The sequence below is a fragment of the Panthera pardus genome, unplaced genomic scaffold (assembly GCF_024362965.1).
Source record: "Panthera pardus isolate Hobbes unplaced genomic scaffold, ASM2436296v1 HiC_scaffold_7, whole genome shotgun sequence".
NCBI classification, from domain to species: domain Eukaryota; kingdom Metazoa; phylum Chordata; class Mammalia; order Carnivora; family Felidae; genus Panthera; species Panthera pardus.
The window spans coordinates 53,023,154-53,540,607 of NW_026527002.1; the positions used below are offsets into that span (position 1 = coordinate 53,023,154).

The window sequence follows — 517,454 nt, forward strand, 5'->3', positions numbered from 1 at the left end:
TTTGGACTGTCGTATTTTCATTTTCATTGGCTTCCATATACTTTTTAATTTCCTCTGTAATATCTTGGTCAACCCATTCTTTCTTTAGTAGGATGTTCTTTAACTTCTGAGTATTTGTGATGTTTCCAAATTTTTTCTTGTGTTTGATTTCAAGTTTCATAGCATGTGGTCTAACAATACACATTGTATGATCTCAATCTTTTTGTACTTTTTGAGAGCTGATTTGTGACACAGTATGTGATCTGTTCTGGATAATGTTCCATGTGCACTCAAGAAGAATGTGTATTCTGCTGCTTTAAGAAAAAAGACAGCATATGGTGTTGGGAAAACTAGACAGCAACATGCAGAAGAATGAACCTTGAACACTTTCTTACCCATACACAAAAATAAATTTAACATGGATGAAAGACCTAAATGTAAGGCAGGAAACCAACAAAGTCCTAGAGGAGAAAAGAGGTAGCAACCTCTTTGTTCTTGGCCACAGCAACTTCTTTCTAGACATGTCTCCAGAGGCAAGGGAAACAAAAGCAAAAATGAACTACTGGGAGACTTCATCAGGATTAAAAAGCTTCTGCACAGCAAAGAAAACAATCAACAAATCTAAAAGTCAACCTATGGAATGGGAGAAGATATTTGCAAATCACATATTGGATAAAGGGCTAGTATCCAAAATATATAAAGAACTTATCAAACTCAACACCCCAAAAACAAATAATCCAGTGAAGAAATGAGAAGAAGACATGAACAGATACTTTTCCAAAGAAGACATCTGTATGGCTAACAGACACATGAAAAGATACACAACATCACTCATCATCAGAGAAATACAAATAGAAAAACTACAATGAGATACCACCTTACACCTGTCAGAATGGCTAAAATTAACAACACAGGAAACAACAGGTGTTGGTGAGGCTGTGGGGAAAAGGGAACCCTTTTGCACTCTTGGTAGGAATGCAAACTGGTGCAGCCACTCTTGAAAACAGTATGGAAGTTCCATAAAAAAATTAAAAATAGAACTACCCTATAACCTAGCTATTGCATACTAGGTATTTATCCAAAGGACAAAAAAATGTTGATTCAAAGGGACACGTGCACCCCGATGTTTACGGTGGCACTATCAACAATAGCCAAATTATGGAAAGAGCCCAAATGTCCATTGACTGATGAATGGATAAAGAAGATGTGATATGTACGTACAATGGAATGTTACTCTGTTATGGAAAAGAATGAGATCTTGCCATTTACTATGATGTGGATGGAACTAGAGTGTATTATGCCAAGTGAAGTAAGTCTGTCAGAGAAAGACAAATATCATATAATTTCACTCATATGTGGAATTTAAGAAACAAAACAGATGAACCTAGGGGAAGGGAAGCAAAAATAAGATAAAAACAGAGGAAGGCAAACCATAAGACAACTCTTAAATACAGAGAAGAAACTAGAATCACAAGTAAGATAAAATTTGGGTAAAATTCTTAAAGTTGCTTGTAAGAATATTTCATTGTATGTATACACACACACACACACACACACACACACACACACACACACACACAATGTGTGGTATATATCACAGCTTCTTCATCCCCTGGAATATTACTCAGCCAATAAAAAGGAATGAAATCTGGCTATTTACAATGACATGGATGGAGCTAGAAAGTATTATTCTAAGTGAAAGAGGTCAAAGGCAAATACCATATGATTTCACTCATATGTGGAATTTTACAAAACAGATGAACAAAGGGGAAAAAAAGAGAGGCAAACTAGAAGACAGACTCTTAACTATAGAGAACAAACTGAGGGTTGCTGGAGGGGAAGTGGGCAGAGGTATGGGTTAAATGGTGATGGGAATTAACAAGGGCACTTGTTATAAAGAGCAGTGGGTGTTATATAAGTGATGAATTGCTAAATTCTATACCTGAAACTAATATTACACTGCATGTTAACCAAGTGGAATTTAAATACAAACTTGAAAAACAAAATAAAATAAAATTGCTTGTAGGAGTAAATGTTTATTAATATAGTCATAAAAAAATAGACGTGGAAAAATATTTCTCTCAATTTTGACTGAAAATAGAGTTGTTGTTAAGATTTTGGCCATTAGATTTAGTTCTGGTTGGTGTTTAAAATAAAAAAGAATACTTTTATTAATTTCATTTAGAGAACTTATAAAGAGATACAGGTGTCATTTAGCAATTGCATTTTTTATCAGGTGACAATTTTTGATTTAGAGATTATTGTAATATAGTATCATTTTCTCTGTAAAATATCATGTTAGCCATAGGAAATAAAGAAACTCATTTGAGATACATAGATGCTTTTCTATGTAAAATATTCTAACATTCAGTTTTTATGGCATGGAAATACTCTTTCAGAACAGTACATAAAACATTTTGAAAAATCCACTTAATAACATGAAAGTATATACTGAAAATTACCAGTGTCTTCTTGGTATTGCTACCTACCCAGATTTGATAGAAAGGTAATTCATAGAGATTATATTTGTGCACTTTCAAATTTGACTTGATTTAGCATATTATCAAATAGAGGAGGTTGAATAAAAAAACAAAGAACACCAATTTGTGGCACAAATCTACATAATAACATTATTTTTTTTAAATTTTTTTACCGTTTATTCATTTTTGAGGGACAGAGTGTGAGCAGGGGGAAGCAGAGAGAGAGGGAGACACAGAATTCGAAGCAGGCTCCAGGCTCTGAGCTGTCAGCACAGTGCTGGATGCGGGGCTCAAAGTCACTGACCATAAGATCACGACCTGAGCTGAAGTCGAAAGCTTAACCAGCTGAGCCACCCAGGCGCCCCTCTAAATAATAACATTATAAGACAAGATTAATAAACAGCTTCATTTAATGTCAGGTTTTGATGCAACACTGAAAACACTGCTTTGGTTTTAAAGTAAGTTATTGAATCTGGGCAACAAGGAAATGAATAAGATTATTAACGTTGTAACAAAGCCCAGAAATGAAATATCATTTGGAAAACAGCAAGCTGGTTAAAGGCCAAGGAGAGAAAAAAAATAAGAAACACAAATGTTCCAGCAGAGCCTTGGTTTGAAAATGAATAAAAGAGGTAGATATATTCCATTTAAATGTTATCTCATACTTATTAGACCTTCATTTCTAAAAAACAAATGACAAAACAGGATCTGGATTTTTATAGAATGGGAGTAGGAGCTATTGCTCCCTTTCCATTTTAAGTATAAGTATGTTTTTTCTTGATACCTCAATCTGGAACTGTTTCTTTTTGCATTAAAAGTTTAGGTAGACCATTCTGAAACAACAGATTACACCAAAGAGAAACTGAAACAGATAAATGTCTTTTAGGACCTGAGGTGTCATATATCCAAAAATACCAATCTTCTACTTTGATGTAGACCAAAAAGCTCCTTACTTTCCTTTAAAAAGTAGCAGGGCAGAAAGCTTTCATAGGTTGGAAGTGCAAAGTAAATAAAGTTCAAAACTCAAATCTTGGACAACCTTACTTCCCAATATGGCAAAAATAAAATATGTTGTTTTGTAACATAAATTATATTAGTTATAGAAAACATCCTATACCAAAAAGCATTATCTTTTTAATAATATAAATTCCCAGTGAGCAAAAGACATTAGTAAAAAATGAATTCACCAGTATTAAAATGCTCTGAACCTGATATAAGAGGTAGAATCTGACTGGGACCTATGGTGAAAGATGACCTCCTTAGCTTACCAAGTGTTTTAAGTGTCACTGATTATTTTTCCCTTCCTAACTCTCTAAAAAATTTCTGCTTTTCTGTGTTGTTTGCTAAATTTTTAGCATTATTTACTTTCACTTCAATCAGTTGAAGACGGTACAATCCAGTGTCTTCTTTGGTGAGTCACTAACTAGTTTTTGTGTTTTTCAACCTAAGATTCCTGTTCTTCTGCCATTTGCTTGCCTGGCAGCTTTGTACTCAGTTTGATTTAGTTAGAAGGACATTTAACATTGGCTGATTTGGATTGCGTGAAATAAGATAGTCAACAGGTGGAAGCCAAATCAGGCCACACATATTTAATACTGCAGTGCTCTGTGGTGCATGTAGCTGTTTTGAAAGTTGCCAAATGAGGGGCGCCTGGGTGGCGCAGTCGGTTAAGCGTCCGACTTCAGCCAGGTCACGATCTCGCGGTCTGTGGGTTCGAGCCCCGCGTCAGCCTCTGGGCTGATGGCTCGGAGCCTGGAGCCTGTTTCCGATTCTGTGTCTCCCTCTCTCTCTGCCCCTCCCCCGTTCATGCTCTGTCTCTCTCTGTCCCAAAAATAAAAAAAAAAAAAAAATTAAAAAAAGAAAGTTGCCAAATGAGCCACACAGCCTACATGCAGCAGACTGGGTATGGTCTAAAATGTCCTGAACCATCCAAATTTTCTGGCTTTTTTCCTCTTCTTGGATTATACCAAAACAATTTCCTTCAGCATTGAAACATCTGGCTAGCTCTTATAGTTTCTTTTTTATGTTTAACTAAGGGAAAAATTGATTCAGGGCAGGGAAAAGGTAGGGCTCACCCAAAAGTTTGTGCTAAGGATAAAGCTCAGTGGCACTAAAATGCCCAAGTCTGTTTGCGTGGATCTAGGGTGAGCACAATAACTGTATATAATTATGTTCAGAAGGTAGAAAAATTGGAATATATATCTCTCTAATCTGAGTAGTAGCTAAGTTGTATTTCTGCTTCATTCACACCATGAATTTAATTGTGTAATTCTAACTTTAAATATGTAATATAAGTAATAAGTTTTCCTTTGTAGAGGAACAAAAAATTCATTCTCTTACCTCTTAGGCAGTTAGCTCATGTTTCTAGTGATTGAATTTAAGAGTTATTTCTTAATTACATGCTACTATTTTATTCATCCCCAAATCAAAAAGTGATTAGGCATCTCAATTAGCCAGCTGGATTAAGAACAAGCCATTTTTGTGACATGAAATTTTAGGCTAAACGTGAAAATTATTGACTTGCTTTTGGTTTTGCCACTTTACCATTGATTTTATCTGAATATAGGGCTTTTACTTAGTGATATTTGAAATAATTATTCACTGTAATACCCTATAGATAGGAAATCCATCCAAAATTATATTGCATAAAAAAAAAATAAACCACCTCCACTTAGTTTTGTTGAAGGAAACAGTTAACAAAACTAAATGGAGATGCTTTATTTTTTTGTGCAGTGTAAGGTTGGATGATTTTCGTATCTATAGAGTATGACAGTAAAGAATTATTTCAGATATCACTAATTAAAGGCCCTATATTCAGATAGGAAACAGTCAACAAAACTAAAAGACAACCTACAGAATGGGAGAAGATATTAGCAAATGACATGTTGGATAAAGGGTTAGTATCCAAGATATATAAAGAACTGATATAACTCAACTCCAAAAAAACAAATAATCCAATTTAAAAATGGGCAGAAGACATGATGAGACATTTTTTCAAAGAAGACATACAAATGGCCAACAGACACACGAAAAGATGCTCAACATCACTCATCATCAGGGAAATACATATCAAAACTACAACGAGGTGTGACCTCACACCTGTCAGAATGGCTAAAATCAACAACACAAGAAACAACAGGTGTTGGTGAGGATTTAGAGAAAGGTGAACCCTCTTGCATTGTTGATGGGAATGGAAACTGGTACAGCCACTCTGGAAAACTGTATAGAGGTTCCTCAAAAAGTTAAAAGTAGAACTCCCCTACAATCCAGCAATTGCACTACTAGAAATTTACCCAAAGAATATGAAATACTAATTCAAAGGGATATATGCACCCCAATGTTTATAGCAACATTATCTATAGTAGCCAAACTATGGAAACAGCCCAACTGTCCATTGACTGATGAATGGATAAAGAAATTATGGTATAATGGAATGTTAATTAGCCATAAAATAAGAATGACATCTTCCCATTTGCAATGATGTGGGTGGAGCTACAGAGTACTATGCTAAGTGAAATAACTCAGTCAGAAGAAGAGAGATACTATATGATTTCACTCATATGTGGAATTTAGGAAATAAAACAAAAGAGCATAGGGAGAAAAAAAGAGAAAGGCAAGTCAAGAAACAGATTCTTAACTATAGAGAACAAACTGATGGTTACCAGAAGGGAGGTGGGTGGGGGATGGATGAAATAGGTGATGGGGATTAAGTTGTGCACTTGCTCTGATGAGCACTGGCTATTGTATGGAAGTGTTGAATCACTATATTGTACACCTGAAACTAATATTAAATTCTATGTGAATTAACTGGAATTCAAATAAAAAAGTAAGTCATCTCCATAATCATGTTTGTAGATCTATTATCACCTGTATGGTAAATTCTGCTGATTTTAGTAACATGAAGAACCACATCTATTTCTCCTCTCAGGTGGCAGGTGTCTCCTCACTTTCCCTATCTCTGATTTTAATTCCCTCCTAGCTGCTTATCTCTCCTAATCTTTAACCTTCCTTTAGTTATACTTGCCAAGTATTTGGGGTTTTTTTGCCTGAACTTAAGTCCTTTAGTGAACTAACAGTCATCAGAAATAGTCACCATCAGAATATTACATGTGTAATAACTGATCGAATCCCTTATTATGATTGACTCAGTCCATTTGATTTAAAGTATATAAGTTTTTATGATAACTGTAAGCACAACCCTAGCTATTAAAATTACACTTTTATAAGTTTTTACTTCTTTATTTTGAGAGAGAGGGAGTGGAGGAGGGGCAGAGAGAGGGAGAGAGAGAATCCCAAGCAGTCTCAGTTCTGTCAGCATGGAGCCCAGTGCGGGCCTCAAACCCATGAACTGTGAGATCATGACTTGAGCCGAAATCAAGAGTTGGACGCTTAACTGAGTGAGCCACCCAGGCACCCCTAAAATTATTTCTTATGTACAATACAACTTTACTTATCCAAAAATACCCTTCCAACAACATAGACCATCTGGAGAAACAAACTAAGACAAAACAAAACAAGCAAACAAAAAAACACACCTCCATGGAAAATAAATACAAGCATTGTATACTTCAGTGATTCCTGATAGTTCTTTTGTTCTGCAATAGCTATAGCAACCCTTGGTTTGTTAGAAGTCATTTACTGTCTTCTTCTTACCTAGAAGCCTAAGGTAATGTACCTATATACATGTACTGTCAGAATAACATTGTAGGAGTGGTTTAGCTACATATATCCACTAAATCAATTTAGCCTTTTACTCTAGCAAAGAAACATAGTAAGCCATATTAGGGAACTGCACTCTACATCAGAGATCTGTAAGCAGTAGAAGAGAATTAAAACAGAAGGTATACTATAACAGAAAGCAACAAAGCTGACTTGGCCATTAAAGGAAGATAGGTATCTGGATGTATATTTTTGCCAATTAGTTACCCTAAATTACCCTTTGAACATACAGAAAAAAATACTGGATAAAACATTAATATACATATATATTTAAATACATTGATGAATTGGCAAAAAAAAAAACCAAAAAAACAAAGTAAACCACAAATCATAAAAGTAAGTGTGAGCACTAGGTTTTGTTCTGAGGATTTCTGCTGAATCCTGAAATATTGGGTTTCCATTTTGACAGCTTCTTGGGAGATGGGAATATTAGTTAAACTGAGGATCCACCGTATGGTAGGAAATCAAATACGTAGGATACCGCTACTGAAAGCTGAGATGTGCAGGAGTGAAACAAAGAAGGAAACACCGAGGAAATTTGCCTGTATTAACACTAATGCTAAGTAAGTAAATGAAGAGTAAGTAACAACTTCCTTGAGAATTTACAAGTATAAACTAGCCCTCTATTGGTTTGAAAAAGCCTCCAGTGGAGAGTTTAACCTAGAATGTTTCCAGCTGGTGGTACCCCCAGATGACTGGCAGACACAAATAAAAGTCATTTGGAGAAATTCTACTTCAGTCTAGGCCTCAACCTATTCCAGTGATAGAACACCAAAGAACATGAACCTTCATGGTTAAAAAAATCACAAAACATCCAAGGAGACAAGACATCATAAGTAAGAATCAACCAAAACAATGTATTTCCAAAACTATAAACATTGGAATTATCAGAGTATACAACTACATTTAATATGATTAAAAAACCAAAAGCTTGAAAACTTAATAGGTCACAAGTGGATTTGAAAAATAACTAAATAGAAATTCTAGAAATTAATAACAATAATTAAAATAAAAAACTCAATGAAAATATTAATCATCAGATTAGATGTAGTAAAAGAGTGAATTGATAAAGTAATTTCTGAAGAAATTATCCCAAATATACTTTAGAGAAATGAAAATTATGATAAAGAAGTCAATAGTTGTGGAGAATGGAGAGAGAAGGTCTAATATACTTTTAATCAGAGTTCTAGGGGGAGATTAGAGAGTCAATGAGAAAGAGAGAGACTAAAAAGAATTCCTGAGAATTATTGAAAGGCACTAATTCTCACATCAAGAAAGCCAAATAAATGACAAGATTAAACTAAGAATTTCTGTTCATCAAAAATCACCATAAAGTGAAAGGATAGTTTTGGGTCCATTTCTGGATTTTCTCTTCTGTTACATTGATCCATGTGTCTGTTTTTGTGCCAGTGCCATACTGTTTTGATTACTATAGGTTTGTAATATAACTTGAAATATGAAATTGTGATACCTCCAGTTTTTTCTTTTTCAAGTCTGCTTTGGCTATTTGGGGTCTTTTGTGTATCTGTACAAATTTTAGGAGTGTTTGTTCTAGTTCTGTGAAAAATGCTGCTAGTATTTTGATAGGGATTACTTTAAATCTCTAGATTGCTTTGAATAGTGCCCTTTTAACAACAGTTGTTCTTTTAACCCTTGACCCATTTCTTTGGGTCATGTCCAGTTTCTTTCATCAGTGTTTTATAGTTTTCAGAGTGTAGGTTTTTGCCCCTTTGGTTAAGTTTATTTCTAGTTATTTTATTATTTTTGGTGCAATTGTAAATGGGATTGCTCTTGGTGTAGACAAGGTAGGTAAAGTTTGCACATTCCTTCAGGTGGCTGTGTGTTTATGCTAGGAGGCAGGGGAGAGGAGGTAGCATTTGCTAGCTCCTTTATCCCTGGAGGAGTCCCTCTGTGAACCCTGCCCCTCCAGGATGTGCTCTTAGATGAGTAAATAATTCTCCCTCCTATATGTCCAGACATTTTTCAAAGTTGTGCTTCTTCACTGTATGTCTTTGGGCTGTTTGTCATGCTGTCTCTTTAAAAGTAGGGACTTGGCTTCCTGTCACCCTCTAGTCTCTCCCAGAATGGAGGCCACTGATTTTTAAAATTCCAGGCTTGGGGCACCTGGGTGGCTCAGTCAGTTAAGCGTCCAGATTCTTGATTTTGGCTAAGGACATGATTTCATGGGTCATGGGATTAAGCCCCAGTTTGGGCTCTGTGCTGATGGCACAGAGCCTGCCTGGGATTCTCTCTCCCTCTGTCTCTCTGCACGCCCCTCCCCCCCCAATACATAAACCTTAAAATTAAATTAAATTAAAGTTTCAGGCTTTAAGTCCCGTGGGTTGTAAGAACTGATGAAATTGAGCCCCTCTGGCTTTCAAAGCCAAATGTTATGGAGATTCATCTTCCCTGTGCAGACTCCCCTATGTGATACTCTGTTTCTCTCCCTTCTCTGTGTCCCTGACTCTCCTCCCCCAGTGGATGGCCAAGGTCTGTTTAGCTGCCCATCCAGTCTCTGTCCTTCCTCCCCTCTTTGATGTGTCCTCTTCTCTACCTTTGTGGAGTTTGTTCTGCCAGCCTTTTGGTCATTTTCTGGGTTATTTATGCTGATGTGAGTGTTATCCTGTTGTATCCATGTGAAGAGGAGGGCTTAGGCTCTTCTTACTTTGCCATCTTCCCAGCCTTCTGGATTTATGGGCTTTTAAAATACCCATCTGAGATAATTGCTTTCAATATATTGTACTTTTTCCTCTGAATATTTCTATGGCATTGAGTATTATGGTTTAATTCAGCACCATGAATTATAGATGCTTAAATGATATTATTATATTAATTTATTTAAACTTCAAGTGAATAAGGAAGAGAAGGAAGAAACTTAATCTCGCATTGGTACCTAAAATTTCTGGGAGCATATAGACTTGATTCTTAAATGTTCCATATTTGATGATGCTATTTTTGACTTATTCCTTCATCTCTCCCCAAGATGTTTTCCCCAAGAAATCTTTTTAGAAATTCTGCTTTATGTTCATTTTGGAAATAATATATTAAAGCAGGTTGATTCAAGGCTACTACAGAAGAACCCTTCAGCCAGAGAAGAAAAATCTCCAATAGTGTTGAATTTCCAAATCAACAGTTCCTAATTAGGTTGTTCTTACTGCTTATTGTGCCTGATGTAGAGGAATTTCAGATAGTTCATTCAGCATTTTTATTTCCCTGAAAAACAGAAAGCATTTGAAATTGTCTATTAAAGATGTCTAGGGGCACCTGGGTGGCTCGGTTGGTTAAGCATCTGACTTCAGCTCAGGTCACGATCTCTCAGTTTGTGAGTTCGAGCCCCACGTCGGGCTCTGTTCTGACAGCTTAGAGCCCGGAGCCTGCTTCAGATTCTGTCTCCTTCTCTCTCTGCCCCTCCCCTACTTACACTCTGTCTCTCTCCCTCTCAAAAATAAATAAACATTAAAAAAATAAAGATGTCTCTATTACATTAGACTTTTTGGAAATCTTAAGTAAAAAATAACCATCAAAGGGGAGCCTGGGTGGCTCAGTTGGTTGGGCGACTGACTTCAGCTCAGGTCATGATCTCGCAGTTTGTGAGTTCAAGCCCTGTGTCGGGCTCTGTGCTGACAGCTCTGAGCCTGGAGCCTACTTCAGATTTGTGTCTCCCCCTCTCTCTACCCCTCCCCTACTCATGGCTCTGTGTCTCTCTGTCTCTCATTAATAAATAAATGTTAAAAAAAATAAAAAAAAATAACCATCATTGCACATAAAGCCAAACTCAGTCTCTCCCTTTCCCAGTTGAGTTTATTTTCATTTAAATTTCACATATAGCTGAGAAAATAAAAAAAAATATTATTATTAATTTTTTAGGATATTTTTGTTAAAATTTTTTTAATTTAATTTTTTTTTAATTTGCATCCAAATTTGTTAGCATATAGTGCAACAATGATTTCGGGAGTAGATTCCTTAACACCCCTTACTCATTTAGCCTATCTCCCCTCTCACACCCCCTTCAGTAACCCTCAGTTTGTTCTCCATATTTGTTAGTCTCTTATGCTTTGTCCCTCTCCCCATTTTTATATTATTTTTGTTTCCCTTCCCTTATGTTCATCTGTTTTTTCTCTTAAAGTCCTCAAATGACTGAAGTCATATGATATGTGTCTTTCTCTGATTAATTTCACTTACCATAATACCCTCCAGTTCCATCCACAGACTTGCAAATGGCAAGATTTCATTCTTTTTGATTACTGAGTAATACTCCATTGTATACTTATACAACATCTTCTTTATCCATTCATCCATTGATGGACATTTGGGCTCTTTCCATACTTTGCCTATTGTTGATAGTGCTGCTGTAAACATGGAGGTGCATGTGTCCCTTTGAAACAGCACACCTGTATCCTGTGGATAATTGCCTAGTAGTGCAGTTGCTGGGCTGTAGGGTAGTTCTATTTTTAGTTTTTTTGAGGAACCTCCATACTGTTTTCCAGAGTGGCTGGACCAGCTTGCACTCCCACCAACAATGCAAAAGAGATCCTCTTTCCCCGCATCCTCGCCAACATCTGTTGTTGCCCGAGTTGTCAATGTTACCCATTCTGACAGATGTGAGGTGCTATCTCATTGTGGTTTTGATTTGTCTGTCCCTGATGATGAGTGATGTTGAGCATTTTTTCATGTGTCAGTTGGCCATCTGGATGTCTTCTTTGGAAAAGTGTCAATTCATGTCTGTTGCCCATTTCTTCACTGGATTGTTTTTTGGGGGAGTGTTGAGTTTGATAAGTTCTTTACAGATTTTGGATACTAACCCTTTATCTGATATGTCGTTTGCAAATATCTTCTCCCATTGCTGTGCAGAATTTTTTTACTTTGATGAGGTCCCGGTAGTTCATTTTTGCTTTTGTTTCCCTTGCCTCCAGAGACGTGTTGAGTAAGAAGTTGCTGTGGCCAAGATCAAAGAGGTTTTTGCCTGCTTTCTTCTCGAAGATTTTGATGGCTGCCTGTCTTACATTTAGGTCTTTCATCCATTTTGAGTTTATTTTTGTGTATGGTGTGAGAAGGTGGTCTAGGTTCATACTTCTGCATGTCGCTGTCCAGTTTTCCCAGCACCACTTGCTGAAGAGACTGTCTTGATTCCACTGGATATTCTTTCCTGCTTTGTCAAAGATTAGTTGGCCATGTGTTTGTGGGTCCACTTCTGGGTTCTCTATTCTGTTCCATTGATCTGAGTGTCTGTTCTTGTGCCAGTACCATACTGTCTTGATGATTACAGCTTTGTAGTATAGCTTGAAGTCTGGGATTGTGATGTTTCCTGCTTTGGTTTTCTTTTTCAAGATCACTTTGGCTATTCGGGGTCTTTTTGTTTCCATACAAATTTTAGGATTATTTGTTCCAGCTCTGTAAAGAATGCTGGTGTTACTTTGATAGGGATTACATTGATAGGGATTACATTGAATATGTAGATTGCTTTTGGTAGTATTGGCATTTTAACAGTATTTTTACTTCCTATCCAGGAGCATGGAATCTTTTTCCATTTTTTTTGTGTCTTCTTCAATTTCTTTAATAAGCTTTCTACAGTTTTCAGTGTATAGCTTTTTCACCTCTTTGGTTAGATTTATTCCTAGGTATTTTATGGTTTTGGTGCAACTGTAAATGGGATTGATTCCCTGATTTCTCTTTCTGTTGCTTCATTGTTGGTGTATAGGAATGCAACCGATTTCTGTGCATTGATTTTATATCCTGCAACTTTGCTGAATTCATGAATCAGTTCTAGCAGTTTTTTGGTGGAATCTTTTGGGTTTTCCATATAGAGTATCATGTCATCTGCAAAGAGTGAAAGTTTGACCTCCTCCTGGCCAATTTGGATGCCTTTTATTTCTTTGTGATGTCTGAATACTGCGGCTAAGACTTCCAATACTATGTTGAATAACAGTGGCGAGAGTGGACATCCGTGTCTTGTTCCTGACCTTACAGGGAAGGCTCTCAGTTTTTCCCCATTGAGGATGATATTAGCGTTGGGTATTTCATATATGGCTTTTATGATATCGAGGTATGATCCTTCTATCTCTACTTTCTTGAGGGTTTTTATCAAGAAAGGATGCTGTATTTTGTCAAATGGTTTCTCTGCATCTATTGAGAAGACTGTGTGATTCTTGTCCTTTCTTTTATTGATGTGATGAATCACATTGATTGTTTTTCATATATTGGACCAGCCTTGCATCCCAGGTATAAATCCCACTTGGTCGTGGTGAATATTTTTTTTAATGTATTGTTGGATCCAGTTGGCTATAATCTTGTTGAGGATTTTTGCATCCATGTTCATCAGGGAAATTGGTCTATAGTTCCCCTTTTCAGTGTGGTCTCTGTCAGGTTTTGGAATCAAGGTAATGCTGGCTTCATAGAAAGAGTTTGGACGTTTTCCTTCCATTTCTATTTTTGGAACAGTTTGAAGAGAATAGGTGTTAACTCTTCCTAAATGTTTGGTAGAATTCCCCTGGAAAGCCATCTGGCCCTGGACTCTTGCTCTTTGGGAGAGTTTTGATTACTAATTTGATTTCCTTACTGGTTATGGATCTGTTCAAATTTTCTATTTCTTCCTGTTTCAGTTTTGGTAGTGCATATGTTTCCAGGAATTTGTCCATTTCTTCCAAACTGCCCTTTTTATTGGCATATAATTGCTCATAATATTCTCTTATTATTTTTCTTTCTGCTGTGTTGATTGTGATCTCTCTTCTTTCATTCTTGATTTTATTTATTTGGGTCCTTTCATTTTCCTTTGATCAAACTGGCTATTGGTTTATCCATTTTTATAATTGTTTCAAAGAACCAGATTCTGGTTTCATTGATCTGTTCTACTGTTTTTTTGGTTTTGATAGCATTGATTTCTGCTCTAATATTTATTATTTCCTGTCTTCTTCTGGTTTTGGGTTTTATTTGTTGTTCTTTTTCCAGTTCTTTAAGGTGTAAGGTTAGGTTGTGTATCTGAGATCTTTCTTCCTGCTTTAAGAAGGCCTGGATTGCTATATACTTCCCTCTTATGACTGCCTTTGCTGCATCCCAGAGGTTTTGGGTTGTGGTGTTATCATTTTCATTGGCTTCCATATCCTTTTTAATTTCCTCTTTAACTGCTTGGTTAGCCCATTCATTCTTTAGTAGGATGTTCTTCAGTCTCCTAGCCTAGATTGATAATAACTATGGCTACTCCAGCTTTCTTTTGTTGACCATTAGCATGATAGATGGTTCTCCATCCCCTTACTTTCAAAATGAAGGTGTCTTTAGGTCTAAAGTGGGTCTCTTGTAAACAGCATATAGATTAATCTTGTTTTCTTATCCATTCACTTATCCTGTATCTTTTTATTGGATCATTGAGTCCACTGACATTTAGAGTGAGTACTGAAAGATATGCATTTATTGCCATTATGTTGCTTGTAGAGTTGGAGTTTCTGGTGGTGTATTCTGCTCCTTTCTAATCTTTGTTGCTTTTGGTATATATGTACGTATGTATGTATTTATTTATTTTTTTGTATTTTCATATTTCTCCTCTCAGAGAGTTCCCCATAACATCTTGCAGGGCTGGTTTAGTGGTCACAAAGTCCTTTAATTTTTGTTTGTCTGGGAAACTTTTTATCTCTCCTTCTATTTTGAATGACAGCCTTGCTGGATAAAGAATTCTTGGCTGCATGTTTTTTCTGATTCAGCACATTGAACATATCCTGCCACTCCTTTCTGGCTTGCCAATTTTCTGTGGATAGGTCTGCTGCAAACCTGATCTGTCATCCCTTGTAGGTTAAGGACTTTCTCTCCCTTTCTGCTTTCCTGATTCTCTCCTTGCCTGAGTATTTTGTGAATTTGACTATGATATGCCTTGTTGATGGTCGGTTTTTGTTGAATCTAATGGGAGTCCTCTATGCTTCCTGGATTTTGATGTCTGTGTCTTTCCCTAGGTTAGGAAAGTTTTCCACTATGATTTGCTCACATAACCCTTCTACCCCTATTTCTCTCTTCCTCTTCTGGGATCTTTATGATTCTGATTTTGTTCCTTGTTATTGAGTCACTGATTTCTCTTTCTTAAATCATACTCTTTTGCCTTACTCTCCCTCTTGTTTTTTCTGCTTCGTTATTTTCTGTAAGTTTGTCCTCTATATCGCTGTTCTGCCTCATCCATCCTTGCTGCCATAGCATGCATTTGTGATTGCAGCTCAGTTATAACATTTTGTATTTCATGACTAGTTTTTACTTCTTTTATCTCCGCAAAAAGGGGTTCTAATCTATTTTCAACTCCAGCTAGTATTCTTATTATTGTGATTCTAAATTCTGGCTCAGCCATCTTGCTTGGTTAAGTCCCTGGCTGTCATTTCTTCCTGCTCTTTCTTTTGGGGTGAATTCCTTTGTTTTTCATTTTGAAGGGAGAAAAGGAGTTAATGAGGTAGAAAAAATTAAAATTAAAAACAATTAAAATTTAAAAAATATTAAAATTAAAAAATTTAAAACACACATACACAAAAATCGAATAGATGATGCTAGATCCTAGGTATATTTTGGTCTGGGTGTTGAATGTGGCTTGATAGATTAGAGGAAAAGGGGGAAAGAAGGAAAAAAAAGAAATCATTTGAAAATTTAAAAAAAATGAATACACTAAAGTAGACTTAATTAAAATGATGGAAGTAAAATAGAATTTGAAAAAATTTACACAAAAGTAAAAAACATGGTAAAAAAATTAAAGAAAAATATTTTTAATAAAAATTGAAAATAAAAAGGAATTTTTTCTCTTTCTGTATTCAAGGAAAAAAAATGAGAAACACAAAAAAGACAAAAGAAAAAAAAAGAAAGAATATTGAACGGATGGAACTGCTAACAGACTGAAATGTGACTGAAATTACCTTGTTTTACCTTAGAAGTCAGACTGTGAGGCAGTTTATAGTCCATAAATGAATCAGGTGGTGAGACTTCTGTTCTTGAAGAGCGAGGTTGGCCCAGTTGAGCAGGGCTTAGTGTGTTGGCTCCATTCTCCACTAGATGGCGCTGCTTAGCTTACTGGGCTGGAATGTTGTGGCGCTCCTGTGTGTTTGCACATGCGCGGTGCAATGGTGAAAATGGTGTCACCCAGGTACCCTGTCTCTAGTATCGGAACTCTGTTCTCTCTGATCAGCAATCATGCACCTGTCCTTTGTCTCCAGCTTCCGTCAACTCCCCCCTTTTACACTGTCTGTGACCAAGCCCCAAGTATTACCTCTCTCCTGAGTTTTGTCTCAGATGCGGCTGTTTTCCCCGGCCCCTTACTTCTGAGGGACTGCGACTTTGACCTGTTCCGCCCCTCTGCAGAGGGTCTCACCAAGCAATGGCCAAATGCCTGCTGCACCCAGGAAAGTTCGCTGGACCCTGCTGCTGCTGGTGCCCCTAGACTGCGGCCAGGTGCCAGCCCGCCCCAGAAAAAGTTTGCAAGATAGTGTAGCAGCAGCATTTCAGGGATCATGGAAAATCACAACACACATCTGGCACTAGGCTTTACCCTTAACGACCTGTTCTAGCACCAGTGAATGTGGCTGTTTTCTGGGGTCTGCTGGGACAAGGTGGCTTCAACAGTCTCTCTACCAAGTGCCCTTCCAGCAGTGGAACGTCTTCTTCCCGTGTGGCCCAAGAATCTCCTGGACCCCACTCTGTTCCTGGGGATTGGCCCTTCCCACCAGAGCACCACCAGGTATGGAGCTGTGGAGTTGCAGACTCTCTGCACTCCCCCTGTTTACAGTCTTAATGGAATTTAAACCCTCTCCTTTCTCCTTTCGACCTGTTTAGTTCAGTCCCTGCGGCTGTTTCCAATTTTCTGCTTTCTCTCCAGCTGCTTTTGGGGAGTGGTGCTTTTGCCTTATTCTCCCCACCGTCTCCATCCTCTCTCTGCCCTCCCTGTCCTCTACAGCTTCTCTTTCCCCAAGTTCACCTCTCCGCACCATGAACCTGCTCAGTTCTGTGGCTCAGGTTGTGCAGATTGTTGTGTTAATCCTACAATCAGTTTTCTAGGTGTGTAGGATGGTTTAGGGTTGGTCTGGCTGTATTTCATGGATGTGAGACACAAAAAAAAACCTTCCATGCATTTTGCCATCTTGGCTCCCTCCAATAAAAGATTATTATTAAACTATTAAATATTTTTGTATACTTTCAAATTTGAAATAATTTAAAATGTGGATTTTTAAAATTTTGCTAATTAAGAAAATAACATGTCAACAGTGAATTTTCATTATTACAAAATGATTTCTTTTGAAACTATTAATTGTGCTAACTACCAAGATAAAAAAAGTTCAGTTAAAATGTAGAATTGCAACTGATTAGTGAAAACATCAGAAGAAATTCTAGAAGATACCTCTGTCTGTAGACTGCTCATAACTGCACAAGATTGGAATGTACTGCTGACAACCTTGAAGTTCAAGTTGCCCCAGTCAGATTAATTATTTTTCCCCCTTATTCCTGTGCTCTCTTTCTTTGTTAATTTATTTACTACCTTTTTAGTCACCAATGTATAAACTTTGAACTCTTTCCTCCTCTTCTCTAAGTTCTGGTCATTAAGTTCTATGGTTTTACCTCTGAAATGCCTCTTGACTCACTCTTCTCTGTTCCCATTTCATTTCCTTGATTCAGAGCTTTGCTAAGCTATTGCATTATGCTCCTAACTGGTCTTCTGATCTCACTAGCCTCTCAAGCTACTTTGGGGACCTCTCATTGTTTTGCATTTTTCAGGATCAAAATCTAACTTTCTTGAAAATACCATTAAAGTCCTTTCTTGCCCCAGTATTGTTATTACTGTTGGGTAAAGCTGGGGCTTTAGGGTCACACAGACCTGGATGCAGATTTCATCTTTATCACTTTCTGTGTGATTTGCTCAACAGATTTCTTAACTTTACTAAGAATAGTTTCCATATCAATAAGTTGGTAACGATAGGAACAATAATTTATAACTCCTATAATTTTTGTGAGGATTAAATTTGTTATCGTCCATTTAAAGTGCTCAGTGTGTGATAAGCATTCACCATGTTAGTTTTCATTTTTATTTCTCATCATTTTAGCCACCAGGCCTATTGCTTATTATACTGTTTTTGGATTCTGTCTATCTGCTTATGTTTCTCTATCTGATGAACTCCTACTTGTTCTTCTAAGCCCTATTTGAATGCTACTTCTGTGAAGATTTCCTTGGCTGAACTGAATTAATCACTCTCTTCTGAGTCACATTGCATATTTGTACTAATACTTGGATTCATAACACCATATCATTGCTATACTTTTGAAAGCCCTTTTCCCTTATCCATTTGGAAATCTTCAAAGATTGAGACCATATCTAATTCATCCTTATATCCACAGTGCCTGACAGTGTTGATTGCAAGAAAATACAAACATTTCAACTTGTATCCTGGTTTTAAACTCTCTTTCTCTTGAGCTAGTTGCCTCACAGATAGACATCTGAGGGACTTTCTTAAAAGTAATTTAAAAAATAGTAATTGAAAGCAGTTCTTACTAATTTAGCACTACTACAGGAAGTTTGGAAGATAAAGTAAAAAGTCACCTACAACATGCTGTTGTTATGTGATTTGTATTATTCTCTTGGTATTTTTCCTTCTAATTGTTTGTCTATAAACATGTAATTTGCACAGTTGAAATTCTAATGCACATTCAATTTTTTGATCTGCTTTTTTAAAGCATTATGTTTTAGGTACTTTAGATGCTATTACAATACACTTATAACCATTAAAAAACTGTTTCATACTCCAAGTGAGTATTTAATCATTTCCAGTGTTTTTCTGTCTACCCTTCCTCTCCTTTCTTTCTATTATAAACACTGCTATACTAGACAATTACATGACAGTAGTCTTTTTATATGTTTTTGATTAATTCCTTGATATATATTCCTCAAAGTAAAGTTTATGCTTTAATGATAATTCACTTCAGTCATACACAATGCTAGGATTATAACTACAGTACTTAAACAGGCCAATGGTGAAATTGGAAAATGCTAGGGTAGAAGATTAAGGAAGGAAGAGGAGTTTTTTGTTTTTTTTAAACTGTATACTTCTTAAGTAGTACTCTTTCTTCTTATAAGGAAACAATTTCCATTAATTAAAAATTTATTGAGGACTTATTTATTGAGTACTCTAAGTACAAAAACATAATGCCTACCCTCAAAAAGCTTACAGTTGACTGAAAGAGACAGACATGTAAACAGACCATTAGAATACACAGAAATAGGGACTACAATGGGTAAAGTATATTCATTATTAAGGAATATACAGAGAAAGCAAACTCATATTGGAGGGTTCAGAGAATTCACTGAAAAAATTCTGCACCAGTCACCAGAGATAGAATTCGGAAGATCAGGGGGCTGCTGGTCTGTTGGAGACTGGGCTATTTTAAAAGTAGCTGTAGTAGCTTTAAAATTCCAAATGAATCTCTAGACCAAGATCAAGCTTTCAAATGAAATATCTGAAAACCTGTTTTATGACTCAGACAGGATACAGATGAGATGAAACATTGAAAGAGCATTTATGAGGTGGAGCAAGAATGGAACAAGGAAGCCACATCCCCTTTTCTACATCCTATTGGCAGCCAAGCCTACATGGGGGACTGGGGCATAGAAATACTTATCCTTGAATGAAGATAAGGGTTGGTAAATACATTGGACTTGCCCTTTTAATTTCTAAATCAAGACTGCATTTTGTGACCCAAGTACACATATAACATTCTATTTCAAAAGAAGTTCAGAAGAAATAAAAAAGAAAGGACTGCCTAAATTTTTTATCCAGGTAAATGCAAGCATTACCCTCAACTGAGCCAAAAGATACTTGATGTTGTACTATGAATCTTTCATTTTCAACTTACCAGTGGTCATGGCTATCTACATACACAGTCTTAATTTCCCAGATGGTCAAAGGCTTGATATGTCATATACCGTGGTGCATCGTCTTTAAGGATGTGTGGCATAGTCAACTAATTACCTCAAATCCCTATCTCCTTTCTTTTGGTAAGAGAACCCTGGGACTTTAGAAGCTGACAAAGCTTCCCAGCTAACAACTAGATTTTCTAGCTTCCTTTACAACAAGGTGTGTCTGTGTGACTAAATTTTGGCCGCTGGTATATGAGAACTAAATTACACAACTCTGGGTCACTTCCTTTAAAAAGGAAGCTGAAGGCCTTCATACATATTCTCTTTCCCCTTTGCCATTGGCCGTGATTTGATGAGAATTTGAGCAACTGCCTTGGATATAGAGTTATGGGAGCTATGTGTTATGAATAACAGAGCTGCCTTGCCAACCCTACCTCTGGATGGTTATATAAGAGAGATATAAATTTATATAATTTTAAATATAAAAGACATTATTTTGTGTATATATATATATATATATATATATATATATATATAATATTGTTTTATTCACTGGGGGGGAGATGTTCTTATAGTAAATTAGTCTATTACTTGCATGATTTGAGAAGAATAGTTGTATAAGGCTAGAATATTCCAGGTAAATGGATAAAAGCATAAAAGAGTAGGTGATTTGGGTAAGTACAAGTATTTTGGTATGACTAGACTGAAGGGCCTATGAGAGAAAGTGGTGAGAATTGATGTTGGAAAATAGACAGTAGCCAAATTATGAGACTTGTATATCATGCCATCAAATTTAGATTTTATCCTATCAGCCGTAGGGAACCATTGAAAGTTGTTGAGCAGGGGGCATGGTTCAAAGATATGTCACATTGGCAATAGTATAGAGGATGAATGACTTTTGTCCTGTTGTAGTTTTGGATTGTCTGTATCTTTAATCCCCTTCTCTAAAGTTGAATAATCAAGGGTAATGCAATCTGGCTTTTTTTCAGTTTAGTTGAGTTCATATAATCCTCAACTCCAGGATTCATTATGCAATTAAAATAGTGGAAATAGCCTTTGCAGAATTCTCTTCTTCAACTGTTACGAGTGGGTTGGAAGGCTAGCAATGGTTGGTGGAGTTACATGCCTTTGCAGCAGTGCTAGCATTCAGAAAATTCTGGGCAATTTCTCCTTTCAGATCCAAGCTAAATTCACATCCAAACTAAGCCTTTTTAGAGAATTACTTTTCCAGTTCTATTGCTGACAAATCCTTCCCCTGTAGTCATTTCCTCATATTGCACAGCTTTTTTATCATGTGCTTGCTGAATCACAGCAATACTTAGTTCCATGCCTTGGGCTCTTGAATATTTTGGTGTGTACTCCTAGAAGGGCCAATCTAAGTGTCCCTGGTTTTGTTTCCTGTAGTTCCTTCAGCATATTATATGTAGGATAGTAACAACACAGTGCCTAGTTGCTTTTAGTGTTCCTACAGGAACTACACCTACTATTTTAATCTTCATTAGTCAACAAAATGATATAATTCATACACATAAATGGAAAACACTCTTACAGCTTGTAAGTTTTTTCTTCACATTTTAGCAATTAAAGGCAAGCAGTTTTTATGGAACTTCCTTGCCATTTGCTTTTGTTTTGTTTTTCTCAGAAGAGAAAATAGGAAAAATTTTCTAGTAAGCAAAGCTGATTACCCCCAAGGGACTATTCTGAACTACACTAGAGGGAAGGACAGCTAAGATGAGTGATATTTTGGCCTGCTCTAATCATGTTCATTTGGTGATATTTACAGTCCTACTGCTCACCCCTCTTTTGAATGGTGTATCAAAAGCTTTGGGTATCTTGACCCTTGCCTGTAACAAATTTTCTCAACATGCCTCCTTTGCCTCTTACAGATTTTAAGCAGATGTATTGAATCACTAAAATTAAGATATGGTAAATTCCACATTATTTGGAATAGAAACAGTCACCAAAGCTCAAGTAGATTTCTCTTTGGCCCTCTTTTATTTGAGAGAGGCAGAGACAGAACAAGCATAATAGTTGAGAGATTTTTATTTTTTTTTTAACATCAACACCTAAGGCAAGGTCTTCTGACATCCTATCCTTAGGTCTAAAATGCTGTCCAGTGGAAACTGATTTTTATAATGATGATCCTGAGATACTTAAAAAATACTTTCCAAATCTTATTAAGGAAATATTAATCCATTAGCAAGTATTTATTTTCTACTATCAACCAATAACCAAGTAAGCTTAGTATTGTTAGCTGTTTCAGAGATGAGGAAATTCAGGCACAGTTTATTTGCAAGAATCTGCTCAAGGTCACACAGCTAGAAAGTGGTGAAAATAGGAGTAGTACCAAAGCTCATAGTAGTTTAACTTTCCTCAATGAGTTGACAGTGTGGATTGGAGAATAAGACCAACAAGTGAAAAAAATAGAGAATAATTAAACCCAGAACCATGGGGTCAAGACTATAATTATAATATACAGAGGATAAAGAGTTTAACAGGACTTATAATAACTAGGCCTCAAGCAGAATGTTAGACTTGAACTAGGTCTTGAGGATGCAATAGAACATACATAGAGTGGAGGGAAAATGAAATTCAGTCATGAAGGAACAGAGCAAACTATTGCAGGGGAGAACAGTAGAATGTGAGTTCAGGGTATTTTCCACAGTGCTTACATTTAACTTTATTCTAGTTCTTCAAGTTCAGTAATCCATCACCATATATGAGTTCCACCTATATAGATAAATAGATTTCACTAAGAAAACCTATTTTAGATGTTTAGAGCTGAACTTGCTTATCTGGAATTCAACATGCTTTCTCTACCACCACAATGCATGTAGTAATGGGGGTGAGAGGAGGGAGAGCCTATAGTACTGGGTATTCTCAAACTGTCTCCTTTTCAAGTACTAAGCAGACCCAATTCTGCTTAGCTTCCCAGATTTCAGGGCTGTCAGATGGAAAGGAAAAACAAAGTACATGAAATTTCTTTTAAGGTGCACATGTGGACTGGCGTTTCCTTTCTTGGCTGTTAGAAGGTGTCTTCATCATGGCACAAAGAAATTTTCTTGATACTGTGGGGATTTATTGGTACAAGTTTTAATGTACCACAGAGGCACTTTCTCCCTCTGCAGAATTATGCCTGATGGGTGACAAAGCATATACCCAATAGAGATATGATGTGTAGATCCTGAAAAGAAAGGAGTTTAAAGATTGAAAAGGAAGGAGAAAAAAGAAGGAAGAGGGAGAGAAGTTTGCTCTTTCACCTCATCCTTGCTCTTACTATGGAAATCATACTGTTTTTTAAAAAAACAACAACAACCATCCATGCTTCACAGACATTAGCTTTTGGCTAGTAAATGAGTACTGTTCTCTTAGCAGATGGGTAGGCCACAAGGTGTAGAAGGAAAATGAAGTTTAAGGAACTGACTCAGGATTCCTGGATGGTCATTCAGTAGATGTTCATAAAATCTACTTGAGAGGTCTTTATAAACAGGAGTGATACAGTTGTGTCTTCTGTGATACTTTTTTTACCTGGCTCTGCTTACAAATGGATGCAGAGAGCTGGATTAGAGGATGTCTACTTCAGCCTTGCAGATCTGTGACTATATTCAAGTTATTTAACCAAAGGAATTAGCCTTTACAGATTTAGAAGTATTAATGAGGACATTAGAAAGTCTGTCTTCTTAAAATGAAATGACAAATTATTAATATAGTTAAAAAATTGGAGGCCTAGGACAACAATTTCAGAAAGAATTTCTGAAGTCTTTGTTAGCTGAGAAAGTCATGTCTAAGTAAATTTTATTTCTTTGTGGTAGAGGGAACGCCTTAAGATATTCTGTACTCATACAACCATATAAAGAAAAAGGTCTGTCAGAGTGGGCTATATCCCTCACTGTGTGTCTCTGTCTTGCTTTTTATTTTGGGGCATGCATCCCTAAATAAATGAGCAGCAAGTCTCAGGAAATGGGGATCTCCTGACACTATAGATGTTATGCCTGTCATTTACGGAGATTTTACATTCTCTGGTTTGCAGAAATTTCAAGCAAATAGGAAATTGTTATTCAAAGACTTGCTGCTTCCCACATAGAGTTTTTGGGTTCCATTCATTAAGTAAACACCTATGTGCCAGGAGTAATTCAGAACATTGGGAATACAATGAGAATAGATCAACATGGTCCTTGTCCTTAAATATTCATTGTTTGGACTCTCGAACTCTTCAGAGAATATAATACCTACTAATATTTAATCTAATTAGAAGAAAGGTGCCTTTGTATAAAGCTAGATTGTTCCCAGAATTATTTTAACACTTACAAGAGAAAAATTTGAAATTGGAAAGGATTTGTGAAATGTCTCCTTTTGAGTCAAGAATGCATTTTAAAAATCCCTGGTAGTTCTAGAAAAATCAGATTTTCCAATTTATTCATAATGTGGTAGAATCAAGTACATTTTCGTAGATCTGCAACAGCAGCATTGGTAAGGGAGGCATGCAATAAGAATCCAATTTCAAATTTTGTTTCTTATTTCTGAAATGGTTTTCTGTCATAACTTTGGAAAACCAGCACCATGAATTTTTCAAATTATCCTTAGGCAGCTCTGGCATAATTTATGTTAAGAGGTTTTGGCCTGTTTATGTACCCTGGAATTTGCCAAAATTAGTAATGTGATATTCCATATTTAGCAAACCTATAGAGCAATAAATAAGGACATATGACTATTGGGGAGTACTGTTTGTTTAAATTCTTTTTTTGTGGCATTCATGAAATGTGGGGGACTTCCAACTCAAATTCTGCAGTATTAGGCAGCAAGTTGTACTCTGAACCAAACCAGATGGTGATCAGCTCTATTCCTATTATCAACTCACTACAGCGATGGTTACCAGACCTTACTTGCAACTTTAACATTTGGAACAGATTAACAGCAGTTAGGCTGAAATGAGAAACCTCCATTTTACTAAAAGTTTCAGAATGTATCATGCTGTAAAATCAGAAAGACTAGTAAGAAAAATTATGAGGGAAAGAGTTCACTGTCTACCTTGGTTTCTCCCTGCAGGACGTGTTATTTCCCTTTTATGAATGCCTTTCTCAAAGGAATTTTAATGTGGAGTATTGTGAGGATTAGGGTCTATTAGCCTATCAGCCTCCTGAGATGCCCCATTTCACAATCCATTGTTGAATTTATCTCAGTGTAGCCCTGAACAGTGTAGGCCTGAGGCACACAAGGGGGATTGGGTGGTTTGCATTTTGGGAGCTTTCTTTTGCAATCAGGTTACAAACACATGCACACATGCCCACACCACACCCTGTACAACTTCAGAGGTTCACCCAGCCACTCAAATTTATGAAACATTTGGGCTGCCCAGATTTGGCCTGTGGATTTGAATGCATTTGGCTAAATGCTTTGCCTTGTCTGCCACTGCCGCATACTATTTTTCACAGCAGCCTTTTCTTTGTGGCATCTATTGCTCCAATCCATTCCTAAGGTTTTATAGGACCAGGGCAAATCAATATGTGCCCTTCCTGTTTAATTTTGTATACAGGTGAAACCAAGTTAAGGTGAACCCTGAGGCCAGCAAGCTTTAGAGTTACAGCTATCAGGACAAAATGTGGAAATAGACATATCACTGAGTTCAGTTCCCATTTTGTGGTATAGAAAACTGATGTATTAAGAAGTTTAAGGATGTACTAAAGACACACAGTTGGTGTGAATGCTAGATATGATGAGGGAGGATATGACTATTGCTAATGTACAACATTCTTCTATGATCGTGATTCAGAGACAGGGACAAAAAGGTAGATTCTCTGCTTTCTGTGCTTAAGTGGTGGCAGTCCTACTCTTGTTCTTCTGGCAGGCTGAACAGCTTGCTAGAGAACCCTTCAGAGAGAGGCCAACTGCTTTTGTGCTTTTGTGCTTATTCTTTAGCCAAGACCTTGCTTCAGGGTTGATTGAAAAATCTTTTTGCCTATTTCTTAGTATGATAGGAAATAAAAGTTCCTTTTTAGGAATGGGTTTTTGGAAGACTGTTGAACTGTATAAATCAAGAAGGATGAAAATAATGCTTAGTTCCAGGAGGATAAGGATATCTCACTCTTGTCTGGCAAAACTAAATTTTGGGGTGCACTTGTGAGAAATGCAGACAATGGAGTTACAATAGATCTGGAGGAGGGTGGCAAGAAGGGAGAGAGAGAGAACCAGGCAGGGAACAATCATGGCAAATTGCAAGAAGGAGAATGCTCTTTATTCTAAAAGGAGAAGGAACACTTTTAAGTATTTTTAACTGGAAATGACATGATAGGATTGGAAACTATATTACTGCACTCTAGAATTAAGATTATGAGAAGCCAAGAATAATGAAAAACAGTTAGGAGTTTATTGCAGTAGACCAGGTGAATGATAACTTTCACTAGTATGTTCTTCAAGTCTTTGTTCTATTTATATCTATATCTATCCATAATTATGACTATATATTTTTTAATAAAACAGATTATACCATATATACTGTTTAAACTTTTTGCTTTTTTTAACTTTATATATATATATATATATTAATTTACCATTTTCTATATTAATTGTTCTATATTTTTTTTTACCATTTACCATTTTCTATATTACCATTTACCATTTACCATTTTCTATATTGTTTACCATTTGTTCTATATTTACCATTTACCATTGTTCTATATTAATTTTTGATGGCCACATAATATTCCCTCATAGGAAAATATTATAGTAGTTTACTGAATCATCCCCTGTGTGATATTTTTTTTAATTTTTCAGTAGACCCTACTGATTGTCCTTATCACATCTTCACTCACATTCATGACTATTTCTTTAGGATAACTTCCTAGAAGTAGAATTTCTGGGACAAAGAGTATTCAAAAGTCTTAAAATTTTCAGGGTATTCCCAAATTGTACATGGCTGCAATTCAGCTTCTTTTGCAGTCTAGTTGATACCCAAGGAGCTGTGTGTGAGTTGCATGTAAGATCCCCACACCTGTGTATGCTCCTCTTCCCAAATTTATTCATTGTGATTTTTCCTTATAGTGGAAAGTATTTTGTAAATAATTAATGCACTTCTCTTATTAGAATAAATAATCAGTTATCTCTCTTATTCCAGACAGTAGAGTTAAAATTTGGAATTGGAAAGGACTTGTGAAATTCTCCTTTGAACTAAGAATCCATTTTTAAAATCACTGGGAAATCTAAATGTATCATATTTTCCAATTTATTCATAATGTGATAGAATAAATAAAAGTTTATCAAGCTTAGACACATGAAAAAAACACAATCCCTGTACTCAAGCATTCAAACATTGTAAAATAGATTTTATTTTTTTTAGAGCAGTTTTAGGTTCACATAAAAATTCAAGCATTTTACAGTTATTAAAAAAAGGGAAAGAAGAAAAAGATCAAGGACATAAATAGAGGTGTATTTTTGAAGTGAAAGAAAATTATTATTTTTCTTTTGAATCTTTTGGAAGGTAATATTGTAATTTGTTAATGTTTGGAACTGCTTACAACAAGGGTCTCTCAGAGGATAGATCCTTTGGTTGAAATTCATGAGAAATTGCTTAGTGAAAATCTTGAATGTGCTGACTACCAGAGAGTTCTTATTTCCACAGTGGCAGTTATGTTTCTAATAAGATGAACATTATAGCCAACTTGGAACCATCTCATTTGTGTTTGATACAATTCTTTATTGCATGTTAACATGCCAAAAACTTACCTTTTAATTACAATAATACCCAACTCCCATTCTTCTTTTTGTTAATTCAAACACTATCTTGCTACTATCTACATAGTAGATGGTTAGTAAATGCTAGATTAATTCATTAAATGGGAATATAGCTGTTAATAGGTTAAAGGTTCTCATTTTGGGTCTGCCTTGCTATGAAGATTAGTAGCAAAACACTGTTCATGCCAGAGAAGCATGTTTGAAGTCATCAAAGTTAGGGCAGTAGCTTAAATCTTAACTGATATTCTGGGTAGCAACTATTAACATCTCAGTAACTTTTCTTTGTGCTTTAAGAAATTCATTTCTACTATACATTTATATTTATAACAAAAACAAAAGAAAAGCTTAGCCAGACTCTAACCAAATCATCATATAGGAACCTTGTTTCTTTGGGACCTCACAGGTCCCCATTTAATAGGCCCTTTCCCCTGTTACTCTATTTCTAGAATACTAATAGCACTGTAATGTCTCATCAGCCAAGAACATTTTCTCTGTTAAATCCTTGTCAACTAATGATTCAGAGGAAGAATTTAAGATATTACTATTTTCAGGAGTAATTGTATTTTATTAGGGGGATCTTTAGAAAGGAAAAAAAATCTTTATAATTCAAAGTAGCAATGTATGGTGGTAGGGATTTTAGGTGACCTATGGATGCCATTTTGAAAGTTCTTTATAATATCTGAGGTAGTGAGGAACTTATTTAAATTTTCCTTTCAAAGCCTCCTCCTCCTACTCTCATAAACACTAAAAAAGATGGCTTTTATACTCTGTAGCCCAATCAGAAATTTTCCCACCATTAAAATGTGTGCCTGTTTGAATTGTTTCCCCATTTGTAATATAAGGCCAAATTCCCAAGAATACAGCAAAAACCTTGTTATAGAACATCCTTGACTCCAACATTTTATATATAGAAGTGGCTTTATCTTAATATATATGTCCTTTTGTCTAAAGGACATCATCGTGTTAAAATGTTTGCAATTTTCCTGTTTAACTTTTCAGATGTTATAACCAAAGCTTGACATTACATGAATGAATGCTTGTGTTCTTGACTCTGATTTGTGATGTGGGGTATCACACTATGATCAGGCTGTTTTACTTGATGCTGTTGATAACTTTTTTTTTTTTTAATTTTTCCACCATCCAGGTTTCTATTATTCAAGCCACAATCTATTTTCTGCAATACCCATTATTACCTAATTATCCTTCAATCATGTAAGATAATTATAAAAAACATATATAAAATAATAAAAAGGATAATAAAACCATTTTTAGGAGAGTCATGGAGGGCAATAGAAAGAAACTCGTTTGAATATTAGACAAGATAGTATACATCTGTGCTTCATAGTAAACAAACCGTCAAATCTCATTGAGTTGACTCAGTTGGTCCAGGCGACTCTCCAGGAAAACTTGTCCTCAATACTGTAACTTGACATTTGAAGCTACTGAGATCTTGAGGCTCCATCTTCTTACCTCAGTAGGATGCCTCAACATGGGAGAGTGAATAGAGTGTTTATAACCTTTTCAGATCCCAGTGGCCAAGGTTATGTATTACATATGTGGCTCCATCAAACTGTAAACTCTTAAGAATCATGGTGAGCATTACTAATGAGAACAGAACTAAATGTATCAAAGTTCTGAGAGAAAGGGTTCAATCTTTGTGAAAGAACACTAGGTCTGAGAGGAAATGAATACTTTTTAGGTAACTATTGTGGAAGTTTCCTTTTTTTTTTTTTAATTTATGGCAATAAAAGCCTCAGTGTCTCAAAATTTTTGCATTGATTCCTAGGCCTAAATAAGCATTTAAATGTGCTGTTGATTGAAGTCCAAACAACTTAAAATTTATTTGTATGTTTCCAACTTAGTAGCTTCTTCAGATAAAATAATACAAAAAAATTGTTAAAAATAAGAAAAAAAATGTTTAGTGTTTTTTTCAATTCAAGCATAATTGGCATACAGTGTTATGTTAGTCTTGGGTGTACAATATAGTGATTCAACAATTCTCTACATTTCTCTGTGCTCATCACAATAAGTATGAGCCCCTTTATTTCACCTGTTCCCTACTTACCTTCCCTCTGGCAACCACTCATTTGTTCTCTGTATTTAAGAGTCTGCTTTTGTTTGTCTCTTTTCCCCCTTTGTTCATGTGTTATATTTCTTAAATTCCACATATGAGTGAAATTGTATGGTATTTGTCTTTCTCTGACTTTTTAAAAAAATTTTTTTAACGTTTATTTATTTTTGAGACAGAGAGAGACAGAGCATGAACGGTGGAGGGGCAGAGAGAGAGGGAGACACAGAATCGGAAGCAGGCTCCAGGCTCTGAGCCATCAGCCCAGAGCCCGACGCGGGGCTCAAACTCACAGACCACGAGATTGTGACCTGAGTTGAAGTCGGATGCCTAACCGACTGAGCCACCCAGGCGCCCCTGTCTTTCTCTGACTCTTAATTCACTTCACATTATACCCTCTAGACACATTCATGTAGATGCAAATGTTAAGATCTGGTTCCCTTTTTATGGCTGTGTAATATTCCACTGTGTGTGTATGTGTGTATGTGTGTGTGTGTGTGTGTGTGTGTGTGTGTGTGTGTGTGTTATACCGCATCTTATTTATCCATTCATCTATAAATGGACACTTGGGTTGCTTCCATATCTTGGCTATTATAAATAATGCTGCAGTAAACATAGGGGTTCATATATCTTTTTGAGTTAGTGTTTTTATTTTCTTTGGGTAAATACCCAGCAGTAGAATTACTGGATCATATGGTAGCTCTATTTTTAATTTTCTGAGGAACTTCCATGCTGTTTTCCACAGTGGCTGCACCAGGTTGCATTCCCATCAACAGTGCACAAGGGTTCCTTTTTCTCTATATCCTCGCCATCACTTGTTATTTTTTATGTTTTTGATTTTACTTACTCTGACAGGTATTAGGTGATATCTCACTGTGGTTTTGATTTGCATTTCCCTGATGATTAGTGATGTTGAACATCTTTTCATGTGGCTGTTGGCCATCTATATGTCTTCTTTGGAAAAATATCTATTCAGATCCTCTGCCCAGTTTTTAATTGTTTGTCTCTTTTGGTGTTGAGTTGTAGAAGTTCTTTACATATTTTGGTTATTAACCCTTTATCAGTTATGTCATTTGCAAATATCTTTTCCCATTCAGTAGGTTGCCTTGTTGTTTTGTGGTTTCCTTTGCTGTACAGAAGCTTTTTATTTTGGTGTAGTCTAATTTTAGTTTTAACTACAGTTACTTAATAAAAAGATATGTGAGCATCTTGGGCACTACACACACCTCTCAGACATTGGAATCAGATTGGACACCACCACTTTCATTTCCTGTTCCACATTGATTTTCATGCTAATTTGCTTTCTGTTTAGCAACCACCCAAACTCAGCTTCACAAAGATATGACATCACTAAAGGAATGTGTGATTTAATGTTGAAACTGTGAACTATGTTGAGTTAGTAGTTAACAACAGTGGCTGACAGAGTTTGAATAGTGTTGTATTTCCCTTAAACATTTAAAATGTTCCACAGTATCCCTATAAGCATGCTGCACAGTATGCCTGAGTACACAGTATGGGAACCAAGGGTTTATTGTATAGGTGCCACTATAGATCACTTACTTCTCACAATAGTTTGGAAGTTAGGTGTGCCTGAGTACACAGTATGGAAGCCTGGGGTGCCTGAGTACACAGTATGGGAACCAAGGGTTTATTGTATAGGTGCCACTATAGATCACTTACTTCTCACAATAGTTTGGAAGTTAGGTGTGCCTGAGTACACAGTATGGAAGCCTGGGGTTCCTGAGTACACAGTATGGGAACCAAGGGTTTATTGTATAGGTGCCACTATAGATCACTTACTTCTCACAATAGTTTGGAAGTTAGGTGTTATTCCCAAATTGGATGAGAAAACTAAGGTTTGAAAGGGGTGTGAATTCTATCCCAAACCTTCTACTTAGTAATTAGCAAAGCAGAGGCTTGAACCACAGCCTCTGGCTCCAAACTCCATTGCATCATGCCATGTGCCTCGAGATTTGCAGGATTAAGGTTTTCACAGCTTCCTCTCCCCATGACCTTTCCTGGGTTTCAAGAAACATTGAAATGACTATTTTTTTAAACATGTGGAAGTGCTTGCAACTCATGGAAATGATTTTAAGTTATGTCTACATTTTTAGCTTTAAGGCACACCTGCTAGAAAATAAATTCTCTTGAGTGGAGATTAAAGAACTTTAAAATGGTCTTAAAATGGCCCTAAGGAAGATTGTTTAAGCTTGAAATCAAGACAGTACATTTCTAATTAACTCGTAATTATTTTACTGCTAATTTTTAATGTGACATTTAGTATGGACCACATATCACTTTTTTTCTCCAGCTGTCAGGACAGTCCCTAAACTAAACCTTCTTCACCAGCTGTTGCCTAATTCAATATGGTCCATGTTGGAATTTTTCCAACTCTGCCTGCACATAATTTCTAAGTCTCCACAGACCTGTGCAGACATGAACCATAACTATAATCTTTCATGTTACTCATAGTTCTATTTAATTATCTGAAATACTACCTGATAAATAGTGTAATCAGAAGAATTCCAATTTAACAGTAACTATTTCCACATCACTTTTCTACTCTCATCTAATTTGAAGCAGGTTTTGGATTACTACCTCTAAATTATGTAAACTCCTAATCAATGATTAATTTAAGAATCTTCAAGCTGCTGGGGTTTTTTTTTCTTCCTCTTTTTGTGTGTGGTTCCTAAGTGTCAATAAATTCAGGCCTAGTCAAATGAAAATTTTTTCTTCCTTAGATTTTTTAGACCTTTATTTTCTACTGAACTTGTTGAGGGGACAAAGGGTAGATGGTTAGAAACGAGTAAATCTTTACAACAGAAAATTGTTCTTAAAGAAAATGTCTCCATGTAAAATTAAAAGTACATTTGTATTAAATACCTCTGTCACTATTACAGGTCAGAGAAATATCTGAAGAGGAAAAACTGTACTTCATTTAAAAACAAATTTATCATGAATGGCAATAGAGTGACATTTGTTGAGCGTTCTGTAACTGCCAGGCATCTTACACTTATTATTTTGTTTAAACCCAAACAAAAAGGGAGGTCATTGTTATTACCTTCATCTTACAGATGAGGAAACTGACAGCTGGAAGTTGAGGAAATCTTTCAAGTTAACAAGGGAAGAAATGTTAGAGCTTGCATTCAAACTCAGATGGGTCTGAATTAACATCACAGCGACGGCTTTTGCCTGTAAGGATGTTCTACCTTCATACCAATATATGTGGAGATGGTCTCATCTCCTATGTTTTGTGATGGTGATTGCATATGAAAACATAGCATTATTCTTTTCATTTATCAAATACTCAGTATTTATTGAGTGCTACAATGTGATTCACTTTCTTTCAGGAGCTAATTGGTGCTAATTATGAATACTGACATTTATTAAGTGTATAACTTATATGCATTTTCTAAAAGTCGATGATTTATTTTTAGCTCATCCGTTATTTGTCAGTAGGGATCTCACAGGATCCGAGTGAGTTGCTGATGATCTATAATATTGAAAGAATGTTAGACTGGATTCCAGGAGACCTGGATCCATGTTTGCCTTTTCCACTTGGTACCTTAGTGATCAAGAGTCAATTTCTATGTCCAGGGCTCAGTTTCATTTGTATAATGAAATGATTGAAATGTATGCTCCCTGAGGTTCTTCTGAGTACCCAAACTGTGATTTTAATGAGCATACTTATGTTTTATATGTCATTCCCAGTGACCCTTGTGAATACAGTGAAATGCTGGTGATGTATATAATTCAGAATTGAAAGACATGTCTTTGGATTTGATTTTGGCAGGTATTGAATGAAACCTTTAAAGCACTATACCAACTGTAGTTTTTCTATTAGTTTTCTATTGCTGTGTAACAAATTACCACAAAATACCATGTGGTAACAAAATACCATGTGTAACAAAAAGGTACATTGAGTGAAACCTTTAAAGCACTATACCAATTATAGCTTTTCTATCAGTATTCTATTGCTGTGTAACAAATTACCACAAAATACCATGGTAACAAAATATCATGTGGCTTAGAATAAGACACGTTCATTATCTCATGATTTCCATGGGTTAGGAGTCTCAGCATGGGTTAGCTGGGTCTCTGTCAGGGTCTCATCACAAGGCTGCAGTCAAGGTTTCAGTAAGCTACATTAATTTCTGGGGCTTGGTCTTCTTCCAAGCTCTGGTTATTGGCAGAATCCATTTCCTGGTGGTTGTAGAATGGAGGTCACCATTTTCTTGTTGGCTGTCAACCAAGAGCAAGGAGCTTTCAGTTCCTAGAGGTTGCCTGCAATTTTTTGCTCTGTGGCTCCCTCATAAGCCTTCTCAAAACTTGGAAGCTCACTTCTTCAAGCTAACAAGGAATAGTCTCTCCCTGCTATCTGCTAATATGAAGTGTTATATAACTATACTGAGTTGAATGGTATCCTCCCCTCCAATTCATATCCACCTAGAATCTCACATTGTGACCATATTAGAAATAGGGTCTTTGCAGACGTAATTAGTTAAGATGAGGTCATACTGGAGTAAAGTTGGCCCTAATCTAATGGCTGATATGATTATAAGAAAATAGAGGCACAGAGACACACAAAGGGAAGATGGCCATATGGCAGCAGAACCAGAGATTGGAGTTAGGTTGCTACAAGACAAGGAGCACTAAGGATTGTTGGCAACCACCAGAAGCTGGAACAGGCAAGGAAAGATTCCTCTTCTAGATATTTTAGAGAGGGTATGGACCTAAAGACACCTTGATTGTAGACTTCAAGTGTACCAAGCTAGGAGGGAATAAAATCCTTGTTTTAAGCCACCACATTTGTGGGACTTTGTAATGACAGCCTTGGAAAACCAACACAAGAACAGAGTGTCATCATGGGAATAATAATATCCCATTCCCTTGGCTATTTAACATAATTAAATCAAATCAGTCACATATTAATACCTTTGACATTGTCTATTAGAAGCAAGTCACAGATTCCTCCCACACTGAAGGGGAAAGAATTATATAAGGCCTTGACTCATTGGGATCACCTTAAGATGTATCTGCCACATCAATGCAAGGCTATACTATTTTATTCTGTGAAAGTGGGCCCTTTTATTATGTAGAAATCAAATTAAACAGCCCTAACTCCCTCTGCTATTTCTAATTATTTCAAAATTATCTGCAGAGATACTTTATTAAAAAGTTTCAGTGTGGGGGTGCCTGGGTGGCACAGTCAGTTGACTATCTGACTCAGACTTTGGCTCAGATCATGATCTCACAGTTTGTGAGTTTAAGCTCTGCCTCAGGCTCTGTGCTGACAGTGCAGAGCCTGCTTGGGATTCTCTCTCTCTCCCTCTCTCTGCCCCTCCCCTGTTGTTTCTCTCTCTCTCTCTCTCAAAATAAATAAATGAAAACTTAAAAAGTTTCAGTGTGACTGATATATATATTTTTTTAATTTTTAGGTTTTTTTTAAATATAATTTATTGTCAAGTTAGCTAACATACAGTGTATACAGTGTGCTCTTGGTTTTGAGGGTAAATTCCTGTGATTCATTGCTTACATACAACACCTAGTGCTCATCCCAACAAATGCCCTCTTCAATGCTCAATGCCCATCACCCATTTATCCCTCTCCCCCATCCCCCTCATCAACCCTCATTTTGTTCTCTGTATTTTGATATATATATTTTTAAATGATGGCTCTTTTTCTTGAAGTCCATCACTCTTGACATGTTCTGTGCTCTTAATTGTCTGTTTAAAATGGATTTGTTGATACTTTGGCTGTAGGTTTCTCTGAAGATGAGAGTTAGTAGATCATTCAAAGTATAAACAAGAGAAAGAGAAGTTTATTAGCTAAACTTTGGCCTCTTAAAAACATCATTAGCACTCTAAGAGATATTGGTCAATAGATCAGTATTCCATTGAGCACCTACCATATCCTCAGCATTGTACAAGATTATTAAGTATATTTTAGTACATTTTCACTATTTCAAATGCTAAAATGATGTGGTCAAGGTCAAAGACAAGTTGAGATTTGCCATTCAGAAAGAGTCATTGCTGTCAGATTATCTAGGATATACTTACACAAAACATTAGTAGATTCCATCATATTTATTTATTTCATAGAACTGAAGTTCAAGTTTATCAGGAACCAACAAAGCAAAGCAATGACTCTATTTGACTATAGGTACTCTTTTTTTATATTGGTTATTGGATTCAAACTTCCACCAATACTATGAAATACAGTCAGATTTGTGAACTAATGTTTCGGACACATCTCTCATATTTTCCTATGGATTTCATTTAGGACTGTTAGACAGACATGTGTTTTACTTTGGGTACTGCCATTGAACTCCCTTATGGGATAGATTTCAACCCTTAGTCAGCCTTGGGGAAAAATAAATGTTTTCTTATATATGAACTTAGTGCATATCATGTTGCATAGCTATTCCGGGTGCAAAGTCCCTGTACATTGAAATATTCTCTGGGGTTCAGATTTTCCTTTCAGAGATAGTTTGTTTGAAAACCTATCAGTATTGTCAAAGATAGAGGCTCACATACTTTCATGCACAATGCTGTCAAAATCAGGTCTCTAAACTATTCTTGATTCTATAAGATCATAATTAAATTTCTCTCTTCTTGCCAAATTCCTATCTTTAACATTGCATGACTAATCCTTTAGGGTATTGGTATTTAATACTGCCAGAAAAAGGTATTAAATGCTACAATTCCAGAAAGGTTATTTGGATAATATCAAACATGGAAAATAATTTTACATTTTAGGTCTCTAATCTTAGAACTGCCATCTAATATAATGAAGTAAAATTGCTTCATGTGAAGACGTTCATATGGTTAAGTTTCTGGCTCTGGATTTTAGCAAAATGAAGTGTTCTATAGGTCCCTGATAAACCTAGATGATTAAAGGCAGCCCATTCTCCTTTGAGTTTTCTGGATTGGGTCTCTCAGTGAGAGGTCAGAATTTTATAGATAAAATCACAATTTGACCTGAGTTCAAATTTGAGCTCTGGCACTTTTTAGCTATAAAACGAGATGGTATGTTACATCACAGGGCATTTGTGGTGATTAAATAATGAATGTAAAATGCATAGCTTGAAGCCTAGCATGTAGGAAGTGCTCAATATATGTTAGTTAAAATCAACAAAAATAAAATTTCAACTTAACACTCTCTTCCAACTGTCTTTGAAGCAATCTTAGACTATGGGGAAATTTGCAAATTATCTTGGGATTTTCTTTTGACTACAATATTTTGGCACCACCCATTCTGGTAAGAAGGAACAAACTTCCAATGGCCACCTATTGCATATCAGATGATATGTGAGAATCTTTGCATAGATTTCCTCATCAAATTCCAAAACAAAAACAAAAACAAGTGAACAACAACAGCAAAAAAAAAAAAAAAAAAAAAAAAAAAAAAAAGCAAACACGCCTGTAAGTCTCATTTCAAAATTAAAGAATTGAGCTCAAATAATAAGTTTCCGAGCTGTGATTTAAATTTATATTTGTTTGAGTCTCTAACCCAAGCTTTTTCTGTTCTATCATGCTGCCTCTCAAATGGCAAAGCCCTCTGAAATTCACCTGGTATATGACTTGTGTGTCATGAAGAGAGAAAAATAAAAATGGAAATTGATAAAGATTTTTACCATGCAAAAATTTTGACATTTCCTATGAAAAGGCATAAATGATTTCAAAGGGTGAACAAGCACACAAACTTTTGGGGAGGCTTTTAAACATGATTAGGCATACACAATCAGATGTTTCAGACTTACTTATGTAGATACATCTCTTTTGCTCCCACCTACACATACATGAAATCACAGTTGCCTGGGCCAGTTTGCATATGCTGGCAGTCTTGGGCTCAGTTAGATGGGAAGTGGGTGGCTGGGAATGGTGGCTGGGAAATAACTACATTTGCATTTCGCAAAGATCACACTGGCTGCAGTGCAAAGATTAGATTAGATGAATGCAGGGAAATCAGTTAGGAGGCTACTGCAGTAGTTTAAGTGAAAGATGGTGATCTTAGAGTAAACTAGTAATAATCAAAAGGGTGAAAAGTCAGTGGATTTGAGTTAAAAGTGAAATCAGTCGGCCTTTGTGATGGACTGGATATAAGGGGTAAGGTGATGACGGTTCAAATAGAACTCTTAGTTCTGTAAGGTTCATTGAGATAAGGGAAACAGAAGTAGGATCACATTTTAGGGGAAATATCAATACCTTGATTTTTATTTATGTTGAATTTGAATAAGCCAAATTTAGATATGTTGAGTTTGAGACTTCCAAATGGAGATTTATGATAGGAATTTGAAAGTAAAGATATAAAACTCAGAGAACAGTCCTGGACTAGAGATACAAATATGGAGGGTGATCATAGTATGTAAGGTGATTAAAGCTCTCGACCTGGGTGTGATTTTCTCAGAAAAGCATAGAGGGTGAGACAAGAAGGTTATCTACTACTAATATTGGATAGCTGGGTGAATGGGGATGAGCCTGCAAAGGAAATGCAGGCATGAATAGAGATAGAGTAGTAAAACCAAGTAGTTGGTGGTAAGAAAGTATTTCAAAAGAAAAGATGATTAACACAGTAGTAGATGAGGACTGAAACATATTCATAGGTTTTATGACATGGAATGAATTAGTGATCTTAATAAGACCTCTTTTGGTAAAGTGATGAAGGTAGACTGAATTGTAGAGTTTGAGGATGGAGTAGGAGGTAAGAAATCAGAATAGTGTGGAGGAAAAATAAAACCTCTTGAAGAGTCTGGTTAGGTTTTTAGAACCTGTTTAAAGCAGTTAGGCTTTCTTTTTCTTTTTCCTTCCTATTTAGGAAAAGCAAAACACTGCTATTTCTAGGGCAAATGTTTTCTTGTACCTGAACCAAAAAGAAAAAAAAAAAAAAGAAGAAAGAGAACTAAATTAAAGCCAACTCTTCACATGTTGTCTAAGTCTCTGCATTGTTCTCTGTGTTAGAAAAGCCAGATATGTCTCCTGCCCCTGCAAGTAGTGGCCTTATAAAGAAGGGGTCCTATAGTACCCAGAGCCTAATGCTTTAGGGAGTGTCTCTAGTGTGTGGGGAGTGTGCTCTGTTGTTGTATTCTGGCCGTTCTGTCCTTCAAGTCAGTCATATGCCGAGGCTCTCCTTGCCTGCTATGGGCAATGTTTGGTCCCTGGCCTGGATGTGACAAGTTTTAACTATGTGTACTTTGGTCTCCTTGTGAAGTGAGACCTGTTACCACCTCCACCCCATCTGAGGCCCTGCAAAACTCTCTGGTCAGGAAATGTGGTGTGGGCAGGGGTTTGTGCTGGTCTTCTAGGGAAGCGGCCCATGGACTAGGACTGAGGCAAGTGTGGCTGAGAAAGGCAGTTCCATAGGGGTGCAGTAGGGTGGGGCTAAGTGTAAGCAAATTAGGCTGCTTCCTGAAGGCGGCTCTGTTTTTATGCTGAGGGGCTGGGGGAAATGGTGCTGGCCAGCTGCTGTGTTCTCAGAGAGGTGTATTTGTGAAAGCTGCCTTTCAGGGACAAGCTCCAAGGGGAGCAAATAATTTCCCCACTCTGTGCCCCAGGTACTTTTCAGATCACTGTTTCCATGTTGTATACCCCTGGGTTGTTTGCCTGCCTTCTCTCCAAGAGCAGCACAGTGCCCTTGCTAGTTTATCTCAGCCAAGCCCACTGACCTTTAAAACTCCTGACTGTAACCCCTGCTTGGTTACAAGAACTCTTGGAATTCAGCCCCTTTCATTTTCTAATCCAGTGGCTAAGGGGAAACATTCTCTTTGCGTGGTCCCCTTTGTGTTTTTCTCTATCTATCTATCTATCTATCATCTATCTATCTATCTATCTATCTATCTATCTATCTATCTATCTATCTATCATCTTCTCTGTGACCATGGCTCCCTCCCCTGCATAATAGCCAGGATCTGTTTCTCTCCTAAACCATGTATTTGCACTTTGTATCTTTTTCACTGTGGTCTCTTCTCTCCCTTTAGTTGTAAAGTTTGTTCTGTTGGTCTCAGGTTGATATGTAGGGTATTTAGGATTATTTGATAGTTATCTAGTTGTATTCATGGGACAGAGTGCACCTAGGATCCTCCTACTCCTCTGCCATCTTCCTTTCTCCACCATAATTTTGTTAATTAAAAAATTATTTAAATGAATACACAATAATATTGACTTAGTTTTGCCAGGCAGTTCTGTGAATTTAAACAGATATATCGATTCTGTAACTACCACTTCAGTCAGGATACAGAACCATTTCATCACTGTAAGAAACTTCTTCATGCTATTTGCACCCTTTCTGCACCTGAGTTTTGACACTTATCTATTCTCTGTCCCTGTAGTTTTATCATTTTGAAAATGCCATATAAGTGGAGTCACAGAGTGTATAACTCACTTCTTTTAACTGAAGATAGTGCCTTTGAAATTCATTCATATTGTTGCATATGTCCATTCATTCCTTTTTATTTCTGAGTAATATTCCATTATATAAATGTACCACAATGCATTCATCTATTTATCTGTTCATGGACAATTATTTCCAAGTGTGGCAGTCATGACTGGAGCTGCTATAAATATTCACATACAGGTTTCTTGTAAACATAAATTTTCTTTCTTTGTAGTATGTATCCAGGAGTAGGATTTACCTTTGTTAAATGTTATACTCCTCCAGGAGTAGGATTTACCTTTGTTAAATGTTATACAGTAAAACCTAGGTTTGCAAGCATAATTCATTATGGAAACATGCTTGTGACCCAAAGTGCTTGTATATCAAAGCAAATTGCTTCATAATAAATAATGGAAACTCAGATGACTTGTTCCAAACCCCAAAATATTCATATAAAAATGATTACAGTAATGTAATATAATACAAAATAATAAAGAAAATGTAAAATGTAAAGAAAAATAAACAAATTAACCTGCACCTACCTTTGAAAACCTTCATGGCTGGTGTGAGGGAGACAAGAGAGAGGAAGGTTATTGTATAAGACGACTTTTACTATCACTAACAGAATCACTGCTGTCTATTGACTCAATGGAATCTTTTTATTCGTGGGGACCATTGTATACTCTTGCATGGATGTTGACTATGGTACAGTATTAATAAATTCTTGCCATACTGTATTTAATGTAACTGGCAATAGGGCAGCAGACGAAAGGGTCTATATCTGCAGGCAGCCTGACCTAGAATGAAACAAAGCATTCCTAAGCTTACTCTTGTATGAAAAAGCAAAGGACTGTCCATAGGTACTTTGAAGTGACAAAAAATGCACTAGTGCCAGTTGTGGGTACCTTCCAACGTTTGAAAAATCACTGATATTTGCCAAACATAGCAGCCTGAGACCAAGCACCTGAGCATGGGAGACAATCACCCACAATCCCACAGTGAGAGAGAGAGAGAGAGAGGGAAAAGACCCATTGGCTCAGTTGTAATCATGTGACATTCAGCATCACATACTACTCATATTGCAAGACATCACTCATTTATCAAGTTAAAATTTATCAGAAATGTGTGTTCATCTTGCAGAACACTCGCAGAACAAGTTACTCGCAATCCAAGGTTTTACTGTATTTAACTTTATAAGACACTGCCAAACTGTTTTCCAGGCAGCTATACCATTTTATATCTTGGTTTTAAAACTAAAATGAGATACACACCTATTAGAATGGCTAAAATCTTAAATGCTCACAACTTCAAGTACTGGTGAGGGTGTGGAGTAACTGAAACTCTAATGCAGTGCTGATGGAAATGCAAAATGGAACATCAGAGTGGAAAAAGCTGGGGGTCACAATCTTTGATATTCCAATCACAGAAGTGACATTCCATCACTTTGCCGTATTCTATTTGTTACAATCAAGGTACTAAGTCTAGCCGACATTCAAGGAGAAGAAATTACAAGAAGACATGAGTAGCATGGAGGAGGGATCACACTTGGAGTCATATAAAAAGGCTGCCTAAAACAATAATTTAAAGAACACAAGAAGAAAGAGTAACATTTGCAGGGAAGAATATTACATTTATGCAGATATTTACCCCTATTACTGATCTTCCTTTGTTTCTAATGTTCTGATTTCTGTTCTGCTATCACTTTCTTTTTGTAAAAAAAAAATCCTTTATCAATTATTTCAGCACAGATCTCCTGGCAGTGCATTCTCTTAGTTTTCCTTTTTCTAATAGTCTTTATTTCACTCTCATTTCTGAAGGATATTTTCATTGTGTATAGTGTGCTGGGTTGACAATTCTTTTCTTTCAGTTTTTTGAAATGTTGTTTAACTTGCTTCTGGCTTCCATGTTTTCTGATGAATTTGAATTGTTTCCCTATAAAGTGTCGTTTACTCTGGTTACTTTCAAAAATTGCTTTTTTGTCTTAATTTTCAACAGTTTGATTATGCTGTTTCTAAGCATGGATTTCTTTGAGTTTCTCCTGTTTCAGCTTCACTGGGATTCTTAAATCTGTAGGTTTATGTATTTCACCATATTTTGGAGGTTTCCAGTCATTACATCTTCAAAGTTTTTTGAGCACTGGATTCTTTCTCTTCTTCTTTTAGGAATTCAGTGGCTAAAATATTAGATCTTTTGGTATATTAGTATAAATCCTTGAGGGTCTGTGACTTCTTTTTCCAGTTTTTTTTTTTTTCTTTCTTTCTTTCTTTCTTTCTTTCTCTCTTTCTTTCTCTCTTTCTTTTTCAGTTAGGAACATTTCTGTAGATCTGTCTTCAAGTTTACTTATTCTTTTCTTTATCATCTCCAATCTACTCTTGGCCTTCACAGAAAATTTTAAATTTTGGTTATTAGTTTTTACAGTTCTAAAATTTCCATTTAGTTCTTTATAACTTCTACCTTTCTGTTTTAATTTTTTTTAATGTTTATTTATTTATTTTGAGAGGGGGATAAGGGAGGAGCAGAGAGAGAGGGAGAGAGAATCCCAAGCAGCTTCTGTGTTGTCAATGCAGAGCCTGACTTGGGGCTTGATCTCACAAAGTGTGAGATCATGACCTGAGCTGAAATCAAGGGTTAGATGCTTAACTGATTGAGCCACCCAGGTGCCCCTTCACTTGTACTTTTCTTGCTGAGATTTTTTATCTTTTCTTCTAGAATGTTCTCCATTGTTGGAGCATTTTTATAATAGTTTATATAAAATCGTTGTGGAATAATTCCAATATCTGTGTTTTTCAGTGTTGGTGTCTGTTGATTGTCTTTTTCCAGGAAAGTTGAAATATTACTAGTTCTTTATATGCCAAATAACTTTAGATTGTTTTCTGGATATTTTGAATGTAACATTATGAGACTGTTCATCTTATTTAATTCCTATGGAGAATGTTAATATTTTTGTTTTAGCAGGCAACTGACCCATGTAATGTGGGTCACAAGTTCTGACCAGTCTTCTGTGAGTTGTGATTTCATTATCAATTTTATTTTCAAAGCCTCTGCCATATTCTGATATGCCCCATGTATACACCATTCAGTGTTCAGTCTGGGGCTTATCTTCAGCTCTCATAGTTTTTGTTGTGCTGTTTAAAATCTGATCCATTCATGTGCAATTTGGAGGTAGTCCAGGAGTTCATAAATAATTTTGTGGTGTTACTTTCTCAAGGTCCTTCCTGACCCCAGAACTGTGCAGTTTCATGACATTTCCATTGCTGATTTTTTGCCTTAGAAAGCTGGAATTTTATTTAATTTGCTTTGCTTCCCACAAAGCAAATTCTGCGTCTGCATCTCAAGTCCATTGGTGGGTGGAGAGATAGAGAAAGGGGCAATGGGATTTTGCCCCACCCTCTCTGTTTTTGACTTTTCTTACCCCCTGAGCTCTAAAATACATTCTCTAGCATGGCAAACTTAAAACAATTTTTTTTTTTTGTAATGGGTTTGAAAGGGGAAGTCATTTTGCAAAAAGCTTGTACTTTTCTTATTTGAATCAAAGCCTGTCCTCTTATCTGTTTCCAAGCACAGGAATCAGATGGTGGGTCCAGTTGTCCTGGGTAAGTACCATGTACTGAGAGAATAGCTTGTACAATAAGATATCTGAAATTAATTGTAAGATGAAGAATCAGAAAACAGCAGGTGTAAAAAGAAGTGTATAAGAGAGAAACGGCTAGTGAATCTAATAGGTATTGCCCCTGCCATGCTGACCTAATGTTGAAGTGAAAGTATACCACTAGCCCTGAACAAAGAGATTCATGTATTTTTTTTTTTTAGTTTATTTACTTTGAGAGAGAGAAAGAGAGAGGGGGGAGGGGCAGCAAAAGAGGGAGAGAGGATCCCAAGCAGGCTCTGCATTCACAGCACACAGCCCAACTTACAGCTCACACTGATGAACCTGAACCGTGAGATCATGACCTGAGTTGAAATCAAGAATCAGACACTTAACGGACTGAGCCACCCAGCCACCCCAGATTCATGTATATTTGTTCTTTTAGGTCTTTTGAGTTTATAAATTCCGAGTCCTACAGTGGCTTCCCTTTATAGACTTTATGTCTGTTCAAAACCACATTTCTGCCCATGGTGGGTTAATAATTTAACAATCACATTTTGATATTCCTGGAATGTCAGTACTCAAATTAAATTAAAGCCAGGACTTTTGGTCATACTCTTAACACCTTTCCAAGGTAAGGACACAAAGGAATCCCATTCAGGGACAGACCAATCATTTAACGATCTAGTTTTATGAAAATAAAACATTTGATAATAAGTATTGTCCGTCTTTTACTATGAATTGGATACTTAAAGCCATGTGTCTGGTTATCAAATAAAAACAAAATCATTTTCAAGGGTAAACAAAACTTTCCAGTAATATATAAAATGATGTCATTGAAATCTGAAAACTCTCCTTAACAGTTTATGTTTATACAAGAATGTCTTGCTGATGTCTGATGTAAGAAAAAACAGAAAACCTCTTAGAGAGAATTAGCTACTTGAGCCTGGGCTGCTGAAAATGCATTAGTAAGTCCTACAATTTTGGCAGAATATCACATCATCTAAACGGAGGAGATAAACTGGAGGTGTAAGGGATATGAAATACAGTTTGAATTCTTGATTCTCCAGACAGTAGATTTTGAAAAGTGATAAGTTAAAGCTTTTGTGGAAAAAGGTAAATTAACTTAGAAGCTGCCAGTGATGTATCCTGGCTGGACTAAAATCAAGACATTTTCATTAGTCTAGATGACCCTAAAGCAATTGACATGGCCCTTTTATTTTGCTTTTAAGATGTAATTTCCACATTGTTATTAAGAATTTTCCTTATTGGGGATCTTACAGTTGAGTGCACACTCAAAGTGACTCATCTTTTCAGCAACAAGAAAAAAAATCTTGAGCATAAATAACATGAAATTAAGTAATGTTTAGTTAAAGAATGAAGAATTATAAACAAGATACCTCTTAAAAGAATTGCTCTTCTTTCTTGGTAATTCTTGTATATGATAAGCAGTGTACATGAGAAGCAAAATGCTCTGAGCACCTCTGGAATTAAAAGTAATTTGTTATGTAAAAAATACCAAAATTGCTTGTAGCCCATCTATATATATTATCAATAGATAATGGGGTACCTGGTTGGCTCAGTCGGTTAAATGTCCGACTTTTGATCTCAGCTCAGGTCATCATCTTGCAGTTCAGGCCCTGCATGGGGCTGTGTGCTAATAGTGCGTAGTCTGCTAGGATTCTGTCTCTCCTTCTCTCTGCCCCTCCCCCACTTGTGCACTCACGCTCTCCCTCCCTCTCTCTCTCTCAAAATAAATAAATATAAAAAATTTTAAAAAGGTAATTGGTTGAGGAGGAGGGGGAAGACATCATTCTATTACCACTGACTTCAGGAATGTATGGCATTCATTTAGTCTGTGCCAAATTGGCCAGAGTTTGCTGTATAAAGATCTCTACGGGCAGTACTGGGTTACAGGCCAAGAGCTTGGGTTCTGCTGTCAGACTCATTAAGTGCCAATCTTGGCTTCACTATTTACTAGCTTTGTGACTTTAGGCTCACTGTTTGTTATCTCCTAAGCTTCATTTATCCCATCACATAATGGGATTAATAGTGTGTATTTCATAGGATTATTGTGAGCATTAAATCATCTCATATAAAACACTTGACAAAAGTATTAGCATAAGCATTTAGTAAACACCCCATAAATGTTAGCTATTGCAATGACAGAGATTCTATAGAACAAGCCAAGTAACTCAGTGAAAGCTCTTTCCATGAAAAATGTCCTGTGAAAGAAATCTACCTTGGATATATATATAATTGAGTCCAACAAGGTAAGGATTGCTGGTCTTCCGTGTTTCAAAATCTGGCATATAATAAAAGGATTTTTACTATAACTTAAAAATTGTCAAAATTATATTTATAAAATCAAGTTCCATTCAAATATTTACAGAAACTGGGATATATGCCCTTAGATTTTCAAGTTTCTTAACAGCTCAGTTTGTAAACCTGAGTTATGTTGAATTTTTTTTCCCCTTTAGTATATAAATTCATATACAAAATTTAGTACCAACCATTCTGCCTACTCCAGAATCAGAATATTTACCTCACTCTGCTGAAACATTTGTACCTTCAGATGGAAGACTTGAAAATCTCTTTGAACTAATTTAGAATCTTTTGAATTAACCTTATTTGTGCCATTGAATTTGACAATCAGCATTTCAGCTATATTTTTGTTACGTACACTGAGATAGAGGGGCAAAAAGAGAAGTTTAAATGAGAGTTCATGACTTATTGAAAGTCATCAAGAAAGATTGACCATTGGCTTCTTCTGACAAACTTCCAGGACAAAGACAAGGTAAACTGGTGCTTTATGACTACTACAGTGCTTGGTTGTAATGATGCTCAATACACACTTTGTAAATAATTGAATTCAGTTCGTTTTGTCTGCACTTGCCTTTCCCCCCACCCCTCACCAAGAACACAGACCCTTCTGTCTATCCTTCAAGGCTCAGCTCAGTTGTTATCTCATTTTTGGAAAATTTGCCACAGTGTTGATCTTCTACACAAAGTGTGGTAGGTATCCTTTGTAGTAGTTTCATAGAAGTTCTTTTTACTCCATCTAGGTGAGGGCATACAACATAGCACTGATTCTTTTCTCCCCTGTCTGTGCTGAATATGTTGTAGGACTTCAGTATTTATTTGCTTATTCATTATACTTGAGTGATTGAAATATGTAACCTGAAGCCTGTGATTCTGCAGGTTCTTTGTTAATTGTTTTTGTGAATCGGAGCTGGCATTTCTGTGAATTTATAGATGAGATGCTTTGAGTATAAAAGATTCAGTATTTTTATTCCAACAAGTTTAGCCATGATTCCATAAGCATAGCTCAAGGCACCGCTGAAGCCTGGGATTTGTGTGTCTCCAGTTGTTACTAGGGTGTTATTTTCATCTTGGAATGAGTAACAGAAATGTTACTTTACTTCATTAACTCTGAAACAGAGGGCTTAGTTTATGTTTACTAAAAAGGTTTTCGATGTCAACTGGAGGGCCATGAGAGGTTCTCTGGGTTCTGTTTTTCATAATTACCCAATTATCTACCTCCTCCTTCTGTGTTCTCTTATGAGAATTACAAACTGTTGTTTAACTCACTGGCACTCAGTGCAAGTTGGAAGAGTTTTCATTTCATAGCAAACAACAATTTAGTGAATGTAATAATTGGATGATGAGAACTGCTTCTTCAGGATGGGGTAAGAAAGAGGCATGAAAGAGGCCAAGAAGACCACCCTGGTGACAAAGAAAAGTTACCCCAAAGGAGATTTTTGGCAATGAAGCTAGAATGTCCTGAGGTTTTATTTTTATGTGTGAAACTCAGATTTCCTGGAAAAGGATTTGGCCTGCACAAACCATAGTGTGCCCATACACAAATGTATCATAGAAGCATGGGCTGGAAGATTCTCTTTGGGCTTCATCCAGTGGGTCGTTCCTTCCTGTTGCCCATCCCACAAATTATCTGCTCCCTACCAATTCCCTCATTTCCAGATTCTGCAAACAAACACTCCTCCTGTGTGGATGACTGAAAAACTAGGCAGAAGACAGGAGCAAAGTAGGACTAATGACAGAGCTTTTACAGTTAAGCACTCATAGAGGGTCGGATTCCAAAGAGGACCCAGAGTAGGACTATTTCCCAAGCTCCTGTTACAGACATGTGAACCTTCTCTGGACCTTCTCTTCTATAAAAATCCTCACTGTTGCTTAGTCTCTGCAAGTAGAAGGCAAGCTACTCAGCTTACTTTGAATATGAAAGAGAAATTGTAGGTGGGTTTGCCTTGACAAAGGTCAAGGTCTGAATTTTGTAGGATATTCTTCTCAAATATTCCAAGTATACTTCCTACCTTTCTAAAATAGCTTCATTCATTTAATTTTAAGATAAGACTCCCTAGTGTGTCATTTTTACCATTATCATCTGTGTTCAAGGTACTTGTTTGATCTCTGTCTAGGGAAAAGTACTAAAAAAACAAAAAACAGAAAACAAAAAAACTCACTCTGAGGCAAAATTTTGCTCTTTTCCCTTCTGCTGACAAGCTCACTAGAGTTAAACATCCTCAGGCTATTTGGAGTCTGATATTTAGAGGTAGCATAGCACAATGCTGGAAGTGATTCAGCTGCGATGCATTCATCAGAGCAGCACTCCCCGGCAAACTGATTATATCACTCTGTGTAACCACACACATTTATTGGAAACTTAGAGGAGAATGCTAATGAACACACCCCTGCGTAGTCTTTCCATGAATACTCTAATAGGTTTTCTTTGCCTATTACATCTTAGTAAACAAAGAGAGGGAAAAGGAAAGAATTAAACTGTCACCTCCTTGCTAAAACCCTGGAAGGATTTGCAAAGACTTCAGTGGGGTGGGCAGACATTCACTCTACCTCTTTTCCCCACTTATTAGAATAGAGATATTGCCTGAGGACATGTAAAAGCATTTTGATCTTTCTCTTTCTCTCTCGTGCTCTCTCATATTCTCATACACTCATATACACACAATTACAACAACAACAACAACAACAACAACAAACCAACTCTGAATCCACAGTCATAAAAAAGGTTCCTTCCATAATATGCTTCCTATAAGGCACAAAAAAGAAACCTCTTCCCCCACACTAGAGATATGGAACTATAAAGGTGAAGGTCTAGTAATGAATAATTCCTTCCTGTATCTAACCCATTTCAGATATGCTGCAGTTTGCTCCCGTTTCTTTCATTTTGCAATTAGATAGGGAGAATAGGAACCTCAATCCTCTGGAACAATTGCTTTGCAACTGGGAGTGCAGAAGATTTCCCTTTGGTCAGCCGTGTAGGAACAGGCTAGGAATTGTGGCCTGGTTTTCAGACTGTGACTGCAAAGGGTAACTCCCAAGAAGCAGGGAATTGGTCTCATTGGGGACCTCCAAGGAAAGTTTCAAGATCTAGCTGGTTCAGTAGGTAGAGTTAGCATGGTGGCGAAATCTACCTTCTGTCTTTTGCATCTCTACATTTACCTATTTGGCACCCTTTTTTGCTACCTACTGACATCCTTTCCATTCCAGTTCTAGAAGGGTACTACTTCTTACTGCTCTCCAGATACAAAAAAATCCCAGTTATCATGGCTTCTGCCTTCACAGAATTCCTAAATAGTATCTCTTCTTATTATACCTCTCTTACTTGTTTCACAGAGAAATTTCAAGTGGATTTTAAAAGGACAGCCTCCTGGCTGAACTAATTCACACTTAAGTGTGAATAATTGATAAACTTCTTATTACTCCTAGAATGTATGCATTTTAAGAAGAGGCTGATTACCCAAAAGAATCAATAGTTGGAGACATTTCAGAAACCAAGAAGTAAATTAAACCAGGCAATTTGGGGAAGATTTCCTGGGGGACAGAGTCAGTGGCCAGCTGTTCTATTTTGTCCTAGAACAAAGAAAAGTCTGTGTTGTTGAATAAGCCACCCTGTGAAGGCTATATTATTCAGCAGCCACAGTGCATGAGAAATCTTCATTGAGAAATTGGAAGGAAACCCCACAAAATGGGTTTGACCTGGAAAAACTTTAAATTTTTAAAATGTTTATTTAGTTTTGAGAGAGAGAGAGAGAAAGAGAGAGAATTAGTGGGGAAGGGACAGAGAGAGAGAGGGAGACACAAAATCTGAAGCAGGCTCCAGGCTCTGGGCTATTAGCACAGAGCCTGACACGGGGCTGGAACTCATGAGCTGTGAGATCATGACCTGAGCTGAAGTTGGACGCTTAACCCACTGAGCTATCCAGGCGCCCCAGACCTAGAAAAACTATAAACATTTTCTGGGTACTCATTTCATCAGTGAACAAAATATCAGTTAAAGATCACTACCTGGTTGTTCATTAAAAAAGGAGGAGACAGAGATGGTGGGCTTGAAATCTATAATCACTGCTGGAGAAGTGATTTTACTTTTGGGTTCTGCTCTATTGAATCTTCTGAGCATTTTGCAGAAGAAAGAGCACAGCATATGAAGTCCAAAAGAGGGTGGACAGCTACTTGCTTTCTGATTATGAGCATGATATTCTATCTCTGAGCTTTGGTTTGTCATCTGTTACTACAGGGTAATAATGATAACAGACACTATACAAGGTTGTTGTGGTTGTGAGGATTGGCTGAGACGATATGCAGAGCGTAGGAAATGGCAAAATTGGGAACATTTCTCAAATTTTAGGTCCTTTCTTTCTCAGTCCTTATCAGTTCCTTTTCAAGTCAACTGACATTTGAGATTCAGAGCATACCCTGGACCTGGGTGGGCCTGATATAATCTTGATTTTTTTTCCATTTACGTATTTGTGCGCACATAGATGTGCATGTGGAGTTAAGGAGAGGGAATCTAGAGACTCTAAGTCAAGGCCCTGGCTTTGGAACTGGACCTTGCAGTAAATGTCAGTGAAGAAAAGATTCACTTTGCATAGTGCCACTTAAAAAGACACTAGAGAGTTTTATCACCCTTGTAGGTGCCCACTGTATGGACATGGTACAGGTTAGGACAGGCAAAAATATTTTATGGCTTTTATTCAGTCTTGTTCATGTAAGGTATCGTTGCAGCTCTCACAAAGGCCAAAAATGATCACATGATTGCTCCTTATTTGAGAGATTGCTACTCTTACTGGCTTGAAAATGTCTAATTTCTCAGGACTTCCTGAAATTGTTAAGCCATGTAAGTCTCTGCGTTTAGTTTCTTCATGGCTCCTAACAGAACCAGTTCAACTTCCTCTTTTCCTCTAGCCAAGACTACTTTCATCTACTCCTCTTTTTAAAATTTTTTCCTCTGCACAGATGTGTGTTTTCCTGAGGTTTAACCACAATTGCATAAATATTTTTCCTATTATAAACCTAAAGCTGACTGCAGGGAAATAAGATAATTTAGCCAACCAGATTTTCTATTTGGGAGTAGAAAGGATTCAGGGGAGCTTCCATAGGGTGGGACAACATCCTCCTGGGAAAACATCAGTCACACTAGTGCAGATTACATTAAAAAAATGCCACTGATTGAAATTAGAAAATCCCCATGATTCACTAGACTTGAACCATTGCCTAAAATATAGCACTACATGTATCGTTTATCCATTTAGAAAGCCAGTTGAAAGAGTCTCAAAGTTTTACTTAGACAGAAAAAACCTCCATATTTTCAGAATTGGCAAAATAGTTATAGTTGGGGGTAGAAGGTCAAATACTTCTCATTGTAAAGGTGTGTGTGTAAGTTTCCTGCCAGTTCTTTAAGTTTACTTAACCCACTCTGGTTCAGAGCTAAAGCTAATATTTTCTTTCATTTTTTTCTTTTATTTCTTTTCTTTCCTCTTTTCTTCTTCCTTTCTTTCTTGGCATTATTCTGAGCCTTCAATATAGCTATTAATGTTCCTTTTTCATATATTTTCCCCTTTTTCCCTTTCTTATTGCCTTACAGAGTTTTTTTTTTTTTTTAAGTTTATTTATTTATTTTGAGAGAGACAGTGAGAGAGAGGGAGAGAAAGTGTGCACTCACGAGCTGGGGAAGGGCAGAGAGAGAAGGAGAGAGAGAATCCCAAAAAGGTTCCATGCAGGACAGCATGGATCCCAGTGCAAGGCGCGAGCTCACCAACTGTGAGATCATGAGTCGGATGCTCAACTGAATGAGCCACCCAGGTACTCCACCTCTCAGGTTTTTGATCCTACATTCATAGAATTCAGTTGATCATGATTCTCAGTGTATAGCCAAGTGTCATCATTGATCCATGCCCAACTTCTCTTTTACATATAATTTCTTCATATAGTTTCATTATTCCCTGCATTGCCCATTTTTAAATCTATTTTCCTTACCACAGACATTTATTCTTGTGTTTTACTGTGAGTCGTTCCAAGCCACCTTTTGTGTATTTATTTGCAAATATATATATCCATAACCAATATATAGTATTACTTTAAGTATGTGCCTTTAATTTACACAAAGGGTCTTATCTGATATACATTCTGTTACTTTTTTTCAGTCAACATTATGTTTTTGAAATGTATGTTAGCATATGTGGAACAAGTTCATTCTTTTTGATTCTATGTATTTTATCTCTTTGCCTTATTAATAGATATTTAGTTTGATTCTAACTAGCACAATGATGTAGAACATCCTTCATATATGTATTTGCCGGTTTTTATTGGGTTTGGGGGACATGGTGGTTATATTATAGGATTATAATCACTAGGTTCAGTGTAAACACATAGTCATTTTTATAATTATTCACAATTTTCTCTTCAGTATGGCTATACCAGTATACATGCCAACATGAAGATTTTGACTTCCCTGCATCGTAGTCCAGACTTTTATACTGCCCAACGTTTTATTTTTGCCAAAATTGTGGGTAGGAAATACTATTTCATTGTTGTTTTAGTTTAATATTTCTCTGCCAGTAAGGCTGAGTACTTCTTTATTTGTATATCAGGCACTTAGGTTTTCTGTCTATAGATTGCGTATTTATATTCTCTGCCAATTTTATATTGGGTTTCTCATTTTTTTCCCTGCTGATTAGCTGGAGATGATTGTATAGTCTATACATTTTTTGCCAAATGCAAATATTTTCTCTGGATCTGTCACCAGATATAATCAAATCCATCAAACTTCTTCATGGTTTCTGCTTTTATATCTTACTTAAGATCCTTCCTTGATACTGCAGAAATATTCTTTTACATTTTTAATGTAAAAATATTATTTTATAGTTTTTTAGTTTATCTTTAATATTTATTATAATACTGGAGATCATACATTGCAATAGAAAAATCAAAATGAATATGAGGATTAGAAAGAAAATTGATATAATTATTTATGTGAAATATTTTTAAGAATCAGTAGAAAAATTATTAGAACTAGTAAAAATTTAGCAAGATGGCTGGATAGAAAATCAACCAATATTAAAAATGGACTTAACATTAGAAAATTAACCTAATTCATCATGCTAATAGCATAAAGGAAACCAATCATACAATCATCTTGATAGATGTAGAAAAGGTATTGATAAATTCAACAACCAATAATGAAAATATTTATAATAATAAAACCCCACACAATTCATTTGAAATAGTAGCACATTACAGTTTAAAAAATCAATAGCTTTCCTCTTTACCTGTAATTATTAAACAGAGAATACAAAACCATACACAGTGGTAATAAGCCTAAAAAAATGAAGAAGACTTTGACAGAGAAATAGTTATACTTGCTACTAGAGAACACAAAAGAAGATCTGAATTAATGGAGAGATATCCTGTGTTTCTGAATGGGAAGACAGCATTGTAAAGTAACATTTCTTTCCACTCTACCCTATAAATTTAATGCAATTCAAATAAAAATCCAAGGTATAAGATTTAGATAGTGAATATCTAAAACAATATGGAAAAATAAAGCAAAGATGAGAAACTAACACTTAAGATATAAAGGTTTATTACAAATATGTAATAATTAAATTACTCTAGCACTAGCATAGGAACAAATAGACAATTAGAATAGACATTCTAAAACCATGTCTATGTACATGTGGGAAATTGATAACAAATTAGCTACTATATCAGTTGTGAAATAATAGATTATTTAAAAAACAATGCTGACACATAATAACAAGAATAACAATCAGTGTTTATTGGATAGCTACTATATCAGTTATGAAATAATAGATTATTTAAAAAACAATGCTGACATATAATGACAAGAACAACAACCAGTGTTTATTGACTTGCTCCAAATGTTGATATACATATAGGCTCAAGCTCTTAACAACCAAATGAAGTAGGTAATATTTTTAGCATCATTTTACAGATGACAAAACTGAGGCAGAGGCACAGAGAGATTAGATAACTTGGTGATTCCCAAGCAAGGATTTCAACTCAGGTAGTTTGGATTCAATGTCCATGCTCTTAGCCACTATTCTACACAAGTATCTCAGGCCTGCACTGGCTCATTCTAAGCAGAAAAATAAAATTAGGTCCTTACTTTAAACCACACACACACACACACACACACACACACACACACACACTAACCTCTGGATGAATTATTTCCTTTAAAAATATCTATTACATAATTTAATATTTCTGGTCACTGGTATCAGGGGTGTGGTGACTAACTCTCCTAATATGAATTTAAAAACTCTGAATTTCTTAGCATCTCTTACATCAGGATGTTCACTTTTGATTTGTTTTCCTATTCCTGTGTTCAGTACCCGACAGAAGAAACAACTTTGCTTGATGAAGAATTGTAGCTATTACATTACAAGAAGAATATAAAGAAAAAAGTGATAGACCATGCATGCTCTACATCAGAATACAACTTACCATCTGGAAACACTATACTACTGGGGACAGATAAAAAGGACTGCTGGAAAAGAGAATTTTTGACACAGATTCTTGAGCATACATCCATAGAAGCTCTTGGGGTATATTAACTAAATACCAGGATGCTTCCTGAATATGGATTCTGGGGGGAAACAAAAAAGTAGTACTCTAATAATGATATGGAGTTTGGTAATAAGGGCATATACCTAGAAATCCGTAAATTCATCTTTACCTCTCATTCACTTGGGATAAAATGGATACACATGGAATGATGTGTCAGCACCAAAATGGATAAAGTTTCAGTTACTAAAAATATCTAAGAATTTACCTTTGTGTACATTATATAAACCTCTATGTTAAAAATCTCTCTCTGATACAACTAAACTTACTGGAGGTTTGTCATTTCTTCATCTCTTTCACATTCACCTCCATTGACTTTCTTTCACTCAGTACCTCATATACAACCTTTCCCTCTACTCCAAGAGCAAGGTTAGAGTTTAAATAAGCAGCGTACAGACAGGAAATTCAGTATTTCCTTGCATTGCTTACAAAAATATGGGGGAGTCCAAGAACATAAACTTCAATGATTATATTAACATCTCTTATCTTCTTTAGTATCTGTTATTTCCAAACTCCTGGGAGCCTTGCCCTCATCTGTCACAAACGGCTGTTATCTGTGTCATTTTGTCTTGAGTAATGTGAAGTCATACATATCTTGCTCCTAACACATTGCGTCTTCTCTCTCACATTATGTCTTGTGATGAATAGAACATTTCTTCCATGATAACTGCTTTTCTTAACAATCTATTTACAGAACTTTTCCCTTGGATGGTGTTGAAGGAATAGTGAGAGAAGTAACTAAGCGTACAAAGTAGGCGTGCAGGGAGTGGGAACTTTGAGTCTGTATATGTTAGTTATATGGACATATTTTTGTCAATGTTTTTTCTCCTCAATCCACCAAAGAGTTAACATTTTTGCCACCCTCCTTCCTCGATAAAAGTTGGCAAAAAAGAGAGAGTAAAAGTAAGGGCCTGGAAACACACCTAAAATTCCTTAAAAGAAACCCAAGTATTTTTTGACTTGCCATTAGGGAAACAGGATTCTTTTTATAATTTTTTTAAGTTGGCTTCCTATAAACATTAGTAATATTTAGCCTTATACCACAGCCAATTTTGAGGTCTTAGATCTACCTTCTGATCTCTATGTTGTACCTGAAAATAATACTGGGAAATAAGAAGTTGGGAACTCAACTAGAGGGAAGGAAATGTTTGTTTCCAAGCTCTATTCACCTTATTTTTTTCGTGTGTGAAGGATTTCCATATTGTTTAGTTTTAAAGGGTTTCAATAGAATCCTGGGGGGGAAAAAAGGAAAACACTATGACTTAAAAAAAATGAGATTAAAATACAGTTGATGTGCTTGATTATAAGAAGTTAGTTTCCAGTGCTCTTTAATTACCCAATTTCAAATCTCCTGTCAAAATCTTGGAACTGTGGAGGTGAAGAATGTTTGTGAATTCCAACCTGCCATTTCAAATGTCTGTTTAAAGTTAATATTACATCTTTGAAGAACAGAATCTGATTTCTATCAAAGTAATGTTAATAACTGAAAAGTGCCGCGAATAACCATTTATCAAGATACTCCAAATAACAGGTGACCAAGAGTCTAAATAGCCACCAGTTTTGAAGATTTTTAAGGTGGTGTGATAATCATATTAGACCACCCAAGCTGAGATTTTGATTCTGAGTATGGTCTTATTATTTAGAGGGGCCCTCTACTATTAACTTGTTATGACATATTTATTAAGTGCTTTCTGTAAATCTGCCAAATCCCATGTACCAACTTCCTCAACAAAACTAAGTGTTTATGGCTGTCATCACTGCAAATGCCAGGGAACCGCAGGAACATCCCTAGGGGTTATTTCACTCATGTTTTCTGTCAACCAGATGGCAAAATCAATGCTAATAGCATTTGCCATACAAGCATTTTGTTTGTCTGTTTTTTGTTTTTTGTTTTCTCCTTAAAGGAGAATACTGTAATGAACCATTTTGGAAATCTGTATTCTAGAAACACTATTCTTAGCACTCTGGGTTATCCCAAGTGGTTGAGCTGATTTTTCACTATTGTAGTTGTTTTACCTGGTGGATTTACTTAGTTGCACTTTAATTGGTGTGTGTCCACTCCTTTATCCCTATACAATTTAAGAAAAAAAGATACTTCTCAGGCAATTCTTAGACTGTGGAGTTAGTCCAGCACAGAGCACCTCTGAGGATGTTGCAGGGGACATTGAATTGTGTGAGGGCAGAAGTCTGGTCTAGCACAATTTTATCTTCTATGCAGTAACAGCAGGGAAGGCAGCTTGGAATGAATGAAATTGGCCTTAGAGAGTTATATTCAGTGTGTTTGTGTAGCAGCCAGATAACAGAGCCCACAGCCACAGGGAGTACAATATCACATAACTTAAAACTGATCTCAGGGGCACCTGGGTGGCTCAGTCGGTTGAGCCTCCGACTTCGGCTCAGGTCGTGATCTCAGTTTGTGGGTTCGAGCCCTGCATCAGGCTCTGTGCTGACCTCTTGCTCAGAGCCTGGAGCCTGCTTCAGATTCTGTGTCTGCTTCTCTCTCTCCGCCCCTTCCCCATTCACCTTTTGTCTCACTCTGTTTCTCAAAAATAAATAAATGTAAAAAAAAAAATAATAAACAAACAAACAAAAAAAAAAAAACTGATCTCAGAAATGAGATCCAGAAGCTGTGGAAGGGGTTGTATGCTCCCATCTATTACTCTCATGGGTGTAGAAAAAAATGTCATTTTGTTTTTTTCTTTGTTCTTTCTGGTTTTATTTCTCTGTTTCTCTTTTCCTGTCTTCTGTAAGTTACTTGAGTTTTTTCCCTTGGGGTGAGGGGTGGTTCCATTTTGATGTATCTTTTTTTTGTTTTTGAGAGTATCTTTTTATAAACTTTTTAGTGATTTATCTAGGTATTACATTATATTTACCTAATTTAACACAGTCTACTGGTGTCATCATTTGACTAATAAAAGTGTAAAAACCTTCCCTACCTTTGTGCCCCTCTACTCTCCTCTATTTATAATATAATTGTCTTAAATATTTACATATGTTTGCAGCCCCATCTGACAGTTTTATAATTTTTGCTTTAACTCTCAAAGATAATTTAGAAAACTCAAGACAAAAGGAAAGCCTATGGTATTTATCCATATTTTTTTCTTGCTGTATTCTTTCTTCCTTCTTGAGATTGCATGGTTCTATGGTTCCTTTTTTTTTTTAATTCCTTTCTGTTCAGAGTACTTCTTATTAACATTCTTTTAAGGTAGGCCTTTTGGAGACACATTCTCTTATTTCTTTCATCTGAGAGTGTCTAATTTCCTCTTCATTCCTGGAGGATATTTTCACTAGGTATACGATTCTGGACTGACAGTTCTTTTGGCACTTGAAAAGTGTTGCTCTGGCCTCCATGGTTTTTGATAAGAGGTCTACGATTATTTGAATTACTCTTTGCCTGTAGGTAAGATATTGTAAAAATTACTCTGCTTTCAGGTATTTCCTTTGTCTTTAGTTTACAGAAGTTTGACTGGGACATGTCTTGGTGTAGATTTCTTTAGACTTCTCTTGTCTGGGATTTATTCAGCTTCATGACTCTGTAGGTTGATATCTTCTGTCAGATTTGGGAAGTTTTCAACCATTATTTCTTTGAGTACTTTTTCATTCCTGTCCTCTTTTTCCTCTCCTTCTGGGACTTCAGTGGCATGGATGTTAGATGTTTTTGTTACACTCTCACAGGTCTCTGAGGCTTTTTAAAATTTATTTTCTTTTTGTTCATATTGAATGATTTTTATTGTTCACTGATTCTTTCCTCTGCCACTTGCATGCTGCTGTTAAGCTTATCTACTGAGTTTTTAAAATTTCAGTTAACATATTTTTCAGTTCCAAAATTTGCATTCGGTTGTCCATTAAACCTCTATTTCTTTGCAGAGACTCTATTTTTATAAAAAATTGTTTCAAGTATATTTGTAATTGCTTGTTGAAGCATTTTTGTGATGATTACTTTATAATCTTTGTCAAATAATTCTGCCATCTCTTTTATATCAATGTTGGCACTTATTGATGATTTTTCTTCATTCAATTTGAAATTTTCCTTTTTTTTTTGGTATGCAAGTGACTTTTTATCAAAATCTGGACATTTGAAGTATCATATTATGAGAATCTGGATCTTATTTAAACCTTCTCATTTGGCTATCTTCCTGTGACAGAGGAAGAAGGAGTGCTGTCAGGTGGGAGCATCTATTGTCACCTGAGGGGAGTGGTCCTTGTTATTGCTGGGTGGGGTTTAACTTACCACCAGGTCTCCACTGACACCATGGCAGGGGTTTACCTCATTATTACTGGGCTGTGGTAAAATCTTGACTCTCTGCTAAGCCTCCTTTGATATCACTTCACTGGGGAGACAGAGGGATACCTCATTACCACTGGGTGGAAGTAGAAATCTAGGTTCCCCATGTGGTCTCCACTAACATTGTGAGGAATGGGGAACCTTATTACCACCTAGGGGGATGAAAATCCCAGCCCTTTACTCAGCCTTCTCTGACACCACCATGGTGGCAGGTTGAGGCACTTCATTACATTCTGTCAAGGGTGGAAGTCTAGACTCCCCACTCAGCCTTTGCTATTGTGGGAGGGGCCACAGTATTTTTTTTCTTCTGTTTGGCTGGAACACAACAGTTATTTTCTCAGAGTTTCTGTCTTGCTAAACTGCCCTCTTCTTGTCCTTTGGCTAGAGAGAGCAGGCTTTTTGGGGTTTGTTTGTTTGTTTGTTTGTTTTTGTTTTTGTCTATGCGAATTGGTGTTTCTAGGTTACCAGCTTCTTTGGCTCAAAGTCTGGGGTATATGTGGTGAGAAGAAAACCCAGATACCCACTACCATATTGACTCCTGACTCTCTTGCTGGTCTGCTATCTTCTCTCCATCTTTCAGTCTTCTTAATGTTTGTTATATATATAATGTCCAAGGGTTTTATTTGTACTTAGTAGGCAAAACAGGAAACATTGTACCTACTCTATCTTTCTGGTGGCAGAAGTACTTCTCAAGGCTTTTTAGCTACTCTCTTATAATAAGACATAGAAAACTTCTCGTCAAAAATCCCACACTGTTTAATTATGAAAGCAAGACTTCAGCGTGAACTTCAGTGCTTCCAACGTAACATTGAATTAACTATTTTGCTTCACAAAATGATAAGAGAAAATATTTTGGAAGATCTCTTCACTAATGTTGAAAGCATCAAATCAGTGACTTCCTTTTTTACTCACCATGCCCCTGTTTGAATTTTCTGGTGAATACCATACTGCTTTTTATTCTGAGGCATCTTGATCTGAGTTTTGAGAGTTGTTGGCTTCACTGTCATGTTTATTTTCCAGACTGCTAGATGCAAGGCATGTCTAGTCTTTATTGTAACAAGTGTAACCAGTATACTGAATTGGGTATAAACATGAAAATTTTTCATTATTCCAGTAAATCCCTCCTGTGCATTCCAATAATTCTCTACAACAATACAAATTTGTAGAAAAAGGCCAAGTTTTTTGGTAGTTATTTTGGAGAAATCTAGCACTCTATATGGTGAGGAAAAATTGAGATTTGAGTTTTACATCTTATATAAAGATGCTCTGTAGGCTTGTTTCTGGACCATTTATTCTACCCCATTTGTTTTTCATTTTGTCTGTTTTAGACCAGTTCCACCCCTTTTATTGTTATGACTTTCTAATATGTCTCAATACCTGGTGGAATGAATCATGGTTATTTGGAGATTTTTTTCTTTCATATAAACAGCTACATGTTTGCAAGTTCCCCCAAAACATTCTGCAGACCTTTTTTTTTTTTTTTTTTTTGTATTATATTGAATTCAAACACGGTACGTTTATTCAGGTCTCTTTTTATGTAGTTAAAAGTATTTGATAAATTTTCTTCAGAAATGGGTTCATTTTCATTAGATTACCCTCACTTTATAGTTTTTTTCATTTCTATAATGTGATAGTATATTTATAAACTTGATGAATTCTTATTAGTTCCAATAGGTTTTTGTTTGTTTTTCTTTGTTTAAATAATCATACTATCAGGAAATAATATCTTGCACCTTCCCTTGCAATTATCATAACCCTTTATTATCATTTTTATCTTTCTTACTGTATTAGTTGGGATGTTCTGTATTACTCTGCTGAATAGTAATAAAGAAAATGGAAAGTTTTATATTGTTCCAGATATTAAAGGGAAAATACTTAAATTTTGGATTATATTAGCTTTTATCAAGTTAAGGAAATTCCTTTTACTAGCTTTCTGAGAGTTTAGTCATAAAAATGTATTGACCTCTATCAAAAATTTTTTTCATTTTTTGAAATGATCATGTGATTTTTTTCTTTTATTTTATTAATGTTGTGAATTGCATTAAGTTTTCTGATATTAAACTATTTTGAATTGGTTGAATCAATTACACTGGATTCTGATATATTAATTTTTAAATAAATTGATAGACTTGGGTGTCTTGATTTTTGTATGTTTAAAATGTTTATAAGTTAAACATATCCATATTTTCCCCTTCTTTATTTATTGTTCATCCAGTTTTGGATTCATGGTAATACTTGCTTCATAAAATTAGTTGGGCAGCTTTCTCTTTTCTTCTATTTTTCTGGAACAACTTATATAAGAAAGGGATTATCTGTTCTTGAAGTTTGGTAGCACTCAACTACAAAACCATATGAGACAAAGGTTTGGTCATTTTTGGAGGGTGAGTTCTTGATTACCATATCCAGTTCTTTAATGGTGATTCATTTATTCAAGTATTATATTTCTTCTTGGGTTTATCTTGGCATCATATATTTTTCCAGAAATGTATCCATTTAAACTAGGTTTGCAAATATCTTGGCATATAGTAGCTAATAGTATTCTATTATTTAAAAAATTTTTGTTATACCAATTGCTTATTGCCAGTTATTTTTTCTAAATTTTATAAAGCAATGCCTCCAGTTTTTTTTTTCTGTTTTATTAATCTATTCAAAGAATTATTTAGTTTTCTAAACCATTTTTATTATAAATAAGCTTTATGTAAAATTGACTTCTGATGTTATCTTTGTTTTTCATTCATTTTACCCTGTTTGGTTTATTATATTTCCATTTTTCTAATTTATGTTTGGGTACCTGCTTTAGTTATTTTATGTCTCTCCTATTTTTAAATAGATTTATTTAAAACTCTAAACATTCTTCCAAGTGCAACTTAAGCTCTGTTTGAAAATTTGACACTAAGTACTTTCATTTTGAAATATATTATAATTTCCACATTATTTCCTTTTTATTCCCAGATTATTTAGTTGCATGTTTTCAGATACATATATAGTTAGTCTGTATTATATGATTCTTTTAGTTATCCTGTTATAATTTTTAAGATTATCCTATTATAATTGATTTTAGCTTTTATTGTAATATGGTTACAGAAGATAGTCTGTATGCTAATGATTACTTGGTATTTGTTGACGCTTATTCTGTGCCTTAGTTGCCCTACTAGTAGTTATTTTTTGTAAATGTCCCATGTTTGCTAAAAATGTATGTTCTCTTTTTCTTGGGTGTGAATGTCCTTACATATTTAATATTTAATGTAATTGATTATGTTCCTCACATTTTTTATACCTTTGGTTATTTTGGGTTGCTTTAAAATATCAGTTTCTGGAAGAATCTGATTGAAATGTCCAACTCTAATTTCTCCATAGTTCTTTTTTATACATTTTGAGATTATATTGCTAGGTGCATATGTATTCATGGTCATTATATCTTGATCTCTATTTTTTCCCAGTATATAATGTTCTTTGCACATGTGTGAGGGTTAAGAGGCATTTTTGTTTTGGCAAAAGGTATAGAAATTTGACAGATCTATTTGCACTAAGTAGGAAACCATACATCATACTGTCACTTCATAGAATGATAATTTTATTAGGCATAACAACTTTGGCATTTTATTTTTTTTCTTAAAATATGCTACTTTAATTATTAAAATATGGCCCTCCAGCACTTATGCATAATTCTGGCAACATATCTTTTCGTAACAAGTACAGGTGAGTGGTACAAAAAGCTCCAGTACATTTTTTTAGCATTTATTGTTAGACGGGGAAAATTTAAGACCAGATATTTTCCACTAGAAAATGCTTCAGTCTGATTGGAGTTTAATCAACCTACTGACTTAATTTTTTTTTATTTTTTAGTGTTGATGCAGTAGATCTAACCTATAAGAATTTTTGTTTAAACTGGGGAAATGTACTATATTAAGTTTGAAAAAAGGAAATTATAAGAAATCAAATACCATTAATTTAATGACATTAGTTAGTAATGCTAGTAATGACTTTATTTTTTAAATCACATTTTAGATACTTGTCTTTTTTTTGTAACATTATGGATGAAAAACCTTTTGTAGACATAACTGGTTTCACTGGTATGGTAATTTCTGGGTCTTCCTGTTACTTAACCTACCAGAAGCATTTGACAAAGTTGAATAATCTTTCCTTCTTTTAACACTGTCTTAAGTTGTTTTCCAAGACTGTTTTTTCCTCACTTTTCTCCTATGTTCCTAGCTACTCCTTCTAAATCTCCTTTTGTTGTTTCCTCCTCATTTTTCTGATTTGTAAATGTTAGAGGGTCCCAGGGCCCAGCTCTTGTAATTATTTTCTATATACTGTACTTCCTACATGATACAATTATTCCGTAAATAGCATCTATATGGTAATTACTCCTAAATTTATTTTTATTTGGATGAACCATATGAAGTTCCTGACACTTGACCATTTTTTTGATATACAAGCATGGTAATTTTACATGATCAATGATTCAACCTAAAAAACTATCTATATATAATTTTTTTCATGTGAACATCTAAGGAACTCCTCTTCTCCCACAGCAGTCTATCAGTACATCCTGTCAACTCTACCTACAAAATACATCCTAAATCCAATCACTCTTCACCAGTCTTATCACTTCCACCTTAGCGTTAAATTGTCACTATAGTCTCCTGACTGTTTCCCTGCTTTCACCCTTGTCCTATTAGAGTCTGTTGTCAGAGTTAACCTTCTAAAACATAAGCCAGAACTTATCAGTCCTTTGGCCAAACCTCTAACTTTTTTCAACCAAATTCTAAAATCCTTTCCATGGCTTATTAGGCATCGTATGTTCTGAGCTGATCCTCTTTATCTCCTTGAGTTCATCTCCTATCTCCCTTTATTTCTCTCTTTTTGCAGCCACAGTGGCTGATATTCCTCAAACTTGGCCAACGTGCTCTCACCTTGGGGATTTGCCTTTCAGGCTCCACTGCATGGACACTCTTTTCTCAGATACTTATGGCTCATTCCTTTATGCTTGAAGTGGCTCCAATGCCACCTCATCAGAGAGGGCTTCTGTGACATCTCTGCGTAAAATAATATCCCTAACTGTTACTCATTGGTCTTCTATCCTTTTTATTCTTCTTCATAGTACTTATCAAAACCTCAAGTATTATGTATTCATTTGTATGCTTATTTTCTGTCTCCTGCAACTAGAGATAAACTATACCCACCATAGATTTAGTCTGTTTTGTTTATGCTTTTTCACCAAAAAAAGACAGTGCGTGGCACACAGTACATGCTCAATACTTGTTGAATGAAAGAACACATGCATGAATGAATGATCTGGTATAGTGATGGGATTTTTGTTAATGTTCAAGTTGTCATTACTTGTTTGACTCATAGTCCTCTCTGCAGGTTGAACTTTTAGTCATTTTGTATATTACTATTGGATATTTCTGAATGCATCTTATTTTTTGACAACTAAGTGTTCCAGCCTTATCATATTTTCTGCTATAAACATGGAATTATATATTTTAAAGAAGTATTTTTTAAATGAATTATTTTTTAAATAATTAAGTACTAGTTTAAAGGCAAAAATATACATGCTTATGAGCCTTTTGGCCAAAATTTCTTTTATTTCTTTAACTGGGCACCTGTTTTTTTACTTATCTGTAATGTAGGAAACTCAGTGTTGAACATTCATTCTCTTAACAGATAAATGAATATACTTGTGTATAATTTAAAAGTCGGGGTCCCTGGGTGGCTCAGTCGGTTGAGCATCCAACTTTGGCTCAGGTCATGATCTCACAGTTCACGGGTTCAAGTCCCATATCAGGCTCCGTGCTAACAGCTCAGAGCCTGGAGCCTGCTTCAGATTTTGTGTCTCCCTCTCTTTCTGCCCCTCCCCCACTCATGCTCTGTCTTTCTCTCTCAAAAATAAATAAACATTTAAAAAATTGTTTAAAACCAAAAGTCAAATAAGTGTATCAAATACTTTAATGAGAGTAGAAATGCCAGAGACTTTAAAAACTTTATCCAGAATATTTAAGTGGAGAAAATTTTTATAGGTCCATATATTCACAAATTTATCTGGGGTTCACAAGAAAAGTAATGGATAAAAACAAGAAAATCAGTGAATTTGGGTCATGACACACTTTAGTGATATTTTTTATTTTTTTATGTTTATATACTTATATACTACTTATATATATCTTGTATGCTTCATAATTTTATTTACTTGGGGATTTTTATGGTTTATTTATTTATTTTGAGAGAGAGAGTGAGCACGTACACAAGCAGGGGAGGGACAGAGAGAGAGGGAGACACAGAATCCAAACAGGCTCTGCACTGTCAACGTGGAGCCCAACGTGGGGCTCAAATTCATGAACCCATGAGATCATGACCTGAGCCCAAATCAAGAGTCAGACACTTAACTGACTGAATCACCCAGGTACCCCTATAATTTTATATTTGTAAACCTTATATTTAGGTAGTTCACAAATAAGTAACTTCTGTCATTTTTGGCCTGTCTTCAAAATTTTTCATTCCTACATAAAGTAGACAGAGAAAATTTAATGTGATACAATTATAGAAAAACTTGGGACATATATCCAAATTATTGCATGGCTTAAAAATGCCATGTCTTCACCACCATTTTGTGTTGTGAATAATTAGCACATAGACAAAACACAGTCATTTTTTTTTCTGGGTAACTTGATGGAGAGATACCAATAAAATTACTAAATGTGGGAAACACTTTTGCCAAAATTCAAACAGATGACCAGATTCTGAGACTTCTTACTTGGACTGGATACATCCTGAGCCAGTAATTCATTCTTAATGAACTGCTTAAGGGATTCCCAGGAATTTAACTGCTTTAGATTATAGTTTTCTAGGGATCTAATAATATTAGAAGTTGCTACTTTGTGTGACTCTTAAGTGCTTGCATGTAAACAGGAGAAATCCCATTTGAGGCCATTTTACTATCAGGTTCACCAAGGACCAATCACTGGTGTTCTAAGGCATTTGGGCTCAGTTTCAATTTGCTTTGGGGCAAGGCATTCTGAGAATTTTTCAGGGAAGCTGCCACCTTCCTTCTCTTCTCTTGGGCTGCCATTTTATCCTGGTAGTTGGGGAGCATGATTTCCCTTTCACTATGTCTTTTCTGACTTTCTCCTTTAGTGCTCTCAGGACCTCCTTCAGGTTGACTAAGTTGGCACTGTAAGGAATGCAGCAAAGTGGCAAATTCCCTTGTGGTCACATAGCCTCCAGGTCTGGGCCATTTCTGACTTCTTCTGGGTTCCTTAGGCGGAAGATTTGGTAATTAACTTTGATACTTTTACCTCAATTCAGTGGATTTTTTTCCCAGTGTTAGCCCTGTTTATTTACTATACTTCTTTCCTAAGCACATTTCATGTAAAAAAAAAAAAAAAGAACGAAAGAAACAAAACAAAACAAAACAAAACAAAACTGAAAACAAACCAAAAACCCACCAATAACCAAAAAAAACCCTTTTAGTATTTTGCTACCTTTCTATTAAAGGAAGGTAGAGTGATTGGAGAGCAGGAGAGCAGTCCAACTCCACACATCCACCTTTTCAGTTCAAAAATTGTGTGTTGATGTCCATGAGTCCAACAAGCCTCATAGCCTTGGATAATATCAGGGTATAGGCCAGCGTCTTTCTCATCAATCAGTTTCTTCATCCTGGTCGGTAATCTTCCCCCAAATGTGTGCTAGTAAACATCTGATCTAAGTAAGGTCTGGTAGTATTAGCATTAGCTAGGAAGTTGTTAGAAATAGAAGTTCTTATGCCTCATTCTAAAACTAGTAAATTCTCTCATTAACTTTTGAGTCTGTGATCATCATTTTCTGGTCATAATATAATTATTCTTTACAGCTGCAGCTACTCTGGAGGTTGCCTGGAGTGTTCCTAATATCAATATAGTTGTAATTACTCTAACGCTTCTCTCCTTTCAAACTTCTCTCTGTAGAACTTTAGGATTCCTTGAAAGTGCTTCAACACACACCTCAGGGATGAAGGGTGCCTAATGGATGGCACCCTGCTTATTCTTGAGACAACCTTTTCACCAGGACGGCGGTTGTAGGTTGAATTGTGCCCTCCCCTTGACACCAAAAACCTCACATATACACATATGTTGAATTTCTCACCCCTGGTTCCTTTGAATGTGGTTTTATTTGGAGATGGGATCTTTGCATATCTAGTCAAGTTAAAATTAGGTCAAACTGGATTAGGGTAGACCCTAATCCAATGACTGATATCCTTATAAGAGGCAAACTTGGACATAGACACATGTGCAAACTGAGGAGTGCCAAGGACTGATGGCAACCACCAGAAGCTGCAAGAAAAGCATGGAATAGATTCTAACTCAGAGCCTCTAGTAGGAACCAACTTGCTGACACCTGGATATTGGAATTCTAGCCTCCAGAACTGTGAGAGAATAAGTGTCTGTTTTAAGCCCCTCCATTTGTGGTATTTAGTTTTGGCAGTCCTAGGAAATTGATACTTCTGATCTGTCTTATATGTGTATAGAGCCACTTGAACAAAGAATTGGCTCAACTTTGACATGTTTAGAAACCATGACTATTGTCTACTGGTGGTGGCAGTAAGTGAGGGGAGGCAGTGGGGCAAAAATTACTCTCTTTGCTTCTGAATAAAACTCATTAGTTGGAGAGGCAGTGTGTTCTAAGTATTCCACAGCACGTTTAGTAATGTGTTTTATTTTTCATTTGATAAATCTTAATTACTGTTCCCCTTCCTCCCTCCCATGGTGTGTTCTTTTTACAGCTTGGATGAATTATAATTTCAGTGATACTGCGTTGATAGACCATACTCAAAGCCATTCACTGTTCACCTTTATAAACACCATAGTTAATGGACTAAGGAAGTGCCTTGACTCTCATTCCTTTCAAACGAAGTTCCTTTCTAAAGTGGCATACTGCCTGGAAAGCTAAGCAGGAACCATTATCCCTAGACTGTTCTGAGGCCACTCCTCAATTCCAAGAGGCCCAGCCATAGTTTTTACCACAATGTCTATAAAGTTCTCTTGGAAATAAAATGAGTAGATCTGCTTTCCACTTCTTCCTCCTAAGACATGTCTGGAATTATCTTTTCACAAATTACTAGAAATCACAGGAAAAAAATTGAAGTGGTATGCAAAATTTTGTCTTAGACAAAATGAATAGAGATAAGTTGCTGTTTCATTTGGAAGGGAAAAGTAGGCAGCATTATTATATAAGCTCATTAAGCTTATATCATTTCCAAATCTAGGAAGTTGTAGTTTCCTACCAGTACTGGCTGAAAAGCACTAGGTAACTGGATTAGTAGAGCTAATTAGGTCCTTTAAAATTATAGCTTTTATTTTTTTCAATTAGGGGTATATTCATTTTCTTAGTGATATTTCAACACAGAAATTATATTTTAAACAAACAAGTGAAAGAATGCACTTATTCAAAAGAGACACTCATATCATTGTTTTATATTTCTAAAATTTATAGCTATGTTTAGTGGATTCCAGTGGGATTTAGTGAGTTTATTTCTTGCTTAGTTTTAATTAGGAAACCCTACTGGAATTGTGGATAACTATACAAGCTGGAGAAGTGGATATTTTTTATTTTATTATATTGGATGTAAGTGATTTTTTTCTTTAATAAATTTTCAGAGATGCTATGGTGTTAGCTTAAGTTTTTTTAAGAATGATAGAAATGAAACCAAATATTTACTTAAAGTCATTTTGAATGTTGCAAAAGAATGTGCTTATTGAGAAAGTTGAATTTTCTCTAAGAAAAACCCTCCAATTTCTATGTTTTGACTGCATATCAGTTTGAGATTGGGTCTTGTGAAACTCCAAGTAAACAAAAGAAGTATTCAGAAAAACATTCTTTTATTTGTGGTGGTGAGCAGAGACAGGACAGAAGAGAAAGGCCTTAGGATAGAGGAACCATTTCCTGAGATTTTCTAGAAGGGACCACTTGGAGTTCTTTTGGGATTTTTTAGCTAAAAATAAGACTATATATGGGCCATTCCATCAGCTCATCTTCTACTTCTGTAATTGAGAATCAGAAAATCCTCAGTAGCATACACTCAGCCATGAAACTGAGGGTCCTTGGTGATTGGTGGCCACACTAGGGTTCCAGCAAAAACCATTCCTGCATAGTTCTCTCTCTGATTTTATAATTATTATAAATATAATATAATATAAATTATTATAATTTTATAATAAAATTATTGTAATTATCATAACTAATAGGTGACAGATGACATCTCATGTCTTGCCTCCTTCATCCTGAAGCCAACAGTGATCGCCCTAAGAGCACAACACCTCATGAACTGGCTCCTCTTGAACTCTCCCACTTCTGTTCTGCTTAGAACTACTCTTGCCAGAGTTTACTGCTGAGTTCTTTTCTTCACCCCCACCCTGTACTCACTATTATCCCTTACCCATCCCACCCTTTAGGCCACTATTTTATTATAAAAATGCTCTCTTAGATATTGGACTTTCTCTTTTCCTCTTTCATTTCATTCACTTAACCTAAATCTAGAATCATTACATTCTGGAGCAATAAGGGATATGGAGGATCAATGTACCTTACTCTGTTCTCTTATAGGTGAATATAATGAAGAATATATAATGATATGTTCAAGGTTACACAGCTATGTCAGAACATTACTAGAAGTACTTTATTACATATGCCTCTCACATTTGTTAATATCATTGTTATCATTTATAATAATACTTTATCTCTTTTAAGGCTTTCTATAGTAATAGTAGAAATAAATCTGATATTGATGTGGCAACATAATTCATTTATTGAACACATTTATTGAGCATAATCTACAAATCAATGATTGTTCTAAATACTGGGAATTAAACTTCAAATAAAGTAGAAATAAATCCCAACCTTCATTGACTTTGCATCCTTGTGGTGGAAAATAGATTCTAAACTTATACATAAGGGAAATATGTAATGGTTTGTGATGGTGCTGAAGAATCAAGCAGAGAAGAGGGAGAAGAAACATAGTGGGTTTATGTTCTAGTTTACGTGTGGAGGTGGGGTGGGGGAGTGAAACTAAGGCTTTGAAAGTGAGGAAACTGAATATGCTGGAACTGAATCAAAGAAACATATGCTCTTCTTGATTTAATTTTTGCTAATGAAGTAGGATTACCAAATATAATCCTTCCAAAGTTTATTTTTTTCTTCCTCCTGAGATGAATAATATAAAATTGTAGCAGAGGGTAATGTCAGGAAAGGATGGTTTTGCCCTGTCTGCCACCCTCATTACCTCCATTTTTCTTGGAAAATTTCTTCTATCTAAAAAGCATGCTTCACCCATTGACATGGCAATTGCTAGTTAAACTAATTTAAATCTAGAGTTTGCATTTCTTCATTTTCAAGAAATGAATTTCTTACTTGGAGGCAAAGGGTTTAATCAAGGCTGCATGTAAGAGAAAAAACAAGATGCAGAAGGAACCTAGAGATACAAGGGCCTCAGCTCAAATACCATGTACTGGACATGTACCGAAGAGAGCAACAGCTTGGAAACCTCTTTACCATACATAGGAGACTGGAGAAGGAATTGACACTGGTGACTTGGAAAAGAGAAAAATAAATACTGATCAGTTCTCTCTTCTTCAGTGGGTGGTATACTATTTCAAAACTGGGGGGGGGGAATCCTTCAGCTAGGTGGGGGTGATTAAATAAGGGAAATAGTAAGTCTCAGTTTTTTTCTTAACTTACTTGTGTTTGTGTATACATACCATAGTGGGGGAGGAATGCATATATTATATTTCCCCTGGTGTTCTTCCTACTTCTCCTACAATTTCTCTTCCCTTTCCCACTTCCCTCCGTCTCCCTGCCCTTAATGTTGGCGTCCCTTACAGTTGGTTGCATCCTTTGTTCACTGCTCTCCACCCTCCAGCTCCTTCCCCTGGTTATCTTGCTCATTCACAGGGTTTTAGTTGCCATGTAAATGGTGATGACATCTCAGTCTCTTCACACTTTATTTCTCTGATCACTAGACTAATAATATTTCACTTGTATATTATGTGGGCACCATTGCCTTCAGTGTGGAAACAAACTAATTACCTTTGTTCTAGAAATTTACACATCCTTTTTAATCTCCATTTCACTATTCATCTCATCTCCTAAACCAGATACTCATCATTTTTTATTGATTTCTTTTTATCATCCATCAACCCTGATATCTCCAGTTTTATTCCCCATTAATATTTTAGGTTTCTTCTTCTCCATCCCTGTAGCTCTTACCTCGTGTCCCCTCCTCCTCCAACTCCATCTATTCTCTACATTTCTGCTAGAGAGATCTTTGAAAATGAAAATCTGACCATGTAATATCCTGCCTTGATCATTTCCCATAATTGACTTATCTTAGAACCAGACCTTTTCTTACCAGAAAGCGATCTCTATATTGCTATATGAAGAAATACGGGAAGAAATTCAACAAGTGTATCAAAATGATAGATGACAAAATGACAAGACTGAAAAACTCTTTAAGGGTCACCAGTGGAACATCTGAGCAGAAACCATGATGAGAGGGACTGAAAATGAGAGGGACTGAAAATGGAGAGAATTTAAGTCTTGGATATGATCTGAGCCAGATGAAGCAATATCTCAGCCTCCTTCTAAACCAACTCTGGATTATTTGATTTGGAGAAGTGTAATTCATTTTCTAGGCCCAAGTCTAGAATTTCGCTCACTGTCTATCCTCTAGCTAGAAGTGATTTCTTTTTTTTTCTATTCTTTCTTTTTTTTTATTAACTTTGTTTCTTCCTTGAGGACAGAACATATCTTTTCACTTTTGACACATGGGATACACTTAGTAAATGCTGGGTGAATATGTGGATACAAACCAGCATAGTTTTCAAGGTTCCAGTTTGTATCATCATTATGGCTATAATGTCAAGAACTAAACTTTACCTTCAAGGAGACTTTAGTTCAAATCCTGGCTCTAATACTTGATAGTTGTATGATATTAGAAAAGGTGATTGATTAATGACAGTGAAGCTTGGTTTCCTCATCTGTAAATTGGAAATACTAATTTCTACTCGAAGGATTTTAGGAAGGATTAAAGAAAAAAAAATAAACCTCTTGTCTGGAGGCTCTGAGGAGAAGTTGATGTCTAAGCTCATTAATTTTGTTGACAGAATTCATTCCTTATCATTGCAGCACTGAGGTCCTCATATCCCTCTTAGCTGTCAGCTAAGGACTTCTCAGCAGCTGAGAAACGTGGCTACCCACATTTCTCCTCACGTGACCCCCTGCACTTTCAAGCCAGCACTTGGTGTTAAAATTTCCTTTTGCTTTGTCTTTGACTTCTGCTATCAGGTGGACAAAGTTCTCTGCCTTTAAGTGTTCATGGGATTGGATCAAACCCACTTAGATAATATCCCTACTACACTATAAAACATAATCATGTGGGCTATATCTTATCATATTAAGAGTTTCCAAAAATTATAGTATGGCATTTCAGGGGGCCAATTTAGAAATTAATGCCTGCCACAAATGTGCATGTACTATATAAAATAATTATAACAAACAAAAAATAAATATAACAAATAAAAACACATTCTAACTTTTTTGCACATTTTTTGCTTTCCTACTTAGCTTGTGTATTATCAGTTCCTCTGCAGCTTATGTTCGTGTTGAGCAAATACTACATATTAAAAAAAATTTTTTTTAATGTTTACTTAACCTTGAGAGAGATAGACACAATGCAAGCAGGGGAAGTGCAGAGAGAGAGGGAGACATAGAATCTAAAGCAGGTTCCAGCCTCTGAGCTGTCAGCACAGAGCCTGACGCAGGGCTTAAACTCATGAACTGTGAGATCATGACCTGAACTGAAGTCAGATGCTCAACCGACTGAGCCATCCAGGTACCCCAATGTATTTCCTGAATACATAAAGTACAGAAAATCAGATTTGAGAAATTTTCATCACCTTTTAATAAATTCCGTTTTTATTTATTGAGCACTTACTATGTGCCAGCTTTCTGTTCTAATTCACTTAATCTTTACAGGCAATCCTATGGCTGGTGTTATTACCAGCACTATTTTACAGATGAAGATGAGAGACAGAGAGAAATTAAGTAAAATTCTCAACGTCTCACAAATAGTAAATAGTAAATACAGGACTCGAATCCAGCTAGTCTGTGTGCACGCACTCTTGACCTTTATGCTTTTGACACTCAGCAAATTGCTCCTATCACTCAGTCACCTGCATAAAGAAGATGGCATCCAGCCATAAGGAAATCCAGCCGGTCTGGTGCAAAGAACTGTGAATCTTTGGTGGGTCAATTCACCTACATTTCACTGATAAATCTGCAAACGAGCAGATGACTCCTTGGAGGAAATGGAGGAGCTGCTTCCCAGTGATTTAAAATGAACTGCTAATCATGTTCAGACCTTTAGAAGACTTAACTGGATTGGAAGGACTCATTGACAGCATATTACTTATTGAAACAGAATAAAGTAACCTCTATTTGTAAGGCTTAACACTGTGGATAGAAATAAAGCCCAAAGACCCGCTAACATTATAGACTCAGTTAAGTGTACGTTTTTACCTGTTCCTTGCTAACATGATTAAATAAGTGCTTCCAAACAGTTGACAGTTTGGTCATAACCAAATCCCACTAATCATAGGGTACTAGAGAACTCATTTAGATACCAGAAAAAAAAAAAAAAAAAAAAAAAAAAAGAAAGAGAGAGAATTGCATGATCTAATGAGGTTTTCCCATCTCCAGTATCTGTGAAACATATTATTTAGTAATACTTCAGAGATGCATGTGTAATTTGAAGTAAGTTAATATTATAACCAGAAGTGTCTATTTTGGGACACAAATCCAATTGCAGTTGGTATGCCATGTTGTCCCTGTGTGTCTGCCTGGTTACCAGGAGAAAATCTGTCCTGGGCCCTGCATTGGACAAGAGGCTGCGTTGTCTATGCCTTTGGAGGCTTGCGTTCCTGAGTGACTGAGAAACCTGCAGTGGCTTCGGCACCTCTCCAACTCACACCCTTATTGTTCATTCACTCACTCACTCACTCACTCACTCACTCACTCACTCATTCATAGTAGATGCTTGATAACTATTTGTTGAATAAATGAAAAAACACTTCCTCAGAAAGAGTCACTCAACCTTATTCTAAGGAGATTGGAAAAGCAGAGTGATAATATTGGGTTGAAGATCTGGACATTCTTTTGAGAATATTTTTGAAAGAGACTCGATCAAACTCAGCACAGAATCTAGCTAGGAGATGGAACATGTCCTATATGAGTCAAAAGCAACCTATTTTGGAGTTTTGCCACATATCTGGAGACAAAGTTCCAGACATGCATGATATAGTCTCAAGAATCACCTGTTTGGCAACATGGTGTAGGAGTAGGACTTTTAGAGACCAAGAGACATGTCTTAAGACCAAATCACTGACTAGGTTCCCAAGTCTTTATAAAAACTCTGTGGTGTTTAATAATGCTAGGGAAATTTGATAGCATGGAAATTTCATCAACCCAAGAGAACATCATGGACTTTATTGTCATGGTATAGCTACCCATTAAAGCATTCAGCTTTGTAGATCTTTAACAGGTTGGCAAAGGGAAGGCCATGGAACTTTGCACTGGCTTATAAGAATGAGGATTAGAAGCCTTTTTAGGACAAGGCAATTTTTCGGGCTTTTGATACTTTAGGAATATTACTTTTCAGGATCTCATAAAGACATGTGAGGACTGATAGAAGTATTGGCTTCAGATATGAAAAGGCAACAGCAAAATTGAAATTAATAAATGTTTAATTCAGTGTATATAAGGTATGACATGTTATTCTATTATTTGTTAAATATCTTATTAGTTAATATTGATTTTATTTGAAATTAATTCATAGATTGGATTTTTTAACTTTGCCAAAATTTTCAAAAATGAGTGATGACTATAGAGAATTTGTTGCTAATTTCAAAGTAAATGAATTATGTATACCACATACTTTCTGAAATAAAATTGTGAAGATCTTTCAAAATTTTTACAGCAAAATAATATATAAATTGTATTTAACAAGGGGTGTAGAAGCATTTTACTGTCTTTGATACAATAGCATGGTTGCCCAAGGCTAAATTAGGAAAGTGATGATTAATAACAGGAAGATGTCCATACATCAGAGAAATCCAAGAGAAAGCATCTGAGGAGTCGAACTGATTGGCAGAGTCTAGGAATGGAAACTAGGCAATCTGAGCTGCCAGGGAAGGTTGTCAATGAGTAACCAGCTTTCCTCCCAAACCATGAGTGAACTGGCAAAAGCAAGTGACGGCCCCGGCCCTAGAGAATCAAAACTGGGGTTCTGGGTCGGGACTTTTTTCTGAGTAATAAGTCAGTTGCTGGCTTACCATCAAGCTAGCACAAAATAAAAGCTGACCTTGGCAGCAAGTTTGACTTGTTTATGAGTCCCTTGAGTTTTAGTCTACTTATTCCTCTAACCAAGAACAGGTCCCAGAGCCGAGGGAAGGATGTGCACATGGGGATCATAACAGTCAACAAGTATTTTTAAGCACCTGGCATGTGCCAGGGACTGTCTAGGTGCTGGGAATATGGTAGAGAACAATTTAGATGCTAACTCCTAGGCCACGCTGTTTCTTGTCTGATGGGAAAGATAAGACATTAAAACAATAACAAGTAGGATAAGTGCTATTGAAAAGTAGAGGGTGCTCAGAAAGTAGCACAAAGACTGTGGGAGCAAGAGACCCAGACAGCGCATTAGAGAAAAACAAAGTGGAGCAGGCATGCCCACAACCAGGGACTTATTAACAGGAGAATTTTCAGGTAATAGAGGACATCACAGCAGCAGTTGCTGGAGAGCTGGACAGGAACTTGGCATGGGGACACAGGTATGGATTTTGTGGGACTGTTACATCAATCAGTGTTGAAGAGCTCTTGGTTAGCCCTGCATAGACAAGATCTTTTCCAGGGCAATCTGTAACACTGAGAAGTGGTTCCTTAGAATATGTTTGATGAGCCCTGGATTACTGAGCCTTTCTCATGAATGAGCTATCATTTAAAATTTATCTCTTTTACTAACACTGCCTCTCAGACACTGTGGCTACCATACTTGCAAGTAATCAGTTTGTGTCAGCCTATTGGACTGTCCAGTCGAGAAATCTGTCCTTTTTAATCTTTAACATGTAACTTGGGCCTTTGGAGACTCAGGCATCCCTAACACATGTATAATTTTTTAAAATTAAAAATAAATTGTATTCAACACCAATTAAAATCATCATCAAAAATAGTGTGCATGTCATACATCTCATGCAAGCAGCAAGCACTGATTGTACAAAGTACTCTCCACTGGAACCCACCCGGCCCAGATGACTTCATGCGGAGAAAATAAATAGCAGTGAGCAGGCAGCATGATCTGGGTAGAGTGGAGGTTTTTTGTGTTTTGTTTTGTTTTTTTTTTCTTTTTCTACCTCCAGCAGCCCTTAGCACAGTGCCTTACTCATGAAATATTTTTTAAAATGAAAAGTCTAGTAGAGAACTTGGTGTATTTTTTCAATGCCACATCTGATTTTGAAAGTCAGTCAGTCCAAGTCGAATCACCTAGCATTTCTATTTTAGAGATAGTACCCCTGTCTTTTTGCCTCCTCCAGAGGGGAGAGATGAAATGTAATAATGCAGTCATTTGTACTGAGCGTGTTCCAGCTGAAAGGCCTCTGTGTAAGTGCTTTGAGTCTAAAAGAAAGGTATTCATTGTTAGTCTCTAGTATTTGAAGACTTCACTGATAGGGTTTGTATCCCTAAGTGACTGGAACGGCTGTGGTCTCAGAGGCGCGTGGGAAGGCTTTTCTTTGCTTTGTGGGAAGGGCCTGTTTGCAGGGCTTGCCTGGTTATTTGTAGCGCCACCTTTCTTCAGGCTGCTTGTCAAGATGAGTTGGTTCATGTCTGGTAGGTGCACACCAGGTTCCTCTGTTGGAAGGTGTTCTATTCCAGAATTGTGTAGTTATCGAGAAATGGACTATGTCAACGCAAGGTTTTATTGTATTTTGAGGCACTTTGGGGCCTCTGACAGCTGCTCTCATTTTGCAGAGCAAACTGCTGCTGAAGGTTTGGCAAAGCTTAATTTTTTAAATGGATTCTGCTCTGCTATATGTGGCATCTCCCTTGGTATTTGAATCATTCAGCACATATCCTCATCGTTGGATCATTTTTTTGATGAAATTTTTGTTGGTCACCTTTAAAGCGGCATCAATCACTTGGTAATGGAAAAAAAAGTCAATGTAATGATCTGCTTTGAAAATAAACAGTATAACTTGACTTTGGCGTTGAGAGCCTATTATCATGTGGTAACATCATTCTATTCCAATGACATTATCTGCTAAGGATATTATGATGGTGGAAAATATTTCAATTTTGTTATCGGAACAATGAAGCTGTGATATTTAATTATAGAGAAGTATGTTTAATTTGGGGAATCTGGTATGTTGACTGTCACAGTGTACTCACCAGAAGCCTGGGTGGTGATAATCCAATTTGAGTAAAATACTATTTAGGGACCCACCCATGTTATTGACTCAACACTTTTTCTCACTTTCTTTTTTAAAATTTTTTTTTAATGTTTATTTATTTTTGAGACAGACAGAGACAGAGCATGAGCGGGGGGAAGGACGGAGAGAGAAGGAGACACAGAATCCAAAGCAGGCTCCAGGCTCTAAGCTGTCAGCACAGAGCCTGACGTGGGGCTCGAACCCATGAACCATGAGATCGTGACCTGAGCTGAAGTCAGATGCTTAACTGACTGAGCCACCCAGGTGCCCCACTTTTTCTTTCTTAAGTCTTTTCTTTGAAATTTGAATTCTTCCATTAAGTTTGCCTATTAACAAATCAACTAATGGGTCAATTAATGCACTGTGCTAGTAGGAAGCAGAGAAGGGCTAGGAAAGGGAGAATAGCATCTATGGCTAGTTTTTATTTTGGAGGGGAGAGACCTGTATGAATAACACAGCACAAGTATTTTCCTTTTGAAATGTTGACAAATTAGGGGAAGTATATGTTCTCTCTCTCTCGTTCTTTCTATACCTCCCCACATGTATATGCCATGTGTTGAAGAAATTAAAAATAAAACAGCTCTATGATTATATTGATTAGACTGTCACGTGGATAAAGGCTGTCCTTAAAATGGTAGAGAAGGTGGCATTGAGATAAAATTTCAAACGCGATAGGGGTACTTCCTTTCGTAGAGTAACTTCCCTGCTAACAATTCCTTCTGCATTCTACCTTCTTAGATAGTCTTCAACTATAGCCATTGACTAGCCAAGAAATAAATGAGCCCCTTTTGCTGAGTACCTACTATGTGTCAGACATCATGCCTGATCTAAAGGAAATATAGTGATGGATAAGCTACACATAAGGCACTCAAGGAGCTCTCCATCTCATAGGAGGCAGACACAACAAATAACTGTTCTTGGTGTTCACATGTTATCAGGGTTGGGAGAGAGGACACTAGCAGTGGGGAAAGGGAGAAGAAAGCCATACCACACTTACTCCTATCTTGGCGGTACATTAGCAAATAATCAGAAAGTAAGAGAATCACAATTCCAGAGCCGGAAGAAGCTCAGAAAGCATAGAGTCCACCCTAGTTTGACAATGAAGCTGCTGACCATCTGAGAGTCACAATGGTTTTTCCAATGTCACAGAGCCAAGTGGTGGCAGAAGTAAGCCTAGAACACAGTCTTCTGACCCTTGTTCTGCCTACTACATCACATTTCTTGCAGAGTTCTATTTACAGCTTGGGGTCAAAGGGATTGGAACTCTTCAGGGGCAGACTTGGTCTACTTCATGATTTTCCTTGGTCACAAGTTCTGAGATGAAATCTTTGTATTTCCGTTTCATTTATCTGGGGGGCACAGGATCAATTCCAGGGGTACCTGGCTAACTGGCAGGCTATTTCTGCAGCTGGGTCAGAGATGCTCAGTGACCTGGTTTTGGCTTCTGAAACATTCTGAGTCACTATTTGGAGTGTCCTCAGATTCATGAAAGTACCACAGAGACCACGAAGCAGAACCTTTGTATATATGGAGGGTTGGGAAGAATGGAGGGGGTTGTATTGAGGGCTACCACTAAATTCACATGGGAGTTGCATTCTCAAGTGGAATATAAGAAGACAAAAATGCCTTTTGTTTTTGGCAGAGGGCCACAATCAGCCTCAAGGCTGGTGACAATAAACTGAAAAAAAAAAAAAAAAAAAAGTAGCCCAGGCTGCATATTTGCTGGCCCTGAGCGATTTGGGCAATCGATGTAAATACGACCTTTTTGGTTTGTGCTACTCTACGCCAACTCAGTGCCCTTTGTAGGCTCTTTAATATATACGGCAAGCTGAAAGCTCTCCTTTCATAGACTCTTTAGGTAGAATGTATATCTGAAAGAAACCATTCAAGAACTGGTTTTAAATAACCCAAACATTTGATTGTAGGGTAGTGGGTAAATATTGGTATTATTTCATTTTAAAGAGAAGCTTTACTTTGTTCACTTTTTATAACTTTATTTTTTAAATATACACATTTACAGAGTTGTCTCTGTCAATTAAAGAGCCCCAATCCCAAACCCAAACAACTAATGCTGATCACAAAGGCGCACACATTGCTGGTAATTATGTATAGGAAACAAAAGGAGGAATAAATATAGGTCTGGTTACAGCAAGCTCATCTCATGTCAGCACTGGCTTTGTGACACAGAAACAGCATAGAGGTCAAAAATGCCTTAGAAGAATACAAATTCTTTAAATATGGAATGTGTTGATCTTAATCTAGTCAGCAACATTTTTATATTAATGCATGAACGTGTTATATTTAATTTATGTAAGAGGCAGTGTGTTGAAAGGAAAGTAAGGCCTGTGAGTCAGACCCATGAAGGTTAAGATCTTTATCCAGGACCTGGGAAGGTTACTTAATCTTTTTGACTCTCAGTTTTCTCACCAGCAATAGGAGAAATTTGTTCATGTAAAAGTCTTGGCATGGTATTTGTTGTGTTATAGGCATTCCATAAATGTTAGTCCCATTTTCCCTCTTAATTCCTGTGAAAATAACCCAGTGGGGACATGATGGTTGAAGCTCTCATTAACTATCCTTTTTTTTTTCCCCCATACCTAATAGCACTCTTACAGATGGGCCTCTTGGTGGGCATATCTCAACTTTATTACAAAATACAAACATAGAGAAAAGCTATCAGAGGACTAGCTTAGAAGGGAGTCCCCATGAGATGCTGTACCTCTCATCTGAGAAGAAAAGGAAAATGAGTCAAGGACAAAGTTGTGGAGAGAGAGGAGGAACCTGAGACACACGTCTTTCCCCTTTGTGGATCAGTCCGTGTTCCAAAGGCAGGGCCATCCCGTCTTTTACTGTCAAAACTGAGATGCTTTTGAAAGTGAAAAAGGATAGGGAAAAAATGTCAAATAAGATGGGATGCTGAGAGAACAGACACGCATCCAGGCTGTCCAGAGCAAACCAGGACATATGGTCACCTTGTCTATAGGAGTCCTAGAGGCCTCAGGCAGCGTGGTATCTCACACAGAAGGGGCCAGAATCCCCACTGGGCTCCTAATGGTTAGACACACAGCATGTTCAGTTATGCATCCTCCCTGAGCCTCAACTTGTTTATTCATGGAAGAGAGTTAATGAAATCTGTGCCTCAGGGCTGTACTAAGGACCGGAGAAATACATCTAAAGTACTTGGTACAAGTTGGTATGCAGTAAGTAGGGATCGTTATTTTAAGTGCATAACGCACACAGAAAGCCTGCATGGGAAAGGGTCTGAGAGTACAAATCTCCCTTATCTCTGGCTGCAGCATTGCAAAACTCAGAACATGGTGCAGTGGCAGAGAGAAAGGAAATTTACTCTCATCTTGTGCTATTTGCTGTTAATTTTGGACTTCATTAACCAACTTTATTGAGTATTTTTTGCCAGATATATTATTGCTATATTGTTTTTGATTGAATCAATAACATGTGAGTCTAAAAGATCAGGGATCAAGAGGGAGGAGATGTGTTTGGGGAAAGAACTGTTGCCTGTAGACAAGGTGTGGGTGCCTGCAGTGAATTTGCACAGGTGAGCGGACCTCAGCTGGAGAGGTTTGCAATTCATTGCTTCCCCTTCCCTAAAAGGGATAACATATAAATGGACTTACAGGCTCTGGAGCCTCCTGCCAAGGAAGAGGGCATCAATCCCCTGGTTTGCATGGCTCTCTTCCTATTAGGAAGAAGGCTTTTCAACTGTATATAAATAAACGCACACATCAGATACAAACTTGCTTTGATTCATTCTTTGGAACCACCCAAGCAGCACTTTAAAAAACATTAGCATTCGTTGAGACTGCTAATCCTCAAATAAGTAGAATAAGTATACAAGTACCTTCTCAGTATAAATGCCATGTCCTCAGATATCATCATGAAACACATTAATTATAAAATAACCAGGACATCTGAATAGTCTGTCATGCATGAGTGTTTACTTAGCTGAATGTGTGTTCACCTTTGTTGTATCTGGATCAGCAGAGCAGAAGAGGAGGTTCAAAGCTGGAATATTTTAATTGCTTTAGTGGATACAAATTAGACTATGAATAGTTACTGAAATGAGATTTCAATACATTTGTAAGGAGAATGAGCCACATAAGCTGAAGGAGGTTCTCCACACTTTGACCTACTCACTGACATTTTTCCTTAAAGTCAAACCACTTCTAAAGACCCTGATTTTGTGATGGTGGGTGTTTTCTACTTGCCTTTTAAGAGATAGTCTTATTCTTTACTTCATTTCATTATTTTTAATTAGCAATATACTTTTTCTCAGACTGTTGAGTGTTTTCATTTTAAAAACAAATTAATATATATATTTGTCTCTTCGTTGAGACTTTATGTATTATTCTAGCAAAGAAATTACGTATTTTTAAAACCACATGAATTGCCAAAAAATAGGCTTCCTGTGCATTTTTCCCTCTACCTGGCCTTTATGTGATCATGATGTATCTAAAATGAGGCCCAGTTTTGCAATCTTTGTAATGGTAATGTTAACTTTGAAATCAGAATTGAGCAAGTGAAATTGAGGTGTTTATTTCCCAACAGAAATACCGTTCAGTTTGATGAATTTAAATCTGCAGTAGTAAGTGCCCCGTTCTTTTGGTAGGAAGGGAAATCATCCCAATCCCATGTAAATGTTATCTTATAATTGATGGGGTTTGGTTTGGCAATTGAGCTTGCCAAGAATAACAGAACCTGGCTTCCCTGAGCTCTCTCTCTCTCTCTCTTTTTTTTTTTTTTTTTTTTTGGCAGTTCTTATTCTGGCAAAAGTTTTGGAAGTTCTTTTGTAATTCTTGGAGAACACCTTCAGAAATGTGCCTGTGTGATTAAGAGACACATCTCGGCTGGACAGTTTAATGCATGTCTGGTAGGACAATCTAGTCTGGCTAGAAGTTGTTGGCAAACTATTGTCTATTACCAGAAAGTAAAGGAGATGAATAAGAAGTAGTTTCCCAACTACTTCTTATTCATCCCTTTATTTTACCTTAATTTTTGAATTAACAAAGTAAAATTGAGCTTTTTTGGTGTGCAATTCTGTGGATTTAATATATGGTAATTTGTATAATTACCACCACCATCAAGATATAGAACAGTTCCATTGCTCTCACGCTCTCTTGTACTATATCCCTCCATCGTCACTTTTACCCCATCCCTCCTTCGTGGCAGCCCCTAATCTGTTCTCCATCATTATTGTTTTATCTTTTCAAGAATGTCCTATAAATGGAATCATAATATGTAACCTTTTCAGATCATCTCTTTTCATTTAGTAAATGCCTTTGAGATTTCATCCAAGTTGTGTGTATCAATAGTTCATTTCTTTGTATTGCTCAGTAGTATTCCATTGCATGGACGTGCCACAGGGTGTTTATCCATTGAAGGACAGTTTGATTGCCTTCTAGTTTTTGGCAATTATTAATAGAACTGCTTTAAACTTTAATATATAGGCTTTGTGTGGATACGAATTTATTTCTCTAGGAGAGTGAGGAGTGGGATGGTTGGGTCCTGTAGTAAGTAGTTAAGTATGTGTTTAACTTTATAAGACATGCCAAACTATTTCTCAGAGTAGCTGTACATTGCTATCAACAATGTGTGAGAGTTCCATTTGTTCTGTATCCTCATCAGCACTTTGTATTATTCATATTGCTAACTAGTCATTCTAATATGTGTGCAATGGGATCTCATTTTGGCTTTAATTTGCATTTCCTTAATGACTAATGATGTTGAACATCTTTTTGTGTGTTTATTTGCCTTCTTTATATTCTCTTCAATGAAGTTTTTGTTCAAATCTTTTTGTCTTCTTTTCAGATTGAGCTATTTGTGGGGCACCTGGGTAGCTCAGGTGTTTAAGCATCTGACTTCAGCTCAGGTCAGGATCTCACAGTTTGTGAGTTCTAGCCCCACCATCAGGCTCTCTGCCCACTTCAGATCCTTAGTTCTCCTCTCTCTCTCCCCTTCCTCCACTTTCTTTCTCTCTCAAAAATAAATATTTAAATTGAGCTATTTGGTTTTTAGTACTCAAGAGTTCTTTATGTACTCTCTATATGAGTCATTTGTTGAATATGTAATTTATAAGTACTTAAAATATTTTCTCTAGTCTGTAGTTTCTTTTTTCACTTTTTAAAGAGTGATTTGTGCAGAGCAAAAGTTTTTAATATTGATAAAGTCCAATTTATTCATTTTTGCTTTATGGATTGTGCTTTTGGTGTCATATCTAAACATTCTTTGTTTGACTCAAGATTAAAAAGAGTTTTATGTCTGTTTTCTTCTAGGACATTTATGGTTTTGTATCTTACATTTAAATGTATGATTCATTCACTAATGATACATTAACTTTTGTATAAACAGTGAAGTTTAGGGTAAAATTCATTTTTATTTTTGCGTATGAATGTCCAGATTTTTTAATACCATTCATTGAAATGACTATCTTTGCATCTTTGTAAAAATCAGTTGGTTGTATTAATGAAGGTCTATGTGTGGACTCTATGCTGTACATTGATCTATATATCTGTCTTACTTCACTGTCTTAATTACTGTAGCTTTATAGAAATCTGAAGATTGGGTGGTGAGATAACTTTAATTTTATTCCTCAAAATTGTTCTAGTGATTTCAGTTCTTTTGTTTTCAGTACAAATTTTTAAATAAATTTGTCTGTATCCACAAAACAAACAAGCAAAAACCAAACAAAAAAAAAACTTTGCTGGGATTTGATTAGAATTGTATTAAATCTGTAGATCAATTTGGGAAGAATTAACATATTTACTATTGTTGAGTCCTCCAGTCTGTGACCATGGAATGTCCCGCCACTTTTTAGTCTTTTGTTTTTTTATTTCTTTATCAGTGTTTGTAGTTTTTGAAAAATAGATCTTGTATATTTTATTAGATTTATACCTAAGTAATTCAGTTTTTTGGAGCTATTTTAAGTGGTCATAAGTTTTCATTTTTGTTTCCAGTTGTTCATTGCTTTTATATAGAAATACTGTTGACTTCTGAGCATTGACTTTTTATATCTTATTTTTATGTCTTATTTTTATGTCTTATGACTTGCTAAACTCATGAGTTCAAGGAGTTATTATTATTAATGTGTAGATTTCTTGATATTTTCTATATAAACCAATAAGTAGGGATGTTTCAATTAGTAGGGATGGTTTCATTTATTTTCCAATCTGTATGCCTTTTACTTAGTCTTACCTTACTGCATGAGCTAGGACTTCCAGTGTGATACTGAATAGAAATGTTAAGAGTAAACATTCTTGATTTGTTTTTAGTCTTATGGGGGAATTTTCCCTATTCTCTTTTAGTGTTACGGAACCCCTCTCCTTCTCTTTGAGACAGAATTAGAGGCCTTCTCCTCTAGCTCTCCCTTTCCACACGAATACATCTTCCAGGTTTCAGATTGCCTAATGTTCAGGCCCAGTGGTAGCAGAAGAAAGAAATTGTGAACTCACCACTACACTGGTAATACTTTCAATCCTGGTGTTTTTCCCAAACTACCTGATACTCTGTTCTGAGTTCTCAAATAGCCACCCCAAGCATGCTGTCTGGGTTTTTAAGCTGCATTCAGTGGAAGATACAGGAGGGGGTATACCTCCTCCATCTTACCTGGAACTAGTGCCTTTTTATGTTTTTAAAAATAAGAGATTTTTGTTTGTTTTTATGCATGCTATTTATCCACCAAGTTTTAGGAGTAATTTTTAAGGGGAAAATATTTTAATCCCCAACAATGCAAAAAGTACTTTGGAAAAATTTTTCTCCCCTTTGCAAATTGTGTGTGTGTGTGTGTGTGTGTGTGTGTGTGTGTGTGTGTGTGTGTGTGTGTTTCTTGAAGGATAGGAGTTTATGTGTTATATTTCACAACATTTAAGGCAAGAGAGATTATAAGGTGCAGGTAGGAAATAAAATACCTTTCTTTTCCTAGTACTTAATGCCAGACACACTCAAAGGGGCTATTTTGTTGTCTTTCAGTCAAATTTTTGGGGGGCCTCATTACTCAACTGCATACTCCAAGAGTTAAAAACAAAACAAAACAAAACAGTTCTCCAGTTATTTTATTATGTCAAACCATTTCAGTTCAGGAATATTATGGACATCCCTATATAATAATGAAAGTCCCAACCTTATTTTAAAGTTGAAGCTTTTCCCCTAGGACTATTCAAACCATAGTGTTATAGGGACAAGGAGACAGGGTTGTCATTTTCCCTTTTTTGCTTACTAGCACTTCTTTCTTTCTCCTGAATGCACTAGACATCTGTGGCTTCCCAGGATTGAAGGATAGAGTTGGAAATGTGGAGAAGACCTAAGGGTCAGGAAAAGGACTACTTGGCTGGCACTGTCAGGAGGTGACATTGGCCCTAGACTTGGGAAATATTTAAAGCTAAACTGTTCCTCATTTGCAGGGTTTTCAGACACTTCTCCCTCACTGCAGGTGTCACCTACAGTTCCAGGACACAGGTGATGCACCACCTCCTTGTGAACTCTAAGTGCTGGGTGTCCAACACTCATTCAGGTGGCTCTTTCGAGCAAAACTGACTTAAGATTATTATAGGCCAGAGTATTTTCTCTCTCTCTTTCACTCTTTCTCTCTCTTCACATACACATAGTCCACAGGAAAATCACTTAACTTCCCAGAGCATAACCCTGTACTCTGCTTCCTGCCCTTAAACTCCCTTGGGCATGTGTCAGACTACAGTCAACTGGATCCACTAAGCTATTCAAGTATTCTTGAGTTTTTCTGCGTTAGCTCCATACCTAGTGGGTCTCATAGCACGTCAACAATTTTCTCTAAAGAATGATTGTACTTTTCTACTAACTCGTCTCAGACTCCCAACCTATTTTGTAGGGTAGAGGTTAATGGGAAGGTCACAAAGTGGTTCTCTACCACAATCTTTACAAGTTCTACTTGTATAGTATAGGCCCTTACTTTGGAATGTGAGCAGGTGGCTTAACCAATACTGAGAAAAGACCAGTCCCTTTTTAACCTCCTATTACCTATATAAGTAATCCCTTTGATCTTTACATGACTGATATCTTATGTGTTAGCTGGAAGAAGATAGGTGGGGACTTATCAGGGAAGCAGACTAATTGTATACTTATAACGGTACTAGTTAGATTTTTTACCATGTACTTTTTATTCTAATGGCCCCATCAGTGAAGAGTTTCTATAAGCATTGTCTTTAGAATTGGATGTTACTGCAGAAACGAAGAGAGAAAGGAAGGAATCATTTCTCTGCTTTGAGTTTCAGAAATCTGGAGGTTTTGGCATTTTATATTAGTTACCAAAGTGTGGGTTAATGCCTATTGATGTAAAAATGATTTTCCTCCATTCAGGGAGGCAGGAGGAGAGAAACTTCATAAGAAAGGGAAACATAAGGGGTGCCTGGGTGGCTCAGTCGGTTAAGCGTCCGACTTTGGCTCAGGTCATGATCTCACAGTTCGTGGGTTTGAGCCCCACGTCGGGCTCTGTTCTGACAGCTCAGAGCCTGGAGCCCGTTTCAGATTCTGTGTCTCCTCTTTCTCTCTGCACCTCCCCTGTTCATGCTCTCTGTCTCAAAAATAAAAAATAAACAGTAAAAAAAAAAATTAAAAAAAAAAGAAAGGGAAACATAAAAAAGAAGGTTTGGAAGAAGGTGAGGGGATCCTCACATGTCTCCTTTGATCCAAATTTGGGTCAGGAGAGGAACATAGGTTTTGGGGACTTAAGAGCAGAGATTTGTGTCTTACTCTATAGAATGACCACAGGAAATGCTGCTATTTTTTAGAGATCTCACATCCAGGATACAGCAGAGATTGGAATAGCGAAGCAAAAAGGCAGGGAATGACAGAGAGAAGACCTGAGACAGACCTCTGAACCCCACTGGTCTGGGAGAACCTTCAACATTTTCCCATGGTCAGGAGAGGACTGTGTGACACATGGCCAAGAAAAGGCCTTGTAGAACACAGGCTGTGCGGCCCTAAATACCAGATGCCATGCAGGAGCTTGAGTGTTAGCAGTTTCCAGAAACAGTGAATTCAGGAGTCAGTGGCCAAGACCAGGCAGGGCATATTAAGCCTCAGTAGGGAGATCAGTGATTACAATGGACTGGACATGTGCCCACTCCCTTCACCCCACAACTTCTGGAATACCATGGTGTTTTGAGCCTTCTCCAAAACCAAACATCACCCAAGAAGAAGGGAAGGACAAGCAGAGAGTGAGACTGCCAAATTAACCGACTTGTTAACAATAAAAATACTAAGTTTAAACCAGAGATATCTCAAATTAGCAAGATTGAGCTTTCCACTACTTAACAAGATCCAGTTTTGCACAACTGAGTCTATGACCATGAAATTAAAATTCATTATATACATGTGTAATTTCTCACTAAATTGTGAAAATTTAGAGCAGAGCCCAATTTTAATGGATCATTTTATCCCCAGGACCCAGTAAAATGCCTGAAATAAGATAAAAATTGAGGTAGCAGGCATTGTATTAAATTAATACTAAAAGAAATAAAACTTAGTTTGTGAATTGGTTAGTTGTCCCCCCCATCCTAGTAAATAAAATTGCTACCACTTAATGAAATTTTCAACTCTTTAGTTCCTTTTCCTCTGACACTTCCGTCTAACCTCACTTTTCATGATAGCCACTGAGCTTCCAAGAAATGATTTCTCAGATACCTCTTTTTGTCCCCCTTGTCTTTGCCAATCTATTGTGTGCAGATGAGAGTCACTCCCATGGCTCATCCCTCTTTCTTTTTATAAAAGTTAACAGAAACATGCAGAACTGGAAAAAGGAGTCAAAAGAGAAAAAAACCCACACACATTAGAAACAGGATTTTGATAAAGGGCAAGTGAAGTAATTCGTTGTTGCAAAGGCTCTCTTAAAAACCTGTGTATGCCATCACATGATTCTTCTATTAATGTTGGGAAACAGTTTCCCCATTATAGACCCCTCCAAGGTGTCTCTGAGATGTCAACAAAACTTTCCTGCCATGTAGGAAGCCAGTTTTTCAGTGCCTTCTATTAGTGACACTCTTCCACCTCAGCTGTTGTCTCTTTTCTGATAGAAAGAATGGAAACAACTGGTCAGAGGACAATTCCACATGAACATTTGATAAGATATCTTGTAAAGTAATAATTTCTTACCTAAAGTGTTTTAATTCCCAATGCAGGGTTTTTTTTTTAAGTTTATTTTTGAGAGAGAGAGTGTGTGTGTGAGCTCAAGTGGGGGAGGGGCAGAGAGAGAGGGAGGCACAGAATCCGAAGCAGGTTCCAGGCTCTGAGCTGTCAGAACAGAGCCTGATGCGGAGCTCGAACTTACGAACCATGAAATCATGACCTGAGCCAAAGTCGGATGCTTAACTGACAGCCACCCAGATGCCCCAACATGCAGTTTTTAGAAAACACCAAGACTTCATTGACAGCTAGAATGGGAAATTCAAGGACAGTCTTTTGCTTTTTACCAAATGTGAGAGGACCTTCAAAAACCCAAGCCATCAAAGAATGTTTCCAAAATATTGCATAGATTTACTGAAAGCTTTCTTCAGAATTTACTTTTTCAAGTATTGCTTGCGTAATTTCAGCATTAAATATGACTAAACATTAAACACCTGGAGTTTCTTCATTTAGAGAAAATTTAACATCGCTATGCAGGAGTGCCCTGATACTACTAGCAAGATTTATTTAGGTGGGATTTCAATCGGGAAGTTCCACTTCTTTATTAAACAAAACAAAACAAAACAAAACAAAAACAAAAAACAACGAAACCACTGTAGTTTGCAGAAAACACAAGAGTAGACTACAGAGATGGCAGAAATAATGGCTATTTTTAGTGATCTGTTTTCACTGTGCCTTTGAAATTGTAGGTTAATGATATGACGGTGCTTAGATGAGATGGACAGGGTTTTTTTGGTGATGAATAGAAAGATAATTCTCTATACCGGAAGAAAGAATAAGATAATGATGAAAATGTGAACTCTCGGCCAGACTGCCATGATTGGAATCCTGGTTCCTCTGCTTTCTAATTTTGTGACCTTAAGCAAGTGAAATAATCACAATATTTAAGTTTCCTTTATGTAACATAGGGATAGTAATGTATTTACCACAAAGAGTTGTGAAAATTGAATGAGTTAATAAATGTAAAGCAATTAGAACAGAACTTGGCACATTGTAAGCACTCAACAATGCTAGTTATTTTGAGTAATTGGATTTTGTTATCATACCCTAGAAATAACCCCCATATTCATTTAGTGTTGCTGTATAGTATTGCCAGAAAGGATAGTTTAACATCAGCACTCTGATATCCAAACCATCCACCCTGAGAGATGTCAAGTGATATTTAATTGGCTTATATTCAATAGTTCAGTACAGCAAGACAAGTCATTTATTTACCCCAGGGGTACAGAAAACTTATCTCAAAAAGTATGTGTGTATGCTATATTTTCTAAAATTAGACACCATCTTTATAATGAATCGTTATAATTGGCTATTGTTCTGAGATGTGAGTGGCAAATTCCACCTAAAAATTTCCAAGCTAAAATTCTTATGGTATGCCATATAGATCTAGAGGTTTGAGGCTTTGCTTGGTGATTTATTCATCTGTGGCTTGATACCAAGTCTATTATCATAGAAAACGTCAGCACTGCACATAAGTAATCTCTTGGCAATCCAAGTGAGATGGCCATTCATTCAGACATGAGTCTTCATTAGATTTTTATAAGAAACTGTTAACCTTACTTTCTGACTAGTTGGTTGTTAGATATGTAAAAGAATATTTTCACTGAATGCTTCCTCTAGGGAGTGTTCTTTAAACTTTTTGATGACTGTTATCCAAAAAAGAAAATTCATTTGTAATATTTATGGAAAATTACCAAAAGGACATGCAGTCTTCAAGATATTCTACATTTTTCTCTTAGATCAAGGCATAACACCAAGAGTAGGGCATTAACACTATATTTTTTGGAGTCATTGTAAAACTGATTTGATTTTATTTTATTTTATTTTATTTTATTTTATTTTATTTTATTTATTTTTTAAAGTTTATTCATTTTTGAGAGAGACAGACACAGCATGAGCAGGGGAGGGGCAAAGAGAGAGGGGGACAGAGGATTTTAAGCAGACCCACTGCCAGCACAGAGCCCGACATGGGGCTTAACATCATAAAACAGGAGATCATGACCTGAACCAAAACTGAGAGTCAGATGCTTAACGGACTGAGCCACCCAGGTGCCCCCAAAATGATTTTATTGGATAGTGCTTCACCAAATTCATCACTGTGTCCACTATAGGTGCATTGCTAATGACCTTACACTACATAAAGGAGAGCACTGGCAAATTAATCTCAGGTTTCTCAGAGAAAATTAGGATTGCCCCATTGTAACAAATCTTTTTTTTAAAAAAAATTATTCTGGGTCTTTACTTTGGCCACTAGGAATCTTACTTACAAAAACTTTTAAAGTCCTATATTTCTAAACCATTATCAGCTCACACTCAGAAAGCAAATGCTTATATTTGTATGGCATGGCAAGGACAAAAGAGGAGGCTGCTTATGGCCAGAGACATAGATATAGATATATTTGATATTAGAGGTCACTATATATATATATATATATGTATCTCACTATATATATCACTATATATTAGAGATCACTATATATATATATATATATATATACACACACACACACACACACACACATATATATACACACACACATATATACACACACACACACACACACACACACACACACACACATACATATACACCCACACATATATTTGTGCGCAAGTATTTGTGTTCATTCCTCCTCTACTCAAGTACAGGTTTTTGTCTCAAAATATACTTCCCCAATCACGGTCAGCCATTTATTCTGGTCAAGCCAGTTTTCCTATGATCCCTCTGACTCCCCTTTTTTCTTTTCTTGATCCTTTTTTTTTTGTATATTCCCTCCATCTTTCCTTCCTTTCTTCCCTCCTTCCATCTGTTGTTCTTTTTTCTTTTTGTTTTCTTTCTCTTTCTCTCTTCTTTCTTTCTTTCTTTCTTTCTTTCTTTCTTTCTTTCTTTCTTTCTTTCTTTCTTTCTCTTTCTGCTTATTTTCTCCCTAACCACTTTTGCTCAAACTGTTTGTCTTATAAAAGGCCTTCCGTCTCTCTAACAATCCTAACTCCCCATCATTTAATTACATAGATGTAATTTATCTATGAGAAACTTTCTCTGGCTGCTGTACTTGAGTCAGAGCACTAATTTTCTCTTTGATTCCAGAAGCTGAGATTCTTTTTATTACCATGAATAATTTATTATTTGCACTTCTTGATGGTTTCTTCATTTGTCCTTCTCCTTTAGTATTATACTTTTTGTCACTCACTGGATTGCAAACTTCTTGATTGCAGTGACTTGCTATCCAGATCCATTGGATCTCCCTTTCCACATATCAGTTTGGATATAGAAAAGGAAGCTCCCCCATAGTCTGTGTTTCAGTTGTCTTTCGCTTTGTAGCAAACAACCGCAAAATTCAATGCTTTAAAACAATCATTTTATTTTACTCATGGCTTTACAGGTGAGGAAGTTGAGAATGGCTTGGCTGGTAGTTTTTCTCACCTCCCTTTGATAGCAGCTGGGGCAGCTGGGGCTGGAGGATTCCAACTAGACTTCTTCAGTCACATGTTAGGTTCCTTGGTGTTCCTTGACCTGTCTCTCCCTGTATGATGTCTCATCCTTCAAGGCCCCTTCATGTGGCTTAGGCTTCTCTCTGTTGTCTTGAGGTAATTACACATCTTATATGATGGCTGGCTTCCAAGCTGCCAGGCTAGTTAAGAGATTTGCCTCTTAACTCTAGAGAACAAACTGAGGGTTGCTGGAGGGAAGGGTGGTGGGGGGATGGGCTAAGTGGGTGATGGGTGTTAAGAGGGGCACTCGTGATGAACACTGCATGTTATATGTAGGTGATGAATCACTAAATTCTGCTCCTGAAACCAATAGTACACTATATGTTAACTCACTGGAATTTAAATAAAATCTTGGAAAAAAAAAAAAGAGAGATGCCAGGAACTGGCACAGTGACATTTCAAGCTTCAGTCCTATTCTTCTATTGGCCAAAGCAGTCACAGAACCTCTCAGATTCAAGAGGGTAAAGAAATGGATTCCAGTTCTTGATGGGGAATATGATATGGTCACAGTGCAGGAGGGCGTGCAGGATGGGAGTTATGGTTGAGACCATTTTTAAAACCACAGTCTGACTCAATCTGTGGGTAAATTCAATGGTATTATGTTAGATGTGCATTTGAGTAAAATGTACAATATATAAATTGAGAAGTCAAGACTTTGAAAGTGAAAATGAATGCTATTTTAGACCAAACAATCAATTAAAAAACAAATGTATAGACCAACATTTTATTAAGAGGGTCTAGAGCGGCGTCAGAAGATGGCGGCATAGGAGGACGCTGGGCTCACCGTGCGTCCTGCTGATCACTTAGATTCCACCTACACCTGCCTAAATAACCCAGAAAACCGCCAGAGGATTAGCAGAACGGAGTCTCTGGAGCCAAGCGCAGACGAGAGGCCCACGGAAGAGGGTAGGAAGGGCGGTGAGGTGGTGCGCGCTCTACGGACTGGCGGGAGGGAGCCGGGTTGGAGGGGCAGCCTGCCGGCCAAGCAGAGCCCCCGAGTCTGGCTGGCAAAAGTGGAGGGGCTGGACAGAGTGTGTTCTGACAGCAAGCAGGACTTAGCATCTGGGAGGTCATAAGTTAACAGCTCTGCTCAGAAAGCGGGAAGGCTGGAGAACAATGGGAGGGAGAGTTGCTGAGCCCCGGGACGACAGAGCTCAGTTTGGCAGGGAACAAAGGCGCTCGCCAGCGCCATCTCCCTCGCCCATCCCCCAGCCAAAATTCCAAAGGGAACCAGTTCCTGCCAGGGAACTTGCTTGCTCTGCACAAACACCCAACGCTGTGCTTCTGCGGAGCCACCCCTCCGGCAACGGGTCTGACTCCCTCCCACTGCCACAGGGCCCCTCCTAAAGTGGATCACTGAAGGAGAAGCGAGCTTAGCCTGCCCCTCCTGCTCCCCGTGCACCTTGCCTACCCCCCCCAGCTAATATGCTAGATCCCCAGCACCACAAGCCTGGCAGTGTGCAAGTAGCCCAGACGGGCCACGCCACCCCACAGTGAATCCTGCCCCTAGGAGAGGGGAAGAGAAGGCACACACTAGTCTGACTGTGGCCCCAGCAGTGGGCTGGGGGCAGACATCAGGTCTGACTGCGGCCCCGCCCACCAACTCCAGTTATACACCACAGCACAGGGGAAGTGCCCTGCAGGTCCTCACCACTCCAGGGACTATCCAAAATGACCAAACGGAAGAATTCCCCTCAGAAAATCTCCAGGAAATAACAACAGCTAATGAACTGATCAAAAAGGATTTAAATAATATAACAGAAAGTGAATTTAGAATAATAGTCATAAAATTAATCCCTGGGCTTGAAAACAGTATAGAGGACAGCAGAGAATCTCTTGCTACAGAGATCAAGGGACTAAGGAACAGTCAGGAGGAGCTGAAAACCACTTTAAACGAGATGCAAAATAAAATGGAAACGACCACGGCTCGGATTGAAGAGGCAGAGGAGAGAATAGGTGAACTAGAAGATAAAATTATGGAAAAAGAGGAAGCTGAGAAAAAGAGAGATAAAAAAAATCCAGGAGTATGAGGGGAAAATTAGAGAACTAAGTGATACACTAAAAAGAAATAATCTACGCATAATTGGTATCCCAGAGGAGGGAGAGGGAAAAGTGCTGAAGGTGTACTTGAAGAAATAATAGCTGAGAACTTCCCTGAACTGGGGAATGAAAAAGGCATTGAAATCCAAGAGGCACAGAGAACTCCCTTCAGACGTAACTTGAATCGATCTTCTGCAGGACATATCATAGTGAAACTGGCAAAATACAAGGATAAAGAGAAAATTCTGAAAGCAGCTAGAGATAAACGTGCCCTAACATATAAAGGGAGACCTATAAGACTCGTGACTGATCTCTCTTTTGAAACTTGGCAGGCCAGAAAGGCATGGCAGGAGATCTTCAATGTGATGAACAGAAAAAAATATGCAGCCGAGAATCCTTTATCCAGCAAGTCTGTCATTTAGAATAGAAGGAGAGATAAAGGTCTTCCCAAACAAACAAAAACTGAAGGAATTCGTCACCACTAAACCAGCCCTACAAGAGATCCTAAGGGGGGTCCTGTGAGACAAAGTACCAGAGACATCGCTACAAGCATAAAACATACATACATCACAATGACTCTAAACCCGTATCTTTCTATAATAACACTGAATGTAAATGGACTAAATGCGCCAACCAAAAGACACAGGGTATCAGAATGGATAAAAAAACAAGACCCATCTATTTGCTGTCTACAAGAGACTCATTTTAGACATGAGGACACTTTCAGATTGAAAGTGAGGGGATGGAGAACTATTTATCATGCTACTGGAAGCCAAAAGAAAGCTGGAGTAGCCATACTTATATCAGACAAACTAGACTTTAAATTAAAGGCTGTAACAAGAGATGAAGAAGGGCATTATATAATAATTACAGGGTCTATCCATCAGGAAGAGCTAACAGTTATAAATGTCTATGCGCCAAATACGGGAGCCCCCAAATATATAAAACAATTACTCATAAACATAAGCAACCTTATTGATAAGAATGTGGTAATTGCAGGGGACTTTAACACTCCACTTACAGTAATGGATAGATCATCTAGAAACATGGTCAATAAAGAAACAAGGGCCCTGAATGATACATTGGATCAGATGGACTTGACAGATATATTTAGAACTCTGCATCCCAAAGCAACAGAATATACTTTCTTCTCGAGTGCACATGGAACATTCTCCAAGATAGATCATATACTGGGTCACAAAACAGCCCTTCATAAGTTTACAAGAATTGAAATTATACCATGCATACTTTCAGACCACAATGCTATGAAGCTTGAAATCAACCACAGGAAAAAGTCTGGAAAACCTCCAAAAGCATGGAGGTTAAAGAACACCCTACTAACGAATGAGTGGGTCAACCAGGCAATTAGAGAAGAAATTAAAAAATATATGGAAACAAACGAAAATGAAAATACAACAATCCAAACGCTTTGGGACACAGCGAAGGCAGTCCTGAGAGGAAAATACATTGCAATCCAGGCCTATCTCATGAAACAAGAAAAATCCCAAATACAAAATCTAACAGCACACCTAAAGGAAATAGAAGCAGAACAGCAAAGGCAGCCTAAACCCAGCAGAAGAAGAGAAATAATAAAGATCAGAGCAGAAATAAACAATATAGAATCTAAAAAAACTGTAGAGCAGATCAACGAAACCAAGAGTTGGTTTTTTGAAAAAATAAACAAAATTGACAAACCTCTAGCCAGGCTTCTCAAAAAGAAAAGGGAGTTGACCCAAATAGATAAAATCATGAATGAAAATGGAATTATTATAACCAATCCCTCAGAGATACAAGCAATTATCAGGGAATGCTATGAAAAATTATATGCCAACAAATTGGACAACCTGGAAGAAATGGACAAATTCCTAAACACCCACACTCTTCCAAAACTCAATCAGGAGGAAATAGAAAGCTTGAACAGACCCATAACCAGCGAAGAAATTGAATCAGTTATCAAAAATCTCCCAACAAGAGTCCAGGACCAGATGGCTTCCCAGGGGAGTTCTACCAGACGTTTAAAGCAGAGATAATACCTATCCTTCTCAAGCTATTCCAAGAAATAGAAAGGGAAGGAAAACTTCCAGACTCATTCTATGAAGCCAGTATTACTTTGATTCCTAAACCAGACAGAGACCCAGTAAAAAAAGAGAACAACAGGCCAATATCCCTGATGAATATGGATGCAAAAATTCTCAATAAGATACTAGCAAATCGAATTCAACAGCATATAAAACGAATTATTCACCATGATCAAGTGGGATTCATTCCTGGGATGCAGGGCTGGTTCAACATTCGCAAATCAATCAACCTGATACATCACATTAATAAAAGAAAAGATAAGAACCATATGATCCTGTCAATCGATGCAGAAAGGCCTTTGACAAAATTCAGCACCCTTTCTTAATAAAAACCCTTGAGAAAGTCGGGATAGAAGGAACATACTTAAACATCATAAAAGCCATTTCTGAAAAGCCCACAGCTAACATCACCTTCAATGGGGAAAAACTGAGAGCTTTTTCCCTGAGATCAGGAACACGACAGGGATGCCCACTGTCACCGCTGTTGTTTAACATAGTGTTGGAAGTTCTAGCATCAGCAATCAGACAACAAAAGGAAATCAAAGGCATCAAAATTGGCAAAGATGAAGTCAAGCTTTCACTTTTTGCAGATGACATGATACTATAAATGGAAAATCCGATACACTCCACCAAAAGTCTGCTAGAACTGATACATGAATGCAGCAAAGTCGCAGGATACAAAATCAGTGTACAGAAATCAGTTGCATTCTTATACACTACTAATGAAGCAACAGAAAGACAAATAAAGAAACTGATCCCATTCACAATTGCACCAAGAAGCATAAAATACCTAGGAATAAATCTAACCAAAGATGTAAAAGATCTGTATGCTGAAAACTATAGAAAGCTTATGAATGGTAATCGAAGAAGATATAAAGAAATGGAAAGACATTCCCTGCTCATGGATTGGAAGAATAAATATTGTCAAAATGTCAATACTACCCAAAGCTATCTACACATTAAGTGCAATCCCAATCAAAATTGCACTAGCATTCTTCTCGAAACTAGAGCAAGCAATCCTAAAATTCATATGGAACCACAAAAGGCCCCGAATAGCCAAAGTAATTTTGAAGAAGAAGACCAAAGCAGGAGGCAGCACAATCCCAGACTTTAGCCTCTACTACAAAGCTGTAATCATCAAGACAGCACGGTATTGGCACAAAAACAGACACATAGACCAATGGAATAGAATAGAAACACCAGAACTAGACCCACAAACGTATGGCCAACTAATCTTTGACAAAGCAGGAAAGAACATCCAATGGAAAAAAGACAGTCTCTTTAACAAATGGTGCTGGAAGAACTGGACAGCAACATGCAGAAGGTTGAAACTAGACCACTTTCTCACACCATTCACAAAAATAAACTCAAAATGGATAAAGGACCTGAATGTGAGACAGGAAACCATCAAAACCCTAGAGGAGAAAGCAAGAAAAGACCTCTCTGACCTCAGCCGTAGCAATCTCTTACTCGACACATCCCCAAAGGCAAGGGAATTAAAAGCAAAAATGAATTACTGGGACCTTATGAAGATAAAAAGCTTCTGCACAGCAAAGGAAACAACCAACAAAACTAAAAGGCAACCAACAGAATGGGAAAAGGTATTTGCAAATGACATATCAGACAAAGGCCTAGTGTCCAAAATCTATAAAGAGCTCACCAAACTCCACAGCTGAAAAACAAATAACCCAGTGAAGAAATGGGCAGAAAACATGAATAGACACTTCTCTAAAGAAGACATCCGGATGGCCAACAGGCATATGAAAAGATGCTCAATGTCGCTCCTTATCAGGGAAATACAAATCAAAACCACACTCAGATATCACCTCACGCCAGTCAGAGTGGCCAAAATGAAGAAATCAGGAGACTATAGATGCTGGAGAGGATGTGGAGAAACGGGAACCCTCTTGCACTGTTGGTGGGAATGCAAATTGGTGCAGCCACTCTGGAAAACAGTGTGGAGGTTCCTCAAAAAATTAAAAATAGACCTACCCTATGACCCAGCAGTAGCACTACTAGGTATTTACCCAAGGGATACAGGAGTACTGATGCATAGGGGCACTTGTACCCCAATGTTTATAGCAGCACTCTCAACAATAGCCAAATTATGGAAAGAGCCTAAATGTCCATCAACTGATGAATGGATAAAGAAATTGTGGTTTATACACACAATGGAGTACTATAGGGCAATGAGAAAGAATGAAATATGGCCTTTTGTAGCAACGTGGATGGAACTGGAGAGTGTGATGCTAAGTGAAATAAGCCATACAGAGAAAGACAGATACCATACGTTTTCACTCTTATGTGGATCCTGAGAAACTTAACAGAAACCCATGGGGGAGGGGAAGGAAAAAAAAAAGAGGTTAGAGTGGGAGAGAGCCAAAGCATAAGAGACTCTTAAAAACTGTGGGGTGCCTGGGTGGCTCAGTGGGTTAAGCGGCGGACTTCGGCTCAGGTCATGATCTCACAGCCTGTGAGTTCGAGCCCCGCGTCGGTCTCTGTGCTGACAGCTCAGAGCCTGGAGCCTGTTTCAGATTCTGTGTCTCCGTCTCTCTGACCCTCCCCCCGTTCACTCTCTGTCTCTCTGTCTCAAAAATAAATAAATAAACGTTAAAAAAAATTTAAAAAAAAACTGAGAACAAACTGAGGGTTGATGGGGGGTGGGAGGGAGGGGAGGGTGGGTGATGGGTATTGAGGAGGGCACCTTTTGGGATGAGCACTGGGTGTTGTCTGGAAACCAATTTGACAATAAATTTCATATATTGAAAAAAAATTTAAAAAAATAAAATAAAAAAAAAAAGGGTCTACACAATTAGGTTCTGGTCTGTGATCTACCTGATAATTATGATGTGATGAGCTCCTGGTACAACAGTAGACTCTGTTCTTTGATTAGGTCAAATGCAATATCACTAATTCTACTGCAGCAGCTTTTGCTGTGTCAAATGTAGTAATGCCGTGGGCATAATACTCTCTATGTTAATGGCTTGGAATTTAGTTTGAAGTCCAACTTTTTCTTGAAAAGGCACTCATGGCTTTCCAGGTTACTTCTCCAGTCTCAAGTGTCATTGATTCCAATCCTATGATATTCTTTTCAGTTCTGCAGACTAACCTACAAAACAAGCAAGAAAACAAATTATACTTTATTTATTCACTTTATTATTATTACTAAAATATATTTAAACATATACTATTTTTAAAATGCTTTGTGTGCCATGCAGGATAAAAGATACATTTTGGTTAAATTGAATGGGATAAGCTCTTACTTAGTTCCTGACATCTAAGATTACAGTCCTGTGTGTATGTCTGTGTGTATTTATGTGGATGAGGATTTGAGAGAGTTTGCTAGTGTAGTCTACATAGAGAACTAGATAGTCTATCTTAAAGTTTTGAGGTAGAATATTGGTATTATCTTATTGGGTCTTAACATCTCTTACTAAATTGGAAGTTCGTGAAGGTCAACACTGTGTTATGCACCTTTTTTTTTCCCCTGGCACATTTTATATACCCAACAAGTATTGAATACTCAACTCTCTGCAGTGGAGTTTCAATGCAAATGGAACTATTACTGGTAAACTAATTCTGATTTGACCACATGGGGAATTTGTAGCCCTAAAACAAGCTAACTCTAACTTCCCAGAACCTTGAGAAAAACTTTTGATTTCTTGCATTTTGGGTGAATCTTTCTATGCCTAAATCCGTCCCCTTGAATGTTTCTATTATTTACACTGACTTACCTGTAATCTTAGGAACTGCTGATGATGGAATGTTTTCCAAAGTGCTTGAAATCAAATACCCCTCACTGAAACATTACTGGATATGGAATGAATCAAAAACATGTGGATTAAATTTCCCTGAAAATTTCTTTGGTTATAAAAATTAAGGGGAAAAAGTGTTTGGCCAGATGCATTGTGGGTGATGCCAAACCCAAATTGTTTGAAAAATGTGTGTGCTGGTTAGATAAACAAACAAACAAGTTTTATTTCCCTCTTGCCTTGTAAAAACCTCACACTTGCTATAAAAATCTCAGGTCAGCTTGCAGTCAGGTTTTATAAAGGTTTTTGAAAAGTCTGTAGTTTCCTTCTTTACCTGATCATTGGAGGCAAATCACTATCTAGGTAAATGCTCCAGAGAAGCAAGTAAGCAATGTTGATGTTTCTCAATAGATTGCAATGGATTGAGTGATGTAAGATGTATTTGTAAGATGTAACATTCAGATGGTTTCTGAATGTTAACTGAAGATTTTATCTAAAATAGGTTATTTCTCAAGAGAAGCAGTTGACTTTTTCAACTTAAACTATTCCTAAAATATTGAAAAGCTTCAACATGATATACATATATGAAAAGGAGAAAATGCCTTTAGCATTCAGACAATTACTTGAAAGTAACTTAATCCCTAAATCCTACTTAATGAAATAAAGTGTTTTAGCGTTAAAATACAGTTGTAATGGTTGTTACCATTATTTTCATCCTCTCCATCAAAAACTATCAAATAATTGGTTTAACATCTATATTCCTGTACCCAGCACAATTTAAGGAAAATCATGTGGATATGGTCCCTAGCAATTAGACAGATACATGGATATTAGACAGATACATGTATAGCCTAGTACAACAGAAGAAAGACATTAGGAAATAAGTGGGCCACAAAATATTTGTCAGTGGCTCTGACACTTAAGTGTCCATAAGTATCACCTGAAGAGGTTATTAAAATTACAGATTGTAAAAGTCTTTACAGAGATAGCAGTGTGCAGTATCTGTGTTGTGGGATGTTTGGATAGATGGTGGTCAGAGGATGGCATAGGATGGATAAAATAAAACAAAACCTGACCTTGTTCTCAAAATATATTATAATATAGATGGAAATTATATAAATCACTTACTTCCTAAGCAGTTATTGTTGAAACTTGTCAGTATTTGCCTCAATTTTCAAGATTCTTTTAAGCATGTAAATATGGAGTATTTTCATTTAAGAATGAAGGAAGATATAATTTGGTCATGTTGGAAAGGTATTTAAGATTTGTGGGTTAGAGTATATGTATCTATGTATAGTGAAATTTTCCATTTTTATTTCCAAAAACGTATGGTTTCAAATAACCTTAATACCTGAGAGAAAACATTAAGATCAATAAATCAAAAATCACTAAATTTCCCAAGCTAAGGAACCTGAAAAGATGGAAACGGTATATGTCATATGAAATATTTGGGAATAACAATCTGTTCTTGACCTCTTCAACACAATGATTGTTTAGTCACTAGTAGGTTGTAGCTGATATTTGAGATTATAGAACCAAGAGGTATTTGTTTTATAGTTTGGTGAGGTGCAGTTGGGCTCAATGGAAACATGCTGATGCTTCAGATGTATAGATAATGCTCTCATTGGGATGAAACTTGATATAGAAACCAGAATTGGTGCCAGAGTTTGGCCAGGTGAGGATTCTTGTGATTTCATTCTTTTTCAGCAACATCTTTGATCTCATCTCCCTTCTAGTTAATTATCAATGCCAAGTAACTACTGTGACTACATTTTTCTGTCAATGAACTGATCTGTCATAAATAACCATAAAGGTATATCTTCAAATATTTATTCAGGACTGACATTTATTTTCTGGGCACCAACTCTTGGATTCTTCAATTCCATATTATTTTTGTGTTAAAGAAAATGGGATTAAAGGTGTCCCTTTTTCATAGGTTTCTGGGTGCTAAAGAAACTGGAACCTACTTAACATTATTCTAGCTCAAGAAATATTAAAATAATTAAAATAATATTTTAAAATTTTACAAAATATCTCAGAATAATGAATATTTGGGAATCAAATATTAGAAGTATTGGGATCAGTCTCATTTTCCAGATGAGGAAATGAAGCTAGTTGGTTTGCCTAATCTCACATTGCTAACCAATTGTTAGAGGTAGGTCGAGTCCAGCTTATCTCATTTTCGGCATCGGGCTCTGGAAGGTTCCACAAGATCAGAGCTTTAACAAGATTCATCTAAGAATTGGTGGATACTATCTATGATTCACTACTATAAGCCCCTAGACTCAAGATAAAGTGATCTATTTAGCTTCATGCATACATTTGACATAATATAGGGGCATGGAATGTTAGAATGCGAAGGCGCAGTGGAGAAGGTAGTGCAACTCTCATTTTTTCTGATAAGAAATGTGTTATGTGAGGTTTTCATGCTCCAGCTGCATCCTGGCTCTAGTTAATTTCTTCTTCAAGCTGATATTACTTTCTTGTTGCTCTTCTGTAAATCATTACAGCTTAGATTTGCTTGGCATGGTTATTTGAATTATGCCAACTTATTATCTTCATTGGCAGCAAAATAAAAAGTACAGGTCTTCTATATATTGTAAGTCAGGTTTTCTGGTAGCAATCTCAAATCTGGACTGTCAGCCACTTCTGCTGCTTTGCTAACCAGCCATTTAGAACATAAACCTCTGGGTTCAAAGAAAAAGAAGCAATATTTGGTTGAGTTGGCTTGGCTCTTCTTGCTTCTTTAGTATTCAAGTGGACAATTTGTACAATTTCCCTTGCTTTGATCTTAGCTGCCCACGCTACCAAGTTGCAGGCACAATTGCTTGCCCATCCCGTCATCCACAGACTTTGAAGGAAATGTAAAAAAGCTCACCCATTGTGAAACTTGCAGACTTAAAATGCCTTACAGTTATTGCTGCTGCTGACTTGGGCCACATGAGACGAGGCAGCTCCCGCCACGTCTGCCCCCAAACCACCCACCCTGCCAAACCTCTCACTCTTGCCAACATCATTTCCTGAATAGTGAAACTCCTCAATGCATGTCCACTGGCATGCCCCTGGAAGAGCAGGAATATCCAGTCAGGAATTAATTAATAGGGAGAAGGCAAGACAGAGCCTTCTATTTAACTTGGAACCATGATAACCACGAAATGGCTCTGCATATTTTGTGAATCAGATTGCTGTCAAATCCATGTATGTTTTGACTCAGATACAGATACACTTCAGTGATAGTAATGTTCTTTGGTAAAAACTATTTGATGTTCAAAAACCTTGAAGCCATTCAGACCACTTTATTTCCCCCTTTCCAAATAGAAGTTTGCATTTTGTCCACCACAAAGAGACTGCAAATGCCAAAAGGCCCGAGTTCACTTTGAAAGTCCAAACCCACAAACTCTGATTGGCTTCTATACTTGGCCAGATATATTCTCCAGGGCTCCAGACCTTACATCAGTGGGGCACCATGATGTCATAATGAAGAGTGTGTACTGTGGGGGAAGACTACCTGAATTCAAATCCTTCAACTGTATCTTTGAATAAATTGCCTCATCTTACTTAGCCTCAGTACTTCATCTTCTAAGGAGGCGGTAAGAATACCAACTTCCTTGTGATACTGTATGTGGAGTATTTAGAAACCTGACACACAATAAGTAATCTAAGAGAAGATTGGGGAGAAGTAACTTTTTGGTAAGGTTTATTTGTGTTTGTGTGTTTCCTTTTCATGTTAATGAAATGAAATGATCCTTATTAATAAAGTAGGCTAAGTAATTGTGAAGTGTTACAGACTTTTAGTTTTTAAAATCATTTTAAGATATCTTGAATGGATATTATACAACAATTTCTGCCCAACATATTGCAGTATTGCCACTCCTTCTTTTCTTCTCTTTCTCTTTTATGCCTTAGCCCAGATTAAAGTCTTTTCCCATTTTCACTAAGCACAATTAATATTTCTGCCTTATTTCCCTTGGACTCCATACCCCTGAGAACATATCAAGTACATTTGACATTTTAGTTTGATTTTAAAAAATACTTTCTGGAGAAAATGCACTAATTGTCATCAGAGATTAAAGGGAATAGGAATGGAACTTGAAAAGACAAGAAGGCAAGAGGAAAGAAGGATGAAGAGGTCCACAGATGTCAAAAAGTATGAACTAGGAAGTCCAACTATGATAATTCCTGTAAGAAAAAGGGAGGAGGAGTCACACTTACTTAACAGTGAAGTGCTAATACACTAAGGGCAGAGTTTTACTAGCATTGAGATAGATTCCAGTGATAAATGAGTTGTGTAGTGATGGAGGTTTTTGTGAGAAACTCAGAGTGAAGGCTCAAGAATTTAATTGACTTCAACAGGGGTACTGCATTTGGGTGAGGGCCAATAAGTGAGCATTGGATGCTCCATTTAGTTCACAGGGACATTAAAGTACATGCTTCATGCTAGACCCTTAATATGTCATATGAATGAACACAATAATAAGTGAATGAATTAATGAACAAACCAATTAAATACTATAGCCAAAAAGATGTAGGAAGTCAAACATAATTAAATTTATATTTGTATTCCAAATATTGAACTATACTAGTAGAATGTTCTGAAACCTGCACTGTTGTAATAAAAACTGACTTATTGGCAGGTCGATATCTTGGATCTTCCCAAATGAAAAATAAATCAAATGGGTCTCTTTTTCCCGCTCTCAGCGAACTGGCTCAGTATATTGTTGCTACCTATCCTTTACATCCCAGGAGATGCTGGACAACCTATAGGGCAGAAGCTGTAGAGAAGGCCAAAGACCAGTTTCCAATATGACTCAGGAGAGAGGGTCACTACCCCAATAGAGATCACCAAGATGAATGTGGCTCAGGAACGTCATATCTCATGGCAGCAAAGTTTTCGTCTAGGAAGTCATTAGTGACCGGATTGTTATTAAACAAAAGGCATTTACTTACTAAGAGGTGGCCTCCTAGAAAGTGTCCCTCACACAAATTCATTCGCCGCAACTTTGTTATCCACACAAACCAAAGCCCTGGACAGAAAGAAGCAGATGACGTCTCCTTTAACAAGTACCAGTTCTCTATTGACACAAATTCAGTTGTGATTATTGAAGGCCTTTACTCCAGATTGTTGCAGGTTGGGTTCCCCCAGAAGTAGGTTGTGAGATGGAGATTAATGTTCAAGACACTCATTGGGAAGCGCTCTAGAGATGAATACTAGTAGATGGGAGGGGAGGGAAGCAGAGCTGGGCAGACCAAGAAGTTGAGATGTTACACCGTTTTACTAAAGACCTCTGCAGATCCCTTGGGAGCTTTAGAACTGGGATGACACTTTAGAGTTCGGGCAAGGTGGCTAGACTTTTATACCCCTGCATGGATTCAGATGGAATGAGGACACTGGATAGTGGCTTCCCCTTAAAGTACAGGTGGCCTTAAGCAAAGCAGTTTCCTTCAGCTGAGACAGTCCTCCAAGAGGGCTGACAGCACGGGGCCATCTTCAGGCAGTGTTCCCAGCAGCTAGGGAGATAAATCCCGTGTTGTTGCGGGGAATCTCAGCAGTACATGATAGCATGCCACACAGGTAGTCTTTATGTATTTGTCATGACTTCTTTATGAGATCAAAGTAAATGAAACACAAGAACTATAAAAGTAATTTATTTCATCAGATAACATCAAATCTGGCAGATTACTATGCTTAGGTGGAATCCCATTATAAAATCCTAGTTGGACATTTAACTGTGATCATACAATAATGCATTTTATTTCCTTAGATGATTTTTGTCCAAAATTCTTATCAGTATGTAATGGAAAGTTTGGGAGAGATTTAAAAAAACCCAGATACATAATATAGGCAATATTTCTTTAATTTTTAGTTGTGGTCTACTGTACTAGAGTATGACATTATGGTAAGTTTATGCTCTCAGATAAAAATTTTAATTCCTTTGTTTTCATATTATAAGATCTTTAAGGTACATTGACTTTCGTACCAAAGTAGGAAAATATAATAATACATACCAACTTAGAAGTGTGCTAAATTTCAAAAGTTTATTGCTAAGCCATTGCTTGGAACTTTAAGTTGTTGTATAGATTTGTACTTGAGTTGATTTATTATAAGCTTTATATAGTTATTGCTTAATGGTGTAAGTACTATCATTCCCAAGAGTATTGTTTTTATAAAGTTCTGAGCTAATGATCCCCCCTCAGACCAACTGAGAGAGAGAGAGAGAGAGAGAGAAAGAGAGAGAGAGAGAAAGAGATCTCCTAGACAGAGCAGAGTGCAGTGGGTGGAGGAGATGATGTAATCTGGGCATCTGGGAAATCTTCCCTGATTCAGCATCGCCTGAGCACTAAAAGTTAAGTAGGGATAAATCAGGAGAAGGTAGGAATACAGGGGGAGGGGACTTCAGAAGAGCATTATAGGCATAAGAAAGCATGTACAAAGGACCTGAGGTAGGGAGGAGCAGATGAAGGTGAAACCAAAAGCCTCAGAAGGGGGATGAAAAGTGTAAAAGAAAAATTTTACCTACTTAATAATTGAGCCTTAGGACTACCTTACTTACAAGGACAATTTACCAGTGTTGATTCTCAAGTAGTTTTCCTGAAGACTTTCCCCCCACTGGTTCTCCCAGATCTTGTATGAAGAGCACTAGTAAGGAGGGAGGGTGTGTGTGAGAAAGTATGCGGGCTCTTTATGGGAGAACTTCACAATCCTTTTCCTCAGACAGATTGCAGGCATGTCATTGTATGAACCGTGATGCTAAAATTTGTAGGGCAATGACAGGAATGCATACCATTTCCTGTCTTTACTGTTTGAAAAAGGCTAAAGAGGAACCTGCAAGCAAACAGCAAGCTTTTGTCTTCTATACTGTAGCTTCTGGAACTGATGAAAGTAGATGATCCAGGCACTCCACCCCCCCTCACTGCCTAACTCACAGCAACTCAAAGTCTCTTGTGCCTACTGCCCTTGATATACTCCACGATTCTTCCATCAACTGCAGAGTCTGTATTTTGAAAGTAAGTCATATATTGTTTATAATATACATGATGCATTTCAACATTTAAATAGTTTGGAGCAGTGGTAATGGGTAAAAAAGATTTGATGGTGAGGATCCAGACCAGTTGCTAGATTTTATGTATTATGAACATAACTCCCCTATTAGATCTGTGCTTACTTTAGGTCTGGTTTTAGATCTTTGCTTGACTGTGATTTTGAAGCTGAACTTTGTTCATAAGAAATCCATTTCACTACAGTTTGGTCTCTCTGGGTCTCAGTTTCATCATCTGTGACCCAGTGAACCAAAAGATAGACAATTGTGACAGCTCGTCTACTTCAGTCTGAACATGTTATGGTTCTTTATTCTATATGATGGTAGTTCTGTCACTGATCATCAGTGCTTGTTGGAGTACTTTAGTAAAAGTTTAATTCTATGCTGTTTGAAGCTGTTCAATGAATCTTTTCCGCCACCCTGCAGCCTGTAGGGACTGACGCACTGAAAACAGTACCTATTCGTTGAAATAGCCCAGGAAGTGCTGTGGTAGTTGAAATGCCACTCACCTTCTCAACTCTGAGAGGAGCTACTTACATTTATTATTTTTTATTGAAATAGGAAAGAATGGTTCAGTGACCTTATGCCCTGTTCTGAGTTTTAGATGCATTAATGGGACAAAACAGACATGGTGTAGAAGTTTTAGTATCTACCCGAACCATTTCACCCAGGGAGCAAAATGTAAGCAATGATAACAGACCATCACTGTTGGCACCATTGCCCAGTATTTACTGAGGTGATAATGTCATGGGAGGCCTAAGGCCACACCAAAGAATCTGATAAACAATAGTATTCTTTCTGCTAGTATTCATTTCTAAGAAAGAAAATTATTATGTTTTTGTGCCAGACATTGTGGTTTATAGCATGGTTTAAACCTTTCTTTAATCCCAAGAACAACTTTATCATGTAAGTTTTATTATCAATCTTAATCCTAAAAGTGAGGAAATTGAGGCACAGAGAGCTTATATAGCTATTAAGTGGCAGAGAAATTACTCAAATCCAGATGTTGTATTTTTACTTAACAAATGTTGTTACTTCTATAAAACACTGCTTCCCAGGAATGGAAACTAGGAAGAAAAATAAGGGACTCTGAGTAATAATAAAAATTATCTAAGAATAAGCAGAGTCAAAAGTTCAGTTATTGAAAAGTGGAGGTATGGGAGTATTGTCCTGCTGAAGGTTTCGGATATATAGATGTTGCATTGACTGTGTGACTCAGAGTGTGGGCTGAGGCCTGTCCACATTTTCAGTCACCCAAGAAGTGGATGGGCTACTGTGATAAACGTCATCAGTAGTAGTGTAAGTTGGGTGCTGGGCAACCTCAGGCCATAGATCCCTGTGTAAACTGGGCATCAGCATCCTCTCTCCAGTGTTCTAGGTGGACCTTTAGTATAAGTCCTGCCCTGAGAAGATTGAAGGTCTGAGAGTTAAAAGAGCTCTCTGAGTCTAGCCTTTAGGTGCGGGGAGAGCAGTTATTCACATACATACATGCTTCTCTAATTTGAAGCTAGATCATTTTGCTAAGTTATTCAAAACCTAAAAAAGCACATTTATGAATAAAAGTTGCTTCAGCTACTCCTCTAAATGTCCACATCATTAATCACTTAATGGTCAAATCACTCTGTGGGAGAAATGTGTAAATCAGGAGGGTCTGTGCTGGAATGAGAGACAAAAGATGGTCTGTGCCCTTTGCTGCTTTGCTGCTTCTTAATTTTTTAAAAAATAGTTTGTTGAAAAGTAGTCCATTTGTCATAGGGATTGAGAGGCTTGTTTATTTACCTTGCTATTATCAATGGCACATAATAGAAGCTCTCCTTTGTCTTAAATTGACTTCCCACATCTTTGCCTGTGTTAATGCAGATATATTGCAGTTTCAATACCTAATGTTTATTTGCCTCTTTCCTGACTTCTTTAGTTTTCCTTGGCTAACCTGTAGAATCTGGCATGTAATAGTCACAAAAGAAAGGCTCACCAAAGTAATTTTTTTGACCATAAAAGTTTAGAAGAATTTCTAAGAGGTTAATACAATAGAGCAGTGGAAATCCCTACATGTGAAAGATTGAGGATCATTAAGAAAACTTCCCATGGGATTTTCTCTGTGGGGTGGCAGGTTGAGATGGGGCATGAGTAGACAAGGAAAGGAAACTAACATTTATTAAACATCTGCCAGCAATTTTCACACACATTATCTCATTTAAATCTTCAGCAATTTGGGGGAGATAAATATTTCCACACCATTGTATATGTATGAAAAATCAGGCTTCAATAATTTAATTTGCTTGATGTCATATTCTTTGTGGTAAAGCTGGCATCCAAACTCAGATCTATCAGACAAAGACACATACCATATGATTTCACTTATATGTGGAATCTAAAAAAAAAAAAAAACAAACAGTGAACAAACAAATAGAAAATCGGAAACAGACTCATAAATAAAAAGAACAAACTGGTAGTTGCCAAAGGGGAAGGGAGTGGGGGAATGGGCAAAATAGTTGAAGGGGATTAAGAGCTACAAACTTCCAGTTATAAAATCAGTAAGTCATGGAGATGAAAAGCACAGCATAGGGAACTAATCAATAATATTGTCATAATGGATGGTGACAGATGGTAACCACAGTCACCACAGTGTGGTGAGCACTGAGTAACATACAGAATTGCCAAATCAGTATGTCGTACACCTGAAACTAATGTGACATTGCATGTCAGCTATACTTCAATAATAAAAAAAGAAGAAGAAAAGCAATTCAGGTCAGTATGTCTCCAGATACGTGCATATTCTTTCCACTGAACTGCATCTCTTAAAAGGATATCACTAATAGGAGTGTTCATCTTCCTAATGACAATGCACATTCATGAAAATCTTTTTAGATACATTAATAACTCTTTTGATTTTTGGAATCCTTGTCTGGTGGTATAGTGTTTTCTTCCCTTCTTGCCTCTTCCCCTACTCTGTCTCCTTGGTGGGAAGTCCTTAGTAAGAGTATAGAGAAAGAAACTTGGTTAGCATCATAGCATCTTGAAGTGATATGTGAGAACAGTCAGCACCAGCAAGAGGAAATGTTTTTGTTTCAATCTGAGGAATCCAAACAAACAAACAAAAAAACAAAAAACAAAAGAATCCAAAGGATCAAAGTCTCCTTCTGGAATCCTTCCTTCCTCATCCTACCTCTACTCCTCCCATGATGTCTAATCATTTAGATGGAACTGGAGCCAAGGGGATTGTGTTATTGGAAACAGGAGGAAACTTCTGGGTAGCCAGCTGAGATTATTTTGAGTTGCCACAAAGCAGACCACAAAACAAGGCCATGGGTGTAGGTAGTTTATTTAAAGCTGACTGCAGAAAACATAAGTGAAGGAATGTGTGGAAAGTGAGATAAGGAAGGGAGAAGAACTGACATAAGGTGTTTTATTGAGCAGGTTACTGCTTTGGGCCAACTCGACTCAGTTCTACTAGGGACCCTCCACAAAAGTGAATGATACAGGGATGGTGGGCAATAATTTACCAATTACTATTTTGTATTGGTTGAAGATTCCCCCCCTAGGGTCTTTAATTCTCCTGAATTCCTAGGTTGTGCCTGTCTTTGGAAGGTTTTGCTTCCACAGTCCCTGAAAAAGCCTTCAGGGTTAAGAGAAACCCAGGTAAGAAGTTGTACATTTATCATGGATCTTACTGTACCTGTAAGTGAACTGGGAACCCAGGGAGTATGGAGCAGGATATCAGCAGCATCTGCTACAGACGTCTCTGTGAACCGACAGGAAACTTGATGGGTAGACTACAGAAGTGCCTTGCACCATTCTGTAGACTCCTTGTATATATGTGATTGATTAATGATGGGATACTCTGGAGAAAGATAGCATAGTGCAGTGGGTACAACCATGGACTCTGGTGTAGCTCTGGATTCTAATCATCTCTGTTACTTACTAGCTGGGTTAACTTGGTCAAGTTATTTAACTTCTCAGTGCCTGTTCCTTCATCTTTATATAATGAGGATGGTGATAATAAAGCTTACCTCAAGTGTATTTGTGTCAAGTTGAAATGAACTAATATATGTAAAGCATTTACAACTGTGCTAATCCCAAAATAGGCACTCAAGCACTCTATTTCTGGTCATGCAAGAGACCTACATTGCCTCCTAAATTTTACAAATATGGAACAGAACTTTCAAAAATCTTCTTTGTGATTTCTTCAACTAGAAAGCTTTCTTTTATGCTCTACCATCAAATTCTACTCTCCCAGATGCAGGACTTCACATATATCTTAACATGTGATCTACCCCAATTTTGAGTAATCAAAGAATTCAACTTTTAAGGGGTACGGGTTTAAAAAAGGGCATCATGACAAGAGGTTCTGAAAACCAGAAAGAGCTAGTGTTGCCATAAACAGTCCACATAAGAACTCCACATAAGCAATACCCAGTATGACATAGATTCCATTGGATAAAATATGATGATGATTTCTACTGATGGGGATGTGCTAAATGTGCTACACCTATTATCTCATTTAATCTTTATATCAAATCTGTGGGGTAGCTATTACCAGCTCAGTTTTTCAGATGAAGAAACAGTATCAGAGAGTTGAAACAACTTGCTCAGGATCCCACAACTGGTAATTTGTGGGGCTGGGAGTCTGACACCAGTGCATGTTTTTAATACCACTATGTGCAATTGAAACACTGCAGTAGGATAAATGTTATTCTCTACTGACATCACTTAAGGCTGGTATTCAGAATAGCCTCAGAATTGAAGCTTGTGTTAAGTCCTGCTTTATTACTTGTGGCCTTCAGCATCATTTAATATTTCTGAACTCATGTTTTCTATAAAAGAGGAATAATGGTATTTATTCCATAACATTATGTGGGGGATCTTGTTAAATTATATAAGCACTTTATAATTAAGTACTATATAAATTTGATCATGTAAAAGGATAAAAGTTTTAAAAAGAGAGGCTGAGAGTCCATATGAATGAAAGTAGTAACAAAGGAGTTCAGATTTTAAGTTATTTCATAATTAATCTTATGTATTTCAGAATTTCTAATTAATATTCTTTCTCCTTCTCTTCCATTCTTATTAATTCAGTTCATAAGCCAGGGTTAAAAACTTACTGTATAAGGCATGTTTTATGATTTGGGAATATAAAGATGAAAGTAGCTTAGTATCTACATTTGGTTTTGCTCACTCTTCCTTTTCTCTCTCTCTCTGTCTTTTCTTTCTTTCCCTCTCTTTCTTTCTCTCTCCTTTCTTTTCTTTCTTTCACTCCCTCCCTCTTTGCCTCCCTACCATCCTCTCTCCCTCTCTCTCCCTTCCTCCCTTCCTCCCTCCCTCCCTCCCTCCCTTCCTTCCTTCCTTCCTTCCTTCTTTCCTTTACTCTCTACCTTAACTGAGAAAAAAAAAAAGATAACCAACTCACCACTTTTGTTTGCCCTCTATTCATTATTTAGAAATAGTCTGAATGCTTTTACGTTGTTTGACTATATGTCAAGACTCTCTGAAGACATGCTCATTTATAGATACTTCTGTCTGCAAATTAGACCTTCCTAGTACTGTGAAACATTAAGGTCTTTAAAACCATTAAGATTGTTAGCTTTGGCTGCAGATAAGCAGAATAAACAAACCCCTTTCCAAGTGGGGACTAGTACTGCTGTCTTCCTTGGCTTTTGAAGCTCAAGGATGTCACGAGTCTCAAAAAAAAAAAAAAAAAAATGCTTATCCCCCAAGCTGAGAACTTTCTAATGGGCTTCATTGTTTTCTGTCTAGTGTTTCTCACAGGTGCAGATAACATATTGTTTCTATGTTGGCTGCAAATAGCCTTTAATGGTTTTCTGATTTGTATTAATCTTTCCACTTACATATAATTAGCTATCTACCTACCCATCTCTTGGCCCAATACTGGCTGTGATAGACAATACACACAATAAGTGTCTTCACTCCTGAGAACAAGATCAGTATATGAATGCAAATAGAGCTTAGGAATGTATTTCTAAATTTTGAGCTGAAAATTGATGGGTTTTCATGTTAACTCACTAGTCTTGATTCCTTTCTCTAACCTGGTGGGTCTTAAGAAGTAATTTTACCCCTATAGGGCATGCAGCAATATCTGGACACATTTTTGGTTGTTACAATTGCTGTAACTGTTTACCGTCTAATAAATAGAGGCCCCAGGGATGCTGCTTAATATTCTACAATGGACAGGGAAGTCCCCTACAAAGAATTATCTGACCCCAAATATCTATAGTACTGAGGTTGAGAAACTGCAGGTCTAACCTCATTCTTTTTTTTAAACATATTAACATTTATCATATTTGAAAGAATGACTAACCATCAGCAGTAGACGGAGCCATGAATACACACTTATAAGGCAATAGCTACAAGCACGATTGAAAGAATCCTGAACACTTTTATCCTGCTTGATCTGGTCCTGCTCCTTGGAAGTGTGGACTTTAACCTTTGACCCCATGTGTCAGTATTTTGTGTCTTGCTTTCAACTCGATTATCAGTGATTCCCTCTCACCAGTAATACTTCTATGTTAATTGTTAAACTTAAATGTTTATAGGGGAGTCTAACCTCATTCTTACTTGAAAAGTTTGGAGATATAATTGCATTTTTTAAGGTTAGCTCTGCCAGCCATAATCTTAGATTTCCCAGGGTCAAGATAAACACAATCTTAAGCGAAGTAGGGGAACCAACAACACCTCATCCAATAGATTTTATTATTCCAAAATGGAACAATCAGCATTTTTACTTCCTCAGACTAATTTTAAAGGCTCTCTTGCTTTTGTCTTAAGTGTTGTGCATGTATGTCTGTGCGTGTATGGATGGGAATGACACCATAATTTTTTCAGTGTTTAAGATCTCTAAAAGGTTAACATGGCTTTGGCCAGTCAGGTAGAAAGGTAGAAGAATAATGAATGCAACCACCACTTGTTAAAGCACCAGAATTTGAGTGATCATTATGAATTATGTTCACTTTTTCTAGAATCTCCTTATTGTTTTCTCACTTTAAAATCTTTGCTCAAACTATTCTATTCTTCCCTATTAAAATCCTATCTATGCACGTGGATTTATAAATATGCATATCTTATTAAAAATCTATGGTGCCTTCAACTGAATTTTAAATATTTTATATTTTAAAGGTAAGGCACTCTATATCTTTTATTTTTCTCATAACATCTGTCTCCTGAACATGCACTTCATTGGCATTTAATTGATTCAGTTGATAAGTGGGTATTTGCAGGTCTGCCTTCCCTGTGGAGTTGAAAACCACAGTAAAGATAAAGGTACTACCAAAATAACATTTCTTACTATGGAGGGTCTGTGTGTCTATAATATGTTGAATGCAATTACTTGTTATTCCTCCATGCTTTTGTTATCTCTCAAATACCCTCATTTAGATTATTTCACTGTTTTAAAGCCCCCAAAACATGAGAGAGCTGCAACAACATGAATTATCCTGTTTCGTTTGGTGTACTTGAAAGCATTCAGATTTTCTACAAACCTTTCCCACAGAGTGTTCTTTCTGGTTAATGAAAACTCTGGAGGGAGAGAGGTAGAGGGTGAGAGGTGAGGACAGATAAGAATTTAGATGTGTGTTTCTCACAGGGCAGCAAATGGTGGGAGACTTTGACCTGGATCCTTAGGGCTTATCTCACATATTTGTTAATCATGTGGAAGAGGGAGCCTGCAGATTTTAAACTGTTAACTGCAACACAAGCCACACATGTGAGAGGGTAGCAATGAAACATAAAAGCAAGGGACCACGTTATGCAATTCTGCATTTGTTTTTTAAAAAGTTGCCTTTACTATGTTCATACCATAAAGAACAAATCAAAATATGATGAGGTAAACATTCTATATAGTCATGCGATGAGATCACGGTTAAATACTAACATATTTCTTTCCAGTATTCCCATGAAAGTGTTTTCATCTATTGCTTTCCAGTGCACAAGTAGCTTTACTCTTCCCTTCTCAGTACTAAAAATTCTTTTGGACTGTTCAACTGTTCTTTTCCAAACAAAACATAAAATTATATATTGCAGATGTGAATTCTTTAGATTAAAAATAGGCTCACAGCTTAAAGTTTAAAGATAAGGTATAGCAGTCAAAATGTTTGCAGGGTATACTTTATCAATTATATATCATTTAATATCCCCAGTGTGCTTACTCTGTTGCCCACTATTCAAAATAATTCTTGTTGAATTATTTTGCTCTTGAGGAAACTTATTCATTTTTAAGACTCTCTACTCAATATTAACCTGGAAGCAAGCTTGATTTTACTATAGGGATGTTGTAGTTACGAACTGTATATCTAAAAAAAAAAAGATTTTATATTTGGAAAATACCAATTACATCCTACTTCAAGCAAACACATTCTTCAAATACAGGAATAATATGTAAGAGGTACGTAGTAGGTCAAGCATACTTAATATAAACTTTATGTACGCTTTAAAGAAGAAAAATCAGTGTATAATTGAATTGCTCAATCATGTAGCCAGATGGCTTGAAGACCTTAGATTCTAAGATCTAATTTGCTAAGAGCCAGAATGAAGATGGTTTTAATGAACAACATCTAAACATCTCATTTAGCCTCCTTCACTAGCCTCAATGATGACTCCAGACAACATTGTTTTAAGATTATAATGTCCATTTTATTTCTATTAATTGCATCTTTTGTCTGAATTTACATTATTATAATATCTCTAATATATTTATTTTTGATAAAATATTATTCTGTGTTGTCTCTATATTGGGAAATCAGGAGTGCCATCATGTGATTTAAAATAAAATCCTCAAATGTTATTCAGAATTTCTCTCTTACAATTCAAAATTTTATGATATTATGTAACTCTTTATTTCATTTGATTTATTGTTATTCTGTTGACTTACACATGTAGCAAAAACTTAGATACCTGATCCCTAGATGGTCTGTGGGGAACTATTTTCAGTATTCATGTTTGCCATCTAAAGACTGTGTTTGAGTTGGTTATTTATTTGTGCTATGTTAGAGCAAGGCATTTTATTGGTGCTTCATCAAATGTAGAATTATTTTTCCACTACTTTTCATAAGATTTTTGGCAGCTGCGAGTGGGAGTGGTTACAGAGGTGATTAGAGCCAGTGACCTGATGGCTGAAAAATTGTTGAGAATCTGATACAGACCGTGGTGATACACAATGTTATCAACCTTCCTGGTTCTTGAGTGAAGACAAGAGGCTATGGCAGTGAGATTTCCATTTGTTTAAATGTATGCTGTAAAAATTGAATGTTTTTTTTGTTTTTCTTTTTTTTTTCCTGAAACCATTATATATATATACAACCTGTCCATTAGTCACCTCATACATTTTATTATCACTTCATACTTTATTTTCTTCCTTTGACCTCAGGAAGAATCCCAAGTAATTTTAAAACCCATTAGTATCTCTGAACACTCACAAAAAATCCATAAATGATTTCTTAATGGTCATTACTAATCGGTATTAAGCAATCTTGAACTGGCTAGAAGTCATTGTATATAGACTTTAAAAAATATTTAAGATGTGAATTCTCTTATTCTCTTTTGTCAAAACTATCATTTCTCTTTTGAGTATCTAAAAATAATACAAAATGTTTACTACTTAGTAAAACCATCATAAAAAATGGGACAATTCCATTTTCACTCTCCATTATTATAGTGTGTTGGATATTAAAATAAGAAAATTGCAAAACTTCTTTAATTTACAAAGTGGGTGAGGAATCCTGACTGTCCCCTGTCTCCCACACTTCTGGTTGATCCCTTGAGTAAGACAGGTATAGACAAAGGGCTTAGTAATGCTCAGTTTAGATACAGTTTCCAGCTCCTGTGGACACCTGTGCCATCTGAGAAATGATCTGTAGTGCTGTGGGATATTATATAACATAGAAACATGGGATTTAGAATAATGTAGATGGAATTCAAATCCTGGCACCACTATTTTGTAGTTGTGTGCTTAGGGCAAGTCACCTGTAAAGTAGGGATAATGCTAATACTGACCTTCTAAGGTTGTTAAAGAATAAATGAGATAATGAATAAAAACTCTTATTAGCACAGTTCCTGTTATACAGTAAATAACCATAGCAATATATTCATATATTATACAATATACATATAGCAATATATGCATATATGTTATACAGTAAATATGCAGTAAGCTTAATCATTACTCTTATTCTCACTTCTGTGTCCAAGAAAGTACATTGAGAAATCTTTCTCACACTCAAAGAGAAAGACCCCTTTCTCACACCTTGATGGGGAGGACCCATACGGGAATAAAGCAAGAGTTAAAAGCAAATCCTCAAAATGAGACACAGAATTTTCACTGAGTCTCACAGGGTGGGCAATGGTGCTATTTATTGGGGCTTATTAAGTGTCAGAAGTAACTATACAAATAAAGGCACGTTAGAAAGGTCTGTAATTTTGTTCTCTGAGTTATGCTTAGTATTGTCACTTAATTTGGAACATTAACAGCTTGATCAAAAGTAGAAATTATTGTTTCTGATGATCTTCAAAGCTGTAACATCCATGTCTAGAAGCTGTAGAGTTAATTTAAATCAATTTGTCATTATTTAGAATTATAAACACAGCAAAAGGAGACCTTTGAAGACACCATCTATTACAATCCATAAAAATTGGGAGTTTTCATATTCCTAAATGTGTTTAGCAGGCATGATGAAGAGATTTGTCTAAATGCTTTCCATATTCACCATGGAAGGTAGGCTTTGTGGGGATAGTTTGGAGTCTTTAGGAGAATTTGTATAGTAGGAGCCTTTCCGCTTTCCCAGATCTGATGAGGAACATACAAACAGAGGTGCTTCTACTTGAAGACCACCATGTAGTGTCCATTAGACCAGTTACTCTTAGCAAACCTAATGAGGAGTTCGGGCTAAGGAAGAGATTGTCATAGCGAAGGACCTTCCATGCATGAGGAGACTGATGCCTCTGGGAAAGAACTTGGCATTTCCAGATCCCACCATTTTTGGCTTAGAACTTAACTCCTCTAGGTTAGTGCCTTCCTCAGCTATAGCACCAAAGAAATCAGTGACTCCACTAGTCAGAGCAGTAACAGAGCCTGATGCATTGGTTAAGCAGTCTCCATTTGAAGTCAGACTTCTTGGATTTAAAGACTGATTTAGCCACTTTTACACCTGACGACCTTGGGAAATCTTTTAGCCTCTTATCTCTAATTTCTCTATTTTAAAAATGACATCTACCTCATAGGATTTTTGTGGATAGAATCAGGTAATGAAAGTAAAGAACTTAGCTCATTTATTGGAACATTTTAAATGCTCAAAAAATCAGGGTTTCTGTTATTAATATTTTAGGGACACTTTTGGTTACATATTGGAAAGCTAATCTAGTGAGGTAAAATTTTCTTTGGGTTAAATGAAGTAGCAATGGGGTCCTTAGGGAACTAGGGGGCTAAGAACATGGAGGATCATACCTTAGCCAACACTTTGGTCTAGAAGAGTAGTGATAACAGGTTATAGTGTCTACGAAAACAATGTGTGAACACCTTGGATGCGCATTAGAGTGATGAGATAATGTCCATCAGCCCAGAAAGTCCCTTCATCTAGGACCTTGGATACCTTTATGCTGAATTGTGTTTTCCCAAAATGTGACCTTGTTTGGAGATAGGGTCTTTATAGGTATCAAGTTAAAATGAGGTCATTAGAGTGGGCCTTAATCCAATATGACTTATGTCTTTATAAAAAGGGGAAATTTGGACATAGAAATATTAAGAGAGGAAAACCACCATGTGATGAGTCACAGGGAAGACAGACATCTGCAAGCCAAGGAGAAAGTCCTGGAACAGATCCTTCCCTCACAACCCTAGCAGGAACCCATCCTACCAACATCTTGGATTTTAGAATGTAAGACAATAAATTTTGTTTAAGCTGCCCAATTTGTTGTACTTTGTTATGGCAGACCTAGAAAACTAGTACAGATACTTAATAAAAAGTGTCTCAGAGTGGACTCAGTGAGGATATTGGTGGTGCAGGTAGTGGCATGTGAAAGAAGTAAGGCCTCCTTCAGTTACAAAGCCATGGTCACAGACACTAGGAAAGGCATCTTAGGGGAGTTGTCAGTTTGGATGTGGTTTAATCCTGTTCAGTACTTGGGAAAAACAGGATCCCAGAATCTTCCCATCCTCTAGTTTTCCAAGGGTTTTTACAGCATAGTGGTAATAATCATCCTATTTGCTTTCCACTTGGTGTTAAAAGCATGCTCAAAGGATTCAACATATTTAGGAGGGACCTTATGTTTGGTTTGAAACTAATAGGAAGGGAAAGGTATGAATCTTACTTCTAACTCCTCCATTTTTGTAAATCAAACCCAGATGATAGGAAACATCAGTAGAAATACTTCTACTTCTGTTTTGAATGACACAGGCCACTAGAGTTATACATAGTTGTTTGAGATTAATTAATAACATATTCATTCAGTCTTTTGTCAGACATTTATTGAACCCTTACTATATATCAGGCTCCATTGACATTAGGGCTTTGATGGGAGACACAATTTGGTTTCTGTCCTCAGAAGACTTACTATCTAAAGAGGGATGTATGTGAATAAACAGAAAGCTGCAGCAGACTGTAACAATTGCTGAAGAACTCAGGGATGCTCTGAGAGCACACAGAAAGGGCGTTATGTCATCCTGGAGGGTATTGAGGAAGCTATGAAATGCCTCTAGGAACAGACGATGCCTGAACCAAGTCTAATAGGTCCTCCTAGCTAGGTGAATGCGGGTGGAGGGAAAAGAGAGGGCAGCCCAGATAGTGGGTATAACACAGTCATTGCCACGGGGGAATGAGAGAACATGACACCCATCTACTATAAGCACAATGATTATTTTCAAAAGTAGGTTAAGTACCGAGGGAAGGAAAAAAGATGGAAAGTTACTAGAGGGTGTGCAGCAGCCACATGGAGTAGAAAATGAACTAATTTTCAAGTTAGAATTCATGTATTTATTCAATAGATATTTACTGAAGTTCTAAATATATTAGGAATAGAACATAGAGTAGTCATTTTTGACTTCTTGGCAAAGGCTTACATTTGCCTCCTGCCTGTGTCACTTCCTTTCTGTGTGGGTTCTGAGCAAGTCATTAACGTAAAGTGGGAGAGCACTTAATTTCCTCATCGGAAAAATAAGAGAGCTGGATCCAGGTTGCTCTTAGTTCTAAAATGACACTGCCATGAGCAGTAAGAACATGTTATCCTGGTTGACATGGGTAGAATGTGAGGTTGGTTCAGTGTACCGCCATTCTAACACCAAATACCCTGGGCCCAAGTCTACTGAGTTAATAACTCCATACTGGGAAGAAGAGTGTTCAAATAACAGTCCCATTAGGCAACAACCCCCTTCTCCCAGAGTAATAAAAGTCACACATTTATGATTTGTATGAAATAAAAACTGTGAGTTTTGTTTATTCTGTGAAAAATCTGTCATGTCTCTGTGGAAACTGGTTTTTATCACTCAGAGGGTTACTATAATAACTGTAGACTTTTCTACACTCATTCTTGCTCCAAGAAACAATGGGAATTTTACATCTTAGTTTATGAGCAATTATGACTCAATTGTGAAAATATTAAGCATTGAGAGGAGAGAAACATGGCTGGCCTTGGAGAAATACCTCAAGCAACTAGAATTTGTGCTGGTATCCCCTTTTCTCCCTGATCATGCTAAGTACCCTTCCTTTTTTTCTCTACCCTCACCTCAACCTGTCTTCTCATTTAGGTTGGTAGTGAATGGTGCTACCACTCATTAGGTTGATAGTGAATGTTAATGAATGGTGCTTATCACCCACTAATTATGAACTTAAGAAAAGGATCTCTTGTATTGTTTATAATAATCCACGAAGAATATACCATTATCCCTTTTTTACAGGTAAGGAAACTGAGACTCTGAAATAGATAACTTTTCCAAGACCATATAATTAATAAATTCCAGAGCTGGGATTAGAACCAGGTAAAGTTTCCCACCAGGCTTTGTTCTTATTCATATTCTGTCTTTCTTTCTCTCACTCCCTCTCTCTGTCTCTCTCCCTGGAAGAGTTAGCTCACCCTCAAAGAGCATGCTTGTTGTAGGTATTGATTTTGTAATTGTTGTATCAATATTGATGTCTAAATATGAATCACTATTGATTTCTAAATCATGCTCTCATGGAACTTGGCCATAATCCTTATGCAGCTTCAGTGGTTACCACCCTCACACATACGTTTGAGGGAAATCTCTTCTTTCTGCCATAATATTAGGCATAAACCTTCCAATGTAATGCATTTTTGAAGCAATTGAACATTCTTTAAATGGTGTAAGTGTTATCTTATTTGGTTTTAATGGGAAGATTGCCTTGCAAAAATCATGAAGACAAGTATCTTTCTTTATGGGAAGTGATAGAAGCCAAAGGCAAAAAAAAAAAAAAAAAAAAGAAGAATTTACCAAGTAGAAGATAAAAAACAGCAACAACAACCATGACAAATTGAGACTCCTCATTGACATTTCCTATAGCCATTGAGAGAAAAGGAAGTATGTGGGCACAGAATACAAAGCAGTCAGCCAGGACTATTTTCATGGCCACATGATTTACATTCTGATGGAGGAATCAGAACAGTGATAGAAGAACAGGTGGAGAGGCCACAATAATAAACTCCTCCGTGCCCCCACCCCCAACAAAATGGTATTTAGCAAATGACAGCTGATGAAATAAGCCTAAAAACCAGAAGAGAAACTTACGTTTTAGCACTTGTAAAAGGAGTTGTTTAGCATTATTTAGCTGTGTTCAACCAAGTATTCCTCTTTCCACCTGTCCCTCTCCTCTCTCAATACTGTACATTAGCCTAAAATCCATTAACCATTGTGGAAAAAGCAGCCATCTTATGGGCCTGTTGTAACTTTTGAAGGTGTTCTATAGGATATGGCTACCCACACCAGTTGGAAGGATATTTAGTTTGTTTGTTTGTTTATGGTCAGCCACTCCATTTCCCTTCTTAGTTTTGGTACTAAGGCTGACTTTCAGAGATTCTCTATTCTAAGAAAACCAAGAATGTTGCACTTCTTTAATCATCTGGCAAGAGAGTTTCCCTCAACTTGACATTGTAGCTGTCCTGGACACCTAGCTCAAGCCCTATAACCTTGGCAATGCCAGTGGGTCTGCACAGTACTGTATTCACAGCACCAAAGGTTCCCAAGATGAACTACATTTCAGAGTGAAGAGTTCAACAGCACAGCCTGAGCAAAAGAGGTGATCTGAGAGTTTTCTGCCTGCCCCTAAGTAAGTTTTTTCATTCTGGCATGAGAGGCTATCAGAAAATTCCCATCCTTCTTGTTCTCAGTCATCATTGTAGCTGGCCTTTTGTATATATTCCTCTTCACAACCCGGTCCTGATTCCATAGCCTTCCAATCTCATATTGCCAACTTGTTGTGTCTTTTCACAATTTCAAATATGTCATGGCTAAAGCAAGTCCTTCACTTTCCCCATTCCACTGGCTGGCCTCTTTCAGAATCTCTCCCATGTCTGCTTAAAAAAGTAATCTTTGAGGGGTGCCTGGGTGGCTCAGTCAGTTAGGCATCCGACTTTAGCTCAGGTCATAGGGTCATGATCTCACAGTTTGTGAGGGGAAGCCCCACATCGGCTCTGTGCTGACAGCTCGGAGCCTGGAGCCTGCTTCAGATTCTGTGTCTCCCTCTCTCTGCCCCTCCCCTTCTCACACTCTGTCTCTGTCTCAAAAATAAATAAACATTTAAAAAAAAGTAATCTTTGAGACTCCTCCCCCAAATTCTTCTCCCTTTCTCTTCCCATTATCAACTCAATTGAAAGAAAAAAAAAAAGACAAAATCTATTGTTTCTCCCTACATACTATATCTGGTCCTAGGTTTTTTGTTTTTTTTTTTTTTTTCTTTCTTACCACTGATGTTCTCCCAGCCTCTATGCCTAAGAAACTATGATCATGTCTTGGCTAATATTGCTGTCTCTAGTCTTTTTTCTTCTGATCCTTTCTGCATATCATATAGTTACACTTTTCTCAAGACAGTGTTTCCTTGAGTTTCTCCTCTGTTTAGAAGCCTGAAGTAGGATCCAGCCTCTCCTGAATCAGCTGTAAATACTTTGCTAAGTTTGAAATATTATGGAACCTACTGCAAATTTATCAAACCTCATTTTCCTGCTATTCCCTTAAACACATCTCCATGTCAGACAAGGCAGTTCTCATTCACCTCACCAACACAGAGTTTATTTCTAACTTTCATATCTTTTCTCACCTAAAAGGTTTTTTAAAATAATTTTTGTTTATGCTAACCCTATTCATTCAAAATCTAAATCTCAACTCACACCCTTTTCCATGAAGTTTTCTCTGGCCACTCCAGCCTGCAACCTTGATTGATTATTTGCTTCTTTGAATTTCTGTTGGTCTCTCCTGGAATGTTGTCTTGTATTGTTCTTGAATACTTTAATAACAATTAGCCTCATCTTTCCAATTAGAGTATAAACTCATCAAGGATCAGAGACTACTCTAAATTCTCTTTCAGAGATAAAGTTTTCTACCATTTGAATTTAGCCTCTTAAAGTCTGTGGTGTATTTTCATATACATTATCTTTGAATTAGAAAGCCTTACCAGAATTTAATTAATTTGTATTTTCCATCAGAGAAAGTAGCTGCTGACCACCCTCTGTAGAGTTTCACGGACACCCTGGAAAAAGCCTTGGTACCTATTTGAGTAAGCAAATATATGCCAGAGAGAGCACCATGATGACAAAAAGCTGCAAGAGCTTCTGTTTTATTCATCAAACCTCTGTCTGTATGAGGAATTTTTAAGTGGGAGGGGAAAGCTGCTTGAGGAGCTCAGAGTTACCTAAGTGGGAAGCAACTTATTTCCCTTAACTTCTTCTCCCTGAGATTCAGAATTAAGGAGTTCTGCTTGTTTTAGTGTGGTCCTGACCAACCATCAGTTGGCAAGAGAGGGCAACATGAGCCTTTAAGTCAAGTTAACATAAGTTCAGAGGAAGAGGGCACTTAGGAGAAGGGGAAGAGTGAACACTGTTTTCTATGTCGAGGGTAGTAAACACTGGAATCAGCTTTTAGTTCAGCTCTTCTTTGGGACTATCTGTCATGGGGAACAAAAGGCCCAGAAGATCTGAAAATTAACCATCACACTTGGAGGTCAAGCCTACACTAAAACTCAACATAATACATCTAAAAAGGACACCTACACCCAACAGTGGGCAGCATAAAGGGATTTTAGTCCCCATCACATTTCTGGATACAACCATTGGAAACCACTTGGCCCGAAACCAACACTGCCCAAGTTTCACTTAGGCTTCACATCTGATACAGTATACCCTATAAAACTGGCTTTGAAACTGCTTTGATCCTGGGAGCCCCAACGCTCTTTAATGGCTGTTACATTGGGGAGTGAACCTGCCGCTCCTCAAAGAAAGGAAAGGAAAGGGAAGGGAAGGGAAGGGAAGGGAAGGGAAGGGAAGGGAAGGAAAGGAAAGGAATGAAAGAATGAAAGGGAAAGAAAGAAAAGGAGAAAGGGAAGGGAAGGAAAGGAAAATTTGTCTCAGCCACTGTGCTTTGACCATGACCAGCCAAGTTAAATCCAGCTTCTACCCAGTAGCTTTCCATGATAGTAAATACTCTTCTTCTCTACTACGTACTATTTTTTATTTTTTAATGTTTATTTATTTTTGAGAGACGGAGACAGAGTGTAAGCAAGGGAGAGGCAGAGAGATAGAGGGAGACAGAATCTGAAGTAGGCTCCAGGCTCTGAGCTGTCAGCACAGAGCCCGATGCGGGACTTGAACCCATGAACCATGACCTGAGCTGAAGTCAGATGTTTAACTGACTGAGCCACCCAGGCACCCCTCTTCTACATACTATTAAGCACAAGAGGTTCCTTGAAATTAAAATGTAGAGAGGGTTGAGGCCTTGAAGAAATATAGACCAAACCTCCCTCTTCTGATAAGTGAAAATTCAAGCATAATTATATTTTGGGATTTGACTGAGTCATATTCTGCATTCTACATGCATGCAGAATATAAAGAGGGTTCCATATTACTTTGATATTCACAATAAACTTATAAATTAGGAAGGCCAAATATTACTTCCCCCATTTGAAATGTCAGCTCTTTGTAGCTGATAGTCAAGGAAGGCCTCTTGATTTATAATATTTAAAAATAATCCAATCTCCTCTTGACCTGGTGTGATAGGCAGAATAATGTCCCCCTCCTCCCCAAATGTCCACTTCCTAATCCCTGGAACCTGTGAATATGGTATTTTATATTGCAAAGTGTTTTTGCTAATGTGAAATATCTTGAGATGGGGAGGTTATCCTGAATTATCTGGTTGGATCCAATATAACCACAAAGATCCTCATAAGTGGAAGTTTCAGAGTCAGAGAGGAGATGTGATCACAAAAGCAGATTGGGAGCAGGAGAGGGAGAGGGAGGAGAGAAACTTGAAGGTGTTATGCCCCTGCTGACTTTGAAAATGGAGGAAGGGGCATGAGCCAGAGAATGCAGGTCGTATCTCAAAGCAGAAGAAAGTCAAGGAAATAGATTCTCTTCTAGAGCCTCCAGAAGGAAGGCAGTCCTGCCAACACCCTTATTTTAGGACTTCAGACCAGAACTCTAAGATCATACATGTGTGTTGTTTTAGGCCAATAAATTTGCAGTAATTTGCTACCACAGCAATAGGAATCTATATACCCAGCTAAGACACAATTAGTGGCAAGACTTTAGTAGCAAAGCTAATTCGTAATCTGTTTTACTGCCTATCTATTTCTGGATGGAAAGAAAAGATAGTATAATAAATTGTTAACTGAAGGAAATTATTTGGTGCTTACTTACCTGATAGGATCGTTGTGTATTTCTAGCTTCTGGGTATCACCAACTTCTCCTTTCAGACACATTCAGCTACTGCAGCCCAGCTCTGAATGTCCTTTTGTGTGCATGTGTCTGCCCATTTCACACTTGGGCATGAAAGCAGAACTGTGTGTATGGCCAGTGTGTATTCCAAAGGGTCAGCAAAAACTCTTGCTTGCTTAAAGCTGTTTCAAGCTGTTTTCAATACCATGTCGCTTCACAATTACTAATTAAAAAATGAGAATTTGCTTTTGTGACCATTTGAAGAACTCAGAAATGTCTTCATACTTTTTAGTTTCCTGGAGTTTAAGTTCAAAATTTTCAAGATTGCCTGTTGAAGTTCATTGGAGAGAAATGACCTTCACATTAATTTTTCTTTTACTATGAGTCTATTTCATTGTTAGTTAGGTTCCAGGAAAAGCCATGTTCTTCATGCTAGTTTCCTCATTATTTGTGTTGTGGTTTTTCAAGAGATTTAAACTAAGTCAACCCAGATATAAGTAACAAACTTTCAATAACTTGGTGAAGTTTCCAAACTCTCTACCATTTAAATTTTTTTCTAGAAATAAAGCAGTCAGACATTGTCATAATTCCATTACTTGTTATATGCAGCTATACTGAGTTAGAAGTTTGAAATGTTATGGTTATAGCTTCTTACTCTTCATAATCACTAACAGTTATTGAGCACTTATTGTATATCAGGTTCTGAACTAAATATTTTACACTTATTGGCATGTATGATTCTAAAAACAGCTCTGTGATATAGTAATGGTGGGTTGGTTTTATGAATAGCTACAATTATTCACATATCCCTAGTCTTAGTCCATTCAGGCTGCTATAACTAAATACCACAGACTGGGTGGCTTATAAACAACAGAAATTGATTTCTCACAGTTCTGAAGGCTGGAAGTCCTAGATCATGTTCTCTGCTGTTGATAGCTGGCAACTTCTCTCCATGTCCTCACATGGTAGAAGGGGCTAAGGATCTCTCTGCACCCTCTTTTTATAAGGCACTAATCCCATTATGAGGGTTCCACCCTTATGACTTAAGTACCTCCCAAAGGCTATTGTTTCTAATACCACTGTCTTTGGGGGTTAGGATTTCAGCATATGAATTTTGGGGAGATTCATTCAGACCGTAACATTCCTGAATCCATACCATTTAATAATTTCTTTTAACACTGACTCAGGGTTTGGCCATGTAACTTGCTCTGATCAATGGAACAATGGCAAACTTGATGCAGGCAAAGACTTGAAAAAGAGCCTGCATGTTTCTCTTCTTTCTCTTAGACCTCTGCCACCACCAGTGAACAGACCTGGACTAGCTTTCTGGAGAGACATGAGTTATATTGGAGAAGAGCTAAGATATCTAAACACGGACATTCTAACCTACACAGCCCCAACTACCCTTCCAGGTAATTGAGAAGCATGAGTGAGTCTACCTGAGGTCAGCCCAGCTCAGACCAGATTGTGAGTAATAATAAATGCTGATTAGTTCAAACTCTTAAGTTTCGAGGTGATTGATTACTTAGCAATAGCTAACTGATACATGTAGATACTAATATTCTTATTTTGTATATGAGGAAACTGAATTCTAGAAGGATTAAGTAACTTGTTCAAGACTGACTCTAGGTGCGCCTGGGTAGCTCAGCTGGTTAAACCGACTCTTGGTTTTGGTTCAGGTCATGATCTCATGGTTCGTAAGTTTGAGCCCCACATCGGGCTCTGTGCTGACAGTGAGGATCCTGCTTGGGATTCTCTCTCTGTCTCCCTCTCTCTCTGTCCCTCCTGTGCTCTCTTTCTCCCTCTTAAAATAAATGAATAAACTTAAAAAAAAGAAGACTGACTCTAAAGCCCATGAACTTAAACATATGCAATTAAAACACAATTTGTAAAACTTTGAAATGAAATCTTCCACCTAAAAATTGAGACTAGTTCCTGTACACACACACACACACACACACACACACACACACACACACACACCGTATCTCCATTATTAAAGGACCTAAATGAGCATTATGAAATAGATGTAATATAATGGAGCATTAGGTGATCATCATTGATCTGTTAACTTCACATAGGTGACACTATGGACATCTGGGCAGAATAATTTTCCTACGGTACAGGACTCTTTTAGGACTGCAACATGTTTATGGACCTTGTCTCTGTAATGTTCTGCGTGCCCCCATCCCAGTCATAATGACCACTAAAAATGTCCTCATAGTAATTTTGACTATTAATCTTGGCATCTACCTCCTGCCCCAAATTTCCAAACTTCCCTAAATGGGGGATAAGGCTGGGGAGAGATATCACTTCCAGTTGAGAACCACTGTTGGAATTTTTTAAATATTGGAGTTAATACAAAATGCATGTAGTTTTTTTATGTGTATGTACCAATTAAAAATAGCTTAATTTAATTGTTTAGCTTAATAAATTATTATAAAGCAAACATTCTTGACATCAGCATTCAAATAAAGAAGTACTTTGTCTGTCAATCTCAGATACCTCTCCTGTGTTCCTTGTCCCTATTGCAACATCCTCCATCCCCCCAAAAGTAACTACTTCCTAGATTTTATAATAACCACTTCTTAAATTTTTATTTCTTTGTAGTTTTCTCAGCCAAATGTATATACCCCTGGTCAACATAGTTTTGTTTTGACTATACTTAAAAAAATATATGCCTAGGTGACTCCTTTTAATCTAATAGTAACATCTTCTTCCACTTATAATTTATTTGTTGAAGAACGTTGTGTATTTAACTATCAGGGTGAAGAAAATAAATATGTGAAAACACAATTTTTTGTTTGGAAAAAATGGCAATATCATTTTATCAACTTATGCATAATCAACTTATGCATAGTTTATTCAGAGTCTCACTACAATGTGTTGGTGTCGTTTTGGCACAGTTGTGTCTTAAGATAATGATCCCACTGACTTTCTTCAGTTAACATCATGGCCAAAGATGTTAAACATCATGTTAAACAGAGAGGTTAATAATTATTTCTCAAGGAACAGACCCTGATTACTTCCAGGGAAGGTATTAACTTCAGCTCTATTCTACCCATACCTGTCCAAGAATGATATCATCATTTTAGCCATTTATTTTGTACTTTTTCAATCAGGAATGATATAGAAAATGCTTTTGCTTTTTTCAACCCTTTCTTTCTCTTCAGTTTCTGTTTCATGGCTTTATCCTCCCAAATTAGGAAAAAAATCCAAGCCTAGGCATTACTTGGGATCATGATGCTACAGATTAGGCTGCTTTTTTCTGAATTCTATACTTCAAGTTGGAATATTTTAGAATATCAGCTTACAGTATAATAGGGAAGGTAAGAAGCTACTTATCCTTTTGAAGTTGGCAGGTAAGTTGATTGCCTAGAAATCTGAGTGCTATTCAAAACTAACAAAATTTGCTTTTTGATTATAATAGCAATACGTAATCACAGAAGACTTTGGGAGAAAGCAGAAAAGTACAAAGAAAACTAGTAAAAATTAGAGAATGATGTCTTGTTGACAGAGTCTATTTTCCTCATTTTAATTTTAAGACCATATGTTTAGCTGTTATTTTCAGGGACAGAACACCAGTGCCATTGCCCAGATAGTGTTTTGTTAGCTCTGCACCAATGCTGACTGCCTGTCTAGACTGGTGTGTTTTCCTCTCTCCTAGCACGTCACTGCACTCAAGATTAACAACTGTGAGGGCCACCCATCATGTGAACTCATCTGCAACTTGGTTTTGTCTATAATCTTGCATGGGACTCTCTTCTATCCCTCTCTATAACATCCATTCCTAGATGAGCATTCCTCCAAAGTGAGCAGACTAGTGTGATAGGTGGCTCCAGTCTGAATGGTCAGTTAGGATGTAAAATAACACTAACTTCATTAATTTACAGCCCAGGCTAAAACTATTCCTCACTAGCTCTCACCTAAGCCTTCTTTATCTATAGTCAAGAAAGATCTGATCGTTAAGAGATTTTATAAACTTCACTCCATCTTTATTTTCCATGTGATTTCTTAGCTTCCTAGGTCTCTGAGGAAGAATTTAACTTCCCCTAGGGAATACTGTTAGTATGATATGATAATTAATAATGAATAACTTGTACCTGGCACAGTGAAAACTCAAACTCAATGGGAATGTTAGCAAATAAAACAATTAGTAGTAGAAATTTTAAGTTGGAGGATCCATGTCTCATCCAAATGAATATTTTCAAATATATAGTTAGAAATACATAAACAGGGGTGCCTGGGTGGGTCAGTCAGTTAAGTGTCTGACTTTGGTTCAGGTTATGATCTCATGGTTCATGAGTTTAAGCCCTGCGTCAGGCTCTGTGCAGACAGCTCAGGGTCTAGAGACTGCTTCAGATTCTTTGTCTAACCGCCCCCCCCCCCCCCCCACTCTCTCTGTCCCTCCCCTGCTCACCCTCTGTCTCTCAAAAATTAAAATTAAAAAATTTTTTAAAAAGAGCATAAAAAGCTCAATTAAAAAAAGAAATACATAAACATATTTATGAAAATACAAGAGCATTTAATTAGCTAAAAGATATATTATCTATCTTTCTAAATAGCTTGAATTATCCTGGAGAGTCATTGCCAAAGCTGGAAAACTCCAGTGGTCTGTATGCTTTCAACTTTACTCAGAAGACAAACATGACTTTACCTGCTTCTTCTCCAATAATCCATGGTACCCAACAGATTTGTTTTAGGTTTAGAATTAATTAATAGGTTTAGAATTAATTTAATTTAGCTACTGAGTTGTACATTCTTTGAGAGTAAGAATGCACTTTACTCACCTATCTAGTGAGCTCCTAACAGAAGACCTAATAATAGCTAAGTTTTTAATAAATATTTAGTGAATGAGAGAACCCATGTATTTAGTTAGAGTAACATTGGAGGTTAAATCTGCTTTCTGTCCCTAAGAAAATTTGGGGTACAAAAGTGAATTCATTTTAGGAATTATTGCAAGTCCATGAATATAATCTGAATGGTAATCTGGAAAAAAGCTAGAACAATAATCCTGAAGACAAAACATATCTAAATTCATTCATTTATTAATATACTCAGCACTACCGTGTTCCAGGTGTTGTATTAGGCAACAGGAATATAGCAATGTGAAAGACTGATGGGGTTCCTGCTTTTATGCAACTTAAAAGTCTAATGAAGGACACAAGTAAATTGTTAATTTTAAGACTATACAATCAATGTTATGATAGAGCCTATGCATAGCCTAAACCAGTGGTTCTCAAATTTAGCAGGCATCAGAATCATTCAAAGGCTTTTCACAACACAGGCCGCTGGGCCCATCCCCAGAGTTTCTGATTCTGTATGTCTTGGATGAAGCCTTAGGATTTGCATTGCAAGTTCTCCGGTGATGCTAATGCTGCTGGTCCAGGAATCACTTTAAAAACCATTGGTTTAGGGGTGTGGAGGTGGCTCAGTCAGTTGAGCATCTGACTCAATTTTGGCTCGGGTCATGATCTCGAGGTTCTTGGATAGAGCCCTGCCTTGGGCTCCAGGCCGACAACACAGAGCCTACTTGGGATTCTCTCTTTCTTTGTCTCTCTGCCTCTCCCCCACTTGCGTGTGCTCTCTCCATCTCTGTCTTTCTCTCTTTCTCAAAACAAATAAACATTAAAAAATAAATAAAAAAAAGAACCATTGCTTTAGATTAAAGGAGCAATAGGGCAGGCTAAGCTAAACTTTGTGACCTCATTAGTTCAATGATAACTTGAGGGAAGATAATTCATTGAAATGTTAGTTTGTATAGTTACATTTCTTCCTTCTTGCCTATTCAAGGAGAAAGCTTGAGCTTTAGCAATTTCTTCCCACATGTAAATTTTTCAGAGTATACAAGAGAAGTTCTTTGAACTCAAGTCTCTTTTATAAACACCTATACTCAATTTTAAAGTTTTATGCCAGGTGTCCTTTGCAAGAAGAGGGGAATAGAGGCCCCTCTGAGATACAGAAGAAAGAAAATATTTTGGTTAGACTGGACAGAAATCTGAAGTCTATGATCAGAGGGGAAGCTTCCTTATTTTATAATCATGTCCTAGAGACATGGCAGAACCTCTGAAAATGGATCATCAAGCAAGAATGATCCTGGTATGAGGCCTCCCAGCCTTGCCAGGGATTGGCATACCCTGCGCAAGGGACACAGAAGCAGGAGAGCCATAAGACTTAGAGGAAGCTATGGAAAGGGACATACAGAGATTCTGAGTGATGACTAAGGAACTCCTCTCACCCCCACCCTCAATAATGTGGTGCTGTGTAACACTTTGGGCCTTTTAAAGTCCTGGAGGAGGGAAGCAACATAATCAACAGAATGGATTTCTTGCCAGAACACAAAGGAGGCTTGGATAAGGATTCAAATAAATTTAATGAACAATGAATAAGTGTTATTTCTTACACATCTTTGTTTGTGAATTCAGATTTATACTTGCCTCTCTTGGATGATATGTCAATTGTAAAATTATTTTAAAAGAAATTGTGAATCCAGGAAACCAACACTTCTATACATTTTCTGTGAGTTTCCATGAAGGCTAATAAAAACCTTCATATTTAACATGTGCTCAAGAAATATTTGTTATATTGACATGACTCTATTGGAGTATTTCTAAATAACTCAAGTGTGTCAATGCTAAATGTTCAGTTTAGGATAAAGGACACAGTATATTGTAAGTGAGCCAATGTAGTGCTATGGTTAGGGAATAGGTTCAGGAATCACCTGCTTAGATTCAAGTAATACCATTTGGTAATTAAATGACCTTGGACAAGTTAAGCTAAATGTTCTGCAACCAGTCCCACATTTGAAAAATGTGTATAATAGTAAGCCTCTCAGGGTTGTTTTGAGGATTCAATGAATTAATTCTTTGGATTTTAAAATGTAAGAACTCAACATTAATGATAATTTATTGGATATATCCAGTTTGCATGGCTGGGCATTTCCTGAATGAGTTTCAAATAAACATAACTGTGCCTTTTAGGGTGCATTAGTTTTAGAGGCTTAGAATGAAGAAACTTTCGAAAAGCCTAGAATTTGTTGTTATTGTTATTAAACTGTGATCTGTTTTGAAGCGTAATTAACTGATGTTCTGTAAAGTATTCAGTGCATTAACAGTGACAGTTTTAACATTAAGCCAGAAGCACTCTCAAGATATTTAAACATTAACTAACTTGATTGTCTTTAAACTTCAATGTTGTTTTTATTCATTTTTGTCTTTCATAACTTAGCTTATATGTATATATATATTTATTTATTTATGGCACCCACACGTATTCCAAGTGTGGTCCTTTGTAACATTACATTGGAGAATAACAAAGGGATGGTGTCTTGGTTATTTCATCCTATTAAACATCTGTACATTTCATTTTAGCTTATGTTATAGCTGGCTTTCTCAGTTACAGGCATACAGCATATCCTTTCCCCACATAAGCTCTGTTTCTTGTAACTCACCATCTCCTATTTGATTCCTTAATTCCACTGGCAATTTGGAGCAGCCTGCTTACTCATGTTGTGTCTGCAGCTCTGGAATCTTAGCCCTTGAGTCATGTAATTTCGGAAATCTTTGCTTTCTGCCTTATGTATTAACAGCAATCAGGCAGCCCCTTAAGACCTTCCTGGAAAAATCCCAAAATACTTCATTTTTTATTTTGTATTTAGTTGGAAGGGATTCCAGTTAAGTTAGCCTTGGTTTCCTAATTCTGACTGGCCACCCAATTGACGACAGCCTGACCTCTAGTTTGGCAAATCAGCACCCTTGGTGGAACTCTGTGGATTTCCTAAACGTCATACAATCATTTTGTGATATCGAGGTTCCAAAATCACTATTTTTTTTATTACAGGAAAACCTTTTATGAAACCAATATTTAGTACTAGTAATTACGTTCCTTCTTATTTAGCTTATCAATGACAGATTGGGTTCCAAAGTAGAAAAAAAGTAAGGATTAAAGCTTTATTAAATAAGTATATTTTAATGAAACATTAATAATTGAAGATTAGAGTTTATAGAATATTTATAATAATAATAAATATATATAAATATATAAAAATATATTTATATAAATAAATATGTAATAATAAATATAGAATATTTATTAATACATTTATTCAATAACTTATTAACCTATTACATGCAAGATATGTTACTACTCTTGTGAAAGCAAGAGCAACTATGACCCATTTTCTGTCCATAAGAAGCTTAGAGTCTAGGTTGAAAGGCAGAAAAACGAACATAATTTCAATGCAGTTAAGTGCTATGTCAAGGGTAAGTACTGAGTATGATGACAGCAAAAAGGAGGGGGCCTCCTAGAGGAGGTTATATCTAAATTATGATAAGAAGGAGAAAAATAATTTAGCCAGGAAGAGAGGGATGCATTTTGCGCATTCTAGGCAAAGAAAACAATTATACAAGGAGTTGGATTATTCCAGCCAGTGATGGACTTGTCTTAGAAGGTCTTACCTACTGTGCTAATTATAAGAGACTGTAAATATGGCCACAAATTCTTCCCCTCTTTGTATCCAAGCCCTTACAATGTGATGTTACAGACCCTCCCATAAAGAGGTGAAATATATTTCTTTCCCTTTTGAATCTGAGTAGGGCATGTGACTTGCTCTGGCTAACGGGACCTAAGCAAATATGATACTAGCAGAGACTTGACTGGTGCTTGTACATTGGAGCCTGACCTCTTGCTAAGCTTGACCCTTGAGACCACCATATTTTATGAGTCTGAGCTAGCCTGTTGTGGGAAAGAGAGATCACATGGAGGAGAACTGAGGCGTCATGACTGACAGACTGCCAACGGTCAGATATGTAAGGGAAGCCATCTGTAGGAAGCAAACTAAGCCTCCTCCCCCAAAGATATCCAATCCTAATCTCAGAACCTATGAATATGTCACCTTACATGGCAAAAGAGACTATGAAGATGTGATTAAGTTAAGGATTTTGAAATGAGGAGACTATTCTGAATTATCTGGTCGGCTCATTGTAATCACAAGGGTCCTTATCAAAAGGAAACAGGAGGTACAGCCTTAGAGAAGGAGATGTGAAAATAGAAGCAAGGATAGAAGTCACAGAAAGATCTGAAGATGTTTTACTGCTGACTTTGAAAACGGAAAGTGGAGCCATGGTACAAGGAATGCAGGCAGCCTCTAGAATCTGGAAAAGGCAGGGAAACAGATTCTTCTCTAGAGCCTCCAGAAGGAAAGCAGTCTTGCTGACACCTTGCTTTCAGCCTACTCAAGACTTCTGACTTTCAGAATTGTAAAATAATGAACTTGTAGTGTTTAAATACATTTTAGTGTTAAATACATTTAGTTAAATACATTTGTAGTGTTTAAATACATTAAATACATTAAATATGTTACAGTGGCGATAGGAAAAACTAACAGAGCAAGCTACATTGTCTAGGGGCCAGACAACCTGCTAGCAGACCACAGCTGCCTGGCTGAGCCCAGCCGAGATCAGTCAAGCTGTGACACACCAGAAGAACCACCCAGACTACTCAGGGATCATGAATGATAATGAGCAGTTGTTTTCAGTCACCAGGTTTTTGAGTGATTTCGTACACAAGAACAGCTAACTGATACACTGATCTAGAAATTTAAAATAAAAAATAAATGAAGCAAAATGTTTACATTAAGCTACTTAAAAATAGTTATTTCCTTAACTTTCTTAGGGACTTATGTGGGTAGCTCTCTAAAGCAAAAATTCACCATTCCTGCCTCTGAGTTCCCAGTCTGCTCTAGTTCCTACCCTTCCTAAGTTTGGTGGCTCACCTCTTTGGATTTCTATTTTTTCTTCAGTCACCTTTCAATACAGTTCCCTTCTTTCTTAAACAAGCCAGGGCTAGTTTCTGTTACTGCCTGACTGTGAGCTCTGTAAATGCAACTTGAGAATTCCTTCTCATTACCAACCTGTTACAAATTTGTTAGATACCCTGATGTTTGGGAAGCATGATAGGAAAGACATTCACTCATCTTTAGACTTATCTTTCATTTTTTTTTTTTTCTGGCATTTTGTAGGCACTTAAAAAGAAAGTGATATTGAGTATTATTTCATTGCAACAAATAAACATGAACCTAGAGCTGCTTACAGAGAGCCTCCATGCCTTACTTGTCTCACTCTCTACTCAGCTCAGACTAAATCATCCCTTTGGAATGCCATGAGAAGACATTCTATCCTTTGTTAAGGGATTTGACTGACCACAATTATATTATTATGCCTATGTGTGTTGAAAAATTCCAGGGAAAGTTAGAAAGAATCACATGGGATTTTGGCTTCAATCAAATGAAACCAGTTTGGAATGAAAAAGCAAAGATACTTTGTCTGAGCAATGAAAGAAATTTCACAACTATTAAAAGTATCAGTTTTACTGCAAACTTTTTCTTTCCTTGAATATCCTTATAAATTGTACTTACAGTGGCGTAAGTGTACAATTTTTAGAGGATGAATAAGGATCTTGGTGTTGCAAAATGTCACTTCTGTTACATGGTATCCAGCTTCTTTCAGTGTCTAAGATTATGTATTGGATCAATTTCCTACAGTATATGTAAATATTTTTTTGCCACTTCTATTATACATGCTTGCTCAGTTTGGGTTCTCTGGTCATCAGTTCTATGGTACTGTCATCAGAATCATTAATTTTCTGCCTCCTTTTTCTTCCTCTGCCCCCACCAGTCATTCCCTAACCCTTAATGAATTCAAGACCTAGCTTCCCTGTTTTACCACTTAGGCTACTGAACATTGTAGAAATAAAATTGTATAACCACAAACTGGAACTACTACAAGTTTAGTATTTTAAAGTCTAGCTGGACTCTCAGTGCCACTTGGCAATCCTTTTACTTGATGCTGGTTAGTAGCCTGAACTCTTTCTTTTTGCATCCATAACTTTGCCTCAGTCTTGACAAAGGAAATAGGACTGTCAGACGCTAATAATTTCCCTTCCCTACATTATAAAACTGCCCAAAGTAACATCCATCCTTCTTTTTTTTGTATGAAGGGAAAATGCGTTGATATTCATCAGCTGTATGCTATATGTCTCCAGCCAAGCCTCCTCCCTGAACTCCAGACTCATACTTATCGTGTACTAAACATTTCCACTAGATATCAAACAGGCTTCTTAAATGTAACATATTCGGAACAATACTCCTGATCTTCCTTGCCAAATCCTGCTTTTCCATTATATTCCCCATGCCAGTTAGTGGTGACCATACTTCTAGTTGTTAAGGTCCCAAATTTTGAAGTCCTCCTTGGCACCCAAGTTACTGTAATCTTTTGTTGGGTTATTGCAATAACTCTAATTTTTTTCTCTTTCATCTCCCTTGTGGCCTCACAGATTGTTCTCAACACTGCAGCTGGAGTCATTCATTATACTAAAAATGTAAATCAGATCACAGTTTCTGCTTCAAACTCTCCATTGTCTTCCCATTTTATCCCAAGCAGAAGCCCAAGTTTTTACAGTGGCCCATAATGCTCTATACCAACAGGCTCACCATTGCCTCTTTGACCTCATGGCTGACTACTCCCCTCACTCATCTACCTCCTTGCCCTTCCTTGAATAGGATGGATTTGTTTTGGCCTTAGGCCTTTGCATTTGTTGCTCTTTGCCTGCAACAGACTTCCCCAGGTAATTTGCATGCCTTTCCTTTTACTTCGTTCAGGTTGTTGTTGAAATATTTTTTTTCTCCATGAGCTTTTTTCTGATCACTTTGTTTAAAACTATCCTGGGGCACCTGGGTGGCTCAGTCAGTTAAGCATCCAACTTCAGCTCAGGTCATGATCTCACCGTTCATGAGTTGGAGCCCCACGTCAGGCTCTGTGCTGACAGCTCAGAGCCTGGAGCCTGCTTCGGATTCTGTGTCTCCCTCTCTCTGCTCCTCCCCTGCTCATGCTCTCTCTCTCTCTCAAAAATAAATAAACATCAAAAAAATTTAAAAAAAATCCCCAACTACCTAATCCCACTGACCACTCTCTAGCTCCCTTTTGTGTCTTACTTTTCTCCACTGTGCTTACTATGATAAAACATTTTATATATTCACTTCTTTTGTTCATTGTCTCTTCCACCAGAATGTAAGCATTAAACAAGGGATTTTTTTTATTTGTTTACTGCTATATTTCCCAATGTTTATGATATTGCTTGGCACATAATAGAAGCTCAATAAATATTTGTTGAATGAAGTGATTTTTTACTTGCTAAGGAACTTCTGTGTTTATATACTGAATCCAATTTCTACTGTCTTTGTTAAAGAATTCATTCATCATCTATTCTCATATTTTCCTGCATTTTTCCTCTTTCCTTCTCATCTAAATCAATGCTTTCAACTATATAATTATATATATAGTTAAATATCACTAATATTAAAAAAAATCTACCCTGTGGTTTCTCGTTCAGGCTGACTTTTTATGAGATTTATAATAAGAAAACACAAAATGAAATAAACACATTGTAGGAAAGATAAGATAGGATGGAGATCAAAAATGAATTTTTAAAAGATGTCTGAAAATTGGAAAAAGAATGGGAGCAAGTTGAAAGATGAAATTGAATTTGAGGGCAACTATGGCTCAGAAAACATGGAAGAAAGAGCCTGAGTGTGTGTGTGTGTGTGTGTGTGTGTGTGTGTGTGTGTGTATGTTTGAGAAACTGTTAGCTAATCTTCCTGGTGATGCCCAGAAAGCATTTTGACTCCCAACTGACAGGGAGAAAAGGCAGAATGAGAAGTGAAGCTAACAACTCAATCTGCTTTATTTCCTCTAACTTGGCCCATGTCTAGTTTCTCTAATGATTCTGTGTTTGGTGGTCTTTTGAGGGAGAAGAATAAGGGGATTTCTTAATGAGTAGGAGAAGAATAAGGGGATTTCTTAATGAGTAGCAAAAAATGGGGGAAATTTTAATTCGATTGGATGTTTAAAATGCAACTTGTATCCTAATCATCATACCTTTGTTTCTGCTGTTGTCATCTTGGAAGACCTCTTATCCAGTTTTTATATATCCTGATTTTAAGAAAATAAACAAGCCCCACTCCCTCCACAGACTTTGATGAAATCCCTGGCCCACTCACAGCTGTCTGACTCCCTTACATATATCATTTGTTCATCACATTTAGCCCCATTTTATACTGTATAGTCTAATAATTGAGAACACGGAAATTAGTAGTTTATTGCATGCCATTAAGCAGAATATATTTTAATAATTACTATAGGTTTTCAGTATATGTTTATTTATTGGTAGCAATTTATGAAAGAACATCGATTTTCCCTTAACCTAAAATTTCCTGTAAGATCTTGTACTTTCTTCTTCTTTTCAAAACTAAATCTACATTCAATAATAGTGTGGTTTCCATTCCCATAGCTCCTTTATTCCTTAAACCTCTATAAATTGCTTTAATCCCTCTATTCTGCTAACACTACTCTCATTGGGCTACAGAGTAACTTCTTAGTTGCCAGGGGAAAATATACATTTCAGTTCTGATTTTTCTTGATCAATTCAACATCAACATCTTGACCACTTCTTGAGTCTTGAGTCCTCTTGAAATTTCTTGAATCTTCTCTGTTGGATTCCAGAAAAGTGTCCTTCCTGGCTCACCTCCCACCTGTGAACATTTCTTCTCAGTTTTCCTCATAGGCATAAGTATCCAAGACCTTTTGTAGATCTTTTACTCCATAGCTGGTTAGTATTATGTACCAGAAATACAATTTATGATGAATTATCCAGTAAGCAGGGCTACTATCATATTTAATGGGAAATGTTCTTAAGATTTGAAATCTGTAGACAAGTGTAACAGATCAAATAATATATCCTAAGGGAAAGAACATTGGGATAAAAGCATAGTTTTGAACATCAAGAATTGTGAGAAAAAGTTTCTGTGGGGAAGTTAAAAGACATTTTTTTGTGTGTTCACAGGTACAATTATAAAGAACGCTTCCAAAGCCAACACTTTCTAGCCATTGCTAGAAAAAAAAATTTAATACAGTTCTTAGAGAACTCATCTCCACAGAAATTCTCTCTTACTCCCCTATGCTCCCCCAAACACTGCTCTGTAGAATAGATGCATTAATAATGCATCAATTATACATCATTTTGAGGTGCTGGTAGGAGTAGGAAGTGCCCTTATTTCCCACTCCTCTTGTCCTTAGGGGGAATTTTTTTTCCCTCTCAGTCCCTTTACCCTCTGTTTCCTAGGAGATGCAGAGTGATTTAGAGCTTAGTGAGTTTTATAGGAGGACCTGACAAGTTAGTCCCCTCCTTCCCCCTTGAACCTTTGGGGTCTGCCTGCCTACAGAGAATCTGCACTAGTAGATCATGAGGAAAGCATAGTGGTATAAGTCCCAAACTTGCTTTTTATTTGCAATGAGTAGGTGAGAGCACTTACTTAATTCTAGGGGCTCAGAATCAGTAAGTCCATCGTTGCCACATGTTGTCTAAGAGCCCTGTTTTGGTCCCTATCTGCTTCCTTCTTCTGTTTATCTCAATGAACATTTTGTTCATTTTTTGAACATCTCCTCATTCAGGAGGGGAAAACAAGGAAGTTGTTAATAGTCCCTCAAGCTCTAGTATTATCTTCCAATAGAGTCTCGCCTTATTATTGTGATACCATGCACAGTGAAAACTATCATTTCACTGACATATTATTCTACCTGGCAGTAGCTTCAAATAGAAATCTTTCTATGATTTTCTTCTCTGATGATGAGTGATGTTGAGCACCTTTTCATGTGTCTGTTAGCCATCTGGATGTCTTCTTTGGAAAAATGTCTATCCATGTCTTCTGCTCATTTCTTCACTAGATTATTTGTTTTTTGGGTGTTGAGTTTGATAAGTTTTTTTTTTTTATAGATTTTGGATACTAACCCTTTATCTGATAATGTCATTTGCAAACATCTTCTCCCATTCAGTCGGTTGCCTTTTAGTTTTGTTGTTTTCTTTGTTGTACAGAAGGCTTTTATCTTGATGAGGTCCTAATAGTTCATTTTTGCTTTTTTATCTTGATGAGGTTCAATATGGAGACATGTCAAGTAAGAAGTTGCTGTGGCCAAAATATAGACACTTTGGGGATTATTTCATGATTTCATGCTTCCAAAGAAACAAAAGTACAGCCCCATCTGACATATTCACCATATTCATCTCATAGTAGTGGATTCAGCTAGAATTCCTGTGGCCATGTATTTTTGTTCCTCATTTTTGTCATGTAGATAACAAAAAAATTTCTATGATATAACAAAGTAGCAGAAGACTAGAAATATGTGCAAGAAAAATCCTGCTTTCTTCATTGGAAAACTAAATTAAATCTTGTCTAATATCATATTGTTCTCATTTCTAGGGTTTTCTTAAATCAAATCTGAGTGAAAACCAATTTTCTCCAAACTCTAGAACTTTATTTTTCTGAAACCATTTATTAAAAAAACAAAAAAAAACCCTTTGAAATTAGGCTCAGAATCCATGACAAATGAAAATCCTTTCCTTTGGGGTTTTCACTGCTACATAATAGTCATAAAATGCATTTTATAGGATTTACTTGAGGATATTAAAATGTTATAGGCTTTCATAGACAGTTCCAATCAGCATCTCTGATTTATATGTAAGGGAAACCTTGAGTCATTCCGGGTTAGAAGGAAAATGCCTGGAACACTTAAAAACTGAAATTCTAAGGTTATACTCCTGAGCCATACTAGGTCCAGTCAGCTTAATTTAGCAAAAGTTTACAGGGTAACTACCATGTATGAAGCATGGTGTTAGAAGCTGGGGGATTCAAAGATTAACCAGACCTGGTCCTTGTCCCTGAGATTCTTACTCATAAATGGGAGAGACAGATGTGAATTCAACCAACCAGCTGATCCTCCTCTTCTGAGGTACCAGAATCAAGCAGGCTAGATTTGAGCCAAATGGATTAATGCTAAGTTTGGGTTTTTAAAGTCTGGATCTTGATCTGGTAAGTGCTCTAAAGTATCCAAGACTGGGCAGAATTAGTTGATAAACAAAAACAAAAAACAAACCACTACCACCACCACCAACAACAACAAAACAGTCTTTGGAGAATTCTAAGGTCTCTTACTTCCAGGCTTTAGAAATAGAATTTATTCTTCGTATATTAAAATCTAAAGGACCAGGAGTCTGGTAGACAGTAGGACCAAATAGAGAATAAGAACAAGGCAAGAGGAAAATGAGAGAACCCAAAATCTTGCAGAGAGCAGGCTGGCCAGCTTGTGACTCATTTCTGGTGGCTGCTGGCCATGTAAATTGGGAGCTAACAGCCTGAGTTGGGAGAACACCAGCCAAGCACTAGATCATCATAGTGTAGTGGGAGGAGGACAGGGATTTCAGCAAATCACATAAGCTGGTTGTCATTTTCATCAAGTTCAGTTTTTAAAACTGGTGCATGGGGGCTTTCCGTAGAAGAAATAAGGTTATGTAGAGGTGGGCTACCTAAAATAAGCAAGAATATTAGCATATCCATACACTTTTTGGGATTTCTACATTTGCTTTCTTGTATGTCATATTTTTACCTGTATCTCTGGGGTTGAGTGAGACAAGCCCCACTTCAAACCATTAGGAATGAGAAGGATACATGGTTCTCCAAAAGGAATACTGGGTACTATTTCAAAATTTAAGGGGAACAGATTTCAGACTGGCAAAAATAGATGTCCTGCACAAAGAGGAAAGTCAGAATATCAAATGCGACTGAAGACAAGGATTATGAGGAATAAAGAAGACCTCTGAATTTGTCAATAATCACGAATGTGATAAAAGCAGCAGGAGGTAGGAAAGCTTTGCAGCCGAGCAGATATCAATCTGAATCTTGGTTCTGCCTCTTAGCAGTTTTGTAATTTCTGAAGTTATTTGAGCCTCAATGGTAAAGCCAAAATTATGATTCATACACAATAACTTGAATATGGAAGATTACAGTCTACCCCCCAACCCTGGTATATTGGTAGTTATTATTATTATCAACAAACCAAAAAAATAAAGAATGGAAAGGAAATAAAAATAATAAGTTTTTAGTTCTGATGTAAGAAGGGTAATCAAATGAAAGAAAATAGATGATAGCTAGATGGTGGCATCAAGTTAAACTTGTTTTTACCACCTTCCTCTCCCCACATCAAGATAGGGCAGATCTGTGAGGCTTGGTAGAAATAGCCAACTGAAGAAAAGATTACAGAGGAAGGAGATAAATGAGGGAAATTAACAAGTCACTTAAATAATGTTAAGAGAAGGCTATTTCTCTTCCAAAATTAAAGATTAAGACAAGATGACAGCCACTTGTTACCTTCATAGGCTGTCTCGGGTATTAATTCTTCTGTAAAGTTCTCCTTGATGCCTCTAGCTAGGCCCAGTAACTCCTCCCTCTAGCCCTCGATGCCCTTGACATATCCTTCACCATAGCCTTTACCACACTGTAAGGTGACATTCAACTTATACATGTCTTTCTATCATGTTGTAAACTTTGACACTGGTCTCCATGCTGAGCACAGTTCTTAATTTCTATTCCCTACTCACTAAATGTTATTTGAATGAATGTATGAATAAACACAAGTAATTGCTTTCCTTTTCTCCTAAAAACAATACTACTACTACTACTGACTTTAATCTCTTGGGTGATTTGATAGAGAAGATTAGTGTCTGGCCAATTGTTTATAGACTGGGACATATGAAAGACAACCCTGTCTTAATAAACTTGAAGGTTAAGGTTTCATCTGTAGAATGCACCCAGAAGAGCCATTGTCGTCCTTCTTCCTGAGCTGCAAGTTTACAAGTCTCTCTCCTTATTTTACTATGCAATCCTCCAGGCTAGAAGCCAAATATTATTCATCTTGGTATATAGTCCCCTAAATTTCACTCACACCCTCAACTCCATAGCAGAAACTTCATTCAGTCCCTGACACTTAGAGAAATTCTGTAAATGTTTGGGTAATCAATAAACTAGTACAACCCAGGTAAGTGAGATTTAAACAATGCCTAGAGTGGTATTATTTAAATGTACAGTTAAATAGTTGTGCCTCTATTGCAGAGCATTTGTTTATAAAATGATTTAAGCACATCATTCACACATCATAAAACTGCCCCCTTTTAATCCCTTTGTTATATTACATGGTGAAACAGTTAGCTGTGATACCCCCATTGAGAGTATTTAGTGTAGATAACCTAGTTCAGTGGGAGAAGAGAACGGATTTTAACTGTTACTTATTTCTTATATTTGTAGCTGAGTTGACCATGCCAGAGAAAAGCTATAATCATTGACTTTCTTAATTTTTGCATATGGAACATGGCAAACTGTCTGTGGTGAAGGGGAATAAGTAAATAAAGGAGTTTGGGGTCCATCTTTGTGATGAAATGTAGTTTAGTATTAAGAAGGAAATCCTTCATTCCCAAAGATTGACAAGGGTGATACTTAGAAGAGAATCCCATATGGTTAAATTCAGGGCTTTGCAAGAATTCTACCCAACAACCTCCTCTGTAGCATTTTCATTTGATTGATTTGGATCATTTTCCTTTACTTTAAGCCTTTCCCTTGAAACTACTTATTCCAAGATTCTTAAATCAGTGGCAAAAAGAATTGTTGGCCAAAGTTACTGCCTCCCTTATACAAATGGTCTTTTCAAATTATGAGACTTTCATTTAAAACTGGCTCTATGCAGCCATGATGTTTTCAGTTTGCAATTGTGCAAGACCTGTTTTGTGATTTTTGCCACTGGACCTGGTCTGTTCTTTCTCCTTTCTTGCAACTCTTGTCTTTTCTCTTTGCTAAGGTGATTTGAGAAACATGGAGAGGCTTATAGGTGATTGCACGTTGGTCTTTTTATTTTCAGTTTAACGTAGACTCTTTCAAAGATAGATTGGCATGGATTACTGCTTATTGTATAGAATTTCAGTAGTCATTGGACAAACATTATACAGCACTGTCTATGAGCCAGATATCGAAGATACCTATGTGTTCATATACTCTAGGAGTCATGTCTTATAGAGAAGACATTTAAGCCTGTTAACATTTCCTGATCAGAGTGATGAGTGCCATAATAGTAAGCACAGGGGCCTTCTGAAACACTGAGGGACATCTAATTTCACAGTGAAGGGAGTGGCATACTTTCTGGGTGGGTGACACAATCCTTAGAATAAGAATGAGAGTGTAGTGCTTGGGTGACTCAGCCTGGTTAAGCATCCAACTTCTGCCCAGGTCATGATCTCACAGTTTGTGAGTTCAAGCCCTGTGTCAGGCTCTGTGCTGACAGCCCAGAGCCTGGAGCCTGCTTCAGATTCTCTCTCTCTCTCTCTCTCTGCCCCTTCCCCACTCATGCTCTGTCTCTCTCTCTCTCTCAAAAATAAATAAACATTAATAAATTTTTTTTAAATGAATAAGAGTGAGAGTTATCCAGGGAAGAGGAGGGAGAAGTAAGACAGACAAGATGGAAAAGGACTTCTGAAGAAGCAGAAGTTTGGGAAACTGCAAGAAATTCTGTGTAGCCCATAACAAGAGTGAAAAGGAGCAAGTCATGAAATGAAGCTGGTGGAGAAAAAAAAGATGTTAAATTATAAGCATTTACCATTTTTCATCTCCAATCTTCTATGCAATGTGGATACCAAAGATAATAGTTCTTATGTCCTAGGTGAGTGAGAGAGATGGTTATGGCAAGTGAAAGAAGTTAAGGATTGCTTCATATACTAAAAAAGATGGATAGACCCATAGGGAGAACAGAGGATTTGGGATATAGGGCCTAGAGTCTCAAATAGTCTGGATGGAGAAAGAAGTATATGGACAAGTTGAGGATATGATGGAGGAGATAGAGGGAAAGGGAGAAACTAAGAGAGAAAGACATATACACATACAAATACACATATAACACAGGGACACTGAGAGGCACACAACAGAGTGAGGTAGAGACACTTAAACAAAAGAACATATGTCCATCAGTGAGTGAATGGATAAGGATGTGACACACACACACACACACACACACACACACACACACACACAGAGGAATATTATTTAGTCGTGAGAAATAATAAAACACTGCCATTTGCAACAGCATGGATGGACCTTGAGGGCATTATGCTAAGTGAGACAAGTCAGAGTAAGACAAATACTGTATGATCTCACTCATATGTGAAATCTAAAAAAGCTGGACTCATAGAAAGATGAGAATGGCAGTTACCAAGGTCTGGGGGATGGAATAAGTAAGATGCCATCTAAGAGTACAAATTTGCAACTTGTAGATAAGTAAGTCCTGAAGATCTAATGCACAGCGTAGTGATTATAGTCAACAGTACTGTATCACAAATGTCAAAGTTGCTAAGAGACTAGGCCATAAATGTTCTCACCACAAAAAAAGAAATAATGACATAATAGAGGTGTTACCTAATGCTAGGGTGGTAATCTTATTGCAATATATAAACGTATGAAATCAAAATGTTAAGCTTACACAATGTTATATGACAATTGTCTCAATTAGAAAAGAAAAGAAAAGAAAAGAAAAGAAAAGAAAAGAAAAGAAAAGAAAAAAGAATGCACACCAAGAAATATGAGATAGAGGTAGTGAGACAACAGAGAAATAGATATAGAGACACATTTAAAAAGACAGATATTAAATAGAGCTATAGAGAGCAAAAAGTGAAGCAGCTACCACAGAAGCTACAACTTTGGGGCAAGAGGGCTACTTATAGAGGTTTTTAAGGAAGGTTTTTAAGGAAGAGAACCTTTACTGTGTCATGTAATGCTCTTTGTTTCTCCACAGAAAGTTTAGTAAAACTGCCCTACTTATAAACATTTTTAGAATTTGTGTTTTCACTTTAGGATGTATAAACATGGCCAGACTGGCCCCATAGGTGCCCAGTGATGTACCACAGTGGTGAAACAGCGATGGGAACAGGGCAGGCATGTGTGCTGCATTACAGGGTTGGAGTTCCTCACTGTGATTCATGTGGCCAGAATGTGACTTTTCTCTGTTCTGCACCCAGTAATCATGCAGAGAGAGCTCTGAGGAGTCAGACTGTACCTCAGAAAGACAGTTGGGCATCATCTTGACTGGGAAGTCTTCCTAGATCTCAGAGATCTGATTAGATGCCCTCTTCTGTGTTCCTACAGCACCTTGCTTCACCCCATTCATCACAGGCAGAATATAGGTGAACTCTAGTGACATAGTCACATGGGGCCGTGTATCCTCATTCTCCACATGTACTTTTCAATAGACAGCATAAAATTTGATATCAGTAGAAACACTGGATTCTGACTTTTTATAGTGAATGGGTACAGTATTTGCTGGAAAACAGCCCATTTATTCATGGACATGTTTTTACACATGAATCCTGGAGAATAGCTCAAATGGAGAGAAAGTCTCAATTATTCACCTCAACCAGCCAAGCTGGGACAAATTCTCTGTTATCTTTTTGCTCTTCTAACTTACCAAAGTCAAGTCTTAAAGGTTCAATGCTAATGAATATTATTATTCCCACATTTCCTAGGAGAAACAGCTAGGCTATGTTAAGAGAGACTGCTCAAGGTGAGATTAATAGTAGATGGCAAATAGATGTCCAGATCATAGATTCTCTGTTTATGTCACTGTAATTTCCCCTCTACAGTATTACTTCTTACTTCAAGGGAGTTCAATGATTTGGAAGAAGGATATAGATGCCTCAACTAGTTCACATACTTATGCCATCTCTGAATTATCAGGAGGTCAGATGGAAATTATAGGTGGTTGGATCCAACTTCACACATTCTTTTCTTGATCAACTACAGATTCTCACTCCTACTAATGGTCAAATACCTTGACATTCTTGTTTACTTCCTTATATTAGGCACACCTAACTGTGAATAGTGAATTACAGTGGACAGGCCAGGTAGAAAGGGTCGAGGACTTGGAAATGGTTTCTCCCACTGTGATAGGAATTTTCTGTGATAGAAAGAGATCCATCTACAGGCAGAAGGATAACTCCAGTTCAGCAAGTGGAACATGGATGTCAGTGAGTGAATTACTCTATAGAAGATAGTACTAGGGCGGCAGTCTGCCATCATGGGAATGAGACAGGAGGAGTCTAATGCTAATTCTTTCAACTAGAGGAATAAGGAGTGTGAAGCAACCATAGCTGAAAACAGGCCCCACACCTTGGTACAAGGGCAAGATATCCTGTTCAAAGAGGACAGTAGAAGACTAAAACAATGCAAGAAAGGTTTCAGTCCCTAAGATTTCTGAGTGCATTAGTAGCCTAGGACCTAACATGTGAGAAGAATGTAAGGGCTTGTATAGCAGGAAGAATAATGATATCAAGTCAAAAAATGGTGAATGGAGATGCATAAAGCCCGTTTACCTAAAGTCTAGATTTGTCCTAGAAAATGTGGTTGGCTAAGTGCACATATTGGGGTCAAGATATAACAGAAGAGGAGGAGTGCAGAGTTTAGGAAACAATAAAGTCTTAATACTTGTTTATTGAATAGATAGCAGTACTATTTTGGAGCATCTGACTCAGCTGCTGATGCAGAGATGTGTAACAAGATGGAAAAGTCACTCTAAAAGATGCTTGGTTCAAAACAATATGCTTGCAGGACAAAAACAATAATGTAAAATGTCTGTTGAAATTTGAAGTATCAGGGTAGTGCTAAGAATATATCATTTGATTAGGACTATGCATAAAGAATAAGTAAACACTTGAATCATTTTCATTTGCAAAACAAAAACAAAAACAAAAAAATGTCTGTTTTTATTGCCTTGCTGTCAAATAGAATACTGTGGAGGAAGAAAAACTCACCACATGATATACCATTAAAATAATAAAAAACATTTTTAGGCACAAGTTTCATTTATTTGGACTGAATGAATTCAGAGTTTCCAGTTGGATGCTCTTCTAAGAAAGAGCCCTTTAATACATCCTTTCAAGGAGCCCCATCTTCAAAAACAGATTCCATTTATTATCTATTTAATCAGATGGCAGCATAGGTGTTTACCTACATTTGATCTGGTAGACATTATTTGCTTAATACCTAAATCACTGTGTAGAAACCATGGTAACTACAAGCTGAATGTCAGTATACATGTTGGCAATGATCCTTAAAATATTTTAAAAGCATCACAGCCATGAATTAGGTCTAAAGGAACTGATAATTATTTTCTGGAGTGTATGCTAAATATTAGTCTTGCTGGGTCATCCCTATTACCCACTGTAAGGTGAAGGCTATCGTCAAGTTTAACCACAGCTTTTGGACACAGTAGTGGATGTAGAGGAGAGCTTTCTTTTACCTGTTTTATTATATAAAATCAAGTGAATGGACCCCTGTCTGGCCTTATACTGTGGCTACTTCTATTCTTCATTATCTCAGTGTTGAAAGGTGGGAGATTGGACAACAGAAGGAGGTGAATTATATAGACTTTACAGGACATATTGTGGTCACATCCTATCTCTTGGCTCAGATTTAAAGGCATCACAGTTTTGAAGATCCAGTGGCTTAAAACCAGCAACCAACTGAACTGAATACTACCTAAACACTGCATTATATTTACCACATCATGCAGCATTATAAATAATTCAGCACAAGTGGCACTTCTAGTGCAAATGAACTTAGGCCATTTTGTAGCATTAACTCTGATGATTTTGTTCACATTTATTTTCTAATCCAATCTTGGCTCATCTATAATGGATTTCTTAGATCACCCATTTAGAATAGCCAGGTTTATTCTGCACTCACACAGAAACAATGGCTAGCTCAAGTTGATAGTTGTAAAGAGAGATCTAATTTCCCAGTATGGATAGATTTTTTTTTTTTAGGTGCAATACAGAGGATCTCTGCTTTTCAAAGTAGCCAGTGCCACCGTGGCTGGAATCTGGTTGGTCTAGATTAGAAAGATATTTGTGTCCTGGAGTGCTGAGTACAAGTCCTGTCTGTGTGACAATTCTACTTCTTTGAGAAAGCAAGCAAGACTGACCAGTCTCTCAGGGTGCAGACAGTATAAATTAACATAATATTGTCAAGCATTTTTGGTCAAGATAGACTATTATAGTAAAATGATATATTTTCCTTTATGATGTTTGATGAGCAGCTATAACCATAGATTTTCTAAGGAAAACTGTCCTCTGAGAAGGTAGTTTCAGGCAACCGTGCTGTGTAACATGCAACCCTGTGGCATATGATTGGTTGCCCCCTGGTGATAAGACTCAATAGGCAACTGAACCAAGGTTAGCCAATCCATACCATGAACAGCAGCCCATGATGTGATGTTATCCAAAAGTTCTGTTCCTAAAAGGATGAAAGGTTATTAGTTGTGCCCATTAGATTACTTCTCTTAGGACTTTGCACTGCCAAATATAAAAAGAATAAACCAGAGGGTATCAGGAAGAGAAACAGAGAACAAGAAGAATACAGAGAATAGCTGAGTCAGTTGAAAGGTATATATTTAGACTGAAAACCCCTGGGCTTTTGCTGCTACAGCTGCCTTAGATTCTGCATGACTCTCATTCTAACCCCTATGATCTCTATCCCAGTTTCTGCCCTTCCTGATATCTGGCTTTTCAGTCTCCTTTGTCTTCTAGGAAGATACTCTAAAGATAAAAAAAGGGACTTGTTTACTTATTTCCATATAATAAAATCCATATTACATAACATAAATTTAAGTTAGTATCTGTCCTTATGGCAATGACAATGATAAAAGTAAAGTAAATAGAGGCTGTGAACAGAGAAGTTCTGAAAAATGTTTTAAATTGGAGTCACTTTCTGCTGTCCTGTCTAATAAGGAGAACAAATGGTGTGCCTAGATTTTAAACCACAGTAGCAAGTATCTCAGTGTTAATAGAGTCAGGACTCTCATTCTGTAGTTCTGAAATTTTGAATTTTGTCTGCCACCCGCCCCTCCCCACCCCCCCCCCCCCCCAGCCCCTGCAGAGTACAAACCTCAATTTGGTTTCAGTCTTTTAAATAGGGGAGTGTGTGCTGGTTGTTTCCCTGTTTGCTCTCAGATTATTCTCCTGCCTTTTTCTTTTTCTGTGTTGTACAGCAAGAAACTACATTTCCCAGACTTCTTTGCCAACTAGCTTCAGGTAGGTTGAAGAGCAAAAGGAAGGCAGAAGCTAGAGTAGCTGTCCCTTTCTTAGTCAGCTGCGGATGGAACTCCAGCAACACCCTCATTTGCTCTAGCTGCCACCAAACAGGTCTGCCCTCTGTTGTACAGACTCCTGGCAGGTCTGGTAAGCCTTCTGTTCTTCCAGCTTTCATTGCGTGACACTGGATTCTGGGCTCTAGGAAGACCACACCTCCCCTTCTCTCCCACCCTAGGGGCCACAGAGGCTTCTTGCTGTTGCTCAACTCTCTCTTTTATTTATTCCTTACTTGATATTCCTTTACATCTGTTTTGATTCCTTTACATCTGTTCTCTTACTACTATAACCAGATTCCTGACCTGGATCAGTTGTTTAATGGAGCATCCGTCCATATCTGTAAAGTGGAGAAAATAAGACCCAATGCAAAATGTTGTTGAAGGAATCCTATACTGTCCCATAGTGCTCTCAAGTGGCTATAGGGGACTGACTAAACACTGAAAGATCCAGGCTTCTGAGGTAGAGTCTATTTTGTTAATACACAGCAGTTAATTCTTCAGCGCTATGGACCAGCCCCAGGCTAATGAGTACCTACAGTTTAAAAACAGTGGATGTGATTAAATTAAGCCATTTTGCAGAAAGGAAGCATGAGTTGGTCCTCAAGGAGAGGTATATGTAGGTGACTGGATACTTCCTATCACAATGACTCTGGATATATGGCCTAGCACATTACCATATTAAAGTTTCCAAGAATGTCAAAGGAAAAAAGAATTAACTTTTTCTACATGGCAGAAAACTTGGCTACCCCAGCAGTTTTACACTGTACAACTTTAGCTCCTGGAGGGAAATTATGTCATCTTCTTATTGATCTACAAGTCTAAACACCCCAGACAAAAGACTGTGTTGACCACTTGCTGATCAATAAGCCATGGCTGGGGCTAGTAGGTATGACTCATGCTGTATTGAGGAGGCAGCTCCTAAGAAAACATTTGGAAAGAGTGGGAAGGCCAGCCAGTTCCTAGAGAAGGGAAAAGGGATACTGGAACAGGAAATTTCATAAGTGTTCATTAAAAAGTATGGATGAGGTAAACAAAAGAGTCTGCAAGTATAAAGATAATGACCTAGCCTAGTAGAGTACACAAATTGGGGGAAAAAAAGAAGATGGTGTTGCAGAAGAAATAGAATTTTCAGTGAATGGCAGATACAGAAGAGGAAGAGTCAAAGACAACCAGAAGGTTTAAAATCTGAGTGATGGGAGCTCCTGGGTGGCTCAGTGGGTTAAGTGTATGACTTTGGCTCAGGTCATGATCTTACGGCTCTTGGGTTTGAGCCCCATGTGGGGCTCAGTGGTGACAGCTCAGAGCCTGGAGTCTGCTTCAGATTGTGTCTCCCTCTCTCTCTCTCTGCCCCTCCCCCACTTGTGCGTGTGCGCGTGCGTGCTCTCTCTGTGTCTCTCAAAAATGAATAAACAATAAGAAAAAGAAGAATCCCTTTCTTTTAAAAAAAAAGTTAGAATCTGAGTGATGAAAGGAATATTTTGCTTAAACACTTATGTAGTACTTATGACATGCCTAGAATTATTTTTAAGTACTTTATAGAAATTAACTGATTTAATTCTTTTTTTTCTGATTTAATTCTTAATAACACCCTACTGTGGTAAGGAAAAAAAGGTACAAGGAGGTTAAGCAACTTGTCCAAGACCACAGTTAGGTGGCAGAGTAGGACTTCAGACCTAGCAGGCCTGTTATAGAGTAACAAAACAGCAGTGGCAGTCAGACTTATATGCCAAACCATCCAGGGGCTGAGACACAGCTTCTGATGATTGCTGCCATAGAAGATAGAACAAGCATCTTTTCATGACTCATTTACCTTGAATGGGTTACAGGTCCATTCCTGAATGGGTCATTGTAACCAGTGTGATAGGCTATATACATGATTAGCTAATATATATCAGGACTGGGACAATCCTACATAAGCAACAAGGACTGACAAAGGATGAGAAGGAATTCCCACAAAATAAAAATTTGGTTGCTATTGATAGACGATGAGGAAATAGAGGTTGGTGACAAAAATAACAAATGTAATACCACAAAAAAGGAAACAAAGTAGAGGATTTTACTCTTTTTTTTTTTTTTTTAATTTTTTTTAACGTTTATTTATTTTTGACACAGAGAGAGACAGAGCATGGACAGGGGAGGAGCAGAGAGAGAGGGAGACACAGAATCTGAAACAGGCTCTAGGCTCTGAGCTGTCAGCACAGAGCCCGACACGGGGCTCGAACTCACGGACCGTGAAATCATGACCTGAGCTGAAGTCGGACGATTAACCGACCAAGCCACCCAGGCGCCCCAGGATTTTACTCTTAGAAGGGACAATAGAAGCTACTGAATCAGGAGAAGAGGAAATAAGAGAGTACAGGATGGACAAGAAAAAAAATGAAAGCATGATTTGGGGTCTTGCTGAATTTGCTGGGGAGATTTCACCAGGGGCCAAGTGTTCTCCACTGCGATTGTTGGACCAAGGCAGAAAAACCCTGATCTATCACTATTCTGTGGCCCTGTTTTTTACCCCTATGTTGTTGACTTGGAGGACATACAAGTTGACCCTGAAGGTGAACCCTGTATCTCTTATGTTGAAACGTCTTTTCCTTCTGGCTGTCTTTTTATCAGTGCTGTGTTTAAGTGGATTTATTTTTACCTCCATGCTTCCTTTCATCCTCACTTTGAGCAGAAAATCAAGAAGTAGGATTTTCATAGATAATTTAATCCCATATCTATTTCAACTTAAAAAGAGCAACTCTTCTACCAGAGTGACTTTATCAAGGTTAAACAAAGATAATGTGAGAAAAGACCTCTATTTAACTGTTTCCTAATTTTTGCCCCTCATCTCTATTCTTTGAGGTGTGGTCAATCTTAGTTCAGCCTCAACATAGTTATTCTTTTGGGTGGAAGGTGTTGAAGCCAAGATCTGAACCTTGAGAGGAGAGGAAATATATAATATGTAAACATTAACATGCGGTGGCTCATATGTCTCTCAAAAATATGTGGTTGTACAAAAGGGCCCTTTCATTCAACAGAACAAGTAAATAAGGAAGAAAAGTTACTTGTGGATTTTAATTAGAATGGCCATTGAATACTAAGTAATTTTTGCTGAGTCACTCTTTTTAGAGAAATAAGAACTTCAAAGATCATGGAAGTATCTCCCTGCTACACTGAAACACAGATTTCTAGATTACTGTTAAGTGGTAGCTGACTTACTGGTTGGGCAGTGCTTAAACTGGAGAGGAACCACTTACTGAATTGTCTCATTTCCACAATAATCTGATTATGATAAAGAAAATACCAATTTATAGTCTGGTAAATCTCATAGGTACAGTTTAATAGTTTCATTCATTTCCCCTTGATATACATACTTTATAAAAGTAACATTCCTAGATGTCATTCATCTTTGGAATGAACAGTGTAGAGTATACTCCTCCTTTGCTTCCTCCTCACTACCCCCCAGATTTCAGCACATGTACATTCCCCTCTTTAAATTGAAAGAAATTACATGTTGAGTACCTCCTCCCATAATACTAAGAAGCAGAGCAACACTGTCATCTGCTTCATTTTATGGACACTAGTGATTTTCCTGTAGAGGGATAACTGTTGATTAAATATTTTCCATGCTCCTTCCACATTTCCTGGTTCTGCAGCTCTTGTTTCCCTGACTTAAAGCAAAAATATTGCTTGGTTAAGACACCATGCTCTATTTCAAATCAGTTTGCCACCAACATTTGGTTATTGGGATATCATTTAAAATACAGTCTACTCATATTTAAATATTACTCATATGACCAAAAACAAATCAGGACACCTTCTTAGTCAGTTCATTAATTTAATAAATGGATTTTTAAAGAGCTCTTTATAATTGTACTGCTTTTAGAAATATAATCTCTAAGCTTATATGTAGCTATTGTTTAATAAATTTATCAAAGCATGTACAAATGCATAAAAGCATATTTATATATCTACAACGTTTATTTACATTTACCAGCTGGAGGAATTATAACGTCTGCCAATCGCCGTATTGGCAGCAGTCATTGGTGGATCTTATTAGAGCAACTGTACCATTTTCAAAACATACCATAGCAAAACAAACAACAATAGCATCAACGCTTACCATTGGTACCACTACAACACACATTACTGATTTTATGAGGTAAGCCTGACGGCTACATTTATTCTCATCTTAAAGGAGGAACCTGAAGCTGAGCGTATTTCAGTGACTTATTCAAGGTCAGAGGACATACCCAAGGCAGAAGCAGGGAATGAAATAAGGTTTTCTGACTTGCAAGAATACATACTTTGGTATCTGGTATTTTGTCATATTGATATCTAATCTATCAAGAAAATTGGCATTGGTATTAAAAAATCCACCATGAGCCTTGTTGGATCCTGATACTAACAAATTATAGAAGAAAAAAAAGAAAGAAAATTTGCCTCTCATCAAAGTAAAATCAATAAACACATTTATACTAATATCTCACATTAAAATATTTTCACATCAATAGTGAGAATCCAAACTTCTTGGTCATTATGGCTGGCTTTCCTTATCCTCCAAAACTTTATGATTTTACTTGGTGTTAAAGCACTGGGGAAGCATGTTTGGATATCAGTCAATAGTCTACCATAATTGAACTGCTATTACAACATTAATCCAGTTTACATTACCACTTCAGGTCTGGAACTCTGCTGTTTATGTGTTATCCTTGGGTACAAAGCATTATCTTTTATGACCTAGGAATCTCAGTGTCTACAATCCTGGCTCCTTAGACACATGATGCAACCATTCCCTTCTAAAGTCTTGCCACCTTCTGAGGTTGCTGTCACAGAGCATATGTGGATACTGCTCAGACGGCTCACAGATCTCCTTCCCTTTTCAGGCTCTTCAGCTTATTAAATTGTACCACCTCTCCCTTCTTCCTAGACTTCCTGAACCTCAAAGTATCATTTCCGCTCTGCTTCTCGACCTTGCCAAAATCTCTGGAGTCCGGGGTACAAAAGACTGATATTTTGCTTGAGGAGGGGTTCTAGGGAGGACACACACATGTTATCCTGACAAACACATTACTATAAAAAGGTAATCATGTTTGCTCTTTTTAGTTATTTTAAAAAATCTACTAAGCCCCAAAGCTTTCATCTTCTATTCTGGGCTGAAACACAGAGAAATTTTGGCTGGTGACATTTGTATTGGCCTTGGGAAAGGGTAGAAGGAAAAGATCTATCCACCAGTTCTTGGTAGTAAGTGGAAATTCCTTGTGACTCTGGGCAGACTCTTATTTGGAGCAATAATATATTATTTTTATTTTTCTCATTTTAATAAGGTTAAGTATAAGATTTTCAAAAGCAGAAAGCAGAGGAAAATACACCCATTTGTATGCTTTTCTGTTATCAGCTTATCATAGATAGCCGCAAAGCAGAAAGAAGTGCCATTTCTCTCCAAAATGAAAGAATGGAACATTCTCCAGAAGAAGTAAGCAGACTCATCTCCTTTTCTCATATCTATTTTTCTTGCACTCAGAAAAAATACTGACAGTGAAAGTATAACTAAGATGTTAACTCTGGATTTGGATAAATTTGATCTGTTATCAAAAGTCCTTTCTTTGCTCCATGACAAAATATATTTATACTTTAGTTTCATTCCAGTTTAAGTTCCTCTCTGAACAAACGGCCAACAACTATTGTCATTCTGGTGCTGTGTTCAACATTTACTGGAGTCAGAAGCACTGTCTGCTTCTGGAATGGTTTACCTTGCAAGGTCTTCATGCAGTTTAATCCAGTATCAAGCATTCTGTAGCACAATATATGGGAGCTTTAGATCATTAACATAATTTTTATTCTGAGTCTTCCACATGCTGCAGTGCCATGTGGTTGTGGCTGAATCTTAATGCACCCTATGATATCACTTCCCCATTTTAAAAACAAATAAAGATCATAATGATTTATTTTGATACTTTAAGATTAATTCCCTTCACTTACTTTCTTAACACCCCACAAGACTTTTAATAAAACTGGTTCATCTTCTGAAAACAGATTAAGAATCCTTGAAAAAAAAAGAATCCTTGAAAATAGTTCTATCTAACAAAGAGTAAAGTACAACTTTCCTATACTTTTGTGGAAGGTCTAGATACAGAAATATATGAAAGATGGATAAATTCAGTGGTTTGTGAGATGTCACCAGAAAACTCATTCTGTGTTCACTCTGGAATTAAGATCCAGAAAAATAGGAGAAAATACTACTTGAGAAGAAAATGCATTTTAGATTAAAGGAAAAAGAGGGGAAAATGAAATGTAATAAAATAATCATAATGTAATGAACTTACAAACCTTTAAGCCCTATTTAAACTTTAGAATCCTCACAAGATCTGGATCAAAGTCTCAGAGAATGACAAATGGTGTTCATTAATTATTAAGAAGAACACTGGAAAAATTAAGAGAATATTGTACCTATGCTTAATGATATGATGTTTTTAAAGAGAGTGTGCAGTCAGAATTCTAAGATAAAACATTTCCTCAGTCTTGTCAGAGATATCTTTTTTGAGCCAGGAAAGAACCCTCGGACTTGATAGGGTTCCATACATGTTGTGTTTGAATATGGTTACAAACTATATGACTGAATCATTAACAGAAACAGATGATGGCCAGTTCTTATTCTTGGAAGTATTTTCTTTTATATTTGGCTAGGAGTTATCCAATTGGTATTAAAAAAAATTTTTTTAATGTTTATTATTTATTTTTGAGGGAGAGAGAGAGAGAGTGCACAAGCAGGGAAGGAGCAGAGAAAGAGGGAGACACAGAATCCGAAACAGGCTCCAGGCACTAAGCTGTCAGCACAGAGCCTGACACAGAGCTTGAACCCAGGAACCATGAGATCATGACCTGAGCCAAAGTCAAACGCTTAACTGACAGAGCCACCCAGGTCCCCTCTGTAATTGTTTTTAAAAGGCACCTCTGACTGGGCTTAGGGCAGAGCCAAAGGTTAAACACTAGCTCAGGGTCACACAATATCTTGGTTTTCTGACTGTCATGCAAACAGGGTTCCCACTCTGCTACTTTGACCCCTGAGCTGTACCACCTTGTTGGCAGGCTGAGAAGATCTACCTGGGCCCAAAGCAATCATCCTGTTTCTGTTTGTGGTTGGATGGAAGATGTTCACTTGGCTAATGATCCCTGTGACACAAAGAAAAGCAGGTGAAGACTGAGGTTAATGCAATATTGAAGTGTTAAGAGGCTTTTTCACAACTCAGGAAACTCTCTTAGCTGAGCTATTTCTCCTGAAATGTTGAGTCCTGTTTTCCGTGGCATGGTGCAGCTGATGTTGTCACTCTGTGGTCAGAAGCAGGAAAGCTGGTGGGGTGGAGAGAGATTAGTGGTCTGAAAATATGTAATTGGTATTGCATGGCAGCAGGGAGTTGACAGCCCTCAGGGACCACAAACAGGAGAGGACCAACAGCTCAAGTGAATTAAAACAAACTGTGATTTTGAAAAAAAGTAAGGGATAAACATCACTGAGTATTTAAGAATTTGATAAATTATGGATGAATTCTGTATTGCCCTCCTTAGAAGGTGAAGTGTTAAATGAGATTATATGTAAGGATGTTAGTATTGTGCCAGGATCATAGCTATTAATCAATTAAAAACCTGGTAGTTTTTATTATTATTGTGTATGGGGGAGCAGGTCGGTATATCTTAATCTTAGAAGCAGTATTATTTCATTGGAATTTCCCCCCATTTGCACTAGAGAATTTTGATCCTCGATTCATATCCTGTACCTGACATTGTGGGTGGAAAAACTCCACTCATGAATTTGGAGAGGGCAGGCACACTGCTACGGCAGTTGCCATCCAACTGACTGTGGTTAGTTTGTATAATTGAAGCCAAGCAAAGCTAAGGCAATGCTGGTACATGGATCCTTCTGTTAGACTAAATAAAGAACAATGAGACCATTTTTATGGGGGGAGGAGAAAAAACGTGTTTTTAACAGTAGGGAATGGCTTGAGTCTAGGAACCTTAGGCTGTGTCTAAGTGTTACCAAATATTGAGGAAAAACTGCAAAAATCTACATAGTCACCCAGATGTTTCCAGAAATCCAGTCTTTGATTTCATTGTAGATGAAATCAGGGAAAGATTAGATTTTTTTTTTCCTGGCATTGTGAGACACAGCCTCAGCATCTTTCTGGTTGGCTTGTAGGTCTCTCTATTTAGAACTATGTCATGGATTCATCCTGGACCAGCACAGCTGCTTTCGGGATGTCAGTCGACTGTTAGGGCCACTCTTCAATCTATAAAGGATTGTTTATTTTGTGCAAAGTTTGCACAGGGATGTAGCCCAGCTGGAGGTCTGGTTCATTGAAATGAGCCAGCCAAGTTTGGTATGTTGGTGGCTTCAAGTCACAGAATTAAAATTTTAAAGCAATTACATTTACCTTTCCTTTCTGTACTCGACTCTATCTCAAGGAGATCAACCAATGAAGATCCTTCTGAAGTCCAAAAAAGTTAAGTCAGTTCAAATCTGTAAAAGTGTCATCTTGAGCATCTGGGATTTTAGCAAGAGCAGTTCTTTGCTCAGGACAAGATGATAGAGAATGATCAGTATAGGTGTAGGCTTAATACAACACTCTCCACAAAACAAATCTTTTTAATGTTGGCTGTTGAGTGAATGAATTGAAATATTTTAAATAGAGGTGGTTTTGACATGAAGACCAAGATTTAATTAAACGCAACTTTTCAACTTCATTTTTCTTATGTAGAGGAAACTACATGGTTCCTCAACCATAAAATAAAAATTATAATCTATAAGAATTTTGTGAAGATCAAATCAGATATTTATAAAAAGCTATACCTGACTCGTAGTGAGTGCTCAATAAGTATTGGTTCTCTCTCAAGTTGTTCTTTTAACCCTCTTCTTAAGCATGACTTTAATTCCAGGCATAAATGCTTAGCATGCAAAGGAATAAAAGGAAAATTCTGAGATATATCCTTTGGAGATGCAATTCTAGTGATCCATTTCATATTTGTCTTCTATGATTATGTCACTGGATGGACTATACAGCAATGAGCAATGCATTCATTCAGAGGAGTATTGTCAATATTTGATCAATTTATGGTGATGAGTATACTGTATAAGGATTTTAACAAGTTCATCAAAACTCATGGGATATTTACACAGTATTACAATATCTACCTGTGAAGTTGTTTTTGAAAAAAAAATTGTGCATAGGATCCTTCTCATTCCATGAAAGGAATGCCAGAAAACTAATGTTATGGCTGACCCCAGAAACTATAGCATTTGGAGAATTCACCAGTCTACCTGAAAATCCTATGAGGCTGTCTTTGTTATCCTCAAACACAGATCAAAGAAGTATACTCCAAAGTAAAACTCTTCTGTCATACTCAGTACCTATCTCATAGTCAGTACACATTTGGAGTATTAATTTCCACTGGAAATACTAGTTCCTACCTTTATTATCACATGACTTCAGAACATTGAGCCTAGGGAGTGGTAAGCTGCTGTGTAGTTCTACACTGGAAGAGTCTAGGAACTGTGAAAGGAAGCAAATCTTTAGGTCAGTGAAAGCTGAATGTAGCTATTCCTCACTATGGCAGGGAATGTAGTCAACAGAGAGAACATAGCCAGAGAGTAGTCAGCTTAGTGAGACAGCCAAGCAACAGGAATAGGTATTTCATAGAGAACGTTCAAACTTTTTAAAAAAATTTTTTAATGTTTATTTATTTTTGAGAGAGAGAGAGAGAGAGAGTGAGAGCAGGGGAGGGGCTGAGAGAGAGGGAGACACAGAATCGGAAGTAGGCTCCAAGCTCTGAGCTGTCAGCACAGAGCCCAGTTTGGGGCTTGAACTCACGAACCATGAGATCATGACCTGGGCCAAAGTCGGATGCTTAACTGACTGAGCCACCCAGGCGCCCCTTACAGAGAACATTTAGAGGGAACCCAAACTCACAAGCAACCAAATGATAAAGACTACTTCAAACAGATTTCAGGTAAACTCTCAGCATGACACAATCCCAGACCGGATTGTATGGAACAAAAAGCAAACATTGTGAGAGATACAGAAAAATCAACAAACATAGGGACGCCTTCTTGGCTCAGTCAGTTAAGCCTCCAACTCTTGATTTCACTTCAGGTTATGATCTCCCAGTCATGGGAATGAGCCCCACATCGAGCTCCATGCTGAGCGTGAAGCCTGCTTGATATTCGCTCTCTCCCTCTCTCTCTGCACTTCCCCTACTCATATACAAAGAGCTTAATGTGGGCTGAGAATGTATCTTATTTATTTATGTGAATATACCCAACATCAAACATGTGGTATCGTTGGTGCTCCATGAATTTGTTAAACAGTGGTGTGTTTGTGTGTTTCTCTGCATGTTAGTAGAGAAGGGAGTGTGGCCCAAGATACATAGTACATCATAGTGGGAACAACTATCCTTAACTTTTCATCTTGCCTGTCTTAACCCATTAGTCTTCACTGTGGCTCCAGGAACATAATACTAATTGTCATGGATTTTATACATCTGGGTGATAAGACCAATTAGTGAGAAGTAATACTATCAAAGAGACAAAGGTCAAAAATTCTGAAGATTCAACCTCATGTGTGTCACAGGGCTTAATACTCCATGGAAATTATTCAGAAATTTCTGTAATTGAACCATAATGGCTAAGATTAGGCCTTATCTGTAGACTGTTATGATAACTAATTATGGGACCACATCTATGAGAGAAGTTAACAGTTTAACATGTCATATGAACCAAAGCAATTAGTAGTTGTAAAGATTGAACTCGGTTCCACATGGGCAGGGCCAAACTGCATGACTCTGGAGGGGCACCATTCACATTGTCATCTATGTGAATTATGCTCCATGGAATAGTACAGCAGACAAGGGAAGTTATGCGTGCAACCCCCAAGGGAAGGTGGAGTCAGATGTGTAGAAGATGCTATCAGTGCCCAACCTATATCACTCAAATGTTTCCATTTGCCCTACTGGACTTCCAGCTTCCAGATACGCCCAGAGACATGTCCTCTCCAATACCTTGTCCCCCATTGTGAAAAGTGGCATGCTGGGAGCACTGGGTCAATACCCACAGAATAGTTCTTGACCAATGAATCCAGAAGTTGGGGTGTGTGTGTGTGTGTGCATGCACCCACACAAATACACACACACACACACAAATATCATGTATTGATTGCCCTCAATTTATTGTGTCACCTTCCCACTTTCCTTTCATTATCACCTGTACTTGCCAAATAAATTACTTCAACTTGACTTCTTAGAATCTTTTGGGAGATCTGAAACTGAAACAAAGTATAACGTAGATCTGCTTAAAAATTTCCAGAATATGGTTTACAATTCTGGTTGCTTTAGAGAAGTCCTCTTCCTTGTCTACTGGAGTTAGAGTAGTGGCCCTGAACAGCTGTCAGGGTAGATTGGACATTCCTACAAAATATAACATGAAATCTGTGGCTACCATCTATGCCCATTGAATAAACAATTGAAAATCCTAATTAGAGGGCCCTAATGAGTCTCAAAGCATCCAAATGAATTTTGTTTTTGTTACTACCCAATGTTGTACGCCCTTTAAAGAAATTGTGGTCACAATTTTATTCTTTTTCCAGAGTACATGGAAGAGAAATGGAAAAAAATAAAAATAAAAACAAATCTTTTCTGTTATCCATTTAGGGAGGGAGCTAAATGGTAGAAAAATTTTAAATTTAGAAGAAGTGACACAGAATCTCAGAGGATGTGACACAGCAGTTAAAAATACATTAGGAAATGATGAGTATACTTTCACTTAGACCAATGAGACATAGATCCAGGCCAATGCTATCCACAGTTGTTAGAAGATACTCATTCCAGAGAATGTCACTTATTTGGAAATGAATGAAAACATGTCATATTGAATATAGTTTAGTATGGGGAATTATGACCAGGAGGCAATATTATTAATATTAATTATATTGTAGTAACAAAATAGTTTGAAAGAAGAAAGAAAACCACAAAGGATAGGCAGACAAAATGATAAACTACGTCTTTTTAAAAAGGAGATACAAATTGTGAAAGACTCATGTAAAAGGTGGGGGAATGTTGAATGTGAAATATTGAAAAGGGAGGATACTCGAAAGGAGAATTATCACAGAGGAGAAGGGAAGAATATCAGGATTGCATAGCAGAAATGGGATGTGGGAAGTCAGTAAATTAGGAGAACATATACAGGATACCAAACCCTTTGTAGGAATACTGTTGGGGACTTTAAATCTGCTCATGACATTCCTTGACTTACAACTTTCTACTGGCTGCCAATCCCCCTCAGAATAAAAGCCAAAAATCCCTCCAGTGGGACCCTACCTGATTTTCCCTCTACTTCTCTATCCACATCTCTATAACTTCCTCTTGTTCACTCATCTCTGTATACAGTGGCCTTCTTTCTGGGCCTCAAACATGCGAAGCACAATCTGTTCTATCTCAGAGTCTTTGCACAGACTCTTGCCTCAGCCATGGGAATATGCACATGGTTCACCCCACTTCTTCAAGTCTTTACTCACATGACACCTTCACAATGAGGCCATCTATGATCATCCAGTTTAAAATTTCTATCCTTCTCCTGACCACCTTACTCTGTTTTTCTAAAATATTAATTTTCACCTTTTAACAAAATGCATAATACACTTACATATTATGTTTATCTTTTATTTAACTCTTTCCCCTTCCCTTCAACTAGAATGTAAGCATATTGAGGGTTGGAATTTTATCTAAGTTTCTTTTTTCATCGATATATCTCAATATGAATGAATGAATGAATGAATAATGTCTTGTTGCTTGCTCTGCTAACACCTGCATCTGGCACAAAGTAGTTATTGAATAACTGAACGAAAGAAGCAATGAACCTTCATGGGCTTGACCAGAAAAATCTTCTAAGTGTCGAAGTAAAATTTCAAATTAACCTTGACTTTGGTCACAAACACTCAAATGTAAATCAAAATATTATTCAAAGAACAATTGATTATCTTTTTTTTAGCCACTGGAATTTATACTTCAATCTTTAGGTGTGAAGCATCTCATCATAAATCTCTTAAATCCAACATCTCACTTCCTAGGCTAAAAGATATGAATTTTATTTAGGTATCATTTGTGAGATAAATACAGTTTCTGGGATACAGTTTATAATATGGCCTAGGGTGATCCAGCCTGTAAGGAAGAGAATATAATCTAGTTTCTCTTCTTTCTATCTCAGTGATTCCAAATAATTAGTCACTCAATCAGTATTTTTGCAAAATTTTGCAAAATTAAACACAGTGTATAAATACTGACCTTAACAAAAACATAAAAACATAATACAAGAATATTAAACTTCTTAAATAAAAGATTCTTTTTAAATAAAAAATTAACATAAAATACATTATGCATATTAGTGAGCTAGAAGTATGATATAAAATATTCTATAAAAATACTTGAAAATGGAGTAGCTTAAATTTAATGTGAAAAAAATTGATTTTTGACTGAAGTGAGTTTCAAAACAACCTTGGTATTTTGACCTTTTATGAAACAAATGAATCATGCACAATCTGACCAGATGACTTTTTTCCAGAAATGGTTCAAACTCTAGCCATGTTTCCACCAGTACCTCGTGGCAGGAGGAATATTGACAAGTAATGACAGTTACTTTGACTTCTTGTTTTTGCCACAAAATCCATCTTTCTGTACTGATCAGCATTTTATTTATAGTTGGGCATGAGATCAAATGTAGCTAATTGGCTTTGGAGCCATGAGATTGGATCAGCCTCGGTCTTCCCAGATCCTTTTTAATAAGACTTGCATTTAAGGATACATTCATATAGATGAGTTGTGACAAGCTACAGTGATCCAAATTTTGACATTTTATTTTTACTCTATCACCAGTGTACAGTGTTCAGTGTCCAAATTCAATATAACCTTGAAAGAGATCACCATAGGTAGTATTTCCATATACAGATCAAGTAGGAAGCCAGTTTTTATGCTGCCTTTCTCCTGGAGAGGTTATTACTTAACAGAGATGTCTATTTTACTTCCAGAACAAAACACTAGACTATAAGATGCATTTATGTCTTCTTTATGTTTTTTAGAGAAGGACTATATCTTTTCAGAACTTTTAATCACACAGGAGAAATTCTTTTTTCCCCCAGTTTTATTGAGAAGTAATTAACATACATCGCTGTATAAGTTTAAGGTGTGCAGCAAGATATATTGGTTTACACATATTGTGAAATGATTACCACAATAGTTTAGTTAATATCTACCATCTCATATAGAAATAATAAAAAGAAAAGAAAAAAAAAACTTCTCCTTGTGATGAGAACTGTTGGCTGTACAGTCTTAACAATTTTCTACATATTGTATAGCAACATTAACTATAGTAATCATATTTTACATTACATCCCTAATACTTATCTACCTTATAACTGGAGGTTTGTATCTTTTGACCACGTCCCTTCAGTTTTCCTCCCCCCACCGTCAACCTCTGGTAACCACAAGTCTGATCTCAGTCTATGCATTTGGTTTTCTTTTTTAGATTCCACATATAAGTGAGATAATACAGTGTCTTTCTCTGGTTTATTTCATTCAGCATAATGCCTTCAAAGTCCACCCATGTTTCCACAAATAGTGGGATTTCTTCATTCTAATGGCTGAATAATGTTCATATGTGTGTGTGTGTGTGTGCGTGTGTGTGTGTGTGTGTGTATTATCACTTCTTCATCTATTCATTCATAGATGGACACTTAGTTGTTTTCATGTCTTGGTTATTGTAAATAATACTATGAACATGGGGGTGCAGATATCTTTTTGAGTTAGTTTTCACTTCCTTTGGATATATTCCCTAAAGTGAAATTGCTGGATCATATAGTAGTTCTATTTTTAATTTTTTTGAGGAACCTCCACACTGCTTTCCATAGTGGCTGTATCAATTTACAATCCCATCAACAATGCGTGAGGGCTCCCTTTACTCCACATCCATGTCAGCATTTATCATCTCTTGGGTGTTTGAAGATGACCATTATGATAGGTGTGGGATGGTATCTCATTGTGGTTTTAATTTGCACTGATGACTAGTGAGTTTGAGCGTCTTCTCATATACCTGTTGGCCATTCCTATATTTTCTTTGAAAAAAGGTCTATTCAAGTCCTTTTCTCATTTTCTAATTGGATTATGGGTTGTGGTTTTGTTGTTGTTGTTTTGTTTTTGTTTTGCTATTGAGCTCTATGAATTCTTTGTATATTTTGGATACTAACCCCTTATCAGATAAATGGTTCCAAGTATTTTTTTCCCATTTCATATTTTGTCTTTCATCTTGGTTTATGGTTTCTTTTGCTGCACAGATGTTTTTTACTTAGATGTAATCCTACTTGTTTATTTTGTTGTTGCTTGTGCTTTAGGTGTGATTTTCAAAAAATTGCTACCAAGACCCATATCAAGGAGCTTTTTTTCCTATGTTTTCTCCTACAAGTTTTGTGATTTTAAGGTTTACATTTAAGTCTTTAATTCATTTTGAGTTAATTTTTGTGACTGGTGTGAGAGAGATTCTTATAGAATATTAAGAATGAAGATGACAAAAACAATAGATTTCAGTTGTACAAAAATATATAATATAGAAAATTTTGGCTTTTAGATAACTTCATTTTATATTAGCATGTCAATTAAAATATCTGGGAATGTTATCCTATGCTGTTGCTGCTACTGCTGATGTTGTTATTATCATCATCATCATCATGTCCAGTTTTCTTAGATTCTCTTAAGCAAAAGAAGATGACAATTATTGTTAACTCTGCCTATAGACCATATAAACCAATTTATGGGATTACTCAAAGAAAAGAGAGCCCAGCGTCTCACAGGAGGAGTTGAAAGTCACACTCAAAGAACTGTGGTCTTAAGCCCAATGATAAATTGTGAAGAGGCTGGGACAAGGCAAGGGGGGAGGGTGATGAGTGGTCAACCATGTCACTACTAATTGCAAAACCAATGATGGAGACCATGAATGCAGAAGACATTTCAAGGCAATAAAAACTTGTTCAAAAAGTAGTGTGATAGAGTCTGTCTAATATAAAACCCCAGCAGCTCATGACATTGTAGAAATATTTTCTGTAGAACTGAAGAAGGTGATTTAGAAAGGAACTTTTATTTTTTTTAACTTTAAAAAATGTATTCTTTTTGAGAGAGAGAGAGAGAGAGGGCATAAGCAGGGGAGGGGCAGAGAGAGAGAGAGAGAGAGAGAGAGAAAGAGAGAATCCCGAGCAGACTCCATGCTGTTATCACAGAGCCTGATGAGGGGCTCAAACCCATGAACCAGGAGATCATGACCTGAGCTGAAACCAAAAGTCAGACGCTTAACCGATTGAGCCACCCAGGCACCCCTAGAAAAGAACTTTCAAACAAAACAAGTATTTAGGACTTTTTAAAAGTAAATATGTTGTAGAATTTATGTTGGCTATGTTTTAAAACTAATTCAATACAATTTAACATTTCTTCTTAAAGTTATATTTTCTATAGAACTTTGAGCACGCCAGTCACTGTTTTGCCACCTATAATACTTTTAGGTATACAGCTCCTGAATTTACAGAGGTATTTCTATAAAATTTATAGAAAAAAAGAAATATTGCAAAATGTTAACAGTGTTTATCTATGGATGGAGAGATCATAAGTAATTTTTATTTTCTTTTATGTTCCTTTCTATATATTTCAAATTTTCTTACATGTCCACTTATTATTTTCATAATCAGGAAAAAAATACTGTTAAAATTAATTGGAATGTTCTGGGAGGCCAAGAGAACAGATCACTTGGTTAGTTGGTAGAATTTTAATAATGTGGATTAGTTATTACTTAAACTCATTTATGTGCTCATATGTTGACCGTCTTTGCCTGTGGTTTTTGTTTGCATGTTTTAGGAGTTTCTTAATTGACCAAAAGACATATCTCAGGGCTAGAAATGACCAGGAATAGTTTCACTTGGTTGATGGGAAAAGGCAAATGGCTAAAACCACTAAAATGATTACATCACCCATGCTGATTCGTTAGAAGAATAGAGAGAGGAATGGAATGAGAGAACACAGATCTGGCTAGGCCATGTGACTAGTCATCAAACCTTTGTAGACATAATCTTTCCAAATCGTCCCTCTAATATACTCTTCTTCCATTCATTCCCAAAGCAATAAATGGCATCCATTCTCTTAAGTTCTCCAGCTAGAAATCTAGAAAATCATTCTTGACGCATTCTTTCCCTTCATTCCTTAAATCAAAGTCTTTTTATTCTTACATCAAAGTTGTCACTAACCGGGGCGCCTGGGTGGCTCAGTCGGTTAAGCGTCCGACTTCAGCTCAGGTCACCATCTCACGGTCAGTGAGTTCGAGCCCCGCGTCGGGCTCTGGGCTGATGGCTCAGAGCCTGGAGCCTGCTTCCGATTCTGTGTCTCCCTCTATCTCTGCCCCTCCCCTGTTCATGCTCTGTCTCTCTCTGTCTCAAAAATAAATAAACGTTAAAAAAAAAAAGTTGTCACTAACCATCAACTAACAAATAGATAAATAAAAAGTAATATATCTATGCACTGGAATATTATTCATCTGTAAAAAGGAGCAAACTACTGATACATGCTACAACATGCAAACATGCTAAGTAAAAGAAGCTGGATGCAAAAGGCCACATATTATATGATTCCCTTAATTGGAAATATCCAAAATAGGCAAATCCATAGAGACAGAAAGCAAATAAGTTGTTGCCATGAGCCGGGAAGAGGAGGGAATGCAGAGTTAATTAGTTTGCTAGGGCTGCTGTAGCAAAGAACCACAGACTGGATGGCTTAAACTGGATGACAGACATCTATTCTGTGACAGTTCTGGAGGCTGTAAGTCTGAGATTAAGCTGTTGGCAGTGTTGATTTCTTCTGAGTCCTGTCTCTTTGACTTGTGGATGGACATTTTCTCCCTCTGTCTTCATATAGTTTCTCTTCTGTGCCTGTGTACATGTTCTAATCTACTCTTCTTATAAGGAAACCAGTCAGATTGGATTATGGCCCATCTATATGACCTCATTTTACCTTAATTTCCTCTTTAAAGGCCATGTCTCCAAATAGTCATATTCTGAGATACGTAGAGTTAGGACTTCAACTTACGAATTTTTGGTGGGCAGGGGTGGGGGGTGTGGTGGTTCAGCCCATAAAGAGGAATGACTACTTAAAGTATGAGTCTTTCTTTTGGGGTGATGAAAATGTCCTGGAACTAGATAGTGGTGGTGGTTGCATACATTGTGAATGTACTAAATGGCATTGAATTGCACAGTTAAAATGGTTAAAATGGTAAATTTTATGTTGTGTGTGTCTTACCACAATAAAAAAAGTCATCACCTGGTCATACTGATTTCATCTTGTAAAATGCCTCAAGTCAGTATATATTTACCATCTCTGCCACCCTAGCCCAAGCCAGCTTTATTTCTTGCATGATAAATGTCAACGATTTCAAACTACTCTTCTTGTTTCCACCCTTGCTCTGCTCCAATTTATTCTCTGCCCTGAAGCCAGCTGCGTCTTTTGGAAATGTGGATTCAATTATGTCACTCCCCAGATTAAAACATTTCAGTGATTTCTCATTTTATTTAGAATCAAATCCAAAATTTCTGGTTGTGGCTACAGGCCCATTATGCTCAGGTCTTTGTCTACATCTCAGCTTTGTTTCTCCCCCACTGCCTAATTTGCTCTAATCTCAGCCAGTCATCTTTTAACTTTTATCAAGCCAAGATCACTCTTATCTCCAGGCTTTTACATATGCTACTCCTTTCACCCCCACTGCTCTGTCTTCATTCTTTGCCTACCTAACATCTATCATCATTTTTGTCTTAAATGTCACTTCCTCAGAGAGATTTTTCTCTGATTTTCTTTTCCATCGAAATTACTCTTTTTCATAGCACCCTATTTCTTTCTTTAAAGTACATGGGACAATTAAAAATTACCTATTAATGTATGTTTATCTGTCTCTTCTACCAGATTGTAAGCCCTGTGAAAATAGGAACCATGTGTTTTTATTTAACTGCTATATCCTCAGCACATCACATTGCATCCAGTATGTAGTAGACATTGAATATTTTTCATTCAAAACTATTATTTGATAAATAAATTAAAAAATTAATAGTATTAGACTAGAACATTTCAAAAGCTTTTTCCACCAAATGATAATATGGGTTGTAATTAAATTTCTTTTCCTTAATTTCAGTATTGCTTTTCAGAAGCTCATATAAACTGACGGACTCTCACTTAAATAATCTCACAGTGTTCTGGTTTGGCTCTCAAAAACTCTAGTAAGGCACACAGTAAGGCCCAACTCCTGAAATAGGAGCAGGACTCAATAAACAGATGGGAGGACATAGTAGATTTAATCAATGAAGTGAGAAATTAGTCTTTTGTTTTCTTTGATAAATGTATAAAAGGAAGAAAAGAATTTAAAATAATGTGAAAGAAGGAAAACATAGCTATAGATAGGAAATGTCAAGAAATATTGACAGGATGCACTCATAACTTTTGCTCAAAAAGAATAATAAAAACAAAGAAAATGAATGGTTAAGAAAGTATAAATTACTTTAAATGACTTGAGAAGAGGTAAAAGTTGAATACATCAATAACCATATTAAAAATCTATCCCTATAGGGGCGCCTGGGTGGCTCAGTCAGTTGGGCGTCCGACTTCAGTTCAGGTTATGGTCTCACAGTCCGTGAGTTCGAGCCCCACATCAGGCTCTGTGCTGACAGCCCAGAGCCTGGAGCCATCTTTGGATTCTGTGTCTCCCTCTCTCTCTGCCCCTCCCCTGCTCATGCTCTGTCTCTTTCTGTCTCAAAAATTAAAAAAAATAATAACATTAAAAAAAATTTTTAAAAAAGAAAAAAAAAATCTATCCCTATAAAGGACACTAGCTCAAAGTAATTCATAAGCCAATCCTACTTAACTTTGAAAGAAAAGAAAATTACTGTTTAATAATCTTTACAAAGCATTAAAAATGTTGAAAACTTCAAAACTCATTTAACTAAGCTGCATAACTCTGAAAAAAAAGAAAACTATAGATTAATCTCCTTTACAAACATAAGTTAAATATCTTAATTAAATATTAACAAATAAAAAGCAGTATTTTTTTCAGAGTATAATATAAATGCCCAAACATGATTATTCTAGAGGTGTAATAATGCTTTAGCATTGGGAAATCTATTTATATAATTCAACTGGATTAACAGATTTGGAGAACATTATATAGTTATCTTATTAGAAAAGACATTTCTGATGAATCAATACAATTCTTCATAAAGTCAAACTAGGAATAGACAGGTTCTTTCTTAGTTTAATTTTTAAAAATAAATCTGTCAGAAAAACTTAGCAAATATCATAAAGGTGAAACGTTAAAAGCATTTCCCCTGAAGTCTTGACCAAAATAAGGATGTTTAGAACTATTAAGACTAGAACTAGAAGTCCTAACCAATGCAACAGGCAAGAAAAGAAAATGAGTTAGAAGTGCTGAAACAAGAGACTCAAACTTGTATTATTTGTAAAAATAAAATTGGTAGAGAGAAGGAACAGAACGGTAATTTTAGTAAAATAGGTTGATACAATGTCAACATATAAAAATCAATCTCTATTCTATATACAAGTAAAAAACTAATTAGGAACACAAAGAAAGAGGCACCTGGGTGTCTCAGTTGGTTAGGTGTCCAGACTTTTGATTTCATCTCAGGTCATGACCTCACAGTTGGTGGGATCCAGCCTTGAGTCAGTCTCTGCACTGATGGTGCAGAGCCTGCTTGGGATTCTCTCTCACCCTCTCTCTCTGCCCCCTCCCCTACTCCCTCTTATTAAAAAAAATTTTTTTTAATCTTAAAAAAAAAAGAATCCAACTCAATGGTGATAAAAATTATTAAAGTATCCATAAGTAAACTTAGCAGAGTGCATAAGACATTTATAGGGAAAATTACATAACTTTACTCAAGTGTATATAATAAAGCCTGAGTAAAGAAGCCTCAGGAAGAGAAAACTCAGTTTTGTAAAGATGTTAATTAAACCTAAATAAATAAGTAAATTACATACAATAATGAATTAAATCCTAATAAGATTTTTTTAAATGAAGTTACAAGTGTCTTTTAAAATTCATCTGAGAAAACATGCAAGCATATCTGAAAAAGAAAAATTGAGAAAGATAAACAATGAGAGTGTAAGTTGGGAGGGATGGTCATTCCTTTGTTTTTTATTTTTCCTTAAAGAAGAGAACATTTCTACACCTCCTTGGAGGGAGATATTATTGGAGTAAATACTCCAAGAAAACTGGGTTTGGGATGCTGGCATTCTCTTCCTTGAACTGGTTGAGTAATTGCTTTGCAGATCTCATTCTCCCCACAGTTAGACCCTAAGAACTAGATTTGTAGGGAAGAAATAGAGTCTCACTTTGGCCCCAAGCTAAACTATATCCTTTTACATAATATATCAGAAGTTCTATATTTTGGGGAGATTATTGGACACTATTCAGCCAGTGCAAACCTCATGCTGTACGTTTTCTTTCTTATTGTACTGTAAGTGCCTATTGTCAATTTTTGAGGAATCTAGAGAAAAGGATGATGAGTACTTACCAATCTTAAATCTCCGAGAAGGAAGTTGTCTTATAGGAATCTCAAAATGAACCAAAAGGCAAAGACACCTGTTAATTTAAGATACAATTAGGATTTCTAATAATGAGAAAATGATAGTGAGGTAATCAGCTCTCCTTTTGTTTCAAAAAGTTAAATCTGTACCTCACAGCAAACTTAAAATAACTTTTGGATAATTAATCAAATACAACTACAAAGCCTACAGACTTCTTAAAGGAATGTACAGGAAATTATTTTGACGATCATGGAGTTGAGGGGACCTATGAAAGACATTAAACCCCAAACCCGTAAAAAACATTAACAGTTTTTATTTTATAAATAAAAACAATGAGATAATGACACCAAATTTAAATGCAATAGCAAACTGGCAGAAAATGTTTGCAACAGATATGACAGAGAAAGAACCATCAAGAGGTTCCTACAGTCAATAAGGAAATGCAAATAACCTAATAAGATAAATAAACAATAGTTACAAACTGTCAATTCTTAGAAAAAATACAAATGGCCAGCATACATCTGAAAATACACTTAAACTCATCAGATTTCAAGAAAATTCAAAGTGGCAATTTTCCCCCATCAGATTAGCAAAATTTGAAAAAAACTAGTATGTAAACTGGTGCTCTCATGAACCATTGGTCAGTATTTAACTTGGTTCAATCTTTCTCAGGTCAATTTGATGATATATTTTTAAGATTTACATACTCTTTAGCCAACAATTAATTCTTTCTTTAAAATTCCATGTTTAATGTCCTTGTTCTCTCCTGCAGTGATGTTCTTGCTAGATCTCCACCCTTCAATGTGTGATATCAAAACTCACATGCTCAGTTTCAGCCAGGAATACTTCCAAAGCTACAACTCAGTTTCTCCCCACCTGTTCAGCTGTAGTCTCTCAACCACACACCCAGGTGGCTGGGTTAAATCTCAGCCCCATTGTGTGGCAGAATCAGAACCCTCGTCTAAGACCATGTAGGCAAAAGGTGAAAAATTCAACTACCTGCTGGATTCCAGAAAGTAAAAGAAATGAATAAAGCAGGGAGAGTAGAAGTATATATGCTAGTGGTAGGCTTTGGAAAGCAAACTACAGTGCATGTACTCTGGCCAAAGTAATCCATATTTATATGTGAAATATCCAGACTTTTAAGTAGTTCACTAATTTTAGTTGGTTCACAAAAATAGTTCACTGAAAGTTTAGTTGGTTCACTAAAATATAATTTGTGGAGGGCAAAGGAAACATAATTTGACTCATGAGCAATTTCTTGATAAGCCTCCAATCTAGCTGTGGCTACCAGTCCAATATTAACTTGATTCACAATTAGTTTCCCCTGGTGGCATATAGTGCCCTGACTGGCCTACACACCCTAGGTAAAGCCATCACAATTCATTGGAGGCTCTAGAAGTACTGATCTTCCAAAAATAAAGGGTCTTGTTAGGTCACCTTTCCCAAAGCTCCTTGGCTTCTCTGCAGATAGATAAACCTCTTACCAGTGACAATTCTGTATGCCAAGAGGATGGTGTGGAACTGAACAGTATTTAATTAAACCACTGAAGGTCCTGGTGATCTTCCCACAAACAAGGGTGACTGCTCATCCTTTTATTACAAAGTCACTCAAGTGACTCAACCAGAAGATAAATCTGCTACAACTCTATTCTCTCTTCCCCCAGAAAGAGACACATCTGGTAAATCACACATTGAAAAATTAATGTTCTGTATACTAATTCCCCAACCACATGATGGCTAGTACAAAAGCCGTACATTTAGAGTGTTAGATAAACAACAAACACAAAATGTGTTCTGCTTACAGAGAAAGAGTTAAGGGATCACAACCTCTAATTTAAAGACCAAGGTTACTTTATCCAGTTCAGAGAGTAGGCACTGTTTTCATAGAGTAATGAATCACATTTTTTCTGCCCCACAGAATTCTAATGCTGTCAAGAATGGTAAGATAGATGATCCTATTTAAAATTATATTTTACAAAGCAAAACAGATATAACTCAGTAACTGTGCATCTAATTGACTTAATTGCCTCATTTATCACATGACTTAAGTGAGCTGATGTTTTCTACTCTGCTTCACCCATGTAATTCTTGTAATGTAAGAGCTGAGACATGGTGCCAGGCATGAGCGAGAAATCCTCTCTCCTGAGAAAAGATATCATTGAAGTGATGTTGGCTTTGGGTTCCAGTTTATTGAAAAATCAATGTCCATTTGTGCGACCAACACATATGGCTTTCTTCCAGGCTGATGATGGCTTTGGGAGGCTGGCTATCACCTAATGAAGTCAGATCAGCTTACCCAACACCCAAGTTACAGTTGGCAAAGTGACTTTGTCATTAAAATCCAGTTTATCATTCCTGTTGGTGTTTTTCTTCCCATCTCACCCCCTCCTATCTATTTCTCCTGAAGCCACAGTATTGTTTTTCTCTCTGTAGATAACAGACCAATGGCTCCAGTTTTAACATTTAAAAGGGACTCTGTAATGATGTTTGGTGCTCAAAGGATAAACAACTTTTTCATATGTATGTGTCTGTCATTAAAGGCAGAAAAACACATATATAAGTAGATAGTCCAACTCAGACTTGACTCAAAATAGACATTTTTACAACTCAGAGCCAGATTTGTAACGGGCTCCATTGAAATTCATCAGGTTAGCTGTCTTGGGTAAATCAACAAAGCTAAGTTTGTTTAATGTGTTGATACATTCCAATAAACAGAGTCCAGCTAACATTTTACATGAGGCTTTAAAAAAAATAATTACCAGTAAAGTAATACCATTTCTCCATTATTAAATGGAGTGGCAGTCTAAATTGCAATGCTGTTTTTTCCCCCAGTGTTCTTTTTCCCTGGAGAATACCCCCAGAGTGATAGTCACTGGCATCAGAAGCTCTGGTAATGCAGTGGGGTTTTTTTCCCTCCTGAATCTGCCAAAAGCAACAAATAATTCTGTTAGGAAGTGCCAGCTCCATCACTAAGCATGGTCACTAGATTCTTACTTGGGTCTATTCTGTGAAGACCTCCCTCTCTATTAGTTAGGAATGTTTTGATTACAGGTAACAAAACTGGCTGATGTTAGGGGAAAAAAAGAAAAAGAAAAATTTATATATATAAATGTGCAAGGATGGCACAGAATCAATGGGAAGATAAAGAACCAGCATAAGACTGGATATGAACCAAAGCATTTTATGCCAAGAGGGAAGAAGCCAAGGTCTTTCAGCCTAAACAGGCTGGTCTAGAGCTGCTGCTACATGCAGGACACCATGGCTGCTGCTGCTGCTATGAAAGAATCTAAATGTCTTTTGTCCCTTGCTAAAAATCACACTCCCGTGCTGGAGCCTCTGGTTGATTGGGCCTCGCAAAAAACTTGTAGTCAAAATAAGATATTAGAAACAAGAGAGTATATAGTCATTTTTGCTTAGCATTCCTAAAGAGAACAAACATTTAAAAGTCTGCAATGACTATAGCATGTCTGAACTGGCAAGTGGTATAAACTGGAAGTGATCAAGGATATTTTGAAGGATTCAAGTTCACTGCAATTTTGACCATGAAGAAATGCCATCTACTGAGAGAGAGAGAGAGAGAGAGAGTCATGTTAAGAATTTTATGTAAATAAACATGTTCCTGTAGGAGGCATAATAAATAGGGAACCAAAAGATATGGGAATAAGCTAGTTAGGAAGTAGAGTCTCCAATAAAAATCTCAAGGTTAGGGGTATAAAATTGGTGTACAGAAATTGGTTGCATTTTTATACACCAATAATGAAGCAACAGGAAGAGAAATAAAGAAACTTATCTCATTTACAATTCCTAGGAATTATAAAATATCTAGGAATAAACATAACCAAAGATGTAAAAGATCTGTATGCTGAAAATTATAGAAAGCTTATGAAGGAAATTGAAGACACAAAGAAATAGAAAAACATTCCATGCTCATGGATTGGAAGAATAAATATTGATAAAATGCCAATACTACCCAAAGCAATCTACACATTCAATGCAATCCCAATCAAAATTGCACTGGCATTCTCAAAGTTAGAACAATCAATCCTAAAATTTGTATGGAACTACAAAAGACCCCGATCAGCCACAGATATAGTGAAGAGGAAAACCAAAGTGGGAGGCATCACAATCCCAGACTTTAGCCTCTACTGCAAAGCTTTAATCATCAAGACAGTATGGTACTGCCACAAAAACAGACACATAGCCAATTGAATAGAATAGAGAACCCAGAATTGGACCCACAAATGTATGGCCAACTAATCTTTGGCAAAGCGGGAGAGAGCATCCAGTGGAAACAAGACAGTCTCTTTAGCAAATGGTGCTGGGAGAACTGGAAAGCAACACACAGAAGAATGAAAGTGGACCATTTCTTACACCAAACACAAAAACAAACTCAAAATGGATGAAAGACCTAAATGTGAGGCAGGAAACCATCAAAACCTTAGAGGAGAAAGCAGACAACAACCTCTTTGACCTCAGCCGCAGCAACTTCTTGCTTGACACATCTACAAAGGCAAGGGAACTAAAAGCAAAAATGAACTATGGGGACCTCATCAAGATTAAAAGCTTCTGCACTGCAAAAGAAACAATCAACAAAACTGAAAGGCAACAGATGGAATGGGAAAAGATATTTGCAAATGACATATCGGATAAAGGATTAGTATCCAAAATCTATAAAGAACTTACCAAACTCAACACACAAAAAAACAAATAATCCAGTGAAGAAAGAGGCAGAAGACATGAATGGACACTTTTCCAAAGAAGACATCCAGATGGCCAACAGACACATGAAAAGATGCTCAATGTCACTCATAATCATGGAAATACAAATCAAAGCCACACTGAGATATCACCTCACACTGGTCAGAATGGCTAAAATTAACAACTCAGGAAACTACAGATGCTGGCAAAGATGTGGAGAAATGGGAACCCTGTTGCACTGTTGGTGGGAATGCAAACTGGTGCAGCTGTTCTAGAAAACAGTGTGGAGGTTCCTCAAAAATTAAAAATAGAACTATCCTACGACCCAGCAATAGCAGCACTACTAGGAATTTACCCAAGGGATACAGAAGTTCTAAGGCATAGGAGCACATGTACCCCAATGTTTATGGCAGCGCTTTCAACAATAGCCAAATTATGGAAAGATCCTAAATGTCCATCAACTAATGAATGGATAAAGAAGATATGATTTATATATACAATGGAATACTACTTAGCAACGAGAAAGAATGAAATCATGCCATTTGCAGCAACGAGGATGGAACTGGAAGGTATTAAGCCAAATGAAATAAGTCAGTCAGAGAAGGACAGATATAATATGTTTTCACTCATATGTGGATCTTGAGAAACTTAACAGAAGACCAGGCAGTGGGGGGTGGGGGATGCGGGGGGGAAGGGAGGGGGAAAAAATAGTTACAAAGAGAGAGGGAGGGAGGCAAACCATAAGAGACTCTTAAATACAGACAACAAACTGAGGGTGGACAGGGGGGTGGGGAGAGGGAAAATGCTTGATGGGCATTCAGGAGGGCACTTGTTGGGATGAGCACTGGGTGTTGTATGTAAGCCAATTTGACAATAAATTCTATTTTAAAAATCTCAGGGTTAGGATGAAATATAAATAGAACATAAATTCATAGTGTTCTGCAATTGTAGTAAGGCATATCACCAAATGATTTTAGGACACACACATGCATGTGTGCGCGCACACACACACAATTTCTGTACTCCTCTTGCATAGTATTTTATTGGACAAATAACAAAACTCCCATGTAGTCCTTGGTTAAGGCAATATGTTTGATTCCGGTCAACAGATTTATTTTAAAAGCCTTCAAGTGGGAGAAGTGAAAGAAATCTGCATTTATTGAGGGTTCATGGTGTTTTAAGCATCTTTCCATATCATATTACTTAATCCTTACAACATGTCTCCAACATAAGTATGAGCTGCTCAACTTAATGATAATAACGATTAAATCTGGGGAATGTATGAGCTTTGCTCAAGGTCACATATAGCAAAAACGATACACATGTACTCATAGTCCTTGTGTTTCATCTCCCACTCCTCAGTCTGACTTGTGACCCTCTCACTTCAGTAAAACAACTCTAACAAAGTTTATCAGCAATTTCCATGTGACTAAGTTCATTGGATACTTTTCAGTTCTCACCTTACATCATTCCAGCAGCATCTCACACATTGTACAATGCTCTCCTTCTGGAAACACTCTTATCTAAGTCACCTTTGCTGCTATATCGAAATGCCATAAACTTCGTGTTTTAAACAACAGAAATTTATTTTCTCACGATTAAGGAAGCTGGAATTTCAAGACCAAGGTGCCCACAGATTTGGTGCCTGGTGAGGACCTACTTTCTGGCTTTCAGAGGGCTACCATCTTGCTGTGTGCCCAAATGATCTGTTCTTTATGGGAACAAGAAGAGAGAGAAGGCTCTTGTGTTTCTTCTTCCTCTTATAGGGGCACAAATTCCATCATGGAGACTGTACCCTCAAGACCTCATCCAAACCTCATTACCTCCTTGCCTTCAAATAACATCGTGTTGGGGATTAGGATTTCAACATATTAATTTTTGAAGGTGTCATAAGTAAGAGATGAATCACTGGGTTCTACCCCTGAAGCCAAGACTACACTGTATGTTAACTAACTTGAATTAAAAAAAAAGTAATAGTTGGGGCACCTGGGTGGCTCAGTTGGTTGAACATCTGACTTTGGCTCAGGTCATGATCTCATGGTTCATGGTTTCGAGACCCACGTCGGGCTCTGTGCTAACAGCTCAGAGCTTGAAGCCTGCTTCAGATTCTGTGTCTCCCTCTCTCTCTGCCCCTCCCCTGCTCTCACTCTGTCTCTCTCAAAAGTAAATAAATAGGAAAAAACATTTAAAAAAAAGTAATAGTACTTCAAAATACTAAACTGAACTTATAACCTGTTCCCCCACAAAAAATATCTATCCAACATACATACATACATACATACATACTTGATATTTTCTAGAATACTGTGTTACAAGGAATGGCACCACCATGAATTACACTGCAATTTTCATTTATTGGCATAATTAGTGTCTGTTAGTTTATAATCAGTCAGCCAAGATATTAATTGTGCAACTACTATCTGTTCCAGTACTATTCTAAACTCTGGGCAAACAGTGGTGACCAAAACAGGCAGAGTCCCTATGTTAAGAATTATATGATCTAGTGAGGGGATACATAAAATAAAAAAAAAAAAAAACAGGGAAAGAGGTTAAGGTGTGATTGGAAGAGCTGCTATAGCTAGGGAAGCCCATTCTTTAAAAAAAAATGTTAATGTTTATTTTTGAGAGAGAGAGACAGAGTGTGAGCAGGGGAGGGGCAGAGACACACACACACACACACACACACACACACACACACACAGAATCTGAAGCAGGCTCCAGGCTCTGAGCTGTCAGCACAGAGCCTGATGCAGGGCTCAAACTCACAAACCGTGAGATCATGACCTAAGCCAAAGTTAGATGCTTAACTGACTGAGCCACCCAGGCACCCCTAGGGAAGCCCATTCTGAAAAGATACCAAATGATTTGAGACTTGAACAATGGAAAAAGGGAAGCCACATGACATTGTTGAGGAAGAGGAATCAAGTAGAAGGAGCAGCAACTATAAAGGTCTTGAGATTCAGTTGAGTTTTACATGTTCTAGAACCCAAATGCAAGCCAGTATGGCTGGACCGTAGTGCAAGAGAAGGATAGTGGAGGGAGGGAGGTTAGAAAGTTCTGCAAGACAATGACATTCAGATCAGATCTTTGGAGTAACAAAGAAGTAAAACAATGACAACAAAAAGCTAGGTTAACAGTTGAAGAAAAAGTTACACTTATAAGAAGTTAGATAGTGGTTTGTCATTGTACCTCCTGAAACATAAGGAATAGAAAACAGGCCTGGCATATTCTCAATCTTGATATCTACTTTCATACTGTCCCCCTTTTAGGGGAAGTTTAGAGGCAGATGTGATGGACCTTTATTCCATGTCTCTAAAATCACCCCATGGTGAATGGACAAAAACTGATGAGTTCAGAAAATTGTGAGAAGACTGGGAATTTTGGCTAAAATGTTTCTTGTATACAAAGGATTGAACATAGAAATTCTATTGACATCTAATTGCTGGCATGTGCAGGCTGATAAGTGTTACCAAATGCCTTCCTAAATAAGTATAGGGTGGTGTGGAAAGAACTGTTTCTCTGTTGGTTAAATGGTGAAAGCAGTAACCTATTAAGAGAATTATTCTCAGAGACTGAATGCTAATTGATTTTATGTGCATGTCAAGAAGCCAATCAATGACAGGCTTGCTGCAAAATAGCAGAGCAAAGAAAAATATACAAAGCAGATTGTAGTCAAATGTGGAAAGCATCTGACCTTATCACTGAAAATATCTAGTTTAATGAACATTTTACCAGTTTGACATCCATAAACTGCATAAAATCCATAATCTGGAATCTCTTGAATTTCACTCTGAATAATTGTAGATACATGTAAATTTGTTTAATAAAGGAAAACAACTTTATAACTTCAAAACCCTAAAAAAATTTCTATTGAGATGAAATTTATATAATATAAAATTAGCTATTTTATTTTATTTTATTTTATTTTTTTTAATTTTTTTTTTTTAACGTTTATTTATTTTTGAGACAGAGAGAGACAGAGCATGAACGGGGGAGGGTCAGAGAGAGGGAGACACAGAATCTGAAACAGGCTCCAGGCTCTGAGTTGCCAGCACAGAGCCCGATGCGGGGCTCGAACTCACGGACCGCGAGATCATGACCTGAGTCGAAGTCGGCCGCTTAACCGACTGAGCCACCCAGGCGCCCCTAAAATTAGCTATTTTAAAGTGTATAATTGATTGGCATTTGTACGTTGTGCAAAAATCATTGTCTAGTTTTGAACTATATAGTTCCAAAAAGTGGAAACAAGCCAAATGTCCACTAACAGATGAATGAATAAACAAAATCTGATATATCCTTACAAATGAATATTACTCAGCCATAAAAAGTGAAGTACTGGTACATGCTACAATGTGGATGAACCTAGAAAACATGCTAAGTGAGAAAATAAAAGATCAAATAGTAACATTATATGGTTCCATTTATACAAACTTTCCAGATTAGGTAAATCCATAGAAACTTTATAATTTGTGATATGATGACTGATGGCTGACTTCTCCTCTAAGCACTGTAAACCTTTATGAATGTAGGGACTATACCTTATTCATCTGTTTCCTCAGCCCAAAACATAGTTCTTGGCACATAGAAAACCTTCTGTATCAATCAAGGTTCTTATAGAAGTAGAACCACCAGGATATATATGTGTATAATATTTACAGTATTTATCATAAGGACTTGACCTTACATGGTTAATAGAGGCAGAAGAACTAGTCTATGTGATGTTTAGTTTCTAAGTCTAGCGCTGGAACCAGATGTCCATGTGCAGGTAGTTGGGAATGCAAGATGGTTATGGACTGGGGGAAAAAATACAAACTGGAAACTGTGAATTTGAACTGGAACCATTGAGAATGAACGAATGAACTGGAACCTCTACATGTTCTTTATCACCTCCAAGTTTACAATTTTAATGATGAAGGTTTTCTTCAGAAGCTAGTGCCTGCCCCATTGTCACAGACCTAAACACAAACCTGGACCAGGAGTTGGAGAACTTAGAGCAGGAGATGTGGTAGGGTCTCGAGGAGTTACTGCTGCCACCCTCCAGCCAGAAAGCCAGGAGGTCAGCTCCAATAGGCAGGAGCTGCACAAGTGCCCTGTGCTGCACCAGCCTTCTTAGCACTAGAAGACAGCTGGGCTTCACTTGTATCTTCCCTGTCTGCACCTGAACTAATCCCATGAAGGAAAGGTGGATTCTGGGAAATGTAGTTCAAGCTTGGTTAAATTGATGTAATGCCTACAATTACCAGGAATGCTTCTGGAAAAATGAGTAAACAAATGCAAGATACAATGCTCTAGCAAGCATTTCTGTAATTTCCTTGTCTTCAGAGTATATGAGAAATATTTTTCAAGTACCCGTATAGACGAGAAAATGGATTGAGCACTCTGCTAGCATTGTTGTTTTATTATATCTTCACAATAACCCTATGACATAATCACAATTTTTATTACACAATTATTTTTTTAAAATTTAATGATACAGGTATTATTACAAAGATCAAGCAAAAGAAGCACAAATTGTTAACAATAGGTACTTAGCCTCAGTAGCAAATAACTGACCTAGAAAACCAGATTTAGATCTATCCCATTATAAAGCCCATGTACTGTCCACTCTATTGCCCTGCGCTCCACAGTCCAACCTTGATTTTCTCCATTTTATGTATAGTGAAGTTTTCTGCTGCTTTCTCCTCTTTTCCGTCTTCCTCCTTTTCAAGAAAAAAAAACTATCTTTTTCTTCCCGTGTAACTGCTATTTTGGACAGCTGAGTTGTATAATGTATACTTGTTCAATGGTGCCTGTCAGAGATATTATGAGATTCAGCATCAGAAAATGACAGAATCCTTTCCTTTTTTTCTCTTAGGAGTGAATTATTCTCTCCCTCCTGGTCTCTTTGCTGTGCCCTCTGCTGTTAAATCCACTTCCATGCTCTCAGTGATCTTCCATAAAACCATGAGCACGTCAAATTCTGAGATATTCTTCTCATCTGTTTGTGGGTGAGTCTCACAGGTCTCCAAAAAGTGTGCTGTTTTGCAATAACATAATACTCAATATTATCACAAAAAGACTTCCTATATAATTAGCAGATTAAAGAATTGTGTGTGTTTTATCTGCCTAAGATCAAGCACAAAAGTGTTAATGACTGTTTTTGGGTACTTACCATGAGCATGGTCTGAGATAAGAGTTTTATATGAATTATCTAATTAATCTAAAGGACCAGTCAATGGAAGGGTTAATTATATGTTGACATTAAAAAAATTTTTTTAATGTTTATGTATCTTTGAGAGACAGAGACAGAGCTCAAGCAGGGGAAGGGCAGAAAGAGAGGGAGGCACAGAATCCGAAGCAACTCCAGGCTCTGAACTGTCAGCAGAGCCTAATGTGGGGCTCAAACCCACAAACATTAGATCATGACCTGAGCCAAAGTCGGACGCCTAACCGAGTTTTAAATGAAAAAATCTGAAGCTTAGAGAAATTTAAAAATTTGCTCAAAGATATAGATAAGTAAATTATCAGGTCCATTTGATCTGAAAGACCATTTGATCTGGTCTTAATTATCATGAAATTTCATTTAAAACGCCTTACCAAATTCTTCCTATTTTATTTAACAAATATCCATTGAATGCTTACTAGATGTTCCGGTATTAATAGCAGGTTAAAATGCCATCACACAGGATAAAATAAGGAATATAGTCACGATCATATTCTTTTGTCCTAATAGCTATCTTCAAAGCCAGTGTATAAAATATGTATTAATATTTGGTAGGTGGAAGCCTTTTTGAAGTGTCTTTCCAGAAAGGCTGGGAATGCAGTAATTTCCCCCCAACGACATTAAGATTGTTGCTCTTGTTTTAGTAGGCAGTAGTTAGGTACATCTAACAACTGCAAGATTAATTGACTGAATTTTTAAAATTCAAGCTTTTGTCTGTGTATTTTATGTACACAAAACAAACTAGGAGAGGATATGTCTTATTTTCATAAATTTTACCTTTTCATTACCATGCTCTGTGAAGATAGGGATCTAGAGAATAGAAGAACCCAACTTATGGTAACAAATGGTTATGGAGATTTCTGCCACTAGAACACTGGATCCTCTCTCAAGCTGTTTCAGATTGTCCTTTTGCTATTTGTGCTATAGTTTCTTCTCTCCCCTTCATAATGCTCCCCCCCCCCCCTTTTCATCTTAGATCTTTAGTGCATCCACAGTGGAAAGGCTGTGAAACTTGACTGGAAGGGGAAATTTCATTAGAGAATATAGAGCACAAGAACACTGGAGACCTGGCCAAAGTGATCTTCTCTAAAGTCTGTCATCTACTTCTTTTCACAGCACATATGGGATTCTTGATTGGAATAGCCAGTGGCTGTCCACTCGGTCTAGTGTTTGCTAAAGCGATTCTTTAACCTAGAGCTTCAGTGAAACAACAGTAAGAGTCACAGAGATGATTCCTCCACAACATGAGATCAGAACTATGTCTGGTTTAACTTAAGCTACTTTTGTGAATATTGCGTGGTATGTGATAGATGGATTCTGACACAAGCTTCATTTCCTCCTTCACTGTGTGAATTAATTTGGCTTGCCATGGCTCAGAGCATAATACTTTGTAATGGTTTGCATTTTGCTTTCTCTCTTTGTACAGGGTCAACTGATCCTCTTTTTTTTGTATTTTTGTTTTTGTTTTTATGTGATTACCTGATATCTCTTCTTCTTTTGCAAGTATACTCAAAGTTTACTTTATCAACTGAGTTGTTTAAGGGAAATACTTCCTTCAATATTTCTGATGATCTACTTCCAATTATCCCTCACCCTGGATATCTGTCCTGGGTGCCTGGCTTTCATTGTTTTGTTGCTTGTTTTTCATATATATAATTTTTTTTTTCAGAGAGAGAGACAGATTGTGAGTGGGAGAGGGGCAGAGAGAAAGGGAGATGCAGAATCCGAAGCGGGTGTTAGGCTCTAAGCTGTTAGCACTGAGCCCAACGCAGGGCTCAAACTCAAGAACCATGAGATGATGACCTGACCTGAAGTTGGACACTTAACTGACCGAGCCACCCAGGCACCCCACTTGTCTTTCCTTTAAAAACAATGTTTATGTATTTATTTTGAGAGAGAAAGAGAGAACACTTGCATGCGAGCAAGTGGGGGAGAGGCAGAGAGAGAGAGGGAGAGAGAGAATCCCAAGCAGTCTCTGTGCTATCAGCGCAGAGCCTGACACAGGGCTTGAACTCACGAACCATGAAATCATGACCTGAGCCAAGATAGAGTCAGACACTTAACCAACTGAGACACCCAGATGCCCTATTTTTGCTTTTTAATCTTGACAGTTCTCTATCTATCTGTGCTGTGGTAATACTTCTCATGTATGAAATGGCTACCATATATAACCTCTTGCTTTCATAGTAATTCTTCAGAGTGGTGTTATCTCTGTTTTACAAATAAAAACCCAAGAATCTGAGAAATTCGACTATTTTTCTAAGGTCATACATCATGATTTAAATCTATGTCTATCTGAATTAAATCTCAGAGTTACTGAAAAGGCATTGTATCAGTGTAGTGAGAAAAGACTATTTGAATGGAAGAAAATATGTAATGGTCATAAGGCATGGGGCTCTGCAGTTGGACTGCTTGGGCTCAAACTCTGGTTCCACCTTTATTGTCTAATTAACTTTGAATGAATTACTTGAAATTTCTGAGAAATAGTTTCCTCATCTATAGAATGGACATAATTATATTAGCTAACTTTCTGGGATACTGTGAGGACTAAACATGGTTTCACATATGATATCATCGTTAAAGGATGGTGGCTGGCATGTGGGAAGAGTTTAGTACATGCTAGCTGCTGTTACTATTATTGTTATTATGTTTCCTAACTGAAAAGTAGTTTACTAAACAGAAACATTGGTGTCATGATGTTTACTGGGAAATAGCAATGAAAGTCCCTCATGACTTTAGAAGTTCAGAGGTTTGAGTGTTTAACTATTTTATACCCATGGTCACATGGGGCCATATCTGTGCTGGAAGAAAGAAATGATTTTTTTTCTTTAAATTAGTGCTTTCCAAGCTCTGGTAATATTACCCCTTTTTTTCTGTCCTGACTCTGTTCTTAAATATGAAGTGGAATATTCACCATTTACCACACAATGCATGAAGTAGCCTCATCCTATAAAACCCTATTCCTGGAAAACAACCTTGGCTTGGCTTTGGTGATTCTAAATGTGAGTATCAGAGTCCAAAATTGACTCCCTGGAAAGACTGTTCAGACAGCAGTTAACAAATCACCCTCTAACAGGAAGAATTCCCGGACAAGCTGGGCAGGATCAGGGCTCTCACTTCCCATAAATCTCCTACCAGCCATTGCCCTTCTTTCTGGGAATTACCACTATTGTTTTCCATTTTCTCTTAATCCCTTCTTCTGACTTTCCCTCTTCACTTTCTATCCTCATTCCTTCCTTTCTTTTCTTCTCTTAGGGAATTAAAGGAGATATCAAAACCAAATATAAAACTTACCTTTTGGTATGCCCTGTGTCTGTAATGCTGTGTGTGCTGTGTATATTTAAAGTTGGGAATTTAGAACTTCAAGGGAAGGGACCATGTCTAGTCCTGCTCTGGATGATACCTAAAACAGAGCTTCCCACTCTGCCAAGGCCACAGAGTCATTGACAAGGGTCACATTCTCAAAACACACACACACACACACACACACATGCACGCATACATTCGTGGGTGTTAATCTTATTCAGTGCTCCATGGCATTGACCATAATAGCTCAGATGTATTTGGAGAAAAGTTATATTGAAATAATAATCATAAAAGCAATGAACAATTGGGGTTTCAATTTGGGTTGTAAGAATAACCTCTACAAAAGGATTAGAAAAGAAAGCCCAGGCACCTTGAACAAAACTTTCTCCTCTGCTTTGCTGTAAAACATCTATTAAAGGCATGGTGGTCTTAATTACTTAAAATATTGAAATTAGTTCAAACTGTCCCTTTCTGAATTTCCTGGTGTTTGCCTATACTGGAACATTCCTCACCTTGGTGAGGTGAGTCAGCTTTTTCCAGTTCTCTAGCTCATTAACTGACTTGTCCCTCTGCCAGTGGTTTCCAAACCACTCACAAGAGTGCGACAAAATTTCACTGGTATGAAGTAAAATGAGAAAAATAAGGATAATGTGAGGACTTTTTTTAGGGCTAAATTTATTTAATTGAAAGGAAGATCATTTACTCTGAAATTATGTAATTTCTATATTTTTGTGACAAAGAGGTCTTTCTTTTATGAAAAGATCTGCAAAAGAGGAAAATTGAGGAATCATGGCCTTAAACTTTGGGAAATGTGAAATGGAAAAACCACCTTAGGCCACACATGGGGTGCATGTATGTGTGTGTGTTTATAGCCAGGCACCCACCTCAAGGGATCAAGTAACTGGACAGTTCATAAAGGAGGCTCTGAACAGGGGACCCAGAATGGAGTGTTAGCCCCAGTTAGATGGTTGCTAAAGCAGAGGAGTTACTGAAACAGAAGGGGCGGTTCTTCTGTCATTACAGAAAAACTTTTACTCTTCACATTGCCCTTTTGGGCTGTATTTTCTTCCTCTGATTGGTGTCATTTTTAACCTGATTTCACTTGAAAAAAATTGTTCCCTAGGGAAATCCTTGATGAGTAGGCAACGAATTAAAACAGGAAATGAATGAAAAGAAAAAAAATGCTCTGATGATATTCCTAGTTATAATGGTACTTTAAATGAATGTCATGGCTCATGTTTTCTAGAAAACAGAATGCAGGACAAGGCTTGATTGATGATGCTTTTTGTTTGGAAGTGCAATTTCAGGACAGCAAAAAAGAGAAAAAAGAAGTGCTTTCACATGCATAGTGCATTTAATCATCTCAACAGAAATAAAGCAAGTAAGTGATCTAATTGAAATTTTGAGAAGCTGCTTTTAAATACCATTTTTGGATGTCCTTAGTGTTTCCATGATCAATAAATGAGTGAAGGCACTCAGGCAGGTGAATGGCCGGCCCAGGTCTATGTAGTGGGAGAGTGGCACAGCGGGATTCAGAATCAGGCTGAACTGTTGAGCCGATGGGCCTTCCCCATAACTGCAGACTGGCAGCACACGGCTTCTAGAGGGATCTCTGGGACAAGGATTATTATTCTAGTTTTGAAGAAAAAGGAAATAGATTCATTGGAGAGTTTACTAATCTGCCTAAAAACAAACTAGCAGATCAAATCCAATTATGAAAAGAAAGAAAAAAATAACAAAAATCAAATGATCATAGTGGGTTCGGGAAAAGCATTTGACAAAATACAACAGCTATTTATAATTTTTAAAAAAGCACAAAACTCAGCAAACAAGGAATAGAGGGGAACTTCCTCAACTTGAAAAAGAACATCTGCAAAAACTTCAGCAAACTTCATATTTAATGGCAAGAAACTCAAAGATTTCCCACTAAGATTTGGAATAGGCAAGGATGTCCCTTCTTGCCAGTTCCTTTTAACATTGTATTAGAAGTCCTAGCTAATGCATGAAGAGAAAAAAGGAAATAAAAGGTATACAGATTGAGAAGGAAGAAACAAATGCTTTATTTGCAAATGACATGATTGTCCATGTAGTAAATACAAAAGAATCAACAAAAATACTTTGAACTAATAAACTATTGTAGCAAGGTTGCAGGATTAACAAAGTTAATCTGCAAAAGTCAATTGCTTTCGGGGCGCCTGGGTGGCGCAGTCGGTTAAGCGTCCGACTTCAGCCAGGTCACGATCTCGCGGTCCGTGAGTTCGAGCCCCACGTCAGGCTATGGGCTGATGGCTCGGAGCCTGGAGCCTGTTTCCGATTCTGTGTCTCCCTCTCTCTCTGCCCCTCCCCCGTTCATGCTCTGTCTCTCTCTGTCCCAAAAATAAACAAAAAACGTTGAAAAAAAAAATTAAAAAAAAAAAAAAAAAGTCAATTGCTTTCTTGTATGCCAGCAATTAGCAAGTGGAATTTGAAATTACAAACACAGTAACATTTATATCATCATCCCTTCCCCAATGAAATACTTAGGTATTAGCCTAACAAAATACGTACAAGATTTGTATGAAGAAGACTACAAAACTCTGAAGAAAGAAATCAAAGAATAATGAAATAAATGGGCAGTTACTTCACATTCATTGATAGAAAGACAATATCATCAAGATGTCTGTTCTTCCTAACTTGATCTATAGATTCAATGCAATCTGAATGAAAAACACAGGAAATTATTTTGTGGACAAATCAATTTAAAGTTTCTATGGAGAGGCAAAAGACCCAAAACAGCCAACACAATATTGGCAGAGAAAAAAAAAAGTTGGAGGAATGACCCTATCCAACTTCAATATTTATTGTAAAGCTACCTGAATCAAGATAGTGTGGTATGGGTCAAAGAATAAACAGAGTAATAGAACAGAATGGAGAGCCCAGAAATAGGCCCACACAGATATAGAGAACTGATCTTTGACAAAGGAGCAAAGACAATAAAATAGAACACGCATGGTCTTTTCAACAAATAGCACTAAAACAACTGAACATCTCTTTGCAAAAAAACTGAGCCAAGACACAGACTTTACAGCCTTTACAAAAATTAACTTAAAATGGATGGTAGACATAAATGTAAAACACAAAACTATAAAATTCCTAGAACAATAGGAGAAAATATATATGATCTTGGGTTTGATCATCACTTTTTAGATGCAACACTAAAGATAAGATCCATGAAAGAACTAATTGATAATTCAGTTTTTCCGTAAACCTAAAACTGCCATAAAAAGTAAAGTCTGTTTAAAACAAGCAAACAAACAAACAAACAAACAAACAAACCTGCAACAGATGAAGAGTGGATGGGGATGAGGTTTAAAAAAAAAAAAAAGAAAAGAAAAAGAGTAGCAGACCCCTAGAGAGAGAGCACTGAATGGGGACCTGACCTTGGAGAATTGCTTCTAGACCCTGCTTTCCAATTAGTTAGCATTACCTTGGGAAAGTAGCAACTTCCCTAGGCTGCATTTCCTCTTAAGAAAGTAAGCATGTAGAATAGGTGATCTCTAAGCCTCTTTTAACCCTCCCACATGCTCAGTTTTGGAACAAAGTAATCAAGGATACTCTTGGGGGGCTCAAGTAGGTGCTAGGAGTCCTGAGGAACTCAATGAGTCCTCTTGCCCCAAATTATTACCTTCTTTACTTGGTGTGTCCAATAGTAGTGACTCACTTTTTGTGTTATAAAGTCTATCTCTCTGCATATAGTAAAAGCAAATCCGGGGTGCCTGTGTGGCTCAGTCAGTTAAGCATTTAACTTCAGCTCAAGTCATGATCTCACAGCTCCTGAGTTGAAGCCCTGCATAGGGCTCTGTCCTGCATAGGGCTCTGTGTGGCTCAGAGCCTGGAGTCTGCTTTGGATTCTGTGTCTCCCTCTCTCTGCCCCTCCCCTGCTTGCGCTTCTCTCTCTCTCTCTCTCTCTCTCTCTCTCTCTCTCTCTCTCTCTCTCTCTCTCTCTCAAAAATAAACAGTAAAAAAAATAATAATAATAAAAAGCAGATTAATCCCTGCTTTCTAATACAACTACCCTTAAGAATTATATCTTCAGGCATAGGTTAGTTAGTGTGCATTTTGTCAGGGCAAATCCAGTATGTATCAGAGCAAAATCTAGTATGTATCAGGTGTTCAATATATTTGTTAAGTAAATGGGTGGATGAATCAATAATTTAAAGGAGATGGGTGCAGAGGTGAGTAGAGCTGTAGGTGCACAGAATTGTTTAGAGTCATGGAAAGAGGCATGAGCCCTAGAACACGGAATATATGGAGAGAAGCTACAGAGATAGTTTTGCCTGCTTCACACTTATGCTTGAGACTTGCCCTGGGAACCCATTCCATCCCCATTTTTAATCAGTCATTCATTTATTAAAGGGGTGCCTGGGTGGCTCAGTGGGTTAAGCAGCTGACTCTTTTCTCAGCTCAGGTCTTGATCTCAGGCTGTGAGTTCAAACCCCATGTTGGGCTCCACCTGGGGCGTGAAGCCTACATAAAGGGCGGGGGGGGGGGGGGGGGGAAGAGTGAAAAATAAGAGTGAGAAAAATAGAGATCAAGATATAATCATTAATACTCACATTTCTTAAGTAACTACTATGTGCCAGAAACTGCACTCAGCATCAGGGATTCAATGGTGAGTGTATATACCTCTTCATAGAGTTATTTGACTGGTTCCTCACTTAATGCCCACACAGAATGGATACCAGGCTTCCACCCACTTTCCTACTCTTGATACTCTTACACACCGACACAAAATTCAAGAAAGATTTTAAATGTTTTGTTCATCCAACTTTCCAAGTTTTACTGTTTTGAAGGCTAGCTGAAGTAAAAAATTTTTGTTGGTTTTCCTACTGTGAATAAATGCTGCCCCCTTCTGGAACATTAGCAGAAGTGTAGAAGACTGACTTCTGGCCAGGAAAGCTTTATAGTTCAAGAAAAGTCAGGAGTAGGAAGGGGTTTAGTTAAATTTCATTGTTTTATCAATGGGGAGTTTGGTGCTTGGGAAAGTCAACCTGCTTGTTTTTATCTTGTGTAAGGAGAGAATGACAACAGAGAATGAAAGAGGGGACTGAAACTTATGCTTTCAGACTTAGTTCATGGTACCTCTTTTCAAGTTTACTAGACTGGGGATGGTTGTTGATATTTTTGTTGCTCCTCCATGTGTATTTATCTATCTATTTCTCCTCCATTTTCCCTCACATTCAGCCATGCTTCATCTCATACTCCCCTTTCCATAGTGCGGGGACAGACAGACTCATTTTGAGGACCCAGCACATGTTAAGAGCTATCTCAGTCAGTCTGTCTGTGTATCTGTGTGTCCTCTGAATTTTGTCCATCTGACTGTCATATATCTTCTATAGGTTTCTGGATGAGGGAGTTTAAATCCCACTCCCTATTCCTGAATTTAAGTCTACAGGAACAAACCTCACATTGTCTTCTCCTCCATTCAGATAGTCATTCAGCAAATATGTGTTGCCTACCCGCTGTAAATTAGTTCAAAGTAAAAATATCTACTCAGTGATCCCTGAAGTTCAAGGAAATAAACATCTTATGTAATATATGAGACCAAATAATATATGTCAAATAAATCATTCAAAAACACTACTTATAATAAAATTGTGATAGTATTTAATTTCCATCTACTTCCGTAGTTGATATCCACATATTTATGCAGCTTAAATTTATAAGGATTTTTAAAGCCCTTCACTCTACTGAGGATCCATCTTAACTTGTGTAGCAAATTCTGTAGGCTGTCCAGTAAAGAAAAAGCCAAGATAAAATTAGAAAAAGGCCTAAAAGTGGGAGTGGAAATCAATGAACTTATGCTTGCAAGTGTTCTGAGCATGAAGGTTCTTTATCTGTGTAACCAATGCCTGGAATTCTATTTTAGTGTATTACAGAGGAATGCAAATTTAACGAAGAGAAAATTGATTAGAAGAGAAAGAGAGGTACCTAATTCCTGAGTGGATATTGGGCAAGTTGTTTAATCCCTCCAAGATCCACATAGAGGGCTACTTCTAGCCCATATGGTGTCTTTGGGCACAATGGAAAAGGCACACCCTTTGGGCCAGTGTAGCCCCACAGACACTAAACTTGGTGAACAGAACATGAGCTGGATGTCAGCCCTCTCTTGCCCCTTAGTCTGGTCTCCTTGTGTCATGAGTATCTGCCCCAATATATCTGATGCTCTGGCCAGATACTCCAACAGTAAAATGGAACTTGCAACTGTTTTGTGCTCTTCACAAGGTTGCTGCAGGGATCTCATGAAAAAGAAGTATACATGTATGTATACATGTATATGTACATACATACACACATGCATGCATACATTACATAAGCTGTATTATACAGAATCTAATGTTCTGTGTTTGGAAGGGAGGTTATTATACCAATAATCACAGATACTCTCATTAGAGATGCTCAGAAGAGGAGAACTTGTAGTTGCTAATGAGACATCTGTTATAAATGTCATCTAGAAAGGCCTGAGGATGCCCATGTTCTGTAAAGCACAACATAGATTTCTTGGAAGCCTTCTCTTGTTTGTACCAAAATTCCAAACAGCAAAGCCAGTCTTCGTAGAGCATTCTGAATCCTGTAGCGTGAATTCACACAGGTGGCTACTGGCAGAGGACTGTGCTGGCAGCTGATGGCAGCAGGTGCTGAGAGCCGTCCCTGATCACACCAGAGGCACCAGCTCTCTCATCTCTCTTTTGTATTCCTTCACTTCTCAGGCCCCTGTTATTTCTTCTAGAAGAATTAGCTCAGTGTGCATGTTTCAAAAATATTTCCAATAATTAGGCTTTTAGTTTTATGGTTCAGTTTAATTTAGGAAAACAAATCACCAAGGTAAAGAAAGTAATTTGTCACTCCTCTGGCCAAAGCCAAAGTATATACTAATTTTATACTTTCTCTCTCTCTCTCTCTCTCTCTCTCTCTCTCTCTCTCTCACACACACACACAAACACACACACACACGCGCGTACACACACACACACACACTCAAACACCACTAAGAATGCTTCCACCTTAGGCTCTTTGACCCTTCAGTGTTTCTGCCTGGAATGCTCTCTGCATATCCAGATGAATAACCTCTACCCTCCTTTAAGTCTTTGTGGCTTGTTTAATGATGTTGATGTGCAATGAATATCGATTGAATTAAATTGAACACTGAAGGTGGTGGGAATTGTTGACCTGTACGTTTATTTTGAACTTAATATTTTTTTGAAAATTACTTGAAAATGTTTCTCTATAATTATGTCCTCTATTTAAGTCTGAGGTTTATTATATTTCATTATTCATATGTAGCTTAAATGAGCTTATCAGTATTTTTTCCAAATACTTATGCTGACCAAAAATCTGGCAGACAAACCAGCTCCTATGCTTGGTTGGTATTAACTTGTGGAGTTACCAGGTGTGAGCGTGCATGCACATGTACACATGTGCATGTGCATGTGCATGTGTGTGCATGTCTGTGTGTGTGTGTGTGTGTGTGTGTGTGTGTGTGTGTGTATAGGAATACCTGAAATTCTTGGAGGAATCCAAGTCACTAGAAGATGAAATAGGCAAATGGGGCAATAGATGGATAGACAGTGACCTTGATCTAGAGACTTTGGACAGCTGTTCCTCTTACAGCCTTGAAGTACTGCTTTCTCGTGTACTTTATACTCTTTAATTATCCCCTGATTCCAACCTTCTCCGAAGAGATTTTCAAAATTACTTGGACTGGCCAAATCATGGTGGAAATCATGTTTTGAAAAGACAAACACATGAATATTTTAGCACTAAGTTTAAAGTTCACATAATCTTTCAAGTCTTTAGTAAACCATAATCTGGTTTCAAAGCCTATAGCTACATTCTAGGATATCTACATTTTTAAGACAAACTGCTTTCTTATTTGATTTTTTTCTTAATGATATAGTTTCATGACTATGAGTCTAATCATATTATCTGGATTATATCCCAGATTTACCATTTACCAGAAGTGTGGTTTTAGGAAAGTCATATAACTTCTCTGGGTCTCAGGTTTTCATCTGTGATTTTTTTTTTTTTTTTAGTTCAAGCGTTTAATCATGATCCAAGATGTTGGGGGTACTTTGGGACAGTAGCAGGAACAAAGCAAGGCCCAAATTACTCTGCTCCTGAGGCTCAAATGCTGTGCAGGATCCCAGGACAGGGTAGGCAACAGGTTCCTATCCCCCATTCAGAGGAGGACACAATGGGGCACGAGTCTCACTCCAGCCCTCCTCACAATGGAGAATGTCTTTCTAGGCTGTCTCGGAATACCCAGCCCTGCCTACCTGGAGAATACAATAGAGAATGACTGATATGTTAGAGCCTAGTGATCCTGGAAGGCAAAGAAAAAGGGACCAGCTTGGTAGAGCTGGTCAATACCAGAAAGTATAACAGGATTACTTCCTAGAGTTACTGACAAGAGTTGATGAGATTGCATTTTAAAGTGCTTCATGAAGTAAACACTTAATAAATATTATTTATAATTATATAATAGGATACGATGTGTTTGATGTGTCCTTAAGTGTTTCCTCTGCAGTTTTCCTTTGCTTTACTTTTCTACCTAGAAGCATCACATGGCAATTCTGTTGAAACTGCTTCCTTTGTAGATCATTGGAGAAGGGTTGTAGAGACCATGATGTTGATATCAGTAGACTGCCAGATTCTTAACATGTGATAAGAGCGGGAGATTGTGGTGAACTATGCCGGAATCTTAATGTGTTCTTTAAAACCAGACCAAATCTTGTCACCACATGCTGCAACTCTCTGCGTTTTGGAACTGCATATGACTCTTGGTGCCCTTGTAATTCATTTTCTTCCTCTAATTTGCTGGTTTTCCTTTTCCAAATATCAAGTATTCAAGGTTAAGGGAGAAATAAAATTTATTTGGTACCTACTCTATGCTGGAAATTGGGTTCATCCCAACCCTTTCTATCTCCATTTTTACAAATGTTGAGGTTAAGAGGTTAAATTATTTACTCAAAGTTGTACAGTTATTAAGTGGCCAGTTAGAGATTCCATTCCTGATCTCTCTTCCTCTCCCCACTCTTTGCGAATTAGAAAGCTGCCCCTTTAAAGGGCCCAAAGAGTATTTTACTCTCAATGCCAAGATGACTCTTACTCCTACTCCAAGCACTCTCTGTTGTCTTCTACTTATCATAACCCTACTTATTTTTCAGGTGTTGTCACAATACTATGTTCTCCGTCTCCCTTATCATGCTGCAAAGTCATTGTCTTGCAAGATGTAGAACATCTAACACCGTGCAATGCAACATATCAGGAGTATGTGTTATTATATGGCTAACACTGTTTTCGGCACTGATGAAAAGGGAGTAAGATGTGCAAAACAAGCAAGATTTCGTCCAGATGAAAGAAGGCTTCTTCAAAGTTACCTATGGCCACTACTCATTTGATTTATAATAAAAATAGATAGACAAAAGAAAGAAAAAAATCAAGCCATTTATTTAGCATCAGTTTTGTGACCAGCCCTACGATGGGTGCTGTGCATATATTGACTCTGGCAAGTTGTATAACTAAAGTAGCGGAAACACACGAAAAAGGGACCAAATTCATAATTGTGCCCATTTGGGCTGCTGCATGGTCTAGGGAGTTAAGTGCTAGATAGATGCAAACAAATACACTCATTAGTGAAGTGAGTCTCACATCAAATGAAAAGAGATTGCAAACAGGAGGTACATACATGAATTGTATGCAAAGTTTTGAGAATATCCTATTTATTTACTCAGAGAAGGTGCAGTCTCTTCAAGCATGTCCACAATTACTTTTCATTTTTTCTTAATAAGTTTTTCTTTTCTACCAGGCAACTGCATTTTGATTTGTATGGATCACTCTCTCACTGTCACAAAATGTTAGATAGTTAGAAACTGATCAGGTTTTCCAGTTAGCCACTCAGACTTCTTGAATTCCCATTTTGTGTGGAAGAACACAATCTTGCTGACTTTATAGGTGTATAACAGTAATACCACCTTAGAAAAAGTTCTTTCCTAGGGAGAGACCATGGCAGAAGTCATTGGGAAAGAAAAGACAGGCTGGAAACTAAGGTTCCATTGTCTGGGAGCTTTTTGAAACAGGAAAGTAAAAAGAGAATCAGGAGGGCAAGTGTATATCACCCAGCATTTACTACTTGACCAGGACTTAGGACTCTGCACATGCTCTCCTCCTGGGTACTCTATATTTAGGCTGTAGAACTACTGATCCTGGCTCCACTCTATGAAATAACTCAAGAGCATGGGTTCTAGAGCTAGAAAGACTTGTTTTAATTGTGATTTTTCACATTTAAAAGTGTCACATTTCACATGACTTTGAACATTTAATTTTCTAAGCTTCAGCATCCTAATAGTTGAGTATCTGAGATCCTTCTTCCTTCTTTAGGAAGGCCTGGATTGCTATATACTTTCCTCTTATGACCGTCTTTGCTGCGTCCCAGAGGTTTTGGGTTGTGGTGTTACCATTTTCATTGACTTCCATATACTTTTTAATTTCCTCTTTAACTGTTTGGTTAGCCCATTCATTCTTTAGTAGGATGTTCTTCAGTCTCCAAGTATTTGTTACCTTTCCAGCTTTTTTCTTGTGGTTGATTTTGAGTTTCATAGCATTGTGGTCTGAAAATATGCACAGTATGATCTCAATCTTTTTGTGCTTACTTAGGGCTGATTTGTGTCCCAGTATATGGTCTATTCTGGAGACCATTCCATGTGCACTGGAGAATGTGTATTCTGCTGTTTTGGGATGAGATGTTCTGAATATATCTGTTAAGTCCATCTGGTCCAGTGTGTCATTCAAAGTCATTGTTTCCTTGTTGATTTTTTGATTAGATGGTCTGTCCATTGCTGTGAGTGGGGTGTTGAAGTCTCCTACTATTATGGTATTAATATCGATGAGTTTCTTTATGTTTGTGATTAACTGATTTATATATTTGGGTGTCACCACATTTGGTGCATAAATGTTTACAATTGTTAGGTCTTCTTGGTGGGTAGACCCCTTGATTAGGATAAAATGCCCTTTTGTATCTCTTGATACTGTCTTTATTTTAAAGTCTAGATTGTCTGATATAAGTATGGCTATTCCAGCTTTCTTTTGTTGACCATTAGCATGATAGATGGTTCTCCATTCCCTTATTTTCAATCTGAATTTGTCTTTAGGTCTAAAGTGGGTCTCTTGTCAACAGTGTATAGATGGATCTTATTTTCTTATCCATTCTGTTACCCTATGTCTTTTTATTGGAGCATTGAGTCCATTGACATTTAGAGTGAGTACTGAAAGATATTATTGCCGTTATGATGATTGTAGAGTTGGAGTTTCTGGTGGTGTTCACTGGTCCTTTCTAATCTTTGTTGCTTTTGATATATATATATATATACATATATGTATATGTATATATATTCATCTTTTCTCCCCTCAGAGAGTCCCCCTTAAAATTTCTTGCAGGGCTGGTTTAGTGGTCACAAACTCCTTTAATTTTTGTTTGTCTGGGAAACTTTTTATCTCTCCTTCTATTTTTAATGACAGCCTTGCTGGATAAAGAATTCTTGGCTGCATGTTTTCTGATTCAGCATACTGAATATATCCCGCCACTACTTTCTGGCCTGTTATTTTTCTGTGGATAGGTCTGCTGCAAACCTGACGTGTCTTCCCTTGTATGTTAGGGACTTTTTTTCCCTTGATGCTTTCATGATTCTCTCCTTGCCTGAGTATTTTGTGAATTTGACTATGATATGCCTTGCTGATGGTCGGTTTTTGTTGAATCTAGTGGGGGTCCTCTGTGCTTCCTGGATTTTGATGTCTGAGTCTTTCCCCAGGTTAAGAAAGTTTTCCGCTATGATTTGCTCACATAACCCTTCTACCCCTATTTCTCTCTTTTCCTTTTCTGGGACCCCTATGATTCTGATGTTGTTCCTTGTTAATGAGTCACTGATTTCTCTAATTCTTAAATCATGCTCTTTTGCCTTAATCTCCCTCTTTTTTACTGCTTCATTATTCTCTGTAAATTTGCCCTCTATATCACTGATTCTCTGTTTTGCCTCATCCATCCTTGCCACCACTGCATCCATCCGTGATTGAAGCTCAGTTATAGCATTTTTAATTTCATTCTGGCTATTTTTTACTTCTTTTGTCTCTACAGAGAGGGATTCTAATCTATTTTCGACTCCAGCTAGTATTCTTATTATCATGATTCTAAATTCTGGTTCAGACATCTTGCTTGTACCTGTGTTGGTTAAATCCCTGGCTGTCGTTTCTTTGTGCTCTTTCTTTTGGGGTGAATTCCTTCATTTTGTCATTTTGAAGGGAGAAAAGGAATTAATGAGGTAGAAAAATTGAAATTGAAAAGAAAATTAGAAGTAAAAAAATATTAAAATTAAAAATTAAAAAAACACATACACAAATCGAATAGATGATGCTAGAGCCTAGGTGTGTTTTGGTCTGGGTGTGGAATAGTGGTTTGACAGATTAGAGAAAAGAAAAAAAAGGAAGGTAGGGGGAAGGAAATCATTTGAGAATTTGAAAAAATGAATACACTGAAGTAGACCGAAATGAGATGATGGGGGTAAAATAGAATTTGAAAAAATATACACAAAAGTAAAGAATGTAGTAGAAAAAATTAAAGAAAAATATTTGTAATAAAAATTAAAAATAAATATGAACTTTTTCATTTTCTGTATTTAAGAAAAAAGAAAAAACATGAAAAAAAGAAAAAAGATAAAAAAGAAAAGGAAAAAATCGTTTGCAAATTTGAAAAAGTGAATACACTGTAGTAGACTAAAATAAAATGATGGAGGGGCACCTGGGTGGTGCAGTCGGTTAAGCGTCCGACTTCAGCCAGGTCACGATCTCGCAGTCCGTGAGTTCGAGCCCCGCGTCAGGCTCTGGGCTGATGGCTTGGAGCCTGGAGCCTGTTTCCGATTCTGTGTCTCCCTCTCTCTCTGCCCCTCCCCCGTTCATGCTCTGTCTCTCTCTGTCCCAAAAATAAATAAAAAACGTTGAAAAAAAAATTTTAAATAAAATGATGGAAGTAAAATAGAATTTGAAAAAATTTACACAAAAGTAAAAAATATAGTAATAAAAATTAAATAAAAATATTTATAATAGGAATTGAAAGTAAAAATGAAGTTTTCTCTTTCTGCATTCAAGAAAAAGAAAAGAAACGAAAAATAGAAAAAAATAAAGAAAAAAAGGAAATTGTTTGAAAATTTGAAAAGGTGAATACAGTGAAGTAGACTAAAATAAAATGATGGAAGTAAAATAGAATTTGAAAAAATTTACACAAAAGTAAAAAATATAGTAATAAAAATTAAAGAAAAATATTTTTAATAAAAATTGGAAATAAAAATGAGTTTTTTCTCTTTCCGTATTCAAGAAAAAGAAGTGTAAAAGAGAAAAAGGAAGAAAAAAAAGGAAGAAAATTGGATAGATTAACCTGCTAACAGATTGAAGTAAGACTGAAATTACTTCGTTTTCCCCTAGAAGTCAGGTTATGTAGCACTTTATAGTCCATAAATTAAGCCAGCAGTGAGACTTGGGTTCTTGAAGAGTGAGGTTGGCCCAGTTGGGCAGGGCTCAGTGTAACAGCTCCGCTCTCCACTAGATGGCGCTACTATCCTACTGGGGTGGATTGTTGCAGTGCTCCTAGGTGTGTATTTGCATGCAGGGGAGCGGTGAAAATGGCACCACCCAGCTACCCAGTCTGTTCTCCCAGGTCAACAATCATGCACTCATCCTCGGTCTTCTGCTTTCATCCACTCCCTGCTTTTTTACTCTCCGTGACCAGGCCCCAGGCAGTACCTCTCTCCCGAGTTTTGTCTCCGATGCGGCTGTTTTCCCCAGCCCCTTACTTCAGAAGGACTGTGGCTTTGACCCGTTCCACCCCTCTGTGGGAGGGTCTCACTGAGCAATGGCGAATGAGCAACGGCTGAATGTCGGCTGCACCCAGGAACATTCGCTGCACCCTGCTACTGCCGGTGCCCCGAGACTGTGGCCAGGTGCCAGCCTGCTCCAGAAAGTTTGCGAGATAGTGTAGCAGCAGCACCTCAGGGATTGTGGAAAATCACAACACACATCTGGCACCAGGCTTCACCCTTAACGACCTTGTTCCAGCACCAGCGAATGTGGTTGTTTTCTGGGGTCTGCTGGGACCAGGTGGCTTCAACACTTTCTACCAAATGTCCTTCCATCAGTGGAACCGCTTTTCCCGTGTGGCCCGAGAACCTCCCAGACCCCACTCTGTTGCTGGGGATTCACCCTTCCCACCAGAGCACTGCCAGGTATGGAGCTGTGGAGTTGCAGCCTTTGCACTCCCCTTGTTTACAGTCTTAATGGAATTTAAGCCCTCTCCTTTCTCCTTTCTCCCTTTTTAGTTTAGTCCCTGCAGCTGTTTCTAATTTTCCACTTTCTCTCCAGCTGCTTTTGGGAAGGGGTGCTTTTCCCATATTCTCCCCCTCTCCCCAGTCTCCATCCTCTCTCCACCCACAAAAGCGGTTCTCTAACTTTAGCAGCTTCTCGCTCCCCCAGTTCAGCTCTCCGTGCCGTGTACCCACTGAATTCTGTGGTTCAGGTTGTGCAGATTGTTGTGTTAATCCTCCAGTCAGTTTTCTACGTGTGTAGGATGGTTTAGTGTTGGTCTGGCTGTATTTCATGGACGTGAGACACACAAAAAACTTCCATTCTGTTCCTCCATCTTTAGCGTCCTAATAGTTGAAATATGGAACAATGCCTGCTTCAAAGAATGCCCTGAAGTTTAGTATATTTAATATTTATGTTTGTCTGCCAGTCACTATATAATATCCAGGAGAAACTGTAAATAAGACAGATAAGGTCCCAGAACTCATGTAATTTATTAGAGGAATAATCCTATGTTGAGCAGACATTTAATTAGGATCATGGGAAGTCCTTCAAAGGATGAATGTAGAGCCCAGGTGAGCACAGTAGGGAAACTATACCTAGACTGGAGAAGTGCATTTAAGCTGAGACCTTGAAGCTTTGCAATGAGCATAGGAAACATGTCTTGGGAAAAGGAAACAGCAAGTGCTAAGACTCTGTGGTATGAAGGACCATGGTGCAATCCAAGACCTGAAAGAAGGGCTCAGGTGTGGTAAATAACCTGATTATGCAATAACTGTATTCCAAGGGCAGTGAGGGCCAGGAGGAGATTTCTACATGAAGGAATGACATGACCTCAACTGCATTTTCTTTTTTCAATAATCTTAAAATTTTGAAATGATCACCAACTTACAGAAAATTTGTAAATATAGGAAATAAACCTGTTTACTTTTTTTTTTTGGAACCATTTGAGTAATTTGGTGATCCTTTACTCACAAATACATTTAGTGTATTTTCTACAAACAAGACATTCTCCTATGTAACCACGATACAACCACCAGTGGTAGAAAATTAATATTGATACATTACCACCAACTAATCCTCACAACCCAATCAGGTTTCACCAGTTGTCCCAATAATGTCCTTATACTGAAAATAGCAAAGTCAGAATCCTACTACAGCCTATGACTTAGTTGTCATGTCTCTTTAGATTTCTTCAGTTTGGACAAGAACTTAGTATTTCCTTGAATTTCATGACTTTGAACCTTTTGTAGATTGCAGGCCAATTATTTTATAGAAGTCTTCTCAGTTTAGTTTGTCTAATGTTTCCTTGGCAAGAGTAAACGTGAAGTGATGCTGTAGTCTCATTGTATCCTATCAACTTGTCTCAATTTGTCCCATTACTAAATGGCATTCACTTTGATCACTTTGATTAGAATGATGTCTGCAGGGCTTCTTAACACTAAAGTTACTGTTTCCCCCTTATAATAAATAAATATTTTACAGGTGATACTTTGAAGCTATATAAATATCTCATTCATCATCAAAATAATAATTGAATTATTTATTAATTTATACCTTTATTGACTCATAGTTTCCTGCTTTATTCAGTGGGTTATAACTTGTGAACATTCTTATTTAGATGTTCAAGTTGTCTCTCTCCCCAATTTGTTCATGGAACCCTTTCAAGTGAGCTTTTGAATCCTTTTGACATGGCCCCTTCGTTTTTTGAACACTTGCTTGCCTCCTGGAGCAAAGGCACCCCTTGTACTTTTCCTCACCCAGTGCTGAACCTAGGTGATCTCAAGGATTTTGGATACTTTTGGGAAAAAGAACTTGGAAACCAAGATGTGGGCACTGAGAATGCTCGGTATACTACTGGGATATTACTACTTCAGTCCTCACAGTGGACAGAAGTAGGAGCATATGCATGTGTGCGTGTGCATGTGTGTGTGTTAATGAATCTTGTGGTATTGGATTGGAACTGGAGGTATCAGTGTGGACTCATGATTTAAAAAATATATATGGATTGAGAAATAAATGTGTGTGTGTGTGCGTTCATATTCTAGTTTTTTCCTTCTTATATTTGTATCTCCCTTTTCCAATAGTGAGAAAACTGTTTCAAAGTATTCTTTACATGTTTATTTGATAAATTTGGGTATGCAACAAATCTCCCATATCCATTGACATCTCCTCCTGCACAAATTCTTGCCTCCCCCTCTTTGGGCTCTTACACCCAGTGACAATGCAAGGATGCTTACCTCATTGTGCTTTGGGTTCAACTCACAGTGCCAAGCCACCTGTTCAAATGGATGCTCTCCATCCCTACCCTGCTCAGGCTCTGATTTTCAATGCCAGGCTGCTCCCACCAAGTGGAACCTTCCTCATGTTGCTTAGATATTGGCACAACATGACAAGGTGCCCCACCTTTCTCATCCTGTTTGAGCGCTCATTCCCCACTGCAATCTACTCCCTTACTCCCTCTGTGAAACCCTTCTCACCTTGCTCTAGCTTTGACACTCCATGGTGGGGCCTTGAGTCAGAAATATTCCTTTTATGCCAACGTAATAGCAAGGAGGCTAGTGTGCCTTGAATAGAATGAGTGAGGGATATCAAGTGGTGAGGGCCAGATTGTATATGGCCTACAGAGCTATTTTAAAGACTTTGGCTTTTGTTATAAGTGAGACAGGGAACCTTTGGAGGTTTCTAGTGACATGATCTGACATGTTTTAGAAGAATCCATCTGGTGCTGTGCTGTGACTAGATGAAAGAGAGACATGGTTAGAAATAATGTGCAGTGTATTATTACGGTGTATTGGTACAACATGTGGATATACTTTAAATAAAAAAAACGTACATCAGCGTGGGCTCAAATTCTATTATCTACAGTGGTACAGTATTATAAATGTCTGAAAATCATTGTTCACAGTGGCAAGAAAAACCAGCAGCTGAATGGTATTACATGGGAAAAGGGTAGACTTCTTTTGTTCCTAGGTTCAAAGAACTGATTAGTGATAACACCTGCTAGAAACAAAACACCTATGATACACTACTATTTCTACAACACTAATGAGAAAAGAGAAATTTAGGTGGGATTGAGTTGTTGATTGTGTGGGGATGTTCTGTGTAAAGATTTGAAGCAGCAATGCTAGTGTGTGTATAATTTACCTAATGTTGTTCTGTATTCTTATGGACTTCTAAAACAACATTGAGGTGATCCAACATTTAATAATTTGATATCATTATGAAAATAGTACATTTTCCAATCTTATTAAAACACGTTATTTATATTAGTGTAGTTTATATTCTTTTTAGAAATAATTAGAAAATAAGCAAAAAAGAGAATAAATGAAATGTATCCATTGTAGCATACTACAAAGATAGGTATTGATAACATTTTGTGTACATATTAAATCCTTCTAATCATGTATGTGGTATACCAATAAAAATTACACAAATTATTCATACATATTTTGAATATACAGTAGTATATAGAATGGCAGTTTTTACTTTGCTGCCTTAAGTTTGTCTTCTAACATATTAAAATAATTAAGATGTTTTACTCTGATTCTTATGATAAGGGTTCTATTGAATTTTTTTTTTTTTTTTACAGAGACAGCACAAGTGAGGGAGGCATCAGGGTGGGAGGGGGAGAGAGAGAGAGAGAGAGAGAGAGAGAGAGAGAGAGAGAGAAACAGAGAGAAACAGAGAGAGAGGGAGAGTCTTAACCAGGCTCCATGCTTAGTGTGGAACCTGACACAGGGCTCAACGTGGGGCTCGATCCTACAACCCTGGGATCATGACTTGAGCTGAAATCAAGAGCTGAATGCTCAACCAACCGAGCCACCCAGACATCCCTAAATATTTAATTTTTAAATTTAATATTTAAGATTAGAGAGAGACACAGACAAACACACACAGGAACATATATTTTTAAAATATAGGGATCAGCTCTCTAAATTGTTTTATTTTTATTTTTTACCTAAGTACTAGTACATGATCCTCTATTTTTTGTTAATTAATATACCTTCTCACTAAAATTTTTAGTAGGAATGTAGTATTCTACAATATGATAATTTATTGGGCCAATCTCTTTTGGCAGATCTGTACTGTTTAGGATTTATCTCTATTATAAGAGCACTGTCATTTCTTTTTTGTTGGTACATCTTTGTGCACTTGCCTAATTGTATTCTTATTCTGGTTCTAATCAAATGGAGGTTATATTTTCCCAAATGTCCTTATTTCTTAAGGAGTGATAAAATAAACTTATTGTTTTTATGTCTAATATATATAGTTTTGTAGTATAGTAAAATGTAAAGTATACTTACATTTGAAATATAAAACTGAAATTTCAAAGAAATTTCAAGCTGTTAACAGGCCACTTTAGGGAGCTTCATGGGGAAGGGTAAGTAGAAGGTATGTGGGAGTGGGAGGAAAGCGCATTTTCTTGCATCATCCAAGTTTCTTTGATGAATGAGTTTGAGAAGTATTTAAGATATAGCTCTAAAAGAATTTCTAGGTCAAATGACATTTACATTTTTATGACTTTTTATCTGTATTGCATATGTTTCCCTAGATAGTTTATACCACTTTGTCCTATCTATAAAAACTGTACCTATATGTTGGGGGTAGTATAATCTTCTAATGATTATGTTATTTAAAGGTATATTTTAGAAAGAAAAACGTCATGGGCACAAATGTCTATTACTGAAGATTTCAACATTTCTCTTTCTTCATCACCATCTTGTTCCATTCATACACAAAACCTCTTCGAAGCCTTAGCTAATTTTTGGTGAACAAAATTTTGTTCTTTCTTTGACTCTTTATATAGAGAAGGATTAAGCAGATTTCCAAGTCACTCCATGAGGGTGGTCAAACCAGCTGCACCCCCCCCCAAAAAAAACAGCTATTTATGGCTATCCAAGTTCATTTTAAAATGAATCATCACATTTTTCATTGACTTTGATAAAGAAGACAAAAAATAAAAAACCTCTCCTACCTTTTCAGACAGCTGTCAGCCCAACTACAGTTTGAAATGAATATTGTTTTGTGAGCATAGCAATGAAAACTACTAAGTATTCAGTACTGTAGGAAAGTGTTACATAATGGTCAAAATTCAGTTTTGAATTAGAAAGTACACAAGTGTTACACCTGTTGTGAGAAGCCCCCTTTTGTGATTCATTAAGTACCTTTCTCATACCAGTATAACTTTTTATATTTCATGATAATTGGTTTAATTGTATCTGTGGGCGCGTACAAATGTTTTTAATCTTACAATTATGATGTAAAGTCTAATAAATTATGTAGGCTGTAAGCCCTCTGCAAGTAGGACAGAGTCTTATCTTTGTGTCTCTAATGCTTAGCACAATATCTGGCATAAAAAAGAAACCCAATATAAGGTTCTTGAATAGATGAGATGTGGCATGTAGCCCCGAAATTATGATATAAAGCTAAAATGTCCACTTCAGAGACGATTTTCAAGTCCCCTAATTTAATCAACATTAACTGAATGCATACCATGAGCCAGGTACTGGAGCTACAGTTGTGAATAAAGCTGGCAGAGTGCCCAGTGTCTGTATCCAAGAAACTTAACCACATTTGTGTTGTTAATGAGACTGGCATGCTCCCTCCGTCCCATCTTGCTCTCTCTGTCAAGAAAAGTAATCTTTCTCAAATCACAACTAAGACACACTAGCAGAGAATTATACTAGAAATTATAATTACAATAACTCCACTTTCCTCCTGCCTTTCGTTGCTCTGGTGTTACCGGTTAGCTTTCTGTCCTTGGGTTCCCTAAGCAATTTTCATTCTCAGGGATTGGTATTTGCCCTTCCATCTGTCTGAACTGTCCTGCCTTGGAATCCATCTTCTCCCTTGAGATCTGGGTGGATAGTCTTCTCCTTAGAAGCGTCTTTCCTGGTTTCCCCTCCCCCATCCTCAGCTAGTGGTACCTGCTCCAGTCACTCTAACACAGCCCACTGTTTTATTTCCTTCATCGCAACAATAACTTTTTTGAAATTATATTGTCTGTGTTTCTGTTTGTTTATTATTTCTCCACACAGAATACAAATTCCACAGTTTAATATAAATTCCAGACTTCAAGAGGACATAATAACATGGGTTATTATTTTTGTATTAAGATAATAAAGAATTAAAGTGAAAAGAAGTTCAGGCAGTAGAGAAGGATGTGGAAAGAAAGGCAAAAGTCTTTCCTTTCTCTCCACTGTCAGTCCCAGTTGCACTCCCCAGAAATTTAACGTGGAACTTTCAAACATTTCAGTTTTTAATGCTTCTGGTGGTTACCCTTGGAACTCTAAGTAATCCTTTTCTATTTCATGATTTATCACAATTACACAGTATCTCACCATAAAAATGAGGAATTTGGTGTACTTTCTCTTACCCCCCTACTCCCCTGCTTTATGTCTCATTTCCTGATATTACTATTTTAGCACTCTTGTTTACCTTCTCAATATTAAACAACAGATTTAAATATCTTAATAACCCATTTGACATTATCTAATGGATTAGATATTATCTAATTATGGTAATTGTGGAAAATTGAGCAATCAGCTCTCCTATAATTCTTTGATATTCTCTTATCACCTACTCTTCTCAAAGTTTTTGTCATTGTGTCATCATTGGCAAGGTTACATTATTTACAGTCTATAGGTTGATTCTAGTACTTTGTGAAATTGCTATTGTGTAAATTTTCTCACACATGTAGTATGATTGGGTAGAGAAGGAACCCTAAACCAATACCATGTATCCACATATCACTCTAAGAATAATATTTCAAGAGCAAAGTTCAATTGAATTCTCCTATATGTATCAATTGCTCTAAATCATATCACATTTCAGTTAGTTTCATATTTGGATCATTACTGTAACGTACACATTTGTTTTTCCTAGTTTCCAGTTGTTTTTCTTCTAATTTATCTGAGAAGTAATTAGCTTTATTATATTTTAAAACTTTTCTAGGGCTGCCTGGGTGGCTCAGTTGGTTAAGCATCTAACTCTTGATTTCAGCTCAGGTCATGGTCTCACGGTTCATGAGTTCAAGATTCACATCAGGCTCTGTGTTGACACTGTGGAGCTTGCTTGGGATTCTGTCTCTCTCTCTCTCTCTCTCTCTCTCTGTCTCTCTCTCTGTCCCCTCCCCCCTTTCTTTCTGCCCCTCCCCCACTTGCTCTCTCTCTCAAAATAAGTAAACTTTAAAAGTATAAAAAATATATATAAAACTTTTCTAGATTTTAAACTGAAATTGCCTAGGGGCGCCTGGTGGGCTCAGTTGGTTAAACCTCGGACTTCGGCTCAGGTCATGATGTACTGTTTGTGAGTTTCAGCTCTGTGTTGGTCTCTGTGTTGATAGCTGGGAGCCTAGAGCCTGCTTCGGATTCTGTGTCTCCCTCTCTCTCTGCCCCTCCCCTGTTTGCACTCTGTCTCTCTTTCTCAAAAATAAATAAATCATAAAAAAAATTGAACTGAGATTGCCTAGTGTATTTTTATTCTGGAGACATGACTTCTAGAGCCTTCTGTTGCAATATCAATATATTCATTTCTAACTGCATGGCTATCATTCTGGGATTTATATTTACTATATTACTATTTTGGTTCCATTACTATTTTTCTTTTTAACTTTTTAATGACTTTATCCTTCTTGCATTCCTGATTTTACTCCACCTATGGACATTCACAAGATTTTTGTTTTCAGGAAATGATTAATGGGATCTAAATTCTTTAGTACATGAACATCTTAAAATTGCTTCATTTTATTTATACTTAACTGATAAATTAACTAATAAAATTATTCTATATTCCGGATCATTTTTTCTCCCGCAATGCTAGATGTATTTTTCCTTTGGCTTTTAGTATTTAGTACTGGTGATATGATCCTAATCTTATTTATCTTCTTTCATAAGTAACTCTTGACAACAATTTTGTCCTAGATTTTTAAATTTTATTAAGATGTGAATAAGTGTAGATCTTTTCCCTTCTTTTCATTCACTTTTCTTTGAACCTCAGAAAAGACTTTAAATGTGAAGATTAAGAAATATCTTTAACTCAGGAAAAACTATTTTTTAAATTATTTCATTTCATACATTGCCTCTGTCTCCACTCCCATGGCCTCTGGCACTCCTACTCTAAGAATGTCATAAGGAGCAAGCAAAATGATTTGAAACCCTCACAATTAACCAGAAAGAAAACAAAACAAAACAAAAATTTTAAAACCCACCTTTATTCTAGATCTCTTGTGGAGATCTGAATTTATCTTAGGATCTGCTCTACCTTTTTTCCCAACTTCAAGACCAACATTTTGAGGTCTACCTAGGAAAATTTTTGAAATCTTAACTAGAGGCAAAAGTTATAGCTAACTGCTGGAATGGATGGGAGAGAAGCCAACTGGTCAAAAATGTTCTTCAATTAGACACTTTGATAATTGATTTAAAATCCAAATAGAGCTTGGAGCCTTGGGCTTGATTTGGGGCTCTTTGAAGCAGATGGCTCTCTAGGGCACTATAGTACATTAGTTTCCTTTTGCCTTTGCCTTCCCATCAGTATGAGCCATTTAAATTCTACATCCCAGAAACTTAAAAAATCTGTAATATCCACATGATATGCTCACTCATTTTCATAGTTGACATGGATTTATTATATTCATTATACTTTTTACTGAAATTTTAGGGCAATATTAAGAACAAGGAGAAGCAAACACATATGCTCAATCTGGCACACTAAACACACATCAACACATGACAATTAGATGCAGGGTTTTGAAATAGTACTTTTAATGTGTTGGACTATTTTGATGCAATCTACATCAAGATCATTAAAGTTTCCATTATTTTTAATCATAAGATGTTCAACATGTTCCTTTTACCTGATCCCTAACCTTCTCCTCAAGTTTCACAGAAACAGAAATAGCGTCATAATAATGAAGAGCTCCTATTTTGCTGATTACCAAGAGCACAGTCCCATGATCCTTGATGAAATACATGATCAACCTCTGGAAGATAGAATTTGGGTGGGATTATAAAGAGATAATCATACCATCATTTAGAGTAACTGGGATTTGAATTTGAATCTCCAATTTTTCCATTATTCACTCTGCAGCCTTGACAAGTTAATTTACTCTCTATCTTCAAATTTCTCCTTTAATAATAAGCTAATAATGACTAATCAGGTTATCTTGGGAACTCCAAGAGATAATGTAAAATGTCTAGACAGCACCTAGCTTATAAAATGGATGATAATTTACATTTCTCCCAGAAACCTTTGCTTCCATTAGGCTATATTTTTCTTACTGAAGAACATGCTGTATTTATTCCTGATGCTTATGCTGTTGGCTTATGTGCACTGAAATCATTCATCTTGATATTAATATCAGTGCTAAGAGCACATTAGCAGAGAGGTTAAAAGTTGTAGAGCCCATAGTGATATCACTATGTGCGAGCTGTGTGAGAATCAGTATTCTTATATCTTGAATGAGGACAATAATAGGGCTTGCCTAACCTAGGGCATTGCTGTGAAGATAATGGATGTACATGTGAAGTGCTTATTACAAAGCTAAGCACATAGGCATCCCTTTCTTGGGTTGGGTAAATTTTGTGGTGCAGTACTTGATATGGCCCTTAGAGGGAGCTCCACGTGAGTGAGAATCCTGTGAAGCAGATGAGCTCTGTAGAGCTTCTCTGCTTGGATTCCGTTTTTAGAAAAACTGATTAAGGGGTGATTTAAATTGCACAGATTCACAGCCATGTGACATTTATATGCATTTTTTAAAATTTTTAAGCATAACAAAATTTAGGTTCATTCTGGGTTAACAATAATTTCAATTATTTCATAAAATGCTCCTAATGTCGTCGGCCAGATCAGAAAATTTAAATAATCTCAATACCAGAGTTTCCTCCAGTGGCTGACCAAGATTGTAAATCCCATAATTTACAAAATGTATTTTTGGCACATGTATATACATATAAATGATTGCACTAAAATAGGCAAGGCAGCAATCATTTTGAATCTTTCAAACCATAACCTTTCAAAGAAATTAGTTCTTCCTGTGACAAAGATTGCTGAGGCAATAAACTATAAATGGCTTTTACGGAAGCAAATCCAAATAGAAGAGAGTTACAAGTAACATCAACATTCCAGATAACCCAGAGCAGCCTTAGAGTTATTTTCAGCCTTGAAAAAATGAAAATATAAAACAACAAAGATGTCATCCTCAACACTAAAACCAGAATTCAATATTAATAAGTTTAAAAGAAGATACATTAAAGGAGAGATTAATGTGAAGTTTACTCCTCCCATAGCAAGAAATAAGATAATGTAGTTTAAAATGTTTCTCCTAAGAAATTATTAAACTCGGTTTTTACAGCAACTCTATATGAACTATTCTAAAGTGAAGGAAGGAAATAATTTCTTATCTTACATCCTATGAAACTTTATTTCACTGTGAACCTACATTTGCAAACGTTCAATTAACTTTCTTTAGCATGATAAAGCATGCTTCTGAGCCTGAGCTCCACTGTATGACTGGCTATTTCCCCTAACACACTTTGCACTTTGAAAGTCTCCATGATTTGCCTTGTGATTCCTTCTGGTAAAGTCTCCATTCTCTCCACTCATGTTTGCTGAGCTCAAGTATCCCGTTTTCACAATAATCCTCCCCAAACAATCTTTTCCACCCCTCTCCCAACCCGTGCAGAGTTATTTATTTCCTCATCATGTTTCCCAAAACATATATTCTATTCCAGTTACTGGTTTATAGTCTTCACTCCATGCCTGAATTTTGAACTTTGTGTGAGCATAGACTATACCTTATTTCCCTGAGTATCCTCAGAACCTTCCAGAGTGCCCAGAACATGTTATAAAATTAAGTTGGATTTTTGGAGGGCTAGGTACACAGAGTGCCATGTATCCGTGGGCAACTTAAAGCCTGCGAGATGAGGCCAGAGGGGATATTGAGGGTGATTTAAGTACATGGAGAACCTAATATACAAAATTAAGAGACCATTATGTCCTTTCTTCCCTTTTCAAGAATAAAAAAAGTTACTCATTATTATGTTCATTGTAAGAAAATACATTTTTTTCAAAATGTTTTTAATGTTTTAGACAAAAGCAGAACAAGTTAAAATTACTTAGATTCAGCCTCTCAATAGGCATATGCAGGGAAATCTTAAGTACAGAAGTGTGCTGAACAGACTCCACTTGCTCAATTAACTCTGAGCCCTTCCCTTTGCTATCCAGTTTCCACACAGAAGCCAGAGCACTTTCTTTTTCAAAAAGGAAAAATCAGACCCTTATCGTTTACCTGCTTATCATTTACGTCTCTGATGGCTTTCCAGTCCACTTGGAATAAAAAACCCTTTCCTTTGGCCAACAGGCCCTGCAGGTCTGGCCCCTGCTAACCACTCTCATCGATTCTCACCATGTTCAGCTTCACTCACAAGCGACAGTTACACTTTCCTTCCTTCTCTTACTTGAAGACACCAACTTTATTTAGTTCCATTTTCAGCCTTTGAAGAACCTCTCTCCTGGAGATTTTCGCTTACCTCTTTTAAGAGACTTGGTATCTTGCCATTTAGATCCATCTTAAAGACACTTCCTTAGTCTTCCGTGATTACCTAATCTAAACAGCTTCTCAAATCTTTCAAGTATCTCATCTTGTTTTATCTTCATTATAGCATTTAGCACTACTGGGCTGCGTCTTGCCATTTGTCTATTTTTCTGTTCTTTTTCACTAGACGATATAGGCCTTAAAAACAGACATTTTGTTCAGCTCTGTGTCCCAAACCTCTAAAAAGGCAAATAGAGGTTCAAAAACATTTCAGTTTTTTACTTTTTTAAAAATTGAAGTATAGTTGGCATACAATATTGCATTAGTTTCAGTTGTACAACATAATATTTTGGCAGTTATATACATTACAAAATGCTTACCATAGTAAGTGTAGTTACCATCTGTCACCATACAAAGTTATTACAGTATCATTGATATACTCCCCACACTGTACTCATCATCCCCTGACTTATTTATTTCTTAACTGGAAGTTTGTACCTTTTAATGCTCTTCACCTATATTACCCAAATAGGAGTTAAATAGAATTAACAAAAGCCTTTCTTGAATGAATGTACTGCAAGGAATCAAATTTGAGGCAGTAACAACTACTCATACCCTTCATCTTTTAATACCTCCTATAATTCTCTTAAAATATTGGGAAGTGGGGTTAAGAACGCATTCAGCTAAGTTATCTCAAATGTTTAGAAAATTAGTAGATTAATTGAAAGGATCGACTCTTGAGAAATAATTGCTGGTCCTGAGATATCCAAAGACAGGTATGCAGATTCTGCCAGAACCAAGCAGGCATAAGGGTGCATAGAGAACAACTCTCCCAAGGAGTTTTGCTGAAAATGAGATCAAAGGAAAAGTAAGAGGGAAGTAGGGCCAAGAGAAATTTCTTGTTTTCATTTTTTGAGGTGGAAGAAATAATGACATGTCTTTTCAAAAATGATATAGTGGCAAGATCATATTAATTAATCAGGATATGTATTGTTGTAGAAATCTTAGATTTTTTTTTCATTTCTAAGCTGCTATAAATTACTCAGAGAAAAATAATGTCTCTAGTAGGAGATGCTAATATGTAATTAGTGTCATAATTAGGGTGAGGATGTTAGATATATATGGAAGGAGGGATCAGAAAAGGATTTGGGTATGCCATGTGATAACTGAACAAGTGAAAAATGCGTGTGGGTAAGTTTGGAGTATAATAAATAATACACTGCTATATTTGTCCTCAACATCCTGGGCCATATTGATTGGACCTGTTTCATGGGGCTCCAGTAGTGAGAACCTGGGAAAAATCCTTTTGCTGCCTAGGTTTCTTCACGTTTAATATGAGATGAATATATGTCATCATCTCTAAGGTCTCTAACAGGGCTGAAAACTCTTTAACTAATTGGAATGTTGCAGGTTTCAGAAGTAAAATGAGAGTACAAATGAGATCAGAAAGAGAAAATTCATCTACTTTAAGTGTCTGACTGGATGACTTTATGTGCCACTTGGAAAGTGTATTCCTCTTTCAAAGTAAAGTAAATCAATTAGCACCGAGAGGTCATGCCTAGAAATTTAAAATTGCAAAGCATTCCCTGATGGAATTACACATTTTGTAGATGAAGGAACCTAAAAAATGATTTGATTTAGCTTTTGCTAAAACTGTGGAATGGGCATTTTATGAGATGTTAATAAGCATTAGGTAACAAATGAGTTCTGTGATCAAATAAGTGTGGACAATGTGCACAGTATATTTGAGAGATCCTCAAATCTTATCAGTATATTAAAGGTATTGAAAAATTCCTCATTAAAAAATCCAGTTAACTTTAAACATATGTTTTATTCATTCAAACAATTTATTATGTGCCTACTATATGGCAGGCTCTGCCACAGGTACTTAGGATGTATCAGTGCCAAAACAGACAGTCTTGTCCCAGGGCTTACATGCTGGATGGTTGAGGTGAGGAATAAACAACAAACATAATAAGTAATTTATAAAATATGATTGAAAAACTATAAATTCCATGAAAAAAATTAGAAGAGTGTAAAGGGAATTAAGAGAGCTGATGCAGGGATGGGAACAGACCTCATTCAGTATTTCACAGAATGGTCAAAAGAGGCTCATTGAGAAGATGACATTTGAACAAAGACTTGATGGAGGCAAGGGAATTGTATAAGTAGGTACCTGACAGAATAGTATTTAAGTCAAAGAGAACAACCAATGCTAAGGCAAGAGCAGGTCTGATGTTCAGGCTAAAGCAAGGGGGCCATTGTGGCTAAAGCCAGATGAGCAAGAGGATAGTCACAGAGAAGAGATGAGAGAAAATCTTTTGAAGATACTTGCGTGCCATTTAAGGCTTTTGGCTTTTTCTGTAAGTGAAATGGGGAGCCTCAGCAAGGTTTTGACCCGAACAGTAACTTGAATTTATTTAAGTTCTAAAAAGATAATTTAAGCCACTGTGTTGAGAATAGATTATAAAGTTGCAAGGACAGAAGCAAGAAAACCCACTAGGGCTCTGTTGCGGCAATACATGTGAGAGATCATTGTAATTCTGATAGGAGAATAGCAGTGGATATGGTGAAAGTGGTGAGATTTTTGCATGTGGAGCCAAGAGAATTTGCACATTACATGAGAGAAAGAGAGATGTCAGAGATATCTTCCAGGCTTTCAGCCTGAGGAACTGAAAGGATGGAGGTCCCATCAACTGAGACAGGAAGGCTATATATGGGGAGCTAGCTCTCTAGGGAAAATTTAGGAATTTAGTTTGGGGCTTGTGATCATGCATAGGCATAGCAGCAGAGATGCTGGGAAGACACTTAGATATATGTAATATAGATATAGATGATGTAGATATATCAGAAGTTCAGGAGGGAGGTCTAAGCTGGAGATACAAATCTGGAAGCAGTCAACACATTGATTATATTTAAAGACCTGAAACTTGAAGAGGTCACCAAAATGGTAATAAAAAATCAAAAGGGATGGAAGAATAATCCTGGAGCCTCCAGCATCAAGAGCCTGGGGAGAAGGGGAAGAACCAGCAAAGGAGACTGAAATGTAGTCAAGGGGACAGGAGGTAAAGTAGGAGAATGTGGTGTCTTGGCAGACAAATAAAGATACTACATCAAGAAAATAAGAGTGACAATGTGTCACATGCCTCTGACAAGTCAAGTAAGGTGAGGGCTGAGAATTAAACATCGGATTTAGCAATGTGGAGTCATTGGTAACTTTGGTAAGTACAATTTTAGAAGAATGGTGGAGTCAAAAGCCTTATGAAGTGGGTTTAGGAGAAAATGAGAGGACGGATAATTGAAGATGATAAGTATAGAAACTTTTCCAAGAAGTTTTGCTACAGATGGGCTCAAAGAAAAGGTGGGAGGAAAGTACAGCCAAGGGAAGTTTGTGCTTTTTTTTCTTTTAGGAAGGAAAATGTCTGTATGCTTGTATGCTTATGACAGTGATACATAAAACCTTAAACTGATGATGTAGGAGAAGGGGGACTTGCTAGAGCATTTTCCTTAAGGCACAAGCATTATTCTGACTTTAGATATCAGCACAAAAAATTCCTTCCTGGTAGACAGGTAGGAAGGTAGAGTTTGTAGGGGAAGATTTTGGGGTGGTGGGAGTCTATAAAAGTCCTCTTCTGGTCATGGAACGCTTTTCTCTTCCTCCTCAGCTCCAACACAATACTTACCTAACATTGCCAGCTACACCAGTATGCTGTAGAACACTGGGAAACACTGATATATTGCCATGTCTTTGCTTTAGCAAGGTATAAACTATATCCGGAGAGATAAAATGACTAGTCCTAGCTTACACATATAGTTAACACTGGTAACACCTCCTTTTTTCATAGACAAACTAGCTGAGCACTATGTAATCTAATCGCTTCCAATTCTCCACCTAAAATTATTGGTATATCCCATGTTGATGTCATAATTCACAGACCATTCCTCATACCTGACATACAGACTCTCAATAAATATTGAATGAATGAATGAATGTATTAATAAATAATATGTTTTTCTGAACAAAACAGGAGGCCAAAATATGGCAATTCACTTATTTCACTAATTATGTGAAATTAAGGGCAATTAAACTTTTAAGTCCCAAATGACTTAGAACTGTGGGAATTATACACTTACTGCATTGTGTCAATTTTATATTGCTGCTATAACAAATTTTTAAAACCCTAGTAGCTTCAAACAAGACCTATTTAATATCTCATAGTTTTTTGTGTCATAAATCTGATGTTTATCTCACTCGGCTAAAATCAAGTTGTCAACAGGGCTGTGTTTCTTACTGAAGGCTCTCTGGAGCAAACCACCTCCAAGCTCATTCAATTATTGGCTTCATTTGGATTTTTTTTTCTAAAAATCTTTTTTTAACATTTATTCATTTTTGAAAGGCAGAGAGAGAGCGCGAATGGGGGAGGGGCAGAGAGAGAGAGGGACACAGAAACAGAAGCAGACTCCAGGCTCTGAGCTACCTGCACAAAGCCCAATGCAGGGCTCGAACTCACAGACCGCGAGATCATGACCTGAGCCGAAGTCGGCCACTTAATCGACTGAGCCACTGAGGCGCCCCAGGGCTTCATTTGGATCTTTAGGTTTGTAGAACCGAGATCCCTGTTTCTTTGTGACTATCAGATAGGGGCTGATTTTTGCTCCTAGAGGCTGCCCACATTCCATGTTGTCTCCTTAGCAATAATGGGTCCAGTCCCTCTGACACCTGGAATCTCTTTGACTTCAGCCAAATAAAGTTCTTTGCTTTTAAGGGCTCATGTGATTAGATCAGCAAATATAGATAATCTGGAACATCATCACATCTGCAAAATCCCTGCCTTCTAACTTATTCCCAAGTTCCAGGAATTAAGGCATGGACATCTTTGGAGGGCCATTCTGCCTACCCAACTTTCGTTAATCTAAAAGATTTTAGATGTTTTTTGAAAGATATTCCTATAAAATTATATATTTTTTCTTTTTTTTATATTTTTAAATTTACATCCAAGTTAGTTAGCATATAGTGCAACAATGATTTCAGGAGTAGATTCCTTAATGCCCCTTACCCATTTAGCCCATCTCCCCTCCCATAATCCCTCCAGTAACCCTCTGTTTGTTCTCCATCTTTAAGAGTCTCTTATGTTTTGTCCTCCTCCCTGTTTTTATATTATTTTTTCTGTCCTTCCCTTGTGTTCATCTGTTCTGTGTCTTAAAGTCCTCATATGAGTGAAGTCATATGATATTTGTCTTTCTCTAATTTCATTTAGCATAATACCCTCTAGTTCCATCCATGTAGTTGCAAATGGCAAGATTTCATTCTGTTTGATTGCCAGGTAATACTCCATTGTATATATATACCACATCTTTACCCATTCATCCATCGATGCACATTTGGGCTCTTTCCATACTTTGGCTATTGTTGATAGTGCTGCCATATACATTGGGGTGTATGTGCCCCTTCAAAACAGCATACCTGTATCCCTTGGATAAATGCCTAGTAGTGCAATTGCTGGGTTATAGGGTGGTTCTATTTTTAATTTTTTGAGGAACCTCCATTCTGTTTTCCAGAGTGGCTGCACCAGTTTGCATTCCCACCAGCAGTGCAAAAGAGATCTTCTTTCTCTGCATCCTCGCCAACATCTGTTGTTGCCTGAGTTGTTAATGTTAGCCATTCTGAAAGGCGTGAAGGGGTATCTCATTGTGGTTTTGATTTGTATTTCCCTGATGATATTGAGAATTTTTTCACGTGTCGATTGGTCATCTGGATGTCTTCTTTGGAGAAGTGTCTCTTCATGTCTTTTGCCCATTTCTTCACTGGATTATTTGTTTTGGGGGTGTTGAGTTTGACAAGTTCTTTATAGATTTTGGATACTAGCCCTTTATCTGATACATCATTTGCAAATATCTTCTCCCATTCCATCGGATACCTTTTAGATTTGCTGATTGTTTTCTTCACTGTGCAGAAGCTTTTAATCTTGATGAGGTCCCAATAGTTCACTTTTGCTTGTATTTCCCTTGCCTCTGGAGATGTATTGAGTAAGAAGTTGCTGCGGCCAAGATCAAAGAGATGTTTGCCTGCTTTCTTCTAGAGGATTTTGATGGCTTCCTGTCTTACATTTAGGTCTGTCATCCATTTTGAGTTTATTTTTGTGTATGGTGTAAGAAAGTGGTCCAGGTTCATTTTTTTACATGTCACTGACCTGTTTTCCCAGCACCACTTGCTGAAGAGACTGTCTTTATTCCATTGGATATTCTTTCCCACTTTGTCAAAGATTAGTTGGTCATACGTTTGTGGGTCCATTTCTGGGTTCTCTGTTCTGTTCCATTGATCTGAGTGTCTGTTTTTGTGCTAGTACCACACTCTCTTGATGATTACAACATTATAATACAGCTTGAAGTCTGGGATTGTGATGCCTCCTGCTTTGGTTTTCCTTTTCAAGATTGCTTTGGCTATTTGGGGTCTTTTCTGGTTCCATACAAATTTTAGGATTATTTGTTCTAGCTCTGTGAAGAATGCTGGTGTTATTTTGATGGGTATTGCATTGAATATGTAGATTGCTTTGGGTAATATTGATGTTTTAACAATGTTTAAAGGAGCATGGAGTATTTTTCCTTTGTGTGTGTGTGTGTCTTCTTCAATTTCTTTCATAAGCTTTCTATAGTTTTCAGTGTACAGATTTTTCACCTCTTTGGTTACGTTTATTCTGAGGTATTTTTTGGGTTTGGTGCAATTGTAAATGGGATCGATTCCTTGATTTCTTTTTCTGTTGCTTCATTGTTGGTGTATAGGAATGCAACCAATCTCTGTGCATGATTCTGCCACTTTGCTGAATTCATGAATCAGTTCTAGAAGTTTTTTGGTGGAATCTCTTGGGTTTTCCAGATAGAGTATCATGTCATCTGGGAAGAGTGAAAGTTTTAATTCCTCCTGGCCAATTTGGATGCCTTTTATTTCTTTGTGTTGTCTGATTGCAGAGGCTAAGACTTCCAATACTATGTTGAAGAACAGTGGTGAGGGTGTACATCCCTATCTTGTTCCTGACCTTAGGGGGAAAGCTCTCAGTTTTTCCCCATTGAGGATGATATTAGCATGGGATCTTTCATATATGGCTTTTATGATATCGAGGTATGATCCTTCTACCCCTACTTTCTTGAGGGTTTTTATCAAGAAAGAATTCTGTATTTTGTCAAATGTTTTCTCTGCATCTATTGAGAGGATCATGTGGTTCTTGTCCTTTCTTTTATTGATGTGATGATTCACATTGATTGTTTTGCAGATATTGAACCAGCCCTGCATCCCAGGTATAAATACCACTTGGTCGTAGTGAATAATTTTTTTAGTGTGTTGTTGGATCCAGTTGGCTAATACCTTGTTGAGGATTTTTGCATCCATGTTCATCAGGGAAATGGGTCTATACTTCTCCTTGTTAGTGGGGTCTCTGGTTTTGGAATCAAGGTAATGCTGGCTTCATAGAAAGAGTTTGGAAGTTTTCCTTCCATTTCTATTTTTTAGAACAGTTTCAAGAGAATAGGTGTTAACTCTTCCTTAAATGTTTGGTAGAATTCCCCTGGAAATCCATCTGGCCCTGGACTCTTGTTTTGGGGGGGATTTTTTATTATTAACTCGATTTCTTTACTGGTTATGGGTCTGTGCAAATTTTCTTCCTGTTTGATTTTTGGTAGTTTATATGTCTCTAGGAATTTGTCCATTTCTTCCATATTGCCCATTTTATTGGTGTATAATTGCTAATAATATTCTTTTAATATTGGTTGTATATCTGCTGTGTTGGTTTTGATCTCCTCTCCCTCATTCTTGATTTTATTTATCTGGGTCCTTTCCTTTTTCTTTTCATCAAACTGACTAGTGTTTTATCAATTTTGTTAATTCTTTCAAAGAACCAGCTCCTGGTTTCATTTATCTGTTCTGTTGTTAATTTGGGAGCATTGATTTCTGCTCTAGTCTTTATTATTTCTGTCTTCTGCTGTTTTGGGGTTTTATTTGCTGTTTCTTTTCCAGCTCCTTAAGGTGTAAAGTTAGGTTGTGTATCTGAGACGTTTCTTCCTTCTTTAGGAAGGCCTGGATTGCTATATCCTTTCCTCTTATAACCACCTTTGCTGCATCCCAGAGGTTCTGGGCTGTGGTGTTATCATTTTCATTGGCTTCCATGTACTTTTTAATTTCCTCTGCAACTTCTTGGTTAGCGCATTCCTTCTTATGTAGGATGTTCTTTAGTCTCCAAGTATTTGTTACCTTTTCAATTTTTTCCTGTGGTTGATTTTGAGTTTCATAGCATTGTGGTCTGAAAATATGCATGGTATAATCTCTATCTTTTCATACTTGTTGAGGGCTGATTTGTGTCCTAGTATGTGATATACTCTGGAGAATGTTCCATATTCACTGGAGAAGAATTTGTATTCCACTGCTTTAGGATGAAATGTTTGAATATATCTGTTAAGTCCATCTGGTCCAGTGTGTCATTCAAAGCCATTGTTTCCTTGTTGATTTTCTGATTAGATGATCTGTCCATTGTTGTAAGTGGGGTGTTGAAGTCACCTACTATTATGGTATTAGTATCAATGAGTTTCTTTATGTTTGTGATTACCTGATGTATTTATTTGGTTTCTTCCACATTTGGAGCATAAATGTTTACAATTGTTAGGTCTTCTTGGTAGATAGACAACTTCATTATGATATAATGCCCTTCTTCATCTCTTGTTACAGAGTTTATTGTAAAGTGTAGAATGCCTGATATAAGTATGGCTACTATGGCTTTCTTTTGTCATCCATTAGCATGAAAAATGGTTCTCCATCCCCTTACCCGTACTTCAGTCTGAAGGTGTCTAGGTCTAAAGTGGGTCTCTTGTCAACAGTATATAGATGGATCTTGTTTTCTTTTCCATTCTGTTACTGTATGTCTTTTGATTGGAGCATTTAGTCCATTTACATTTAGAGTGAGTACTGAAAGATATGAATTTATTACCATTATGTTCCTTGTAGAGTTGGAGTTTCTGGTGGTGTTCTCTGATCCTTTCTAGTCTTTGTTGCTTTTTTGTCCTTATTTATTTATTTTTTTCATCTTTTCTCCCCTCAGAGAGTCCCCCTTAAAATTTCTTGCAGGGATAGTTTAGTGGTCATGAACTCCTTTAATTTTTGTTTATCTGGGAAACTTTTAATCTCTCCTATTTTGAATGACAGCCTTGCTGAATAAAGAATTCTTTGTTGCACATTTTTTCTGGTTCATCACATTGAATATATCCTGCCACTCCTTTCTGGCCTGCCACGTTTCTGTGAATATGTCTGCTGCAAACCTGAGCTGTCTCCCCTTGTAGGCTAAGGACTTTTTTTCCCTTGCTGCTTTCATGATTCTTTCCTTTCCGGAGTATTTTGTGAATTTTACTATGATATGCCTTGTTGATGGTTGCTTTGTGTTGAATATAATGGGAGTCTTCTGTGCTTCCTGGATTTTTATGTCTGTGTGTTCTCCCAGGTTAGGAAAGTTTTCTGGTATGATATGCTCACATAAGACTTCTTCCCCTTTTTCTCTCTCTTCCTCTTCCGGGACCCCTATGATTCTGATGTTGTTCCTTTTTAATGAGTCACTGATATCTCTAATGCTTAAATAGTGCTCCTTTTGCCTTAGTTTCCCTCTTTTCTTCTGCTTCATTATTCTCCATAATTTTGTCCTATCACTGATTCACTGCTCTCACTCAACCATCCTTGCCACCATGGCAACCATTCGAGATCACAGCTCAGTTATAACATTTATTATTTCATCCTGACTGGTTTTACTTCTTTTATCTCTGCAAAAAGGGATTCTAATATATTTTGGACTCCAGCTAGTATTCCTATTATCGTGATTCTAAATTCTGGTTCAGACATCTTGCTTGTATCTGTGTTGATTAAGTCCCTGGCTGTCATTTCTTCCTGCTCATTTTTTTGTGGTGAATTCCTTCATTTCATTATTTTGAAGGAAGAAAAAGAAATAATGAGGTAAAAAAAAATTAAAATTAAAAAATTAAAAGCAACACACACACACGCACACAAATAAAATCAATGATGCCAGAACCTAGGTGTGTTTTGGTCTGGGTGTTGAAAGGGGCTTGATAGATTAGAGAAAAAGGGGAAAAAGGAAAATGTTTGAAAATTTAAAAAATGAATACAATGAAATAAAATAAAATGAAATGATGGAAGTAAAATAGAATTGGAAAATTTTACAGAAAAGTAAAAAATGTAGTAGAAAAAATTAAAGAAAAATATTTTTTAAAAAATTGAAAATAAAAATAAATTTTTTCTCTTTCTGTATTCAAGAAAAAGAAAAGAAATGAAAAAAAAAAGAAATTTGAATAGATGGACCAGCGAACAGACTGAAATATGATTAAAATTACATTGTTTTCCCCTAGAAGTGGAACTATGAACCACTTTAAAGTCCATAAACTAAGCAGGCAGAGAAACTTGTGGTGTTCCTGTAGTGTGAGGTTGGCCCAGTGGGCAGGGCTTAGTGTAATGTCTCCATTTTTCATTAGATGATTTTGCTTAGCTTACTGGGGTGGATTGTTGTGGTGCTTGTAGGTGCGTATGTGCATGTGCGGGAGGAGAGAAAATGGCATCACCCAACCACCCAGTCTATAGTATTGGAACTTTTTTCTCCCTGATCAGCTATCATGTACCCATCCTTTGTCTTACACTTTTACACTGTCTGTGACCAAGCTGTCAGATTGCCAGGCGACACCTCCCTCATGAGTTTTATCTCAGATGCATCTGTGTTTCCTGATCCCTCACTCTTGAGGGACTGTGGCTTTGACCCGTTCAGACCCTCTGGGGGAGGGTCTCACTGAGCAATGGCTCAGTGTTGGCCACACCCAAGAATGTTCAGGAGTCTGTGCTGCTGCTGATGCCCAGAGACTATGGCTGGGTGCCAGCTGGCCCCAGAAAAAGTTCACGTGGTCATGTAGCAGCAGCATTTCAGGGATTATGGAAAATCACAACACACATCTGGCACCAGTCTTCACCCTTAATGACCTTTTTCCAGCACCAGTGAATGTGGTTGTTCTCTGGGATCTGCTGGGATTGGGTGGATGCATAGCCTCTACTTCCAGCAGTGGAACTGCTTCTCCCCATGTGGCCCGAGAACCTCCCAGACCCCACTCTGCTCCTGCAGATTCACCCTTCCCACCAGAGCACCGCCAGGTATTGAGCTGCAGCATTTCAGAGTCTGCACTCTCCTTGTTTATAGAGTCTTAATGGAATTTAAACCCTCTTCTTTCTCCTTTCTCCCATTTTAGTTCAGTCCCTTTGGCTGTTTCTACTTTTCCACTTTCTCTCCAGCTGCTTTTCGGGTGGGTGCTTCTCCCATACTCTACCCACCCCCCCCCCCCGTACTCTCTCCACAAGCAAAAACAGCTCCCTGCCTTCCATGGCTTCTCTCTCTTCCAGTTCACCTCTCTGTGCCATGTACCTGCTGAGTTCTATGGTTCTCGTTGTGAAGATTGTTGTGGTAATCCTCAAATTAATTTTCTAGGTGTGCAGGATGGTTTAGTGTTGATCTGGCTGTATTTCATGGACGGGAGACACACACACAAAAAAAAACTTCTATGCTGTTCCACCATCTTGGCACCTCCAAAACTATGTTTTGTCCATGAGATAAGTGATGACAGATATTACCCCATTAAGACAATCAAGAGGCAAAAAGTAAATTGTAATTTTCATAATTTGACTAATTTTCTAGATATCATTCCTTTAAGTCTCTCCCCTTTCATTTTGATTTCTTCCCATTTAATTCTATTCAATTCCAGAAACTTTAGTTGAACATCTTCTGTGTGCCAGACACCAATACTGGTTGCAATGGATATAAAGATAGAAGATATTTTCTTAGCTCTTAAGGAGCTAACAGCTTAGTTAGGGAAGCCTCACAAATATAATTTACAGCAACAGGTATGGTAAATGAACATTAGTGGACAAAGAAATTGAGATAGACCTCTTAGAGTTACCTTGTACACCTTGGAGCTATTAATATTGTACTGGATCACAGGAATACCTCCAAAGTAACCAGGTAGTAACGAATACTAGTTGCTAGTTATGAGGTAGTAACTAATACTAGTTGCTAATTATTAGGCAGTAACTAATACTTGCAAAGTGTCTTAACCTGCCTAAAGAAAAATCTTTTTGGGTATTGCCTTGTGTCTAAAAAGGAAAACATTTTAGGTTGGGATGAGCAAGCTAGTCTTTCTATAACTTAACTTTACAAACCCAAATAGAAGCCTATAAAAATCAAGGCTCCCAGTCATAATCAATAGAGTGGGGGTGGGGAGGCAAGCTGGCGGACTGGGCTGGGGCCTGCATATATGTCTAAATCCCCCTGGGATGTTCTCTGTCTATTTGGCAGAAGCTCTTGCTGTGCTTCTTAGAAGACTGCTGAGGCACTCATTGGCAGACTTAAACAGTAGCAATTTGTTATATAGACCCTGGCACTGTGCTTCACAGACAAAAGGGATTCAATCTTTTATCAACACAATCAAGACAACTGGCTCCACCATTGTCTTGCTTTTTGTTGTATTTTTGGATACCAATATTTCAGAGAAAATGGGGTTTTCCCAAGCTCAGAAAAAGCTTTTTCATATTGTTCAATAAATAATTCATTAATGTATTCATTTATTCCTTCCTTTCGTTATGTACCTCCAGAATGTAAAACTATGTAAGCTTCAGCTTTAAATGTGTGCAGACTTACCTGATGTTTTTTAAAGCAATGAAAAACTTAGTTTGACTTAGCATATCCTGTTGAGTTAACCATCAGCTTGCAGGGATAAGAGGAAATCAGGGAAACCAGTCATATTTTTGAGTATCCAGAGACACAGGCCAGTCCAAATAGACATCAGCCAGAGGTCTTGGGCAGTGTCCTGGAGACCCCTTGCTATACCTTGTATGTCGGTAACATTTTAGTTTTTGAAAAGTGGGTAGATTCAAAGGGTCCTAGATGTTGGGGTGGGGAGGGAAGGATATACTACCAATTGGTAGGAAAATATTAAATATTTAAACAATTGGTATATGCATATTGATCATCAGAGCTAAATATCAATGTTGAGGGAGAGTATGCTTGTGAATTAGCAGTGAGTTTGCTGTGGGCAAAATCTTTGTGTTATTTTGACCCATTCACTCCTCTAAAACTGCACCTTAGGGCAGTTATTTCTCAAATCTCCCTGTTTTTCAGAATCATTTGGTAAACTTTAAATTTAATTTTACTTGGTTTTAAAAATTATACTAAAATATATCATGTGCACATTTTTATAAGAATCAAACTGTATAGAGAGCTAGAGAGTGAGTGTTAAATCATTTGTCCTACACTACTTCTACCTGTAGAATCCTACCCCAGAAAAATTCACTTTTGAGTGTTGCAGTATTTAGTTCTTCTAGTGGTTGCCTCTATAACTAAAGACAATAGTTTTATATCTATGATATGTAACAACTTTAAATAGCACTCATTTAATCAGAGGACCTTTTAAAAATACACAGATTACTAGGACCCTTCTTGCTAGACTGAATTTTTAAAAAGTTCTGATGAGATCCTTTTGTTCAGCCAGAGTCAAAACTTTCTCTGCTATAACAGAGAAAGGAGTGTGTGAATCTTAACATAAACATGGTCTTTATAAAGCTCTTTGCTCAACCACCATGGCCATGCTTGGTGGCATTTTATAATCTGCAAATTTCATTTCACTCAGAAAATATCTTGCCTTGCTTTCCTCATCCTTTTGTATTCACATCTTTTTTATTCCTCCTCTAAATCTACTTGCCTTATTACTAACCTTTTTTTTTTTATGTCCTAGAGCTTATCTGCTAACCCTATATTCCCTGCTTTTTTAACCCATATTTAGAAAATAGAATAAATTGCTGTCTTACACCATTGTCCAAAGAAAACGGACATGGTGAAAGGTCACTCAATTTATAGACAGCAGAGGTCTCAAAAAAATTATCAAAATTTTCTGGGAAAATGTATAATTTCATGATCAGTTAATAGGATATGTGTTCTCCATACTTGGAAACTCAGTATATTGATTTAACATAGCAATTTATATTTAGCAAAAATTACTCATCACACTCAGGAACATAAAATCTCAATGCTTATTTCTGCCTGCCAATGAATTTAATGCAGCCCCAGTTGTTTGTAATGAGGTTGGTGCTAACTTTTCAAATAAATATTTCTTCTGTAGGTTGCACTAAATCACTGGGAGTATTAGGTAATAGACAGCACAAATACATATTCAGAATAGGAACATGGCATCTGTCAGAGTTGGCTTGCTAATAATTTTTTGTACTTAGGCTAAGCCTCTGAACATTATGAATAGACTTGACTCAGGTAACCAGCCTTACATTGTGGGTGAGGGGAGAAACCAAGTAGTTCAGTCGGTGATACAAAAACCATTCTTAGTTGAAGCATGTCCGAATATTTTCTCAATTTTGAAATGTTGTTTTGTAGAATTTTTAAGTTTAATCATTATTTTCTAAAGGAGGAGTTGCTCATCTCAATTATTACAAAAGGATCCAAAGCTATTGCTAAGAATCTACACCACACATAAAAACAGAGGAAGGGAAGTATTTTTAAAAAGAAAAACATTTTTTTTGACCTAAGCCAAATTCTTTCTTTCAGAATTTAACAGCAGATTTTTCTGATCCCCACGATGTACAGGCTTATATTAGATCCTCTATTTCCAGTTGCCTCCAACTGCCAGCTCCTGGACACAGCAGTTCTCAGCCCCACCAATTCTTCCTTTCCAATATCTTAGACAATGATTAATTGGAAATAAAAAAAATTAAGCCATTTAAATAGCATTGAAACCACAAAATATTAAAGGATTAATTTTACATAAGGTATATAATATTGCTTCATCAAAAAATATAAAACAGTGTTAGAGAAATGTTAGAATACCCAAGTAAATAGGAAGCAATACTATATTTATTTATCAAAAAAAATTTTAATGTTAGTTTATTTTTGAGAGAGACAGAGACAAAGACAAAGACGGAGCATGAGCGGGGAAGGGTCAGAGAGAGAGGGAGACACAGAATCCGAAGCAGGCTCCAGGCTCTGAGCTGTTAGTACAGAACCTGAGGTGGGGCTTGAACCCACGGACCACGAGATCATGACCTGAGCCAAAGTTGGACACTTAACCGACTGAGCCACCATGCACCCCAGAAATACTGTATTTATTGATTGGAGGACTCAATATTGTTAAGATGTTTATTCTCCCCTAAATTGTGTCTGTGTATATTCAATATAATCACAAATTATCTAAATTCCCTGTGGGCTTTTAAAGACTATAGACAGACTGATTTTAAAATGTATTTGGAAATACAAAAGACCTAGAATAGCAAACAAAAAAAAAATTTTTAAAGCTAGAGGTACCTGATTTCAAGATGTATTATAAGGGACAATAGTAAAGATAGTATAGTATTAGTAAAGTAATAGATTAATAGATTAAAATACAGAATCTAGAAATAGATTTACATATATATGATCAAATAATTTTCAACAAAGGCATCAAAGCAATTCAATGAGAAGTGGAAAATCTTTTTACAAATGGTGCTAGAAAAAGAAGATATCCAAGTTTTGGAAAAGCACTTCAACTTCTACCTTACTCCATACTCAAAAGCTAATTTGAAATGGATCATAGACCTATAAATAAAAGCTGAAGTTACAAAGCTTTTAGAATAATACACAGGAAGATACTTTCACTTTGAGTAGGCTAAGATTTCTTGGAAAGGGTAAAGAAACAATAAAGTGGACTTTATTATAATCAAATGCAACTGCTCATCAAAAGACACTGTTAAGAAAATAAATAGATACGGCTGGGAGAAAATATGTAGAGCGAATACATTTGACAAAGGGTTTATATATAAAGAATTCCTACAACTCAATAATAAGGAGTATAATTGTACAAAAATGGGCAAAATACTTGTGCAAACACCTCACAGAAGTGACATATGAATGACTAATACGCACATTAAAAAGAATTCAACATCATTAATTCTCAGAGAAATACAAATTAAAACACAATTGAAATAAAGTCGGCAATACCAAATGTTTTCGAGCATGTGGAACATTTGGAACACTCACATGTAGCCAGTGGGAGTATAAAGTGGTACAACCACTTTGGAAAATAGTTTGGCAATTTCTCAAAAAAGTTAAACATATATATGTACCCGATGACTGAGGAGTTGCACTCCTAGGCATTTATCTAAGGAAAGTGGAAACATCTATACACAAAAGCCTTGTTCTAGAATGTGTAGAGCTACTTTGTGTTAGAAAAATCCAAGTATCCATCAACAGGACAATGATTAAATAAACTGTGATATATTCATACAATGGAACAACAATAAAAAGAGACGAATGACTGGTACACACAAAAGCATAGATAAATCTAAAAAATGTTATGTTGAGAAAAAGATGCCAGAAACAAAGTAGCATATAATTTATGATTCCATTTATAAGAAGTTTAGAATAGCAAAAGTAATCTATGATGATAGAAATCAGATAAATGGGTTGCTTCTGGGGAATGAGGCAGAGGACTTACTGGAAAGAGGTGTGAGGGAACTTTCTGGGGTGATGGAAATATTCTGGCTTGATAAGGGTGTGGATTATGTAAGTGTACTCATTTGTCAAACTGAACAAACTATACACTTAAGATCTGTGCATTTCATTGAATGTACAGTAGAACTTAATAAAAAATTTTGAAAATATCTTCCAGATTTGTCCATTACTGCTTATTATGTTAACTCAGGCTATGAATATTCCATATTTATTTTGTTATAAAAACCACAGCATTCTTTAAATACAGAACTGTGTTTCGTTAATGTTCACGTTCCAGTGAATGTCCCAGGATGTGGCACATTTTTTTCCCTAACCAGAAGTCCGTACAAGTACAAGCAAGTTGCAGAAACAAAGCTCTGGCCTAGCCATTCCACAGACACAAAGCATTATCTAGTCTGTTCATTGCAAGCTTTTGCAACTTGAAGGTATTGCAAAGCCAGTGAATCTCTTCATTCTTACCGTGTCATCCTTTGGCACCATTCAGAATGCAAGGTGCTGCAGTTATTCGTCTTGCCTGTTAAGTTCAGTGTTTCCTCTCCTTCTCCCACTCCAAATCGTCTTTCCATTATTTTCCTCTGTGCTCAATTCTTTGTAGCTTTTGGAACTTTTTGTTGTTCGAAAAAGAAGGAAGGAGAGAAAAACATTAAGGAAGTAAAAGGGGGAAAATCCCCCTCAAAGAACCTGAATATTTTCACAAAATGCCCTAGGTTCATCCTTGCATTAATTGAACCAGGGGACATTTGAGACCTTGCAGCTCTGTCAAGTGGAGACCATTTGTTATCAGATTCTCCGTCTTTTGTAGGATACTAGGCATTCTTATTACTTCTGTTGATCTATCCAAACCATGTGGTTTAAAAAATTTTTTTAACAAAGATACAAACACCACTTACTTACAATTCAATGAAATATAGTTAACCATCACCCTTTCCGTTTATCACTCATATCTGTTGATATCCTAGTGACTCACCTAGATTCACGAAGGACTTTGGGATCTGACTCCATATGTATCTCTATTTCTGATTCCATAATCATCCCCTGTCAATATCCATGTGGATGTCATTTTAGTATCTTAGTTTTTGAGTCCCTTGATCTTCATTTTCATCCTACTTTGGAAGACCACTTCCATGTCTTCATGATGCACCTGTCCATTGCCTACTTCTTTTTTATTAGCAGCTCAATTGAGATATAATTCACATAAACATAAAACTAACCATTTAAAGCATACAGTTCACCTTTGGTATATTCACAGGTATGTGCAGCTATCATCACAGTCAATTTTAGAACATTTTCATCACCTTAAGGAACAACCCCATATTCTTTAGCTACCATGCTATACCCCATTCCCCTCCACAGCCCATAAAACCCACAAATCTACCTTGTATTTATAAATTTATCTCTTCTGGACTTTCCTATGAATGGGGTCATATAGTATATAGTCTTTTGTAACTGACTTCTTTCTCTTAGCAGAATATTTTCAAGGTTCATTCATGTCGTACCATGTATCAGTGCCTCATTCCTTTTTATGGCCAAATAATATCTCATCATATAGCTATACCAAATTTTATTTATTCATTTTTCCATTGATAGATATTTGAGTTGTTTCTCCCTTTAGCTATTATTAATAATTCTGCTGGAAATATTTCTGTACACTTTTTATAGGTGCATATTTTCATTTTGCTTAGATCTCTAACCCAGAGCACAATTGCTGAGTCATATGGTATCTTTATATATTGCTTACTTCTTAATATTCAGTATCTGTCTCTGACCACCGATCAGGCTTTCTCATTTTTCTCTTCCCTATTCATCTGCTCTTCAACTATATAAAAATCCAATTTCATTTTTCCCCAAACTATGTGATCTCTTCCAACTTTATTCTCTTACTTACATGCCCAATGGCCCTTACTTAAATTACTCACTTGACACTATTCTCAAATCTCTTGCCTTCTTTTCTTTCTCTTATTACACAATATGAAGCCATAGCTTTGGGTTAATCCAAGCATCTTATGCTTTTAAACAATGTCTTAGTTTGTCATCATTAAAAAATTTCTAGTCTCTAACCTTGGCTAGAGTTCTTTTTTTTTTTTTTTTTAACGTTTATTTATTTTTGAGACAGAGAGAGACAGAGCATGAATGGGGGAGGGGCAGAGAGAGAGGGAGACACAGAATCAGAAGCAGGCTCCAGGCTCTGAGCTGTCAGCACAGAGCCCGACGCGGGGCTCGAACCCACGGACAGTGAGATCATGACCTGAGCCGAAGTCGGACGCTTAACCGACCGAGCCACCCAGGCGCCCCTTGGCTAGAGTTCTTGGAGTTCTTTGTCAATGTTTCAATTTGTTCCAAGTCAACTTGCTATTTCATTTCCCATGATAGCTGTTTTAAACTTTAACGTCTCTTCTCAAAAGCCTACATGAACACCCCCTGCTTACCCTTTCCAACCTCTTTGATATTTTCTAGCCCTCTCCCCACACTTATTCTACTCCACATCAGCCCACTCCCTGTTTCTAAATTTCAGGATCTTGGTTATTGCTGTATCTTATGACTGGGAAACTCATCTCCTTCTTATTTGTATTCTTATTCCCAAACTTCACTCATGTCTCTTCTCAAATGTCAACTCATGAGAGAGGCCCTTTTTTCTAACCTAACTAAATTAGTATCACTTTCCAACAACCATCTTGTTATTTTCTGTTCTATTACTATGCTTTATTTTTCTTCTTAGCTCTTATTTCTATCTGTTTTATTATTTATTTATTTATTTGTTTATTGTCTGCCTTTTCCCACTAGGATGTAAGTTTCATGAGATCAAGGCATTTGTCTACTTATGGTCACTCATGTAGTTTGGCACTGGAAAAAACTTAGATATAGGAAGGGTTTAATAAATTTTGTGGAATAAACATTTTCTAGAAACCTCCCATGATGTTACTTTCCTTGCTCTTTCAAAAGATTACTGTGTCCTACTACTTTTATTACCCACCTACCTATATTTCTTCTTACCTGTCTCAGTAGAATAGATGTCCTGCTCCTGTCAAATAGAATCCCTCTGGGTATGGACTTTATCTCCTTTTTAATTTTTAATCTTGAAAATTCCATAATTTATTCCTTATTTTTCATACCTGCTTAACCCCTTCTCTGCTGCCACTGCCTCTTTTCTGGAGCCAGTAAACACACTTGAGTTTTTTCTACCTAAAAACGTGCGCACACACACAAAAACAAATAAAAAGCAAAGAAACCTTCTGTAGAATACCCCCCTTTGTGCTACTTTTGCTATATCCATATATATACTATATTCATATCTATATCTACTTCCATTTGCAACCAAACTTTGTGAGAAAGAATCATGTTCATACTACTTCTACTTTCCTATTGCTCATGTCACTCCTTAATCTACAGTATCCTGAGTTCTTCTCTAACTACCCTACCAACATCGTTTTTAATGTTAAGATTTTCCATGAAATCCTAAGGACCCTTCTGGGGCAGTTGACTTGTTCAGCACTTCCATCTTCTTGAGACACACTTTCCTCTGCTATTGTGACACTTTTTTTCCCCTGCTATCTTGGAGGCCACTTCCAGGCCTGGCTAGTTAAGATTTCCCATGTGTGATCTTCCATGAACTTTTCTCTTTCACTGTCTGGTGTTGATGTCTAGGGTGGTATTGGAGCCACGCTTTGAGTAATAGTATTTCCATCAGCCTGGGTATCTAAAAGACTGCATTAGAAAGAACCTCACACCACCCTAATCTACCCCCCACCAGCAAGCCAGCACCACCAGAGAACTGTTAACCTAGGAAAGTAACTTCTATTGTGTTTGAGCCATTTTATATGAAATCTGCTTGTTATAAGAGTTTGTTTACCTTAAATTGTACAGGGCTTTTTTTGCCTTTTTTTTCTTTTTACTTGAAGTGTGGTTTGTAAATTATTTTGAAAATGGGAAATTACATGATTCTTGGAATTAATGTCTTAGAGAGCCTATTCTCTGTGATGGTACTCCTACATAAATTTGTAGATATGACAACTCTAGTGATAATTAGATATTATTAGTCTGCATGCCACTCTTAGAATGTTATTTCTTCTTATCCATTAGTATCATAGAAACTACAATTTTCAAATCCAGAGAAATGCAAAACATATACATGATACATTTATTCTAAGAAAAATATCAAGTTAATGAACAAAATGATCTGAGTGGCTATCAGAAGAGAACCTGATGCAGGGGAAATTTTTTCATTGCTTATGTTTGTTTGTATAAAAGATATACCTTTAATGAAATATTATCAGCATACATCATGCACAAACTGCAATGTATCATAATTGCTTTTTTTTCTCTTTTATTTCAGAACCAGACTACAAGGTAAGAAAAATACAAAAAAAAGCTATAGTATCCCCAATAATTTTCACAAGGTCTTTTTTTAGGCAGTTAAATGACCTTGAAATTTTTGACCTTGCAAATCTTTCACCAGACCTCTGTTTACAATATATAGTTTGTCATGCAGGTAGGTAAGTAGAGCCTTGAGTTATTTTTCTAGAAGAAATGACAAATCTACCTTGGTATCACACTCATTATAAACAAGGACATAAATTTATAGATGGCCTCATTATGGCATTGGCCAATTTCTTTTTTTATAGAATTCAGTATTATACTTCATTACAGATGCCCTTTGTCAGGTTATTTCAGAGCTTTCCTCTAAAAATAAATGCTTAGTTTTTAAAAAGTAGAAAAGGAATTTAAGTAATTTATTAAAAGCCCCTTTGACCTTATGCTTATTTTAACTGAAGTATTCATTCCTAAATGCAGAATAGTGTAGTAGAAAGTAGGCCGATCTGAATGTCAGAAAGCTGTGGGTTCATATCCTGGTTCTGCTACTTAGTATATATGGACTCCTGAGTGAACTACACACTAAGCTTTATTTTTTTCTCTCAGTCTCAAAATGAAAACCTTGTCAGTTACTGATGAGGCGCTAACATGAATAAAATGCCTGGTATATAGCTCCTTCTTGTTTCTTTATTTCCTTTGGTTCTAACCTGATTCTTCTTGATTGAATTAATATGATTTCTCAATGACTTGCATATCAAATCAACTTGGCAGAATTATCATGTGCGCCAGATACAGTACACTCAGAACATTTGTCCTTTGGACCTGGTTCATGCATTATTTAAAGGGAAAGCATAATTTGTTGATGAAATTAAATGTGTGGAATCTAAATTTTAAAATATATTCAAATTCATCTTTTCACATCAAAGGCAGTCTGATTTTGAAATTGTCTTGCAGCATTGACACAGAGACACTAAGTGACACTCCCCTCTTTGGGACCAAAGGTATAGGAATCACCTGTCTGGACTAAGGGTATCCTTGGATCTCTGTAGTCACAAAACAATAAACTTCAAAGCAATCCAGTACAATACAAATTCAATAGAGGAGGAGTTTTCTGAATAGTTTACTTGAAGCAAAGTGTTTATCTTCTGTTACCCTTTCCTTTCCTCCAAGATGATTAAAACTTTTGTTCTTTATATTTGTAAGAAGACATGGATGTATATAGAAGCCTAGCTTAGAGAAGGCTGGGATAGGGTGGTCTACCACGCACCTCCACTTTCTTATTTTCCCTTCAGTCTTCCGTTCATGGTAAACTGATTTTAGTACTTATTGAAACTGTTCTTGAAAAGTACTCTCCAAATTAATAAGTCCCGGGAGCACTTTTGTACCCACCAGCTGCATTTCAAAGCATAGTGATACTTGAAATTTTCCATTGTAATTTTCATAATTTTCTGTCCGGTTTTTACTATCATTTTAACTGATCTCTCTTGATATGTTTCAGAATCTCTTACACCTATACTCAGCTTCTCTTCATTAGTTTTCCCCCAGGGTTTCATCTTTAGCCCACTATTCTAAATATATATGCTTTCTTGAGATGACTCTAGCTTGAACTATGGCCTACAGGACTACCCTATTGATGTATCCAGGCCTATCTCTCCACAAAAGCTTAATAAATGTTTCTAAATGTCTTAATTGTGGATCTCAACTTTGGATGTATGTTAGGAGCCTGTATAGGACACCTGTTTGGGTTTCTGCCCAGTTTAGAACATGTTATTTCTTTTTAAAAATCATTTTATTTTATTTTTCACATGATAAGTGTACTATTTAATCCCTATCCCCTATTATCTCCCACCCACCTCCCTTCTGGTAACCATCAATTTGTTCTCTATAGTTAAGACTCTGTTTCTTGGTTTGTCTCTCTCTCTCTCTCTCTCTCTCTCTCTCTCTCTCTCGTTCTCTCTCTGTGTCTGTCTCTCTCTCTGTGCTTCCTTTTCTTATTTGTTTTGTTTTTGAATTCCACATAGAAATGAAATCATATGGTATTTATCTTTTTATAAATGACTTACTTTGTTTAGCATTATACTCTTTACCTCCATCCATGTTGTTGCAAATGGCAAGATTTCATTCTTTTTATGGCTGAGTAATATTCCATTATGTATATGTATATGTATATGTATATGTATATGTATATGTATATGTATACACACACACATATGCCACATCTTCTTTATCCATTTATCTATCAATGGACACTTGGGCTGCTTCCATATCTTGGCTACTGTAAATAATGCTGCAGTAAACATTGGAGTGCATGTATCCCTTTAAATCAGTGTTTTCATATTCTTTGAGTAAATAGCCAGTACTGTGATTACTGGAGCATAGGGTAGTTCTATTTTTAACTTTCTGAGGAAACTTCATACTGTTTTCCAGAGTCGTTGCACCAGTTTTCATTCCCACCCACAGGATAAGAGGGTTATTTGATCTCCACATCCTTGCCAACTTCTGTTTTTTCTGGTGTTGCTGATTTGAGCTATTCTGACTGGTGTGAGGTGATACCTCATCATATGTAGTTTTGATTTGCATTTCCCTGATGGTAAGTGATGTTGAGTATCTTTTCATGCATCTGTTCGCCATCTAGATGTCTTCTTTGGAGAAATGTCTATTCATGTCTTCTGCTCATTTTTTAATTGTTTTTTTTTTGGGGGGGTATTGAGTTATATCGGTTCTTTATATACTTTGGATATAAAATATTTAGTATCCTTTATTGGATATTTCATTTGCAAATATCTTCTCCCATTCTGCAGACTGCCTTTTAGTTTTGTTGATTGTTTTCCTTCACTGTGCAGAAGGTTTTTATTTTGATGAAGTCCGAATAGTTTATTTTTGTTTTTATTTCTCTTGCCTCGAGAGACACATTAGAAAAATGTTGCTATGGCTGATGTCAGAGAAATTACTGGCTGTGCTCCCTTCAAGGATTTTTATGGTTTTAGATCTCACTTTTAGGTCTTTAAGCCATTTTGAGTTTATTTTTGTGTTGTGAAAGTGGTACAGTTTCATTTACATGTGGCTGTCCCATTTTCCCAACATTGTTTATTGAAGAGACGATCTTTTTCCCCATTGTATATTCACACCTCCTTTGTTGAAGATTAATTGACCATATAATTGTGGGTTCATTTCTGGGTTTTCTGTTCTGTTCCATTGATCTATGTGTCTATTTTTATGCCAGTACCATACTGTTTTAATTACTACTGCTTTGTAATATAACTTGAAATCTGGAATTGTGATGTAGCCAGCTTTGTTTTTCTCTTTCAAGATTCCTTTTACTATTCAGGGTTTTTTGTGGTTCCATTTAAATTTTAGGATTGTTTTAGGATTTTAGGATTTTTAGGACTTTTTTGTTCTGGTTCTGGGAAAAATGCTGTTGGTGCATTGATAAGCATTGCATTCAATGTGTACGTTGCTTTGGGTAATATAGACATTTTAACAATATTTGTTCTTCCAACACTTGAGCATGGAATGTCTTTCCATTTCTTTGCATCATCTCGAATTTCTTTCATCAATGTTTCATGGTTTTCATAGTACAGATTTTTTGTCTTTTTTGGTTTAGTTTATTCTCAAATATTTTATTGTTGTGGGTGCAGTTATAAATGGGTTTGTTTTCTGAATTTCACTTCCTGCTGCTTTATTATTAGTGTATAGGATGCAACAGATTTCTGTACATTGCTTTTGTATACTGCAACTCTACTGAATTCATTTATCAGTTATAGCAGGTTTTTTTGCTGGTGTCCTTACAGCTTTCTGTATATAATATCATGTCATCTGCAAGTAGTGAGAGTTCTACTTCTTTCTCACCAATTTGAATGCCTTTCATTTCTTAATGTTGTCTAATTGCTGTCTCTAGGACTCCAGTACTGTGTTGAATACAAGTCGTGAGAGTGAACATCCTTGTCTTGTTCCTGACCTTTGGGAAAAAGCTGTTTTTCACCGTTGTGTATGATGTTAGCTGTGGGTTCTTCAGATAAGGCCCTTATTATGTTGAGGTGTGTTCCCTCTAGACCTAATTTGCAGAGGGTTTTATCATAAATGGATGTCGTACTTTGTCAAATGTTTTTTCTGTGTCTATTGAAATGATTATATGGTTTTTATCCTTTCTCTTATTGATATTATGAACAATGCTGATTGTTTTGTGAATATTCAATCACCTTTGCATCCCATGAATAAACCCCACTTTATCATGGTGTATGATCTTTTTAATGTGTTATTGGATTCGGTTTGCTAATATTTGTCAAGGAGTTTTGCATCTGTATTCATGAGAGATATTGGCCTGTAGTTCTCTTTTTTTTGTGGTGTTTTTATCTGATTTGGTATCGAGGTGATATTGGCCTCATAGGATGAATTCGGAAGTTTTCCTTCCTCTCATATTTTTTGGAATAGTTTGAGAAGAATAGGTGTTAACTCTTCTTTCAAAGTTTGGTAGAATGCTCCTGTAAAGCCGTCTGGTCCTGGACTTCTGTTTTGGTGGAGTGTTTTGATTACTGATTCAATTTCATTTCTGGTAATTGGTGTGTTCAGATTTTCTATTTCTTCTTGCTTTAGTGTTGGTAGGTTATATGTTTCTCAGAATTTATCCATTTCTTCTAAGTTTTCCAATTTGTTGGCATATAGGTTTTCATAATATTCTGTTCCAATTGTTTGTATTTCTGTGGTGTTGGTTGTTATTTTTCCTTTTTCATTAGTAATTTTGTTTATTTGGGTCCTCTCTGTGTTGTTGTCTTTTTTGTTTGTTTGTTTTTGTTTTTTGGTTTTTGGTTTTTTTTTTTGGAGGGGGGATGAATCTAGCCAGTGCTTTATCAATTTTGTTGATCTTTTTGAAGAACCAGCTCCTAGTCTCATTGATATGTTCTATTGTTGTTTTTGCTTTGTTTTTAGTTTCCATATCACTTATTTTGCTCTCCTCTTACTATTTCCTTCCTTTTACTGGGTTTGAGTATTGTTTGCAGAAAACACTTTTTCTGAGCACTACTCTGACACACTGTTGTGGCAGACCCTACCTATGGTCTCCTTAATTTCCATTTCTTCTTCTAGCCTATTAATAGAAGTTTCTTTTTATTTGGGTTGTCAGTGTGCCCAGCTACTAAATTAAATGTCAAAACTTGGCCAACATGATGTAAAGTTAAGTCTTCTAAGGATTCTGGAAAATTTTGCTTTCCTGATAGAGGAATCACCTCTCCTTCATTGTTTCTTGTTTGTTTGTTTGTTTGTTTGTTTGTTTTTCTACCTGGAATGTAAATGAAAGCTGAAGGGAGACCATCCATTCTGCTACAATGATGTGGCTCTAAGGATGAGAAGACACACACACACACACACACACACACACACACACATGCACGCACACACACACACACACATGAGGGTGCTGAATCAGAAAGACAGAAGTATCCTGGACCACTTTTGACTCTTTGGAGCTTCTGCACTAGTTCTGACTCCTGCATTAGTTAGATTAATTTCAGTTGTAAACAAAATAAAATCTCAAAGTAATAGTGGCATGAGAAGATGTAAATTCATTTCTCTTTCATATAAACGAAGTCCAGGGATGGACAGTCCAGGGCTGATACAGTGATTAAGCACTCAGACTCTTTGCATTTTATGCTTATGGCTTTGGAAATAAGAAGGCTGCTAGGCTATATAATCCAGCCATTATATCCACACTTAATTCATGAACAAGAAAGAAGAACATAATATCTCCCATTAAAAATACATTCCAGAAGTCACATAGGACACTCCTGATATCCCTCAGTCAGAAATTAGTGGTTGAGTAATACTTAACTGCAAGCTAGCCATATTTTCAGCTAAAAATCATGAATGAATGTTGTGGCAAAGGAAGAAGATGATGGAAATTGGGGGCAGTAACTAGCTGTTTCTTCTCCAACATCTTATTTTTGACTACTTGATATATCCAAAAAAATAATTCCCCATTTGATTAAACATTTAAATTTAGGATTCCATTACATGAAGCCAAATGCAATCCTTAACTCATTCAGAGTTTGGATCCGAAATGAGGGTGTTAAGAGTAACAGAAGATAAAATGTGAAACTGATAAAGGAAGAAAGTGACGCACTAGACAATAAGGACTCATATATTGCATGCCAGAGAATTGGTGATGATTATTCTGTAGAATTAAGTCATATTGCTGTCTATTGTATTTTAGGAGGTAAACCTATGCCCCTCTCCTGCTAGGCCATAGTATTAGGAAAAATAGAAGGGAGTTCTGACTATTGGGGGTGAGGGGATTACTTGTTGCCACTATCATCAGGCCATTCTACAAGCAAAGATGGAAGAATTATTTTAATTATCTATTTAATTAATTGTCTAAACTATTCCAACACTAAATTGTCCAAAATAGCAATTATTATCCATAAGGTTTTATGTATTGCATGGGCTCAACCAAATGTTTTTACCATAGGATCTCTCCTGTAATTTCATGTCAGATGGTGAATGGGGCTGGAGATCTCTAAAGTGTTGACCAGTCTGGACATCTAAGAGGGCTTCTTCCTTTACATGCTTTAGCTAGGATGGCTGGGAGAGCTGGGACCCTGAGCATTTTTCTCTCGCCATGAAATCCCTTCTCATAGCTAAGTTGGGTTTCCTCACAACATGATCATTGCAAGATGGTCATGCTTCTTTGATGTTGGCTATCCCCAGACTGACTGTGTGAGAAACCTAGCTGGAAGCTACTAGGCTTCTTATAATCTAGTCTTCAAAAACATGCATCACTTCTGCCACATTCTATGGTCAAACATGAATTATAGGGCTACCTAGATCCAAAGAGTGGGGCTACACAAGTTTATGAAAACGAGGAAGCATGATTCATGAGGGTTGGGTGCTGTCTTTGGAAAGAGAATACAAACTTGCTAAGAGAGTTGCTTTATGCCTGTGTCTTAAAATCTCAATCAGATCCTAAAAGACTTTAAAAAAATTGTTTTTGTCCTCTAAATAAACCCCATGGCTGTGGCAGCCTTAGCAAGAGCAAAGACTGACTCAAGTTACTTTTCTTAAGAATCCTCTCTCAAACAAAGGTTTTGAGTTTGAAGAAAAAGATGGGATTAATACTACTGTCATCCAAACAGAGACTGTTTTGAATTGCTCCAAATAGCTGCAATAAGCTAAGGGCTTATACACATTCCATTATATATATACTCCATTATATATATATATATATATATATATATATATATATACATACACATACACACACACACACACACACACACACACATATATATACACGCATTCCCACCAGCAGGGTGTTGCATCATTTTTAACCCTCAAATTGGCGTAATAAATTATATGATATTATATAATAAATTATATGTTTAGCCTATTGTTAAGTAACAAAACATAAGATGCAGAATAGCATTTGTATCGTGCTTAGTTTGTATAATATGACCTATTCAAAAACATGTAAATTGAAATAACAAGCAAAATCATTAATTATAGCTAACATTTTGAAAAGGAGGAGGACTTGTGAAGACAAAATACTTGGGAAATAGGCTATTTTACAAATAGGTAACAGTGGATTCCTGTGGAGTAGAATCAGTTGGTTGGAAGACAGGGATGGGAGACTTCCTTTTCTCTGTAAACCCATTTGCCTTATTAGAATTTTATGCCTTATCCAGGTATTACCCGTTTGAAAAAGCAATTTAAAACAACAAAATTTATTTTCAGTATAATGTGAGCCATGCCATGATAGCTATCGCCATACTAGTTAGCTTCCATTTACTAGGTTCTTACTGTGTGCGAGGCTCAGTTCTCAGCACCATACATACATTATTAGATTAATTAATTCTCACATCAAACCTAAGAGGTAAGTAGCACTACTATCAGCTGTGTGATTTGGAAAAGTTGCCTGATTTCTTCTGTAAGACTATTTTTATTCTATCCTATTTATACTATTCTTATTTCTGCTCATTCCATGATATCACATATGTTAAATGTTGAATGTTTGCTAAGTTAGTAACTCTAGTAGAAAGTGTTCTGGATTTGAAGTCCTGAGTTGGTTGTTGTTGTTGTTGTTGTTGTTGTTGTTGTTGTTTTCCCCAGCACCTTACTAGCTATGCAAACCTCAGCAAGCAACTTTTCCCCTCTGAGGGAGCCTTGGTTTTTCACTATAGAACAGAAACAATGCAGAATAGAAACAATGTGCCTTTTCACTTTACAGGCTTTCTGTGAGGATCAAAGGAAGGCACACGAGTGGAGGTAGGTTTGGACCCAGAATGCACCATACCAATATGAGTTACTATTATTATTAATGACCTAGTGTAACACTTCACTTAGGAAAGCTGTAAGTCAATAGACAAGAAACTGAAAACAATTTGAAGATCATTTTCTCTTTCAGCACAAGTGGCATTTCCTCCTTGCTTGTTGCTTTATATAGTCGATAGTTTTATGCATAGCAACAGCCTTGAAACAGATCAGCAAGTACATAATGAACATACTTTAAGCAGGAAATGTTAAATGATTTGTATCTGTTGTTAGGGGCTAAGCCTTGATTAATTCAGGAGGTGGTTTTTCTCGGCTGAAAAGAAAGCAAATGACCTCATGTTGTTTACTGTACATGAATAAATGCAACATTTGGTGATAAGATGGTAAGCTAAGTTAAATTTGTGGCTTTTGTCTTAAGAAAACCCTGGAAATATTATAAAGTATTTATTTAGCTTCACTCTCTTTTCTTCTGCATAATTTGAGGGCAGTCTCCCCTCCTTCTTTCTCCCCTCCTTCTCCTGCCGCCCCTCCTGGCTCCTTCTTTTTTAAAAAAATTTTTTTCTTCTTTTCTCTTCCTCCTCCTTATTAGTCTTCTTTTCAGGAACAAAACAACTATGTAAAATACTGCAAAATAACAGTAACAAAAATTTTTACCAAAAATTAAACAAAAAAGTGGGAGAATTTGATTTTATTTGATTTTCACTATGCATATATGAAAACATATGCAGAGTGTTCTAGAGAAATTCTCGAACTACAAATCCTTCAGCATGCCATATATATAATAAAAGAACCATTTGAGAAATGAGGGGAAAGGCAAAAATATATAGCTTTGTTGTTCTTACAGCTTTATAAAGTTACCTGGCAGAGTTACCTATAGATTGGTTTATTTTAGTTTTTCTTTGGCTCTTACAACAGTTGAAACCCAGAAAAATCGTCTAGAGACCTTTATCTCATTGGTGATAAAAAAAAAAAATCATAATACCAATAGTCTCAGACAGCTCGGTTTATTTTTGCCCAGAAATTTTATTTCTTTCTGAATAATGTCCCATCCTCCCCCTTCCCTCCGTGGAGCCTTTCACCTCCCCGCAGTGGCACTCTGCTGAGCAGCTTTCCAAGAGGAGAAGGAATGTTTGAAAATGTGGGGGAAGATGTGAACGGCAACCCACATAAGAATCTTTATTTAGATAGTTTTTATCCAGAGATTTAAAAAATGCCAACCAAGGTACTCAATCCTGTTTTCTTAACAGAAGCAGGAGAATAAAGCAAGAAGGTGGGCAATGCTTAGTACACCTGCACCCTGCTTGGAATTCAACATTTTCTCTTATTTAGTGGCTTCTTATTTTCCTGTTACCTCTATCCAGAACTTACGACGTCAATAGACGAGAGCTTGCTGGGCAGCAAATGCTGAGTGTGGGTTTCGGAGTCAAGCTGACCTCACTTTAGATTCCTTGAGTATTTTTAAACCAGAGTTTGACTGCCTCGGCAGAAATTTTACCATACCCCATACAAAACAAGACCCAATTTCAAATAATCATAGTAGAAACACTTAAAGCAAAAATGGCCAAAATGTGTGTTTATTGCAATGGAAAGAGATCCATTTGAAGTCAGAAACTCTGCATTTAATTAACTAGAACAAGCACTCACAAGCGAGGTGATCTTAAGCTCTTCAGCCTTTCTTCATCTGGTCCATTGGAATGACCACTGGCCTGACTCCTTTATGGTTTCTGTGCGTATTGAACAATGGTGTATCTTAGAGGGCCAGTAAACTTTTTCCATTAAGGACTGAAGAGTAAATATTTTAGGTTTTGTGGGTCATTATGGTGTCCACTGCAACTATTCAACTCCACTGTTTTAGGGCAAAAGCAGCCATAGACAATATACTAAAGAATGTGTCTATGTAAAACAAACAAAAAGCCTTTATCTAGAATACTAAAATTTGTATTTTATATAGATTTCACACTTCAAAAAATTCTGTTCTTCTTTTGATTTTTTTTTGTCCAAACATTTAAAAATGTTAAAATCATTCTTGCTCTGGACATGCGAGAGCTAGGCTGAATTTCACCCCCAGGCTATACTTTGCTGACCCTGGTGTATGTGAGAGCACTTCATAAGCTTACATATGTATAAATAGTTATCAATTTGTGGAAGATCATATGTAGAAGTAGTTATTAATTTGTGGAAGATCACCATGGAATATCTGAGATACACTGTAATTCCAGATTGATTTCCCTCTATCACCTCAAACTCCGTAAGATTCCCCCTTGCCATTTTGCAACATTTCAGTGTTGTCTCCAGGAAAACCATTTAATTGGGGAGGTTCTTTTGACTAAAAAAGTTCCAGGATACATTTCCCATCCAGAGAGAGATGGTTGTAGAGTTACTTAGCATTTGAAATTAGATGAACTACTGAATCATCTCAGAGTGAAGTATGCGAGATTTCCCTAGATGATACAGACACTCATTTTACTCCTTGTGCATGACCCAATATAGAACCCCCCACACACAATGTGTTGTAATTATCTGCTTAGCTGTTGGTCTCCCAGTGGATTAGGAGCTTTGTAAGTATAGGGACTGGGCCCCAGAATCTCCTAAAATGTCTGACAGTATTATTCTTTAATTTATGCCCCTGTGCAGCTAATAAAGAATCTAAAGCGCTTGCAGAGATACTTACAGGGGAAAAAAAAACAGGTAAAATAGATGGGGCATCAGGATAAAGGAGAAATATGGGAGTTAGATTTATAAAGGCAAGGTAAGAGTATCACAGAGAAGTATGTTCCACTTGGTCCTGGACAGTTGCTACATGTGGTCAGCCAAGTAGCCCCTGTGATTTCTAGCAGCAGCAGAAGCAGACTTCTGATGGCCTTTGTCTGCAGAGAGAGAGAGAGTGCTGTGACTGGTGTCCAGATGTTGCTAAGGAGAAGGTGGTCACAGCATTTGGGAGCTAGTGCCACATTCATAACCGCATATCCGTAATATCTGGCCAGCAAGATTATGTTATGGGTTCAAAAGCGACAATTGGGCAGAATTTGAAAAGCATGCAAAGTTTATCTTTAGAACCTCCCCACTTCTCCTTCTATTACCCCTCTTTTGTGAAGGTTGCCGTCCTATACCACACCCTCCAGACCTTTGATCTGTGCTCTCCAGTAGCTCATTATGGTTATCTGTTGACCCAGGTTCCCTTTTTGCAACACATTCAAAGTTAAGAAATGATCTGAGGAAAATGAAGAGGCTCCATGACAAATTAAGTTTGAAAACTTTACAAATCAAGCTCCTGCTCTGAAATATCACAATAGATATTTGCAGGTTTGTCAACAATGTGTAAACATTGTTTCACCTGATGTTGCTCAAGTGGATTTGATTATGGACATTTTTTCAGATAATCCCTATTAACATTTTATGGAGTAGTTTTCTATATATTTCAATTCATTTCAATTGAACAAACACATTTGGAAAACCTATTTGGTGCATGGAAGTCTACATAAGGGAGAGCAGTGATTTTTCCCTTCATGGAGTTTTTGGTCGAGCAAGGAACGACCCAGCTTGAAAAAAGATGCCTTACATTATTTCTTGTAGTATGTCAACTTTAACAGGATTGTTTTTGAGGGTTAAACTTCTTTCAAGACCCAAAGGAGTGATTATTTAGGGTTGAAACATTTTAAGACCCATGACAAGCAGCAAAGAAGGTATTTTTAAGCAGGGGTCCAAGTTCACTGTCTCTTAGACCATACCATGCAATGTGCAGCCTATTCCATATACCCATAAATGCAATTTGCAGCGGGATAAAAATGGCATTGAACTTCGAATCAGGAGATGTAAATTTGAAACCTAGCTCTGTCACACATTCTTGTTTGTCCTGGAGCAAAACAATGGCATGAGTATATATTTAGTATACTAAAAACCACTAGAAACCTAAAAGAATTCAGCATGGTTAATGGTTACAAAATTTATGTGTAAAAATCAATAGCTTTTCTATATATATATGTTGATAATAACTGGTTAGAAAATTTAATAGGAAAAAAAGCTCTTCTTTATAACAGCAACAAAAATCATAAAATAGTTATGGCTAAATGTAACAGTAAGTGTTCAGAACCAAAATTCTGCTGTGGGAGAATAAATTTTAACTTGAAAATTTCTGGTTCCAGAAATAGCTCGAACAAATTTGCTTCTGACCTCTAGGTTTTCCGATGTTAAATTACAGTTCATTTATATCTTTGTTCTGCTTCATATAATGTGATTTTTTTTCTATCTTCTTATCTTTGCTTTTCAATAATTTGACTATATTATGCTCAGGGGTTTATATTTTTTACCAAGTTTAGGAAATTTTTCTCCATCCTTTTTTGAAATATTTTCTATTTCACTCCCTCCTCTGTTTTTGGATATATATATTAGGCCACTGTGAGGCTATTTTTCCACAAATCTGTAAGTTTTTCATTATTTTTTCTTTTCTTTTATTTTCTCTCCTATATTCTATTTAGGATAATTGAGATTGGTCTTTCCTAACCCTTTTATCATGAACCTTTATTCTCTAGAGTTGCATCTACAATTAAGTTCATTTGTTTTTCATTTAAAATGAAATACTTTTGGGGTGCCTGGGTGGCTCAGTCAGTTGAGCATCTGAGTCTTGGTTTCTGCTCATGTCTTGATCCCAGGGTTGTGGGATTGAGCCCTATGTCAGGTTCTGTGCTGACAGCAAGGAGCCTGCTTGGGATTCTCTCTCTTCCTTGCTCTCTGCCTCTCCCCTGCTCATTTTCTCTGTCTCTCCTTCTCCCTCTCTCTCTCTTTCTCCCTCTCTCTCTCAAATAAATAAATAAATAAATAAATAAATAATAAAATAAAATGATATACTTTGTTTGCAATTTCCATTTGGTTCTTTTTTATACTTTCAGTTTTTCTGCTGAGATTTTCTATCTGTTTTCTTACTCTGTTTTGTTTTTGTTTTTTTGTCAAGTCTGTGTTTAAATAAATAGTTTTATGTTCTATTTTTAAGTTGTTGGCTCCTAATTCCAGAATCTGGGCTAGTTCCATAGCTGTTTCTACTGACTGTTCTCTAAGTTATGGATCATGTTTTTCTGCTTCTCCACATGTCCAGTAATTTTGGAGTGTATGCCAGTCATAGTCAATGATATCTGGAAGTGGGTATAGATATGTTATCTTACTTTAATTTTTTTTAAGTTTATTTACTTTTGATAGAGACAGAGTGGAAGCATGAGCTGGGGAGGGGCAGAGAGAGAGGGAAACAGAATCCGAAGCAGGCTCCAGGCTCCAAGCTGTCAGCACACAGGGCTCAAACTCATGAACTATGAGATCATGACCTGGGCCGAAGTCATACGCTTAACCGACTGAGCTACCCAGGTGCCCCTGTTATCTTACTTTAAAAGGGATGAAATTTTGTTCTCCCATATAGCTAAATTAAATAGATCCTTTTTATCCTGTTAGGATTGTTTTATGCTTTGTTAAGTTAGAAATATTTCTGTTTTGCCCCTAGTCTTACAACACGGTTCTTACTCTAGGACTTGGCCCTCACTCCTAAACTCTGGCCTTTCAGGGGTATGACTAAATGCCTGAAGTCCTCAGTGTAATCTCTCCACTTTGGGATTGAACCCCACCTTCTCCTAGCAGTCTGAAATCTCTATTTATATCCTCTGTTAGCTCCATTTATCTCTCAGACCCTAAACAACTGTCCTGTTACTCTGTATAGAGTATTGTTCTGCACACACTCATCCCAGCTTTCAGCCAACATATCAAGAGGATCCCTATCTACAATTCTGAGGACTCCTTCCACATACTTCCTTCCTCTCTACTAACTTCAGATATAAACCACTTCACCGTCCCTAATCTCCAATCTCTGCCATTACAGATCAGTAAGGCTAATGCTTTGCTTGCATTCTGTCTTCTTGTATTGAAGTCGGAAAATTGTCCCCAGGCCAACTACCAGGCAAATGTGAGTCTAACTTGTGTGTTTACCTTCTCCCAACGATCACATTCCTGCTGTATCTATTACTCAGTGTCTGAAAAACAGTCGCCTCATATTTTTTCTGTTTATGATTGTTTAAAGAGAGATGATAAGTCCTATACTAGTTACTCCATCATGGCCAGAAGTAGAAATCAGCACTTTTAAATATTAAGTCTGCTTTACATTGATGTGTGCCAGTTTTGGTTGTGAAATATTCAAATGCCTGCAATTATTTTAAAGGTACTGTGAAACTTTCATAACAATAACTTTGTAAGATGAGGAGTAGGCAATACTACAAAATAATTTTTTAAATAGAGTATAAGAAAATAGGGCTGCAAGTCCCACTTAAAACTATGTAATGTCCTTTGAAATTTAAGTCTAAAGAGGACATATTACACTAATAAAAGTTACTTGGCATCATTGAATTTATTTCTCAAAAGCACAAGCTTAACTAAGATACCTATATTCAACTAAACAATCCAAAACAATCTAACTTTTGCATTCAGTACCCTTAGTACAGACATTTAAGAAAAGATTTCATTGTGAATTCTGCTAATGTTCACCTAAGTAGAAAATAATTGCCATTTTTTCCTTAAGATAGTAGACTCACAAGAACACTAATTACTATATATTTATAAAAGTCATATTAAACTTAGGATTAGAGTAGGATTTTAAATATTAAGAGCAACATACATTTATTACCAAATTAAAAGTTACTTAAAATTTAGATGAGAGAGTATGGACAAACAAAAAGAAAAAAGAAGAAAAAGTAAATCAGGAATTGGGAAATACAGGAATGAGAAGGAATTTGTTTTCCTCTTTTTTGGTATTTGTCCTTTATTCAATGCTTAAAAGGGGTCTTGGGATCAAGAGATTGTAGTCTAATCCTTTGTTGAAAGCAACAATACTGTGTAATAAGAAAGTAAAGTATAATTGAAAATTAGAGAGTTTGGGATAAACTTGTTTCTAAACTTTTAAAGTTATTTGTTTTATTCTGTCATTAAGTTTTCAAAATACTTGGTTTTCATCTACCTCCAGCTAAATGGAAGGCAGCATTCCAGAATTTGGGAGTATAAATCTACCTGATGATACAGAAGTTAGGTTTTACTATGTTCATAAACCCAGGAACTTTCTTAATATATGATACGAAGTGTTTGATTCTGCAGAATTCTTGGATCCTTCCTCACCTATCCAAGTAAATAACACACAGGAAATCACTTCACCTCTTTGTTTCCCTTTCTAACTTAGAAATAGATGGAAGGGACTAAAATTCTGAGTGTTTCAGTATATTCTTGATATATTTAACATCAATGTCTTTGTTGTGCTCTTGAATCTTATTGCACCTTTGGCCAGATCAACAAGTTCATTCCCTTTGACTTAAGGTACATATCTACAAATTTAGAGCAACAGACTGAGATCACTGCATGAAATAAAATTAGTTTTTCCCCATGAGGATAGGCCTGCCATTTCCTAGTAGCTAGGTTCAAAATGACTGGGTATGTACACATTGCAGGAATTCCAAGAATGATGTATTTATTTATTTTTATTTAAAAAAAATTTTTTTAATGTTTATTTATTTTTGAGAGAGAGAGGCAGAGCGTGAGTGGGGGAGGGGAAGGCAAGAGGGAGACACAGAATCCAAAGCGGGCTCCAGGCTCTGAGCTGTCAGCACAGAGCCCGCCGCGGGGCTCAAACCCACGAACCATGAGATCATGACCTGAACTGAAGTCAGACACTTAACCGACTGAGCCACCCAGGCACCCCAAAAATGATGTATTTTAAATGGGGGAAAGGTTCCTTTCATCCGGTAATAGCATAAGTTCTGATCTTATGTGCCAATACTGTTTATTATTCCCAGCAGATCTGTTTTAACCACAGACCTCAGAATTTCCATCAATCATTTTGGTTCCTTAAGAGCTAGGAGGCTATACCCAAGGGAGCAATACCAGAAAAGGATAAGATTATATACCATTCTTTCATTTCCTAATTTGGGGTCTACAAGCTCAGCATTTAAGAAGCCAGGTATTTCTTACTGTTGGCAATAAGATAGTGATGCCTGGTTAGGATTCTCTATGTGGATAATTTAAAGATAGCAAATATGCAGTTTTAATTCAGTGAAATCATTTTTGAAGGAATATATAATGCTGTCTTAGTATTACTATATTCTATGGGAATGTGTACAATATATCAATATTTATCTCAGCACTGACTATTTATAATAATAAATAAAATTATAAGTTTTCAAATATTATATAATATTCTGAAGATTTATTATTTTGTTATCCTTATAGAATATTAATATGCTTACATATGGGGTGAGTTAATTAAAACACCTTAACAAAGTTGATTTAAGTGCTTGATGCTGTAAGTAGCCTCTCCTATTTTTTAAATCAATAAGTTGCTTTTAATGCCTCCAAGAACCAGCCATATATGTATCTTTTACATTTCTGTAGTTGTTACAGAGAAAATGAGGCTGAATGGTACCAGAAAATAATACCAGAATTAATAAATACATTTGTGTGCTAAATTTTCCTATGATTCTCGGTCAAATCTTTTATTTTTCCTTTAATAAATCAAGAGCCATTTCCACCTTAGTAAATGCTTTGCAGTTTTCTCTCGTCTATACCATTATTGCCTAGCACTGAATCATTTATGTGAGTCTGCATATTTGACTTTTTTGTTGAATTGTGTATTTTTTTTCTTGTGCTGTCAAGAGAGGAGTTAAACTTTTCTGTTGGCGCATTTAAAAATGTTTTTGAAAGCAGAACATCTTTCAGACAGTTATGCAGCTGCTTTCTTAGAGATCTCAGTAACTAGGCATTATAATTTAATGAATTCTGTAAGAATTTTTTAATAACCTAAAAGTAATTTTAACAGAAAATTTCTAGTTCCAAGAATAGCTTGGACAAATTACCCTAAAAATCCCTTTATAAAACACACACACACACACACACACACACACACACACACACACACACACAGAAAGTAAGAACAGAATATACTTACAAATGCAGAGCAGAAACAACGAGAATGCTGAAAGCCAGTAAGTGAGCATGCAAACTGGACTCCTGCATGTACCCAAGATCCCCAAAAGTTACATCCTCCACAAAGGAAGGTGTTAGAAAAACTCCACCTACCACGCTTAACCCTCTTTACCTGAGTAGGAGGAAGGACGGCCACATGTAAAGATAATTCACAATACAGGAAACACAGTGGTCATTAAACTTACAGAAAGATGCACAGTCACCCTAGTAATGGAGGAAAAATAAGCTAAGTCATTGAGAAATACAATTTCACCTCCATTAGGTTAACAGAAGTTTAAAGTTGTGGAGCTATGAAATAGGATATCCTCCTTTCTTATGGCTGAAAAATATTCCGTTGTGTATATGTACCACATCTTTTTTATCTACTTTATTTGTAACAACATGGCTGGAACTTGGGCACATTATGTTAAGCAAGGTAAGTCAAGCAGAAAGACAGGTACTGAATGATATCACTTATGTGTGGATTCTAACAAAGTTAAACCTGTAAAAAAAAAAAAAAACAGAGTAAAATGGTGCTTACCACAGGATGGGTGGAGGATAAAAGTAATGGTATTTAAGGGTACAAAGTTGTAACAAGTAATAAAAACCATAGGGATCTAACACACAGCATAATGAATATAGACAGTACATTGTGCTATAATCATGTGGTGTGATAAGTATTGCTACATTAGCAATCAGATCACAGTGAACAATTTCATACACTGTTGGTGGAAGGTTAAGTTGCAATATCTTTGGAGGGCACTTTGACAATATTAACAAAACTTAAAATGCACATACCTATCATTCAGTAATGATATTTCTAGAGATTTATCTTATGGATACATTTGACATATGTGAAAAGTTGCATACATAAAGATGTTCATTGTAGCACTGTTTTTAATAGCAAAAATTTTGAACATCTGAAAGGGGACTGGTTAAATATATTTATATATATCCATACTTTATATGGATATACTGATTATGGCATATCCATACAATGGAAAATATACAGTCCCTGAATGAGGTATCTCTGTAATCACTAAAATCAAAAGATCCCTTGTATAAATTTAGTAAGAAAAGCAAGGCACAGGAGAGTAGAGCCATAGGCAGATGTGGTTTAACTGTTTTGAGAAGCATACATGCTTCGAAACACTATTTTGTAGCATATGCATAAAAAGTCTGAAGTTTAGGGGCGCCTGAATGGCTCACTCAGTTAAGCGATCAACTTCGGCTCAGGTCATGATCTCGCAGTTTGTGGGTTCGAGCCCTGCGTCAGGTTCTGTGCTGACAGCTCAGAGCCTGGAGCCTGCTTCGGATTCTGTGTCTTCCTCTCTCTGTGACCCTTCCCTGCTCACGCTCTGTCTCTCCATCTCTTAAATGTAAATAAACATTAAAAAAAATTTAGAAAAAAGAGTCTGAAGTTTATATAAATTTTTGAAAACAGATACTTCTGTGAAGGAGAATAGGGAGACTAAGGTGAAATGAAGTTAATTTTCATTTTCATTGTGTATGAAGTGTATGTGTATATTAATTAATTTCAATAGCTGGTTATATTTTTTAAGAGGGAGAAGGCTACTGGTAACAGAAAGTGCTAGATGCTTTTTTTTTTCCCCTTTAAAAAAATCATAGAGACTCTGGACGCTAATGCTACGGGAGTTATCTTACTGTTATTAAGTATTATAATAAAGGTGCGCCTGGGTGGCTCAGTTGGTTGAGCATCCGACTTCGGCTCAGGTCATGATCTCACGATCTGTGAGTTCGAGCCCCACATCATGATCTCACGATCTGTGAGTTCAAGCCCCGCGTTGGGCTGTGTGCTGACAGCTCGGAGCCTGGAGCCTGCTTCGGATTCTGTGTCTCCCTCTCTCTCTGCCCCTCTCCCCTCATGTTCTGTCTCTCTCTCTCTCTGTCAAAAATAAATAAACATTAAAAAAATTTTTTTAAAGTATTATAATAAAAAGGCAAGGCAAGGATAGTTTTCCCACTTTCATGAACTGAAGGATCAAATAAATAACTTTAGTCATTCTAATCACCAGAACTGTTTCGTTGTTGGCTCCATTATACCTGAGGATTATTAATTTCAGGGTCCTTTTATAATCTATCAAGAAACATGGGAAAATAATTAGAAATATGCTTATGAATGCCAATAGGCTTGTTTCATATCTAATCCTTATTTGAATACAATTAAGTTCATATTTTCTACAAAGGTAGTGATGAATTTGCCAGTATATATAGGTATAGTTTTAACAATTATTGTCAAATAATTATTTTTACCAGTTCCATTTTGCTGATAGGAAAAAAAAAAACACTCTACTATGTATCAAGTGGAATATAGAGTTAGTCAATAATATTAAGGTTGCTATGGATGTTTGATGTTATGTAAATAAATAAAGTAACATTTCTTCCCACCCACACCACAAAGCAAGCACATTCTCCAAATGGGGGGTGTGGAATTCAGGTCCTGAGATGGTAAGAGGTGTCTTAAGGTGACACAAATTATTAGTGGCAGATATAAAGCTGGCACTCATGTTTCCTGACTGCTGATTCAGTGTTCATTTTATCTACATCTAAATGCTTCAGATGATAAATCCTAACCATATGTAACAGAAGAAGGAGGGAGACAGAGAAAGACAAGAGGGAGAAGTGAGGAAGGCAGGAAGGGAGAGAGGGAGAGAGAAGGAGAAGAAATTAACATTTATTGAAAACCATTATATAGCAGGCACTTTTATACAGTTATTCTCTTTTTATCCTAATAATTACTCTAAGGTCCTGTATAGATTGTTATATAGATTTTATAGTTGTGGAAACTGAGGCTTGGTTGTAGTGAGGGTGGGAAAGTGGCATTAAATAAATATCTAAGGGATGAGCAAATATCCTTTTCTCATCTTACACTTACTTTGAGCTATGTACTCAGTGCACAGAATTGTGAACAGACTCACAGATACTATTCCAAATATATACATATATTTGTACAGTCAAAACGGGGTAAGAGAAATGTTAAATTGAACCATTATTTATTTTGACCTATAACAAGAGCAATTTTATATGGCTTGATCATCCAATATGCATGATACAAAGCACAACTTGGAAGGCTGTGCCATTCAGAGCACTTTGATATACATACAGACCCCATAAGATTCCAAGTGAAACCTCCAAGCAGCTTAGAGAAAGCAGAACAAGGTTAAACCAGTCTCTTGGGATTGGCAACTTAGGTTGAAAAGCCAAGTGCACCAGGGAAGCAATACTGGGTCACAGATCCTATCCTAGGAGATAAGTTGCCAGTAGGAGAGCTAGAGGATTGTTAGCAAGCCCATTCTGAGTGTGGTTTTGACAGAATGCATCCGTTGGCAGGAGTGTGAGAGGCAGCAAATGCTTGTGGCTTGTTCTTGCTCTGACTGCAACATTAACTTGTCTTAACCTTTACTTGGCTAAGTGCCTGAAGCTCTCCTTAGAAGAGATGCAATTATCCTCTTGCCCTTTTTCAAAGTTCTCCCCATGTCACTGTGTAGTCTGGCTTCAACAATGTCATACCTGATGACTGGTGTCTGCTGTGAGCCCTAGCCAAGGGTGTCATTACCTGGAGAGGGTACAGGGATGTAACTCTATGCTATGATCTATGGCAACCTATCCTGTAAGTGCTGCAAACCCAAAAGCTTTTACTGGTTCAACACTCAAGCCAAGCTGCAGGGCAGAAGGAAAAGGAGATGGTGTGTTTGCTCAGGGACTGGGTCATAGCTGGCTGGACCATGTCAGTTAAAGGAGTTCCTCTGCTTATAGCGTCCTCTTCTTTGCAGCTCTGACATATCAGTTCCTGGATTCCTGGAGTAAAATGAAAAGCCAGGGTTCTCCTCCTTCCCTCCCTCTGAATACTATGAGACCTACTTTGAGAAGAAATATACCTACTTATCACTCTTTCTTAGGCTCTTGTTAACCACTATTTACTTGTATAGGGTCCTTATATGATGGTTTTGCCATGTGTGTGTATGTTTAAAATTTTACCATAACTAAAATCTTTGCTGTTTTATTTTTTTCTTTGCAAGGGAATCTCATTGAATTTGTATACCTTATCTTTATTTCTATTCATTCATCAACCCACTTGTCTAACAATCCAATAAACATCTTCAATATAGCTAATACAGTATTAGGCTTAGGATGCAAAATGGAATGCTACAGTGGTTGAAAACATGGTTTCTGGAATCAGGAATCTGGGCTCCAATCTAGGATAACCTAATTACTAGATATTACTTTGGGTTTTCTAATCTTTCTACACCTCATTTTTCTCATCATTTAAATGGAACCTACCTCCAAGAGTTGCTGTAAAGATTAAATGAGATAACCAACATAGAGTCTGCACAGAGGCTGGAATACAAGTATTCAATAAATATGAACTCTTACTAATAATGATCTATGAAGCCACAGGAATCAGACAATAAAAAGAAATATAAGGCATCCTGGTCAGTAAGGAAGAAGGAAAAGCGTCACTATTTGCAGATGACATGATACTATATATAAGAAACCCAAAGGACTCCACCAAACAACTGCTAGAATTGATAAATGAATTCAGTAAAGTTGCAGTATAAAAGATCCATGTACAGAAATCTGTTGCATTTCTATACACCAATAATGAAGAAGCACAAAGAGAAATTAAGAAAACAATCTCATTTACAATCGCACCAAATAATAAGATACCTAGGAATAAACCTAACCAAAGAAGTGAAAGACCTGTACTCTGAAAACTGTAAAACACTGATGAAAGAAATTGAAGAAGACACAAAGATATGGAGAAACATTCCATGCTTATGGGTTGAAAGAACAAATATTGTTAAAATGTCTATACTACTCTAAGAAATCTGCATTTAATGCAATCCCTATCAACATACCAATAGCACTTTTCACAGAACTAGAACAGATAATCCTAAAATTTGTATGGAACCACAAAAGACCTGGAATAGCCATAGCAACCTTGAAAAAGCAAAGCAAAGCTGGAGGCATCACAATTCCAGACTTTAAGTTATATTACAAAGTTGTAGTCATTAAAATAGTATGGTACTGGCACAAAAATGGACACATAGATCAAATAGAACAGAATAGAAAATCCAGGAATAAACTGACAATTATATGGTCAATTAATATTTGACAAAGCAGGAAAGAATATCCAGTGGGAAAAAGATCATCTCTTCAAATGGTATTGAGAAAATTGGACAGGAACATGTAAAAGAAAGAAACTGGACCACTTTCTGACACCATACATGAAAATGAATTCAAAATGGATTAAAGACTTAAATATGAGGCCTGAAGCCATAAAAATCCCAGAAGACAATATAGGCAGTAACTTCTTTGACATCAGCCATAGCTTCTTTTTTCTAGATAGGTCCCATGAGGCAAGGGAAACAAAAGCAAAAATAACCTATTGGGACTATATCAAAATAAAAAGTTTCTGTACAGTGAAGGAAACAATCAACAAAACTAAAAGGCAACCTACAGAGTGGTAGAAGATATTTGCAAATGAAAAATCCAATAAATGGTCAGTATCCAAAATATATAAAGAACTTATAGGCATGCCTGAGTGGCCCAGTTGGTTAAGCATCTGACTCTTGATTTGGGTTCAGGTCATGATCTCATGGTTTGTGAGATACAGCCCCACCTCGGGCTCTTCACTGACAGCGTGGAGCCTGTTTGGGATTTTCTCTCTCCCACTCTCTCTGCCTCTCTTTCTCAAAATAAGTAAGTTAAAAAAATAATGATTTACAAAGCTCAACATCCAAACACCAAATAATCCATTTTAAAAATGGGCAGAAGACATGAACAGACATTTAGCCAAAGAAGAAATACAGATGACCAATAGACACATGAAAAGATACTCAACATCACTTACTTTCAGGGAAATGTAAACCAAAACTACAATGAGATATCACCTCACATTTGTCAGGATAGCTAAAATCAGCAAAATAAGAAAAAACAGAGGTTGGCAAGAATGTGGAGATAAAGAAACCCTCTTGCACTGTTGGTGGGAATGCAAACTGGTGCAGCCACTCTGGAAAACAATATGGAGGGTCCTCAAAAAGTTAAAAATAGAACTACCTTATGATCTAGTAATAACACTACTGGGTATTTACCCAAAGAATATGAAAACAGTGATTTAAAGGGATACATGCACCCCATTATTTACAGTAGCCAAGATATGGAAGCAGCCCAAGTGTCCATCAATAGATGAAGGGAAAAAGAAATTGTACTCTAAGATATACAATGGAATATTACTCAGCCATAAAAAAGAATGAAATTTGGCCATTTGCAATGACATGGATGGAGCTGGAGAGTATAATGCTAAGAAAAATAGAGAAAGACAAATACTATATTATTTCACTCATGTGGAATTTCAGAAACAAAATAAATGAGGAAAAGGAAAAGAGAGAGAGAGAAAGACAGAGACTCTTAACTATAGGGAAGAAACTGATGGTTACAAGAGGGGAAGTGGGTGGGGGGATGAAATAGGGGATGGGGATTAAGGAGTACACCCATCACAATGAGCACCAAGCGATGTGTGGAAGTGTTGAATCACTATATTGTACACCCAAAACTAATATAACCTGTAATTATATTAAGGTTTAACTAACTGGAATTAAAATTGAAATTTAAAAAGCAAATAAAAATAAATCGTTTTTTAAAAAACAATGAACTATGAAAAATGTATATCTCATGCTAATACATGAGAGCCATTGGAACAGTTCTACAGCTAGGCCATGCCAAAAATAAAGATGCCTTTTCCATCTTATTGGAGGATATTTTAACAGCTTCTAAACTGACCCTCATATTCTTCAGGAAAATCACCTGGACCTGGAAACTGATAGTCTCAACATCCAACAGAACCCTTTGTTCACAGAAGCCATGGACAAAAGAATGTTCCCCTTTTCCTATTTTCCTGTCCATGCAAATTATATGCATCCCTAAAGCTATTCCAGGTAGTTTAACTGAGTTTTTTCTCTAGTCAGTCCTTATATGAGGATATTCATAACATCGACCAAATCTTCCAAAAATTAGGTAATTCCTTTATGAACTATATTTCAAGGGTTCATTCTAAAACTATATATAACCAGTTGTCACTTTCAAAAACACAAGTCAACCACTATTTCCATCAAATCATAACACAAAATAGACCTAGCCAGAGGGCTTGATGCCTTTCTGTACAGCTTTTTGGAAGAAAGGCCAAAAAAGAATCCTTCTCTACCAAACGCATCCCCCCTACACTTCTGAACGGGTCAGAATTCGATCCAGCAATGTTTGAAAATGATTTGCCAGTGTTTCATTCTTTTTGCTATTAACACCTGGGATGAAAGTTGATAGGATGGGTATTACCTCATAGGGTTTGAGGAAGGAGCAGCTGTGCTTCAGGAAGAAAAGCTTCTTTGCACACAAATAAAACCGGCAGAGACTATTGTCTCCCAGCATCTCTCCAAACACACCTGACTAAAATTTCAGAGATTCAAAGATTAAAATTACATAATACACCCTGGAGGTTCCAAGCTGCATCATGCTGAATTTCCTCCAACATAAAGGAAAATATCCTGAATTTTTTAGTACATTTTCCTAAGGAGGAATAGCTGATTTTCATGAACAGGCTGAAAACCTTTCAAAGCAAATTGAGTAATATGCAAGCTCAGGGCTTAATATAGACTCCTCATTTCCCTGTCCTTTTCCTTTATTTTACTTATTATCAGTTGTAACTGTTTCATATGGGATTATTTGATTCATACATGTCTCCTCCAAGAAGTTAAAACTCATTGAGGATAAATAACTTCTGGTTTAGTTCTCTTACTTCTATATCATTGCCTAGCAAAATTTCTAGAATATAGTGGTCAATGAGTTAAAAATTATTTAATGAATAAAAGAGTCCATAAGAATAAATTTCCTTCAAATTATTTTATTTTGCCTTGCCATAGTCTTTCAGGTATCTTCTTAACCCTACCTAATTCTTCACCTATTTCTCATGAAATGAAACTGCCCCATGCATCTGGCTGAACCCTAATTAAACCCTTCCTCTCCTGCCATTGATAAATCTAAGAAACCAACCCTTACCCCCATTGTAATGCTCCCATATGTTATGACTCAAATCATCCCAGATAAAGTAGGTGTTATGAGTCAGCCACAACAAAAACAAACCCCAAGCAGTTAAAGGCGAAGAGCTGCACTTTAGATAATTCTGAAAAATGTTAACTGTACTTCTAAAGTACTAAAATTCCTTCCCTGGAATTTAGCTATATAAACACGAATCTAGGCATGAGATGGTTTGCATAGTATTAGAATGTTTTAAATAAACTAAATTCCAATATTCACTGTTTCTGGAGATTTTATAAATAATATGAAAGGAACAACAGACCATTAGCATTTGAATTTGGCATCTGTGGTTGAGATTACTTGGGGATGACCAGGAAGGTCACCAGAAAGTATCCATTTGTAACTTGGGTAAGAATGTCAACACTTAGGTGTTTCACTCAACACTTTTCACTCAAAACAGATATACAAGGCACTTCTTTGGTAAAAGATCTAATTCTCTGATTAATATCTTTATTTCAGTTAATGAAATCTGTATCTCAATTCTTGAATTCTTGAATCGGCATTCTTGAATTGGGAAATTAGCTTTTTCTCTGGAGTTATCCTACAGGCAGGTAGAGGTCTACCGATTATTTGCATAATCCCAGAATTAATAATTCTTCCACGTGGTAACGTGACAGGTTTCTGATTAAATATTCTTTCATGAACACAGTTTAACATGACAATATTTAGGAAAAGGAAGTGCAAGAGTTATCGAAAAGGTGCTTAAGGGGAAAATAATTGGTAAGACATGATTTTTTTACCTAATTTTTTTTTCTTTTTCTTTTTGTATTACCTCTGGAAAGTGAGGCTTTAGAAACTGCCATTTCCACACTAATAGGGAAAAGTTGATAGCATTTTATGGGATATTCCATTTCTCTCTTGCACTCAAACACAACCAAGATAAACAAGAAGATGTGTAAACGGCAAGTTAAGTCTGGGTGACAACATCATGGCAAACCTACTGCAGTGAGCAGTAGAATGAGCGAGAGAATGGAGGTTGAATAAAAAAGCGAATTCCTAGATGCCATGTACATTTTTTTCTATTCTGAAGTAGGGACTGCTTTGAGTTTAAGATGAAGAAAATTCCTTATCCCTTCTAAATGCATGATAAAGTTAGTTTAAGACAAAAGGTCATGTGGCTGCCTCATCCTGCTGATGCCATTCAAAGTGAGAACATTTCTCTATGGGGTGCTTGCTCTTCAGGCTTAGCTGGTGGAAGTCATTTCTGAGTGGTGACAGAGGGAGTATGAGCTTGAACCGCCACGGAGGAGTAGTGCCTCTTCTTCCAGCTCATGTCACTCTGCTTTGATCTCTGTTTCCAAATTACTGGCTGCTAAAAATGCTTGTAGCTGACCTTTAAGGACATTCTGCACCCTCCTAGGTACCTGTAAGATCAGTCCCAGTTTGGGCAGAGATGAACTCACTCCCTTATGTTCTCCGGCTAAAGAAAATCCTTAAGAACTCAGCCAAGCTGAGTTTATCACTCTTCATCCACCTGCTATATTTTTAGGGCTCCAATATTTTGTGCCTTTTACCCTCTTCCTATTCACTTGTCACCATATCAAGTCAATGTGATCACCATTTCCAAGTGATTTCTATTCCAACTTCAACATATCCTCTGGTGCTTGATTTGCCTGTGGTCAGGATTAGGTGTAAAAGTAGAAGATAGTATAGTATCTGTTTATTTTTCCTACTCTAATGTTGATTTTGACTATTCAGTACCAGGTTTGAACCGGAGATCAGAGAGGGTGGCTAATCCTGAGAACAGAGATTCAGATCTGACAAATCTGCCTTACTTAAGGTGCTCTTTTCTCTAGCTACCGGTGGCACTACAATTTTAAATCAGTCTTCTCAAGGGCCTTTATTAGCCAGGGCTTTAAGAAGTGGTATGAACAATGACCCCTAGATAACACAAACTAGTTAAGGTTTTAGCAGTTTGAAATTACTTATTCATTTATTTTTTAGCGGACTCAGGCATGAAATATAAAAATCTAGCAGAGGGAACAGAGATAATAAGAGGGAAAGAATGGACCTGACTTTACAAAGTCAATTTCTCCATATCTCTTGTTATGGGATTTTTTCTTAGCTAGTTTCCCATTAAAAAGTTTGATAAACTTGTAGGAGGGCCAGCCAAAACAATTTCATTTCTCATTGAAATTAAGCTTTTAACCTGATATGGTATATGTCAGAACATATTTCTTAGAAACTTTGTCCAGTTTTGGGTTAAAACCTAACTGGAAGCATTCTATCAATACAGGTATAAAATGCCGTCATGATTCTGTGCTTCAATTGGACAGCCTTCTGAGCATCACTAGAACTCATCTACCATCCATCTCAAACAGGACTTGGATACCATGATTAGCAGTGCGTCTACTGTGGTTCTACTGTGAAATATCTTTCATAGAAAACATGAATGGGAAAATATTGTTTCCTCATAAGCCGTTTCTTCATAGAAAACACTTTGTCTTGTATCAATACCGAAAATACTTTATCAAACTCATTTATTCCTGTAAATGATATCTTTATCACTAAGAAAAGCCCACAATTTATTGAATACTTCATCATTCCTAGAGGTAGAGCTTTTAAATATACTGACCCTCTATATTTCTTTATTTTTTTTTTAATTTCTTTATTTATTTTTGAGACAGAGAGAGACAGAACATGAGCAGGGGAGGGGCAGAGAGAGGGGGAGACACAGAATCTGAAGCAGGCTCCAGGCTCTGAGCTGTCAGCACAGAGCCCAACGCAGGGCTCAAACTCACAGAGCGTGAGATCATGACCTGAGCCGAAGTCAGACCTTCAACCGACTGAACCACTCAGGCGCCCCAATATACCAACCCTCTATATTTCTGCCCTAAGTTCTGACATTTGACGTACAAGAAAAGGAATAGTGTATCCTTTTCTAAAGTCTAAAGCTCTCCTAACATTCTTACCAAATTTTCTTTGGGGGAGGCTTTTTCACTATGGAGTTTATTTTGCAAGAGTTTGTAAGAACCAACCTGTCTCTTCCATATTGTAACTGAACCCCGGTTCGTATGCCCAATGCTCAGCAATGCCAATCACTGAGATATCAAGTATGCAGCAAGGAAAGGGTTTATTTGAGAGGCAGCCAAACAAGGGGACAGCAGGCAGGGTCACATCTGTCTCACCCAACTGAGATTAGAACAAGTTTTTATAATCATAGGGATTGACATACATATTGATGAAAAGCGTGGGGAAACATGACTATTCATGAGGAAAGATGGAGCATGTGCATTGAGCAAACATATATGTGACACACATTCCATGTTTCCTTTGGGGTGGAATCTTAACATTAAAATGAGGCAAAACTCAGCCCCTGATGTCTGGAGGTCAGTAGGACAAAGAGAGGGGCTATGCCCGTACTCTGAGAGCCAGTATAAACTGGATGTGGTCTTGGACTCATCGTCTTGCGAAGGAATGCAGGACTTTTCTTGTTCCAGGCTATAACCTTATCAGTGACCTTCCATCTGTGTCAGCCCAGGCCTCTGCAGAGACAGCTGGTGGATGTGTTAGTGGGGTCTGAAAAGAAACAATAGCTAATTAGGGAGAAACAGGTCTCTGAAAAACAAGCTTTAAATTTCCTGTTAACCTTAACACTACGGGGCAGTTTCTATATCAGAACATTAGGAAAAGGAACAAGCACATTGGTAGATAATTTTTAGTAAATTAACATCATCCAATTAACAGTGAAAGTATTTGCATGTATTGGCATTCCCTAATATTTAAGTAGGCAATACTAAATGACCTTACCGAGCAGAATTTTATTTATATTTTTTAAAGTTTTTATTAAATTTCAGTTAGTTAACATACAGTGTAATATTAGTTTCAGGTGTACAATATAGTGATTCAACAATTCATACATCACCCAGTGCTCATCACAAGTGCACTCCTTAATCCCCATCACCTATTTCACCCACCTCCTCCACCCACTCCCCTCTGGTAACCATCAGTTTGTTCTCTGTAGTTAAGAGTCTGTTTGTTGGTTTGCCTCTCTCTCTTTTTTCCCTTTGCTCATTTGTTTTGTTTCTGAAATTCCACATATGAGTGAAATCATATGGTATTTGTTTTTCTCATATTGACTTATTTCTCTTAGCATTATACTGTCTAGTTCCATCCATGTCATTGCAAATGGCAAGATTTCATTCCTTTTTGTGACTGAATAATATTACATTATATATATGTAATGTATACATGTATGTATAATGTATATACATTATATATATATACGTGTATATATATATACATTTATATATATGTATATATATAAATCTTCTTTATCCATTCATCAGACGAATGGACACTTGGGCTGTTTCCATAATGTGGCTACTGTAAATAATGCTGCCATAAACATTGGGGTGCATATATCCCTTTGAGTCAGTATTTTTGTATTCTGATCCAGCAGAATTTTAAGAGATAATATTTGAAGATGCCCAGTGAAAGCAGTAATTAAGGATTACTTTGCTGTTGTTCTTGTTGTTATCATTTTATTGTTTACTGGGCTATTTCATTTAGATCTTGTTAGACTCATCAGAATGTTCTCTATATAGGCAATGAAGAGCTTATTTTTTGACCAAGGTAATATATTATTAACATAAATTTCAAAGTTTTCAAACTAAAATTATATTCTCAACCCTTTATGGTATGAAAATTATTTAACTGATTGAATAAATTCAAAATGATTTTCCAAGTTAGAGGGACTTTTGCAAGGTCTCTGAGGGTTCCCATTCATGGAGACAGGCTAAGAACTTCCATATGCACCATCATAAAAAGGACCCTCTGAAATATTCACAATAGAATTTCAACTCTTCCCCTATAGGTCTGATACCTGAAGCATTTGAGATTTACTTTCATAGACAAATAGAATCTCAACAATGTGGGCACTCATCAGAGAATTCAAGAACAAAAGACCAGAGCCTGAGCAGTATTGTTAGAAGATTTGCTAGAAAAATCCAGTATTTGAAAGTCAGTCAGAGAAGAATGTTAACTATCCGATCCCAAGAGAATTTGGGCTCCATGCCCTTAATTCATCAGAAAGCAAGCTGGGCTGTATTACCTTAGTTTTCTGATAATAATATATCTTTAGCTTTTAATATATTAGATATAATATAATTATATGATATATTAATTATATTTATATAATAATTACTATATATTATATATTATATAATCACATATTAATAGAATACATTATAATAATACATATATAATGGTATGCATAATATAGTAATTAACATAATGATTATATTAATATATTGGAAGCATCCATTTGAAGAACATTTCTGTAGCTTTGGCAAAACTATTTTCCATTGTATTACTCATTGTTCTTTATGTAAAGATCTACATGATATATTCCTCTCAGAATTTTGTGCCAGGGGGTGTTTCTTTTTATAAATTAATACCTAGACTTTCTTTTTATCAAGTACTTCATAATAATGATCCAAAATTCTTCACTCTCTTTTTATTTTGCTTAATAGAAACATCAAGGTTAACAAACTTATTGTGGGTTATTGACTAATATCACGTATCTAGTTTATATTCTCTTTTCTTCCTTCTGATTGATTTTGACTTAATCTTTTACTGTTAATTTTGGTTTAGGATCATTAATTGCATCGATCTTCTCTGAAATAGATGAAGTACAATTACAGTTACCATACATCCTAGATTTTACAGGGACATTTTGATTTCAAGTGGCATTATTATTTTACCTACAGATGATTAATTGAAATCTAATAATATACTTCTACATTCTTATATTTGTAAAGTTTTTCATGAAAATAAGTTCACTGACCATTAAATATTTGAAAGACCCTGGCTTCCATTTTGGGTCAACATAGCTTCATATCATAAATAAGCTCAACCTCATTCCACTACTCCAGACCCATATTTCCAGCGGCCATTAGCCATCTTCACTTGGATGTGCCCCACATACTCCAGAGGCAACATATCTTTTCCACCAAACCCAGTACTTCTTCCTGTACTTTTCAAACCTTGATTACTGTTAAATTACCTAAGCAGTTTCTCTCACTCTCTCCACCCTGTTCACATTAATCATCAACTTTATTTGTTTTGATCTTTGAAATGCCTGTTATTCCCTTGTCTCAGTCTCTTCACTTTTCTAGTTCATCATTATTCCTTGGCCCCTTCCTGTTGCTTCCCACCTGTCCTCTACTCCAGCATCTGAGTTTTCTTTCTAAAACTGACCTCTGATTATGCCATTTTTAAAAGAAAATATCAGTAGTTCTTCCATTATCTGTAGAATATAGTTCAATTACATAACCATGACAAATAGTTGTCTTCTACCCCAATTTCCACTATTTACTCCTTTAACACACTTGTTTGCAGCGTTCACCCTTCATCTACCCCTGCTTCCTTCCCCTGCCCATATCACAACTCCTTTCAAGGATCACTTTCCTAGTATTTCTGGGAGAAATTATAGGTGAGTCAGTACATACCACAGCCTGCTTTTCTTCTGCCAGCAACTACCTGCTGCTGTTAGGTCTGGTTCAAACTTTCATTTGCTTCCCTAAGATCATGGAATTCTGGAACAGCCAAGGAGCCTGCCTCTAATGCCAAGGGGCCTGCTCTTCCCTTCTCTGCCCCATCCTTGAATACTCCATGGTTCTACAAATATGAGGTTGTTATACATGGCTGACTTGTATGAAAGGTTTGAAGACATTAAAAGAGAAGGTACAGAACAATTAGGAACAGGGAATAGCTTCATATTAAATATGTAATATCACTGATCTTCAAGATCCTAAAGCCATCTTTGCAATGGGGAATTTGTCAACAAGTAGACTTTCCTTCTGAAGCCTATGACTTTCTTGGGCCCTCTCCCTCTTCCCTTTTCTCCCTCTGTCCTCTTTTCTCCCTGGATGGGTATGCCTAACTTGCAAGTTCCTCATTATTTATTATATATAATAAAGTAATTATATATATATATAATATATATATATTATATATAAAGTATTTATATTATATATAATTTATTATATATAATAAAATAATACTTTCCACCCTCTCTCCCCCTCAGAGGGGGAAGTTCAACCTGTGAGTAAAAAGCTACAAAATGGGTCCACTGTTATAAAATGGAAAAATTCCTTTTTTAAAACCAGTATGATTTAGCATAGTGAGAAAATAAATAACTTTTCTACTAAACTATTTTCTTACTGCAGTTGGATAGAACTTGACAATAATAAAACCAACTTCTCAGATAATTATAGGCCTCTTGGCAAGTCAGAATATTTTTTGATTGTGGAACAGATAATATCCCTTTTTCCTCTGACGTATGTTCTGACATAAAACCTAAACTCACAAAAACCTCATAAGACGAGGAAGGAAAACTGATGAATACAGTTCAGCACAAATAATGCCATCTAGCTACCAAATAAATTATTCATTGTAGCTATTTATATGGTGTAATTCCTATACTTACCTGACAATATGCTGACAAGTTCTTCTCTATACTATATTTTTCGTCAGTCGACTTACTCAAGTCTGAGAATGATAAGAGAATAATTGCCTCTCTCTCTCTCCTTCAAAATTGTGTAGATTATGTTCATTATTCTAAGTTGTAGACAAAAATATTAAATTATTATATTTACAAGAAGGACAGTCTTGTCTCTGTGACTCCTTTAAAGGATGAGAGTATAAATGTAATTAGGGAACAAACTGGGTCACCCTGTTTCATTACTTCATGAATCACCGAATCCTAGGCCTGGCAGGGGACCTTGAGAGACACCCTCCCGCTCTCAGCAAGAAGATATCACCAATCCCATTTTCATGGCCCTATTATTGAGAGGTTCTCACATTTTGCCTTATAAGTCGTTCCGGCATAATAATCCTGGATATCAGGATGGATAACTGAATCCTTCATGTTGCTTTCTCCCCCTCCCCCCCCCCCCCCAGGAAGCATCATGCTTTTTTTTTTTTTGAAAGAGAGGGAGAGAGAGAGAGAAATAGAGAGTGGGAGAGGGGCAGAGAGATGAAGAGAGAAAGAGAATCCCAAGCAAGCTCTGCACTGTCAGCAAAGGACCCTACATGGGGCTTAAACCCACAAACTGTGAGATCATGACCTGAGCTGAAATCAAGAGTCGGTCACTTAATGGAATGAGCCACCCAGGCACCCCTACATGTTGCTTTCTTATCTTCTTATATTAGCCCAGGGAAGTCAAGATCTAAAAATAAATTGTTATTTTTTCCAATAAAATTATTTTATTTTATTTTCTGGTTCCAAAACTTTTTCACTGTCATAATACAGTTAAGTGCATGGGCTCAAACCCTACTTCCACAACTTACTAGCTGTGTGACCTTGAAGAAGTTTTAAACCTTTATGTGCCTCATTTTCATCATCATTAACATTGAAGTGACAATGGTAGCTACCTTATAGGGTCCATATGAAGATTAAATTAAAGGAGTTCATAGTTGTAAATGTCTTGAATGAAAACTGGCATATAGTAAGTATTATAAAAAAAATGCTTGTTAAAAACTAAAAGCACATTTATAAAGAAAAAGAGAAATTCAGGAAATACAACAAAAGAAGCAAATTACTAACAACCTTACTCTAGAGATAGCTATTTACATTTTAATGTTCCTTCTTGTCATGTGTACGTATAAACTACATACCTAGCACATAATTGGGATGATGCTGTATTCGAGAAAAGGCCCTGTATCATGAATTTCTTCACTCAATGTTACATTATGAGCACTTCTCCATATCCTTAAAAATCTTTGAAAAGCTTTAGTGGTTTTACAGCAATCCTTTTATGAGCTTACCTCATCTCAACAATCCCTCTATCCAGCTATGAGATTGTTTTCAGTGTTTCACTTTGTAGCTAAAGCAGCAGTAAATATCTTTGTAAATCAACTTTTATCCATCTCCTTGAATATTTCTATTCTAAGTTTTCTTGAAGTGGGATACTGGGGGAAAGAATATTTCGAAGATTCCAGGTACATACTATTAATTTGTGTTTCAGAAAGAAATGTATTAGTCAATGCCCCTATGAAGCTATATATGAAATAATATCTTTCATGGCAACATTAAGCATTGCTTTTTAAAAAGGGGAAAAAATGTTCCCAATTTGATACAATAAAAATTGTATCAGTTTTAATATTTTAAATTGAATGTTTTCATTCCTGGTGAAAGTGAATGTTTCTGCATTTCAGCTGTTAAAAACTAGTGAATTTTTCCTGAGACGTGCCTTAGCCTTTGGCTCTGCAAGTAGAAGCCATTGTTCTTTTACATTTTCCCTTGTGTCGTGGTTTCTAACTTTAATCCACTTCGTGGCTCTCCTCTAAAGGATTTTTCCTTTTTTGGGTTCTTCTCTTATCCTAGAAACCAGGATAAGAGGCTACTTTAGTATTGGGGCCAGACTACTCGTTTCTGGCATAATGAGAGAATTCATCATGTTTCTATTTCTGCAAGTCATGAGCAATCAAGTGGTTGGTACGAGTTAGTATTGATCTGGGTACTACGGAGGTAAGAGAGGGTCCTTGCCCTTCCAGAATTTAAAGCTTAATTGTAAAGAAAACTCTAATGCATGAAACAATTAGTGATCAATACAAGGCAGCCTACACTGAGTGAATTTTAGAATACAGATACTAAGTGCCATGGTCATTTAAAGAAGGGAGAGATCAATGATGATGTGAGTAATCATCAGTGAGGTTGGCCTTGGCAGAAGGAAGGATAGGCAGTTGAGGTGAAAAGAACTACAGAAGTAAAGGACAGCCTATTATAGATACAAAGAGCATGGATTTTTGTGTCAGACCCAGGTGGGAAGTCTTAGCTCCACCATTTACTAGCTTTAAACTTAAACAAGGGTATTAACCAGTCAAACTCTGGGTTTGAATCCCAACTCTGTCACTTATGAACTGTGTGTCAGAGCTAATATTTTGGGCAAGCTAATAGATTCAGTGGTAAATCTAACTTTGTTCATGAATAACATTATGGTAATCAGAGTACCTACCTCACAGCATTGTTGTGGGGATTAAATGAGCAAATGTGACAACTGGGTCCTGGTACATTATAAACACTCAGTAGTTTTAGCTTTCATCATTAACCTCTTTAGGCATCAATTTAGTAAATGTAATAAATCACTATATATGTAATCTATCACTATAGTAAATATAATCTATCACTAGTAAATGTAAATGATAATATACAAATGTAATCTATCACTAGTAAATGATAGTAAAGGTAATCTATCACTAGAATAGATAACTATGAGTGTCTTGACTGAGAACTAGATAGATTTGTAATTGCAAAGGAAAGAAAGAGCCTGGAACTGAAGATTTTCCCCCAAATTATGGTGAACATCTTATAATTTGAAGTGAAATGCTTGGCTCTTCCTTCAATGTCAGTTTATTTATTCATTAGCCCACATGCACAGACCTATATCTTCCTCCATTTGGGCTTGAAAGCCTTTTTCTCTGCCAGGCCCAAAGTCAACTCTGATTGAGGAAGGAAGTAAAAGGTATGCAACTTTAACTACTTCAGTCAGGAAGTGACACCCATCACTTTGCTTACATTCCATTGGTGCAAATTAGTCATGCGGCCCCACCTAAGTGAAGAGTGAATGGGGAATTGTAGTCCCTGGTTGGGTCACTGCTCTCTAACAATAACTTGACACAAAGCTGCCATGATCTCTCTCTTTTCCTTACACACAGCATATAAACTCCCAAGGGGGATGACTCAAAGATTTATCCAGATATGTCATTAATGAACCTTTATGTTTCAGAGACTCTCTCAGCCTCATCTATTACTGTTTTGGACTAGTATCAGTCTCTCCCAACCCTCTTTACTTCTGTTTGCAACCAGGGAATTTTCCTGAGCTTTGCTGGCTTTGTTCTCTTCCTTCTCTGGTGCACCCAGTTTCCCTGCTATGGATCTGCTCAGCAGCAGGGGGCATCGCTGACTATGCCATTTAAGTATCAAGGGAAAATAAGTTCAATTTTTAGCAATTGTTCTTAAGGTCATCTGTATTCCAGAGTAGTTACATTTGCTAATTTGGCAGAACATGGACAAGGTAAAATAAAATTCAAAGATAAATTCAATATAAGCACACAAACTCTCTGGTCTGGACAAACGGCAGTGAAGAACAGCCTTTTGCCAGACTGCTCACTGAAAAGTATCTTTTAAGTTTTAATACTGAGAAATGTTAAAAACAAGAAAAATTTTTCAACCAAATAAAAGGATTTTGTTGGGCTTTTCTATGGCAAAACTCTTCTATTCAAAAGACAGAGTTTTCTGCCACATAACATTGGAGCTAATGATTGGAGCTATGGCTACTCAAGGTCTGGAGGCTTATGGTACAAGATATTAGCACATCATACTTTACAATTGAGGAGGACAGTTTTCAGATTGATTTTATGTCTTATGAAGAGAAATAAAATTTTCTTTCTCAGGCATGTCTATGATGGTAGAAATAAGAGACCTCCAAATGAATAGTTTCCACATAGATGATTGATAATGATGAAGGAGAGGAGGAGGCTAAGGAAGAGGAGGAAGGGAAGGAGGAGAAAAGAGGAGGAAGAGGTGGAAGAGGGAGAGAAGGTGAAGAAGAATATTATTTTTTATCATGATGATGGCCCAGTTCAGTTATTTGTCAGCCAGTACTTAATCAACATGAACACAGCTCCCATGTACTTCCAAACACCTACGTTGTGCCATTACAAAGCAGCCCACTGAAGGGGCGCCTGGGTGGCTCAGTTAAGCGGCCGACTTCAGCTCAGGCCATGATCTCGCGGTCCGTGAGTTCTAGCCCCGCGTCAGGCTCTGTGCTGACAGCTCAGAGCCTGAAGCCTGCTTCAGATTCTCTGTCTCCCTCTCTCTGACCCTCCCCTGTTCATGCTCTGTCTCTCCCTGTCTCAAAAATAAATAAACGTTAAAAAAAAAAAAACTTAAAAAAAGCAGCCCACTGAAGATAATGGTGGACCTAAAGATGGAATACCCGCCAGGGTTCCCTCTCAGCCTTTGTCCCATTTATCATTTTTAAGTTTCATCCTGCAAAGCAAACACTATTATCCCTATTTTACAAATGAAGAAACTAGGTCTTGGGGCGCCTGGAGGCTCAATCGATTAAGTGTCTGACTCTTGACGAAAGCTCAGGTCATGATCTCATAGTTCAACAGTTCAAGCCCCCCATTTGGCTCTGTACTGACAGTGTGGAGCCTGCTCAGGATTCTCTCTCTCCCTTTCTCTGTCCCTCCGTGTGTGTGCACACTCTGTCTCACTCTCTCTCTCAAAATAAATAAATAAACTTAAAAAAAAAAAAGAAACTAGAACTCAGATGACTTGATAAGAGTAGAGGAGCAGGCATTCAAACTTCAAGTCATTTGTTTCCCTGATTATGAAGTTCTCATTATACCATGTGTTATGAAGACTAAGCAAGATACTACATGAAAGCTGAATGCCTGGCACATAGCACTCAGATGGGACTTTCTTCCGTCTTTGAGCTCCTTCCCGGAGAGTACATAAATCCTTTGAGACTATTGTGCACATAGGAAGAATAACTACATTTTCTTTTCAGCTCTAAGGAAAGTGTCAGTATAAGCTTATCTGAACCTTGGTGGGGGAAGTGAGTAGGATGACTGCGAGTTTTGATGGGTTTAATTTGGTTTTATATTTTGAGAAATGGCTATGTTCTCTAAAACAAAATATTGGTACGATTGCCTTACAGAAAGAGTTTATTTCTCAAACCCCATGACTATTACTTGACTTTATAAAATGATGAATACAAAATGAAATAGCTAGTATAGAATTTTTTGTTGTTGTTGCAGGGTTAACATTCCTTCTAACCTGGAATAAGTAATGACTCTCTAGTGAAGTTGTCCTAGGTTTCAATCTTTTCTCTACTGCTTATTAGTTGTGTAACTTTGGCCAGTTATCTAATATTCTTGAGGTCCAGTCTTTTATTTTTAAAATGAAGGTAATAATTCTTAGCTTGCAGGAGTGTTGTGAGAGTCTAGTAAGGTATAAATTCCATAACATATAGTAAGGAATTAAGAAAGTGCTTCCTCCTGCTCAGGAGTTCAAAGAATTGGGATTGGTATTTTAATCCCTTCATTTTTATGATAAAATAATACAACAAAATCATAATAGGTAATCTTAAAGTAAATTGGGAGCATTTCCCTCGTTAAAAAGCACTACTGAATTTTATGTTTCTGGGGGTTTTTAGAATAGTTTGTTGTTGTTGTTGTTTTTCTGGGGGATTTTTTTGCCCTCAGTATAAAAATATTAAAAATAAATGGATCAAGCAGTCATCAGAGAATGCAGGAATTTTTATGTTGATACATAATATGCTTTAACAACACAAAGACCTTAGAAATTGTGGTGGTTATTAGTGTTTGCCAAACAGCCCTAGGTCTCCCCACTTCAGGGCACATGACGGAACTGCATTTCCTGGCCGACTGGGACTATGTAATTAGTCCTAGCCGGCAAGTTGCCAGGAGGTCCAGTGCCTGTTCCAGACCATTCAGACTCTCTTCTTCCCTACAGCCTGACAACCAGCAACATTGGAAAGGTGGCTAAATCAGATAGGGTCTCTGAGTGACTTCTTGCTGACCTGTAAGAGTCATATAAAAAAGATATTGTGGAATTGTAGCAGCATTATGTAGCTCATTCCAAATGATCAGAGGTGGTTAAAAAAAAAATCTTCTAGCAAAAAGTACATAAAACTACATTATACATATATGTTTATTTATATATGTGTATGTGTGTGTGTGTATATGTATATATATGTAACTAGTTCTTTTCTTTTATAGTACATAAGAATCTTGATCCAATTTTTGTTTTAAATAAGTGGAGTAAATTATGAAGCTTCACTTTAAACTGCCCCCTTAGAAGTCTCAGCCTTGACAATACTAATACACAATAAGGATAACATTTCACTTAATAATATAAATTATTATCCATCCTTCAAATGAAAATGGAGATCAACAGTAGATTAAGAGAAATTTAAGAGTAGGATCATAAGTTAATTTGATTTTTTTTCATGTAAAAGCTTTCTAGATATTTGGATAAGTATTTTTTAAAATATCAATAAATACCAATACATGTGTTTTTCCCACATCATGCAATTCACACTCTAAGTTTAATACTGAGTAAAACCAAATAGCTTTGACTATTTCATACAAAGTAAAATAATAAAGTATGGTTTATATTGTTCAATGACATAGTAGCAAGAAAAATGACATATTGGAGTCAGGGTAAATATCACTTGCAATTTTTTTGGACAAATAATTTCAAATATAATCTTAAAAGACCAAATCAGCATCACAGATTCATATTCAAATCAATAAAAGTTAACAAACACAATGAAACATCTTTATAAACAGTTTTATTTTAAAATGATATGACACACTTGCAATTAACACATAAGGCATCACATGCCCAAAGGAAAAGCCCATAACCTTAATAACTGCCCTTTTAGAATATTAAAACACATAATCAACATCAAATTATTTTTCTTGTTTGGCAAGAAAAATAAAATTAAAAGCATGATGAGAACCACAAAATAGAAACTCCCAATATACTATATAGTAATAATCCATCGTTGCATTCTTGTACAACATTTGTTCAGAGCCTGGGTAGGAACCATAAAGATGGCAGTGGGAGAGTAAGACTGGCTCTTCCCAAAACACGGGAAAATTGCTAAAACTTGGAGCAAAGGAAAGTACTGTCTGCTTCCCATATTTCCTTGAAATAAAACAAGAATTCATGGTAAAATAACTTCTAAATATGCCACACTCTCATGAGCCTGAAATTGAGCGGTTAAGAAAATAAATCAAACATCTGTGAGATGCTGACCAGCCAAAAGAGATCTATGTAATTATGGCATTTCATTCTGAGGTTGATTCTAAATCCTTAATTCATGACCTGTGAAAGACTTCTGTTATCCTTAAAGTCAACGTTAAGGCATGCCAAGTTTCCTATAAGAAAATTATTCTAACAATAGCTTTGGGTATTACAGTTCTACAATTATAAAACATTCTCCTAATACATATATAGACTTGAGTGGACATAAACTTACACATTAACAAACATAAACTCCAGGTATGCTCTTAAATGTAAGCCACAGATTATTGAAATCACTTTTACATATTTAAAAGAACATCCCCCTTTTTACAGTGTCAGTGCACAAATCAGGCAAATTATTTCCCAAGGCTTCTGACCATAAAAGTTGGAAGGAGAGAATATTATAGAGTACTATGAACCATAAAATGATATAGCTGAAAGACAATGATATGTTAATTCTCTTTCTTATGAACCCTTTTATGCTGGGAAAAGCCAGTGAGACTTCATTATAATTCTTTTCATTGTAGTCATTCTTTATGCCCAGTTCTGGGAAAGGTCAAACCCCATTACAGAGAACTGTAAGGATCTGTCTTATTCCTTTGTCACAGTGGAATCTAGCTGGTGGTATTAAATCTTCCTGAATAGGTGAGCCATTGGTGAAGGTTGTGAATCTCTTTGGTCAGACCACATTTTTGTGGTGGCAGTAATTGCTGCAATGGAATCTGACCTTCAGATTGAAAAACCTTCTCCTACTAGATATATAGAATATTTTTTTTCCTTAACTCTAGATGACTAATCCAGGTAAGGTTTTGCATATGCCTGCCATTGCACATATGAAAGATGAAGGCTGAAATGTTTAAATGCTCTTGCCTAGAATTTTTGCCTGTCACAAGAAGCAACAAAAAGTAGAGCCGCTTGGGTTCAGACCCTAATTCCTGTCATTCAGCTGGCGTAGTGCTCACTCAGTCACTACCCTTACTCTGGAGGACAAAGGGAAGGCACAAATGAATTTAGTAGGGCAGTCTCTTTGTCTAAATTTGCATGTCTCAAAGGACATGTGCCAGCACTGGTCCAATTGGGTCCCTAAAACAAGTGAGTATGAGAGGGAGGTATTTTCAGCTAAGATATTTTAAGTAGCCATCAAAGCATGTGATACCAGTATCAGGTAAGTATCTAAGCCCAAATAAGGAGCCTTTTATTAAAGCCATTAGGAGGATCAGGGGCACCTGGGTGGCTCAGTAGGTTGTACGTCCAACTTTGACTCAGATCATGATCTCACGGTTCATGAGTTCGAGCCCCACATTGGGCTTGCTGGTATCAGCACAGAGCCTGGCTGTCAAAGTAAAACCCACTTCGGATCCTCTGTCTCTGTCTCTCTCTGCCCCACCCTTGCTCACACTCTCTCTCTCAAAAATAAACAAACATTTAATAAATAGATATAGATAGATAGATAGACAGAGAGATAGATAGATAGATAGATAGATAGATAGATAGGATTAAACTGCCCATTAGCATATAGATCCCAGTAGTAATAGAGAAAGCTTTCTTTCTGGTACTCACCCCTTTGGACCACATTACTGAACAATGAACTGCTTTACGATTAGGAAAGTGACTTAGTTTAGTTTTTTAACACCTGATAAAAAGTTTAGGACCTAAACCACAGACCTCTGAAAAAGCTTTGCTGTTCCAGATCTAGCAATAAAAGGTTTCATGCACAACAACCAGCACCATGTTAAAAAGATAGATGTAAGGTCATAATCTCCATGTAGGATCCAAGACCAACACCATAGCTATCATCTGTTCAATGTGTGTAATATAATCACCTGATCTGCCAAAGTCCTTCTAAATAAATATATTTAGAGCCAAAAGCCTCTGTATCTGATTGGAAACAATAGTGTCTAAAGTCCAGGGCTTTTTGTTGCTTGTGTTACCAAGGCTTTAAATTCAAGTAATCCTTATCTTGAATTCAGGCACTGATAGGATAGACTAGGGCTATACAAGGGAATACTGGAGGAAAGCTGATTAAGGCAGTTATCTGAACTGTGTCAACACAGCACTATAGATGTCCAGATGATTTCTGAATTGGTTCTTTTTGGAGTAATAGTCTACCATCATATAAGTAGAGACTTGAAAGAGATGTGTCCTATATATGGACAGATTTAAATAGTGTTGAAATAAGTAAGCATTGATTACTATACATCAATTTTAAAATTTTAAGGAAGGGAAGGAAGAAATATATTCTGACTTGTTAGGTCTTTCCTCATGCATATCTTTTACTAATTGGGATACATATACAGATATAATAGGATATATATATATATATATATATATATATATATATCCCTTAGATCACATCAGAACTGTATGTGATTTGGTAGCACTGGAAGATTCATTAAATGTCTCCAAATGAAAAGTTCTGGCTTCTTCTCCTTTATCCAGTTTTACATTATTGAAAAACTTCCTAACACTTGATTCTCAAACTTGTCTTCCTTCATGAGCTGAAAATCAGGCTACACATTAATTCAGTTTAGCCTGCAATTTGGCTAATTAATCATGTTTCTCCAATAAATAAAAACAAAACACAGCTGATCCCACTTAGCTTTTAAGAACAAGCATTATTTTTTTATGTATTTTTTTTTAAAGACACACAGCCCAGACCTACTCACTCATCCAAGGATATCATTACCTTATTGCCTCAACTTAATGTATGGTGGGGCCCAAGCAGGTTAGAATCTGATAATTTATAAACCTTCAAAATATTGAATTTATACTTCCAGCAAGCCAGCTTCAACATAAACGGTAACATGAGAATCACAATAAAACAAAAACTTTTTTCAAAAAGCACGATGAAACAGCAATAGAAAACAAAAATCACGTTTATGATGTTCCAATTATTTCCAAGTCAGTTAATAGCCTGTTATATAGAATAAGGTAATTCAGCTACATCTAGCTTCCTCTGATGTCCACGCAAGTTCTCATTTTTACCTAATAATTCTTTCACATGCCTGCCCTCTCTATTTTTACTATCTTCTGATCCTACCTTTTTGATTTTCATCTTAACCCTTAGTAACACACAGTGTACCTATCTCATCAAATCAATCTCTGACATCAACAGGAGCTCATTCACATAAACATCCTGACTCACACACTCTGCCAGCCAAAGTCACCCACATATTCCAGTCCTCAGTAACAACAAAAACTTCAGGCATTAGAATTATGCTTTAGAATCAATAAAGAAATCATGTTCTCACTTACCCATCTCTGCCCTCCCACCCCAAATTCCAAGTTCCAGCCCTTTGTAAGATCCTTGTAATGCACTAATGGAAGTTAAAAGAGCTCTTGCAGTGGGAGGATGGAAACACCTCAAAGATTAATTGCAAAATGCAAGCTATTTGAGGCTCCATTTCCTACCCCTTCCCGAACCATAACTATACGGAGACAGTGTGTTAGCGTGGACGCTGGGTGTGTGTTTTGCAAAGTTGTGACCACTTCGCCCATCGTGCCTCTCACGGAGCAAGTGTAAACATCATGAGGCAAGGCATCACAGTTTCCGAGGGCCTGGATGAGGAACGGAGAGAGACACTTAGACCATGTTAGGAGGAGGCGAGTTTTGGTGAGGATGCAGTTCCCACTGAATTAGTTTCCTCTCTCTTTGTCACTCTTATCTTTTAATTTTTTGGCTGTGGGCTTAAGGACTGCTTCCATCCTGGGGCAATGGTTTGTTGCTTCGCCAAGAGTAAGTGATACCAATTTCTAAATGTTTCTAACAGTCTAGCTGCAATTGTATTGGAAATTTTCTCCAAACAATAACAAAATGTCACCTGGGTGTGTCTGAGCTAATCATGACTCTGACCTGCCTAAAGGTTTATATGTCTGGAAATATATTAAAAATGTCTAATGCTTTGCCTCTCTGGTGTGAGAACCAGGAAAGACTTCAAGAGCCCGGGTAACCTGTGGGATAGCTAAACGACAAACAGAAAATGAAATTTACGTAAGCAATTAATTTTACTTTACCTAGAAAATGGGCATGCAACACCAGCTCATATCTGGCACTAACATTCTGGGTTAAATTCAGATTGGTCTAATAATGATTTATATATTTTTCTTCTCCTAGAAAGTTTATTCTAATGACTTAGTTACCAATTCTGAGTACAAGAATAATTATAAATACAACATATATATTCTTGCATTTTTAAAATAATCAACATCCTCAAGCTTCAAAATATTCAAATTCAAAACCCTATATTTTAATGCTCAGCCAAATTAGAGGAAGAAAAAATTTAGCAAGAGAATGGATAAGCACCTTTGAGAATTAAATGTAAGCCTTATTATGTAATTAGTGCTTAGGTTCTTTTTCACAAAATAAGTTGCTAATTGACCCTACTGTGTGCAGGACTTCTTAATGTCCAAAGAATACCCCATATCATGTTAAAAAAATCATTTGTACGCTGGTTGTTAGAAATATTTTGCTATAGAAACAGAAGCTGATGGCCATTATAGATTAATTAATCTCAGCTCTTTACAAGGACAGGTGTAGCTGGTTGTAGTTTCTTAATGCATCTTAACACAGCTTTTCTTGTAAATAAAAAATACATATAGAACAAAAACACTCACTGGCTGTTGGTTTGTGAAATGAGCATTTCCTGACAAGCAAATAAACTGCACTGTTAATTTTAAGAAAAGTGATTTGTTGGTTTGTTTTCACAGAAAATGCTAACGCAGACCCTCAAGAAGTTCACAACCAGAATTAACTCTGTACATCAAGAGCATCTTCTTCTACCAAGGACAGTTCCAGGGTGTTTTCATTCGTGCCGGTTTTCATCCTGAAGTTGAAAGAACCGTAGAGTTTTGCAGACTCTTTGGAAGAGGCAAACCTGTTGCGACGATATAACTCCCCCTTCCACATAGACATCATCAGCAAACAGGACAGAACGACCCCCCCAAGAGTGAGCAGGCAGAGTCCCGCAATCACACAGCGATCCAGGTGAGCCCCCAACCTTGCGCTCTCCTTCTCCAAGCGTTCCATCTCCCGGGCCGCCACGGTGTTGGGATCCACAGTCACTTCCCGTGGAACAATGTAAGAGATGATCACCAGCAAGATGCCAGTGACCAAGAACAAGATGGCACTGATGAAACCATAGTCAACTGACCTCCCTGAAGATGTGGCTTCCGAACTTACATCATCCTCATCTTCGGATATCAAGGATACGGCAGCCTCATGGGACCACTCGTTTGGATTTCCCCAGCCAAGGTCTCCCAGGTGATTGCTCCCTTTTGCTGAAGGGGAGCATCGGTTCCTTTGCTCTAAGTTGACATTCTCATCCACACAGGTAAAAGAAGTTTCTAATTCCTGGCTGCAGCAGTTGCAGACTTTCCGCCCTGCTGTTATTGGGTTGTTCCCTGAGTTGAGAGGTCCTGGTGGCAAGGAGTCTGTCTGAATAACTCTGTCTTGCAAAGAGGAGGAGGGGGATGCTGGAGAAGGACTAAGTTTAGATCCTTCAATCTCAGCTGCTTTTGGTGTTGACGTACAGTGTCTCTGGCAGCAGAGAGCAGCTTTGATGGCTGCTGCATCTGCCTGGCCATCAGGAGGGCCTCCTGAATGCCAGTCCCCAGCATCGCACAGGAAAGCCTGGCTGCTCTTCTTAGCAAGGGAGTGGAGCTCCATCGGAGCTAGTCAGACATCCCCCAGCAGGTTCTGAGAATTCTGCCAACAGCAACACAGATAAGAACCCAACAAGAGCTAAGGCTGCACTACCAAGAGTATCGCTCCTGAGGTCCCCATCTCCTTTTCAGCCACAACTGTAGACACCTCAGCCCCAGTTCCTCTAAAAGGAGTAAAAGAAAGGAGAGGATACCTAGTGGCAAGAAAGTATGAAGAGGGCAAATCCTCTGACTTATCACCGGGATTAACACTGAGAAACTTAGGTCAGGGTAGAAAAGGAGCACAGAGGAAGTAGCAGTGTCTCTGAAGAAAGCATTGCCGTCACCAAGCCAAATTTATCCAAGGACTCACACATTACTGTGACAGGATCCCTCAAATAAGAAGGCAAGTTTCCTGTAGAGAGACACAAATGAGAAAGGCAGGGACCTTTTTTAGCAGAGCTGCGATTTTCTGGAGAACCTGGGGAAGCACACACTTCTCAACAATTCAGTTAAATTACGTTTACACTATCTTTGTTCAGAACAGATTCTAATACAGATTAGCTTTAGAGCATCACCATGGACGAACAAATATGTCATCATCAGCTGGGCTTTATTGGAAGTGGGGCTCAGCATTTTGATTGAGTAGCTGAAGTGGGTAAAAGATGGCTGGTTTAATCAGCCACCTTTCTTAAACTTACACCTCATACATCCAATGACCTTAGTCAACCAGCCCTGTATTTTCAAGACCCTTGCTTGTTCGTTGTGCTTTCATTCTCAGCCCTTGTGGCTACATGACACCAGCTTGTTCTGGACCCAGAAGTATGCAGACAACATGCCTTAACTGTGTGACCCCTGCCAAATACGAGGGGCCAGCCTACTCCACACCCTTCCCCCCAACACACCTACCTGCTCTGGGTACAGGTCTGCTACTCTTGCTCACTGCGTCTGAATGGGTCTGAGTTCATCTCCCTCTGCCTACTTTGCTAAGAAACATGCATGCCAAATTGACCACCTGAAAGTTTTTATTTAGAAGTAAACTGACAGTAAAAGACAAATTATAAACCCACAGAGTCAACAGTTTGTGAGGTAAGCAGGTGAGAAGTTATTTCCAAAGTTCCAAAATTACCTTTGGCACTTTGTATCCATGACATGCCCTTACCCCCACCACAGCATGGGACCTTTCTGTGATAGAACTTTGGGTTGAGCGGAAAACTGCCTATCTTTCTCTGCTTCTACCATCCTTTGCAGGATAGACTCACTTTTCACTGTCACCAAGTACAGCAGTTTCAAGCAAAGGCCCTCTTTATTTTGCTTTCCAGTAATAATTGATTTAAACCATGGTTTGTGGGTTTATTCTCACAATCCACAGCTCCAACACCTGGTAACCCACACAGATGCACAACTAAGGCTCACCTAATGGTCTACCTGGCAACTCACTTAAAATTCGGGAGAGGGAATCCACATCCTTGCTGCTCTACGTTACAGTTTGTTTTGTTTTTAAAAAAACCACTTCTCTCCTACTACCAAAGTTTCTCTGTAGCTAAAACAGAAAAACAAAACAAAATACAAAACGACCAAATGCAAAAAACATTCAAGTGAACCAGAACTTTCCTTTAGCAAGTGGATACGGATCTCTACAGCTGGATCCCTCCAGGAAGGAAGTGGTGACAATGTATTTGATCAATTCCTGAAATGAAAAATCATCTCGCTGTGCCCTCAGACATGAGGTCCTCTGATTAACTTTTGGCACGATTAACTCATCACATTGGGCTTTTTTTTTTTTCTTTTTTTTTTTTTTTTTATTAAAATGGGCAGAGACCCTCATGACACTTCCCATTTATAACAGAGGGAATGAAATCTCCACTTAATTCCCGTCTCCTGCTTCCCTCTCTCTTTAAAGAAAAGATAGACTCTGCTTGTTCCATCGGAGATATACTAGCTGCACAGTCGATTCCCTTTGCAGCTCCGTAATCCGGGGCTTCCATCCTCAGTAGAGAAAGGATAATCCCATGGGACCAGCTAAAGGCTCTTTCCTTCCGTCTCCTGCCTCTCCGTCTCTCTGGTTAAGAGCGCGGTTAATGAAATTGCACCTCAAAGCGAGGGGACAGCACTTTGCCTCCTCCGTCTGCCATTAACTAAACATTAATATCTGCATTGGAACTAACTAATACGGGCGAGGCTGATCTGGGGAAGCGACCTCGGGATCCGTCCAGCGCTCACTGTGCGAGAAGAGCGCGCAGCAAGCTCCGGGAAGCGGTGATCCCTGCGAGATCAATCCATCCATTCCGGGTGAACCTCAGGGCGCCCAGAGTCCGGCTGCGTTCGCCAAATACCCCGAGGCGAGGCAAGCAAGCACCTAGGGCAGGGAGTGGGGACGCGCTCCGCTGCTCCGCCAGGCTCCCGGGGGGGGGGGGGGGGGTCTCTCCCTCGCCCCAGCGCCTCCTCCCGGTGCCACTCTCCGTCACTCACCCCTGCTTTGACCACCACGTGCGGCTGAAGCACCGCGCGCCTGTTCCTGCGCGGCTCCACGGGAAAGTCCTCCGATTACCAGCCGTGGCACTTGTAGCCTCAGCGCGCCGCTGGGCTCCACGGGGTGGGCAGCGCCTGCTGTGCCGGTTGGGAGGGGCGGGGCGGGGCACTCCTTCTTGCTGAGCATCCCGGGAGTTGTAGTCCGGAGGCGGTCTCCATCCGCTCCCTACCCCCACCCCGTTCTCTCTCACTCCTGGCTTTTGCCCTTCCTGAAGACATTCCCGCTATACCTTCAGACTCCTGATTGGCTCTTTGGAAGAAATCGCTGTGTCCTAAACTCAGGTAGGGCTGTAGGATTATGGGGGAAGGAGTGTATATTTAGTTCCAACCCTGTGCCAGGCAGTATGCATATTTTGTCTTATTTAATAGAACAGATCTTCGAAGTAGATTTTATTAATCCTCGTTCTACAGATGAGGAAAGAGGCTCAGAGGAATTGTTTCATCCAAGATTACAAAGACAATAAATGGTACCTAATAAATTTTATTCAGCAATGTATTTCCAAAGTCATTGCCTTGCCCACAAAATCAGGAGAAATATGACCATTGAGGGTAAGGGATTATTCTTTTTGCCTATGCATCCTCTGTGCCTAGCCAAGTGTCTGATATCTGTTGAATTATGAATAGTAATGACCCAAAGTAGCAGAAATTAACATAAATAACACTTATTACTGCCATGTTCTCTTGTGATTATTTCAGATATATTAACTTATTTAATATTCACAATTAATTTTTATAGTCCTACAAAAAAATTATCATTTTTACAGGAGAGGAAACTGAATTACAAGAAGCTGAGTAATTTGTTCGAAGTTGTACTCAGCAGAGGTGGGGCATGAACTCCAAAAGGTTCTAAGCATTATGCAAATTGAATGAATGGAAGAAAGACCAGAAGGTAAGAAAACAAAGGGTTGGGAATAAAGGAAATCTGTTGGTGAAGCTACTGAGTTATGACTTCCAGGATAGAGCAGAGTAACTTCTTTGGATCACCCACCTTTGTAACCATAGCAGATTGCAGCAGCCAACAGCCAAAAGGAATGTGTGGTTTGTGGATCATCTCTCAAGTTTTCGGAGTCACCTTTGGGACTATTGTAGGGTTATTGATTGTTTTCATCTAAGGGAAGCAAAAGAAGGGCTGTAATGTAACTTTTTGCTACTTGTGAGTAGCTCACATAAACTGTGGTTGCTTGCTTTCAAGTGAGAAGTAAATCTCCTATAATGACAGTTTTGTTGGTTTTCCTTTATAGTGATAGAATCCATAGTATCATAGTTCCAGGGACTTCACAATCCAGCCACTTTAAGATCTTTTTTCCCCATGACTCCCTTTTAGCCGGTTAGGCCCATTTGTTGATAAGCATGCCATGTGTGTTTGTGGTTTCTTCTCCGTTGCTTATTACACTTTTTTCCAGTGAGAATATCCTTCTTTCAATCCCCTATTCTTTCCACCCTTTGAGGACTATCTCCTCAAACCACACCTGCAGGGATACATACTGTTTTTAGTACTTTACATTTAAAAGGGAACACAAAGGCACCATAGGATCTCAAGAAGACAGCAAATGAGAAGTGGAAGAAACTTAAACTCACATTGGACAGGCAGACACTTGGGAACTTGGGATATTTAGTCAGAAGAGACTTAGAGGACACAAAAACTAGCTTTAAATAATTTAATAATAGTAGTACTTATTATCCCTAATGTGTTCTCATCTTTAATTCCTACACCAGCTCTATAAGGGAACATATATTATTGTACCTATTTTGCAGTGTAGAAACCGAGAAGTGAAAAGTGGAGTCTCTGTCCCAAGATTTCGGAACTAATAACTGACAGAGCCAAGATTCTAACTTGGGTCTGTCTGATTCCAGGACCCAGATCTCTTCACCACCACACTATACTGAGCAATGCTTCACAGCACAGCATACATAAGAGGTGATAGTATTTACTGCACTGGGATAAACATAAGAGGTTTCTCAGGGCCATAGTTCTGGGGCTGTGGCTCCTTCAGGCCCTGCAAAACAGCTAGAATGGCCAAGGGAACAAATAAGCCAGCACATCTATAATACAGTGGAGCACCTGAGGATGGCAGACACAGGGACTGAGAAGTTTTGGGTAGCACTATCACATTTAACAAGAGGGTTGATTTGGGGCTGATTATAAGGAATAACATTCTTTCCAGGAACTTGAAATAGGGTGTCTCATGAAACTGAATTCTGTATTACTGGAGAGGATGAAGGAAGAACCATTTATTAGTGATGTCATGGAAGACATTCATCCAGTTGGATTAGAGGACCTCTATAGTTTCCCTACCATAGATATAAAAGTTACATCACTTTTATGAATCCCTTTTCCTCCAAACCAGCCTGCCAAAGATTCTGCCTCCTATGAGCTTTACTAAGACTTGTCAGCCCTGATTTTTTTTTTTAATTTATCAGCCACTGCCTTGTGACATTTTTTGTATGTCTAGATAGCTACTACATATTGTTCAACTTCTCACTTTGGCAACTAGCCCTCTAACAGCAATGTAAGCACCTTAAGGTCAGTATTCGTGTATTAAATGTCTTATTACCTCCTTCAGAAAGTGCGGTATTTCTATTGAATAGAGGGAGGGAAAAAGAACTGATGCTGGAGAGGATTATCTATCCACATGATTCTCTCTCATGCCCTATTTCTATACATAGTACATTTGACTGTCTACATATTATTGGGTGTTAAAAAAAAACATCATCTCTTTGCCATATACTACAAAATCTCATTCAAAATTCTGCAGAAAAAGAGTAAATGTAGACTGACTGAGCTCCTGGAAAGAAAACCTCTGCCAAAAATACCACTTGCTGGAATAACTTCACCTCTCTCTCCTGTAAGTCCATATCTAAAACATTCCTCAAAATCTGACCTGAGAACCTTTTTCAAGATTCAAGAGCCTTTCTTGTTCAACATCCCCAATTTCTTATTACTCTTCTAATTGGCATTCTCGTGACATAATACATTTCCTTTTATACAGTCATTTTACATATATAGAATTATTTCATGTATATTTTATATTGCTTGCTATGTAGTATGTCTTCCCAGATAAAATTTAAGCTCTTTGAGAGCTTTCTATAATTTTGAAGCTACACATGGGCATGAAACAGCAAAATATGTGAGCAACATGGTTCCTCAATATATGCTTACAAAATAATTGACACTGGTAAAGTGGTGATATTAAGGTCTAAATAACGATTTTGATCTTACATAATTTTTAACATACCACATTTTTTGTTTGCTTATATTCTGTGAATCTTAGAGGAGGATTTATGATTCACTAAGTTAATCAGTTAAAAAACGGATTCTGAGAAGTAAATCTACCAAGTGAATCAAGGGTAGTGAAGGGACTTGTTCTGTTACAATCAGTCTCTTATAATGATGACTGAGGATGCTTTCCAGTCTTCTCTCTTCAGCAATGATAATAAGGACAGATTGTAAATAAATACCCTTAGTAGGTTCAGAGTTATCAGAAGATGCTAGGCTGTAAAGAGGTAAAAAAGGCATTTTTAGAATTGGCTATGTAGAGGCTCAGTCATTTAATGACAGCAGCACAGGAATATGACTTACTTTGTGCACCAAACTGGGGACTTCTGAATGATGGAAGAAAAGACTTACAAATGACCAAAATTTAGAGTAATGATCTCATTTACTAACTAAGTTCTAGGAACAAAAAAAAGTCATATTAAATTTGAAAGTTTCCTTTAAATAAAAATGCTTACAGTGGCCAGGCAGGCATGCTATTTAAATTAATAAAGTATCAGAGAGAGACAATTAGGATCAGGGAAGACTTCAGCCAAATTGAGAGCAAGTGTTTTTCCTAAAGGGATCAGTATCCACTGACTGCTTTACCTGATTTTTGTCAGGTAAATAAAATAAAAGTCAGATAGCAATAAAAGTCAGATAATCCAGTTTGTATTCAAAAATTAAAAATATTGGGGCACCTGGGTAGCTCAGTCAGTTGCACATCAACTCTTGATTTCTGCTCGTCATAATCTCAGGTTGTGGGATCAAGCCCCCACATCCAGCTCCATGCTGAGCACAGAGCCTGCTTAAGATTTTCTGTCTCTCCCTCTGCACCTCTCCCCCTCCTCGAATAAAATAAAACAAAATTTAAAAAAACAAAAATTAAACATATTTTAATTTAAATTTAAAACATTTAAACCTGTGTAGGTCAAAGGAAACATAACTACAGGAAACATCTATTTCCAGTAATAAGGAAACTAGATGACTTAGATCCACCCACTACTGAGGATTATTAGAAAATCTAAACAAAGTGTATAAAAATCATGTGCTTAAAGTCATGCAAATTTAAGAAGATAGAGAATAATTACTGGGCCAGAATCTTCAGAAGGAGAGAGGCTCAGAGAGGCAAGTCAGAAGCTTCGAGCTTCCTTTTACTTGAGGATGTTAGATATTCACAGAGGGGAAAGCAGAGAGGCTAAGAACCTAAGGAGAGTAGGGGTTGGAGTCCTGAGTCTGCCAAAGGAAGAAATTGTAGTGAATTACAATTGACGCTGGTAAAATGGTGTCCATTCTAAACTCTGGGTTGAAATCGCTAGCAGTGTGAACCAGAAGATAGGCCCTCACAGGTAGCACACTTCAGTCTCTTAAGATGTCAATCCCTAAAATTGAACCAAGGTTATTTCAAAGTGTTAGGACACCAGTTACTTGGCAGAAGAATTCTCTGAAAAAAAAGAAAAAAGAAAAAACTACAGCGTCCTCTCAGACCAATTCTTCAATTTTGCTAATACACTGACTCATAGTGAAAAAAGCCATGAAAAAAGCCAATTTCTAAATGTCACATACTATATAATTTTATATGTATATATAAAACACATTTTCAAAATGACAAAATTATAGAGATAGAAAACAAATTAGTTTTTCTCATGGATTAAGGATGGTGAAGGGTGAGGGAGTGGGTGTGACTATAACTCTAAGGCATAGCTTGAGAGAGATATTCATGGTGATGGAATAGTTCTGTATCTTGATCATGGTTGTGGTTATATGAATCTGTGGTTACATGTGGTTATCACATGTGGTAAACTGATAGTTTTTTGGTTTGATATTCCATATAGTTACACAAAATGTAACCATTGCGGGAAACTGAAGGATATACAAGATCTTTCTGTAATACCTTTGCAACTTTCCAGGAATCTATAATTTTAAGATAAAAAGCAAAACAAAAAGCCAAGCACATCCGAAGATTATATTACATTCATGAAAACAAACAGAAACATAAAGCAATAGAAAAGACCAATGGGAGTCCTTCGATATTGGAGAACTTTAAATAGCTATATTTACTGCGCTTAATGAAATAGACAAAATTTAGAATTTTGTCAGAGATCTGGAAATGAAAAAACAAAACATAATCAAAATTAAGAACTCAAAAGATGAAATAAGAGATTAGACACAGTGAAGAGAAATTAGTGAATTGGAGATAGATCAACATCTCAGGGCACCTGGGTGGCTCAGTCAGTTAAGTGTCCACCTCTTGACTTTGGCTCATGTCATGATCTCATGGTTCTGAGATGGATCTCACAGTTCTTAGGATTCTCTCTCTCTCCCTCTCTCTCTCTGCTCCTCCCCAACTTGTGCAAGCACGTGAGCATGCACACGCACACATTCTCTCTCTCTCTCTCTCTCTCTCAAAATAAATAAATAAACTTATAAAATAAAATAAAATAAAACATCTCAAACAAATCACAAAGAGACAAAAGAATGAAAAATACAGAAGTGAGGGTAAAAAATATAAAAGCTACACGGTCAAGTTCCAATCAGGAATTCTTGTGTCTAAGGAATAAACTTTTCTCTCTCTCCTGGGAGGAGAAGAGAAGGCAGTTTTCTCTTGCTCCTGTATATAAGCAGGTAATATCAGTTTTTCTCATCCTCACTTGTGATACAGACTTTGAAGTTTGTACACATAGGACATGTGACTTGGCTTTCATTACATTGTCCCAGGAGTAAAAATTGGGGTGTTGGAAACCACCTGGTCATTATTTTCTTTTTAAATGAAAAATGGTAAACTGTCTGTGCACCAAATCATGTGCACATTCAGGGTAAAATTAATAAATATTAATATTTTCTAAAACAATAGCAGGAATGAAGAAAAGAGGCTAGCTACTAAAAAATACTAATTATAGTTGTATAATTCCATTTATATTGTTAGTAAAAGAGGCAACACTATACCGGAATATTTTGGTGAAACAGTGGAGAAAAGTAAGAATGTGGTTACCATAAATGTCCATATAAAGGCTATCTTTGCAAGGGATGGAGGGAATAGTGATTTGGAGAAGGCAAAGTGAGAGGCTTCTGGGACATAGCACTATTCTATTCCTGACCCACATATGTTTACACAAGTATTCTTTTTGAGCTAAATTATCGGAGGTAACTCTCTATTTCATGCATTGTTCTCTGTGTAGGAGATCACAATAAAAAGATAAAGATGCCTTTGGAGAGGATTCAGGTTTCAAGTACCTGATTTGAATCTTTGCATTAAGAATTTATACCAGTCTAAGGATTTATTCTCCTATCTTAAGAAGAACTTGAAGATGGTTTCCTTTAGCTTGGTTTCACTTGGCATATTTTTTTTTAATGATTATTTATTTCTGAGTCAGAGAGAGAGACTCTGAGTCAGAGTCATTTATTTATGAGTGGGGGACGGGCAGAGAGAGAGGAAGACACAGAATCAGAAGCAGGCTCCAGGCTCTGAGTTGTCAGCACAGAGCCCGACGTGGGGCTCAAACTCACAAACTGGGAGATCATGACCTGAACCGAAGTCGGTCGCTCAACTGGGTGAGCCACGCAGGCACCCCTCACCTGGCATATTGTTACGTGTGGAGATTGGGCAAGTATATGATATTACAGGACCCCTGATACCATACTACCATGATCTTTTTTGTTATTTATTCAAAAACTGTTTCAATTCCCTTCAACTCTCTCTGTGTCCTTTATCACATCCCTCTCCAGAGATACGATCCAGTTTATAGTTCCATCACTGCACTGAAGTTCTTTGTTCAATTCATTAATAACATTCAGTAGTTCAGCCATTCACTCAAGTATTAATTGAATGTCAAAAGTTCTATGCTAAGTGCCAGATGTAGAGCAGTGCACTGAATGGATACATCCCAACTTTCAAGGAGTTTACAATCTGGTGGGAGATGTGCCAATTTAACAGACAAGTATGATGCCATTTCATCAGTGTTCTGACAGAGGAATAGGTGGTATAGTAGGAATATACCAGAAGAGTACCTAATTCAGAACTGGCAGGTCAAAGTCGACTCCCAGATGATGTACTATCTAGACGAGACATATATAGAAAAAAATTAGCTTTGAAGAATGAGGTAGCCTGATGAACAGTGGGTGACAAATCAGAAGTGAATTACTGCAGTTCAAGAAAATTCAGTATGTATACAATAGAAAGTGTGAGGGGGAAAAATGTCAAATAACGATGTTGGAAATGTCAGTAGAGGAAAGGTCACTTTGGGACTGGCAAGTAAGAATAAGGTGTGTGGGCTTAATTCTAAAAACAGCAAAATTCCAATGGTGGCTTTTAAGTAGGAGAATAATAAGATCATATTTGAATTTTAAAAAGATCATTTTGGGGGATAGATTGAAGAAAAGCTAGACTAGTGTGATCAAATAGTTTATAATAATTATCCAAGCAAGAGATAATGACAGTGAGATATAAAGATATAAGTAAGTTACAAGGTAAAGCTATATCATGCAAACATTAATTAGAAGGAGGCTGAGGTGGCTATATTAAAGTGGGCTTCAGGACAATGAATGTTACAAGGGATAAGAGAAATAATGATAAAAGGTCCAATTCATCAAGAAGACACATAACCAGAAGTGTGGATACACCCCCCTGCATCTCTGTAGAGCCACATGTCCAGTTGTGTTGAATGGAATGTGTGTGGAAATGATGTGTGTTAACTTCCAGGATAAAATAGTTAAGGGTCTGATGTTTCTGTTCATTTTACTCTTCATGCTGTCTGCTCTCTGTATGATGTTAAAATGACCTTGAAGCCACAATATGAAAGCAGCCTCGACTGCTGAATCACAGCATAGAGGAGAGCTACTTGATCCATATCAGACTCAGACATGAGCATAAAATAAACTTCTACTGTGGCAGTGAGGTTCTGAATCTATTTGGCACAACAGTTAGCCTTCTGTCCTTAAATGCAGCAGCAAAAAGGAGCTCAGAAAGTGGACAGAAAGCATCTGGTCATCTCTACCTATGTAGATAATGGTTTCAGCAGTTACTGTGTTTTGTTTTGCTTTCCTTTACTATTAAGGAGATAAAGGTTTTATTTTAGATTTTTCATATCATATTTTTTATTATTGCTAATCTTTTGAGTGATATTATTTCAATACTTAAACTAAGTTACCCTTCTACTTGAATTTTCTTCCCTCACTTTCACTTTCTTTTTCCCTATAAAATAAGTATGTTTGAAAAGCAAAATAACTTTATAGCTGAATTTCATACTTTTGAATATGCGTCACAGGAATAAGCAAGTTGGATTCCTATAAATGTATAAACATGGATCCAGCCTATTATTTGCCTCAATGTGTTTATATATATATGTATATATATACATATATGCATATGTAATATATAATATATAATATATACATATATATTAGTAATATATAATATACATATATTAGTTTTTAAATATTAATTTATATATAATATTAAACTGATATTAGTTTCGTGGGGTATAATTAAATATCTAGAAGGAAAGGAGATTCAACTCTTTAAAAATTCAACAGGTTTCATTATTGTAATACTTCTGAGACCCTTTAAATGGCCAATGTATGATTTGACTCTCTAACAGTAAGGCATGTTTTTAGTTTTCCCAACCTTACAGGATTATGATTCTTATTTTTCACAAACACAAAGCATCCTGTAGAACTATTGTTTTGTAAAATAAACTTTGGGATACACTGCTACAAAAGAATGATTTTTTTTACAGAAATATCAAATAAGACTATTTCATATTTGGTTCATATGTTTCAAGGCCCTTTATAGTTCAACTCTGTTATAGTACTATTGGAGACCTGACTTTAATAAGCGTCTCAGGTGGTGGTTGTGCTTCATTATTTGTTCTCTTCTGTTGTTAAACTTTATGGTATATGGTTGACTTTAGTGTTTTATCATTGCTGTTAGTATCAGTATCAGTTTTCTAACTCTGTGCTTGGTTCTTCTTAGTGTAGGCTCTCATCATCTCTTGTTTGGGTGGCTACAATTATCTGGCACATAGTACCTAAAAGAATCATAATAGTACTGCTTATTTGACTAGTGTGAGGAAGAATTAAATAAAATGTTTGCGAAGGAGTTAGAACAGTGCTTGACATGTAAATGATCTAATAAATGTTAGAATATTATTATATTTTAGCTATTAATTTGTTTCTCACCTGTTCCCCTGATGTTTAGTCCATCTATTAATTTTTAAAATTTCAATGATTATGTGTTTCATTTCCCAGGCCTTTAATTTTTTTCTTTTGTGTAACCATTTGTGCTATTTCTTATTTTATAAATGTGATGTCATACCTTAACTTTTCAGGGATTTTAATTATACATATCTTCAAATTTACAATCAATATCACTTTTGATTCCTCTTTTAACTATTTCATAGGCATAAGGTCTTCAGTTTTGTCTCTCTTTAATGGGATGTCTTTCCTCAGATACTTGGCTATTTGTATTGTGTTTATCTTTACAGTGGAAATTTTGTGTTGGATTTGCTGCTCTGTTTGTTTTGGTAGCTTGTAGTAGCTTTATATTTCTTCAGGCACGTCTTACCTGCTTTTCATATTTTAGAAATTTTTTCCTGATTTATGCCCCACTGATAGTCCTACACGTTTTATAGAGAAGGTTATTTGTGACAAAGTTCATGACTTGGCCTTTGCCTAACTCTTTTTCCTCACCTCCCAGCGTACACTTCAGCTTCATAAACTATCTGCAATTCACTGAATATTTTCAGCTGTACTCCTAGCATTCCTTTTCCAAAGCTGCCTTTTCTGCTTAAACTAGCTGGTTCTGAATTTCATTCCCTCAACTTGTCAGTATAGGTCAACTCTGCTGGAGCATGGCTTTCTCTATAAAATTCTTCCCTACCCTGAATAGCATTGACCACTACTTCCTGGGTATCTCAGTCTAACCCAGCTCATCAGAACACCAGTAATATATATCTTTATTTTGTCTGTTTGTGTGTGACAGGGAAGAACATTCACTTCCAACCTTCACTTCCCTTCTAAAGAGGGCAAATGTCAAGGAATGTCTTTCAATTTGCTGAGCTGGGTGATATATGAAAGTGCAATCTGGGAAGCTGAGAAAGATTAAATAGTGCTATATATGGAAAGAGGTGGGGGAGGCAAATCCCAGAGTGAGAAGGAGACTGAAATCAGACACTGAGAGGCTGGAAGAGAGGGACTTTTGAGGAGGAGGGAGGAAAAAAAACCACACACAGTGAAAGGAGATTAGGGAAGATTTTGTGAGTAGGATAGGAAGAGGAAAAAGAAGAAAGGTTGGGTAAAAAGTTTTCTGTGCAAAATGGATTTTTGCGTCCTCAAATTCTTGAGTCCAGTATATTTCAAGAGTCAGGTGTTTTATTTGCTTTGATTTTGGTTTGATTTTTTTTTTTTTGTAGTTTAAAAAGCTAAAACTTTGCATCTACAATATATTTTGTAGCCCCAGTGGGATCTGGGGCAGGACCCTATGGTCAAATACATTAATATATTTTTTTAGTGAAAAGTATATATATCCACACCAGTTTGGATAAAGAAAGAATGTAAATAGTCTTTCCTATGCACACATTTGGTTTTGCTGCAAAATGAATTTACTACAAATTAGTAAAAACCTTTTTGGTTTTGTTTATTGGATTTTGGAATCATGACTAAGCAACTACGGTCCTGTATAATCCTTGCTTTCACTGCTCTACCAAATCTTCCTGTTCTTGACTGGGCTCACTCTTGTATCTATGGTCAAATGCTGGGTCATTAGTCTAGGATGTCCTGAGCCGGGGATAGTTTGTCTCTGTTCTTCCAGGTCATCCAGCCAACTAGACCTGGCTAGTTCACACGGTAGCAGCAGGGTTCCAAGAGAGTGAGTAGAAACACACAAAGCCTCTTGGAGGCTAAGCTCAACACTGGCATGTGGTCATTTCCAACACATGTTTTAAATCAAATCAACAGCCTAGCCTAACACAAGGGATAGGAAAGCAGACTCTACCTCTTAATGTGAGGATCTATAAAGTCACATTGCTAGGGATGTAGAACAATTAGGACATTTTTTTTTTTTCAATCAAGCTACATATGCTGAGTCTGAACATAAAGTGGAGATGGTTAGAGAACTGATGTTATCTAGGTCCAGTCACAAATTCATTGGTTGCCTCACCACTATCAATTTCCCACCATTCTATTTTATAGCAGTATTTGGATTTTCTTTTAGGTAGTCATCTTCCTTTTTTGTGTAGTAGCTTTTTGGGTTGGGGAAATTGACTCTACTCTCTGCTCAAGGGCATAAATCGGTAAATCTAATCACATTCCCTTAGGCTACAGGTTAGGGAATGAGTCCTAAACAAACACGGGACTTCTATAGCCAAAACTGGCTCAGAAACAGTCCAATCAAGGTTAAGTACAAGATTTTGATCAATGATTGAGGATGGAAGAAGCATGTAGTCCCTGTTTCTGCTCAGAACCACAAGATAAGTTAGCCTGAGGACGAAGCTGACACACAGGAAGAGGGAAGAGGCTAAAGAATCACAAAGAAACAGAATCAAAGTCAAGGTCAAACTGCTAAGTTTCCTCTTGGTTTTGAGCTTCTTGGTAACTTGAGTCAACAGATCTCCAGCCTGAGTTGCTGGAGGTTTTCTAATACCTATGAAAGCATTCAAACGTGACATATTTTCATACCTTTTTCCAACTCATTAGACTTCTTGAGGTAGGTGCCAGGTTTAAGTTCTCCAACTCTCCAGTTTAAGCATAGTGCCTTTGTCATGGTAGATCTAAAATAAGTGTTTGGTTAAGAGCCCTATATAATCTAAAGCCTGCTGAAACATAGTTCTCCAGTATGAATAAAATATAAGCAATATTTATAAATAAGAAAACAAAAGATAGTAAGCAGGCCCCAACTCATAGGGCTCAGTTCATATTTATCAATGAATGTATAAATCAGTTTATAAATGAAGAACTTAAGCCTGAAATCTATCATTCCATACAGTTCTATTTTGCTACAGCAATATATTTTAAAAAGCTATAAATAAATGCCTTTGGTTAAAAAAAAATTACCACACACACACACACACACACACACACTCACACACACACACACGACCCTAACCAGAAGGAAGGAAATGTTCCAGAAAGGACAATCCAATCGTATTTTTATGGATAGTGGGTTTCAGAATAAGAAAAGGAAAATAAACAACAGAAGAATTAAAGAACAAGTTCATAGTGAAATATCATGAACATGGCACTTCCGCAAATAATACTCTAATTTTGTAAAATATGTAAGCAAGCTAAGCTAATTCTCTAAGTCCTTATTAACATTTTGATTTCAGTGTTCCTAGGAAAAGGGAATTTGGTTATTTGGCAAGGGGTGTTGTGAAAATTAACTAGAATGGATGCTTGACTGAAATGAAAACCAAATAGCAATGTGAAATGTTAGTTCTGTGAGACAGAGACAGAGCTCTTACATGGTAAGAGTTCTGTCTTTCTTTGATCTTAATGGGAATTAGAATGTAATTTATGTCTCAACCTTCAAGATAAAACCCATCCTTTATAAAATCAAGACAAATTAACTTTAAGTAGCAATAGAGATAAAGGGTAAATATTGGGGGAAAAAACACTGTAATGAACTGTGAAATATGTAATGAGAGAAAGGCTGTCGCTGCAGAATCAGTGTCACGTTCACATTTGCTAAGCTAGGAATCCATCTATCAAAAATATCTTAGAAATAATTAGTGTATCATTATAGTATTACTCTGTCTTCCTCTCACTTTAGGGGCAGACTTAAGTAACTCATTACCAAATTCTCTTATCCAAGAGAGTCCTCATTTCTATGTTTATGCATCTATCAAAGTCTTACGTTCCTTACAGTCTTATCAGATAAGAGTATCGTATATATTTCTTCAAGATTTATGATTAAGATAATAAAAACAGATGCTATCTTCAAATAATACCCAAGAAAATGAAATTATAAATTTCAAGTACAGGACAACTTAATTTGTTCAGTCTTTGTTTAGCTATAATTGGTGACTTTTTTTTATTATGTTATTATCTGCACATCACATTTATTGCTTGACACATTGGTGAAATTTGTGGAGCACACACACTCTAGTCAAGCACTATGCTAGATTCTGGGAATTCAAAAACAGAGGATCAATATCTTTACTTTAAAGTTTCTCCAATGTAGTGCAGGCTAGTTTGTAGAAGGAACATTTTCCTTATGTTTTTCAAAAAAAATGAGAAGCCCCAGCATTTTAGTCTACAAGCAATTGTTCCTGTGTATTAAAAGTCTTACAGCTCATTTACCTACTCACAAGATGCCTTTAAATCTCTCTGGAACTTAACCAAATTACTCAATTGAATCACCTCAGGCACCTGACATTCTATTAAGTAGAATGATTAAATAGATGACCTCCTATAGACTAAGTTCCTCTTCCTCTGTCTTCTCTCAACAAGAGTGAAAACTCCAACTTCTCTTTGGGGAAAGATGGGAAGAAACTACCTTAAGATAATCCGTAATTTAAGCATTCATGTGATTCCCAAGCAAAACCAAAAGAGAAAGAGTTGGTACATTCTGTCATCGAAATTATAATGAAGTAAAAGACTCCAGAGCAATTCTCCTTTCATCTAACTCTGAATTAAAAGTGAAAGACATTGTTACAGGCCCTTTATCCTTATAAATATTTTAAATCGCATGACCAGATGTGCTTGCTGTTTCTCTTAATTGAGCTTTGAGAATCCAGTCACTAGAGTGGGTTAGCACTTCTGGCAATCTCAGTGGGTTTTTCTGCTATCTCTGCTTCCCCCAAAGAAGCTTGACTTTCAATGGTTTGACCATTGGGAGAAGGGATAAGTTGGTTTCAAATTAACGCATCCTTTCAGGCATTTGTGTAAATGTGGATAATTTTTTAAATCTTAAAGGTAAAATCTTTTATATTTAGAAAAATACATGATCCATCCAGGAACGTGTGGGTGTCATAGCCATGTATCTCAGACCTTAAATCTGTTTTCTCTCACTCTTAAAAAATAAATTGAGTATGAATTTTTACTGTTCTCTCCTGAATAACTTAGATGTCGAGGAGCTTTAGTCTTGCTTCAGTGCTCTCATAATCCTCTGCACATGTCCCTGCAATCACAATTACTACAATATTTGTCAGTTCAGTTCCCATATCCCCCACCAAACTGCAGGCCTCCCTTAGAGCAAGGAATATGGTTTATTCATCTCAGTATCCTCAGTGCCCAACAGAGTGTGAAACAAAAAAAAGTCAAAGCACATTGACTAAGAAAGGAAGGAAGAAAATATGGAGGAGAGGCATATAAAGATCAATTATGTGGGAAAATGTTTTAATAATGTAGTAGGAGATGGTTAGAAATTCTCCATTGTAACATCTACTTGGGAAAATCATGTTGTTTGTTAAAAGTTTAATATGGTATATTTGTCAAGGAGAAAAAAAATACTCAGGAGTAAAAACAATTTCAAACATGTAATAGGGTGGGGCTAATTTTAGTAAACTTTTTAAAAGCACAGGGACTTAAAAAGCCTGTTTATAGGATGTCTCAAAAATACTACAAAAATAACAGCTTGGGCTGCAACAACTTGACCTCAGCGACTTGACCTCTTGTGGCTATTTAAGACAAATAGTGACAAATTTTTTGACTTGACCAAGTGGTGGGATCTATGATCTGTCTCCTTGATTCTGAATGGGGTTCTGTCTTGTTACTACCAATTGAATGCAGCAGAAGTGACACTGAGTAGGTCACTCATGATAGGTCAAAAATGGCTATGCAGCTACCATCTTTGTTTACTGTGACACTGGGAGCTCTGAGCTTCCAGGTAAGAGGTCTGCCTACTCTGAGACCAATATACAAAAAGGCTATGGAGGTATGCAGTGGACATGACAGCTGATTTAGTAAATGGCTTTCATCATCTGCCTTCCCTGTGAGTGAGCCGTCTGGGACATTCAGACCCATTAAGCATTTATATACCTGTAGCTCAGCCATTATTTGACAGCATCTATATAAGAGATTCCAAGAAATGTCCAGCTGAGCCTTCCTGAATTTCTGACCACAAAATTGTGAGCAAAATAGAATAGTTGTTTTTATCTGCTAACTTTTTAGAGCAATTTGTTACACAGCACTATTAACCAGAACACTTCTAATTATGGAGCCCCTAATCAAGACCTACTTAAAGCAGTTGGGAGGTCAGGTAAAATTCTGTTTAATAACATTTTTTAGAGATGAGGAGCAAATTTAAAAGGATTTTGACACATGAAAAGATGCTCAACATCACTCATCATCAGGGAAATGCAAATCAAAAAAGATACCACCTCATACCTGTCAGAATGGCTAAAATTAACAACTCAGGCAACAACAGATGTTGGCAAGGATGTAGAGGAAGGGGAATCGTTTTTGCACTGCTGGTGGAAATGAAAACTAATGTAGCCACTCTGGAAAACAGTATGGAGTTTCCTTAAAAAATTAAAAATAGAACTACCCTACGACCCAGCAATTGCACTACTAGGCATTTATCCAAAAGATACAGAAATGTTGATTTGAAGGGGCACATGCACCCCAATGTTTACAGCAGCACTATTGACAAGAGCCAAAATATGGAAAGAGGCCAAATGTCCACTGACTGATGAATGGATAAAGAAGATGTGGTATGTATGTATGCATGTATGTATATATACATACATACATGTTGTTTGTATGTATGTAAGTTTGTGTGTGTGTGTGTGTGTGTGTGTGTGTGTATATATATATACCTTTGTATATATGCAATGGAATATTACTCAGCTATCCAAAAGAATGAAATCTTGCCATTTGCAGCAATGTGGTTGAAAGTAGGGTATATTATGCTAAGTGAAATAAGTCAGAGAAAGACAAATATCATATGATTTAACTCATGTGAAATTTAAAGAAACAAACCAGATGAACATAGGGGAAGAAAAGGAAAAATAAGATAAAAACAGAGGGAGACAAACTATAAGAGACTCTTAAATACAGAAAATAAACTGAGAGTTGCTGGTGGGGTGTTGGGTGGAGGGATGGGCTAAATGGGTGATGGGCATTAAGGAGGTCACTTGCTGGGATGAGCACTGGGTGTTATATGTAAGTGATGAATCACTAAATTCTATTCCTGAAATCTTTATTATACCATATGTTAACTTGGGTTTAAACAAAAATAATAAATAGATAAATAAGCAATACATACATACATACATACATACTCTGCTTGCAAAAAAAATTTTTTTTGAAGGAACTGAATCTAAATAGTTTATATTAGTGACGGGGAATAGCTAAATAAAGGAGAATATTGGTCACATATATATCATTTAATAAGTTAGAAATAGTTGAGTATTTGTCACAGTTTATCGATTTAGAAAGCAAACTTGGTTTGGGGCACCTGGGGCTCAGTCAGTTAAGTGTCCAACTCTTGATCTCAGCTAAGGTCATGATCTCGCTGTTTGTGGGTTTGTGAGTTTGAGTCCTGCATCGGGCTCTGCCTGACAGCACAGAGCCTCCTTGGGATTCTATCTCTCCTTCTCTCTGCCCTTTTCCCATTTGCTCTCACTCTCTGTTTCTCTCTCTCTTTCAAAATAAATAAATAAACTTAAAAAAAAAAAAGAAAGCAAACTTGGATAAACTCTCAGGCTTTCAACTTGCTTCAGTCTTTCTTGCTGTATCTTCTCACTATTCTCTCTCTTCCTCTTACCCCTTTTCATATTTGTTCCCTGATTTTTTGAAAATAAAATTTTGCTTTTATCAAAATATTTTATGCAAAGAAATATTGACAAAAACACATGTAAATAGTGTTGAAATACATAATTATGACATTCACTTTATCCCCTTGTCCTGGTCCCTAGAGACAACTGCTTTCAACTCAGTGAGCTTATTATCTAGAGATTTACCACCATAATTTTAAAAATAAGCATACAATGCATTTTCTTCTTTATCAAAAAAAATTTCTATTATGGTATATGAGCATATAACCCACAATTCCTCTTCTCCTTCCTTACCCTTCACGTCATCTCGTGTGACTATTAAAAGAATATTCAGCATTTTTGCCATTATGCCTACATAAGTATTGCTGAACAAGATAGAATACTATAATATTTCTGATTTCTTATACAATTGATTATCCCTGTAGTTACTAAAGCCCTTATTTTATTTGTTTGTTTTCACTTAGTTTTCTTTGAACACCCGAGTTCTCTACACCTGTCCGATAGCTCTTTAAAATGCCTCTCAGTACAATTTTCTTGACCATAAAACATGTCAGATGAGTTATTAGTTCCAGGTATTTTTCCTGGTAACAACTTTCAGGCTCTGATCTGAACAGGTTGCTCTCTAGGCCAGAGAAACATGTTTTATTTCTTCTTGGAAAGGTTGTTTACTTTCATCCTAGGAACTGTCTCTACTTCTACGCTTGGTTTCTTCTCCCCTCTTTTCCCCTTCTCTGGTGTATTATTTTAGTTTAGATTCAGCTGTAAGTAAAACAAACAACACCCTACCCCCCAAAAACAGCTTCCCTAAAAGTTTCTTAAATATGGAAGTTTATTTGCTTTCATCTAAAAAGAATCTAGCAGTAGACAGTCTGGACTGGTGATGTGGCTTTACGAGTATCAGATACTCAGCCTCCTTATTTTGTTCCCCTGCCATACTTACTATGTTGCCCTATGGTCCAAACGAGTTGCTCAATCTTCAGCCATCATGTTTTCATCCCAATTAGTATCAAGGAAAGGTGAAAAAAGTTACACCTACTCCTTTAAAAGCACTTTTCTTACATTTTCTTGACCAAAACACAGTTCTTTGGCCATATCAACTTGCAAGGGAATTTAGGAAATAAATTTTTATCTAAACTGCAATATTTCCATCTAAAATTTGGGATTGTATTGTCTAGTACAATGTGTATAATGGATGTCAGGAGGTAACTACTACTATTTGCCAAAATCAGCCTCATTGGAAGCAGGGGTGGGGGGAATCAGGAATGGGTGGAGGGAGAAGTCACACTGTGAAGTAGACTGGGTGACATACTCAGCCAACTGCACAAGAAGCTCAGGAGCTAAAATAGCTCTTTGGAGATATCCCTTTGGGGTCATGATGGCTGGACCTTTATATCCCTGCCTCTATCACTCATTAGATGAAGGTCCCTCTGAGAAGCATATGATTTTGGGTGAAGCAGCTCTTTTTAGCTAAGGCAATCTCTGAAGAGGCTAATAGCTGCCTTTGACAGCTCTACCTACATACTTTTTTTATCCTACCAGGGTAAAAAGTACTTCTCTGAAGGGAAAGCCAGAGAGCTCAGCCCCATTGTTACCATCAACCACATGAGACTTGCTTCTACAAAATATTTTTCAAAAGTTGGTTGAATCCAAAGGAAGATCCTCTTGGTTGTTCAGAAGATTGGTAGATAAATAGATAAATAAGGATAGTGAGTGATGAATAAATGTGCCTCTTCTGACCACTTTCTTGTCTGTGCAATTCCTCCTTCAGAGAATCATTCTAATGGGTTTTTCCAGTTTTGCAAATATAAGGGTCATACACACTCACTGTCTAGGGGAATGGGCTTACAAGATGTTTCTGGGCTTGAGAAAAGATGTTCCTCTGAATAATAGCCCTGGATATGTGGCCCTGGTTGCTACAGAAGAGGTAAATAAATATGGATAAGGATCAAAGACTCTTTTCTCTCAAAGTTCAAGCACTGCTCTGATAGATGGAGATGTTCTCACTAATGTTTTATGGCTAGAAAGGAAATTAAGACCCTGAAAGGAAACTCATGAGGGAAAGAGAAGCCTAGACTGGTGACCCGGGTTCAGTATCTAGACATAGGTGTTGATGGCAAAGGCTATGTTCAATTCCATGCTCTACAGTTGAACAGACATTTTGGAACCCCGATCATGGGCACCACTATGACCTGTTCAGAACTGGGACCAATTAGGGAATTACTGAAGCACAGTGCTCTGTAGGACAAGTATTCAATCCATCATTGTGGTAAAGACAGAAGCAATATAGGCAAAAACCTGGCCTCCACTGGCAAACCAATCTGATTTTTATGTTTTCTATGCCTAAGCAGAATAGACTTTTTTGTACGGATTAAGGCATAAAAGTTCTTAAGTAATTTAGGGCTGGAAGTGGTCTCAGAAGATTCTTAGCTTCCTGCTTATTTAACTACATGGAGACTGGATTAATTAATTTAAAAATAAAACAAATGTGACTGTTATGGACTGAATGTTTGTGCCCCTCTCCTCAACATTTCTATGTTGTAGCTTTAACTCACAGTGTGACTATATTAGAAGATGGAGCTTTTTGAAGGTAATTAAGGTTAAATAAGGTCATAAGCCTTGGGCCCTGATCTGATACAATTAGTGTCCTTAAAAGATACCAGAGGGATCCATACTCATACCCTAGTCATTCTCTTTCTCTCTCTGTCTCTGTCTCTGTCTCTGTCTCTCTCTCTCTCTCTCTCTCTCTCTCTCTCTCTTTTTTCTCTCTATCTCTGTCTCTCCACCATGCAAGAACATGGTAAGAAGGTGGCTGTCTGCAAGTCAGGAAAGGAACTCTCACCAGGAAGCAGATTGGCTAGAATCTTAATCTTGGACTTCTAGCCTTCAGGATTGTGAGAAAATAAATTTCAGTTATTTAAGCCACCCAGCCAATTAAATTTGTTATGGCAGCCCAAGCCACTAATACAGTGACCACATTTGTACTCCAAGCTAATTAATTATGTCATAATAGTCCCATCTAAATAATGAAGAACTTTTTTCTTGGTTAGAGGTAGAGGGTCAAGTTGAAAGGGAGCAAATGTGTACAATACCACAAGCATAAAGCTGGAAAGTTATTTCTAATGCTCCCAAACACACGAAACCACATGGAAATAAGACTTTAAAAAAAAAAATTCTGAGTCCTGGTGACCTTGTTACCCAGGGTCACTTTCAAATTGTATGCAGTTGGCTATCTGTTATCCTAGGCTAACTAATATGGCATTTTAAAAGATGAAGCAGAAAAGGAGATTTTCTTTTTAGTCTGAATATTGTCAATACAAAGTCCTGGAGTTATTTTTAAGAATTCCCATATCTCTGTGATCACATTCATACATGACAACTTTTGTAACTGTCTTTTTTACTTTATTCTTAAAAGAATAGAAAGTGGAAGAAAAATCTATTAAAATCAATGTTCTTTCATTCAATTCTGGGATGATTAAATAACTAAAGCACATTACCTATGACCATTGAATGTGATATAATACCTCTGCTGTGGGAAGTCATAAATAAAATTCTGTTACATTTCAACATTTATTTTTTCTTTATAAACTAAAATTAACTCTATTTACTAGTTAAAAAGGGTACTATGGCGATGAGGTGACTGCATAAAGTGACAGGGAAATGACCCTTCCAGGATCAGTGCAGTGGTTCACTGATGTCTAAGCAATCTTACTAATTTTCTCTTACCTTAGTGACAAACTGTAAACATACAAACATCATGAACAGATTTGCTGAGCTTAGGACATAAGCAATATATTATTCATTTCCAGTTAGATTTGAAAGAACACCATTTTGATTCGAGCCTGATTTCTTAGTCATTTGGAAATGTACACACTGGAATGTATCTTTTGGAGGAGTTTTTGTTTTTTTTTTTAATTAGGATTTTTTAAGAAAAAGAAAAGCACTAATTCATTTCTCTGGATAAGTTGTAACTTGCTCAGTTCTCTCTCCTGCGTCAAGGTCATGGATTTTAAGTCAAGCAGATATGGGCATGATTCTAGGTTCCAGTACATGACTTTGAGTATTCTTCTTTTTCCTTCTCTGTAAAGTATGGTAGGATGATAGTGAGGATTGTATGAGAACATACATAGAACAGGGCCTGGCACACAGCAGCCACTCAATAAGTCTTAGCTACTGTTTTTGTGAAGATTCTTCTGATGCTGCTGATGGTGATAAGTATGCTAAGGCAAGAGTAGAAAGAGCTTCCTTCCTGCATTTGTCAAATTCACTCAACACTGTTTCTCCAATCATGAAGCACCTACCATAAGTCTGTGGGTTAGACACCTGGTATGAAGAAAAAAAAACAAAATAGATATGACTCTTGTGTTTGTTGTGCTTACATACTGGTCATGAGACAGATACTAAACTGAGAATAATAAACATAAATATAGATGAGCAAATAAACATGAACTTTCTAAAGAAAAATTCACAGGGCTATGGAAGAATACAAAAGGGGAATGGAGATTGAGGGATGAAGAAGGTCTCTTTGGGGAAGCATTGCTAAGACCTGAAAAAATAGAATGTGACAATAGGCAAATAATTTTGTGAAGAGCACTTTAGGCAGAGGCATAGTAAGTGCAAAGACCCTTGGGTAAGGAGCAAATACATGCACCTGAAGAACTGCAAGAAAACTAAGGGGGCTGAAATTGAGTTGAATGGGAGTTGGGGGAAGTGGTAGGACATGAAGAGGGAGAAGCAGACAGGGGCCAGAGTGGAGTTGTTAAAGACTAGAGTTTTTCCTAAATGCAATGAAAAGCCATTTTGAATAGACAAATGACATAATGTAGTCTACATGTTTTTAAAAACCCTTTGACGTCTCTGTAGATAATGGAGTAGAGAGATGCAGGAGCAGAACAGGATAATGACTAGTTAAAAGCTGTGGTATTATTCCAGGGAGGGTAGAATAGCAGCTTAAGGAAGTACCATGGCAGCAGAGAAGGAGATGGATGAATGGATGAATATTGTGTGTGTGTGTGTGTGTGTGTGTGTGCGCATGTGTGTGTATATATATATATATATGTATATATACACGTATATATGTATATATATGTACACACATACATATATACGTGTATATATATATGTGTATATATGTGTGTATACACATATATATACACACATATATATGTATACACACATATATATACATATATATACATATATACGTATATATATACATATATATATATATAGAGAGAGAGAGAGAGAGAGAGAGAGGGAGAGGGAGACTGGCATAGTTCTGTCATAGTTATTGTAAAGATGGTAGGCATACATACATATGTCTTCAGCTGCATACCGTCTTTATAGTAATTATGATTATGGTAATAAAATAATATGCCAGGCAAGTTATTAAGCCTTTTCAAATGCATTATGCCACTTAATGCTGAGAACCTTTTTAAAAAGTGGATACTGTTTTAATAATCCTTCTGTTTTTAAATTAATAAAACAAAAGTCAAAAATGTTATAATAACTTGCTCAAGGCCACACAGGTAGAAAGTAGGGTTGCTGGGATATGACCTTGTATCTGTTTGATTCTAAAACCCATCTCCTTAAACATTACTTTATTGTGCACTTGCCCCCTGATCTGGAGGATACATGTGGATCCTATCCCTCTGCACTGGTATCAGAAGCTATCCTTCAGCTTCTGAACCCTCAGGTTTTGGAGTGACCGTGGGGACAGTGGCTATGTCAGGAGCATCTGTCCGAAGCACTTGCAGCCAGTTTTAAATCTTGCCCAATATCATTATCACCAATGGTTCTAGGAGTTCTCCTCCAGTGTGCTCTAGGGTTTCAGAAAAGAAAAGTGGCCTTTATAGAAAGTGAGAGGAATTATTGAAACTTTACCCTTGTACATTAGGAAGAGTGGAATGGTAATTGCTTTATATTGTGTGGTGCTGCAGATACTGATGCAGAGGAATTGGAATAAGTGTTTTGAAAGGAATGCGGAAGATCACCAAACCAAGTGTTTTAATGAGAGGAGCTAGGTGCAGAATCTGAGCAGGTGGTGAGTAAAGTATTCAGAATAGATCACTGAGAGGATCTGCTTTGATGGGGGAAGGGGAGAAAAGAACAGACTGCTAAAGAATAAAAATATTGACATGGTTGCGGAGAGGGAACTTGGAAGAATATGTCAGATGTTAGAGGAAAATGCAGCCATAACTAATACCAGTATTGAAAGGTTACTGTGTGCAATTAAATACATCACCTCATTTAATTCATTCCCACAATTGCTCTTATTTAGCAAGGCTTAAAGGTATCAAGAAAATTGCCTTGCATTATACAGCTAAGTGGCAGAGTCAGGATATTAACATTTGTCTGCCTCCCATGTTGAACTCAAATACTATAGTGATAGAAGAGGGGCGACAGGGGCATGGAGTTTGAATGAATCCTCTCTATAATTCTTGTTTCTAATCGCAAAGGGAAAGGGAGCCCATAAGAAGAGTACAAAAGAAGAGAGGAAAATACATTACCTGCTAGGCTTTAGAATGACCTCTCTTTAGAAGACAACTACTCTGGCTGAGAGATTGAAGTGAAGGCTGCAACGCTTGACAAACAGCGCAGGCAAATCCTAAAAGGCTGTATCTCTAGTGACAGAATGAGGTTTCTTGGGAGTTACTGCAGATACCAGACAAACAGCTGTACATTTGAATCATGCATAGGGGATAATAAGAGTGAAGATATTTCTGTTCTCACTGTCCCCTTCTTTAGTTTGACATATTGTGTGTGTGGCAGGGGCGGGGAGGATTTACACTAGAACCTAGAAATATTAAAATGTACGTGATTGCCATTTAGTCAAGGGAGCCTATTTCTAGTGCAAGAATATATTATCTGAGACAGAAGGGACTTCTAGATCAAAGTCCAATGCTGGTAAGGAGAAAGACAGGGTGCTTCTGAAATCTGTGACTTATAACAGTCACATAGCTTGTTGCTGGTTACAATGACAGCTGTCATTTGTCACATACTTCCTAAGCTAGGACTGTTCTAAGACCTTCCCATGCTTTAAGATCATAGCATTAAATATTCATAAAACCCCACATACTAGATGCTATACTTATAATAATTCCTGTTTTACAGATAAATACAGGTAGTACAGGTATTACAGGTGGGATTGGAGCGTAAGTGATTTGGTTCTACAGCCTGTGTGTGTAACCACTGTACTGTGCTGTCTCTCTTTAAGTCCCATGTCTGTTTTCCTATTTTTTCTGAGTTCTCTTTGGGTTCAGGGTATAAATATCTCACTTGCTTTAACATCCTAGAATTCCGGAAATGAATGTGCAGATTGTCTTGAGACACTCTACACTTTGCCTGTATTAAAAATAATGAGAGATCACTTTTAAGCAGCAATGAAAATTAACTGACTGCAAAATAAAGTTCTTTACTATGAAGCACTCTACAAAAGTCTTGTTCTTATATATAAAAAAACAGAACCCTACCTAGAAATTTTGGTCTTAAAGTACTTATTGCAGAACTTAATACCCAAAAAACACATTAAATATTGTTTGAAAAAAGGAGGTGTGAATTGACATACTTAAATAGTCTGATTCTATAGAAGTTTTTAACTTTTTCTTTTCAAAAAATTAGGCTTAACTATCCCCCCCTGAGTGGGTATGCTGGGGATTGGCTTGGTTGGAAGTGTACGAGTGGATCAAGACTTAGAAGAGAGTGTCTTCCCTCTAGCCTGTTACCCATGATGACATGAGAAGATGAGGCATAGTCAAGGGTTAGGAACCTCGCCAGAGAAGGAAGGCCAAATGAGCCAACAGTCTAGAAACCAAAAGCTAATATGGAAAGCTAGGGTCCAGTGTCACCCTGATTAGGAAGAAGTAGCAGTCAAGAAAGACTATCTGGACCAGCTGGTATTGTCACTAATGCTTTTAATGCAGAGGCTGCGGTGATGGGTCAAGTTGAATGTCTCTGGCTCAATTGTTAAAGTATTTCCAAGTGGCAGGAGAACTTGGAGTGAATGACAATACGCTCTCCTTTAGTCAACTATGATAGTTTTTCCTTCAAATATTCACTTTTCTTACTGTACATTTTCCTGATTATTCTCTCATCTTAGTCACTCTCAATTAAGTGATCCGAATCTCCCTCCTGTATACCACAAATGGCAAGAATGAAATTTCTGTCTTTCTGCTCTCAGAGGCATCTGGCACCCTGCAGAGCCAAGGAAGAGACATGAGCTTTTCTAATTTCAACCAGAAATATATTAGTTCAAATGGGAGTCAAAAGAGAGTTGTCAATGTATTGGTTGAGAGCAAAGGTTTTGGCCTCAGACAATTGGGCTCCAACCTAGGCTCTACTACGTAGTCACTACGTACTCTACCACTCTGCCTGCATGGCCCTGAGCAAGATTCTCTATCTGGTCTGTAAAATGCTATACTCATTTCAACCTCATAAAGTTGCTTAGGTAATTGAGTTAGAGAATGCAAATGAAGCTTAAGCATAGTAGGCACCCAATAGATGATGACGATTATTTTTATTGGGATTATTGTTATCATTAAAAATGGTCAACAATTGTGGTTTTTGGATGGTAGGGGAGAAAAAGCTTATTGAAAACACCCCAGGTCCCTCCTGGCAAGCAGTGAGCATTTACTAAAAAGGTCTTACAATGTTCATGATCAACATATGGTTATTATTATTATGAGATGCTGACATTTGCAGGATAGCCTAAGAAGAAGCTTAAAACGTAGGGGCACCTGGGTAGCTCTGTTGGTTAAGTGTTGGACTTTGGTTCAGAGCAGGATCTCGGGGTTCATGGGTTTGAGCCCTATATCAGGCTTTGTGCTGACAGCTCAGCACCTGGAGCCTGCTTCAGATTCTGTGTATCCCTCTGTCTCTGCCCTTCCCCCGTTTGTGCTCTCTCTCTCTTTCAAAAATAAATAAACATTAAAAATATCTATTCAGTAAGGTCTCTTTCATCCTCACTGCACTGAAATTCTCTCTCACTCTTATACTGAACTATATTTCAGCATAGGAAAGGACTATCTGTACCTTGAACAGGGCCATTTTCTAACTTAAGATATTTGATGCCTTATTGGAACAAAACAGAGAAAAAACATAATGTCAATGCTTGATTTTGGTATCATGAAACTCTATTAATACTATTTAATCACCCTGCTTTGGGATGCTGAATTATCCAGCCTCTATTAAAATCACTTGGATGATTTGAATTATGCACTCCAGTTTGATAATGGAAAATAAGAAGTTTTTCTAGCTCAGGGAGCTTAGAGAAAGGGACTGATAAACTTCAGGATTAAAATGGGGCAATAGGGATAAAAAGAAGAAGAATGAATTTATGAAGGATAGTTTTGGAAATATTAAAATTACCTTATTATAAAGTAGAACTAAGGCATTTATTAGTCTAAATTTGAAAAATTCCAAATATATGATTCAATCAAATTTCCCATTCACTCACTCATTAGTTCATTCAGCAGATATTTATTTAGTGCTTACTATGTCCTAGGTGCTTGAAATTTACATTGTCTTCATCTCCAACACTGGGCCATAGAATTGGACTGAATAACAACAACAAAAGGCTAATGAATTCAAATGGAATTTTATAATTGTCTCAGGTTACACTCCATTAGTGATTTTTTTATTTAGCAAGCTTATTCTCACACTGTACCACAATCACTGTCTTCTTGCCCCATCCATCCTCTGCCGAAGATTGGAAAATGATTGGAGGGCAGGAGTAGAGAGGCCAGAGAATTTATCCTCACCATCTTGTTTACCCTCTACATGTCCCTTTCTTCTCTCACCTGGCTCAAGAAGTACTATTTCCTCTCCTTGCGCCTTCAGGCTTAGAGACAGTAATGCCTTTCATTTTTCAGCAGTACATGAGTGCCTTTATACCCTTTCCTGGCTTTCTCATCTCTGTCCACCTCTTTGTAGACAGTCCTTTTATTACATTTTCTTCAAAATCCCATCTGTGAGAGCCTTTTCTTTGCTACCTGGACTTCAGTGAATAGATAAATAACTACACCTGTCTAGCTGAGATAAGAATTTATTTGTTACTAACAATGAACAAAAAATCACCTAAAACAATTTAATATTTCAAAATAGACATCTTTACCACTGAACATCATGAAGTGAAATATTTATCTATTGTTATAATTCATGTTTATATACCCATATCTAGGGATGTATGTAAAGGGCATTGGCCATCAGTGATTTCTAGACAACAATTTGCTAGCTTTGACTGTCCTAAAATTTTTAATTGACATACACATTGTTTTATACAGGTGAGCCCTACATGCCCAAACATGTTTAGGCAGGTGCATCAAGACTTTGTCATAAGAGATTGAGTTATTCCAACTCAATGCTCTTGATTGTAGAGAATAGTGGCAAGAAACCAGAAAGGAAACACCATGTTTTACAATTTAGCAGGAAAATCAAAAGGAATAGACAGGCAATCTGCTACTTCTTTCCCATATGGGTGACAACAGTGCAATTGGAAGAATAAGTACTAATTAGCTAAATGAAAAGCTCAAACTGTGATTGTCAAAGAGTTTAATTTTAGGGCAAACTGAGATGCTTTCCCAATCCTAGAGATGTAGAAACAGAGAGAAACTAAGGATGTCCCATCTGCAAAATCTGGTCAGTAAAATCCTTTATGTCTCATAGGGAACATCAGTGAAGTTAGCAGAAATACTAAAAAAGATTCTAGCTGAGAATTGAATAATTTGATAATTTATTCATATCTTACTCTGAAAATCAAAGTAAAAATATTGTTCAGAATAATTCTTTAGTTATATTCATTGAGAGTAGGTTATCAAAGTATATATTAGCATTAAGTTTGCTAAGTAAAATATTTATTGGAAACTGTAAAACCCCCTGTACAAATATACTGCTATGTATTGAACAATGAGAGTTTCTTTCTGCCTGGGTCAAATGGCTATATTGAAAATTAGTTGAAGAGTATCTACAGTATATTTATTGAAACATTTCAAATATTTATTCCCTTTCTGCTATATTAGTGAACATATCTAGAAGAAGAACAATTATGTTTGCTCTTAGGATCATCAGTTGCTAATCTAATAATTTGTAGCCCATTCCTTTTCTGGAATTAGGTAAGTAAATCTCACTCTTCATCCCTCAAATATTCTTTCAAGACATTCACATTACCTTCAGTACCCCCAGCTGAAATTTCATTTCCTGTTGTTACCCAAAGACTACTAACTGAGAATAAATAATCTAATTTGCAGTTTTTCTTGGTACCCTAGGTTATAATTTGCCTATGTCAGGAGAAAAACTCATTTTGAGATTATATACTATTGCAAACAACTCACTTATCTTGAGATTCAGTTCTCTTTTCATCAGCATTAGATACAGCTTTTTGTGATCTGAGGCTCTTTCTTCTGGACATCTAGAACACAATCAAGACAAAGAAAACAAAAACAAATAAGAGTTGAATAACTGAACATTCCCTTTTTCCTGGTGATTTTTATTTCCCCTGACTGTCTGTGTTGGGCTTCAGTTAACTCTTATAAATACAAGAGACCTGACTTTTAGGGAATGAGATCTCAGAGTCTTTTCTTACCCTGCCTTCAAACAAAGTAATTTTGATAGGAACAAGATTGGGCCAACCACATTTATCTTGGTAATTCCCAAGTATTAGATTTTGAGATAGTTCATTCTCAAAACAAAAATGTGTTTCACTTGATATCAAGCTTCCTGACAAGCTGGCCTGGTATATTTTAACCTGGAGAACTACTGATGCTAATGTGTGCACAGATTTTCTGAACTAGATATAGTCTCTTAATTCACGTTATATTGGGAGATATATATATTGCCAGGCAAGATAGACCTGGCAATAATTCTGAAAAGAAGTCTTACATTGAAAATCTCGTTTGGAAAAACTGCCTCTTACTGGCTATTATAATGGAGTAGTTATATTAATGAAAGATGGATATTCTTGATTACACTTTATGTGAGTATAATCTTCAGTTACTAAATAGGCTTATAATTAAGCCCAAGGGAAATTTGACTTAAATTTCTGATTAAGGGAGAAATAGACTTAATTATGTGATGATCAACACTTTTTTTCCTCTCCTTCCCTAAAGAAGACATTTTGGATGCAGGTCAGAATCATCATTTTCCCCTTAACTTTACTCTGACCTTGAATCTTGCACCTGATCTGATAAAGCATATAACTGGAATAGTGAAAGCAAAATGAGGCTCTTAAGAATTTCATGGGTGACCTTAAGAAGTTAATAAGATGCCCAGTATTCTGTTTATGGATCTTCTGAGTCAGATCTTTTCTTCTAAATACGTATCAATATGTACAGCCTACTGAATAGCACAATAAAGGAAATGAAAGGGTCAAAGTAACAAAAAGAACAGAAAAAAAATAATAGTGAATTTTTGAAATTAGACCTAAGTAATAATCTCATATAAAATTAAAATTAATATTTTGTTGTTTAATAAACGACTTCACTAGAAGTCAAAAGACAATTTGGCTCTAATATAAAGGTCAATATAAAATAAAGATTAGGCAATAGGGTTACCCATGTATAACTTCTGTGAAAATATTGTAAAATCACAAATCTCTTTTGATGACCATATAAGATATTTATACCTTTTATTTGTCAATTCATACATGGTAATGTTTTATATATTAGGTATTAAGTAACAATTTATTGTTCAAGATAATATCAGTTACCTAAAAGTTTAAAAGAGTCACTAGTATATTTATTACATTAAGAATAGTTGGAGATTTATCCTTAGTGGTAAATTAAAAGACTCACTATTGTATCTTAATTAATACATTTAGTACAGTTCTATCCAGATAGGTATAAAGTCTACTCCATCTTCAAAACAGAAAAACCCCTTATATACTCAAATTATAAGCCTATTAATCTACTCACCTTCACTGTAAAATTTAATATTAATTCCCAATACAAACTATATTTGATTGTAGCAAAAACAAAATAAACTGGTTTTTTATATTGCCCATTTAAAAAACTAGGACATGAGGCCTGATGGAGTTAAGTAATTTTCTCAATGTCTTAATAAATTTTAAGACTTTCTTTTCATTGTAATGTTCCATGGAGACTAATTTCTTAGACTGTAAGCTTCATGTTTGGTTCAATGTTATATCCACAATACCTAACTCTGTGCCTGGAGCTTAGTGGACATTTATGCATTTATTGACTGCTCATGTTAGTCATAGCCAGCACAAAATGACCTCTGTTTCATTTTCACCAAGAAAATGGTATAGGATAACAAAAAAAAATTTCTGCACTATTCAATAACCTATTTCATCTCTTTGATTTCATAAAATAATAGAATTTTATACTTTGGGGCAAATTTCAGGATTATATTCTCAGTTCCCTCATAACCGGATGTCTCTATTTCCCAAGCAAAATAATTTTATTGTAAATCTCAAGTTAGTCTTGCTTTTCAAAAGTTAGTAATATCAGAATGAGAGTTTTTGAAAATCACTGTTTGATGGATGAGATGTCAATTCTAAACAGCTTGGAATAGGGTTGGGTCCTAGTTTCCATTCTTAGTTCCTAATTTTTTTTGGTATAGCTAATGATTTTGGAATTACATATCATCCAGCGAGCAGGAGTAAAATCCAGGAAACTATCTGCACCAATGCCAATGACATAAACTAGATATCTTTGACTAGTTATTGTCCCAAACAAGTTTACATTAATTGAGTAGCCGCCAAGCAAGCACTTTCAATTGGTCAAAGTTTCCTGGAAACACAGTCAGCCTTTCCTACACACAATTTCTCATTTACAACTGCCTGCCTAGCACCCAAACTATTTGTTTAAGACTTTTATTAGTTTTATTTTGCCATTTATTTAGAAACCTGTATTGTAGATCATACATACAAAGTACTCATAAAATTCAATATTATGAAAACCAAAGGTTATTAGATTTTAGCCCTATTCTGCGTTCAGCACTCTGGTTACAAATCTAGACTCAAGTACTACCTAGCTGGGTGGTGTAAGACAAGTTTTTTAACTGATCTTTTCACCAGTTACCTCACTGATAAAATGTAGATAATAATAATCCTTATCTCAAAGAATTGTAGTGAAAATTAAATGAGATAAAGATGTCAATTCTCCATAAATTGATCTATAGATTATATTTTTTTCTGACAAAATCTCTGTAGATATTTTCATTTTGAATAAACTGACAGTCTGATTTTAAAGTTTATATGAAAATACAATGCAGCTTATATGAAAACTAGTCAATGCAATTTTGAAGTAACAGAAAAAATTTGGAAGTTTTCATTGACTACCATAAAGTTGTATTAATCAAAACATTGGTATAGTGCGGCAATGTTAGAAAAACTGATCACTGGGATAAAATAGAGTGCCAGAAACAGATCCACATATATTCAATCACCTGAAATACAGTAAAGATGGCAGTGAAATGCAGTGGGAAAGGGTGATATTATTAAATAGAGCTGCATCAATTGGATATGTGCAAAAAATATGTATCTTGACCCTTACCTCGCACCATATATATGTGTGTGTATATGTGTGTATGTATGTATGTGTATATATATATATATATATATATATATATATATATATATTAGAATTCTGTTCATTAAGACACTGATAGTGGTGTCTGAAAACAACCTATGGACAGGAAAATGTGGAGGACCTATTAAAAAAGTAAGGAAATTGTTACAGAAGTATTAGCATGAAATATCAGGATGGCGATTACTCATTAAAGGTAGAATTTTGAGTAAGAAGGGACCCACAGGGTCTTCTGGGAGCTGGTGGTAGTGTTCTCTTTCTTAACTCAGATGCTGTTGAATAATCTTCATTTTGTAGTTATTTATTTAAACTGTATCCCTTTTCTGTATATATGCTATGCTCTATTTCACAATTTCTAAAAAGTTGAAATAAAAAATAAATAGGGAAAGAATATCCATTTTGCTGGTATGGATCAGAGTAAAGACACAGGCAATCCAGTTCTTCAGTGCGTCTACATTCCTAGGAGCACAGTCCAGAGTGTGTTGTATGTTTCTTCAGCTCTTCTGGAATGACTAAAATGAAAAAGCTAAAAAGTACCAACTATCAAGGAGCATGTGGAGTAATTGTAATGCTCATAAACTATGAGTGCAAATGTAAATTGCTATAACCATTTCAAAAAACTCTTCTATTAAAGCTGATTATATGCATACTTATGACTCAACAATTCCACTCATAAGCTTACACAATAGAAATGTATTTATCAAAAGACATGTACTAGAATATTCATAGTGGCACTCTTCCTAATAGCCCCAAATTGGAAACTATACAAATGGGCAATAATGGAATGGATGGTAATGACATGAATAAATAAATGGTGATACTGTTATAAAATGGAATACTATTCAGCAATGAAAATGAGTGATCTGTAATTATACACAATAATATGGATAAGTCTCACAAACATGATGTTGAGCAAAAGAGATATATCTGTAAGTACTTTAATAGGGAAAATTAATCTGTGCTTTTAGAAATCAGGATACAATTATCCTTGAGCAGGTAGGAATTGGAAGGAGTCACAGAGTGATGCTTCTAATATTGTTTCTTGATATAGGTACTAAATAAAAGGCTGGGTTCAATTTTTTTAAAAATTATCACTATAAACATGATTTATGTGCCTTTCAGTATGATACATTAAACTTCTCTGAAAAGTTTTAAAAATGGATTACATACGTGAAGTTCTTAGTAGTGCACCTGGTATGTAGTAAGATCTAAAGATCATCTATTATTAATTGTGTTGTTATTGATGTTCTTGCCTACAAAAAGCAACAAGCCTAAGTTCTGATACTCATGTATTGAAAAAGGAAGTTAGTAAATGTTAGAAAGACAAGACAGCACCAAACTGAGGTTATCTCACTAACAGAAACAGAATAATTTTTTAAAAATTGAAAAATGCATAACTTTGTTTTTAAACGAGTCCATGTGTTTTCATGCTCATTCTATGGACTACCTGTGACACACATTTGTCAATGTGGGAAACACTTCAATTGATAAATAATTTAGCTACTTTGAAGAGACTGTTGACATCTTAATCACCCTGACAGACTCATCACAATGAGGCTCCCCTCCTAACCAGCAATGTTCTTTTTTTTTTCCTATGAGATTCATTTATGTCCACTTGATCTTAAAACTGGCTAAATAATGTTCATTTATGGAATATTCAATTCAATGGTTACCTGAGTACTTGAGGAGTTCTAAAGTTTGATTATAGCTCGCCCTACAGATTAATCCCATGTGGAAAGAGAATGACTCTTTATCTGGAGAATATAAGGCATTCTCCCACATTTTCAAAGAGATTGTCTGTTGTTCTGTATGCTTGGTAGTTAGTCAATAACTACTAAAAGGAGTGTCTTTGGATCAATGATAAAATATATCAATATCTAATCAAAGAATATGATAAAGGTCTAGAGTAATATCAATTTCCATTGCTCCATAACATTTATGATAATATGGATCCTAACTCACAGATCAGAGAACTAGATTGAAAAGAGAAATAACTAAAAAATGAAATATTAAAATAAGCAGAGATTGAGGTGCCTGGATGGCTCAGTTGGTTAAGCATCCAACTCTTGGTTTCAACTCAGGTCATGATCTCATAGTTTATAGGTTCCAGCCCATCATCACACTCTGCACTGACAGCACAGAGCCTACTTGAGATCCTCCCTTTCCCTCTCTCTCTCTCTGCCCCTCCCCTGCTTGTTCTCTCTCTCTCTCTCTCTCTCTCTCTCTCTCTCTCTCGCCCCCTCTCCTCCTCAAAATAAATAAATTTTAAAAGTAAAATAAAATAAAGTAAAATAAAATAAGCAGAGATTAGTACTAGTTTAGGACCCCATCTTCTACAAATGCATAACTTTCCATGTGTTTATCAAGTCTTCTCAAACACTGATATTTGCATAGAAGATGACCTCATTAACTTTGAGTTTGGTTTCAATAATAATACAAAACAATATTTTTATTTTTTATTATTTATTTATTTATTTATTTAGATTTACATCTAAGTTTGTTAGCATATAGTGCAACAATGCTTTTAGGAGTAGATTCCTTAATGCCCCTTAACCATTTAGCCCTCCCACAACCCCTCCAGTAATCCTCTGTTTGTTCTCCATATTTAAGACTCTGTTTTGTCACCTCCCTGTTTTTATATTATTTTTTCCCTTCCCTTATGTTCATCTGTTTTGTCTCTCAAAGTCCTCATATGAGTGAAGTCATATGATAATTGTCTTTCTCTCACTATTTTCACTTAGCATAATACCCTCTAGTTCCATCCATGTAGTTGCAAAAAGCAAGATTTCATTATTTTGATTGCCGAGTAATACTCCATTGTATATATATATACCACATCTTCTTTGTCCATTCATCCATCAATGGACATTAGGGCTCTTTCCATACTTTGGCTATTGTCGATAGTGCTGCTATAAACATTGGAGTTCATGTGCCCCTTTGAAACAGCACGCCTGTATCCCTTGGATAAATACCTAATGGTGCAATTGCTGGGTCGTAGGGTAGTTCTATTTTTAATTTTTTTTAATATGAAATTTATTGTCAAATTGGTTTCCATACAACACCCAGTGCTCATCCCAACAGGTGCCCTCCTCAATACCCATCACCCACCCTCCCACCCCCCATCAACCATCAGTTGGTTCTCAGTTTTTAAGAGTCTCTTATGATTTGGCTCCCTCCCTCTCTAACCTTTTTTTTTTCCTCCCCCTCCCTCATGGTCTTCTGTTCAGTTTCTCAGGCTCCACATAAGAGTGAAAACATATGGTATCTGTCTTTCTCTGTATGACTTATTTCACTTAGCATAACACTCTCCAGTTCCATCCACGTTGCTACAAAAGGCCATATGTCATTCTTTCTCATTGCCAAGTAGTATTCCATTGTGTGTATAAACCACAATTTCTTTATCCATTCATCAGTTGATGGACATTTAGGCTCTTTCCATTATTTGGCTATTGTTGAAAGTGCTGCTATAAACATTGAGGTACAATTGCCCCTATGCATCAGCACTCCTGTATGCCTTGGGTAAATTCCTAGCAGTGCTGTTGCTGGGTCATAGGGCAGATCTATTTTTAATTTTTTGAGGAACCCCCACACTGTTTTCCAGAATGGCTGCACCAGTTTGCATTCCCACCAGCAGTGCAAAAGAGATCCTCTTTCTCTGCATCCTAGCTAACATCTGTTGTTGCCTGAGTTGTTAATGTTAGCCATTCTGACAGGTGTGAGGTGGTATCTCAGTGTGGTTTTGATTTGTATTTCCCTGATGTTGAGTGATGTTGCGCATTTTTTCATGTGTCATTTGGCCATCTGGATGTCTTCTTTGGAGAAGTGTCTATTCGTGTCTTTTGCCTATTTCTTCACTGGATTATTTGGGGTTTTTTTTGGGGGGGGTGTTGAGTTTGACAAGCCCTTTATAGATTTTGGATACTAACCCTTTATCTGATATGTCATTTGCAAATATCTTCTCCCATTCTGTCGGTTGCCTTTTAGTTTTTCTGATTGTTTCCTTCACTGTGCAGAAGCTTTTTATTTTGATGAGGTCCCAATAGTTCCTTTTTGCTTTGTTTCGCTTGCCTCTGGAGACATGTGGAGTAAGAAGTTGCTGCAGCCAAGGCCAGAGAGTTTTTTTCCTGCTTTCTCCTCAAGGCTTTTGAGGGCTTCCTGTCTTACATTTAGTTCTTTCATCCATTTTGAGTTTATTTTTGTGTACGGTGTAAGAAAGTGGACCAGGTTCATTCTTCTGCATGTCACTGTCCAATTTTCCCAGCACCACTTGCTGAAGAGACTGTCTTTATTCCATGGATATTCTTTCCTACTTTGTCAAAGATTAGTTGGCCTTATGTTTGTGGGTCCATTTCTAGGTTCTCTGTTCTGTTCCACTGATCTAAGTGTCCGTTTTTGTGCTAGTACCGTACTGATGATTACAGCTTTGTAGTATAGCTTGACGTCCAGGATTGTGATGCCTCCTGCTTTGGTTTCTTTTTTCAAGATTGCTTTGGCTATTTGGGGTCTTTTCTGGTTCCATACACATTTTAGGATTGTTTGTTCCAGCTCTGTGAAGAATGCTGGTGTTATTTTGATAGGGATTACATTGAATATGTAGATTGCTTTGGGTAGTATTCACATGTTAACAATATTTTTTCTTCCTATCCAGGAACATGGAATATTTTTCCATTTGTTTTGTCTTCTTCAATGTCTTTCATAAGCTTTCTGTAGTTTTCAGTGTATAGATTTTTCACCTCTTTGGTTACATTTATTCCTAGGTATTTTATGTGTTTTAGTGCAATTGTAAATGGAATCGATCCCTTGATTTCCCTTTCTGTTGCTTCATTATTGGTGTATAGGAATGCGACTGGTTTCTGTGCGTTGGTTTTATATCCTGCCACTTTCCTCAATTCATGGATCAGTTCTAGCAGTTTTTTGGTGGAATCTCTTGGGTTTTCCATATAGAGTATCATGTCATCTGGGAAGAGTGAAATTTTGACCTCCTCCTGGTAAATTTGGACGCCTTTCATTTCTTTGTGTTGTCTGATTGCTGAGGCTAAGACTTCCAATACTATGTTGAATAACAGTGGTGAGGGTGGACATCCCTGTCTTAGTCCTGACCTTAGGGGGAAAACTCAGTTTTTCCCCATTGAGGATGATATTAGCATTGGGTCTTTCATATATGGTTTCTTTGATCTCGAGGTATGATCCTTCTATCCCTACTTTCTTTACAGTTTTTATCAAGAAAGGTTGCTGAATTTTGTCAAATGCTTTCTCTGCACCTATTGAGAAGATCATGTGGTTCTTGTCCTTTCTTTTATTGATGTGATGAATCACATTGATTGTTTTGCAGATATTGAACCTGCATCCCAGGAATAAATCCCACTTGGGTGTGATGAATAATTCTTTTAGTGTAATTGTTGGATCCAGTTGGCTAATATCTTGTTGAGGATTTTTTCATCTATGTTCATCAGGGAAATGGGTCTATAGTTTCCCTTTTTAGTGGGGTCTTTGTCAGGCTTGGGAGTCAAGGTAATACAGGCTTCCTAGAAAGAGTTTGGAAGTTTTCCTTCCATTTCTATTTTTTGGAACAGCTTCAAGAGAATAGGTGTTAGTTAACTCTTCATTAAATGTTTGGTATAATTCCCCTGGAAAAGCCATCTGGCCCTGGACTCTGTTTTTTGGTAGATTTTTGGTTATTAACTCAATTTCTTTGCTGGTTATGGGTGTGTTCAAATTTTCTATTTCTTCCTGTTTCAGTTTTGGTAGTTTATATGTTTCTAGGAATTTGTCGATTCCTTCCAGATAGCCCCTTTTTTTTTCCTTTGGCGTATGATTGCTGGTAATATTCTCTTATTATTGTTTGTGTTTCTGCTGTGTTGGTTGTGATCTCTCCTCTTTCATTCTTGACTTTATTCATTTGGGTCCTTTCCTTTTTCTTTTTGATCAAACTGGCCAGTGGTTTATCACTTTTGTTAATTGTTTCAAAGAACCAGCTTCTGGTTTCATTGATCTGTTCTACTGTTAATTTTGGAGCATTGATTTCTGCTCTAATCTTTATTATTTCCTGTCTTCTGGTTTGGGGTTTTGTTTGCTGTTCTTTTTCTAGCTCTTTAAGGTGTAAGGTTAGGTTGTGTATCTGACATATTTCTTCCTTCTTTAGGAAGGTCTAGATTGCTGTATACTTTCCTCTAATAACTGCCTTTGCTGTGTCCCAGAGGTTCTGGGCTATGGTGTTATCATTTTCATTGGCTTCCATGTACCTTTTAATTTCCTCTTTAACGTCTTGGTTAGCCCATTCATTCTTTAGTAGGATGTTCTTTAGTCTCCAAGTATTTGTTATCTTTCCAAATTTTTTCTTGTGGTTGATTCAAGTTTCATAGCATTGTGGTCTGAAAATAGGCACGGTATGATCTTGATCTTTTTGTGCTTGTTGAGGGCTGATTTGTCCCCATGTGTGATCTATTCTGGAGAACATTCCATGTGCACTGGAGAAGAATGTGTATTCTGCTGCTTTAGTATGAAATGTTCTGAATATATCTGTTAAGTCCATCTTAACAGATATATTTTAAAAAATATATTTTAAAAATATATTTTAAAAAATTAAAATTAAAAAATTCAAAGTCATTGTTTCCTTGTTGATTTTCTGATTAGATGATCTGTTCATTGTTGTAGGTGGGTGTTGAAGTCCCCTACTATTATAGTATTATTTTCAATGAGTTTCTTTATGTTTGTGATTAACTGATATATTTATTTGGGTGTTTCCACATCTGGAACATAAATGTTTACAAATGTTAGGTCTTCTTGGTGGATAGACCCTTAATTATGGTGTAATGTCCTCCTTCATCTCGTTACAGTCTTTATTTTAAAGTCTAGATTGTCTGATATAAGTGTGGCTACTCCAACTTTCTTTTGTCAACCATTAGCATGAGAGATGGTTCTCCATCCCCTTATTTTCAATCTGAAGGTGTCTTTAGGTATAAAGTGGGTCTCTTGTCAACAGTATATAGATGGATCTTGTTTTCTTATCCATTCTGTTACCCTATGTCTTTTGATTGGAGCTTTTAGTCCCTTGACGTTTAGAGAAGTACTAAAAGATATGAATTTCTTGCCATTATGTTGCCTGTAGAGTTGGAGTTTCTGGTGGTGTTACCTGATCCTTTCCTGTCTTTGTTCCTTTTGGTTTTATTTATTTATTTATTTATTTATTTATTTATTTTCATTTTTTTCTTCCCTCAGAGAGTTCCCCTTAAAATTTCTTGCAGGGTTGGTTTAGTGGACACAAACTCCTTCAATTTTTGTTTGCTGGGAAACTTTTTATCTCTCCTCCTATTTTGAATGACAGCCTTGCTGGATAAAGAGTTCTTGGCTGCATATTTTTCTGATTCAGCACATTGCCACTCCTTTCTGGCCTGCCAAATTTCTCTGCATAGGTCTGCTGCAAACCTGATCTGTCTTCCCCTGTAGGTTAAGGACTTTTTCCCTTGCTGCTTTCATGATTCTTTCCTTGCCTGAGTATTCTGAATTTGACTATGATATGTCTTGTCGATGATTGGTTTTTATTGAATCTAATGGGAGTTCCCTGTGCTTCCTGGATTTTGATGTCTGTGTCTTTCCCCAGGTTAGAAAGTTTTCCACTATGATTTGCTCACATAAGCTTTCTACCCCTTTTTCTCTACCCCTATGATTCTGATGTTGTTCCTTTTTAATGAGTCATGGATTTCTCTAATTCCTAAATCATGCTGTTTTGCCTTAGTCTCTCTGTTTTTTTCTGCTTAATTATTCTGAATCATTTTGTCCTCTATATCACTGATTCTCTGCTCTGCCTTATCCATTCTTACCCCCATGGCATAAATTCCAAATTCCAACTCAGTTGTAGCATTTATTATTTCATCCTGACTAGCTTTTACTTCTTTTATCTCTGCAAAACGGGTTTCTAATCTATTTTTGAACCCAGCTAGTATTCTTATTGTGATTCTAAATTCTGGTTCAGACATCTTGCTTGTATCTGTGTTAAGTCCCTGACTGTTGTTTCTTCCTGCTCTTTTTTTGGGGGGTGAATTCCTTTGTTTCATCATTTTGAAGGAAGAAAAGGAATTAATAAGGTAAAAAAATTAAAATTAAAAAATTAAAAACACACACACAAATAAAAATCAAATAAATTCTGTCAGATCCTAGGTGTGTTTTGGTCTGGTTGTTGAAAGGAGCTTTATAGATTAGAGGAAAGGGGTGGGGGAGAGAGAAAAAAAAGAAAAAGAAAAAACAAGAAAAAAAATGGAAAACGTTTGAAATTTTGAAAAAATGAATTCAATGAAATAGAAGAAAATGAAATGCTGGAAGCAAAATATAATTTGAAAGATATACACAAAAGTAAAAAAATATAGTAGAAAAAAATAAAAATATTTTTAATAAAAATTGAAAATAAAAATAAATTTTTCCCTTTCTGTATTCAAGAAAAAGATAAGAAACGAAAAAGAAGAAAAAAAAATTGAATAGGTGGACTAGTGAACAGACTGAAGTACGATTGAAATTACATAATTTTCCCCTAGAAGTCAAACTATGAAGCACTTTATAGTCCATAAACTAAGCAGGTGGAGAGACCTGTGGTGTTCCTGAAGAGCGAGGTTGGCCCAGTGAGGGGGGCTTAGTGTAATGGCTCTGTCCTCCACTAGATGGCGCTGCTTAGGTTATTGGGGTGGATTGTGTGGAGCTTGTAGGTGTGTATGCGCATGCCCCGGAGGGGTGACATGGCGTCACCCACCTTCTCTCCGGTCTCTAATATGTTCTCTCTGATTAGCAATCGTGCACCCGTCCTTTGGCTCCAGCTTCCATCCATTCCCGGCGTTTACACTGTGAGCAAGCCATCAGGATGCCAGGCGGCACTGCCCTCCTGAGTTTTATCTCAGAGGCAGCTGTGTTTCCCGACCCTTCACCTTTGAGGGACTGCGGCTTTGACTCGTTCTGCCCCTCTGGGGGAGCAGAGCAATGGCCAGGTGCCTACCGCACCCAGGAACATTCATAGGACCATGCTGCTGCCGATGCCCAGACACTGCGGCTGGGTGCCAGCCCACCCCAGAAAAAGTTCACGTGATTGTGTAGCAGCCCGTTTCAGGGATTATGGAAAATCACAACACACATCTGGAACCAGGCTTTACCCTTAACGACCTTGTTCCAGCACCAGTGAATGTGGTTGTTCTCTGGGGTCTTCTGGGACCGAGTGGCCACACAGCCTCTACCAGCAGTAGAACCGCTTCTCTCCATGTGGCCAGAGAACCTCCTGGACTTTACTGTGCTCCTGGCGATTCTCCCTTCCCACCAGAGCACCACCAGGTACAGAGCTGCAGAGTTTCAGACTCTGCACTTCCCCTGTTTATAGAGTCTCAATGGAATTTAAATCCTCTCCTTTCTCTTTTCTCCCTTTTCAGTTCAGTCCCTGCGGCTGTTTCCACTTTTCCACTTTCTCTTCAGCTGCTTTTTTTTGTGGGGGGTGCTTTTCCCGTACTCCTCCCCACCCCACCATCTCCATCCTCTCTCTGCAAACGAAAACAGCACCCTGCTTTCTGCAACTTCTCTCTCCCCAAGTTCACCTCTCCGTCCTGCATACCTGCTGAGTTCTGTGACTCAGGTTGTGCTGATTGTTGTGTTAATCCTCAAATCAATTTTGTAGGTGTGCAGGATGGTTTAGTGTTGATTTGGCTGTATTTCATGGATGCGAGATGCAAAAAAACCTCACATGCTGTTCCAAAACAATCTTTTTAAATAGCTTTCTATGTTAAAAATGATGCATTTTTATGGATTCAGAGACAAAGGTTACCAAACAAATCATTGTGTATCAGTTCTAAGGTGGATGAAGTGAAAAGCTCTGGTCAATGAGTATTGACCTAATGGCTTTTAATTACAGAGATCAATGTAATATCTTTCCTCGTCTTAGTTTGTCCACTCTGATAAACCATTTCTTCTGTGCTCCTAGAGAGAAATTTAATTTGCCGTGGCAAGTGTGTGTAGAAGTATCTGTTTTGTACTGCCCTTGCTATAACAGCATCTCCATTCTGTTTAATTGGCGACTCCTATAGTTCAAAATCTATTACCAACTATAATTTCTATTTACTCTGACCCCATGTGTGTCTGACAAATTTGTAGTTGGAGAAGGAATAATCTCCACCACCTTAGACATTTCAGAAAACCTCAACTATCCTCATCTGGTACATTCTTTTGGACTCCTTGATTATATCCCTATTATCTGCCGTTACATCAAGTTTTTCCAAAAAAAGACTTGCCCAATAAGTTAGATGATTCGGCACGAGTCTTTCCCCACTAAGGAATGGGTGCAGTACTATGCCGACCTAGTGTGGATTGCAACAGACAGAGGTTTCAGGTCTTGATGAGAAGGAAAACTCAGGTAACATCCCTGGGGGTGTCCTACCAGTTGAAACATATATAGGGCATCTCTTGTATCCTGCCTTATATCCTACTGACTCACTTTTTTTAAGCACTGCTGCAGCATTAGATTTTCTTAGGTATAACTTGACAGCACAGTATATCTGTCGTTTTGGCTTGGGATTCTTGGATACAGCAGCATGGGACGGATATGAGCACTTACTGACACTCTATGAGGCACATTTTGACTGGTAGTAGAAAGAATCTGTTCCTTTCTCTCAGTGACGTAGACAGTCTGGGGCATATTCTCTCTGACGCCTCAAAAGGTCTTGGCTGGATGAAGCTTCAGTTGTCCACTCCCAAAATCAGTGTGGCATTTACCAAGGGATGGCTCTCCATCCTTTACTGTTTCACTCTCTACTTTGTCATTCCCTTTCCTAGTAGACTATCTGCATGAAAACTCTTGTCTCGGTTTCTGCTTTCAAGGGAATCTTGGGCTAACACAAAATCATACCTAGAAAAAAATGAAAAGCCGGAGAAAAGAAAGGGTGTGAATAAGATAAACAAGGTATAGATATTTACCTTATTTTTTAAGTTTATTATTTATTTTGAGTGAGAGAGAGAGTGCGAGCAGGGAAGGGGCAGACAGAGAGGAAGACAGAGAATTCCAAGCAGGCTCTGCACTCACAGCAGGGAGCCAAATGCAGGGCTTGATCTCACAAACCATGAGATCATGACCTGAGCTGAAATCAAGAGTCCAACACTTAAGCGACTGAGCCACCCAGGCATCCCCGCCTTATCTTAAAACGTATTCAAAATAGTATTTGAGACAGTTATGATAATGGAATAGATATAATAAACCAAAACCAATGAACACAATAAAAAATGCAAAAGTGCATTGTAAATAAGGAGATATTTACATCAAGTTCCCAAGTTGGATAACATCCCAATAATTGAATGGAATATTTGTATCTAGGTTTTCCAGCAGTCAGGGCAAAAATGGAGAGATGTGGCTCTTAGTGTTTATTGGTTGGGAGCAAACCAATTAGTTAGTAGACGTAAATACATTCCACATGCTGGACTCCAAAAGAAATTGTTCACTGTGTTTTTATAGATGGAATATTGAATAATGTAATGAAGGGTATTCTTAATAACAGAGTTATGATAGAAATTATAGAGATATCCCATGGAGCTGCTTCATGTACCGTATGTAATAGAACCAGAATATGATACCAAGAATGGTAAAATGTGAGCAGAACTGCATCCTGATGAGCTTCGAGCAAGGTGGTTCAATACTGCTCTCTCAGACAACTAAACAAATATGTTAAACGTTTTTTAATCATGCAAATATAACCTATTTATTGCAGATAGTACCACTTACCTCTGTACCTATGGCAGACAGTCTTACTGATTATGGCATTCTTTCCTCTTGATCTTGGGTGCAGCCTCTCAGTTTCTTAACATGATACTCTGAACACTAAAAAGAATCAGAAACTACAGACGAGTTTAATCTTAGTAGTTATCATTTGTACATGTAACATGTACATCCTGGATGAGAAGACATATCTGCCAAAATGTCACCTGGATGAGAATCATCTGGACATTTCTGCTTAAAAAAATGACTTTTGGTGGAGAATAATAACTGTTAAGCTCTTCTTATTCACACAAAATGAACCACAGATTTCACAGCTTCGTGAGGGCTACTCTTGGGACACATGGTAAAATGTGTTCACTGTGTTCAATACTGAGAACAAATAATGTGTGAAAGTGGAGTGAGATTTCCAATATGACTAAGACACTTAAGAATCACAGAGAGGAAAGTTTTATCGCATGGTATAGAAAGTGTTGACGTATGAAAGTGTGAGACAAATTAGGGGTAAAGGAAGATTCTGTACCCTAAGGAATCACTTTGCCAGAAAGATAAGACCCACAACAATAGATGTAAATGTCCACCAAGCAATATAATAGCTATCATTTCTTTAATAAAAAGAAGGTAGGTATAACACAGTGTAACTTCCATTCTGGGGAACACTTCCCCAAATCTCATCTCCCCTATTCTCAACCCTTCCCATGACCTCAACTACAGATTGGTGTGGTATTTTTCTTAGAAATGCTACTGTTGAAACAACAAACTCCCATCTGAAATTGCAACAAAAGTAACAACAGGATGAAATTCTTCCTGGATGAACTGCTTAAAAATGCATTGTAACTCTTATTTTTAAATTCTGTGTATCCTCACCTAGGCGTATGATGGCATTTAATACACTGAATGACAAGTTGTTCTAAAAGAAAAAAAATCTGAAAAGGTACTATAAACTCAAAAAAATATCCCAGGTTGGGCAGAGAGGATATACCTAGAGCAAAAGTAGAAAAAAATAAGTTGAAATAAAATTATCCAAGAATTTCAAGGGCTGTTGCTATTTATTTATGAATTAAGACTTCCAGTTCCTAGAGTGCCTGGCTGGCTCAGTTAGTAGAGCATGCAACTCTTGATCTAGGGATTGTGAGTTTAAGCCCTAAATTTGGGCATAGAGCCTACTAAAAAAAAAAAAAAAAAAAAAAAAAAAAAAAAGACTTCCAGTTTCTTTGAGTACGGGAGAGAGGCTAAACTTGCTTTGCAAATCAAACAGCGTAATTTCTGTTTATTATAATTCCTTTCATAGTACATCGATGTCATTTCTTCACTTGTTTGTCTCTCCTCTGAGGCTGCAAGTTCCTTAAGGACCTTACTCCTTATTCATCTGTTTTTTACACCTCATAACTCTCATAGACACATGGTAGATGTGTTATTAATATTTATTTAGTGAAAGAATGCATGGATGCATAAATAGGAGTGATGTTACACACCGTGCTTCTGGGTTACTTGTACTTTCTGGTTTCTCTCTAAAAGTCTGTGTTGTTCAGAATATTCTCACTTCAAAGTAACTTGGTGGCAAAAGTAGAATTATAAATCCAGAGTGCTTCCTCACTGCTCTCCATAGCATTTTGGTGACTTCCAAACACCCTTGAAAACCAAGTTCACTTTTAGTCGAAATCATCTCTAATGGCACAGAGGGGTAGAACTCGAGCTCAAACAAGTATGGGGTGACTTTCCTTAAGCTTTTTCACCTTCAACTGAAAAAGAAAACATACTGATACAAGCACACAAGTATGCATACACCTATATCCGAATAAGGCCTGTACTTCATCTTTTTAAGTTCTTGACAGATTATTCATTTTTAGAGAAAAATAGTAGATATTATTTAATAAGCATGTTCTATGCCAAACACTACATAAAACATTCATATGCATTGCCTGATCTTCACAATATTTTTTTATAAAATAAGTTCCAATGTTATCCCTGTTACATAGTTGAGGAAATTATTTAGAAATGTTAAGAAGTTACATATTGCTCTTACATTGAAAAGCTTGGTTTCAAATCCAGTTATATCTGATGCCATATACCATAATCTAGTCTCATTCATTTTTATGTATCAACCAGCATGTATTAGATAGTCTGGTCCAGAGTAGTAAAGAAGGAATGAATGAAACTGGCATGACCCAAATTGGAAATGTCTCACTGCAAAGAGAGCTACAAGCCCCAAAGCCTTTGCTTTTGATTTCTCCTAACTACTAGATTTCCGTGACTTCCTTACATCCTACAAAATAATATTGATGTGCATTTTCTTTATTTTATTTTTATTTATTTTGAGAGATAGATAGGGCAGACAACGAGGGAGAGAGAGAATCTCAAGCAAGCTCCAAGCTACCAGCACAAAGCCCGATGCAGGGTTCAGCCCCATAAACAATGACATCGTGACCTCTGCACCAAAGTCAAGAGTCGGACGCTTAACTGACTGAGCCACCCAGGTGCCCCTGCATTTTATTTTTTTAATTATTATTTGTATTAAATCTCAACTATTGAGTACATTTAAAAAAGAATAATTAACACACAGTGTTATATTAGTTTCGGGTATGCAACATAACGCAACAATTCTATACATTATTCAGTGTGATCACTATAATTGTGGTCTTAATCCCCTTTATCTATTTCACCCATCCCTCCATCCACCTCCCCTCTGGTAACTAGCAGTTTGTCCTCCTATTTACAAGTCTGTTGTTTTGTCTCTTTTTTTCTTTGTTTTGATTGTTTTCTTAAATTCCACATATGAGTGAAATCATTATGGTATTTGTCTTTCTCTGTCTTATTCTACATAATATCATACACTGTAGGTCCATCCATGTTGTTGCAAATGACAAGACCTCATTCTTACTCATCTGCACTTTAGAAGTCCCCAACTGACATTTATCTGAGGTGTGGGTAAACGGGTGGTCTTCTTCCCACATACGCACCTTTAAATGGCAGTCTTCTTTTAGTAGGTAATTCAGTTTAGGTTCATTTGAAACAGAATCATCTTTCTTGTTAATTTACAAATGTAAAAGATCAGTGAAGTGTGAGAGCTAAATGGATATAAAAATACCAGAACATATGCAGAGGGTGTAGAAAAGAGTCAGACAATACAGTGTTTCTCAGCATGAGGGCTGCTCTGTCGCATTACTACTTGGGACATCTGTGCCTGTACCAAGCTGTCTCAGAGAACGGCTTCAAGCCAAACCATCATGCAGACCCCGTCCTCCGCACGTAGTGGTGGCGGTGTTGCTATTCAGAAGCACCTGCCCACGAATACATTTGCTCACTGGTGCTGCAAGGAGCATCCGAATTATGCACTGTCTCCATCTAATAACACCTTTGCAGTCCCTCCCCAGCAGGGGCTCTACGTGGCTCTTTTAATCTCCTCGCCCTCTGTAGGAAATAAGCACTATCATTTCGCTTCCCCTCACAAATTAAATTGTATTACCAGGTAGTAATGGGACAGTGCCAACTGAATAAAATTGATGATAAAAGCAGACAGGAGAATTCCAGTGTCCCCAGCTGTGTTTGAGGGAGAGAGATTTTATTTCAAAAGCAATACCAACTCAGCAAGGCGTGAGCCCTTGTGCCATGCAAGCACCGTGGTGTTGCTCACTAAATCTAAAGCCAGTGGCACACAACAGGCATCACTTCCTAACAGCCAACTTAGCTTAAGGTGTATCCATCAGCAACCAAGCCATGCCCTCTTTTGTCCCATTGCAAATCTGTACAGCAAATCTGCATATTTGGATTTGCACCTATGTTATAATAAAAAAACTGCTTTAAGATGAGGTGTTGCATTCACTTATTTAAATATTCCTAAGCATAGCCAGTAGGGCTGGTTTTCAGATTACTGAATTCAAACTCATCGGGCAGGTACATAAATGACACATAAATGAAACATGTTCTGAAAAACGTTTTAAGTTGTAGAAATCCTGCCGCTTCTTTCTGACAAGAGATGTAATAAAAGGTTGAATAATGTCTTTTGGATTCATAAATTAAGAATGCAGTCTTGTGTTGATGCCATGTGGCATGTTATGTTGCTTACAGTCCTTCTGTTGCCCATGACTAATGCCTGTACTGGCAGTGCCATCCCCACCACCTTACTTTACAATAGACATTAAGATAGCTTTTCCCAAAGTACATTCGTCGGAAGACTAATACTGCATAATAGGGTTCTGTGGAGACACCCTACTGGGAAATGTTTTTGTGAATCTGTAGGAACAAAATATGCTCTGTTGCATTATCAAAATTATTTCATTAGAAATTTCCCTTTCAAAAGTATCTTGAAGGATAAATACCCCATTAGAATCGCCATTCGAGAGTAAAAACAAATAGTAGCATAGGTTATCACCATCCAAATGTTCATGATGAGTATGGAGGAGAAAGAAGCACAGTCTTCCCCTGTTTGAGCACTACCTTTCCCCTGAGATAGGACCCTGTACCTTGATCTCCACTGTAGATTCACACCGTATATGAGGCATATAGCAAAAATAGCAAAGACTGCCTGTGGTCCACTCTTGTATTTCCAGTGTTAGACACATAGGAGGTGCTCAGTAGGTAAATGCTTGTTGCTTCAGTAAGTGAATGAATGAATGGACGGATGAAAGAATTGAGTCTACATATGCCTCTTTCTGAATGTACGTACCTTTGATAATGCACTATTTTTCAAACGTAAGCAGGCTGCATTAGAACAGATGTTTTTAAGCCACCACGGTGGCTCTGCTCTCCTCTCTATAACTTGTAAATAATGAAATCACATGTGTGTTTCCAAATGTCAGCCTCTGTTGCTGGCTGCGTTGTTGCCTTGGCAACAGAGACTATGACATTATAAGCTATGGTCTCTGCCATGGCAGCTATTTGAGAATTAGCCTGCAGAATTCCACAATGAGTGTAATGAGCTTATGAATCCTTAACCACCCCCTGGTTTGAACTTTGATGTGCATGTACCTGTGAGAATGAAGTTTATGTTGATTTCTTTTATTATTCAGGGCCTAATATTCCAGTTGCTAAATAATTATTTTATCCTCCTCCATTTGCTTTAATTATGCTCACAGTACAGAAAGTTAGAAAATACCCTCAAGAGCACTGATGATCAGACTTTGGGATTTTACAGACTAGAAGAACTCATTAAACATTAAAGGAACAAATATATGCTTGCTCACTTTTATTATTACTAAGTAAAGACAAAAATTAAAAAATAATCACCCATTTTCCTTGTTTTATAAAGAATGGACATTTTGTCCCCTCAAAGCAGTAAGGACAATTTTAAAAGAAGAGACATGTTTTTTTTTTTTTTTTTTAATTTGAAGAAGCATATACCATATGAATCACATTTTCTTTATTCATATTATTGGACTGTTGGACATTTTATCATGGACGTACACTGATTGTTCCACAAAGACATATTTGGAAACCTCTTCCCAAGGGGACACTAGGAACACAAAAGTGAACACAAAATATGTGAAGCTTTATTCTAGATGAGGCCAGTGGTCTCTAGAGCCTAAAATTCTATCCTGTTGGGGGCACCAGGGAACGTGGAGCAAGGCTTAGCTCACCATGCTAATCTCCAATGTATGTGTTGAACCTCACAGAACATTAACCTCCTCCACTCTCCTCCACCCACCTATGTGACTTCATTATTTACAAGTTTTAGAGAGGAGAGCAGAGCCACCTTGGTGGCTTAAATACATCTGTTCTAAAACAGCCTACTTACTTTTGAAAAATAGTGCATTTTCATAGGTACCTCCACCCATCTCTGCACTCTCCCTCCCTCTCCCTCTGCACATACAGCTTCACTTCCTCTCTCTTGAGAAAACGAGGCAAGTTTCTTGAGTTCATATATGCAAGTTATCTAAATCCTACCCATATATTTTTTTAAGATTTTAGACCTTCTATTATTTCCATTTGTTTGAATTTTCAAATTCTACCTCATCACTCACATCTTTGCTTTAGCCTTCACCTTCTCCTTACTCACTTATCCCTAGTAAAGTGATAAATCTGATTTATCTTGATCCATATTAATTGTGCATATAATTGACATAGCCCGCCCGCCCAAAAGCAATCAGTTTCCTTGCATTTCTCATGGAAGTTCTCATGGATTCTTAAGAAGGCCTAAGACTCGGGGCACCGGGTGGCTCAGTCGGTTGAACATTGGACTTCGGCTCAGGCCATGATCTCACAGTCCGTGAGTTTAAGCCCTGCGTTGGGCTCTGTGCTGACAGCTCGGAACCTGGAGCCTGCTATGGATTCTGTGTTTCCCTCTTTCTCTGCCCCTCCCCCACTCATGTGCGTGCGGTCTCTGTCAAAAATAAATAAACATTAAAAAAAAAAAGGTCTAAGACTCTTCTCAGTCCCTCTCTTAAAATGTAAGCAGATTGGGTATGATCTACCTCTAGGAGGCCTGGCAGGTCTATTCCCTTACTGTGCTAGCTCCTCGACTTACCATAGATGGGGTAAATCAGGTCAGATGAGTGCTTGAGGACCTGGTTGTATGTGGTCAGAGACCCACCACGTTTTTCCAATCCAGACATTTCCTGTGCTCCCTGAATAAAGCTGTGATCTCCATCTTGCTTGTCTGTTCTTTATGTGTAGACAGCATTGGCCACAATGGAGAGTCAGAGTTAAGTGGTAGGATTAGGCCCCAGCCTTACTCCAAACTCCTAATAGTTTACACAACCCTCAACCCCATCTTCTTTCACATCCACCCACTACAATCTGGTTTCCCGCCCACAGGACACCCAACCATTCTGGCAAAATCTCACTGATATCTTTCTAACTGTCAAATTCAATAACATGTGTCAATCTTGTAATTTTTTAATATCTTGAAAATCTTGAATTTTTAAAAAGTAAAATATAAAGCTTTTTACATCTTGAAATCTTGAATTATTTTAGCTTTTCCTTTACTCTCCCTTGTTCTTGTACTTCTGACCATTTTTTCTTTGAAATTCCTGAGTCTTCTCTTCTATAGAAAACACTTCAAGATTACTTTTACTTCTCTAACTACTTCTTCCCAGATTCCTTCACTAAATACCTTCAATGTTAACATTCTTATAGGTTCTGATCTTGACCTTTTTCTAATTCTGTTACTCTTCTACCATTACTTCTACCACCAAGTTGACTCTCAAATCCACATATCTAGCATATGTCTGTTCCTGCTACCCATTCCATATATCTTTCTGCCTATTCAAACTCTCCACCTACATAAATGATAAGCATCCCAAACTCTGCTTATTCAAAATCAGTCATTCCATCATGACAGCATGAGGAGTTCTAATCTGCTCTCCAATGAAGCTAGGATAATTAAAAAATTATTTTTAAGACAACCACTTAAAGCCTCTGTAGTCCTAGGTATATGCCCAAGGGAAATTAAAATATATATCCACAAAGCAATAATAGCCAAAAGTTGGAAAAAAACTAAACGCCCGCTACTGAATTAATGTATAAACAAAGTTTTGTATATACATATAATGGACTATTATTATTCAGCTATAAAAAAAAGAATGGAATACTGACACATGCTACAATTTGGATGAACCTTGAAAAAATTATCCTAAGTGAAAGAAGCTACTCACAAAAGACCACACGTTATATGATTCCATTCATATGAAAATCTAGAATCTTTAGAGAAAGAAAGTAAATTATTTGTTGCTTAGGACTCTAAGGGGAAGGATAGGTATATAGGGGGATGACAGTTAAAGGGTATGGGGTTTCTTTTTCTTTTTGACAAAAATATTCTAAAATTGACCACAATAATGGTCATATATTTGAGTATACCATTGAATTTCACACTTTAAATGGATGAATTATATTATGTGAGTTATATCTCAATAAATCTGTTTTTAAAAAATGAATCAATCAATGAATCACAGGAATCTACCCCCAAAACCAAGAGCACACTGTATGCACTGTATATTAGTCAACTTGACAATAAATTATATTAAAAAAAAATGAATCAATCAGGAGCGCCTAGGTGGCTTAGTCAGTTAAGTGGCCAACTCTTGATTTCGGCTCAGGTCATGATCTTACAGTTGGTTCATGAGTTCGAGCCGCACATTGTCAGCAGGAGCCTGCTTGCGATTCTCTCTCTGCTCTCTCTGTCCCTCCCCCACTCTCACTTTGTCTTACTCTGTCTCTCTCAAAATAAATAAACAAACAAACAAATAAACAAACTTTAAAAAAATGATTTAGTAATTTCCCCAAGTTATTGTCTTGTCTTTCTCCAAGTTATTCTCTTAACCATCTAAAGCAGCAATTATCCTAGAAGTTATACTAGACTTCTCTCTTTACCTTTACCCCAGTGGCCAGTTCTTCACCAATTCTTGTCTAGTCTACTTCCTAAAATCGTTCTGACCTGTCCTATTCTCTTCATCCCACTATCATGCACTCAGTTCATGGTCTCTTAAGTATGATTTCTCTTGATATGCATCCCTGTCCTAAGAGTTGAGTGTGAAGGGAATGGTATTGGAATTGGTGGTGAGTGAAGGGAGGAATTATCTGAGGGATGCATTTACTTATATTTCAGTATTTCTTTCTTTTGCTGTTTTACTTGAAATGTTTTAGACAGGGATAATAATGACAGGGTTCTATTCACATCTCTATACCTCTTCCCTGCTTTTGATCTTTTCTTTTCTTTTCTTTTCTTTTCTTTTCTTTCTTTCTTTCTTTCTTTCTTTCTTTCTTTCTCTTTCTGTCTCTCTTTCTCTCTCTCTTTCTTTCTCTCTCCCTCCTTCTGTATTTATGTTGTTCTTTTTTATATACTGATGCATTTTAAGCCAAATGAGGGAGTGGTATTTTCTCCCTCTATTTCTCATTGCAAGTAATAAAAAACTCCTGTTTATTTTACTTCTTTAATAGTGAAAGAATTAGAAAAACATATTTATCTATACACATATATGTATAATTATTTGGAGTGACTATATATTAATTTTAACTACTTATGGAAATTAAAAATCATAACACATGGGAACTGTTGGGAATAAATAATTTGGGGAATTTGACTTATAACTAATTTTTGGTACAGGGGATTATTGTGAGGGTGAAGAATTTTACTACTATAGAGTAGTATTGTCTGTGGAAAAAGAATTTTGTTGGATGATATTAGAAGGTGAAGGGACAGTAAAGTATCCTCTAGACTGAGAAGGCACTTTGAACCCAAAATTTGAAGCGAGCTTCTCCGTACCATTTACAGTTTTATTCAGGGCAATTTACTAACAGGGGGATATGGCAGACAATGATCCAGGTGCTACACAGCTATTCTCTTCAAATTCCATACCTTAATCCTCAGCTTTTATAGAGCAAGGGGATGTGCAGAGATCATTGTGGTGAGGCCAAAGGTTTTTAATATTTAACAGACCTCATGGCACCATCTATGCACCAGAGGGGAGGAAGGAGAAGCAATTATGTTATCTCTGCTAGTTATCTAAACAACTTTAGGGGGATCAGAATAAACTTTCTTTCATGGTCAGTGCATACATAAATCTCCAAGGGGCCTGAAACACATAGCCCTGAGGGAAGTCATTGCACAGACGTGAACAAGATGGAAGGCCAAAGATGGAGTCAGTACTGTCAGCACTCCTAGAAACGATCAGACTTGATGACAATGATTAATATATTAATTGTTAAAAAATAGCTATTTTACAATGAAAATCATTGTTGTCTAGTTATTTGGAAGGTGAACTGTACAATGGTCAGTAGGTTGGGAAAGATAATTTTGCAAACCACATGGTAGCTCCATAAAGTTCAAACTCCTATTCAGTAAATGGTTTTAGGAACAATACGAAACTGGATTCACAACATCTGAAGAACAGGGGACCTCTGTTTCGCAAATGTAGGAACTAGATTTTTTTTTTCATGACCTAAGGATGATTTGGCACAAGAAAGCTCAGTCTAAATGGATAGGAATGTTCCTGTCTGTGAATATGTGCACTGCCACTGTAGGTAAGCTATGTGGGTAGCCAGTGTAAAATCCAAGTTTTGCCTGGTCAATATAGATACAGAACAAAAGGATTTAGGTGATATTAAAAAGTATCTCAGAGCTGAGATAACAGAGCACTCCTTCCCTCTGTTGGGGCAACCTGTCAAGGAAATACAGTGCTTCAGTTCATCAGTCAAGATTCTTTCCTTGCAGGGAGAATAGTTTTTGTTTCTCCTTTTCAAGACTCCATCTTCCCTGAATAGCAATATATAGCATCTATTAATATATAAAACAGCATACAATTGATGTTGCTTCAGTCTAAAAATAACAACTCATTGTGATTAGTCCAGCACATGTTTCTTGTATCTGATAGATTGCAGTTTCCTTTGGCTACCAATCCAGATATATATGTCTGGTACCAGGGAACTCTAGTATTGTCCATTTCCTCAATCTTTAACGCATCAGATCTCTTGGATTGTGCAAGTACCTTACTAGTTAAACTTTCAGAGGACACATTTTTCTCTCAGTTTTAAAAGTATTTCTCTACAGGAAAGCCAGTATTCCCTTGCTATTTTTTCCTGTCATAATGCAAGAACATGCATTTTATTGTGTATTCTAATATGATGGGTATAATTTGACTTGCATTCTTATCAGAACCTTGACATATTATTTGCTCTTCATGAAACAAAGAAAACCAGTTTATTTATTTAAATAACTATAGTTACGTATTTGCAAATAACATTTGTATTTAAATCTATATTGTTTAATTTCCTTTTTTTTAAAAAAAGACATTTTCTAAGGGCTTTCCCAAGCATCTAATATCAGTGTAGGATTTTTAATCATCTATTTATCTTTACCCATAATAGAACATTCTCAGTGTAAGGAAGCTATGTCACCAAACTATGTCACCATTGTCAGAAAAGATCAATCAGTTGTTTTCTGGATGAACAATTCATACCATGAAGAGCAATTGGCCAAACATTGCATGCTTGAGATGGGTGACTATTCCAAGAGAAAATACGCTGTAGTCCCTGCCCCCTCAAAAAATTTTCTAGACTAAGATTGCAGGAGACAAGAAAGCTAGACAAAAGGAATCAATGTTTTGCCAAGATGTGACTGAATGTAACAAAAGGCAGCAAATTAACAGGATTGAAAGCATAAAATACATTCAATCCAGTTAGAATTGATTTATCTTCAAAATAGAATCAGCAGCTAAAAGATAGATGTAGTACCACTTTTGTTATATTCCTTTATCACTTAGGCAAGCCTCTATAACACAGGATGCCCAATTCACCAATACAAATAAAAAGAATTTGCTATTTTATAATGAAAGATCTGTGGCTATGATCAGTATTGTTAGAAAGGAAAAAGTATAAACTGATTTACTGGTGTGTGTGTGTGTGTTCATAGCAGGTTATTGGCCCCAGATCTTTATGTGGGGTTTCAGGCTCTGGCATGTGTCTTAAGGTCTCCTGTTGCTTTTATTCTAACATCTAGACCAGAGTTTCCCAAACTTTGTGTCCCATGGAACACTACTTAGCAAGAAAAACATTAATTATGTTCAGTGCTCAAATAAGTTTGAGAAACTATTAAATAAAAGTAAGGAGACTTCCTTAAGATTTTCCAAAGACATTAAGATGTTATTCTACATTGTAAATATTTAAAACCAGTATATTATGCTCTCTTTCATTTTAAACATTAATATCTAAGTAAAACATTCTATGGAACACAGATGGGAACTTTTTTCCTCTGGATTCTCAGTACATTTTACCCAAAGCTTACCCCTATCTTAGTCCTTGAGATTGTGCCACTCAGGAGGCAAGAGACACAGTATAACCAAACTCAGTTGTCCACTAAGGCTTTTCAGACCTACCAGTAAGAGGCAGTCCCTGACCTATGTTACTGTCTGAAACATGGTAGGAAACCTTTCACTAGTGGAGCCAAGAAACTATGATCTCTGAACAAAAAAGGGGGAGGGGGTGTCTCATATTGAATCTCTACTCCAAAGTGTTGTGATCCTTGATCTTGACCCATACCACAACCACCCCCTCATTATTCCATTTCTCTGCTGGGAGAGAGTAGAGTTTGATGGGATAGGGAGATTTTCATGTCTCCTGTTGGTCATTAGACTGTTACTACAAATGTACCCATTCATAGATACTGGATTATAACTATTTGTATGGTACTATTCTAACCACAGAACAATGTAAACTTTGCAAGAGAGCTCCTAATGATACTTTATTTAATTAATAACTTATTTTAAAAAGGTACCTAAAACTAAGGCATGGGGAGGAATTCTGTAAAACGAGTATGGTCTAGCTAAAATACAGAAGAATGTCCCACTCACATCAGGAATTACCTAATGCCTCACTTACAAAAAATGCCTGCTGGCATGCAATGTTCAGACTTCCTATAGATTGGCAGAAAAAATAATTATTGTGACTCTACTGTGCAAGATGTGCATAGAAACAAAGATCCTGGTCACGTAGGGCTTCATTTTCAATAAAATCCCCTAAGGAGTTACAAGAGGGAAGCAACTGAACACTAAATTTTATTCTTTATTCGGTTTAGTGGGTCACAAGAAACGCTTCTTTCTGGATTTTTTTTTCTTATAAAATAATAAGACTGATAATGTGAAGCGAACTGGAAGAGTGGGAAGTACACTCATTATCGAATCAAACAGACCAGGGACTGGATACTAGGTCTGTCACTTCCTATCTAATTACCTTGAATCAGTTTATTAACTTTCTCAGCTCCAATTTGCTCATCTATAATATGAGGATAAGAATATATGACTCAAATGATCAACATGTGAATATCATCATGTTTCTCTCTCACAAGAGGTATTCTATAATTTAGGTGTCTTCTAGGCTAAAATGAAAACAAAGCAAATAAGCAAATATTAAAAGCAAAATAGCGCTAGCAAGAACTATCAATCTTATGTCTATGATGGTTGTTACTCCACAGTAAAATTCTTTTATCTAATTTGATCATAGGCCATATCTGACAAAGTGTAGCGTTTTTATGGCTTGAAGTGAGCCATGCCGCTGACAGTCAGATATTGCATTGACAACAGTAGAACTAATTGCTCCAGTTAGTGTCAGGAGCCTTATTTCATCTACCTGTAGGGAGTGTTTGTAAGACAGAACATTCACATCTGGGAACTAAAGTTTGGGTTTATTTTAGGTTTTGTTTTAAATCCTGTCTTGAAAACAAAGCCTTGTACTATTTGGCAAATGAAATAATAAACTGATAGATGATATTATAAAATACGATTAAAATCAAACATCTAGTAGCTAGTTTTGTTTTGTTTTATTTTGTTTTGAGAGAGAGAGAGTATGCACAAGAGGAGAGAGGAGAAGAGGGAGAGAGAGAGAGAACCTTAAGCAGGCTCCATGCTCCATGCTTAGCACAGAGCCCAATTCAGGTGGATCCCATGACCCTGGAATCATGACCTGAGCCGAAATCAAGAGTTGGACACTCAACCGATTGAGCCACCCAGACATCTCTCCAGTAGCTAGTTTAAATGCTACTGTTAATTGTTCTTTGAACACCTCCACTCGAAACTGTAGGACAGAATATACCCTAGACTTCTTCTAGCCTAGACTGTGCTTTGCTGCAGCCCAGAAGTCATTAACCTGGCATACCTAACCCTGCATAGTAGCAGAGACCTACATATTAAAGATGAAATACAACCAGGCTACTCTATGGCAGATATATTTCCATGGGGGTACTTTAAGAGAATTGGAATGTGGGTTAGGAGATATCCTATACCAAATAAATATTTGCTAGAAAACACATTAGCCAGGAAGTATAATATCAGAGTAAGTTCCAGGGTACTCTGTTATATAAGTTGGAGTTTGGGTAGAAAAGTAGAACCACTATAAGTGTCACTGGAATCAGGAAATTAATAGAGGAATGAAGGTTTGTACACATATGGAAGGAACTAGAAAAATGAAGGGCTGGCAGGATGGAGGATTGTGAAACAGTCAGTAATGACTTCAGCCTGAAGTACTGGAGTGAGTAGAGGAGCTAGAGTCTAAGACACCACTGCTTCTGGTCACCAGGACCCAGAAGAGGGCAACCACAGAGATCTCTATAAAAAAGCCATCATGCCTCGCCGCCATGGTTTCTGAGAATATGGCTTCCTCTTCACTTTTGCCTTCCAGGTCTCACAGCTCCTCTCAGCAGCCTCTGAAGCCAGAGCCAGGAAGGAGAGGGATTTGGGGGAAATGTTCCCAGCCTTGAACGGGAGCAATGTTGGTACTGAGTTGGCAAGAGACAACCTGGTTACATTTTGTGCTGAGATGTCCTGGCTCTCCCTGGAGGCAATGACAGCTGTACAGAATGTTTGGAAAGATGTCAGTCCCTTGGTATCACCTTTAGCATTCTTCATGTGAGAACTTCCTATAACAGCTATGATTTAAAACAAGAAGAAGCAAAATGATTTTGTCAAAACACTAAATCAAGAAAAAAGAGAAGTCAAGCATTTATTGAGTACCTTTTGTGTGACAGGCTTTAGGAGATTTACAGCTTTTATTTCATTTACTCTCACAACATAGATTGTTGCTTTATTTTTTCATTTTACAGATAAGGCAACTTCATTTTAAAGGTGAAATAAATGTCTCCTGAATCATTTAACTGGCAGACGATGAAGCAGATGGAACCTAGGTTGGATCTAAAGAGAGTGCTACTTCTACCACATCATAATACAACCTATGAAGGGGACTATAATTTTGACATTGCTTTTAGCAAAACACAAATATATTTATATTAATTAATAAAAGCCTACACTGGCATTTATTTAACCTTCACTGTGTATTCTGTGGCCTACTTGCATCAGAATAGCTAGGAGAATTTGCATTTAAACTAGTTTTCTAGGTGATTTTTGTTTACTCTGTGGTTTGAGAATCACTGATTTAGAGATTTCCTCAGTCATCAGGGTGAATATGGTTTTAGGAGAAAGAGCCAGTTTTACTGCAACTAGGGTATAGTGAGTAGAAAGTCATATTAAAATACAGAAATATGCAAAGTTTATGTAAAATACGGAATTAAAGGTAGTTCAAATTCCTACCCATGTTGTCAATATTGTTGCCTTACATAATCACCTTCCTGGAATTAAATAACATGTTCTGATTATTTTCATATAAAAAGGAATCTCAAACTAACAAAAAGCATAAATGTTCACTTCTTTCCAGAAAAAAATCAATGCAATTATCTAACGACACAACATTTTCAAGTATATATTAAAGTTGTCCATGATTATTTTCATGCCCAGCTAATTGCTGCATGTTTACCAAACAGCCACATTCTGCAGTCAGGTAGCAAGGCAGTTGAATCCTTGCTGTTTTCCTACACAAGAACCTAGTATTCAGCCCTCTAGTGACCCAGCAGACACTATAACATTTCATAGTGCTTGCATTCACTCAGGAACCCTGCGCCTCTGGTCCCAAATTCTAAGTAGACTATAATGACCTTAACTGGGGAGACATTTCTTTGTTTTCTTTTATTTTTTTTTAATGTTTATTTAGTTTTGAAAGAGAGACAGAGAGTGAGCAGGGGAGGGGCAGAGGAGAGGGAGACACAGAATCTGAAGCAGGCACCAGGCTCTGAGCTGTCAGTACAGAGCCTGATGTGGGGCTGAAACCCACAGACCATGAGATCATGACCTGAGCCGAAGTCAGATGCTTAACCGACTGAGCCATCCAGGTGCCCCGAGACATCTCTTTTTGATGGAGAGATCTTTGCCAGATTGAAGCTTATGTTCTAAATGTATGAAAGAGCACAAGGAAAATTGTATTAGGAGCATAACCATCAAATTACAAAATCATCACCTAGAGGATTTAACCAAAGAGGAAATTCCTAGTCATGCTGTTCTCTGTGGAGCTGAGCAACTATGCTACTAATTTTCTTGTTTGGTGACCAGTATATTTTAAAAACCAGTTCTTAGACCCAGGATGTCTACACAAAAGGAAAACACAAAATATTTAGATAGAGTAACCTAAGGAGAACGTCAGTTAAGCATAGCCAGTTAACAAAGTGTTAGCATTGAGAAACTTAAGGAAAATTATTTATTTCATGGCTTCATGAAGAAAATATAGACTAAAGAAAATTTTTCTAATTACAGACATTTCAAGTTGGAAAAAAATTCGTTGATCAAAGTTCCAACTCTGACTTATCTGCTCCCAGTTGCCTCATTCCTTCCTAGAGGATGTGTTTCTGCCACCTGAGAACCATGAAAAACCAGAACCATGTTCTAGAACTACCTCACTAGTAAAGTCTCCTTACTGGTGATTTGCTTTATGTTCTTTGTGACCCTGTTTCCTCAGTTCCTACAGGATCTTTTTGCTCATTTAATCTGGATTTCAGACTGTGTGTCAGCTACCTTGTTGGTTTTCTGTACCCACCTCATCTGCCTTTTGATATTCTTGATCCTTCTTGTCACTCTTATACATGCTTCGAACTCAAGATGCCTGACAATCTGTTCTACCTGGGAGCTTTTGTGGTTTCTCTAGCTCACTCAATTCCCTTACCTATTGTGGTCATATAGAAGTGTATATACTTGATTCTAATAGACATGAGACCCACAATTCTTTGAGCAAAGAATCAGCTATTGAGAAAGAGTAATTAACCAGTCTTATTCCAGACGTCTATTTCCCTATGTTTAACCTGGAAATTTTCGTATCTTTCTCCTAAAGTAGCTTTAAGAATTAAATGAGATGACAGATGAGAAGCACCTAATGCCTATATACATGTGTAGCACCTCTCAGTAAGAACTCAAGCACTGATGCTAATATGTTTTTCACTTATTACTTCTATATTGCTTTGACACCTAAATTTAAGAATTTTTTCTTTTTCATGAAATATTTCATCTGCTCTTCCTAAAATAAATACAACATTAAATAAATGTTTTAAATCTTCAGGGAAAGAATTTTGTGCTCTCTTCCCTTGAAAGACTCATTGCCTAGCACCAGGCTGGGCATGATAGTAGGTGTACAATAAATAATTACTGAAGTGAATTAAAGCGAATGGGGAGCTGGAAGGGTTTCGATGGCCATTGCCAGGCTGCCTGTTTCATGTTATTCTTGACAGAATGTCTTCCATGAATTAATGATTCAGAACACCAGGTGGTCAGCCACAAGCTTCCTCAAAAGGGAAAGGAGCAGGAGGAGAGGAGAATTTTCGCATAAAAGCTTTAAGTTTCACCACAGTGAATTCAAAATCCTCCTTTCTCACGTCCCAAACTAGGCAGCTGGTGTCACAGCTTTACTCCAACAGTTAGGAGTAGGGGTAGCGATATCTGTGTTGTGAGGCATGATGGTACCGGACTCCCATCTCACTCCCACACTGCTTTCAGGTTCTAATGATTTCCAAAGATTCATTTACACTTAGATTAACCTTGATAGATAAAATACTTCTACATCTCCAGTTTTTAAAATATCAAAGTGAATGAAAAACTATAAATGATTTTAAATCTTTCTAGGAATCAAACTTGGCAAGAATACAGCAACTTGGAAGAAAAAATTTCACTGGTGTTAAGACTCTTTATTTTATAGTCCTACCCTCTTGAAAGTCCCGAGAGTCATATAAGGGCAGAGTGATCAGTTTGGCTTAAGAACTTTGGAAGACTTTATTATGCTCATTCCTACCTAGATAATAAGAGCAAAGCCATAGCTCTCTCAAACCTAGCTCCAAAGAATACATATCTTGACAAAGGCTTATTTAAAGTATTTTTTAATGTTTATTTATTTATTTTGAGAGAGAGAGAACATGCACATGAGTGGAAGACAGGCAGAGAGAGAGAGAAAGGGAGATAGAGAATCCCAAGCAGACCCCACCCTGTCAGCACAGAGTCTGACATGGGGCTTGATTCCCCGAACTATGAGATCATGACCTGAGCTGAAATCAAGTGTTGGACGCTGAACCAACTGAGCCACCCAGGTGCCCTGACAAAGGCTTATTTAAACATGCACATGTGTACACACATACACACACAGTTTTCTCATTGAACTATTGAGTAATGTTCTTACATGTAAGCATCCCCTCTCATTGTCATAGCAAACCATGGCCCAAGAAGATGAACTTAGAGACTTCCAGTACAACCTTTATCCCCAGTTTAAATAATTTGACTGCATATTTCGTCTTGACTTTTGGAGAGCTCTTGGTATCTTATGATGTACAGCATCTGTCCATAAATGGGAACATATTTTCAAATAGATTGTACTCTGCTTGACATCCCAGCTTATATCCTCTTCTATGTCTAGTGGCAGTAGATCAGAAAAATATGATTATACAAATCCTACACATTAACTTGATAAAGGGAGAAGGTAAGATGCTATAATGTTGTAAGACAAGAGAATGTACAGATTATCACTAGTTGATCCTATTTAATAATTAAGAAATTATAGGATGGAGTATCATGGAGAAAAATGTGCTGATATATTTGAACCCAGACCCCCATCACCTAAGTGGACAGTCCAAAGAGCTAATTCTAATCACTCTTCTAGTGGGACTTACTCCTTCACATATGTCAGAACTTCTTCAAGTTCCTTTGATAACTCTGTTCTGTACTGATGCTATGGTGGCATATCTTGGAGAATGGTCTTAATAGAAAGTAAGGGAATAATGTGACTCTAGTATAAAACTTTGGTGTTGGTATTTCTTGAGTAGTATTGTTACTACAAGTCTGTTTGAAATATTTATGCTTAATTTGAGCTTAAAAGTGAGGACACCACGGGGCACCTGGGTGGCTCAGTTGGTTAAGTGTCCAACTCCTGATTTCGGCTCAGGTCACGACCTCAAGGTTCATGAATCATGCATCAGGCTCTACACTGACAGCACAGAACCTGCTTGGGATTCTTTCTCTCTCCCTCTCTCTCTCTGCCTTGTCCCTGCTCTCTTTCTCTCTCTCTTAAAATAAATAACTAAACTTTAAAAAATAATTGAAGACACCAGATAACAACAAGGTACAGGCAAGTTAGTCTTTGTGGGCAAAGATCAACTGTTGGTGAGGATGTACAGTAATTGGAACTCTTAAATTTTGACAGTAGGAATACAAAATGGTGTAGCCACTTATGGAAACAGTTTTGTATATTTTTATGCAGTTAAATATACACTTGCCCTACAATGAGAAGTTACACTCCTATATATTTATCCAAGAGAAATAAAAGGGTACTGTATTTTGATACAAAAAAGAAGTCCAATGATCATAGCAATATAGTTCATAACAATAAAAAACTGGAAACATGACTTAACAAATGAATGAACCCAAAATATTTATGATTGGGTGATAAAAATATGGATATTTTTTTCTCCTTTTGGAAATTCTTCATATTCTAAATTTTCTACAGAGAACTTATATTACTATTCAACTAAGGAAAGTTGAATATTACTATTCAACTAAGGAAAGGAAATACTTTAGATGGCCCAGCAATTACTAACATAAAGACGGCTAAAACTTCCCAGACTATTCCAGGACTTTAGGCTGTTCTGAGTCTAGGAACAGGCTCAAAATTCAGGGTCTTGAGAATGGGCAGGACCTGGTGCAGGGTGCCGTGTCACTTATGTCAGTGCTGAAGTGGATGAGGCTGAGATGGAGGAGTCCAAGGGGTGAGGGGTATGTAGCTTTTAGAGAAAGACCTAATGCAAAGCCAGGGCAGGCTACCCAACTGAGTCATCTTCCCACAGGGACTGGGAAGATAAACTTCATCTAGTGGTCAAGCACCGGACAGATTCCTAGAAATCTGTAGAAAGGAATGTGAGATGAATGGGTAAGTGACACAAGAAACCTGGAGCACATTTCTGAAGCAAAGAAAAGATCACAGCAGTTTCCTTTTTGTGGAGAATTTACACCCTCAGCATGGGTGGAGAGGCAAGTTCAACACCAGGAGGATCATTTTATGGCCAAAAGACCACTGGAGTTGTTGCCATAAGACCAGTATTTTGCAACTTGGTTTTTGTGTGTGCTTAAAGAAAAATATATCTTCTGATCTTCATTTCCTCCTCTGTAAAACTAAAGGTTATCTTAGCTGATCTCTTTAGTTTTTTTTTTTTTTTCTTTTCCATTAAGACATTCTGTGTTCTCTCACTCTAGGTTGAATCCTAAGATGCTCAACAAAATAAATTTATTTTAAAGAGATAGATACAGGATAGAAGTGATTCTCCCTTCCTCCCTCCCTCCCTTCCTCCCTTCCTTCCTTCCTTCCTTCCTTCCTTCCTTCCTTCCTTCCTTCCTTTCTTTTTTTCAAGTAGGCTCCACACCCAAAGTGGGACTTGAATTCATAACCCTGAGATCAAGAGTCACATGCTCTACTGACTGAGCCAAACAGGTGCTCCTCACCTGTATTTATTTCTAAAGCAGAGTAGATTTTCTGACTTTCAGATAACATCTTGACACATGCTTGGTAGTTTCTGAGTAAACTTGCTTTATATGTGATGAAACATACTAAATTTAAATTGATTCTAGTTAATCTAAAAGCCGTAAGCATCTGACACATTTCACCCATTGAAGATATTAGAAGTCTTTCACTCTGCTAATGCTTGGTGCTAGAAATACTTGAAAGTTAAACACATGTCATTTATTTTATGACTCATTTCTAACTACTTGGGAAAAACTCATCTAGTAAATGCGTCAGTGCTATGAAAAAAGGCAAGTATTATAGAAAATATTGAAATTCCCTCTGTAGAACATTAGAGAAAACCACGTCTAAAATAATATTCTGGACATATTCTATATTAGCTCTTTATTCCCAAATTCCTTTGTCCCTGAAACAATCCCATTATAAGGCTTCCTTAGTCCTGCCTTGGTTGGAGGCAGTGGGAGATGTTAGGTCTTTAGTTCAACCTTAAGAACATCTTGCTGCAAGACTTGTTCTGACATTGGTCACCTAGCAACATCTGTTCCAACACCTGGCATAAAATCTGCTTTAATCTGGGTTTACACTCTTCAATCCCCATCCCTGGAATTTCCCTGACTGATATCCCTGTCCTGTATATTCTTTTTTACTTTAATTTCCAGTATCCTTAGGGTCACAAAGAGAAATTAATGCACAGATTACCTTCAAGGGTAATAGTTTTATGGTAGGAATTCTCTGTACAGAGTAACGTGGAAAGCAATGTTACATCATACCCAGGGCATGCAAGACTTAGATGTACAACAGCCACATGACTACCAGAACAATAACTAGGCATTGTTCAGAAAAACAGCTACTCTTTTTCCTCCCCTCCACCTCCTTTTTTTATTAAGTTTACACTAACAAGAAGGGATTACATGATTGTACCAGTTTTTACCACCTAACTTGAATCTCTGAGGTACCTGACCTCTCTTGTGTTCAGATAAGGTCCAAAATCCGGCCAAATCAGCTACAGCCTGGGCAGCAACATTGGTTTCATTTGACCTAAAGGCACAGTCATATCAACTGAGCCAGAAGAGAACTGGGATCTCTGACTTCAAAAAAAAAAAAAAAAAAATGGCACAGTGTAAATGAACAGGTTCTCTGGGGCTTTATGAACTTTCTAACTGATTAGATTGCATATGAATAGGAAGTACAATTTGTAAACAAAGGTACTAGGAAGCCTATAAGGATATCTGCACGCTCATCCATCTGCTACAGGAGCCACTTGTAGCAGATGTAGATCCTCAGGGGATGTAAAAAGTCTTGCCTGCTGCCTCCACTGTGGTATATTTAGAAAGATTATCTGTCAGATCAGGTCAGTTGTATCTGTTCTGCAAAGAGGTTTCACTAAGGATAAGCAATTGCGAAATTATGCCCATATGTTTTAAAGTATGACTTACTCTATAGGAAATTGATGTAATCCCATTTAAATCTAAGCTATAAGGAAAAAATATATACATTTTACTCTTTGCCAATGAAGTATTGAAGCCTTTTAACCAGAGGCATATCTAAATCTTTCTAGATTGGTTCTCTAAAAAATGAAATGCTAGCTCTACCAAGCTGAGCCTGGGTTCCCACTAAAGCCACCCATTCCAATGCTAAATTTATCATGTGACTTTTCGTGGAAGGAGATAGTGAAATAAGATGTTTAATGATGTGTGTATCATCTACTATTTATATATTTTGTGATGATATATTTAAATTGATTTCTTACTTGTGTTCCTATATGCTAAGGTTGGGTTTTTTAATCTTTTCTACTTTTTGTTGGATTTGTCAAGGTTTCTTTCTCCTCCCTTTGCTTTAAAACCATTTGAGAAATTATCCATGTTATTTCTGCTATTTTAGTGGTTATCCTTAAATTTATAACCTATAAACTTCACTTAATTCTCTTAACTTTGTCTATAGTTATCTTCCTCTTTTATAAGAAGGACCTTAAAATTCTGTAAATATGATCACTCCTCTCTGTCCTACAAAAATTTGTGTTTTTTTAATGTTTATTTATTTTTGAGAGACAGAGAGACAAAGAACGAGCAGGGGAGGGACAGAGAGAGAGCAGACACAGAATCTGAAGCAGGCTCCAGGCTCTGAGCTGTCAGCACAGAGCCTGACGTGGGACTCGAACCCAGGAACTGTGAGATCATGACCTGAGCTGAAGTTGGATGCTTAACCAACTGAGCCACCCAGGTGCCCTTATCTTGTTTTTAAAATGAAAACTATTATTTTTTGTGTTATTCATATTTACTCATATCTGTCTCAATTTCTTTATTTGCCCTTGCATTTAGCATCCAACCTCTTTATTTTTGGCTCACTCTTTCTCCTTGTAATATACACTGTTTACTATTTCATTTAGTAAGTGCATGTGAGTAATAAAATCATTGTATGTCTGGAAATATCTTTTGTTTACACATTCTTCAATTAGAATTCATAATCTGATAGAACTCTAAATTAATAAATATTTTGGTTCCACAATTTAAAAATATTCCATTATCTTCACACCTCTGTGTTGCTGATGAGAAATCTGCTATGAGGTCTAATCATTATTCTTTGCAGATACTGTACTGTCTGCCTGTAGTTCCTTTCATTATATTCTTGCTGTCTACACCATAGTGTGCCCACATATACACGGCTTTGTTTTATGTCTGAAGAGACAGGAAGTCTGTCTGAATAAAATGTAATATTGAGGATTAATTTCCTTTAATGCACAGGGACTATATCAAGGTCCTCAATGTTTTCACTAGGTCCACGTTTAACCTCTTCCATTCATTTCTGTATAGTGCAGTGTCTATATGATAGTTTATGGCAATCATTTAAAATATAAATTTCATTGTGTCACTTTCCTGATTAAAATATTAAAGCCTTTCCTGTGTTCCTAGAATAAAGACCAGAATCCTAAACATGATCTAAAAGGCCCTAATGGTCTCTCTAGACTTATCCTGGACCTTTCTCCCCTTTGTTCTCTGACATTCAGACACATTGGCCTCCTGTTAGTTCTTCCTCACTTTTACCTAGTTAACTTCCAGTCATTCTTGGGATCTCATTTCATTATTACTCCTAAAGTGAAGTCTTTTCTGACCACTGTCAATGTATCAGTTCTTTCTAAGACATGCTTTAATAACTGCCTGTACTTTGTTTCAAAGGATAGTAGGACTATAAATATATGATCATATGATTGTCTATCTTGTCCATTTGAGGACAGAAATCTCTGTTTTGCTCAATATTGTTATCCTAGAACACAGCATAATTCCTGCCACTTAGTGGTTATTTTAAAAATCTAATAACAAAGCAATACTTTTAAAACTACCAGCTATGTTCTTATTTATTTCTCTTACATGCATGGAAGAAGGCATGTGCTGCCTATTAACCTAAGAAAATTGCTTATTAAGATTTAGCAGACTTGATATATCATTTCCATCCACCTTTAAGCCCTGCTAAATTTGCAAATTTTATTATATGGAACTGTTTTTAATGTAGCTAATCATCACTTATCACCCTAAAAACAGGTGAAGGTCAGCAACATGATATTCTGTTTTTGAAATGCTTCTCAAAGGAGATCACTGATGCCTTTTTCATTTTTGTATATAATTTATTGGTGTTTGACTTGGTTTTTGCCAAGTCATAGAATTAAAAATTAATTATACACATGTACAGGAAAGTAAATGGTCTTCAGAAAGGAAAAAATCCTACTGTTGGGGATCATAAGCTCAGCTAAGCAGGAAGCTGCCATCTGGAGAAACGATTTTCACACTCTCTGAGTGAAGTGGCCACATATCACCAAGTGTGACATGCCTCCTTCACTTCTTTTCTAATTAGATGCAATTTTCTTTGAAGGAGCTTTTTATTAAAGATATAATTGTACTGATATAATCCAAGTAAAATGTAGCCTGACAGATGGAAGAAGGATGGAAGGTAGTTTTAATACCACTCATACAAAATAAAGTGTAACCAGCCAAAGATTCAGTTCAACATTAGTCCTTATTTAAAAACCAATTTCCCCCCTGAGTTTACACTTCTGTCAAACTTATAATATGAAATCTCTAACTCACTTAATCAAAAAAAAAGAATCAGCCATCTTCGGTTTTCCACTGAACAAATGCTAGTGATTCCCCACCCCACCAACACCCCCTCAAGGGTGCACACATGGAAAATAAAATTACTTTGTTTGTTTCTTCTCCACATCCCCCTGCTTCTTCTGTGAGCAGTGCTGATGGATTGACCAACAACTTGGGCTAGCTCTTGTCAAATGGTACAGCAAATATCCCATAGCAATTATAATAGAGTAACTATGTCAAGTTTGTCCAAGGTAACAACTTCAAGGGCCATATAAAATTGGATATGTGTGTGTGTGCACATAAGATATGTGTACTGAAATACACATACATGCACACACGTACAATATATACATGTGTGTGCACGTATGTGCATATGTGAGATACAGACTGTATATATACACATTTATATGAAATTCGCTGCAAAGTATCTTTTTCTTAGAAAATATTGTACCAGGATATGCATTCAGCTGCTATATCAGAAACCCAGAATGACAGGGGCATGCACATCATAGAAGTTCATTTTTCTCTTGTAAAGTCCAGAGGCAGGTGTTCTAGGGCTGACATGGCAGCTCCATAGTCACCAGGACCCCATATTTCATCTGCCTTTCTGCTCTAGGAATCTTAGCATGCGTTTCCATTTTCAATTTTACTGAGACTGACCTAGATATCTGCTTGAGTTTGAGCCACCCCAGAAGAGCTCCAGACTAGAAGCAGAAGAAAGAGGAAAGGTCATGAGAGCTGCCTGGCAGCCCCACCCAGTGACTTTCATTTAACTCTCATGTTTGCAAGCAGACTGGGAAGTGTCCTTTACCAGCAGGACACTTGCACCAGGGCTCTGTACGGAAGGAGAAAATGACTCTTGAGCAGGCATTTGACAGTCTGTCACAGCGTGCATGTTTTCAGCTCTTCTCTAGAACCAGGGTAGACATGTGCTTAATGTGCTAGCTGAATTAATCCTGGGACCAAATTGATTCCATTATTGGTCTAAAAGGCAGCTTTCTAAGGAATGTTGGTGCAGGTCCCTTACCATGACATTATTTTTCCCCTTTGAACTAGAGTACTACTTATTTTATTCAGTTAGCATGGTCTCTGTATCTAAATACATTCTTTTGGGTTAAACAACTCATTTAAATATATGAAGAAAACTAAAAAAATCAAATCTCATGAGAGATTCTTTTGAAGAACCCACTTCTTAGGCTACATTGTTTTTTAACATAAATCTTTTCTACTTCATTTTTTCCCTTTATTTCAGTAAAAGTAAGGAACATCAACTCAGCTATACCAAGTCAATAGGTCTTATTAAATTATTTCAAAATCACTTTCTACAGTTGTAAAATGTGGTGAGTGATACTTAATTTATGGGATTAGTATGAGGATTTTTAGCTCATGTATACAATATGTCCAGGCCAGTAAGTGGATAATGCCAGAAACCTAGCAAATATCTATTTCACATTTCCCACATATATCTGAATAAATACGATAGGAAAAATATTAATAATATTAAAATACTGATTCAATGTTTAGAATTTACCAAATTGAAAACAAAAGGAGACTTTCCACATCTTTGCCATGGATAAAAAACTATTTTCACATATTTCTTCTTTACACCAATGAACACCTATCTCTACAGATAGAGAGAGTCATGATGGACCATTAGTACTAATAAGATAGTCACTTAGATAACTAAATAAGATCTAAAGTACTATACAAAATTAAAATTAAAATCAATAGTTCTTCCATCCTCCAACATAATGTACTAGAAGGTGTATTAGAAGAAGATATCAACTGAAACTATAAAAATCTAGTAATCAATTCATCAAGAAATTTGCAAGACCTTTATGGGAAAAACTATAAGATTACACTGAAGGTCAGTCAAGATGTACTAATAGAAATAATATCTATTCCTGGGTAGGTAGACTCCACCAGGATTTTTAATGGACCATGACAACTTAATTCTAAAATTAATATGGAAGTATAAATGTACAACAACAGTCATACCAACTTAGAGAAAAGAGATCAAAGAGACTGAAATTGCCCCCCCCCCAAAAAAAATATATTCTAAAGCTTTAGTAACTAAAGGCACAGTATAATGTGGTAATAAGTGACTAATTTGATGGAATGGATAAGAAGATCCAGAAACAGGACCATGCATATATACCTCTCTTGTGTTTTGGGATAATTCTGACCCCAAGAAAACAATAATATCCTTTGCGCCTTACTTGATTTTATAGGAAACTACGAGTGGGAGTGTTCCGCTCTTCCACGCTCAGGTGACTCTGCCACTTTCCACTCTCAAGTCATCACCTTCCCCGGAAAGAGGAAATAAACCTTTATCACACACTGTCCAAACTTTTTTTCTACCCTCTGTCTGTCCTGAAGCTACTTTCATGTCCTGTTGTAAGAGTAAAGAAGCAATTCTCCATTATTACTTCTTAGGTTTACTTGGGTAAGTTATTTAAACTCTCTATAAGTCTGACTCATTTGCTGTTAAGTGAGGATAATAATGGCACCTCTCCTATAAGATTATTTTTAGGATTAAATGAGTTCAAATCATTACATTTAATAGCATCACCTGTGGGATGTAATCATACAGCTCTACTGTTTGTTTCTCCCACTATACCTTTATATCTATTCGATGGGTCTGATCCCCTTGCCCTTGGATGTAAATCATGATCTTTCCAGTAACTTCTAGGTAACACAAACAGTTATCTAATCATAAAATACAATCTTAGGTTACTATTCAATATGTTTAGTCCAGGTGACAGTCAAAACTTCAGTCTTGCTTTAAACCCAAAATATCCCCCCCATTCCCCTCTCTCAGTTCTTTTCTATAGTAGGAAGGAAGTGTGTAGTCGAGGAAGTAACTTGGCCAATTTTTTGTTACTTTCCTCACTTAACCTTCTACCTGAATCTTTTCTTGCTAAAAACAAAGTTGTATGAGGAACAGAGAAGTTCCTACTTGGACAGTACCGTCATGGCAATCCAGTATCAATGCAGGCCTGACTTGGTAGATGTTCAAAGCTGAATCTTTCTCTTGTTGGTACTTATGTGTGTTCTCTGGAGAATACCATTGTTGGAAATCTCCCAAAGGAATTCCCCTGATGAGGACAAAAACATCCCTATTCTTGGTAGTTGCTTACTCTTTTTTCAGCCCAAAGATACTGCTTGCTTCCATCTACAAGGTGTGTTTCTCCTGATAGGAACAAAGACAATGACTTCAAAAGTGCTCTCTATTACACATTGGATCTTTGAGAAACACATATTTCTTACCCTGGCAAATTCTGGAAGTCCTGTCTAGTCCCACAGCAGTCACCTCTTTTCCATACATTGTCAAAACAGCTAGTTATCCATTGCCATTGGATTTTCCAGGTGTGACTCAGATCCCCATCCACTCTGGTCTTTGCATTGCATGTGACATATACTGAGTTTCTCAAATCCCTTTTCTTGGGCTTCAGGGGACGATGTTCTTCAGTCTCTTCCCTAGGACTCAGTATGCATCATTCTCCAAATAAACCTCCCCATTCTAATTTCTAACTCTTAATACTTTTATTTCACTGATGTGAGTGAAGGGATAAGAGGCTGGTAGCTTGTTTCTTGATACTTGTTTATAAATATTGCACATGGCCCAGCACCTTCTTTGGCATGTGGTACCTTTTGTCTTATGGTGCCTTGGCCAAATTTCCATTTCAAACTAAACAAATGTTAGCTATTATTATTGCCCAAGGAAAGGGAGCATAAGTGCTGGCCGTGGGGATAGTGATTAAAGGAAATTTTAGTTTTATCTGTTTTATTTTTTAGAGCAATCATTAAGTCATACATTGTGTGTAAATTTTAAATATTTTTAAAGTAATTCTTTTCATTGAAAATAAGTTTTTCCCAGTATTCTTTATGACTAGGTCCTCCTTTTCGCAGAGTCTGCATTGTTACCTCTGCATATATCAGGTTTCCACAGATGTTAGTCTGTTTCTGAGTTCCCTGTTCTAATTCGGTCAATTTGCTTATTTTTGTAGCAATATTGCACTCTCCTAGTTATCACAACTTTCTACAAACTCAATATCTAATGGAGAAAATTGCCCTTTATAACAGCCCTTTACTTCAAGAAATCCTTGGCTTTTCTTGGACTTTCCTTGTCCTTCATAAAAGTTTTAGGATCAGCATCTCAAAACCGTAATCAATGATTTAAGGATCATTCCTTACTCCCAACCCCCAAAGTCTAGGAAAGAAGAAGAAAGAAGTGTGCTATAATTAAACATATGGATCCAACTTTTTCCTCTCTCTGTTGAAGTGATTGTCTCCTGTCTCTTCTCAGATATTTGTTGGTGATATTATCCAATCACAAACTTTCTCACGGGAGACACTGAGCAATAGGTTTCCATCTAATCTATAAGAGAGGTTGGTATTAAGTAGCATGCATGTAAGAGGGTCTCATGACTTAACGCCAAATAGATAGATATATAGGCTAGAGAAGCTCCCAAGTTCTGTTTCATTCCCTTTGTTATATGATATATATGGAAGTAGAATGGCCTATACTATATCATGCTCCTTCAGTAACAGTTTAATAGGCCCATATCTTCACAGTTGAAAAAAACACTGTAATGTGGGAAATGCCCAACAAAGCCCCTAATTCATTTTTTAAAATAATTTGGCAATGCTCATGACATACTCTTTCTTTTGCATTTCTCATTTAAAACCGTGGTCACATTTCCAGGTCAACACATAAAGATTAAACCCCTATATTTGCCCCTAATATTCACCACTGGGGATACTGCAATGAACAAAATAGGAAAGGTCTGTGGATAAAATTTTAATTATCTTATTTTCTGTGTAGTATTATCAGAGTCTGTCCTGCTTTCCCTAGGTGAGGTGGCCATTTCCTTTTTGCCATCATCTTTTCTCTGAATTTACCTCCACTCTGGCACATTTGTCTTAACATAATTACTTATTTCCTTCCTTGATAATAATTTCATTAATTACCTCTCTAAAGCTTCCTCTTCTTTTTCCATTGAGGTCTGAATATTAATTTCTTTATTATACCATAATTTTTTTCTGTCTTTCTGCCACTAGTTGGGTTCATAGGGGTTTTCCTCAGGAGAGTATAAATTTAATCATCCTCTGTAACCCCAGTTTCTGGCCTAATGCAAGGAACACTGGAATCCACAAATAAGGAATGAGTTTTTTCAAGTTTTCATCAATCACTGCCACAGAGAGAACTCCATAATATTTTAAATTATATATATATTTCTATCTGGATGTTATTCCATTTCCAAATATTCAATAGTTTGAAACTGAAATCACTGTCTTTTTTCACCAATGCCTTTCCCTCAACCAGATCCCTTTCTTGACTTTTCCAATGCTTATTTTGAGTCAGTCCTTACTCATTCTGTTTTCTCTCACCTTATATTTTGTCAGTCATCAAGTTCAATTGAGATTTTTGTCCTGATACCTCCTATGACAATCCTTTCCTTTCTTTTCCCAAATTAACAGCCAAATGGAAGGTATGCATCTTCTCATGCCTGGCCTATATAATAGGCCTAACATGGTGACTCATAGGTAAACACCTAACATGGTGACTCATAGCCACTCAAAGGATATTTATTAATGGGTGACCATATATTCAGGTGTAAACAATAAATTATATGTTCACCATACTTTTTGAAAGGATGGGACATTGTCATGAAGGGATGTATGAACAGATCCACGGTCCACATGCCTCACTTGTTACATCTGTCAAGAGGTGGAGAACGAAAGCAAGCTTCATTCACTCGTTATGTTTTTGCCACCAGGCTGGTCTCAGAGGAACTTATTAAAGTTTATTGACAGGGACACCATTAGTAAAGCTATATGTTGTAGTAGTCCTCTGACCTCATTTATTTGCCCATTTATTTTTTAAGAGCCTCCCTCATCCTCTCCATGCCCACTGAGCTACCCCTCTGTTAACATACCTCTCTTTAATTCTCACTATCCTGGAGTATTATACAAAGCTCAAGACTTCCGACTTTCCCACTGAACTCCATCCTCTTAGGTTCACAGTTTTATAAGGCAATGGCTAATCAGATTCACTCATACATTAATTCTATAAATATTTAATGAGTACCTCCTATTTCTAAGATTGTTTCAGGAACTGGAAAGAAAAATTAGCCCTTACAAAGACACAGCTGGTTACTTTGCTAACTGCTCCCCCTAATCCCCCACCCCCCGCCCAATATGTCAGGTTCACAGAGAGATTAAGAGCATGATCATGGTTAAGAGCATGGTCAGAAGACATCATGGGTTCAGATCTTACTTATGCCCCTCTCAGTATGTAAAGTAGTGCAATTACTTAAACTCTCTGTGTTCAGTTGCATCATCTATAATAATAATGATAGTATTTTCCTCAGATTGTGCAATAAGCATTATATGAGAAAATGCCTCAAATTGTTAAAATAATCCTGGTTCAGATTGAGTATTCCAAAAATTCTGGCTACTAATAGAAGACCCTAAATGCTCTCGGCATTTCAGTTCTTGAGACATGTTAGGGTAGAGATACGGAAGTTACACCAGTGTGCTATTCCAGTTACAACCTCTTTTCTGCCTGTGTATTATGTGTGGTAGATTGATATTGATTATTTGATTGATTGGTTGATGGCCTGGGACAGTGAGTAGGTTTTAGTCATTAACTGATACAGAAGTTAAGCACAGCTGATTTCTGAAGTCAGACAGAACTGAGTTCAGATCTTTCTTTGCCACTTATGTGCCATACGATCTTGTAAGAAATGGGGTTAATGATTCTATAATCATTCTTTATTGAATCAATGTTTACTAGGCACTTAATGCATTTCAGACACTATTCTAGGCCCTAGGGATATTTCATTGAATGAGGGAGATGTGATCCTGGCACTACTGGGGCCTACAGTTCGGTGAGGAGAGAAGTAAACATGTAAACAAATAAATAAAAGAGATAGTTTTAGCAACCTCCCAGGGTGATTGTGAGGATTTATAAATTCTCCAGGAATGGAAGTTGCCAGAATGAGAGGAGAGCTCATAGTCTAACATGGGAACTAACCACACAATAGATACTGGTCATGCAATACAAGCAATGAAAAAAGTAAGCAGCATTACTATGGAGCTTGGGAGAAGTGAGACCCACACCATGGTAGATTGTGAGCCATAGGCAGGAGTAGAACAGTGACTGGCTAAAGCGAGGAACAGTAGTAAGTTTTCTGAGACCAGCTTTGGCATTTAAGTCCATTCTGTCTTTCATTTAGTCCAAACACTGCTGCCTGAATTATTTTCCAAGTAGGTTTGTTTCATCACATTAGATCACTCCTAAATATTTTATTTTCCTAGATCTCTCTTCACCTAATGTCCAAAGCGATATTATTCTAGATGCTCTTTTCAACCTTTCAGAAAACGTAATTAGATTTGAGAGCTCAACCCAAAGGACTTGGCAAATACTAATCTGCTGCCGATTCTTCTTTTAGTTCTTATTCTTTAAGATAAGTCTTTTTTTTCTTTTTCTTTTTTTTTCTTTTTTTTTTTTTTTTTTTTTTTTGGTATGCTACCTCCTCTTTCACATCATTCTCTATACTTCTTCCATCTCCTAGTGTCAAATTCACCTTCAGGAAATTCTGCCTTGTGGGAAATTATAGCAATTCCCGACCTAAACATTTTTGGCAAAAGTCCAGCTTGCTAGCAATTGATGGATCACTCTGGACTCCAAGCTGGACAATGCAGAGCTACCTCAAAGAGCTCTTACAGGAAAGCTGGTGGATGTAAACAAAATGACATCATTGAAAGGAATTCAGTGCAAGCACCAAAACCAGTATCTCGACTTTTAAAAATGCACCATTAAGTTTTGTTCAAAGTCTATAGGCCCCTATAAAAATCTAAAATGATTTACAGGAAAATCTTTTTTTAAAAGCCTGGGAAATCTATATGGACAAACACTTGTGACTTTAAGGATGTCTTCCTTCTTTAGGATTGGAACATAAGAGTGTATGTTACATATAATCATAACAATTTGTAATTTGACAATTACCAAGCAATAAAAAAAGTAGGATTTCTTCTGGATGTAGATACCAGAAAAAAATTCTCTCATTTTGACCCTCTCATATTGACTTCAAGGCCTGCATGAACCTGTGGATAGTTTTTTGCCTTTTTACTACACCTGCACCATCAGATGTCAAAATGAGCACTGCTGCACAAGAGTGAAATAATAGACTGGAATATTTGTAGCTTGCTGAAAAAGTTAGTAATCTAATGATTGCTTAAGTTTTTCATGTGACTATAGGTAACAATATAGCACAGAGTTTCCTTGAAGTTGAAATTATTATAGACATCTAGGCTGGATAAGTGACGTCAGCTACCTCATTTGGTTGAGTTTCATGACTGTGTGCTCATGACACTGATGACAGAAACAGGAAAATTGAAAGGGATTCTCTCTGTTTTCTTCTCTTCTCTCCATCGTCACTTGCCATGGGAAACCCACTCTAGTCCAGGCTGGTAACTCCCAAGTCTCTGTTATCTATATCACCTGGTGGCTCTGTCCCTTGAGCTCCAGGCCACAAATATGGAACTGCTGCCATAAGTCCCTGAAATACATCATGTCAAAAACCTAAACTGATTATTTTCCATAACAAATCATATCTTCCTGCCCTCATGTCTTGAATTAATGCTCTATTTATTCAGATAGTTGCACAACTAAAATCTCTTATTGCTTCCCAGAAATTCTTGATTATGTGACAATGTCCGTACTCCAATGTCCAGAGGAGTAGGATTGCAGTAGAGAAGATCTAAATACCTATTTTAAGAAACTTCTTTGGGGAGCACCTGGGTGGCTTAGTCAGTTAAGTGTCTGTCTCCTGATTTGGGCTCAGGTCATGATCTCAGGGTGTGTGAGTTCGAGCCTCACATTGGGCTCTGCACTGACAGTGCAGAGCCTGCTTGGGATTCTCTCTTTCTCCCCCTTTCTGCCCCTTCCCTGCTCATGCTCACTTGCACGTGCTCTCTCTCTCTCAAAATAAATAAATAAAACTTGAAAAAACATATTAAAAAAAGAAATTTCTTTGACTTGAGCAATACTGTCACAATTCTCTGCAGGCTTTTGATAGTTTGCTAAAGACTGAATAATCCAGTATAACCTATTACAATGGAAAAGCTCACTTCAAGTATATTGTCCTTTTTGTGTGGCTCAGAGATACTTTTTTTTTTTACCTTTAACTAAATCGCATAAATATTTGATTTTCACTGGTTTTCCCATTAACATCCTCTTTTTCTTCCAAGATCCACTTCAAGGTACAATATTGCATATAGTTATCATGTCTCCATAGTCTCTTCTATTCTCTGACAGTTTCTTAACCTTTTCTTATCTTTCACAACCTTGACAGTGTTGAAGATCACTGGTCAGGCATTTGTACAATGTCCCTCAATTGAGGGCTTGTCTGCTGTTTTTCTCATGATTACACTGGGGCTTTTGGTTTTTGGAAAAATGCCACACAGGTGAAGTAAGTGACTTTTTTATGTTCTACTAGGGGATACATGATATCCATATGGTATTGATGTTCCTTCATCATTTGGTTAATCCTGCCAGGATTCTCCACCAGAAAGATACTATTTTCCCCTTTCCACACTCTGTCATAAATGCATTTTTTTCTTTAAAAGACTCAGGTTTTGTAACAAACTTTTGGTTACTTACTTTCTTTTTTCTAATTCTCTGATACATAGCATCTTCTTCCAGGAAAAAGAGAGAAAGAGAGAGAGAGAGAGAGAGAGAGAGAAAGAGAGAGAGAAAGCAAACTTGTTTTTTTTTTCCTGGAAACTAACAAAGTCTTCTTTTCAACAAATATTTTTAAGATATTAAAATATAACTCGTCCTAGTGCTGTTTCATATAGAACATTTACATCAATATCATGACTCATTGCTGTAATGCATTTGAGCTACTGTTGTCATTGATTGACTAGGTTTCCTAGAACTTATAAAAGCTCACTTATATGGATAGTCTTTATGGAATGAATCAATCAAGAAAGCCCCCTTTTATACAGAAAAGCATGTATAATATATTTATGTGAAGTTTTTGAAAAGTTCTAGCAAAAAAAATCTGAAATATATGATGAATTCTGATTTACCTCAGAAGAAAATATTAATATAAAAGTATACTTTCATTTAAAATTATGTATAACCCTAAAAGTTCCTCTTGTCAGTGAAAAATTTTATATGAAATAATACATTATCTGTGACATATTTTTTAAAGTTAAAATGTTTATTCTTTCTCCATAATGGTTGTGTAGCTCAAAGCCTGTCAAGCATATCCACCTGAGTATTATCCGTGTACCTCCTGAACTGCTGGAGCTTAATGGGATGTTTGCAAACATGATTCACACCTGTCAGAGACAAGGTCAAATAATTGGGAAGAGTAATTTATAATTTTAGGCTCATAATAATATTGTAGGGAGGTTTACCATACATTTTGATAAGCTCCTCAGGAAAAAATAGAGTCATGTCTTCTTGTATCCATAGAATATTTGTGTAATTGCCACAATAGCATATGATTAATTTTTTGAAACCTAGAGTACATGTTAAGAATGTAAGAGAGGGTGTGCCTGGTAGGTTCAGTTGGTAGAGCATTAGACTCTTGATCTCAGTGTTGAGTTCGAGCCCCACATTGAGTGTAGAGCTTACTTTAATAAACAAACAAACAAACAAACAAACAAATAAACAAACATATGCCTCATTTAAAAAAAGAATACAAAAGAGACATCAGCTTACAACTAGGTTATATTTACTATTAGAATTCAGGTATGGCTGGTGACAGACTTGCAAGACCCCATTTCATTAGAGTTCTGCTAGACATTTGGGGGTGCAAGGCAGAACATTGGTGTTCATGAGACAGAGTGTTGCATAAAAAAGGAGAAGGACATCTTTTCAGCTTCTGTGGACAATAAAGCATAACTTTTCACTGAATCTGTAGTTCAAGAACCGAGTGTCCATTGGCACTAAGGTTTCAAGGCATTAGCTGTGGTTGTGGAGGCGATGACAACACACAGCTGTAGAAGCATCAGCTGGTGGCCAAGATGGCACTAATGATGTCCTGTACATGCTGCTGTGGGATGCATGCTAACATGTGGCTAGAAGAGGTCTCAAGAGTGCAGTTGGTGGAAGTCACAAGAAGGTGGGAAGACCCAAATTCATCTGATTCTGAGGCCAATTTTTCTTAATCACCATGCTATAATGCTGGTTAGCTTGCTCAAAAGGGATCAGACAAACCACTTGGTTCACTGGCAAGAATCTGACACACATGCCAGTACCAGCAACAAAACTGGAAATACATGTTTAAGTCCAGATAATGAAGAATTTGATAATCACACACTGGTGTCTCTAACCAAACTCTCCCGTTCTTAAAATAGTTAAATAGCAACAAATGGAATAATGCATTTCATTACATGCATTTATTTTACTGTTCTTTGTCTTGTTTTTTTCCCTTGCTAGGGCAGTTAGTCTTCAGGAATATTAAGAGCAGTACATAAAGTGGCCACTTGGTGTCAGGAGCTACTAACTGTTCCTGTAAAGGAAACTTGCAGTGTGGAAAAGAAACACGAAAAATAGTTTTTAATGACTTGCCTACTTACGTTTCTCCAACTTTAATGTTTTAACTACTCAACATTTTAATGCAGTTCCCCAAACTTTGGCTTAATATGTTGATAATTAGAACTGTTCTGAATTTATTGTTAAGATGATTAATACATCTCAGCTGCATATTAATTTAAAATTTGCATTGATCTATTTGTGGAGTCTACTTATAATAAGTAATCACTCTAGAGATACTTGAGCATATGTCCTCTACACCATGACAGGGATAGTCCAGAAAGAATAAGGTGAAGAAGAAGGAGGACCTTTGTCCAGCAACCCTAGCTTTAATAGCCCAGCCAACTTTTAGCTATATGATAAGTAACTTGAGATTCTGTTTTCTCATGTGAAAAATGAGGATAATAATACCCACCTTAACATAATTACTGTATTGATTAACTGATAAAATCAATATTTGTTAAGTGTCCCACCTGGTGTCTGGCTTGCTTACCAAATTACATCTAATATTATTTTATAGTGAGTTAATATCATGTAGATATGCCCACTTGAATGTTCTATGATTCTAGTATCTAGACTTTTCTGAGATTTTCTTCAGTCTGTTAAATCCTATTCAATAAGGAATCAGAATGGATCAATATCTGATGTTCATTTCATTACATTATTTCTGTTTTCAAAACTATTTTAAATATTAGGAATGAATTGATTGAATCATCTTTTATGCCCTTTCATCCATATAATACATTAATATTAGCAACTATTCAGAGATTCTTTTACCCATTTTTTTCTCTTCTATGTTGTATCTTCCAACTTATATATATCTCAGTCTTTTATAAACTTTACTTTGTCCTCAAATTTATACCATTTTTATTTTTTCATGATCCAAGACATAGAAATATTTCCCACAATGGAAAAAAAGGAAATGTATGTCATACTGGACATTCCGAGGATGGGGAAATAAGAGAGTATATGTAAGTTAGGCTTTTACCCCTGACCCTCCCATTCTAATAGACAAGAAAGTGTCAGAGGCAGGGCAAGGATGAAACCATATATTCCCAAATAGACAAGGTTAAGTTTTGGCACCATATCCTTATTTAGGCCCTTCTTGTATTTTTTCCCTTTGACTATCCCCATTGTAGCGGGATATAGTGTAATCATTAGAGGTGGACTTTCAGTCAGATAGACCTAGGTTCAAATCCCCGCTTTGCCACTTTTTTGCCATGATGCCCAGTTTAAGGTACTAATTTTCTCTGAGCCCTAGTACATAATAGAAATACATACAGTGATGTAATGAGTAAATAAGAAAATATCTGTCAATCTCTCAGTAAGCTGCCTGAAGTATATTTAGAAATCGGTCAATCAATCAATCATGAGTACCTTTGCTCCAGAGAGCAATGTGAACAATACTTAAATTGGAATTAAAGTTTTTGAAAGAACTGATTTTTGCACTAGATGGTCCAGTTGAAGACCAGGCTTAGACACCCTTAGGTCAATGAATAAGTTATGAAAACTTAGTAAGTTATAACCCCAAAGTTGTTTTTAATCCTGGCTCATAAATATGCCACTTGTTTTAGAAATGTGGGTTCTTTCTAGAAGAGAAAAAAATATTGTGGGAGGACAGAGAATATTTTGAGACTAGTTATAAATTTTAGTCTAGTTCTACTTGTTAAGATCAAATCATGTATGTATTTCATTCTTTCTGTGGGGCTGACAATAGAACTTGTATCTACTAGCACCCAAAAATAGGATAATGTAGAGCAAGATCTCTTCCAGAGATGGGGGAAGGAATTTTGAGTGGTGGTTTGGATGGTTCCTAGAGACAAAACAAGTAGAGAACCCTCAGGAAGCAAAATTCTTCACTTATGAGAGAGAATTCAAGTGGCCTTGCAGGAAGAATTCTGCATGTGGACTCAAAGCCAATTAAACTAGTGTTTCCATGAAAGTCTGCCTGATGTCCCAGAATACGGATAGGGAAGTATTTACAGTGACTGAAATGTATATAATGACTCATGGAACAGCTCCTTAGGATGGATTATGCCAAGCATGCCCTTTGATTTCTGACTAGGAGAATCGCCTCAGTGTGCTGTCCACCAGGTAACTGTATAAAGAAGCAGACAAAGAATATCTAAGTAAATTTCTTGAGGAGTTGTATCGTTCAAAGGAATAACCCAAATTCTTGTTGTTTGTAAATACAATTAGGACTGAAAGAGGAATCAGTATCCAGTGGCTGGAAAAAATAATGTGTAGGGGAATACCTAAGGCAACTTACGATCTTGAGAGGTAGGGGTTAACTCCACAAGATGACAATTCTTCGGCATAAAAATTAGTCAGGCTTTACTGCCTCGATCTGGACACATTCCAGGGCCAGGTCAGGTTTGGGTAGGAGACTTAAGTGGAAAGAGGAAATGTGATATGGTCATAATAATGGCCGGGTGTTTCACAGGCACCAGGGTAAGTGATTTAAACCCCAACATAGTGGAAATTGGAGATGTTCTAAATAATTTTTTGGTTGTGACAATGATGACTATCTGGTGGCTCTAGATCCCCAGAGTTTTTTTCCTGCATCCTAGAAGGTATGGGTTTGGAAGAAAAAGAGCTTTAACTAGGGTTGTCAGATTTACTTAATAATGCCCAGTTAAATTTGAATCTCAGATGAGCAATGATTTTTTTTAGTATAAGTATGTCCCAATATTGAATGGTATACATACTTATAATAAATTTTTGTTTGTTTGTTAATCTGAAAGTCATTTATCTAGGTGTATAGTATTTTATCTGGTAACCATATTTAAGAACTTACATTAATGTGGTTGTTAATAAGAAATGACTATAGTGGCTGCTTGGCTCTACCTAGCATTTTCTCTACAGCATCTAAGAGGGGGTATACTCACTCCCAACAAAAGAAGATATGGGAGATGTTTTCTGTCAGTGGAAAAGTCTATGAGAAATATGTAATATTAAATATTAAAAACCTCTTTTATGAGATTTTTACAACAGCATTGAAAGTGTCTGAAAAATGAAGATTTAGAACTTCCCTCTTGCTTATGACTGATAGAGAGAATGTCAAAACTACCAAAAAAGTATAGCAATAGAATTAATAGGATTGGCTGTTGTCACAAATTTAATGAGGAGTGGGGAGAGAGAAGATAAGTTTGGAATGACTTACAGGTTTTTGGTTCAGTTGGATGAATGACACATATGGAATACTTGAGGAAATATTGACTCCAGTTTTGAAAAACTGATTTTGAGATGCCCTTTGGTGAGTATGTCCACCATGCCATTGCACAGATGCATTTGGAACCCAAAAAAGAATCTGCATTAGAGATAGGATCGATAGTTGAAACCATAGAAGTGAGAATAATTGTGGGCATATAATGTATAGATAATGAATAGCAAAGGGCCAATGATAGAACCTTGGAGAAACACATACATTTAAGGGAAGAGATAAAGGAAAGAAAACAATAAACTAGGAAGAAAATTTAGGAAGAAAACTGGGAGAAATGGTGTCCTAGAGGAAAAGAGATGAGAGCTTCACAAAGGAAGTGCTCAGAAGTGCCAAATGCTGATGAGGTCAAGTAAGATGTAATATAAAAAAAGGTCACTGAATTTGACAAGTGGAATGCCACTGGGGATATGTGCCAAAGTATATTTATATAGAAGCAGTGGGAGCCAAAGCCAGATTGCTGTGAATTGGCAAGTCACAGAGGTAAGGAAGGTGGAAATAGTGAACGCAATCAGTCAAGGAGCCTGACTGTGGAGTAGGGAAGGCTGGAAGTATTTAAAGGGGACATAGGATTGAAGAAGAGCTCCCTGCTCTTTTTGAAAGGGAACACAGGATTGAGGCTTTTTTCTTTTTTCTTTTTTCTTTTTTCTTTTTTTTTTTAGTGATAGAAACTTGATCATGTTTATGAGTTAGTAAAACTCTTGAGTATTATGAGAGGGTGAAACTGCAAAGCAAAGGGTGACAGAATTTTCAGGTCAGCATCCTGAAAGTAAAATTAAAAGGGGTGGGAACAAAGGAACAGTGGAGGTTTTAGTCTCTAAAGTAGAGATGGCATGTTTCGTATACCATTTCCTGTACTGTGACTAAAAAGAAGCAGATGAAAGTCAGTGAGTAGTCTAGGTAAAGAAATAGGAAGAGAAAAAGAACTTGGGAAAACAAATCATAAGGTGGTACATATCCAGAGTTTCCAATTGTCACACATGCCATCCCATGTAAAAGATAATGGCTTATGGGGTTGCCTCTCTGAAAATGAATTTTAGCACAGATCCAGCATGTTGGAGCATTTAAATCACCACCATAATGGTAAACCATTAGGATAACAGTAACAAGAAAAAAAGCTCTTTATATTGTAAATGCCCAATGGTATTCATCTGTCATAGCCACATCCATTTCTTATGAATTCCTAAAGCCCTTTATCTCAGAAGTTATAGCCAATGAGGGGTGTCTGGGTGGCTCAATGTGTTAAGTGTCTGACTTTATTTCAGCTCAGGTTATGATCTCTAGGTTCATGGGCTCAAGCTCTGTGTCAGGCTCTGCACTGAAAGCTTCAAGTGCAGAGCCTACTTGGGATTCTCTCTGCTTCCCACCCCTTCCATGCTCTAAATATATATCAACAAACAAACAAACATTTAAAAAATCAGTTAAAGCTGATGATTGTCCCAAATATTCCAAAAGCAATAATGAAGCAATGATGGGACAACCAAGGTGATTGTTGGCTAACAACATGGTTTCAGTGACTGCATTAGGAAACTTTTCTTTGAACCAAAAAGCAGTTCTTCTTCTCTTAAGTTGTTTGTTTGGTTTGTTTTGCTAGAGGAGAGGTTACTACCGCATTCAGTCTGACTTCTGAAATTGCAGTCCCCTAACAGAGTAAGCATCAAAGAGCACTCTAGTGGGCTCATTGTAAGATGTCAAAAACACTCACAAGCAAGAATGCCCAGAGGAGCACTATTCATCATAGTTCAAATGACAGATAACCATAATGCCCATCAATGACAAAAAGGATAAATAAATTGCAGATTATCAGTAAAACATGTACTAAACAGCAATGAAAATAAACTACAGCTACATACAAAAATATGGATGAATCTTACAAACATAATGTTGAAGCAGAGAAGGTGGACATAAAGAAATGCTTGCTATTGTGATTCCATGTACACGAAGTCCAGAAAGGGATGTTACAAGTTATAGTGGTGGAGACTTTTAAGATGTTGGAAAATTTTCTTTGGACTTGTTTTTTCTAGTATCTTAACTGGATGCTGATTATATGGGCATTTCCACTTTGTGAAAATTCAGAGTTGTACATGTGATTTGTATGCTATTTTGTATATATGCAATATTTGAATATTCTTTAATAAAGCTGATCATCTATGGCATGAGGAATGAGGGTGGTGGTAATCTTTGTATAGGACAGAAGGGATTTTGGTTAAGATGGGCCACAGGTGGGCTTTTGGGACAGCTGATGATAATCTACTTTTTGACCTGGGATGTGGTTAAAGTAGTGTGTTCACTTTATGAATATTTTGTGTACATTCGTGATTTGCACACTTATCTATATGTAAATTACATGGAAGCTAAAAATCTAAAGAAACAAAACACTCAAACTGCTTGCTATTGTATTGTTACACTGTCTGGGTAAATGTCTTCTTACAATGAGATATATGAATCCAGGCTTAGAATTTGACACGGCAGTGATAGTGGGGAGTAGCTATCATCCCTTCTGTTGTCCCTTCCTTGAAATCAAAGAGACATCTTTCTCCAGTCAGTCTTGTTGAGGACTCAATATTCTGGCTGTAGATCATGTCATAGCTTTCTTGGTTAGGCTGTTGGGAACCTCTCATGTGTGCATAGAATGCCTTTACCTACTTCCTTAATGTTTTATCATAATTTATCAAGGTAACTTATAATACATCTTTGATTTGTAGGTGAAAAACACTGAATTTTAGCAGAAAGTCTCATAGATATTTTTGGAATAAGAGTCCCATATTTCTTTAGATGTTTTTTTTTTCTACTTAGGAAAATCATGGCAAAATATCCAGTCATTGAGTCTACTTTGTTTTTTGTTTTTCATTTGTCAGAAATATTAAGGTGTTTAACATTTTTAAAAAACCTGTATTGATGTCCTACTACCCTCTGCTAATTATCAGTGATGTGCAAAGTCAAATTTTATAGCATTTGTAAAGTTTCACAGAGGGCATGTCTACCCCTATCATTTGGGCAAGGATATTTCAAATTTGGGGAAGCGCTTCTTTAAAATCTTCATTAATAGTGACTTACTATGTTAGCATTGTGGATTTTATCCATCAGGAAAATAAACACACAAATAAATATATTGTTTTCATCTGAATAGACTCAAGCTAAAGACAATACTCACTATTTGAAGAAAATAAAAATTCTAATTTTTTGAGTATCATGATTGATTGATTCATATCTTCCACAGACTTGCCTTGCATTAAGTAACTATAATATTATTCTTCTTCTGGTAATCCAGTTATCACAACTTGGCAAGTAGGAATCCATTTAAGCTAATTCTACTATCTAATAGAGTCCCAGAAACTTAGACAACATCTTTGTTTTCCTGGCAACCAGATATTCCAGACCATCTTGATTTTTTTATGTCCCCAAATGGCGTATTACCTACTTTCTGTAGAATCCTAGTTCTTTTAACTGGAAAATAATATTAGGGACCAAAGTCCGATTATCAGGGATGCAAAGCAGACTAATGTGTACTTATTATAGTAAAACAGTTTTTAGGATATGTTAATAAAAAAGCTAGAAAAACTGTATTTCAGAATCACGTATTCAGGGGCACTCTCATGTATTGCCAATTGGATTGACCATGGAGGAGAACTGATACCATCAAAATCACAAATACAGTAATTTATAGTTTGGGGCCAGCAATCCCACTTTGGGGAATTATCATGTAGATATGTTTGCATCAGTATAAAATGACATATTGTTTGTAATAAAAAAATTGAAAACACCCAAGTTTCTTACCAAAAAGGGGATCGGTGTATTCATAGAATGGAAAAAAAACTGAAATAAAATAAAGAGGTTATGCCATTGTATGGCTGCAGGGAAAATGGTGGATGGATAGCCAGGAGAGAAGTCTGGAGCCACCAGCGTAATGGAGGAGAAAGTTCCAGTTGCCATGCTGAGAAGCTGTGAGCTCCAGAAGCTGCAGACAAACAAACAAAGCTTATGAAAATCTGCAAGTCTGAATTTACCATAATCAGACAACAAAGATTCCATCAAACCTAGATTAAGTAAGCCAAAGAAATAGTTCCAACTCTTGCCCCAAAAGTCCTTTTAGTAGCAGCAGCTTTTAATGGAGATAAAGATAGTGAACCACAAGAAATACTTCCAGATGTAAAGATGAGCATAAAGAATATTGGACCGATACACCAACACTAGCAGGCCAAACTTCTTCAATAAAGGAACACATCAGTTTTCAGATAAATGGAAACTTTGGGAACAAAATATAAAATTTCATTTTGGAAATGTCCATGACCAGTAAAATAAATGATGAGTTTTGAAATTGGGGTATGAGATGGGTATAAAGTTAAAATAAAGTTTCCTTTTTTAAAAACCAGTAGAATACTATCTTTGGAAAGAGAGCCAGGTTTTTTATTTGTTTGTTTTGTTTTTTAAGATTGAGTTGTACACTAATAAATGAGAGGTTCAAATGAGAGGTAATTTGTTTTATGGATAGATTTCAAGACATTTGCTAATTTTGTAGTTTTATGGAATTCATTTCCAAAAGTTAAAGGTAATAAAGAAATTGGAAATGGTATCTTTTTAAAAATTGCTATTTTTTAGATATAACTATTAGTATAGTGAGAGAGAAGTCAAAAGTTATTGTCTATTTAAACTGCATCAGGTTCTCTCTAACTTACATCCTCATTACCTAAACTGTGTGGCTCCCAGTAACAGCCATATATAGAGGGAATATTGTATTAGGAGGAAAATATTACCGGACTGTTGACAGAGTCAACTTAGACAAAATTAAAATATAGGTTTTCTCTTACAAGCATTTGCTTTGTTTCAAGTCATCATAAAGTAGGCATTGCATTGCTGGCAGTGGATACAAACACTTAGCTCTTTAAAATACCATTTTTGAATTTTGGTGTGAACTGTTGAGTATTTGAAATAGCCTTTCACCTTAATGGATTTTGTCTGTGTCCATTGGTCTTTAAAGAACAACCATTTGTCATCAAAGTAAACCACTATTCTGAATGTGCTTCTCCTGGTTGTTATTAACTAGTTACTGTAAGCACTTTTTTAAGAAAAGAATAAGGAAGTTCTGTTTGCACTGATAGAGAAAAATCTCTAAGATATATTGTTCAGTGAAAACAAACAAACATACTATTGTTTCTTTTCTTATCAAATAAATCTTTCACCTTTTACTTTAAAAAAGCATGCAGAAAAGAATGCTTTTTATTAAAAAATCACTATATTTGCTTCTATTTGTAAAGAGAATCTCTGAAAAGACTGATAAGAAACTTAAAAAATGTTCATGTGTTAGGGTTAGGGTTTGGAAAAGGGTGATTAACAGATAAGATATTATCAAGGCTTTTTACTGTATGCTATTTACTTTTAGTTTTTTTTTTAAAGCCTGTGTTTTGAAACATGTGTGTTACCTATTAAAAATTTTAAAACATTGCAAATAAAATATACACACTAAAAATTAACCAAATAAAATGTAAAAATTAAAAGATAAGCATCTGTATTGATATTGTTAACATTTCTCTGCAATATAACCACATAAGTTTTTAACCACTCAAGTCAAGTATAATTGTACTCTCTGTTCTTTTATAATTTAATAAGCTATATAGTTTTCCATCTAAGTGAAAAGCTGATGGAAACTAATGTAATTACTTATTTATTTTCTATACTAACACACACAAAAAAAACAAATCCAATATAACAATACTTAAAATACACTATGGAATGAATAATATTAATATTATAGTTTCTTTTGGCAACCATCCTTTGGATATATCCACAAACATTGCACAATCAAATTACTTTGCTCTTGAGTCAACATTATTAATTCTTCATTCTGTTGTGATTATGTCAAATTTCCCATTAGATACTATGCTCCAATATTTTAAGTTCATTTTACATTTAAAACTGCTGTTGTTCCTATAACTGCAAGTGTTTACTTGACAGCAGTTTTCGACTACTAGCCCTTCCATATAGAGCTATGGAAGCTGGTTCTACCTTTCCAAATATTTATATTAAAATATATTTTAGCCACTGTGGCAAACAATATCAGAGATCACCAATATTTCTTTTTGCCTTCTTCCAAACAACCTTTTTTTCAGTTTTTCTTATTATTAAATAGTATGACCATTTGATGGGATTTTGGCCAACACAACAAGAGATCAATGATGTTGTTATTTCTAGGTTTGCTTCATAAAAACATCCCACCTACAATTTTCATTGTTTTTTTTCCTACCTATGGACCAAGTGAAGAGGATTTTCTGGATAGAAGAGGGGGATGAATAAAATTGAAAAGACTGGATCTCTGAATGATCTCATGGAGAAGTCCCTGCCCACATCCCCTTCAACAACATTTATTAGGCTCAATAAGTACTCACTATTTATGGCCTTAAGCCTCTGAAAACTTGTGTTATAGCAATTAGTCTACCAGACTAACAGACACAGCCATCTGGTATATCTGAAATTATTTAAAATATATAAGGTTTATGTTCACAAATTACTGCAATTTTGCCTTCAGTTGGACACGAAAATAGAAATTAAGGAAATATTATTGTAATTGTATTTTACATAAGTATTTAAAGCAATTTTAAATTTTGGCTAAAAATTTTTTTCTCTTTATTTATTTTAAATTTACATCCAAGTAGTTAGCATATAATGCAACAATGATTTCAGGAAGAGATTCCTTAATGCCCCTTACCCATTTAGCCCATCCGCCCTCCCACAACCTCTCTAGTAACCCTCTGTTTGTTCTCCATATTTAAGAGTCTCTTATGTTTTGTCCCCCTCCCTGTTTTTATATTATTTTTGCTTCCCTCCCCTTATGTTAATATGTTTTGTACCTTAAAGTCCTCATATGAGTGAAGTCATGTGATATTTGTCTTTCTCTAATTTCACTTAGCATAATACCATCCAGTTCCATCCTTGTAGTCGGGAATGGCAAGATTTCATTCTTTTTGATTGCCGAGTAATACTCTATTGTATATATGTAGTACATCTTCTTTGTCCATTCATCCATCGATGGACATTTGGGCTCTTTCCATACTTTGGCTATTGTCGATAGTGCTGCTACAAACATTGGTGTGCATGTTCCCCTTCAAAGCAGGTTACCTGTATCCCTTGGATAAATACCTCGTAGTGCAATTGCTGAGTCATAGGGTGGTTCTATTTTTTATTTTTTGAGGAAACTCCATTCTGTTTTCCAGAGTGGTGCACTAGTTTCCATTCACAGCAGCAGTGCAAAAGATATCATCTTTCTCTGCATCCTCGCCAACATCTGTTGTAGCCCAAGTTGTTAATGTTAGCCATTCTGACAGGTCTGAGGTGGTATCTCATTGTGGTTTTCAATTGTATTCCCTGATGATGAGTGATATTGAGCATTTTTTCATGTGTCTGTTGGCCATCAGGATGTCTTCTTTGGAGAAGTGTCTATTCATGTCTTTTGCCCATTTCTTCACTGGATTATTTGTTGTTTGGATATTGAGTTTGATAAGTTCTTTATAGATTTTGGATACTAACCCTTATCTGATATGTCATTTTCAAATATCTTTTCCCATTCTGTCGGTTGCCTTTTAGTTTTGCTGATTGTTTCCTTAGCTGTGCAGAAAGTTTTAATCTTGATGAGGTCACAATAGTGCATTTTTGCTTTTGTTTCCCTTGCCTCTGGAGACGTGTGGAGTAAGAAGTTGCTGCGGCCAAGGTCAAAGAGGTTTTTCCTGCTTTCTCCTCAAGGTTTTTGAGGGCTTCCTGTCTTACATTTAGTTCTTTCATCCATTTTGAGTTTATTTTTGTGTATGGTGTAAGAAAGCGGTCCAGGTTCATTTTTTTACATGTCACTGACCTGTTTTCCCAGCACCACTTGCTGAAGAGACTGTCTTTATTCCATTAGATATTCTTTCCCACTTTGTCAAAGATTAGTTGGTCATACGTTTGTGGGTCCATTTCTGGGTTCTCTGTTCTGTTCCATTGATCTGAGTGTCTGTTTTTGTGCTAGTACCACACTCTCTTGATGATTACAACATAATACAGCTTGAAGTCTGGGATTGTGATGCCTCCTGCTTTGGTTTTCTTTTTCAAGATTGCTTTGGCTATTTGGGGTCTTTTCTGGTTCCATACAAATTTTAGGACTGTTTGTTCTAGCTCTGTGAAGAATGCTGGTGTTATTCTGATAGGGGATATTTGATAGAGGGATTGCATTAAATATGTAGATTGCTTTGGGTAGTATTCACATGTTAACAATATTTTTTCTTCCTATCCAGGAACATGGAATATTTTTCCATTTGTTTTGTCTTCTTCAATGTCTTTCATAAGCTTTCTGTAGTTTTCAGTGTATAGATTTTTCACCTCTTTGGTTACATTTATTCCTAGGTATTTTATGTGTTTTAGTGCAGTTGTAAATGGAATCGATTCCTTGATTTCCCTTTCCGTTGCTTCATTATTGGTGTATAGGAATGAGACTGGTTTCTGTGCGTTGGTTTTATATCCTGCCACTTTCCTCAATTCATGGATCAGTTCTAGCAGTTTTTTGGTGGAATCTCTTGGGTTTTCCATATAGAGTATCATGTCATCTGGGAAGAGTGAAATTTTGACCTCCTCCTGGTAAATTTGGACGCCTTTCATTTCTTTGTGTTGTCTGATTGCTGAGGCTAAGACTTCCAATACTATGTTGAATAACAGTGGTGAGGGTGGACATCCCTGTCTTAGTCCTGACCTTAGGGGGAAAACTCAGTTTTTCCCCATTGAGAATGATATTAGCATTGGGTCTTTCATATATGGTTTCTTTGATCTCGAGGTATGATCCTTCTATCCCTACTTTCTTTACGGTTTTTATCAAGAAAGGTTGCTGAATTTTGTCAAATGCTTTCTTTGCACCTATTGAGAAGATCATGTGGTTCTTGTCCTTTCTTTTATTGATGTGATGAATCACATTGATTGTTTTGCAGATATTGAACCTGCATCCCAGGAATAAATCCCACTTGGGCGTGATGAATAATTCTTTTAGTGTAATTGTTGGATCCAGTTGGCTAATATCTTGTTGAGGATTTTTTCATCTATGTTCATCAGGGAAATGGGTCTATAGTTTCCCTTTTTAGTGGGGTCTTTGTCAGGCTTGGGAGTCAAGGTAATACAGGCTTCCTAGAAAGACTTTGGAAGTTTTCCTTCCATTTCTATTTTTTGGAACAGCTTCAAGAGAATAGGTGTTAACTCTTCATTAAATGTTTGGTATAATTCCCCTGGAAAAGCCATCTGGCCCTGGACTCTGTTTTTTGGTAGATTTTTGGTTATTAACTCAATTTCTTTGCTGGTTATGGGTGTGTTCAAATTTTCTATTTCTTCCTGTTTCAGTTTTGGTAGTTTATATGTTTCTAGGAATTTGTCGATTTCTTCCAGATAGACCCTTTTTTTTTCCTTTGGTGTATGATTGCTGGTAATATTCTCTTATTATTGTTTGTGTTTCTGCTGTGTTGGTTGTGATCTCTCCTCTTTCATTCTTGACTTTATTCATTTGGGTCCTTTCCTTTTTCTTTTTGATCAAACTGGCCAGTGGTTTATCACTTTTGTTAATTGTTTCAAAGAACCAGCTTCTGGTTTCATTGATCTGTTCTACTGTTAATTTTGGAGCATTGATTTCTGCTTTAATCTTTATTATTTCCTGTCTTGCGCTGGCTTGGTGTTTTATTTGCTGTTATTTTTCTAGCTCTTTAAGGTGTAAGGTTAGGTTGTGTATCTGAGACATTTCTTCCTTCTTTAGGAAGGTCTAGATTGCTATATACTTTCCTCTAATAACCGCCTTTGCTGTGTCCCAGAGGTTCTGGGCTATGGTGTTATCATTTTCATTGGCTTCCATGTACCTTTTAATTTCCTCTTTAACGTCTTGGTTAGCCCATTCATTCTTTAGTAGGATGTTCTTTAGTCTCCAAGTATTTGTTATCTTTCCAAATTTTTTCTTGTGGTTGATTTCGAGTTTCATAGGGTTGTAGTCTGAAAATATACATGGTATGATCTCAGTCTTTTCGAACTTGTTGGGGGCTGGTTTGTGTCCCAGTATGTGATCTATTCTGGAGAACGTTCCATGTGCACTGCTGCTTTAGGATGAAATGTTCATCCGTATATTCATGGAATAGATCTGTTAAGTCCATTTGTTCCAGTTTGTTATTCAAAGCCATTGTTTCCTTGTTGATTTTCTGTTTAGATGGTATGTACATTGCTGTAAGTGGGGTGTTGAAGTCCCCTGCTATTATGGTATTATTATCAATGAGTTTCTTTATCTTTGTGATTAATTGATATATTTATTTGGTTTCGTCCACATTTGGAGCATAAATGTTTACAATTGTTAGGTCTTCTTTGTGGATAGACCCCTTCATTATGATATAATGCCCATCTTCATCTCTTGTTACAGTCTTTATTTTAAAATCTAGATTGTCTGATATAAGTATGACTGCTATGGCTTTCTTTTGTCAAGCATTAGCATGATAGATTATTCTCTATCCCCTTACTTTCAATCTGAAGGTGTCTTTAGGTCTAAAGTGGGTCTCTTGTCAACAGCATATAGATAGATCTTGTTTTCTTATCCATTCTGTCACCCTATGTCTTTTGATTGGAGCATTTAGTCCATTGATGATTAGAGCAAGTACTGAAAGAATGTATTGCCATTATGTTCCTTGTAGAGTTGGAGTTTCTGGTAGTGTTCTCTGGTCCTTTCTAGTCTTTGTTGCTTTTGGTCTTTTTTCTTTTTCTTTTTCTTTTTCTCTTTTTTTTCTTTCTTTCTTTCTTTCTTTCTTTCTTTCTTTCTTTTTTCTTTTTTCTTTTCTTTTTTGGTCTTTTATCCCCTCAGAGAGTCCCCCTTAAAATTTCTTGCAGGGCTGGTTTTGTAGTCATGAACTCTTTTAATTTTGTTTGTCTGGAAAACTTTTCATCTCTCCTTCTATTTTGAATGACAGCCTTGCTGGATAAAGGATTCTTGGCTGCATATTTTTTTACAATTCAGCACATTGAATATATCCTGCCACTCCTTTCTGGCCTACAAAGTTTCTTTGGGTAGGTTTGCTGCAAACCTGATCTGTGTTCCCTTGTAGGTTAAGAACTTTTTTTCCCTTGCTGCTTTCATGATTCTTTTCTTGCCTGAGTATTGTGAATTTGACTATGATATATCTTGTTGATGGTTGGTTTTTGTTAAAAAATGGGAGTCCTCTATGCTTTTTGGATCTTGATGTCTCTGTCTTTCCCCAGGTTAGGAAAGTTTTCTGCTGTGATTTGCCCACAAAACTCTTCTATGCCTTTTTCTCTCTCTTCATCTTCTGGGACCCTATGGTTCTGATGTTGTTCCTTTTTAATGAGTTACTGATTTCTCTAATTCTTAAATCATGCTCTTTTGTCTTAGTCTCCCTCTTTTTTTCTGCTTCATTATTCTCCAGAAGTTTGTCCTCTATATCACTGATTTTGTGTCCTGCCTCATTCATCCTTCCCACCGTGGCATCCATTCGAGAATTGCAGCCCAGTTATAGCATTTTTTATTTCATCCTGACTACCTTTTACTTATTTTATCTCTGCAGAAAAGGATTCTAATCTATTTTGGACCCCAACTAGTATTGTTATTATCATGATTCTAAATTCTGGTTCAGACATCTTGCTTGTAATTGTGTTGATTAAGTCCTTGCTTGTCATTTCTTCCTACTCTTTCTTTTGGGGTGAATTCCTTCATTTCATCATTTTGAAAGAAGAAAAGAAATAAGGTAAAAAAATAGAATTAAAAAATTAAAAATAACACACACACAAAAAATGAAATAAATGATGCTATATCTTAGGTGTATTTTGGTCTGGTTGTTGAAAGGAGCTTTATGGATTAGAGTAAAAAGGGAAGGACAAAAAGGAAAAAGAGAAAAAGGAAAATTTTTGGAAATTTGAAAAATGAAGACAATGAAATAGAATAAGATTAGATGATGGAAGTAAAACAGAATTTGAAAATTTTACAAAAAAGTAAAAAATATGGTATAAAAATTTAAAAACCTATTTTTAATAAAAATTGAAAATAAAAATACATTTTTTCCCTTTTGGTATTCAAGAAAAGGAAAGAAAAAGAAAAAAATTGAATAGATGTACCAGCAAACAGACTGAAATATGATTGAAATTGTATCTTTTTCCCCTAGAAGTCAAATTATGAAGCACTTCATTGTCCATAAACTAAGCAAATAGAGAGACTTGTGGTGTTGCTGAAGAGTGAGGTTGGGCCAGTAGGGCGGGGTTTAGTGTAATGGCTCCATTCTCCACTAGATGGCGCTTCTTAACTTACTGGGGTGGATTGTTGTGGCACTTGTAGGTGTGTATGTGCATGCACACAAGGAGTGAAAATGGCATCACCCAGCTACCCAATCTCTAGTATTGGAACTCTGTTCTCCCCATCAACAATCATGCACTCCTCCTTTGTCTCCAGCTTCTATCCACTCCCTGCTTTTACACTGTTCGTGAACAAGCGTCAGGTTGCCAGGCAGCACCTCCCTCCTGAGTTTTATCTCAGATGTAGCTGTGTTTCCCAACCCCTCACTTCTGAGGGACTGTGGTTTTGACCCACTCAGACCTTCCAGGGGAGGGTCTCACCAAGCAATGGATGGGTGCCTGCTGTACCCAGGAACCTTTGCAGGACTGTGCTGCTGCCGATGCCCTGAGACTGTGGCTGGGTGCCAGCCCGCCCCAGAAAAAGTTCATGTGATCGTGTAGTAGTGTTTCAGGGATATGGATAGTGTAGTAGTGTTTCAGGGATATTCCATATCACAACACACATCTGGCACCAGGCTTCACCCTTAACATCCTTTTTCCAGCACCAGTGTACGTGGTTGTTCTCTGGGATCTGCTGGCACCTTTGGCTGTGGGGATGCCACAGAGCATCTACCAAATGTCCTCCCAGCAGGGGAAACACTTTTCCCTGCATGGCCCTTGGATCCCTTGGATTTCACTCTGCTCCTGGGGATTCGCCCTTCCCACCAGAGCACTTCCAGGTATTGAGCTGCAGAGTTTCAGACTCTGTGCTGCCCCTGTTTATAGAGTCTTAATGGAATTTAAACCCTCTCCTTCTTCCTTTCTCCCTTTTTTGTTCATTCCCTGCAGCTTTTTCCACTTTTCCACTTTCTCTCCAGCTGCTTTGGGGGGGGAGGTGCTTTTCCCATACTGTCCCCCTGTCTCCATTCTCTCTCCACAAGCAAAAACAGCTCCCTGCCCTCCACAGCTTCTCTCTCCCCCAGTTCACCTCTCTTCTCCATGTACCTCCCGAGTCTGTGGTTCACATTGTGCAGATTGTTGTCTTAATCCTCAGATCAGTTTTCTAGGTGTGCAGGATGGTTTAGTGTTGATCTGGCTACATTTCATGGACACAAGACACAAAAATACTTCCATGCTATTCTGCCATCTTGCCCTCCTTCAGCAATTTTAAATTTTGAAGTATGATTGCAATTAGGAAAATGTTAGAGTCCAAAGACAGTATAATGGTATATTTGATTAAAGCACTCAGGTTTTAATGTCTAATTCAAATTTAACTTCATTAAAAATCTTGTCTTGTGGGCATAGGTTTTAATTTACCTTTTCTTCTTTACCTTTTCTGAGTTATTAGCATTTTTCTCTATATCATATTTATTTTCTCACTAACTTTACTATATGATACATTGACATAACATGGTTTAAATATCACTATTTCCAAATCTTAGTCTTAAAATGATTTAGCCTTACTCTATTACATATCTTATTTAAGTTTTGGCTTTAGGATCAGTATACAGATAAGGATACAAAATGGAGCTCATATGGAGATTATATAGCAAATTGAACATTGTTTTGCTTTTGTTCTTTTGCTTTTATTCCTCTAATTAATATTATCTAGAGTTTAGCAAATTATTAGGTCTCTAAAAAGAGAAAGCATCCTTTAAGGGACATAAAGGAAGAGAGACATCAGTGAAAATTAAAATATAATATTTTTTAGAAAAGTTTACATTTAATAAATTAAAAAATACATACACATTTTAATGATCTTATGTGAAATTCTCTTTTAACACTCGATTTTTATAAACTAACTCTGTGTGCATGTGCACACGTGTGTGGATGTATGTATGCACATGTATTTACTGCCGTTCAAGGCTTACCATTATAAATTTAAAATGTTACCAAATTGGGAAATAATTTTGTCAATCAAAACCTAACTTTAAGGAAAATAGAGGCACAAACTAAATCCAAATCTAGCAGAACGAAAAGAATAGAGATAAAAGTGGAGATATACAAAATACAGACTACAAAAACAAAGAACAGTAAAGATTGGAAATTAGGTGAAAAGTATGATGTATATATAAGGGGAGCACCAAAAAGGGAGGAGACAGAGAACGGAGTAGAAGCAATAGGAAGAGATAATAGCTAAGAATTTTCCAGACTACATTTCAGACAGCCCCACCTTAAGGCCTTTCACAGTCTGGACCCCACAGCTTCCTTGTTTCATGTTCTGAATGGCTCTTTCTGATTTTTGCTCATGTTCTTCTCTGCCTAACAATGTCTTTCTTTATTTATCTGCATGTCGAAATCTTACTTCTCTTTTTTTGGACAATTAACATGTTTTCTGAATTGTCTTCCTAATTCCCTTGATCAAAATTAATTGTTCTCACCATTGGAACATCATGAGCTCTTTGTTTATATTCATATATAGAACTTATTGTAGTCTGACTCCTATAATTCTATTAGCCACCTTTCTTCTCTACTACACTGAGTTCAAAGAAGGTTTTGTGATATTTTCACCTTTCATTGGAAAAGCAGTGGCTTTTCTATTAGCACTGGCTAAGAGGAATATAATGCTCAAGCAAACTTGTTAAGCCAAGAATCACAGAAGTATAGGGAGAGAGACAACTTAATAAGACTCTAGCACTCTTAAAGGCACATCAAAAAAAATAAATAAATAAGGAGACATCATAAGGGAGAGAGGCATCTCATAGCATCAAGATTATAAATTTCCAGAGGAACTGTATAGGTTTAGATTCTAATGTAATATTGCTAACCTCAGTGCTTAATTCCCTGCATTGTATAGAGAAGGACATTAGCCATAAACTCTGCTTGTATCTGCAGAGAGACAGATCTGTTATTGTCTATCCCCAAAATAGGACCACATCACATGCTGAGTATGACATTAATAAGGGAAGAGACTAAGCTTACAAATAAGATATAGTAATAAGATTTTTCTCAAGAAATGGTCAAGCTAGGAGGTAAAATAGAGAACTGTTATTAGGGTGATCTAAAGTTGTCTCAAAATGTGTATCGCCAATAACAAATTTTATTAAGTATCTACTTGTGAGTCATGAAGTGGTGACTCTCCTGTAGGCACTTAATAAATGAGATACAGATTTAATTTGGAACCACACTATTCGCTGAATTTTTATAGTTGATTAACAATTCCTTCAGAGATCTCAGTAGAATTCTGAAGGTGTACAATATGATTTATTATTTCAATAGTAAATGTACTTTGTTGACTTAGCTATGGCAATTCAATTCCTGAAATTAAATTGCATTAATCATGTGAAAATAGCAAAAGTTAAATGTAATGATATGAGATTCTTTCTTAGAACTTAGCTTGATTTTGTGTGTGTGTGTGTGAGAGAGAGAGAGAGAGACAAGTTGTAAAATAGGAGGAACATAATCCTAAGGAAATAAAAACTTTGAAGGTTCAGTTACAAAGGTTTCACCCTCTCAACTAACCTGGAAACATATGAGCAAGAAAAATATACATGCCCTTTCCTTATGTGATATTCTTTGAGTTAATTCCCTGTAATTTTCTCCATTCAGCAGATGGGGATCTGATATTAAGTTGTACTTTTAGGACATAAAAATTCACTCTAACACCACATTGACTCTAACACCACATTGACTCTAACATTCACATTAAGTGGAGGTGGTGGAGAGTTGAATGAGGAGTAGGGGAAGAAGTCAAGCTCAGAATGAGAAAATTACTACTTACTGTTCAACAAGTGATTTGTTGCCTACTTTGGGCCTTGCAAGAATAGAGTTGGATGCCTGTAGATGAAGTTAGGATTTGTGTATAACTTCCTTCTTCATATGGTGAAGAAGATAAACACTCAGATTATTAATGTTCTCTCCGATAGAATCTAAACCTACACAGCTCTCCTAATTGTTTATAGTTTGGAGGTTATCAGACTCAAGGTAAACCTCAATTTATATTAGAAGGCATGGGATGTAGACAAAGGTAGAAAAACCCTGAAGGCATAAGGTGCAGATCCATTTCCAAGACAAGTGTAGAAAATATCAGTGGTTTAGATAGATTCTTTGGCAAGTTTTGGCCTAATGTTTCCTCTCAGTGAACTGTACTTAGGTCTTTAGATGTTTTAGTATAGGTTTTTAATAATTACAAATATTTTGTAGCTGATCTCAACAGAAGTAAACTGATCTCAATAGGACTCCTTTTAAAACTGTCATAGCTTCATAGTGAAGAAACAATGAATCAAAATCAAACATATGGCTAATTAAGTCCTGTTTCTATGGAGAATGAAGAACAAAGACTGCTTTTCAGGAAATAGACCACTTAATCAACCAGCTTTCTGAGTGCACTATTATGTTTTACAGTTAATGTCAATATCATATATGATTCATCAAATGTCTCGTTTGATATTACTTCAGAATAACTCCAGAAACTAATTGCTTCTTACCACCTTTACTGCTACCAAGCCACCATCCTCTCTTACCTGGATTACTGTGATCATCCTCTTGTCTTCAATTCTCTGTTCCCATCCCTTTCTCTCTGAGTCTCTTCTCCACACAAGTGTGAAAAGAGTGATTCTAAATATAAGCCAGACAATGTCATTTCCCAAATCCTGTCATAGCCCCCATTTCACTCACAGACTAAAAGTCAAAGTCTTTACATTGACTGACTTAATTTGGTTCTTTAAAAGCAAAGCCAGAGATGAGGATTCTTGTAAAAGAGATATGGTGAAGATATACTCCCAGGTGCAACCTATAAGGGAGAGGGAAGCAGGATAAAGAAGGGAAAAGAGCTCGGAAGGGATGTAATCTTAGCTAAAGTCCTCCCTTGGCCTGACACACGCAGTAAGTCTCTGGTACACAAGTGGATCACAGAGGAGACCAGCTTTCTAAACACTCATATCTGTCCACACGCTGTACATTGGCTGTAGGCACTGGGGCAACTTCCAGGTCAAGTGGTTCCTGTCAACTGAGCATTCATAGCAGTTGGGGAGTAGTGCATATGCATTGCATATTTTAAAAGGAAGAGTTTATTTAACAACTGATTTATAAAAATGTTTCATGAGCTTTTGGGTTCCAAAATGAGTTGCATTCTTCCTTTGATAACAGATTCAAATTTATCAGCAGATTCAATGTCTGCTCCTACAAAAACATCTCTCTTTTACAACCAGAAATACTTACCAGGAATAGATCAAAAACTCACTATCAGTTTAAGAGTATACTTCATATAGCAAATAAGAGACACTTTAAAAAACTGCTTTGAAAACATAGACCAGGGGTGCTGGATGGCTCAGTTGAACATCAGACTCTTGATTTTAGCTCAGGTAATGATCTCACAGTCCGTGGGATTGAGCCCTGTGTCGAGCTCCATGCTAAGTGTGGAGCCTGCTTGGGATTCTCTCTCTCTCTCTCTCTCTCTTCCTCCCTCCCTCCTCTCTCCCCTGCTCACATTCTTTCTCTTTAATTTTTTTTAATTAAAAGAAAAATAAATCATAGATCATAGTATAAAAGAAGTAAACAATAGTCATTACCAAGAGTTTTTTAAAAATCTATTTTTCTTGAAAGAATATCTCCAAAAACCCACTTTAACTGTACTAGAATCTTGCTCTACAATTCTAGGAGATAACCCTGGATTATTTTATGTACTCCACTATTAAGTATGCACACCTTTGAGACAGATGTAAAAAGAAAGGAAAAGGACTCCCAAATAGGTAGTGGTATACTGAACTTCTCGTGTACACTCACCTAAATGCATGTGCAATGTGCACACACACATATACACCTCGCACTCCAACACAATTTTCCCAGCTTAGAAAAATTTGGTATTCCATCCTTCCCCTTTCTGACCTTTTTCCATCTCCTTCCACTTTCCACATTTTCCTCTTTTCCCTCCTAGTCCCTTATTTATTACTATATCATCACCTTCAAGCACCCCCTATTGTATGGCCCCCAATAAGGCACTTTGTGCGAAGGCACCTTCAAGACTCTTTCTCCTTCAAGACCCAAGGATTCCTCTTGTTTTATTCATTCATTGATTTGGCAGCTGTGGGTACATTCTAAATGGCAGGTACTAGAGATGCAAAGATGAACAAACTTAGGTTAGCCTCATCTGGATCTAGCCAAACTAATTATGTATCCACATAGTTCATGTTCTACATATACTCTATCCCATTACTTCTGACAAAAACAAAGGTATTCTCCTCTGCTTTGAGAGATAAGATATTATTTCAAAGACGTTCAACAATTTTCCAATAACACCCAGCTAAGTAGAAGAGCTAAATTAACGTTACCAAGTTTCTATCCCCAAAGTCAGAGGTCTTTCTGCTGCACTGCTGATTGCCCTGACCAACTAATCTATCCCATGAGCCCTCTTAGGATAGTGTGGCTGCTTGTATGACAGGTCATTAAATCTGTGTCCTGACAGGCTCTACTTTACCCATAGGATATGGGGGTTGTTGAAATTCTTGCTTCTATCAGAGACAGAAATCAGTAGTACTTTCTCAATGACCAAATCTTAGCTGCAGATCTTCTCCCTAAATCCCTGCTTTCTCCTCCTATTCCTACAATGTTTTATCCACTTGACTTTTTGTAATGCCCCTCCTACCTCACCTGCCACATATAAAGTTAAGATGATCCTCATGCATTTTGCATGAGGTGGGAAGTTCAATAGTGATTCTTTATAAATGTAATACAATATCAATATATAATATCAACTAATTCTAGTTGTAGGTTCTCAAATTTTTGTTTTACAACTGAGATAAGTAGTATAAATGAGGTATAAACTTTGCAAACAGAGAGTTTGGAGTTTGGTCTCCAGTGATTTTTAAGGAGGAGGCATCCTTTGTCATTATTAAACTTAGGCTTTTCCTATGCTTAGTAGGAGTAATAGGTAGAAATCAAGACCTTTGTGAAAAATCCCCATCTGATACCCTACAGAAACCTCTAAAAGTATCCCCATATGGGTGCCTGGGTGGCTCAGTCGGTTAAGCATCCAACTCTTGATTTTGGCTCAGGTCATGATCTCACAGTTCATGAGATCAAGCCCCATGTCTGGCTCTGCACTGATAGCACAGAGCCTGCTTAGGATTCTTTCTCTCTCCTTCTCTCTCTGGCCCTTCCCTGCTTGTACTCTCTCTCTCTCTCTCTTTCTCTCAAAATAAATAAATAAACTTTGAAAAAGTACACAAAAGTATACCCATAGTCTACAAACTCACTCTTCAAACCTCCAGTTCTCAGCAGTGTATGAGTCACTCTTCTAGGCCGCTAGCAGCTGCCCTCAGCATGAATTGTTTGCTATCACTTTTGTGTTACTCTGTAAACCTTTTTTCAAGAAAGTCTGGTTTCATTTGGTTTTAATCAGAAGCAACTATAGTGCTTTCTGACAGGCTGCTAAGTGCTTTGGCTGAAGTCTACTTTTATCTTTTATTTGTTACCTTGACCTTAAGAAGTATGCAACTTGGCAAAGTTTTGGAAAGAGAATAGAAGGCAGTTCAGCCAAAAAAATGTCATGATATATTCTTGATTTTTAACTTGATATTTATGATTAGAAATATATGAAGGCTATTGTGAAAATAAATTAAAAAGAAGCTGAAAATACAGAAACATTTAAGAGAAAATGGGACATACTGGGACAACTTACTGGGACAACTTACTTCAAGATTTAGGTAAATGTCTTTTTAGACCTCTATTTCATTGAAATGGGAAAAAAAGAATAGAAATGATCAAAGTAATTAAAACACGTTGTCTAGTGGTATATACTTGCCATACCAAAATAAGGCTATAATAGAAATTCTTGTCCTCGCATCTATTTAGGCAAAAACTAAAAATATTATTTAATTAAACTAATGGGCACACTAGGGGAATACCAAGTTTGCCTAGATTTGGAGATGACAGTGGAAGGAAAACAGTTATTCCATACTTAAGAATTGACTGGACTCCAATTCTTTTTTTTTTTTTAATTTTTTTATTAGCATTCATTCATTTTGAGAATGAGAGAGACAGAGTGTGAGCAGGGAAGGGGCAGAGAGAGAGGGAAATACAGAATTTGAAGTAAGCTCCAGGCTTTGAGCTGTCAACACAGAGCCCAATGCAGGGTTTGAACTCACAAACAGCTAGATCATGACCTGAACTGAAGTCAGCACTCAACTGACTGAGCCACGGAGCCTCCCTGGCTTGACTCTAATTCTTCACCTAATCCTTAAATGTTTCATCTTAAGATGCTAATTTGGATCTTTTTGTTTTCTAAAACTCTCAGCAGGAGTGGTCTTATCTCTCTCTCTTTCTGGCTTCCCATACATAAGCTAACCCTCAAAAAAACTAGTAGAAGGGAATGAAAAATATAAAATAAACATACTACAAGGCCAAAGTCAGCCAGTATAATAAAAGAAAAATGAAGTTAATTGTGTGTTCCAAGGAGGGAGAGAACACATTCAATTTTTTCTAAGAGAAAAGAGAAAGAGTATAGGGATGGTTCCTACAAGAAGTACCTTTGGTACTGGGCCTTGAAGCATGGGCAGGATTGAGCCAGGTGGTAAAGGAGGAAAATATTCTAGGTAAAGAAGTAAAAAGAAAGGGACATAAAGGGGGAAAAACTGCAGGGTGTTCTGGGGAACTTTTTGTTTTTTTGTTGTTTGTTTGTTTTCCTGGAATACAGATTACATATAAGAAACTACTCAGAGGGGCACCTGGATGGCTCAGTTGGTTAGTCATCTAACTCTAGATGTCAGCTTAGGTCATGATCTCATGATTTGTGGGATAGAGCCCCACGTCCAGCTGTGCTGAGAGTGTGGAGCCTGTGTGGGATTCTCTGTCTCCCTCTCTGTCTCTTTGCTTCTTCCCCACACATGCTCTGTCTTTCTCTCTCTCAAAAAAAAAAAAAACATAAAAAAAGAAACTACTCAGAGATAAGAATAGATGTATAAAGATAATATTATAAAGCACCCTGAATTCCAAACTAAAAAATCTCTGATTTTATTTCTTAGGAAATATGGAGCCTTAGAATATTTCTTAAGAATGTGTGACAACATAAAGACTGCACTTAGGTAAATTAAACAGCAACATCCTCAATGGGTCTGAAATAGGAATGCAAGGAGTGAGTGTTGTACTCTAAGAATATAGCCATAGGATTTGGAAACAATTGGTAGGTGATAGAAAGGGAAAGTCTGAACTTTTAAGCTCTGGTTACTCAATGGGTGATAGTATGCCAATACTAGAAATGATAAAGTGAAGAAGTCACTTTCTTGGGTACAATGGGAGAGTCTGATTTATACTGAGTTTATAGTGCCCATGAACATTCTATATAGAGACATAATATTTGGAATCATCAATATAGCTAATTGCTTTGGCATACGAGATCTCTGAAGTAGGGAATGTATAAACAGATAAAGATAATAAGAGCAGAACATAAAGAAAACAGATAACAGAGAGAGCTCTATCAAGGCTGTAGAACTACACAATCCAATTCAGTAGCCACTAGTCAACATGTATTTTGAACACTTGAAATGTAACTAATGCAAATTAAGGCATATTTGTAAATATGTACTACATTTCCAAGAGTTAGTATGAAGAAAAACAGCTTTCAGGGGATGTCTTCCATTCAGTGTTACATAGCATGCAAAAAAATTATCCGGGGCGCCTGGGTGGCTCAGTCGGTTAAGCGGCCGACTTCGGCTCAGGTCATGATCTTGCGGTCCGTGAGTTCGAGCCCCGCGTCGGGCTCTGTGCTGACAGCTCAGAACCTGGAGCCTGTTTCAGATTCTGTGTCTCCCTCTCTCTGACCCTCCCCCGTTCATGCTCTGTCTCTCTCTGTCTCAAAAAAACGTTAAAAATATTTTTTTAAATAAAAAAAAATATCCATACCTGAGCAGAATGCAAAAAAATAATAATAACAAAACAAAAACATGCACAAATAAAAAAATGAAGATGAAGAACAGAAAAAACTTTAACCACACATATTTGTTTACCTGGGTGATGCATTGCTGGCAAAGGGGAAACAATACTATCAAAGAGAAGGGATAAATCAGATTTCTGAGAGCCACTACTCTCCTCCCCCCAAAATATATATAACAGGCATATAATTGTGGTTTAATAAACATTTGTCAAGTGGATGAATGAACATTACTGAATAATTCAGGATCCTGGCATAAAATGGATGCCACAGTCAAATAGGGAATTGAAGAGAATTTGATAGATGAATTATAAATAAGTGGATAGGGTAAAAAACGAAAACAAGGAATGAAAACTATGAAGCTACTTCTACCACCAGTTCTGAAGAGACATGGGGAAGAAGCGGTTACTGAAATTTGGAATACACATAGTGGATTCCTTTGTAGAAGCAGCGACCCTGGTTGGAAAGGTTTGGCCAAGTGAAGATGACCTCAAAGGAGGGAGCCAGTGGATTAATTACTCTGCCCTCTTCCACCAGCTTGTTGATCTTCCACCAGTGCTGACCACCGGCTGAAACCAACCCAACACTGGATGGCAGGGGAGCCTCCCTGATGTAGTCCTTCAAACCAAACTCCAAGAGCCAAGTGGAGAGTGGATCTGGAGAGGCAATCATAAATTATCCAGCACACATTATTTTTTTTTAATTTTTTTAACATGTATTCATTTCTGAGAGAGACAGAGTGCAAGTGGGGGAGGGGCAGAGAGAGAGGGAGACACAGAATCGGAAGCAGGCTCCAGGCTCTAAGCTGTCAGCACATGAGATCATGACCTGAGCTGATGTCGGACGCTTAACCGACTGAGCCACCAAGGTGCCCCTCCAACACAAATTCTTATAGCTTTCATTATTATTATTTTCAGTCTCTAGAGACACTCTTATTTTTCCTGAAGAATGCTCATGATTTTGTCCTCATCATCAATCAAATGGTGAAAAACAATTAAGCACCTAAACAATGTTCTGTACACTGGGAATATGACCATAACCAAAAAAAAAAAAAAAAAAGACTAGGTCCCCATCCTGGGTGAGCAGATAGTCTGGTGAAGGAAGAGAAACATCCCAGAGCTCCATATATTCCCTTGGTAGAGAGAAAATCATAGACTTTAGAATCAAATGGAAACATTATTTGGCAACTAACCTACTTAACACTGAGTCTCTGCTGCATATGTTAAAAGGATATTGTGACACCTCTTTCTTACAGTTAATGTGTAATTTAAAGGCTAGGTACTGGCATAGAGTAACAAGTTATGACTTTAGAAATGGCAGGAGATACCTGTACATTATAAAGCTCTCACCAGTAGGTTTATATTTTCTCCCATCTCCTCTTTCTCAGGCAGCTCCTGCCCATGTCCTCCTACTTCCGTTCTCTGCTTGCATAGGGTTGTGTATCGGTCAGGATTCTTCAGAGAAACAGAACCAATAGGAGATACATAGAAAGAAATTTGTTAAAGAAATTGACCCTCATAATTATGGAAGCTGAAGAGTCCCACGATCTGCTGTCTGCCAGCTAGAGGGGTGAGGAAGCTGACGTGGTAGTTCCAGTCCAAACCTTAAGGCCTGAGAACCAGGGGAGCCAATGGTGTAAGTACCAGTCTGCATCCAAAGGTCTGTGAGCCAGAAGCACCAATGTTGGAAGACAGAAGATGGATGTCCTTCCTAGCTTCAACAGGGAACAAATTTGCCCTTCTTTGACCTTTTTCTTGTCTTCAGGCCCTCAATAGATTGCGTGGGGCCCACCTACCTTGCCGAGGGTGATCTTCTTTACTCTGTCTACCAATTCAGATGCTACTCTCTTCCAGAAACCCCTTCACAGACATATCCAGAAATAAATGTTTTTTCAACTACGTGGGCATCCCTTAGCCTGGTCCGTTTTTGACATATAAAATTAGGCACAGAATGCAGAGCCCTGAAAAAAAAACACAGTTGGCATTTGTAGAAGACCATAACTGCAACACTGTCTTCCCTTCAAAGCACACAATTTCCTTTTCATTTTACCAGTCATGGAAACTGGTTGGTGGTGAGTGTGGCATCATGTTTCAGGGGAGCCAGGAAGTGAATTCCTGCTGCAGCGATTAGGGCTGTTCAAGGACACTGCATGGTCTGCACAGGGAGGCCTGCCCTGCGTGCGTGTGGAACATGGTCGTCATGGGAGCTGACCCTTCCTCTGTTCACCGGACACAACCTATTACCGCTTACTAAATGAATTGCATGTGGATCTTTCTTTTATTTTTTATTAATGGTGTGTGACCTTGTTTATGAGACTTTATGCTAGATGCTAAAAGTTTAGGTGAATAATCAGTACAACTATGGAAAAGAAAATGAAAACCTTCAGATTGTGAGGGAGAAATTGTAAAATATAATATAAATATAAAATAGAAATTTTTCTACATTGATATTTCCAAATGGAACTCAAGGCTGCTTTACATATTTTCTTTAAAATATTTTTGTAGGTGTGTTAGGGCCACATATAAGTTGCCAGGTCTATGATCCTTTTGGTCTTCTTTAGTCTTCTAGTTATACACAGGGGGCTCCTTCCCACTAAATTTAACCTTACTACAACTTGATTCTTGCACATCCCTTTTGCACTAAAACATGCAGGCCTTCTAAAAAACAAAAAACCAAAAAGCCATTCAGGCTCCTTCTGTGTAAAGTGAGTTTTATATTTTTACTTCCTCTAGGCTTCTATGAAATGGATGGTAGGCATATCAGTTTTCTGCATTTGTTGTGAACTGATGGTTGACAAGGCTCAGGCTACATTTGCTGAATATACAGAAGTAAGCCAGCACACCTGAAGAAGAAATTGCAACTTCAGTCACTTGGCAACATTCTTTATCCATCTGTTAATTCACCATGCATTCATTCAACACTAATCTTCTTCACTTATATGTGCAAAGTATTAAGTTAGATACAGTGAAAGGAAGACTTCAACTGGCCACTTAGTAGCTCTGTGATCTTAGATAAGTTATGTGATATATCTGTGCCTCAGTTTCCTCATCCATAAAATGGATGCAATTGACTTCTATGGCATAGTATCTGCTTTTAAGAAGCTCATGCTTCTGCTAGGGTAACTGTGCATGACCAAGCCTTCAATTAGGTGATACTTCAAGAGCTATTACAGAGATCCCACTCTTTCTAATTTTTTTTAAAAACGTTTGTATATGTGATAATGTCACTTGCAACATGCAATCAACTTCAGAGATTGAGGAGATAAGGCTCAAAATTGTCAAGTTTCTTAAGTGACCTCGTATATCAGCACATCCATCTTTCCTTGCAAATCTTCTCTAAAATGGTTTGCATTACATATGCAGAACTGAATTATCAGGAAACTCTATATTATATAATTATAAATATTTTTTTCTTATTCATACGTATTGTGTAGTGTGACCCTACCATGTGTTATTACATTATACTGTCAATATTTTATTTTTCTCTGAGGCTATGGACATGCAAATGACATATTTCTTGTGTCCTCTACATCTAGTATTCAGTATCTTTTGCACAAATAACGCCTTATAACCTCTACCCTGTCAGGAATGCGTGAGAACAGGTTGCTTTGTTCTCCTGTGCTGTAGTGTGGACTGTTAAACAGCAATGACATTTTTACAGAATACAGGAAACATGGAGGTAATTTAGCAAGGGCATTTTCCTCCCGTTGATCTCATAGGAGATCAACCACAGTCTCTGTCCATACTGCATCCAGATTGACGTTTGGAAAAGGCAAAGTTCTCCTTGCTCCATGACTGTTTAGTGTCTGTCAACAGTGTTTAATTACTATGAGGATAGAAAACAAATTCTCCAACATGGTCACAAGGCCCCACAGGGTGTAATCCTTGTCTACCTCTCCAACTTTAAGTTCCCCTCTCTGCTTTCTTTCCCAAAGTCCAGCTACTCTGACCTTCTTCCACTTTTTATATTCCCAGATTCTGGAGGTGGACTGCCTGGGTTTCAGTCCTCAACTGGCCACTTACTAGCTCTGTGATCTTAGATAAGTTATGTGATATATCTGTGCCTCAGTTTCCTCATCCACAAAATGGATGCAATAATGGTTCTCATTTAACAGTTTTGTTATTATGGGGGTCAAATGTCACATATGAAATCATCAATTTGTGCCTGGCACACAGAAAGGCCTATGAGAAGATTTCTATTCTTGCCTAAGTGACCTAATACTTAATGCTTTTGTCTCTTTGCAATGCTGCCTTCTGATCCTTTCCCTTAGCTAAAAAGAAACATTTATTCTTTATGTATCAGCTTAAATGTTCTGTGTCTGGAAACATTTCCCTCCTCTCATATTAGATCGGGACTCCCTGTTCTGTACTCTCTGAGTACCCTGTACGTCCTTGGTAGCACTTAACGCAACAATGATTGGATTATCAATTGTTCAGCCCTTTCGTTCTTTTGCTTTCCACCTTGTAGCCCTTCTGTGCTCTCACCACCAACATATGAGCAACTCTCGGTAGCTTTACTGATTGATTAATTTCACTTGTTTTCTCTTTCTTTTGCTGTCCTTTCAGGTTGATAGTAGCGGGGAGCAATCTCTAGCAGGGAGGCATCAGGGCACCCAGGACACTGTGCTCTGAAATGTGCTCTGCACGGCATCATCATGAAAGGAAAAATGAAACGATTTGGAGAAATGGAGAACAACAAACTGGGGGGAAAGTTGGTACGAATGTACCAATGTACAATGTACTAATGGCCGAAGGTACAAATGTAAACTCGTACCCAGATCTCTCATATCTAACCATAGCTCTGCCTCTGGACCACAGCAAAAACTGTAGCCTGATTGTCAAACTATCCAAAAACTTCTTTCCCACATCTCTTGTAAGAACTCTGGAGTGTCTCTCATCAAGAACATTTACTGTCAATGTATTTCCTCATGCGCATTTCCTGAATGGTCTCTTCATTCATGTTTTATTTGTCCTTGCTTTCTTTCTTCTTCAAGGCCAAAATCAATTCTGGTGAACTCCACCAAATATCTGTTAGGCGATATGCTCCCTCTTTCTTTATAAAATAGACTTAATTTATCTATCTGTGAATAGCTTTGTGTTATTTCCATATATATTTCTTTTTTCTTTTGGTCACCAATGTTCAACAGGTAAACCCAGAATGACCTTTTCTTTCTGATGCTTCACCCTTTCTGCACTCTCCAGAGTTAGCCAGAAGATGTCAGTCTTACAACTCAAACCGATTTTGGTCCCTCTCCTAAATAACCTAAAAACAAGTTAAGTGAAGATACAAGGCCAAAGACCTTTAAAACCCCCTAAAACACCAAACAATAAGCATACAATTCAATGCATTAAGATATTCTTTATGATCTTACGTACATCCTGTTTTGGGTTTATAGAGATGTAATCTGTAGGCAGTTAACTACTCACAGACCCTTTCTAAAAAGCTGAAGCTGAACCAGTGTTTAGATAATCACAGAACTGTGGAGTTGGGAGGGCCTTAGAGTTCCTTGGCTTTACCTTCTACTCTCTCTACGTGAGTTTCTTTTATACAAGAATGCAAAGTGATTTCTTACTACAAACTCATTCGCTTATTCACACTTATTCATCAGTTTTTATTGAGCGAGTTCTATGTGTTTGCCAGTGGGATAATTGCTAAGGATCCACAAGTAAAACAGCTAAAATAGACATAATCCTTTTCCACTGTTATGGGTTGAATTGTGTGTGCCTCCCCCTCAAAGTAAAACCTGATACATTGAAATCCCAGTATCTCGGAATGTGAACTTATTTAGAAATAGAATCATTGCAGGTGTAACTAGTTAAGATGTGGCTGTACTGGAGTAGGGTGAGCCCTTAATGCAATATGATGGGTGTCCTTATGAGAGGAAGAAGGAGATGCACAGGGACAAGATGGTCATGTGATGACAGAGGAAGAGATTGAAGTGGTACATTTCCAAGCCAAGGAATGCTGAGGATTTCTGACACATGCCTGAAGTCAGAGATAGGAAAGAGATAGTCAGACTAGGAAAGAGTATCCCCTATAGGTTTCAGAGGGAGCATGGCCCTATTGACATCATGATTTTAGACTTCTATCCTCCAGAGCTGTGAGATAATAAATTTCTGTTCTTTTAAGCCACCCAGTTTATGGTACTTTGTTACAGCAGCTCTAGGAAACTAAGACACCCACAAAAATATTACACAATACAAACAGGTAAGTCTAATACGGTGTGATAAATGCTATTATAATTGAAGTATGAGATGTGATGGGAAAATAGGTGAAATGCCCATCAGGGGAGATCAAAGGATTTCTGGAGGAAGTGACTCTCATTTTAAAAACAAAACCAAAAAATATATCAAAGAAATGCCTAAGTAAATTATTGTGACACACTGAAGCCATTTTATAAATGGAGTATAGCACCCAAATCTCTCACCTACCTTAGTGCTTCTATGCCCAGCTCAAAACTTTGGTCAACAATCAAAATAGTATCATATATGACTTTCAACTCACATCTTCTGGGACTCTGTACCAGATTTTATTTACAATCATTTTTATTTTCCTATATGTCACTAAAAAAAAACCAACAGAAAACAAAACAAACAACAACAAAAAACAACCTCTTTTATACCTCTAGTGTCTAGAGCAACCAATTTGTACTAAAACCCTTATAAGCCTTCATCTTAACCCCCTCCCTCTTGCTTCTTTGCCCTTACCCCTGCCCCATAGGTGCTCTGGGCTCCTGTTCTCTCTGCCTTTGCTCTGTGTCTGATTTGGCTGAATTTCTGCTGTTTGGCCTCCACTATTTTCTCATTTCATGTGCATTTTCTAGAACCTCTCATGTGCCCACCAGGGTTTTTGTTTACCACCACCACCATTCTTGCTCCAAGATCACCATCTTCCCTCTAAACCTCTGTATTAGTCAGTGTTCCCCACAGAAACAGAACCAAATAGGAGACATCTATATCTATACCTATACCCATAACTACATCCACATCCTATTCCTATCCCCATCCCTATCCCTATACCATATCTATCTGTCTCCATATCTAGATCTATGATGTAGATGGAGACTTAAGCATAGAACCAGAAATAGAGAGATACATATTATGAGGAATTGACTCACACAATTGTGGAGGAGACTGAGAAGTCCCAAGATCTCCATATGCAAACTGGAAGCCCAGGAAAGGTGGTTGTGAAATTCAGTATGAATCCAAAGGCCTGAGAACCCAGAGAGCCAGTGGCGTAAATTTCAGTTGGAACACAGGAAATATGAGATGAGATATCCCAGTTGGAGCAATAAAGAAGAAGAAGAAGAAGAAGAAGAAGAAGAAGAAGAAGAAGAAGAAGAAGAAAAACGGGTGAAATCTTCCTTCCTTCTATTCAGACCCTCAAAGCATTGAATGTTTTCCCATGCGCACTGGAGAGAGAGCAATTTACTGAGTTCCAGTGCTAATCTCATCAAGAAACATCCTCACAGACACACCCAGAGTGTTTATCTACACACCCTGCGCCTGCCAAGTGGACATGTAAAATTAACCATCACAGCTTCTGAGTCTTTCTGGGGCTTCCCATCACAACGGTGTCTCCAGTTGTCCTAGCTACACTCCTCGGGATGCCGAGATGAGGAAGGTGCCCAGTGCATCTCTCAGAGCCCTTCTCTTCGGCACCTTTCTTTCTTTCTTTCTTTCTTTCTTTCTTTCTTTCTTTCTTTCTTTCTTTCTTTCTTTCTATATTTATTTATTTTTGAGAGACAGAGAGAGACAGAGCACAAGCAGAGGAGGGGCAGAGAGAAAAGGATAAACAGAATCTGAAGCAGGCTCAGGCTCTAAGCTGTCAGCACAGAGCCTGACATGGGGCTCAAACTCACAAACTGTGAGATCATGACCTGAGCCAAAGTCAGATGCTTAACCGACTGAGCCACCCAGGTGTCCCTCTTTGGCACCTTTCTGAGACACTGAGGGAGGAAATGCCCACCAGCCCTCCCTTGGAGTGTGTCACTTGATTCTTTAGATCATTGATTTCAGTGGTTATTATGGCATCTCCTATTATCCACAGTTGGAGAATTCTTGATCTAAATGTGAATTGGGTTGAGAAGACGGTTTCAGGTACATAATATCTTCTTTTGCAGAGCTTTTCATAGCATTTAGTAACCCTAAAGGAAATCAGGAGGACACAAACCAGACAAAGCTTCCTGCAGCCCATACCCAACTACATACTGCTTCTCTTTTCACCTGCCCCCAAATGGAAAGATACTTATAATGGTTTGTACTATGATTTAATTATATTCCTAAAAAAAGCAAGATTACGAGTTAGGTAAGTGATGAGGGAATTATAATATTATACATCCATTTTTGAATTAACTATAAAGACTTAGTAGAAACCTAGAAAACATTTTTTATATACAACTGGGAGAAAAAAAGTAGAATACAAAATTCATAAAGAGCTATGATAAAAAAATAAGCAAAATATTTTGCTTCTACGGATGATGTCAACCATAACTTTCACTTAAAAACAACCCACAGATGGGGCATCTGGGTGGCTCAGTCGGTTAAGCATTGTACTTTGGCTCGGGTCATGATCTCATGGTTCGTGAGTTCGAGTCCTGCATTGGGCTCTGTGCTGATAGCTCAGAGCCCCGAGCCCGCTTCAGACTCTGTGTCTCCCTCTCTCTCTGCCCCTCCCTGGCTCATGGTCTATCTCTCAAAAATGAATAAACTTCAATAATAATATTTTAAATAATCCACAGGAAAATTACTCCTAATCCAATCATCCCCCCAAAAAACATATTTTCATTTTTTCTTTGTCATTTTTGGCTCATTATGCACTTAACAGATTCTCTCTTGCTTCTTTGATTTTATGTTGCTCCATCCCCTTGGAATACTTTTTATCATATTCATTAACTAGAAAATTAACATATTTAATCATTTGGCATATATTTCCTGAAGTTCCTATAATATAAAGTAGGAAGATAGTAATCAAGTATCTAGAGAAGTGTTTGTTCCTCTTATTAAGACAAACTTCAAGGGGTATTCCTTTTGTGGTGCTTTCATAATCTTATCTTTGAATCAATTGGGTGTTTCCTCTTCTACATATACCACTATAGAACCATCTATCAGATTACTTTGTAATGATTGTTTCCTGTATTTCTCTTTAGCTAGACTCTGAGCATATTGAAAACAATGACTGTCCTATTTCTTGTTATAAGTTCTGGGTCTAAAAATTTACCCAGGGTGCTCAGTTGGTTGAATGACCAACTCTTGATTTCAGCTCAGGTCATGATCTCAGGGTCATGGGATCAAGCCCCATGTCAGGCTCCACGCTGAGTGTGGAGCCTTCTTAATATTCTCTCCCTCTCTCTCTCTTTGTCTCTCTCTCTCTCTCTCTCTCTCTCTCTCTCTATCCCCACCCTCTGCCCCTCTCCACTGCTTGCTCATACTTTCTCTCTCCAAAAAAAAAATTAAAAATTAAATAAATAAAAGTGTACCCAGTGTACAACAGAGAATTAAGTGATAGATGAAAGGAAGATAAAAATGGAGAGACAGAAAGAAGAGCAGGAGGAGGAGAAGGCAGAGGTGAGATTAACATTGGGAAGAAATACATGCGCTTGGTACCTGCAGATATGGTTCGACTAAAGCACAGGGAATAGCAGCTTCAAATCATCAAAAAAGCAATTCCAACAGGCTTGCAGTGGGGTGGCACCTATGCCCTTTTTCATTAACTTGCTGCTTGTTAAACTCAGTGGTCAACCCTATTATCCTACATTGTAAATTGTATTTACTTTATGATCTGTCTTCAGCCAGAGCAATATGAGTAGTAGAGTATCATTATGGGAATTTAATTACCTCTAATGATTAGTAAGAGAGATATTTTGAAGATAACATTTACCTCTTAGAATAATAAAACTACAAATTTTTTTTTCTAATTAGTTTGGAGCACCTACAAAGGATGGTTTGTTTTGTCTGTTTAAGATTATCCACAAAGTTGGGTTTTAGTAACCATTGATTTATTAAGATTACCTGTGCAAGAAAAAAATACATATGCATAGTTTCTCTGTCTCTCTCTATCTCTGCCTCTGTTTCTCTCTCCTCTTCCACCCTTCTCCCCACTCACTCTTTCACACACACACCTTACCTCAGTGTCAGAGGGAAAATAACTTTACTTTCTTTTTTAAGCTTCCCAAAAAATCCACAATAAGAATTCAAATATCCTTTCCCCAGTGTGTGTGCGTGTGTGTGTGCGTGTGTGTGTGTGTAATTTATAGATCACTAAATGCCTTCTCACAAATTTAGTTTAGAGGGAGATTCAGATTGTTTATCCTTTTGTTAAAAGCAAGATTTTTTGGTCATTGCCTAGGATGATCATATGACTGTAATAATGAATACAGTCTTTTGAGACTCTTAGTAGACATTAGACATTTAAAGGTCCTCATGATCTTACAGCCTGAAGTTGTGTTTAGCCAGCTTTTCATTAATTTATTCATCCATTCATTCAATTCTTCATGAAAACAACACTTGTTGGATGTCTATGTAAATGACTGGGACTAGGATATGTCACATAGATACAAATATTAAGAAGGTAAGATCACATGCTCTTGAGGTTCTCATATCTTAGAAGGAAAAGAAGAATAAGAAAAGTCAACAAAAGAAAATACATACAAGGTGGTACAGAAGAGAGAAGAATAGAGGGTCTGCTTCTGTCTCTAAGGATCAGGGGGCATTGGTGAAGCTTTTCTGTTAAATCCATATCCTAAACATATAATGAATTCATTGTGAGGTTCAGCAGGTGATCATGAATCACCTACCTTAAAGAGTTCGAAGAACAAAGTTCCCTTCATGGTATGACTAGCATAATAACAAAGTGAAAAGCAGGCTTAGATTGCCAGAAAAGACCCCAGAGATGAAAAACTAAGCAAGATTTACTCATCTAAATGTTACAGAAAGAAATCAGGCCAATAAAGAGGCATAAAAGCAAGAACCAGTAGAGGAATATTCTTGTAGACCCTAGATTTAGAGTAGTTGTAGATGACAATACGTGAGTTAGAGTTAATCAGACTCTGAACTAGTTTTCTACAAGCCAGTCCTTATACATATTTAGTTGGAATGGCTCAGGATACAGCCTGACCTGGAAAAATGCTGAAGACCACTATTCTGGGACTTGATGCAGTTACTGAAGCATAAAGTAACACCAGGAACATAGTGAATGCCAGTGTCCTATGCACAGAACGCTGAAGCTCCTCATCCGTCATTCTACATCTCCCCACACAATACAGCTTCTGACAAATGCAGTCATGAATTCACTACTCTCGAACTAGAAATCACATCAGTTACCCAATGTCTTGGATAGTCATGGTAGAAAGTACTTAGACATTCTTGGAAACTATCCTGCAATATATTAAACAAATTCTTGGTGGGTGCGAAAGAGCTAGCAAAAGAAACACTCTAGAACCCGCCAAAGGAAAAAAGTGGAGGGGGTGTTTACGAGAGTGCAGAGAAATATAACAGAATGGAAAGGCAGAAATGTTGCTGAGCCTCATGAAAAGACTGGAACCACTAGACCTCATCTTCTCTTATCTTTGCAGTCCTCCCTCAGTCTTTTCACTTTATTCTCAGTTCAGAAACCAACCTTTTCTTCTTCCCACTCCACTTGACATATCTGGTTTTTAAGAGCTTTGCCAGATTAAAGCTATAATCTTTCATGTACTTTTAAAATTTTCTAAGGCTAGATTAATTTGTTAAAACTACATTCAAATGTTCACACCTCGTATTATGTGGATTGTGATAAATAGTTTTGGGAAAAGGATTGGATGTAGAGGTGTCATGACCCCTTCATTTTCCCCAATTTTTCCATATTCTCTTAAATACATAAAATAAATAAGAAAAAGAAATTCCAACAGAGAGCTCTATTTTTCATCAAAAAGAAAATTTGTTTGTTTAATCACAGATGTGAAATTATTTGGAAAGCAACCATAGTTGAACAAATTTATACCCAATCTTATTATAGATCTTGAAAACAAACCTTACCTGACACTGAAAATTTTATAACCAAAATCCATGTGAGAATATGTGATTTTAAACAAGATGATACTGACTTCTATGATATTGCATATTGCTGCACATTTCTACAAATGTTGGCACTTCTTATCATGCATTCATTCTTCTGTTTTGTTTTTTCACTCATGACTGGGTGATTTAAAAAAGAAATAAATAAAACCAAAATTGGTGATTTGGAAGATTTATGGAAGATTTGGCTTGACAAGGGAAGAGTTTGCCTGAAAATGAACATTTTAATGAAGTGGGTCAAATTTATCACCAAGGTTTATGTTATTTTACAGTACAGACCCAAAAATATAAAAGGCTACATGTAGACATGGAACAATGTAAAATTCATTTTAATTTTTACTTTGAATAAAAGGGAAAATATGCTTTTCCTGGCTGTCTGAACATCTTCAGTTGCAGGAACATTGCCAGGGATGCTGTCTGCACCTAGTAGAGAAATCCTATTTAGTTCCTCTTTGGATTCTTATCTTGGACATAAAAAAAAAATCTCACTCTGAGCTGGGAAGGAATTGAGCACCCCCTCTGCTGAAACTGATTCACAGGTAGTCAAGAAACCAGGTAGTTTGGGAACAAAGAGCTCTTTTTCGCTCTTTTTTCCTTTTTCCTTTTTTCTTCATTATTTTCACAAAAGCACTGTATTTTTTGTTTCTCTTTGGCAGAAATCCCTGACTCACAGATCATCTGTTCTTTGTAACAGTTATAGTTTCCACACCACACCATGACTCAGTATATTAAAGATACTAGAGACAGGTTCTCAATATGTATAAATCATATCAACCAAATGTGAAGTCCCAGAGAGAACGTACACAGTAAAGGCAGACTATGGGAGCGTGGGAGAAGACAGGAAAATGCAAAATGAAATGAAATCTAATTGGATACCTGAAATGAGTCATGAAATTTCCATTACACTTTTAGTACCCATTTTCCTAACTAATCTCCAGGGTAACTCAAGTCTTAATTGACGGCATGCTTTTTCATGTCCATCAGAGTCCTGTGGAGTGAATCAAAGGCCTGCTGTCTAGACACCAGTTCTCTGCACCATATCTTTGCTCACTGCAACCTTCTCCAAGCTCTGCAAAGACTCGGCTAGGCATCCAGGAGAAAGTATTTCATGTATTCAAGTACCGTATGTCCCACCATTATGCTATATGAAATATCATGTTCCTCAGAAAAGCCTTAGGAAGCAATCTGATTTAACCAGATAGGTACTGGATTAGTAACATGACTTCTAGTACTCCTCTAATGAAGAATAGATGGTTTAGGTGTTAATGATCTACATCTAGAGCCAAATGCCTAGCTTTATACTCTGGCTCAGTCACTTACTGGCTTTTAGGAGATTGTACTTATTAATATGTATATAATAACGTATACATGATACAGTGACAAATTACTTAATACCTCTATAGGAAATGCTGCTTGGAGGCTGTTACATGCTTTCACTGCACAAAGCAAATGTTACTATGTAACAGCCTCCAATAAACATTTCCCATCTGAAGGTTCTCCAGTTTTTGGCTCATGGTCATGGACCATTAGTCTAGCTGCGTAATTTCCAGAGTTTGGGGGGAAAATTAACAAAATATCAAAGAAACATATGGAATTTTATAAATAAACAGGCATCTTACATCCCTCCACTTTGATGTTCTATTTCTCTTGATCAATGAGATTGATATTTGTTTGCCAGAACATAACCTTAGTTGTTCTTATTTTCTCCTTTGCAGTAAGATTTCCTTTAGTGGACTTCCATGCAGAATTTCACACTTTTGACTTTTTCTCTTGATTTTTCCTCCACTTTAATATCCTCAAGTCCTTGTTCTTCTCCTATAATTCAAGTTGTTCTAAGTCTTCATCATGATTTTTCTTGTTCCCTCATCCCATTAAAAGTATCAGCTTTCTTCAGGGTTTACTGTCAGCTGTTTTCCATTCTCACTCCACTGAATTTTTCTCAGCCTTTCTGAGTCATAAACCTCTTTCAAAAATCTGTTGAAAACCAGGAACTCTTTCAGAGGAGCCAAACGTCGGAGAAGACATATTCACAAATTTTGCATTTAGTTTCCAAAGATTTACTAACAAGCCCTCCACTTACAGCTTCTGCTAGGAAAATTCCCCTACTCTTAAGCTTCAATATCCAATCTGTGTTGACTGACCCGAATCTGAATTTTTATTCCCAGTCACTTTCCAGTCCTACAGCCCTGAATGTACCTAACTAGTGAATGTGTCCATTTAGACATTGTACGAGCACCTCAAACTCAACCTGCCTGCACTAAATACAACTTCCCATGTAAATCTTCTATTCTTTGCCTTGTTGTCTGACACAGGTGGATGATACCACCATTCACGCAGGTATCCAAGCTTGAAATGCTACTCTAGACTTTTCCTTCTACCTCATTTCCTGCAACTAATTATTCATCAATTTCTGTTATTTTTACTTCTTACAGATATCAAGGATATAGTTTCTCAGTCATTGTCGTACTTCAGATCCTCATAACATCTTGCCCATTTTAGTAACATAGATTTCTTAAACTATTTTTAATTGCATAATTAACAAACAATAGATAATTAATAAACAATAAATTTTCTTATTATAAAAGATCCAAACAAAATAAAAGTACAAAGAGTAAATTATCTCTTTCTATACTGCCTCATTCTACCCAGTATTTCTCCTCCCACAGATATATCCACTATTAAGCATTTGGTACATATCCCATTGGTTCTTTTCTTTACATTTGCATACATGTGCATGTACAGATGCAAATATATAGGTTTGATTTATTTTTACATAAATGGGAACATGCTTTACATAACAACCTCTCACTTGATTTTTATTTTTCACTTAATGAAAGATTTGGAGAGTTTTCCATTTCGGTACCTATGGAAGCATGTGATATTTTTATTTTTTAATGTTTATTTATTATTTATTTTGAGAGAGAGAGAGAGAACAGGCACATTTGTGCTCACGAGCAGGGGAGAGGCAGAGAGAGGGAGAGAGAGAGTCCCAAGCAGGCTCTGGGCTGTCAGCACAAAGCCCAATGTGGGGCCCAATCTCAGGAACCATGAGATCATGACCTGTGCTGAAATCAAGCATCAGACACCCACTGACTGAGCCACCCAGCCACCCTCGTATGTGATATTTTTAATAGCTGCTTGACATTCCATTATAAGTGATGTCAGATACATAATTGGACCTTCTGATGAGAATGTGGCATGTTTCCATTTTTCACCATTATACATCACTATCATCCTTACACATACCTGTTCTGCACATGGCAGGATACTTTTGAAGGTGCAATTCCTAGGAGCAGCTGTCAGAGACTCCTATCTGCTCTCCTACCTCTGTCTCAGTCCTCTACTACCTGCTCTCATTTATTCACCATCACTCAATAACAAGGAAAGAATCTTAGCATCTATAATTCCTCAGCCCCCGCATTGGACATGTGGTCACAGAAGAACCAGATGATGTGCTCCTGCTCTCAGGGAGTTCAAAATAAAACCAGAGAGGCAGACCAGAAAACAGATGACTCAAGTGCACTAGGACGAGGGTAAGACAGAAATGTGCACAGGAGCCTCTCTCAGAGAACACAAAATAAAAAAAACCATGCTCATTTTGAAAAGTAGGTGAGACTAATGTGAAGGAGTTTCCTAGATGCCACTGGAAGGGGAAGTTGGAATTGGCTTGATGTAGAAATGATGGGACTGTTCAGCAGAAGAAACACTTGTGATTTATTTCTGGAGCGCCGATGCTGTGCGCCATTCTAGGTACTGGAATTACAGAAGTGAACAAGATGAAAAAAAACAAAAGGTCCCGACTTTTATGGCACTATCCTTGTAAGTGGGGGGAGGTGACTGATACAGAGATGCACAAGAAAGTATATGATACAAATTCAAATCATGACAAGCATGAGGAGAAAGAAAGCAGAGCAATGGGATGTGTGAGGTGTTAGGGGTGAACTATTAAGAGATAGAGACATGTGTAAAGTTACATTTGCCTTGAGATGTGACGGGTCAGAAGGAGCCAGCCACAACAAAATCCAGAAGAGGTAACTAAATCGAGGGAACAGCAAGTGCAAAGACCCTGAAGGAGGAATGAGCCACACAAACCGAGGAATAAGAAGGCCATTTGCAGAGTTAAGAGAGAGAGTGTGTTTCCAGGGAACTGCAAGCATTTGCGTGTGACTGGAACCACAGAATGCCAGAGAGGATCCTTTATGATCTACTCTCTGGTTCCCACCTTTTCCCAACAGCACCTCTGTCACCGCTCAGATGATCCTTAGCTGGATACACTGTTGTTTCCAGTTACCCGAAACAACCACTCTCTTGCCTTTGCTCACATTGTTTTCACAGACTTGAATGCACCTTTCTTGCCCAGCTAACTCCAAATTTCCCTGCGGGGCTCAGCTCAGCGATCAGGAATCCTTCTCCAGGCCTCTCTAGCTGTATTAGGAAGCAGGCTAGCATCTAGCCTGTGCATGAATAACCCTCTTGGTGAATGGCATTTCTGCTATAGATGGGGCTTCTGTAATTTTCACTTGTATCTATAGATTTGGCCTAAGAACACGAAGTGGTCGTGTCTGCTAATTGGAGCTGACTCCTTGTCTATATCCACTATGGTTCTCCTTCTTCCTCACTGGGTTATGAGTTCTATAGCACAACCCTTCCTGTAGATACCCAAGGATAAGGTATGTCTCAACCCATTTGATACTTTAAGAATTCTGCATCCTTAAGATAGGATTTGATCTGTTTAGAATATGCATCTTCTTAGAAGCTTGCAGTCCTTATTATTATATTTCTTTTCTTTTTCTTGCATTTGCATTTTCAGGAAAGGGAAGGAAAAAAGTCAGAAAGCCTCTTTGTAATACATAAATTCATCACAAATTCATTGAATTCATAATTCATAAAATTTCTTAATTTAGTATTAATAAAATTAGAACATTACCGCAAATAATAGGAACAGTCTTGATGTAAAAATGTCTAAGAGAAAATCATTAAAAAAACTATAGAGACTTGGGAAAGATATAATCGACATTACATAAGGCAAGCTATTATTCCTGCCTCAGATTATTACCATGAGTTAAAAACTAGAGCTAAATGCCAAATTTAAGAACAAATCATTACAAGCCAAAAGGATATTTTTCTTTTTCCACTATTCACAATGAAAGGTAAAAATGACTATGATATCATTCATAATGATAAGTGTTTAAGGATTCTTTATTACACATAGAAGAAGCAGTCATCATTATAAATGTCCAGAGTTGACTGCATTTGAGATGTACTTCTCATTCCAAGGGGGAAAAATGTCTTCAAAGTGTCACGAATCCTTTATCCTAAGTAATACTTAAAAGGTAGCATCTTACAATTTGTTCCACTCAGACCCTCCTCTAATTACATATGTCAGCTGTACAAGCATTTCAACATTACTTATATATACCATGAAAGCTTTTTCAGATGGCAAAATGTATTTCAATTACACAAGTTTTTTGAAGTACCTAATAAATTTGAGTAGCTGTCCTGTAAAGCCCAAACACAAACTTCAGTAAAACATGGTCTCTGCCCTCAAGAAATTTATGGTCTATGGGAAGATCCCTACAAATGGAGCTTAGTGCAATTTAAATATTCTGTATACAGTTTGCTCATCTATGTAGTGTAAGTGAGGGTTCTTTTGTAAAGCCATTCTTTGAGGTCCTTGAAGTGCAAAATCAGCACTTAATGGAATAAGACTAAGTCGTATAACAATGTTCCAAGGCTATTTGGATGTTTAGTGTCAATTGTTACTAGATTATTTCTTCTCTCAGGCTGAAGGAATGTAGTGCATTGTATGATCTCAATGACTTAAATACAACCATGTATAGAAAAATCATTGAGGAAATAGGGCCACCTGGGTGGCTCAGTTGGTTGAGCATCTGACCTTGACATTGGCTCAGGTCATGATCTCAGGGTCATGAGATCAAGCCCCCTTCCCTGCATCAGGCTCTGCACTGAGCATGGAACCTGCTTAGGACTCACTCTCTCTCTCTCTCTCTCTCTCTCTCCCTCTCTCTCTCCCTCTCTCTGCCCCTCCTCTGCTCATGTGCTTATGCATGCTCTGTCAAAATAAATTTTAAAAAAATCATTGAGGAAATAACCCAAAGTACTACTAATGTTATTTCTGGGTATTACTAAAGATTTTTTTAAATATCATTTATTGTCAAATTGGTTTCTATACAACACCCAGTGCTCATCCCAACAGGTGCCCTCCTCAATGCCCATCACCCAGTTTCCCCTCTCCCCCGCCCCCCATCAACCCTCAGTTTGTTCTCAGTATTTAAGAGTCTCTTATGGTTTGCCTCCCTCCCTCTCTGTATCTTTTTTTTTCCTCTTCCCCTCCCCCATGGTCTTCTGTTAAGTTTCTCAAGATCCACATATGAGTGAAAATATATGGTATCTGTCTTTCTCTGACTGACTTATTCCTTAGCATAATACCCTCCAGTTCCGTCCACGTTGCTGCAGATGGCCAGATTTCATTCCTTCTCATTGCCAAGTAGTATTCCATTGTATATATAAACCGCAACTTCTTTATCCATTCATCAGTTGATGGACATTTGGCTCTTTCCATAATTTGGCTACTGTTGAAAGTGCTGCTATAAACATTGGGCTACATGTGCCCCTATGCATCAGCACTCCTGTATCCCTAAAGATATTTTTAAAAAATATTTTCTGTATTTTCAATTTTATAATCAGATAACAAACATGATTTTAATAATAAGATGAGGGGTGCCTAGGTAGCTCAGTCTGTTAAGCATCTAACTTTGGCTCAGGTCACGATCTCACAGTTCATGAGTTCAAGCCCACTTCAGGTGAGCAAGAGCCCCGCTTTGGGTGAGCCTCTCTCTCTTTCTCTCTCTCACTCTCTCTCTCTCTCTCCCCCTCACTCACTTGCACCCTCTCTTTCTCTCAAAACAAAAAACGATAAGATGAATATCTGGCCTCTACATTATGGCCTAAAAATTGAGAGTGTAGACTTTAGAGATAAGTGAAGGAAAGTTTTAATTCTGTCCTTATAAATTAATACTTGTATTATCTTTAGCAATTTACCTTTCTAAACCTTGTTTTCCTTGGATTTTTAAATGAGAAAATACCTAGAATAAGTATTAGGATTAGATGAGGATCAGATGAGATTATATGTAACATGATCAGAGATATCTAATGAAAATTGTTAGAATTCTCTCATTCTTTGCCATGAAGACAGCATGAGTTCTAACGATCCTTTGGTTTTGTTGATCACTGTTACAAAGATGACAATAATTTATATTATATAGTTTGAAAATAAAAAGGAACACTAAAATCAATTAAAATTACATAATTTAAAACATATAGATTGACTACAAATTGGTTTACTATTTTAACTGGACTGTAAAGCCATTCTATTCAAAACTACTTTCAAAAATTAAATTCTTTCTAAAATAAAATACATGTAAAATAAAGCAAAATTGTTAAAGACTTCTTTTTACAGTGATTACAAGTAAAATAATTGTTAGTGTACCTATTCATCCATTTTAATCAATTTCTTAGCTGTGTCCATTTTTAATATTGCCAATGGTATTTTTCTGAAGGTTATATTTTTCCATATGGTATAATTATTTTTATTTTTTAACTGCCAACAATATTTTTCAAACTTGCACTTTAGGATTAATAAATTTGGTACTCTTGTCTCTTTCCTATAAAATACAAAGTTTTAATTAAAGAAAACTTGTCCTTATTAGTGCTATTACCTAATAAACTCAGAAAACTTCTGCTGCATGGGGAAAATTTTGTGTTTTTTTAATGTGCAAGTACTTTAGCCCAAATTTGTATAGATTTATTCCCCCTTCATTTAAAGTCTCTTTCTTCAATAAATATTCTTACAGGATAAAACCTGCCAGGTAACTTGCCACTATTCATAATTCTTTTCACAAAACTTGCATGATGCAAAATCATAGGCCTTCTCAATTTCATTTTATTTTGATGAAAAATATATGTATTTTTAGTTGAATATATATTCAATTAAAAATAGGAGTTTCAGAAAAAGATTTTTCCCATAAATTGAGATACTCAAAAGTACAATTATTGAATTTCAAAATTATATCTTGTGCATTGAGCTCTAAAAAGTTAATTGATTCAGTTTCCCTCTTGCTTTTACAAGGATAAATTTCGGTATCTGGTTTCTTGCATGCTTTGTTTGCAGTAATTGCAATACACTGAAAGCTTCAAACACTGGACTTTTTGGCACCCCATTTATGAACATTTTGATTAAAATCTTCAAAGTAATTTGGAACAAAATACAGTCAAAATTTAAAGAACTCATGTAAAAATAATCTTAATACCATTTTAGAACACTTCAATTAATATCAAAAATATTTATTTAGATGTTGAAACACATAAAATATAATTGATGTTGGGTACAAAGAGAGAATGCTATAAGCCATGCTATAGCATTTTTTTTTTTTTTGTATAAGACATCAATTTCATCAAAATAAAAATTTTACCCTCAGTACTTTTACTGGTTTGTAGAATTATATTTTAAAATTTTAAGCATAAGTTCTATTTTGACTGATAAAATTTTAGAGCTCATTTGGATGCTGATGAATTAAGGCAGAGGTTGGCAAACTACAACACTCTGCCCAAATCTGGAACTATGCCTGTTTTTGTAAATGTAGTTCTATTGGAATATATCCATGCTCTTTTGTTTATGGATTTTTCTATTGCTGCTTTTGCACTGAACAGTAGAATTCAGTAATTGCATCGAAACCCATACAGATTGCAAAGCCTAAAATGTTTACTATCTGGCACTTTACAAGACACAAATTTGCCAGCCCCTCAATTAAGAGTACACTACAACAAACTCCACATATATTTCTGTGTCATGAGTTTCTTAATTGAGTATTAATATTGTTTTTATAATGATGCTCTCTATGCTCCACCAAGATTTGTATTCATATTTTCCCCACAAAACAAGTAACTTTACTTTTAATGGTGAACTTCTTAACTGCACTTACAGTCACGATCACAATAAGACAGAATGAACTTCCAAGAGCTTAACTTTGATTCCATGAAATGGATGAAAGAAAGCCAACCAGTTACTGGAATGAATTGATTTTCCATTTAAAGTAGTAGACAATTTTCAGAGGAAGCAGACCCAGACAATTTCAGTGGTTGGGAGGCTTACTAAGGATTATCCTTGGGATCAACTCCTGTAAAAGAGACAGGAAAGAAGCAGGATTGGTCAAATACAGAAGTCAAGTGGGTCCAAAGATAGCTTCTGCCACATCATCTGACATATTCTGCTTTGGGCCAAAATGGCTGGTCTCTTATTGCTCCTTCCTTGATCGCACAGCCCTGAGACACATGTGACCTTGGCTAAGCAGCTCTCTGCAGCTGAAGCAATCCCCAAAGAGACTGATAGCTGTAAACTCTCTGCCAGCAGTCCTCCCCAGTAGTTTCATTAACAAGTCCTTCCTTGAAGGGAGACCAAGGAGGTGCATCCCGATGCTATGCTCATCCACTTCATATATGTTCAAGGAGCAGCTCCTCCAGGATTCTGATGGGTGTCTCTTCTGAGGGAAAAGTCAGAAGAAGGTTAATGGTGCTGGCTGTAACTCCTACAGTTCTACTGATCTAAAGGTCACAACTGAGACTCATCATGTTGTTTTGCTTTTTCCTTTACTACCCATTCCATATTCCTTTTACCATCACGAAGCACCTCTGGCAGTCTTGGCTGGCTACCATGCACTTTTCAGACTGAGGTTGCCTGAGAATTGTCATTTTCCATCAAAATAGGGCAAGGGTATACCAAGTGGTGCCCAACTGGGTCACACACATGTCAATATTCCTCTATTGTGTTAATACCAACCCTTCCTCCTGCTGATGATCAGAGTCAAAAATTCTTGCCAAGATGATGATTCCTTTTCATGTTCAATAGTCTCTGGTGACAAGGAGCCTGAAATGCCCAGGCATCAGTCGTGACTTTTTTTCTGTGTCTTTGTAGAAATATTCTCTCTTAAGGAACCAAGACTTAACAAGCCTTAAGTAGACCAGGGTTGTTGGGACAACAGGCACAAATTCCTCCAGTTGGTTATTGGGAATGATGATAAGTAGAGCTACTCCTGTTTCTACCTCCTAATTCTGGGACCAATCATTTTCTTTCCATTTGAGACACAGTTCCAAATAAAGTTCTTTGATTTAAGGTATATACAGTGACCTGGAGGATGGTGCCCCATCCTTGTAAAAGGATGAATTAGCACTGAATTAGCACTTAAGCCATGCTGCTGTCAGGCAGCAGCTTCTGGTTGGTGTGGTATGACCAGTGTATGGTCATGGGCCCACTCCCCTTTTACTCTAAAGTGAGTTTCTATTCTGATGAGATCCTGTGCTGGTGGGTCAGATATGCCATATATTTTCAGAGGATAGTGTTGGTTGGGGTTCTTTGGGGTGAAAAAGCAAAACTTTACCTGGAATATGTGCCTATTCCTGCTTGAAGGAATCACTGGCTCTTCTTAGAAGACAGTGAAATTTTAGTCCTGTTACATATATTCTAGTTCATAAGACATGATTGCCTTTGTGTCTTTGAATGCTTCGTTTTGATTTAGTAAGTTCTTTTTAAAGTGTTAGATTAGTAAAGACATAATACATGAATGGCCAATGTGCCAATGGCAAAGTACCTTCACTTAGAAGCATAATTTAAACTGTCTTTTGCCTGAAGGTGATACTACTACCAGGAGCATGCTACAGAGTGTATATTTACTAATGACTATAAATCCAGTCATTTCATTGTTATAAATATAGACACCTGGCAAATGCACTTGAGGGTTCAAGTGGCCAGGCTGATCTAATATAATACATTGGTATAAAATGGTACTTCATGAAACTAGTAGAGTAGGTCTGGCTACATCGGTCTTCAAACAGCATGCCCTAGAGTCATATGTAAGTCGATACTAAAAGTGCTGTGAGGTTAGAAACCTTGTCTATCTCCTTCATGGTGGTATCTCCAGTGCTTAGCATACCAATGGCTTACAGTGCATGCTCATTATATGCTTGTTGAATAGGTGAATGAAAGGGGGAAAAACTGAAAAAAGACTTGCTTATAATTGTGGCCTAAATATTCAGTCAAGGTGAAGCCAGAAGTTCTAACTTCCATTTCCTTAGAGAGACCTCAACAAGACCCAGATGATCTTTTTATGTGGAGTTAGAACTGGCTCCAGAGTCACCCAGCCAATTCTATGCCTTAGATGGAGATGCTTAACACCATCACCATTCCCCACTACTGAGTGGAGCAAATTTTCAGCTTTACTCAGGTTCTGGTAAAGACATGGTAAAGGTGGAGATTGAGGAGATAATAATTTTGGCAAATAAAAGAATACAGATAATATCTTTTTAAAATGGAAATCACCACTCTTCTCTGCCTGTCCTCCACTCCTCAATGTCTTCCTTTCACATGTCGAATGATATCCAGAGTTCTTATTCTGATCTACAAGGACCTGCAGGATCTGGCCCCCAGCTTCCTTCTAAGTTTATTTCCCAGAACTCTTCACCATGCCCATGTGCTCAGCCTCATGGACTTTCTTGCCAATTTTCAAATATACTAAGGGCATTTGTAATCTTAATGATCTGTCTATACACTCTTCATTCAGGCTTCTGTGGCACTGGTTCCCTGGCTTCCTATAAGTCCCTATTCAATAATACCTACTTAGAGTGGCCAGCTCTGGATAGGCATATTATCTATGACTCCTGGGTATTATATTATTAATTTATTTACTTGTTTATTGTTTGAATTCCATTCCTAAAAAGTGGAAACTTTTCTTTTGGCAGCGCTGTTTGTTTTTGTTTGTTTTCTTCATGCTGTTTCCCCAGTTCTTTGAACAATGGCGAGAACACACTCAACAATTACTTGTTGAATAAATGCTATGACCACTGGGTATGCTTTAAGAAAGATAAGAAGGAAATTCCCTTGCTGTCTCATAAGCAATATCATACTGAACCATAACAACAAGCAAAATAATGATGTAGAGAAAAAAATTTAAACATTTTTCTATAATTTCCCTTTCTTCAGACACACTTGACCTTCCCTGTGCTTTGGGGTTGTGTCCCTGGGATGAATAATGATACACAATTCATGGTACCGCCACAATAGTTCAGGTACATAAGGCTAATTAACACACCATCCAGGAACACCCATAAACAGTTTAAAGCAAGACTTGCATGTCTTTTCCTCAATGATAGTATTGAAAAATTAACAAGAAGGCAGATAACTTCATTTAAAAAATAAAAATATATATATATGTATATAGTTGATTTACTGTTGATGAATAGTTTCAACAATTCCTTGAAGGAATCATTAAAATTTCACTAGGGAGCAAAAATAAATTTGCATTGAGCACTATCAGAATTGCTAAGAAAACAGTGGTAAAAAAATACAGCGTTTTTTAATACCAAAAGCAAATAATCAAAACCATTCATATTAATAAGTCCTTTTGGATATAAGAAATATTTTACTTTATTAAATGTAGATAACAATTGACTCTTACTTTTTCTTCCTTTGTACAAGAAGACAATTGTATCTGAAGCAGATATAAATAATGAGAATTAAATTTTAACAATTATTTACCACTACCATTAAGACAACAGACAAATCTATAATTTGGCTATTGTTGAAAGTGCTACTATAAACATTGGGGTACAAGTGCCCCTATGCATCAGTACTCCGGTATCCCTTGGGTAAATTCCTAGCAGTGCTATTGCTGGGTCATAGGGTAGATCTATTTTTAATTTTTTGAGGAACCTCCACACTGTTTTCCAGCGTGGCTGCACCAGTTTGCATTCCCACCAACATTGCAAGAGGGTTCCCGTTTCACCACATCCTCGCCAGCATCTATAGTCTCCTGATTTGTTCATGTTAGCCACTGTGACTGGCATGAGGTGGTATATGAGTGTGGTTTTGATTTGTATTTCCCTGAGGAGGAGCGACATTGAGCATCTTTTCATGTGCCTGTTAGAGCCTAAATGTCCATCAACTGATGAATGGATAAAGAAATTGTGGTTTATATACACAATGAAATACTATGTGGCAATGAGAAAGAATGAAATCTGGCCTTTTGTAGCAACGTGGATGGAACTGGAGAGTGTTATGCTAAGTGAAATAAGTCATACAGAGAAAGACAGATACCATATGTTTTTACTCTTATGTGGATCCTGAGAAACTGAACAGAAGACCATGGGGGAGGGAAAGGGAAAAAAAGTTAGAGAGGGAGGGAGCCAAACCATAAAAGACTCTTAAAAACAGAGAACAATCTGAGGATTGATGGGGGGTGGGAGGGAGGAGAAGGTGGGTGATGGGTATTGAGGGCACCTGTTGGGATGAGCACTGGGTGTTGTATGGAAACCAATTTGACAATAAATTTCATATTAAATAAATAAATAAAACAAAGTCCAAAAAAAGAAAACAGACAAATCCTTCTCAATTCATACTCTGTGCTAAGCATTATTCCATTATTTTTATGCACTAATTCATTTAATCTTCACAACCAACCAGTGGGGTAAGAAATATTATCATTCCTATTTTAAAGTTGAGGAAATGAGGTACAAGGGAATTAAATAATTTTCCCCAAATTACAAAGCCAGAAAGTGATAGAATTGAGCTTTATACCCAGGTGGCCTTAGTCAATACACTACATTGTCTATGACCAATAGACTCCATGCCTTTCAATGTACAATAAGCGATAGTAAAGGCATTGTTTCTTTAAACTAGAGATGAGTAAGGCACAGGAAAGATGTGTGATTTTCCTCTAATAAACTAAGAAACAATATGGGAAAAAGATAAAAATTATATGTGGTTCAAAAGGCAGAACAGGAAACGATACAAAAGGGCCAAAACCTGATGGATACTACAATGGTTATTATATATATAATATTGTACAATATATATAATATATAAATGATATTCACAAATATTTATAATTATATTTATATAATAAATAGGAAAATTAAAAGCTATCTTTTTTGAGAAAGAAGAATAAACAGTGTATCATATAAATATTATCTTCAAATTAATGTTGAAGTATAATACAATTCCAGTTGGAATCCCAGGAGATACTTTTGTTGTTATTTATGGTGCATGTGGGATACTAGATAAAAGAATATTAAAAATTATATTGAAGAATAGTTGCCAAAAAGTAGTCAAAAAAAATGAAAAAGAGAGCAATGGGGTTGAGGTCCTGCCTAACAGATATCAAAAAATTATAGGAAGCCATTGTAACAGAATCAATATTGTGTTGGCACAGTGGTAGACACTAGATTAGCAGATCAGGAAAGGGAATCTAGAATTAGATCCCAGTCTATATGATGACTAAATTGATACATGTGACTAAGTTGGTAGTTCAATTTAGTGTGTGTATGGTGGGCAGGGGGGTATTTATAAATGATATTATTATCATTATCCATGTGAAAGAAAATTAAATTATACTCCAAACGCAAAAGTAAATTTCATATGAATTAAAAACTATCTAAAAAATAACGCAATAGAAATGTTGTAAGAGAATAAAGTAGAATTTATTGTACTTTACCCAATCAAGTGCTAACGGAGACCTACTTAACCAATTCTGGAAAACCAAAAGCTAGAAAATATAAGGTGTGGATATCTCTGTGAAAAAATGAAAAAATATATATATTGTGTAACAGAAGATAACATAAACAGAGATAAGATACAAAAAATAGATATAGAAAAAATATTTGCAAAGAGCACAGGAAGAAATCATAGCACAGAAAACTCTGTGTGTTCAGCATCCCAATTTCTCTTCCTAACCACAACTGGGGCCCTGAGACTAAATTCTGGCCAGTGTGGTATGGGCAGATATGACATAAGCCACTTGCTGGCCTTGAAAATATCCTGTTCTATCCTTGCATTAGTTATTTGTTGTATAACAAATTACCCTAAAATTTAGAGGCATAAAACAACAAGCATTTATTACCTCACAGCTATGGTAAGTCCAGAGTCTGGATGAGGCTTGACTAGGCCCTCTGGTTCAAGATCTCTCAGAGGCTGTGACCAGATTGTTGGCTGGTGCTCTGAAGTCTTGATTAGGAAAGGATCCACTTCTAAACTCATTCATGTAGTTGTCAGAATTCAGTTCCTCAGAGGCTGTTGGATGAGGATGTCAGTTCCTTGCTGTCTTATTGGCTAAAGGCCTCTCTCGGTTCCTTGTCAAGTGGGGCTGCTGGCTTCTCTCAGAATGAACACAAGCAAGGCACAATTGAGAAGCATGGTCTTTTTTCAGCCTAATCTAAAATATGACCTCCCATCATCTCTAATACACTATGTTTGCTATATTTGAGCCACTAAATCCAACCTATGCAGGAGGAGAGGATTACATAAGTGTGTGAAAACCAAGAGGTGCCTGCCACAACCCTCCATATCTCTTTTCCTGCTATGATGATTTTGGAAGCAACATTTCCTGGATATAATATCTACAAGGTGAAGGAGGACTTCTTGACCTATAAGAAACTTTGGCAAGTTGAGAAATAAACTTTTATTGTGCTGAGCCATTGAGATGTTTTAACATGATGTAACATAGCCTATCGTGACTAACAGAGTGTTCATATTTACAACACACACAGAGTATTTACAACTTGATGTGATGGGGATGAATAACCCAATCAAAAAGTGGGCAGAGGAAATAAGATTTAATTCACAGATTTGCAATAGAAACATAAGATATCATAATGATAGTAGTAGGAGGAGGAGTAATAATAAAAAGCAATATCTATTGACAGTTTACTTTGTACAAGTTACTGCTCTGATTTACATGAACACATTTAATCTCCACAAAAATAAAACAGATGAAGTAGTAGTTCCTATTATCTCCTTCTGACATATGAAAAACCTCTCTTAACAGAGAGGTTAAGAGAATTGTCCAAGGTCACACAGCTAGTAAGCGTTGGAATCAGAATTAAAATCCAGAAAGTCTGGCATCTGAGCCAGTGTTTCTACCTCTAAGTCATGCTGCTTAAATATATTAGTCAGGGAAATGCCAATTAAAGGAACAGTCATTACATATCAGTCTAGCTAACATTTGAAAGAATCAAAATACCTATCAAATACAGCATTAGAGAGCCATGATGGCAAAAAACAGCAATTAAAACAGGCTTTGTGGGAAGCAGTCCTAAAACAGTTATCATTTAATGTACATGCTTCCTTGGTTCCAACAATTCTGCTTCTGGGAAACTGGAATAAAAGTGGAAGGATATTAATTCCCACATTATTCATCACAAAAGAACTGATGCAAAGACTTTCCCATAACATGCAAATGTTTTAATAAATTTTTGCATATCCACTCCATAGTATATAACACTATGAAATGAAATAGAGCTATACCAATCACCCCAAAGTGATTTCCATGAAGTGTTGTTGCATTAAAATGGCAATACATAGAGAACTGTGAAGGATATGGCCCTATTTTCTTAGAATAAAACTAAAAAATATCCTATATATTTGTTCATTCTATGTGATTCTATGCACTGGGCATAGAATAGTGACCAAAAAGTCTAAGGCCAAAGTTTGGAGATTGGGGAGCAGCCAGCAAAGGTGACTGAGAAAAATGACCATTAAGTGAAGTAGAAAGAGAAACAAGAGTGCAGGTGCAAGGAAGCCAGATAAAGAAATTGGTTCAGAAAGATGAGTGGTCAAAGTTGCTGCTAGATAGGATAGGATGAGGAAATTTATTTTAGTAACGTGGAAATCATTTATGCATTTCTGTTTTCAAGATTGGAGTGTGTGTGTGTGTGTGTGTGTGTGCGTGCGCGCTGGGGATGGATGCCTGATTGAAGAGGGTTCAAGACAGAATAGGAGACTAAGGGAAATAAGGGACAACGACAGTCATATCTTTTAAGAGAGCTTTGATTTAAAGGATAAAGAGTAGGGACGCCTGGGTGGCTCAGTCGGTTGAGGCTCCAACTCTTGATTTCAGCTCAGATCACGATCTCATAGTTGATCCAGTCATGAGATGGAGCCCTACATCAGGCTCTGCACTGAGGACTGAGCTTGGAGCCTGCTTAGGATTCTCTCTCCCTCTGCCCCTCCCTCACTAGTGTGTGGGCTCTCTTGATCTCTCTTTCTACATCTCTCTCTCTCAAATAAAATAATAGAAAATAAATAAATGAGAAAGGTCAATATAATAATATAGCAGTAGCTGGAAGGGGATGCTTTGTTTTGTTTTGATTTTTAAGATGGTAGATATTTCAGATTAGTTGTATGCTAACAAAAGCCATCCAGTAGGGGAAAATTCATGATGGAAGAGAGAGGAGGCAACCACTAGAGTGATGCTTCAAGGTAACTAAGTGGAAATGGATGTTAGTGCACAGATGAAGGGAATGGTCTGAGGAGGTGATAATGGTTCCTGAATTATAGATGAGGCAGAGATGCGGAACAGATCCTGGGTGTTGGCAGATGCGAGTGTGTGGAAGATGTTCTCTAATTTCTTGTATTTTCATAGTGAAGTACAGAAGCAAGGTTGTCAGCTGAGGGTGAAGATTGAGGGAAATCTTGGCAGTTTGAAGAGGAAAGGTATGGGTAATCATCTAGAGGAATGGCAAGGGGAAGAACTATACAGTGGGATTTTCCATCAGCACCAATGCTCTTCTTGAGGTGATACATTAATTTTTTTTTTAATTTTAAAATGCTTATTTATTTTTGAGAGAGAGAGAGCAAGCGGGGGATGGGCAGAGAGAGAGGGTGACACAGAATCTGAAACAGGATCCAGGCTCCAAGCTGTCAGCACAGAGCCCGATGTGGGGCTCAAACTCACGAACTGTGAGCCTGAGCCGAAGTTGGACACTGAACTGACTAAGCCACCCAGGCGCCCCTGAGGTGATACATTCAAAGTGAGCCCAGTCATCTGAGGATTTTCCCCAGCCACACTCAGCTGCCAAGGTACACATCTGGACTAGGCAGAGACTTGAACATAGACAGGGTAGGGTGACACAAAGATTGGCCCTGTATGACCTACAAGGGGTAAAGGATAATGAACGGTGACAGGATAATATCCTTCACAGTTTTCTATATATTGCCATTTAGCCAGATAGATCAGAGCTTTTATGGAGTTGGGGTATTAGAGGGAATTAGCTGAAAAGATAGGCCAAAGAGTAGAGTGCTTAAAATTTGAGATTGTGAAGGGGATACAGTTTTTTGTTAGTGTTAGTATTATTAGGATTAGTATTGACAAGACCTAGTATATAATCATGGAATTGAAAAGCTGAGATGGGGTAAAGTTATAAGCTACTAGGAGAGGGAAGGTTCAGAGACTGAGAAACTGGAAAGACTGCAGGCATGGACATTGAAATCACCAAGAATTATAGTAGGAGTAGTGTTAGGAGGAGTCAGAGCAAACAATATAAAATTCTTCAGGAGTAGCTTGAGGGTCTGTGGATGATGGCTAAAGGAGGGATGGATGGTATAGTATGCTAGCATGAGCTCTGAAGTTGGAATGGTTTTTTTTAAATATATTTTTTTTAATTTCTGAGAGAGCAAGAGTGTGTGAGCAGGGGAGGGCCAGAGAGACAGGGAGACAGAGGATCTGAAGCAGGCTCCGTGCTGACAGCAGCAAGGCTGATGTGAGACTCCAACCTATGAACCAAGCCATGACCCTGAAGTTGGCATGTTTTGGAAGGAGAGAGGGACAATGTTGTTAAGGAGAATCAAGGAGGACACTTACCTCACTTCTGGGCTGTGAGATTTAAAAAAACAAAACAAAACAAAACAAGCAAGCAAGCAAACTAACAAACAAACAAAAACTAGCTACATTTGGAGGGTCCTGAAGAAGAAGCAGATTCTTGGAGAAGCATCAGGTTTGAGACAGAGCAAGCAGATTGATGTTGCCTAAATGAAGGCCTCCAAGGATACCAAGCCATTATCCCTCAAACCTGTAATTGTTACTTTATTTGGAAAAAGAGTCTTTGCAAATGTAATTGTTAAGATGGAGAGAGTATCCTGGATTATCCAGGTGGGTCCTGAATGCAGTCAATCACATGCGTCCTTATAAGAGAGGGTCAGAGAGATGAAACACAGAAGAAAAGGTACACAGAGATAGTGACATGAAGATGGACCAGAGAGAGATTTGAAAATAACTTCCCTTGAAGTTTGGAGTGATGTGACAAGCCAACCAATGCCAGCAGTCGCCAGGTGAGGTGTGCATTCTTCCCTAAAGCCTCTGGTGGGAACACAGCCCCGCCAGCACTTTAATTTCAGCCCAGTGATACTGATTTTGGACTTCTGGACTTGAGAATGGAGAGAGAAAATTTCTGTTTTAGGTCACCAACTTTGCAGTAATTTATAACAGCTGCAGGAAACTAATACCTAGGTGAAGGAAACATTCACAGAAGGGAATGGGAAGACAGTGGATTTTGTTGAGGACAGACTGTAAGCTCCAGAGAGCGCAGGGGAAGTGGGGAGAAAGAATTGTACAGAATGGAAAAAATCAAGTGTAGCTCCCAGACTGATGATAATAAGCCTGGGATCCTTGGGCTGCTTGTGGCTACCCACTGCACAGGGATGAGAGTGATGGCATTATCCTGATCACCCAAGAGGCAGACTTTTAAGGGAGGGATGCAGGGGGTGTATTGTGCCAGGAGGAGGAGTTCTGGGGGTCCCTCTTCAGTTCTACAAATGAAACTGTGGAGGAACAGAAAGAACTTTACTGAGAGCACAAGATATATGTATATATTTATAGATGTATATATATGTACAGATTTATGGATGTAGATATATGTACATATATTTCACTAGGTGTACATAATATGTATATATATTTATATATGATTCATATGTATATTTATCATTGTGTGCATGTAAATATATTCGTGTATGTATTTGAGTGTGTGCATTTGCATATAATTGTTTTTGTAATGTTTATTTTTGAGAGAGAGAGAAAGCGAGTGCAAGAGAGGAACAGAGAGAGAGGTAGACACAAAATCTGAAGCAGGCTTCAGGCTCTGAAGTGTCAGCACAGAGCCCCATGAGGGGCTTAAACTCACAGACCATGAGATCGTGACCTGAGCTGGAATCAGATGCTTAACCAACTGAGCCACCCAGGCACCCCGCATATTATTTTTAAAGCATGGAGAACAAGGGAAAAATGACAATCTGGGAAGGGTAGGGGGGATAATGGGAATAAAGAGGGAAAGAAAAATTCTGGCACTCAGAAAAGAAAACAAAGCAAAAAACGATAGGATATGCAAGGATCACATTTAGGCATTTGTATAAAACTGCATAAATGTGTAAATATATGAGAATATTTTTAAATGAAGTTAAATTTATAAAAATATGTATAGCAAAAAAAAATCCCAAAAAACATGTTAAAAGTTACATCCAAGGGGCACCTGGGTAGCTCAGTCGTTTGAGCATCCAACTCTTGATTTTGACTCAGGTCATGATTCCAGGGTCATAGAGCCTCAGTCAGGCTCTGCACTAAGCATGGAGCCTGCTTAAGATTCATTCTCTGTCTCTCTCTCTCTTTCTCTCTCTTTCCCTCTTCCCCTTCCCCCCCTTTTGAACACGTACTCTCTTTCTCTAACAATAAAAGTTACATACAAACTAACAATCTAATCTTAGTTTCCCCTGAATTTGCTCTTCTTTATTTGCAGTTCACTGAATTTATGGTTCTAAACTGATCCAGTGTGTGCAGACAATTCAACTTATGGGAGCTCCAGCTTTCCCTCTCTGAGTTGCGTCTGGGCCCCTCCTTTGTGTCCCTGAAAGGAAGAGGCTGCCAGGACTCAGTGGCATCTGTGTGCTTGAAGGAATTTGTCTGAGATGACCTTAAGGTACGTCTACTTTGGGAACTGGTCTATTCTTATGACACAAAGACAGTGGGGCTAAGAATTTCTGGATATGGGTGTCTACTTAAAAACAAAACAAAACAAAACATTGTGGCCAGCCAGATTGTCTTCTTGTTAATACCATTTGCCACCAAGCAGGCTTATAATTTCAGATCTAAGGTTCTTCCATAAATGAGTGCTAAACAAACTGTCTTACTTTTATGCTGTGAAGCTAAAGGCTTTTTATTTTTTAGCATCTCTCACCCTCAAAATTTCACCCATTTAACAGTTTAATGCACGTCTTGGAGCTACGCATTCCTATCCTGGATCATCATCATTCAGAGACAGATGAAGGGAGAAAAAAGTGCATGGAGGATTGCTAGAAAAGTTTCTATGGGTTTATCATACATCATTTCTACTCACATAGTCCATTATTGTATCCCAGTCAGTCACAGAGCCAGACTATCTGGACTCACATTCTGGCTTTATCACTAAATGGCTGTGTGTCTGTGGCTAAATTACTTTATCTCTGTGCCTCAGACTTCTCAACTGTAAAAGCTGATGATAATAATCAGTGGCAATGACCTCATAAGTTTGTTGTGAAAAGTAAATAGACTAATCCATGCACTGTCCTTAGTTCTTCACACATGGTAAACACCAGGTGTATGTGAACTGTTATTTTTTTTTAATTAATTAATTAATTTTTAAATTTACATTTAAGTTAATTAGCATATAGTGCAACAATGATTTCAGGAGTAGATTTCTTAATGCCTCTTACCCATTTAGCTTATCTCCCTCTCCCACAACCCCTCCACCAACCCTCTGTTTGTTCTCTATATTTAAGAGTCTCTTATGTTTTGTCCTCCTCCCTGTTTTTATTTTATTTTTGCTTCCCTTCCCTATGTTCATCTGTTTTGTATCTTAAAGCCCTCATATAAATGAAGTCATATGATATTTGTCTTTCTGACTAATTTCAGTTAGCATAATACCCTCTAGTTCAATCCACATAGTTGCAAATGGCAAGATTTCATTCTTTTTGATTGCTGAGTAATACTCTATTGTGTGTGTGTATGTATATATATATATATACATGTGTGTGTGTGTGTGTGTGTGTATATATATACATATACATATACATATACATATATATATATATATATATATATATATATATATATATATATATACCACATCTTGATCCATTCATCCATTGATGGACATTTGGGCTCTTTCCATACTTTGGCTATTGTTGATAGTGCTGCTAAAAACATTGGGGTGCATGTGCCCCTCTGAAACAGCATACCTGTATTCCTTGGATGAATACCTAGTAGTGCAATTGCTGGATTGTAGGGTAGTTCTATTTTTAATTTTTTGAGGAACCTCCAGTTTGCATTCCCACCAGCAAGCAAAAGAGATCCTCTTTCTCTGCATCCACACCAACATCTGTTGTTGCCTGAGTTGTTAATGTTAGCTATTCTGACAAGTGTGAGGTGATATCTCACTGTGGTTTTGATTTGTATTTCCCTGATGATGAGTGATATTGAGCATTTTTTCATGTGTCGGTTGCCTATCTCGATATCTTCTTTGGAGAAGTATCTATTCATGTCTTCTGCCCATTTCTTCAGTGGATTGTTTGTTGGTTGGGTATTGAGTTTTATAAGTTCTTTATAAATTTTGTATACTAACCCTTTATCTGATATGTCATTTTCAAATATCTTTTCCCATTCCATCAGTTGCCTTTTAGTTTTGCTGATTGTTTCCTTCCCTGTGCAGAAGCTTTTCATTTTGATGAAGTCTCAATAGTTGAAAATTTTTGCTCTTGTTTCCCTTGCCTCTAGAGACATGTCGAGTAAGAAGTTACTGTGGCTGAGATCAAAACGTTTTTGCCTGCTTTCTCCTCTAGGATTTTGATGGCTTCCAATATAATGCTTAGGTCTTTCATCCATTTTGAGTCTCTTTTTGTGTATGGTGTAAGAAAGTGGTCCAGCTTCATTTTCTGCATGTCGCTGTCCAGTTTTCCCAGCACCACTTGCTGAGGAGACTGTCTTTATTCCATTGGATATTCTTTCCTGCTTTGTCAAAGATTAGTTGGCCATACATTTATGGGTCCATATCTGGGTTCTCTATTCTGTTCCATTGATCTGAGTGTCTGTTTTTGTGACATACTGTCTTGATGAGTACAGCTTTGTAATACATCTTCAAGTCTGGGATTTTGATGCCTCCAGCTTTTGTTTTCTTTTTCAAGATTTCTTTGGCTGTTGGGGTCTTTTCTGGTTCATACAGATTTTAGGTTTGTTTGTTCTAGCTCTGTGAAGAATGCTGGTGTTATTTTGATAGGGATTGCATTGAATATGTAGATTGCTTTGGGTAGTATAGACATTTTAACAATATTTGTTCTTCCTATCCAGGAGCATGGAATATTTTTCCATATGTTTGTGTCTTCTTCCATTTCTTTTATAAGCTTTCTATAGTTTTCAGTGTATAGATTTTTCACCTCTTTGGTTACATTTATTCCTATGTCTTTTATGGGATTTGGTGCGATTATAACTAGGATTGATTCCTTGATTTCCCTTTCTGTTGCTTCATTATTGGTGTATAGGAATGCGACTGATTTCTGTGCATTGATTTTATATCCTGAGACTTTGCTGAATTCATGGATCAGGTCTAATAGGGTTTTTTGGTGCAATCTTTTTGGTTTTCCAAAAAGAGTATCATGTCATCTGTTAAAAAGAAAGTTTGACTTCCTCCTTGCCAATATGGATGCCTTTTATTCCTTTGTGTTGTCTGATTGCTGAGGTTAAGACTTCCAATACTATGTTGAATAACAGTGGTGAGAGTGGACATCCCTGTCTTATTCCTGACCTTAGGGGGAAAGGTCTCAGTTTTGCCCCATTGAGGATGATATTAGCGTTGGGTCTTTCATATATGGCTTTTATGATCTTGAAGTATGATCCTTCTATCCCTACTTTCTTGAGGGTTTTCATCAAAAGAGGATGTTGTATTTTGTCAAATGCTTTCTCTGTATCTATTGAGAGGATCATATGGTTCTTGTTCTTTCTTCCATTGATGTGATGAATCACATTGATTGTTTTGCAGATATTGAACCAGCCCTGCATCCCAGGTATAAATCCCACTTGGTCATGGTGAATAATTCTTTTAGTGTATTGTTGGATCCAGTTCGCTAATATCTTGTTGAGGATTTTTGCATACATATTCATCAGGGAAATTGATCTGTAGTTCTCCTTTTCAGTGGGTCTTTGTCTGATTTTGGAATCAAAGTGATGCTGGCTTCATAGAAAGAGTTTGGAAGTTTTCCTTCCATTTCTATTTTTTGGAATACCTTCAAGAGAATAGGTGTTAACTCTTCTTTAAATGTTTGGTAGAATCCCTTGGAAATCTATCTGACCCAGGTCTCTTGTTTTTTGGGAGATTTTTGATTACTAATTCGATTTCTTTACTGGTTATGGGTGTGTTCTAATTTTCTATTTCTTCCTGTTTCAGTTTTGGTAGTTTATATGTTTCTAGGAATTGTCCATTTTTTTCCAGATTGTCAATTTTTTTGGCATATAATTGCTGGTAATATTCTCTCATTATTGTTTGTATTTCTGCTGTGTTGGTTGTGATCTCTCCTCTTTCATTCTTGACTTTATTTATTTGTGTCCTTTCCTTTTTCTTTTTGATCAAACTGGCTAGGGGTTTATCAATTTTGTTAATTCTTTCAAAGAACCAGCTCCTGATTTCATTGATCTGTCCTACTGGGAATTTGGTTTTGATAGCATTGATTTCTGCTCTAATCTTTACTACTTCCTGTCTTCTGCTGGTTTGGGGTTTTATTTGCTGTTCTTTTTCAAGATCTTTAAGGTGTAAGGTTAGGTTGTATATCTCAGATGTTTCTTCCTTCTTAGAAAGGCCTGGATTGCAATATGCTTCCCTCTTGTCTGCCTTTGCTGCATCCCAGAGGTTTTGTGCTGGGGTATTATCATTTTCATTGGCTTCCATGTACTTTTTAGTTTCTTCTTTAACTTCTTGGTTAGCCCATTCATTCTTTAGTAGGATGTTCTTTAGTCTCCAAGTATTTGTTATCTTTCCAAATTTTTTCTCGTGGTTGATTTCGAGTTTCATAGTGTTGTGGTCTGAAAATATGCCCAGTATGATCTCAGTCTTTTCATATTTGTTGAGGACTGATTTGTGTCCTAATATGTGATCTATTCTGGAGAATGTTGCAGGTACAGTGGAGAAGAATGTGTATTCTGCTGCTTTAGGATGAATTGTTCTGTATATATCTGTTAAGTCCATCCAGTCCAGTGTGTCATTCAAAGCTATTGTTTCAGTGTTGGTTTTCTGTTTATATGATCTGTCCATTGTTGTAGGTGGGGTGTTGAAGTCCCCTACTATTATGGTATTATTATGTTTGTGATTAATTGATTTCTTTGTCTGGGTGCTTTCACGTTTGGAGCATAAATGTTTATAATTATTAGATCTTCTTGGTGGATAGACCCCTTAATTATGATATAATACCCTTCTTCATCTCTTATTACAGTCTTTATTTTAAAATCTAGATTTTAAAATATCTAGTAGTGATATAAGTATCACTACTCAGGCTTTCTTGTCATGACCATTAGCATGATAGATGGATCTCCAGCCCCTTATTTTCTATCTGAAAGTGCCTTTAGGTCTAAAATGGGTCTCTTATAAACAGCATATAGATCTATTGTGTTTTCTTATCCATTCTGTTACCCTATGTCTTTTTATTGGAGCTTTAGTCCATTGATGTTTACAGTGAGCACTGGAAGATATGAATTTATTGTCATTACATTGCCTGTAGAGTTGGAGTTTCTGGTGGTGTTCTCTGGTGCTTTCTAGTCTTTGTTGCTTTTGAGCCTTTTTGTTTTGTTTTTTTGTTTGTTTTTGTCTTTTCTCCCCTCAGAGTCCCCCTTAAAATTTCTTGCAGCACCAGTTTAGTTGTCACAAACTCCTTTAATTTTTGTTTGTAGGAAACTTTTAATCTCTCTTTCTATTTTGAATGACAGCCTTGCTGGATAAAGAATTCTTGGCTGCATATTTTTCCAATTCAGCACATTAAATATATCCTGCCACTCCTTTCTTCCCTGCCAAGATTCTATGGATAGGTATGCTGCAAACTTGATGTCTTCCCTTGTAGGTTAAGGGCTTTTTTTCCCTTGCTGCTGTCATGATTCTTTCCTTGTCTGAGTATTTTGCGAATTTGACTATGATATGCCTTGTTAATGGTCAGTTTGTGTTGAATCTAATGGGAGTCCTCTGTGCTTCCTGGATTTTGATGTCTGTGTCTTCTCCCAGCTTAGGAAAGTTTCTGCTATGATTTGCTCACATAACTCTTCTACCCCTTTTTCTCTCTCTTCATCTTCTGGGACCCCTATGATTCAGATATTATTTCTTTTTAATGAGTCACTGATTTCTTTAATTCTTAAATCGTGCTCTTTTGTCTTAGTTCTCTTTTTTCTGCTTCATTATTCTCTGTAAGTTTGTCCTCTATATCACTAATTTGCAGCTCTGCTTCCTCCATCCTTGCCACCGTGGCATCCATTCGAGATTACAGCTCAGTTATATCATTTTTTATTTCATCTTGACTAGCTTTTACTTCTTTTATCTCTGCAAAAAGGGATTCTAATCTATTTTTGACCCCAGCTCATATTCTTATTATCATGATTCTAGTTTCGGTTCAGATACCTTGCTTGTATCTGTGTTGATTAAGTCCCTGGCTGTCATTTCTTCCTCTTCTTTCTTTTGGGGTGAATTCCTTCATTTTGTTATTTTGAAGGAAGAAATGAAATTAATAAAGTAAAAAAAATTAAAATTAAAAAATTAAAAACAACGCAAAAAATCAAATAATGGATGCTAGATCCTAGGTGTGGTTTTCTTCTTAGGTTGTTGAAAAAAACTTGATTAGATTAGAGAAAAAAGAGAAAGATAAGAAAAAAAAGGAAAATAAAATAAGAGGAAAATAGTTTGAAAATTTGAAAAACTGGATATCATAAAATAGAATAAAATGAATGGTAGGAGTAAAATAGAATTTAAAAAATTTACAAAAATAAAAAATATGGTAGAAAAAATTAAAGAAAAATATTTTTATTTAAGATTGAAAATAAAAATAAATTTTTTCTCTTTCTGTATTCAAGAATAAGAAAGGAAAAGAAAAAAAATTGACTAGATGGATCAGTGAATAGAATCAAGTACGATTAAAATTATATTTTTTTCCCCTAGAAATCAAACTATGAAGCACTTTATAGTCCATAAACTAAGCAGGCAGAAAGACTTACAGTGTTCCTCAAGAGTGCAGTTGGCCCAGTTGGGCGAGGTTTAGTGTAACGGCTCCATTTTCCACTAGATGGTGCTGCTTAGCCTACTGGGGTGGATTGCTGTGAAGCTTGTAGGTGTGTATGTGCATGCGAGTGAGGGGTGTCACCCAACTACTCAGTCTCTATTATCAGAACTCTGCACTCTCCCCTACCAGTGATCAAGCACCCCTCCTTCGTCTCTAGCTTCCATCCACTCTCCACTCCTACACTCTCTGTGACTAAGCAGGCTGCCAGGCAGCACCTCATTCCTGAGTTTTATCTCACATGGAGCTGTGTTTCCCAACTCCTCCCTTCTGAGTGACTGTGGCTTTGACCCGTTCCTACCCTTTGGGGGAGGGTCTCACTGAGAAATGGCTGGGTACTGGCCACTCGCAGGAACATTCGCACAACCATGCTGCTGCAGAGGCCTAGAGACTGTGCCCGGGTGCCAGCCTGCCCCAGAAAAAGTTCGTGAGATCATGTAGCAGCAGCATTTCAGAGATTATGGCAAATCACAACACACATCTGCCACCAGGTCACCCCTAACATCCTCTCCAACAGCAGTGAATGCAGCCATTCTCCATGGTCCGCTGGAACCTTTGACTGTGGGGAGGCCACACCGCCTCTATCAAATGACCTCCCAGCAGGGGAACAACCACTTCCTGTGTGGCCCAGGACCCCAAGGACCTTACTTTCTGCTCCCATGGATCCACCCTCCCACCAGAGCACCACCAGGTATTGAGCTGTGGAGTTTCAGACTCTGTGCTTCCCCTGTTTATAGAGTCTTAATGGAATTTAAACACTCTCCTTTCTCCTTTCTCCCTTTTTTGTTCAGTCCCTTATGGCTGTTTCCACTCAGACTTTTTCTTTCCAGCTCCTTTCGTGGGGGAGGGGATGCTTTTCCCTTACTCTTCCCTATCTCTGTCCTCTTTATGCAAACAAAAACAGGTCCCTGCCCTCTGCAGTTTCTCTTTCCTCCAGTTCACCTCTCTGCACTGCATACTTGCCAAGTTCTATGGTTCAGGTTGTTCAGATTGTTGTGTTAATCCTCAAATCAGTTTTCTTGGTGTGCAAGCTGGTTTAGTATTGATCTGGTTGCATTTCAGGGATGAGAGATGCAAAACAAAACAAAACAAAACAAAACAAAAAAACTTCCATGCTGTTCTGCCATCTTGGCCCATTCCCTAGTTATTTGTTGTTTTATTTTGATGATGATGATGATGATGACAATTGGTGAGTATGGGGAAATAATTTCCCAAGAGTGGATGAGTGGACAGGAAAGAAGAGATGAGATAAAAGCTAAAAAGAATAAGGGAAATGAAAACCTATGACCTTGGTTAGGATTTGGGAGGCTGGAAGTATTTTGGAAGAAATGAAGTATCCCAGAAAAACAACAACAACAACAACAAAGAATAAGAGTAGGGGACTGGTGACTTGAATTGCATGAATACGCAGTGTTAGTACATTAAATCCTGAGGTCAGGAAACTTAGACGGGTAATGAGTATATATGAGTAAAGTGTAGGGTTCTGGCCAAAAAAAAAATCTATGTGTATAATCACTTTCAATAAGGCTAAAACTATGTCTCATGAAAAACAAAACCCACATAAATACATACTTAAATTATGTACACTAAGAATGAGTTCAGATAAGAAAATGAATGTATCTTTACACATATTTTCAACAACTTACTGGGACAGCAGAACTTCCATTCAGCAAGCCAAGTACACACTTTCTTTGGTTATTTACTCATCCAATAACTCAGCAACAGAAAAATTGGATTTTAACTTCATCTTGCCCAAGGACAACTTTCTCATTCTGAAAGGAATTTTTAGTTCCAATTCATAATAAATACCTCTACTTGTATTTATATTTTTATTTTAGAGAACACCGGTGAATTCTTGGCAGGCAGTGGGATACTAATGAGGCACATTGGCTCACAATCTTATCAGTCTTTTAAATTAGCAGTCGAATAAATTTGTCAAAGAACATAGCATGCCTTACACAGAGATATATCTTGTATTCATGGAATTATCCGATACAGATTTTACAATTTCTGGTTTTTTCTAATATAAAATGGAATCTGATATTTTATATGGACTCCTAAAAGGAAATTTTTGGCTTTACTTCTGTTCTGAAACTCTTTCAAAGACTTGTTTGAGTTGCCTTAGGCAGGGTCTTTTAGAAGTTCATTTGTGTGTGGGGTGGGGGGATTGATTGCCTCTTAAGAGTGCCAAAATAAAGTAACCAAAATTATCATTATTTTAAATGTTGATATCTGTTTAATTTATATTTGCAATAAAAATGTAATATAATTATGCTAGTTCCAACACAATTACAGGATTTTTTAAAAAGATATATTGATTGGCATTTGAGAGTTATGTAGTAATGTAATGGGGCAAAAGTGAAATTTATGTAACAAGTATCTTCATCTTCCAAAAATGCATTGTTCCCTATGGAGTAGCCCTGTCCTCCCCTTCCTATGCCCTCTCCATATGTACAATGTATTCCTTTGGCAAACACTGAATATTCACCTACTATTCTTTTTGGTGTTGACAGTAGAGAACTTTAAGATATGGATGGCTGTTATCTGCAGAAAGGTTTTCACAAAATGGTTGTATTGGCAGCTTCAGGGAGCAGTTTTCTCTCAGAAGGTAGTGGTAGAGATGATGCAGGTAGGCTGAGTCCAAGAACCCAAGGGAAGGTCCCACAGGATCTTGGCTTCATGCAGGATAGAAATCAAATGTGAGCCACAGAAAGTGGAAACAGATTTTATTGAATTGAGTAAGCCACAGGGAGAGAATAGCAGGCCCAGTGACTGGGAGACTCTGAAAGGAAAGGAGAATAAGTCTTGTCTTTGCTTGGGGCTAGGGATTAATATTAGAAAAGGGCCTAGGGTAAGAGTTCCTCCAGGAATCCAGGGTAGGGTCCAATCAAAGGTGAGCATCAGGTGAATAATAGGTATTATTCCATAAATTACTGAAGATAAGCGTATCGATGCCAGCATAAGCCAAGGTTTGTTTGAAGCTAATGTCCTGGAATATGTTTGGGATCTGGCTCTTCTTAGGTGTTATCAGGTGTTTGGGGCTTAGGACAAAATTCAGAGAATGATAAACTTTCTTGCTCCCCCTGGAAATGAGAATATATCTTCTTTAGCCTATTCAGAGACAAAACATAGATCATGAGTAAATGGGGTCTAGCAGAAAAACAGCAGAGATGGAGCCTTTCTAAAATGGAGTCCCTTCAGCTTCTATCTCAGAGATAGTAGTCATAGAGACCCAGTGTTAGGAGCTACATTGTGTTCCCCTGAAAGGTGTATATATTGAAGCCCTAATCCCCAATACCTCAAAATTAGACTGTATTTGGAGATAGGGCCTTTTAAACAGTAATTAAGTTAAAATGAAGCCATCCTAATCCAAGCTGACTGGTGTTCTTATAAAAGAGAAAATTCAGAACCACAGAGAAACACCAAGGATGCATGTACACAGTGGAAAGACCATTGAAAACATAGGGAGGAGGTGGTCCATCTGCAAGCCAAGAAGAGAGCCTCAGGAGTCAGTAAACCTGTTGACACCCTGATCGTGGACTTCCAGCCTCACGTACTGGGAGATTTTGTTATTTTGTTATGGTTCCATGTTATAGCAGCCCCAGCAAACTAATGCACCCAGTTTGTTAAATGACCCACTCGAGATTCTCTCCACCATTTTTTGCATTAGACCCTTTCAAATTAAAACTGCAATGGACAAAGTTAAATAGGCGAGAAAGGCTTTATTTAAGACTATTGAAATAAGGGAAGAGAGACTGAACTTAAGTCCATTAAAACAAACAGTAGGGAATTTTTTAAGTCCTGGGGTGAGTGAGTAGAGGAAATTAGGAGGGAGGTTCATCTGTGGGTTATGTCCATCATGATGGGTTATTCTGAGTTTGTGAATGTTTTTCTCTGTAATTAGGTCATCTGTGTTTACTGACTGGTCTCCATTATAGTTAGGCTTCTACTCTGCCACAGGGACTAGAAAAGAGGGTTGCTGTCCCTTCAATGTTTATATTTTCAACAAATAGTTCTTAGATCCTCAAGAAATTCCTGGATTATAAACCTGACAAAAGGCTGTGGGAAGATTTATATATATTTCAAAGGAGCAGAGTAAGAATTTATAATTTCAAGTTTTCTAAAGTAAATGTTCTAAGGAAAGGAAGGTCAGGGGGCTACAGTTGGAAGAAACCAATCTGAAGTTTAGCCAAGCTGAGGGGAACATCACAACCATTTTAGTCAACGCCTTTGTTATGGAACAGGCTGACCTCTAGCCTGGAAGGCATCGGTTCCCCAACATTGATTTGCCTATGTGCTATTGCAATCTGGTGTCCCTAGCAGTCACTGCTATGGAATGGGATACATCCCATAGTACTGGACTAAGAAATTCTAGTCATTTCACAGAGGCCAAGCAAACACAATCAGAAGGCAAGAAATAACCCTGTACTATCCCGCCATTCTGGGCTTCCGCAAATCGTGCCTTAGGCTGGATCTCATTAAATCTACATCCCATTTCCCACCTCAAGTCACTCAGATCCCAGCAATTACCCAGTAAGTGCTTTCCAAAGAGCAAATACAGGATTCATTTCCTTGTAACTTCTCCATCTGTTTCTTTGTTTTAAAATAGCACAGCTTTAAAATTGGTGCCACCATTGAAAACAGGTAATGTTCTGTTTTCATTCTATTTCCTCTGCCAGGAGGTGCGTAAGCTTAGAGAGAAAATCCCCCTCTGCCTAAAGCCCCAGGAAAGTAAGTGCTGGTGTGAAAGCATCCATGGGGACACAGGAATTACCATATAGCTGCCCTGTACAAAACACCAGTGGGGTGCACCCACCGGAGATGCACATTATCATGATCACAGTCACAGACTTGAGTAATAGCCCATGCTAGAATGGCGATGAGCTGTCTTGAGATGCCTAGCAATTTTCCAGGCCTCTCCTAAAGGGTTTTAGGTGAAATCTCAATGTTTCTTACTGAACCTTGGGGGAACATCAGTTGTTTACAATTCAGAGTAGCTATACAGACAATTTCTTCTTAGGTTAAGAAAACAAATAAATTAAGTAGAATGACTTATCTTTCCTGGATGTATCATTTATGGAATTATAAAGATAAAAGGTTTAATGCTATGATCCTGACCTCTGTGATTACAGGGGAGAAGAAGATGGAGTAACAGGTAGACTTAGACTTCTAGACATTTGCGGATTCCTTCCTATTTTACAAATACCTTCATTACAGTTGCTGGCTTCCTATCAGGATAAATGCATTCAAACTTTGCTTTGAATGGCAAAAGCTGGTTTTCCACCTTTTGGGTTGATACAGTTTTGCTATTTCCAAGTGTGTTGTAAACAGAAGAGAAAGAAAAAGGTAGAAGAGGTTAGGGCCTTGGCAACAGCTCCCTCCCAAGTGTTGTATGCAGGTTGAGAACACCAGTGCTAAGGGACATGTACTCCCACCCCCACCCCCACCCCCAAATCCTTACCAGGTGACTTACATATTTTTCCCTTTTCCTCCCAAGTCAACTGGGACCTCCAAATGACCCTTAATTCCTCTTTTACATTTTCACATGCTTTTCACATTAAATGATTTTGAAGATACAGGACTGAATAATTGGAAGCATGCATAGCCCTTCACTAATACAACTAAATTTTCTAATCATGGTGAAGTACATTGCCTCAAATCCAGATGGTGATTTTGTTCTTGCACAGGCTTGTAGGTCTAAAGGTACAACATGTATGACAATAATATTCACTCAACAAAAATTCATTGACCATGTCCGATATGCTAGGGGCTCAAGACACAGCCATGAGAAGAGAGAGTGCCCCCCTACCCCACCTCACAGGGCTTCCAGTCTTCCTAGGATAACAAGTAATTAAAATGAAAGTAATAAAGCTCTAAGAGCTTCTGGTGACAGCACATAGCCCAGTCTTGGTTGAATGGAGTTAAATATATACAAAGGACATGGACAATTTACCAAAGTGACATTTAATCTGAAAACTAAATAGGAGCTAGCCAGATAATGTAATGTGGGAAAGGGATCACAATAAAGGGAATAGGGTATGAAGGTCTAGATTCCAGAAGCAAGAGAAAGCCTGGCTTCTGGAAGAAATGAAAGTATTTCACTGTGACTAGAGAAGTGAAGGAGAGAGTGACAAAAACAGAGACAGGAAAAAAAGAGATAAATAAGGTAAAAGAGGTAAATACAGTGTAGTTTCTAAATAATTGTGTAAATCTCCTCAAAGTGTTTGGAAAATATTCTCAGGCAATAGCCACTGATAGAAAAAAGTAATATGCAGTAAGGCTGCTCACCAGGACACAGTGTTACCAAAGACAATGCCTCTTTCTCAGCATTGATGGACTCTGATCCAAGATAGACCCACACATGATCCTCATTATGTTTTCTCTCACTACTATACTGCCAAGTATCCATTCCAGAGGGAAAAATAAATTGGAACATTTCAAGATGTTATGAATCAGAAAGTTAAGACAGAAACTAGGTAGATAAAGCAGAAATGGCACCCATAGGCTATGCTCTCCAGTACAGAGCTGGCCTCTGTATAGCCTATCCTTTGCCAAAAAACTTAGCTTGCCCTCACTCAGAGCCACTTCTGGAACTTGCCACATCTTTTTACAAGTTAGATGTCTCCCTCCCCACTGAAGGCACTCAACACTTGGGTATAAGGCTTGGCCAGGAGAACAGAGACTGGATTTCACCCCCTAACATAGGGGAACTCCTGTGTTCCCCCCAGCCTTGAACCTGAATGACCTTAGGCAGAAGACCTGCACACAACACACACACAGTTTGTCCTTTGTTTTGACTTTATCTGTTACATGACATGAAATAACACTAATTATATGTTAATGTGGAAAAAATAATTGTTCTCTAAAGAAGTAAAGAACTGTTAGCTAATGAAACCATGGATAATTCACTTTACACAAATTAATGCAATCATTTCGCCTCTCCCTGGTTGGGAATTGTGTCACAGAGGGAGCAAGAGCTTGAATTAGAGATGAAGGAAAGGTGGATTATTCCAAAGTGTGGTGGCTTTAAGAGGGAGGGACAGAGAGAGGAAGGAAATCTAGTAGAATTATATGAAGTGTTTTATTGCAAGGTAGTATGCGAGTCCTGGGAAAAGAAAGATTAAACAGTGGTTAAAGAGTACTGAATGGAAAATGTGAAGAAGCCAAATACAAATTTCACTGTGTTAAATATTTTCCTCGGCTGATCCTGCCTCTGGCAGCCATGGTCCTTTCTCCGCAGAAAGCAGCCCTGAGAGTAGTACCATGAATCCTACAGCTCAGGGACCTTGTGGCTTGTATTGATTTCCTTTTTCCTTCTAACTGACCTGGAGACCTCATCACCAAGTCTAGTATTATTTCGGGGGGGGGGGGGGTGCTTGGAATTCCAAACGAATTTATAAGTCTTTGTGTCAAATTGGAGTTACCTCAAGTAGAAATCAGGGAACATTCTTTTCTTAAAAGTGACTTCTCTCTGGTATATCTTCCCATTACATTTCAGATTAGACAAAGCAAGAGTAAAAATCATGAGATGGAAAAGTTGTCTGGGATCACAGCTTGTGTAATGCAGGTTTCTTGGTCACCAAATAAACTCAATTTTGTAGATTCAAGTGTGTGCTGATTAATGTCAGGGAATCACAAGGCACAGACGCAGAGTTGATTACTTCCTACATGATTTCACTTTCATAATAGTGTTGGAAGGCTTCTTTGAAATTTACATTTTGGTAAAAACAAACAAACTAACTAATTAAAGCCAATGATGCTCTGAGTTTCCAGTGAAATTCAAGTTGACTGAGCTCCAACGGGTGATACACCATGAAGTAGTGTGTGCACCAGATGCGAACAGTATGGCACCTCATTTAATCTTCACAATAACTCTTTAGACATTATATTTTCAGTAGTCAAATGTGGAAACTGGAGGACAAATCCAAGGTCATTCAGTTAGTAGGTAGTGGATATGAACTCTGTTTTACATAGCTTCATAAGCTTTGCTTTTTCTGATATGCCATTTTGCTTGCGTGCTTTCCTAGTAATTCCTAAATGTTCACATATGCCAGTTGTGGTTTTCACCCACTTAATTCTCACAACACAACTCCAGGGAACATATGGTCATTTACATTTTATAAATTAAAAAAACTGAGATTCAGTAATGGTAAGTATATTCTCAAGGTCATGCAAGGGGTATGTGATAGATCACATGGAGAGTTTAAAACTAAATATTTTAGATCCAACTTTGGTTCTTTTCCTACTCCCTCTCGTCTTCCTTTCTCAAGATGTTTTGTTCTAAACTCATCAAAGCTCATGCCACTTAAAGTAGAATTGGCTCTCCGTCACTTTTAAAACTTACCTGTCTTTTGACCTGTCCCTCAAAACCATGCTCTCTCTACACTGGTTGAAAAATAATCTTATATATTAATTCAAGCCAGGATATTGGTGGCAGATTAGTGGTTTCCCGTATTATGGGTAATCCTTGCATGTTTCCTAAGAGACAGCAAAAGACAGAGTTTCAACCCACTGGAATGACCCTTACCTATTGGAATACTAGATACTGAGGTACAGATGGAAAGGAAGATGTACATTTGAGCAACAACTATTACCACACCTCTAAAATCATATGATAAGTGATAAACCCAGGACATGCATAGATAGTATGGTGGAAGATTCCTGTGGTGTATGCTCATATGCTTACATCAGTAATAAATTTGTAATTACAGAGAAAACAGATCTAGAACATTCTTTGCTTCTAAATTTCTTCTCTTTATCATAAGAGGGTGGAGACTTTCTGTATTACAGTCAGGAAGATCTCACAGGTGATAATCTCAGAGAAAAGATAGAAAAATGATGTTGAGCAGGGTGGTAGTCCTCAATTATGGTGTTTTTCTCTTTTGTGTAATTGAGAACCTAACACCAAAGACTATTAATAAAAGGTATAATGATTTCCCTATTAAATTAAAAGACTATAGACAATCATCATTAAATATTGAAAGAAAAACAACAACAACAACAACAACCCACTACATTTCTTTGGCAGGACAATACCTACTCAATTTTTTAGTTTGCCTTTCTAATAAAGTTAATGACATTCTCTTCTTTTCTACTAGCTTAATAAAATATTGACTTATAAAACAGGATAGGGAGGTGATATGGCTTCAAGCTTAGCTGAGATGTAGTCTCAAATGATTTTCTCAAATTCTGCTTCCTCTGGGTCTTCCCTCTCTGTTCTTCAGTGTGTGGGCTTTGTTCCTAGGTTTACTATATGGCATGGCTAAGATAATGACCAGAAGCTTCAGGCTGTAAGCTACCAGCTTACGAACACCAACTGGAAAAGAGTGCAGCTTTCCTTAGAAACTCAGGCGAAATTCCTTACTTTTACACTGATTTGCTTGGCTTTTGACGCATGCCTATTTCTGAACCAATCTTGTGGCTAATGGAAGCCTGATGCCCTGATGGCCAAGACTGGGTCAATACTGCTGAGGGTGGTGTCAATCTGAGTAGAACCAAAGGGACTGAGGAAGGAAGAAAGTACACAGATGAAAAGAAAAAATAGGCTACCACAAGGTTCTTTCAAAATAGTGGATAAATTGATTCCTTGAAGAATCCTTTTAATGCAAAGGAAAAATAAAACATAAAATGGATTAGAAAACATTTGAGAAACACCATATATCAAAAACATAGCTGTTTGTCTTTCTCTGCTTTATTTCACTTAGCATAATACCCTCTAGGTCCACCCATATTGTTGCAAACGGCAAGATCTCATATTTTTTATGGTTTAATAATATTCCATTGTGTACCTATATGATATTATTTCACTTACATGTAGAATATAAAAAATAAAACAAATAAACAGACAAAAAGCAGAATCATAGTTAAAAACACAGAGAACAAACTGATGGTTGCCAGAGGGAAAGAGCAGTGGAGGGATGGGCAAAATGGGTGAAGAGAAGTGGAAGGTATAGGCTTATAGATATAGAATCATAAGTCATGGGAATAAAAGGTACAGCACAAGGAATATAGTCAATGGATTTATAATAGCATTGGATGGTGACAGATGGTACCTCCACTTGTGGTGATCATAGCATAATGCATAGAGTTGTTGAATCACTGTGTTGTATACCTGAAACTAATATAATATTGTGTATAAGTTATACTTTAAAAATCTATTTATAAATAATACCAAAAGGAAAAAAAAACACAAAGACAGGTGTTGATTGAAATACGATAAGTTATCTTTTATAGTGTGCAGAGAATTATGGATAGACCAATAAAGCAAGGAACACCTTTTTCTTTGAAGTACCTTTTTCTTTGAAGTTCAGATTCTGTTGAACCCAAGGCTGGCTGGAGAGTATGTCAACTAAGCAATCTTTAATTAGTAATGTAGTCACAGCATAGCCGCGAGTAGAAAGGAATTAGCTGAGTGACATTCCCCAGGTTTGTGTGACCCCTGTGGTTCTTACCTCAGAACCCATAATACCAGAAAGAAGCATGTTTCCAGAGAAAATTTTAAAACAGGAAAAAGATTATTCAACATATGGAACTCATCCAATAAGGTAAATAATTTCTGAAACCCAGAATATTCCCCCTATTCACTCCTAAGTGGTCAGCTCCTTCTTTTTCAGCTGTAATATGTGCTAATCACCTATCTTGAAAAAGCAAGGGACTAGAGGACCGGCCAGCCTGGCTGATGCACTGGTCATTAACATTGACTTTCAGCTGTGAAGGAGAGAGAAAATGGGAATTGCAGTCATATTGTGGACAAGAATAAGCTTACAAGGAACACTGTGGAGAGTTAAATCCAAGAGGCAAGTAGAGGGCAGTGACCAGGTCTGAAGCAGTGGCTCACCAGCAAAGGACAGACAAGAGAGGCAAGGGCAGATTCAGGCAGAAGATCCTGACCCAGTCCCTGAGCCCATGGAGCCTGGGGAGAGAAATCCTCTTATTGAGATCTGATCACCCTATGCTGACCAGCTTTGAAGAGCACTGGTTCAATCGCCTTCTCCAGGAAGCCCTACAAACCTGACAGGAACATGGAAACACCAGCGTCCTTGACTGTAGTGTCACCCACACTGTAGGTGGTCATAAAAGACCCAAAAGCAAAATTACACTATTATAAACATAAGAAGAACACATACTGGGTAAACAAAAATAAATAAAATAAAACAAATCCCACAAAAACATATATGTCTTACACTGTTTTGCTAACCACAGGAAGAAAATGGATTGCATTTTGAAATAATGAGTGACATTTCTCATCTTTTAGACACCCTAAATATTTCGGAAACACCACGTAATGTGCAGTGGGTTGTGTGCAGTGACAGAACTTTGTCATCTTACTCTCTGATGTACTATAAAGTCATTTCCAAAAACCTGGCAGAAGAAACCTCAGGTACCATCAAGAGATACTTTGCTTTGTTTCCAAAGTCTTTCTCTCCTTCTGGGAGCACCACCTTTAAATCCATATATTACTGCCCAAATAAGAGAAATATAAATAACTCAATCCTCCAGGAACAGAGCCAAAAATAAGCCAAGAATAGAAAACCAAAATAATTTTTACAAGGGCATTTGAGCCAAATAAAGAGGAGTGGATGTATCACCAATAAGGAGGAAGCAGCATCAATATCTTGGTTTTAAAAGAAAAAATTGAGAAATCATTAGGCATTTTACAAAGTGCAATAAACCCTGCTAGTGCTAGCAAAAGCTGGTTTTCAAGGTGCTCAAAGAGAGATTCGGCAAGCTTTCTCTAAAATACATACAAGAGATGTCTGAAGAGATGATAATCAGATGAAAGCAGCATCAAGAGGGAGAAAATGGTACACATGGAGAGAGCACAAAAAATTGAACTCCAAAGGATTTTAAGATAGTGTGAGAAAGAACCTAGTTCTCTAAATCACTGAACAATATAACTCCCCTGGGAGAAATAACCTGTGAATAAACTTGAACTTTACAAAATGTGTTTATTTTTAAAGGTCTTTGTAATTAAAGGTATATCTTTGGTTGAACCATAAATATAAATTTCATGGGCACTTTATTCATTTTTGGGTTTTTTTTTTTTTGTTATTCTTAAATAGATTGTTTCCTTAGAAATTCCAAATTAAGAACCCTAAGTTTGTATTCTCTGAGGCAGAAATACCTGACTGATGCAGGACCTGACTGTAGGTGGACCTTACTCTTTACCTCGGTATTATCTGGTCCTCAGCTAGGGAGAAACTATAGCTCCCATTTAGTTCATTACTCTTCCTGCTGATTACTCATTCTGCTATAGTCTCTCTATGGATAGAGGGAGAGGGGAACTAGAGAATTCTCATGGGATAATTGAGTGGGCCGAAGTTATCAGACTCTGTAGATATGAGATTACCCACACTGTTTGCTACTCAGTTGAAAATCCATGCTAAGAAATCATCAGCAAATGGGTAACTCAAACTCTATCACTATCTAGAGATATCAGTCCTGATATCTACAAATTCCCTTTCCAAATGGATTTTCTCTCCTTTGCCAAAGGCCGATGGTATGAGTGTGAACAAAAGAGTAAGCAGATCAAGGGAGTAAGTAGAGGGTAAAGAATATGTCACTGTCCTAGAAACTTCTTCCTGTGACCCAGAGGTGCAGATCTTCTTGGCCCTTTGTCAACGGAGACACTTGAGGTTCCCGCTGCTTAGTGGTATGGAAGGTGGGCAGATTGATAAGTGTGGAGATGTGCTGTTTTACAAGGTAAATACACCAGGAACATAAGTGCCGTACCCTGGAATTCCTCTTCTGCTTCTAAGGGAGTTTTGAAAATTCAGTCACTCCACATTTCTTATTTTACAAAAAAGGACTATTTACCTCCCATCGACCTCAAAGGTGTCTTCTCAGAAGTAGCTAGCCCAAGGGGCGCCTGGGTGGCGCAGTCGGTTAAGCGTCCGACTTCAGCCAGGTCACGATCTCGCGGTCCGTGAGTTCAAGCCCCGCGTCAGGCTCTGGGCTGATGGCTCAGAGCCTGGAGCCTGTTTCCGATTCTGTGTCTCCCTCTCTCTCTGACCCTCCCCCGATTCTGTGTCTCCCTCTCTCTCTGACCCTCCCCCGTTCATGCTCTGTCTCTCTCTGTCCCAAAAATAAATAAAAAACGTTGAAAAAAAAAAATTTAAAAAAAAAAGAAGTAGCCTAAAATCTCCCATTTGCCTTTCTCAAATTAAATGTGATTAAAAACACTAAGTCTAAAACTTTTTCTTCTTTTAAAAAATGTTTTGCTATGTTATTAAAAAAACAGGGTAATAGCTAGTCCTAAATAAAACTCAATTATTAAAGGATAAACAAGTTTCACTTCTAAATATATGAATAAAGTTGAGCATCTTTAAATATTAAAATCTGACATTTAATTTGCAATCCTATATGGTAAAGCATTTCATGATATCTTTGTGTTCTTTAGCTGTTTATTAATCTGAGTTGTAGAAACACACTGTAAGTAGCATATTGAAACTTATTTACTGGTTTAGGATAATAGTATTGCTCAATCATGAACAACATATTCTAGACCTAGTGAAAAGTGAATGATGACTACCAAGACAAATTATGTTCTGTGGTGAGCAGAATGAAGTTATAGGGTTATAAACACACACACACACACACACACACACACACACACACACACACACAATTTGTCTTCAAATGAAATTTGCCACTTTTCTCCCCCATCATAACTTCAATCCTAGCTTTTAAACTTTTAAAGGTTAAAATGTACATACATACCTTATGAAGAGCTTGTGATATATTAGCTTCTAGAGAATATTTGCTATTTTTATTTTATTTTATTTATTTATTTTTATTTTACTTTTTTTTTTTTTTTAAGTAGGCTCCACACCCAGCACGGAGCCCAATGCTGGGCTTGAACTCACAACCCTGAGATAAAGACCTGATCTGGGATCAAGAGTCAAACGCTTAACCAACTGAACCACCTAGGCACTCCAAATATCTGCTATTTTTAACTCGCATATTTTCTAAACAAAAATAATCTCATTCCTCTTTAAAAATTAGAACTTATTTAGGGGCGCCCAGGTGGCTCAGTCAATTAAGCAAACAACTTCGGCTCAGGTCATGATCTCATGGTTTGTGAGTTTGAGCCCCGCTTCCAGCTCTGTGCTGACAGCTCAGAGCCTGGAGCCTGCTTTGGATTTTGTGTCTCCCTCTCTCTCTGCCCCTCCCCTGCTCATGCACTGTCTCTGTCTCAAAAATAAATGAACATTTCTAAAAAATGACTTATTTAGTCTACCCACACTGCTATGACCAAAAGGAGGGTACTTGGCATTTTAACAAACTCTTGATCTCAGAGTACAATATGAAAATAAAAAGGAACATGTAATGTTGATGCTCAGTTTCCCTCAAAGTTTCTTTTTTGGTACTTGTTTTCTATATCTGCAAAATCAATTTATACAGTTAACACTGACAAAATATGTTCTCAAAAATCAAATAATACCCTGCTAGTGTCTGTGGTAGAATTTTAATCCTTAAATAAGAGAACCTTAATAAATAAATACACTTAAAAAAATTATTGATGCAATTGGGCTTCTCTGCTGAGGGACAGTTTGAGACTCAGTGAACAACTAATTGTGTTAGATTTCAGTTGTAAGTCCTAAAAAAGAGAAAGATGAAGCACAGTCATTAATTTTTAATATCCTAATTTATAACCAAAGTTGTGTAGACAAAGCTTCTTTTAAACGAGTTGGAACAGTGACACACATAGAACACAGTGTAAATCGTGCTTCAATCTTGGTTTCCTGAAAGGCTTCTAAAAGAATGGAATTTGCTGCAATCATAATGAATATTTGTATTTTGTATCATCTAGACTGGAACGAAATGGGTGGATAACTATTGACACTTTCATTTCATATAGTTTATCATTTGCAATATATTTTGTTGTTGAGCAAAGTGTAGACTTTGAAATATGGAATTCTATTTTATGCTTTAGCACTAACTTTGTGCAAGGTCAAAATGGATTTATCACTGATGGGAGACATCTCAAACTCTATAGACCACTGGGACAAAGAAAAATAACTTTTAAAACAACTCAGCCAACTATGATATGCTCATAAAAATCATAATGGGATCTGGGTAATGTCTGGCAATTCTTTCTCAGTATTGATAGAGTTTTATTCTTTAAAAGACCAGAGTTATGGGATGCCTGAGTGGCTCAGTTGCTTGAGCATCTGACTCTTAATTTTGACTCAGGTCATGATCCCAGGGTCATGGGATTGAACCCTGCCTTGGACTCCACACTGAGTGTGGAGCCTGCTTAATATTCTCTATATATCTCTCACTTCCTCCCTCTGCCCCTCTCCCCTACTTGTGCTCTCTCTCTCTCTCTCTCAAAAAAAACTTTAAAAAAAAAAACCAAAGACCAGAGTTATATTCAATAATAGTTAACACAACTATTATGATCCACACTTTAAGTTCCAGGTGATTATCTCAAATCACATTATCAGCCGGGAAATGAAAAGATAAGAAGCTTTTCTATGAGTGCTGGAACATTTCTACCAAAAAAGGAATATTTATGGTGCATTTTCTCATAAAGTAAATCTGGCTTAAAAAAGAGTTAACACAGTAGTAGTTTCTGTCTGTCTGTCTGTTTGTCTCTCTCTCTTCCCATTTTTGACATTTAGTTCATGATTTTCTATTGGTATTTTAATGACACTCCACAGATCAATGATCCAGCACTGATAGATGTGCCATGTCCAGACTCTACCCAGGCTGGGTTAGAGTCCTCCATAATCCTATCGATGAGATAGACAATCTCCATCAGAGCGGCCACCTAAACTTCCCTGATGTCACGGTAAGCCAGACATACAGGATACTGCAACAAGCAAGCAAGGAAAACCTCATGCTGTGAGATCAATGAGGATTTTGCCCTACTTTTAGGAATGCCTTATCATAGAACTGAGACTAATAGAAGGAAACTAAACTTAGGAAGCCAGTAGGGTGCGATGCAGAAAGTGAAGAGCAAAATCCAGTTTTTAAGGATGCACTCTACAAAACAAACCACTGCTACTCTCCTTGCTACAACTCTGAGCTACTCCTTGCCTATTATGCTATTTTTCAATTTAAAACATTTGACAGGGACACCTGGGTGGCTCAGTCAGTTAAGTTTCGGACTTCGGCTCAGGTCATGATCTCAAGGCTCATGAGCTTGAGCCCCACATCCGACTCTCTGCTGTCAGCAGAGAGCCTACTTTGGATTCTCTTCCCGTCTCTCCCTCTCTCTGCCCCTCCTCTGCTTGCTCTCTCTCTCTCTCAAAAATAAACATTTAAAAAAATAAAACATTTGACTGTCAAAAATCAAGTAAATTTTCATGATAAATAGAGATTCTCAGATATTCTACTACCTTTTCCTGTTAAATTGTGTGTGTGTGTTTTAATTTCTGTTTCAGAAGTTTATCTACTACCCAAGTAAGGCCTTAATAAATAAGCAAGCAATAAAGGTTTACCACAAATAGGGGCGCCTGGGTGGCTAAGTCGGTTAAGCGTCCGACTTCACTCAGGTCATGATCTCGCGGTTCATGAGTTCCAGTCCCGTCTCGGGCTCTGCGCTGACAACTCAGAGACTGGAGCCTACTTTGGATTCTGTGTCTCCCTATCTCTCTCTGCCCCTCCCCCCCCTTATCTCTCTCACAAATAAATCAACATTAAAAAAATTTAAAGGTTTACCACAAATGATTGTTAGACATGACTAGATTTGTAAGGGTTTTGATAGAAAATGTGGTGCTTTTGATTTCATCATCTCTATCAGAGAGCCCTCTATTCTTATTGTACTTCCTTGAAAAAGTTGTTATACTATTAAAACAAATTTTGAGATAGGGCAATTAAGTTAAAATTTCCAAGTACCACATGATTTTAAAGAACATGCCTGTAACAGATCTCCATGAGCTCAAATATTTTGAGCTCTCAAAAGTTTGCTTCTTCTGCAGACTGAATCGAGACATCCTAGAATAAACATAATACTGTGGGATCATAGGGGTAAGGAATTTCAGTAGATTGCAACCATATAAAGAGGTGTCTGAAGGTTCAGCTCAAATTCTATTAAATAATTGAAAGAGAAGAAAGGAAGTCTCAAGTTGAATCTAAGTTGCATATGTTTCTTGATCTTTCAATTTTTCCTCATTCAAGCTTTCATGATTCTTTTTTGGTTTGTTTTGTTTCATTGATCCCTTTGGGTAAAGCTTATGTTCTCCTCAGAATAATACCTTTAGAAAAATAAAATAAAATATATAGGGTTTATGAAAAAAAAAATATATATATATATATGCATATATATAATATATAATGTATTTGTTATATATTATAACAAAAATTGTGCATCTAATAATATATATAATGTCATATATATGTATATATGATTCATGGCAAAAGGCCACATACATATTCCACTTTCAGTGAGATAAAATTCTCAATTCCCAATAAAAACTTCCAAAGGACTTATCAGCAGCAAGGTCACCTCTAGAAGCAGGGGCAGATAAAACACCTATTGCACAGCTTCCCTTAGCAGCTGACAATGTCAGCCCAAAGTCAGGCATTGCTGGAACTGAGAAACTCAGTGTTTGATGTGACACAACCCTTTTATACTAGTGGCTTTCACAACACTTTTGGGAGAATGTAAACAACCTGTATCCTTAATGGAAAACATTTACAGACATCTGTGTCCTTCTTGATTCTAAAATCAAACTCAGGCTTAGCAAGATGACACCTTATTTTTAAAATATCAATATCCAAGACCAAGGGTCTCTAAACAATATCTCCATCTTTAGCATCCTTGAAAGGCCATTTCTCACAAGTGTGCATCACAGATGTTGTTTTGATCTTCAAGGAAAGAGTTCTTTGTCAGAGATAGAGAGCCCATTGTGGTTTATCTTTAAGGCTCCCCATCACACAGCTGGGGGAAAAGCCTGACTTCCATGAGGACACTGCCAGAAATCTAATCTTTCCCTCCACAGTAATATGGCCAGGCCAGGCCAAGGGCTGCCCAGCTCTGTGACATTTCCCAGTTTCACTTGTGGTTAGGTAGAGTCTCCAGCATAAGCGAAAGGGGTGAGTGAGATTTCCTGGTGGTTTCCCTCAAATATTTGCCCTTCGCATTGTCTGAAACCCAAATGTATCAGTGACTCTATTCTGACTATACTGCAACAAATACTCTAGAAGATGGTGAAAAAACTAAATGGAAGGAAATTGTTCCCTGAATGATTGGGTGGTTCCTGGTCACCTGTTGATATCCCCATCCCACTCCAGTTACATGACAGGAAGATAAAACTCATAGCTTATTGGAACCACCAAATATGGAGGCCTTTCTGTTAAAACAGTTCAGCCCATTCTTATCAATATATCTCCAGTGTATATAATACCTCATCTCCACACACCATTCTGGGCCATATATTGGACTTTTACTTGTATAGTGGGCAAAGCTGATTCAGTTCTATTGCCAGAACAGCAAATAGCACCCAGGAAAACCACTTACCCAGCACCACTTAAGACAGGGCAAGACCTTAAAATATGGGACAGCCTTACACTCACACAATGACTGAAACACTAATTCTGTGTGTAATATTTATTAATGTTAGTTGAAAAGAGAATTCCTCAGTATAGAATACAAAGTTTTAAAGTGTTTCATGTACTAACTTTGATTTAAAATTCCAGTCAGCTAATCTAGAAAGATGAAACTACTCACTGAATAGTCCTTAATATTCATTTATACAATTTAAACACTTAAATCTTAGAGATCTAATATATCTAAAGTATGGAAATATTCCTAATTTACATACAATCTGGCCATCTATCCTATATTGGAACTTGCTCTACAATATACCACCTCAGGCGATTATAATAACGATAAATACTATATATTTCTGCTACTACTACCATTACTGTCCCTATCACTACTTTTTGTTGTTGTTAAAATTTTTTTTAATGTTTATTTTTGAGACAGAGAGAGACAGAGCGTGAACAGGGGAGGGGCAGAGAGAGAGGGAGACACAGAATCTGAAACAGGCTCCAGGCTCTGAGCTGTCAGCACAGAGCCTGACGCGGGGCTCGAACTCACGAGCCCTGAGATCATGACCTGAGCCAAAGTCGGCCGCTCAACCGACCGAGCCACCCAGGCGCCCCACTATCACTACTTCTAACATTACTTCTAATGAGCACTATGTACCTGGATTCTGAACTATCACATTTACTATGCTAATAATTTAATCATATCATTAAATTTCTCTAATGATAGGAACTAAATATCTCCAGAGGCAAATAATTCTATCATTGTATAATCTTACTGTTGAAGACTCTTGATTAAGACTTCAAAATCAAGCTATAAATAAAAATTTTAAGTTTATTTATTTATTTTGAGAGAGAGAGTGCCAGTGGGGGGAGGGGCAGAGAGGGAGGGAGAAAATCCAAAGCAGTCTCCATGCTGTCAGCACAGAGCCAGTTGTGGGGCTTGATCCCACGAACTGCAAGATCATGACCTGAGCCTAGATCATGAGTCAGATGCTTAACCAACTGAGCCACCCAGGTGCCCCAAGCTATAAATAAAATTTAAGATCAATCCTTCAGAATGTACCCTGATATAGAATATGGGAGAAATGTTACTTTATTTGAAAATAAAGGATATTTATTCTTTCTTTCTTGATACTCATTCTTTCTCGATCCACAGCTCATTTATTTGGGTTTAGTGTCCACTATTTGTTCTTGAAGCCATTTTAAAGCTAAACCCGCATACTGATAGAACATATTAATGTAAAATAATATGACAGTCAGGGACTCTGCAGACTTATTTCCAGGAAAATTCCCATATTGAAAGCACATAAACTTTCACATGGCACAAAATCAATCATAACAGTCAAAAAAATCACTATTGCAACAAATACCTTAAGATTAAAAGCTCTTACCTGTTTTTATGGTTGTCAAGGAAACCTTTCTCCGATTTTCTAATGAAATACATTTCCTGAAAGATAAACAGAATAAACACCAAAGTATGAAATAAAATCCAACAAAATGTGGCTTTTAAAAAAGTCATAAAAATTTAACTTAATTTTTTAATGTTTACTTAATTATTTTGAGAGAGAGAGAAAAAAAAACACATGAGCCAGGGAGAGCCAGAGAGAGAGAGGACAGAGAGAATCCCAAGCAGGCTCCACACTGTCAGTGCAGAGCCCAACATGGGTGCTCAAATTCACAAACCATGAGATCATGACCTGAGCTGAAATCAAGAGTCAGAGGCTTAACTGACTGAGCCACCCAGGTGCCCCTAAAGAACTTAATTTTTAAATTTTAAACTCTCATATAAAGCATTGAAAAAAATCATTAATAACTTTGAAAGTTGAATTCTGAATCTCATGACACTAAGTAAAGCTAGTGGAATTTTAAAACCTAAAAAATTAAATTTTCAACCACAATTATTTATACTGTTTTAAGCACTAAGATAAAATACAAAAAATTGGACATAATTGTGCTTTTAACTATTTTAAACTATAATAGAGCAGATAAAGCTTACAACTAGAAAATTAAAATAATATTACAGAAAGGTTATTTTATTTTATTTTATTTTATTTTATTTTATTTTATTTTTTGGATATATTTTAAAAAGATGATTTGTGTAGTTAGTATGGATAAATGTTGGTAAGATTTAAGTGCAATTATGCATAGTTATGCAGATTCAAATTAGTAAAATAATTTTTCTCAATATATTAATTTAAAGATGGACAAAATACCATAAAGTATCACTCTGTATAGATGCTCAGAAATGAAGAAATAAATTCATGTTTTGCAAGGAAGCCTTGGGCTGAAGTTAATCATCTTGGGCTTAAATTCTGAGAGGCTGAGCAGGAACCAATTCTTTATTGTTTTTATCTGCACCTCCAGGTGCTAGGCATATGGTCTGAAAAATTATAGGTGCTCAATACATTTTGGTAGATGAATCCATCTCAACTCAACCATTAAAAAACAGCTATTATAGAAGTTTCTTCACATCCTGGCTTCAAGTTCCCGTCTGTGAATTATTGATGTTGGACTAAATGATGCCTACCAAGCTTATCAATCTGTTATTTTTACCAATCTATGATTGTCACTCAGTTACTTAAACCAGAAACCTTAGTCTTATTCCTTTGCTCTCAACGACCTTAGCCCAATCCATGACCCAGATAGGTAGACTCTTCTACTTAAATATCACTGGAATCCATCCACTTTCTCCAGTGCCATACTAATCTAAGCTTCCATTCTCTCATTTCTGAATAATAAAATGCCCTATTATCTCTCACTCTTCCACTCTTGAGAAGAAGTCAGAGTGATATGTTAAAATAAAAATTCAATCATGCATCACTCATATTTAAACAACTCTTTGTTGGTTTCTCACTGACCTTAGGTTAAGGATCCAAGACCTAAACATCTAAGAAGCCTATCATAATCTGGCTCCTTTCTCTAGCTCTTGCCTCTTTTCTTCTGACTCTTCCTTTTAAATTCTTGATGCTCTGACACATTGTATTTTCTCCATGCATTCCATGTACCATATCTCCTTCCTCTCCCACAAATCTTTCACAGATACTGTTTCTTCTGCCTGAAACTCTCCTGCCTTCCCTTAGGTCTTAGACTTACAAACTCTTATTCATCTTTTAGATCTCATCTTTTGACAGTCAAACTAGATTAGGTCTCCCTAATATTTATTTATATTCAACATTATATTCCATTTTGGCAGGGATCATTGTACTCCTACACATTCTGAACATTTTCCTCACAATGTTTTAAAATGTATAGAGTCAGAAACCGTATGTATCTTGTTGACCACTGAATCCTAAGATTACAGAATCAGGTCCTATTATTTAGTAATTCCTTAGGTTTCTATTGGTTAGTTGGACTCCATGTCTTCTAAATTAGTGTTTTCTCTACAGTTATTGAATAAGGTCACCAATAGGCCACCAATAAAGTCAAAGAGAAAAAAATCACTTCGCATGCCTCACTGGTTTCTTATCCATTTCCATTCTTCTTCTTCTATACTAACCAAACCCAGAATTAGTACAGGGCAGCAATGTGTACCTAATTCATAGTTGATTATCTCCCGGCCTTGCTTCTAAGAGTGGTCATTAAGTTCTGGTTACCAAGACATTCCTCAGAGAATTCCCCTTCCCAAATTAATTCTCATGAGGAAAAGCCTGCTTTATTTTGCCTTTTGCACTTCCCAGTTTTCTAAGTTGAGTAAGAAAGTAATGCATGGAAGTAAAGCTACCATCTCACGAGGATGAAAACTACATAGTAACTATGATAGAACAGGAAGACTGGATGAGCCTAGTTTGTTGCTAAATCTCTTCCAGGCATGGCAGCATCCCTGAGCCACTACTGTCTTCTAGATTTCCTGTTATAAGAGAATAAGCTCCTTATTGACTCTCTAGAAGCTTAAACTTGCATCTGAACACATTTCTAACCCATTCAGGCAACCTACTTTGCAGAGATTATTGAGCGTGTAAAAGGCAACAAACATATTACAACTTTTCGGTATTTGAACCCAGCTCTGCCTCTTTCCATTTGTGAGACCTCATTAGCTTCAGTGCACTTACCTGTTAAATGAGAAGAATGATATCATCTTGCAAGGTGAGTATGAGTATTAAGAGCAAACAAATGTAAAGATTTTAGTTCATGGTCTGATATAGTAGTTGTTCAATAAAACAAGAAATTTTACCACCTTTTGAGAAAAAAAAATGTATACAGCATTTGTAGCCAAACAGATTCTACCAATTACTTACTCTAAAAGTCCATCAGACTTTTTGGAGACTCAGTGTCCTTGTTGTAAAATGAGGAGAATATTATCTACCCTAGACAGATCTATGAGGATTAAAGACAAAACATTTAAAGTAATAGACATTTAGTGAATGGAAGTTACCATTTAATAGAAATAGAAATGCACAATAATATATGCTCATATTAGACTATAGCAACTAGATTAAGATATTCAAATCTACACAGCACATTTTCCATAACAAATTTTAAAAAATTGATAATATATTTTGTTTTCCTCTATAGCATTAATTCTCACATGGAGATTAGAGAGGTGGCCACAAGCCCCTTTGCAAATTTCAAGAACTCTATGGAACTTAACTACAGGAAGATGCATATATGCAGAAACTCTTACATTCAACTTTAGGGAATTATGTATTCTCTTAAATTCTGTGGGTCTCAAGACTGTATTACACTCCCTAATCAACAGTTCATGGAGTTCCAAGGGGCCATCCTGATATGGTAATTTTGTATTTAAAGATGTCCTATGCAATAAACACTAAGACATATGTCTTATATACCTTTAATAAGCTATATAGTTTCTTTATCTGCGTATCTACTCTAATACATAGTAATCACATTGTTTGAGAAGGAGCCCTTACAACAAATTTGTATTTCGAAGTTTGTGTTGTACAGACTTATGCTTAGAAGTGTTAAGTTTCATTTAAACTTTGTTAAAGGAAAGGGGAAAAGAACAGAAGACATGTAGACAACAAGGGAAACTAAAATCAATAAGCTACAATGCAGCTATCTACAATGTGATTCAATGTTCCACTCAGAAAAGGACAAATAAAACTCTGAGTGATAACTCCTCAAGAAAGAATTATATTTCTGCCAAAATATTGTTGAGATTACACAGGGGACTGCCAGTAGTTTTAGTTTATAAAGAATCTAGTGTTACTTTGTGGTTAGGGTACAAGGTAGCGCTGGAGAAAAATGTTATTTCAGATTCTGCAAGTCACAGGATTTCACTATGATCTTGACCAAGTTCTACAACCTTTGCTTTTTTTCCCCCCTCCCACCCCTCCCAAAAAAGAGAAATGTTTTTAATCTGCTCTCTCCTGACCTAATAGTTAACGGACAATAAATATTTGCTGTATCTTATATATACTAAGCATTCCTTAGCTTTCAAAAACCAGTTGTTTTGCATCAATTCATTAGAGTAGTAAAGTCCTGGGAAGGAGGCAAGATTCAAGTTGGTCATTTGGTTTAATTCAATAGGCTTGTCCCTCTAGGTGGTGTTATCTAGCCCTGCACAACTATGACAGTCTCCCTGGGCTGTCTTTCCATCTTCTCTTTATCTTTGCCTTATGGATGATGTTTATAATGACTTACACTGTCATCAGAACTAAGAAAAGATAGATGGCTTCTTTGTTACAGTCCTTTGTGTCTCAGCCTTTCCTACCTTTTTGGATGTATTTTTGCATTCACTCAATGTGTAAGAATCACTCAGCTAGTTTCTTTCTTTGGCAATAGCAGTATTTAATAAAGGACATAAATACCTGTAAGGAAAATCAAACCTATCCTTTTGGGATTCAAGCTTTCTAGGAAAGCAGAGGAAGAGACTTTGTTCAATCATGAGTTAAAAATGAGTTGAGAGACATAAAAGACAGAAAGGAAATTTCTCCTATGTATACTGGTAAAGATACTAGAACAAACTTAATAGGAACTCATAAGAAAAAAATATATAAGAAAACTCTCCTAAGTTGAAGAAAGACCTGAATTTGAAAAATATAAATTATTTTTATAAAACCCAACTCTCAGTTATACAATGGAGATCACAATGAAAGTTGCAAAATGCAAAATGTGATGTTATGTGAAAAAAGCAAAGTGAATAAAAGTGTATAGAGTTCCATTGTGTAAGAAAGGTGATGGGGGGATACACACATATGCATGCATACATATACATATTTGTTATATACACAAATATATTATACACACACACTTAATTTTATTTTTTTGCTGGAAGAATAGGTGTGCCTGGATGGCTCAGTCAGTTAAGCATCCATCTCTTGATTTTGGCCCAGGTCACGATCTCACAGTTCGTGGCTTCTAGCCCTGCATCGGGCTCTGTGCTGACAGCTCAGAGCGTGGAGCTGCTTTGGATTCTGTCTCCCTCACTCTCTGCCCCTCCCCCACTCACATTCTGTCTCTCAGAAATAAATAACTGTTTAAAAAATAAAAAAATAATAATAAATAAAAATGAAAGGATAATAATCTTTTTTTGTAATGTTTACCTATTGGAGGAAGAAGCAAATAATATCAAGGAGAGAAATTAGCGTATTTTGTTGATTTAGCTTAACACCATTTAACATTGTTTAAGAAATCAAATATCTTTTTAAATACCTAAGAATAAAATGGAAATTAAAACAGATAAACCTAATTGTCTAACCACTTGGTGGCCTAACTACACGGAGATGAACAATCCCAAAATGACTCTTTGTAGTTCATACACTAGACTATGTATCCCTAGTAGGATATAAGCAAAAGACAAAAATAATTGAGAAAAAAATTTGAGCTTTTCTTCCATGGTCATATTTTTGTGGCTAGTGTTTTTATTGTTATTCTGAGATTGTTGTGTGTGTATTTTGGGGTAAATCAAGTGAATAATTATATTGTCACAAATTTTTGGCATTGGATAAAGAAGATAGATGAGACTGTTACTAAAATTGATGAGATTAAAGAAAAACCTTCTGGTCCTCAATTTGAATAGAAAGTGTCACTATAAACTGAAAATGATATTTTAAAATTTTCTTGATTTATGGGGTGCCTGGGTGGCCTAGTCGGTTAAGTTTCCGACTTTGGCTCAGGTCATGATCTCACAGTTTGTGAGTTTGAGCCCCTTGTAGGGCTCTGTGCTGATGACTTGGAGTTCAGAGCCTGGAGCCTGCCTCAGATTCTGTGTCTCCCTCTCTCTCTGTCCCTTCCCCACTCGTGCTCTGTCTCCCTCTCTCTCAAAAATAAATAAACATTAAAAAAATTTTCTTGATTTATTCAAATTTTATTTTAAATTTATTAAAAATGTTTAATAGTTTTATTCAGCTACAATTGATATACAAAGAACTTCATATATTTAATGTATACAATTTGGTGAGTATGAATATGCAAACACCCATGATACCATCACACAATCAAGCTACTTGATGTATCCAATACCTCCCAAAATCTCTCTGTGTCATTTTGGTTTTTGTTGTTCTTTGTTTTGTGGTAAGACCCCTTAATGCAATTTGCCCTATTGGTACAAAGTTTCAGAATGCTAGCTGAATAAATTATAGAGATCTCTTGTACAACATAGAGCCTATAGTTAATGATACGGTATTGTGCGCTTCAAAAGATTATTTTCTTTTAATGATGCAAACCTATTTCCTAGATCTGTTTACCATAAAGGCCTAGAAGACGTAATTGGTGTAGTAGCAATGGGATCCTAACATATCTTTAAATGACCATTTCTCATTAAAAGAAACCAGGGATCCTTTGAGAAATGACTGATACTAAGTCTCATGCAGAAGTACTTATAATAAGCCTGCAATATCTCACCATGCTACATATCAATGATGCTATCCACCACTACTAGGGTCATGTCAAAAAGACACAGGAGCCAACGTGAAGCGATTCCTGCTAGCCATATAAAGGATAATTGAGCATCAATTAAAAAATGAATGCAATCCATTAAAAACATAAATATGCTTAAATCTATGGGTTCTTGATAGCTCACACACACATGCACACAAACTCACACTTGTCACTTTGGAAAGATGCTAAGATACCAAGTATGTAACTGCCTTTGATGCTCTACCTCACACTCTCATGAACACACCTCTGCGTGAAGCTTCAAGTGCACTGGAAGGACAATCCCCTGTGGGTTTATGTCTCACATTATGTTGAGAGCCACTTTCTCAAGCTTGCAATGTGTTGTTGCTTTCTGCCTCTTGTTCATGCATAGCTCAGAAACTTGAGGGAGTTAACATCCCTTAGGACAGCCTTCCACCAAAGGGTGATTAGAATTAATGGACAAATGCTAAGTACTACTGCCTTCTGTTTTTCTGACACCAATTCTGAGAAGTGGTCTATATTTTCCAGTTGTCCTCAACAATGACCTTGATAGGGTGCCTTGCCTGTCTGTTCTTTTATTGAAAAGAACAGACTCAAGTATACACTCTACCGTCTTATATAATCTGGACCTAAAGAATAATCAAACAGTTGATAAAGGAAGTTTGTCTTTATAGAACTATTCCAACTAATAAAGAAATGGGTAATAGAATTTGAATATTACAGTTTTACCAGTACTAATGATTAATGGATTTTAGAACAAGCCCTGATGGCTGAGAGCACAACAAAAGGAGAAACAAGAAAATGTTAAAATGATAAATGATGGAAACATACACCACCACAGTAAAGAGATCTTGTCAAACAAACAGCTCAATCTGACCAGGAGCTCTGGATCTAATTACCAATCTGCAGAAAATATAAGGGACAGAGGAATATATTTAAGTGACACTGGGACACCACAGAAGTGCAATCACTAAAACCCCAAATGTGGGAAACTCTATAGAACTATTTTACCTAAAAAAATTTGTAAGAAAAAAGTTACAAATTAATAGCTCAAAAGAGACTTACTAGACATATTAAGTCCATATATGCTCTTACTTAGATGCTAATACACTTTAAAAAAAAAACTATGAAACAAGTGCATGTGATTATTTAATGATATTGAACAATTATTTATCTTTGACATAATAATGATATCATATTACATTTAATAAAGAGTTATCTTTTAGAAATAGACATTAAAGTATTTACAGATGATTGATTGGATTTGCTTCAAAATAATCAGGTATGCAAGTGGATGATATGGGATGATAATCAGGTATAGGAGTGGATAAATAAAATAAGATTATTCATGTATTGATAATTGTTGAAGCTCAGCGGAAGGTAATTCAAATTTGTCACATCTATCTCTATACTTTTCTATACATTCATAAATTTCCATACTAAGCATTAAAACTGCTTGAATACATGTGTGAATGTATATGTATACAGATTCATATCAATACTTGATGAAATATAAGGAGAAATTTTTATGATACAAACACATTAAACTTCATATATTTTCTTAGGTTTTAACTGATTAAGTAGACAAGTAACTATTGATAGACTAGTAATATAATTAAGAATTCTATGAATAATGAAATTGACCTAATAGCTAACATTGCCACATAAAAACCGTATATTCTTTCCTAACAAAACCATGGTAGTTACAATAATTAACCATACATTAGGTCATAAAGGTAACCTTAATTTCAAAAGTAAAATATGTACAAAGCACATCCTATAATCACAAAACAATAAAGTTTAAATGTATTATAAATGGTTGCATAAAAAAATTTAAAACACTATTCCAAATTATTCTTGGATCAATCTATTATAGATCATTTAGATGTCACTAATGGAAATTTCATAAAAAAGAAATAGTATGGACTCTGGCTAAAGCAATGTTCAGGATAGAATCTATGGCTTTAAATTAATAGATTTTTAAAGAAGAAAAATCTAATTATGTGAATTTAGGCTTTCTTTTCCTCTTTTTGTGAATAATAGGATATATCCTTAATTTAAAAATTTTCACTAGGCAATCTTACATATGAATAAAGGTTAAATCAGAATCTTAAAATTAGATTTAGCAGAACAATATAATGAAAATTATACATCAAGAAATTAATGCTAATTTAAATTTGAGAAATTTATTAGCATAATTTATTATAGAAATAGGCAAGTGAGAATCATGAGACCAATGATATAATTTCAGTAAAGGCTAAAATGTCACTTTGTAAAATTGAATATCTCAAAAACAATTCAGTAATTTTATAATCCAGTGATACTCCCATAATAGAATTTATAAAAATATTCTTTCAAGAAGATAGACAAAACCAGGTTTTAATGGTGAAGCATTTTAGATACTTACTAAGATTACAAATCATACAAAGATGCTCTCAGTTATATCTTTTGAATATTTACAAATTTTATATGTAGTTTAAAAAGACAAAATGTTATATTAATTCAAGATAGATTGGAGATCTTAGTGTTTAAGATTATGCAATAGATTTTTTTTTAAAAAAAAAGCAGAAGAGAACATCCTCATGACTTTTTTTTTAATGTTTATTTATTTTTGAGAGAGAGAGACAGAGACAGAGACAAAGCACGAGCAGGGGAGGAGCAGAGAGAGAGGGAGACACAGAATCTGAAACAGGCTCCAGGCTCTGAGCTGTCACCACAGAGCCCGGCGCAGGGCTCGAACTCACAAACAGTGAGATCATGACCTGAGCCGAAGCTGGACGCTCAACAGACTGAGCCACCCAGGCGTCCCTCCTCATGACTTTTACCACATGTATTAGTGTTCTCCAAAGCAACAGAGCCAAGAAGGATATATATATATATATATATATATAGAGAGAGAGAGAGAGAGAGAGAGAGAGAGATAATTATGTATATGTTTATAGATATACACATACATGTAAAAAATCATGATGAATGAGGAAAACAAAAAGAAATTATATGTCTGATCTCTGTGGAGAAAAAATTTTGTTAAGCATAAGAATAAATAAATAAATAAATAAATAAATAAATAAGTTTTGATAAAATTTGATATGTCTACACAAAAAAAGTGTTTTGTAAAAATTCCATAAAACTTCAATATTTAAAGCAACATAAAACAGCAAAATCATAACTTGAGAAAAAAATATTTCCAATATATAGGGGACAAATAATTAATCTTCTACACTAACATTAAGAGAGAAAATGGGCACAACATATGAACATAATTCAAAGAAGAAGAAATATGAGCAGATATTAAACTTGAAGCCATGTTCAGCTTTACTAATAACCAAAAAGCGCTAAACTCTATCTATGAAAATGTTGCTAAGGCCAATGTCAGAGAAATTAATTACCTGTGCTCTCTTTCAGGATTTTTATGGTTTCAGGTTTCACATTTAGGTCTTTAATCCATTTTTAGTTTATTTTTGTGTGTGGTATTAGAAAGTGGTCCAATTTCATTCTTTTACATGCAGCTGTCAAATTTTTCCAGTGCCAGTTATTGAAGAGACTGTCTTTTCCCCATTGTATATTCTTGCCTCTTTTGTCATAGAGTAATTGACTATGTAATCATAGATTTATTTCTGGAGTCTCTATTCTGTTTCATTGATATATGTGTCTACTTTTGGGGCAGTACCATACTGTTTTGATTACTACAGCTTTGTAGTATATATTGAAATCTGGCTTTGTTGTTCTTAAGATTGCTTTGAGGTCTTCTGTGGTTCCATAAAAATTTTAGAATTATTTGTTTTAGTCCTGTTAAAAAAAATGCTATTGGCATTTTTCTAGATATGTCTTTTCAGGCAAGGAAAACAAAATCAAAATCAAACTATTGGGACTGCATCAAAATAAAAATCTTTTGCACAATGAAGGAAATCATTAACAAAACAAAAAGACAACCTACTTAATGGGAGAAGATATTTGCAAATGATATATCCATTAAGGGGTTAACATCCAAAAAAATAAAGAACTTATACAACTCAACATCAAAAGAATTAACAGCTCAATTAAACAATGCACAGAGGACCTGAATAGATATTTTTCCAAAGAAGACATACAGACACATGAAAAGATGCTGAACATCACTAAGCATCTGGGAAACGTTAAGTCAAAACCACAATGAGATATCATCTTATACCAGGTAGAATGGCTAAAATCAAAATGACAAGAAATAACAAGTGTTGGTGAGGATGTGAAGAGAAAGGAAGCTTTATGCACTGTTGGTGGGACTGTAAACTGGTGCAGCCACTATAGAAAACAGGTACAGCGTTTCCTCAAAAAATTAAAAATAGATCCAATAATTCCACTGCTGGGTATTTACCCAAAGAAAATGAAAACATTGATTTGAAAAGATATACGCCCCCTATGTTTATTACAGCATTATTTAAAATAGCTGAGATAATGGAAGCAACCCAACTGTCCATTGATAGATGAATAGATAAGGAAGACGTAGTATATACATGTATGGAAATATTACGCAGCCAAAAAAAAAAGAAAAGGATGAGGTCTTGCCATTTGAGGCAACATGGGCAGACCTGGAGAGTATTATGCTAAGTGAAATAATTCATACTGAGAAAGACATGTACCATATGAGTCCACTCATAAATGGAATCTAAGAAAAGGAAAACAAAACAAAACAAATGGATAAACACACAAAAAGAATGAGACCTATAAATACAGAGAACAAACTTATGGTTGCCAGAGGCAGAGGAGGGTGGAGAATTGGGCCAAATGGGTGAAGGGGAGAGGGTGACATAGGCCTCCAGTTAAGGAATGAATAAATCTTAGGAATAAAAATCACAGCATAAGGAATACAGTCAATATTATAATGGTGATGTAATGGGACAAATTGTAGCTACACTTGTGGTAAGCATAGTATAAGGTATAAACTTTTCAAATCATGCAGTTGTACACCTGAAACTAATGTAACATTGTGTATCGGCGATACTCAAACAAAAAAATTATAACTAAATAGTTTTAAAAAATAGGGACATCTGGCTGGCTCAGGCAGTAAAGCATGTGACTCTTGATCTAAGGGTTGTGAGTTTGAGCCCCATGTTGGGCATAGAGATTACTTAAAAAATAACAATCTTAAAAAAAAAAAAGATCTTCTTGAGGGTGGGTAGAATGGGCACTTTTATGTACTTTCTGTGAGAGTGTAATTTGTTAATATGGATCAAGTATATACATGCCAACTATGAAAATGACAGTGATCTTTATGGAAATTGTATTTATAATACCTGAGTTTGGGAATTACTATAACTTTTTAACAATAAAGGATAAGAATTGACATATGAAGTGTTTGAGTAAGCATGCATTAAAAATAAATTTTGGAATAATATTCAACAGTATAAAGACCTGTTTTCATTCTACTATAAGTGAAAAAACACAAATTATAAATCTTTGCATATATATAGCCTTCTCTGAATTTTGCAAAAAATTAAAACAAAAAAAAACCCCCCAAATATTGACACATACGGACAGAAAAAAATATTGAAGGATATATACTAAAATATTAACTTTCATTTCATTGGAAGTACTTAATGTTAACCTTGTTTTTAATTTTATATGACAGCTATTTTTAATTTTGGAAACAGAAAAAAGTTAAAAATTTTACAACAGTAAGTGAAAATTGTGCTCATTTGAAAATTAAGAAATAGAATACAAATTTAAAAAGTAAGAATATGGAAATCATAAAGATAGTATATGAATACATTAATATAAAAGCAGATGAAGCAAAATTTCCTCAAATAGATTAATAAATTCAAGAATTAATTTCTAGAAACATTGAACAAAATAGGTATATATAATCAAATATAACTGAAAGAAATCCAATGAGAAGAGGAAAAATCTAGATATGGATATCTTAAATTAGAGAAGTACCTGGAACATAAAATCCAATCAATAAATGTCTGATGAGTGTGTTGAATGAGAGCTATATACAGCACATGCTTACATACTTGACCATCTCTATTTAAATGGACATTTTTGAAAGAAAAATATAAATGTCAAATTCTCACAATGAAATTGAAAAACAGAAGACAATAACAATAACATAAATTTTAAAACATTTCTAAAATTACTTCCAAAAAATACTCAGTCCAGATACTTGAATCAATTACTTCTTTCAAATTTCCAAAGAATAAATACTTTTCATGATAAAATTCATATGATACTCAAGTTCCTAGGAAAACATGAAGACTTTCTAATGTATTTGTATTAAATTAGCCATAACCTTGACACCAAAACCTGGCAGATAAAACACCCTATCACAGCTGGGTGAGAGAACAGCTGTCTCTTCTATTTTCAGTAAGAATGTTCTCTGTGTACCCCACCTTGTGACACCAACTCCCTGCCCAATAACATTGCATCACTTGGGGTCCCAGCATGTAACAGATGGCACAGCTGGGAACTCGGAACTTGGAAGAGGCTTTCTAATGGAGAAGCTGTTTATTGAGGTGTGGCAAGATTAAGGGAACCAACCTGTGATTTTGAGGTGCATAGTAACTAGCAATTTTTGGAAGCATTTATGGCTCACAAGCCTGAAGGGACAAATGAGGAAAAGGTGCTAGAGCGGAGGTCATGGAAGCGGGTCTGATTGACAGAAACTGTAATTTGGGAGAGATGTAGTCACAAGCAGAACCACAGCAAAACCAAGGAGGAAATGGAGGAGGGAAACAACCAAATCCTTTCCCTTCTCCTGTCTTCCAAACTTTAGTGAGTGCTTTTCATTGTCTCCAAAAGAAGGCTGAAGGCAAAGGAGCCCAAATGATAGTGTTGGGCACAGATGAGGACTAAGAATCACAGGGGGGTGCGGTCAAAGAGAACAAGTAGACATTCACCCTGACCACTTCCACCAAACTTCTTTAAGTGCTATGGGTTGATGTGGAGCAGGGGGCAGGAGGAAGGGGAAATGGGTGATGGGCATTGGGGAGGACACTTGCTGGGATGAGCGCTGGGTGTTGTATGTAAGTGATGAATCACAGGAATCTACTCTCAAAGCCAAGATCACACTGTATCCACTGTATGTTAGCTAACATGACAATAAGTTATATTTTTTAAAAAAGCTGTGGCAAAGAGAAATTGTCTAGGGACTTAGCATGGTAAGTATTTAGTATCAAAGCCTGAATACCTTCCTTGCTCTGAGACATTCTCAGAAACATTCCCCAAACTTTTATTCACTCAACCTGAGCCACTTATCCAGACCTTCTTGCCTCCAGCAACTATGCCACCTCTGAAATACTGATTTCAAGTATTCCACACTCTGAATTGAACTTATGATGTATTATCCCTACCTAAGATGATACAGCCAAATAATTCTTCCAACTAACGAAGTTCTGCAACATCTACCTGCCCCCAACACACACAGACACACACACTCCCTCACACACAGATTTGCTATTCATCACCATATTTCACCTCACTTGCCTGTTGCTTATTTATTTGCTTGCTTGTTTGTTTATAGAAAGAGAGAGGAAGAGTGCATGTGGGAAAGGGGCAGAGGGAGAGAGAGAGAGTCTTAAGCAGGCCCCGTGCTTAGTGTGGAGCCTGACATGGAGCCTGATCCCACAACCCGGGGATCATGACCTGAACCAAAATCGAGAGTCAGATGCTCAACCAACTAAACCACCCAGGTGCCCCATCACTTGCCTGTTTTTTCCAGGTTAGAGTCTATAATCCCAGGATTTTAATCCCTCTCTTCAGGTATTAAACTATTCAACTATGTGGCCTCTTGCTTCCTTTGGAGCTCATTGTCAAGAATTGTAAAGTGTCTAATTATTTTTACTACTTGCAAGTTAACAAGCCAACCTGCCACTATTTCATGGATGCTGGCAGAAGACACAGCCTACTGAATCAGAGACAAGAGTTTTATTACTCCGCAGTAGTGGTAGCCAGAGCATCGGCATTTTTCCTCTGGTTCCCTGAGCCCTAGTTCCCACAGGGTGACACAGCGAGGTTTGGGTGACACCTGTACATTCAGTGGGCTGCATTACAGAAGAGGAGCCCTAATCGTACAGAACCTGAATCAGGTGTAATTGGCAGGAAACATGCCCAATATATTAAAGACATTATCTTTATTATGCTGGAGAGTAAGCATGCCAGCCTTTTATTCTGGAGGGAGAGAGTCTATTATTTCTATTTTCCAAGCCCTTTCACTACACAAATGTCCCTGAAAAGATAGTCAGTGCTTCTGCTCACAATCTGTGCAGAGACACAATAGTGCCATGGAGAATTTCCCAAAAACCTCATCTGTGCCTGTATCCAAGCAGTCAGAGAAACTGCTAAAGATGGCATCCAATTAAACAGATGTTTCCTTCTCTTACCACTCTGTCTTTTTTTTTTTTTTACTGGATTATATTCATCAGCCTACAAATTCTTCCATTTCTCACTTTAAAAACTCAAGTTCCCCTCCATCTATCACTTAACCTCTCTGCTTTTCTTCAGAGCAAACCTTCCTCAAACAGATAAATTACACTCACTCTCTCTGCTTCTTTACCTTTGCTTTATTCTATTGGTCTTTCTGTCCAATATTCATAAGTGACTTTTGTCCAGTAAAACATGTAGTCAAGTTCACAGAGATTTCTCTTACTTCTGTTGAAACTACTTAAACATTTTCAAAATAGCTAACATCCTTTCTTCTTGAAAATTCTCTTAACCTGGCTTCTATGAGGTCAGAGATTCACCTTTCTGAATGCTCCTTTTTATATATCCTTTACTGGAACTTCCTTCTTTGTGTACAGGACTGGTTTCATAAATGTGCAACCTGGGCAGTCATACTAGGCTGCCCGTCCGCCCCCCCTTAGATGGGCCTCCAACTCGGTTTAATGCTCTGTTGTAACCATCTTGAAGTTTTCAATAATTTTTGAACAAAGGGCTCTGCAATTCTATTTTGCACTGAGCCCCATAAATGACATGGGAGGTCCTATGTTTCCACTCTGAAATATGGTAGTTCCTCAAAACTGTCTTCTCCCTTAACACGCACTTTGTAGGTAATTTCATCTAGTTCTATGGTTTTAAATAACATCTTTTTTTAAATTAATACGTTTCTTTATTTTTCAGAGGCAGAGAGAGACAGAGCGTGGTGGGGGAGGGGCAGAGAGAGGGAGATATAGAAATCTGAAACAGGCTCCAGGCTCTGAGCTGTCAGCACAGAGCCTGATGCAGGGCTTGAAGTCAGGAACCGTGACATCATGACCTGAGCCAAAGTCGGATGCTAAACTGACTGAGCCACCCAGGCACCCCTTAAATACCACCTTTATTCCGGCTACTCCCGTAAGTTTTATTCCAGCACAAAATTCTCCACTGAGTTGCTCACGTATGTCATATATCTCCACTTCGATGACTAATACCCATCTCAAATTTTTATGTCCAAATAAAAGTTCTTGATTTCACCTTTGCTGCAAAATTTCCCTCTTTAGGTTCTTATATCTGTAAATGACACTACTGTTCATCAAATTACTAAAGCCCCAAACCCAGGCACCCTCCTATAAAGTGTCCCTTTTCTCATCCTCCCTACAGCTCATAGTCAAGTCCTGACAATTCTACCTCTAATTTGTATCTGGAGTCTGTTTACAACCCGATATATCCACTGCTTCCATTGTCTGGTCCATGTCATGGCCACTTCTCCTCAGATGCCTACAATAGCTTCCCTTCTTGGATTCTTTTCTCCCCTTTTCTTTCCAGACAATTTATGCTCCCTAGAAAAGCAACATATTTTTGTTTGTTTGCTTACTTTCTTAAATTTTGTGTTTTAACACAATTTAGAATTACAGAAAAATAGCAAAAGCAGTATAAAAAATTCCATATATCCATATCCAAGATTTCCCAAATGATGAAATTTTACCACATTTGTTTTATCAATCTCTCTCATGTATATATAATATTTAATATGTTACATATGTACGTAAATATGCATATATATACAACTACTATTGTTATTTTTTCCTAAATAACATTTGAGAGTAGGTCACAGATCTGATCCCCATTTACCCCTAAACACAGCAGTGTGTATTTTCCTTAAATAAGAATATGTTCTCAGTTAACAATGAAGAAATTAACTGTGATACAAAACTATAATTTAATTTATAGCCCTAATCAAATTTGGCCATTTGTTCTGGTAATAACTTTTATAGAAAACCTTTCTTTTCTGGTCCAGGAACTAAGCCAGGATTCATTTTGCATTCAATTGTCATGTTTCTTTATTTTCTTTAATCCAGAACACTTTGTCTTGCCAAAAAATAAGGAAGTCCTCAAAGAATGATGGAGACATGTTGAAGGATGCAGATGCCAGTTTGAAGAGGCTACTATTTGTCAAATCTGGGACAATTAGAGCATCAAAATAATTCATTATAATAACAGATTATAACCCATTGAATAAAATAAGAATCCATGAGCCCATACTGATAAAAGGAAATAAACCAATAAATAAATAAATGGAGGAAAAGAGAAAGCCCTTCCCTAAGTAGAAGGTCAATAGATATGGAAGAAGTAATGGCATTTGCAAATCATCAATGAATAGAGCACTATATGCTTGGTGCTATGCTGGATTCTGAGGATAAACATTTTCCAAAAGCAGACACTGTTGTGGAGATAAGACAATGTCCAAACCTCTGAGGCTTTGCATCTAAGGCCCTTATGGCCCGGACCCCATTGGGTGTCTCCAGTCTGATCTTATATGACCCTCTCATCACTCTCTTTACTGCAGCCATGCTCAGCTAATTTCAGTTTCTCTCTTGTCCTGCACTTTCAGACATCCTCCATTTGCACACACCAATCTCTTTAATTTCCTTCTCTGTGCTCCCTCCCATTTGCAGTTTACAACCAAGTGTTAACTTCTTTCAGAAACCTTTCCTCACTTTTCCATTACTCCTACGACAAATCTCCTTAAAATATGACTTAAACTCTCTTCTCTGTCCTATAACACTATTTTCCATATATTTTAACTGTTGCTTTATTGTTTTTCCAACCTTCTAGATTGTAAGCTTCTTTTTTATTAATTGATTTATTTTTAAATGTTTTGTTTATTTTTGAGAGAGAGAGAGAGAGTGAAAGCAAGGGAGGGGCACAGAGAGGGGGACAGAGGATCCAAAGCAGGCTCTCCACTTATAGCAGTGAACCCAGTGTGGGGCTCAAAGTCACAAACCATGAGATCATGACCTGAGCCAAAGTCACATGCTCAATGAACTGAGCGACCCAGGCACCCTGACTTTATTTTTAGAGAAATTTTAGATTTAAAGAAAAATTGGGCAGAAAGTATAGATATTTCCTTGTATTCCCTCACCCCTTTCTTACCCTCAGTTTCCCCTATAATAAACATATTGCATTCATGTGGTACATTTATTATAATTGATGAATCAATATTGATACATTATTTTTTAACTAAAGTCCATAGTTTACATTAGGATTCATTCTTTGTGTTGTACAGTTCTATGGGTTTCCTAACTGTATGCTTCTTAAGGATAATGATTTCTAGAGACAACATAATACAAGGTATATCATAGTTCATAAAAATACTTCCTTACTGAATGAATGAATGAATACAAGCAGAGCCAAAATCTAGAGTAAAAGAGAGTCCAAATTCAATGGACATGTGTCACTCTGGGCTTACCCAAATCTTTTGATTACCTGCCCCAAATTTTCAAAGTTCCCCACACTGTGAATCTCAATATAATGAACACCTAATTTCCCACACCTACTAGTCTTTAAGGTGCAAATGTGTGATATGTGCTCAGCCAATCAGATATGCTGGTATAAAACTTTGGCTCAAAAGTAAGCTATGGAAAAAATAAGTGAGGTTCTAACTATTCATTCTGATGGCTGAAGTGGCAGGAGAAGTAGTAAGGGTGTGGGATGGGTTGTAGCAATAGTTCCTGTACCAAGCGAGTACTGTGGTCTTCTGGGAACTGACCACCAGCCTATAGGCTGCTCCTCCTACTGTTCCAGCAACTGAGATGTTCTGTACCACTTAATAAATCTCTTTCTCTTTAAGCCAGTTGGAGTGGATTCTGTTGTCTGCAACAAGGAAAGAATATATATCACGAAAGAGAACTATTATGTACAAAATGTCGGTTTAGTTGAAGCAAAGAGTACACTTGATTTAGTCCTAAAAGGGGGAAAGTATTTGGGTTTGATAAAATGTGGGAAAATCGGTCCAGGTGAAGCAAGGACACATAAGTGGGAAAGTGCAAAACACATACAGGGATAATGAGTAGAGTCATTTGGCCAGAATAGCATAGATGAGAAACTGTTAGAGAAGAAAATCAAAAGATTTTTGGACCAGATTTGTAGAGTATCACGTGGCAGAATAAGAACATTATTCTGAAACAAATAAATCAATTAGTTCACTATGTGTTATCTGGAAGACAGCTATTTCTCAATTTCTTAGGATTTCTTTGTTTCCATATCACATAAAGCAGGACATATGGGGTGCCTGGGTGGTTCAGTCAGTTAAGCATCTGACTTCAACACAGGTCATGATCTCACAGTCTGTGGGTTCAAGTCCCTCTCTGAGCTCTGTGCTGACAACTCAGAGCCTGGAGCCTGCCTCAGATTCTGTGTCTCCCTCTCTCTCTCTCTGCCCACCTCCCCCACCCCCGCTCATGCTGTCTCTTTTTCTCCAAAAATAAATAAACATTAAAAAAAGTTCTAAGGAGAATATAAAGCTTATCCCATTCCTGGTTTTTGCTATAAATCTAATCTCTATAACTGGCCATGTAACAGAACCATAAACTCAGAACTACCAGGACAAATTCAGCCTGCCATATTTTCTTTGGGAAGTACAGTTTCTTTCTAATTAATTTGAATGTGACTGTCTTTAGGATAGATTTGAGCTCTCTGGTGTGGCTTAGTCCCCACCATTCCTATGTTTATATACATGGCTGTATCACATGTTTAGTTTGGAACTGCAGCTATAGCTCTAATTCTGGAGCTACTTGTCTTAATTAAAGTCATCCTGTATGTCAGTTTACCTTTGCTCAGGCAAAAATTATATGCACAGAACTCAGCGTAGTGTCTAGCACAGAGCAGTCATCCAACACATAGTTCTTGACTGAATGGATTTATTTGACTATTGAATAGCCTTTGGGTCTGGATGAACTTCTTTTGAGGCAGCCAGATTTGCATAAGAGATATCAGAGCCTGGCCTGCTGATGGTTAAGATGCTTCTAATATATTTGATGGATATTGAATCTAGACATCCCCATCTTTGAAACTTACACTGTATCTTTTTTATTAAAGAAACCTGCCATGAAGTGAGGAAAATAACAAGTAATGTGTCCAAATGTTCTTTGTCTGAAAAGTTGGATTATACATTATCTTACTGAATTTTAGCAAAACCTCTGTTTAGTATGTATTAAAGCACCCATTTTATATTGGATAAATTGAAGTTTGAAGATACTGAGGGATTTTTCTCAGCTCACATAATCACTCAGCAGCCAAATTGGACTTCAAACACAAAAAGGTCTTTGTTTTTTTCCCAAGGACAGTTTTGTTCCTCTTGTCTTCTGATAAAGTAGGGCAGATATGTTCAGGCTCTTTGGAAGAGGGTGCATCCTAAGTGTTACCTGACCTGTTGAAATAGACTTGAGCATATGTGGAAAAGCAGATCCATCCAGCCATCCACCCTGCAACTCACCCTTCTATGTGTCCATCACACAGACAAGGTAGATGAGAATCCCTCTCTCAACTTCTACTTCTCTTAGCCTTTATGTTTTTTGACTTCTTTCCTATTTTAAGATTCCAAAGATATTTTTAAGCACTTGTCCCTATACTAGACATGTTTATATACTAAATATTATGGGGAGGCTTGAGAGAGGGAGCAAAGAGTTACTTTCTTCCAGACTCTGTATCTTCTAGGTCTCTGAGCCTCTCATAAAAGAGAGATAATGTAAAAAGAAAATACTGAAAAACATAGAATGTCTTAACTATTTGGTTTTGAATAACTTGCAAGTTTTGAATAACTTGGTTTTGAATAATTTAACCATATTATAGAATAAGCTAGTGTTGCAATAGTTACTTGAAAGCCTGAACCACATACACATTTAGATGTGAATTCAGTCCCACAATTGTCCCTGTTGGAACAGGGTTGTAAAAAGGAAACCCTAATGACAGGGACAATTCTTTTTACATTATTACTATTTATATTATTATAAATTTTATTTATAAATTTATTTATAAATTATAAAAATTAGGGAATTTCTTAATGGGAAACAGTGTTGGAAATTCCCTTTCATCAACAGGAAAGCAGGAACTCAAAATATGTCCATTAAAAAATATTTGGGACCAGTTTTACTCTGGTAATGCTTTTGTCTTGATTACAATAATATACGTTAAACCAAACCCAGTCAGCGTTTCTGCTCTCAAAGAATTGAGTTGAATTCATCAGCCCTGTTTGAATCTTTTAGCCACATAATTTCTCCTAAACTGGGTCACAGGTGGGTGCCTAAACATTTCTTCAGGGCTAATAAATGTTCTTTTAGACCATTCTTATATGCAAGTGGTTTCCATATATTTAGACTACTACCTCAAAAAATAGTAAAAACATTAAGTGCTAGGAATTGGATTCTTAAAAAAAAAATTGGAAGTCCATGCTAGGTTACTTTAAATATCCCTATTGGTAGTAGATAAGAGGATACAGAGAACTATTGGGCAGGTGGCTTTCCTAAAATGGAGCTTGTTAAATAAACCACATTCATGACTATTAATTAGGATGATAGAGTTTATAGGTGGCACCTTTCCAGAAATATTATCTGTGAAACTTGGCAGGATATTTAGAAAAATCTCATAGAATATTCTTAAAGATGAGATAGAGACTGAAAAAATTTATAGTTGGTAGTACAACTGTTTTCAAGGTATGAACACTGGAGCTTTTTTCTGTCTCTCAACTCAGATGCATTTCACACAGACAATGTTTGACCAGGATAATTTCTTACTATATCCCAAAAGGCAGATTTACAGCACTTATTATCACGGTTTCACTTCATCATAAATAAAGAGACAAGATTTGGTCCTTCAAAAACTGTATATACGTAAAACAGACTGCTCTGTCAAAATATCTCTGGTTTATTTTCCTTTTTCACCAAAACATTCTGTCTGGGCCATGCATATATCAATATGACCTTGCTTCTGCCCTGCTACAGAAGGGTATTCTTGAACCAAAACCTCCAGTATACAGAATGAACCCTGCTTTACTTCCCAGAACTTCACAAAAAGAGCCTTCCATCAAACAGGCTGATCCATCACACAAAGACTTTTTTGATCTTTTTTTTGTTTGTTTTTAATTAAACTCTATACCCAACATGAGACTTGAACTCATCACCCTGAGATCAAGAGTCATATGCTCTTTTGACTGAGTCAGTCAGGTGCCCCAAAGACAACTTTTTTCAACCATCTTTTACCGAGTGCTTTCTATAGACAAGGCGCTGTGGTCAGTACTGAACTAACAGGGTTTCATTCAAATTTTCATAACAATCCAAAGGATTAGGTATTATGTCTTCAAAAAGTTTGAAAACACTTGACACACAGAGATTTAAAGTGTTTATACTAGATAACTCAGGAAATAAGGCGTACAGTTTATTAGATGAATGATAAACACAGAAGACTTTTATGCAATGACTTCTGCGAAGAAGAAATTACCCTGTGCATGAGAAACTGTCAGAAACATTCAAGATTCTCCTAAGGAAATGCAAGGATAGAAGCTAAGACAGCAGCACCACAGGAAAATGTTTTAGAGAAGCTTCTTATTGTGTAATCACCAGTTAGATATGACTTTTTGTGGTCTTGGAATGTTGGTCAAGTTCCAAAGGCCATAAGCAATAGGCACCATATCATCTATGTATAACCTGCCAAGAAACTCTGACTCCAATTTTGTGATGCTTGGCCCATTGCTTATCTCCAGGTTATATAAAGAAGATGGGTGGGGTGAAGTTGGTTTGAAGCTCTGCAGGGATTATTTCTTTAGAGGAGAGCTGCAAGATTGTTGACAGACTTACCGCTGCCCTTGAAAAGCCCTGCGAAGGAGCCCATTTAAAATTTAGTCACAGTTCTTAGAAAAGTCAAAGCCTAAAGGTAGAAGGCTGATCAGGGATACCCAATCTGCACTAAAATGGGCTTTCTGGAGCTGTCTACACTCCAACAAAGAAGCTTCTATGGACTTAACTCCTGCAAACTCCTTGAGGAGTTGTGCTCATCCCAGCTAAGGTGCAGAGCAGTCGACCAGCAGAGCAATTGCCTATGTCAAGGGAACTCCTGGGTGGACTTTTCTATAGGGGGAGGAAAACAAATCTAAATACCCACAAAACACCAATCAATAAAGAATGTTTAGGTGTCTAATGTCCCAGAGATGCAACTGTGATGGGCAAAACTGTACCCATCACATACTCCCTCCCTCCATGCTACAGCCCTTGCCCTTCCCCTCTAACCTTGGATGCAGAATTATAAATGGGGAGAAAAAGCAGCCAGGCAGTTTTGGGGAAAGGTGGAGAAGTGGCTAGCCATGCTCTCTCCTGCACTAGCTTGGGTCAAGTCCAGCGTATGGGTTGGGATAGAGTATAGAAGTGTTAAATTGAAGGAGGGTCTGTAGTGATAACATTAGGTTAAATTGGATAGTTTATGGTCTTAAAAATTAAGACTTTTCATGTCACTGTTTAGAATGTGTGCAGAAGCTATGAAATGTATCTAAAACCTCATTCAGTACGAAGGAAAAAACAAGCCAACAGAATGGGTTTGCAGATGCAATGGTGTGGAAAAAGGAAATCATGATAATATGCACCCTTAAAAATTATAACTTCTTTGGGGCGCCTGGGTGGCTTAGTCAGTTGAGCGTCTGACTTCGGCTCAGGTCATGATCTCACAGTTCGTGGTTCAAGCCCCGCATCAGGCTCTGTGCTGACAGCTCAGAGCCTGGAGCCTGCTTCAGATTCTGTGTCTCCTTCTCTCTCTGCCCCTCCCCCACTCACACTTTGTCTCATTCTGTTTCTCAAAAATAAATAAATATAAAAAGAAATTTAAAAAAATTATAACTTCTTTAAGAAACTGACTAGAATTGAAACAAATCCTTGATCAATTCTTCTTATTCAAGATCCCAGATCTGCTCATAGTTACCTGATCAGTTCCCATAACCATTAGATTTGGTTTTTGAGTCTGCCTTACTCCTTCCCTTATATTTTATATTCTCTTACATTTTCTTGATTTTCAGATTTGGTTTTCTGGCTCCTTCTCTGTCCCTGCTGCTTCCACTACCTGATTCTACTTAACCAGGATTAAGGTGGAATCCAAAACTAAATCCATTGTTCTCATTGTTGACCTATACTTGGGGAAGAGTCTAGTTCCTGGTCTTAACTCCTTCAACTTTCTTCTATCCCAAAGAATTCATTAATTGGACTATTCTCAGACATGATAATAAAATAATGTTCAAACAAGAAAATATAAACTGGCCACATCAGCACAATGACCTGTTCAACCTCCCATCAATGAGGGATACGAATAACGCCTGAAGAATCATTTCCTAATACATTTCCCACTTGTTTTTTTTTTATTAGTGTGTTATTGCATTTATATTATGAAAAGAGTTCCCTCTGCACCTTCAAATAAACAAATGTTTACTGTTTAATTAGCTTCTGTAATGAGCTAGTACTTTTATTAACTAATTTCTAACCTTCACAATACCATCTTATTCAAGTAGGCATTATTTTACTTGCCATACTGATAAGGAAATTGACTCAGAGAGCTTTCATGACTGGCCTAGTTCATAACAGAACTAGAATTCAATTCCATATTTTACTGATCCAGAAGGAGCTAGAATTTGGCAAAATATTGATTTAGAAGTAAATGCATAACAGATGTTGGGAGGATCATGGTGAAATTCCAAAAGGCATATTTTGGGATTCATGAAGAATACTTCAAAATATTAACTGAGAAATGAGTTGTATAAAGACAGACAGAGGGAGAGAACTTGGCTTTGGCCAAGATCCCAGCAGTAGAAACTGCCAGATGCTATAAATCAAAGCCAGTGCTTGGACTTGCCCCTAGTTTTGGACAAATATCCACTGTGTAGTACCAACAGAGGGATGGACTCAACTTAATGCCTGTGCCACTATGGCTGGCACCTGTTGGAATTTCAAGATTCATTCTCTAACTGAACATGACAGGGTACGTAGTCAAAGGCTCCCACTCCAAACTCAAACTGAGTGCTTGCAGTTGATAAATGAAGGGAGATTTGAAGTCAGATAAGAAGCAGGGTTTTTCTTTCTTGTCACAAAGTGCTTGCTATTTCAGCCTTGTGATTGTACTGTATTTCAGAGCCTGGCGGGGGGAAACCATCATGGCCATTTTATGTTGACAGAGAATTTCATGGGATACATGTGCCTTCTCAATAGTACATGTGATGTTTCTCTATGATACCCATGGTGGGAGCTCTTTGAAGAGTGGCATTTTGTGCTCCAGCTGTGATTATGGTATAGTGTGGTGTGGGTGGAAAAGGACATTCTAGAGTCCAGTGATAAATTTGCAAGTTGTTTCCATGGCTATCAAACATTTGTGATCCTGGATAGAAGTCCTGCAACAACAAATCTGTTTACCCATCATCTCTATAATCAATGGCAGTTATAACTCAATACTGTATTTCAGATATTAATTCAGAAAATATTTATAAGGCACATAACATGAGCCAAAAGTCAGGCTCTGAGAGTACAGAGGTGAGCAAAATAGACATAAGTCCTGAACCTCACAATCACCTTTCCAACTACAGAATAGAATTCAGCAGAATACTAGTCCACTATGGATTCTCCTTGGTTACTATCAATAGTAAAATTAATAATTACATTTGCGCAACAAAATAAAATAATACTGAATCATAGCCCAAAGTATAAAAGAAATATCCATGATCCATATGAATATAAATAAATGATTGAATAATTAAACAAGTGGGGAGAATTGCCAAATCTCCCATGAAAAAGAATTCCAAATAAATTATGTTCCATCTCCACCCTCAAGGAGATGGAACATAATACCCCACTACCTAAGTATAGGTGGCTTAAGTATGGGTGACTTCCTTTTAAAGAATATAGTATGGAGGGGATCCTGGGAAGATGGCGGCGTAGGAGGACGCTGGGCTCACCGCGCGTCCTGCTGATCACTTAGATTCCTCCTACACCTGCCTAAATAACCCAGAAAACTGCCAGAAGATTAGCAGAACAGAGTCTCCGGAGCCAAGCACAGACGAGAGGCCCACGGAAGAGGGTAGGAAGGGCGGAGAGGCGGTGCGCGCTCCACAGACTGGCAGGAGTGAGCCGGGGTGGAGGGGCAGCCCGCCGGCCAAGCAGAGCCCCCGAGTCTGGCTTGCAAAAGTGGAGGGGCCAGACGGGGTGTGTTCTGACAGCAAGCGGGACTTAACATCTGGAAGGTTATAAGCTAACAGCTCTGCTCGGAGAACAGGAGGGCTGGAGGACAACGGGAGGGAGAGTTGTTGAGCCCCAGAGGACAGAGCTCAGCTTGGCGGGGAACAAAGGCACTCACCAGCGCCATCTCCCTTGCCCATCCTCCAGCCAAAATCCCAAAGGGAACTGATTCCTGCCAGGGAACTTGCTTGCACCGCGCAAACACCCAAAGCTGTGCTTCTGCAGATCCATCCCTCCGGCAGGTCTGACTCCCTCCTGGTGCGCAGGGCCCCTCTCGAAGACGATCTCCGAAGGAAAAGTGAGCTGAGCCTGCCCCTCCCGCCCCTGTGCACCTTGCCGATCCACCCCAGCTAATACCCAGATCCCCAGCACCACAAGCCTGGCAGTGTGCAAATAGCCCATATGGGCCACGCCACCCCACAGTGAATCCCGCCCCTAGGAGAGGGAAAGAGAAGGCACGAACCAGTCTGACTGTGGCCCCAGCGGTGGGCTGGGGGCAGACATCAGGTTGGACTGCGGCCCGCCCATCAACGCGAGTTATTCAAGACAGCACAGGGGAAGTGCCCTGCAGTTCTGCACCACTCCAGGGACTATCCAAAATGACGAAACGGAAGAATTCCCCTCAAAAAAACCTCCAGGAAATAACGACAGCTAATGAACTGATCAAAAACGATTTAAACAATATAACAGAAAGTGAATTTAGAATAATAGTCATAAAATTAATCCCTGGGCTTGAAAACAGCATAAAGGACAGCAGAGAATCTCTTGCTACAGAGATCAAGGGACTAAGGAACAGCCAGGAGGAGCTAAAAAATGCTATCAACGAGTTGCAAAATAAAATGGAGACAACCACGGCTCGGATTGAAGAGGCAGAGGAGAGAATAGGTGAACTAGAAGATAAAATGGAAAAAGAAGAAGCTGAGCGAAAGAGAGATAAAAAAATCCAGGAGTATGAGGGGAAAATTAGAGAACTAAGTGATGCACTAAAGAGATATAATCTATGCATTATTGGTATTCCAGAGGAGGAAGAGAGAGGGAAAGGTGCTGAACATGTACTTGAAGAAATAATAGCTGAGAACTTCCTGGATCTGGTAAGGAAAAAGGCATTGAAATCTAAGAGACACAGAGAACTCCCTTCAGACGTAACATGAATCGATCTTCTGCACGACCTATCATAGTGAAACTGGCAAAATACAAGGATAAAGAGAAAATTCTGAAAGCAGCTAGAGATAAACGTGCTCTAACATATAAAGGGAGACCTATAAGACTCGTGACCGATCTCTCTACTGAAACTTGGCAGGCCAGAAAGGAATGGCAGGAGATCTTCAATGTGATGAACAGAAAAAATATGCAGCCAAGAATCCTTTATCCAGCAAGTCTGTCATTTAGAATAGAAGGAGAGATAAAGGTCTTCCCAAACAAACAAAAACTGAAGGAATTTGTCACCACTAAACCAGCCCTACAAGAGATCCTAAGGGGGATCCTGTGAGACAAAGTACCAGAGACATCGCTATAAGCATAAAGAATATAGTATGGAAAGGGATTTAAAAAAAAACTAACTTTACAGTGGTGAAACCTTGTGAAGACTACATCAGCCAGGTGATCAAAGTTAACACCAACAAGGATAAGGCATACTGATAGGGTGTACCTTTGATATGATGTGGTGAACATGGTCTTTTAACTCTGTGGTCTTCCTCCCCCAAAAACACATAACCCCAATCTAGTCATAAAAAATTCCAGTGGAGAGACAGTCTACAAATTACTCAACCAGTACTTCCTGGTTATCAAAAACAAGCAAAGTCTGAGAAATTTTCACTGTCAAAAGGAACCTAAAGATGGCTACATGTCATGTGGTACTATGGATGAGATCCTAGAACAAGGAACAAGAAAAAGGATATTACATAAAAACTAAGAAAATATGAATCAGGTATGGCCTTTAGTTAATAACCATGTATTGATATTGGTTAATTAATTGTGACAAATGCACCACACTGATGTAAAATGCTAACAATAGGAGAAACTGGGAAACCTATATATAACCTTCAAATTTTTAAAATCTAAAACTGTTCTAAAATCAAATGTTTATTTTTTAAGAAAAATAATTATTTCAATTCCTTTTATAGTTTCCAAGTTACTTTCATACCCATTAGCATATTTTAGCTTCATGAGTTCAATAAAGAATGGACCTTCCTATTGTGCCAAGTACTCTTTAAGGCGCACAGAAGCGGCCCCTAATCCAGAGTGTATAATCTAGCATTACATGGATGGGAGTGTTGGCCTGCCTAGTGTTATAATGCCCATTTTATAGGTAACTACACAGTAGTATAGGGAGATTGAGATTTGCCGAATTCACATAACTTTTAGGAGTCAGACCAAGAGCTCAATAGTAAGTTTATAACTAAATTTATTTCTTTTTCTATCAAAATATATTTATAACAGGAACTAATACTATTTTACCTGACAGGCTCCATCATAACATGGATTTCCAAGACCACGTCAGCATAGGTGCCTGTTTCCAAAGGTAAGAAAATGTCCTTTATTTTGCATCATTGTCCCCTGAGCAACTGAGCATGCTCTATGAGGTTCAGACCACCTGGGGTTCTTATCCCTGAAACTCCTTAGTTGATATAAAACAAAAAGACTTGATTTTAGTCCCATAGTCTATGGTCTGTGTATTCTAATCTTTTAATCAAACAACATTCTACCAAGTTGAATTTAGACTGCATAATGTATGCACTGGAATTCATAAGTGCATATGTGCATAAGTGCGTAAGTGTATATGCTTAAATTCCAAGTACTTACTTACAATGGTGGCAGAGCAGAATGACATAATGGAAACATCACTGGTTTGGAGTTAGAAGACATAGATTCAAATCGTAGCTTGGACATTGTCTAGTTTCATTATTTTGACCAAGTCATATATATATATATATATATATATATATATATATATATATACACACACATATCTTTTTAGAGTAACAATTTCTTCATCTGTAAAATGGGAATAATATCACTTACTTAGACGTGTTTAAAGTATGAAATAAACATATGTGATATGCCTCACCAAGTACAAAACCTGATACAAAGTAGGGTTCAATAAACATTATTGTTAGAAACTTGCTAGGGCATGAGGTACATGATTCTGGGTGAGAGAGTGCAGGGAAAGAAGAGCAACAAGATAAAGATGAGAAGGTCTTTATTAGACAGTCGTCCAGAGAAATGGTCACCAGACATGTAGAACATAAACAAATTTTCACAAAAAGAGATGACAGCGTAATTTGAAATGACACAGGTCTCTTGATCCACTGAATCAAGAGGTGTTGAGATTCTCTGAACACTTAGGGCCTGGAAGGTAATCCAAAATGCTTGAGCATATTTCTGTCAAAACAAGACCAAATAATTTCTTCTTCATGTCTGACAACTTGACAAATCACATAATCCAATGTGCTAATCTAGAGGATGAGCCTTTTTATTAATAGCTCTTGTTCACCTGCCAGCTCAGTACTCACAGCTATGCCCAAAAGTAGCACCAGAAGGTTGTACAAACTCTTTCATGAAGTTAAATGTAATGAAACCCCAGACTTTTTACATTATAAATGGTGCCTCTTGGTGTTCCTTAAAACTAAAATATACAAAGAAGATAAAATCCCATGGCTCTGGTCCTGTACTGAAGGTCCTCTAAACATGGGCTCTGCAGTTTACAGCTCCGCCTCCTATGATCCCTTGGGGCAGGGTGGGGGATGGTCAGCAATGGGACGCGACTTGTTGGATACCCAACTCTTTTCAGAGAATGGAAGAGAAAGCTTCCAAAGGCTGTTTCGTTGCCTCTGATGCCCCCGCACTTTCCCTCCTAATATATTCTTCCGACCTTCAGCGTTTGCAGCAGCATGTTAGGACTCTGGAACTCTATCACATATTTTTCTGTTTGGAAGTTGCCGCTTTTAATTGAAACGTTGAATTTATTTTCTGTATGTGAGTTTTACAGCTCTAAGCCATGAACATTTTCAAAAGAAATCAGCTCAATAATAAACATACATAATTCCCATTATAGGTAATGATCTGTGTGGTTTAGGGCTGCCAAGTTGAGCCCCAGATCAACCTCCGGAACTGTTTTGAAGGCCTAATATGTATAGAGGCATTACTGGTGCCGATCCCAGCCATATGAGGTCAGTGTTTCAATTTCCCTGACGGTAGCTTCACTGGCAGGACAAAGTGTACAAGGGTTGCCAAAGCTAACATATCAGGTAGCTGGGCTTCCAAACAGATGTGTTCCCATTTCCTGTTATTCTCCCTTTGTCTTTCATTGGCAATTTCTATGTGTATACCAAGCCAAATTGTGATGCTTACTTGGATGTGTAAGCATCAAAGCCCATTATCGTCCTTGGCCATACATGGCTGAACTTGAGAGTGCAATCTGACCCATGGTTTGATGTAGTTGGAAACCTTTAAGGCTCCTTATCCCATGGCTGAATTATTAGTTTAATCTTTCTGGTGTTACCAGGGGAGGTGAGAGTTAGGGGGGAAAGTAGTGGAAATGAGCATTACCTGACATTTGTCTCCCCTTAACCTGCTTTTTGCCAAATCTTAGACGCATAATATCCAAGATTTTAGTCAGTTCATGCACCAGCTAAATAACTGCATCAAAATTACCTGAGATATATGCTAACATGCTGACTTCCTGACCCTACAGCAAACTCATAAAGTCAGACTTTCCAGTATTGGGACCCCAGAATCTACATATTTTTAACCTTTGGATTAACAATCATGTTTGGGATTCACCAAGAAGATTCTCTTTCATCCAAAGCATTCTTAAAGTGTGTAAACCTGGCTCAGGTTATCGCTAATTGGAATCTTTCACATGGCTCGATTTTGATCTACAGCAGAGGTACAGTACCACAGTAGAAGTAGATCATTAGATCTTTCCAGTTTTTTCCAGAACTAATGTCAACTCCTGGAGAAGGCACAGGGCTAAATGGAAAATGGAGGAACCCATCATTGAGCACTTGTTACATGGTAGTTACATAGTCTGTGAAGTGTTTTCCATGTGTAACATGGGAAAAAGCTATTTGTAATTTATAATTCTCTTCTACCTTCTAAAGAAGATACACCTCAGTGACTGGAGGCTTCCTTGTGGACTGAAAAGAATGATTCCTGAGGAGTGATGTTTGGAGGAAATGGATAAGAGTTAAATTGAGCTGCATGATAAAGGGAGTAAAAGGGGGTGAGATGGGAGCATTAGGTGCGGGAAGAGAGAGACAAACCTGTAAAACCAGGCCCTGGAGGACAAGGAGAGAAGAGATTTGAAAGTGAGAACTGGTCTGTGTATGATCAGAGGGCTGCTCTAACAAATAGAACTCAAGATGTAGTGGCTTAAATGAGATGGCATATTTTGCTAGCATTTAATAGTTCAAAGATAAATAGTTGGGAACTTCTAAACTTCTAAAGATGTTTGTCAGTATTCTTTAAACCACAGGAAATGGAAAAGAGTGCAAGACAAGCAGCTTTAACTCTGAGAAGATGACAGGACAATTGGAAGCATCATTGTTCATACCCCATGGGCCTGACTTGGTTACTTGGTAACACCTGAATGAAGAGAAACTAAAATATGTCATCTCTAGCTGGGTTTCCATGTTCTCAGCTAAAACCTGGAAGCTTCTGTTGCTAAAAGGAAGAAGGGATATATTGATATAGTGCTACAATTAGCAGTCCTGCCTACTTGGCAAGAGATAGCTAATTCCAAGTTTCAGCTTGAAATGGTATATATCCTGTGCTGTATGAACGCCCACTTCTAACTTTCCCTCAATGTATTTAGTAAAATACACATTGTTCACTAGTGTTTTGGAGTGGTTCCTTTCTAGTTAATGTAAGCAGCCAAGTTCTGCTTCAAAGTTGGCACGCTGGGGGGGAAACAACAGCTCCACCCAGGGATAGCAACAAATGAGTTGCAAATGTATTATCCTGTTACATCTTCACAACAAGCCCTATTAAGGACCCATCACCATCTTCTTATTAAAAGAGGAAATGGAGGCTCAAAATGTAAACAACAACCAGTAGCCACACACCTAGGAAGTGAAAACGTTGGGATTCCAGCCAAAGAGTGCCTGATTCCAAAGCCCTTGCTCTATAGCCTGGTGCCCACTTCATGCTCTGCATATTCTACCTCCTGTCCTAAGGAAAGGAGACTCATTGGGCCCAAGTATGTGGGTTATTTCAAACTACCACTTTGTACATCTATTCTCCCGCTCTCTCACCCAGAATCATGTACTTCATCCCCTAGCAAGTTTCTAACAATAATGTTTATTGAACCCTACTTTGTATCAGGTTTTGTACTTGGTGAGGAACACACATATGTTTATTTCATACTTTAAACAGGTCTAAGTAAGTGATATTCCCATTTTACAGATGAAGAAATTGTTACTCCGAAAAGATATATATATATATCTATCTATCTATATATATATATATATATATATATATATATATATATATATACATAAAAAGCTTGGTCAAAATAATGAAACTAGACAATGTCCAAGCTACGATTTGAATCTGTCTTCTAACTCCAAACCAGTGATGTTTCCATTATGTCATTCTGCACCGCCACCATTGTAAGTAAGTACTTACCAAACCTTCTATAAAGCAAACCCAAAACCACCTTAAGCAAATGGTTTTAGATAGGATAAAGACCCGTTATTTAGTCTGGAAACTCAACCTTTTGAAATGTCCTCCCTCCCCCTGCAGTGATTTAACAATTAACCTTTAAAACATTTTAATTTAGCAATGTTATAGGGTAGAAATTTTTCCAGTATCTTTTCAGAGATAATAAAATGTGATGACACAGTGATGTGTTGAATTGGTTTCCATAGATAATTAAGAGACACACGTATCATGTCAAAGAGATAAGAAAAATCTAAGGTTTCCATGACTTGCTTTTTCCATTAGCTAAAGAACTACTTTTAAAATAATGAGCGTACTTCCTAGTGTGAATAACTTTGTCTCCAGGTTAACATCCTGCCCAAAAGGGCATAATATTTCTCCTGACAAATCCAGGGTTCTCCTGCCCGTTAAAAACTAGCCATTCCACAAGAAGGCAGACTTGTCTTTCCACTGATGTACACGTATCTTCTATGCACTATTTCCTTTGGTAAATGGAATGTGGATATTTAATCAAAAGCTAGCTCCAAAAGGCACAGACCAAGACTCCATAAGGATTTAGAATTATACTCAGTGCGCTGATTCTCAACACAGAATTCTGAAAAAATCTATCCTAACAATTCCTTGCTAAAAAACAGGAAACAATCTCACCAGGGTCAGGAATTAAGGTTGCAGAAGAAATTATGAGGAACTCTGATTGAAAACTTCCCTCTCAGCTTTGTTTGAAAGTGTTTATGTTTCTCAAAAGACAGATGATTTATTTATGTGGTGTCTGCATCAGCATCACTCTCCTGAGGTCTATGAACACTAATCTTCAAAGGGGGTCCTTAAAGATATTTTCATGGTTAACATTGGGAATTGCATATTCCATCACACTGTTTGAGATATACAATATACATCAGCATATCAAAGCTCTACAAAAAAAGTCCCTTAATACTCATCTTTAATATAATGTTTCTAAATCTTGTTTGACCATAGAATCATGAGAAAAAAATACTAGAATATCCTACCTGCACTCCCAACTTATCATACATTTTCCACTTAGCAATTAAAATTCTCTTTTTTAAAGTATAAATCAAATATGTGTTATGTCATCTTTTATGTCACCCTCTCTTAGCTCAAAAGTCTCCAATAGCTTCACATCAACTCAGCATGGAAATCACAGCTCTGACCAAGGTCCAGAAAGTCCTATGTGATCTGATCCCTCAGTTCTATCAATATCTGTCTCACATATGCCTCCCCGAGCCACACTGACTGCCTTGCCATGTCTGGAATACATCAAGCACTCTTTTTCCTTAGAACTCTTCCCACTGCTATTCTTTTCCCTGGACCATTCTTCCTCCAGATATCTCTATGCCTTTCTTATGGACCCTATTCTGATATGCATTCAGATATCACTTTATCAGAAAGTTTTTACCATTTACAAAAAGCATCATTTCTAAAATAATGCTTCTCTATTCGTTAGCTCCTTACCTTATTTTTCTTCAGAGTACTATTTACTACATGATCTTATAGAAATACCACTTTATTAGCTTATTTCTCATCACCTTTACTAGAGTGTAAACTGTGTGAGCGGAGATCTTTTCTGTTTTGTTTGCCTCTTTATCCCCGATAACTATCCCTGACATATAGCAGGTACTTAATAAATAAACACTGAATGAATGAATGAATATCTCGCAGGACCAGCATCATCCCATGAAAAACAATCAGGAATTATAATGCCAAAACAACAGGTAGATTTGATTAATTCAAACAATCAACTAAATTCAAAGAAGCAGGAAAGGAAAAACATAAATCCAGTGATTTGGTTGATAAAACCAATCCAGAAAAAAAATGTTTGAACTAATTTTTTTTACTATATGAAGTAAAACCAGAATCATTCCACAAAAATAGCTTTAATCTCTATTTGCTGAAATATATGAGGTTCTAATTCCTCAGAGGAGTTGTTTTCCTACTTCTTTTATAGATGGGAATTTTTCTGCTCACAAAACTAACCTAAAGTTGTATGAATTATAACCTGGCTTGATCTCCACTGGAGAATATTCAAAGATTCCATGACCTTCAGTGAGAAAAAATGCAAAGTACTTTTCTGGCACCTGAATTCTACTAAGTAGGTAAAATATTGAATTTGGTTACTTTGCAATTCCAGAGGTCTTGCATCAAGAAATCAAGAAACCTTGCATCATGTGGTCCAGTTTCACATTTTTTGAATTATGATTCTAATGACCTTATTGTGAACTTAGAGTTCAACTATTATAACCCTTGAAAAATCAGAGAAAAGCAATTAAATAGAGATGTGTTTCCTTGAATATGTCACAAATTGATAATGCAATATTATTTCCAACCATCATTAACATCATAAAAAGTTATTGCCTTAACTTCTTTAAAAGAGTCACTCACTCTTACTGAAGAATTACCTTCTTGAAAGACAAAATAAAGAAACCAGTATTGAAAGTTACTACTAAATTCCTCCCACAGAAAGCTTTAATTTCTAGCTGCCACTAAAAAAGAAAAATGATTACTGTACTCTCTTCCTTGCTTGGTAATAGCTTAGAAGTTGCTCTTTCAAAGACAAGCTTAGGAAAATTTGATGAAGAGGCTCATTTTTCATAATTATGTCGACTGTACATAGTGAACAAGAAAGAGGGAAGAACTCTTACGTGGGAGAATGGCATCACCAGCAGAGGCCTAGGTATGAATGAGTGCCTTGGATGGACTTGAATCCTGTCCTATCTAAGGACAAGAAAATAAAAAAGGTTAAGAGGAAACATAATGAAGCAACAGGATGTTAATTTAGAAGTTTCAACTGATGCGCAGAGAAAGGCTATAAAATAACAATGGCTGACAGTGGTCCAAGCCCTATTGTAAGAACTTGTCATACTTTAACTCTCACGATAAAGACCTGAGGCAGGAACTTCCGTAAACCCTATTCTATAGATGAGGAAACTGAGGCACAGAGGGGTTAAGTAACTTGCCCAATGTCTCACAGCTACTGTCATCGGTCTCAGATTACAATTTAAACCCAGACATTCTGATTTAGAGTGCAGGCCAAAAATGTTACATTGAAGACTGAGGTCGCTCAAAGGACTGACGAAGGCCAAAATTGAAAAATTGTAGCTGAAAGGTGGTTTTACAACACTAGGAACAAGATCTTATCCACAAAACGTGATTGAAGAGAATACCAGAGATGAGGAGAACAAAGCCAAGAGAAATAGAGATAAAATTAAATTTCCTTACAACTTGCAGCCCATTGATAAATACCTAAGACATGCAGAATGGGACATTCCTCAAGGAACCCACTGCTGCCTTAATGTTAATGCCTTGCTGTAGACTAAAAACAACCTTAGCATGACAATAGCCAGACATCCAGGATCCTGTTAGTCATCTTTAGCACACAGAAATCCCTTTAGAGACTTCCTGTTGTCTCTACCCTTACCACCCCTCACCAACTTAAAAATAACACTCTCAAGAGTGCATCTCAAGAAACATCTCAAGAGTGCATTTTTGACCATTGCGCTCAATGACCCTGCATCACCAACAGAGCACAGGTGAGAGGATTTTGTGAGGAAGTTTCTTTGGCAAAGTCAACCCTTTGAGCCCCAAGCCCTCTTCCTTTAAGAAAGAGTGGCAGGTGGCTCCAGTCCCCTCAAAACAAGTCTAATGATTGAGAAAGGATTGGAGGTGTTTCAACAAGACCACTCAGAAGATCTTCATTATTAGGGACACAGCAGACTGAGCAGGCTTTTGTCTCTGGAAATCTGGAAGTCAGCAGAGAGCTCAAGGGCTGCTTTGGAGTGGGGGCTATGGCAAGTTTCCACAGCTTGCCTAAAGTGACTATATTCTTAGGGTAAATCAAAGAATGTGTGATTATTTTTCTGTGAAACAGGATGGAAAGAGAACTGATCTTGAAAATACAGATATTTGTGTCTCTTTTATTCATGCTGTTTTCCTAGTACCTAGAGGAGTGCTTCTTCTGGTGACTAGAACAGATGTTCAATGAATATTTATCTGTATTTTGTAAATTATTATTTTATGTCATTGTAAAATAGTCATTAGAAAATTTCTTGTGTTATAAATTGTTATTAATATTTAACATAAATATGTTCAATGTGATATTTATTTAATATTAATAAATAAACATTTATTACTTATTAATAAATGTTAACTAACTAACCAATGAGAAAACACTGAGGAAGGAGTGGTCAGCCAAAGGAGAGCCGCTGCTACATCACAGGAGACCCAGCTAACGATCCAGCAAGACCCTTCCAAAATACCCACTCAATTTCTTATGCAGAAAAAAACCCAGCACTCTATAATAGAGTTTACCTTGAAGGTTCCTTGTACATGAAGACAATTGTGGGCATCATGTGTTCTTTTCCACTAATTCCACTGCCTGTCCAGTTTTATCGTCATTCCACTCCCACTGTCTCCCTTGCGTGTAAGAGACCTGAAGAAGGAGGCGGAGATGTGCTGGTCGTTTTCCCCAGTGCCCATGGCAGGCTGGGAGAGGAGCGTGAGGAGAGGTTTAATATCACATCATCGTCCAGGGTTTGATTCCCTTTAGATCCTCTGACTCCAATTTCTGCACTGAAATTGCCTTTGCACTTAGTGTGACCGCAGGGCAGAAGCAGAAATTATGGATCATGATGGTGGCAGGCTGGAGCTTCCATCCTTGTTCAGTGATGTCATCACCATCCTTATTCAGTGCTGTCACACTGACATCAGTAGCTTGAGATCAGTCTTGGTGGGAGAGTTTATGCCATGGAAATTGTCAGACACTACAGATTAGCAACTCTGCCTCTCTCCCCAACCAAAAGCTAGATATTAAACATTACCAGCATTCTCCCTGTACCACTAGGCGCATATCGTTTCACAGACAATACAGTTACATTTTGCTAAGGTACTGATCAACCCAATATTAAAACATTTTAGAGAATAGAAAGATGAAAGATTCCCAAAATCATTCTGTGAAGACAGCGACCAAGACAGCAAAGCCAGACAGAGTAGGGAAAGCAAACCCATTTCTCTCATTTCTCTGCAAAATATCCCAAACTAAATATTAATAATTTTAATTCAATAATACATAAAAAGTGACAATACTCAATGAATAACTTGGGTGCATCTCAGGAATGCACAGCTTGGTTTAGTGTTATAAACGTAATTTACCACATTAACAGATTAAAGGAGAAAAGCCATAGGACCTTTTTCATATACTGAGAAAAAAGTTAATAAAACCCTCAGTAGGGGCACCTGGGTGGCTCAGTTGCTTAAGTGTCCGACTCTTGATCTCGGCTCAGGTCATGATCTCATGGTTCGTGGGTTCAAGACAGCATGGAGCCTGGTTGGGATTCTGTCTCTCCCTCTCTCTTTCTCAAAATAAATAAACAAAAACTTAAAAAAAATAAAATAAAACCTCAGTAAATTACAACATAAAGGGTATGTAAAGAACAGCAATACACCTTACAGTAAAGATCACACTAGGGCACCTGGTGGGTTAAGCGGCTGACTCTTGTTTCAGTTCAGGACACGATCCCAGGGTCGTGGGATTGAGCCCCGCTTTGGGCTCTGTGCTGGGCATGGAGCCTGCTTGAGATTCTCTCTCCCTCCTTCTCCCTTTACCCCTCCCCTCAAGCACACACTCTCACACTCCCTCTCTCTCTCTCTCTCCCTCTCTTTCTAACAAGAAAAAAGAAAGCGATCTCAGCCACCACCAAATATCCAAACTTGTTTTGAAGCTATAGCCATTCTGTCATGGTAGAGGGACAGAAAAATTAATCGATGAAATAGAGATTACAAGATACATCCACATGTATGTATGTGGAACTTTGATATATAAAAAAGGTTAGCACACCAAATCATTTGGGGGCAAGTCTTTTAAACAAATGGAGTTGGAAGAAGGCTATACATAAGGCTTATACCATACCAAAAATCAATTGCAAATGCCTCCATACTTTGGAAATTAGTTGGTTTTGTCTTGTAAAGTGGAACATATGCATAGACTATGATCCAGCAATTCTCTTCCTAAGAGAAACTCCTGTATGCCTACACCAGGAAACCTATACACAGATGTGTATGGTAACCCTGTTGCCTAGTAGTAAAGAAATAACAAAACAAAACTGAAATAAGAAAACTGAAAGAAGAAATGAATAATAATGTTATTTTGGTATGCTCATATAATAAAGTACTCTACACCAGTCAAAACAAATGAACAACATCTAGACACAAAGATGTGGGTGAATCTCAGGGCGCCTGGGTGGCTCAGTCAGTTAAGCGTCCGACTTCGATCAGGTAACGATCTCGCGGTTCTGGGTTGGAGCCCTGCGTCAGGCTCTGTTCTGACAGCTCAGAGCCTGGAGCCTGCTTCAGATTCTGTGTCTCCCTCTCTCTCTGCCCCTCCCCTGCTTGTGCTCTGTCTCTCAAAAATAAATAAACATTGAAAACAAATTTTAAGGAAAGGTATGGATGAATCTCAACAATATAATTTTAAGTGAAAAGATAAGCTGCAGAAGTTTATATGCAGTCTGATATTTTCATTTCATAAATTTAAAAATGACTAAAAATGTTTGGTGAACAGATATAATGGAAATGTGCTCTAAGGAAAGAGGGAGAATGATCAGTACACCTGGGAGAGGAGTTGCCATAAACAAGAGAAAGAAAGATGTATCAGAATCCGCTATTATCAGTGTTCTAGATTCGGATTTCTGGGGGCGGTTTCCTAAGGGTCACCCTAGAGAGAGGCTTAAAAAGTCACCTTGAATGAGCAATAATGAGTGCTGGTCCTAAATCAACAATCATATTCATCCAATTCTAGGATTCTGAGACCCAATTAAAATAACCCCATTCAATTTGTTACAGGAGGGAGCCACTGAGGCAGAGAGAGGTCTCGGAGCTTGATAACAAGTGGTGGAGGCAAGATTTTTACTACAGGTGGTCTGACCCCAGAGTCCATGATCTCAGGCATACACTCCAAAAAGGGTGGAATTGTTTCCTATTCACAGTAGTATCGGCACCAAGTGGAATATGCATGTATGAAAGAGAAAAGTAAAGAAATATAATAGAGAGTATGAATAGTAGCAGCAAGAGCAGCATATACTGTACATAGGCACATATATTAGACATGCAGTGAGAAAGCCCTGTGTCATAACTACTAGACTCCAAGTAAACACAGAGGGCAACAAAGAACCTAGGTACCTCACAAGAAAGAGGGAGACTTAAGATCTGAGCATCACAAGGTTTGGGACAAAAAGAATGACATAGAAGACTCTGGGAACCAGGAATAGGACTGACAGCCAGCCACTCCTGACAACCAACATGTTAACAATCCCTAGAATGAAACAATTGGTGGTTAATATATATAAAAGCTGCAACTGGAGCGCCTGGGTGGCTCAGTCGGTTAAGCGTCTGACTTCAGCTCAGGTCATAATCTTGCGGTTTGTGAGTTTGAGCCCCGCGTCGGGCTCTGTGCTGACAGCTCAGAGTCTGGAACCTGCATCAGATTCTGTGTCTCCATCTCTCTCTCTGCTCCTCCTCTGCTCGTGCTCTCTCTCTCTCTGTCTCTCAAAAATAAATAAACAAATGAAAGTTTTTTGAAAGCTACAACTGCATAATGTAAATTATCCATCTAGGTCATATCTATGACTCAAATGTCAGCTGGAGTCACCCTGTACTCCGATATTTAATTAAATTGTTATAAAATGCTAGATTCTTCCTCCCACCACACACACAAAATTCAAAGGGGTTCTTGACAGCTCACATTTCCTCCGATGCCCACATTCTGTATTTCTGAGCCCTTGAGCTCTCAGACTCACTCACATCCCACTTCCCATGACTGCTCCCTTCTCTCCTGTCTCCGCTAACCCACATGCAGAGCATACCTCCTTTTATATTATTTCTTCCAAAACTGCTCTCAGAAGGCATACTTTAGCACAACAACCAATTTAAATTTTAATATTAACCATTCTCATTTAAAAGTCCTATACTGTCATGCCACCAGGCGTTCCTCAATGACCATCCTTCCAGAGTCTGGCCAATGACTGTGTGCATCCTCACATTCTTGTCTTCTTCTACTACTCTCTAATTTCTTCCTTGGCACAGATTCAGCTTCATGTTAACCCTTCACAGAATATCTTAGCTTTCTCCTCCTCTGTTTTTAAAGGCGACACCCGAACTCTGTCAAAACATTGCATCAAGGTATTTTTCTAAACAAGGACAATCACTTTCTTAAGGTTTACCTTTGTACCATCTTTTTTTTTTTAATTTTTTAATCTTTATTTTTGAGAGAGAGAGACAGCATGTGAGCAGGGGAGGAGCAGAGAGAGGGGGAGACACAGAATCCGAAGCAGGCTCCAGGCTCTGAGCGGTCAGCACAGAGCCTGATGTGGGGCTCGAACTCATGAACTGTGAGATCATGACCCGAGCCGAAGTCTGACACTCAACTGACTGAGCCACCCAGGCGCCCCTGTACCATCTAATAATTGTATACTGAGCAGTAAACAGATGTTAACAAGAGCTCCTGGTGCCTCTCTATGGCTTCCTTGGATCCTCACATCCTCCCCAGACCTCCTGCCCACAATCCAGCACAGATAACATGCAGCACAGCAGAGAACCTTGATCCAGACTTATCAACATCTAAAAAAATATTAGGGTGGGGTCTAGGGGGCGTTAAATGGGTGATAGGCATTAGGGAGGGCACGTCTCGGGATGAGCACTGGATGTCATATGTAAGAGATGAATCACTGGATTCTACTCCTGAAGCCAAGACTACACTATATGTTAACTAACTTGAATATAAATAAAAATAAATAAATATTCAAAGAAATTTTTTTTTATTTTTTTTAATGTTTATTTATTTTTGAGAGAGAGAGAGGGAGACAGAGTGTGAACAGGGAGGGGCTGAGAGAGAGGGAGACACAGAGTCTGAAATAGGCTCCAGGCTCCAAGCTGTCAGCACAGAACCTGAACCTGATGCAGGGCTCGAACCCACGACCCGCAAGATCATGACCTGAGCCGAAGTCAAATGCTTAACCTTCTGAGCCACCCAGGTGCCCCTATACAAAAAAATTTTTTTTAATAAAAAATATTTTTAATATCACCCTACTACATGTTTATGTAAAAAGACAATGATAAACATATATATTGATGATAGATGATAGATCGATAGATAGATAGAATGGTCCATTTTGACATCCTAACATTCTTTGCCTCTTCCTGTGGTTGAAAAACCCAATTTTCTTTTAAAAGCCTATCATCCATTACTTTAAGTGCTCCTAGATGGTTCATTCAGGGGACTAAGGATAGACATGTGACCCAAATTAAGCAACTCAGACTCTGACTTCTACTAATTAGAATTGCTAAAATGAGATTTTGCATGGGATATGCTTATACTAAAAATTGGTTGTTTATTGGAAGTTCACATTTAACTGTGTGTCCAATATTCTACTTGCTACATCTGGCAACCCTCTCAGTAATTGAAGTGATAACTTCATGACACAGACAGAAGCCTGTCTGAGTCTGGTCACTCCTCTGTGGATTATTTTTTGTCTCCAAGATTTGCTATCACCATCCAGGCTCTGTCCTGCTTCAAATGTAGTCATTTAGCTGTTCCTCCAATTCTTTAACTACCCCTTCTCCTAGATCCTTCCACTGTATTTCTTTGGGTTTTTTTTTTTCTTTTGTTTGTTATTTTGTGTCAGATATCTAGAGTTGTTTTTTTGTAATTTGTAACAACAAAATTCCTAGTTGAAATATCACAGCAGAGACACAACTGGCAGGCTCATGCTGGAAACAGCCAGGTTTTTTTGGCCCGCAGAGTCTTTAAAACTGAATTTATTGCCACTAAGATCTAAGATCGAAATATTTACTTAAAAAATTGACCCTTCTGACTTCTCCCAAACCACAGATCTGGCAAGATGGGACTGCAATCCCACTTGGTAACAACTGATCATCTGGATTAGAGGAGCTGCCCCCCTTTGACAGAACACGCGATTATTTATCTATCTGTCATGTTCTGTGTGTGAGTATGTGATCTATGGTGCATATAGTGCCTACGTGCTCCCTGGTTCTTTACTGCTTGCCTGATTCAGTTCAGTTTAACTCAATAAATCTTTTCTCAACACCTAAAGTAGTTGGCACTGAGGAGAATGAAATAAGGTATGGCCCACACCACCAAAGAGCCTCTTAGTCTAATTGTGGCAGACACTTCAAAGGAGAATTTCATATGTAATATGCTGAGAGAAATAATGGAGGTAGGTACAGGGCAGTATGAAAACCAACAAAGATCATTTCATTCAACCTGGGTTAACAGGGAAGGTTCTAGAGAATATGAAGCCTGACTGAGTTTAGGATAAGGGACAAAAGAATTCCTTACAGGTGAGCAGGTTACATAAAGGGAAGAAGGCACAAAACAGTAGACGGAGTGCAAATAAGTACAAGGTTGAGAGAGAATCCCAAGCAGGCTCCGAGTTGCCAGCACAGAATCTGACGGGGGTGCTGAATCCACTAAACGAAACAGTTGAGATCACAACCTGAGCCGAAAGCAACAGTCCGATGCTTAACTGACTGAGCCACCCAAGCGCTCCTGAACGTTTATTTTTAATATGTGGTCAGACTTATTCTACCTTCTCTCATCATTGACACCAACAGAATCAAAAGCAGCTAGTGAGGTGCTAACACCTGAGGATTAATCCAGTGATTCTGGTCACAACGCATTCCAGGAGGGATTTGGGTGATAAATGGTTCATTCTTCCTTTCGTGATTTGGATAACAAATGGAATAGGAGAAGGGTACTGATTCTGATGGCCATTCCCTCAGCACATTCCTGGCTTTTTTTCTGAGCAAAGGATGCCACAATGGAAGATGCAGGAATATCCACTGTGAAATGTGATACAAGGGGCTTGGGGTTGCAGTCACAGAATTGGGTTTCACTTCTTCTTGCTTGTTTCCTCATTGTTAGGTCAGGATCCTGAACTCAGAGATAACGTTATCAAGGGGCTTGGTAACTTTCTTGGAGATTGCATCTTGTTCTCATCCTCATTTTCAAAGCTGGCAACATTGTTTTTCTCTCTGTACCCACAGCACACTTCACGTAGACCCACCCAGAGTGAGTTCCTTTAGCAGACCTAGATGGGTGTAAGAGATGCAGCTGCTCTCATGCAGATGTCTCAGAGATGCAGCTGTTCTCATGCAGATGTCTCAGGACAGCAGGGTCTACTCTCTGAACTGTACTGACACAGATGTATCCATAGACCTGTTCTTTTGATGGTTTTTCTGGGTACCAGTGATGTTGTATTTTTCTTGAAGTTTAAGAGTCAATTTCAAACCTCTCAACTGCCCCTTTTTTCAATTTACCATGTTTTCGAACTAGCCTTGTGAGAAAGAAGACAACAGCCACAATCTTGTTAATCTCTCCCGCCTCCGCTGCCCTGGGGCCAGAGTTGGCTGTGGACGACTCCAGAAAGGTAACTCAGGACATCCCCTCTGTGCTGTGATCTAGTCCGGAGAGCAGGTGGCTCCCGTATCGTCTAAATAGTTCTCTTTAAATTGTAAGACTTATTGGGGTGCCTGAGTGGCTCAGTTGTTTAGCTTCGGACTTCAGCCTCAGGTCATATCACATTTTGTGAGTTCGAGCCCCACATCAGGGCAGAGCCTGGAGCCTGCTTCAGAGTCTGTGTCTCCCTCTCTGTTTGCTCCTCCACCACTCACACTCTGTCTCTCTCTTTCAAAAAATGAATAAACATTTAAAAACATTTTTTAATAAATTATAAGGTTTATCAAGTGTTAAGCTGGGAGTTATTTTGTTGTGTTATTTATAAGGTATCTTGAGGAGAGAACCAAAAGACATATTAGCACTTCACTGGAAATTATCTATCCACTACCCTATTACCTATTTATACCCAATCTTGTTCCAGAAAAGATAGAATGTGACTTCCAAAATTACTACTTAGATAGTGTAAATAAAAACAGATCAAAAGGAAGAAACAACGGACATAAAACACGACTAGAGATGATTGTAAAATGTACATCATAAAGACCCATATGATTGCTACAACTAAATCACAAATTTGGCTCAGAGCATTCTACCAAGTTTACTGGCAAATGGAAATCTGATCAGTTCCTCAATGCACAGGGTTTATAACATAGAAACAGCAATTTATCAGGATGGATACATGATTATTGTCCTAAGATCAAACAGGATGTGCTTACTAATGTTCTTATATTTTACCTCAATATAGGCTGACGATCACAGTAGAGAACAATTTAATAAAGGCAATTCTGCAAAGAGGAAATACCCCCTGTGACTTCCTCTCCTTATTTACCTACTCACTGTAATCAGCATGACTAGCTAAGAATTACAGTATACACAGCATGCAGCAGCCCCTTATTTTTTTCCAAATTATCATTTCATTGTGCATGCAATGTATTTCTAAACATCAAGCACAAAAGCAAAAAAATCCTGTATCTTTAACAATGTCATTTAGGTAAAAACCACCAAGAATCTTGACTACTATTATAGGCTTTTTTTTTTTTTTTTTGCTGCTGTATAAGGAAAATTATGATCTTTACCACTTAAAGACTCAGAAATATTCTATCTCATTTCCATTTGCATGAAGTCTCTGGAGTTCGGCACTGCATCAGCTACAGCATTTAAAATCTCTGGTTATTTTAATTACTTATGACAAAGATGGATAAAGAGTATACCGTTTGACAAAGCCATGATGACAAGCAAATAACAGTGTTTTTAAAAAGGAAAATGTGGAATTTTGCTTTCTGGCACATAACTGTTTCGCCTTATAAACATAAGGTTCAAAAGAGAATAGCTTAGTCTTAAATCAACCATTGGGTGGTGGGTGGGAATTTTAAAAGGGCGTCAGTTGTGCAATGGCTATATGCTAAGCACTGCACTAAAGGTTTCCACACAAATTTACCAAAGTGAGCATCCTGGCAAAAGCCCTGTGAAGAATAGGGGCTATCGTTCCTATTTTACAGATAAAGAAGCAGGGGCAGTAATGCTAAGGTCAGTAAACTTTTTCTATGAAGGGACAGAGAGTAATTATTTTAGACACTGTGGATCATTAAGCCGTTGTCACAACTACACAGCTCTGTTACTGCAACGTGAAAGGCACAGACCATACTTGAACGAGTGAGTGTGGTGGCGTTCCAGTGGAACTGTTTCCACAGAAGCGATGGCAGATCCACAAAACAGGTCTTTGGGTCATAATTTGCACACCTCTGAAAGGAGGTGACATGACCTGCTCAAGATTGCTCAGGAAATTTCGACTGGAATTGAGATTTCTCTTCTGGGTGTTGTACGTGGGTGATGAATCTCTGAACTCTACATCTGACACCAATATTGCACTATATATTAACTAACTAAAATTTAAATTAAAAAATATCAGATGTTCTGCTTTGAAGCTTAATGTTTTCTCCACTCACCCATAGTTTCTTTAGTACCTAGACACCCATTTTTAAATAACTAGTTATTTGTGGACAACTTTTGATTAGTTGTTTTTAATCTGGCCAAAACAATACCCCAGCAAACTTGTTAGAAAAATGTTTTTAAATATTCATTCAATTATCTACTAATAGCTTTATGTACATGTTGACAAATACACTTCAAAAATGTTTTTGTTTAATTCAAAGTTGTCCTGTTTTTTAAAATTTTTAATGTTTATTTACTTTTGAGAGAGAGGAGAGAGAGTAAGCAGGGGAGGAGCAGAGAGAGAGAGGGAGAGGGAGACAGAGTCTGAGGCAGGCTCCAGGCTCGCACTGCCGGCACAGAGCCCAACACGGGACACGGGACTCGAACTCATGAACTGTGGGATCATGATCTGAGACAAAGTTGGATGCTTAACCAACTAAGCTACCCAGGGACCCCTCAGAGTTACCCTCTTTTCTTTATTATTGAAAATAAGAATGTTCTGAAGTCAATGATCAATTTCTACATTTAAAAAAATAGAAAAAGAAGAACAAATTAAACTGAAATCACACATAAGGAAGGAAACTATGAAGAGTAGAAATCAAAGAAATTGAAAACAGAAAGATCAATGCAGAATATCAGTAAAACCAAAATATGGTTGTAGAGAACAATAAAGTGGATAGACCTGTAGACCTCAGATAGGAGAGCTAGATATTTTTACCTTGGTATCACAAATGAAGAAACTGAGACTGAAAGTAGAGAGTAAATGTTCTTGTGGTTATCTACCCATTAAGACAGCATCTTAACTCAAACCCAAGTGTATTGAGTCTAAATTCCATTTTATATTCATCAGCAGTAAATAGAATACATTGTGTACTGTGGGGTGTTTTGAACAGACGAGTTTTCTAATCTATTTTCCCTCACCCTTAAATGTATGATCAAGCACTAACAATGGAAGTACAATACATTTAGCACCTGAAATTAGACACACTACCATATTACCACTTATCAGACAGTAACACTGTTAGCTTATTTCCAGAGTCACAGTATGTGGCTGTGCAACAGAGAAATTCTAGTCAATAATACGCACACTGTGGTCTATGTGAGTGGCTTCCCTGTGGATATACATCAGGTTACCTTCGCTACCATACCTGGTGGCTGCTCTGGTTCATTCATTAAATATTTACTGAGCATCTGCTATGTGCTAAGCTCTGGGATAGACTCTGAGGACACAAAGATTAGGAGGAATCTTAGAGTTTAGTGGGAAAAATGAGCAAAGGGACAGATAATTATAATATAGTGAGAGCAGAATGACACAGTAACTCTAACAAGAGACTTCTAACTCAGAGAAAGAAGTGAATGTCAGGATTTGCCTCTATTCTTTTATAGAATTCTAATAATTCTATTAGAATTATTCTAATTCTCTTTGCTACTGAATTAAGGTTCCTGCTCCCCAGAAATAGTGCTGCACTGAAGGTCAAGGCAGGAATGGCCTTGTTCCTGGCTCCTTTATGGGAAGATTATGGTGGATTCTTAGAGGTGTTGGTTCATTATAGATCTCTTAGGTAAGTTAATCTATACGGCAAGCAAACCTGTGTCTGTGACTATGGACTGTCTTTCTCTTTAATGTCAAAGTTATTAGAGTAACAGACTCTCCCCATCAGTGACAAAGCTGAGAAGAAACACAGGAAAGGGATTGGATGGAGAAACCCTCTGCCAGAGCTGCAAATCCCTTGAGTGGAAAAGCCATGAGCGTCTTGTTCATGACTATATCCCCCTCCCACCCACATGCTGCGCATGTGCTAGAGCTGGACTGTGCTTGACTCTCAAATGTATAAATGGATGACTGAATGATAGATGCATGAAAATATTAGCCAGGGAATGTGGATGTTTCAGTAGACAGGAAAGTATGTTCCAAGAAGACTGAACGGCATATGCAAAAGCATATGAAGAAAAAAAAGCAAGAGAGAGTATCAGAAGTTCCGGGACCTGAAAATTTTACATGAGACTAGTAAGAGTTGAGTATGAAAAGGTTAATAAGATGTGAAAGCTAAAAGTGTAATTCTGAGTCAAATCACTCGTCTACTCAATCATTTAGCACCATGACTTGTTGAATAAACTGGTTCCCTTTACATGGATTGGGTAAGCATTCACTAGCATGTCATAATATCTAGTTAATAAAACATTACACCACCTCCTGTGTGTCAAGCTGCATTTATGGGGTATAGATAAACAAATCTACCATTGTGAGTAGAAGCACACAGATTTAAAACACATAATGCATTCATAATTTTCCCCAATCTTAGTTACTTTATCTGAGTTGTCATGGTTGGGAAGTTTGGACAATCATTCTGTAATTTAAAAATACTGTTAATCAATCTGAAAATTAACATTTTCTTCCTTGTGCTTGCAGCAATAACTTCTGAGAACTTTATTTCAATTAGAAATGCCCAATTATAATGAATGTCTCTAATGAAGATGTAAAAAGACAGGAATGAAAGCAAAGAAATGAGAACACTGAAGAGATAGGTTCTAAAGGGCAACCATTATTCAGTTTCTTGTAATTGCCTTCAGAATTCACCATCTCCCTTAAAAGAAGAAAATATGAATTATATATAATGTATTAGTAACAATTATACTTTGGGAGTTTTTCCAGGTGGTTCACATAAACGGGTAAACAAGTGCATATGAGGGCATGTGTATCAATGTGAGTAGTTAAGGATAAACAATGTTAATTTTAAAGTATACTAGACAATAAAAGGTTAATCCTTACCTTGCTCTTAACTCTCTATTGTCTTGTTCAGATATACTTGCGAAAAAGTTGGAAGAAAATAAATTGCCAAGTGCCAACCTCTACTCATTTTAACCTATGGGCTCATATTTTAACTGTAAAAAAAATTTAGATTTCTCTTAATTCTTAATGACTAGAACATTAATTCTGCCATCTCGGGTTCATGTGGCACGCATGTGGGAAAGTTTCCTGACCAGCTCTCAAGAAGCAAAAATTCAAGGGTTCTGGCTAGACTTGCAATCACACAAGTAGCATTAGAAGCGAAGCCTATTTGAATGAAATCTGTAAGCACGACATTTTCCTCTGCAAATTGGCATCTGTCTAAGGATGGAACAGCACACTCAAATTGATGCCTGTGTAAGCAGATAGATTTAGGTCCACAGGCAGGGAAACTTTGACAAACTTGACTACTACTGATAATCCATTTCTGCTCTATTTTTGCCCATAAGGAAGTCTAAGGCTTGTAGGAAACTCCACAGGAAGTCTATATAATAAATATATGCCTACTGTTTGTCTACTATCTATTAAAGTTTTAATTCCATGACTTAATTTAATTTTCACATTTCTGTGAGTTAGATAGGTTGGTTTTATCATCTCTTTTTCCTGATAGGGAAAATGAGGATGACAAACTTGAACGATGACACAGCTAAGAAGAGAAGCCACCAGAATTTGAATCGAAGTCTAACCCCAAAGCCTGCTTTTTCTTCTCTCCCCACAAAGCACCAATCTTACATAAGCCTTTTAAAACATGCAATTAGTGGCTTGGGATGTGTAGGAACTTTACTCCTGGTGCTCATCTATCAGTATTTGTCTTTCCGTCATAACAAAGGAGGTAGATACTTCATCATTGTGAGGATAAGTCTGAAATAATCTACCCCTGTAGAAAAGTCTGTGTAAAGTACTCTGAATAGAAGAGACCAGAATGAATATACTCTGTTTACTATGTCTCACATTTAAATATTATTCTATAGACAAAAAGTTGATATCTGTGGTTGTTAATATAATCACAGAGGCAGAGAACATTCTCTCACCCCCATCTTGAATGTGAGTGATTTCTACGGGACACTTTCTACAAGAGTATTGCTATTGCTATAACAAATTAACCATAATCCCCTCCCATATTCCAATTGTGGAAAATCCTCCTTAACAAAATTCCATTTAAAAAAGAAATAAGGTACAGAATGAACCACAGATTTCCTCAAGGAAACTGGGCAGGGACAAGGCCAAGGATGAAACTGATTCATGGATTTCTTTTTCTTTTCGTCTTGTTTAGGTATTCAAACAACGCAAGAGCTATGGACTCTCAGAGACTACCACTGAAGGGGAGACTGCTTAATAAGAAGACGAAGAGGAAGGGAAAATGGTGCCTCTAAGACGCCCGTTAATAATGCATCTGTCGGTAACCCTTCCCCACTACATCCCTGATCCGCCAGTAGCTGTTCCTCCTTATGGCCCTTCCCGGATACTTCACTTCTTATACATTTGGAAATGATTTCAAAGTGAGAGCTATATAAGTAAACATTTCCCCCACTTCCTGTTATGCTCTTAACTAGATGCCGCATAGAGATTAGAACATGAGAACAAACTGAGGGCTGATGGCAGGTGGGAGGGAGGGGAGGGTGGGTGATGGGTATTGAGGAGGGCACCTGTTGGGATGAGCACTGGGTGTTGTATGGAAACCAATTTGACAATAAATTTCATGTATTTATAAATAAATAAATAAATAAATAAATAAATGAAATAAAATAAAATAAAATAAAATGTTAAAAAAAAAAAAGAACATGGACTCTGGAGCTGTTTGGCTTGGATTTGTATCATAGCTTTGCCATAGACTCGGGCATGTTGAATATGCTTCAGTTCTCCATATATGTAATGGGGATGATAATGTCTCCTTCACAGAGTTGTGAGGATTAAATGTAGAACAACAGTGTCTGGAACAGAGTAGGTTTTCAGTAAATGTTAGCGATCAAGAAGTAGTAATCTAAATTCTCCATTTCCATACCCATGTACAGTTTATCCTTAAACAACATGGATTTGAAATGCGTGGATCCACCTATATGCAGATTTTTTACACTACAGTTCTGTAAATGGATTTTCCTTATGGTTTTCTTATTAACATTTTCTTTTCTCTAGTTTACTTTATTGTAAGAATATGGTATATAACACATATCATGTACAAAATATGCATTAACAGCCTGTTTATGTTATTAGCAAGGCTTCTAGTCAGCAGGAGGCTACTGGTAGTTAAGTTTGAGGGGAGTCAAAAGTTATACCTGGATTTTCGAGTGCACAGGGGTTGACTCCCCAAACTCCCATGTTGTTCAGGAGTCAACTATAATTCTAAAAATTCCATTGACACTTTCAATTTAATTGTGAAAAACAGGGTTTTTGTTCCAACCTTCATTAGATTCTCATAAAGTACTCAGGGAAAAATATCCCATCTGTCTATGAACAATATTTCAAACCTCACTGGTCACTAACTTCCCTCCACTCAAAGCTTTTCCATACTCCTACGCTTTATGGTGACATGTTTTTAATGAGTTGAAAGAGGAGCAGTCACACTCCGCCATGTTTATTTCTTTCAGTTTTTAATGTGAGTAATAAATATTTCCATTTATTTTTTAATTCACTCTCAATGACAACCCACCTAATGGCATGTTAATCTTTTCATGTTTTTCCCCCTATATAAACATATGGCCATTAAAACCAACAACTGTTGTATTTCTTTTAAATCACATAAACAATTAGAGTTACAGAAAGTGACCCACTAGTCCCAGTTTTCTGAGGACTTTCTAGATTTAAGCACTGAAAAGTCCCATGTCCAGAGAACTTTTTTGATCCTGGACCAATTGGGACACTTGGTCTTTCTACATTATCCATATTGGACAAATACATAGCAATTGTCTTTAACATATCCCAAATCATTACATAATGAAGCATAATGAAAATAGCATTGGACTTGGGACTCAGAATTGCTGGTTTCAAGTAAGTCCTGGCTTTGCATTCAACTTTTGCTGTGACTTCAACAAGTCAAACATTCAAGGTTCTCATTTACACAATGAAACTGGAATACTGGTCTTTGCTACACTAGGGCTATAGTCAAGGCCATTGTAATAATGGTCATGCATACAGAATCTTGATGAAGAAAAAGTTTCACATATGTTTTCTCATCTGATCTTAAAATTTAGCACAGAAGTTGCTAAGTGGTATTCCTACCTATTCATGGTGGTAACTAAAATTTAGAAGTTAAAATGAAGTATTACACATGAAGTTAAAGTTCATTTTGCAGATATTTCATGTCCAAACATATACACACACAGCATTATGTTTAATCAATAATAAAAATTCACATCTCTTCTGGCATTCCAATTTATTCTGTCATAAGAGAGTTGCCCAACTCTCCCTTTAACTTTTGTAGTGCAAATGGCTTCTTAGTCCAAAAAGAATCAGTAAGAAAAGATCATGTTAAGTACTGCTTCCACCAGTGAGCATTTTCACCTATAATTATACAGATGCTGTTTTTCTAGGGTAACCCATTTCTTTGTAACTACACAATGTGCTTGTGTACAACCAGATTCTGAAAATAGACTTCCAGTTAGCCCTTTACAAGCTCTGTGACCTTGAGCCAGTTGTATAGCCTTGCTGTGCCTATATCTGTGCATTTGCATTTGTAGAATGGAAATAATAATAGTGCCTACCACATAGGATTGTTATGAGGACTACATGGATGGATACAGGAGAAAAGCCTTGAACAATACCTGGACCAGTCCAACTATTCTAAAAAGTGTTTTATCATGCTTATTACTTTGAGGCACTCACTGACCTCAAGGAGAGGACAAGATATTGACTAAATTTGACTACGGCACTCAAGGAGCATTATATACACTTTGGGAGAAGTGATCCTAGGTCATGGGTCAAGCAAGGTGACCGCAAAGAACACCGTGTTTATTCTCTTCCTTTAACTTAGAAAAGGGGCCTAACCTTTCTCTGCATTCATTTCCTTATATGCTTTATAGAATCAACTGTTGAAAACCTTAATCCCAAATGATTTCCAGGTTTCAGATATGTTTAGTCTTCAATAACTTCTCTTCCCAAATAGGACATCAGAACTTTGAACATTTCAGGCACATACCAGGGTCAACAAAAATAGTTTCTGTCTCTATCTCAGTGCCTTCTATTCTGAATATTTGTGTTAATAATGTGCTTCCTCAGTGCTCTAAGCCAAAAGATTGTTTTCATCCTAACCCTTTCATAGGTTGCCTTCAAAGAAATGTTGCCAGAACATCAATATTTTCTCCATTAGAAAGCTTAAGAATTGTTTCCCACTTAATTCAGTAAAAATGTGGGTATAATTGGGGATGTCTCAGACAGCTGAGCTGTCATCAGGCGAGGTCATGGTGACTATTTGGCACAGCCCCTCCGCAGTTCTGTCTTGCTGTCCCTGCTTTCCCACCCTCTCCTTAGTCCCTTCCTAATTCTTTCACTACACAGGGGAGATGATCAGTGATGTACTGCTGGGAACAACTATTGAAAGTGCAATTATTCCTTGCACTACTCCTGCTGAAATGCAGCTCATCATATCTCATTTGGTTTTATTAATTACCAAACTTTTCCTTTAACTCTTTCAACAGCATGGTACCTACTACTCAGTCTTCTTCATCGGAGAAACAAAAGTATCTTAAAGAAGGTAATGAGTTCTTTTCACTTTTTTCTACCTTGTGTATTTAATCATTACGGGCCAATGGGAATGGCATCTAAGGAGTGTTCAGGGACTGTAGGGAAGCTTGCATGACATTTTCCAAGCTTGGAACCCATCTCCAGAGCTACACAGAGCTAACGTACCATTAGCCACAGTGGCCCTTGATTCAGCTCAGCCACACTACAACCCTGGCTACCTTCCTGATTTCCTTCATGGTCCCGTTCAGGTACCTGCAGCAGTATCGTCCCCAAAGTAGAAGATCATGGGGTTACACAAGCTTGGAGCTGGGTTCCTCCAAACAAAAGTGACGCGATCAGTCAATTTTCACCTGTTTAAATTTCCCGTTAAGGCTCTTCAGAGATTCAAGTTCAGCAATGTACCCAGGGGTTTGTCTTATGGATGGCTAATGTTCTTCCTTATATTCATTTACACATTTCTCTGCCACATTCCAGACTGCTTTATCTCTGGATAAAGCAGATATCCCTATCTTTTACTTTTATCTCTGCCATATTCCACACTTGCTTGTTTGATTCTCCTAATTAATGAAGCTTTTCTTTTACTATCTTACCAATATGGAGAGTCATTTCTTTATTTTTTTTTTTTAAGTCCCTTGTATTCTGGAGGCTGGAATTCACATCCCATTACTCGATCTCCCCTTAAGTATCAAGACTAATCAGATACTGAGTTCTAATGATTCCTCTTCCATGGATTTTTATCACATCTTCTCTCTCTCTTTTTTAATCCCTATGACACAATCCTAATAAAAACAGCAACCACTAAAGTTTACTGAAGGGATTTGTCACAGAGATTGGAACTTCTGAAACTGTGGCAGCTGGTTAAGTGGTCTTTTCAAGATTAATGTCTTTGCATCTCGTTAGAGCTTAAAATCTACTCGTTAGACAGTCATTCCCAGGAACGGAAGATGGAGATAAAGGAGGGGAGAGCAAGGAAAAGTTGGAATCCATGAACATGATCTGGAACCCACAAGGAAAGACTGAAATCCCTGTGATGACACAGGTTTCCTCTGACACAGGTTGCCTATTGCCTCTGTCTGACCTTGATGATGTAAGTATCTACGGAAATCAGGGCCTTTCATCACGGAGTTAAACTCACACAACTGGCCCAGGATTCAGAGATGCTGAAGAAGGATCCCGAGGAAGGTGGGACGCTTGCAGGCCTGACTGCTGCCTCTAGTGAATAGGTTGGACATGTTGTGTGAGTTACAAAGTGTGTGTAGCTTCCCTTCTGCCCCCCACGTAGCTTGCAAGGAGCTCCCTTGTGGCTCACCCTACCTGGAAACATACAGAAAAAGGAATTCTGAGAAAAGTAGTTCAGCCTAGCGAAGCTGATGCATTACAAAGCTGCTTCTCATATTTTCCAAGTAATTGCTCATGACAGTTTTGAGTTGCATTTCCTATTTTGCCAGTGATTCACAACCCACCCTAATTAGGACTAGAAACTTGCTTTATTCTCTTATGAAGGTCTTAAGATATTACTGAATTCCTATGTTTTGCCTGTACTATGCCACTTAAAATTTAATTGGATACTCACTTAAGTTAGCCTAATTAACTTCTCTATTGGTTAGAATTGCACTTGTCTGCAAATAACATTAAAGTTAAAGAAACAAACAAAAATTATACCTTAAACAAAGTTAAAAAGTATTTCTTTTTCACATAAAAGAAGTAGGAGTCTTGAGCTGGTTTGTCCATGAACATAAGAAACTCAGGCTTCTTCTATCAATAAGATAAGTCCTAGCACCTCTAAAGTTACTTCACGGTCCATGAAGGCTGCTAGATCTCCAACCATTGCACCTACTTTCCAGAAAGAGACAAAAATTCAAAGAACTTACCTCCCAGCTCCCTTACAGATTTCTTGAAGATTTCCTTCAAATCCTGAAGAGCAACTTCCACTTGCATTTCAGAGCTTCAAGAGGAGCTGAGAATTAAAGCCAGAGCAAAGTACATTGCTCAGCGGGAAATGAATATTAAGAAGGAAATAGCAACGTCTGCTGCAATTTCTAAGAAGAAATACTCCCTACACAAATCATACTTCCCAAGATGACATACTACTTCCTTCCTTAGGAATGAGAATATTATCCAATATGAGGGTGGGCTTTAATAAAACACATTTTGTGTCAGGTGACTTCATTCAACATTGCCAACAAATACTTTTGAAGCTGTGCACTTACAGTATGGAGATTACAAAGAAAGTCTTCAATCGCTGAAGCTGAGGCAGTGGAGATGATACAGAAGTTTTGCAGTCTTTGCAGGAAATGTGAATTACTGCAAAAGTTGTGCAGAGAGTTATGAGAGATCAGTGGGGCGCTAGGTGCCCATCAGCAGGAACTGGACACTGATGAAAACAGGACTGAGACTGCACGTTGAGATCTACGTGAAGCCATCACGATTTCAACGAGCTTGTGGAGAGTGCAGGGGTCAAACACACAGGGGTTTATTAGTGTATCAGAGGGCCTTTTCCCAGTCAAGAGAAGGAAGGGGCCCTAAGAAGAAAAATTTGATAAGGATACAGAGACCTGCAGAAGTGGAGGAAGCTCTGAGGAATTTACTTGGGACACAGATCAGTGCCTGTTGAATATTACAGCATGTGAGCCTGAATTACCCACAATTCCTCACAGGTATTGCTTTAAAGGTAGTGATTCATCCACCTGATCATACCAGCATCGAAACACTTTCCTGTCTTCATCATTAAGAGTGTTATGCCAGGCAAAACATAACCGTGATGAAACCAATTCAGTGTTCTGTCTTTGTACTACCTTCCCCCTTAGCATTAAAAAAAAGAAGAAGTTGGTTTCTCAAAAAAAGTATTTGTCACTTAGCCATGTTGATTTTTATATATGAAATATGATGACACTCTAACGAGACTAGTATCTCACAGATGCAGTGGCATTTATGCATCCTAGTGAATACCATTTCCTTCAAAGTGTTGTGGGGGCTGAGGCGCCTGGGTGGCTCAGTTGGTTAAATGCCCAACTTCGGCTCAGGTCACGATCTTGCTGTTCATGAGTTTGAGCCCCAAGTATGGTTCTGTGCTGACAGCTCAGAACCTGGAGACTGCTTCACATTCTGTGTCTCCCTCTCTTTCTGCTCTTCCCCCACTCACGCTCTGCCTGTCTCTCCCTCTCTCAAAAATATATAAACAAACATTTTTAAAAACAAAGTGTCATGGGGGAAGAAAGCACAGTTACAGTGGCTGTTTTGGGAGCTCATGTTCTAGAATTCAACAGTGGCGGGGGGGGTGGTGGCGGGGAGCACTCTCACGTGTGCTTCTTGTTTTCCATCCTGCTTAAGTAAAGGAGGTCCCAAAGAATGAGTCTGTTCAAATGGTAGGCACTGCAGAGGCCCAGAGCATGTGGTTAAGGGCACAGGCTCCAAGGACAGGGCACCCAAGTTCAAATCCCAGCTCTGCTCCACAGAAGCCGGGTGAGTTTCTTACCACCTTTTTTGTCTGTTTTCTTACTAGCAAAGTGGGGATGTGAAAAACAGTTCTACATCAAAGGGTCTTGGGCAGGTCTGAGGCTCTGGGTCAGGTTTAAGTTATTTTAGCTGTGAGGAGAAGATCCTTGGGAACAACAAAAAGAGGAATATGGAATTGCTGATAAGTAAGAACATTACACTTCTATTTTTTCCTCACAAAATATTCTTAAGCAATTAAGATAAATCTGAACAACCAAGTACCTGCTATTTAAAAAAAAATAAATAAAAATGGAGCATTTTTTATAATTCATATCTTAAATCTTATGTAAAGAAAGAGCAGAACAAGGTGTTTCTAAATTAGCATTCCTGTTTTGAGGACAAATTAAAAGTTACTGAGAAATGAAGGGGGAGGCTCACTTTCCTCATTTAGCTTGCCTTCAAGCATGTGGAGTCTAAGCTCTATGCTCTGGAACGATCTTACTGCAACCCCTCAGTAATCCTATGTACATGGAATTATGTCAGCTTGACAGGTCAAATTTAATTTGAGGGAACAAATTGGAAAAGTAGAATGAGTTATTGGGTAGTTTTAAAGATATTCAAATTGGAGATTTTCTATAGTTTTTACAGATTAATTACAGTCTTACTGAGTTTATCAAATCTATTTTTATTCCTCATTAAGAACTGAGTGGTTATCGCCAAACCACATGTAAAAACAGGGCTGCCATCTGTGTAGTTACAAGGCCCCGGTGGAGATGGATCCATCGGGCTCCATGACTCTCTCAGAGCTCAGGACAGCAGACCAACCAAGTGTGCCTGCCAGCATCAAGTGGGTCTTGCCGTGAAACTGCTCACACGCTCCAGAAATATTTATGTGCATTTGGGGTTTTGCATGAGTATGTAAATTCATATGTGTGGAAATGTATGGAAACGACAGTTTTGACCAAAAGTGTGTTTCTTTTTTCCCAGATAGACCCAGATTTGAAGAATTCACACGGGTCCTTGCTTGTGTGTTTAGGTACTTCGCAACTCATGGCCATGGTTAGAACGTTCTAGTTGTTGGCCATGGCTGTTTTCTTCATTCATCTTTGAAAGGATACATTTGTTTTCAGGCAGCATATCCTTATTTATGCAACATGTATAGGCTTTCTTTCTGGTTGTGAGCATTGTACAAACAATACCTGAAAGTAATTTCTACGATGAGCTTGAATCAGATGGAGGGGAAAACCTTTATTAATGCACAAAGCAGAATTCTTTCAAATCAAGATGAAAGACTTTTCAGAGTACACATTTGCAATGGATTTCAACTATCGTTTTTCCTTTTTTTTCCTATTATTTGTTTTTCCCCCTGTTTCAAAGTGTTAATCTGATGCTTTGAGAAAGTTTTCTTTAAAAAAAATTTTAAGATGCTCATTATGAACTCACTATAAGCAGTTCAAAGGAAAATCTCTAGGACTCCTGTAAGTTTCAGGAGATGTGAAGAACACTTTTGTGTCTGGTATGATATTATATTTTGACCTTCAGAACACTAGCAGGGATGTCAGTAGGAGGCAGCAGACATATATGAGCATTATATGGGTGTATAAAAAGATAAAACAACGTTTTCCAAAAGAGTTCTACTGGACTAGGACATGAAACACACACACACACACACACACACACACACACACACACACACAGTGGGCAGGGTGGGGGAGGAAAGGAAGAGAAGACAGAATTCCATGGTCAAATACATTGGGGAAATGTTGTATACTCTATCCCTTCATAGAGATATCCAATACATTTTCTAATTTTAAAAGGTATGAAACACTCTGTAATGAAGAAATCTGTTTAACCGACAATTTCTCGTGTTTGAACCACAGAATCCTTATTATTTGGGATTAGCTGGACTTGAGTTTTCAGTAAAACACTTTGAGTTCTCAGTAAAACAGTAATCACCAGGTAAGGTCTGTACCAAGGACTAGCCAATGCATTAATTTTTAAATAACTCTCCTGGAAACTTTAATCATATTTTTCCTGTGAGCTAAATTATTTTGTCTGTACAGTAGTCATTTGTGCTGTTTGAATCTCTATAAGTTCAGAGGCTAACACTGGAATGTTAAAGTTTTGTCTGTAGAATCCAGGAGATGAAGCCTTATTTAAATCAAGAGATAATTACTTTTCTAACCCTAGTACTAGTTTGGCAATGGTCTTTTCTTCTTCCACTCCCAGGTAAAAATTACAATAGTTTACACATATCTCCCATTTGCCCATTGTGGAGTGAATAGTATTTCTCGAGAAGCAGACAGGTAAGATCACCCGCCATTTTATTAAGAAGAAAACGGAGCTTCTCAGGTGCTAAGGAACTTCACTAGTAAGGAGCAAGGAGAAGAACCAAACCCAGGTCTGTTTGACTCCACCAGCTCTCCTCTGGATCACACAACCCCCCTCCACCGTGAGTTTACCTGCCTTCCTAAGGGCGGTTACCTTAAACTAATCACTGCCAGTGCACACCTCTGTCATCACCATCATCACCCTGTGTTACAATTAATGACTTACTCGTGCTCTTCTTTACTATTTGTGGAGTCTGCCACACTGTCCCTGAGTGACAATGTCTTTTGTCTCAAAATATCCAGAATTTACCATAGGGCCTTGGCAAATTGCAAATATAATAACAGCTAACACTGATTAGGCCGTTACTTTGTGTCAGGACTTGATTTAGATGCTTTAAATGTATTAATTCAATTTCTCCTAAGCACTATTATCATCTTCGTGTTACAGATGAGAAACCTCAGGCTCAGAGATGTTAAGCAACCTGCCCAAGAAAACACACCCAGTAAATGAAAGGGAGCAAGATCTGAGCATAGTACAGACAAGTGAACTCCCTGCTGAATTATAAACGAGTAAAAAGAGCTGCAACATTATTGACTTCTTTTTTCAAAGTTTATTTATTTATTTTGAGAGAGAGAGAGAGAGAGAGAGAGCGCACAAGCAGGGGAAGGGCAGAGAGAGAGAGAGGTAGAGAATCCTACACAGGCTCCACACTGTCAGTGTGGGGAGTCCCTCCCATGCAGGGCTCAGTCCTGAGAACTTTGAGATCGTGACCTGAGCTGAAATCAAGAGTCAGATGCCTGAGAGACTGAGCCACACACGTGCCCCTGAATTCTTCTGTGCTAGGCATCTTTCTAAACTGTATATGAATTGTGACTTTTATTCTTTACAATTCTACAATTCCTTTACAGGGTGGGTGATTATTAACCACCTGTTTTTTACAGAGAGGGAAATTGAGCAGAGAGACCTTTAATAACATATTCAAAGCCACAAAGCCTAGTAAGTGACAGGACCATGATTAGAACTGACTCCAGAACCAAAGTTTTATCAATGAATAATTAGGTTTTTAGAAACTGAACTAATTACAACACAACTCAGTAGAGAATCACAGACCTAAATTCTTTTTCATTCCTAAGAAGCAACAAAAAGTGTTGTCACAGGCCTCCATTATGAAATTCTTCAAAATTCTGGCTCTCCCTAAATGAGAGTGAATATTTTGGTACAGTATTCCTTCTTGTGGCTTGTATATTTAAAACAAAATTAATTAAGATTTTGATTTGGCCTCTCTTGAGAGAAAGAGATTTGAAAGATTTGAAACCAATTATCAAAAAAGAAAGCAAATCATCAAAAGAATAGCCTCTAGATATTTTCAAAATTCCTCCAAATAAACATGCTTAGTCTAGATCCTTTACACTCCTCCTCAAAGCAAATATTCCTCAGCTCTAAGCTGCCCTAAAGGACCAGGAACCAGAAATAAATGGGAACAGTTAAATGAGGAGAGAAAACAACAAGCATCATTAAAAAAAATAACTTTGTATTTTCATATACAACTCTGGGAAGGCAGTTCTCTGCTGCCCAACAGCTGCATAATGTTCAGCAAAAATTTGCCTCTCTGGATTTATGAGGTATAAAACACAGCCATCATCAGATCTGAAATGATGATACCAGTCCTGAAATCACCGTGTCAACATTTAGAAACTGCAGTGGAAGGGAAATGAAGATGATTAAATTATGGGTGGCAGAAGGTGTTGGCAGGCAGAACACAAGCAGCCATTTCTATAGGGAAACACTCATCAGAAGTGGGCTGTAGATGGCCAGTAGGCAGTGGCCAGGGGCAGGCGGCCAGGGCAGGTGGAAGGAAGGAGGCCTCTAATACTTTAGTGACTGCTAAAGAAAGGCAGGACAGTCATATTCTCTTTCTAGGTCACCTGGATCTTTGATGATATCAAATCTGGCTACTTCAGTCCAGTCCCAGGATGACAGAGCATTTCCCATAGTGCCCTGCGGCCCTCTGTGAAATGATAATAACTTCTATTAGTGAGCATTTCTTATGTGAAAACACTCTTTATCTGTCCCTTTATTTAAACCTTAAAAAACTCTGTGAGTAGGTACCATTACCAATGTTGCTCTACACATGAGCAAACCAAATCATGGAGAAATTAATTATCTAAGGTAAAACAGATAAATAGGAAGAGCCCAGAATTCAGAGACAATCTCACCCAAGATTCCATCTCCTTAACATACAATGCCAGAGTTCAGCAAACATCAGCCTGCTGGCCAAATAGACCCACTGCCTGTTATTTTTTTTTTTTTTTTTTAATTTTTTTTTAATGTTTTTTATTTATTTTTGAGACAGAGAGAGACAGAGCATGAACGGGGGAGGGGCAGAGAGAGAGGGAGACACAGAATCGGAAGCAGGCTCCAGGCTCTGAGCCATCAGCCCAGAGCCCAACGCGGGGCTCGAACTCACGGACCGCGAGATCGTGACCTGAGCCGAAGTCGGACTCTTAACCGACTGAGCCACCCAGGCGCCCCACTGCCTGTTATTTTAGTGGCCCATGAGCAAAGAATAGTTTTTACATTTTTTAAAATGTTGGGTACAAAAACCAAAAAAAGAGTATTTTGTGACAGATGAAAATCACAAGAGATTCAAATTTCATTGTTCATAAACAGTTTGATAGGAACACAGCCACGTGTATTCATTTATATATTATTGCCCATGACTGCTTTTGCGCTACAATGACAGACGTAAGCAATTACAACAGAGGTGGTATGGCCTGCAAAGCCAAAATTATTAATTCTCTGGCCTAGTACTGAGAAAGTTTCCCACTCAAAAAAAAAAAAAAAAAAAAAAAAAAGTTTCCCAGTGCCTGGTCCATGCAATGCTGAGCAAGGGCTGAGGAGAATTCTCCAGATTTGCTGCTGTACCCAAGTGATGATCTGTCCTTCTACTGCTGTCTTGGCAAAACCTCCATTCCATCTATTCCCATCCATTTCATTCTCATATCTTTGCTTCTGTGTGTGAATGTGACACAGTGTCAAAGTTCTGACCTACCACCCATGGGTTAGCTTACTGTGTCTCGAAATGTGTGGACAGAAATATAAGCATAGTATCCCAGCAAAACTAGATAAGGACATTCTACAAAATGGAACCAGACATAAAAACAAGTTTCCAAAGGATAGTTATTGCGACTATAAGAATACTAGGGCCAGTGTTCAAGTGGGTGGGGAAATAAGCATTTAAAATCTCTTTTTAAGCAGAATCAGGCCTAGAAATAGAAAGAACAAACTGGTAGTTGCCAGAGAACAGGGCTGTGGGGAGATGGGCAAAATGGGTGAAGGGGAGTGGAAGATACAGGCTTCCAGTTAGGGAATGAATAAGGCACAGGGGTAAAAGTAAGGCACAGGGAATATGGTCTGTGGTATTGTAACGGCGTTGTATGATAGCAGATGCTAACTACCCTTGCTGTGCTCACAGCATAACGTATAGAGGTGTTGAAACACTGTGCTATACACCTGAAACTAATGTAACACTGTGTGTCAACTATACCCAAATAAAATAATAAAATAATAAAAATGAAACCTCTTTTTAATTAGATTGCTCCATTGAAGAATAGGCTAAACTGTTGCTGAGCCAGTCACCCAACTGCCTTCCCTGCGGCTGCATGATTCTCACCTGAGAATAAGAAAATTCAAGTACGTGGCTTTAGCTGAAGACAACTACATGCCTAAAACAACAATCAAAGAGGAAGTGGCAAAGGTAGTTGGGAAAGTAGTGCTTCAGCTTTCCTGATCACTGGATTTCAAATATTTTAATAAATAAAATCCACGTTTAATTTAAACATTAGTTGGATAAAAATTTCACCTGAATACTTCATGCCTGGCTTTTATCGCTCAGGAATCACTATAGCAACAGCACAGGAGTAGGATTTGGCATTTCCTTAGCCACAGTGAAGGGAGTAACCAATAAAAGAGATGAACTTACAACATAACAACCATAAAATATGCATCAGTATACCAGTAGAGCTCTGTTTTTCTCTTACATTAATATGCATTCTGTAAGAACAAAAAGCAAGGGGGTAAATAAAATTATTATCTCCAGAGAGGAGATCTTACCCTGTATTCTCCAGGGGACCTATCTGCATATGTACAGTGGGTTTAAAGGTCCCCATGAGCTTGATTCTTTGGCATCATGTGGGTTTTTCTGCTCGGCTCTCTTCTGCAGCTCTTTGTCTCCACAGACTCTGTAAGCCAATGGCATTAAGTCTATGATGCAGAAGAGCTTTGGGCCTTTTCCACAATGGAGGTAAACCAACACAGGAGAGCCAAATAGAGCACCCCTGTCTGCCGTTAGTAGGAGCCCAGCAGTTTTACAGATGTGATGAAATTCCAGAGGCACAACCAGAGGGTTCAACTTCCTGGGCTTGGTTCAGAAGACAGCTTTGTCCAACTTCAGAGAGGAAACTGACTTCTTCCATTTTGGTTCCTTTGAGATGATGGGGTAAGAGAGATGCTATAGTAGGACTCTTAGCTGCCTGAATCGTAAGCATCTCTTCTCTTGGTTCTCAAGAATAGCCTAAAGTACTCTCAAAATCAGACGTTTAAAACCAGGACACATCAATTATTCCAACACCTTTATTTTATAGACCAGGAAACTGAGGCTTGGAGAACTGAAGCAAATTGCTGAGGGTCATCCAGCAGATTTATAGGATCCTCACATCTTTTATGGGACACTCAAGGCTTTTATTTCTATGACACATACCACCTTGTCTCCTTATTCTTCCAAGCATGGGCTGATTCTTTTTAAAAATGACACTGGATCAGAGCACCTGGGTGGCTCAGCCAGTTAAGCATCTGACTTCAGCTTAAGTCATGATTTCATGGTTCCTGAGTTTGAGCCCTACATCAGGATCTGCACTGACAGTATGGAGCCTGCTTGGGATTCTCTCTCTCTCTCTCTCTCTCTCTCTCTCTGTCTGCCCCTCCCCCACTAGCATTCTCTCTCTCTCTCTCTCTCTCTCTCTCTCTCTCAAAATAAATAAAGTTTAAAAAATGACACTGGAGGCACCTGGGTGGCTCAGTCGGTTAAGCATTCAATTACACCTCAGGTCATGATCACATGGTTCATGGGTTCAAGCCCCATGTCAGGCTCTGTGCTGACAACTCAGAGCCTGGAACCTGCTTAGGATTCTGTGTCTCCCTCTTTCTCTGCCCCTCCCCTGCTCATGCACTTTCTCTCTCTCTCAAAGAGAAATAAACATGAAAAATAATTTTAAAAATGACACTGGATCACTACCCATTATACTGAATTCTGGGTTGCTAAAAGCTCATGTTGCTTGTTGAAACATGTTGTTAAAAGCATGTGTCTAGAATGAGGAGAAAATATTCTCGTGGCTTTTTGTGCCCTGGAGAGGCGGTGAACACAATGTCATCTAATTGACACAAACAAGGAGAGTTTAAAGTTGCTGCCTGCAGCATCTCCCTTGAAAGTCAGACAATCAATCAACAGAAAGTGTTTTGATCTTTGAAGTACACTAACCCCTTAGGTAAGCCATTTCAACCAGAATTTATTAAGGACAGGCATAATATTGTAGAAATTTTCTTTTTTCCAGCTGCACTACTATTCGATTATACATACTCAATAGAGCCAGCAGAATGCCACCACCTTGGCAAGGTTTGGCACTTCTTCACTTATTAGGATGTTGTAGAAACATAGAAAATGTTTATCTCAAAAGACCTTCTCACAGTAGTAAGGTGAAATAATTCCTGGTTCCATAGACATGCTCTACCTTCTCACTCCTTTATTACACATGTTCTTCTCTCAGCCTGAAATACCCCTTTCTCTTTCCCACTCTCAAGAATCATGGCAAGGCTTAATCAGTCAGACAGAGACAGACAGATACCATATGTTTTCACTCATATGTGGATCCTGAGAAACTTAACAGAAGACCAGAGGGGAGGGGAAGGGGAAAAAAATGGTATAGAGAGGGAGGGAGGCAAACCATAAGAGACTCTTAAATACTGAGAACAAACTGAGGGTTGATGGTGGGTCGGGGGGAGAGGGGAAAGTGGGTGATGGGCATTGAGGAGGGCACCTGTTGGGATGAGCACTGGGTGTTATATGGAAACCAATTTGACAATAAATTATATTTAATATAAAAAAAAATCATCCTCAGGGCGCCTGGGTGGCTCAGTCAGTTAAGCATCCGACTTCGGCTCAGGTCATGATCTCACGGTCCGTGAGTTCGAGCCCCGCGTCGGGCTCTGTGCTGACAGCTCAGAGCCTGGAGCCTGTTTCAGATTCTGTGTCTCCCTCTCTCTGACCCTCCCCTGTTCATGCTCTGTCTCTCTCTGTCTCAAAAATAAATAAAGGTTAAAAAAAATTTTTTTAAATAATAATCATCCTCTAGGCCAAGTTGGCGGCCACTCTTATGTACAACTTAAGAGCTCACTGCATTTCTTCACATTCTATCATCAAACTTACCAGGTAATATTGTAACTCAGATTTTGTGTTTGTTTGTCTCTCACATTGGACTGTAAACTTCTTGAGAACCAGGGACCCTGTTTTATTTATCTTTGCTCCCCACAACACTTGGAATAGGGGATGCACAATACATGTTTATTTTCTGAAATAACATTTCATGAATGATACCAATGGAATTTTTTTATGGCCTGCGCATTCTAGTAGTTCATCATTTTCTCTCTCTCTGAAAGCATGTCCTTGAATACTTTGATGTCTTACTTTTTTGCATGCTCTTATGTTCCTCTTTCATTCTTAAGTAGATTAAATCACATGGCTAGGGGCGCCTGGGTGGCTCAGTCGGTTAAGTGTCTGACTTCAGCTCAGGTCACGATCTCACAGTCCGTGAGTTTGAGCCCCGCGTCGGGCTCTGGGCTGATGGCTCAGAGCCTGAAGCCTGCTTCCAATTCTGTGCCTCCCTCTCTCTCTGCCCCTCCCCTGTTCATGCTCTGTCTCTCTCTGTCTCAAAAATAAATAAACATTAAAAAAAAATTTTTTTTTAAATAAATCACATGGCTAAAACTCAGAAGTAACATGAACATTAACATGATTTTCAAGCCAGTGGAAATTCTGCAAAGACAGTGCACTTACCTAGAGCTGCTGCATGATGGGAGTTGCGCATTTCTTCATCATAGTATCTTTGAAATTCTTTTGACCCAGACCCACAGTAAGGTGTACATTTTATATTATAATCATACACCTCATAGCTTCTAGAGCCAGACTTCCAGGTCTAAACCCTGGTTCTGGAATACATCATCTCTGTCCTTGTAAAGTTGTTTAACCCCTTGGTTTCTTCATCTGCAAAATGAATTTGATAATAAGATCTATCTGTTAGGATTGTTATGAGAATTAACTAAGTATACATCAAGTTCTTACTATCATATATAGTGTTCTTTTGTCAGTGTCAGCCATTATATTATTACTTATTTGAATGAGAAATTTATGAAATAATACTATATTATCTGCAAACTAAAATTTTTTAATGAAACTTCAAATTGATTTCATAATCAAATACTGGGTTTCAACTGCAATTTGAAAATAATAATGCTTAGCTAGACACTCTAGCCTCCCTGACTTATTTCAAAAAAATTGTTCAACACTAAAGGACCTATGCTATCCATGCTTTTCATCGTTAAATAGACTCATATCCTGTCTTTTTTCTATCATTTCCCTGCAGTATAGATAGCATTTAGCTTCTGTAGCTGGCCCTGCCGCTTCTTGAAACCAATAACCACTTAGCGGGTACAAGTTCAGAAACCCACATCTCAAAAATCAGCAGTCTTTTTCTTCTACTTTAAGTATACTGACTGTTAAAATTTACTCAGTACACTCTGTGTGTGGGCAGAGTTCTAATAATTTTAACTCATGTTATTTCATGTAATCCTTAAAAAGAACACAAGACCCTGTGAGAGAGCTACTACTGTTATCCCTACTTTAAAATGGAAGGTATTGAGACACAGAAAAGCTAAAGTATTTGCCAAAGTCACACAGACAGTAAGTGAACTGGGACTGAAAACCAGTGAGTCTGAGTCAAGAACCCTGGACTTAGCATATGCCTTAGCCCTAGCAGTAGGGTTCTACATTCAAGGGTGGGGGAGTCAGGTACTGTGTGTTACAGATTAGCATTCACTGCGGAAAATCCTCAGAGAGAGACCAGGAACCTGCTGCTCTCTTTTTGAGAATTTTCTATGCCTCCTAACTTCTCTGTTCCCCAGTTTGTTGGTCAGGGGCTTTTGTCCAACTCTTTTATTGCTTGTTTTTTGTTTTTTGGGTTTTTTTTTCTCCTGGCCCTGCATCCTGTTGGCCTTCTCCCTGGTCTTTGAAATTACTCTAAACCTTTTTACATGCAATTAGCCTCTCCTAACACTGTACATCTTTTAAAAAGTGTACACACCTCAATTATAGCAGCTAACACACTGGAATATAATTGGTGGTTTATGTAAGTCACTCCCGCCAGGCTGGGAGCGGCTCTGTGCTTTTCGTATTTACATTTCTATCTATAGTGTCTGGCACAGAGCCCATCAAATAGTTGGCACGCACTAAGTAAGCATTTAACAAGTGTGAATGGAAAAACAGGTGGACAGACCAATGAACCTCTCCCCCGAGAAATTGTTCTTTAATGTCATCTCCTGATCCATCCACTACACTGCTTCCCTGCTGTCCTTCTTGGCAAAGGATTTCCCCCCAGACTGGGAAGTTTAAGAAAAAAAATGTAATAAAATACTTCAGAAACATCTTGTCTTAGGAGAAATTACTATGATGATTTCACAAACTAAAAATTCATCCCACATTAATGCCTCTTTTTGTGTTTTTGTTTTTTAATCATTTCCAATATTACGGTGGCCTTTGATTTTTCAAAGATGCTATTCTTCTGATTTTTGGCAGATCTTACTTAACTCCTTCAAATAAACCTCCATTCCTATCACTTTCACCCCCAAGTTTCCACCCCACCCACTTTCCTGTGACTTTGAACCACTTGTGAGGCTGTTAGAAATCATTTCCTTGTGGAGACCTGGTCCCTTCTGCACATCAGTGCTAGGATGATCTCATCAGTGACACCAAATACCCTGCTGCAACTAACAACCTGATAATTAAGTAACCTGATCATTAGATAATTATTATTATATATAACTTCAATAATCTGTACTCTTCTTTCTGTCTTAGGATACTCTTTAGCCAACAATTCCTAACAACTAAAACAAATCACTTTTTCAGAGTTTTCTTTCTTTTTTTTTATTGTCAAATTGGTTTCCATACAACAGCTAGTGCTCATCCCAACAGGTGCCCTCTTCAGTGCCCATCATCCACTTTCCCCTCTCCCCCACCCGCCATCAACCCTCAGTTTGTTCTCAGTATTTAAGAGTCTCTTATGGTTTGTCTCCTTCCCTCTCTATAATTTTTCCCCCTTCCTCTCCTCCATGGTCTTCTGTTAAGTGTCTCAGGATCCACATAAGAGTGAAAACATATGGTATCTGTCTTTCTCTGTATGGCTTATTTCACTTAGCATAACACTCTACACTTCCATCCATGTTGCTACAAAAGGCCAGATTTCACTCTTTCTCATTGCCAAGTAGTATTCCATTGTGTATATAAACCACAATTTCTTTATCTCCTGATTTGTTTATTTTGGCCACTCTGACGGGCGTGAGGTGATATCTGAGTGTGGTTTTGATTTGTATTTCCCTGATGAGGAGCGACGTTGAGCATCTTTTCATGTGCCTGTTGGCCATCTGGATGTCTTCTTTAGAGAAGTGTCTATTCATGTTTTCTGCCCATTTCTTCACTGGGTTATTTGTCTTTCGGGTGTGGAGTTTGGTGAGCTCTTTATAGATTTTGGATACTAGCCCTTTGTCTGATATGTCATTTGCAAATATCTTTTCCCATTCCGTTGGTTGCCTTTTAGTTTTGTTGGTTGTTTCCTTTGCTGTGCAGAAGCTTTTAATCTTCATAAGGTCCCAGTAATTCATTTTTGCTTTTAATTCCCTTGCCTTTGGGGATGTGTTGAGTAAGATTGCTACGGCTGAGGTCAGAGAGGTCTTTTCCTGCTTTCTCCTCAAGGGTTTTGATGGTTTCCTGTCTCACATTGAGGTCCTTTATCCATTTTGAGTTTATTTTTGCGAATGGCGTAAGAAAGTGATCTGGTTTCATTCTTCTGCATGTCGCTGTCCAGATATCCCAGCACCATTTGCTAAAGAGACTGTCTTTTCTCCATTGGATATTCTTTCCTGCTTTGTCAAAGATTAGTTGGCCATAATTTTTCAGAGTTTTCTATATCACAATCATAATTTCAAAGGCATCAGTAAGAATTTCAATTCCACAAATTCCCTAACTTGCTATGAACATAATTATGATGAATGAACAAATGCTTGCATTTTTGTTAATTAGTTAATAAAATTACTGAGGCATAAAAACATGCAATGTTATATTTTACATTAACTGAGTTTTAAAGAATAAAAGTTATATACCACTAGGATCTCCATAGAGATATAACCTACCCAAACCTCTAAAAACTCCATTGGATACAGCAAGACACACTTTATGACTTAGATATTTGAAAATTTCTAGATGGTGTTTTATCAGGTTTAATAATATCAGTTTTATATTCGACAAACACATTGTATTTACAGAGGAGTAAATACACTACACTTCTATTATGTGCCAAGTGCTGGACTGAGTGTTCGATATGTATTACATCATTTACTCATTACATCTATTCTAATAATTATATTTTAAGTCAATAATTTGAGAACATTAATTTACTCATTTATACACCAATTTGTGTTGTGCACAAACTTCCTTTTCTGTGTACTTTGTACATTCTCTCTGCTGCATGCTGGCAGGCACACAAATGCACAAAACAGCGTTCACCCTTAACTTACATGGTTACTTTCTGCTTTGAAGTTTTTACCTCTAGCCATTATGAATATTTTTATGAAAACAAAATATGTAGATTTGTATGAAAATGGTACAATCGTTTTGGAAAACATTTTGGCAGTTTCTTAAAAAATATAAATATATGCCAAATTTATGTCCCAATAATTTCACTCTTTGGGAATTTAGTAATTCTTATCCAAGGAAAATGACAAAATATTTCCACAAACATTGTATTTGCATAGATATTAATAAAAGTTTTATTCATAATGACCAAAACCTAAAAGTAATCAAAATGTCCACCAATAGGTGAATGTATAAACAAAATATGATATCTCCATATATCCATACAATGAAATGTATGCATCAGTAAAGGAAAACAGGGCACCTCGGTGGCTCAGTTAGTTAAGCGTCTGATTCTTGATTTCGGCTCAGGTCACGATCTCATGGTTTGTGAGCTCAAGCCCTGCATCAGACTCTGTGCTGACAGTGCAGAGACTGCTTGGGATTCTCTCTTGCCCTCTCTCTCTGCCCTTCCCATGCTCTCTTTCTATATATTTCAGAATAAATAAACTTTAAAAAAAGAGAACAAACTACTGACTTATGCAACAAATGGATATTTATGAAAAACATTATGCTGATTTAAAGAAGCCAGACACCAAAGGGTGTGCATCGTATAATTTCACTTACACGAAACTCTTCAAAAGATAAATATAATCTTGACATAGAAAGCTGAACAGCATTTACCTGAACACAGAATTGTTCAAGGGATATAGAATTGACTGGGAAGAAACATAGGGAACATTTTAGAATGATGGAAGTTTTCTATATCTTAATTGTGGTGGTATTTGTCAAAATTCATAAAACTCTACACTTAAAGTGAATTATTTTTATTTTATGTAAACTATCTCAATAAAATTGATTTTTAAAAATTACATATACACATCTGGGAAGCAGTGTTTTGTGTCTGCATTTGTGTGTATGACGTAATAAAGAAATCAGAACAGAGGAGGAACCAAAGGTCGAGTACTAAATCGATAGATTTAGTAGGCAAAAACAAATTTTATTGGGAAGGCCTTATACAACTATTCATGTAAGGACATACGTTTGGACTTGAGATCCCTAGCAGCCAGAATACAGAATAAAATATGATCAGCTACAAGATGGAATTTTATAATAACTTAATTTCAGTACATTTTTGAATTATATAAATATTTAAAAATAGATTTAGTGTACCATAAAGCATGCAGTGAATCAAGATTAAACACAAGCTCAGAAGTAGGATGTTGTGATTAAAATTCTTACTCTTAAATCTCCCACTTGGGTCATACTTCCAAGTAACACTTCAGGGAAACTTCTAAATGGTGTTAACTCTTCCTAAACATGCTTCACCTGACCAGATTACAAATGCTACAGACTACAAAGAAGCAGGAGCTGTGTGTTTGTGTTTATACTTTTCACTTTTAGGTTTTTTTCAGTTGAGTTCTACTGTGCTTTTTTTTTTAATGTTTATTTATTTTTGAGAGAGAGCACAAGTGGGGTAGGGACAGAGAGAGAGGAGGACAGAGGATCCAAAACTGACTCCTTGCTGACAGCAGAGAGCTCAATGCGGGACTTGAACCCACTAACCACAAGATCATGACCTGAGCCGAAGTCGAACACTTAACGAACAGAACTACACAGGTACCCCCACCGTGTTGTGTTTTCAAATCTAAGATCCATTTTTTTCCACAAACTGGGACATTAGGTAATATAAAAGTATACGTTATAGAGAAACAGAAAGGAAGGGCAGCTTGTGCCCAAAAGACACATTCACTGTACATCTTACTTTACAATTTAGGGTAAAAAGATACCA

At 37.2% G+C, this 517,454-nt stretch overlaps 1 protein-coding gene, 2 long non-coding RNA genes and 1 pseudogene across 3 annotated transcripts; 2 read left to right on the forward strand and 2 right to left on the reverse strand.

Moving 5' to 3' along the window:
• Nucleotides 1-102,156: 102,156 nt before the first annotated feature.
• Nucleotides 102,157-278,579, forward strand: LOC109277933 (uncharacterized). Its single transcript, XR_002085405.2, has 4 exons — nt 102,157-103,713; nt 156,372-156,449; nt 183,177-183,309; nt 278,470-278,579. It is a non-coding gene; the product is annotated as an uncharacterized LOC109277933 (long non-coding RNA).
• TMEM74 (transmembrane protein 74) lies at nt 276,094-281,996 on the reverse strand. The gene is made up of 2 exons (XM_019467852.2): nt 281,875-281,996; nt 276,094-279,817 (listed from the first exon to the last, which is right to left on the reverse strand). The coding sequence occupies exon 2, from the start codon at nt 279,425-279,427 to the stop codon at nt 278,510-278,512; it is 918 nt and encodes a 305-aa protein (XP_019323397.1). The 5' UTR covers nt 279,428-279,817; nt 281,875-281,996; the 3' UTR covers nt 276,094-278,509.
• Nucleotide 281,997: 1 nt separating this feature from the next.
• LOC109277932 (uncharacterized) lies at nt 281,998-477,245 on the forward strand. The gene is made up of 5 exons (XR_002085403.2): nt 281,998-282,823; nt 419,126-419,305; nt 448,087-448,244; nt 473,871-473,927; nt 476,100-477,245. It is a non-coding gene; the product is annotated as an uncharacterized LOC109277932 (long non-coding RNA).
• Nucleotides 477,246-488,716: 11,471 nt separating this feature from the next.
• On the reverse strand, nt 488,717-490,775 carry LOC109278066 (protein BTG3-like; annotated as a pseudogene).
• Between the last annotated feature and the right edge of the window lie 26,679 nt (nt 490,776-517,454).

Excerpts from the sequence above, each read along its gene's own strand:
- TMEM74 (XM_019467852.2), bottom strand. The coding sequence starts at position 279,427 with ATGGAGCTCCACTCCCTTGCTAAGAAGAGCAGCCAGGCTTTCCTGTGC.